Here is a 541,774-nt window from a genome sequence, read left to right on the forward strand (position 1 = left end):
GCACGTGTGTGTGCGTGTGTGCGCGTGTTTGTGTCCGGGGCCTTGGTGAAAACCAGCACTTGTGTGCGTGCGCGCGGTGTGTGTGTGTGTGTGTGTGTGTCCGGGGCCTTGGTGAAAAACAGCACGTGTGTGTGTGTGTGTGTGTGTGTGTGTGTGTCTCCTAAATAGCGTGTGACACCCCTAATGTGATTTTATCAATACATTCGCCAATTCATTTCATCTTCTTAACTTCCCTCTTAGGATACATATATCAGACGAACTTTTAAAGTCATAGCCACGTTGTCACATCGAAGGAAAGGACTTTTTTTTTTTGGTTTTTAAAGACAGGGTGTCTCTGTAGCTTTGGAGCCTATCCTGGCACTCTCTCTGTGGACCAGGCTGGCCTTGAACTCACAGAGATCCGCCTGCCTCTACCTCCTGAGTGCTGGGATTAAAGGCGTGCACCACCAACGCCCGACGAAAAGACAGTTTTTTACACTTTACCAATAGCGCCCTTTTGCAGTTGGTTTGGGGCATCCAGATAAACCAAGGTCAGCCTGTTCCACCGGTATCATGTGTTAAAGTCTCTCACTTGACAGCTTTAAAATTAGCTAACAACAAGGTTTGGTTGGCATAAAGGCAGTATGGTTGTGTACGTCACTTAGTGGTTGTCAGGTGGTTGTCAGCTGATTTTCATTTGCTTTAGCTCAGAAGATTGCTGGGCTTTCACCACGTGCCAAGATGTGAAACTTGCCTTTTGACTAGTTTTCCTATAGTAAAACACTTCTGGTCTGTTGAAACCTGAACTAGTAAACAAATGCTTGACCATAAGTCTGTCAATCGAGGTTATATGCCTTTCTTGTCAATTTTTTCCTGGACCTGAAAACTCTCAGGAGTCTGATGAGAAATTAAGATACTCCTTCTATCATTCAAAATGCTCCTTCCTCCTTGATTCATAACCTGGGGAACCCTCCTGTCACATTTGAGGCCCCACTGTGCTTGTTTTGTAGACAGGTATGTATAACATGAATGCTGTTCTCAAACGTGTCTAAATTCTTTAATAGGATATAGATTGTATTTAATAGGATATAGCCTTGAGAACTCATTTGGAGGTTCTAGCAGGAGATCACAGTTATATACCCTTGACCAAAGACTATACCTCCTCTATTTGGGAAGGTCATCCTTTTTGACCAAAAACTCCAGTTTCAGGAGGAGACATACATAGAGCAATGAAGAGGAAAGGGAGCCTCTTCCTAGACACCCAGATCAGCCAAATCAACCCTGCTGGCAGATGTCAAAGCCAGATTCACTTATAGCTTTGGATGTTACAAAACCCCCCAATAATTCAAGAGCATACGTCCTAATACCATTTAAAGATTGGCCAGGGATTTTTCTCTCTTGTAATACTATGAAATGCCTTTCTCCATTTTCACCAAGTAGAGAGGTTCCTATGAGACAGTGTAAAAGTGTGAAATTAGACTGTATAAACTGGTAGCCTGGCCCTGCCTTCTTTTAACAGTGAGCTGTAGCATCTTACCTTTCTGAGGGTATTTCCTTAGTGTAAGATGGTATTTGTAGTATTTATGGTCCGGGGATGTAGCTTAGTTGGTAGAGTGCTTGTGTAGAATGCATAGAGGCCCTGGGTTCAGTCTCTAGGAAAAAAGGAAAAGGTAGAAAAACAAAAGACAATTTTTGATGTGACTGTTCTAATTTTCTCATTTAGGCTGCCCTGTGGCTTTGTAGTAAATCAGTGAATTAAATGGCTTGTGAGGTCCCATGTTCTGTCCCCAGAATAACATGAATTCAGGGTGGCAGCTCACACCTGTAGTCCTAACACTTGGGGTGGGGGTGGGGGAGTAGGAGTAAGAGCAATGAAGTATTAGCTTTATTTTTGGCTCACTTTCCTACAGGTTGTTACTGCTGTATTTATTCATTGAAATACCTGACTTCCCTGAGCTTCCTCAACTCCCCAAATATGTTCTCACCCTCCTAGGTCTTCTGCTTGCTTAAGAGCTGCATTTCTTTCCCCTTTTCAGTCAGTTTCAGTTGCACACAAAAGGAAGTATCTTTGTGTAGTTACTATTTTTATCTTATTTCTGTTCATGAACAGTTGAGCAGGATTTTCCCCTTGGTTTCACTTTTAATTTAGTTTACCTTTTTTCTCTTTCTTTGTTGTAAGGGGGAAAAAAATCTTCACTTGATTCAGTTTTAGCTTATGATATTCTGGTGACCAGTGTCTGGAAATTCCCTCAGCTCTTATTTTGTTTATTTATTACTTGCCTCTAAATCGTTTTTTGTTGTTGTTTTCACTTATTTCTAATGTTTTGTTCATTTCCGAGGTGTAGTTGTAGTCAGCATTTTATCTGTTACTTTTGTAGGGCCACGAGTTATTTCAGAATAGCTCTGTGTGTCACCTGACACACGCTGTCATCCCTGACATGAACCTGAGTTAAATCTGTGTGAGCACTGTAACACTTCAGACATTCTCTGAGTCTTCGAGATGCTTCATTTATTTTAGCTCTATTATTTAGCTGATGCCAGGAAGGAGGAAATACCTTCATGTCTCACAATCATAAAATGCTGACTCACAGTACATTACAAGGGCTGTTCTCATTAGGCAAACAATTAGTTTGAGGCTGAAGTGATTTCTGGTTTCTACCAAGCTTTTACTGTTGTTCCATCCCTTTATTTTGATTCAGTGTGCTTGTGGTTGAGTGCTGCTGGATTGAGATAAAGAGACTAAAGAGGATACTAGGATAGGGACTAGGGAAGAAATGTATGAATTACATTATTATATTTTGAGAGCATTCCTATTCACAGGTAGTTAAATGTAGAAATATGCAATTGGTTATTTTCAACAACCCTATATGTATCATTCAGGCTACTCAGAAAGTAGTTTTGCTTTCTACCTTTACCTAGTGATTTATTTTATTTTAACTTTTAAAATTTTCTTTTTTCAAGGCTGACTGTTAGGTATTGGATAACCAATTGGTATGCTCTTCCCTAAGGAGGACTATTTCTCCCATTCTCAGCCTTCCTCTGTAGTTCTTTGTGTAGGGTTGAGGCCGTATGAACTCTCCCCTGTCTATTTCAGCATGTGTTTTGTTGTCCTTGTTCAGCTCATGTTTAGGCAGTCATGTTGGTGGGACTTCACAAGTGTAGCTTCTGGCCTTACTAACTAGGAGACACAGTCTCCCAGAAAACTCCTTGATCCTCTGGCTCTTAACAATTTTTCCATACCCTCTTTCTCCATGTTCCCAGAGCCTTAGGTTCAACAGTTGTTTTGTGTCCATTGGGACTGGGCTCCACAACACTGTGCTTTGATTGGTTGTGGCTTTCTTTTTTTTTTTTTAAGTTTTTTTTTTTTTTCAATACATTGTTTCTCTGTGTAGCTTTGGAGCCTATCCTGGCACTGGCTCTGGAGACCAGGCTGGCCTCGAACTCACAGAGATCCACCTGCCTCTGCCTCCGGAGTATTGGGATTAAAGGCATGCACCACCAATGCCCCGGTTGTGGCTTTCTTAATGGTCCCTGTCTGTTGCAAAGAGAGGTTTCCTTGATGAGGAGCAAGGACCACACTTAATCTGTGGGTATAAGGACAAATGTTTAGAATATAGTTAGGGGTTATGCTGGCTTAGTAAAGTAATGGTTGTAGGTTCTCCTCCAGGATCCATGACATCACTAGGACTACAGAAGCTAGGTTTCCAGTACCAGGCATGATATCTCTGTTGTTGAGCAGAGCTTGAGTCTAATTAGAGAGCTGTTGGTTAGCACTAAGGTGTGTGTGCTACTGCTATACCCTAGGGCTATTGTGCCATGCTGGTTGTTGTTATAGTTCATAGGTATCATAGCTGGGTAGGACTCTTTGTTGGTTGCTCCCTCCTTTGGAAGCTTGCATGTCAATCTTCTGGTATCATGAAAGCTATTCCTCAGGGAAGATTGCTTTCTTTTTTAAAGATAGTCTTCTTTTTTAATTGTTTGAGAATTTCCTACATATATGTGTTTTAATCAAATCCATCCCCCATTTCTTCCCTTCCAATTTCTTCTTTATCCTCCCTACCACGTTTTCTTCCTAATCTCAAGTACTCTTTTGGATTTTTGAGACGGTTTCTCTGTATTGCTTTGGAGCCTGTCCTGGAAGTTGCCCTGTAGACTAGGCTGGCTTTGAACTCAGAGATCTGCCTGCCTCTGCCTCCCGAGCACTGGGATCAAAGGCGTGCACCACCAACGCCTGGCTTTTCATGTACTTAAAGAAGAAATTTGTTTTATGTGTATATGGGTGTTTTACCTGCATGAGAGTCTGTGTACCATTTATGTACCCTGTGCTCATAAAGGTCTGTAAAGTATTTCTGGCCCTCTAGAATATGAAGGAGTTAAAAATGATCATGAGCTGCCATGTATGTGCTGGCAACCAAACCCGGGTCCTCTGCACAAATAGCAAGTGTTCTTAATCACTGAGCCATCTCTTCAGCCCCTTATGTGCTCTTTTAAAAAATATACTAAGTTCTTGTAGTGCTGTCTATATGTGCATGGGTGTAGGGCCATCTGCTGCATGGGTAACCTCTAAGAGACTACATTGCTGAAGAAAACTGACACTCCCTCCCCCAGTAGTCGTCAGGTGCCAATTCCATATTTACAGGTGGGATTTCTTGATCTCTTCTCTCATCCATGCTGGAACTGTAGCTGGCTTGATCCTGTACATGCAGTACCAGCTGCAATGGGTTCATGTGTTCAATGGCCCCATCATATAGCAAATACTGTTCTATAGAAGTTATCCACAACCTTTGGTTCATACAGTCTTTCTGCATTCTCCTGTGATGATCCTTGAGCCTTGCTTGGTGGAGGTGGATAGAGATGTTAAAGGTTGAGCTCTTCATGTTCTCTTATTCTCTGCATGTCGACCAGTTGTGAGTCTTGTATTTGTTGTCATCTACTGGAAAAAGAAGCTTCTCTGTTAGAGACTGAGAGATGTAATCATCTATGGGCATAACGGTAAGAACTTAGTGGACAGTTTATTACTATGTCCACTTAGCAGAATAGTAGTGTTAGGTCTTCCTTAGGGCATATGACTTAGCCAGCCACATGTTTTTGGCCCAGTTAAAGGTATCAGGCATGAGTTCCATTTTGTGGAGCGGATTTTTTTGTTTTTGTTTTTGTTTTTTGTTTTGTTTTGTTTTTCGAGACAGGGTTTCCCTGTGGCTTTGGAGGCTGTCCTGGAACTAGCTCTTGTAAACCAGGCTGGTCTCAAACTCACAGAGATCCACCTGCCTCTGCCTCCCAAGTGCTGGGATTAAAGGCGTGCGCCACTACCGCCCGGCTAAGAGATTAGCTTGCTTCCCTGACCGGGAAACGAACCCGGGCCGCGGTGGTGAGAACGCTGAATCCTAACCACTAGACCACCAGGGAGCATATGGAGCAGATCATATACCCAATAAAAAATGGTTGGTTGCTCCCATAACATTCATGCCACTATTACACCAATGGGCATTTCTTACCAGGATAATTGTTAAACTTTGCAGGGCTCACAACTGAGTAAGACTTGATTATTCTCTCCTCCATCCCCCAGATACCATTCATAGCACCCTCCAATATTATGAAAGCTAGCCAGTATAGATAAAGCTTTCAGACTGGTACCAGCTTCATTCCCCAATGCAAGGCAGGGTCTTGTAGTTCAGGTTGGTCTCAATCTTGCTTTGTTGATAAGGATGACCTGGGCCTTCTGCTTTCACCTTCTGAGTGCTGAAATTATAGGCATGTGCCACCATGCTTGATTTATTTGGTGCTGGGGCTTGAACCCAGGGCTTCCTGCATACCAGTATTTAGTTCTACAAATTGAACTAAATCACAGCCCCTTTAACTAGCTTTTAATGTTCAAAAGATGATGAAGTTAAACTATTTTTCAGGGATATAGAAGAAGGTATTAATGGTTCTTGTTATGAGGGTGTCAGACTGTTAGGATTTGCTGGGTACTCTGAAGAAATACACATAAGATTTGCATCTTTGCATAGTCTCTGAATACCTTGCAGTGCTTAACTAAGATTATTCATTAAGGCAGATAGCAAGATAGTATATTGTACTCGAGCCCTACTTTTCAAACCCTGCTGAGGATGGCCTTGAGCTTCTGATTCCTCTGACTGCACCTCTACAGCACGCCTAGTTTTTCAATTTTTTTTCCTATCCTTCATTTTTCCTTTCAAGACAGGGTCTCAGGTTGACACCACAATCTCCTGCCTCAATCTCATAAGTGTATGCGATCACACTTGGCTGAAATACTTTTGTTAGATTCATTCATTATTCTCTTTGTGGTGTATGGGCATGGAAACACGTGTGGAGGTCAGAGAACAGCTTTGTGGAGTCAGTTCTCTTCTTTACGGCACCAGGCTTGTGCAGCAAGCACCAGGCTTGTGCAGCAAGCACTTTTACCCACGAAGCCATCTTGCTGGCCCTTAGTTTGTTATTGCAGTGGTATAGGAAGCAGAGAAGTTGATTGGCGAGTTTAGCTGTCTAAACATGTGAGTTGGGAAAATGATAGAAAAGAGTAAAATCTGAAGAACTGAGTTTGATCCCAGTACTCACTTGTGGTGGTGCACACTTGTAATCTGAGTGCTGGGAGTCAGGGGAAGGTAGACTCCTGGGGTTTGCTGGTTAGCCAGCCTGCTTAGTTTAATCAGTGAACTTCAGGCTAGAAAAAGATCCTGTCTCAAAAACCAAGGTGTGCCCGGGCGTTGGTGGTGCACTTTAATTGCAGCACTCGGGAGGCAGAGGCAGGCGGATCTCTGAGTTCGAGGCCAGCCTGGTCTCCAGAGCGAGTGCCAGGATAGGCTCCAAAGCTACACAGAGAAACCCTGTCTCGAAAAAAACAAAAACCAAGGTGTGTGTTGGGGAGGTAGTGGGAGGGAGTAAGAGCCTCATGGCGGAAACACACAAACAAGCCTGGTCTTCATTGGGCATTCCAGGCTGGCCAAGGCTATGTAGTGAGAGTCTGTCTCAAAACAAGTAAACAACACAAAGTAGGCTGTTCCATGGGCTGGAGAGATGGCTTAGAGGTTAAGATCACCCGCTGCTCTGGCATAAATGCCTACAGAACACTATATACACAATAAATAAAAGTCTTAAAAAAGAACTGGTCTGTTCCTGAATGACATCCAAAGTTAACCTCCAGTCTCCAAGTGTACTCACATAACCTGTGTGCACACCACACACATATACACACAGTTGTAGAGAAGGTATGTCTGTATTCATTAAGTCATATATATAGTGGCCCTGCTATATGCCAGGAACTGTGCAGTGCTAGACATACCACCATTAAAGAAAATTCATCTTTTCAAAAATTACATCCTAATGGGGAAGGCAGAAAATAAGTAAACCCCATAAGGTATTGATTGGTAATGTGTCTTCTAGAGAAAAAGGTGATAACTTGAATTTTAAACTGATCTGAACAAAGTAAGGCATTTGAGAAAAGAAATCCCTAAAGGCAGAACAGGCCTGCTTATTTATTACAGGAAAGAGGCCAGTATAGTTAGGAAACAATTTAGGAAGGTCTTAGAAGAGCTACTGTCAGAAAAGTGGGAATTTGGATCCATTAAAATATGACTAAGTCTGAATGAGATGGGAAGGTCATTTAAATGATCTGATTAAAGAGAAAAGTTACAAGGGTGTTGGTTTTTCCTTTCTTTCTTAGTTAGGGGATTAGACCCAGGACCTTTGCCCATATTAGGCAATTGTAATACCTCTGAGCTAAATCTTAAACCCACAAGTGGCATCTCGAAACTAGCACTCAGCTTTATTGAAAAGCTGTTGTAATGAAACTCAATCTGATGAGTCAGGAAATGTTACCACAGACATGAATCCTAACACCCAGGAAGCTGAGGCAGTAGGATCCAAAGTTCCAGGCCAGGCTGGGCTATACAGCAAAACCCCATTGTAGAAATCCAAAACAAAGTTGGATATATTGCTGAGAACTTAATGCTTTTCCAGAGAGCCTGAATTCAGTTCCCGGCACTCACATCAAGTGGCTCACAACCATCTGTAATTCTAGCTTCAGGAACTCCATTATCTTTGGCCTTTGTGGGCCCCAACACTCACTCATCCATAAATACACACACACACACACACACACACACACACACACACACACACACACACACACAATATATATATATATATATATATATATATATATATATATATGGAGCCAGGGAAAATGACTCAGAGAGTAAAGGTACTTTCCTCTAGGCCTGATGACCTGGATTCAAGGTAGGAGAAAAACTGATTTTTTATTTTTATTTTATTTTATGTGTGTGGGTGTTTTGTGTGCCTGGTGCCCTTGGACACCAGAAGAAACCATCCCCCAGAACTATGTGTAACATGATTATGATCTATCAAGTGGGTGCTGGGAATTGAACTCAGATCTCCTAGAAGAGCAGCAATGCTCTTAACCAATGAGCCATCTCTTCAGGCCCAGAAAACTGATTTTTGAAATTGTCCCCTGACCTCCATATGCAGGCTATGGTATGTAGCCATACAGGTGTGCATACACATAAATGTAGTAAACTCCTTTTTAAACCCCAAATAATAAAAAGATCCAGGTTAGAAATTATTTGGACATAGCTGGCCGTTGGTGGCGCACGCCTTTAATCCCAGCACTCGGGAGGCAGAGGCAGACGCGTCTACAGAGCGAGTGGCAGGATATGCTCCAAAGCTACATAGAGAAACCCTGTCTCGAAAAACAAAAAACAACAACAACAACAAAAAAAACAAATTATATGGACTAATGTAGAAATGATAGAGTTGGTGAAGAATGGTTAGATTCTGGATATATTCTGAACTTAGGTAGAAATGAGGGTGAAGAAATAAACATTCACTTAAACTACTAATTGAGCCCATGTGGTGGCTCAGGCCTCTAATTCCAGTAATGAGGCAGGAGGATTACTATTAGTTTAAGGTGATCCTGTCTCAAAAAGCAAAAACAAAAATAAAACATCAACAAATGAATAAATTGTGTGAATTATTTGTTTCTGTGATAAAATACAATACAAAGGCAACTTAAGGAAGAATGGGTTCATTTTGGCTCCTAATTTGAGACCACAGTTCATTGTGACAGAGAAGTCAATGCAATAGGAGCTTGATGACATTGCATCCACAGTCAAGAGGCAGAGATGGCTGGGTAGTGGTGGCACACACGCCTTTAATACCACCACTAGGGAGACAGAGACAGAAGGAAAATGCTGCTGAGTGGTTCACTCCTCATTGCTTGCTCGGACTGTTTTTTTATGGAACCCAGGCCCACCAGCCCAGTCATAGCCCTACCCACAATAGGCGGGGCCCTTCCCCGTCAATCACGGTTGGATTTTTGTTTGTTTGTTTGTTTGTTTTTTGTTTTTTGAGACAGGGTTTCTCTGTGGCTTTGGAGGCTGTCCTGGAACTAGCTCTTGTAGACCAGGCTGGTCTCGAACTCACAGAGATCCACCTGTCTCTGCCTCCCAAGTGCTGGGTTAAAGGCATGCGCCACCAGCGCCCAGCTTCACGGTTGGATTTTATGGAGGAATTTTCTCAATTGACATTCCCTGGTCTCAGATGACTAGCTTCTGTCAGGTTGACTAGCCAGAAGGATGATGCATTATTTTATGTCTTTGTCTTTCGGTATTTTGAGATAGGATCTCACTGTGTACCCTTGAATGGCCTGAAACTTGTAGCCCAATTTTTTTATCTTTTTTGTCTCAGCATATTGAGTCTGGGGCAACTCTAACAGAAACATTGTTTTACTTCATTCTCGGTTGTGAACCAAGTGATGACAGTGATTTAATCCAGAAGGAACTTCTCTAAAAAGTTTAAAAGACTGAGATAATTAAGAGGAAGGGGTAAGGGGAGGAGTAGGGATGAGAAGGAGCAAGAGCCCATCCAGAGGAGGATATGCATGCAGGGGCCCATGGGCCATGGAAGACTGATGAAAGTGAGGGCAGTGGGGACTTAATCAAATAAAATTACAGAAGCTCTGAGGACTTGGAACTAGCCAGTTTAAGTAGAAAGACAGAGGGTAATGCAGGAAGCAAGATGTGAGGAGGATAGAAGGGATAATGTATTTCTATGTAATCATTTGTTTCTAATAATTACTACATATGTAATTCTGGATATTAATCCCAGAATACCATGTGTCCTGAGCAGGTATTCTTCCAATGAGCAACATGCCCAGCCAACAGATATGCTAATTTAGTGGAAGTAGTGGTGTCATGATACTGGGAGTATTGTGGTCCCCTCTTGGGATCCATAAAAGAATTTGAAGATGGACTCAAATGGAAGCTTGGAGACAATTTCATTAGAGTTTAAAAGAAAAATGCCCAGGGCAGGCAAGCTGTAAATCTCAGCAGCTTTATGTAGAGAAGAATAGAGAAGCCAGCATGGAGGTCAGCCACATAGCACAGAAGAGGGGGATGTTTAGAGAAAGAGTAAAAAAAGTCCAAAGTACCAGAAAAAGCCTCCTTCAGCTCCAATCAACACTCAGAAGAAAAACGAGGAAAATAATGAGAAGTTATACCCTTAGGAGTCAGTACTCAGAAATATGGGCAAACTCAACTGAACCTTGTGGTGGCTTGGAGAGACTGTTCTGGAAGTGGAGATTCTGGGAAGGAAACGTGTATTATCTCATTAAAAGATGACTTATTCCTCCCACCTCTTTAGCATGGCTTAAGATGAACCCACCTTCTTAGGGGTGGTTCCTAGCCAGGTCATTAGGTTCTCTGTACAATTCCTTTGTATGTGTTGTTTGTTTGATCCATTTTGTTTTGTATGGGTTTTGTTTTATTTGTTGAGACAAGGTCTCACTCTGTACTCAGGGCTGACTTGAAACTCATTATTACTGGGTGTATTTTCTCATGCCAAATCAAAGCTTTTCTTTTGTGAACAGCATCCAGGGCATATCTGTGACTGTGCAACACAAAAATACTTTTTTAGAATTGATGTCAATAATCAGCATCATTGGTTTTAGAACACATGTCATGCACAGCTGGTAGTGATTTCTTTCTTGTGCAAATAAAGCCTGTCTGGGAGCTTGGCACTAGCTAACCATAGAGGTCTGGAGGTCTGTACAGACACACAGGAAGTGACGAAGTTGGGCAGAAACAGGATATAAGCAGGGACTAACAGGAAATCACTTCTTCTCCGTGGAGATGCTTAGGAGGTAAGGTATGCTGTGACTTGCTCCTTCTGGTTCCATCCTGTTCAATCTGTTTCTTACCTGTTCTGACTGGTTCCAACCGGTTCATACCAGGTCCGACCAGTTCAATCTGGTTCTGGCCAGCCCAGCCCAGATCAATCTGGTTCAATCCAATTCTAACTAGATCAACCGGTTTAATTCAGTTTTGACGGGTTCCGACCGGCTCAATCCAATTTCTGCCAATTCCAGCTGGTTCGATCTGGCTCCTACTGGCTACAACCAGTTCTATCTGGTTCAGACCAGTTCAATCCAGTTCCTACCATTCAATCCGGATCAGACTGGCTCCAACCAGGACAGTCTCCAAAGCCACAGAGAAACCCTATCTTGAAAAAAAAAAAACAAAATTATTAATTTGATAAGTATAAATAACATTTAATACATTTTTTAAAGTTTATTTATTAGTTCTAGTTAGGGAACAAGCTTGTTTCAAGTCCCTTCTTCCTCTCCCTCCCTTCACCCCATCCCTCCTCCCCCACCCCCAGCCTACCCCCACCCCATCCACCCACCACTCCCCAGGCAGGGTAGGGCCCTCAACGGGGGCTCTGCAAAGTCCACCAAATCTTCCTGTGTTGGTCCTGGGCCCTTCCCCATGTGTCCAGGGCCAGAGTGTAACTCTTCATGTGGGATGGGCTCTCAAAGTCCCTTCTTGCACCAGGGAAAAATACTAATCCACCACCAGAGGCTCCCTGGAGTGCAGAGGCCTCCTTATTGACATCCATGTTCAGGGGTCTGGATCAGTCTTGTACTGGCCTCCCCGACAGCATCTGGGGTCGATGTGCTCTCCCTTGTTCAGGCCAACTGTTCCTGTGGGTTTCTCCAACCTGGTACAGACCCCTTCGTTCTTCATTCCTCCCTCTCTTCAACTAAATTCCCGATTTCATTATATCTGTGGAAGCCACTGGGTGAGGGCTCTAGGATGGCATTCATCAATCTCATTTTAGGGAAGGGCTTTTAGGGCCATTATCCTTCTCTGGAGATCTCCCTGGTTCCAGATCTCTTCTTGGACCTATAGTGGCTCCCTCTCATATGGTATCTCTCATCCTGGCCAAGAAATCTCTTATTGTAGCAGTTTGGCCCTGACACCAGATTTGCCAGGCTGGTAACTCTATGTCTAAAATTCATATATGAGTGAGTACATACCATGTTTGTCTTTTTGTGACTGGGTTACCTCACTCAGGATGGTTTCTTCTAGTTCCATCCATTTGCCTGCGAATTTCAAGATTCCATTGCTTTTTTCTGCTGAGTAGTACTCCATTGTATAAATGTACCACATTTTCTCAATCCATTCTTCAGTTGAGGGGCATCTAGGTTGCTTCCAGTTCTGGCTATTACAAACAATGCTGCTATGAACATGGTTGAACATATGTCCTTGTTGTATGAACATGCACTATTTGGGTATATACCCAAGAGAGGAATGGCTGGATCTTGAGGTAGACTGATTCCCATTTTTCTGAGCAACCGCCATACTGATTTCCAGAGTGGTCTTATACCTAAGAATCCCTTTGCCTTCCCTCATGCCTGTTGAGCTGTTGGCCATTCTGACAGCCAGAGGCAGCCTCTCTCCTTGGACCCCTTCCCAAATAAATCTCTTTCTTAAAAGGGTTTTGGGTGAAGATCATTTTACTAGCACAGAGTCAGAACTGCTCCAGATTGAGGAGAAAGTGAGTATTGTTCATTTCTGCAGTGGTTTCTACCTATCCTTTGTTTTAATTTGAGTAGAAGTAGAAGAAACACTCATCTTTGCTGGTTAGCTGTTACCCCAAGTGTGCTGGGAATGTGCTGGGTAAAGGTGATCTCAGTTTCTATTATCTTTCTCATTGAGAGGATCATATTGTTTAGGGCTACTGCCCATGAGTTTCCCACAGTTTCATGGTTGATATCCTTGACTTCCCTGATCAAGTCAGAGGATATACCTATCTCTTCCAGGGCTTTGTCCCCATCTTCATCCACTTTGCATTCTGGTATAGCCTGAAGTCCTCGACAAGTCAGGGTTTCCCTTTCCCTCTATCATCTTGCTTGGAGATAACAAGTGTTGCTCCATCTGCATCTTCTGCTCTGCATTACTTCAGATCTCTGTGGGTCTGTCAAAGAAAACTTTATTGTCTGTAAGAAATGTAAAATTTCTTTGCCGAAGATGAAGGCTGACCTTTGAACCTCTTTATTTCCTTTGTTAAAGTGACTTTTTGTGAGCTGTGTGTGTGGTTTTATGTGGTGGTTTGAGCTTTAGTGTTTCTTTGCTGGGTCTTTATGTCCTGTCCTTCTTGTTGTTGTCGTGTGTATTGGTTGCCTAAGGAGCTCCTCATCTAATAGTGATCTACCTGTAGAGGCGCAGGCGCAGGCGGGTGGTTTTTTCTGTATCCCAGTTGGGCGGGATATCCTTCTCACTTGTCACTGGGTATCTATCGCTTTTTTACATCTACTTTGAACCCTACTTTTTTCGGGCAGGATTTGTTAGATATGTTTATCAGCCTAAGTCAGGTATCCACTTAATTGATCTTTCTTACCTCTGGTTTCCTCTGTAGTGGGTCTGGTCTGCCTCAGTCTCCTGTTTTGGGCTCAGAGACTCACCTAGTGGAAAAAGGATCCTGCTCCTTCCATCCTCTCTCTCTCTCTCTCTCTCTCTCTCTCTCTCTCTCTCTCTCTCTCTCTCTTTCAGACTGGATTCCTGCTTGTCTGGAACTCTATATAGATCAGGCTGACCTCAAATTTCCACTGATCCTCCTGCCTCTGCCTCCAGTTGCTAGGTTGGTCAGCCCTCATCTTCGGCTGTTTATCTTTTCTTACAGATTCTGTTGTTTTGTTTTTTGTAACCCAAGATGGTCTGAAACTCCTTTCTGCCTTGTTTGAGATTACAGGCCTTTGCCAGCACACTTGACAAAGCAATGAACGCAAGTATTACAACTCTGAAGGGAAAGGTGCCCTGACTTGTCGAGGAGTCAGGCTATACCTGAAGCTGTGGATGGATGGACAGCCCTGGAGAGATAGGTATCCTGACTTGTCGGGAAGTCAGGCTATACCTGAAACTGGGGTGTAGTGGGGGATGGTCTCCCTGCAGTAGCAATCCTGTTCCTCTCTGTGAGAGATCCATAATAGCTGAACTGTGCCCTGGCCCCCTGTGCTTCCCAGCACAGGTATCTGTTTCTTCTCAGCTCCAGCAGAAGGTGTTTCTTCTACTTCACTCTGACAAAGGGGAAACCACTGCAGAAATGTAGCAATCTCCTCTGGCAGTTCTGCTCTGTGCTAGTAAAAGATCTTCACCCAAAACCCTTTTAAGAAAGAGATTTATTTGGGAAGGGGTCCAGGAGAGTGGCTGCCTCTGGCAGAGTGGAAAAGGACGGCCAACAGCTCAACAGGCAGAGGGACTTATATAGGGATTCTTAGGGGCGGAGTTTTCCCAGGGAGAAGATCTTCTGTTCAGGGATTGGTTAGTTTTCCTGCTCAGGGATTGGTTGGTTTAGATGGTCAGGGGCAGAGTTGGCTCTGGTGTCAGGGCCAAACTGTATTTCTTTTACTGGCCCTTTTTAGCCTTTTGGCTCTATTTTCAATGCCAGTGTGTTTTCTTTCACTGGCTCTGGTTCTAGGGCCAAAGTGTGTTTCTTTGGCTCTGGTTTTAGAGTTGCCATGTGTTTCTTAGTTTCTGGGTTTCTTAGTTTCTGGGTTTCTTAGTTTCTGGGTTTCTTAGTTTCTGGGTTTCTTAGTTTCTGGGTTTCTTAGTTTCTGGGTTTCTTAGTTTCTGGGTTCAGGGGTAAAGTGTTTCTTTCACTGGCTCTGGTTTCAAGGCTATAATGTTTCTTTCAGTGGCTCTGGTTTCAGGGTCAGGGTGGGTTTCTTTGGTTGGCCTTTTTACCCTATAATGAATATGTATATTATCCACAACCAAGTACTGGGGATTGGACCCAGTGCCACATACCTGCTAGGTAAGCAACTTACCAGCCTTTGTTTCTAAAGATCTTTAAATATTTACATATAATTAAAGAAACAATTGCCATGTATTTCTTCCTTTTCTTAGTTTATTGCTGTCCTTTGCATCCTGCTTCATTTTATTTATTTATTTAAGTGTGTGTGTGTGTGTGTGTGTGTGTGTGTGTGTGTGTGTGTGTGTGTGATACCAGGGAGCAAATTAAGGGTATTATGTATGCTAGGCAAGCACTTGACCACTGAACCCTTTTCCTTATTAATTTTTTAATAATTTATCTATTTTATTTCATGTACATTGGTGGTTTTTCTCCCCCTGAATGTTTGTTTGACAGTGTCAGGTCCCCTGGAATTGGAGTTACAGACAGCTGTGAGTTGCCATGTGGGTGCTGGGAATTTAACCCAGGTCCTCTGGAAGAGCAGTCAGTGCTCTTAACTGCTAAGCCATCTCTCCAGCCCCCATTATTAATTTTTTTTTATAGTCAAATAGTTCTTCTTTTCCTTTGTGTGTGTGTGTGTGTGTGTGTGTGTGTGTGTGTGTGTGTGTGTGTTTTATAGAGACAAAAGAGCCAAAAATAAAATATAAAATTTGAGGCTTGTCTTAGGGTTTCTATTGCTGTGAAGAGACACCATGACCATAACAATTCTTATAAAGGAAAACATTTAATTGGGGCTGGCTTACAGTTTCAGAGGTTTAGACCAGTATCATCATCAAAAGTGGCTTGCAGGCAGACATGGGCCTGGAGAAGGAGCCAAGAGTTCTACATCTTGATCCCTGGGCAGAAGAAGCAAATGTGTGCTATACTGAGTGTAGCTTGAGCAAAGGACACCTCAAAGCCCACCCCAATAGTGACACACTTTCTCCAACAAGGCCACATCTACTTCAACAAGGCCATTCCCTAAGAGGGCATTTTCTTTCAAACTGCCACTCTATGGCAACTCTTATTAAAGAAAACATTTAACTGGGGTTGGCTTACAGTTTAGAGGGTTAGTCCTTTATCATCTTGGCAGGAAGCATGGTGGCACACAGGTGGACATGGTGCTGGAAAGGTAGCTGAGAGTTCTACATCTGGATCCTTGGGCAGAAAGAAAAGAACATCACACTGGCCATGACTTGAGCTTTTGAGACCTCAAAGTACTTCCCAGTGTCACACTTCTTCCAACAAAGTCACAGCTACTCCAACAAGGCCACGTGCCTCCTAATAGTGCCACTCCCTATTGGCCCATGGGGGGGTATTTTTATTCAGACTACTACAAGGCTAGACATGGTTACATATGCATTTAATCACAGTACTCAAAATGCAGACAGTGTCTCCAGCTTGGTCTACACAGACATAGCTATTTTCATGCCAGCCAGGTCTACATAGTGAGAGCTTGTCTTAAGAAAAAAAAAATCCCACTCTCTGGCAGATGGTCCTTTACAACTTGGAACTTACCCAGTGTTACCTCATATAAACAAGTAGAGCTTAACTCCTAATGGCCCCTGGTGCCACATAGCAACTGGCATGGCAGAAATGAAGATAGTCTAAAGAGACAATTGTGCCTCTCAATCTAACTATCTGACTATTGAAACAACGGACCCCAAAGAAATGGAAATTTCAGGCACCAGCTAGAGAAGAAACTTGTGTCCTGGAAAAGAGATTTCACACAGTCCTACCCCCTTATAGAACTAAGATTAGAGCCCAGGCAATGGTGGTCATTGATGGGCAGGACCAAAGCTGCCCTGGCCTACTGTTTCACCCTTACTCTCACTTCAAGTTCCTGAAGATGGACTGGGGTGGTGAGGGGCCACTGGATATTTTTGTATCTCTTCCCAATGTGACCATATTGGGAAAAATGTTTTTTTTCTGCCTTTTACTATTAATTTGACTGTTTTAATTGGCTATTTAATTCTCAAGGACACATGGCTGAACTTGACTTTTTGAAATGTATACTGTGACTCCAATCTTAGTAATGTAACCATAAATGGCCAATCACAGGGAGGACAAGTATCATTACATCATATAAAATAGTGATCTGCTATTTGAACTCAGTTCAGAGTTCAAGAGCCCTGACAAATGGTCAAGGCAGCAGGAGGTAATTCCTTCCAACTTATATAAAGGGACTCCTATTCCTCTGTGGGAATGCATCCCCACCCCCTTTGAATTTGCCTCCTGTTTCTGCCCACAGTCTATTCTTTACTAAAGCTTCCATATCAATTTTAGTCTGGTAAATAGTTTTATTATGTTCATTGTTGCTACCACTACATGCTGTTTGATGCAGCCTTTTAATGTGTAGTCCAGATTGACTCAGATCCACATCGATCCCCCGTCTCATCAGAACCCTGTTACTATAGATAGGCGTGTGCCACCATATCTGGTTCTTTGTAGTTTTTCTTCTGGTGTCTTGTTTACTTACTATATTGAAACATGGATGCTATTGTTACCATACTTGGGGTTATACTATATCCCAAGAAGCCAAGTTTGGCCACTCACTATTGAGAAATCAATTAATAGCAAAAAGTGAGCCAAACGAGTAGGAAAAAGCAGACCCAAGAGGCTTCTTTCCATGTAGCCACTTTGAGAAGAGGGACAGAGATTCAATGATACCCTCAACTCCACCTTCAGGGTCTTGAAGTGAAATTAAAAGTTAAACAAGGGCCAAAGGCTAGTTGTGGTGGTACATGTCGGTAGGATTTGCTGAAGGAGACGGAGGCAGGAGGATCACAAATTTGAGGTCAGCCTGGGCTACAGGGTGAGTTTCAGGACAGCCAGGGCTAAACAGAGAAGCCCTGCCTCAAAAAAACAAAACAAACGAACAACAAAATAGAGGGCCGAGACTATGCAGTCCAGGTCAAGATGTGGTCCTGCCTGCCACTTACCCATCACTGTCTGGGCTCCTCTGTCATCTTGTAAGATGGTCTGACAGTGTGGAAGAACTGGGCAAAATCTCTTTTCTGGGAGAAAGTTTCCCTCTGGCTGGACCCAGGTCTCATTTTTTTATTTCCTTCACCACTAGATTCCTGGGATGGAGGTGGGGGATTCCGGTTTCTTGGGACCTGTTGTTTCTGTAGTCTAGTGAAGGACACAGGTGTCTCTAGAATATATTCATTTCTGCCATTCCAGTTACATTAAAACAACAGAGTCCCTCAAAATTTTATTTTCTTCCAGGAATCTTGCCTGCCATGAAAAGATTTTTCCCAATTCTGACAGACTTATCATAAATTAGTATATGTCTATTTCCTGGCTTTTGTTTCATCCCTTCTTTTTTATTTGTAATTTAAAAAATTAGATTTATGCATCTGGGTATTTTGCCTATGTAAATCTAAGCACCACATACAAGCCTGATGCCTGATGTGTGGGATCCCTGGAACTGCTGTAGTTACAGAAGGTGGTGAGCTGCAGTGTGAGCATTGAGAATCAAACTCGGGGCCTCTGAAAGAACAGCCAGTGATCTTAAGAGCTGAGCCATCTCTCCAGCCCTGTTCTATCTTTTCTGTGATATTGGTACACTGCTATAAAAGAAATGGACGGATTGTAGAAGACTTTCCCTGGTTTGGACAGACAATAACTTGATTTTTCTATACCAATTTTTGTTTCTTCACATCTCTAGGAATACAGAGAAACCGTATGTGATGACTCACAAGGGTGGCTGAAGCAGGAGGATTGCTACAAATTTGAGGGCAGCCTAGACTACAGAATAAGATGCTGTCTTAATAAACCTTAAAAAAGAAAGGAAGGAAGGAAGATGAAAGAAAGGGAAAAACAGGGAACTGAGGTGGCAGTTTTATCATCCAGAGTGACCTGGCCTGGTTTTGGTCAACTAGGAGCAAAAGTTGTTTCCCACAGTTGGATCACAGGAAAATCCCCCCACTGGTAGCTTTCCCCACGTTCTCAACTCTTAATGTTGGTTGCATATAAAAACCCATATGGATTAATTGCTGAAGAAAAGGAGTTTTTGTTTTTACCCAGTTTTACTTGTGAGGAAGTATTCTAGTTGTTCAGTTTATGACTTAGGGAGTACCTGGCAACCCCATGTGTCTGCACAATGGTTTGGTTTGTGCTCTTGGTACCAATTTGTAAAGAAGTTACCATTGAAATGCCTGCCATTTTAAAGACCCAGTTGAGCCGTTTGCTGAATGTTGTTTGGTAATGTGACAGCAGGGTTCAGAATTTTGCTTCACAGAAACAGCCTGATTTGCCATTGGCCTTTAGATTTAATCTTTGTCTACATGCTTGAGATGTGGAAGCCATTTGGACTAACAGACAGAATGAGAGGTACTATATTAAAAAAAATATCTAAAACATACAAAGAATTAAAAAACTAAGCCAGAAATCAAATGACCCAATCAACAAGTGAATGAACACATAGTTTCAAGAGTTTTTCTTATTGCTTTGACTATCTGAGGTCTTGTGCTTTCATATGTATTTTATGATTTTTTTTTTCTAGTTCTGTGAGTGGTGTTGGAAGTTTGATGGAAATTGCATTAAATCTGTAGATTGCTTTTGGTAGGATAGCTATTTCTTTCTTCCTTTCTTTCCTTCTTTCTTCTTCCTCCTCCTCCTTTGCTTTTTCAAGATAGGGTCTCTCTATGTAGCCCTAGCTTTCCTGGAACTCACTCTATAGACCAGCCTGGCCTTGAACTCAGAGATCTTCCTGCCTCTGCCTACCAAGTTCTGGGATTAAAGGTGTGCACCACCACCACCCAGATGCTGTTTTCAGAATATTAATTCTTCTAATCCATAAGTATAAATCTTTCCATCTTCTAGTGCCTTCCTCAACTTCCTCTTTGGTGTTTTAAACTTTATATTGTAGAGAAATTTCACTTCCTTGGCTAGGTTTATTCCAAGGGGATATGTCAGGGGAGGGTTGGTTTGTTTGTTTCTTTGTTTTGAAGCTATGGTGAATAGAATTTTTTCCCTGGGTGCTCTCTTAGTATTCTTGTCATATAGAAAAGCTACTGATTTTTTAAAATGAATTACCCTGATAGTTTGCTGAAAGTTTATCAAGCCTAAGAGTTTTCTTTGAAGTCTTTAGGGTCTCTAATGTATAATATAACCATATAACCTGCCAATAGGACACTTGGACTTCTTTCTTTTCTGTGTGTGTGTCCCCTTTTCCTTCTCTTGACTTACTGTGCTGGCTAAGTCATCAAGCACTGTATTTAATGGGGTGGAGAAAGATGATGTTGTCATGTTCCTGATCTTAGTGGAAATGCATTTAGTTTTTCTCCATTTACAAGATGTTAGGTGTAGGTTTTTCATATGCTGCCCTTATTATGTTGAGATATGTCCCCTCTATTCCTAGTCTCTTGGAGAGGGGCTTACTATGAAAGGAGATTGGAATTAGTCATACGCCATTTCCATACCCATTGAAAAGATCCTGCAGTTCTTGTCCTTGATTTGTATAAGTTGAATAATCCCTGCTTCACTGGGATAAGGATAACTAGATCAGGATGACTGATTTTTTTCATGTATTTTTGAATTTGGTTTGTAAGTATTTTATTGAGATTTTTGCACTTGCGTTTATCAGGGAGCTTGATCTTTTTTTTTTTTTTTTTTTTTTTTTTTTTTTTTTTTTTTTTTTTACTGTTGTGTCTTTATCTGGTGTCGTTATCAGGGTAATACTAGCTTTGTAAAAATAATTTGGGAGTTTTATTCTTCTATGGAGTAGACATCATGGAGTAATCTGGTTAGGATTGGTGGTAGTTCATCTTTAATTGACTGCTTAAATTCCACAGTGAATCCATCTAGGCTTGGGCTTTTTTTTTTTTCTTTGGTTTTTCGAGACAGGGTTTCTTTGTGTAGCTTTGGAGCCTATCCTGGCACTCGCTCTGGAGACCAGGCTGGCCTCGAATTCACAGAGATCCACCTGCTTCTGCCTCCCGAGTGCTGGGATTAAAGGCGTGCGCCACTAATGCCCGGCGGCTTGGGTTTTTTTATGGTTGGGAGATTTTAAAATGATTGTTGCTTAAATTTTATCCAACCCACCCCCACCTCTCACCTTCTTCTTTTTTGGTTTTTTTTTTTTTGGGTGGAGGGGGCAGGGATTCTCTGTGTAGCCCTAGCTATCCTGGAACTTGCTCTATAGACCTGGCTGGCCTCAAACTCACAGAGATCCACCTGCCTCTACCTCCCTGAGGACTAGGATTAAAGGTATGCAACACTACACTCAACGCCTTTCTATAAGTCTAATTGTTTTTGTTTCTTACATTATATATTGTATATGAACACATGAGCAAAAGAAAACTCACGAAAAGAAGCTGCATCTACAGAGACTGACTGATTATAGTTGCAGTAATATGGAAAGATGGAAATGTTGCTGGTCCAGAGGCTATTTATCTTAATTTGGGATAATGCTAGCTCTCCAGAATAGCCATTCCTTGTCATCTGCCCCCATTTCAGAACTAACATCTTGTGACAATAGATTAATACTGAAGAGATGTAATTTAACATCACTGCAGCCATGGGATAACCTAAATCTGTGTCCCTGAGCCATGTTCACTCAAAATAATCTCAGAATAAACTATCTTCCATTTTTCTAAGATAGGAGCTGTGGTTTTCATATCACTACATGCATGCATGGCATGCCTGTGGACATCAGAAGGCAATTGGCCAACTTGTAGGAATCAGTTCTCTATCATGTAGACCCCAGGAGTTCAACATGTGTCCTCAGGCTTGGGAGCAAGCACCTTTACCCACTAAAGCAACCCATTAGCCCTAAATTTAAAAAAACTCTCTCTAGTTTAGCTTCTGTAAATCATATGCATATAGAAATTGATCTATTCCTAAAATTTTTCCATTTCGTGACATATAAGTTTTTGTTTTGTTTTGTTTTGTTTTACCAAAACAAGGTTTCTTTGTGTATCTTTGGCTGTCCTGGAACTCACTCTGTAGACCAGGCTGGCTTTGAATTCACAGAGATCCCCCTGCTTCTGCCTCCCAAGTGCTGGGATTAAAGGCGAGGGCCACCACTGCCCAGCCAACATGTAAGTTTTTAAGGTATGCTCTTATGATGTTCTGACTTTTATTGGTATCTTTTGTAATAGCTACCTTTTAATCTCTAATTTTATTAATTTGGCTTTTCTTTCTTTTGGTGGATTTGTCTATCTTGTTTATCTTTTCAAAAACCTTTATTTATTTATATGATTGTATGTATGTGTGTGCATGCCACAGCATGTGCGTGGGAGTGAAAAGATAACTTGTTTAATAAGTTCTCACCTTCCATCTTGTAGGTCTTGGGGAATCAAACTCTGATCATCAGGCTTGGCAGCAAGTGCCTTAACCAGCTGAGCCAGCTCTTTAGTCCAAAGAATCAGCTTTCTGTCTTATCAATTTCTAGTATTATATTTTCCTTTCTATTTTTATTAATTTCCTCTGCATGCATCATTAAGTTATTTGAGACTTCTCTGTTTTTTCCTTCCTTTATTTTCCTTCCTTCCTTTCTCTCTCTCTCTCTCTCTCTCTCTCTCTCTCTTTCTTTCTTTCTTTCTCTTTTTGAGGCAGGTTCTCACTACATAACCCTAACTGAACTGAAATTGACCAGCCAGGTCTCAAATTTATGGAGATCCAGTTACCTCTAGAGTGCTGAGATTCAATAAATGGTCCTTTTTTTCTTTAAAAAGAATCTTACTTTACACACTGATCCCAGTTCCCTCTCCCTCCTGTCCTCCCATGCCCTTCACCAAACCCCATCCCACCCTAACCCTAACCCTAACCCTAACCCCATCCACTCCCCAGGGAGGGTGAGGCCTCCTATGGGGGATCATCAAAGTATGTCACATCATAAAATGGTTCTTTTTTGACTTATTTATTTTATTTTATGTGCATGAAGGTTGTTTTTGTGCATAACAGGGTATCAGATATCCTGGAATTAAAGTGAAGGATGGTTGTGAGCCACCATGTGGATGCTGGAACTGAACCTGAGTCTTCTGGAAGAACAGTAAGTGCTCTTAACCACTAACTCATCTCTCCAGCCTCATATCTTTTGTTTTATTTTATGTGTGTAGGTGTTTGCCTGCATATATCTCTGTATACCGCATTCATGCAGTACCAAAGGCTAAAAGAGGGCATTGAGTCCCTAGAAGTTACAGCTGGTTGTGAGCCCCATGTGGGTGCTGGCAATCAAACTTCTGGAAGAGCAGCCAGTGTTCTCAGCCAATTGCTGAGACATTTCCCAGCCTTAATCCTTTAATATAAGGATGTGTAGCTACTAACTTCCCTTTTAATATTGCTTTTATTGTATACCAAGAATTTGGGTATGTTGTGTTTTTGTTTTTGTTTGTTTGTTTGTTTTTGTTTTTTTGAGACAGGTTTCTCTGTGTAGCTTTGGAGCCTATCCTGGCACTCGCTCTGGAGACCAGGCTGGCCTTGAACTCACAGCGATCCGACTGCCTCTGCCTCCCGATGCTGGGATTAAAGGCGTGCGCCACCAACACCCGGCTATTTGTTTTTCAAGGCAGGGTTTCTCTGGCTGTCCTGGAACTCACTTTGTAGACCATTCTGGCTTTGTAGACCATGATGGCTTTGAACTCAGAGATCCACCTGCCTCCTCTCCTGAGTGCTGGGAGTGTACCATCATGCTTGGCTTTTTTTTTTTTTTTTTTTAAATTTCCCTCCTGATTTCCTCAGTGATCCAATGCAGCTATCATTGTATTTTGTCTTTTTACAATAATATAACATAGGTAGTTTCTTTTCTGGTCCTGGCTAATTGGTGCCACATATGCCTCTAGTACTTAGATGAGCCTCTCTTCCCTAGGTTTGGGAAATTTTCTGATATGATTATGTTGAAAATATTTTCTGTGCTTTTGTCCTGAAGTTCTTCCCCTATGCCTATAACTCACAAGTTAGTCTTTTCACAGTGTCTCAAAGATTTCATGTATCCTTTTATATATTTCTGTTGATGAATCTCTGTCCTTGACTGAATGGTCTAGTTCTTCTACCTTGCCTTTGTGTGCTGTCATTGATACATTCTGTTGGTGAGGCTTTCTACTGAGTGTTCTTGTAAGCCCTCAAGTCACACTAGTGGCCAGGGCCCTCCCCTGAGAACCCCTAACTGCCTGGTTCCACCCACAGAACACTCGAACTGCCCCAATGGTTGGATCCTGCCCCCACCCTACTGAGTAGAAAGCCCAATCTCTAAGATTGAAATCCCACCAATACCAACCCTGGAAAGCTTCACACTGAAAAGTTCCACCCCTTCCCAAGGAATTTTATATATGTCCTGCCTTCTGCCCAGTTCTCTGCTGTTTCTCATCCGAGCAGAGGCAGCCATCCTCCTGGATTTTCCCCTCCCAATAAATCTGTGTGAGGTTTGTTGTGTGGTGTGACTTGGTGGTATTCCTTGGATCCCACTGCCAGGATACCTTTCAGTTCAAGCTGTGATGCTTATTTCTTTATTTAATTAATTTATTTATATTTTATATGTATGAGTATTTTACCCACATGTATGTAAGTATGCTGTGTGCATGGCTGGTGCCCAAGAAGAACCGAGTCAAGGGTCCCTGGAACTGGAGTTACAGATGGTTGTGAACTGCCATGTGGGTGCTGGGACTCAAACCTGTGTCCTTTGCAAGAGCAACAAGTATACTTAACCCCTGCACTGTCTCTATCCAATCCACTGAGTGTTTTATTTGATTCATTGAATTTTTCATTTCCAGCAATTTCCAGAATTGATTTTTCTTCAGCATTTCTTTCTATTGAATTCCATTTTCATAATGCATTTGTTAAGACTCCCGGAAGCTCAGGCCTCCAGGATCTCAGCCCAGGACTTCTGTCATCCCAATCACCAGGCAGAGTTGAAAGCTTGATGCAAACTGCATGAGACTTTATTATAGTTGTTTAACGAGCTAACCCCATGTTTGCTCAGGCCTTCCAACCATCGACCATGGCGGATGGCTAAGAAAGACAGCTCGAAGCGTCTATATAGAGATCTTATAGGGCAGTGTAAGGGGAGTGTCTAGGGGTACGCACAGGCTCAGGATTGGTGTGGATCCAGGCTTGGAGGGCTTGCCCTGTGTTGACTGGTCAACTGGTTTTTATGGCCTATAGGCCCTCCCAGGGTGATTGCTATGCTCTGTGCATCATTGCTATGCACTTGTCCGTAAAGCACACCCAGAACCATAAAGCATAGCACCGCCAGCTAACTTCCTTGATTGGTTCCTTGCCACGAGGCAGGCATCTGACCTCCTAGTGACCAAGGCAAAGTCAGGGCAAGCATGTGTTCAGCTGTTATGGCTGCCGAAATGGGGAGCTAGTCCCTTCACATTGACTTCAATTTTTCATTTAGATGTTTTTTCACATTCTTCAGATTCATTCAGGAGCTTGTGTTCTCTTTGATGTCTTTGAATGTATTATTATTTTGAGGTGTTTTTTTTTTTTTTTTGGCCTGGAATTTCATTTAAGTCATTCATCTCAGGGACCATTGCTGTCAATTTGTTCTATGTTATCTTTTTTTTTTTTTGATTTTTTTTCGAAACAGGGTTTCTCTGTGTAGCTTTGGAGCCTATTCTGGCACTCGCTCTGGAGACCAGCCTGATCTTGAATTCACAGAGATCCACCTGCCTCTGCCTCCCTAGTGCTGGGACTAAAGGTGTGCACCACCAATGCCCAGTGGTTTTTGAACTCTAAAAATAAAATCTAAGTCACATATCTTCTTTCAGTGGACCTGTTCACAGTGTTCAGGGATGTATAGGCTGTAATAGGGTTAAGGTGTCATTTTCCACTCTTAAACTGGTGTTCAGGGCACCAGGCTCTGCCCTCAGTGTTCACCCATGAGTAGAATACTATTTGCAGCAATCGTCTCTATCCAGGAACAGTGCTTCTTTTTTACCATAGATCAGTGGTTCTCAGCCTGTGGGTCCAAAGCTTTCTGGGGTTAGAAGGACCCTTTCACAGGGGTTGCCTAAGACCATCAAAAACCACAGATATTGACATTGCTATTAATAACAGTTACACCGTTCAGTTATGAAGTAGCAAAGAAAATAATTAATGTTTGGGGTCACCACAACATGAGGGACTGTGTTAAAGGGTTGCAGCATTAGAAAGGTTGAGAACCACTACCGTAGAATAATGATAAACTAAAAAGCAATCTCCCCTTAAGCACCCAAAGGACATTGATAGTATTGTGTTTACTGATGTGATAGTTCTTGTAGGTAGAAATGGAAAGGAAAAGAAAAAACAACAATCAGAGTAAGATTAATTATTAGCAGTGGGTTGATGGGAAGTAGAAAAGGAGAACACAAATAGAAGGGGGGACTGTAGGGGTGAAGGAAGGGAGGGGGCAATGAAGAAGTTTTGATGTAAGGTAGATTGAAAGAGAAAGACATACTTTCAGATATTGTAGGAGCATGCCATCTCTCAAGAGGGTGAGCCACAGAGACCCTGTAAGCCAAGTCACTCTATGTTCTTTAGGAGGGAAAAATTAAAAAAAAAAAAGAGCAAGGAGGATGGGAGAAAACGATATAGGGCTAGAGGAGAGCAGAACCCAGCTGCCCTGATAAGTTGATACTGGGGGTTAAGTAAAGGCAGGATGATGGATGTAAAAGGGACAGAGAACTAGATTGTGTATAGGATATGAAAACTGACTGGCCTGATAGCTGGATTCAGTCTTGCATCTTTTGACATTCCTTCTTGAGCTCCTGGATGTCATCTTACTCCCTGGAGTTTCTCTGCAGTGCGTGGGCTCATTCTCAACTCTGAGTCTTTATTTGGATGACTGATTCACAGATGTCCATCAAGAGGCTAGGGTGATGGCTCAGCCAGTAAAGTTCTTGCCATACAAACATGAGTTCAGATCCCTAGCATCCACATACAGAATTCTGGCAGCAGCAGTGTGTTCCTACAATCCTAGTGCTAAGGAAGTGGAGATAGGCATGTTCCCGGAAATCTCTGGACAGCCAGTTTAGTTGAGTCTGTGCTCTCCCTGTTCAGTGAGACACCTTATCTCCAAAACAATGGTGGAGAATGATGGAGGGAGACATCTGACATTGACCTCTGGCCTCTGTATATGTGCACATACCTGTGCACTCACACATGGATATCTATGCATGAATGTATTACAAACACACACAGACACACATATACAAAACAGATGGTCCAGTCCATGAGTCTCAGATGCTAGTCATACTGCTGTATGTTCCTTCAGGGTTCCAGTTGTAATGCTGCCCTTCTTTCCCATGTGCAATTAGTTCTTCCTAATCTCCTGAACACTTCTTGGAGTTAGTTTTCCTGTAGAGTCTACTGGAAAGTCTACAGTGTACACTTTGGTCCCACAGTGTTCAGCTCACTCAATGTTACGTGGACCAGACTCAAAGTTCCTTTCCCACGGTCTAGTAGCATTTATTGGGCAGGTCTCAGTGTGTTATACATGACACTTGCCCTGAGTTTCATGAGACTGTGGTCACAGAGGTTCTTGGGCTTCCAGCTCCAAAGCAGCAGGGCCCTTGATGAGACGCCATCTTGCTTCTGCTCTGTCAGTTACTTAGTGCTGAGTACCCATCAATGACGAGGGTTTCCAGCTATCTCCAGTTAGTGCCTATGCGGACCTCGTGTGTCCTTTTCTCAGCTTTTTAAAATGTCTACTGCTTTGGGCTGGTGAGATAGCTCAGTGGGTAAAATGCTTTCTATACAAGCCTGATCACATGAGTTTGACCCCTGGAATCCACAGTGGAAGAGGCCAGCTGATCCTGAAGGCTGTCTAAAGTAAAATAAAAATTAGGATGTCTGTTACTCTTTTGATAGCTGGTTCTCTAGACTCTGGCAGACTATGCCTCTTGTTTTCCACAGTTATCTCAAACTGGGTGTTCTTAATGGGGAATACCCATATGTAGAGTATCGTCCGAGAGGATTTGGGAATGCTTTGAGCAGCTTGACAGAAGAGGTGACTGGTTTCGAATGTCTGAACAGACTCAGGCTGATACAGAAGAGAAGATTATGGAGATGAGAAACAGGTCTTGGAAGAGTCATGTATCTAAGCTGAAAAGGCAAAGGCTTTCACAGTGTCATAGCTGACAACTGATGGCTCACCATAGCAAGAGGCACTCGCACCCTCCTGCCATACTGCCACCGACAGACTTGGACTGCTGGATCAACAGAAGCAGTTGATGAAACTGAGAAATGGAGAGTTAAGGATGTGTGCCTGAGGAAATCTGTTATGGGACATTTGTACACTGTGAAGAGGTATTGCTGTGATTGGTGTAATAAAAAGTTGAATGGCCAATAGCTGGGCAGGAGAGATAGGTGGGACTTTCCGGCAGAGAAAGGAAGAGAATAATCAAGGTGCAGAGGGGCTCTACAGACACACAGAATAGGAAAGAGGTAAAAACCACATGGTAGAACATAGATTAATAAAAAATTGGATTAATTTAAGTTATAAGAGCTAATGGACAGCCGGGCAGTGGTAGAGCACACCTTTAATCCCAGCACTTGGGAGGCAGAGGCAGGCGGATCTCTATGAGTTCGAGACCAGCCTGGTCTACAAGAGCTGGTTCCAGGACAGCCTCCAAAGCCACAGAGAAACCCTGTCTCGACACCCCCCCCCCAAAAAAAAGAACTCCGCCTTCTAGAAGCACTTTTCTCAGAGGGAACATATCCAAGGAGAAAGGGCTCAGCATTACCAGCCTGTGTAGGGGAGTGGTGGTACAACAATTAGATGGATAATTCCATTACTGGACAGTGCGTGGCCCCTGCTGTCCCCTTTCGGACACACAGCTGTGCAGTGACATTTTGTGAAGCCTTTCTGTGACCCCTATCTGAGACTGAAGATACCTCTTCCTCAGTGTGTTTTCATATGGACATATAATGTTTGTATAGTCAAAAAATCAGACTGGCCCAATCTTGGGACAGTGATTCTTTGTATCCTTGGGCCTTGGGTCCAGCAGAGGACAGGCCTCAGAGCAGAGGCACAGGAAAGTAATGGCAGCTGCACCTCATAGACTGCTCTATAGTGCCATGTGTTCAGGAGGCAGGTGACTGGCACCAATAGAGGTGGATGTACATATATGGTCTTGGAATCAACCTGGCAAATCACATTAGTTTCTTAAGAAAAAAATATAGTCAGTACAGATAAAAGAGGTTTTCTAATACGGCATCCATAAGAATTGTCTGAAAGTTCACCTTTTCATTGCAATGTTGTAACATTGTTTATACTGACATTTTATCTATTTTTCCTAGATTTCCTTTTCAGTCTTGAGTTTCAAACCAAGGGCCTTGCACCTTGGTTTCAACCCAGTCCTCTTTTACTGGATTTTAAATATATATATATGTGTGTGTGTGTGTGTGTGTGTGTGTGTGTGTGTGTGTGTGTGTGTGTGTGTGTGTGTGATTTTCTGGCCCACTCTGTAGAAAAGAGTCTCAGTGGGAAAGCCATCAATATCTTATTACATGCTTAAGTACAGAGATATACCTACTTATTTTTCCACAAAGGATTTATTTTAGCTATCAAGCTAGTTATTACTTCTGCAGGCTGCCTGTGAGTGGTAGTGGGAACTCACAGGGTTATGATACTATAAAAGAAATACAGCTTGATGAACAAGCTGTTATTGAGATAGGTCTTGGCACTTAGCACATGCTGTTCATATATAGAAACCAGCTCTGGAATTTGCAAAGACGTTTGCCAAAGACCATAACCTAGACTGTTTGGTGCCGAGCGCAGAAGCAGGATGTTGGGCAGAACTACCCTCCAAGCCAAACACCATTTTCATGAGTTTAGCTGCACCTGCTTGCAAAAGATCCCCACAGCTGTGCTTGTTGACTGTTGACATTCCCTCATCAAAGGGGCAGGGAGAGTCATGGGGCCTTCTACTGTATCCAGTTAGTCATGTTGTGGAACTCATTCAGCCTTTGAGGTACCAGCCCCTTCCGGGCAGGGTCTCAGGTGTTGACCGAGAAGCAAGCTGTCTCTCTCAGGTGGTCATGGATTGGATGGCAGCTTCCGGTGCCTCTGGGCAGAAGACCTCTACTTTGTCATTCGTGAGTGTCTCCCCAATAAATACCTGACTCCCTTTGATTCTGGCCTGTCATCCATTACACACTCATCCAACAAGGCTGATGCTATTTTGCCCTAACTGCACTTGGCCTCAGGGTGGGAAAGACTAGGAAAAGGCTCCATGGGAAGTTGTCTTTGGTGCTGGGTACAGACCTTCCAGTGTGGTTGCTTTAAGGCCACCCACATTCCTGATTGTAACTCCTCACCAGTGCTCTGTAAGTAAGCCTAATAAACTCATTGGTTCCTTAGAGTGAACTTTCAAAGACTTGTACCTGGTTTGGCTTTGGGACCTTATGAGGTGGGAACGTGGGTGTTGCCTAGTCACCTGCTCCACCCCCACCACACACATGTACCTGGAGAAAATTCTCACAACATAGGGCAAAAATTACTTTTTCTTATTTCAGTAAGTCTTCTGTGCACGAGCAACAACTTCTAGCCTGAATTGTTCCAGACTCACTGCTTATACTGCAAATATGGTTCTGCTCTGGAAAGTCCCGAGATGATTCAGTCCAGCGTTGCTTTGGGGAGCACAGGACTGTATGGTCAATCTAATCTTAATCGCCATCAGTTTGTAATCTAATCTTGGCGCCAATAAGAAGCTGACAGAACTTGGCACAAGACCATTGCTAGAAAACTGGAGCACAGCAAGGGAATGCCTCATGCTACCAAACTGTGTGTGCTGAACTGAGACACTACCTTTCTCTATCTGCTGATGTAGTTTGTCCCATTTTTCTGTCTCTGTCTCAGGACTGGCAGACCTGAGCAGGCTGGTCTTGAACTCCCAGAGATCTGCCTGCCTCTGCCTCCCAAGTGTTGGGATTAAAGGTGTGCGCCACCACTGCCTGGCGAGTACATGTTGTCTTTAAACAGAGATTTCAGTTTGTAAATAAAAGACTATGTGTATTGGGATGCTAAAAGGATAATTGAAAGTAAACTTGGGCATGCAAGATAGCTCAGTGAGCAAAGGGACTCACTGCTAAGCCTGACAAACTGAATTCAGTGTCCAGTACTCACATGGGAGTGGGAGAAGGAGAGAAATGACTCTTATTGGGTGTTCTTTGACATCTATATGGATGTCATGGTGCATGGTGCTTACACACACACACACACACACACACACACACACACACACACACACACACCACTCACCCTTTTTTTTTTTTTTTTAGTTTTTCAAGACAAGTTTTTTCTGTATGATCCCATGCTGTCCTGGAACTCATTCTGTAGACCAGGCACCTGCCTCCGCCTCCCAAGTGCTGGGATTAAAGGTGTGTGCCACCGTGGTGTGGTCTTCCATTCTGGTGCCCTCAAGTCAGACCTGCAGCTTGACATTAAGAGTTTTGTTTTTGTGTGTTTTTTTCTTTTTCTTTTTCTTATCTCTTTTTTGGGTACCAGAAAAAAAGCCTAAACATGCTTTCCCTGACAATCTGGGCTTCCTCACTCTCTCTGACCTTTGTGCCTAACCTAAAAGGCAGGACCTTTTCTCCATCTCCCTCCTGGTGTCTGCTGCCAAGATCCCATCTGTCCTGTTGTTTTCCTCTAACCTCACTGAAATTGCCTCCAAGTCTCCTTCCAAAGTCCATTTCAGAATTCTCTTACTAATGAAATGAAGAACCCAAAAGAAGACCTCAGTTTCCCAGGCAACTGCACCAAGCTGTGAGTGGGGCCCAGGATGGGGGACACAGTTCCACACTGTCACCTGTAGCAGACTGGGATATTCTCATATCTGTACTCAGGTAAGACCAGAATTCTTGACTCAACTTCCACAAATCTCAGGATGAGTCAACATGAAGCTGCTGGAGTCCATTAGGTAGAGAGTTAGCTTGGGTTTAATTGTCGGGGCTAATAAAGAGGGACTCAGAGAGAGTATAGCACACCCAAGCATAGGCAAGGTGAGTGGTATTTAGTGCCTTGGCATTAGCTGTGTATGCCATTTCAGTGACTCTCAAGTTACACCTTAAAGGGTGGCTAGAAAACTCCTTTTCCCCTATTTCCCCTCTCTGATTTTTCAATAAGTTAGACTATAGGCTAGTGCTTTGGATAACTTAATAATCTGATGAAATAAAACCATGGACCACAAAGCTACACAAGAGGGTGAAGACAAGCCTTTTATTGTAAATGAGGTTTATTAAGAGATTTCAAGAAAACTGGGGTTTACAGCTGGGAAAAGAGAATGAGCAAATGCTACTACACCTTAAGAATGACTTACAGCTGTTTCAAAATCCTTTTTAAGATTTTATTCTTATTTTTATTTACACATATGAGTGTTTGCCTGCATGTGTGCTTGTGAGCTGCATTCGTGCCTGGTGCCTGTGGGAGCCAGAAGAGAGCACTGGATTCCCCATAACTGAAGTTACAGAGTGTTGTTCGCCTCCATGTAGGTTCTGGGAACCTGGAACCTGGAAATCCAGGTCTCCTGCAAAGTCCCAAGATATAGTGTGGATAAACTGCCAAGCATTCAGCCACAGATTCATTTTTGGAAAAACAGATAGGTGTTCCTTGGCCAGATCCAGAATAATTAAAACTCACAGAGGTCTGGGAAATTGGTGTAGCAGGTCTATCAAGAAGCCAGGACTCATTAACTATCACTATAATCTCATTCCCTTCACAGATTGCAGGGTGATGACATTGGAGGATCAGGAACATAGGTTCAGTAAATCTCACTCCAACTCTTCTGGGGGAGCACCAGCAGCCAGAATGTCATCAGAGCTGGCACTCCTCTGCTTCACACACCACACCAAGTGTTCGGGCAGCCATCGAGCTTCCTATTCTTCCTGTGAAAAACCACAAAGATGCCCTCGACTCCGTATCAAAACAGGCTCAGGACCCTTCCACAATCCAGTGCAAGGATCTTTCCATTTTACTTGAGCAAAAGTCACTCGAGTGCCATCATGCCAAAATCTGTTTGTAGCAGATTGCTCACGGGCATCCACATTCAAGAAACTTAAAGTGAAGAGTGCATGATTTAATGCATTATGTGGTGACTGGGGGTATAATTCCCCCTTTTTTATTTTTTGAAGTTGTGTTTTCAAAGTGCCATGAGCATGTCCCACAATTCCTTGTCCTTGAGGATTGTACAGAATGCCTGTTTTATGCTCAATATTCCACTGGGAACAAAATTGCTAAACTGCCTTACTAATATATCCAGTATGAATAAAATTTATAATTTTAGTATGAAAACCATTTTAAGCAATGAGCTATCACATGCTTGGTGGCTTCTCCAGTTTGGGCACTGGCCATCAAGAACCCTGAATAGGTATCGACTGTCTCATGCATATATCTTAATTTATCGAATTCTACAACATGAGTAACATCCATTTGCCATAGATGATTAGGAAGAAGGTGTCGAGGATTTACCCCTAAGGGAGGCACAGGAAAATACTACAGGCATACATCACATTGCTTTACAATCTGATGAGCAGTTTCTCTGGTAAGACCAAATTGTTTTCTTAAACTTTTGTTATCTCGATGATGTGACTGTTGAGCTAATTCTACCTGGGACAGAGAGACCATTTTTGTTAATTTATCAGCTGATGCATTACTGTCAGTCAGAGGGCGAGGGAGATTGGAATGAGCTCTAATATGACCCACAAAGCTTGGTAATTTTCTTTGATGAATGGCACCTTGAATTTGCTCAAATAGCATCCTAACTTGACCATTATTAGTTACAATACAGGGATCAGTTTCTGTAACTTGAAGAGCCCTAAAAATATAATGACTATCAGTATACAGATTAAATGAACTATTTACAAAAAGCTCTACAGTTTACAACTCTACTATCTGAGCTGAAGCTGGAGCCGTTTATACTACATAACCTTTACCATTAATAACATAAGCAACTCTTCCATTGTAGGAATCATCAGTGAAAACCAGCATAGCGTCCTTTATGGTATCTGTAATGATAAATCTTTCTGCCAAGATGCCTGAGTTCTGCCCAACACGTTAGGGCCCCAAATAACACACAGAGACTTATATTAGGTCCAATGCTGTTGGCCAATGACTAGGATTTCTTATCTGCTAGCTCAGTCTTAATTATTAACCATAATCATTAATTAATATATATATGTATATATATACATATATATATTATATCTTATCGACGGTGCTGGCCTGTCTTCCTGGTGGTCACATGGCAATGACTCTCTCTACTACATTTCCTACAATCCTCCTTGCCTCCTAGTCCCGCCTAACTTGCTCCCCTATTGGCCAACAGTACTTTATTCAACAACCAATAAGATAAACATATACAGAAGGACTTCCCCCATCAGGTATCTTTCATCACAACTTTAGGAAATATAAATTGCCAACAATCAGCTGTAAAATGATTATCAATTTGACTCAAGAATTGAGCAAAAGCAATTACTCAAGAATCATTTTAAAATAACTAATCAACTTGTTGTTTAGTATAAGGAATATTGATCACACTTGGTTCTCTACTAAAATATCATCTATATTCTATCCCCCTTTTCTGTACTAAGCAAGCCACTGCTTCATGATAAGGGTTTAACACTGGGCTGGGGAAACAGGTAGATGCAACTACACAATGACCCTTTTGCCATAATATAGCAGCTGGAGTATGCTGTGCAGGAAGCACATAGGTTTCCCATAGTCAATGTAGCGTACCTGCTGCTGATGAATTGAACACTCAACCTGAGCCAGCACAGTCTAGCAGCATCTCTAAGATACCTAGGGGAATTATTCTCCTTAAGAATCTCACCGAGGGGTTCAAGATCTTCCACTGACAACTTCAAATAGGGCCGCAGTCATTGAATAGCTCCCAATAATTTCTGAAAGTCATTCAAAGTTTGCAAGATATCTTTCCAAATTTCCAATTTCTGAGGCTTAATTTCTTTAGGATATAAATGTGTTCTAAGCACTGTAAAGGCAGCTGTCTTTTCACTTTCTCTGGGGTGATTACTAACCCTGCATGGCTGCATGGGCAAGGCCCTGCTGACGCTGTCCAGATGTTGCCAGCAAAACACTTTGATTTTTAGTGAGCAAGCAAAATATCATCCATGTAATGAATAATATAAACTTGTAGAAATGTAGCACTATTGGCCCTACCCTGAGGCAAAAATCTTCCAATGATTTCTCTTTTTGAGCTTTTGAAATTAACTGATGGAATGCTAAATGCAAACCTGTGACAATCTTGGGGAGCCAAAGGGATACTATAAAAACAATCCTTTAGTTCTAAAATAATTTTATCGGTATCCTTTGATATGGCTGTCAGAGAAGGCAATCCAGGCTGCAAAGCTCCCATTAGCTGCATGGTTCTGTTAACCTTAAATCCTGTAATAATCGTCATTTCCCAAATTTCTTTTTAATCAGGAAACTAGGTGAATTCTAGGGGCAGTTAGAGGGGGCAATATGGCCATTAGAGGGGGCAGTATGGCTATTATCTAGCTGTTCCTTCACTAACTGCTGAGTGGCTTGTATTTTTTCTTCTGTTAGAGGCCACTGATATACCTATACAGGCTCCTCACTTTTCTAAATAATAGGGTCTGTATGGAGTGCAAGCTTCTCAGTGACCTCTCCTAAAAATATCTTCCATCTCAGGTACAATCTAGGTGTGTCTCTCCCCCACCTCCGCCCACTTAGCTAAGCAGCAGTCTGACAGGCAGTATTAGCATTCTCATAGATACATGACTAGAATTGAGAGGGGCCGGGCTGCCAGCTGCCTGCTTTTGCTCACTGAGATGGGCTAGGGCAGGATGGCAGCTCCCTGAGGCTGTGGCCCACAGCTGCCACTGGGCTTGGGTGGGACAAGAGCTTCAGGCTGTTCCTCACCGTTGACAAATCTCCAGTTCTGCATAGTGCACAAACTACTCTGCTTCTCTTTCTCTCATCTCCATCACAAATTTGCTCCCTTCCAAGTGCCCTCCTTGAAATATTTCTATAATAAGGGTATTGTCTTTATGTAATTTTCACAGCAAACAACAATTGTGCTAAATTTCTCTTTGACTTTCTAAACTTTATTATAACCATGTGTGTGTGGTGTGTGTGTGCACCACAGCATGTGTGTGGAGCTTAGAAAACAACTTTGTGAGTTGTTGGTTTTCTCCACCTCTACATGAGCTATAGGGTGAACTTGGGTTGTTTCACTCAGTAAATGTCTTCACCAGTTGAGACATCTCTCCAGCCCTTGTGCTGAATTCTTGGTTCTCAGCTGGAAAGACACTTCAATTATACTCTAGGATGAGGCGCTCCTTTTTCTCCCTTCCTCTCCTTGGCATCCCCGTCTCTCTGCTGCCCCAAAGGTCTCAGACCCTGACTTCTAGGGTGCTGGGGCCCTGATACCCATGCTTGGCCGAGAGACCGTGGTAGAATTTGCATTTGCTGCGGTCAGTGGCTGGTGAAATGAACTCTGCTATAAACCAGCATCTAAAGAGTCTCTTGCTCACCTGTGATTTCTATCCAGGTAGAGCAAAGGAGCCTTGTTTGCAGGTTAGTCACAGAAGGGCAGAGGAACAGTGGTTCAGGCCCATGAGACAGAGAAGGCCGACAGGGTTCCTCTAAGGGAGGAAGAGTCAGACAGATCCCCGAAGGCACACAGACATGAAAGAGGTCCTAGATAAGTAATGTACCTTTCACTTAAACACTTAAGATGGCGACTTCACAGTTCTTCTCCCCCTCCAAGAGAAAACTTTTGTGTCCTTCCTCCAGAGGGACAAACTTGGGGATGGGGAGAAACAATCAGCTTCCCTTTCTTTTTCTGGATTGCCAAGTCTCTCAGTCATTCCCAAACACATACAAACCCAACTCCAATACCATTATTGCCTCCTCCGACTCTGCAGTCTAGATGCTTTGCTATTTGTGTGTATTGTTCTCTCTCTCTCTCTCTCTCTCTCTCTCTCTCTCTCTCTCTCTGTGTGTGTGTGTGTGTGTGTGTGTGTGTGTGTGGTGTTTGTTTCGGCTTTCAATAAAATCTGACTAGTGCTGAGACCTTGCTTTTCCTTCCAATTATCCTTGAAATCAGTCAAGAAAAGAAAAGGAACCTATTCCTGCAAAGTCTTTTTAGTTGAGAGTTTGCACTCAGGTCTCTTGTCCATCTGATGCAGCAGTGGAGCAGGAGAGACCTCAAGCTGCAGTGGGGCTGGGCATTTACTGGGGTAGAGAAAGGGGAGGCTGTGAGGGTCTGCAAGTTGCATAGTAACAGTCTCAGGATTTGGGGTACCTGTCCCAAGTTGATTGGTTTAACTACAGTGGCAGGAAACTTGCTACATCTGGTGGCAGTTGCCGAGGTTTCTGCATTCCATCCTTATCAGTAAAACCCACCCAGAGCCTGCTAGCCTAGCCTCTGATTGGTTCTTTACCATATGGGGGATATATTGTACTTTATTTTACAGTAACTAGGGTAAGGTCAGGCAAGGCCGGGGACACAGCACATCCTGCTGAGTCAGGAGCCTACATCCTGCAGGGTCTTTTCTGCAGCCTCTCATGGCTGCAGAATTGTCAAGGTGAGGACCTTGACTTTTGTCACTCGTGTGTGGATGGATAAAATGCCTTCAGAAGATGGGATTTGGCCCTTTATAGGGGCAGAACCATACCCTAGTCCCTCCTTTCCAGAATTGCTTGGTCTGGCAGTGAGGGAAGCTGGGAAGTATAGTCTTTTAGCAGGAAAACTATCATTCTTGACTGTAAGAGGATATAAAAATTCAGGGCAAGAGCACTGTAGCCTGTTTCTTGCTGAGGAGGTCTTTGTCAGAGGGGGTGGTTCTGAATCCATTGAGGAGGGTGTCCTCTGGTCATATGTGTGTACACGGTCTGAGCCTTATTAGCTGCAATGACTGTATGATTCCCATCCTGTGTTCCTGAAGAGAACTGGAAAATAATTATATATGCGGAGGGTTTGGTTCACAGGGAAAACAGAGATTTTCTTGGAAGATTGAGTGATGTGTTTATCTAATTATTCTTTATCAATAAAAATTTGGGAGTCAGATATCAGGGTAAGAACCTGAATGATCAGAGAAGCGGCAGAGAAGAGATCAGTGTCCTCTTATCTCTTCTATTCCTCCATCAAAAAGGACTGAGACTTTCTCTAAGCCCTACTTTATTACTTCCTGTCTCTCTATCTGTACTCAGTCCTCCAAAATCTCCATGGTTAATTTTGGTCAGCTAGTGGCTAGCTCTGCCCTCTGATTCAAAGCAAACTTTATTGTCAGAATGTGATCAAAATATCATAAAACATTTGCCCCCTTTTGTTTAAATAAAAAGGGGAAGGTTTTAACCCTAACATAGTAAAACTATATACAGTAAGAACAATTAATTATCAGGTATCTTACTGGACATTCACAATGTCCAGTCCATTTGTATTTGGCAAGTTCAGGGAAATACTCCATTATCTATCCTATCTTGTTGAGTCCAAAGTGTTGGACCTAAATCACTTTCTACCCTAACTTGTATTACCAACCCAAAACTATCCTTTTGTGTCTCTCCATCTTATACACTTTACACCTCTTTTGTGAGTTTCTTTTCTGAATTTGATAACAAATGTATAACTATCTAGTCTTCAACACCCTCAGAGACCCAAGAAGGATATAATATTACCTGAGTAAACAGTTGAGGGGTGGGGGGAATGGAGGCAGGAGAAACAGAGTGGGTCCATGAGAGGAAGAAGACATAGCTTATTCAGGGTGACAATGACTGGTCCCATTGTACCAAAATGAGCCAGCAGATGTGTCAGGGAATTACAGGGCATCAAAGGAAGGGAGAAAATAGAGGATGAATGTAGCCTGGGGTGAAAGGGATGAAGGTCCCTTTTAGCTAGAGTTTCTCCACAGCATCTAAAAGGTCTGTTGCAAATGTGTCGGGGCAAATGGAGCTGTTGTAGGGTGAGCTCTCTTGGGAGAGCTTGTGTGGAACATTCTGTTTGGGAATAGGGTGAAGTTCAGAAAGTGAAACATTTAAAAGACAGGGTGACAGCATAGGTGTGAGGGTAATGAAGAGGAAAGGGCGATCCAGGGGAGGAATCAGAGCAGGAGGGAACCAGAAGTCCATACATAGGAAGAGGCTTGTGATTGAATGTTTTCTGGTTTCTGTTTCTAGGCCCCATTCCAGGTAGGATGTGTTGGCCTGGAAGCAGCATGTTCATGGAGGAGAGCAAACATAACATTTCAGTATCAGATCTGGTCCTTTGTAGCCCTGGGGTACTGCAGCAGTCAGAGTCCAGCTGGTCCTGAAGAGGTGAGGCAGAGAGAGTGACTGGGACAAAGGGGGCTTCAGTCCAGCTGCTTCAGTTCTAAGTCCCTGAAACAATGCTCAGAGTGGCAAGAATAGGGATGAGTTGGGTGGCTCCTGGCCCATTAGTTTCCTTTAGAGGTCACCAGATCTGTGTTTAGGGGTTTGGGGACATCAGTTTCTTGGTAACTAATTCAAGGCTGACATAAGGGTGATGGTCAGAGCAGCAGTTAGAACGCCTCAGAAGAGGGTCTGTCCAAGGGGCAGATCAGTTGGCAAAGATCCAGAACCTAAGTCAGGAGGTAGTAACTGCACAATTTTATGGGGAACATTGAGAGACAAAGTTAAATGGGGGAAAAACTTTTTGGCTTTTATGTGGTTTTTGTTTGTTTGGGACAGGGTTTCTGTGTGTAGCTCTGGTTGTCCTGGGACTAGCTCTGTAGACCAGGCTGGCCTTGAACTGATAAATCTGTCTGCTTCTGCCTCCTGACTGCTGGAACTAAAGATGTGTGCTGCCACCACCACCCAGCAACATGGGTTTTCACATATGGTGAACTTTGTATATTTATTTTAAATATTAGCAACACCAGCTATTATGTAATGAACAAAAACAGAATTTCCTTAGTAAAACTTAATTTTTGGTTAGAAGCAATTTGATAAGGTAAACTTTTTTTAAAAATTGGGACTGTTACTTTAAATGACTAATCTAGTATTTGAAAGCATGATAATGCATATTTTTGTTAATATCAAATTCTTATAGCTAAGTTCCAAGATTTATTCATTAAATATATTTTATATTGTCAGGCTACATAAAAAGATAATTTGATTCTAAGTTGTATTTCTCAAGAAGTGGTTTTTAACTTTCAATTTAAAAATACACCCACAGACAATGATACCTTGCTTTCTCCTCAATGGGTACTTCTTTAGAACACTCTAGAACATCCAAAGTGACTAGCGAGTCAGTGACTACCATGTCAAGAGTAAATGCTTTCTTTAACCACATTTTAAAAAAATTAACCCTAAGAAAAGAATCTTTTAAAATTTCTCTATAACATTTTCATTCTATACATTCAACCAACAGATGAAAGATGAAAGAAATCATGTCAAATATGTAATAAATAATTTACATGTAACATGGACTGAATTAGCAAAAAAGGCTAAAGCCAACTGTACTGGCTGGTTTGGTGTGTTAACTTGATACAAGCTAGAGTCATCAGAGAGGAAGGAGCTGAGGAAATGCCTCCATGAAATCCAGATGTAGGGCATTTTTTTCAATTAGTAATCAATGGGGGAGGGCCTAGTCCATTGTGGGTGGGGCTATGCCTGGGCTGCTGGTCCTGGGTTCTATAATAAGGTGGGCTGAGCAAGCCAGGGGAAGCAGGCCAGTAAACAGCATATTTCCATAGCCTCTGCATCAACTCCCGCCAACAGGATACTGCCCTGTTTGAGTTCCTGTCCTGACTTCCTTCAGTAATGAACACCAATGCTGAAGTGTAAGCCTAATAAACCCTTTTCTCCCCAACTTGCTTTTTGGTCATGCTGTTTAGTTGCTGTTAGTATTCAGGCATCTGTTCTGTCCTGTCCTTGGGGACAGGACATATCCTCAGTGGCAGCCACTAAGAGCACCCCCTGTGCACATTCACTATTTTCCCTTTTAAAAGGGCCCTGCCCAGCTCTCATCCTTCTCTCTCTTTCTCTCCCTCTCTCTGTCTGTTCCCCCTCCCTTTCTCTCTCTCCTCCTTTCCTCTCTCTTCCCCTCTTTCCTTTCTCCTCTCTCCGGGTGCTCTTGTCTCTGGAGGCTGGTCTCCTCTCTTCCCCTTTCTCCTTTCTGTGATCCCTTTCCCTAATAAAAACCCCTCTGATTGAACCCTGTCACATGGCGACTTTCTCTTGAGCACCGCTTTTCTTAAATTATAACAGTTGCAGCAATAAAAACCCTAAAATTATAACAGTTGCAGCAATAAAAACCCTAACTAAGACACCAACTCTTCATGCCTTTTGTAATGGATAGATCTCCAGGTTACCACATACTGACAGCAGTAAGTATATTTCTTAACACTATTCTATTTAAAAATACACTGATCAGAGGCATTATTTGTAAAGCCAGATAACCACATTAAATGAGCTTTAACAAATATTGCCCTTTGGAATTTCTCAGAAAACATCCACAAGCATCATTGCCACAGCCTGTGTATTCTGTCTGGGTGGACACTAGATTATAGTCTCAAAGCCACAGGTTCCACAGTCTCTGAAATTGGCAGCCGAGTGAAGAGCTACAGGAGGAGGCAAGAAGACACTTAGATACAGTACAACTCCATAGCCAGTGTTAGTTCAAACTTCGGGAGTCTGACCCCCGATTGTTTATTTTAGGCATATTTAAGCACCACACAATCTGTTGAAAACAACTTTCGTGATAACTATCTCAGTCCCTCATGCACAACAAAGCACGCCTAAATCACTTTGAGGGACAAAGTAAGCTAGATCAGATATGACCAGACAGAAACTCTAAAGTATACATGATGCCTCCCAAAAAGATAGTTCTATAGATTGACTGAGAAAAACAAGTTTACAAGAAGGGCTGGTGCTGGGAAGCCCCAGTCACACAGGTTTCACAAAGGTCACCAGGCTAGAAAGCACATCCCTTCAGCCTTCTGGGCAGAAGACAGATTTTCCATTCTTTCTCTTGAAGGAACAACCCTGTGTGCCTAACATTCCAGGTTCTGTTAGTGCAGTGGTCTGGTCCTCCAGGTATCTATCCCCTTTATCGAGTCAGTGCATCCCTGAGCGTATGCTGGTGGAAGGCCTGGTCTCCAGCATTCCTCCCTTTTGTTTACTACAAAGGGTGAGGAGATAGGAAGGGTTGATGGTGATGAAGGAATGCTTCAACATCTTTGGGGACCTAAGACAACTGGGTGCTGGCCGAGGCCTGGAAGAGCAGGCTGTTTCACTCACCGTGCAGGATCTGTAGGACCATCTGGGGCTAGGGAAGTACAGGTCTAGTTGAAGCAGTTTGTGAGGCTGGACCACCTGGGACTGGCTGCTTGGAGTTGCCCGGGATGCAGATTTTGAGGGAACACCTGGACCTGGCAGGATGCTGGGACAGTGTATTAGGGGCAGAAGATAAAGTTAAGGAGTTTAGGGATAAATTTTTCTGTAGGTGTACATTTGAAACTTTTAGGCCCATGGTCCTGGTAGTTGGGGGAAGGGAGTCTCATGTACAGGGAAAGGCAGTGGGTGGGGAAACTTGGGCTATTGATTGACAGGAGTACTTACCTGGTGTCCATTTGATCCATGAGAGGTGGATTCAAGCCAATTTCCTGAAGCTTACAAGAATTTTTTTGTTTAGTTGTTCTTGTTTTTGTTTTTTCAAGACAGGGTTTCTCTGTGTAGCCCTGGCTATCCTGGAACTCTCTCTGTATACCAGGCTGGCCTTGAACTCACAGAAATCTGCTTACCTCTGCCTCAAGTGCTAGGATTAAAGGTGTGAGCTACCACTGACTGGCCACAAGAAATTTTTGAAGTTTATAAAAAAGAGATATGTTTTACATGTGTCAGCATTCTCACTGTGTGTCATCTGTACTGAAATCGTGGTGCAGAAAAAACTCACACCTTTGTGTCACAGTAGGTGCCTGAGAAGATTGGTTTAAAAGCATGAGCACTCTTCACGATGAGCCCAGGAAGGACAGAAACCTCCCACAGGGTAGACGGGCAAAAGCTCACTTATCTTGATTTTCAGGGTTAATATAGACAATGAAAGTGGGGCCTCTTTCTTCTAGCCAGAAGACTGGATGTATACAAATTAGACAGACATTTTTAGCACAATGAGAAGCATTTTCAAGTCTATGTTTAGAAGGCAACCAAAGGAAATTTGAAATCTTATAGCTATGATAATAGTAGTCAGTGCTTACTGCAACTACATTAATAGTTTATCAGAACTCCATGGATTAATGTTAAGACTCTGAAGTCTTTTTTTTTTTTTTTCAGAGACAGGGTTTTTCTGCAGCTTTGGAGCCCATCCTGGAACTCGCTTTGGAGACCAGGCTGACCTTGAACTCACAGAGATCTGCCTGCCTCTGCCTCCCTGGTGCTGGGATTACAGGTGTGTGCCACCAACGCCCCGCACTTTGAAGCCTTAATATTGCAATAGCATAGCAAGGGAAAGAGACCTGAAACATTTTTCTTTTTTATATGCATTCACTAACTTTCTTATCACAGTTTAAGCTTTCACATCCTCACACCTCACACACACTTTACACCTTTTCTATCCAATCATTCACTGCAAGACACAGACAGTTGATTACTAAGGGCAGTCACTGTAAAGCAAGTTCCTCTCAACAAAGGAATGGTAAAAATTTACTTTGAAATCTGTTCTGTGAGTTTATCTCTTTTTTGGTGTGTTCAGAACTATACTTGTAGTCATGCTAAGTACTCACATAAGTAGCAAGATAAACTGTGTCTAGACCTAGTAATAGCTCTAGGAAATTGAGGTCTGAGACCTGACTTTTACACATGAAAAGAACTGAGAAGGCAGCTGAAGTCTTCCTTGGTTTTTGCTGTTAAACCTACAAGGCTATCACTAGCCCAGTTGTCAACACCACTAGACACCTAAAAGGATAAATTTCACTGGGGTAAACAGACCAAGTAGCTTCCCAATCCATTAAAAATGATGAGACTTATCAGCTACTTGGACAATCATATTAAGTTCCTCTGTGGTCTTTTGGGGCAGAGGTCCAAGGGCAGTATCTGTCTATGGCTATCATCTTCTTTGGAAGAGATAGGGGTGCTGCTAGGAGCTGGCTTGTCTCTCTCTCACTAAAAGCTTTTTAAAATGAAATACTTCAAATGCCATATCTCTGCAGATCTCTGAGGAGTTTGAGGACCATTATCTATTAAACATGCCTGATTTAGTTACTTGCTTTAGGTTTATCTTTGAAAACATACAGGAGGCTAAATAAGGCTTGTTCCTGTAAATACTTATGTGAGTACTGAGCATGACTACAAGTATAGTTCGGAACACACTGAAGAATCTGAGCACTTAGAAGGTGACCTACTATTGATATGCATATCTGAATCATCTTTAACAATTTACAGTAAGTTAGTGAATTTTATATGACAAGGGCTTTACATTCCATCCCTGTTAGGCTTAGCCTTAAAAATAAAAATTTTTTGAATTGAAACTCCTCTAGTGTCAAAATAAGCCAATTGATCTGTACTTCCTGTTTAATCTAGTGAAACACACACACACACACACACACACACACACACACACACACACACACACAGATTGTTGTAAACCTTTTGTTACAAGTTTAAAGCCAGATTTTGCTACAGATCATAGATTTTAAACCATACCCAATGAGCAACTTTTACAAATCCTAAGAGTTTAAACGTAATCTTAAGATTATTTTTTTTTAGAGCAGCGTGCAAAGAAATCATAGAGATTAAAGATTTTTAAGAGCAGGAAGTAGGGCCTAAGAGGTAAGAGACTTGGAAGTATAGTGCAGAGCAAGTTTAGATAAGAGAGATTTGGGGGTCATTTGTTTGTGGCAGTAGCTGTTGTTTTGATTTGTGAAAATTTGGAAATCAAGTTTGCCCCCTTTTTGCCCCGTTGCTTTGTATCAAGGCCAAGCCATTGGAATAAAATCTGAGTCCATGGAGGAAGAGAGAGAGGGAGTGGAATCAGGACTACTGTGTGGGTGTGTGTGGGAAATGAGACATGCCAGCAGACTTCGGGCATGTCTTATTTCCCATACAACTTTGTCCGATAAGGAGGCCAGCAAGCAACTTATTGTGCTCCATGCAAGAGAACAGCTTAAGCCTGTGTGGACTTGCTGCCATGTAAGTGTATTGTATTTATTCGAGCATTCATTTTTGAAAACAACTTTTATATACCTGATTTTGAATATTGCTCTACATTATACAAACCAAGTTTGCTTAACATGTTCCAGGTTTAGCTTTGACAACATTGAAAGGTTCAGACTTTAATGCTGGTTGGCTCTACCTCTTTAAGAGACAGACCCCGCCCTCTGACAACAGTCAGGAGCGCACAAGGACGTACTACTGGAGTACTAAGTCACCCGCCATGCATTACGGTGGGTGAGGACTCTGGGCATGCGTGGAACCTCAGTGCACATGTGCAGTCTTCCCTTTAAAAGTTCCAACTCCCCTGCTTCCTTCTTCTCTCCTCTCTTCTCTCTGCCTCTACTCTCTTCCTCCCTTCACTTCTCTCTGTGGCGCATGGCGGTCAGCCATTAACTTTGTTTCTCTTCTCTCTTACTCTTTCTACTCTGCCGGGCCTATAATAAACTAGTTAATGTATTATTCTCTTAGTCTCATGTTTCATCTTGCACCCCTTTTTCTTCATTTCTTATTTAAGCAAAAGAATAACAAACATATACAGAAGACTGTAGGAGGCACAGGAAGCATGCCGTGTGACTTTACCTTCTTGGTTAAGGTAACCACATGCTATCCCAATGCTTATTATATCACTGTATCCCTTTTTTAGACTGTTAGACCCCCGAAAACTCAAATACCCGGGGTCCCAGGCCACGTTCGAGGTCACCCCAATCACCAGGCGGATTCGAGAGCTTGCTGCAAACTGCACGAGGCTTTATTGTAATTTAATGAGCTAACCCCATGTTAGCTCGGGTCTTTCATCCACCCGCCATGGCAGACAGCTAAAAAAGACTAGGGTCTCCCAAAAGATCTTATAGGGCAGCGTAAGGGGAGTGTCTTGGGGTACGCACAGGCTTATGCACAGGCTCACGATTGGTGTGCCTCCAGGCTTGGAGGTCTTGCCCTGTGTTGATTGGTCAACTGGTTGTTATGGCCCATAGGCCCTCCCAGGGTGGTTGCTATGCTCTCTACATCATTGCTGTGCACTTGTCCGTAAAGCACACCCAGAACCATAAAGCATAGCACCGCCAGCTAACTTCTGATTGGTTCCTTGTCATGAGACAGGCATCTGACCTCTAAGTGACCAAGGCAGGTTTATGGCAAGCATGTGTTCGGCTGTTATGGCTGCCAAAAGGGGAGCAGGTCCCTTCAAGACTAAGGTGACAACACCAGGCTCCCAAATGGTTTTAAAACTGGATCATATAAAACTGTGATATTTTTGCTATATTTGTTTAGCTTTAGGTATTTGGTGAAACTGAGTATAATAAAAAACTGGTATTTTATAAAATTACAATAAAAAGAGCCAGTTAGTGTGTGTGTATGCAGATAGGAGCAGATAATCTGGCATTTTTTAAATCTATTAGCTGTTAAAGATACAAGCAGAACTTTCCAAGCTTGGAGAGGCAGAAACACAAGTAGCCAGAAGCATAAGGCCAAGAGTTCTGTGCTATCTCAGCTGGGAAAGATAAAAGTTATATATCGCACATAGTAGTGACTGTGCTTTATCAGAGCTGTTTTTAATGATGTTGCTCAGAATGGTTTCCTTCCAGATGATGATTGAGAAGCTAATTTAAAAAAATGGTGCCATGTACCACAAGAGTTAAAAAAAAAGTTATGTATTGAGGTTCAGTCTGTATTAGCCCCATACTGCAGGGGCCATCTACTCTGGACTGATGTCTTGGTGCTGCGATCGGAACCAGCAGAACAGCCCTGGGTCTGACCCTGAGTTGGGGAGTGTGGATGAGGGAAGGCCTAGCTATCCAATGATGCTAAGAATGAGACAGAAACATCTGGTCATAACAGGAGGGCCATGGTTTGTTTCATCATCTTAAGTAACCATCCAAAGGTGGAAACAATGGCAGAAGACATCTATTATCATGTATATAGGGCTGGTATCAAATATTTCCCTTAATCTTAGAGATACACCTAAGTAGCATGTACTCAAGCCCTCAGGCACTCCACACCAGCACATCTCACTAGCCTTTAGGGTGGGTGTAGACTCACCCTGACCCAAGTTTTTTGCTATACAAGAATAGGAGCCATTCCCCACTGAGGCCAGACCATTCAGAGGTAATTAGCTGACATCTAAAAGATAATAGAAGTTCTGAGCTCTTAGAATTCCTGGCTGGGTAGATCATATTTCTAGAATATTACTTGGGCTTCGACAGTTAGGATGCTCAGCATAAATGGCTATGGGCATTCCAGATCTGAGTGAACTATGTGTTTTATGGGGGTCTGGGTCTCAGCCAGGCTGTTATTCCATTTTATGTAGTTATCTAAGTCAGTTTATATATTATAAATCAAAAGTTCCCAATTTGGACCAACAGTGGCCATTTGTCCAATGTATATTGAGACCAGATTTGGACCTAGAACTGAACAAGTGAACTGGTTATAAGGTCTCCCAATCAGAGCTGTCTTAGTTTTTACTTAGGTTTTACTATTGTTGTGAAGAGACATCATGGCCATGGCAACTTTGTATAAAGGAAACATTTAATTGTGGTGGCTCAGCTACAGATTCAGAGGTTCAGTCCCTCATGGCAGGGAGCATGGCAGCATGCAGGCCGACATGGTGCTGGAGAAATAGCCGAGTATCCTACATCTTGCATGTAGCAGGAAGTCAACTGATTCACTGGCAGTATCCTTGTTATGTTTTTAAAGAAAAAGAAGAAAAGAGGTGGATGAGACATATTGACTAGTTTATTATTAGGCCCGTAAGAGTAGGGAGACTAAGAGAGAAGAGGAACGGGGTAATGGCTGACCACCATGGCTGGTCGCCATAGAGAGGCAGAGAGAGCACGTAGGTGAGAGAGAGAGAAGAGCAGAGTGAAGAAGCAGAGAGAGAGTAGAGGGTAAAAAGAGTAAAAAGAGCTAGCAGCAGGGAAGTTGGACCTTTTAAAGAGAAGACTGCGCATGCACACTGAGGTTCCACGCGTGCCCAGAGTCCTCACGCAGGCAGTAATGCGTGGCGGGTGATGTGGTGATGACGTTAGCACAGTTTCCTGTGCATGCCCTGACTGTTGTCAGGGGACAGGGTCTGTCTCTTAAAGAGATATTGCCGATCAGCATCAAAGCCTGAACCTTTCAATCCTGAGCATAGGAAATCACAAAGCCCACTCCCAAAGTGACACACTTCCTCCACCAAGGCCATACCTACTCCAACAAAGCCACACCTTCTAATAGTGCCACTCCCTATGAGATTATGGGGGCCAATTGCATTCAAACTACCACAGGAGCTTTTTAGGCTAGCCTGCAGCCAGGCTGAGGGTGTGAACTTTGGGATGGTGCCCAGAATCAAGGTAAAAACAAGGGTCAATGTCTGATGGCATAGAGCGCCCTCTAAGTCCTGACCTGACCAATGCATCTGGAAAGTAGGGGGATGTCTCCAATCTCTACAGTTCCAGGGTCAAGAGACCACAGAGTCAGTGGAAGGTTCTCAGAGCTTTTGGATAATCAGCTGGTAAACCAGCAGAGAATTCCTGGAATTAGAATGCTCAGCCAAACTTTCTCACAGCCAGTGGAAGGTCTCTGGTGCCTTTGATAGTCAGAAGAAAGCTCCAGTGACCTTCTGGATCTAACTATGGAACCTCTGAGCTATGTCTATCAGACTGCCTTGCCCCAGGGTTTTGCATGAATGTTCTGGCTGACTGTAACCATGTTTCCTCCTTAGAGGTCTGACTAAGTTATGGGAAGATGGTAAAGTGAGAAAGGGAAGAGACAGGGAACGAAAAAAAAAAAAAGCTGCCTAAGAGTGGTTTTGTTTGGTCTTCTCTGCCTGGACCTGGGGAGTATATGCAAGTCAGGGAAGTTTATCTGTGGATTGGCTTGAGCCACTAGTGGGCTCAGATTTTCCATCCTGGAATTCCAGCACAATTATGTTCGATTATTAATATATTTTAGTTCACTACGAGCAGACCTTTGGGCAGGACTTATGCTTATTGGTGGAAACACAACAAGGGGTCATCTCAGATCTCTCTCAGGTGAATGGATGGGCTGTATGTCCCATGCCAGGCAGGCAAATAAGAGAAAATCTAACAACAGTTTTCTCTTTTGATGATGGGACTGCAGCATGAGATGGGGGCTTCAGGGAGACACCTTGAAAGTCTTGTGCAATTAACAGCAGCAGTTGAAGGGGGAACAGCAGCACAGTCTCTGGCCCCTCCATCATCTCTGTTCACATGGGGGCTGGAATGGACATGCGACCACACCTTTTTTGTTTGTTTTGTTTTGTTTTTTTTTGAGACAGGGTTTCTCTGTGTAGCTTTGGAGCCTATCCTGGCACTCACTGTGGAGACCAGGCTGGCCTCGAACTCACAGAGATCCACCTGCCTCTGCCTCCCGAGTGCTGGGATTAAAGGCATGCGCCACCAACGCTCGGCCTGACCAGACTTAGTATTAAAACTTGTGCCCTGACAAGACAAGTTCCACCACACATCCTGGCTAAGCCAATCAAAGAGGCAAATTAATAAAGAAGAACAGAAAAAGGAGATTTAGTCTATGTAGCCACATTAGGAAGAGGAACAAAGAGATCCATGACCTGCCAAGTCCATCTTTGACACAAAGTTTAAGTTTATGTAGAAGGTCAAAGTTATACATGACCAAGCAATGTAGTCAAGGTGTGGTCCCACCCATCATTGTCTTCAGCAAGACAGTCTTATGAGGTGATGCTACTATGTGAACTATTTCCAGGAGACAAGCTCCTCTGTGGCTGGCACCAGGCTTCCTCTTTCCCTTTTCCAAGCAGGAGGGAAGGTCTAACTCCTTGGGGTGCCTCATTTTACAGTCTGATGGCAAAAGGAGAGACACAGTGTCTACAATATCTCCATCCTTGTCAGGCCAGTTCTAGGGCGGCCTAGATTTTTTAGTTCTTATCTCCAGTTCCTAGTTTACAAGTTTTCTCAATGCAAATAAGATTCTGTTTTATTTGAGTATAAAAATAATGATTCCGCTATGAAGACAATGAATGTGCTGGGGGTTTCACAAAGTCAAGCTACCAGGAGCAAGAAAAATAGCCAGAAATAGTGAGTGTTCCTGTACATGTCAATGTCTATTTAAACAAGGGTGTCTGGTTCTATTAGCATTACAAGGTGTGTTCAAAAGCCACTGAATTTTTTCATCATTAAAGTCAAACTGAATTTCTAAGGAAAAGGATAAGTGAATTGGACCAGCCAGGACCAAGCAGCCCTTGCTGCCTTATTTAATCCAGTAATTGATTCCCTATTTTTCTTTCTGTCATTAAAATGAAGGTCAAGAGAATCAGGCAACATCTTGATTTTAGAGACAGAAATTTCCCTAGGGAGTCCTGGAGACTATGGAGAGACCATGAGTCTCTACAGGGTCTCTGGAGCCAGCCTTGGGTCCTTGGTTAGCCATGTGTATTCACAGCCTGCCTCCCTCCCTCCTTCCCTCTCTCCCTTCCCCTCATTCCCTTCTCTTCCCCCCTCTTCCTTCTTCCTTTCCCTCCCTCCCTCCCCACTCCCTCCCCATCCCTCCTCCCTCCCTCCCTCCTTCCTTCCTTCCTTCCTCCCTTCACCTCCTCTTTTTGAGACAGTATCACATAAAGCCTTGAACTTGCTTTTAGTTTAGGATGACCTTAAACTCCTGATTCTCCTGCCTCCACCTCTCAAGTGCTAAGATTACAGGAATGTGCTACTATGCCTGCCTCTTTCTGCTTCCTTGTGCTTATAAAGAATGTACACATATGAACCTGTCTCACGGGCTCTAGGCTCTAGAATCTCTGTGAGGTCTATGGCTCATAGCTAGAGCCATAGCCTATGCCTGCGGTATTCTGGAACAGCTCAGCCACATGAAAAGTGAAGAATATGTTGCATTTGTTATTTTGGCCTGTCAGTTATTTTCTTTTTAATCCAGCTATTTGGGCACAGCAATGGTACAATTTGAGAGATTCTTTTCAAAATATTTATTATTGTCGTCATCGTCATTATTTGTGTGTGTGTGTGTGTGTGTGTGTGTGTGATCCCGGGGCACATGCTGTGGTGTGCATTGGTTCTTTCCTTCCACCTGCATGAGTTCTGAGGATCAATTCAGGTCACCAGGGTTGCAAAGAAAGAGACCACCATCCCAACTGAAGTGTCTGAACAAGCCAAACTTTCCCCTTGACCTGAGGGTGTGCTTGGGAGAGCCAACACACAGAAGCAGGAATAAAAACACTTGCTTGTATTCTAAATCAGGTGCCCTTTTCTCATTGGCTGGGTCAGACCTCACAGTCTTATCTGACTGACTAGTCTTCAGAAAAGACTTACAAGGTGGGAGAGATTAAAAGATCTGAATTCCTGCCCTAGACACCAATTTACAGTAGTTGATAGAAAAGACTCAATATTTCTTACATGCAGTAAGGACCTTTACCCACTGAGCCATCTCACCAGCTCAAGAGATTATTCTTACTATTTTTCAATTATGATAATCACATGGCTTTTTTTTTGAATCAGGATCTAACTGGGTAGCTCTGGTTGGCTTAAAACTCACTATATATACCAGGTTGGCCTTGAACTCACAGAGATCTGCCTACCTCTGCCTCCCTCCTGAGTGTGCCAACACACCAGTGGACTTCAAGGTTCTTTTAGTCATGAGTGATAATTTGACATTAAGCATTAGACATGGCACAATTGCCAGCTAAAGCAGCTGATATGTAGTAGTGGCCAGATGACAGCCCCAGTTGTCCCTTTCCTTGCAGGCCCAGAAGAGGAACACCGAGGCAGAACTTTCAAATGGCTTGTCATTTGAGAACTGAACCTGTGAAAAGGCCAAGGGTTGATGGGTGGATTTCTACTCCAGAGCAGGGGTGTCACCACTGTTCATCCTCCAGATACTGGAGCAGGAGAACAGATATCCAGGTCTTGAATTCCCAGATAGATAATCCACGTAATCAAAAGTGACAGCCCAAACTGTTTCTAAGTGTAAGCATATTTCAGAATGACGATGGCACCGAATGTCTCACACAGCTCATGTTTCAAATGTTTTTCAGCTAGATAGTTTCTGATGACCATTAGAGTCCTGTCCAGTGCAGTCACCATAATCATAACGAATGGCTTCCAGCACTGCTGGTAGAGATGAAGCCACAGGAAACAATATTAAGAGATCATCACACCAAAGGAAGGCATATTACCTCACTGTTGGCTCAGGCAGAAGGCAGTCTCTTTCCTAAATTTTGTGAGTGTGGCTTAATGGCAGAGTACCTGCCCCTAACCTCATCTTCAACACCAAAACAAAAGAAAACAAACCAAACACATTGGGCAGAATGCAATGCTACTCCAGGTCAAAAACCAGGAAGCCATGGGCAAGCAGTAAAAAATGTAGGTGCCGCTGGATTTAATTCCAACATGACAAAAAGTAAATAAAAAATGAATAAATAAAAGAAGAAATTTTGGCTGGGTGTTGGTGGCACATGCCTTTAATCTCAGCACTAGGGAGGCAGAGGCAGGCGAATCTCTGTGAGGTCGAGGCCAGCCTGGTCTCCAGAGCGAGTGTCAGGACAGCCTCCAAAGCTACACAGAGAAACCCTGTCTCGAAAAACAAACAAACAAAAACAACAACAAAAAAGGAGAAATCTCAACCTAGAGAAACCTGCCTGTGCATTTTCAGGCTATGTGGTAGTGGGCCAGTTCTGCAGCCACCCCAAATTCCAGTCTTCACCTCAGCAGCATGAAATGACCAAGCCTACCTTATAAGGGACCATAGCTGTAAAGCGCCTACAATCCAGTGTGGGACTCTGGCATTGTGGTATATACCCAATCCTCCTTTCTAACTGTCTGTCTGTCTGTCTGTCTGTCTGTCTGTCTGTCTGTCTATCTATCTATCTATCTACTTAATGACAAAGTCTTGTTTTGTAGCCATCCTCCTGCCTCAGACTTCTGAGCACTGTGATTTTAGGTGTATGCCACTATACCAGCTGGGACAGCTTTATTTCAGAGTAAACCTGAGAAGTACACTCACCAGAGAAGGCAGAAGATTGAACTTCTTCAGTTTAGGGCTTTTATTCAAGGTTGGGGAGGAGAACTGTTGGTGAGGGGATGAGTTCCAGTTCACTGGCAGTGTTAATGATTAAGTTAGGGCCATCAGGCATGGCATCAGGAAACTGACTTGAGAAAACTGAAAGTGGAAGTCACAGGTCAGAGGGCACTGTCCCAGCTGGAATGTAGTCACAGGGTGAGAGTTGGGGCTACAGTCATAGGAAGAATGGGCAGCTATTAGGTTGGAATGGGGCTGCCCTGTGTGGTGCCCTTGTTTCTTCTGTAGTTAGAAGATAGGGCAATGCTGTCCCTAATACCACTTAGGTTTGGGAAGAAAGGGCCTGAAGCAGGAAGATGGCTCTGACGGATTCATGGAGGTCACTCGGGAAATTTCTGGAAGAGGTTAAACAAGAGAGGGAGGGAGGTCAGCACTTAAGAACAATCTATTGCTTTTGCAGAACTGGGGTTCGAGTCCCAGCATCCACAAGGTGGCTCACAGCAACCCCTTATCCCAGTTCTAGAGGATCTAGTGCCCTCTTCTGACCTCAGTGGGTACCAGACACACACACACAGTGCACAAGCAGATATGATAGCAAAATACTTATACACACAAGTAAATGATAAGTAAATCTATAAAAACCAAAACCAAAACCAAACAAACAAACAAACAAAAAACTTAAGGGAGCCCCAGTATGGCAGAGATAGAAGGAGACAAAGAGGAGGCCATGAATCAGGGACCGGCTGAGGACAATGGCTCTATCTTTTCAGCTTTGTGTCTCTTCTCTTTCCATCACTGTTCATTCAGAAGTGCACAGATTCCTGATGGTAGCTGCTGCCAGGAGACGAGCATCCCAGCAGTCCTGCATGGCAACAGTGGCTAAGGAGCTGATCTGGACTTGGACTGCTAGGAGCTGATCAGGGGACACTTTTTTTAAAAAATTTAAATTAAAAACAATCTCATTTTACATACCAATTCCAGTCCCTTCTCCCTCCTGTCCTCCCATGCCCCTCACTGATCCCCCACCCCACCCATCCCACCCCCATCCACTTCCCAGGGAGGGCGAGGCCTCCCATGGGGGATCATCAAAGTCTGTTACATCATTTGGGGCAGGGCCTAGCCCCTCCCCCCCATCTAGGCTGAGAGAGTATCCCTCCATAGTGAATGGGCTCCCAAAACCCATTCATGCACTAGGGATAAATACTGGCTCCACTGCCAGAGGCCCCATAGACTGCCCAAGCCCCCCAACTGACACCCACATTCAGGGAGCCTGGTTCGGTCCTATCCTGGTTCCCCAGCTATCAGACTGGGGTCTATGAGCTCCCACTTGCTCAGGTCAGCTGTTTCTGTGGGTTTCTCCAATGTGGTCCTGACTCACCACTCCTCCCTCTCTACAACTGGATTCCAGGAATTCGGCTCAGTGTTTAGCTGTGGGTGTCTGCTTCTGCTTCCATCAGCTACTGGATGAAGAAGGCTCTATGGTGGCATTTAAGGTAGTCATTGGGCTGGAGAGATGGCTCAGAGGTTAAGAGCACTGACTGCTCTTCCAGAGGTCCTGAGTTCAATTCCCAGCAACCACATGGTGGCTCACACCCATCCGTTATGAGATCTGGTGCCCTCTTCTGGTCTGCAGATATACATGGAAGCAGAATGTTGTATACATAATAAATTTTAAAAAATTTAAAAAAGGTAGTCATCAATCTCACTATAGGGGAAGGGCATTTAAGGTAGCCTCTCCACTGTTGCTTAGATTCTTAGTTGGGGTCATCCTTGTGGATCCCTGGACATTTCCCTAGTGCCAGATTTCTCTTTAAACCTATACTGGCTCCCTCTATTAAGGTGTCTCTTTTCTTGCTCTCCTCTATTCTTCCCCTGACTCCATCCCTCATGTTCTCCTCCTCCTCTTCACCTTCTTCCCCTTCTCTCCCCCTCCCCAATTTGTTCAGGAGATCTTGCAGGAGACATATTTTAGTTTCTCTGATAAATGTTCCAGGAGGATGTTGTGAGGGAGGGATCCTTCCTCAGGGGTCTGCCCCCCCCCAGCTTGTATTGGTATAGCTGCCTAACATCCCCATTAAGAGCTGAGAACCTAAAATCACTTAAGAGATGTATACTGAGTATACTGGGTTGGGGGTGATTTATATCTCAGCCACCACACATCTTCTCTGAAAACCATCTGAACATTCTTCCTAAGGGGCTTGAGCCCTAGAAGCACTTACCTCCTGGTCAGACAGGGGCACACGCACCCCACAGCAAGAGTGTGAAGAGATGCTCTTTACTGCCAAACACCCTGATTGATAGAAGCTGGGGGAAGGCTCCAGGAAACAGTGGTCTTGGAGGGGACCTTATGGTGGCGGTTGCCCTGTGGCTAAGGAGAGCAAGGGCAGAAAGATGCTGTCAAAAAAGACTCAGGTGAGCTGTGTCCCTGGGCTTCAGGCGAAGGGCTTCCCAGATGAACTAACTGTAGTTTCCAACTCTGGTCAGCAGAGGGCAGGCTGGCTTGTGAAATGATCCCCCACCCCCATTGCTAGCGCTTCCTTCTAGACAGATGGTCCTTTAGAACCAAGACAAGAAAAACCCAACATTGGGGGCCAGAGATGTTCCCCCAATATTTGCCACTAAGCCCCAGGTTCAGAGGGCATGCAGAAAAGAGATGGAGGGAGGGGGAGGGAGGGAGAGGTGGCTGGGTCAGTTCACAAAGGTGTTTGAAAAGAGAGACATGTTCTAAGAAGGGAACTCTCAGAGGCATTTCCTCCTAAGTGTTTGGGATACTGATTTCTTGCTGCCAAGGGGAAGGCCTTAGAGGGGCCAGAGTCATAGGAAGAGGTCAGGGTGGTGATGGAGATGGAGGAATGGCACCATGGGCTTCAAGTCATACTGTGTGACCTAGGAGAGATCCCATAACCTTGTTTGAGCTTCCATTCCCACATTTGTGAAGCAGAAGTTCACTCCATCTGCTTCAGTGGTCAAACTGGAAAGCACGTGCCTGTGACGACGATGTCAGTGAGGGGCTGCCGACAGCAAGACTGACACTCTGTTCATCTTTAAAAATAGGGGTTTAGGGGCTGGAGAGATGGCTCAGAGATTAAGAGCACTGGCTGCTCTTCCAGAGGTCCTGAGTTCAATTCCCACCTCCCACATGGCAGCTTGCTACTGTCTATAATGGGATCTGATGCCCTCTTTTGGTGTGCAGGAGTGCATGCAGACAAAGCACCCACATACATAAAATGAGCAAATAAATAAATCTCCAAAAAATTAGGGGTCGATCAAAAAGCAGGAAGACTGTAGAAAGGGGGGCAGGGAAGACAGGAGCGCTCCCTCTTCCCCTTGTCAGACATTCTAGAGAACCTGCACTCAGTTACCATCATCATCATCCTATTTCTTCAGATGAGGTAATCATCCCTAATTCCATAAGCATCTGTGGAGCCTCAGTTTCTGTTGTCCTGGGAGGGACTATTCCGGCTGCTGTCTTACTTGCTTTGGCAGGGCGTCAGAGTCACAAAACACATTTAAGGGCAGTTTTCTAATTTGACCTCTAATTTTCTAAATTGGCAGAAATAATCTCTCTCTCTCTCTCTCTCTCTCTCTCTCTCTCTCTCTCTGTGTGTGTGTGTGTGTGTGTGTGTGTGTGTGCATGTGTGTATCAATTCAGAGATAGGAAGCAAGAGGTACCAGGCTGCTGCAGTGACTGAGTGAGGGTCAACACTCCTTCCTTCCAAGCAAAGCAGCCTTGTTTATTGAATGAATGAACTGGAAAACCAGGATCCAGCACTGTCTCTCTCAGTGGGACAAGAAGACTCAGCACACTCTGACCTCAAGGCTATATAGGGTGCTTTGTGGTCTGGTTATTAAACTCGGGCCAATTATCTGCTTCTGAGGTTATTAGACATGCTAGGCCAGTGCTCTACCTCTGAGCTAAACTCTAACTCTGTTCATCCACCTTTTGAGATAATAACCATGACTTTAATTACTTAGGGTCTTCTGTGTATCAGGAGTCTGTAAAGCCATCCATACAGAATCTCACTTAATCCTCAGGGAGGCTTAAGTGACTCTCAAGGTCACACAGCTGGAGAAGGTGGATAGGCTCTGTCTCCAGGGCCCTGGAGACTTCTTGTGGGAAGAGTGAGCAGATTGTTTAGCTGTCTGCACTGACTTGATGGCTCTTCAGTGCGGCCCAGTCCTCATGCTGCAAGTCTTTGTAGAGTTGGTGAGAGAAAGGCTTGGGTGTGGAAGGGAGTTTCTATATAAGTGAAACATAAATTTCACATTCATTTATATTTTGATTATGTGTAAAAACAAATGTAATATGGCAACTCCTTTTCAGTGACTATTTCTATAGGGACCTTCTGACCTCCAGGTTGAGGATAACATAGAAATCTACAGTCTTTGAATATTCTGTAACAAGCTTGATATTTTAGAGACCTTGGAATTGCACTGTTTATTACAGTGAAAATGACAAATCACTAAAATGTCTCCAGCTAACCCCAGAGATCCCAATCCACCTGGCCTGGATGCCCTCCCAGATCAACTGGGGTGGAGGTGTTGAGCATTCAGGTGACATCTAGGAATGGGAATTGGTCCAGATGCAATCAGAGGGAGACTGGCTGTGGGATGTGGCAGGCTTGTATTCCCCACTCTGCCCAGTGGGTTCTGGATCTGTGTGTGGGTGGATGGGAACCCACACAGACATCTCTGCATCTGGTTCCTACCTGTTTCCTCCCAGAGGAAGCCTGTTCAGGGCTGAGGAGAACAGTGCTTCCTGCTCCAGCTCTCATGCTGAGGTCTGGTACAGCCACGCTTTCTCCTGGTCTTAGCTCTAACTAGATTGCCTGAGGGGAATGGGGTAGGAAAAGACTCAGGTTTGTCCTCTGTTCTGGGTGACCAATGTTCTGGACTAGCAGTTCTCAACGTGTGGGTCATTACCCCTTTGGCAAACTCTATCTCCAAAAATATTTACATTATAATTTTTTTTGTTTTTGTTTTTCGAGACAGGGTTTCTCTGTGTAGCTTTCGAGCCTATCCTGGCACTTGCTCTAGAGACCAGGCTGGCCTGAACTCACAGAGATCCTCCTGCCTCTGCCTCCCGAGTGCTGGGATTAAAGGTGTGCGCCACCAACGACTGGCCCACTTTACAATTTTTAAAAGTAGCAAAATTACAGTTATGAAGTAGGTAAAAGCAATTTTATAGTTGGGGGTCACCACAGCATGAGGAACTGTATTAAAGGCTCACAGCATGAGGAAGGTTGAGAAGCACTGCTCTAGACAGACTTGATTCCAGGTTCTTCCCGATCCCCTTTCTCCAAGGGGTGGCAGGCAAGCCTGGCTCTCCATAGCTCTCCAAACCCTTGATCTTCTCTGGAGTCACTGGGACACATGAATGTTATCTTTGGGAATCCTAATTCCATGGTAAACATGCTGACAGATATAGATAAGTGTAGAGAAAACTTGGGAGGGGGCCTTGTCTAAAATGTTCATGGTGGTCATCTCCAAATGAGGAGACCTTGGCTGAGCTTCGATTATTATTATTATTATTATTATTATTATTATTATTATTATTATTATTATTGCAGCAACTTAGCTGGGTGGTGGTGGCACATGCCTTTAATCTCAGCACTAAGCAGGCAGAGGCAGAGGCAGGTGGTTCTCTGTGAATTCAAGGCCAACCTCGCCTACAGAGTGAGTTCCAGGATGGCCACGGATACACAGAGAAGTTCTGTCTCAAAAAAACAAAACAAACAAACAAAATAACAACTTCATACTATGTCATACAGGCTAGCCTCAAACTCAGGCCCATCTGCCTTCACTACCTAAAATTCTAAATATTGGGATTCTAGGTGTATTCTGACTGGTACACCTGGCCCTATTTTTTTTCATTTTCTTTTTTTTTGGGGGGGGGCAGGGTTTCTCTGTGTAGCCCTGGCTGTGCTGAAACTAGATCTGTAGACCAGGCTGGCTCACAAAGATCCACCTGCCTCTGCCCCCCAAGTGCTGGGCCTAAATTGCTTTTTAAAGTTTGTCTGTAGCCTCATAGCTAACACCATCAAAAGAGAAAGACAAGGGAAGAAAGGAAGGGAGTGAAGTGAGAATAAAATCAAACAAAGAGAAGGTTTGGGGAAGCAGAGGACAGAGGAGCAGACAGCCAACAGAGGGGAGAATGGGGATGCACCCCAGTTCTGGATTAGGGTCTTGACATGTCCCCCAGAGTAGGGTAGCAGCTTGTATTGCAGAACTGTCTCAACAGGACCAAAGGCTAGGCATGGATTGATTTCGCAGCTACTCATGGGCTCTCTTCGGATGGTATATCGATAGTCCATGCCACTCCCCAGAGCCTTCCAGGAGATGCTGTTCAGGAGATGCTGAAGTCTCGTGGCTGTTGGGATACATGCCTTTCTGGGTCCCCAAAATCTCTATACAGTGTGTGAGCAGGGGCACTGCTGCCTTTCCCCCCAACCCCGTCTTCCTAGGATGTTTGCACGGCAGAGCTTTGGGAGTGAAGCTGTGGGCAGAGCTGGTATCATGGTCAATGTCTGAACTAGATATTCCAGGTTCTTGGAACCTTGTTCAGAGTCAGAGGGGCCCATATAAATTACAAGGCAGAGAAGGGCACCTTCAAAAGTGAAGCAAAAGTACAGAGTAGATATTCTGTCAGAGAACAGCAGGCCTGAGTAAGTTTTGCTCAAGAGTCCTGGGTTAGTGTTTGGGCCTTTCTTTTATGGGTCCAAGAGAAGAAAAGTTGGCAGCCAGGAGGTAGACTCATGTGGTTTCCTATTTTGATTGACAGGTTTGGATTATGTAAATCTTTGTTCACTATGCACTTTTTTTTTTTTTTTTTTTTGGTTTTTCGAGACAGGGTTTCTCTGTGTAGCTTTGGAGCCTATCCTGGCACTCGCTCTGGAGACCAGGCTGGCCTTGAACTCACAGAGATCTGCCTGCCTCTGCCTCCTGAGTGCTGGGATTAAAGGTGTGCGCCACCAATGCCCGGCCACTATGCACATTTTTTTTTTTTTAGATTTTATTTATTTCTTTCTTATGTATACAACATTCTGCTTCCATGTATATCTGTACACCAGAAGAGGGCACCAGATCTCATTATAGATGATTGTGAGCCACCATGTGGTTGCTGGGAATTGAACTCAGGACTTCTGGAAGAGCAGCCAGTGCTCTTAACCTCTGAGCCATCTCTCCAGCCCCACTATGTATATTTTTATTCAAAGGAATTTCATACACTGTATTTTGATAATATTTACCCCGACTTCTCTAACTCCTCTAAGATCTACCTTTCCTCCCCCTCAACTTTGTATGTGTCCGTGTGTGTGTGTGTGTGTGTGTGTGTGTGTGTGTGTGTGTGTGTGTGGCCATCCACTGAAGTGTGGTTGATATACCAGGGGCTACACCCTTAAAGAAAATTGATTCTTCTTCCCCCACAAAGCTATCAAGTGTCCACAGCTCCTCAGGGGTGGGGCCATGAAACTCTTCCCACTCCATGCTGATTGGCTTGATCTTGTGCAGGCCTTGTGCAAGCACCACAGCTGTGAGCTAACCAGCACAAAGCTCCTGGCACCTCCAGAAGACACTGCATGCTCTGGTCTTCCTCAACCTCTGACTCTTCCAGTCTTTCTGCTTCCCCTGTGGAGGGATTCCTCCACTTTGGAGGGAGATACAAATGTTCCCATTTGTGGCTGAGCCCTGCACTGACATTTATTCTCTATGTTGTGAGTTTTTGCATTAACCACCATTGATTGCACAAAGAAACTTTAAATGCTTATTTTATTAAAGTGTGTGTGTGTGTGTGTGTGTGTGTGTGTGTGTGTGTGTGTGTGTGTGTGTGTTGTATAGGGAGTATGTGCATTTGAATTCAGTGCCCCCAGAAGACAGAGGTGATGGATCCCCACAAGCTGGAGTTATAGGCAGTTGTAAGCCACCTGATGTGGGTCCTGTGCAAGAGTCGTACATGCTCTTAGCCACCAAGCTATCTCTCCAATCCTTCCATGAGAGTTATCTGAGGAAACAATTTGCTTTCCTGCACATGCTCCCCAAACTAGTCCAGGGTGATCGGCTCTCTGCCTCCGGTGCTAGGATATGTTCCAGATGTGTCTGAGCACAAAGGGGTGTAGATTAATAAAAATATGGGTTAACTTAGGTTATAAGAGCTAGTTAGGAACACGCCTAAGCCATAGGCCGAGCTTTCATAATAATAAGTCTCCATGTCATTACTGGGGGGCTGAGGGTCCTGACAAAAAAGTCCAACTAAAAGGTTAAGCAGCACAATTCCTGTTTCTTGTGTCCCCAGGCTGCCCTGGCTTCTGCCCTACTAGGGACTTTCTCAGCCTGGCACTAAGTGAAAGGTTCAGGCTTTAATGCTGTTTGGCTCTACCTCTTTAAGAGACAGACCCTGCCCCCAACAACAGTCAGGGCACGCACAGGAAAATGTGCTACGCCATCACCACGTCACCCGCCATGCATTACGGCCTGCGTGAGGACTGGGCATGCATGGAACCTCAGTGCGCATGCACAGTCTTCCCTTTAAAAGTTGCAACTTTCCTGTCGCTCGCTCTCTCTGCTTCTGCTCTTCTCTTCTTTCTGTCTCTTCTTTCTGCTTCTCCATGGTGACTGGCCATGGTGGTCAGCCATTACCCCTGTTCCTCTTGTCTCTTAGTCTCCCTACTCTGCCGGGCTAATAATAAACAGGTTAATTCAGACCAGTAAGCTGGGATTTATGCATTTTTTTTTAATGATAAGCAGGTTAATATGTCTCATCTTGCACCAGCCTTCCTCTTTTTCTTTATATCTAATTTAAGCAAAAACATAACACTAAGTACTCCACTTAAGTGGTATGTGAATGAGGCATGCATTGTGTCCAGCCCTGGTCCCTCTGCTGGAGGAGTTCAGAGTCCAGAGGGGATGGTGGGCCCTTGGAAGGAAGCCAGGAAAGCATGGGGAGAGATCAAGGGGCACCCAGGCTGTTCAGAACTCAAAGTGCATATTGAGCTTCCCCATCCTTAAAACAAGCAGATGAGGGAGTGGTCCCAATCTATGAATAGGCACCAGTAATAGAGGGAGGAGAGTGAGCAGGAAAGAGAGAAGTTATTTGCAGGCTTTTGTTTGATCCAATCGTGGTCTCTCCTTCCACGATTTGAGATAAGAGATTTGGTTCTGTTCAGACTGAGAAAACAAAAACAAAGAACTAAAAAACTTACCTTGAATACTAAACACTCTTTCTGTCATCTTGATAACATCAGAGCTGGCAATTCATATCTTAGGTGGCCCATGTCTAAGGTGTTTGGGTGGGGTGTATAGTGTTTGGGCAGTGTGTCTATGTCCTGGGTGTGGAAGAGGGCAAACAGATGCTCAGGTTCCCCCCCCCCCATTTCTTTCCAAAAAAGGAACCGGCAAAACTAATCAACACCAACAACCAGAGTGGGAGAAATTCATTAACAGATCTAGTTTTGCATAATTTAGTCACTGGCATTGGCAAATCAAGCTTGCATGCATCCTTCATTGTAATGGCCTTGGAGAAGCATAAGGAATTGGATTAATCCCGCAGTGGTGAGATACTGTTTACACCAGCAGACATAAACTGCCAAACTGCTGCCCCGACTGGGGTCTACTTCCACTCGGGAGCTCTTGTTTGCTCCTTATAGCTCTAGAGGAGGAAGATGGCAGGGATTATTTTTCTAGTGAGTGACAGGTGTTGGACTAATGGAGATCAGTGTCACATGACCAGTGCTTCCCTACCAACTGGCCACTGCAGTGGCAGGCCTGCTTCCAAAAGGGGTTGTACTGGACACGCATAACAAAGCATCAGCTAACAATGCCCGTGGTGTGTACAGTGGTTTGGGAACTCTGTGGCAGTGCCCTTATCTCAGGTGTGGTGACCCCAAACCATACAATTATTTTGTTGCTACATCATTACTGTAATTTTGTTACTGTTATGAATCACAATGTAAATATTTGATATACAGGATATATCATAGGAAACCCCAATGGGGCCATGAGCCACAGGTTGAGAACCCCTGTCCTAAGTCAATCATTTCCCTTTTTTGTTGTTGTTTGGTTTTTAACTGAAATAGGTCCACCATTCCTTTGGCTCCTCTGATGGGCATGGTATATTTCTCTGTCAGCTGGCCCCTTCCTGAAGCTTTCACAGCTGGCCAGCCCTCCTGAGACCACCCTTCCTCATCTGTGTCCACTGTGCTTGCAATTGGCGGGGCTTGCTGATGATGGCACGGCTGCCCCTGCAGGTGACTCTGCTTTGCCCTGTGGTGATCGCATAGTTCAGCTTTCAGAAGGAAACCTTCCACCTTGTTCTGGAGTTGAGAAGCTTGTTTCCTCGCAGCAGTCCCTCCCTACCTGTACAGAGAACACAGAGAAAATAGTCCCTGGGCTCTGCCTTCTTCACAGCTGGATGGGACATGCCTTTGGATAGTGGACTGCATTTCTTTGGTCTCCTTCTGGCTCCTCTTTGCCCTGAAGACTATTCAGTTCCAGGGTGCTGATTCACTAAGGAAGCAAACTGGACCAGGAAGACTCCTGCAAACACTGTGACATCCTGGTGTGCAGGGATCTTTGTGCTTCCGGGGCTCCAACAACCTTGTCTGGCATCTCTCATTCTCAATGTCCTTGCTGAGTATTGTGAGGTCCAGGATTTTGTGACTTATCCAGACGGCATGGATCCCACTTTCAGCCTGTGCCCAGTGCGGAGGTCTAAAGCCTGAGAAGGGCTCTGCTGAGTTAATGAAGGCGTGGGTTCTAACGGCACAAGTTCTCCAGAAGTCAGTGTCTAGGTCCTTGTTAGAGATCCGGGAATCTTAGCAAGAATCTTTCTCTCCCTGGGTTGGCACCCTGTCTGATCCTGGCATCTCTGCCTCTGTCTGTAAAACGGCAAACACCAAAACCTATTCTGTAGTTATGGCATAGATCTTAGAACCAGGCCTAGTGCTCAAGAAACAATGTGGGCTTTTGGAGGCGGAACCTAGACCTTGTGAATGCAAGCACACATCCTCCCCCTGAGCCCCAGCCCCAGAGTCACTAGCTCTTCTTATTCTGCTTGGTTGCTGTGAGCTGACTGTTTAAGGGACATTACCTTTATTTTTCTTACTTCCGCCCCTACCACTCTCCTTGGAGACACACTATTGCTTCCTTACAGAAAGAAAGTGTACACAGAGGGCTTTGGGCACTTCTCCTTGAGGTTCTGTGGTTGGCTTGAGTGGAGTGCTCTGGCCCACTCCCCTTTTCTCGGCTGGTCATCTGAAATCTTTGCCTCTTAAGTTCTGTTCAAGAAAATTGCAGGTTCCTTGCTAAACATAGAACTCACTGATTTGACCAGCCTGGCTAAATGGCACTCATCTCCCTGAGTGCTGAGAAGACAGTCTGGCATAGGATTTCTGTGGATGCTGGAGATCCAGACTTAGTCATGCTGGCATGTCAGGTGCTTTATCCACCGAGCCCTTCCCTGCTCCCCACTTTAGGTCACAGTTACAAGTCACAGTCCACGACTCCTCACAGTTCGTTACTCACTAGAATGGCTACAGAGCATAGGGCATATATACTGGTTTACTGTAAAGAAATTGTAGTGGAGCCAGGTATGGTGGTGCACTTGAGGCAGAGGCAGGAGGAACTCTGTGAGTTCAAGGCCAGCCTGTGCTGCATAGTGAGTTCCGGATGAGCCAGGTCTACATGGGAGCACCCTGTTAAAAATATTACAGTTGATAGTTGATCAAGAAGATGAGGAGGTGAGGCCTGGAAGGATCTTGACTGTAGGAGCTTCTGATTGCATGGAGCGGTGTCAGCCACTCTGGAAACTCTCCACACTCAGCAGGGATCTGGAGGAAATGTCTTTGTGTGGGCACAACCCTTCATTCTTTTTCCTCCCGTGGGATGCCCCAAGCTTTCTCACGACTTGGCCTTTCTGCTCACCTGCCCTGTCCAAGAGCCACCAAAGGGCACCTTGTTATAACTAAAGATGCTTCTGTCACCCAGGAAATTCCAAGAGATCAGGAGTTGTATCAGGAATTGGGGACAAAAACTAAAACATGTGTCTCTCACTACATCAAATTATCATAACCCGTGAGCCCCTGTGAATAGCTGATGAACTAGCTATGTTTTAATGATGATCATGCAACAACTGGTACAAATTAATTCATGTTGCATTTTACCCCAAATCTTCCCATATCTTACTAGTAGCTGCCACTGTTTGGCACAGTCCTTAGTCTGAGTTCCAGAAGAGGAAGGAGAGAGTGTGCACACATACATACCATCTCCCAGTGCTGGTGGAAACTGGTCCTGTGTTGGGTGCATGAACTGTGCTCTGGAGGACACAAAGTGGACAAAGAGCATGGCCTTTTATTCAAATATGGACTCAAAAACCCTATGTGTTTTCCTGTCTGTGCAACTCAAGGCAGTTGATCTGCTTTCCAGTTTGCACAATGGGAACACCATTTATCCCACAATGGTGCTAGGAACTCACTAGGGTGGGATGGCCAAAACTGATGGGGGATGTCCTTCTGTATATATGTTTCTCTTATTGGTTGATGAATAAAATACTGATTGGTCAGTAGAGACAGGAAGATAGGTGGGACTAGGAGACGAGGAGAAATTTGGGGAGAGGAGGAGAGAGAGGTGGCCAGAAAGAGATGCCATGTAGAGACCGGGAAGATAGGACCTACCAGGCATTTTTTGGTAAGATAAGGCCACATAGAAATACATAGTATTATTAGATTACATAGAAACACATAGATTAGTAGCTATGGGTTAATATTAATTAAGACAGAGGTAGCCAATAAGAAGCTCTTGCCATCGGCCAATGGTTTTATAATTGATATAGAATCCGTGCATTTATTTGGGGCGAATCAGCTGTAGGAGAGGTGGTATAAAAACCTCCATCTTCCCAAAACAGCACATGGAAAAAGTCTTAATAGGAGGGAGTTTCCTACATTTCTCTCCTAATACTTGAGTAACCAGCATGTACTCAGTTCTCATGGAGGTGATCTGCTTCTTCCTTGTATAGACATGTGGCACTTAGGGGAGATGTGAACAAATGTCTACCCACCTGAGATAGGGAGCTGATGACACACTAAGTACGGACACTGCCCAAGTCCAACTTGCTGAGCCAATGAGTGCTACTGTGGCTGCCTACCAGAGCAGAAACAATCAAGAGACAGTCCGCCCCAGCACGGCTGACAGTAGGCACAGGGACAGGTTGGAGACTTTCTTTTCTAGGTAGCTCTGTTGATCTGAGCCTCTTTCAGGCGTCTTGGCTGGCCTGAGAGTGTTCCCCAGCAGTACTTACCCCTTACATATGCTTGGGTAGGGAGAAACAGTGAATGAATATGGTCAGTTTCAGCCCTGGCTGAGGTGGGATGAATTCAAGGCCTGCCAAAGCTACAAAGTGAGTTCAAGGACAATCTCGGCAATTTATTGAGACTCATCTCAAAAAATTATAGGCTGGAGAGATAGCTCAGCAGTTAAGAGCACTGGCTGCTCTTTCAGAGGACCTGGGTTCAATTCCCAGCAACCACTTGGTGGCTCACAGTTATTCTTCTGACTTCCAAGGATACCAGGCATGATCGTGGTGCAGAGACAAAATACCTACACATTCAAAAAAAAACAATTAATTAAAAAGGTAAAAGACGTTTTAGGATGCAGCTCAGTGGTGGAAGCTCACAAGGTCCTTCATTCAACCCCAGTGCCACAAAACAAAACAAACCCTGACTATTTGTGGAATGAATGGCAGAATGAACATTCAGGTCACAAGTGGGGTCTGAATCAATTCACAAGAACAGCAACTTAAAGACGAGTCTGAGGGCATAAGCCAGAGAATGGATAAGGGACATCGAGGCGTCAGACAGCTGCAGTTAGATCACCCTAGACAAATGCTGAATTCTGGGGCCTGGGCTGGCTCCTAAGACTCCTTCCTTCCAGCCCTAGCCTCCCTATTGTCAGTTAGCCAGGCACTCAGCAGTTACCAGGAAGGTCTGACGTGAGAAGAACCATGGGCACTGCACCTGGATTTTTTCTCAATGTGTGGAAGTGCTCTGCATGGATAATGGGACTCAGCAGGACTCCACAAATGACCATTGAGATTAAAATCTAAAGAACAAAGTGATGTTATTCAGCCAGAGAAAGAGCATGGTAGTTATTAGTGTCCTCTGGTTGCAGAGAACCCCAGGTTGGCTGATGAGTGCTTAACTAGATACACAAGGGAAGCAGCAGTTCCCAGAATTCAGACACCTGAAAGAGCCAGGGTTTGCTGAGGACCCTGGGGAAGAATCTGTCACCTGCCCTCTGGCCCCTTTCCCAGGAGGGAGAGGCCTTTTGACTGCCAGCCCCACCGTGAATGCACGTCAAGGGCAAGGTGGAATTGTTTAAAGGAGGTATGCAGACATTCAGAGGGTGAAATCCAGATGCCAATGGCTGTCGGGGTCTATGCTGACAGCATGGGAATCTCCTGGAAGACCATCCCTGCAGGGTTGCTGTCCTTTCTTGTAGGGGCAAGATGCTGGGAACTTTCTGGCTTCCTGGGCCACTGCGATCTGATTCTCTGGCTTGGCCTTTCCACTCTAGCTCATGAAACTGGTCCCTGTGTTTGCCTGGGCTGGAAGGTCAGACAAGGAGCCCAGGAATCAGCTGTCAGCATCATGTCAGGGACCTAAAGGGAAACTAAAGACAGACAAAACTTGTTCAGGGTCAGTGAGAAAGACAAGGGTAGATTAAGGGCCATATATAAAGAAATTATATTTGTCAATGAAATAATTAAGCATATTCAAACACATTTGTCTTTAAATTTTTCTCACAAGCGGGATTCTAAAACACATGTGAAAGTAAAAACTAGGAAGTCCCCACCCAAGTAAACAAACCATTTACAGTTTAAAGCCAAGTTTTTGGTGAGGGGTTCAGTGGGCAAGTGACTTGGTGTCCTCTGCAAAGAATGGGCTCTGGAGCCCTGTGCCAGTTAGGAGGTAGGTGAGCCCTCTCCTAAGCAACTTGTCATATGTAAAGAGGTATTGTATAGCAAGCTGTGACCTGGTGTTGAGAAATGCCGTGTCTCATTCATCCTCTCCCATCTCCTGTGAGGCCTGCTGTCAGTTCGCTGTCAGTCCCAATCCATTCTCTGAATTCTTTAGGCAGATCCATAGGATTGAATTTCTGGAGTATTATCTGTTATTTTCAGGGGTAACTTTTCTTTCTTTCTTCTTCTTCTTTTTAAAGAATTTCTTTTCTTTTCTTTTTTCAATGAAATCCTGAAATTCGCAGGCAAATGGACGGAGCTAGAATAAACTATCCTAAATGAGGTAACCCAGACACAGAAAGAAAAATATGGTATGTACTCTCTCATAAGTGAATATTAGACATACAGCAAAGGATAACCAGCTTACAATCCACAATCCCAGAAAAGCTAGGAAACAAGGAGGAGCCTAAGAGAGACATACATGGTCCCCCAGTGAAGCAGAAAGGGACAAGACCCCTGAACAAATTGGGAGCAGGGGGGAGAACAGGGAGGGAGGCAGGAGAAAGAGAAGGGGAGAACAACATGAGGGATCAGGAAGGTTGAGTTGGGGGAAGAACAGAGAAGGACAGCAAGGAAAGAGATACCTTAATAGAGGGAGCCATTATGGGCTTAAAGAGAAATCTAGCATTAGGGAAATGTCTAGGGATCCACAAGGATGACCCCAACTAAGAATCTAAGCAATAGTGGAGAGGCTTCCTTAAATGCCCTTCCCTTATAATGAGATTGATGACTACCTTAAATGCCATCATAGAGCCTTCTTCATCTAGTAGCTGATGGAAGCTGAAGCAGACACCCACAGATAAGCACCGAGCCGAACTCCTGGAATCCAGATGTAGAGAGGGAGGAGTGATGAGCAGACCATGCTGGGGAAAACCACAGAAACAGATGACCCGAGCAAGTGGGAGCTCATGGACCTCAGTGTGACAGCTGGGGAATCAGCATAAGACCAAACCAGGCCCCCTGAATGTTGGGGGGTTTGGGCAGTCTATGGGGCCTCTGGAAGTGCAAACAGTATTTATACCTAGTGCCTCAATGGATTTTGGGAGCTCATTCCCTATGAAGGGATACTCTCTCAGCCTGGATACATGGGGGAGGGCCTAGGTCCTGCCCCAAATGATGTGACAGACTTTGATGACACCCATAGGAAGTTTCATCCTCCCTGAGGAGTGGATGGGGTGGCATGGAGAGGTTGGTGGGGGGCATGGGAGGATGGGAGGGAGAGGGAATTGGAAGTGGTATATAAAGTAAGATTGTTTTTAATTTAAATAAAAATTAATAAAAAGGAATTTATTTTTTAATGATTTATTTTTATTTCATGTGTATTAGTGCTTTTTCTGTATGTATATCTGTGTAACAGTGTTGGATCCCCTGGAACTGGAATTACAGACAGTTGAGCTGCTATGTGAGTTCTGGGGACTGAACTCAGGTCCTCTGGAAGAGCAGCCAGTGCTCTTAACCACTGAGCCATCTCTCCAGCCCCAGGGGTAACTTTTATTCAGTCCATTCTCTAAAAGCAGAGCTTGCACCTAGGAGATTGTACTGAACAAGGTGGGTAGAAGTATGGGAAGGGTAAGAGGCTATCAACACAATTGAGGGCCAGCAAGATGGCTTAGTGGGCGAAGGCAGTGGTCACCAAGACCGACGGTCTGAGTTTGGCCCCCACAAGTGTTCTCTGACCTACACAGGTCACATGGGCATACATACATGCAAATAAGAAAATACAAGAGAAATTGACAGTCAAATAAGAGGCATTTAGGGCCAAATAAATGTGGCCAGAGAAGAAACTCACCACAAAACAACACTAAATACTGTAAGAGGAAATTGTCAACTCACATACAAAGTTAGGAGCATCAAAACAACTTTAGGCCTCTCACTGACAGGCCTAAAAGCATGGGAAAATGCATTCCACACTCTGCTGACCAACAGTTCTATACCCAGCAACACTATCTTTCTAAAATGTCATTTCTAAACTGTCCTGGAACTTGCTATGTAGACCAGGGCTGGGATTAAAGGCATTCGCTACCATACCCTGTTGAAATCAAACAAATTTTAATTCCTTTCAGGAGGCACCAGAGGCATCAAGAGACAATCTACCTGCATGGTCACCTGAGCTGGTCTCATTTGCAGGGTTCAAGTTTTTGGTATGTCCAGACCTGGGCAGGCATGTGGTACATCCACCACCGGGAGTCATGAGTGAAGGGAGAGGCCCTTAGGCCAAGGTGCTCACTAGGTTCATTCTGTCCAGAGAGTCTGTTGTCTGCTGCTAAGTCAGCAACAATAGCGTCAGGAGACCACACTGTGGAGAGGTAGCTGCTTGATGTTCCCAGGAAAATGTGTGAATGCCATGAAAAGGGAGTAGCAGGAAAGAGCCTGGTCAGTCAGTCAGGACAAAGTCTCCAGGTCTCTGTCTCTGGTCACCAGCTGTCAGGGTGAGGTACAGACAATACTGGAAATGTGTCCAGGGCGACAGCTTCCAGTATAAAAAATAATGGATGCTGAGGCTGCATAAAATTATAAACACTGTACATGGTGACTGCAGCTAACACCATATCATATGCTTGAAAATTCCTGAGTAGATTTCAAGTATGTGCTAGATGAAGGGCAAATGGCTCTTCTCTGAACTACTGTTTCTGAGTCTATAAATTATTCAAAACAAAGTTTATAAAATTACGATAGGTAAAAATGGCTGAGTGTGGCGGCACATACCTACAGTTCTATCTATGAAAGAGGGTGAAATGACAGGTAATTTGAGCTCAAGGTTAGGTTTAGTTACATTAAATAACACACACACACACACACACACACACACACACACACTACGCAAACAACAACAACAACAAAATGACTGAAAATTTCTTCAAATATGAAAAAATAAACATTCTACAATGGAAGATTAAAAGTATAAAGATGAAAATTTATACCATAAACAATAATTTCGCAAAGCTGGACTAAACACATTGATTAGAAAAAAATCAAATCTGACAGCTTTCAATACTAATTAAAAAAGCAATTGGCAAACTAGGGTTGAGGGTAGACAGGGCTAAAGATGTCCACATGATCTGATGTCCTCATCAGGGCAGATCTTCTTGGCCTCTGTCACTAAAAGAAGAATTTCTTAAGTTCTTTTAAATTATGTGTGACTGCAAGCTGTCCACGAGCTCACAAGGACCTCATCTCATGTGGGGCTGCAGCCACCTGATATGGGTCCTAGGAGCTGAACTGGGGTCCTCTGTAATGTTCTTAACCACTGAGCCATATTTCCAGTTCCCTAAATAGAAATTCTAAAAATAAGCAATATTATCATCCAAATTACATAATAATTGTACAGTTGAACACAAGCTGAGCAGTGGCCAAGGGACTGTGTATCACAGCTGAAATAAGAACAGATGGACATGCTGGAAGACTGAGACATGAAGGAATTTTTCCAAGCTGATAAAGAATGTTATAAGAATCATGAAGTCACCAGGATAACACATGTTAGATTTGGTCACCTTGCTAAACAGAATATTATAAATCAATAAGAACGGAGAAGCAGGTCACGGCTCCTGGATTCAGATTTACAAAAGCAGCCAGATGATTCTGAAGAGAGTCCAGAGAGAGCAGAGTTATGGGCGGAGGCATTCACAAGCAGGGGGCACTACCAATGATTGTGAGGAGATTCTCAGAAAAAACAGATCACCAGAGTCCATGAATGATTCTAAAAGACACAGGGCAGTGCTCCAGGATAGGGTGAGATGCAAGCAGGAAAAAGAGAATGAACTGATAAGCAAAGGAAGCTTGGAATAGTTACCATACAAATGAAACAATCATCACTCCAAGAGCCAAATATGATAGAAGAATTAAGACTCTGAAAAAATATACAAGATGGGGAGACTGTAAGGATTCAGGCATTTTACTGGCCTGCCCCTGTCACCTGGCAGAATGCATTCAGGCAGTACCCTGGTCAGCCCAGGGTTCCAAGACTAACAGTCTGCACGCAGGTGCAAAGGACCCCTTTAAAAGGAAGACCCTATGCTCTCTCTTTCCTGCTGTTCCTCTGGGGCAGACAAGACTTTTCTTGTCTCTCTCTTCTCTTCTGTCCTCTTTCTGTCTCTCTGTCTCTTTACCTCTTTTCTCTTTCTTTCCCCCACCTTCCCTTTCTAATAAAACTTCTCACTTAAGCTCCGTCTGACAGGCATGTTTGTAACCCCCCTCAGATCCCCTCGACTGCCATGGAATCCGCCAAGGTTCCCTACACGCTTTATCATAACAGAGACTGCTGAAGGTAAGACTTTCTATAATTCTTTATCAGAAAGAGGGTAGAAATATTAATTTAGGTTTGTTTAATTATGCATGAGAAAAATCTGAAAATAATAAGGTTGCTTATTAAGAAAATAAGTAAAATATTTATGACTTCTAAGCAATACAATCATGGCAATTACAAATGCCAGGATTGGGTCCTTTGGAAAATGGAGTAGGAAGAGGGAAATGAAACAGAAATCATATTTGAGGACATACCCCCACCTTTAAGACAGTGTCTTACTATGAAGTTGAGAGAGAGAGGAGAGAGAATATATCTTTTAGAAACACTTGCATGCATGTGGGGGTCAGTAGGCAACTTTTGGGAGTTGGAGTCCAATGTTTTGGTTTTGGGCATCAAACTCAGGTCAGCCAGCAAGTTCCCAAACCTGCTGAGCCATCTCACAAGTCCAGTACTATGTTTTAAAGCAGGGGTCTGGTATGGGGTGCTCACTGCTCTTTGTATTTAACCAGGTCCAAACTAATTAAAAATAAAAAAGAATGCAGCATCATTGGTGTTTTCATTGTTTTAAATCCCCAGCCTTCCTGTAGCAGTAGTGTTTCTCAGCTAGGTTCTGTTTTTATCTGCCACCCTTCAGCAGGAGACATTGTCTACTTTCAGTGGTTACCACTGGGGTGGGTTGGGGGAAGCAGGTGCTGCTGGCATCTACTCGGGGAGGCTGCCCAGTCTTGCTGACAATGCACACAGTGGTCTCTTTACTGCCAAAGATCACTGGGCCAGCATCAGGCATAGCGATGAGCTTGAGAAACTGTTCTTTAGTACAAGAAAGTAAGCTTTTTGAAAATTAGATTTTCTTCTTTCCTTATTTTAAAAGATATGGAACAGAACTATTACCACTTGGCAGCCTGTTCACAATGTTTCTTGTGTGCATAGCTTCTTCAGAAAGTAAAAATGCTTGGTCAAAGCCACCAAGAAAACCCTGAAGTACACAGGAAGCACGCTTGACCACATCAGAAATTCACCTCTGCATCAGCACCGAAGATGTCAGCACCTCGGTGCACACCTGTAAGCTCAGCTCGGTGCTGACCACTTGCCTGGCATGTGTGCGGACCCTCACCTGACTCTTGGCACCACCACAACAACAAAATTCTTGGTGTTTGGATAAGTGGCATACACACAGCCCAAATTGCCGAGTTGCTTCTGGTTCGAATCTCTTGTGGGGTGAAGCCCCGCAGACAGCCAGCAGCTTCCAGTCTCCCTCTCTTCAGGCAAAGGATAAAAGGGCAAGGGAGAGAAACAGTTTGTGCTTTCTGGCTGCAGCACATTGGTGTTCCACAGTGGAATGAATTCTGCAGCTGTTACTTTGATGTCTGATTAAATTCCCACCTTCCATACTTGAAATGTCAGTTACAGTCCAGTAAGCCAGTGCTCTCAAATTTTAGTTTATGTAAACCTTCAATGAAAACATCTCATCAGGAAGCAAAGAGCAGTAAGCTGTTTCTTTTCTAGGGACGGAGAGGTGAGGATGGAGCTTAAAATAGAATCATTCTTTGGCATGCACTATCTTTAAGATGTGGTTTGGTAAAGCAAATTTCTCTAAATGGCCTCAGTCTACTGCTGACAGGCCCAATTTGTTAGTTCCTTCCTTTTCACCATGGGCCTGTTCTTCAGAGAACCTGGTTTGTGTGGTTTCTGAGCAGAGAAAAGCAAAGAAACCAAAGCAGATTTTTCAGACAGGAAATGCTAAGAGCAGGACAGGAAGGATCTAACTGAGGTGCTTTCTTATGTAAGCTACAGGGCACTCAGAAAGGCGTTCTCCCAGCTCTGTGTAGGACAAACTGGAGTACTTCAGGGACACAGCCACTATGGGAGGAGGTTCAGGGAGTATTGCTGCAAGTCTGAGGCCAGGTCCCTAAAAATCACCAGCAAAGCCACAAAAAACAACCACTGTGTGCTGGCTTTAGGTCAACTTGACACAAGCTAGAGTCATCTGAAAAGAAGGGAACCTTAATTGAGAAAATGCTTCTATAAGATCCAGGCTGTAGGGCATTTCCTGAACTGGTGGTTAATGGCTGAACACCCAGGCCACTGTGGGTGGCACCATGCCTGGGCTGGTGATCCTGGGTTCTTTAAGAAAACTGGCTGTGGTTGTTTGAATAGGAATGGGTCCCGCAGACTCATGAGTTTTAATGTTTGGTTCATAGGGAGTGGCACTATTAGGAGGTGTGGCCTTGTTGGAATAGGTGTAGCCTTGTTGGGGTGAGTGTGTCAATGTAGGGGCAGGCTTTGAAGTCTTCTACATGCTCAAGCTACACCCAGTGTGGGACAGTTCACTTCCTGTTGCCTACAGCTCATGGTGCTTCATCACTGCAATAGAAACCATTACCAGGACACATGGCTATTGACTGCCATCTAGAAATTGAAAACGTCACGATGGGCACTGAGGGTATAGATCAGTGGTGGAGTTCATGGTTCCACCCTGGGGCCCACTTCCAGCACATCAAAGGAGTGGGGTGAAGCTAAATGGGGCCAGGAGTTACAGATGGTTGTGAACCATTTGTGTGTAGCCATCTCTCCTGCATCCCCCCTTTAAGGATTTCTATTTTATGTGCTTGTGTGTGTGGTGTGTGTGTGTGGTGTGTGTGTGTGTGTGTGTGTGTGTGTGTGTGTGTGAGTGCCAGGATAGGCTCCAAAGCTACACAGAGAGACCCTGTCTCGAAAAACCAAAAAAAAAAAATTCATTTCCAAATCTAGTAGCTGTTTTAAACTACAAACACCTTTGTTTTTTGAGTTAGTGACCTGGGTGACTCTCACAAATCTGCAAGTAAGGTATGGACTTCAGTCACTCCATGGTTCTAGGTGTTGCTACTTTGGCTCCTCTTCTCCCCTCCACCCTCCTTCTCTTCCTGAAACAGGGTCTCACTATGTAACCTTGGCTGGCCTGGAACTTGATATACAGACCAGGCTGGCCTAGAACTCATAGAGATACGCCTGCCTCTCTGCCTCCAAGTGCTGGGACTAAAGGTGTACATCACCAAGCCAGGACACAGATTCCATTCTTCACAGGGTGTGGCATTCTTTATAGGCAGTAGCTTCTGGACAGAAATCTCCTTTTACCATACAGGCCTCCCTTAAAACATTGCAATTGGTTTCCTTGAGCAGGAAGCCCAATGGTAAGACTGCACAAGGCAGCACTAGGTTGGTCTGTTACCTTTTCTCTGAAAGGATACCTGTGGATAGGTCCTACTGAAGGGGAGAAGAGCTGATTACCAGCAGGCAGGTCACTGCCATCATAGAAGATTGTCTCATCTTAGAAGTTTCCCACTGTAAGTGCTTCTGTACATTAAAAGCTAATGACTAAGAAATTTCTTAACTGAATTTAAAAGGCTTTGGTTTTAGAGCTGAGCCAGTTGACTATCTTGTGTTCAAAGCTAATTATCTTGTGAGGTGTGCACATAACAGTGTGTCAACTCCAGGGCCTAAGAAAAACTCCCCTCCTCTTCTTTTTTCCAAAATTTAATAATAGTTCTCTGAAATACCACTTAACACAACAACACATTGATACTAGTGAAAAATAGAAGATTTGAAAAGAAAGCATGGCTCAATACCTAGATTTCTGATGAAAATTCCTTCCAGCCATCAGCATCCAGTCTCAAAAATGCAAAAAGAAATGTTTCAGTGATATACTTGCAGGCTGAGAAGACCCATAGCATCAAATGCTGTAGACAGAGGATGACAAAGATTGGAAGATGAGAGCACTTCCAAGTGAAAATTGATTCTTGACCCCAATAATGCAGGAAGTACACCTGCTCTGTAACCACTTGTGGAAAATGTCTTAACTCCCTCTGTTCCTTCTTTCCTTGTTCCTGGATGTGTCTGATGACTGTAACAGTTGGAAGAAGGGTGTTGCTTCTCTTGGCCCTCCCCTCAGTGTATATACCTTCTAGAGATCTATCCATTCATCCTAAGTGATGGTGTGACAGACACATTCGGCATCTGAAAGGAAGTGTGGGATGGGATACACTTCAGTTGGTAGAGCATAAAGCCCTGGGTTCTATCGCTAGCAAGTCATAAACTGGATTTGGTGGCAAATACATATAATCCTGAAGGGACCAGCTCCCCTTTGGGCAGCCATAACAGCTGAACATGAGCTTGCCATAAACTTGCCTTGGTCACTTAGAGGTCAGATGCCTGCCTTGTGACAAGGAACCCATCAGAAGTTAGTCAGTCACTAGAAAGTCAGATGCCTGCCTTCTTAGGGGCTGGCTACAGGGGTACCTGAGCAGGCTTGTGAGGGCGTGGTCAGAGTGAGTAGGGGGACTGAGTTTTCGGTTTCGGTTTCTCTTTGCTTCTTGCTGTACAGACTACCACCGGCTGGCTGGTTCACTCTGTAAGTAAGGCTTTTCCCTATTAAATACCCTTATATTTCTACCTGACTCCGTATTGGTAATTTCCTACTATACCTGCCTCGTGACAAGGAACCAATTAGAAGTCAGCTGGTGGCGCTATGCTTTACGACCCTGGGTGTGCTTTACAGACAAGCGCACAGCAATGACGCACAAAGCATAGCAACCACCCTGGGAGGGCCTATGGGCCATAACAACCAGTTGACCAATCAACACAGGGCAAGCCCTCCAAGCCTGGAGGCACACCAATCGTGAGCCTGTGGGTACCCCTAGACACTCCCCTTACGCTGTCCTATAAGGTCTCTTGGGAGGCCGTAGGAGCTGTCTTTTGAGAGCCATCTGCCATGGAGGGTGGGTGAAAGACCCGAGCTAACATGGGGTTAGCTCGTTAAATTACAATAAAGCCTCGTGCAGTTTGCATCAAGCTCTCGAATCCGCCTGGTGATTGGGGTGACCGAGAATGTGGCCTGGGACCCCGGATACCTGAGTTTTCCGGGGGTCTAACAATCCTAGTACTCAGAAGCTTACTAGCAAGAGTTCAGCAGTTAAGAGAGTTTGGAAACTCCAGCTAGGAGCCCCATTCCAGAAAGCCCACCACTGGTGGCTCCTCCCCCGGAAATGCCCAGAACAACACTCACTGGCTATTTAAGACCCGATAAATCTCGAACGTGTGCCCTCATGTTCTCATTTGCTGCCTGAGAGTCATCCAGGGGGTGCTCTGCATTGCATTGCCCTGTTTATTAAATCCGAATTTATTAATTGGGTTTGAATTGGCTTATTGCATCAGCGTTGGAGGAACCCAGGAACCGGGGACCTAATACCTAACAAAGAGCCCTAGCTATTCCTCCAAAGGAAGTTATTCCCAGCCCTCACTTGGAGGCTCACAATTGTCTGACTCCAGTCCTAGGGGATTCAATGCTCTTTTCTGGCCTCCACAGCACTGCACATATGTGGTGTATAGACAGAACACCAATACATACAAAAATAAAGGACATTAAAAAAGATTCATTTTTATTTTTATTTATGTCTATCCATGAAGGTATACCGTATGTGTGGGTGCCCTCAGAAGCCAGAAGAAGGCATCAGATCTCCAGACGCTAGTGTTACAGGTGGCTGGGACTCCATCTTAAGTCCTTTAGAAGAGCAGCAAGGGTTCCGACACTGCTGAGCCATCGCTCCAGTATACAACTTAAAAAAAAAATGATTCAGAGAATCTTTAAAATTTTTTTATTTTTATTTTAAGTATTTTTAATTTTTTGAGATTTTAATTATATCCATACTCCTTTCCTTTCCTCCCTCCAACCCTTTCCATGTACCCCCTCTTGCTCTCATTCAAATTCATGGCCCCCTTTTCTTTAATAGTTGTTATTGTATGTGTTGTCTATCTCCCTAAATTTCTCTCTCTCCCTCTATCCATCCATCCATCCATCCATCCATCCACCCACCCATCCATTCATCCACCCACTCATCCATTCTATCTCCCTAAATATATAGATACAACTTGCTCAATCTGGATAATGTTACTTGCATGTTTGCTTTCAGGACTGACCATGTGATACTGGATAACCACCCACTTGCTGTGCTCTTCCTTGAGGAAGACTATTTCTCCAGTTCTCAGCATTCCTTAGTTGCCTGTGGTTCTTTGTCTATGGTTGAGGTGGCATGAGTTTCCCCTTCCATGGAAGATATCTACTGATGTCATCCCTGTCAGATCATATTTATGTAGCTATGTTGATGAGACTTAATGGATATGGCTTTTCTGACATTGAAGGAGACAAAGTCTTACAGCAAACTCTTTGTATATGGCTCTTAAAATTTTCCCATCCCTTCTTTCATGCAGATCTCTCCGCCTTAGGTAAAGGATTTGTGTTGTATATGTATCAGTTGGGATTGGCTTCCACAACTCTGAAATTTGATCTGTTGTGGTTTCTGCAGTGGTCTCCTTCCCTTGGAAAGACAAATTTCTTGATGAGGGGTGAGAACTATACTTATCAGTGGGTATAAGGATAAATATTTAGAGTGTAGTTAGAGATTGTGTTGGTTTTGTAAAATGGCAGTTGTAGGTTCTCCTCCAAGGTCTATGACTTTACTAGCCCTGGGTAGTTGACTAGGTATATTTCCAGAACCACAGATGATTTCCCTCTTGCTGAGTGAGCCTTAAATCCAATTAGAGAGCTAGTAGGTATAAACTTTATTTTATGTATTATGAGTGTTTTGCTTGTATGTCTGTGTACAGCATACATGCCTGGAACCCACAGAGGCCAGAAGAGGGAGCTAGATCCCCTGGAACTGGAGTTACAATGGTTGTGAGATGCCACATAGGTGCTGGGAATTGAACCCTGGTCTTCTGGAAGAGCAGTAAGCACTCTTTACTGCTAAGTCATTTCTTCAGCTTCCCATCCTGTAACTTTTTTAACACCTTGTCTTCTCTTAATTTTAAAGTAAAAAAATGGTTCTTAAGTTTAATATTCATCCAAAGTTGCTTTAACAATTAAATGTCAACTATGACTATTTTATCTGGGTAGTAACAGATAGGAAATGCCTATGGAAGGGAATGTAAATGCTGATGCCCAAAGTGGCCTAAATATTTTATTTTGATACACTTCAGAAATTGAGGCAAGCAAGAAAACCAAAACAGGAGTTTTTATTTGCAGTTCAAAGGCTAAATGCTTTAAAGTGCCAAATCTGGATTAAGTACATGAGAATTCTTACATGATCTGGAAGTTTTTCTCTAATAAAAATGTACTGCTTAAAAAAACAAGTTTAGGTAGTATTCACTATACGTGCACCCTCATCATTAGCTTGGTGGGCTTTTAAGCCAGTAAACCAATCAGAAATATAATCGAAAGTATATTAAAAAGCTTAGGAAAGAAGAGCGTATCACCAGTAGAAGTATATAAAACAGGTAATTGATGGTGCAGGAAGCTAAAAAGATATCTGTGGTCAGCTTGTTTCCTTATAGTGGTTCAGAGTCAAATAATTCTCAAAACTCAAGATATGGTACCCCAATATTTAATTTCTATAATGTACATTGTTTCTTTTAACTTATAAAACATTACAAAAGAGAAAGCACAGACTCTCTCTCTCTGGCACCACCTGTGTGCTACTAATCAGCACTGTTTATTAAGAATTCACGGTAATTACATATTTTGCAAGTGCCACAAAACCTGATAACAAAAATGGTAGGATAGCAGTGTATAAATTAAAAAGGGAGGGGTGGAAACCCCAGTGTAATCACAGCATTACATTTTAGGTAAGTATAACTAACAAGCTTTGCATGGAATATCTAGGCTGATGTTTACAAGAGTGTGACTTTTAAAAGCTAAGCAGGGAGGGAACAAGAAGCCAAGGATGAACACTGGGCTAGGAGTTCGGAGACATGGGGAGCTGCTTCACCTTTAGGGTTTAATCTTCTCATTAACAAAACTAGACTACATCATCTCTCTTGGATCTTTAAAAAGAGCAAAACCTAAAGTTCCTTCTTTCCTTCTGTCCATAATCAATGTGAACCAGGCATATTTCTTTTAGTATTTGCAATAAAGAAACATGGCCACAGAGCAGACAACATTTTGCAACAAAGTGTAATCTCTGAGGCTAATTACTCCTAGAAGATAACCAGGCCTTTCTCATCTTCTCTCAGCAGCTGACAAGCTCCGGAAGCAAGCGAGCATCCTCATTAAGTAGTGACAGAACTACAGAAGCATTCAGTGCCGACTGCAGCTCCTCAATGCTTAGCAATTATACAAAACATAACTAGGATGGTGACAAAGGCTTTATCAAATCAAAGCTAAAGGAGCTGCTTATATCTGTGGTGTGAAATGCAAATATCCTTTGGTTTTTGTTAAATATTTATATTGACTATCCCTCCTCTGCAAAAGGAATAGCACAGTTTATTCCTGTGTCTTTAAGATAGTGGATGAATAGGTTGTAGTCTGTGGCCACTGGGAGCTGACAGCTTGTGCTAAACTTGGGAGGGAAGAAAGCAATGGTGACATCATATAGGGTACTTAGTACTCTCCTGCACTGGAGATTTTTACCACCCTCCTGCTTTATATTTTTTGTCAGAAGACATGTTTAGTACTGGAGTACTCTGTAGGGTGTAATAACTCAGATAAGATAGCTAAATTTCATATCTTGTTACTAAATTTATGCCTTTCACTTTAGCTTCTGAATACAAGTGTTTTTACCATGAAAAGGGACAACTTTAAGGTTAGTTGTCAGAGAATTTAGAATCAAATTACCATCCAAGGTTATCTTGGCTGAGCTGCATGAGATCATGCAAATCTACACTATTGTAACATCCAGTGTTTTCCACAAACACCTGTGTTTTTTAAGCCTCTTCAAATCCCTTTAAAATAGGATATAGTGTTAAAAATGAGATATAGTTACAAGTGATAATGATGTACAAAATCATACTATAAAATTAAGTATGAGTATGGCAATTATTTTTATAAGGGTATAATTTCATATAGGAAGTATGTTAATTTTTCTTTATGAGATCACAGCTGTCAATTTAAGTATTTACTATGCTGCTGGGACACTGGCTCCCTAAGTCACCTAGTAAAATGCCTATTTAATGGTTACTGAAAGAACACGGTTATCTAATCTTTCTCTGGAAAGTTTAGTGATTACTATGCTTTGAAATTTCTTTTACTTTTCCAAGTTCTATTTTTAAGAAGCAGGAATGTTTATTGAATTAAAAAAAATAAATTATGCTTATATTAAGTGTAGGTTTTCCTATCTTACTGATATAATTTCCGTTTTTAGAAATAAAAATGTCATACAGAGAACACACTTTGGGCAGAAAGTAGATCTCTTTGAAAGTTACAGTTGTCAGCAATCTGAGATCAGATTTATGTAGTACTTAAAAGAATTAATGAAATCTAGTGAAACCTGAACTTTCATTTCATTAAAAATATAAAGAAAATGGGAATTTGCCTCTTTAAAATGGAATTATTTATATTAGTTATCATTAAATATATGGAGTCTTCCCCATTCACACTTTATCCAAAGCATTCCTTCTATAAATAATGTAATTGAAAGATCATGAAACGATGTATACTTTAATATAAGATTTCTGTTGTGATTTAGAACAACAAATATCACACATGAAAAACTTATCACCAACTAGATACAGCAGCAAAAGAAAAAGCTTATGTACACATCACCATGACCAAGTTCTTTATAAGAGTTTATAGTACAGTCCCATCATAGCGTATTTCTACACAAAGTTACTGTGTGAACACTCAAAGAAATCTGTCTTGTATGTCTTAAATCTTGGTTTAATAATACAGTATCAAATAATATCAAAAGTCTAAAAAACACAATGAGTTTGATATCATGTTTATAAATTATTCTTTTATATACTTTACAAAACATAAGGTCAAAAATGCTTTTAAAAAAAAGTTGTAAGTTGCTCTTCTTGATGATAATGGCTAGAAAAATGCACTGTTCCAAGCAGAAGCTGTGTAAAGGCTCACACATTTCTCAGAGGATTTCTTTAAGCTTCCATTAACTATGGTTACCATGTGTCAAAGAGAACAATAGAACAAGAGAACAAATAAATCTTTCTGAAACATGACAGGGACAGATTGGCCAAGAAGCTCAGCATGGAGCCATAATTAAAGGCCTGCCCACAAGTGAGTTCTAGGACCCTGATTCCTAGGTGACTGCCTGTCACTGAATGAGACCTAACAGGGACAACTTCAGAGATTGCTACACGTTTTTAATCTTTCTCAAATTTCCACTCATGAATAATGGTAATCATAAACCCTGGGATTATTATTTTTCTAGTGTAACTAAGACAAAACATGATTTAAAGGTGATAAATCATTTTATCTACTACTTCCCACAGGAAAACAGGACTAAAGATGCAGCTATTAAAGACAATAGTATAGAAATGATCCAGAGAGAAATGAAATATGACTGTGTCTTAAATTGCCATTCATCATAGGACTAGCCAGAGTCTATACATTTAAGAGCAAATACATACATGCCAATGCTGAATTGCGTGACACATTATCCCCTTATGCAGGAGACAGAAATGGTAAAACTACAGGCAAATAAACACACTAGAGAAAGGAAAGTCAAAAGAAATATAAAGGAAAATCTTACTTTTAAATTTAATGTGGGATCAAATGGATGGGGCTGTGCTAACCAAAATAGTACCCTGATGTCAACACCTCTAGGCTGTTGAGTCTGGCTCAACATGACCACTCGATCCTCAGCTGCTATTGAACTGGTGGTATTTTGTAGATAAGATATCAAGCAACAGAAGATGACTTTTTCCACTGAATATGGTAAGTTCCTTCGTTGGTTTCACATAGATAGACTGCCTGAGATAATAAAATCTTCAGCATTATGATAAATTATGAAGCTTTTTCTAATTTTGACAGAACAAGACTGGTTGCTGAGACAGAATGGGTATTGGTGTAGGCTGCATACACATACTTAATACTTAGTGCTTTTAGCTGACAATTAGAAGTCGATGGATATGGATGCTTGTGCAGAATCATCTCGCCCTCTGACATAAATTTCACAGGGGATCTCCTCCATCACTCTGTCCTCTAGAGCCTGTTCAGGGCACTCATGTGCCTGTTTGAAAGTGTAGCTGCTTTTTTTGAAGGTGCTATTAAATGTTTTCATTGGCTGTGGTTGTGCAAAATCATTTCGGAAGGGAAGTTCCATGGAACTGAGGTTGGTCCTGCTTTGTTTGACACTGGATGCTTGAGATCCACAGTGGTGGTCATGAATGCACCGGGAGGCCGTGGAGGAGCGCCGCATCTTCTGGTAGTTATCAAGTTCTTCTGACAAATCTGCCAGGTCTGCAGAAATCTCTTTCTCTCTTAGTGAAAATAGTTCATAATGAGGAGGATCAAATACTTCCTGGAACCCAGTTTTATTAAATGCAGTTTTGCAAGCCATAACCTTTTTCCGGGGCTGTTTCACTTGTACTAAAATAGAAATAATGAGAAGAACTAAGACAATCCCTGATGTAATGCCAATAATTGTTCCATGAGTTTTAGTGATTTGTTCAAATAGTCCAGCTTTCTTCTTCTCTGTAAGAAAGAAATGTTGGGGCTTTTACAATTCATTAATAGGAGTTCCAGCACAGGCTGATTAGACATTTTTAGGTAAAACAGGGTATTTGGTTCAAATACATCAGAGATAATGCAACTGAAGAATTGTTTTTTAAACAAATAGAAAATACTATTACCATGACTTCTGAGACAACTAACAAATCATGACATAGCTAGCTAGGAACAGAATAACTAAAGTATTTGGTTCCCTTACTCAAAGAGTTCACAAGTGCTTACAATTTGCAAAATTACATCAATATAGATTTGACAAATGCTGTATAGATTTCCGTATATAGGATCAGACTAACAATCCAGATACACCACTATTGTCTACTGTTTTGGAATGATAAATACTTGCATGTCAAATAGTGTTGCCCTCAGATTACATCAGCTTCCACAGTAAGATATTTATTTATTCAACTCCGAGGAAGATGAAAGACATACATTTTATTTCTCCAACTGCGTGACAACCAAGTTGCAGGTGTCTAATGCCTCTCATCATCATATTTGGCTTTCAGAGTATATGTTAGAAAAAGAAAGAAAAGCATTCTATATGTGTTGCTTTTATGTCACTTCAATAACCTATCCATCTTCCATTCTTAAGGCTATCCTCTAAACTATCTGGTAACTACATGGTTCAATGATAACTAATACAGGGTCTGAAATATGAAGATACACTTCTGAATAACTTGACAATACACTCCACAAAGAAATGCTTTTGCTGACTATTTCTTTTATAACATCCCAGAAGTCAATTATCTTTTAAGTATGTTATTAAGTCAGGCAGTGGTGGTGCATGCCTTTTATCTCAGCACTCTGGAGGGAGAGGCAGGCAGATCTCTGAGTTCGAGGTCAGCCTGGTCTACAGAGTAAGTTCTAGGACAGCCAAGATTACACAGAGAAACCTTTTCTTCGGGTTTGGGGGAGAATGTTATTATGTGTCTAGCTCTGTTAAAGCAACTATGCTAAGCACACCAGTAGAAAAAGACATTTTAATTCCTTTCTTATGAAAGGAACCCCTACTCCTCAAGAAATGCTGGCCTTGGCATCAGACTTACCTTTACAGTGATTCTCATCCCAAGGGTATGCACAGTTCTGAACACCATTACAGACCAAAGAATTGTTGATGCACATGTTGCTATGGCAAAAGAAAGTGCTGCTTGTACAGGGAGCTGTAGGAAGAGAGAAAACCAATGTTGCTAAGGACTGTGACATACACACTACAAATCCATCTTCATTTATTTTGTACTTAAGAATTTAACTTTAGCTGTGTGTGGAGATGTATGTTTTTAATCCTAGCACTAAGGAGGCAGAAGCAGGTGGAATTCTGTGAGTTCAAGGCCAGCCTGATTATGTAGAGACCCTGTCTCTAACTAACTAATTAACTAACTAACTAACTAACGAACTAACTAAACTTTGTAAGAGTAATTTCTTAGCTTAAAGATCTTTCCATGAACACACTGTAATATACAACCAGTAAGAGAAAGGTCAGTATTCTATAAACCTGGCTCATACAGCTGTTTGAATGCTGAACACCAAAGGATTATTTTTAGTGTAATGGCGATATGAGTATAGATATGCCCCATACTTCTTAAGGAATTTCTACATAGGTGAGAAAAAATTTTCTAAACTTTAAAAGACCAGGTTAGCAATTGTGATGGTTCATTATGAGCTGATTTGATTCTGCCTAGGAGACATACCTCTGGACACGTTTGGAGGATACTTCTGGAAAGGTTTAACTGAGGTACCACTGGCTGGAGCCCCTTACTGAATGAAAGGAAATGGCCAGTGCAGTACTAGTGTTCATTGGTTGGCTTCTACTTCCTAACCTTGGACATCATATGACAAGCTGCCTCTTGTGCCTGCTGTTGTATCTTCCTTGACATGATGGATTGTCTCCTTAAACCATGAGCCAAAATAAACCTATACCTCCTTAAGTTGCTTTTTTCAGAGAAACAAGAAAAGTAACTAATATAGAGGACATGGAAACATTAGGGGTCTTCTATGTGTTGCATGTGGGAAAATAAGCCATAAGATGTTGTGGAAAACTGATTCCTTTTCAAAAAGTTGAATACAAAATTATCTCATGGTCCAGAAATGCTACTGCTATATATATCCAACAGTAGTCTGTAGAAGCTCAAATTGGTGCTTGAATATTAGTGGAGGGCAGTAGTAATCACATTGGCCAGTAGCAGAATCAAAAACCCCATGTCCCTCAATGGCTGAAAGAAAATACGACAATGGAATATTAAGAAAAAAAAAAAAAAAGAAATTGCTGCATACATGGATGAGAGCTGACAATACAATTCTAAACAAAATAAGGCAGCTATTTAAGTTCCCATTAAGTAATTATTTATGACAAATACATATGACTTCATTTACATGAGGTACCTGAGCAAATTCAGAGATCAAAAATAGAACCGAGATTATCAGGTGCTGGGGAACAAAAACAGTTTTTTATGGAAAGAGTTTCAGTTTGGAATGATAAAAATCTTTAGGAGGGGCTTATGTGAAGGCTCAGTAGATAAAGGTACTTGGTATGCAAGACTCACTTGATTCCAATCCCCGGAACCTACATAAATTTGGAAGAAGAGAACCAATTCCACAAAGGTGTCCTCTGTCCTCCAAACACACGCTTATCCTCCATACCCAGCATGCTTTCCACATAGGTGCACAAGCAAACACACAGAAAAAAAAAGGAGACAGTAGTGATGGTTGTACAAGCACAGGCAATGTGAATGTATTTGATGCCACTGGATCATACAACTAAAAGTTCTGGGACTGGGGATGAATATGGCTTAGTGGAAGAGTACTTGCCTAGCACACATGTGATCCTGGTTTTGGTTCACAGAAATAAATAAAAAAACCCAAAATGCACTTTGTGTTATTAATTTTTTTGCCAGGATAAAATACATTCTTTAGAATTAAAAAAGGGCCTCTTGTTTGAAGAATAAGACACATATAGAGAAGACAGGTCATATGTTTTCAAACTCTGTAGGGAGTTCTTTCAAGTGGGAATGTCTTTTTTTCTTAAGGGTTACTATATTTTTTCCTTTACAAGATAATCTTCTTTTACGTGTTGCTTTTCTGAATCGGGGTCTCATCCTGTAGCCCAGGCTGACTTCTCAAGCTCCCAAGTGCTGGGATTACAGGTATGAGCCCTTATACCTAGTTCAAGAAAATCTTCGATGTTTTCCCATATATGAGAAATGTTCTTCATTCTCCTAAGTGGTTAATCCCTCTGGTGTGCTTTTGCAATGTTCCATGCCTATCTCTTTGACACCTTCTCATGTACAGGTGAGTATTTATTATGCTGGGTCATGACGCAGTGTGCTTGCTTCTGCTAAGTAAGACTACACTGCAGAAAAAAAACTGAGCACAACAGTATCATATAATCCAGAATGATTATATGCACACGTGCGCGTACACACACACACACACACACACACACACACACACACACACACACAAAGTCAAGTCAAGGATAGAGGCAGCTTAATATTTTCTACCATTAAACAAGATGGTACAGGTATAACAAAGCCTGTCAAACTCAATTGTTCTAATTTCTAAAAATTGTAACTTTTCAACTTATAAAATGTATATCCCACCTAAGTATACTTTTTATTTTTAGAAAGTATATTATTTTTCAAGGAAGAATAGAAAATTCTGATCTATTATACTGACACACACACATATGTATATATGTGTGCTTTGGTGGAGCACACCTTTAATTCTAGCATTCTGGAGGCAGAGGCAGGTAAGTCTTTGAGTATGAAGCCAGCCTGGTCTATAGAGGGAGTTCCAGGACAGCCAGGACTACACAGAGAAACCCTGTCTTGAAAAAAACCAAACCAAACCAAATCAAACCAATCCAATCCATCAAACAAACAAACAAATCCTAAAAGTTTCTTTTCAAGGGGAAAGAAAGGTCTAAAAATGTACTAGATTAATAAATTCATTTTCTCTCCAATAACTGTCTTTTTCTTAATAAGTATACAATTAACTTCATTAAAATATAGCTAGGGTAGTAATATTTTTTTTTTCTCTACAGAATGTAGTCTCGAGTGATGTTGGAATGCCCACCAGCCACAACTTTAGTCTTTGCCACTGCTAACAGGTATTTATTGGGCTCTCAGAAAACCTCAGATAAACCTTGGAAGTGTAGTTGAGTGGAAACTACCCAAAAACTTCTTTGCTATGAAGGCTGACTCCTCTATAAGGTGCCATTCACTAAAATACCTGTGCAGCTGATAATTAATCCATGGTTAGTCATCATGAGCTACATATGTTTCAAGAAACAAAGAAATACAAAAATTGTTGGGCATTGTGGAGACAACTGTAATTCAAGCACTTGGGAAGTGAACACAGCATGAATGCAGCAAATATGAAGATAGTCTGGGCTGTGGATTGAGTTTCCATGAGACCCTGACTCAAGAAAAAAACCAAAACCAAAACCAAAGGCTTGGACAGCATACAACGTATTCCAGAGTTCTTGGTTCTACAGTAACATGGGTCCTTTTGCCTTTAGTACAATGCAAAAAAAGGTCCATAACAAATAACTGATTTATTGCACTAACTTGTAAAAACACCATCACTTAAGACATTACTGAAGGAAGGTTTCATTATTCACTCATTCATTCATTTTTGGATGCTGAGGATTGAACTTAGGGACTTGTTCACAAAAGACAAGCATACATGCATTCTTGCCAATTGAGCCTCTAATCCAGTCTCAAGATTCTATGATTCTCTGGGGGTTGGTGGCGCATGCCTTTAATCCCAGCACTCGGGAGGCAGAGGCAGGCAGATTTATGTGAGTTTGAGGCCAGCCTGGTCTCCAGAGTGAGTGCCAGGATAGGCTCCAAAGCTACAGGGGTTTTGAAAAACCAAAAAAAAAAAAAAAGATTCTATGATTCTACAAAGTGCATGGTGGCTTCAAAGCCCATCATGAGATGAGAGGCATTAGTTGTATAATTAAGACACCAGACTCTGAAGGTTTTCAATGAAAAAACACAATTGCAACTCATTTACTTTGTAACATCTGCTGGTGTACATACTATAGTTGTGTCATGGATATTATAAAACTATATCTATAATGAATGCACTTTAAGTATAACGAATGACCTAGAGAAACAGCAAACTATTATACACAATGAAAATCATATTCTAATTCTACAACCTATCTTATATAGTTCACAACTGGAGATCAGAGGAGATGGGTTACTTTTAAAAGACAAGTTGAATGAGGCTATAAACATCATTATGGCTCCTTGGTATTCTGATCTGCTTTAGAACACCATGTGACCACATTTTGATAGCTTTCTAACTTTCAAGGTGTTGTAAAAGATAGATGAAGAATATAGAGCAGAGAACACATTGGTCACTTTTTAGGGAAATACTTTTGGTTTTATTACATATTGGTTTTATTACATATTATTTAATTTTTAAATTACATCTTAATTCATGTATATGGGTGTGCATGCCACAGCACAGGTGTGAAATCAGAGAACAACTTGCAGGAGCTGGTTTTCTACTTCTACTATGTGAATGCTGGGGATCAAAATGAGGTCAACAGACTGGAGAGCAAGCATCTTTACTTGCTAAGCCATCCTGCCAGCCCATTAGTACAGGTTTTTTTTCCTTTCCTTTTCTTTCTTTTCTTTTTTACAATTGTTCTCTATATTATTTAAAGTAACCAGAAGATTGCACTGAAATAGTCAGACTGCTTTGTATAAAATTGTGAGTTACATATTTTTAAATTTGTTTCATCATTGATACTTTCATATGTGCATATAATGTGCTTTGATCATATTTACCAAGTTATCTATAATTGCAAATCTGCTAAGCTTTATGGCTTCTCACTGCATAAGCATAGTTGTTTAAGACTTGGGTTTAAATTAATAAATGGGACCTACTGAAACTGAGAAGCTTCTGTGAAGCAAAGAACATGGTCAATAAGACAAAATGGCTCCCTACAGAATGGGAAAAGATCTTCACCAACCCCACATCTGGCAGAGGATTGATCTCCAAAATATACAAAGAACTCAAGAAACTAGACATCAAGCTATCAAATAGTACAATAAAAAAATAGGGTACAGATCTAAACAGAGAATTCTCAACAGAACAATCTCAAATGGCAGAAAGACACTTAAGGAAATGCCCAATGTCCTTTGTCATCAGGGAAATGCAAATCAAAATCACTCTGAGATTCCATCTTACAACAATCAGAATGGCTAAGATCAAAAACACCAATGACAGTTTATCCTGGAGAGGATGTGGAGAAAGGGGAACACTCCTTCATTGCTGGTGGGAGTGTAAACTCGTACAGCTGCTGTGGAAATCAGTATGGCCATTTCTCAGGAAATTAGGGATCAACCTACCTCAAGACCCTGCAATACCATTGTTGGGCATATACCCAAAGGAGGCACATTCACACCACAAGGACATTTGCTCAACTATGTTCATAGCAACATTATTCATAGTAGCCTGGACTTGGAAACAAACTAGATGCCCTTCAACTGAAGAATGGATAAAGAAAATGTGATATATTTACACAATGGAGCACTACTCAGCAGTAAGAAACAATGACATCCTAAAATTCTCAGGAAAATGGACAGAAATATAAAAATCTATCCTGAGTGAGGTAACCCAAAACCAGAAAGACAAATGTAGCATGTACTCACTCATAAATGGATACCAGACATAAAACAAAAGATACCCAGCCTACAATCCACAACCCTAGCTCGAACCCTCTTCGAGAAACAGATGGAAGCAGATGTAGAAATCCACAACTAACCAATGGGCCAAGCTCCTGGAGTACAATCGAAGTGAGGGAGGAGCAATAATCTGAACAAAGGAGTCAGGACCATGATGGGGAAACCCACAGAATCAGCTGACCTGAGCTAGTGAGAGATCACTGACTCAGGTCTGACAAATGGGGAACCTGCATAAGACCAAGCTAGACTCCCTTGATATAGGTGACAGTGGTGCCACTGCGACAATATTGGCAGTGGGTCCAAGATCTCACACTAATGCACAAACTGACTTAGTGGAGCCCATTCTATGTGGAGAGATACCTTGCTCACCCTAGACACAGGGGTGTGGGGTGGAGAGGTGCCTTGGTCCTGCCTCAACTAGATGATAGGACAGACTTAGTAGACTTCCTAGGGGAGGCCTTACCCTCTCTGAGGAGCAGATGGGAGGTGGGGGGTGCATGAGGGGAGCTGGAGGAGAGAAGGGAGGGGAAACTGGGATTGAAACATAAAATATAAATTAATAAAAACAAACAAACAGACTTAGGTTTAATCTTTAGCACTGGGTGTGACACAAGCCTATAAGATCAGGAGTTCAAGGTCATCTTCATCTACAGACCAAGCAGGAATTCATGAGACCTTACTTCAAAAAACAAAAACAAAACCAAAACCCAAAACAACAACAACAACAAAACAAAACCAAAAACCAAACAACAAACACCATGCCTACATTTTGATTTGCAGGGATTAGAAGGAGAGACTGTGTTCTGGGCATAGCTTCAGCATATGTGAGACCTCAAAACCTGCCCCCACAGTGACACACTTCCTCCAACAAGGCCACACCTACTCCAAGGTCACATCTCCTAATAGTGTCACTATGGGCTAAGCATTCAAACATATGAGTCTATGGGGGCCATTCCTTTTCAAACCACCACATTCCACTCCCTGTCCCCCATAGGCTTTTAGCCCAGGCTATGCCCAGTACAGAGTCTCTCATTTGGAGACAAATGATCATGGACTGAACTTTTTCAAACCAAGATCCAATATAAGCCCTTGATTCTTATGTTGTTTCTGGCAAGTATGTGGTCATAGGGATGCAATTATCATGAGCTATCACTAAATTTTAAAAAGAAGAAAATTCTGATATATGGAAAAGCTTTTAAAATATTAAAAGTGAAGTAAAGGACAAACATTGCAGGATCTGCTTATGTGAACTACTATTATTAACAGAGACTGGAAGAGAAGAGTTCACTAGGAATAGGGAGAGCAAAAAAAATAGCTATTTAATGTGTGGAATTTCAGTTTTGGATGACAAAAATGTCTCTAGAGATCGATAATGGTGTGGTAGTTTGAATAAGAACAATCCCACTGGTTCACATATTTGACTGTTTTGTCATTAGGGAGTGGCACTACTTGAGAAGGATTAGAAGGACTAGGAAGTGTGGCTTTATTGGAGGAAGTGTGTCTCTGGGGTTGAACTTTGAGGTTTCAGAAGCCCATGTCAGGCCCAGGCGCTCCCTCTCCCTCTCTCTCTCACTGTCTGTCTGTCTCTCTCCCTCTCCCTCTGCCTCCCTGTCTCTCTGTCTCAGCCTGTGGATCAGGATGTAGCTCTCAGCTACTGCTCCAGTGCCATGTGTGCTGCCATGCTCCCCAGCATGATTATAATAAACTAACCCACTAAAATTGTAAGCAAGCCACCAATTAAATGCCTTCTTTTATAAGAGCTGCCTTGGTCATCTTGGTCATCACATCTCTTCACAGCAATAGAGCACTGACTAAGAAAATGGTAGTAACTGTCTAATAAGATGAATGTATTTGAATGTTAAGAACCACTAATTTTTACATGTAAAATGGTTGATGGTAAATTTTATGTATATATTACCATAGTATGAAAAAAAAAGAACTAAACACAAATGAAATACTCTGTTAAGACCATCTTCACAGAGTTAATGGCTAGCAGCTTTGAAATTTTGTGTATGGCTTGAAAACATCAATCTATTTGGACCACTAGACAGGTTTTTCATAGTAAGTAAAAGAAGTGTGTGCCTAGCAATATGCTTAGTTCTATGATGATGTATTATTTATGATTTATTAAAGCTTGCCTAAGGGTTCAGAATGCAAAGCTAGCAACAAGCCATAGAGTCAGGCAATGGTGATACACACCTTTAATCCCAGCAGCCATACTAGCTGGCCATAGAGCCAGGCAATGGTGATACACACCTTTAATTCTACCAGCCACACTAGTTAGCTATAGAAGCTGGACAGTGGCGGGACACACCTTTCATCCCAGGACTCAGGAGACAAAGGCAGATGGATCTCTGTTGAGTTCAAGGCCATCCAGGGTTACATTAGAGTGAATCAGTCTGAAAGAGAAACAGTTCACACAAAGGTGATCTCAGCATTTGGGATCCCATGTCTTTAATACCAGCATTACAGAGGTGGAGACGTCAGAAGTAAAATGGCTGGGTGGGGAGAGGTACATAAGGAAGAAGCAAAGTCAGTCTCAGAGATTTACTCTCCAGTCACACTGAGGAGAGGATAGCCCTTTCAGTCTGAGGTAGAGGTAAGAGCTAGTGGCTGGCTGCTTTGCTTCTCGGATATTCAGCTTGTAGCTTGAACCTCAATATCAGTCTCTGGGTTTTTATTTTCACGTTACATAGTTCTAAAGCTGGAAAAACACAATGAGCCTGTTTGACCGAGCAATGCCCTTAAGTATAGGGTTCAAAGTAATGACTGGACTGAAAGAAACTAGTGGGGTTGAAGCTGGGATTGTATACAACAAAAATCCCATGATTTAGAATGATAATAGTAATATATAATTATATAATAATAGAATAAATATCTATATATTCACTGATGTATATAAGTTGCTGTATAGCAATTTCTTCTGGGTTAGAACCTTTATCTTAAAGCTCAGACAGTAAACAACTCAGACTTGAGGAAGTCTTTGAAACTTACACTATTTCCCTCCCTCCCCAAGGGCAGTGAGGGCTGCTGAGAGACTCTCAGACCAGCCAAGCTGCTTAAAAGGAACATTTTCCAACTAACTGAACTGCTTGCAAGGTGTGTGTAGTGTGCTCCAGGTTTCCAGCTTTCGTGAGCTGTCACCTATGCTGGAATGGGCTTTGATGATTTTGATTCATTTCTGCTCTTCTAAGTTCCCTAGAAAAACTTATTGGTTCACAAAGTTGGGTTTTGGTAGCATCTTTACTTTGGTCTGTCATTGATTTTCTACTTGGAGTGAATAGACATTTGTTCAGGTCTTCCTAGGAATAGTGTTGCACAACAACTGAATACACAATTGAGACTAGATTAGATTCTCCTCATAGCAAAATTATAGTTAGAATATGCAGAAAGAATGATAGAAATTGAAAGTCATCATTAGGTAAATACTGAACAAATAACTACTCCAAGTTACAAAAAATTTCAATGGATCCTAAAATTAGTTGTGAAAAGATATTTTTATAGTCCCCACAAGACCAGCAAAAAAAATTTAATTCTGTAATTGGGGAAAACTGGCATAACATTAGGAAAATGATAGTTAACATGGTAGTCAATCAGCATTAATAAGATGATCTGTATTCCATATCCCAACCTCTATGCCATGATGGATAGAGATGGCACTTAGTATTCTATATAAAATTCATGATCTCAGTGAGTCATGGGGGGTGAAACAACACATAAATTCAAATCAGTGGACAGTTTATTAAAACACTAATGACTACACTTCACATGTGGAGATCATGACATGTAAAGACTGAGCAGCTGTCAGATGGAGACCAAGGATACTTGGCAACTGGAAGCAAAGTGGACACTACACCATAAAAAAGCCAAAAAAGAAAGAGAGAGGAGGACATTAAGGGGAAATTAGTCATATGTGAAGGTCTATAGATTGGTTAATAGTATATCAATGATAATTTTCATCTTGTTTTTAAAGATGTTAATATTAAGAAAGTCTGAATAAAAGAATAAAATTTTACTATTTTTGTAAATCTCTTCAAAACTATTTAAGAATAGAAAGTTAAAAAGAAAAAAAATCTAAAATCTTCAACATGGTGTCTAAACTTCTGGTGTCCATGGTTTGCAGTTTGCTGGAGTCAATAATTACCAATAAAACTGAATTACTACAACCGATAACTTTTCTTTATCTTTTTGAGATGGAAGCCTCTCTGTTATTCAGCCTGGCTGTCCTAGAACTCACTATGTAGACCAGGCTAGGCTTGAATTCACAGATCTGTTTGCCTCTGTCTCCTGAGTGCTGGGATCAAAGGTGTACACCACCAAGGTTGGCCTGATAACTCTTTTTAAGATAGAAAATCCCTAGAGAAGCCCCAACTTCTGAACTCTCTTTTTATTGATCCAGTGCTGCTATTTACATGACAACACTTCTTTCCTGACAACAGTTAATTTTTAAGAACAGGAATCATAACTTATTCATTTCTACATGCTTTTGGATACAAGGTTTTGTCAAAAATTCATATTGATAAATATTACTCTGTTTCACTGTTTAAATTAGTATTTTATGGTATGTAAATTTCTGTTACAGATCATCATTTGCCTTTTTTTTTTTTTTTTTTTTTTTGGTTTTTCGAGACAGGGTTTCTCTGTGTAGTTTTGGAGCCTATCCTGGCACTTGCTCTGGAGATTAGGCTGGCCTCATACTCACAGAGATCCACCTGCCTCTGCCTCTTGAGTCATTATTTGTCTTTACATCAAGTTCCATAATGTGACTCCCAAATTCTGCCCTGACCATCTTCACTCTTGTATTAACTCACTGACTTGGCATAGGGTTTGCTGTAAGTCAATGGGGGAAAAAATGTTCCTGTTGAGTCAACAAAGTGCAGTGTGACAGTTTATAGAATGTTGTTATAAAAGAAAAAAACTTTTTCTGTCAAGAAAGCAGGTATTCGGTAAGCATACTGTGAATGAAATAGACTTGGATTCTTTACTTACGTTCCACGAAGGAAGTGAAGAGCATCCTAAACCGGCTAAGCCGACTACCTTCATCTGCCCACATCCGTATCACTCCCACTCCTGTTTTCAGCATTACATCATTAGCCACAGTGCTGCAAAACTTGGCCTTCAGATTTTCAATAGCACTGCTTCCATCATAGACTGCTACAAAATTCCTCTTGCATTCATTTGAGTGTTCCATCTGGTAATCTAAGAACCTCAAATAAATCTGTAATATCAAAGCACAAGAGTTTTAAATTTTTTTACTTAAAATTTTTCTATTTTAAGATTCACAGTCAATATATTTGACGGAATTATAACAACCGACTGAAAAACACAATGATAGAAGGATGATCCCTGAGTAGTTAAAGATCTAAGAATAACAGTCTCATTTTTTGGTTGTCTTAATAATGGAACCAAACATTAAGAAATCTAAAGCTTATGCTTTATTTATAGAGATGTTAATATTCTTATATAATTTAATCTCATTATAATGATAATTTCATGGTATTAATACATAAAGGAAATAAAAAATTACTTAGAATGTTGTTATTCTAACAGTCAATGTTATTAGTTGGTGCTTTCAGTTTTTCTTTACTTTCTATTACTTACTTATGTATTTTCAAGGCAGCATCTCCTGTAGCCTAGGTTGACCTTGGACTTCGATCCTCCTCCTTCCTCCACTCAGGTGCTGAGATTACAGGCATGCACCACCCACTTGGTCTTATGCAATCCTGGGAATCAAACCCAGAGCTGCACGCATAGGAGACAAGTGCCTTGGCAGAGGAGCTGCACCCCCAGCCCTTTCTGCACATCTCATACCTGAGCTTAACTGTAAGATGCACAAGATAATGCACCTCACTTATGTAGTAACGCAACTCAAGGGTCATCCACAGTCTTTACTGCAATCCTCAGGCACACAACACCCTACCATTTATTTATTCACAATCCCACTGCTACACAGTTAAGCGTTTTCCAAATTCTACTCTGTAAATTACACTTTACACTTTTTTCAGACAAAGCATAGGATCTGTATAGCACTATTAGCTTTATTCATATTATAAATAAATCAGGGACCAACTGATTTATTACATAGTTTTGGTTTACTTTTGTCTGAAGAGTTCCTTTACATTTTTACATTCTCAGCTATAAAGACTAAACATTAATCTCTAACAGAACCTTATAAAGCAAGTGTTACTTGTGCAAGAGAGATTCAACCTTCTCAGGCTCACACAGAGCAGGGAGTTTAAAAAGATTTTGATTTATGTGCACTTGCATGTTTTTGTCCTATGTATGTGGGTACCCACAGAAACCAGAAGAGGTTATCAGAAACCCTGAAGCTGAATGCACAGTGGTGTGAATCACTGACCCAAGTGCTGGAAACAGAAATGGGGTCCTCTGGAAGAGCAGCAAGTGCTCTTACCTGCTGAGTTATCTCTCTCTCCCCCAAGGGCAAGGACTTGAACTCAGGCTGATCTGTGTTTAAAGTGTGTATTTCTCAACTCTAAGGGAAGCCTTACATTCACATACGCATACATATGTTCTCACTTTTTGTCTCTACTTGCTGTATAATTAAAAATTTCTTGTGTGAAAAATAGTGTTTTCTCTGACCTGTCATTAGCCCTCCAGCTGTTACTCATGAAGCAGTCAGAGTCCTTCTATCCTTAAAAGGCTTAATAAAACAAAATCATGGCAAAACAGTATCAAGTTTTGATCTATTAATAACTTTATTTGAAATTATCAATTTGGCATTTTCATGGTTATGGTGAGAAATCAGTAATAAGACAGGTTTTGTAATCTGAACCTACAAAATCATGCATGTGCCTAAGCAAAAAAGTGACATGTCCCAGCTCTTTCTGTTTTCCCCTGTAATCTATTTTTTACTTCTCTATTTACTTAGAGAAGTAAATAAAGGAACACGAAGATTAATTGGAAGCTCAAGGTTATCCTTTGCTATACATCAAATTCCTGACTAGCCTGTACTACATGAGACTCCTGTCTCAAAAACACTAAATCAATCAAACAAAACTACCTATCGCAAAACCCAAAACAAGCTTGGCATAGCGGTGCCCACATTTAATTCTAGCTCTTGGGAAGTGGGCACAGGAGTACTAGGAACTCATGCTTGCCTCATATGGCAAGTTCAAGGGTTATCCTGTGCTATATAACAGCCCAATGAGAAATCAAAATTAAAGACAATATTAATATTAAAATTTAATTAACATTAATACAATATTAGTATTAAAAGTGTATTTTAAAACTTTTAAAAATTACATTTACTATTTGTATGTATCTTAGTTGGTTTTGGTCAACTTGACATAAACCTAGACCCATCAAGGAAATGGGAATGTCAACTGAGTAAATGCTTCCATCAGATTGCCTGTAGACAAGTCTGTAGGGCTTTTTCTTAGTTAATGATCGATGTAGGAGAGATCAGCCCAGTGTAGGAGGTGCCATTTCTGGGCAGATGGTCTCTGGTATATAAGAAAGCAAATTGAGCAAGCCTGTAAGCAATAGGGCTGTATGGCTTCTGTTTCAGTTCCTGACCTGACTTCCTCAGCGATGGACTGTTACCTGAAGTGTTCCAATAAAATAAACCCTTTCAAAGTATGTAGTATAAGTATCTCTCATTAATTTATTATTTATCAATGAAAACACACTTCACGGTTCTAACACTGTAATTGTCTCCTCCACTAGACTGTAAGGTCTTCATATAGAAGGATCATATACTACATCATAATCTAGCATATTCTTGATCACAGAAGATAATAGTTAGTTTTCAAAACTATGAATTAGATCAAGTGGGAGAAAGACAGAGGGAGAGAGTACTGAAAAAGACAGTTTGAGCTGGGGGGCATCTCTGGGACAAGCTAGAGACCTAGTGCAATGGAAACTCCCAGGAAGCTATGAGGGTGAACCTAGCTAAGACTCCTAGCCTGAGCCGACCATCTCCTGTAACCAGGCAAGACTTCCAGTGGAGGGACTACTACACCAACCCAGCCACACAACCTTTGACGTACAATTTGTCCTGTCTACAAGATGTGCTGGGGTAAAGGCGTCACAGAAATTGTGGGAGTGGTCAAAAATGACTGATCCAGGTTGAGACTCACACCATGAGAGGGAGCTCACCCCTGACACTGCCTGGAGGGCCAGGACTCAGAGTCTGGATGGCACCGAGACCTAGGATAGAACCAAACATGACTGGGAAAAAAATCAACAAAATGATTCCTAACAATATTCTGTTATACTTATAGATTGGTGCCTTGCCCAGTTGTCATTATAGAGGTCTCACCCAGCAACTGGTGGAAAGACATATAGAGATACCTAGTCAAACATTAGGCAGAGCTCAGGGAATCCTGCAGAAGAAGGGGAGGAAGGATTGTAGGAACCAGAGGAGTCAAGGACACCACAAGAAAAACCTAACCGGAGCTAATAGGTGCTCACAGAGACTGAGACAAACAGGGAGTCTCCAAGGGACTGACTTAGGCCCTCTACACATTACAGCTGTGTAGCTTATTCTCCTTGTGGATGTCTAACAATGGGAGCAGGAACTATCACTGACTGTTGTCTGATTTGGGGTCCTTTTGCTCCTACCAGGTTGCCTTGTCCAGCTGTTATTTATGAAGAGGTGCCTAGTCTCACTGCAATTTGATATGCCAAGGCTGGTTGATGTCCATGGGAGGCCTGCCCTTTTCTGAAGAGAAAGGAGGAATGAATGAAGAGAGAGCAGGGAAGGGAAACTATATTTGGGATATAAAAACAAACCAACACCTATGATTTAGAAGAACTAAATAAATATTGGCAAAACCAATAAGATGTCTCAAGTGTTTATTGCCTCTTTTTTGTGGGTGTAAGTGGTACTAGGGTTACTTAATCCAGGGTCTTGCATATGGCAGGCAAGTGCTTTACAATTGAGCTACATTCTCTGTACATCGAATATTAGTCAACAGTTATTGATAGTCAATGCTAGTCAATAACTGTTGATTATTATTGTATGCACACATGTGCTGCAGCATGTTTATGTGAGAGGACAAATCCATGGAGTTGGCTATTTCCACCTCTACATGGGCTCTAGGGATCTACTGAGGTTGTGAGGCTTTGTAGCAAGACTTGTATCTGCTGAGCCATCACATTTACTAATTCATTCCTTTGAGAAAAGGAATTGTTAAAGTTGCCCAGAGTGGTTGGCATGTTCCTGCTTCAGCATCCTCCAAAGTAAGTGGGATTATATATGTGTGATAACATATATGCCTGTTTGCATTATCTTTTTAATACAAAGAAATATATAAATCTACAGTAAATGTTCTTCAAAGATATTTAGCTCAAGGCAAGTCATATGAATATGAATATATACATATATACATATATATGCAATTGTGAATACACTGAAACAGAACCAGGTGTGGTGGTGTTCACCTGTAATTTCAGCGTTTGGTAAGTGGATACAGGTGGTTCAGGAATTCAAGGTCAGCTTGAGCCACAGGAAACCTTGTCTCAAAACTCCCTACACCAATGAAACCCTCAAGTTAATTGTTTAGACAACTTTTAGAGAATATATGGAACTGACAAGGAAATGTATGTGTATGCTACTCCCTTACTCCAGAGGGCATGAACTCTATTGGCCAGTCACTCTACTCTTGCATATCCCATCCAGGCATCATTCTTTCCAGGATTTTAAAAATAATCTCCTATGTCTTCTGAAAGGAGCTTACATTGTACCTTCCCTATGTCTCAGATAAGATTATGAATGGTCATTACATCTCTTAGATGCTGAACAACTTGCCAGTAAAATCATGGAAGTCTTGGACATTTTTGTAAGGTTTTACACTATAAGTTCAAGTCTAGCTTAGGTGTAGGATGACTTAGCTTACCTAGTTCTATGATCATTTCTTTTAAGTCATCTGATTTGGGGGCAGAGAGCTGTTTACCATAGTCTCGCTCTCTCTCTCTTTTTAACACTGATAGAGTAAAACAGGTTTATTTTAGCTAGATACTGTTTGTTGTCCTTTACTCAAGAAGTTCTATGATTCAATGACACTTCTTTTATTTTACAGCAGATCTACAGGAAGTGATAATAATCTCTTTGTCTTCAGTAGTATGTTTTCAGTTTGCCTTCATTTCTGAGTTTCTCAGGTTATAAAATTCTGAGTTTTAGTATTCCCAAGTACTTAGGAAACTAAGGTAGAGGATTGTGAGTTCCCTATCAGCCTGAACTACATAGTGACACCATCTAAAAAAATCAGCAAAATAATAGATTTTTACTTTAATATTACTTAATTTAAATTAAAATTTTAATTTAATAATTATTTCATAAAATAAAATAAAAATATTTGAGAGGGGAATGATGTATATTCCCAGGAAGGGGAATTAGAATGGTTATGAATGGGGGGGGGATAGAATGAAGGATCAAATGGGGAGGGAAAGGGAAGATACGGTTAAGAGAGGGGATATGGGGGAGGGACAGCTAAAATTAAGGGCCATTTGAATGGTTATACAAAAATGCAATATAGTAGAAACTTCTTAAACTATAAACATACATGAAAGAAATCTAAATGGAATAATCAAATAGCGGGGAGATAAAGCCCCAACTTGATATTTGCTGTCTCCAAATGAAATGTCTAGTTTCAGGAATGGGTTATATCTAATTCAATTGTTGGTCAAAAAGACTCCATAGATACTCCCCAACAACCAGGCTATTGACAAAGTTACTGATTGCTCTCTCCAAACTGATGGTAAGGCCCTACTGCTGAAGATAATACCCGCTTAACTCACTGAACATGGAAAAGTCAAGGTGGTGCCTACCTAGAGCCTTCGCCCCTACTGATTAGTGTTCACTAGAAGATACTTTGCATGAGATCAGGAAAAAGGTAAACAACAATCCAACTACAAACCTTTGATCTACAACAGTGACCTGCCTGCAAAATCTTCTGGCACAACAGTGGCACAAAGCTTTTGGGAGTTAAGTAGCAAATATCTGATTAGATTTAAGGCCCACTCCATGAGATGGAACCCATGCCTGGCACTGTTGGAGTGGCCCATGACCTAAGACTAGATAGGCCAGGGATCCTGGGGAAATCCAACTACTACTATTCTGCTAAAGGGATGTAATACTAAAATGACTCCTGACATTCAGCTAGCTCTACTCATAGATCACTGCCTTGCTCAGCTATCCTCAGAGATGCTTCCCAGAGAAGCTACTGCAGTAGATAGGAACAAAAACCAGAGACCCATAACGTAACAAAGGGCAGAGAGTGAGAGACCTCCAAACAATCAGCCCTAAATGGGATGTCTCCATTAAAACCCTCTCTTCAGAGCTTAAGGAAACTGGAAGAGAAGGCAGAGAGATTCTAAGAGCCAATGGAGATGAAGAACACCAAGTAAACAAAGCCTTCTAAAGGCAGCAGGACTGATACACTTGTGAATCACATAGACTGTGGCGGCATATTCAGGGCCTGAATAGGCCTGTGCCAGATGGGTCCCAGTGCTGAAAGAAAATGGATACAAGATCCCAGACTGAACCCTGAAGATCAAGGTTTGCAGCATGCGCTCAAAGATGAACTGTAATCTGTGATGGTAAAATCTCTTTATTCAAGAAAGCACCAGGGCAAAACGCAGGCCAGAGCGAGGTCACAGGAACCCAGCAAGCACGGCCAGAAAGAAGGGGCTAGGGTCTCCACGTGTAGTCTTTAAGAAGCTTCCCTTATGTCACCTTGGCTTTCCTTCACCACGCCCTTACGGGCAAGTCCCGGGTCCACCTGGTATTTGTCCCAGGACTATTGGGCGGGGCTAGGGTGTCTCCCTACAGAACCCAATTAATAATCCCTTACCAATGAAGTCAGCTTGCCCCAGTCTAACTGGGTATGCAGACCACATTTAAGGGCAGGCCACATGCCCAGAAGTAAATGGTCAACACAAAATGAACTCAATAACATTCTTGGAGGTTCCTTGTTTACTAATGCTTTGTCTGGTCATTATTTTCTTTGTAGATCTTTTGCATATATATTATGGTTTCTAGTGTTGTTTTTATGGGATTTCTGTGTGTGCAAATATGTTTCTTATGTTTTTCTTTGGCACCTCTTCTTGTAGTTTGCATTGTCCTATACTGATTTTTTATTTTATTGTATTTTATTATTAATTTTTAGATGCCTGTTTGTATTCTAATGAGTGAGAAAGAAAGGCTGTGGATTTGGGTAGGTGGGGAGGATCTAGGAGGAGTAAAAATCATAATCAGAATATATAAAAATTTATTTTCAATCAAAATATATTTTGAGCCCAATTTTTCTCCAGCACTTACAAGATTTTGATCTACTAGCTTTGGATTCCATTACTTCTGAAGAAACATTTGACAATTAATTAAAATAACTGTTCCCTTACACAAAAAAGTACAGTTTCCTCTGATAGACCCTAGGGGCTCAATCACTGGTTTAAAATAATTTGAGTATGATGTGTATAGAGCCTTTTAGTTTTGTTTATGCTGTTTGGCAGTCACTGAACTTTTTTTTCCCAGTTTTTTGAGACAGGGTTTCCCTGTGTAGCCTTAGCTGATCTAGAACTGGCCTCAAACTCACAGAGATCCCCCTGCCTCTGCCTCCTGAGTTCTGCATTAAAGGTGTGGGCCACCAGGCCCAGCTCACACTCAACTTGCCTGAAAATTTTATATATTTCACCAAACTTGGGATTGTAACAGTAAATATTTCATGAAATATTTATTCTACACTAAGCTTTCTCTTTATAGATTAAATAATACAAATGTGAGACCTTTTGAAACTGTCCCACAGGTGCCAGAAGCTCTATTAACTTGTTTTCAGTTATTTCTTTGTAATTCAGGCTTTCTCTGTCTTGTCTAGTCCCACTTGATCGGTTTTTCTCTGCTCCCTGGGTCCTTGCAGCCACTTATAAGATAACCACTCAGAATTAATATATATTTATAAATTTGGTCAATGGATTGCTTGCTAGCTTACTGGTTAGCTCTCTCTTATAAATTAACCCATTTCTACTAATCACCAGGTGGTTGTAGCTTACCAGTGACGCCTAAGCATCTGGCCTCCCCAGTGGCTACATGGCATCTCTCTGACTTTGTCTTCCTTCCCTCTGTCTCTTTGTTCAGATTTCCCAGTTAGCTATGTTCTATCTATCCACTGGCCGAAACAGCTTTATTCATCAATCAATAAAAGCAACACATATTCACACATACAGAAGGACATCCTACATCAATATTTTTTTATCAATTCATGTTTGATTTTACTGATTTTCTGTCATTTTCACTTTGATAGACATTATATTCAGCAAGTCTGTAAACTTCAGACATTCCTTCAGCCTGAGTTTTAAATTTCAGTTTTTCTGCTGAGTCCTATCCCCCCACAACACCCCCCACCCAGTTTGGTTACTTTGATGATTTCAAGTTCTAAAAATTTGATATATGGATCTCATTAATTTCGTAATTAATCCCATTTTTAGGTTGTTTGTAGTTCACTAAAAGAAAAATTTTATTCTAGATCTTTTCTATGTTAAGACAGGGTCTTGTTATGAGGCCCTGACTGGCCTGGAGCTTATAGTCATCTTTCTGTGCTGGGATTATAGCATGAACTAACATACTTGTCAATCCTAGACATTTTAAATATTATGTAAGACTGAAGTATCCTGGAGATCACTGATTTTTGTTGTTCTTTGTTCTGTCTATTGCTTTGGTGGTTCCAACACCGGGTGGGTTTAAAGCTTTTGCTGTGCTATGTAAAGGTATCTAGGTAATGCTCCACTCAGAGACTAAGATGGTGGCTTATTCTATAATTTGCCATTTTGTGACTCTGCAATGCAGCCCAGGAGCAATGTTGTCCTCCTCAACTTTGTGTGTGTGTGTGTGTGTGTGTGTGTGTGTGTGTGTGTGTGTGTGTGTTCTCTAGCTGATTTGGCAGTTGCATCGGCAAAAATGAGAAAATTTCCTCAGGTTTACTCTCCTAAGCTGTTGTGTGGAGAAAGATATAGGATAGAAAGAGAGGCACAGAGAAGAAATGGGGAGATTCTATACTCCAGACATCACAATTTAGACTATTTACCAACCTATTAATAAAACTTTTCCCATGATGTTCTTGTGATAATCTAAAAACTCTCAACCGGAAAGCTTTAAACACATAAACCAGACAAAATATATAATATACCCACAAAACCATCCCTTCAACTTCACTAACAACCAGTTCAGCTAATTCTGTTTTGTCTCTCATTACTTCTGTCTCTATTACAGACAAATGCCAGATACTAATTTCATTTGTAAGTAGGTTCTATACATGCCACTTTGGAGGAAAACTGTGGGGAGATGGTTCAGTTAAAATATCTGCTTTACTTTCCACCACAGTGGCAAACTGGGAATGGTGGGCTTTCAGCATCAGCATTGGGGAGGTGGATTAAGCAGATCTCCAGAGTTGCTGGAGTCAACTTACCCAGCCTAATTGGTGATCCCCAGGCCAGTGAGAGACCCTGTCTTCAAAAGCAAAGTGGATGGCTTCCAAGGAACCACAACTGAGGCTGACCTCTGGCCTCCACATGTAGATGCACATATTATTACACATACAAATCCTATCCCATGCTATATTCAAACAAATAAACAATGTAGTGATATATTATTTATGATTTATTAAAGCTTGACTGATGATTCAGAAAAGCAAAGTCAGCTCCAAGCTATAGAAGCCAGGCACACACTTTTAATCCCAGCAGCCGGAAGCTAGGAGGTGGTGGCACACTCATTTAATCCTAGGACTCAGGATTAAGAGGTAGACAGATCTCTGTGAGTTCGAGGTTACCCAGATCTACACAAGAATGAATCAGTCTAAAAGAGAATTATAGCTCACAACTTTAACCCCAACATTAGGAAGTATATAAGACAGAAGGATGGCCCCAGAGAGACATTCATTCTCCAGCCACATTGAGGAGAGGTTACAGTCTGAGGCTTAGTGAGAGCTCATAGAGACAGGACCAGCCATTCAGCCTGAGGTAGAGGTAAGAAGCTAGGGCCAGCTGCTTTGCTTTTCTGATATTCAGCTTGAGGCTTGAACCCCAATGTAAGTTTCTTGATCTTTTATTTTCATGTTACAAAGCAAACTGCTAATATCAAATAGATCAGTGCTCAAATTCCTAATGATCTTTTAATATAAAGAATCATTTTCTTTTATACTTTAATTCTATGAGTTCATTAGATTTAGTATCTTAATCCAGTGGCTCTCCAGTTTTGTATCTGCTGTTTATCTGGTATATTTTATGGTTGATTTGTCTTATAATAGTTAAAAAAAGTCTTTATTTAGGAGACTGGAAAGAGATAGCTTAGTAGTTCAGGGCACTGGCTGCTCTTCCAGAAGACTCAGGTTTGGTTCCCAGTAGCCACATGGAGGCTCACAATTGTCTGTAACTCTAGTTCTAGGGGATATGGTGCCCTCTTCTGACTTCTGAGGGCACCAGAAGTACATGTGGTACACTTATATACATGTAGACAAACCCATATACACATAAAATTAAAAAGAAATTTTACTTGCACTTAATCTTTATTGAATTTTTTTGGGGGGTTTGAGACAGGGTTTCTCTGTATTGCTTTGGAGTCTGTTCTGGAGAATTTTTTAAAAGATAGGCTTTTACTATGTAGTCCCAGGTGGCTCTAATTTGCTGAGCCTTGTTCATCATCTTGCCACTGTCTCTTTCATATTACAAGCATGTGATACCACCACACCCAGCTTATTTTTATTATTTCTTTTCTTTTGAGACAGGGTTTCTTGGTGTAGTCTTAGCTGTCCTGGAATAAAGAGAGTGTGCCACCACTGCCTGGCTTATTTTAATTTTTAATAGACACCTAGTAATTGTTCAATACAATTTATACTGTCTAATGATTAAAACTAATAAGCATAGAGCTATTACTTTAAACATTTGCCATTGTGTTAGAAATGTGAAAATAGCTGGGCGGTGGTGGCGCATGCCTTTAATCCCAACACTCGGGAGGCAGAGGCAGGCGAATCTCTGTGAGTTTGAGACCAGCCTGGTCTACAGAGTGAGTTCCAGGACAGCCTCCAAAGCCACAGAGAAACCCTTGCCTCGACTTCTGACAGTATGGTGTCCAAATTGGACAAGCAGGACCCAAAAGAAAGGACTGCCAAACTTTCCCAAGACGTGGTAGGATAGCCCTTCAGAATATCCTGCTTCATAGAAAAGTCTGTCAGATATGCTAGGCCTGTAGGCCAAAGATGGATGCCCCAACATCGCAGAAGGACCTTGGGTGACTGTCCAGGCAGGCAGGCAGGCAGGCAGGCAGGCAGGCAGGCAGCAGGCAGGCAGGCAGGCAGGCAGGCAGGCAGGCAGGCAGGCAGCTGTTTCTGTCATTTCTCACAGTTTTTTGGAAGTCACTTGCTTGCACTTCCTGCTTACTCAGGTAATATTATTTCCTTCTCAGGTCTCTGATGGAGTTAAAGACTAGATAGTTTTCCTTGTTTACCAGACTCAGAAAAGAAATTCACTAAAGAAATGTTAAGTATATAAGGTTGAGAGACATTAAAATATAGTTTTGGTTTGCAAGTTAGAATAAAAGTGAATTAGATACAATAACCTTTTAGACTCTCCAAGATAGGATAGGTATGGATTATTTTCTATGAATTGTCAATTGTTAATGGGCTAGACACTAGTTGATGGATTTATTGCCTATATATACCATATATATCTATTGTACTTACTGTGTATAGTTTTTCTTATATTAGTTATAACCTTTTTATTTTTAGACAAAAAAGGGGAAATGTGGTGATATCTTGTTTGTAAAAAATAAAGCTTGCCTAAAGATCATAGGGCAGAGCTAGCCACTAGTTAACCATAGCGGTCTGGAGGTCTGTACAGACAGACAGGAAGTGATATGGCTGGGTGGAGAGAGGAAGTAGTAAAGCAGGAGGAGACAGGAGTTCACTTTCTTTTTGGCTAGGAAGTTGAATAGGTAAGGTAAGGTGGTTGTGGTTTTGCTCCTTTGTCTCTGATCTCTCAGCATTTTCCCCTATATTTGACTCTGGGCTTTTATTAGTAAGACCTATTAGAACTCATGTTACAAATATCTATGTACCACATGAGTGCTTGGTGCTCAGGGAGCCCAGAGGAGCATGCCAGATGCGCTGGAACTGGAGTTACAATTAGTTCTGAGCGCCATGTGGGTGCTGGGAGTTGAACCTGGATCCTTTGAAATAGCAGTGAGTGCCATCAAGCCCTGAGCCACATCACTTGGCTATCTTTTTTTTTTTTTTTTTTTTTTAAATACAGTCTAGTACCACTTTCCTGAGGAAAGTTGTCACACACAGTGGGCTGGGCCCTCCTAATTCAATTGAAAAATCAAGACATTCTTTGACAGACATATCGAGAGACTAGTCTGATGTCAACAATTCCTCAACTGATGCTTGTCCTCTCAGATGATTCTAGGCTGTATCAAGTTGACAATTATGGCTAACCAGGACATCAAGTTTTACCTATTTCTGCTTTAAAAATTATCTTTTACTTTCTTTTAATTTGTCATTTTTACTTTTCAGGATGAATATCAGCCCATTAAATTCAAGTTTTTTTTCCCCCAAAGGAAGCAAGTATGGTTATAAATACTCTCAATGCATTGTTTTAAATATATCCCATAGTTTTTTGGTGAGTATTTTACTTACTGAGTTCTATATGTATTCAAACTTCCATCCTGATTTCTTCTGTGCTATATGACCTACTAAGTTAGCATAGTTTTCCATTTCCAAACATTTGACCTTGATGTAGGTTAGTTTATCACACTTACTCTAACCTTCCTAATGCTTTGACCCTTTAATACAGTTCCTCATGTTGTTGTGACTCCCAACCACAAAATTATTTTCATTGCTACTTCATAATTATAATTTTGCTACTGTTATGAATTGTAATGTGTAATCTGTGTTCTTTGATGGTCTTAGGTGATCCTTGTGAAAGGGTCATTTGACCCCTAAAGGGGTTGCAACCTACAGGTTGCAAACTGCTGATCTAATACATGCATCAATTTTGGTAAGTCTATCCTTAGGAGGAACACATACTTACTATCTAGATATTGTTATTAAGATACCACATGTTATTTAAATCCTAAGAGTCTTTTTTTTTAACTTTGGTCTATTAATTATTGAGGTGAAAATTATTGTAAATGGAATTTTTGATTTTTTAGTTCTTGCTTTATATACTTTGAAGCCACAATCTGTAAGACTTTAAATTATGTTTTTCTTATGAATTAGTAAGTCTGGATTCCTATTTTAATAGGCAATTTCTTTTGGTATTTGATGGGCATTTCTTACTATTTATTTATTTTGTGTGCCACATATATTCATGTGTGTGCAGGTATGCTCACTTGTGTGTGGATGTTTAGAGGGTATCTTCCTCTTACTTTCTATCTTATTCTTTGAGGCAGGGTCTATCACTAAATCTGGGGCTCACCATTTCAGCTGGAGTAAGTGTCTACTGGGATCTGCCTATCATTGCCTCCCCCACCCTCCCACCCCCGCCCCAACCCGCCCCTTCTATCCCGGTGCTTGGGTTACAGACATGACTGAACTCAGTTTCCTAATGTTTACTCAGAAAGCATTTTACTCACTGAGCCAACTCCCAGACACATTTCTTACTTATCTTCAAATTTTTACATGATTGTCCTATAAATGGTTTATTTGGATTTTAAATGTTGCACCTAGTTCATTTATCATTTTTAGCCAGAAATCCCTTAGCTTTGCCTTTATTTCTGAATCAGTTCAGACATAGAAATGTAGGCTACCAGCTGTTTTCCTTACTTTCAAAAACGCTTATCTCCTTGAGCTTCTACTTTACTCTGAAAGGTTTCTAGGGTCAACTTAAATAGCATCAGGCCAGCAAGATGGCTCAGTGGGTAAAAACACCTACTGGGAAGGCTGATCACCTGAGTTTGACTCCTGGGACCCAAGATGAGAAATGAGAGAACTGACTCTAGCATGTTGTCCTCTGTCCTTCCCATGTGTGCCATGACATGCATGTATCCCCTTTACATACATAATAAATACATGTAAGAAATGAATGAGTTAATATTCCTTTGGAGGCAACCTTCCTTTTCTTGGGTTGTTTTAAATATTTTCCTGACTGTAGGTTCAATCTACACATCATCTAAACATCTTTTCTTTTCAGCAGCCTCCGTGTTATGCCTTTCAATTCTTGAAAATGTCTTAAGGTAACTGCTACACATTCCTATTACTACATTTCCTCAGTTTTTAAAATAACCACTCCCTTTATTATTGATGTTCTATATATGCAGTCCTTTAAGAAAATTTACCTGGTCAATTTTCTCATCTTTCTGTTCTTTTTTGTAGGATATAGTTCTTGGTAATCTAAAACCTAAGAGACTAAACTTTCTTTTTGTCTTGTCTACTCATGATGAAGAGGGCTTACCTAATGTGGGATTGGTGGGGGGTGCCCTTCAGTGGTATTTTAGGAGTGCAAGCTCCATAGTATGTTTGACTATTTTGGATTAATTAATTGCCTTAAAGTTGTTGTGAGCTCAGGACTAGACTCTCTTGTTAATGTTTGTGATTTGTACTTCCTGGGCTCACCAGGGAATATCAATTCATATCCTAAACACAAAGATAATTTTCTAGGGATGAAATCACAGGATAATGTTAGACGTGGTGGTATACGCCTTTAGTCCCTCCACTTGGGAGGCAGAGGAAGGCGGATATCTGTGAGTTTGAGGCCAGCCTGGTCTATAAAGCAAGTTCCAGGACAATCAGGGCTGCTACACAGAGAAACCTTGTCTCAAAAGGAAAAAAAAAAAAAACAAAAGAACCTCACCTGCTTACCCTTTCATTTTAGTTATCTCCCTCTAAGGGGTCTGGATGTATAAGTGTCTTCACAATGGTTACACAAACTCTAGTCTTTTTTTCTCCCTTCAGTGTTACTGTTAAAACCAAACTCCTTATGTCCACCCCTGACCCCTGAGTGGTAATGAGTAACTGAAATCACCAGAGGCTTTTGTATCATTTTTTTTTATTGAACTAAAATATAGTTGTCTGTTTTCATAAGAATTACTGGTTTTATTTTGAACTTATATTTGCCTTTTGAGGGATTCCTAATAAGTTTTGTACAATATTTCCAAGTGTTTTTGACTTATTTTAAAACATTTCATGTTATCTATCATTTTCTATAAATATAAATCTCATTTTCATTTTTTTTGGTGGGATGGTCATATCTTACTTATGTAGCCCAGGTTGGTCCCCAAATCATGACATGTTCTCCCAGTCTCTCTTTCTTTCCTTCCCCTTTTCTACATATGCAGAAATTAAGTCTAATTTTATCTCTGTTGATACTCCTATAAGTTAAAAATAAATGTGATAGTAGTCAACAATCAATCTCAGAGTTATTTAAAGGCATTCTGTTTGTAGTACTGTCCATAATAGTTTCACATGATCATAGAGGGCAGCACAGTGAGAACATAGACCTGAGTAAGTGATGGGGGATGTCCTTCTGTATATATGTTTCTCTTATTGGTTGATGGATAAAAACTGTTTGGTCAATAGAGGAAGGAAGATAGGTGGGACTAAGAGACGAGGAGAATTCTGGGAAAGGTAGGCAGAGAGGCACAAAAGAGACACCATGTAGCGAAGGAAGGAGTAACAGTTCCGGACCCTTCTCCAGTAAGATAAGACCATGTGGAAATACTTAGATTAATAGAAATGTGTTAATAATTAAGAGAGAGCTAGTCAGTAAGAAGCCCTAGCCATCGGCCAACATTTTATAATTAATATAGTGTCTGTGTGCCTTTTTGGGGCTATTTGGCAACAGGACCTGGTGGGACAAGAAACTCCAGCAACAAGTAGGATTCAATGTTTGGATTTCAACTGATATGACCAACACTTTAAGATATAATAAATTCTTCCACCCTAATGTTCCTCACCAGAAAAAGGGCTTTCTTCTGAAGACAGTATGTACATACATGTATCATGTGTATACACGTGTAAGCCAGCATCTTCCTCTCTTGCTACCAGTGAATTAGTTCTTTTTAAAATTCATTTATTTTTATTTCATGTGCATTGGTGTTTCACCTGCATGTCTATGTGAGGATGTCAGATGCCCTGGAACTGGAGTTATAGACAGTTGTGAGCTGCCGTGTGGGTGCTAATTAGTTTTTGAGACAGGTTTTTTTTTTTTTTTTTTTTTTTTTTTTAACTGAACCTTGAGCTCCCCATTTCAGCTGGAATGGCTGAGCAGCAAGCTATAGAATCCACCTGTCTCCCTTCCCTCCTTGTGCTGGAGTTACAGATGTGAACTACTACAAGGGTGGCCTGATTTTATGTGGGTGCTAGGAACTGAACTCAGGTCCTCATGCTTGCACAGCAATCACTTTATTCACCAGGCCATCTTTCCAGGCCCATAAAGCACTTAAACAAATAAAACAAAACAAACGAACAAAGAAAAAAACCAACAAGTGTTTGATCAATGTTTGCATTCACCAGTTAGGACTCCATAGGTTTTTACAAACCATAATCTTTCAAGATTAAGGTAAAAAATTTGCTGTGCAATCCCAATGACCCAAACTGAATTCCCAGAACCCACATAAAGGGGGAAGGAGAAAACTAACTCCATGAAGTTGTCCTCTGACTTCCACAGGTGTGCTGAGGCATGTGTGTGCCTTTGTGCACACACATACTTAAAAATTAAATTTAATCTTAATATATGTATAATATTTTAATTATTTCTATCTCAGTTTATTTAACTACAAAACACTACGGCCTTAGCAGTTGCCCCATGGAGTAAATAAAACAAAAAATTTAGAGTTACAAATATTTACATGAATCAAACAATACATTATAGAAATCATGTCTTCTTATATTCTTCTCTGAAGTAAGTCAATATATAACAAACAATACCTTAGCTTTTGGGGTAGCTTTAATTGTCCATATGCAATCAACTGCTTGCCCAGGCTTTGTTTTTTCTTCTTGTTCTACCTGGCTAGAACGTATTATTCCATCAGCTCCTGAGAGCTCAAACTGGCAATCTAGAAAAAAAAAGAAAAGATATTCAAAGAAAAATAAAACTTATAAAAAAATGTCATAGGAAGAAAGAGGTAATATACTAAACCTGGGATGGGATTTAAAATACCTCCAAGGTAAGTAAAGTCTGGATCTGCAACAGAAAAGAGAAGAAAGTCATTTGTTCTGAGCTTCTTTCAGACCTAACTGATGTCTAAAGCTTCAATACATAGCAACCTAAGAGGCACTGTCATTGGTAGATACTTCGTATCACTAGTAATTTGGGAGAATGTTTATAGGGTTGACATTTAATGAAAATTTGTACACTTTTGATTTCATCATGTATGCTTTATGCTACTAAAAATATTAACTGTCAAATGTAGTAGCTAGTCGATTAACATGGACAGATAAATAAAATATGGTATATTTAATACAATGGGACACTATTTAGCCTTAAAAGGAATATATTTCCTTTGTGTTGAGCTATGGTAAATGTTTTCTAAAATGTTTGCTTCAATGGGTAGTGGTGATATTTGCAAAACAATATAAATATACTCGATGTTACTGACTTATAAATAATTAATATTTAATCATAGTCAAATGTTCTTTTAAAAATATTATACAGATGCCTCAACAATTATTTCTAAGTTAAAAGAGGAACCACAAAAAAAACTGTATATGTAATCTTGAAAACCTAATTTACATACATGGTTTACTCCAAGTAAGAGGACACTCAATTCTTATAAATACTGTCTTTAATTGAAGATACTTTAGAGAGTTACCAAATTACATATTGGAAATAAAGTACTAGCTTAATTTCAAATACATTTCAAAGCGAGTGTTCTTTTTAAACTAAAAGTAAATTTGTCCTTGTTTAAAGAGTCTACTAGTGAACACCAGCTCTTTTGCAAAACAAAAAACAAAACAAAACAAACAAACAAAGACAGAATTAAAATCCTAAACTGTATTGGGAAAAACTTTTAGATCTTTCTGGAAAATTAATTAAAAGTGTTTTTCTTCTGTTTTTAAACATTTATTTATTTATTTATAGACATAAATAGCTCTGTCTATCCTGGAACTCACTATATAGACCAGGCTGGCCTTGAACTCACAAGAGATCTACCTTGTGCTACTGTAGTGTATATAGGCTAGCCTTAAACTCACTATGTAGTGTGTTATTATAGATACACCTTTAAAGAACATCAAAATAGCCTGGCGTTGGTGGCGCACGCCTTTAATCCCAGCACTTGGGAGGCAGAGGCAGGGGGATCTCTGTGAGTTCGAGACCAGCCTGGTCTACAAGAGCTAGTTCCAGGACAGCCTCCAAAGCCACAGAAAACCCTGTCTTGAAAAACCAAAAAAAAAAAAAAAAAAAAGAGAGAGCTTTAAAGAATTAAAAAAAAAAGAACATCAAAATAAGTACAGCTGTATTTTAGGCAACTATATTCCCTATTTATTTTATGAGTTTATATTCTAAGTTTAGAGATAAAACTAGGGAATCCCTGTCCTCCAGTAAAGAAGAAATATGACACAATAGAAAAAATAATCTAGGAAACTCTTGTCCTGGATTTTCTAGTGAATAGAAAAATACTTAATTCCTAAAATTTCTTATCTATAAAACAGGATGTTATATAATCTTTATGATATTTCCATTAGTATAAAATTTAATATAATGAAAGTTGTACCAGAAGCCCTGTAAGGTACAAGATGAAATATTCCAGAAATTCCTAGAAAATGGCAGCCCACAGAATGGGAAAAGATATTCACCCACCCCACATCTGACAGAGGGCTGATTTCCAAAATATACAAAGAACTCAAGAAGCTAGTCTCCAATACATCAACTAATCCAGTTAAAAAGTGGGATATAGAACTAAACAGACAATTCTCATTAGAGGTATCTAAAATGGCTGAAGAACACATAAGTAAGTATTCAAAATCCTTAGCCATCAGGGAAATGCAAATCAAAACAACTCTGAGATACCATCTTACACCTGTCAGAATGGCTAAAATCAAAAACACCAATGACAGTTTATGCTGGAGAGGATGTGGAGAAAGGGGATCACTCCTCCACTGCTGGTGGGAGTGCCAACTCGTACAGCCACTTTGGAAATCAGTATGGCAGTTCCTCAGGAAAATGAGAATCAATCTACCACAAGATCCAGCAATTCCACTCTTACGCATATACCCAAAATATGCACATTCATACAACAAGGACATCTTTTTAACCATGTTCATAGCAGCACTATTTGTAATAGCCAGAAACTGGAAGCAACCTAGATGCCCCTCAACTGAGGAATGGATAGAGAAAACATGGTACATTTACACAATGGAGTGCTACTCATCAGAAAAAAACAATGGAATCTTGAAATTCATAGGCAAATGGATAGAACTAGAAGAAACAATTCTGAGGTAACCCAGTTGCAAAAATACAAAAATGGCATGTACTCACTCATATATGGATTTTAGATCTAGAGTAAAGAAGTAGCAGCCTACAATCCACACTGCCAGAGAAGCTAGGAAACAATGAGGACCCTAAGAGAGACATAAATGGTCCCCTGGAGAAGGGGAAAGAGACAAGATCTCCTAAGCTAATGGGGAGCATGGGGGGAGGGAAGAGGGAGTTAGAAGAAAGAGAAGGGGAGAAGAGGAGGGGAGAGGAGGACATGAGGGAGCAGGGAGATCTAGACAGGGAAAGAATAGAGGCAAGCAAGAAAAGAGATACCATGGTAGAGGGAGTCATTATAGGTATAAAGAGAATTCTGGCACTAGGGAAATGTCCAGAGACCTATAACATTGACCCCAATTAACAATCTAAGCAATAGTCAAGAGGCTACCTTAAAAGCCCTTCTCGGGGAAACACTGTCTGGAAAACAACAACAACAAAAAACATTCAAACCCAGAGTCAATGAGGGGGAAAGAAGATCCCTCATGGAAGGCCTCACCCTCCCTGGGGAGCAGAAAGGGATTGGAATATGGGGATCTGTGGGGGGCAAGGGAGGAGGAGAGGAAGAGGGAATTGAGATTGACATGTAAAAGACGCTTGTTTCTAATTTAAATTAAAGCAAAACAAAAACTGTGTAAAATTTCTCACAATATGTAAAAAGAACAAAACAAAACTACTTTTGTTTAAAGTGTGTGTCTTTACATATAAAGTTGGCTGATTTAAGTTAATTAATTACGTGTGTATGTGGAGGTCAGAGGACAACTTGAAGAAGTCAGTTCTCTCCTGCCACCTTGTGGAAGTCTGGGGATTAAATTCAGGTTGCCTGGTCTATATGCAAATGTTTCTACTAGCTAAGCCATCTTTCCAGCCCTAAATTTGGTTATTTAAAAAATAGTTTAAAAAAAAGAATACTAAAAATTGTGGATGGGATGGGTGGATTGGTGGGGGGCATGGGTGGATGGGAGGGACAGGAACTGGGACTGATATGTAAAATAAGATTATTTCTAATTTAAGTAAAATTTATGAAACAACAACAACAAAACTGTGTGTGTATGTAGAGGCCAGAGGTCTACTTGGGTATCTTCCTCTATCATGCTCCACTTTTTGTTTTGTTTTAATTAGAAATTAGGATCTCTCATTGAACTTACAGAACCTCTCACAGAACCTATAGTCTGTGAAGGTTTTGGCTGAACCTTTAGGATCCACTTGGTCTCTGGGGTTACAGGTATGTGCCACCACTCACAGTTTTTCATTTTTACATGGTTTAACATGGGAGTGTAGGCCTTCATGTGCATAGTTTAACCACAGGAACATCTTTCCAAACCCTGAAAAACATGTTTTGTTGTCTATTTTTTTGTTTCAAGAACTCTAAACTTGTAAAGATGTGACTCATATGTAAGATATTTGTAATAGAATTTTATGACACTAAATTGATTACTTCAGTTAATTTAGGCTATAAAATTTAACACCTGACCTATTTAAACATATCACTTATTCTGTTACAAATGACTGGTTCTCAAACTTCTGTGAACAACTTCACTGCAGAAAATGTATATCATCTAGTCTGTCTTCCTCTTTACCCTCACCATTTTGAGAAAAACAAGTTGCCACATTTTAGTTGTAATAAATTACAATTAAAGCATACCACATTAACTATGATTTTTGAGGCAGAGTCTTGCATACAGCCCAGGCTGTCCTTAAGTGTGCCATGTTCCTCTCTCAAATTTCATAGCAGCTGGGATCACAAGTGTGTGACACCACTTAGCTATGCTAGCCATTGTTTTGGTGCACAGTTCAGGGTTAAAACTAAAGTCCACTGACACAGTTGCTCAACAGTCACCACTTTTTATCTTCAGGACTAGTTTTCATCATCAAAAAAGAGAAGTCCGAACTCATACTTTCTTTTCTTTTTTCTTTCTTTCTTTCCTTTTTTTTTTTTTTTTTTTCCCGAGACAGGGGAATTTGTCTACTTGGAGCTGTGTGAGAATTCTGAGTGCTTATGAGAAACTCCAAGAAACAAAGACAAAAACAGAACTGTTCTTGGAATGTGTTTTCATGCTCCTCCCAGGAATATGGGAGAGGAGTAAGTTTACTTCAGCTGTGTTATTCATATGTCTCTATGAAAAAGCATGCTTTTTGCCGTGTGTTGTCCCTGTAATTGAGTACCTTACTCATGTGATTCTTCTTAACTCTCAGAGTATAAATTGTCTGATGTTCTGAATAAAGTTGGCTATTGCATAATCCTTTAGTCCACTTCATTTTTAGTCCTCTTTTCCAAGTTCATGCCACCAACCAGAGTGGAAAACAACTTTAGGTAACATGTAACTGGACTGATACAACATTTGCCTTTTGTTTCTAAGTAATTTTCATTCGCATTTATCACAATTCACTTTGGAGCCCTCATGGTAGAGAGAACTGATTCTTACAAGTTGTCTACTAACCTCTACCCATCTGTGACAAAAATACAAATATACACAATAAATGTAGCACACACACACTCATCCATCACCTATCAAGTCATATTCATACAATGTTGAAAGAAGTTGACCTGAAGAATCAACATACTGCATGTGCCCATGGTGGTTTACTGATTGTACCAAATACACCACTCTTGTGGTAAGATGTGGATACAGGGGAGTGGAGAGGTGTATCTGGTAAGTACTTCCTGCTCATTTTGCTGTGATTATAAACTGTTATTAAAGTCTATTAGACAAATTTTACTGTTTGAAAATATTGTCCTTTCAGTATTAGATGATACCGATACAAAAAGCTTCCATAATGTTTATTGATTCAGATAGAAAGTGGTTTGATTTTTAAGGGATAAAAAAGCTGATAATAGAGCTGTATAAATAGCGTGACCAGCAAACTGAATAAAGAAATCCATTTTAAGAGGTAATTACCAAATTGTCAGCAATGATTTTAAACATAAAGTGACAGAATTATAATTAGTTTCATTTTGTGTATTTTTCAGTTAAAAATTTCTTCTATAAAAACAAAACAAAAATTATACACTTGCTACACCAGGTTGTTTTTTTCATTCTGTTATATTTGTAAATTCCTTGGGCACAATAACATACTGATTTCTGAGTTTCCACATTATACACATCCTTTTCATTGGATAGAGCTTTAGAGTTCTCACAGCATTTGATCAGTGTTCTTATCTACAAGGCACGGCTGACAGTGCAGTAGTGCTCAGATATACATACCCACATCCAAATCCCTGTGAGTTTTACTGTATATGTTTATAAAAAGTGAATATTATATTACAACACAAAGTACATCAACAAGAATTTTAAGACTGAGTATGAAGAAATGGATCGGTGATTAACAGCACTTGCTGCTCTTTTTAGGGAAAACTGGAGTTCTGTTCCCAAAACCCACAGGGCACCTGTAACTAGCTTTGGGGGACCTGGTGCCCTTTTCTGGCCTCTGTGGGCATCCTGTGCATAAGTACATGCAGACAGAGACAGACACACGCCAAAACAAACAAACAAAACCATGTATTACACAAATAAAAATGAAAAAGAATTTTAAGAGAAGCTGTAGTCAGAAGTTAGAGCACAATGGTCACAAATACAGAAATGCTGGATAGTCTTCCAGACACTGCAAGAGATAAAGAACAGATCTAGTTGGGTGTGGTGGTGCACACCTTTAGTCTCAGCAGAAGCAGGCAGAGTTCAAGACTAGCATGGCCTACATAGAGAGTTTGAGGACAGCTTATAGCTACATAGAGAGACTGTCTTAACCTCCCACTCACACCCCCAACAGAACAAGATTCAGTTCCTAGAGGGAGTGAGACTTTACTGGATTTTGGAATTTCAGCTTCCAGAACTACAACAACTTATATATTCCTCTCTTTAAGTTACCAGAACTGTATTAATTAGTTATGTCAGATCCAGGAGATGAATACAGAAGGTATTACTACTTTACTATTGCTAAGTGTCAGGCACAACTTTGTGCTTAAATGTTATAGCTACTAGGTGGTAGAGAAAAGACTCAAACCCAGATCTAGCCCTTTTAAATGCAGGTGCAGTGTTAATTCAATTGTTAAGTAGTTTCTAAAATATTGGCGAATGGTTAATAAATTCAATTTAAAAATCTGCCATTGTGGAACTTGTGAAAAGACAATGGATTGAATTATTTAAAAAATATATTTATTTTGATGTTGGTCTTAAATGTATGCCCTAAAAGACATTTAAGAAGAAAATGCAACTTTGTCTGGTCTCCCACAGAAATAGACTGGGATGTGGTCTACTGCTCCCTATTTTAAACAGTTTTCCACATGTTCCTAGACTGACTTTCTTTTGACTTTGACAATTTCTTCAGTCTTAATCTGATTACCTTGATCAAATTATTCCTTTCTAAACTCAAGATTCAAAAACGAATGATATACTCAAATACTGAAAAGTAACTGATTTTTTAAGGGCACTTAATTTGTTACCTGGAATGAATGAGTATTTTGCTCGAAATCCTAGTCCTTCAAGTTCTTCATCAGAACTAAATTTAATCCACATGAATCTTCCTGTTGACCTAATTAATGCAGGGCTTTTCATGCCACAGTAACGATCTATAAGAGGGGAGAAACCAAATGGCCCATCTCGAACTTCCAAGTGATCAAAGCGACATTCAAATGATGGCTCTATATAATAGCGTTCGTCAAAGGTCAGCTCTATCCGTTGACGAGGAGCGGCTATAAGGTAAGAGTAAGCAAACAGCAGCATGAACAAGGCATACATGTCGGACACAGATGGGACAAGCAAATCAATTACTTCAGTGCTTCACATCTGAGAAGCTTACTGAGAACTACCTATGTAAAGCCATAAGAAAAGCTCTTTCACAGGAATAATCATGCTATGTCATAGAATTAGAGTAACATTTCCCCAGGTATATGTAATTTTTAATTTAGTTAAATATACTTGGTTGACTAAAATTAGAAGAGGTGAAAGGTTAATTCTTGCTTAATCCATAAAAAAACAATGTGCCATATGCTGTGTATCATATGTGATACATATGTAAACAAAGGAACTCAATATGAACTGAAAGCCTAGCAAGGCATGCCAGTGAACTTACATTCCTTATCTATCAGGGAAGTTTCCCAAACAGTGGCACACTTAGTTGAACTATATTTTAAACAATTACAAATTCCCATTAAAATTAGGTATCATTTTGTTAATGTATTAAATATTTACAATATTTATCTTTATTATAATTTAATTCAAACACATTTAAATTTTGTTCAAACTGTTTTAAACAGGGTATTTAGCTAATGCTCTCAGTTTTATAGTGAAGTAAAAGTTTATCCAAAAAAAGATAGAGATTTGTCAAATACCTTCCAAAATATAGATACACTCCTTGTTTGGCGGATATGAGTCAGGATAGTTGGGTGAAGCAAAATGACCTCCATTGCTGGTTCGGACCCAAATGCCACACTGGGTTGCAGGAATGTGCTTGATCCCAATATTTTGTCCATCTTGAACAGAATTTTAAATATCATTTCAGTAAAACATAATAAGAATTCCTTTTCCCCCACACTCTAAACAATGGCCCACTCTGTCGCATATATAACTTTATAAGAACCACCGCCAAATTTAGTAAAACCAAGTACAGCAGAAGTGCAAGAAAAAAATCTTGATAGTACAGGGTATGTTTGCTACAAAGGCACCTGCCACCAAGTCTGACAACCTGAGTTTGATTCTCAGAAGACATGCAGTGAAAGGAGAGAACCCGAAAGCTGTCCTCTGAACTCCACACCCATGTGCAGTGGCACACTTCTGTGTGAAGGTAAAGCAGGACTAGGGACAACCAGGTGCAGCTAAGGGTGAAAATATCCACTTGAAAATTGAGAGGCTATAATGTTAATGAACTCAATGATAGTCCCAGGTTTCTCCCACTTCGTTCTCTTGAAGTAAGAGACTCTGACAGGAAACAGAGGTCTATATTTTGGGAATCCAATCTCTATCTAAGAAAGGATTAATCATACAGATCAGAGAGTCCCAAATGTCAGTTCAAATCCAAGATGAGAATCATAGTAAAAACATCCTACCCATACCTACAGACAACTCATAATCAGCTTTTTAGTGTCCCTGTACATATGCAAGGACAACCAGGAATTTGAAGAAAGCTTCTAGTATGAAAAACGGGTTGGAACCATGGAATAAAGCAACCCTGAGTAAATAAAGCCTATGCAAGGAAATGAAAACAAACAATAAACCCAAGTTACCAACCAACGAGTAACAACAGGATTTTAGGCACTTTCCCCAGAAAAAGAAAAGCAAATATATTCATAAAACGAAAAGAAACACTTTCTTAAAAAAAAAATAAAAGCAAGCTCCACCAAACAGAGAAAATCAATGAGTGAGAAAATTTAGAGCAGAGGTCCAATGCCTGTAGGTGTGTGTTAAGTTTTACTGGACCATATCAGTGCCCTCAATTGCTCGTTTTGGTTGCTTTCACACAACAAAAGAACTGGGTCACTGCTTCAGAGACAGGCTCACAGAGGCTTAAATATTTATTGGCTCTTTCCATAAAAAGTTTTTTTTTCCCAAGTGATGTCTTGCCTTTCTTTTCTTTTCTATTTTCTTTTTTAAATTTTATTAGTTCAAATTAGGAACAAGCATGTTTTACATGTCAATCCCTTCACCCTCTCCCTCCTCTCACCTCCATCCCTCCTCCCCCACCCCACCCACCCTCCATAAAAAGTTTTATAATTCTAAGTTTATAGAATAAAAATTGAGGAAGTCACCCACACTGGAGCAAAAATATGTGTGAAAATATACAGAAATTAAATTTATATTTAATTCATTATATTGACTTTCATAATAAACCTATCACTTTGTGTGTTAACTTAAAAAAAAAAAACCAAGAAGGCTGTAAGTAAATAGGAATTCCCAAAAAGACAGAATAGAGAAAATGAAGGAATTTTTTAAATATTAATCAATTTCTTTCAGTCCAGTTTTCCCTTCCCTCTTCCTCTCTTCCCAGTCCCTCCCCTCAACCTCCCCACCATCCACTCCCTTTCCCTTTCTACGGAGGCAATTTTAAAAATTGAGCAAAAACAAAATATTCCTGAACCTAAAGGCAAAATTCATATTGAAAAACTTTGATGAGTGGTTTAAATCCTGAGTGCTGATTTTTACTTTTATTTATATATTTTTGATGAGATGGGTTTTGATGAGCAGGCCAGTTTGAATTTGTGATCCTCCTGCCTCACCCTCACAAGTGGCTGGGGTTAAAGGCTTGCACTATTGGTTCTGAATGCTGATTTGACCAGAATTACGATGCAATTCTATCGACAAGGATGGTCCAGTAGGAAAGAGAGAGAATGCTTATGTTATAATGTGTAAAGGGGTGAACAGTAGTTATATAAAGGAACTAAACTCTCATGTTTCATGGTGAGATGTTGTTGAAAACTGAAATGACCAAAAAACAGCAGCTATTTAAAGCTTGCTAATTAAAGCATCTAAAGATGAAAAAAGAAGAGGGTAATCTTACCATTTTAGGGTAAGATGATTTAGAGCAATATTTCTAATGCTTCAATCCTTTACTACAGTTCCTCATGTTGTGATGATTCCCAACCATAAAATTATTATTATTTCTGAGATAGGGTCTTTTCTGTGTAGCCCTGGATGTCCTGGAACTCACTCTGTAGGCCAGGCTGGCCTCAAACTCAGAGATCTATCTGCCTCTGCCTCCTGAGTGCTGGGATTAAAGAGGAGTGCTCAACTACCACCAGCCATAAAATTATTTTCATTGCTACTTCATAACTGCAATTCTGTTACAGTTATGAATCATAGTGAAAATTTTTTTTGAGACAGAGGTTTGGCAAAGGGGTTGCAATCCACAGATTGAGAACCCTTGGTCTGGAGGATTAAAAGCTCATGCTTTGCAAGGTAATGGCATGTCTTCATTCTCCATATCAAAGGGAGAGAACCCATTTCCCAAGTTGTTCTGCCCTACAGATATACACTGTAGCATATGTGTGTCTATCTTTCCCCACACAAAATAAAGACAAAGTTTAAAAGAGTAGTGGTTTTCATAAAGCAGGGAAGAGGAAGAACAGAATGAAAAATAATTCTCCCAATTATTTAGTATACTTTGATTATTTTTATCATGTGAACATATAACTTTGATGAAAATAAAAAAAACAAAGTTGTACAGAAAATGCACTAAATTCTGACATGAAAATTTGCTTAAAAAAATCACACTAGCTAATCTTCTTTAAAGTCAGACAACAGGACCAAAGGGCTTTCTTTGAACATTTCACTGGAAGATTTTGCTTGTTCAAACTAGAAAAGGCACTTTTTATTTTTCCTGGTGAAAAAACTGTAAATTTCATTGAAATTTTGGATATAATTAACAGTGTATTAAAAGCATTAGTGATGCTGGCTTTTAAAAAGCTTATCAGGGCAAACTTTGAGTAGACAATTTAGCAGCTTATATTGGTTAAATTGAGGTCCATAGGTTGACAGAAAGCTTTAGGTCATTGCAACACTCAAGAGGAATGTGTTGATTAATATTTTTTTTTTGTCAACTAAGCTAGTGTCATCTAAGAGGGCAGCTCAGATGAAAACAAATGCCTCTGGAGACTGGTCTGTCAGCAAGTCTGTGGAGCATTTGTCTTGACTAATGACTGATGTGGGATGGTGCAGCCCACTGTGGGCAGGGCCACCCTGGGCAGTTGGTCCTGAGTGATGTAAGAAAGCAGGCTGAGCAGGCCTTGGGGAGCAAGCCAGTAAACAGCACTCCTCCATAGTCTTGGCTTCAGTTTTTGCCTCCAGGATCCTGACCTGGTTCCTGCTCTGACTTCCCTTGATAATGGACTGTGGTGTGAAACTAAGCAAAATAAATCCTTTCCTCTCCCAAGTTGTTTTTGGTCATGGTATTTATCACAGTAATGGAGAACAAACTAAGACAAAGGATTATGAAATAGCATTTAAAAGTTGGAAGTCTTTCAAACTGTCTGAACATACCATGCACCCGCAGACACATTACCTTGGGTCTTTTGGGCCACAGCAATCCCTTCCACTACAAGTACTGTTATTAGCAACACTAGAGAAAGAACAGAAAAGAACAGTTAAAAAGGTTTAATTTATATTACATTTTACTAAAAGATTAATGACTAAAATTACTTTTTTGTTTGTTTTTTCAAGATAGGGTATCTCTGTGTAGCTTTGTAGTCCAGGTTGGCCTTGAACTCAGAGAGATCTGCCTGACTCTGCCTCCTGAGTACTGAGATTAAAGGCATGTGCCACCACTGCCCGGCTCTAAAATTACTTTGTAAACATGGGTTTTGTTATGGAGGCTAAGCTGGCTTTCAACTCAAAATCTGCCTTCCTTTATCTCCCAAGTGCTAGGATTATAAACATGTGCCACCTCACTTAGTTTAAAAATCACCATTTCTTACCAACATTCACTACTGAGTCTTTGAAATACTAAATATTATGCCTTTGCACTGGCGAGAGAGCTGGCTCATTGGGTAAAGGTGCTTGCCACTGAGCCTGATAGCCTCAATTTGATTTTTGGTATCTATATGGCGGAAGAATGACTTCTGAAAGTTGTCATCTGACCTCCCATGAGTACTATGGTGGGAATGTGTAAAAGCTTGAACATGCAAACACATACTCACGCACACATAATCACAATGTACATAAGTGTTATATTCTGATTTACTATCAAACAACTAAAGAAAAGTTGTAACTGATTTTCTACTTATTTATATAAACACTAATAAATATTATGTGGCATTTAAAACTTTTCTATATGAAACAAGCCCATGTATGTATGTATGTATGTATGTATGTATGTATGTATGTATGTATTGTGCAGGTTTTTGCTAAGCCTGACTACTCCATTTACTCCACCGGAAGTGTGTTTATGCACTTGGCTAGCTGTGCAGTGTTATACCAAAGCTCAACTGGATCACCTGACTTCCAGAAGTCAGCTGGAACTGCTATTGTGAATCACTGTGCTGCAATTTGTGTTCTAACAGGAAGCCATATTCAGACACGATAGTTATTTCACTCCTCATCCTCAAAATTTGAGACCCAACAAACAATATACTCTTTTTGGTGTGTGACCTGAAGTAGTTACTAGACTTTCAATTACAACAACAACCACCACCACCACTGTAGGCTTTTGTTTGTTTGATTAAAGATCCCATATCAAAATGAACAATCCTTTTTTTCTTTTAAATTCCCATTTTAGGTGTGGTGGGGTATGTCTTTAATCCCAGCACACAAGAGGCAAAGGCAGAGGGTCTCAGTGAGTTCTAGGACAGCCAGGGGTTACACTGTGAGATCCTATCTCAAAACAAAACAAAATAAAACACTTCCCATGTTTATACTGGAACCAAGTTAGAGGAACAGAGCCTGGAACTTAAAAACAATAATCCCAACAAAATTAGATTTATGAATAAAAAAAAAACAAAGCAAACTCCTTGTCCCAAAACATTAGGGATTAGAAATTCACCAAGTAAAACATCCATTTATGTCAGTTATCCTCTCAGAGAAATCTTCCACAGTGTATCATTCAGATGACACACAACTGCTCAAAAATTTTGTTCGTGTTCCTTTCCTTCATAAATCCCAGGTACAGTTATTAATCAGTTTTCAAATTTATAAGCAAGTGACACAAAGACAGTAGGCAGGGTAAGGAATCAACAAATGGGCTGGAGAGGTGGCTCGGGGGTTAAAAGCACATAACCTTGCAGGGAACCTGGGCTTAAGTTCCCAGCACCCACATGGTGGTTCAAAATGATCTGTAACTCCAGTTCCAGTGGTTCTGACACCCTCTTCTGGCCTCCAACGGCACCAGGTACACATGTAGTGAACATACATAATGCAGGTAAAACATTTATAAATATAAAATAAAAATAAATAATCTTAAAAAAATCAACAAATAAAAGCAGGAGACCAACAGTACAACTATGATTAAAAAAAAACTGTGTCAAAAATAAAAACACAGTAGGCAATAAACACTCATACACAAAAAAATAAAATTTAAAAACAAATAGTTCTGGGATAGTACATTAGTCATAGAAATAGTTGGGCAGTGATGGCACATGGCTTTAATCCCAGCACATGGGAGACAGAGGCAGGTGGATCACTGTGAGTTTAAGGCCAACCTGGTCTACTGAGTGAGTTCTAAGACAGCCAGGGCTAAACAGAGACTTTGTTCCAAAAAAACAAAAACAAAACACCCCAAAACAGACCAAACCAAAAATAAGTCCCAGATTTGGATGTGTGTGAATAATTTCAATAAAGAAAAAAACAAATACTTTTATTTTGCACACATTATTAAAATATTTAATACACACATTTATTTTACATGCACATGGGAAAAATGGTTGTACCATTAGCAATATGTACTAAAATGTAAAACTAAAAAAAATCCAGTTTTACTAATATTAAACAATATAGATCTGGGGCTATGGTGATGGTTCAGAGGTTAAGAGCAGTAATTGCTCTTCCAGAAGACCCAAGTTTGCAGCACTCAATGCCAATGACTCAAAACTGCCTGTAACTACAGCTCTAGGAGATCCCACAGGTCCTTAGAGTTTCCTTGAACTTCTGCACACATATGGCATACATTCTCTGTCTCTCTCACAACATTCACTCTAATGAATATTTAAATAAAAACATAGTTTTTAATGAAAACAAAAAAATCACTAGGAGAAATTTTAAGGCAAAAAGAGACTTTCATCAAGCAGTTTGCAAACTGGGGAGACAGAGCCATTGGTATAAACTGTTAGTGTGATCCAAAGCAATGAAGAAGGCTTGGCTTATATAAAGTTCCTGGCCAAGTTCTCATGCTGGCACAAGTTTTGGTACAGACTGGTTGGTATTTAAAGTTTAAGGCTTGGTGTGGTGATGTACACCTGTGGTAGTGTGACTGTAATTGGCCCCATAAGCTCTTAGGGAGTGGCACTATTAGGAGGTGTGGCTTTGTTGGAGTGGGTATGGTATTGTTGAAGGAAGTGTGTCACTGTGGAGGCAGGCTTTGAGGTTTCATATATGCTCAAGACATGCCCAATGAGACAGACTACTTCCTGTTCCCTGCGAGTCAAGATGTGAGAACTCTGAGCTCTTTCTCTAGCACCATGTCTACCTGCAGGGTGCCTTGCTTCCCTCCATGAAGTTGATGGACTAAACTCTGAACTGTAAGTGAATCACCAAAATTAAATGTTTTCCTTTCTAAGAGTTGCCATGGTCATGGTGTCTTTTCACAACAACAGAAACCCTAAGACACACCTGTAACCCCAGTACTCAGGAGGCAAGGACAGGAGGATCTCTGTGAGTTCCACTCCAGTCTGGTCTACATAGGCCATCTAGGGCTAGAGTGAGACCCTCTCTCAAAACCAAAGCAGCAAACAACCGAAACAAAATGTACTTTACTGTAGGACATATAGCTCATTGGTTAGGTATGTTGATCTTGGTAGCTGAAATAGGAATATGACTAGGCATGGGATCCCAAAAGTTCAGCTTGTCATTTCTCCATGAAAATAGTACATATGTGACACCAACTCATCCCTCCACCAGCAAACTGTTACCAGACTCTTCTTGGAACCTGCTGCCAGACAGGGCATCTAGTCACCTGTTAGATCTCCAAAATCTCTTAGGTTAATTGGGTTCTGGTTTCCTGTTGGAATGAGTCCAGAGTCTTAGAGGTTTTAACATCACCCCGAGTCTGGTGATAGTCTTTTGTAGTATCTGTTAAAACAGGTTATGGTGCTCTTAGAAAGAAGTCAAATGTCATTACTAATAGGAGGAGAAATCATTGAAAGTGGTAGGGCAGAATGCAAGAGGAAATCAGTGCTTTATAAGGCACTTTTAGAAATTTAGCCAATTTTAAGAGTTGGAAAGTTTCAAATTCAATCTGGCCTAAAGTATCCAGGTACAAGTTGAGGTACTTACAATAGTTCCAGTACTGCCCCATGCAGGAAGGACTATTATTTAGGAATTCATGTGCGCAGGAGTTCATGGTCTTGGGCAGTGGAACTGTTGACTGTGTTAACAGCACAGGAGGGGACAGTTCGAAGATCCTGGGTAAAAGCAATTTCCAAATAAGGCTAAATTCAATCCCCAGAATGGACTCTTTAGAGTTGTCCTCTGATCTCCATGTGTATGTTGTTGTATTCATGTATAATACAATCAATAATAAGAAAAATTAAAAACCCAGACTAGGAAAAGTTTCCAACTCTGTATTCACTCTAGATGGTACCAATTCCTAGCAAAGATTCTAGTATTCGTCCATGTTTAGTCCAACCACCAGGATAATTTCTCCTAGTAAATCATACTCTTAGGAATGCCCACAGCTATTATCCTTATAATGAAGGGCTGGTATCAGGGCAATTGCCTCTAAAATAATTTTAAAAAGCCTCTCTCTACACTGTGTTATTTGGGCTTGGAATAAGTCTATTTGTAAGACAGCAAAAGGCATAGTCAGATATCCAAGAGGTTGGTACCTCTAATCTCTAACTGCCAAGACCTGTTCTTATGGCACAAATGAAAATATACCCAGCAGGGGCAGGAATGAGTCATTGCATTTTTTTTTTTGTTAAGATGACTTTCAGTGGAGAGGGAGATAAGAAGAAAGAACACCAAGTCAGTGAGAAAGAAACCCAGGCAATAATTCATTTGGCTTGTGGCTTGTGATGGGAGGAAGTAGATTTTCCAGCTGACCAATCCAAGTGAGATTGGTTACCAACAATAAAGTTTAGCTTTATAAGTAGCTTTTTTTCCAAACCATCTCAAAATACAAAGTTAAATCTAGAGGCAGGAAAAAAAATTAAGGAAGAAACTTCATTGATCTTATTAAGCATATTTATTCCTGAAAGGCTTCAGGACATGATACTGTAGAACAGGCCTTGGTGAAGTTGTAGACAACAGGGAATTATTAGGCTACTCATAACAAAGGCTTCAGCAGGGGTGTCATGGCATATTTAGTATCTCATTACGTTTCAGTTCACAGCCAAGATCTGGAGGTAGATGATGGTGATCTGTGCAGGGAAGTAGGGATGGCTAGGGTAGTCAGAGCAATAACAAAAATCACTGTTAGATTTCAATGGCAGAGACAGTGAATGGGGAAGATGTAAGAATAAGGGAGATGCAAGAGCAGTGGATTTCAACCTTCTTAATGCTGTGATCCTTTAATACAGTTCCTCATGTTGTGAGGATCCCCAATCATAAAATTATTTTGTTACTACTTCAAAACTGTATTTTGCTATTGTATGAATTGTATGAGCCTGACAAGCAGGATATCTGATATGCAACCCCCAAAGGGGCTGCAATCCACAGGTTGAGAACCAATATGCTAGAGGTTGTTTATGATTTCCTCTCATGGTGGATCAAACTTTAGTGAAGACCTTCAGAGGAGAGTGTTAGCAAGAGGATTACAGAACTGGAATGGATATCAGTCAATGTAATAAAGAGACATTGGTGTTATAGGACTATGAAGGAAGAAATAATATTTCATGGGAAAAAGTAGAATAAGAAAATCCAAGGGCTAGAGAGATGGCTCAGGGGTTGAGAGCACTGGCTGCTCTTCCAGAGATACTGAGTTCAATTCCCAGCAACCACATGGTGGCTCACAATCATCTGTAATGGGATCTGGTACCCTCTTCTGGCATGCACTGTATACATGATTGATAAATAAATAACTCTTTAAAAAAAACCCACAAGTTTTCAGCTAGATGCAAATTCATTTTGAAGTTATACTATTCTTGTCCTGGTTCATGGGAGAATCTGTTTTCTCAGATGTCACTTTATTTCTTTTGGAATGCAGGCTTTCTTTTAACTTGATTTTGGTACTAGTGGCAGGAGTTGAGGTCTATTAGATGAGAGTGAGAGGGGTCAGGAGCCTTTGTAAATGGTACTATTATGGTGGAAGTTCTACCCAAACCCATCCCCTATCTCTCCAAACCCTGATGCATCTCAGAAACCCCACCAAGTGATGACCCCTCCCCCAGAGATGCACAAGACCACTCCCACAGGGTATTTAAACTGTCCCCCAGAAAACAGACTTGTTATTTTCCAGTCTCTCTTTCCCAACTCCTCTCTGCAGGGCTGGAAGGCCATCTGGGAGCATTGTATCCATTAAATGTGGGCTTTTTCTAATTCGGTTTGATTTGGTCTGATTTGGATTGCTGCATCTTCAGAGAGGCTTACAACATGAGGAACTGTATTAAAGGATCACAGCATTAAGAAGGTTGAGATCCACTGCTCTTGCATCTCCCTGATTCTTACAGAAACTTTTCAGGTACAACCCTAGAAAACAAACCCCTATGCCTATATCCTTTAATTCAGCTTTACACAGGTTGAAAAGAAAAGCTTTCATTGAAGGAAAGATATAGGTTAGTTAATAGTACTTGAAAGAGTCCCTTAGGTGGGACTAGAAGGAACCTGAGCTAGTATCATTTCTAACACATTCTCTAGGCTTCAGGATCTAAGAGTGAGCTTTGTATACTGGGGGCATGCAGTTGAAGGATGTTAAGCAACCATTTGCTGTAATGCATATATCCTCTACTGAGCAGGGATTGGTAAAGTACTTTGTCTAACACTTAGATGCTAAGTGCATTGGGCAGCCAGCAATGATCTCAAAAAGAGATTAAAAATGTCTTCCTATAGGAGTGGAGGGGTGAGGGGAACTTGGGCAATGGCAGACTAAGTATCTCACATTCTTACCAACTAGGTGTTTATTTCTCAATTGATATGTGCAATATATCTAGACAACTGGGGATATTAAGTACAATGGAGCTACTGATAGGCTGCCTTTACAATTTGAATAATTTTTCTATATAATGAATCCTCTTATCACTACAAAGTTCCTGGGGGTCCTTCTGGTGAATAATATTGTCCATGGTTCTAGTCTAGTGGTAAGGGAAATTTCAATTCAAGATGAAAACATGCTAACCATAACTAACACATATTAGTATCCTATGAAGTGTTAAGGTGAATAAACCTTGTCAGACTTCAAATGGACCATCAGACAGAGATGACCCTGGAAGCAGGATTTGGCTTTCTAGGACTGTCCAGGGACATATTTCCAGAGTCAATATATCTCATAAACTGACGAGTGACAGTTTATACTTGCTTTTCCTATTTGACCACTTTGCCAATATTCTAGGAAGTGAAGACACAAAGAATAAAAATTAATTGTGCAGGCTGGGATGTCAATTCATACCCACCCAAAGATGTCTCCTGCCCATCCCACCCATAATCATTTCCCACTCATGGCCATGCAAAAAATAGCTTGATCCTTTATTAGTTGGTGGCAGAAACCTAAGGTTAAAAGAGCACAGGGCAGCTAACAAAGGCTAGGACGTTAATATGCTTGTTTCTTGAAAGACAACCATTTAAAGTTCATGTACCTTATTTGTTGGAACTCTTGAGGAAGTAAAAATTTTCTGTGCTCTCAGAGCATACCCAGCATATATGTGACTCTCCAAATGTACCTACTGTCTGTATAAAGGTTTCTATAGACAGTGAATGGAGCACTAGCTTTAGAAAACGGTCAAAGAAAATTAAAGCAAATTTGGTTGGTTAATGACTACTGGATTATCTGAGATAAAATCTTTCATAAACTGGTTGTTGTAGTATGAACTCCACAAAGCAGTTTCTTGTTCATCTAGTAAGGGAGAAGTTGATTAGCTGGGGCAAAAGAGTCAGGAGGGACACCACAATCTGGGAGAGGAAGCAGAACAGCAGCGCCCAACACATCCTAACAAGTGATAGTGAGGAGGAAAAGACTTCATAGGTGGGCTGCTAGCAGAGATAATGCACATAGTGAAAGCTCAAAATACTTTCAATAGAGGGAGGGGCACAGATGAAAGATCCTGTTCAGCCAGTCAGTACCTCATACAAACAGGAACATAGTCTTCGGGCCAGTCGATCTAGCTGCTGTCTGTACTGATTCCAATGTTCTGTTTTACCTTCCTAGATCTGAGGTAGGATTCTTAGTGCCTTCCTGTCCCATATATAAGTAGGTGAGGAGAGTGTAATTAGGTGTCACAAAGTGGGAGTTAATGTCAGTTGCCTCCTGATCTCCTTGAAGAACTGTTTTCCATTGTAGAACCACTAAATATGGTAAGGACAGGAATTTTTCAGTCAATTGTACAGAGATTAGAACACCAAAGAAAAGTTTAGTGGCCAGTTCTGGAAGTAACTAGCAAGTTCTAAAAATCGCAAGTTGTGTTTTAGTGCAGGGAAGAAGAGAAGCTAAATGTCTTGAGGGCCATAAAGATAAGATTCAGATCTTTATGCATCAAGAGTTAACTCCCAAATCTGATAGAAGTTTGACAGAATTGTAGTCCTTATACTTTCTGGAGGACAGGCTATGACAGAAGAGGAGGCTTTCAGTATAGAATTCTTTGGATGAGACATCTAAAAACAGATTATTCTAATATTGGAGAAAAATTGAAACACATTGGAAAGATAAGCTAAGGCTGCCTGGATAATCTAAAAGAATTAGGTGGGGCTTTCAGTATACCTTCCTAGGTAGACTGCTGATCCTTTCATGTTAGAGAGGCACTGGCTCTGAGGATGTACTGAAAAAAGCACCGCAGAAGCCACTGGCTTCTCTGGGGAAACACTGGACAACGAAGTATGAAGGCCAGCAATCACTGGCTGTTAAGGAATAACTATTTTGTTAACAGCAATCAGATCTTGAAGAAATCTCCATCCCTTTCCATTAGGCTAGTGGACAGGTAGGATAAAAATACTGTAAGAGCAGGAAGAGGGAACACATTTCTTATTTGTGAAATCATCTGAGTTGTATGTCATCAAGAGACTTAATGGCTATTGTGTAATACTGGGAAGAAATTTGTTAGGATCCACCTAGATTTTGGAGATGCTGAATGAATATGTCCAACATCAATACTGGAGTCCAGAGGTTCTTGGTCAATCTACTGGAATGTAGGTGGGTGTGGCAGTATTAGAATGTGGCTTTTGGGTGGGATTAATTTTATTACTGTTTCTCCTCTGAGAAGAAAGACCTTGATTCTGTGTTCATGAACATTCTCCTTAAAAAGGGTTGTAGCAATCAGCATAGTGACTTTCCAGGAGAGATTTGGAAACTGTCAACAGATTGGGTAACAAACTCAACCATCTTAAGGAACTTGAAACTCTGGGGAAGAGACATGAGTGTCAAGGTTAATAAGGAACAGAATATCCCAAGTGTTGTGGTTTGAATGAGGATGGCCCTCACAGGTTCATGTATTTGAATGTTTAGTTTCCAGCTGGTGGTCTGTTTAGGAAGTATGACCTTATTACAGAGTTAACGTCATTGGAGGTGGGCTGTGAGGTTTCAAAACCCATACCAGGCTCAGTTTACTGTCTCTCTCTTGCCCGGAGCTGTGGATCATGGTGCTCTAGCACCATGCCTGCTGTCTGCCACAGCACTCCCTACCATGATGATCGCAGGCTAAGCCTCTGAAACTGTTAAGGAGGTCCTTGATTAATTCTTCCTTCTGTAAGGTGCGTTGGTCATTATAAAGTCTTTTCACATAAGTAGAACAGTAACTAAAACACTATGTGTCGAACAGCGATTTGATTAGCTGCTCTAGTCAGGTTTTTTGTGACCATAACAGATACCTGAGAAACAAAGTAAGATTTATTCTGGCTCAGAATAAGCACAGCAAACAATTAACTCATTGGTAAAGTTAACACCTTTATGGTTCAATTATCTCTCAATAGAGCCATAAGTGTTTTGTGTGTAGGAGTACACTTTATTTTTGTGTGTATATGTGTATGTGTAAGCTAGAGAGGTTGATGTCAGGTGTCTTCCTTAATCACTTCTACTATACACATATATATATGTGTATATACACACACATATGCATATATATAGTAATTTTTACACCCTTATCACTCCTTCACACAGTCATATGTACTCTATTGCTGAAACCCTCAATAAGCCTCCTACTTTGATGTCTTCTATTTTTTTTGACTCACTGAGGTTAATTACTGTTTGTAGAAGTATGAGAAGGGGTTATTGTGTTAAACTGCCTTCTAAATACTTACATTCACACCCATAGGTTAGTGCTGCTCTCAGCCTTTATCAGAGATGCTTAATTCTGAAGCGAGTGGTCATGAATGCAGCAAGTCATTATGCAGTGATTCACAACTGGTCAAACTGTAGGAAATAAACAATTGTGGAATGCTTGCATCTAAACAGGACATCTACAGCACCCTCTGCAAGGCTTAGGGAACATCATGGAAAAGGCGGGTGCAAAGAATATCAGAGCCTGAGGTTAGGAAGGAGTACTGTGAAACAGTATCTTCTGGACATGACATGTCCACTGTACTGATGAACCCACATAGCTGTGGTTACCTGCACAAGACTGGGCTCATAACCACTTCATCGTGCATGGGGGAAGGATTCATGAGGACCCACCTCTTACTGAGGGACTGGGTGCTGAGGGAGGAAAAAACATTTTCTTCAGTGGCATAGCTTATCAGTAGATAAGTTGTCGATCTTATTTTTTGAGAAAAGGTTTCTCAATGAATCTCGAGCCAATCAATTTGATTAGATTGGTTGGCCAGCAAGCCCCAGGGATCCTACTGTCTCTGCCTTTCCAGTGCCAGAATTATAGGTATACTTCACTGTGCCTTATATTGCAAGCACAGTACACACTGAGCCAGTAGCCCCTGGTTTATATCCAAACCACTGCACTAGCTCATCTTCAATTTTAATATTGAATTTGCCTAGTTGGTTGGTTTTAAATAAGAAAAATGACCACGGAACATTCCTAGTTTTGCTTGAAGTTAGAATTAAATAGCTTTATCAGGGTTTAACTGATTGTATTTGAAGCAATTGCTTGTAAGTCAGTCAGTTTACAGAACCCAAACAGAAAATCAAAACCAGGACTTTCGACTGAGAAGTGGAGGCCATTGGTAGTTTTTAACTGGAGAGTCCCTAATTTGATTTGTTTTCTCCTAGAAAAGGTTTGAGTAGTTTTATGTTTCTTATCCTTTTTTTTTTTAAACAGAGTTTTAGTTGGCTAAAAGAGGATGTTTCATGGGGGTGCTGTGCTGCTCTGCTGAAATCCTGTTGTTTGACCAGGGTGTTGAAGGCTTCAGTCTAACCAAAAATCTAGTTAAATAAGTTTAGAGTCTTCTTCACAACTCTGTAACTTCTAAGTTTTGACAAAAAGTGTGTTCCAATATATTAAAGTGATTAAGGGTACAGTGCTGGCATTCTTGGAGGGTCTTATAATAATGACTTTTAGCCACTGCTGTTGCTGTGTGTGTTATCAAGTAAGTGTGTGTGTGTTTGTGTGTGTGTGTGTGTGTGTGTGTGTGTGTGTGTGTGTGTGTGTGTGTACTATTAAATCCCAGGGGCTTAGATAGCTTAAAATCTTCAAGAGACTTTGACATTAGGCAACTCGCTTCCATTCCTGAGCCTGTTTATTTCCCAAAAATATGAGGTGATAAAATGTATTTGAAATTCAGGACAATCAGTTTGGAGGACTAGGAAATTTTTGAGAAAAGCTGAACATCCCAGTTAGTACAAAGAGTGTCAGCAATATACTTCTAGTAATAGTTATTCAGATTTTAAAGGGTGCAATTAAAAAAGTCTTAATGACTGGACAAAGGAGTAGGGAAGTTAGGGGAGGAAAATAAAGGGAAGTCTGGAGAATCGGGGGCTGTGTAAAGAGGGGAGTGGATAGCAAAGTGGGTGGCTGGGAAAATGTAGATGGTTGGCAAGTAGAAACAATGGTGGTTATATTTGCTTTAATAGCACTGATGGTTTTAACTTTGTTGATGTTAGTTTCTTTGCTAAACTTGTTGAGTTCTGGTTTAAAATTATTCTCTCCGAGACAACCAACAATAGAATCTTACACTTGTTGATAAGCTTTCAAACACTAATTAAAAAATGCTTCCCAATGCTTTAACCAAGTTTAGTATCTATCTATCTATCTATCTATCTATCTATCTATCTATCTATCTACCTACCTACCTACCTACCTACCTACCTACCTACCTACCTACCTACCTACCTATTTTGGAGACAGGGTTTCTTTGTGTAGCCCTCACTGACCTGAAACTCACTCGGTGGACCAGGCTGACCTCAAACTCACAGAGATCTGCCTGCCTCTGCCTCCTGGGTGCTGGGATTAAAGGTATGTGCCACCACTGCCTAGCTGTTTAGTATTTTATCTGTTTTAACTGGGCATGCAAACAGACAAATTTAGTCCAGAGACCTAACCAACCACTTTTTTTTTTTTTTTGTATATAACTTTTAGTCATGAAAAAAGCTAGAGTAGCAGAAGGTGACTGATCAGCAGAGAGCTTAAATGCTGGCTTACCCCTTTTGCGTGTACCTAATGGAGTCTTTTTTCATGCAACTCAAGACTTCTATAGGAATCAGAGGGGTATGAAACAAAAGGCTTACCCAGTGTGCCTGGTACAGCCAAGAAGACAACTGAATGTAAGTGGCTTTTGTTGTTGTATATGTGTTGGTCCAGAATACTGTATGAAAATTGGAAGAGCCCATTGGATCTCAATTTTGATACCACTGAATGTAAATACAAATTTGTTAAGATTTTAAGCCTATAAGGAAGTTGTATCTCAATATTTTGCAAACGGAGGAAACAACAGCCTTTGGTGGAAAATCCAAGTGTGATTTAAAAGAACAAAGATGGAGCTGGCTGGTAAAGACAAAGCTTTGGCTCTAGTCCTGTGAGGAATGGCAGCATCAGGGAAATGCTAGGCTTCACTGGTTGATATTTAAACTTGTTTTTAGTCATAGCTAACTGGTAAGCAAAGGTGAGACTTATTTCAGGGTTTATCTTTTTAAAAATTACTTTATGTGTAAGTGTTTTGCCTTCATGCTTGCATATGTACCTGTGTGTGTTTGGCATCCTCATCAGAGTCCCTGGAACTAGAGTTACAGATGTTTGTGAGCTACCATATGGGTGCTGGGAACTGATCCCAAGTACTCTTCGAGAACAAGTGCTTCTAACCACTGAGCCATCTCTCCAGCCCTGGAGTTATTTTTCTTGACAGTTGAAATAGGAACAGATTCAGGCAAGGACCAGAACATTCAGCTTGTGGTTCTTCTAAGAATAAAAATGAGCACTCTATACTTGCCAGCAAATGTCTACCAGACTCACTTTGAATTTAAGACCAGTTAGTCTATTAACTAGAATAATTGGGATTCTTCTAGAATAATTAGCTTTTTAGTAAGTTCACCCAAGTGTTGCTAAGGCTATGAGAAAGAAAATGTTCACATCTGCCCACTGGATTGTAAAGTGGCGCAACTTTTTGAATGTAACATCCAGTAATGTACTATGGTTTAAAAAATGTGCAGGACCTACCTTGCAATTCTGTTTCAGGTTTGAGAAAGGAATTAGACAGTATTTTTCAAAGTTCAATTCACACCAATCACCTTCAGGGTTATCAGATCAGATAGTGGTGGGTGAATGGTGTTTACTTGTAGCTATCTAGAGGTCTAGAACAGGACTCAAGAATCTGTATCTTTTCTCAAAATCATTTATTTATTTATTTATTTATTTATTTATTTATTTATTTATTTATTTATTTATGTATTATGTACAGTGTTCTGCCTGCACGTGTCCCTGCAGGCCAGAAGAGGGCACCAGATCTCATTACATACGGTTGTGAGTCACCATGTGGTTGCTGGGAATTGAACTGCCTGGAAGACCAGTTGTGCTCTTCTATTGAGCCATCTCTCCAGCCCAAGCATCTATATCTTTAACTGATGCTGGTACTGCTGAACCCAGGGCATACTGTGAGGACCTTGCAATAGGATGATCATACTTTCCCGAAAGAAACAAGAGAGGTTGCTTTTTTCTTCTTTGATACTGACAGAGACATGTTTTGGCCAATAACAGATGGGGCAGGAAATGGACTGATTGGTTCTTGTAATGTTGATCAGGTGTATTGCTTTACTGTTTTCTTAAGGCTCTACAAACATTTCTCATTGTTTCTGACTATCCACACTTACTATGAATCTTTTTGCACCTAGAAAATCACCTCTACAATGTCTAAAACCTCCTTCTTCTAAGAACTTCTTACAGATTCACTTGACAGAACCCTCATTTTACTTCTGTGACTATTTATTAAATCTCTACCAATCTGAACTAACTACTTTTCAATTTGTGCATTCACATGTTAGCATTAGGCCCGGAATATATAGCAGAAATACCAAAATGCACAGTTTAAACAGGGTACTATCATACTTCTGACATATGAACAAACAAATTAGAGATAACCAGTCAAAGCAAAGTGAAGGTTGTTATCAGAGAGCCAAGACTATTCTATCTTATTCAGCTAGGCTTTCTATACCCCAAAACATCTCATGGCTCAGTGTGGATATTAGGTTGCCAGCCATTATAACTCTCCAAATTTACCATGCCTGCATCATACTCAACATGTAGGAAAACATGACATAGACTATTCCCTTTCCCTTAAACAAACAAAACCAAAATTTACCCACAATTTAAAATTGTCTTAAAATAAAAGGTTTATTATAAGTAACAAAGTAAGTTTCCTTAACATGTACATATCATTTTACATTTATATGTACCACCTATACAAAATTATGTGACCATATCTAACCTAAAGAGAGAGCCTGGCAACAATTTTTATTGTAAATAACCATGTTTCTAACTAAGATTCAGAGAATTACTGAAGAAGAGTAAAATAGCTCTTTGGTGACAATCTATAAAGTTTGTCTTACAGACCCTGAGGATTACTTGGACACAGCAGCCAGTTATCTTTTCAAAGTATAATTCAGATCACATACTAGATATTTATAAAATTTTCCAAAAGACTCCCATTACATGCAAATTAAATCTACCAGCCATATTCTTTTGAGGTCCAGTGCAATCTGGAATCTGATCACTTTTCCTGATTCCTTTCTGTAGGTCCACAGACCCTCTTCCCATTACTTCAGTGTCAAGTAGTTCTTGTTTCAGGGTCTAACCCATGTTATATGTCAAGAATTGATCTCTGCATGGCTGATTTCTTCATTCTTCCTAATTTTGTGAGGCTTCTCCATTTTCCCTCTTTTCTTTATCATCTTACTCTACTGTCATTGTTACTTATATGATTTTTTTCATGTGTGTATGTGTGCTTATTTAGCTTATTCCCACTAAAAAGAGGGGCCATTTTTATCTAGTTCACTGATATATCTTCACTGCTTAGACTGGCCTGGCCCATAACAGCACTTCATAAAAATTAGATGAACACATGAAGTGACTAAGGAGGGATCTGATTACACACAGTACTGAAAGAGCTGTACTAATAGACAAACTCATATTTCACTTAAAAAGTAGCATGTACACAGCCTAGCTTTTTATTTGAGTATAAATCAGGGAGATACAAAAAGAACAGACTTTGTTTTTCATTTTATTCAGATACCAGACACTACTCTTGTTTATCAACCTGGCTCAACTTATCTTTGCTAGCAATTAAACTTGTCTCTTTCTGGGTATTCCTGTTATAAGCATCTAGGCAGTAAATGTAAGGTTTGTTAAATCTAACACAAGATGACAGAATGATGGCTTTTTTTTTGATCAACTATATTCCAAAGCACAAAAACTACCCAAACTTAAATCTCATATATTACTAGTGGAGAATGAAGATGGTTGGTAAACACATCATTGCAGCCTAGAGATGCCGATCTGATCATCCTGCCAGGCACATTTATAAGAAAGTGACTGCAGCAGAAGCGCTTTCTCCCTCTTGCACAAGGGGACATGATGCTGTCAGTGCTCGGGAGAGCAGGTTTGTAGGCTACATCTTAACAAAAGGAGTCGACTTTCCACATCCATAAAAACCATCATCAAGTTTTCATGTGACTAAGAATAATTACTGCTATCTTCTAGTGTTGTAATTTCTAATATATTACTCTATGCATATTTGATCAAACCAACTTTAACCAGAACAGAACTAAGCTTTCTGGTTAGTATATAGTACTCTGTCATTCTGTAAGAACTATGCTCACATGTTGAAAGGTGGATGCTTTCCCACCACAATTACAGCAATGCTCCTCTTAATGTTGTTGTGGGTTTCATTGTCAGAGTGCCTCTGAAGGGCTTCTGCCATTAAGGAAAGTTTAGGAATCTCTAGTTAAATCACCTCTTAAGAGCTTCCTTTCTAACTCAATCTTAACCTTAAAGCATTCCAGAAAACACATTTAAGACATCAAAAATTATTCTGAAGGAGAATACATAGTAAGAAGATAGATTGTAATGCACACATTCTTCTCTCTTAAGGAACACTCAGGTTTAAAAATGTAAATTGGCTTCTAGTTCAAGATTTATTATAATAAAACCATTGTTTAGGAAGAAATTTCAATTGATAATTAAAACAATTTATTCCAAACTGTGTGTATGCATAGGTGGCGTTCAGTTTTAAGAAGGCTGTATTAAAAAGAAGCTTTACTGTTAAAGGGATAGTGCCCTTCATATTTTTCCTGGGTGAGATTTAAGACTAAAGAACTCAATTCAGACAAGACTTAAATACACAGGGCTAAAGAACAGTTAAGCTCCATCACATCATAAACTTAACTTCAGATTATCTAGCTTTGAATAGCAATGGGTCTAATGGGATTTTTCTGAAGCAAATGTGCAGTATTTGAGAAGAAACAATTGATTCATAATCTCAATGGAAGATTTTCATAGGGTTATAATGCCTAGCTACCATAGACAGAAGCTTGACTCAAATACCTGAAGTGGTTAATAGCAAGTGAAGTAGTCACTTTCACTAATATTGGAAAGGCTCAAATAACCTAATAGAATCACTCTTGCCTGAACTGCTGCAAAAAAAAAAAAAAAAAAGATGGCATCTTTAAAAAGTAAAATTAGGCTGGCAAGATGTCTCAGTTGGTAAAAGCACTTGCTGCCAAGCCTGACAATCTGAGTTCAATCCCCAAGAACACCCTCCCACAGATTCTGATCTCCACATGTATGCTGTCCTATGTACATGCACACATTCATGCACACAGACACAAATAAATTAATGTAATTTAACAGATCACTTTCTACTCATAACTTCACATTCCTTTCTGATGTTTACCAGAAACTAATCATTATATTCCAAAACAAGGATTTTAGAAAGTAGCATTTATAATTAAACAAGTGTTAAATAGCTACTTCAGAGAAAAACCTCTTGGTGTGGATAAAATTCAGTTATAAGACACTTACGAGGTGCTTTTTCATGCCCTGGGACACAAGTAAATAGCAGCACTGGAAAAGCATAGTTGTCTTAAAGTACATTTTGTTTTTTGTTGTTTTTTTTTTTTTTTGAGACAGGGTTTCTCTGTGGCTTTGGAGGCTGTCCTGGAACTAGCTCTTGTAGACCAGGCTGGTCTTGAACTCACAGAGATCTGCCTGCCTCTGCCTCCCGAGTGCTGAGATTAAAGGTGTGCGCCACCAACGCCCGCTTTTAAAGTACATTTTTAATAATATTATTTTATGTAGGAAATACATTTGATTTAAAAAGCAAATGATCCAATATATGCAGTAAAACCCAAGGCCCTCACTTTTTCTTTCAGCCTCCAGATTGCCTTCTTAGGTTCAAATTTTGTATATATATATATATATATATATATATATATTATAATCTTTCAAAATTCTAATGCTTACAAAGCATAGTATAGAAGAATTAAAAATAGCTTGCTTTCTCTCTACAAAGCTCACAACAGCACAATTATCTCAAGCTGTAAAAGTACTTCTGCCATGTAAAAATAGTTCAGGTTGAATAATATTTGAAAAAAAAAAAAAAGCCAGATACTACACTGTTTTCACTGGAGCTCAGCCATCATCACAGAATCTTTTCCGGATAGGCGCAACAATCCACGGTGGCCAGAGAGGGCAGTGTGTACCCACTGAAAAGCAAAGGCAGGAAAGCTGCAATTCCTTGAGTACCTATGGAGATTGCCCAATCCAGTTCAGTTTCGTCCGGTTCTTAAGGTAAAGCTGTGTCAGGGATCCAAGTGATTTCTTGCAGGAGGCTACTCAGATGGACTTGTCATTATGATGTTGGCAACACTAACATCATCATGTTAGTGTTCACAACAGAATGAAGAAAATTCCCCTAAAGCAGCAGAAATCCAGTTTGCATGTGTTTCATTTACTATTAAAGAGTGAAATAAAATGTAAATTTCCAGGGAAATGGCTGCATAAATCAAGAGTTATAAGTAACTAGAGAATTTTGGATTTGTTTTTATATACCAAAGGAATCACTAAGAATTTATGTGATAACACAAATATTCACTGGTTAGAATGTTATCTTGGTACAGTATGAACATACAAGTATTGATACATATAGCTGGGTAAGTAAATATTTAAATTCAATGGCTGTAACGTCAATTGTGAATATTTTCCAACTACCAAGTCTGTCTAAAACGTCTTTAGTTCAAGAACGATGAAAAGTAAAGTTCTATTGAACTTTCTAATAAAGCAAATTTTTTATTAGAAAATAACACGGGCCAGGGAAACACCAACATTTGTAATTGTGCAAGTATTCGGGTTCAGTGTTAAAACTACATGCCAATATTAACACCATCTTAACGTCTCTTTCAATATAAGAGAAGGATTTTGGAAAAAGCAGTCAGATAATCCATTTGCAATTAAATCATTAGAGGAAAAGGAAGTCAGTTAGTGAATGGCGGTGCTTTTCCCCGAGATTTATAAAAGGATCAATCCAGGACGAGTTCCGGAATAAACTTTGCCTTCAATGTAAATGATCTAGAAATATTTATCTGACATGACATCTCGGCGAAGGGGCGGCCAAGAGGCTTTCCGAGCTTTGTGCTGTGGGCCGGCCGGTTTCATCCTCTGCACAAGACTGGGCAGCAGGATCCTGCGATCCCTCCCGGGAAGGCGGCGGGTGTGCGGGTCGCGGGCAGGGCGGCCGCACGCAGCCCCGGAGCCCGCAGTGGTGCCGCAGCAGGTGGGACCCGCCGGGGGCGCGGGGGGCGGGGGCGCGGGGGCTCGGGCGGGCAGGCGTCGCGGGGCTTCTCGGAAGCCGCTCCAAGGCGTCCGAGTTGGGGGCTTTTGTGGTCTGTGCGGAATGACTTTCTGAGGTGGCAAGCGGGGACCGCCGGCCTTCGCGTCACACACTTTGCGAAGCACGGCGTGGGATTCTCCGAGGCGCGAGCGCAGTCGCCGGCGTCCCCCGGCCTCCGCTCCCCCTAGAGCTAGCTCGCAGCCACGGCGGTCGGGCCGCCGGGGCCAGACAAAGGGCGCGAAGGCGGCGGCGGCGGAGCGGGGCCTGGCCCGCAGGGGGCGCCGTCCGCGTCCGCGCCCGCGCCCGCGCTTACCTTTGAGGACCGCGCAGAGCTGCTCCAGGGCCATGTTCCTCAGCGTCGGGTCTCCGAGAGCGCCGAGGCGGCGGCGGCGGCGGCGGCGGCGGCGGCAGCGCGGCGGCGCGGCGGTCACGGCCCGGCGCGGTGGCTCCGCTCGGTCCCCATCGCCGGACGCCGCCGCCTCCCTGCAGCGGGAGTGGCGCCTCAGTCCGCCGTGCCGGGTCCTCGACGGCCGCCGCCTCCCGCCGCGCCGACGAAAGCTGGCGGCGCCCGCTCCCGCGGCGGGATCCCTTCAACTGGCGCGCGCCGGGAGCCCCGGCTCATTTGAGCAGGGAGCGCAGCGCCGCGTGCCGCCGCGCGGCCACTGCGCACGCGCAGCCCCGCCCGCCCGCGTGCCCGCCCGCCACTCACCTCCGGGGCCTCGCGCGCGGCCGACCCCTCCCTGCCGGTGGCTCCTCGAGGCCTCCGGCCCCGGGCTGTTTCTCCAGCCTCTCTCTGCGGACGCCAAGCCCCTGTGTTTGAAAACGTCTGCTCAGCCTGGCTGATTTCGGGGGAGGGGAGTTCTCCGTGGGGGCCCTGGACGTGTCCCGGTGAGTTCAGGGGACCAGCGGTGACGGTTGTAGCAGTAACTGATACTCCCACAGCAGTTCTTGAACCATAACCAGGCTGCCAGGCACCGTGCCTTTTGTGGGATCGTCAATTCCAGTCGGCACCGCAGTCGGCTGGAAGCTCTACACCAGCTAGAGAAATGAAACTTATTGCCCTAGCTGCAGCGAAGATGGGAGGCAAGACTGAATCCAGAGAGTGCCCGCTCCCCCCACCGCCCCCAGGTCGCTCCTAACCATGGCCATACAGATGGACTGCTGAGCACCACTGGAAAAAAATTCCACATGTGTTAATAACTGGATAGTTTGGGCATTGCCATGTTTTCCTCCAGTACTTGTACTTTGAAATTGCCTTGGTGGCAGACTTACCTTCATACCATTAAAAGAGAAGCCACTTGAATGAAGGCATGCTACAGTCATTATTAAACACATCACATATTTATTGGTATGAGCTATGTGCATATATAACAATGACTGGTGTTGGGAAGACAACTAGTATTAAGCCCTGTTGTAATAGATCTGACATGCAAATGTTTATCTAGCAAATTATAGCTAAGTTAGAATGTCCCACAACTGAACAAAATATTCCAGGGGTGTCAAGTTCTTTCTTTTCTTGGAAAGGTACAAAAGTATAAGTAGTTCACAAGTTTATAAATAAAAAGAATTAACACCAATTAACATAAAGTTGTTTAGCGCTTTGCAACGTCTTCAGTGGTTATGAAAGATGTGTGATTTGGGGATTTCTAAGGTAATCACGCAGTTAAATTAAAATTGCACCAAGAACCAGCCAGTAAGGCATTTCAGAACCTTTTCCACAAGTGAAATAATGATAAACAGGGACAGTAAGTACTGGGCAACAGTGGAAAAAGAAATTGAGAAGCCCTTTGAGTTTCTGCATCAATAATACACAGTTGTTGATTGAAGAGAAAAATCAGCCTGTGTGGTCTTACCAGAGAATGCTCTATGAAAGACAGAATTAAAAATGGAAAAGCTTTGAATGGCAAGAGAAGATGAGAGAGGTAGAAGCGATAGGTGTCAGGTAAGGAGCAAATGTGAGCGCTGAATTTGAGACGTTCCAGAAAAATGTTTCTGGAACTAAAAATAAAAAATACGGGTGGACTTTGAATATGGAGATGGCAGTCACTTCTCAGTATCCAGGGAATACCTGTCCCTTGGCAGGTGAAGTCCTTCAGAGGGAATGTGGTGATCATGTAAGCTACACATATCCTCCCTTAGGTTTTTAATCATTTCTAGATTATCATACTGAGCACAATGTAGATGGTATGTAAATAGTAATTATACTGTATTGGTTAGGGAATGATAGTAGGGGAAAATTTGCACATTCAATATGGGCACTTAGAAAGGGATGTTTGTTCCATTATTGGTTGAATTCTTGGATGCTGATGTTGCAGGATTTGGAGGGCTGACTGGACTTGCTTGAATGTTAAACAGCAACTGTACTTTGGTTTATAGGCCAGGGGAATCATTTTCATTAGTGGAGTCATGGAGTTCTGTGAAGATTAATCTGGTGGCTGGGTTGAGGGGTAAACAGGATAGATTAGAGAAACCATGGTAATTAAAAAAGGAGATGTCTGGTACTCACTTAGCTTTGTAGTTTTTAATGATAGTATCATGTTGATAGAATCTAGAAAGAATTCTCCAGTCTGATGGCTTGGGAGTAGACTTCAGTTGAGAATGCTAACTTAGTGGCCTACCTTGAGTCTTTTAGGTATACAGTGGTAAATTTTTCAAGAAATGTAATAAAGTATAGATCATAGCTGAGACTACCATGTGGCCATATGTAAGCTAAATCAAAAGGAAAGCAGTTTGCCTTCTTTGTACCCAAGTTATTTTCTACAAAGGGCACCGAGTAGCACCCATTCTGTTCCCACATTGCCTGAGAGTTTGGGGGTGACTGAGGGCTCTGTTTTTGCAGTCTCATGACCAGCCTTTTTGGTGTATAGTGTCTGCCTATTCACACAGGATCATTCCTGTAGTTCAGATTTGGTTTTCTCTCACCAAGTCACTTATGACATTTTAATAGTTCTGTCTGTGCGGGGTATGGTGGCACACCTTTACCCAGCAGAGGCAGGTAGATTTCTATGAGTTTGAGATCAACCTGGTCCAGGCCAGCCAAGGCTATATAGAGTCTGTCTTAAAAAAACAAAAACAAAAACAAAAAACAAGACAAGAAAAAGGGCCTCATGTTATTGAGTATTAATGAAATGCTTCATTAAAAAATCAATAGGCATAATGGCATATGCCTATAATCCCAGCACTTGGAGGCTGGAGCAGGAGGACTGAGATGGAAGCTGAAGCATTTTATCTTAACGTTTCTATACTTAGTGGGTTTTGTTGTTTGTTTTTGTGTAGTTTGGGAGCTCTAACAGTTTATTAAAAGATCGTCTATAAAGGTGAGTTGCTATGGTTAGAGTCTGTTAGGGAACAAATGCTTTTATGTTCCCTGAAACTTGTAAGTTAAAGTCCTTAGGGAAGTGTGGATTGTAATTTGAGACAGGGCCTTGATAAATACTGAAGGCAGAGCTCTGAACTGTAAGAGCAAAGAAAGCTTGTTCTCATCATATCGTCACCAAGGAAAGGTCATGTGAGGACAAGAGAGTCATTTGCAAGCCAGAAAGAGAACCCTGGTAAGAAGCTGCATTGGCTGGTGCCTTGATGTGGGACTCTAGCCTCCAGCTCTGGAGAAAATACAGGCCACTGTTTAAGTCACTTAGTCTACAATATTTTGTGGCAGGCTAAGCTGACTAATTCAGAAACATAGTTAAGGGAGACAAAAAAAAAAAAAAGATTTACAACTTACAAAACTCTGATCCACAGAAAATCTTTTTTTTTTATTAAAGAATAATGTATGTATCTAAAACTGCCCTTCATGTGCAAGTATGGATACAGTAATGATGAAATTTAGTGACAAACCAAAATTATATAGGATCTTAGTGAGTGAAGATTTCACTGTGGTGGGGACATGTTTAGGAACGGAAAAGGGAAAATTACAAATGTTTAAAAATGTTTTGTTTGGATAGACTAGAATCCCATGCCATGGGATGTATATAAAGGTATATAAAGTTATAATTCATCCAAATTTCTGAAACTACTTTGTTCTATAAAATATATAACCTAGGATTTGTGATGAAACTCATTTTTAGATATGTTTATCTAAAAGGAGATCTTTGAGAAAAATTTTTAGGGCTGTGACTGTAGCTCTGTAGATAGAAGCATTTGCCTGGAATATTTGGGTTCAATGCCCCAAACTACAGCAGGCAGGGGAATGAAGTACAGTTGTACCCTAGAGTTCATCTCTTTAGAGGAGCTAGATAGAGATGTGAATTTGCAGAAAACCTTTAACAACAGTAAAAGCAGCCATTGCTTACCAAGCCCTCTGAGAACCTATGACTCCGTATCCATATCACAGCAGCATTGACTGTTGTCAGCTAATAAGACTGTCAATCTTTTTGCTCAATTTTTTTATTTTTATTTTTTGAGACAGGGTTTCTCTGTGTAGCTTTGGAGGCTGTCCTGGCACTCGCTTACTCTGGAGATCAGGCTGGTCTCGAACTCACAGAGATCTGCCTGCCTCTGCCTCCCGAGTGCTGGGATTAAAGGCGTGCGCCACCAACGCCCAGCTTTTTGCTCAATTTTTTATTGTTATACTTTTCGTTAAGAACCATTCTAATCTAATTTCTATATGTTGGGTCCTAAATAGTTGAATGTATTGAAAACTATTATCTTCATTTTGTGTCTTCATCCTGTTTATAAAGTGCTTGTGATGAACAGAGGTTGTTAGTGCATTCCGGTATGTTAAATAGTGCCTTACTGGTTGGTGCTGTTCTTGTTTTGGTTGCTGCTGACTTGAGCTAGCTGCCTGGCTGTGTAGCTCAGACAGGCCCTCATCATTGGCTCCTCTGGTCACAGTCTCCCACTCTTCTTGGGTGTTTACTGCTTTTTTTGATTTGGAAGCTAGTTTCTCCAGGACCATGAAGTTACACATATTAAGCTATACATAATTAGCTGAGCTTGGTAATACCTACAAAGACCAAGAGTTCAAAGCCAGCCTAGCTACTCAAGACTGTTTCAAAAACCAAACCAATTCAAAACAAAAAACCCAACCACAGCCATCCCAACCCCTAAAGACCTAGAAGTTTATAAATTTACACGTCACACTTACTCTCAGTACTCTTGGGATTGTTTTTTTCTTAGAGTTATGGGAAATTATTAATTTTTAGTCATCATGTAACTTGTTTCATTTACTGTTAAAACCTTCTTCTTGGTCTCTTTACCAGTGCAATGGTTAACATGAAATTTAAAATTTAGATTTACTATCCTTGAGAGACCAAAAAAGACTCTTAATATTAAGCCCCTATCTTGTATAGGCTGTAACCCAGCTCCCACTTTTACCCCCAGATGTTGAAGACTATTTTTAAATAAGTCGATCTTGTAAAATTTATTTTAGCAAGATAGTAGGTCATAATACTGTTATTTTTTTTGTAATCAAGCTTGTTTACTCTGTTTAAAAGATGACTAGAACAACTGTAAGACATGTATGTTGAAATTAGAGCCTGCCTACATGTAGGCAGAATACATGTAGTCTTGTGGGTTTTGCCTTTATAAACCTTGGGGTGATGTGGCTAGGGGCTGCATCTTGGGAGTGCTCTTGGACACCAGTACTAAATAAAAAGCCTCTTTTTATTAAAATTTATTTATGGTCATGGTGAATCTTTGAGGGACCCCAGACCCATAACACTAGTTCCATATTAACCACTATAATTTGATATATGATAGGACAAGTCTTTATTATTTTCAGCGTTATATTTGTTATTTTAGATTTTTATATTTCTGAATACATTTTAGAAACAGTGGGTCCCAGTAAAGTGGCACATACTTTTAATTTCAGCACTTCGGAGGTAGAGATAGGTGGTGGATTCCTGAGTTCAAGGCCAGCCTGGTCTACACAGAGCGTTCCTATCTCAAAAACAAAACAAGAAACAGCTTATCAATTTCAGGAGTAACAACAATTATAGTAGTTACAATCCCCACTTGGAGTCCTGGGTGGAGTTGGGAAGGATTTGTTGTCTATAATTTTGATTCTTATAACCATGGTATGGATTTGTTTAACAATTCTTTTAGTATCTACCAATGAAGTTTCATATATTACTTCAAAGAGATATAGTACATATTGGGCTAGATCCTTGATATTATTTCTGTTTGTGCTTGATTTTTTTTTTTCTACATGCCTGTAATCTTAGCATTAGGGAGGCTGAGGCAAGAGGATTGAAAAGCTAAAGGCCAGGCTAGTAAGTTACCGGCTTAGTTAGGGTTTCAATTGCTGTGATAAAACCAATAACCAAAAGCAACTTGAGGAGGACAGGGTTCCCTTATTCCTACAGCTTGCAATCCATCATCCAGGGGAAGTCAGTGTGGGAACTCAAGGCAGGAATCTGGGGGCAGTAACTGATACAGAGACCATGGCGGGATGCAGAGGCCAAGGAGCAATGCAGCCCACTGGCTAGTTCCCCTGCCTTGCTCAGTTTGGACCTGCTGCCCAGAGGTGGCACAACTTCCCTGTGGGCTAGAACCTTCCACATCCACATCTGTCATTAAGAAAATGCCCCACTGTAGGCAGTTTTTCGTTAGGACCACCAGCTCCCCAATAAACACACATAATAGTTATAAATGCTGGGCTAATAGCTTAGGCTTGTCTCCAGCCAGCTCTTACAACTTAAATTAATCCATTTCTATTCATCTATGTGCTGCCCAAGGCTCATTTACCTCATCTATGAATTTCCCATGTTGCTTCTGCGTCTTGCTCAAGACTCCTCAGACTCTACCTGTCTTCTTCCCAGGATTCTCTCTTCCCTGAAAATCCTGGCTAGCTATTTTTATTAACAAGAAGAGCAACACACCTTCACAGTGTACATAAGGGCTGTCCCACAGCACTCCATCGACCTGCCTATACCGATAGAGGCATTTCGTCAGTTGACGTTCCCTCTTCCCAGCTGATCCCAATTTTGTCATGTTGACCAAAGAAGTAATCCACACTGCTGCATCCCAGACTAGTCTAAGCTATTTAGTGCGGCTTGGTCTCAAAAATCAAAACAAATAAACAAAACCTCTCAACAATTCCCCCAGCCAAACTCTTTCCTAGTCTTTGTGTATGTGTGCATTCACATATGATGTGTGTGTGTGTGTGTGAGAGAGAGAATGTGTGTGTGTGAATGTGCGTGCGTGTGTGAATGTGTGTGTGTGAGTGTGTGAATGTGCGTGAGTGTGTGTGTGTGTGTGTGTGTGTGTGTGTGTGTGTGAATGGGTGTGGTGCATGTACAAGAGTGCTAATGCACATCATGTAGAAGCCAGAGCAGGACACGAGTATTTTCCTTTGTTGTTCTATCTTATTACCTTGTGCAGACTCTCACTGAAACAGAAGCTGGAAACTGGATGTTTTGGCTTGGCTGGGTGGCCAGGGATCTTGTGGGATCTGTCTGTCTTGTGCAGCCATGCCTGGCCACATTTGAAAAAAATTATTTTACAATGTTTTCTTATTATTTTATGTCTATGTGTGTTTTGCCTGCATGTATGTGTTTGTACCCATGAAGGCCAGAAAAGGACATGGGATCCCATGGACTGGAGTTATGGACATTTGTGAGCTACCATGTAGGTTCTGGGAATTGAACCCTAGTACTCTGGAAGGGAAGCCAGTACTGCAGCCATCTCTCCAGCCCTCCACCCCCAAATTTAGAATTGTATCTATGTGCCTGTGCGTGCTGGTGTGCGGCTGTCACAGTAAGCATGTGAAGGTCAGAGAACAACTTGTACGAATAGGTTTTCTCCTTCATCACCTATTTTCTGGTGATGAAGCTCAGGTTGTTTGCCCTGGTGGTTACCTTTGCCGGGAGTCATTCTGCTGGTCCTACTTGTACCTTTTTTGTGGGTACTTGGAATTTGAAATCACTGCAGTGTCCCTAGTCCCTTAGTCTTTGCAAAGTCTGTTTTATGAAAAGTGTTTTTTTGTTTTTTGTTTTGTCTATGTGAGTAGAATATGTATTTGTGTTGTTTATGTGTGCATTCCTTTGAGGCAGGGTCTCTCTCTGAACCCAAAGTTTTGGTATCTGGAGTCCCCAGTTTTACATGGATGCTAGGATCCAAACCCCAGTCATAATGTTTGTGAAACAAGCATGCTTAGCTGCTGGGACATCACTTAAGCCTACAAGAAAGGGTGTTGATATACATTATTTAGGGTATGATGTAGAAGAGCCAGGAAAGACAGCTATACACATGAAGAATGGTGGGTATGGGTCTGTTAAGGCAGTCATACTTATTCATTCTTAACCTGAGGTTTTTTTTTTTTTTTTTTTTTTTTTTTTTTTTTTTTGAGACAGGGTTTCTCTGTGGCTTTGGAGGCTGTCCTGGAACTAGCTCTTGTAGACCAGGCTGGTCTCGAACTCACAGAGATCTGCCTGCCTCTGCCTCCCGAGTGCTGGGATTAAAGGCGTGCACCACCAACGTTCGGCTTAACTGAGTTCTTTTTGAATTGCTGAGATTGCTACATTTTGGGTACTAGTCAGCTGTTAGAATTGTGATTTGTAACTTTTACTTGCCTACTTGTCTGTTCATTCTCTTGAAAGGATCTTTGGCAAAGCAAACACTTTAAATCTTGGTGAAATAAAATTATTTTTTCCTTTGTGGATCATATTTTTAGTATTATTTATAAGAACTCTGTTTGCTCCCCTCTCCATATATTTATGATCTGTGTATGTGTTTGTATCTGAGATCAAACTGAGGACCTCACACTGCTCGGCAAATGTTCTACTACTGAACTACATCTCCACCAAGACATTTTTACTTCTTCCATTACCATGGAATATTATTATATCACAATTTGTGTTTTTTCCCTCAGCTTATTAACACTAGTCAAGGCTTTCAGTGTTATTTTGAAAATAATGAGACATTCCTAATCTTAGAGGAGGGCATTGTTTCTTACATTGTTTTAGCTGGAAATTTTTAAATGCATGTCTTTATTATTAAGGAAGTTCTTTAGATTATAATAAAATTAGGAATTGCTTTCTCCATTGAAAAGATTTTAAAATTTTTGTTAATATGTAGAACCAACTGCTTTTGTTTTCCAAATACTGAATCAGTCTTATGTTTCTAGGATGAGACCTTGGTTATGAACTATCTTTTCTATTTCTGGATAATTGTTTTCTATTTATTGAAATTTTTGTTTGTGTGTTTGTGTGATGACAGATAACAGTCAGATATTTTATTTCCTTGTAATATCTGGACTGATTCTCATACTGAGAATTACTGGCCTCTTAAAAGGAGTTATCAAGTATTCCTTCCTTTCTATTTCTCCCAAAGGAATGTATAAAATAGTACTTCCTTCTTAAATGTTTTTGTTAGATCATCCCCCTTAGTTTCCTTTGAGAAGTTTCTTTTAAATCTAAAATCACAATTAGAAAGTATTGCTTTCTTTTGGATGACTTTAGTAACTTGTTATCTTTTAAAGAATCAACTAAGTAAAGTTATGGTGGTATAGATTTGCTCCAGGACTCCTCCATCCCTCCTTTACTGTCTTTAGGACTAGCATGATGCTCTTCTCTTTCTTTCATTATTATGGTAATTCACCTCCATTGTCTTTTTTCCTGACTAGCATGACCATAATATTTTTCAACTTACTTTTAAAGAATGATTCACCTCTGTATTTCATTGATTTCTGTTCTAATCACATTTCCTGTTGTTGGGTAGAATATTATCTAAGTATTAGTTTAGGTTGACTGTTTTTCATGTCGTCTCTAAACTGATGAAAGAGTATTATTATTGTGTGTATGTGGTATGTGTGTATGATGTATGCATGTGCCATGGCTCACATGTGGAGACCAGAGGACAACTTTGTGGAACCAGTTCTTTCTTTATGTGGGCTTCTGGGATTGAACTCGTTTCCAGGCTTGGGTGGGAAGCACCTTTGTCATTGAGCCATTTCAATCACCCAGCTTTCATAATTTTTTTACTGTTTTTATCTGTAACTCCAGAGAAATGTTGATGCTATTGACTTAGATGGTACAATTATCTAGTTTTCCTTATAGGTCTGTCAGTTTTTCCTTTACATATTTAGTTTATGCACATAGGATTTTGACCATTTTCTACGTGAATATAATGTGCTCTGGTCATACTCACGCCCTAGAACCCTTGCTCGTTCCCCTTCCACTTTGACTGATCTCTTTCCTCTCCCTGGTTTGTCTCCCTTCCATTTCCTGTCTTTTGGTAACATGTTTTTAATTAGGATTGTATATATCAGCATGGTGAGGGGTTATTTATATAAGTATTACAAGTTAGTAGTGACTAGCCTTGAAGAAAATATCACCTCTCCCCCAGTAACCACTTTCTTACTTCTAGTCACCCCTTAGGGAGGGACTGAGCCTCTTGAGCTCCATCCTGTAAAACAATCAGGAAGTGACCAGTAATCTTGGGTGAGTATTGCCTCTTTAGATGAGGCTGAGAACAAAACAGTGTTGGCACTTTCAGACAGCCAAATTATAAGTTCTGTGTTTTTAAAAATTTATCTTCAAGGTAGCAAAGTATTTGGGTTTCATTATAGCATCTTCGTGTGTGTGGTGTGAGTGAGTGTGTGTGTGTGTGTGTGTGTGTGTGTGTGTGTGGTGTGAGTGTGTGTGTGTGTGTGATTATACTTTGTTCTTATTCAGCACCTCCTCACCCCAACTGTCTGCTCTCAGCCCCTTGCCTTTGTTCTTGCTGGTCTTCCTTTTCTAGTCTCATGTCTCACAAATTTCATTACTACCTTCTCATTTCCCATAAATCTGTTACTCCCGGTAGAAGGCATCAATAAAACATCACAAAATCAACTAGAGGAGAATTCCATTTTTTTTCTTTTGCAGTCCATTTTGGTGACATTTTTCTATGAATCAATCAATTTTGTATAAACTTTTAAATTAATTGATATAAAATTATCCTTTTAAAACATTTTTAAAATGTGAAGTTTTTATTGCAATTCGTATTGTTTCATATTGCTTCTTGCTCCTCATTATTTTTCTTGGTGGAGGTTTCTGAGCTGATGACATGAAAGTAGAATCCAGCCCTTGGACAGGTCAGGAGAGAGGGTGCCATGTCATCTTGGAGTGCTCGTTCAGTGTATAACACACCTCCATTTCTGTCCCAGCTTCATTGCTTCCCTTTTTTGGCATAGCAGTTGATCACAAGCTTCTCTTTGACTGTTATCTGTTTTACTAGCTTAAAAATTAACCAGGTATTGGAAAGTCTGGTTTCAAGTCACTTACAAGAACTGGTTTACCACCAAGGTCTCTGGGACATGATTTAACTTAGGAATTTCCTTGGAAGTAACTTTTAGGTTACTGACAGGAAATATAAGGTGCTAAACGAATCAACAGTGCTTTGGCAATGTGTTTCCAGTATTTTCTAAGTGACTCTATAGTCCCTTTTAGATTTATTTATTTAATGTGCATGAGCATTTTGTGCACATGTATGTTTATGCACCACATTTGTACCTGGTGCCTGTGGAGGTCAGAAGGGGGTGTAGGAACCCCTGGAACTGGAAGTGTAGATGGTTATGGAACTCCATGTGGGTGCTGGGAATTGAACCTGGAAGAGCAGCCAGCATTCTTAACCACTGAGCCATCTCTCCAGACTGATCGTAGACCTTAATCACTTGTCATTCCTCAGGAGGACCACTGAAATACAGCCAGTGCAGAGCACACCAGGAAGTGATGCAGTCAGGAGGGAAGAAAGAAGCTGCATGATCCCTACACCTTCTGTATACACTGCCATTCTTGGGCTCTAGAAAATATTCTTCATGGCAGGTGTTTCTCATTATCCTTGTCTGACTGATGAAGAGACCAAAGCTTGACATGAAGTGACTAAGTAAAAGTCACAAAGTTGGGGTGGCCTCTGAGTACTTAGGTCTGCTCCCTCCAAGAGAACATGTAAAAGTAACAGAAGGAACTTCGTTGAATAGCAGTGTAACGAAAATCCCCCCTCCCCCCAATAGGGTTTCTCTGTGTAGCCCTGGCTTTCCTGGAACTCACTCTATAGACCAGGATGCCCCAGAACTCACAGAGATTCACCTGCCCGTGCCTCACGAATGCTGGGATGAAAGGTATGCACCACCAAGGCCTGGTCTCACACTTTTTTTTAAAAAAACCTGCTACAACCAATAAATGATATCAAAGTTGTGTTTGGTAATACAGAAATGTTATTGTCACTGAATATATTTTAATCGTCACTAACATTTTATCTATAATACTATTCCTTATAGATTCTGATTCCAAGTGAGTTTTAGAATTCATGTTTTACCAATTGCCAGGTACTAAGCTCAGTTATCTTTGTGTGGGCTGATCTGTTCTGTGACTCAGAGGTAATAGGCAAGTCACTGCATTGCAGTCCACATCCATAGCGATTTCTACTTGTTTTCTCTAAAGCTTCAAATCAGCTACTCAAATGCTCATCACAGTACTTTCATTCAGGAAGGAATATTTATTAAGAAGAAATATTAACATGCTTAGATAGAAAGAAAAATGAACACATGCCCTTCAGTGAACTGTAATGAAGAAAATAAGATGAACAAAACTCAGAGAAATTTTTATATTTTACAGCCATAGCATGTCTTAATAATCAGAATATTGTTAGCTCTGATAATAATTTTTATAACATCTCTCCTGACCTCTTTATTTAAGTCATTTTGCAGTAAATTTTGGCAATACAAAGTTCACAATGTAAAATCTGAGTCATGTCTGACTAGAAATGAGAGAGACTCCCAACCTTTTGAGAACAGAGACACGGCGCATGTGCACCTCCAGACTCTGCCTATATTAGTTTTCTTTCACTGTTGCACAAAGATTAGTATTCAAATACCAATTTTTAGGACACATTTACTCTTGGAGAGTATTATAATTAGTTGAACAAATTATTTTTTATAAGATATATACATACACCAAGAATTTAAGTTTTCCAAAGAATATGTCCTTATGTCTAAGATAACTATCTTATATTATGATAATTGTCTATAGCAGTAAAATAAAATCACCTAAAATAGCAGTAATGACAGCTACTGCTTGATGAACACTTATTTAATGCTTAGTCACTGAGCTAAGCACATCATTGTACATCATACAATTTAATGTTCATGATAACTCAAGTGAGCAGGCAAGTTAACCTCATCATATAAACAAAACTGAGGCTGACAGAGAGGCTAAGCAATAGCCAAATTCAAATAACTTAAGTTGTAGAGTCAGGTGTCTAAGGCAATCTGTCCGACTGTGATCCAAAGCCAGGCTAATTAGTCTTATTCTGTGCCATTCATGAGAGCTCTGATCTGATGTGATAAATGTTAGTTTAATAACTTTATCTGCTACATATTTGTGAAAGTATAGTTTGCATTTTTTAAAGATGTGAAGCAAGATCAATTCAGGTAGAACAATGCTTCTGGCCCAGCTCATTAAATATTTTTATTTACATGTCTTTCCACCTTCATTATTCTAATAAAATTATAAATGCAAATACACAGAGTACATGCAACATATTCCACAAAGGAACAAAAATGTTCAGTTCTACTGAATAAAGAACCCAATTATTACATACAAAGTGCTTTAAAAGACCCTCTGAGATATCCAGGCCATATTTATTTTAGTATTTTCCAATAATTGACAAGGAAGGCATAATTTATAAATATCTCAAATCCATTATTTTTTACTATGAGTTGAGATTTGGTATTTCATTAATCAAGTGAGTTCCATTATGTACGACTTAAGCAAAGTCACATAGCATCAAAATGAAACCGATGTGCTTCCTGCCGTTTTTCTCTATCGTCTGCTTTCTGAAAGAGAATTGTAAAGTCATTTAAGTGCTCAGAAAATATTAAGATTCATTTTTGAAATATAATTTTTTAAAATCTTAATGAAATTTAGTACATAACAGGTATGCTTTTTATAGTGCATTAATATTATAAAATACTTTAATAGATCTAGTTGCATTTTTATAATTAAGGATATATTACTTGAATTTAAAAATCAAGAAATGTTCCATATGCACATTATCATCACTTATTATCTACTTGAAAATGAGAGTAAACACTAGATGCTAGAAGAACAGAATCACTGCTGACACTCATGTTAAACCAATCTAAACTAATTATAGTAAGATGATGACTTTTTAGTTAACCTATTGATGTAGCAGATATTTATTGACCATTTTCTCCCAGTCAAATAGAAGAATTAAACAAAAGACAGTTTACAAAACTGTCTTCAAGCACTAAGGCCTAGAAATGATAAAAACAAAACCTACTATGTATCAAATTGATCCTAATTGTATTTACTTTGTGTGTGAGTGAGGAAAGGGCAAATTTTGAACATATTATTTATGGAAATGGAAAGCGACATTCATTTAAAGTGGGGAGTTTAGCGTAAGGAAGCATGGTGAGTGTAGAAAGGAGGAGGTAGAACATATGAAAGGGTATGGAAGACACAGGCTAGCAGGGCATATTGTGGAGTGACATACAAGGAGTGGGAGGACCTGGGCAAGGAACACTTACATATTTTAGACAGTGAGCAAGAGGGTGACACAGGGTGGAGTGTAGTGGGTCTAGTGCAGTAGAGAGGGAGAAGCTGAGTCAGAGGAACCAGCCTGGATCCACGGAAGGCAGGCCTCATGTGAAGAAGTGGAGGGAGGAAGGCAGACATGGGGCAGCTACAGAGATCCTCGGGAAGGTGGCTGATACACACTGAAGATGAGTAAGAAAGGGGAGAGAGGAAGCTTTTGAGTATTGGCTTTGAGGTGAGTAACCCTGGTAGAGATCAGTGTTAACTACTAGACATGGAGAAAGAAGCTTTGAGAGAGAGAAGAGAAAACATTTTGAGATATAATAGTTGATTTTAGATGAAATTGGCTGGAAAGAAGAGGGCTTTTGGCAGATGTGTAAGAAAGTTGCATTGCAAGCAGCTGGGAGAGATGCAAAACTGGCTAAGGATACAGGTGATATAGTGTGTACATGGCTAAGCAGTCACTTTAGCTACTGCATCATAGCTGTTGTAATCCCACATCCAGATCTCCTGATAAAAAAAGAACTTAGTTTCCTTTCACAGGTTAAGAGATGTATTTTGGATTATGTTACTTTTAGACAAAGTATAGAGTCATCCTACAATCTTAAAGTTAATTTAATTTATAATTTTTGGTTATTATTTCTGATACATGAGTGATCTTTCTTTGGTGTGACAAACCTATGAATATTTATCAGAATAATCAACATGTTCTCCTTTTCATAAGTTATAAGAACAGTGAGATAAAATAGTAATTTTAGTTAGCAAAACATGATTCTGGTAGGCACGACAGTCTAAAGAAAAAAGAAAAAAACCTCTTCTTTGTGATAAAGCCTTTTTGGAGGATATTGCTGGCATCTATGGCTGAGTATTTGACATTACTTTCTTCTCTGTGTGGTGTTAGGGATTGAGCCTATGCCCTTGGCCAGAGTTATATCCCAGCTCTTCAGTTATGAAGAGCAACATGCTATCATAATACACTAACCAGAGTTACACTGAAAAACAAACCTTTTCCTGCCAATGTAAAATGGCAATTATTGCCAAGATGAAAATGCAGACACCAATGAGGGCTACTGCAGTCAGTAAGACAATGTTACTTGGTGTAAGATACAATTTGGCACTCCAGCTGTAGATAAAAACAGAACAATTAAAATTGTAAATTTTAACATGACAAGATTAAGTTGAGATCAGAAAGCAAAGCAGCTTATTAATTAATGAAACTTCATTGGTTAAATCATTCACTCAGTCATCTAGCAAAATGCAATTAAATTTAGATAATTTGAGAATACTGAAAATCCCAGTGTTCATTATTTTCTTACAACTGAACTAGAATTTTCTTTTTCATGTATGCTATTGGGGATTAAATCCAGGGTCTTATGTGTGCAGCTTCAACACTTTACAATTGAAGTATACCATATCTCTCTGAAGTAGAATTGTTGATATCTAATATTCATGTACTTTTGAATTTCATCTTTAGAATTATTAAGCAATCTTACCAATAGTACGTTAGACAATCAAAGATGTCTTTTGAAAAGAACATTTTGTTCTGTTGCATTTTGAAACTTTAACTCTAAAGGCTCTGTAAGTCACATGATTTCACTAAGCCTATAGCATCTTAGTTTCTGATGCCCCTGTCAACACATGAAGTACAAGTAAAACAATCATGTATCTGAGTGGGTGCTTATTGATGGCTGTGTAAAACTTGCTTCATTTCTGTGTTATGTTGGACATTTTAAATTATTACATTAACTTGTATGTTGAGACTTACAGTCACTTAGACTCTCTATTAATGTCAATATATAATGTCAACAGCATTAACATAATTAGGTCTTCTCTCTTAAAACACTATACATAGTTCAGCCCCTGTAAACACTGCAAAGCCCAAATTTGGGCTTTTATTACTAACTCTGTGGGCAGTTATGCACACATAGTTTCTTGTTCTCCCTGGAAACAGTAAATGACTGTGTTTTCATTTTACAAGATTAATAAGGGCAAGATCGTTGTAATGAACAGCAAGTAGCTATTGATTCATTTTGACATAATTAAAATTTATTGATCCATAAGTTAGTCTTTATTCAGTAAATTTCAGAATGCACCTCAAAAGTCAATTAGGGTTTTTATTATATACATACATTTGAAAAGGACATTTCTTTGAAAAGAGAAAAACATGAAAAAATGTTCTGATTATGGAAGAAAGCTGTGACAGGATTTTTCAGAAGTTTAGAAGAATAAACCTTAAGAAAATGAGTATTGTTGAGTACCTTACAATAGAAAACAAAATTATGTTGGGTTTTTGAGACAGGGTCTTTCTATTATAGCCCAATGTATCTTTGAGGTTGCCACCATCCTGCCTCAGCCTCTTGGTACAGGGATTATAGGTGTGAACTATTATACTAATAAAAAGCCAGTTTTAAATAAACCATTAAATTTTTAAATTTTTCTGTTTATTTTGTGCATGTGCATGCATGGCTATGGAGGACAGAAGAGGGACTCAGATCCCCTGGAGTTGGAGTTACACGTGGTTGTGAGCCACCTGGTGTGGGTGCTGGAAACTGAACTCAGCTCTTCTGCAAAAGCAGCAATCACTCTTTGTCTTTGAGCCATCTCTTTAGGTCCTAAGCCTGTTTTTTTTTTTTTCCTCGAGTTTTTTTTTTTAGTTATTTTTTTGAATAGATTTTTTCCCAAAGATCAAGATATTTGTCAATTTGGTTAAAAGAGAGACAAAAGGTACCTATTCAGGAGATTTCTTAGATATTCTGTTAGAGATATACATATATGAGCATATATGTACAGATATCTTCTTTTAAAATCACAATATATATATATTTCTCCATTTGCTTGTTTTCTTTTTCTCCCTTCCTGTAACACACTGTTCTATGCCCATGGCATTAAACATAAACGAGTCATTACAGTATACTCTATCAGTACTACATTTTCTATAGTTTTCCTGTTCCTCATTCAGATTTTATAGTTGGTTGTCAACTTCATGTGGAGAAAGATACCACTAATATACAACACTGGATCATTAAAACAAAATACAACAAAACAAGAAACAGGCACAGGGCCAGGCATAGTAGTTCCAGGTACTCAGGAGGCCGACATGGTAGGGTTGCTGGAGTCCCAGAGTTTCAGATCAGCCTAGGCAACATGGTGAGACTGTATCACAAAACCAAAACCATACCTTAATCCACTCCAACCCTAAGCCAGGCAAATAGCTATTTTTATTAATGTTATTTTATACATATAGTGACGGGCTGGCTAGTTAGTTGTCTAGCAGGGTAGGTAAATCTAGTTTATGGCATTTATTATTTTTCATGGAGTAAATTCTCTCACAGTAACAGACTTTAATATGACTTTGCTGAATAAAGAAAGAAAAAGATGGACACAGTGAACTCATGAGATGGCAATGTACTGGTTCTAATGTACCACTCAATGTAAAAATTGAATAAACACTGTAGATAGAGAGTAGCTCACTGGTAGAATGTTTCTTTGGCATGCAAAAGGCACTGAGCTCAAATATAAGCACTGCAAAAAAAAAATAAGAAAGAAAAAAAAAAGAAAAAGAGAACTAGTATTTACAACTAGTGAAAAGTGAAAATTAAACATATATATAATATGTATAAATTACTATATTAAGCTGCCTTTTGTCCTAATAGGAATGAATTTATTCCTTATGAAATACCAGGTAGGTGTGGTTAAGAATTTGAAATTGACTAAGTTAATTAAGTGTTGGGCACTCAGGAAAACAGAGTAGGCAATAAATAAGACAGTTTATATAAAAACACACCACTGGATATCTACCAAATTGAGTTTAATCAAGGAAGGCTATTACCTTCGAGGGACATTGTGAGGATATGGAATGACAATCAGCTGGGAATTTGGAATGATTGCTGTCCACTCTTGTTTTCTTATAGACTGAAAAGAGAATTTAAGAACACTTAATATATATATATGTGTGTATATATCTATATCTATATCTATATCAATTATTAGTCTAAATGTGAAAAACCAACTAAACAAAAACACTAAACCTTCAAAACCTTTTAGATTTGAAATCCTGGTATGGAGGATTATATATGTATGATGAATTCATTCACTCAACAAATACTTAGTGGACAGTTTTAGCAGGCATTATTCAAAGGGCTACATGTAAATGCTGATTGGAACTAAAATTCAAGAGATGGATCTTAGATATATATAAGTACAATAATGCTACTTTTATGTTAACAGATATTACTTATGCAGTAAGTGATAAAATATTAAGAAATAGGTAAAAGGGATAAGAAGTCACAAAGTTAATGGAGAAAAAATGGAAAAAAATACATAATAACAAATGGTACACTCTAAGATACTCTTAGGTCACTATGAATCAGTTTTTTAATTACTTAAAGGCAATAAAATATCTGAAATTAAATTCAATCATATTCAAATTATTGGATTTAAATGTTTAAGTGGTAAGTATTAAAACAGATTGTCAACAAACTGTTTACTTACCTTCTCTCCAGATGGACGGGGAATACCAACAAAAAGATGGTCCAGGAAATTGGCACTTCGGCCTAACCCAAGTACATTGTAAGGTAATTGGAGAGCTAAGTGTGCTGACTGGCTGAGCTGTCCAGCTAAATTTATGAAGACGAAACAAACAAACAAACAAACAAACAAACAAAAACACCTTTGAAAACACTGGACCCATTAAGTCTTGAAGCCCTAAAATGTTTAATTCAGGTATAAAATGTGAGATGAACATTTATTTAATTAATATTAATGATTCATGGTTCACAAAATCTCCTTTGACATACAATTCCCATTTTATAAATACTATCCACTTATAAAGTATGGTAAAATGGCTTTGAGACTATCCTGAGAGTTCACCTCATTACAACAATGTAATTTAGGATACTTTATTACTTGAAAAATTTGATACCCAAGGCAGTGCTCCACTTCCTGCTGTAGGCAAGCTCTCTTTCTCACCTGCCTATTCTGAAGGCTGCATATGAACACGGTCATACAATATATGGTCTTTGTAACTGGCTTCTTTCACTTGACATGTTCTCAGAGTTCATGCTATAGCATGTTTCACTACTTCATTAACTGTCAAAGAATGATACATACTATATTTTGTTTCATTAATTAATTTCATTAATAGACTCTTGGGTAATTACGCTTGGGTAATTAGACTCTTTGGCTATCAGGTAATACTGCTATGAAGATGAATATACAATACTATAATTTTTGTATTTACTAGGTTATACACCTAAGAATATGGATGATAATTAATTGCCTATTTCAAACTAGGCACCAGAGATAATCTCTGGTGTTCTTACCATGAAGCAATCATAAATGTTTCAGATGTTAGATTTGTCAGTTACCCTGATGTAATCATTATACATTATATACATGTATTGAAAGGTCTCATTGTACCACATAAATATGTACAATTTTATCTATCAATTAAATGCAGTGTATATGTATGTAATGATAAAAGGTACCTGTCCCACTTCATACTCATACAAGCAACTGTATGATGATTCAAAATTTTCCATATCCTAGTGAACAATTATTATTATCACCATCTTGATGGCTGGGAAGCAGCATCTCTGATTATCAGAGTGTATCTTGTATTGCCTATTAACAAATGACATTGAACTTCTATCAGGTGCTTGCTGTTCATTTGTATATCTTCTCACATTTGTGAACTTAGTAATTATCTATTTAAACTGGATTTTTGTCTTTTTTCCTGATCAGTATAAGTAAAGACTTGCTAGTTTTCAAATATTTCAGAAGTATCATTTGGTTTGCTGTTTCTCTATATTCTCTATTTCATTTATTCCTGTCTTCTGCTTAGGCTTAGGTGCTTTATATTTCCAGTTTCTCAAGGTGATAGATTACAATACTCATTCCAGAAAGTTATTTCCACGGGTCTCTAGCCCAGGCTGTACTAGAATCCCTATGTATCAAAGACTATCCCGAATTCCACACCTCCGGCTTTCACTTCCAGAGTTCTAGGATTACAGGCATGAGCCACTGACACAGGCCTCAGAGGTGCTGGGGTCAAACTCTGGGCCCCCTGCATGGCAGACGACTACTCTCCCAGCTCAACTATATCCCTGCCCTTGTTCTTTTTAAATGTAGGCAATTGGAGCAACACATTTCTATGTAAGAAAGATTGGAGCTGCAGTCTACAGATTGTAATATGTTGCATTTTTTTGTTTCACATTTACTTCAGTGTAAAAATCCATTATTTATTTTGGAGTGTGTTACTTGATTTTCATGTATTTACAGATTCCTAAAATATTCTTGATTTTTTAAAAAAGACTTACTTATGAATATGTTGATGTGCATTTTGATGGAGTGCTTCTTTCATTTACTTTTAAAATAATTACTGATAACAGAATTTATGTATGTGCCCGCATAGGTCAGAAGAGGGTGCCAGGTCTCTGGACACTGCAGTTACAGACATTGTTGACCACCATGAGGGTGCTGGGAACTGAACCTGGATCTTCTGCAAGAGCAACAAGTGCTCTTAATCACTGAGCCATCTCTCCAGTACCTCAGTGTTATATATATATATATATATATATATATATATATATATATATATATAATTTATATCTTTAGTGGTTGCCCTGGGGATTTCAATTAACTGCACAGAAAAAAAAAATCCAGTTTCAGGTTAATAGTAATCTAATTCAATGTTCATATAAAAATTTAACTGTTGATTTGATATGTATGGATTTAAATTGCTGTCTGTATCAGTCTTAGTGTTCAATGGGGGATGTCCTTCTGCATGCTGTGAATATATGTTTCTCTTACTGTTTTAATAAACTGCTGATTGGTCAGGAGTCAGACAGGAAGTATTGGCAGGGCTACTAGACTAGGAGAATTCTGGGAAAAGAGTGAGCCACCAGAGAGATGCCATGTAGCCACCAAAGGAGTAACATGCTGGAGCATTAAGGGTAAGCCACATCCTCATGGCAATACATAGTTTAATATGTGTGTTTATTTGGGACTGCATGGCTGCGGGACCAGGCAGGACAGAACCTCTGTCATCCACTACCTTCTTGCCTACAGATGATGTGATAGGCTACTTTTTTGTTGTTGCTCTCAAGAATTTCTTTTTCTTTCTTTCTTTCTTTCTTTCTTTCTTTCTTTCTTTCTTTCTTTCTTTTTTTTTTTGAGACAGGGTTTCTCTGTGTAGCTTTGGAGCCTATCCTAGCACTCGCTCTGGAGACCCGGCTGGCCTCGAACTCACTGAGATCTGCCTGCCTCTGCCTCCTGAGTGCTGGGATTAAAGGCGTGTGCCACCAACGACCAGCGCTATTTTCAAATACTGTACTTTCCAACTACAGAATTACTACTTGATTTTTTTTGGTAGGTCTGAGGCCTGAACTGAAGGATACACTCATGCTTGGAGTTACTATTACTGGGCTGCATTCCTACCTCTATCTGATTGAAAAATGACTCTATTTATTTATACTTTTTACTGTAATTTTCCTTTAAGACTTTGAATACTGAGATAGCTGACTTACAGTCTTTTATCTACTAAATCCAATATCTTGGCCCCTTAAACACATTTTCTTTTTTGATATATATATATATATATATATATATATATATATATATATATATATATATATATTATATATATATATATATATGTGGTACATTTTTATTTCTCTATATGACCTATAAATTTTGTTGTAAATGAACACTTCAGGTAACACAACAACTAAAATATTTATCATGACCTCCCTCCCAAAGTTAGCTGTTTATGCTGTTACTGTTGTTTGTGTAGTGGCTGTATTTGGCACTGCATTTGCTATGACAAAATACCCAGCAAAACAACTTAAGGAAGGAACAGTATACTTTTACACAGATGTAAAAATTCTCAGTAAGTAGATCATACACCATGATCAAGCTGGTTTCTTTCCTAAGATTGCCTCACCATATGCAAGCTGGTAAGTACAATATAGCATAGAAACAGACTGAAGGAGATAGAAAACACAAGGATAGCTCAATGGCTACAGAAAAGGTCTCTGACAATGCTTAACATTCCTCCATAATAAAACCTCTGAAGAAAGTAGGGAATAAAAGGAACACATCTGAACAAAATAAAAGGTTACATATTGGCAGGCTGTACGGGCCACCACTTGTCGCGTCCACCCTTGACCAGCAAGAACGACGCAACACCCAGGAATCTTCTCACAGTTTATTCTGGAACCTTGCTTTACAGGAAGTGTCCCTGAACCCAGGAAGGCGGGGCTTAATATATCCAGCAACTAGCAACTACCAATCATCTACGCCCAGGTGGCACGCTAGGATAGGTTGTCATCAAGCAGATTTAGAAGGATAAATGGCCTCTCTCCTAATAAGGAGTTGTTTACCACAGAGAGCACTCGCCTTCGGGCTGGTGGAAGGCGGAAACCGGCGCCATCTTTTAGGCGCCGTACTCTTCAGCTCCCAACAACATAGGACAAATCAGTAAAGTGCTCAAGTCTTAGGGTAAAAGAAACAAGAGAGTTACAAACAGTAGTCAATTTATTTCCTTTGCAGATGTTATGATCTTGTACTTCAAAGACCCTAAAGACCCCACTAGAAAACCCTTAGATTTGTAAACACAGCAAAGTGGCAGAATGCAAAAGCAACATATAATAGAAGGTCTCTGTAAGTGATAAACTTGCTGAGGAAGAAATCAAGGTTCACATCAGATTTTAAAAAATATCCAGAAGAATTCTAAGGATGTAAAAGACTTCTTTTTAAGACACTGAAAAAAATGAAAGACAGGCAGATGAAAATGGATTTTCAAACTCATGGATTTTCAAACTCATGAGTTGCAATCAAAACTCATGGATTGTCAAAATTAGTATTGTGACAATGGCTATATTACCAAAAGTGATACAGATTCAATGCAGGGCCCATCAAAATCCCCATGGCATTCTTCACAGTACTAGAAAAGCAATCCTAATTTCATAGAGAAGCAGATAAGATTCCAAACAGCCAAGGCCATCCTTAGCTGAAAGAATAGTCAAATACTAGAGACATCTCAGATTACCTGGTCTCAAATTAGAGAGCCAGAGTAATAGAATCAGTATGGACCTGGCACCAAAACAGACATGTTGACTAAGAGAATAGGAATAAGCTCACACATCTAGAGCCACAAAGGAGTAGAAATAAACACTGAGCTGGGTATTTGTGAAAGCTTATGCCTTTAACCCCAGCACTAGTGTGGCTGAGGTGTGAAGACTGCCATGAATTTCAGGTCATCTGAGTATACAGAATAAAGACCTCCATGTAAGACTTGAAAGTGAAAGGAGAGAACCTTTTAAGTTAATGGGCGCAGGCCAGCGTCTTCTGAAAAGAATTTCAGATCATAGGAACAGTTCAAAGAAGTGCCAAGTGGTGTTACATGAAACTAAAGCTTTTGCTCAGCAAAGGAGACAGCTTCAGAATGAGGAAAAAAGAGAAGCTTTTCCAACTTCATGTCAAACATGGAAATAATATTAAGGATCTATAAAGAACTTCAAAAATTAAACACTAAAACCCCAAACCATCTATTCAATAAATGGGCTAATGAACTGAATAAGATCTCATAGAATTACAAATGGTCAATAAAAACTCAAAACAGTGTTCCAACATTTTCAGCCATCAGAGAAATGCAAATTGAAACTACTTTGAGATTCTACCTTAACTCTGGTTAGAATGGTTATTGTCAAGAAATAGGATATCTGCTGTGAGGCTGTCTTTTATATAGGTCAGGAAAGCTGTACCTATAAAATCTCAGCAATACAGTAGCCTAAATAAGACCAGGCCAGTGGCAACACCCGCTGACATGTCAACATGGATGGGGGAAGTATCTTAAGGCTCCAACTCTAAACGAAGAACTGCAGCGATTAATGACTGTTGAAAGTCAGGAATTGCTATCCAATATCAAGGGGCCAGTCCTAAAAACATACACATATGAGCAACAGTAAATGAACTTAGCAGGGGTGTGTGTGTGTGTGTGTGTGTGTGTGTGTGTGTGTGTGTGTGTGTGTGTGTGTAGTTAGCAATAATGAAGAAAATAAAACAAATGACAGCTACTGTGAGAGATGTAGTGAGAGAGCAACTCTTACTGCTGGTGAGAATGTAAACTTGGATAGCCACTATGGAAATCATTATAAATCATCTCACCCCTCACCCCCCAGCAAGTCCAAATCCAAAAACTGAAAACAGAACTGCCATATGGCCCATCTATAACACCGTGGGATGGTGTGTGTATATGTACATACACACACATATGTATGAGATGGTAAGTCAACATACCACTTGATACTTGAACATCTTTTCATGTTGCTGTACTATACAGACAAGAAATAGAACCAGACTAGATGCCCATCAACTGATGAGGAGATGGAGAAAATGTTGTGCATATACATGATGTAATTTTATGCTACTATAAGTGAAAATGCAATCATGACATTTTTAGGTAAAATAGAAACCACTTTTAAAATAAGTCAGACCAAGAAAGTCAAATACTGCAAGCTTTTGCTTTCATATGTGAAATCTAGATTTGAACATGTATGTGGGGGGAGGGGGAAGAGATCTGAAGGGAGGTGAGAAAACATAATGGAATACAGTTGCATGAAAGAAGAAAGAACTATGTGGGGAAGGAAGAGGATCTTCCATAGGGGACAGGGCAGTAGCGTGGGGGGAGGGTTTAAAAAAGTATAACATATGTACCACAGTGCTGTAAGGAAATTCATGACTTTGTACGGTAACCTAAAAAAATAAAAAGGAACATGATAAGAGTTGGGATAAAAAGGCTAATGATGTAAGTTGAATAAAATGATGTTTTCTATGGGACCTTAGAGCATTTCCTTGGAACCACCACATTTTAGAGGATCTTTAGTTTTAACTGTAAGTTGTGGTAACACACATTGATGCAAAAATTTACCGTCTTAGCCATCTTTACCAGTGCAGTTACAGAGCACCAAGTATCTTCATACAGTTGTCTAGCTATCACTACTTGACTCCAGAGCTCTTAATGAAAACTCATTATTGCACTTCAGCCCTATCTTCTTGCAACCACAGTTGTACTCTCTCTATATGGGTTCTGCAATGAGGGCATCTCACATAAACACAATCAGATAGTATTTATCTTCTTGTGACTGGATTATTTTACTCAGTACAATGTTCTCTAAGTTCATTTATGTTGTAGCATGTATCAACATTACTTATAAGTCTGAATAATTTTGTTTATCTACTCATCTATGCATGGATACTTTTGACCCTGTCTCAATAAACTAAAACAACAAGAACAACAACAAAGAAACTTTGGTTATACAAATCTCTCTCAGGAAAACTGCTTTTAGTTCCATTTCATGTTATCTCCAGCAGTGGATTTGCTTCATGACATGGTGATTCTATTCACTTCTGAGGCATCAACACACTTTTCCACAGAAGCTTCACAGTTATTTTTTCTTCACCTTAGTCTATACCTGTAAACTTGTTGTGGGAGAGTGTGGGTGGTGATGGTGGTGTGTGTGTAGTACTTGCTTGCGAGTACCTGGCTATATGTGCCTGTGTATGAAGAGGTCCAATATTGTCCTCTTATTGCCTAAGATGAAGTCTCTCATTGAACCCAAAGCTTGCCATTTTGGCTAAGCTAGCTAGTCATTTAGATCTTGGAATCTGCCTGTCTGTAACCCCCAATGCTGGGGTTACAGGCACTAAATACTTTTTATGTGGGTGCTGGGGATTTGAACTTAGATTCTGATGCTCGCAGAGCAAGCACTCCTACCGCACTGAACCATTTCCCCAACCTCAAATTCTGATCAGCACCAATTATTCTGTTGGACAGACCAAATCTTTTATTTACATTTTCCTAATAATTAATGGGGTTGGGTATCTTTTCATATGCTTTTTGCCACTTGGATGTCTTCTTTGGGAAAATGTCCATTCAAGACATATGCCCACTTAGATATTTTATTGTTGTTATTGTTGAATACCTCTGTATGTTTTAGGATCTTTTTGGGAGGTGATAACTATATGTACCTGTATGCTTAATTTTAAAGTAGTTATAATTGCATAGACTCTGTGAATACTCACAAGAAGAGTATGAAAAAAATCACTTCTACGAAGAGGGGCAGACATTTTAAAATTAATTCAAAATTTAAGAGTTTCATTCAATCATTTCTGTTTCAAATATCTAGTTCTCTAAACCGAAAACAAAGCTAAACTTGCTAGTGTTGGGGGCATAATTCCATTTTAATAGTAACAAGTTAAGAAACCACTATTTGGCAAGATTGCCATTTTCAGCTGTAGGAGTTTCCTGGTAGAGTTTTTTTGGGTCATTTATGTAGAAGATTGAAGATAGATCCATATCTATCACCATGCACAAATGGACTTTGGGAGCCCATTCCCTATGGAGGGATACTATTGCAGTCCACATACAGCAAGGAGGGACTTGGCCCTCCCCCAAATGATATGACAGAGTTTGACAGTCGCCCATAGAGGGTCTCCCTATCCCTAGGGAGGAGGTGGGGGTGTGTTGGGGGTCTTGGTGGGGAACATGGGAGGGTGAGGGAATGGGGGGATGGATATGTAAATATGAGTGCCTCTAAAATAAAAAAAGAAACCACTATTGTCTACTTTTCTAAACATTTTAGTGGTTTCCACTTATGTGAAAGACAAATAAGTTGTCTCATAATAATGAGTCTATCTTACTTCATGAATGTTTCTGATGTAAACAAAGTTATAAAATGTTTACTGTTTACACAAGAATGCTAATTACTTAGGGAACATACAAGAACAGCAATAGTAGGTAGTAAGAACTGCATGAATCCTAGTGTTCATCCTCAGGTTAATATAATACCATAGTTAGTGTTCTGTTGCTGTGAAGAGACCCCATGACCCTGGCAATTCTTATAAAGGAAAGCATTTAATTGAGACTAGCTTATAGTTTCAGAGGCTTATTTAATTGTCATGGCAAGAAGCATGGTGGCATATAGGCAGACAGGGTACTGGAGAAGGAGCTGAGAGATCTGCAGACATCAGGAAGATGTCTCTGGGCTTGGCTTGGGCTTTTGAAACCTCAAAGCTCTCCCCAGTGACAGACTTCCTCCACCTCCAACAAGGCCACACTTCCTAATCCTTTCAAATAGTGCCATTCATTCCCTGATGACTAAGCATCAAATATATGAGCTCATTGGGGCCATTTTTATTCAACCATCACATACATTTTTCCAACCCCAAGACAGCACTGTGCCCTACTGAAAGTCTTTAAAAACTGCATTCAACAATTAGTTGGGTATCCTTGAATGGATAAGAACCATAAAGACAAATATTTGATTTAGTGTCAATGAGGAGTCATGAAAGGTTAAGATGTAGAATTACTAATTGATACAGGGCCCCTCTCTCTACCCTATGGCAGATATCACAGAAAGGTACAAGATAAAGTTCTATAACACTTGGTGTAGTTTATTTCTAGTTTGGGGAATGAGTTTAGCTAATTGTCAGACTTAAAAGTGTTGAGGCACAGGTATGGGAGAAAATGTTGAGACTAGAAAGATGAAAGGGGGGCTGGAGAGATGGAATATAATTTTAAGGATAAGAGTGGGACAATATAGGACTTTAAGATATTGGTGTAAAGCTGTGATAAGAGATTTTCTCATCTTAAAATTAATAACACAGTCCTAAGACCCTTTAGATGGTGTGAAATAAGTAGTTATTGAAGTGTAAATGGATTTAAGTTGCTGATGTGTAGATATGAGTTTCACTGGTAATTTACTAGTGGAGGTGTAAGTTTTGGATCTAGTGTACTAATTTGCCCGAGTTTATCAGCATTGTAAAATAAATGAGTCTCAGAGCATCTCACTTAACAGTGAAATTATTTGATATTAAGAAAGAATTAACAGACGATAAAAATATATGAACAGGAATTAAAATTTAAATGACTTCTTTCTTGTAGGATACATCAAAATATTTAACTGTAATAGTTTTATTGAAATGTTCCTTAAGTTTTTAGAATTTTTTTTTTTTTGTTTACAGAAAGCTTATATGCTGGAGCTGTAATATGATTCTTCTTCTTCTTCTTCTTCTTCTTCTTCTTCTTCTTCTTCTTCTTCTTCTTCTTCTTCTTCTTCTTCTCCTCTCTCTCTCTCTCTCTCTCTCTCTCTCTCTCTCTCCCTCTCTCTCTCTCTCTCTCTGGTTTTTCTACATGTACCTGGCTGTCTTGGAACTCACATAGCAGACAAGCTAGCCTGGAACTCACAGAGACCCCCCTGCCTGCCTTTGCCTCCTGAAATCTGAGGTTAGAGAATTAAAGACATGTGCTACCATACCCACCACAATGAATTCTTAAATGTTTATAATTAGCTACAAAATAAACTCAATGTAGAACATTTATGTAAGCTCATTATATAATACAAAATTGGCCATTCATTCTGGTTATTGTTACAAGCCTGTTAATAAGCAAGACTCTAGGATTCACAAGAAATCACACAAAGTTGAGATTTTATTCTTTAGGCAGGTAGTTGGATTTATTGTAATTTGGAAGGAATCTCAGGTATCAGTCACATGCAGACAGCTTTCAATCTTTTTCCTTTTGTCTTGACAGAATTTCTCCATAGTATTTATTGCAATGTACAAGTAAATTGTGCATATATAAAATTATATCAAAAACATCTCTCTAAATTTTAGACCTCTTACTATAATTTGAAAATATAGGATTAGTTTAGATTTGTAGTATTAATTGATTTCTAATTTCACTTCTCTTAAAAGAGCTAATTTATACTATTTACCAAGTCAATCTTTAAGGTAACTCAAGTAACCTCTCATTTTCTGTTAGTTCAGCTGAAAAGGATAGTGGGTTTGGTTCATTACAGTAATAATAAATGAAGAAATCAATGTTGATATTTTTGTTCTGAATGGCTCTTGAAATTAGTTAATGTATGTCACAGAAAAAGTGCAATAAAAGAAAGTTTTATTCAGAGTTGTGACATGATTTTTGATAGCAGCTTGCCTTTTCTATAGATTGAAAGAAGATGCCTTACATGTTGCAGATATCCCACAGGACTTACCTGAGCCGTTTTTCAGATATCCATTTGCATCAACTGTTGTGTACATAATATAAGGTCCAGGCTGATTCACTCCAAAGGGCTGCAGTAAGAAAGGAAATAATTGGTCTTGGAAAGTAAGTGAATGATTTGAATTTCAGGAAAATGTATTATATAATTAAAAAAAAACAAAGCCAAAAAATGAAGAATATTTATTTATTCTTAGACATCTTCATACATTTATAGACTGTATCTTGATCATATCCAACCTGGCTCTCCCCTCCTAGCTCCAAAGCCCCTAATGCCCCACCCAATGAGCTCCACCTAATGATTTGCTATGGGTCTCTGCATCTGCTCCTATCAGTTGCTGGGTGAATCTTCTCTGATGACAATTCTGCTAGACACCAGTCTGGTTATATAAGATGACTGCTACAGGCTCCGTATCCCCTATTATTAGGAGACTTTCCTAGGCTCACCATCATGGATTCCTCAGAGTTTCCATTGCATTTCGTCTCCTTGAAATGACCCCCAATTCCAGCTGTCTTTCCCAGTACTTTCCCTGTCAGTCACCTAATCCCTTCTGTTCCTATCCATCCATACCTGCTCCCAGTCCACCCTTGACATCTGCTTCCCCTTCCCAGGGAGATCCAAGCATCCCCCTGCCCCGCTTGAGTTCTCCTTGTTACTTAGCTTCTCTGCCATCAGTGGAATGATTGTAGCATGATTATCTGCTACTTTACAGATAATATCTACTTATAAGTGAGTACATGCCATACCCAAACCAATTCTTATGTATATGTCTTAAATAATCATTAGCTACCAAAAGAACATTTCTATAAACAGATAACAGTTCAAATTAAACCCAGTTAGAGGAAAATTATTAAAATTACAGTTCATTATTATGTGTGTATGTGCACGTATTTGAGTGTCACAGTGCATGTTTGGAGATTAGAGGACAACCTTCAGGAGTTGGTTTTCCCTTTCACCACATGGATCCTGGAGATCAAACTTATGCCATCAGGCTTGTCCTTTACATGCTAAGCCATCTCATTCATTGGCCCCAGTAGAAAAGTCCTAATACCTTATATTACTTGATAGTTGCATTTATACAGTTCAGAATTTTAACAGTATTTTAAAGATCTAATGTTTCTACTTTATAAGGGTAAATATTTTAAGCAAACTTTTATTTATTATTCTGGTTCATAGGAACAAAACTACAAGAGTTTTGGAGTGAGGCTGTGGTAGAAAGTACCTGAAACACTCTGAGTTTGATTACCAGTGCTGAGAAACCCTCAAACCTGGAAGCAGTTTTATCATTGTATTTCTTCTTTTGTCCTCTTCTTCTCTTGCTTATTTTCTTCCTCCTCTTTCTGATTTTTTTTTTTTTTTGAGACAAGGTCTTTTTACGTAGCCCTGGATGTCCTGAAAGTCACTCTGGTAGACCAGGCTAGCCTTGTACTCAAATCTGCCTGCCTTTACCTTCCAAGAGCTGGGATTAAAGGTGTAGACCACCACACCCATCTTGTTATATTTATATTGGACATATGCTACAATTTCTTACTAATGAACACAAATGATAAATTCTACTTATAATTAGCCATAGTGAAAATACTGACATTTAGTCCTATCACATGTAAACTTTTACACATTTAGAGAAATTTCTTTCTGTTTTTCCTGAGAAGCTCAAAGTCTAATCAGACTGGTAGTTTTTCTCAACTTGTTTACCATTTTCTATTTATAGAATTGTCTTTAAACTTCAAATAAAATGATAGATTTCTTCTCTTTGAAATGAACACTAACCAAAAAGGACACAAGCTATAGATTGTAATGAGCATTCTATTAAAAGCTAACAAATGCTTGAGAAAAATTTTGCTTGAATACTTATCACAAAAATAAAATTTTAGTGATCTTCTTAGGAAAACTGTCCTTCAAAAATAAAGGAGAAGGCTTGAGCTGGGCTGTATCTCAGCTGGTAGAATGCTTGCCTAACATCTATAAGGTCCTAGCACAACACAAAGAGCATGGTGGTGTGTACCTATAATCCTGCACACAGATAGTGGAGATAGGAAGATCAGGCTTGAGGGTGGCCTGGGTACATGAGACTTTACTGAGAGGGGAGGGGAGGGCAAGGGAAAAAGAGGAAGAAGAGGAGGAGAGTGAGAGAGGAGAGCACAATGAGGAAGGGAGGGGGAGGAGGAAGCAGGAGAGAGAGTGAGAGTGAGGACCAGATAGAGGAAGAAGAATCATCTTTCCTTCCATATTCATGCTTTAATCCCTGTGGTGGTCTTTACATTTTTTATGAATGTAGGTTTTACTGATGACAAACCAAACTTTCTCATGTATTTGTCATCTAGTTTTATCACAATTACAGACTTGCTTTGGGTGACATCTTTTCTCCTTAACTCCTTCAACTGTGCTGGGAATATGGCAGCAGCATCTACTCTAATAGATGCAGGTTATTTCCACCCTCCCCCCCAGGGTTTCTCTGTGGCTTTGAAGGCTGTCCTGGCACTCGCTCTGGAGACCTGGCTAGCTTCGAACTCACAGAGATCTGCCTGCCTCTGCTTCCCCAGTGATGGGATTAAAGGCGAGCACCACCAATATCCAGCAGGCTAATCTACTTTTAAAGTTTAGACCTACTGTTGAATCTATGTATCCATCCTTAGCTTGTAGAAAATGCCTCAGGGTTGAGGATATAGCAGTGCTTCATTTAGGCCTGCATGTCAGAACTAAGATACTTACTTCTTGGATTCTGCTGCTAGTTCACAGTTGGATTCTACTTGGCACCTCTTCTCAGCTAAAGGGAACTGTGTCACATGTCTGAGTGTAATATCTGATTAATGTAGGAGTTGAGAGCTCCTGCCTCAGTTGAGGCTGTCTGAAGAATCACCTCAGCTTTAGGGCTCTCCATGCATTGTAAACCAACCACTCTCTTCCTGTCAACCTTGCTTTTTTCACTACTTTCAGAGTTATTGTTCCCAAATACAGTTAAGATATCTTGACTATAGAAGTTTTTAAACTATATATAGAGGAAAGCACTGGAATTGTAGTGCTTTAAATGGATTATGAGGATTTGTGATTATAATCAAAACATCAAGCTTTGTGTTGAAATTTCTGACTTGTCTCCAAGACTTGGGAAAAATTTAACTTCTCCGAGGTGTTCTCTCTCTCTCTCTCTCTCTCTCTCTCTCTCTCTCTCTCTATATATATATATATATATATATATATATATATATATATATGCGTTTGCCTGCATGTATATATGTGCACCATGTGTATATAGTACCCGAGGAGCCCTCAAGAGTGTCAGATCCCTAGAAGTAGAATACAGATGGCTGCTGAGAATTGAACCTGGACTCTCTGCAAGAGTAGCAAATGCTCTTAACTATTGAGCCACCTCTCTAGGTCCCTGAAGAAAATTTCACAGAAATATTTGTGATGAAGAATTAAGTTTACTTACTGTTATCTTACGAGGACAATCATTAGAACATAGACCACTAAGAACTGTGGAAAGATAAAGAACAGCCTATTACCAACTGTTACAAGCTCACAATATTTTTAAGATCTAATTCCCCTCAAAGTTTATTAATACATCATTCACTGACTCATGATCACAGAGAGGAACCATTTCAATTTCTGAGCAAATTAAATTTTACTTTATACCTATTTATCTTCTAAAATTAATTTAACATCATCAAAACCTGCTTACACATGCTCATGTGTGGGGGCGTGGATATCTATGTGACACCGTGTATGTGGGAAGGTCAGAGATAAATTCTAATAGCTATCTTCCAATTCCTGATAAAACTCTCAGTACACAAGGAAGGAAGTGAACCTTTTAAATATGACCCAGGGAGAAGCCCTTGCATAGCTAATATGCCTAATGGTGAGATGTGATGCTTATGAGGTGAAGAAGGCAAAGATGTTCACTCTTACTTTTCCTAGCTGGCACAATAAAGACATAAAAGGCATGGGGATTAGAGAGAGAAAGAAAGAAAAGTGTTTCTCTTTGTAAATGGCTATCTATAAAAAAATTCCCCCCAAAACTATTTAAAAAAAATACCTTCTACCAGGCGGTGGTGGCACATGCCTTTAGTCCCAGTACTCGGGGGACAGAGGCAGGGGGATCTCTGTGAGTTTGAGACCACCTTGGTCCACAAGAGCTAGTTTCAGGACAGCCTCCAAAGCTACACAGAGAAACCAAAAAACAAAACAAAACAAAAAATAAAAACAAAACCTTCCTAGACTCAAGAAGTGAGTACAATGCTGCTGTACTTAAATATTTATTTACATATACTAAAAAGGAGCATATAAAAACCAAACTGAAAACACAACAGCAGTATTTTTCTTTCCAGAGAATGCAGGCACACACATAATAAAATACACAAGGCCTTTATGAGCACAGACAGCAGTGAGACAGGTGCCTGCAAGGAACTGGTTATGGAGTAGACATGGCACAGGAAAATGAGAGGCAAAGCCTCACTGCACAGAGGATACACACGGAGAGACGGAAATTAAAAATGGGAGTAGTGGCAGGAATTCATAGTTTTGTTAGACATATGACTAGATGGAGGAAAAGTATGTGAAGCCTGACTTGCATTTTCCTACTTTTGTCCAAAAGGAACCTAGAAGAAAGACAAACCCTAAAAGGTACACCAAGTATTCAGAGCCTTGGTTTTACATACATGGAGAAATGTGTGTGATTCAAGGCACAGGGCAAGTGAATTTTGAGTGCCAGCCTATGAATGAAGAAGGATGGGAGAGAGCTCAGTAGTAAGAGCTCTTGCAGAGGACCCATGTTTGATTCCCAGCACACACATGGTGGCAACTGTAAAGTTCCAGGGGATCAGAACCCTCTTGACCTGAAACCCTGAATGTGGCAGGACACACTCAGGCAGGCAGCAGGCAGCAGGCAGGCAGGCAGGCAGGCAGGCAGGCAGGCACGCACGCACACACACACACACACACACACACTATAATAAATAAATGTAAAACACAATATAGAAAGAATGATGGCAAACCAGAATCATTATTTGACAAAAGTTGAGGCAGGAGTTATCAATAGCCTTCAATGGTAGCAGGTAAACGTTTGATCCAGTGAATATAGATAAAACTGGTCATCTCAGGGCTGGAGAAATGTCTTTGCAGTTAAGAGTACTGGCTGCTCTTCTAGGTGATGCAGGTTCAATTCCCAGCACCCACATGGCATCTCACAACTGTCTGTAATTCCACTTCCAGGGGACCTGACACCCTCACACAGACATACATGCAGTCGAAACACCAATTCACATTAAATAAAAATAAATCAATTAACAAACAAACAACAAACAAAAAAACCCAAAAAACAAAAACTGATCAACAAGGCTGGAGAGACAGCTCAGTAGTTAGGAGCACTGTTCTCACAGAGGACCAGGTTCTATTCCTAGCACCAATATGTATCTCACAAAATTCTCTAACTCCAGTTCAAGGCGATCCAATCCCCTCTTATGATCTCTGAGGGCACCAGGCATGCACATGGTACACATAATTACACGCAGGCAAAACACTCATACACATATGAAAAAACTGAACTGTCCATCTCTGTGAGCAGGTGAGCAGTGTGCACCATGTGCCTCCTGGTCCAATGACCGGAAGTGCAGAACTTCTGCTCTGTAATTTCTTGCTGTGGAGTCTTGCCAAAAAATGGGTAACTTGAGTTAGTCAGGAAATACAATTATCTAACAATATAAAATTTGAATTCTTTAAAACCAATGAAAGTAAAAATAGAAAATGACTGAAAAAGTGTCCTAGATTGAGGAAGTCTGGAAAGATGTGAAAAATTCAACATATCCTGGGCAGAATACTAAACTAGAAGGGAAAGAGAGTCATTGTTGGGACAGCTGGTATATCTGAATGGGGCCTATGTATAGCTAGCACGATGTTCTGCTGAAGTTCATTTCCTGATCCGGAGGGCTGTACATGCATTACACAGGAGTGTGCACTTGTATCAGGGAATGGGTAGAAGGGAAGAGAGAGAGAGAGAGAGAGAGAGAGAGAGAGAGAGAGAGAGAGAGAGAGAGAGAGGGAGAAGGTGGGAGGAAAACAAGATGAATGATAACATCTAAAATACTCACCAATGACTTTAACAAAATAAGCATCTGCTTCAAAGTTATTTTTGAGTGTATGAATGGCAACATCATTCTTGGTGTATCCTTTACTGAGTACTATAATGTCCAAGATTCCCTGAGAAGACACAAATTTAAGAAAAAACACTAGGTGAAAGAAAAAGACCACTGTGTGACTTGTGCTATAGTTTGAATAATAACTACAGCAAAGGCTGATCTGTTGAAGACTTGCTTGGCAGCCTGTGGGAGGTGGGGGGAACTTTTGGACGTAAGGCCTACACATGGGTATGTTCCTTATGTCCCTGAAGGGACATGTGACTTCAGCTTCTTGCTGTCTCTATCTACTGCTAGGCTACCACAGCAGAGCTGGCCTCCTCCCTGTGCCCCTGCCATGAAGTGCTATGCTACATGGGCCAAGAGACAGGAGTTAGTGACTGTGGACTGAAACAACTTTGTCTTCTTAATTTTCTCGGGTAGTTTGTCACCTGTACAACTTTAGTAGGTTGATGTGTGACATAATTTCACTGAAAATGTATGCCCACAATTTGAATAGGAAATAAAAATAAAATAGTCCTGGGAAGTAATTGTTAAGCATTTTGGTATATTTCCTTCTGGTCTCACTGCGTAGCCTTGGCTGGCCTGAAACTGGCTAGCTAAGTTTGTAGATCAGGTTGGCCTCAGACTCACAAAACTCCACCTGCCTCTGCTTCAAGAGTTCCGGAACTAAAGGTGTGTGCCACCACAATCAGCCCTAAAATTTCATTTTAGAATCATTACTGTGGGGGGGGGTAGTGGGGGATGGGGAGTGTAATGTGAAGTCAAGGACAACTTTCAGGAATTGATTTTCTGTTTTCACAGTAGGCATTGGGGATCCAACTTAGGTCTCTAGACTTTTAGAGCACATGCTTTTTACATGTAGTAGCAGCACATTCCTTTGTGCAGGAATTTTCAGATCCTCTGCAATTTTGGCCAAGTCACCTGTTGTGGTGCTTGTGGCGCTGGCACCACCTTTCCCTCCCTCTTTAACAAGTAGAAATTCAGCTCACTTTATTGAAGAAAAAAAATAGTCATTTAAAGCTGACACTCTTCTGCATCTCATGATGCTACTCATTTTTCATTTTATAAATGTTAGCAACATTTTTTTTCCTGTATATTGACTATATTTTTCTAGAGAGTTTTGGTGACACACCAGTTTCTATGAATACTTTCACATTAAGGATATGAATTATTTCACTCATTTGTAGCATTTCTATTTTCCATATTTAAAAATAATTTAAAATTTCATTTATTATGCTTTTTGATGTACGGAAATTAAAAATTGATTTGTAGGCAATTTTGTTGATTTTTTTCTCTTGTATATTTCTACCAATTACTTTTATGCTTAGAAACTGCTAATGAAAAGTGAAATAAGATTTGGCAGCAGGAAAAGCAGAAGGAAATGTAGGTATCAATAACTCATCATTGAGCATAAGCCTCTTAAACCCATAGCTAAATAGAACAGCAAAATAAAAAGTTAATGAAGACATAAATGTCCTGTTGGGCTTTTACTTTCTATAGTAAACTATCTTGCAAGGATATATGTGGATAGATTATATTCTTCAAAAGCTTCTTCCTCTTCTATGTAGTAAACTAGCTTTTTCTTTAGAAAGGTGAATGTCAAGTACCTACAGAGCTTTCTACCAGCTCACTTGGCAACTAGTGACAGAGCCATAAAAGTGGGTCTTAGAGATGCTTTGTTCCAGTTTACAAGTGTAGTGAATGCACTCTTCTGCGGTCTGTGCAGGTACCTGTTGGTTCTGCTTTTGGTCAGCTGATGAACATGTAGATCTGCTAGTCTTAAAGCACAATTCTGCAGCAGTTTATTCCAAATAAGCACGAGAAGAGGTAACATTTTCACATTCAACTATGGAGATCAACTATTACTATCATTAGTCAGCCCCCCCCCCCCAATTTGACTTTAAAAGGGATTTTCTTTAATCAAACATTCTCATTCCATTTTCTGGTAAAAGACATGAAGCTACCGTGAGATGACATAGATGGCAATTGAACTCTAAACACACAGGACAGTTTTGAACTCACATCTTCATAGATATCAAAAAAGGTGGCAACCATGGCATCTTTGATTAGATTTAGGCCTGCTAGGTCCCAGTAGACTTTAAACATCCGATGCACTTCCTCACAGCTCGCATTATTGCATGGAACATTCTCCAGTAAAAAGGCTTGCTGATTGCTGTGTGACAGACAAGAGGAATTCAGTTAAAATCAGAGCTGTGAGGCAACAGCTGTGCTTTGTCTTCCAGAGACAACGTGCAGAACTCTGGGATTACTGGATGGGATGAGACACGCTCTGTCCTCTTTAATGTGGAGTTCCTACATCCGTCCCTCCTTTACGTTTCCACTGCCATCCACTCCGCCTTGCATTTTAAGTTACTGGAGTAACACTTGTAGCTCTCCTCTCAAATTGAAGCATTCTCTTCCGGAGGAGGTGCATAAAACTCACTAAAAGTAAATGAAATTTACAAAGCTCAGGAGGATTCTGAAGATTATAAAAGGAAAAAAAGAAAACTGTTAGGGAGATGAGCCCCTACAATTAGCAGAGCTGTCTGTAGGGCCTCCAGTGATGTGAGTCACTAGGTGTGGCGGGTGGGCTGTTTCATGCTGGGGCTGCATCTGAGTTAGTCAGTCACCCCTACTTCCCTACGATGCTCTAACTAACCTCAACAAAGTCACTGTTCACCAAGATAGACATGTGTTTCTTTGGTCTGAACAGTGTTCTTTCTAGAATGAACAAATCTTTGCGGCATTCTTTTTAAGTCCCACACAGATGTGTATTAATGATCAATGAATACTTGAATTTGAATTGGAGACTTTTGATTTCCCAAAGTCTTACAAATCATGCTGCTCACAATTTCCAGTGTAAAGTAACAAAAATGCCACTCTTACTGTTAATATGTGTTTTGTATAGGGAGAGTCAGTATCTTACTTTTAAAAACACAATTTCATTTAAGCCTCACAAAGAAAGACTATGATCCATTTGCTTCTGAAACCTTGGAGAAAATGGTCTTGATTTAGTTTGTCTATATTTTTGGCAATTATAATTAATGTTCCATTTAAAATTGTTTTATTCTCAAAATGATTATAGGGACTATTATAAAATTCAGGCAACAGAAATAATTTAAAAGTAAAAGTAAAAAATAATTTCTTTTCACAGATAACCATTATGAATGCATTGGTATGCATCTTTCTAAGTGTGGGAATACATTGAGAATAATACAACAGTAAACGTGGATGTTCAAGTATCTCCGTCTCCCTCAACACAAAAACACCAGACCTAGTTAGGTTCTGCTACACATATTCTAAAACTTTATTTCCTTTACATAATATAGCATACTCATAGAGAAAATGTATATAATCTGATGGAAGACACAGTTTTGGCATTAACTGAAAATTCCCTCTATAGACATTGCATCATGTTTATCTCCTACACTCCTAGCTGGTCACTTTCAATAGCAACTCCATTATAGCAGAAATCTGTCATTCATTTTAACATCTGACCAGCCAGAGCTAGTGAGGTCATGTGTCTTAAGAGGAGAACCTACTACTCCCACTTCACTAGAGCAGTATAATTCCCAATTGCCTTCTAAAACTTATCCTTGCACTCACTGGTAAGTATAAGTCTCATAGAGTCCATTACAGATAAACACAACGGTTATAACCAACTGATCTGGGGAAGATCAAGCCCAGTGGGTTGATCAACAACACAACTTGTACACCTAAGGCTTAGGGGACATTGAGGAAGAGGGGGTGAAGAGACTGCAAGAGCCAGGGAACCAGGAAGTCTGCTGTGAGACTGTGTCTCTCAGAAATGACAAGGAAGCTATACCTACAATATCTCCACAAAATGGTTGCCTAAAGAAGATTTGAATAACAACAACACCAACATTGCATACTTGAGTGGGGGAAATCTCACAGGGGTCCCCATAGATAAAGACCAGCAGTCAACTAATGACTTCCAAGAGAGGAAGAATTAAGTCTCTCCCAGGGAGGAGCCCCCTAATTGGTTTTTCAATACAAAATGGTCAGCCCTAAAATCATATGAGCAACACCAAATGGACTTAGCAGGTTGTATTTATATATTTACTGCACCTCATCATTCCCTATCCTCTCTTCATCTCCCTCTGTGTGTGTGTGTGTGTGTGTGTGTGTGTGTGTGTGTGTGTGTGTGTATGCGCGTGTGCGCACACACTGGAACTGTGGTTAGAAACAGTTATGAGCCAGCTGGGGTGGGTGCTGGGAACCAGGCTGTCCTGTGGAAGAATAGCAGGCAGTTGTAACCACTGAGCAATTTCTTCAGCTCCTGTATTTCTTCTCTTGAGAACAGACTATTCAGTTCATTAGCTTATTTATTGATTGGATGATTAGGAATTTGAAGGTTTGTTGTTCTTTATATATTCTAGATAATAATCTCATGTTGATGTGTAGTTGGCAAAGATTTATTTGCATCCTACAGGCTGTCTTTTCACTGTGCTGAATGTTTCCTTTGCTACAAAGCAGCTTTATAACATATAATTCCATTTCTCAGTTCTTGGGATTATTTGCTGTGCTACTGGAGTTCTTTTCAAAATATCAATTGTTGTTACTTTGATATTTTGTCAGTACTTCTTCCCATCCTTTAAAACAATTTTGTGTTCAGTATCTTTCACTTAGAGTTTTATGCATTTTTATATACTCATTTGTCAATATTTTTATGGCATCTTAATCAATATTAAAGGAATAAGCCTCACAGTGGATAAGAGGTTACAAAGGTTGATCCAACCAATAACTTAAGGTTGGATGTATCAAATCCCAGGTTATTCTCTTTAACATCTGGTCCTAAGAACCAAGTTGGCTACCTTTCATATGTACTTTCATACTAATTGCCTGGGCCAAGTCTTCTGCTGCCATCCCTTAAAGGGATCATTAGGGAAACATGAGGCTGGGAAGGGTTAAGAAAACAGATAGTAAGAACAAGATACATGAGAAAGACCAAGGAAATCCACTGCTTCATACAGTATCTTTAAAAATTAATAAAACTAACATAAATACATAACTAAATTTAAGATTCAATATTACATTATTGGGAAAGGCCTCAAAAAGCTGAGTTAATTATGCATCCCTTAAGGGGATTAGCATACAAATGAAAATGCATTAAAATAAGATTAAACTGGGAATGTATAGATTCACCTATTAAACCCTTTATTAAGTGGAGGACAAAACATTTAGATAATTGACTAAAACTTGGGTTGGAAGAAAAAATAAATGTAACAGAATTAGTTATTCTGAAATTCTGAAGACTTTCCCTCTACCTCAGGTGACCAGCAAGCCAAGTTACATTTCATCATTACTCCAAAGTGAAATGTGACCTCTGTGTTAGTAAATTCATGCTGACAAAAAAGTTGTTGGAACGCAGAAATGTACAACTAGTTCATGAAAAAGGTTGAAGGTTTGATACCTGTGGAAAGCAAGTCTTTTTAATGTGTGGCTTTCCAGCCAGCAGCATGATTCTTCCTTCAGTTTTTTTTTTTTTTATATAGACTATAAATTCCATACAGAGATACAAAGATTTAGATTCTCTTATGACATTTTCAAACAACATTGGTTTCCCTCCCTCACCGTCTCCCCATTCTACTGCCCAGAGCTGCCTTTCCACTTTATGTCACACATGTCCCTTTGCCCTCAGCACTCTCCTCTTTGTGGGTTTAATCTACATGGAAAAATAAAATCTAATCTTTCCAAGAAGTCCTTCAAATACTGTTAGTTTCATAGTCTATACACATTTACATACACCTACTTCTACACAAGCGCCCCCCCCCCACACACTGTAAGTGAGGACCTGCAGATGCTCAGAAACATACAATTTCTCTCTGATTTTACTACACTCTTTACAACTGTGTTACAAACTCCACAGCGTGAAAAGTAACAATTGAAGCTCTTCTCACCTTCACCTTCTACTTGAGTTCTCATATGGGGGAAAAGAAGTAAATTTTTTTTCTGCTTGGGTTTATATTTTTAAACATTTTACTAAGTTCCTGAGCATGTTATTTTTATACCTTTAGTTGACACTGTCTATAGAGTCCTGGAAGGATGCAGAATCAATAGTACATTCTATCAGAACACAAGGATCCTGGTCTTTCCCCTTGCTATAACATTTCTTTACCCACTATTTTTGTAGTACAAATTACTTCTACTTTGATTTTAAAATGCAAATTATGGGCCTGAACAAAAATGACAGCACATAAACACACAATAGTAGGTATTTATAAAGTATAGTTGTATATAATAGAGTATATTTTAATAAGAGTTTACATCTTACATAAGCAAAGGTTTTTCAAATCAGTGTGGTAAAAATCATGTAAGTATTGGAGTTATTTCACATTTGAGTCCAACTAATATATAATGCTTGGTATTCTGTAAGAGATCAATGTATAATTTGTGGTTATTAGCAGCAGAAGGACAGACAATTTTGCTCTCATATGAACTCTTCTCTATTGGTTGTCACAAAAGAAGGATGATTACTCAAACACACATATATACCTCAACTTGTGAAGGCCAGAATAGATTCTTAAAAGTAATTTTGATGCTTTAAATTCCAAATTCTAATTTGTAATTCTCCTATGTACCAAAATGAAAACAGTGATCAACTCTGAGTGATGTGACTGTGGGGAATTTTAGCTTATTTTTATTTGTATGAACAAAATTTCCATGATTTGTATTAGAAAAACATCAGTAGCAGAGTACATTTTCATCATGCTTGAAGCCTCAGGTTCAGTCTGTGGCACTATAAAATATTATATTATATCCAATAGTTCTATTTGATATGCAATAGGTTTTTATTTATTAAAATATGAACTGTAGCTCCAAGGGATCTGACATTCTCACACACACACACACACACAGATAATGAAATAAATAGAACAAATCTTTAAAACTCCACTAGTTTGTAAGCTGATGAGATAACTTTTTTTTTTTTTTTTTTTTTTTAAGGAAAGGCTAGAGAGCTGACTCAGTGATTAAGAGCACTTGCTGCTTTTGCAGGGAACCTGCGCTTGGTTGCCTGCAACCATCTGTAGCTCCAATTCCAGAGGATCTGATGCCCTCTTCTGGCCTCCATGGGCAATGCAAGGATGTGGTGGAAACACACACACCAAGGCAAACACTCATACACACAAAATAAAACTAAATATTAAAAAAACCCCTCTTTTAATCATACTTGAGTTTGTGCTAATGAGACCAGCTTTAGAGTGGCAGCTGGTTATCAGGACATCCATGCTTACATTGGAGGGTGGGAACTTTTGGCAATGCTGTGTAATCTTCAGGAAAGGTAGCAGGAACTAGAGTCTAGTTACCAACAAATGCCCTTTAATCAATTACACCTGTGTAATGAAGCCTCCCTAAAACCTACATGACTAGGTTCAGACAACTTCCGAGCTTTCATGTGTATACCTCCAAAGGTGGGATATCTCAAACTCATTAGATAAAGTCTCTCTGAGACACTGTCTCACCTGCTCATCACCTAGCTGACTGTAACTTTTGAACAGAAATTAGGGCAGCCTGAGAGCTAGGACTTGTGACAGTAGTCTGAAGTGAGAGTGGTCTTAGAACTGAAGCCTGACAAATGCAGAGTCTGACACTAACTCTGGGTAGTTAGTCTCAAAGAAAATTAAGTGCTGAAGAATCAGATAAATGCAACTTGTTAATACTTCGTTGGGGAAATCTGCATTTCTGTTCAAGAAAGAAATAAGAAATTGGCCTTTAATCTCTCTCTCGTTATAAAATGATTGCAGTTGAATTTTGGGGGCATTATAAGGTGTCTGGGGAAACTTAACTGAACATGCAACTGTTCCCACCACATCTAACACTGAACATATAACTGCTATTATCCAAATGTGATATGCTATTTCCATGTCTTATATAAAATAATTAATATTTATACTTTTATCACACCCCTTTGTGGAAACTTGGGACTCGAGGACATCCCTTTCCACTGAGGACAGTGGATCAGCTTGTTCCTTGCTAGGAACTGGGAAGGGGATGGAATTAGGAAAGACTGGATGTCAAACCATGGACCATAGGTCCATGGTTTGTCAGAAACAGACAAGAAATAGAAAGATTTAGATTTAGATTTTATTTTTCCACGCAGATTAAATATGCTGTGTGGTATCTTGCATATCCTTCTGTAGGAATTAGCTGGGAACGACTGCATGTTCCTCCCCTCCATGCACCTTTCCCAACTCCCCAGATCTAGACTCGGGAACACATGCAGTGCCTCAGCACAGTCTGGTCACTGTCTCTTATCAATCTTTAGCTAGGACCCTCTCTCCCTACCTCCAACCCACAGGCCTCTCCAATGCCACATCCAACCTCTAGGTCTAGCAAGATCCACCCCCCAACACTTCAGGCTTGGATACCATCCCAGGCCCTTGTGTCCATCAGACTTCATTTCAAAATTCCAAGCCATATTCAACCTCTAGGCCCAACTTGACATGCACATCATCTATTCTGCCTCTTCCCAGTCTGTCCCAATCAGACACAGAACAAACAAAAGAAGTCCATATGCCCAGATACCATTGCAAAAATACAGACAATATGAAAGATCAAGATAGTATCTCCTCACCCAAACCCCCAGTCCTGTAGAAAGATCTGCTGATAAGAATTACCTTGATGAGCCCCAGGGCACAGAATTTAAAAGAACCACCATAAACTTTAGTCAAAGATTCAACCGGTTTAAAGAAGACACAAAGAAACAGCTCAATGAACAAGCTTTGGGAGAAAAAAACATCTGAGTGATGTCCAAAAAACCAAAAACACAAGGCTGATGGAAATGATAAAGGCAGTCCAGAACTTACAAACAGAATTCAGTAAAGAGAAACACAGAAGGGGAGTCATCTGAAATCAAGATGGAATTGAAAACCCCAATAGCCCAACTACACAACTCAAAGAAAAGACTTACAAGTAAAATGAATCAAGTTGGAGCTAGAATATCAAAGCTAGAAGAAAAGCAGAGAAGCTAGACAAAATAAACAAGGGATATGAAAATTTTAAAACACAAAGGAAGGAGGCTGGAGAGATGGCTCAGCAGTTAAGAGCACTGGCTGTTCTTCCAGAGGACTCCGACTCAATTCCCAGCACCCACATGGCAGCTTACAACTGTCTGTAACTCCAGTTCCAGGGGGTAAAACATAACAACCTCACACATGCAGGCAAAACACCAATGCATATAAAATAAAACTTCCCCAAACTAAGGAAAGACACAACCATACATATACAAGAAGCATACAGAGCACCAAATAGACCAGAAAAGAAAATCCCCACAGATTATCAAAGTTAAAACAGTAAGCATATAGAACAAAGAATGAGTACTGGAAGTTTCAAGAGAAAAAACACAAGTCACATACAAAGGAAAACCCACTAGAATAACAGCTGATTTCTCAATGGAAACTCTGAAAGCCAGAAGAGGCTGGAAACAATGCATTTCAAGTCTGAAAAGACTATGACACTCAGCCTAAAATAATGTACCCAGCTGAAGGGAAAGAAAAACTTTTTACAATATAAACAGCCTAAAAATTTTATATTCCACAAATGAAGCCTAAAGGAAATACAAGGAAGTAACATTTCAGGCTGGAGAGAGGAATGAATACAGCCAAGAGACTGTGGAAAGAAATATGAAGCCATAATTACTAGACACAAAGAACACCAAAACTCAACAACATAATTACTGCAATCAGTATATATTTCAACAATAACTTTAGTTATTATTAGTTTCAACTCTCCAATTAAAAGAAACAGGGTAGCTGGTGTCTACAAGAAACTCATCTTGCTTTAAAGATAGGTACTTCCTTAGTGATGGACAAGAGTACTTCAATCAAATGAGATCAAGAAACAAGCATGTGTCACTATTTTAATGCCTGACAAAACAAACTTAAACTAAAACAAATCAGGAGAGAAAAGTGGTACACTACATTCTAATCAGGGGACCAAGAAGACATTATTATTCTAAATATATATTCACCAAATTCACTAGTGCCAAATTTCATAAAAAATGTACTACTGAAATTAAAAACAGATTAATACCAATCCAATAATAGTAGGTGATTTCAGTACCATACTTTCTCCAATACACAAGCCATCTGCCCCCTTCACCCAAAAGAAGCCGAAAAGCACCAGAATTAAATGGCATCATACATCAAATGGGCTGAATAGATACCAACTGGACAGTCCACCCAAATACCAAAGCATCGTATTGAAGCTTCACTAAAATAGACCCCACCCTGTGACACAAACAAATCTTTACACATTCAGAAAGATTTAAATAACTCTTGAGTATCCAACTTGAGCATAAAGCAGTAAAATTTAAAATTGACAGTAAACAAATCTCTAGTAAAACACAAAGTTATCTGGCTTGAACAACTTATTACTGAATGGTGAAAGGGTCAAAGAAGAAATCACAAGAGAAATAAAAAATTCCTGAACTAAATGAAAATGGAAACACAACACAATAAACACTCTGGGACAAATTGAAAGCAATCATATTAGAGAAATTTATAGTTTAAGTGCCTATATTAAAACAATCAGAAAGTGTACAAATAAATGACATAATGAATGCAATTCAAACAACAGAAAAACAAGAACAAACCAAATTCAAACCTAATAATAATAAAAATCAGAGCAGAAATTAGTGAAACAGAAACAAAGAAAACAATATAATAAACAACAAATCTAAGATTGGATTCCTTGAGAAGAAAAACAAGACTACCTGACCTCTGGACCCCCTAAGCAAAGAAAGAAAGATAGGATTCAAACAAATAAAATTGGAAACAAACAGGGACAATTTCACAACAAACATTAAAAAAATTTTTTTACAGGAATACTTAAAAAAAATCTGTTCTCTATTCATTTGGAAAACTTAAAAGAAATGGACAAAGTTCTAGCTGTAGCCAAACCACCCAAATTATACCAACAAGAGATGAATAACCCCAAACTGAAACACAACAAATGAAGAGATTGAAATAGTAATAAAAACCCAACTAAAGAAAGTCCAGGTTAGATGAATTCAAAGCAGAATTCGACCAAAGATTTTCAGCCAATCCTCCTTAAACAAACAAACAAACAAAACAAAACAAACAAACCCAAACCCCAAAATAATATCACTTTAATACCAAAACAAGGTAAAGACACTGTTAGTATTCAGGCATTTGTAGTGGCCTGCCCTTGGGGATCTGATAGGATACGCCCTCAGCTGCAGATACTAAGAGCACCACTTGTGCACATTCACTACTTTTCCTTTTAAAAGGGCCCTGCCCACCTCCCATCTGCCCACCCCCATCTGTCTCTCTCTCTGCTTCTCTGCCTGTCGTGGTGGTCCTCCCCTTTTCTCTTCTGCTGCTCCTGTCTCCAGAGGCTGGTCTCCCCCTTTCCCTCCCCTCTTTTCCCCATTCCCTTTCCCCTAATAAAAAACACCTCCAGGTGAGCTCTGTTACATGGCATCTTTCTCGAACAGCTTTTAAAATCACAACAGTCATTGCTTAAACAGATAAATGCTCCCATAATAGTAGTGTCTTAAAATTAGCCAACATCCTAGTAAGTATTTTAGTGCCTTCTTTAACTACCTGTCAGACTGATTCCTAAGTCAACCATGCTTGCCTTCCCCAGAGCCAACCTCAGGAAACTCTGTGCTCCCTGGAGACTCAAGAGAGGAATGAGTGTGCTATTTTTGATATACATCTTTGAAAAACACCACGTGCTTGATATAATTCATGGAAGGATAATTTTGTTTCTGAAACTACGTGGTGATTTTAGCATCTCATCAATAACCAAAATATCCTCAAGTGAAGTGTTCCTCAATTGATGGGAAAGCTGATTTCACTTAAGTATTCTTAAATCTGGAGATGGACACCCAAAATTCTAAGACTTTCTTGAATCATATGTACATTTCAAAAATTGCTCAGTGAAGTATTTATCCTGGAGAAGTGAAATTATTGAAAATTGTCATAACTAATGTGATAGTAGCTTACTTACAGCCAAAGTTGAAAGTAACCTGTCAGGTATTACTCTCACGTTACAAAAGAACATAAAAACAATGACAACCATTTTGCTGAATTTCAGACATATTATACATACTATTTTTTACAATTTTCTTTATGTATATTCTGCCAGATAATTTACCTGGGCCTTGGTAAATACTGCTTTTCCTATGTTGTACAGCCATATTTTGTATTCAAAGGTAAGTTATGTCTTTTGTTTCTTTTTTTTTTCTTTTGAGACAAGGTCTCAAACATACTATGTAGCTGAGCATGGCCTTGATCCCCTGATTCCCTGTCTCCCAAATACTAGTAAGATTAAAGAAATGTGCCACCACACCCAACAAGTTATGTCTGATTCCTCTCAGATTCCATTTACATATCAGTTCAACTCAAGTCTTTCTTGATCAAAGGCTCCATAGTGCTGGTTAGAGGAGGAAAGCAACCACGTCAAGCCTCTTGAGGTTAAGTCCCATGCATTTAGAATGGTGACCAGGGAGGATAGTACTAAACTAATGATTGCTGCATGCTTGGCTTCCAAGGAAGGAGAACAGAGATGGACCACTGTTTTTGAGGAAGACTAGGAATCAGGGTAGTTAGAGGGAGGAGCATTCTGACTGTGATCCAGAGGGTTCGGCCACTCCGTAGGGGCTCTTTATTTGGGTGGCACTTCAGAGTCCCAGCAGGGTGTAAATGTAGCTCCTGCACTGACTAGGTGCAGAGGAGACGTATGTCACTGGACTGGAAGTTTCCAGACAGTGCTAGTACATTCGTGCTGTCAGATGGGCTCTTCCACATGGGTTTTGAGACTATGTGCTGAGAACACATCACTCACTAGACTGCTTATGTACTATTTTCTGGGGACAGAACAACCATACCTTGTTTACTTTGATCCTTACAATCTTATGAGGTACAAAATATTACACCTGTTGTACCAGTTGTGTTTATGAGGCTGACAGGTGCTAAAATTTTTCACAAATAATGTAGCTGGCTTTCAACATCTATGCTCTTTCTGTTAGCTTTAAATTTTATATAGTTTACTTTTAGTGAATGTTACCAAGTATACACAGTTGCTCAAAGGTTTGGGCCAGAAATATTGTAGAGGCCAGTTTAGATGGAATACACCAAGGAAACAAGGGCTTCTGAACACAACAGGAGTTGACGCACATATGAACTCGCAGAGACTGGCAGCATGTACAGGGTCTTCACAGGTCTAAGCCAGATGGGGCTCACTCCTGAGAGAGGAAATGGACACAGGCCCCCATCCCCACATATGAACTCGCAGAGACTGGCAGCATGTACAGGGTCTTCACAGGTCTAAGCCAGATGGGGCTCACTCCTGAGAGAGGAAATGGACACAGGTCCCCATCCCCAGTCTAGATGCTATCTCTAATTGGTAACTGCTCACAAAAGAATAGTTAGTTTTCTCCAATAGTCTCACTGGGTACACAAAACTGGCTTAAGTGAAGGCCACATCTATCAGTAGATGATAAACACAAAATGAAATCAATGGTATCTTTGGAGTTTTTTGTTTTGTTTTGTTTTGTTTTTAAATCTTGGGCATCTTCCCTTCTCTTCCACCATCCTTATCCCTTCTTCTTCCCTTTTCCCATCCCCTTCCCTCCCCCATTTCCTACTTTACATCTTTTCCATTATCTTACAAACCTTTTGCTTATATTTATGGTTTCTAATTTTGTTTTTATGCTTTTTGTTTTATTTGGTTTGTTTATGTGAATGTGTGTTTCTCAACTTCTATATGTGTTTCTTATGCTTTTTTCTTTGGTTCTTTTTTTGTTTTGTTTTATTCTGTTTTGCTTCTTATATTTTATCTTATTAACATTGTTATTTTAGATCCAAATAGGGATTTGTATTCTAATGAGACAGACAGACACACACACACACACACACACACACACACACACACACACACACACAGAGAGAGAGAGAGAGAGAGAGAGAGAGAGAGAGAGAGAGAGAGAGAGAGAGAATGTGGATTTTGGTGGGAAATGGGGAGAAGTTGGAGTAGGGGAAACTGGAATCAGAATATGTTGTATAAAAAAATCTATTAAAAAACTAATAGGTTTGGCCCAGTTCTAATTTCATTTCTGTTGCTGTGATAAAATCCCTTAGCAAAAGGGAACTTAGGTAAGTAAAGGGTTTACTTGGCTTACAGTTCTAGGTGATTGTCTATCATTAAGGGGAAATTAAGGCAGAAACTCAAGCCACTAGTAACATCACATCACAATCAATAGCAGAGAGAAACATATATATCCATGCTGTCTGCTTCCTTAACCTAGCTATCCTCACTCTTACACAGGTCGGGATCCTCAACTTAGGGAATGACACAGTCCAGTGGGCTGGCTGTGTCGTCCTAATCAATCCCTTACAAGATGTGCCCATAGGCCAACTTGACCTAGATAATTCCTCAACTGAGAGCCTCTTTTCAGATGATTCTAGGTTGTGTGAATTGACATTTTAATAGTTAGAAACACTAATATGATTTGTGACATAGCTAACCACAATTAATTTCTAAGTCATGGTATGAGTTCATGGATCACACAAGGAACTATGAGCTGAGCCTATCAATTGCTCCCTGGAAAGACTGTACCAGACTAACAGCTGTCAGTCACAAGTTGCTGTGGTAAAGACATTTTATAAGTGTCTGTATGCAATTTACTCTCCATACCTTCCAGATGTATTCTTTAATATGGCAAGAGCATCTGGGTAGCCATCCATGTTATAGTCTCCAATATGAAGGGTGAGTGGGATTGGTATTGAAGTTGGTTGCTCTTCATGCAAAAATGGCACAAAGCCCCAGAGTGTACCCTTGCTGCTAAAATCCTGAAGCACAGGAACCCACTAAGGATAAAGAGAATAAGATTAATTATAATCACTTCAGAAAAATAGTCATTTGCAAAAGGAATGATCTATTAAAATGTTGAAGACAGCCATTACTTTACTTCATCTTCACACAATGATAGACTATTATAATTTGCTTTGATGAATGTGTAAGACACTGGGAGAACTAATCTTCCATAGGCTTTGTCATGAACATCTTTGATTCAACAGCACACAGAGTCACAGGTCCCTCAGAACATGCATTCAACCTTGGAAATAAACAAGCTCCATCTTCACCTGACAGGCACTGCAGACAAGGAGGATGAGCTATGACACCAAAATAGCTGGAAGCAAAGGTTTTAGTAACTCTTATATTGCTATATGATAATGAAAAGAACAGAGAAGAATACAACTGGACTGGACATTGTGAATGTAATTCTTATCTGATAATTGTTCTTATTGTTTATAGGTTTAGTATGTTAGAGCTAAAATCTTTCTTTTTTATTTAGACAAAAGGGGGAAACATCATGGAATATTTGTTCATACTGTGCAAAAAATATGTCACTTTGACTGATTTAATAAAAAGCTAAACAGAAAAAAAAAAGGGAAGGTCAGCTGGGTGGTGGTGGCGCACATCTGTAATCCCAGCACTCAGGAGGCAAAGGCAGGTAGATCTCTGTGAGTTTGAGGCCAGCCTGGTCTACAGAGTGAGTTCTAGGACAGCCAGGGCTGTTACTCAGAGAAACCGTCTCTTGAAAAACAAAACAAAACAAAAACCAACCAACCAACAAACAAACAAAAAAGGAAGGTTTAGCAAAAAAAAAAAAAAAAAATCTCCAGATTTTTATAACTTTTTATAAGAAAGTATAATTTGCCATATGCCATAAGGGGAGACAGGACCCTTAAAGATAAAGACATTGAATAAATTCATTTAAAGTATTACTTTATATTTTGTGAACTTTAGAAAACATTTAAATAATTTCACCTGATTTTGGAAAAAATAAAACCATTAAATTTTGCAAAAAAAGCTAGAAATTTTACAAAATTTTCAGTTGTTACAAATATCTGAAGCAGGGTCCAGTGTGGGGGTGCATGCCTTTAATCCCAGTCTTCAGGACATAGAGGCAAGTGGATCTCCATGAGTTCAAGGCACCATGTTCCATATATTGAGTTTCAGGACAGTCACAGCTACACAGGGAGCCCCTGTTTCAAAACAAACAAACAAACAAACAAAAAAAACAACCCCCCCCAAAACTAACAAGTAAACAAAAACAACAAAACCCAACAAGAAATCAATTTCTGAAGCAGTCAGCAGTTTATGAATGAGGGGTAAATGCATGGTAGATAAAGTGTTTCTGATAAACTGTACTAAAATTTTTTCATTCAATGCAGCATCTATAACACTCATCAAAGAACTGTGACTTTTATCTTCGTAGAAATAGGTAACTATATAATTTTCTTCCTTCCTTCCTTCCTTCCTTCCTTCCTTCCTTCCTTCCTTCCTTCCTCCCTCCCTCCCTCCCTCCCTCCCTCCCTCCCTCCCTCTCTCTTCCTTCTTTCCTTCCTTTTTTCAAGACACGGTTTCTCTGCGTAGCCCTGGCTGTCCTGGAGCTCACTCTGTAGACCAGGCTGGTCATGAATTCAGAGATCGCCTGCCTCTGACTCCCCAGTGCTAGGATTAAATGCGTGCACCACCATGCTCAGGGAAGTTTCTTGAGCTAGTGTTTTAAATGATTCACAACTATCAAAATATAGTCAAAGATAATAAAATAATTCAAAGATTTTTAAAATGCTGAATGTATAAAGGTTTGTTTCATGAAGTTTCTGAATATAAAATGTGTTGTTTCCTACTCACAAGGGCTATAAAAGTCAGCATGATATCCTATTATTTATTAACTCCCCAAGAAAATAAATCTGGTTAACTCCAAAAGTGTCAGGACCTATCATTTCCATACTAATCCTCCACTGTAACTCTCATGACTCTAAATTACTAAGCAACAGGCACAAAGTAAGCTTGAGAGATGGAATGGATCTGCACATGGAAACAAAAACAGGGGTAGCTCTGGGGACAAAATTATCTTGCTCGTAAGTTTTTATTATAATGTGCTTTCTATATTGCTGGCATCTAAAATGCTACATTTAATTTAACTATAAGATCTAGAATGGGATTTCTTCACCAAAAATCACACAGTAGCATTTTCATACCTCAATGAAAGAATGAAAAGATTTAAATGTATTTTACTTAGGTAAAATGAAGAATTCTATAATGCAAAATTGGATCTTATTCTGTTCGGCTTCTTTAGACATATTTTCTAATGTTCAAGGTTTTTCAAGCACATGACATTGTTCATAGCATCCCCAAAGCTGACATACCTGTCCTGTTCCGGATCTCATTAAGTATATGGCACTTTTCTGACAGTCTTTATCTTCACAGCCTGGTAGCAAGTGATCCATGTGTCCATCTCCATCTGTCAAAAGGAACTTCAGGAGTCCATTAACAGTCCAGAATAATGTCTTCATGTGTGATAGTTAAAGTTCCAATTTGTTCCATCATCCAGACAAAACCAACAACTTGACATAAGGCTGAAGATGAATCAATTAAGAAACAACACTCTGGTCCTTGTCACTTATTATCTAGACTATTTTGCTTTATTTTATTTCTAAGTCTTGTTTTAAATTGCAAACTTCTTTGTGGTTAGATGTTATTATATATAACTATTGAAATTAAGCTTGATTTAAAGTCACTTTAAGACTTATTTAGAATTGTTATTATTAATTATTATTATTTTGTTTTGGGGATTGAACTCAGGTGATTAACACATATTAGGTTAAGTGCTTCTACCCCTGAGCTACATGGCCAGCCCCAAATAATTTTTTAAAGGTAGTTTTTGACTATTACATAATTATATTGAGCGAGAACATATGTATGCACGCAATAACATTATTGGACAGTCAATTTAAAATATGCGGCATTTATATGTAGCTCTAAGTGCCTTTTAGCCAGCATGAACTTCAGCTCATTCTGTTCCTTGGCTTCTCAAAACACCCATGCATTTTCACCAAGAAATACACAAATGAAGGGAATACACTCACTGCTGTGTCCAACTCCCATGCACACTAGATCGCTATGAATGTGGTCCAAAACATAACGGTTAACTAATTAAAACATTTAGAGACATTTTGAAAAGTTGAATTTGACTGGATAGTTCTTGAGTGTGAACTTTATAGATAATAACAGGCTGCCTGGCACACTTTCTTTACATCTGACTGGATTTTTGGCAAGAGTGCTACTATTCTGCATACATCTTCTGAGACAGATACACCAAAGGTCCCCCAAATCACCTCTTCTGATGCTCCTTCATGCATGAAGACCCCAGTGTATGAGGTTTAGAGAGCTTGAGGGCCTAGAGCTAAACCCTTCTGTGATGAGAGTAGTAATGTAGCCTTTAAATTCGGACCATCCTTTGAGCTCCTTTAACAAACACTAACTTACTTGTTATGGTTACTCTGTCATTTCACTTGGGCCCACTGTAGCATTTACAGTTGGGGGGAAATCAAAGGGTTATCAATACAGATATAGTCTTCATTGTATAGAGATATGAAGAGAAGTGTATGACAGAAACAAGTGTATAACACATCAATAATTCATTAAAAAAAAAAACAGAAATTAGATCTAGCCAGTGGAGTCTGACCTTAATAAAAGTATGTTTTTAAAGATCACTTCCACGAAAAACAAAAAAACAAAAAAACAAAACAAAACAAAAAGCCGGGCATTGGTGGCCTATGCCTTTAATCCCAGCACTTGGGAGGCAGAGGCAGGCAGATCTCTGTGAGTTCGAGGCCAGCCTGGTCTCCAGAGCGAGTGCCAGGACAGCCTCCAAAGCTACACAGAGAAACCCTGTCTCAAAAAAAAACAAATACATTCTAAACTGCTGTGCCATTTCTCCAGTCCCAATTTACTTTGAGAGAGCCTCATATTGTTAAATTTATATCTGGCTCATAGCATCCCGTTAGTTACACAGCATGGAAAATATCTCAATATATTCTGTTCTTACCTGATATCTAACACTGAGCTGTGGCAAGTCCAAATAATATAACAATGAGTAGCTCAGTATAATTTTATTCTTATTTAGTGTGTAAATGGCATAAGTGGAAAACTACTGCTTCAATCATATGATATTAATTTTTTGCATCGTTTCCATAAAGGGGTTCTTTTTATATTTAAAACTCAGAATACTGCACTCTTACTGATAGGTCATTCTGACAGAAAAAAACAAAACAAAAACAACAACAACAACAAAACCCAAAAAACAAAATGAAACAAAAAAACCCAGAAATAACTGAATTAAATGATATCAGACCAAATGGACTTAACAGATACTTACTTACAGAGCATTCCATTCAAACACTGTAGAATACACACTATAGAACTGTCTCTAAAATATTAGGACACAAAACAAGTCTTTTTTTTTTTGTTTTTGGTTTTTCAAGACAGGGTTTCTCTGTGGCTTTGGAGGCTGTCCTGGAACTAGCTCTAGTAGACCAGGCTGGTCTCGAACTCATAGAGATCCACCTGCCTCTGCCTCCCAAGTGCTGGGATTAAAGGCGTGTGCCACCACTGCCCGGCTTACAAAACAAGTCCTAACAAATATAAGAATATTGAAATAATTGGTTGTACTATATCTAATTACAATGGGATAAGAATGTAAATCAACAGCAATAGAAACCTGAAAATGTACACAGACTCCTGAAGATAACAATGTGCAATTTTAATGGATCACTGCAAAAAATCAAGAGGGAAATACATTCTTCGAAACAAATGAAAGTGCAACATACTAAAACCCATAGGATATAATGACCACATTTTTAGTAGAGAAGTTTATAGTATTAAATACCTACATTAGAAATAAAATCAGTCTTTAAAATAGTTAATGGTACATGTTAAGATCTCAGAAAAAGAACAAGCCAAACCCCAAAACAGTTCACAGAAAGAAATCATTAAGACCAGGACAAAAATTCGTGAAAGGAAAAACAAATAAACAAAACAAAACTCCATAGAAAAATCAACAAAATAGTTGGTTCTTTGACAAACCCTAAGCTAAGTAACCAAAAGAAAAAAAGATAAATTAATAAAATTAATGTATAAAAAGGGAAACACTGAGGCATATACCAATGAAATATTGAAATCATTAGGTCTTGTTTTAAAGAAATCACTAAATTGGAAAAATCTCAAAAAACTGATAAATTGATGCATATCGCCTACCAAAATTAAACCAAGATGAGATAATTCAGTGAAATGAAGCAGTGATTAAAAATCTCTCACCTAAAGCTGGGTGTTGGTGAGAGCACTCGGGAGGCAGAGGCAGGTGGATCTCTGTGAGTTCGAGGCCAGCCTGGGTCTACAGAGCGAGTGTCAGGATAGGCTCCAAAGCCACAGTGAAACCCTGTCTCGAAAAACCAAAAAAAAAAAAAAAAAAAAAATCTCTCACCTAAAAAACTTCAGGCCCAGATGGATCCACTGGTGAATTTTATTAGGCCTTCAGAGAATGCTAATGCTTCTTAAATTATTTCATAAAACAGGAAAGGGTGAAGTATATCCAAGCTCTTTATGAAGTTAATATTACTCTCATGCCAAAACCAGACACAGATGTCACAGAAAGAGAAAATTACAAAGCAATTTCTCCAGTGAATATAGATGCAAATATTCTAAACACAATATGGATAAATCAAATTCAAGAACACACCCAGAAGATCAGTATTCATCATTCTAATAAAGTTGGCTATATTATAGAGATACAAGAATAATTCAACATATAAATCAATAAATGTTATAAACTGGAGTCAAGGACAGAAATGCCATGACCATCTTGACATACTCAGAAAAGACTGACAAATTCTAGCACCTCTCCTTGATAACAGTCATGAAGAAAGTGTGAATGGAAGGAGCATACCTCAGTGCATATCTATATCTAACATTATATTAAAGCTGGAAAAATTCAAACCATTTCCAACAAAGTCAAACTTTTTTCCACTCTTAACAAACATAATACTGAATACTAGCTAGGGCAAGAAGAATCGAGAAATAAGGGGATATAACTAGGGAAGGATGAAGTCAAAGCAGCCCTATTTGCAGGTAAGATGATTCTATAAGCAAGAGACCCTGAAGACTTTAGGAGAAAACTCTTAAAAGTTGCTAAGCAGTTCATCAAAGTGTCAGGAAAATTAACATGCAAAAAAACGAACAAACAAACAAATGTAATAGTTGTTCTAATTTGATTTTCTTCCTGATGAAATACTGACCAAAAACAATTTGGGAAGAAAAGGGCTTATTTTTGCTTACAAGTAATAGTCCATCAACTAGCAAAGTTAGGGCAAGAGCTCAGGCTGTAACTAAAGGAGCAGCCATGACCACTGCTTGCTGACCCACACTTAGCTTTCTCATACTCAAGTGTCATCTGTGGCTCAGCACAAATGTTTCAGAGTGCCCTTGCACAGTAGCAGCCTGGAAGGTCAGAAAATTTGATTGTTGGTAGTTGGTTTTTATTTACATTTTTGTTTGTTTTAACCCTTGATATTCAAGAAAATCTCTACCAAACATTAGATATAAAATGAAGAAACAGAGACCAGTACTTCACATGACAAGAACACTGTCTGTAAAATACTTTAGAAAATTACTATATGAACAAATAATCAAAAAGGCAACAAACCCTGAAGAAGATGAGAACTGGTTCCCACCATTACTAGACTGTAAGACTGAACTGTCTACTTTGTAAACAAGAATGACAGCAACAAAAGCACAGGGCACACAGAGAACAAGGGAAATAGTTTCTCCAATGAAGCTTGGTTTCTACCCAGAGTCAATAAATAAACAAATAAATACATCAAGAACTATATGTGTATTATGTTTTTGAAATGGGCAACTTAGGAGAATTATCATATAGTATAAAAACTCTTCGATGTGTAAAGTCATTAACAGTGTAAGGAGCAGAAGGAAGGTTTTAAACCCTTCAAATCTTATACATCAGAAGCTCACTGATGTATAAGTGCATCACCAAGGATGGTGGGCCACACATCTTAGGAACTAGTGAAGGAGAGGGAGAGTACCCAGTATGTGAAAACAGCTGAGACATCCTTTCCCATCTCTGCCACTTACATCTTAGCCCTTGAGCATGCTTCTTAGCCTCAGAATCTCAATTTACAGCAGAATAAATATTTCTCACCTCAGACAGATTTGGAACGATCTCTTGAATTTCATATACAATACTCCCTCACATCCCTAGAGATGGGGTTGCTCTGTTTTGTTCAGGTTAGTTTTGAACTTAGCTCAGTATTCTTCTTGACTCAGCCTCCCATAGCATTCACCACCATGCCTGGCTTATAAAAAAGTTCTTGATAAAAAGTATTATTAGGGCTGGAGAGATGGCTCAGAGGTTAAGAACACCGCTGCTATTCCAGAGGTCCCGAGTTCAATTCCCAGCAACCACATGGTGGCTCACAACCATCCGTTATGAGATCTGGTGCCTTCTTCTAGTGTGCAGATATACATGGAAGCAGAATGTTGGATACATAATAAATAAAATCTTTAAAACAAAACAAAAACAAATTGTAAATAAAAGTATTATTACTATGAAAGAGAAGTAAATAAACCTTTGCATACCCTAAATTCTAGATTCTTTTTATGTTACCGATATTAAAACAAAACAAAACAAAACAAAAAAACCTTGAAAAATTCCTCTTAGTTAAGTTGTGACTATTGCTACTGTGGGGTGATGTGATGACAGGCCATGGCAGATTAAATACATACAATGTCCATTCATCTCTATGTGTGCTACTGTGGAAGGGAATAGGAGTATGGAATGTCTTTTTGAACGCTGCTAATGGAATACAATGCTCTGGGCAAAAGGAAAGTGACAAAGGGCATGTTCACACATCCACCTATCCTGTCACCATTTATCTAACTCACCTACCTACCTAACCCTCCAATCAGCTCTTCAGTGGGTGAAGGCACAGCAGAGGACTCATGTACCCACCTATATCCAACAAACAACACAGCTCTGATTTCCCTAATTATTGGATGAAGCATTTATATAGAATGAAAAGTGCAAAGCTGTGGAATGAAAAAAAAGAGTAATCACAAACAACCAGACTTGTTTGAAAATAGCATGGGACATTTAATACCGTCATACCATTCACAGGCTTCTATAGTGCTCTGACTGACAGCAGGGAATTCCTCTCATGTATAATTTGCTGGAGAGAAATACATTTTACCATCTTCTTGGATGTATGAATCTATTAGGTCTAAGAATAGATAAGGTGTTTTCAGTAGTCACTATTACACTGCTGTAGAAATCAAAGAATGAGGAGATTGTTAAGTTCGCAGGGCACTAAAATAGGTTGTTATACTAATCAGAGTGGAATTATAGTGATCCATGTTCAATTAAGTGGTGTTATATTATAAAATATTGAAGATATCCATTAAATTATGAAATATGTGCAATAGTGTAAAAGGCATCATTATACAGAAATTTTATATTCAAATGGATAATTTTGCATCCACACTCATAGGCATCACTAAAATCAGTTAAATGTACAGTAGTTTTGAGACTTTGTAATTAAGTCTGAGGTATGGTTTTATAAAAAAACTCATTCATAAGTCAAGAATTTATCACATAAAAACCTATACGTAGGCTTCAGGGACATTTGATTTCAGTATTTCCTTAAGGATATTTAACTCAGCTTTAAATGCTGAGTATGTATAAAAAATTCAAACTCTAAAGTAGCAATTTTGTAATTCTCATAAATTTCTCTTAGTGTCTTTTCCTATTGCTATGATTAAACAGCTAGAGAAAAGCAACTCAAGAGAAAGTGTTCATTTCAGCTCATAGTTCCAGGTTCTGGTCCATCAGATGTCACACCAGCAGGAGCTTGAGGAAGCTGGTCACATGGCTATCATATTCATAACAGAGGGCAATGAAGGCATGCATGTCAGTGCTCAGCTGGCTTTCCTACATTTATCAGTTCAGGATTCCCTGCCTACAACTAACACAGGTGGTCCCACAGCAATGAACAAAATCAAGACAATCCCTCACAAGCATGCTCAGAGAGACTCAGCTAGGGTTTCTCAAGTTTTGACAGTTAGCACTAACAATCACAACTGCCATTTCCAATAAAAAACATTTGAAGAATTTATCAGAACCACAGCTGGCTGGCATAGATGACTCATCATAATACATGTCTTGTGCAACGTTTTTGCTACAAAGTAATTAGAAATTCTGGGACTAAAACTGCTACAGGAGATGTGAGGTTGCAATCTGCACAGTGACATGGAATGGAAATACTGATGAGTTACACTTAGTATTTGTTTCAGGGCTACTCTAAGAATACCTCAGCACTTCATATGCCACATGGCAATACGTATAAATGCAATGTTTGTTGTACTAAAGATTTATAACAGTATTATCTTTCTTTGAAGTGATAGAGGGAGAAATGTTTAAACGTTTTTACTTTAATGAATGCAAACAAAATTGTCAGTATAAAGATACAAAAGGATATTAAGAAGCTGTATAAACATAATGTTCTGCTAAAATGTTAATAAGTGCTTAAGTTAACATGTTTTTCAATGGTCAGAGCTCAAGATTTAGAAAAACGAAAATATAAAGATTGTTTTTTTTCCCCCCACTCTCTCCTTCAGATCACTTGTAATGTGCTATTCCCCTCTCCGTTGCTCCCTCACTCCCACAATGCTCACCTTTGACTTTCCTGGTTTCTATAGTTACTAGGGTAAAAGGGCCATCCAAAGAAACCTACTCTGGCTCTGAAACCACAGTGAAAGAAACACACTCAAGATCTGAAACCTGAGCCAGTGAAAGAAACTCTCTTAGCCCTGAACCCAGACCCTAAGAAACATACCCAAACTCTGAAGCCTGAGCCAAAGAAACAATACTTTGTTCCTAGAATCAGTCAGTGAAAGAAAGATGCCCTGGCCTGAAACTAGAGCCAGAAAGCAAAAAAAAAAAAAAAGGCCAGTGAAAGAAACAACACAGTTTGGCCCTGAAACCAGAGCCATCTTTGCCCCTGACCAATTAAACTAACCAGTCCCTGAGCAGAAAAACTCCCTGGGAAAACTCTGCCCCTAAGAAGCCCTATATAAGCTCCTTTGCCTGTTCAGTTGTGGGCAGTCCTTTTTCAATCTGGCAGAGGCAGCCACTCTCCTGGACTCCTCTTTCCCACATAAATCTCTTTCTCAAAAGAGTCTTGGATGAAGATCTTCATTAACCAGAACAGAATAGAAGAACCTTAGGGGACTGAGCAAGGCTGAGCAGGAAAAGCAGGAAAAAAAACCCAACTTTTTGCTGAAGCTGGAAGAGATTGCTACATTTCTGCAGGGGCTTCCTCTTTAGCAGATTGTAGTAGAAGTAACATTTTGGGCAGAAGAAGAAGCAATAGCTCTGCTAGGACATTCCCTTAGGGGAACAGAGCAGAGCTCAGCTGTAATGGCTCTTTTCAGAAGAGGAGCAGGATTGCTATACCCTGTGGGGGGGCCATCCCCCACTGCACTCCAGATTCAAAGGTGTCCTAGACAAGTCAGGACACTTTTCCCTCCAGGGCTGAGCTGTCCTATTGTGGCTCCAGCCTCCAGAGCTGTCCTATGGGGCTCTAAGCCCCCGGAACTGTCCAATTGCAGCTCTAGGTAGTCTGGCTTCCCAATAAATCAGGACACCTTTGCAGCTCCAGAGCTGTAACATTCACACTTGCTTACAGTTACTCTAGGTTATGAATTCATATCTGAAGATTTAGAGCTCGGAGGCTCATATGAGAGAGAAGATGTAACGTTTGTCTCTCTGGATCACCTCAATCAATATGATTTCTAGTTGTATTCATTCACCTGTGTAGACCCTGGAGAAGGGTGTGTCCTAAGTAGTTTTAATGAATTATTTTAAGCAAATGAAAAAGTTCTATTGATTAACTAGTTAATTTTTAAGACTCAAGTTCAAATTTAGTACCAAAATGTCTTCAAATATTATCCTAAGGATCCCTGATTCCAAAATGCTAAGGGATATTTCCAGAAGGGCAAAAATGTGTAAGAACCAGAAGAACAGTGAATTTGCAGTGGGATTATGTCTCCAAGGCATATCAGAGAAGCAACACCCATAACATTTGTGATGACTATTCTTTGTTATAAACTTGACTACATCTGGAATTAACTAAAACCCAAAAAATAAAGGGCACATCTGTGATGGATTTTTACTTAATCTGAAGTAGGAAGATTTACTTCTAATACAGATCTTGAGGTGGAAGACACAACTTTAATCTAGATCATTTAAACTGGAAAACCCCACCTCTAATCTGGGTCACACCTGCTGGAAGCCTCTATACAAATGACATGGAAGAAGGAATCCTCTGCTCTTTGCCTGCTTGCTCTCACCTTGCTAGCAAGTCCATTCCTTTACTGGCATTAGGGCCCACTTCTTCGGGATTCCATCGGATACTGAAGACCAACTGAGATATCAAGCCTCAGGGACTGAGCAACTACTAGATTCTCTGACTTTCTGTTCATAGCCAGACACTGTTGGACTAGCTGGACTGCAGCTTGTAAGTCATTCTAATAAATCCTCCCCAAGCCTCCCCCCATACAGAAAGGACACATACGTGTGTGTGTGTGTGTGTGTGTGTGTGTGTGTGTGTGTGTGTGTGTACATACATTCTATAAGTTCTGTTTCTGTAGAGAACACTGACTAATACAAAGTCTCACCAACATAATCATGGGCTGAACAAGAATAACAACAAACATGCAAATGTGGCTAGGGAAAGCCCAGGAGCCTTCAATCCTGCCCCCAAACTACAAACAACTAAGTAACTCAGAGAGTGGGAGAAATGGTCTTCCTCAGGGACGAGCACATCACTTGTTTATCCAATACTAAATGGTCAGCCCTGAAAATATACATACAAGTAGCATTATACAGACTAAGCAGGTTATATTTATGTATTTATGCATATACATACATACCATCAATTAATTAAAAATGAGGCATGAATTTGAAAGACAACAAGGAGGGATATATAAGAGGGCTTAGACAAAAGGAAATTAAGGGGACTATGATATAATTATAATCTCAAAAATATTAATTATAAGTAGTATTGATATAGACTTGACAGTATCAATTAAAAAAAAACACCAATAGAGCACATTTTTTGTGGGTTCAACAGGTGGGATGTATAGCATGTTAGACAGACTAGGTAAGAAATAGGGTCCACAGTGCTGGGGGTATGGCTTTCAATTTTGAACATGGTGGTCAATGAAGGCCTCCAGGAGATGGTGACATTTTAGTGAAAAAAGAGGATTTTATAATAAGGGATGAGAAAGGGTAAAAGGTATAGGAGGGACTATTTAAAAAAACAACATGAGGCCAGTTAGCAGGAAAAAAGTTACAATAACAGTTTTGGTGAGGCAAGATGCTATGGACATAGGCTCCTTCAATGACCCCATGACCCACTGTCCATCTTTTAAAAGGTAATGAAACAAGGCTTTGCTAGTAGTTAAACTTGGTGGGTCTCCAGAGCTTGTTATCCCATTTGTATTTGTATTTGATTTGAGTATTTAGCAGACAATTTTACTATGTCTGAAATACTATGTATAAAATTTGTTGAAAGCACACTGACTTTTCCTTCTATGAAAGGTACTGCTATCTAGATAGCTGCTCCAGCTAAATAAAAGAGGTCTTTTGTTTTGTTTTGTTTTCTTTTAATCTTTGATTACACATCTAGTTCTTCAGTATGTATTATCAATCTTGTCTCCAACATACCTAAATGTGAGCACTTCTTTGTGTTGGCTCCACTTCATCTTTGCAAGGTCTTTGTATGGTTTACCATGGGGTCTTTTAACTAATCTGGAATTTTCCCAACTCCTTATCATAGTCCACAAACCCATAGAAGTTCTTGCCAAGAGACAGTCTCTTTTTGTTCTTTAACATCAAACTTATTTAGCTAAGCTGGGGTCAAATGCAATCTCCAAGCAGTTACCTAAAGTACCCTTTATCCATTTCTCATCTCAGCACCCTGTTTTACTTCCTCATAGCTCTTTCCCTACCTTTCAAATATTTTGCTTTATTTGTTTAGTTCTCTTCTTCAATATAATTTAAATTCATGAGCATGTTTCATTCATGGCCAAATGTCAAATATGTGAAACAGATTTAATCCACATGACAGGCAACGCAAAGATAAATTTTGAATACATTAATTAACATTTTGTACATAGTATAAACTTTTCATTATAAAACAGGAAGGAAGCTAAATGGAAGAAAAATGGGAACATGATTTTTAAGAACAAATTGAATTATTTGATTGAACCAATGCCTATCCCATACAATTCATTCAAAGAAAATAAAAGTTAATCAGATTCCTTGGACCCATCACTTAATTAATTTTGCCCATGTTATACTTATTAAAGTACCCTGTATTTTCTTGAAAAATTATGATTAGTGATAAAGTGCTAGAGCAATAAATTTAAAAGTCAATATCTAAGATCTCCAATGTTTTTCTGCTGTATTGATGATTCTCACTGGAGTTCAGTACTCTTTAATAATAACAGAAAATAATGAAGCTACTTAACAAGACAGTCACAACTCTAAGAATTAAATAAACAGAAACAGTATTTGTAACTAAATTTGAAGTTAAAGGTACCTTAAATGAACCCAGAGCATCCCCTATACAACTGCATTTATGATACAGCTATTGCTTGTCTACTGATTGCATTTAATTTTTAAAGTTCTTTTGTAAGAGAGAGTAAGAACATTCAGGCACTCATTAACATACAAATGAAATAAAAAATTTAAATCTCTATACATGGCTTATCTGACTTCTTATTCCCCATCAAGTAACAATAAGAAAACTGAAATTTGTCAGACTGCTACTAAATAACCTATCTGTAAAGCCAGGAGATCTGAGTGCTCTAAGCATTGTTTTGATGCAGTCATTTCTGGTCTACCACAGTTAAGCTAAAATTACAAGAAAATTTTTACTAAGCATTATGCCGATTTCATAAGCTAACCTTATGGTGGCATTTTCCCAATACTTATTAATTATCCACTATGGTAGCTACAGTGATATCAGATTTGGTGCTAACAATCAATGGCACTATGCTTACATTGGTTGGTATTTTCCACTATGTTAATAACCTTGTAGATAACAAAGTTTTCTGTTTTACTAGCCCCTTCAGAAAGGATGCCTAGAGACTAAGACAACTACATGGATGCTTCAAAGTCATGCTTAGTTCTTGTTAAAGAGCTGGGTACCAGACACTATGATGATTTGATAAATGAAAATATCAGATATGGATATACAATATATATTGAGTTTTGAAGTGATTCCATATTTATAAAATGTCAATATCCTATATAAGGTTTTGTTTTTCCTTCAGCTATGTAGTCACATGTTTGTTTTTTGAGATAGGATGTTGTCTTAGTGTCTATTGCTGTGAAGAGACACTATGATCAAGGCAACCCTTATAAAAGAAAGCAATTTAACTGGGGACTTACAGTTTCAGAGGGTCAGTCTATTATCATAATGGCAGGGAGCATGGCGGCATGCATGGCACTGGAACTGTGGCTGAGAACAAATTCCTGATCCACAGGCAGAAAGGCAGAGAGATACTGGTCTTGGCATGGCTTATGAAACCTCAAAGCCCACGCCTAGTGACACACTTCCTCTAACAATGACACAATTTCTAAAGCTTCTAGTCCTATCAAACAGTGCCATTCCCTGGTGACTAAGCACTCATATATATGAACCTCTGGTGTGTGTGTGTGTGTGTGTGTGTGTGTGTGTGTGTGTGTGTGTGTGTAGGGGGGTCATTCATATTCAAGCTATCAGAGGTCTCAAATGAACCAGGTTGGCCTCAAATTTACTAGCTGTATAGTTGTGGATCACCTTTAATTTTGTATCTCTTGTTTTTAATTCTCAAGTGCAAGAACTGTGGGTGTGCAACAATATGTTTGTTTTTTTTTTGTGGTACTAGTGGCTGAACCAGGGCTTTCTGCACATCAAGAAGCCACTCTACCCACTGAGCTCCACTCTCAGCCCAACTGCACAGCTTTTCGTTGATTTTCACATTGCATCTGGTATTGCATACATACGAAATTCATATATTTTCTCTATAATTTTTTGTTGAAAAAACACACCTTATTTCTACCAAGTTTCTGTTTTATATAATTTAGTAAAGAGTGACTTATTTGAAATTCTGTAACTTGATGTTCTAAGCCTGTGTAGGAAGAGACAAAACTAACACTATCATTTAAAGGTTAGATACAAATGAAGTAGAATAAGACATAAAATGTCTTCTAGAGCTGGCACAGCAGGTAACACCAGTAATCAGAATACTTGGAAGGCAGAGGCAAGAAGATTATTGAACTTTGAAGCCATTTATACCAAGTTCCTGCCAGCCAGGGCCACACAGTGAGATCTAGTCACAAAACAAACTAAAACAACACAGTGCCTTCTAAAAGACACACACTCCACAATGACTAGTAGTGGCACTAAGGGTTCCAAGTGTGAGGTTAAGACAGCACCTTACCCAGTGCTTGTCCATTGGCAGATTCTTTACTTGGTGATTCCCACAGCTTAATAAGGGCCCCGAGTTCTACAAATGGCAACCCTGGTAAAATTAATAAGCCTCTAAACTATAAATCCCCTTCTTGCCATTCTCTGCCATCACACTTTCTGTCCACCAATGGCTCCTGGCCACCTTTAGCCCTCCTTCCATCTTTTGTCATCTGTCATTTTATGTTTTATGCCTTCCTTAGAGGGTTCACTTAACACCTGATCTTTGGGCTCTGGTTTTATTTCTTTGCTAAGAGTTACTAAATGTTACAGCTTTGTTTCTATCCATATTATTAATGTGACAGGGTTAAAGCACCTAAATATGCAATCTAGCTTTATTTCATTATTCACATGTCTTTTGCACTGCATCATTATTATTCTTTAAGTCTTTCAGAATAAATTGCTTTTGCATTTTAAGAGGGCTGGAGAATTGCCTCAGTGGTTAACAGTGTTTGTTGCTCTTGAAAAGAACTTCGGTTCCATTCCTAGCACCACATGGTGGCCTATAACTCTTAGTTTCAGGCAATCGGGCACCATATCCTGACTGCCACAGATACCAGGCATGTACACAGTATATATACATACATACACAAAAGCAAAACAATCATATATATAAAACTAACAACCCTAAAAACAAATTAAAAACAAATTTTACTTTTTTTCTATTCTAGTGTCCAAACAACTATCTGACTTACTGGTGCTTCCTTCGTGGTTCCTGCACCTGCCTCTTCGTTACTCGTGTGGTTATAACTCCATCCCTGACTGGTTTCCATCTCTAGAAGCAGTGTCCTGAAACTGCTTCTAGCTGTCTTTCTTTGGACAGAAAACTTGAGGCACCTCACAGATTTTAACAGTGCCCCCAAAGCCCGAGAAGCATTTCCTTAAGCACATCCCACTAGATCAAAGGCTTCGTTCAACTTTATTTCTGGAAGTCAATATATAAAGGTGGTTTTAACTAAGAACTCTTCAAAACGTTTCTATTTCCTATAAATTCTACAGGATAAAAGCAGTCTTTGCTTATCTGTAATCATTTCGATAACCCAATCCACATATTTCTACATTTTTGCAGAAACACTCTACTCAAGCCAAACTGGTGTGTCTGCTGGTCACTGACCATGCCATTTACACGCCATCACAGGCTTTCGATGTGCCTCACGTCCAATCCAAGTCCCCACTGTGCAGCCATTCGATAGCTTTCACTTGTCCTGTGGTATCAACACCATAATCAGAAAAAGAGCTATAGTCTCCTTTCCCTCTTACATATGGGAATTGTTTTCATTGTTCGTGTATTTATTTTTGGGATATTTAGCCTTTGTCTTCCTACTTACACTATTTGTTTAAAGGCAAGGATCTTAGTTTCAAAACTTCAGCTTTATTACATTGTTTTTAGTACAGTAATTTAAGTATAATAGAGGTCTAAGTTTTGCATTTAATTTGTAAGAGTTAACGATCCTGTACAATTATATGACTTTTCTAATGAAGTTGTTCATGTAACTGAAGATAGAATCAATTTTATACAAACAAAGAAATTTTGTGACAAAAATTCTCACAACCATTTTGTAGAAAACAAAAACAAAAACACTACTGGGTAATAAATCCTTAATTTAGTTTCTTCTTTATCATTCTACAACTTGTTCACTACTTCTCTAACTACGTAACGGCATAAGAGAAAGCAGGTGGGTAGAAATGAGATGAACCTGTTATTTTGATCATTTCTAGTCTTTGTTGCTGTATCTGAATCTGGAAATGTGGGGGCACTGAGAGACAGAAATAGTCTTACCAAAGTCTGCAAACGCTGACTGTCCAACCACCACTAGGTTTTTAGGTTTTTCAAAGACACTACTGAGAGAGAAGTTTCCACCCTGTCAAAGCCAAAAAAAAAAATTCAATTATGACACCATAATGCATTCATCTGTCAAGTAGGAAACTGAAGAGAACAATAATTTAATCCTTTTGTTCTTTCTCTAAAGGCATCCCAATCTCCTACCCACTTTTATTATCAGAGAAGCCACCCTGGGGTGCACAGAAGACACGTTTGTAATGTGCTTGTTCTTTGCGACTGTCCCATGGTGCTCATCACCCCTGCACTGCAGTTCTACATCTCTACTCAGTTCTGTGAATGGCTCTTGTAAATTGTGGGTTATTTTTTGCTCTATTAGGTATTTCCTTTGTCCTTTCTCTTTCTGTGATAGGAACATAGCACAAGTTACCACATAGACATTCTACTTTCTCAAGGCTACCCTTCTTCATCCATTCCCCACATGTTACTCTAAGTAACTCATCTTTTCCCTAGGTTGCTGTCAATCCTGCTCATGTTACTGCACCACTTCCAGGCTTTTTTTTTTTTTTTTTTTTTTTTAATCAAACTATCTCTTATGGAGTAGTAAGTAGCCACAGTAACGGGGGTAATGAAAGCTCTATTCATCTTCCTCTCAGTCTGAAATCATTTGATAGCTTCTTAATAGATTATGAAAGACCCAATTACTTGGTTTAGAAGTCAAGACCATACTAATCTTGTCTAAAGCAGCTTTGCTAATCCTGCTTTTCAGTATTTCTTTCTTCATCTGGATCAAATTTGCTCTCTTCTAGTCTCTGAATGCATTTGGTGACTTTTGTTGTACACTACACTACTTGCCTGTCTCTTCTCTGACTTCCCATCATTAAAACCCTACTAGCCATTTCAAAGGTCAAATCTTGAATCCTTCACTAATCCTGGGTGGGTCAGAGGGAATCAACTGCTCCTTGTTTTTTGGCTTTTGTAATATAAGGTTCAATCTCCTAGTGAGGAGGCACTGGCATATCAGTCTTGGCTGTCCTCTGGGACCACACATCTGGATTTCTTCCCAGAGCCTGGTCACTGAGCTGAACATGCATAATGCCCTAGAAAAGACTTGCTGCAACTTCAGTGTTCTACTAGTTAATGTGGCTTTATACATTTGAAGTTTTGTTTTGTCAACTGATATATTACTGTAAAGTACTTGACTACTCTTTCACTGATTGAGTTAATTTTCAAGATATATTTCCCTTCATTTATGTTAGTGATATACTCAGTGAATACTGACCCAGAGTCTTTCTTTGTGTAACTTCTGGTAGGTTCTTTTAAGAATTCCACTTAGCCCAAACTTGGCCTGTCATCTCCATTCTTACAGAATTACAAAAATGTAACTATTTAGGCTAGTCAGAATCCCCACTTCCTTCAGTTAACAATAGCCCTGGCCTGCCTTTAGCTAGGATCCTGTTAGAATGAGTTCAGACAAAGATCACCCTTTCCTCTTAATAACATTATTCTTTTATTCCTTGGCTATAAAAATTTCACTTTTTTTTTTTTGTATTTGTAGTTGAGCCCAATATTCTCGTCCCTTTATCAAAGCCCCATTGTAAACAGTCTCCCTAAGTCAAATCTGTCTTTCCATCTTTATTTAGCAAGTGTTTAATTAAAAAGATTTTGTGTTTTTTTTTAAAAACATTTTAATTTGTAGTGTGTGTGTGTGTGTGTGTGTGTGTGTGTGTGTGTGTGTGTGTGTGTGTATGTGTGTGTTCTGCCTGCATATATGTCTGTACATTACATTCATGCAGTACTTGTGGAGGCCAGAGGTAGCATTGGATCACTTAGGACTGGAGTTGTCAGCCACCCAGCATGTGGGTGCTGAGATCTGAACTCAAACCCAGGGTCCTTGGAAGAGTAGCTGAGCTCTAAACAGCTGAGTGATCTCTTTAGGGCACTGGCTATTTTATTTGTTTCATTTTTGATTTTTGCTTGAGACAGGGTATCATTCATATAGCCTTGGGTGGCCTGGAATGTGCCATGTGGATCAGGCTGGCCTCAACCTCCCAAGTGCTGGGCTTAAAGAAACCTGTCACCATGACTAGTTTTTTATCCAAGTGTTTGAATAATTTTTACTTTAATGTTTATTCTTTGACCCTGCCACTTTATTAAAACAACTTAGTTTATGTTAATAAAAATGTCTGTTTTCTTCAAAGGAAAAAAATGTTAAAAGATCTCAATCAAGAATCTGTATTCTTCGAGAACCTTGTTTTGCTATGTTTGGTTACGTGTAAATCAGGCTAGAATGAGAGGGTCCTATGCATGTAAAACTGTTTCATAATCTCATATACAAATTCTGCTTATTTGTATCGAAGCTTGCCTGCCCATGCCCCGTATAAACTAAACAAACAGGGCTTGTGTGCTCTAAGCTCAAGATTTGCTTGATTTAGGAATGAAAGGCCATTTTCAAGCAAGTGTTTTCTAGCAGTAGGAGTCTTAGTATCTATTATAAAAAAAATATACTGACAAGATTTATACCATCAGGCACAAAAGTGCAGTTACATTTAAAAAATACCAGGTGACTGACCAAGGTTATTTTGTACTTCTTCGTCTTTCTCACCTTTCCTTTCCCCATTAAAACCAACTGCCATGAGTCACCTAGAGGCAGGCAGAGGATCCAATACCAATAGGAATCTTAGTTTCATGAGTCATGAGCAACATCACTAGCCTCGAGATAAGAAATGACTTTCCAGCAACCCCCTCCCCCCCCCCCCCCCCCCCCCGGTACATTCACTAGAACTGATTATTCACTCTCAGAATCCTCATAAAATCTAGGGTATGGCTTTAATTTGGACCAAATAAAAGGCAACGGAATAATCAGGAGTAATTAGGTAGGAAATAAAAAAAACTAAACTTTGATGCTTACTCTGCACCAATGTGCTTCCTTCTCAGACATTCTAGTCCATTTTCCATGAAGAAAGAGAATTTTGTGCTTGACTAATCTGTGACAATGTTACCCGGTTGACCATTTTTACTGGCCTTGAATTCCACTTTCTATTATGCAGCCTGAAATCAAGCTTTGGCACTTTCGGTGGCTTGCAGTTCAGTAATTTATCTGTCATATGACCTATATTAAGCTAAAAATCAAATCACAAAATTGCCTTGAAAACCTTTAATTAACTATTAACACCCATGGGAAAAGACTCCTTAATCTCAGTCAACCTGGCAGTAAATTGTCAGTTGTTTTTAATTATTCTTTTAAAAATTAATTTTGGGTTTTAACACATTCATATAGGTATATAATGTATTTGATTATGCCACCCCATCTTCTCTTATCTCTCCTAATTATTGAGTTCTCTATGTAATTATGAAAGCCTAAAGGTGAGGAGAAAAAAATTACTTAAAAAAAAAAAAGAGTTCACAAATCACCAATCTGAAAAATTAAATGTCAGTATCCCCTGACAACAGCTGACAGGCCAGCAGGGGTCCTGTTAACACTCCCATTAGAGCAGGCTGATTGCTTTAATTGGCAGTCATGCCTAAAAACCTGCAGAGGACCTGAGGCTTAACAAACCACTTTCTTCAGCATTCAGCGGTTTGAGTGCAACAATGCAACCAAAGACTCTTAATGCTGTTCTGTTTATTACTGAAACCAACCAAACAATCAGAGTAATCTTATTTTATGATATTGTGTGCCCTTATGGAGAGTGAGAATTTAAAAATGCTTCAGAGAAGGGATTTCTTACCAAATTTTCCCATATCTCAAACTGGAAGGTATTAGAGGCAGACAATGTTGTGAGGAATAAATCTAGAAGGAAAACATACGAAGATGTAAATTTTGTAGTCATAGTAATGTATACATTTAAAAGCAGGAGGAAGTAGAATGGTTATTAGTATAATTCTACCTAAACATAAATTGTTTGATTACATTTTAGAAGGTTTGACCATATTTTTAAAAAAGCAGACCACCCTGAATTAGAACAATTAAGGGAAATAGACTCTTCATTGTTTAGAGCACATTTGCTGAGACCTTCCATAGCAATTTGTATTTTCAGGGACATTTATCTCTAGATTTTTCTTTCTGTTCCTTTTTTGTAGCGATGGGGATGGAACTCAGGTTCTTCCATGTCAGTAAAACACTCTTACCTACAAGCCTGGTCCTATCTTTTAAAATTATATATTTAAAATTTTTATTTTTTAATTTTAATTTAATTTTATTTTATTCGAGACAGAGTGTCTCTCTATGAATCCCTGGCTATCCTCAAACTCACAGAGATCCACCTGCCTCTGCCTCTTGAGCGCTGGGATTAAGGGTGTGTGCCACCAAGCCTGGTTCTTAAATCTTTTTATTTCATGGTCTAAGGTACTATTTCCATCCCAACCATTTTACATTTCCCCCCTTAAAGCCACACTTGTCTGTCCCAGGAAGCTCCAGCAGCATGTTCAACTGCAGCATCTCCACAACTGAAATCTTAGATCTCACATTAAGCCAGCAGGTCAGGCTTACGATTGTGAGTAACAGGTTTTCTTCATAAGCCTATACTACAGGAAGTGATTGCAAAGTGCATGGGTAAAATGTCTTCAGAAAACAATAGGTCAACAGTAAAATCCAACACCCTCTTAATGCCAAGGTCAGGTGAATAAGCATCTATTTGAGGAATATGATTTATTGTTTTTATAATAGCAATTTTACAGTGACTACTAAAGGTCTAAAGCCTAACAGATGACTCTTGGAATTTTAAAGTGGTTTCACTCTCATACGCTCTAAAATGGCTATTATTCATTGTGACAGGAGACCATGAATATTTTAAAGAAAGCTTTTCCTCAACATGGTGCTTAGCAAACTAACAGTCACATTATTTTGTGTCAAATTTTATACAAGTTTATGAAGGTGGTATATGTAATTATTATAGCTGGGTTCAATGTACACTAATTTGTTCATTCTTATAATTAGTTGACCTCAGACTCCTGACTCCAGGGAGAATAATTTTTATGCCCACACATCAAATATCTCAGCATTTGCTACTATCAGGCTTAAGACACTGCCTCTAGACAGAGAATTATAGCATTTGATGAAGATGACTGATAACTTTTATAGTCACAGGCATACTCTGGGTGAGGTATTCACTTTCACATTTACTTGGCAACACTTGGGATTTGGGTGATGATATACCTACCGGCAATCTGCTTTCATTTTGTTATGTATCCTCCACATTGCACTTGGAACAATTAACAAAATGCAAAGTTGTCTTCACTCCTTTTACCCGGACTGTAGCACACACCTCCTACCTTCCATGGGAAAGCCTTATTATCTGCTTCTCTGTGCCTTCCATACCACGAACACAGGCACACTCTAACAGAGAAGTTGCCATTGGATTTTACCATATTCCCCCATATCTGCTTGATTCTGCATTCCATTTGTACTTGCCCTTTGTTCTGTTACTTTTACGTCAACTTGACACAGGTTATAGTAACCTGAGAGGAGGGAACCTCAATTGAGAAAAATGCCTTCGGTAAGATTGGGATGTAGCTTACAGGGCTTTTTTTTTTTTTTTTTTCCTTTCCGAGAAAGGGTTTCTCTGTAGGTTTTGAAGCCTGCCCTAGAACTAACTCCCTTTGAAGACCAGGCTGGCCTTGGACTCACAGAGATCTGCCTGCCTCTCCCTCCTGAGTGCTGGGATTAAAGGTGTGCGCCACCAATGCCTGGCTAGAGCGTTTTTAAATTAGTGATTGATGTGGGAGGACCCAGGCCATTGTGGATGGTGCCATTTTGGGCTCCTGATCTTGGTGCTATGAGACAGCAGGTTGAGCAAGCCATGAAGAGCAAGCCCATAAATAGCACTGCTCCATGGCCTTTGCATCAGTTTCTGCCCAGTTTCATTCCTGCCTTGGCTTTCCTCAGTGGACTGTGATTTGGGATGTGTAAGCCAAAAATAAATCCTTTCCTCCCCAAGTTGATTTTGGCCATGGATTTTCATCAAAAAATAACAACCTTAACTAATATTCTCTTCTACTTCAGAACCACCTTGTAAATGAATTCTTCAAAATTGGTTCAGATTTCTCCCTTTCCTTCCAGATCTTTCTTTGAGGAATAGCATTTTCTCCATTGTTACTCCATGGGTGACATTCTGAATTCACATAAGTTTGGAGTTTCTTGGGGGTGGGAGTCTTGCTTAATTGATTCTTATATCTGTGGTTTCTATGAACTTGGAATGAGTGTGTGTTCAAATTATTATTCAGCAATTAAATGTGATTGGCTGTGATGGCTACTCTTGGTTAAAACCCCCAAAATGGATGTGCACATATGTGAGGGATTTTTTTTTGCTTAATTAAATCATTTGAAGAGAGATGATTTACTTCTAATCCAGATCTTTGAGATGGGAACACCCACCTCTAATCCTGGCCACACCTTCTGCTGGAAGTCTACATAAAGGACATGGAATAACAAGCTTCTTTTCTCTTTCTTCTCTCCTTTTTTTCTGGCTTACTGTTGCACTCACTAGCAAGTCCATGTCCTCACTGGCATTAGAATCTACTTCTCTGGGATTCTGGCATACATTGAAGACCAGCTGAGACATCCATCCTCCTGGACTGAGCAACCACTGGATTCTTGGACCTTCTATTCATAGGCAGCTATTTTTGGACTAGCTGGGCCATAGCTTGTAAGTCATTCTATAAATTCTGTTACTCTAGAGAATCCTGACCAAGGTGGCCTCTTTCAATGCCATATCCCTAAAGAACTAAGGCAACTGATGTATGCTCAGACAGTCTTTTTCAGTGACAAGCCTGATAATGTTGATAGTCCGATACCTCTGTAGCCAGCCCTAAACACATATTCATATGAACAATACTAAATGGGGTCAGAAGGTTGATCTATATATACATGTATCTGTGTGAATATGTGCATATACAAATACCCTGGTAGGTCATAGGTCAATCCTGTTGTCAGCCTTAAACAAATATACATATGAATAACACTAGATGGGCTCAAAAGGTTGTATCCATATATATATATATATACATATGTGTGCATGTGCACAATACATATACACATATAAATAAATAACTAGGTCATGAATTTGAAAGATTGTTGGAAGCCTTTATTATTTATTATAGAAGTAGCTGAACCTCCATTGAAAGATTGTGGAAGAGACATAAGAAAAGATGGAAAGAGGAGAGGAAGGGATGGAAATGATATAAATTTAGTTCTTATGTATAAAATTCTAAAAGATAAATAAAAAAAATTAGAGACCTATGAGATGGCTAAGTAGCTAATGATGACTGCCACCAAGTCTGATAACCAGAATTTGAGTTAAAGGTCACACATGATAGGAGCAGCTAATTCACTCTAGTAAACTGTTCTCTGCCCTCCGCAGGGGTGCACTCCCTGCACCTCAACACACATACAGTCAATAAATGTAATAAAAAAAAGAAAAAAAGCTTAGTCAACAAAGCAACAAAGCCTCACTCTCTCTGATGGGGAAGAGTAAGTTATACAATAGACCGAAAGAAAATACAGCCAAGATAATGCTAGTAGATGCTCCCAGATCACCTCTTAGGAATGAAGGATTTACCTGATGAGCTGCTGGAAGTTCTATTGTTAGACAGTCCTAAGAAGTCAGTATTTGGAAGAGGTTTTGGGAAGCCCACATTCAACAATCTGTCAATTCATTGGCAAGAGCATGGACACACAAAGAATTCGGGATAATCCTGTGGGGTCACTGATTGCCATGTAGTTAGTCAGTTGAAATTTTAACTGACACTGGATCAAAATGCAACTCTGGTTCCTTTCCTTCTCATTCAATGATAGGCTATTTCCTAGAATGAAACTTCCTACATAGGAGCTTCTCCAAGTCTGTTTGCCTGGGAACCAAACCAATAGCAATTGCTACCCAAAGTAACTGAGAAAATCAGATGAGAATGAAGAGTTGGACCACCTATTATGACGAACAGCATAGTTAGACCAGCAAAGATATCTCTCCCTATCTTGAGATAGTGTTCTGGTATATAATATTCCAGGCTTTTACATGAATATGGGCTAAATTCTAACTATAAGGACAGTGCATTCAACAGCTATGGCTGTACTGTTAACAATGTGAGAAGAAAATCATGGCTAAGCTTGGTTGGTTAGAAATTAAATACTAAGTGTGGATGACTTCACGGTGGCTAAACAGAGGCAGTTAGTGGTTAGTTCTTTCAGAAGAGCTCATACAACTGAACAGCAGCATTTCAAGGTAAGTGGCTGAAGGAAGACACTCATTCTCAATGAGGGAGACACAGAAACCACGTTAAGACCCGGAAACCTGGGGTGGCAACACAGAAAGAGGAACAAAGCACACTGGAAGCAACCATTCAGGCTCTCTATCTGGGGAGACTAATCATTAGTGGAAAGGGTAAATGAGACCCCTAGAAGATGCCAGCAATTTTAACTACAGGAGAACTGTGGAGCCCTCACAGTTAGAGGAGTTGCCTAGAGTTGGCACAGTAGCTTTGCTTTAAACAAAGAACTTGGATTGTGAGTTTCTAGCGCCCAGGTCCACAATGTTGCAGCATGGTCCCATCTTGAAAACCAAACCATTGTTAGAATTCACACTACCCTAGAGGACAGACATCATCATTCAGTATCTTATACTATAGAAAACAGGTTGTTCGGCATAGTAGGGGACACTGACCCAGCCCTGAAATGCAAGGCACTTGGCTCTGCCCTCGTATTACCTGCTGCTTTGGTTTGCTACCATCAGGCTTAAGAACAACACAACCTCTAACCCCAACTTCCTCTACACCTGGCCATTGTTGGTATATGGCCCTGTGTAGCACATGCCACCACTCTGAAGAATAAACCTCTTGGGTTCTAAGGCTCCTGTTACTGATGCTGGCTACTATCATGATGTGTTATCAGGAAAACTGAGGATGTGCCTCTCACTGGCCCTTATTTCCAGATAGTTCTATCATGGGCCATACAGCAGTACCACTGCTAGAGCCACCAAAAGACCCACAGTATCAATGGAGTTTTTGGGGGAGGGGGCTAAAAACCCATCTATTAAGGATCACAATATCAGACACAATACTGATTGCTAGAAGCCTTTGTATTTGTGGTGTTCAGCCTTGGGTCTTGAGGACATCCCTCCCACTCTCAATAGTCCTGGAGTGACTGATATGGAATCCTGATAGAGGGTTATCCATCCCACTGCTGTGTGCACTACTCCTACCTCTGCTACTAAAGTGCTTTCAACCCATGGCCAAGATCTTCCTTGACCAAAACCACTGATTACTACTGAAAGAGACTATATATAATGCCAACTGGAAACCGAGCCTAACAAATCAACACTGAAGACAACTAGATCAGCACCAAACTCATTCTCAGAAGAAGGAGGTCTACCATGAAAGAGATTTTTATAAAAGTTGGTGAGAACAACTAATTTCAACCGATGGGCAAATTATCAGTGAAGCAAAAGAGCAATTATTATATATAAAAAAAGAACATAATGTTGTTGGAGTTTTTCTTGTCCCAACAGGTCCTGCTGCTCTTTAGCCCCAAATAAATACACAGAAACATATACTAACTTTTAAATTGTTGGCCGATGGCTAAGGCTTCTTATTGGCTAGCTCTGTCTTATATTAAACCATAACAACTAATCTATGTATTTCTACATGGCCTTACTTGCCAGAGAATGCCTGATGCGTCCTATCCGCCCGGTCTCTACATGGCGTCTCCTCGTGGTGCTCTCTACCTCTCTCCCCAGCATTCTCAACTCCTCGCCCCACCTATCTTCCTGCCTTTATTGGCCAAACAGTGTTTTATTCATCAGCCAATAAGAGAAACATATATATAGAAGGACATCCCCCATCAACATAATGCTTCCAAAAACCACAATATTTCTAGAAGCACACATGAAATGTTATGGAAAAGGGCATAAAGACTTTGAAGTGCCAAACAAGCCCAAGGACTTCAAAGAGTTTACAAGGGAATACAGACAAGTAATCCTATCAAATTATGGGAAAACATTGTTAAATGAATAAGAAATTTGGGAAAAATATTGCAAAAAATAAAAGAAATCATGACATGTAAGAAATGTAAGTGAAATAAAAACATGGCTGAAATATCAGCCGGGCATTGGTGGTGCATGCCTTTAATCCCAGCACTTGGGAGGCAGAGGCAGGCGGATCTCTGTGAGTTCGAGGCCAGCCTGGTCTCCAGAGCGAGTGCCAGGATAGGCTCCAAAGCTACACAGAGAAACCCTGTCCTGAAAAACAAAAAAAAAAATCAATGACAAGATAAAGCAGAATTTTTGAATACAAAGTAATATCTCACGAGATATCTGCATCATGTGGTGTGACCAGGTCACAGACCAGAGGAGCCTGATGTGTTTCCCTTTACAACAGAGGACCAGAGGGAAAAACAGCATCCATATCATTAGAATGTTTGAGGCAGTGCACTGGCCACAGTGGATATGTGGCAGGGACGCACTTGAGAGAGAATTAATCAACTTTATTAGGGGGTACACTAAAGCACATAGAACAACAGGGCTGGTGTTCAGAAGAGAAAGGCCTACTCCACAAATACAGACATTGCCAAGGCTGAAAATGTTACATGGACCTACATTAATGCAAACATCTGGAATGGAAGCAATCACAACCTGGTACCTTAGGAGATATTACAAAAAGAAAAGTTTTTACTTTGAAAGTTATCCCATAAAACTGATAGAGGCAAATGACAATCAAATGCTCAAATGCACACAAGAGGACTCAAGCAATATTAAAAAACCAGCAAACCCAACAAACAAACTGGGTAACATATCACTTCTAAATGAACATAACAATAGAAAAAATATTGGCCAAATTCTCAAGAATTAAAAAAAAAATATGGAAACAGAATCAGCAAGATGTGGCTAAAGGGACAGGTACAAGTCTGCTAATCAGATTTTGATTCCCAGGACCCAGATGAGAGATGGAGAAAACTGACTTCCCCAAGTTATTCTTTGACTCCCACCGGTGTACTATAGCATGTGAGTGCATGCAAGGGCTTGGATGTACACACCCATAAATATAATAAAGGGCTATACATTCTTTAAAAACTACAAAAACGCAGTAATATACAAAAGAATACAGACAGTAAATTCAGAGAAATTGGTAAGACAGGCTGTGATATGAATGAGGAATCCAGCAAAAATCAAATTTTCAGTAAAGGAGTCACTAAACAAAAGAAAATACCCCCCCAAAACAATGCAAGGCCTGAACAGAAGAACTTTAGACAAAATAAGATTACTGAACATGAAGACCAAACTCTTGAAATAACCCAGACAGATGAAGAAGAATTATTTAAAAAGCTCCTTTGATACTTATGGGAGATCACAGAGCAAGGAAGTCTGTGTATTACAGTTGCCTGTGAACCAAAGGGAGAAGGAAAGGAAGGAAGGGGAACAGATAAGTTAAAGAAATTATTCTTTAAAATTTTATAAATCTTGCGTATCTTCAGGAAAAGGACCTTCCTAGGACTCAAATAGAGTAACAATAATAATAAAGGCCCTCTCAGAGGCATATCATAGTCAAAACTGTCAAATTCTAACAGAGACAGAAATCTAAATATAAAACAATCATTTATAAGGAATCCCCTTTAACTAACAGCAGATTTACTTTGTATAAATGTTACAGGTCAGGAGAGAATGGAATGATATGTTCATACTTTAAAGAAAGAAAAAGAAAAAAATACCACATATTCAGCATGATGATGGCTTTTGACTTTTGTAGTCCCTAAATTTTTCATTTGTGAATGTAAATATTTATCCTAAACAAAAACAAGGATAACATTGGTAAAGAATGAGATGTTAGGGCTAGCAAGAAGGTTTAGCCAGTGAAACTGCTTGCTGCATAAGCCTGAGTTCTATCCCTGAAACACAAGTTTAAAAAAGCAAAACAAAACAAAACAGGACACAGTAGCGTGCAACTTAACCCTAGCACTCCTATAGTGAAATGGGTAATCCCAACACTCTTATGGAGAGATGGATGGAAGGTGGAGACAAGAAAAATTCCCTGAGCTGACCATGGCAGAAACAATAGGGACCATACCCCAATAATGCAGAAATCAAGAACTGACTCCTGAAGGGTTTCTTTTGATTTATACACACACACACCATACGCACTAATGTGCACATATGTATCTCTGTGAACCCATGCACACCTCACATACACACACCTAATACCCCCACCCCCTACATGCACACATATAGACATGCACACACACAAACACACAACTATTAAAGATATATTAAAATGTTTTTTAAAACTTCAATTTGATTAGATATATTAAACAATTAAAATAACACTCCTAATTTAAAGAACATTTGCAAATTGTAAACCTTATAGTTACTTATCAATTTTAAATTAACTCTTTTCCTTCCTTTCTCTGCGTATTTAATTGCAAAAGCTATTTATACATTAGGATAAGAGTATTAACTTCAATAAAAGTTTTTTTTTTTAATGACAAAAGGTCTTAAATGAGAACTAAAAGTTTTAGCATCCCAAACTGAATACTAATTAAATCAGCATACCACAAATAAGGAATTGTTTATCAAGTCAGACAAGGAAGTTCTACTGTTTTGTTAATTTCTCATATTAAAATTTAAAGAATGAATAACATGACAGAATAGCTCTACTTAGCATACATCTTCACCTTTGATGTGACCAAAACTACCTAATGTGATATTAGGATTTATAACTTTTAGGTAGACAAATGTTTACTAGATGCAAAAGTTCCCTTCTAGGCCGGGTGTTGGTGCACGCCTTTAATCCCAGCACTCGGGAGGCAGAGGCAGGCGGATCTCTGTGAGTTCGAGGCCAGCCTGGTCTTCAGAGCGAGTGCCAGGATAGGCTCCAAAGCTACACAGAGAAACCCTGTCTCGAAAAACTAAAAAAGTTCCCTTCTAGAATGAGAGGCAATGATCAGAAGCACCAATGTCACTCTGTACTATCTCTGTTGTAGAATACTGTCTTCAGGATGACATGGCCATCTTGAAACTTGAGCAGCTGTGGTAACCAACAACAAACACAAGATGTGGCTTGTTTTAACATTCCCCTATGGATGGAGTTGGGTGACTCCAGTCCCTTACTCTGTCTTGTACCCTAGATATATGTGATCCTGCATGTGACCTCTGGTAGTGCTGAACCATACAAAACATGTGGTAGTCTAAGAAGGGAATTCCATCTGCAGCTTTTGGGAAGGTTGTCTTCTCCACTGGAGTGTACCTTGCTAGTAACATAGCTGTTAGAGAGTTAACACTGCTCCTGTAAGTAATTCCTCCCCCATGCTCTTGTAAGCCCAATAAACTCATTGTTCCCTAAGCTGGACTTGGATGGAATTGTATCCTTGTTCATTGGTGCCTGGTCTTGGATGAATAGATGTGTATTCATTTCTCTTCAGAATAAGGAACATGACCACTTTTCTGTAAAACAATGGTGTCATTCAAAAGGGCATCTTCATGGCTCAAGATCATGCCCTGGAGGAAAAGCAGGCTACAACACAGACAACTACAAAGCTGTGCTTTAAGGAAAGCTCACTTGATCCAAAAGAGCATGTGGAGGAGTTCAAACTCAAGTGTTTGCTCACAACAAATAGAGATTTGGTGGGAAAAAAAAAAGAGTATCAGTTTACTAAACAGAAGACTTTACTAGGAAATAACCATCTGGAGAACTATTAAGAAACTTTATGGAGTATGAATAAACCTCAAATACTGATTAAAAAAAAACTTGCAAAGGAATCCATACAATTATTAAACAAGTTTTTGGGGGCTGTCTTCAGAGATGCTGTTGTACATTAAGAAAGGAGCTGACTCCATTCTGAGGTTTAATTGCTGACAGCTTTTAAACTGCTCCCCTCTTGCTCCTGTGCCTCCTGTGTGTGCAAGCTAATACAGAAAGTCTAGGTGCCACAGGTCAAGTGCCAGCAGAAAGCTCATAATATGCCACCTAGACCCCACCTCCAAACCATTACAAACAAACCCTCTAAGACTGCCCTATCAGACATTCCAGACCAGACAGGAAGGTCCATCATGCTAAGCAAAGAATGTTTTATTAATTGACTAATAAATTGTTTAAGGTTCTTATGATACATACTTTCAACTCATAGACCAAAGTTTGAGGCACATGTGTCAATAATTCTTTTATAGGATGGTCACAATGATTAAAACATCTAATTTCCAAAAAAGAAGTGTGGGGGTCAAAAAGGCAAGTGTAATCCAAATGCAGGAAAGCAAACTTGGCAACAGAAACTAGATATCAAAGTAACAGATGAAAACTTCAAAGGAGGACTGTAATGCACTCAAAGGTCAAAGCACAGCTGTCAATAAACTATACTGCTAAGCTATATCAGTAGCTGACTGAACTGGCAAAAATACCAGCAACTGTCATGACAGACTGACAGCATTTATGCATTTTGGAATAGAGAGGAAAGAATAATGAAGAAAATCAACAGAGTCTCAGATAAAGTGATGTGATGTGAAGTACAGAAACAAACATGCAAGTTTCTATAGGTATCATGGGAAAGAAGAAAAAGAAAAAATTCACAATTCTATCATCTCCCCGTACCTGAGAACCAAATGTTCAAAGACCTGTGGATATATTTTGAAGAATATTTTATATTCAGCTAATTCTATAATATACAGAAACATAAAATACTGGTACAATACAACCCTAAGAAGAACAGGACAAGCTGTATTAGATTAAGGAAGTCACATAAGACAGCTGATTTCATAGGAAGAAAAAGAGAATCAGAAATTTAGGTTAATATGTTATTAGTATGGACACAAAAACATATAAGTTAATAACTGTAACAATTATAGATGAGTATGTAATGGAAGTATTCTATACAGGTACTAAAGGAGGTAATAAATACAGCTATGTAGGAGTAAGATTTCTCTGTCTCACTGGAATTATGTTAGTGCATATCTGAAGTAGATACTGATAAGTGCCAATGTGGGAAAGTCTTACTTGGTAAAAGCAGCAACAAGCTGCTACTTTGCTTCAAGTAAGTAGTTCTCAGGTGTATACACCTGCAGCGGAGACAAGAGGAGAATGGGATTTGTACAGAGAAGCTCATTTCCAGCCCATCTACTCAGCTGACTAAATTAATAGTGAATAAAAATTTAGATGGTAGTCACAATCATTGAGGATTAGGACGGATACTGACGTAAGCACATGCACCTAATGAAGTACTGACAGCTGTGAGGTTTTTTTTTTTAAGTCTTTCTTTAAGCTTTGCTTGTAAATGGGTTTGTACGTGAAATCAAAGACAGAAGAAAAACAGATGAATGCTCCAATAGATGAAATCACCTCAAATAATTTCCGAATAAAACCAAGTATCATTGTGCTCATTATTATAAAAATGTTCCTGAAAATTGAGCACTGATGTAGTGGTCTTGCCTATAACAATGGCCCCACCCCTTTGGTTGTGGCTTCAGGTGGATGTAAGCAGAAAGAGGGAAGCCTAAGGCATGGTCTCACTTGTGCAGGTCTTTTTCTTTGGTCAGCTGGATCTGGTAGGAAGGGCAGAGAAGCACTCCAGCAGTTCTTTGTATTTTCTGTGTTAAGTGTTCCCCAGTAAACACCCATTTATCATTTATCTTGGGTCTAGTGAAATCATTACACTCTCGCCTTCACACTGAAGCATGTTCCTTTGATTTTAAATTACTTAATGACTATAACTATGTATAAAGACATCTTACTTAATGATGACTCAAGTTCCTAAGAGATCAGACATGTACATAAAAAATAATGTAAGCTTAGGGTCAGAAGTATCATGAAGTGAGAGGCGAGTCTGCTCTGCAGGTGAAAGACTTGCTTGGAAAGTCTGATGACCTGATCCTGATCCCTGAACTGAAGAGGAGGAGAGAACCGATTCCTGAAAGCGGTCCTCTGACTTCACATGTGTGCTGTGACATGCATGCACGTGGACACACAGACACATAAATAAAAAAGAATTAAAAAGTATCATCAACGATGCACATGAGCACCCCAACTGGAGAGATGTTCAAATAAAGTACGCCAGAACCCTGCAGAGACTGTTGGTAACTGAGCCCTTGAATTTTCTCCCAGACCATGAAGCTTGGGAAGAGTAGGTACACAGAACCAAAGTGCAAAGGTAAAAAGCCAAGATCATAGAGAACCAAGTACTCAGATCAGGTTGCTCAGGGAAATATCTTACCCTAAACTAAACTTTAAGATCATGCTCTCAACTTCATCCACCAGCACATTTATTAAAAACGTTTAGCTATGTGAAACCATGTATAATATTTTTGAAAACATTAGCATTTATGTGTGTTGATAGTTTGCTAAAGGATTTGGTCATAGGACTGTCTTGTGTCCACTGTGGCAGTCTCATTTGGAAATCTGGAGTTGTTTCAATACAAACATGTACATATACTAATGTTCACTCATCTTTTCATTTTTCAAGAACAATTTACTGAGTGCTTAAATTTGTAATTAAAATTATTGTTTTTGAGACAGTTTCACTGTAGCCCAGATTGGCCATCAATTCATGATGCCCCTTCCCCAGTCTCCTGAACACTGTGAACCACACCTGGCTGAGTACTTATACATTAGCTCCTGCATTTTTTATAAAGAAGAAAAACATGCCCCGTGAAGAGAAAAACCAAGCCATGCTGCATAATCCAGGCCAACTAGCCCACAAGCTTCCTCCCATGTTCAAGTTGTTGAATATTTTCTGACTGAATTGTGTACAGTAACTCAAGTAAGTCCTTGGTACAGAGCACTGTTAAACACTCTATGGAAATTGCCCATTTCTGTCTTTGCTACTAGACTGGAAATCAATTTAGTGGAAACAAACTTACAAATTATCTGAGTATAGATCATACAGCTAATAACTAGCAGAGCGGACTTTTGCATTTCAAAAACTGTGTGTTCCTTGCTATACTGTGTGAAGCTGAGTCCCTAGTGTGGCCGGTGGGTGACCTCTGATCTCTCTTGCTACTTTACCTTGCCTCTACCACACACACCTAGGTAGCATTTTTCCTATGGGCACACCTTCAGCTGTGCTTTGATGTTGCTAAAGCTTTTGCAGAACATCCTCCAAGTAGACACCCATGCAGCCCACGCCCTGATCTCCTTTAGGTCTTCATTCAGTGTCACTTTCTAAGTGATAAACACCCCCACCAGCAGACCCTTTGCATCCATTCTCTCTACTTTGTTTTTCTCTTTCACGTGACAAATGTGTAAGTATTTAGCCAGGTGTGGTGGTCACAGTGGTTAGGAGACTGGGGAAGAAGGATCAAGAAATGATGGGCCACTTAGTGAGACTGTCTCAAAACAATGAATTTAATTAAAGCCATGTGAGAACCTAGTTCAAAAAGGTGGAAGAATACACATACACACATAGAAAATCAACACTTTAAAGGTTAAACTTGAGGCTTTAGCACAAACCTGTCAATTGTGATTGAAACAATTAAGAATCACAGAGAAGAGCTGGGCATGGAAACAGATGCCTTTATTCCCAGAACTTTGGAGGCAGAGGCAGAGGCAGAGGCAGGCAGATTTCTGTGACTTCAAGACCAGTCTGATCTACAGAGCAAGTTCTACAAAAGCCAGGTCTACACAGAGAAACCCAGTCTTGGGGGGTAGGGTGTTGGTGTTGGTGAGAATCACAGGGGGAAACCACTGTATTGCAATAGTAAAATGCATAATTCTACTTAATATGCTAAAAGAGGGAAGTTTCTTATCTATATATCTAAGGATATCAAATAGTATTTTAACATGTAATTTTCTCTTTTGGAGTTCAATTATCAATGAAAATATTCAACTCTGAAATGTCAAAAAGCTGTTTCAAAACCTTATGTGTTGTCAATAGTATGAATCTCAGATATCAGATGAAGAACACACGTGTGTTCAGAAAGCAGACTGAAGAAATATAAAAGCATGCAATAAAATGTACTACTAAATGTGTCGGTCTCTTGGTAAAGAGAGACTGCCTAATGTTTCAGTACCGACAATTCAGTTGCCCAAAGAATATTTACATTTATTTAGTAGCAGCAGAAAAGGCTTCATTGTCACTTTTCATTCTCTGAAGTACTTTGGTGTGGGAGCAGGGAAAGGGGGGAAAGGCCACATTTGCTTCTGTAGCTCCCCAGAGCACAGGCATTGCTAAATGCCCAAACAAAGTAAGTATAGTTATTAGCACCATCAAAGTGGAAGGAAGTAGGGGAGGAGTGGGTGGGAGGCAAAGGAGGCTGTCATACATCGGAGGAGAAAGAAGACTCAAGTTCAAACTGTGACTGAAGTGGAGGAAAAGTTGAGCGACTAGAAGGAGAATAAAGAGAGAATAATGAAAGGGCTTTACAAGTATAATGAGGGATGGCTTCCTAACAGAGATTATAATGTGTTTTCTTGGGGATGGACTATAGTTGGCGGGATAGTTCTAGGATGAGAATGTCTGCATCTAGGAACATCAGGTAAGATAAGTGTACGTGTAAGAACGCTTTTAGAATGGACAGGAGAAATGAAAACTGGAGGAGGAAGGGTGAAAATAAAGCAGAAAGACCAATTAGTTAACTAGAGAGCCCAATGAGGTTCAAAAAGCACAGCAAGCAAGGCACATTAGCAGACAGTCATTTGAACAGACATTTGGGATATATTAAGTTTTCCAGCACCACAAGGCTCAGGGAGTGAACGGAGATAGCTGAGGTGGGAGGTAACAAAGCTGGGTTGGGTCATCTCTATGGATTCTGAAGTAACTTAAAATAACACAACAGTTACATAGCTATGTAGGAAGTTATTTGTAGATGTGAGAAATCAAAGCAGAAGACAGTTGTATAGCTAGAAGGCAGAGACTTCCAAGGAAATTTGTACAGCTAGTGCTGAGGATTAAGAATGTTTTCCTAAGACCAGAATATGAACTGTGGCATATTCTACTTGAGACACTTAGAAGGGTGCTTTCTGTAACTGTGAAGGAAACACTGTAGAAAGCAGAAAGGATGCAGCTGAGAATAGTGATCACTGATGGGCATGTGATAAGACAGAGCAGAGGTAAAGAAGAGGGCTCAGGGACCAGCAAGGGTAAGATGGGGAATTTATAGAACTCAAGTGCATGGTTCCCTGCATCAGGCACTGGAACAAGTCAGCAGCCAAAGAAGCAAAGAGAAAGCAGGAACGAACTGGACACAAACAGCATCTCAGATGAAGCTTGACAGTTCACCTGTACAGCACTGCTTCTCAGCAGGCCTCATCTACAATCTATGGGATACTGGGAAGTGAATAAAGACATTTTTGATTGCTACTGGTATTTAAAAGGCATATTAAAAAGCCATACTAGAGATCTCAAAGCAGAGGAAGTAGCAAGGACAGAATGAAGAAAATTAGAGGGTGTTCAATAAAAATAGAGTCTGGTTCAGTGGAAGCATTTGATACTAAAAGAGAACAAGAGAGAAAACCTGAAAGACAGCCAGGAATAAGAATAGATGCTGGGAAAGGAGATAGAGCTTCTTTTAGGACATTGAAAGGAGTCATTCACATCTTTGAGCAATGAATGTTATAAAACCACGGAGTGGAAAGGCTTTACAGGTAACTGAAGAGTTGATAATCTGATCTTTTCTGTTTATAAGTACTTCTAAACATAACTGTAATTACTTCTTAATGCTCAATTGAAGTCTCATTTCCTTTACTTAATTGTAGGGCTCCAAGAGATAGTGGACCAGGTATACCCAGAATTTGGGATCAGGCCCCAAATTCGGATTTTAAGATAGATCTCTTTAAAATAACTATTGTGTATATTTGATAATACAATTTGATACTATGAGATGCATAATTATAAATAATGAAAAATGGTTACAGTGAAACATGTTGATGCCTCCACCTTAGTTTCCCATTTCTTTGTGGCAAAACATCTATAATGTACTCATTTTGTCTGTGGTCTCCATGTCATGTGCTAATCATTCAACTACTGAAAAACTGCTAACTACCCTATGACTTGAGCCTCCATATTTCTTCCCTCCTACCTTGCCTATGGTAAACATTTTAATCTTATTACCCCCCCCCACATACTGTGTATGTGCATGTATACATAAAAACATTTTCACTTTGTACTGGTTAGTTTTAGTTGTCAACTTGGCACAGCTGAGAATCATCGGCAGGGAATTCCAATGACGGGTTACTTAGATGGGCCTGCTACATAAGCATGTCTTTGGGTTATTGTCTTGATGGCTAAGCGAGCTAAAACGATATGGGCAGCACCATTTCGTGGCTGGGCCCTAACTGTGTCAGAGCAAAGAAAGTTATCTGAGTATAAGCAGTGAGCAAACAGGCACAACAGGTCTCTCTGCTCTTGACTGTGAATGTCATGTGACTAGCTGCTTGAGTTCATGCCTTGACTTCTCCTTAATGATAGACTGTAACCTACAATTGTAAGCCAAATAAACCCTTCCTCCCCTAACTTGTTTTCTAGCAGAGTAGTTTATCATAGCTTTAGAAATGTAACTAGAACAAACACACACACACACACACACACACACACACACACACACACACACACACATCCCTGTCAGATTAAATATTTTACTTTAAAGCTATTTCTCATATAAGATTAAAAATTATTTTCTGTATCTGGTTTGCTTAGCTTAGTATATCTTTAGGCCCATCTGTGTTATGCCAAATGACCAGATCTCCCTTTTCTAAGGTCTGAAAAACATTCTACTATATGTGTGCATACTCATTCTATACATATAACTCCCCAATTCACAATAGCTTTCTCTACTCATTTGTTGATGGATACTTCCAGTCAGCTCTGTATCCTGCCTGTTGTAGGATGTTACAATGAAATTAACAGTATAGATATCTTTTTGACATGGTGACTTCATCCTAGAGAAGAGATGACTAGGTTATGGAGCAATTCTATTTTTACTTTTAAAATAAATTTCCATGCTGCTTTTAAATAATGGCTATATCAATCTACATTCCTATCAACAGCATAAAATTTTTTTCTATGTCTTTGATGATTAATCATACTGACTGCCTTGCCTTATACATGTTGGTTATTTTACATTGTATTTTCATGTTATATGACCATTTATAATTGAATTACACTTAAGTGACATAAATTTGTTCTAATTTTCATATTAAATTTTTATCAGAGACATACTTTGGAAATATTCTCCCAATCCACAAGCCTTTTTTTTTTTTAAATTTAAACTTATCATGCATGTACCCTTTCAAATTCTGAAATCAGAAAAAGTATGGTAAAGTCTAATTTCCCCTCTCACTCCCACTGCCTATGGAGAAGTACAAGGGACGATATGTCAAGAAGCACAAGATAGAAAAAGAAAAGGAAGAAAAGGGACTGAGCTGATGTGAGAGATATCCAACTGCTCCTGAAGTATTGAGCACAAGTTGTGCTGCTAGCTACTGGAAATGTTCACACAAGCGAAGCCTGAGGCACTGCCCTTGTGAAGTCTCTCTCACCCCTCTTCAGGAACAGCTCAGGCTGAGCCAGCACCAGCGTAAGCTGGCTTGGCTCACTTCAGTTAGCAGTTACTTTCTGTAACGATGGAGATTTATAAAAGCCTAAATATAATTGAGGCAATCTGCTTCTAAGAAGAGAGTATTAAATTGCCTTTTCTGTTCCACTCCCTGAAAACAAATGAAGCCAGCAGATAAGGCCACAAAGGCAGTAACATCCCCAGATGAATCAGATCCTTTCTGACAGCAGAAGAATTTGATCTGCTGCAGGCATTCCATTCAGAATGATAACCACAATGGCAAAGTGTCATTCATTCTTCTTCCAGTGTACTAAATGGAGCCCTGGTGAACACAATTTCAACATTCCTATTTATGCTCAGGTAAAGTGTATTCATCAGATAATGCTTCAGTCAACATTAATCAGAGAGAGAAGCCCATCTATCCACATTCCATGCAAGGACTGGGCTCAATACAACTCACAATGGCAAACGTTTTCCATCATTGAGGACCTAGGAAGAGCTCTTGTTGCAGTACACATTTGAGAGTGAGGGACATTCAGACACAATGCAGATAGTCAAAGAACTGCTGCCAAGATATGAGTAAATCAACTGATACCACGGGATAATAAATTCAGCAAAAATGAGATAGAATATAAATGAAGGAGTATTATTACATAAATTTTAGCCAGGCGTGGTGGCTCTTGTTATAATCCCAGCACCTAAAAAGCTGAGGCAGTAGGATAGGTACAAGTCCAAGGCCAGCTTAAACTAGTATGAAATACTACTTCAACAAACAAAAAATTTAAAGAATCCTAAAACTATTAAATAGAATTTCGGAGAACAATTCAAAATTTTTTCTTCTTTAGTAATGCTTAATGAGTGGCTGGACAGATGGCTCAGTGGTTAAAAGGACTTGCTGCTCCTGCAGAGAACTCTGGGGTTCAGTTCCCAGCACCTACATGGAAGTTCACAACTGTTACTCAAGTTCCAGAAGATCTGGCACCCCCACCAGGCCTCTTCATGCACTGTATACACATGGTGAACATAAAAACACAGGAAAAACACTCATGAATATAAAATAAAAAATAAGGGCACTGGAGAAATGTCTCAGTGGTTAAGAATGCTTGCTGCTCTTCCAAAGCACCTGAGTTTAGTTCCCAGTACCCACATTGGATGGCTCTCAACCCACCTAAGTCCAAAATCAGGGGATCTGACAACCTCTTCTGACTTCCACAGGCACCACACACACACAAAATAAACAAACAAACAAACAAACAAATAAATAAAATTTAAACAGAATAATAATAATAATAAAAATTCACATTGGGTTACAGCTCAGTGATGGAGTTCTTGTCTGGGATGCATGAGGCCCTGAGTCTATCCCAGCATTAAACAACAACAGAAGGAAGGAAGCCAAGTATGCAATCCACACTGGAAATATCAGCCCTCAGACGGCTGAGGCAGGAGGATCATTAATTCAAGGACACCCTAAGATACATGACAAGATCTGTCCCAAACCATGCCTTAAACTCTTGAAAAGAAAAAAGGAAAGAAATAATACTCAAAGAAGAGAAGCATAGTTTCCATGAGTGAAAATTCAGAAATTGAGTATTATTTTCTGTCTGTTATTCGTTACAATATACTCTTCATATCATGCAGCATACATGAATTATAAAGTGCATTTCACGTATCTTATAGCTAGCTTTATGGTATGGTAATTATATTTTGTCCAACAGGTCCCATATTTTATTATTACTCAATAGTAGCCATGAAGTCTATCAGTACAACTACATATACTTCTCTAAGCATGCATGCTTTTACTAATGAAACAAACAATAAAAATGGCATGACTTTTTGGTTCTACCCACCCCATATACTTCTGATACAGCTGTCAATGTGTAGAACACTAGGTATGTTTCCTCATTTGGGTCTTTATCCTTCAAGGTAAACACTGTTAACATTCCCACTTTATTTATTTATTTATTTATTTATTTATTTATTTATTTATTTATTTATTTTTGAGACAGGGTTTCTCTGTGTAGCCCTAGCTGTCTTGGAATTCGCCTTTGTAGAACACACTGGCCTGGAACTCACATAGGTCTGCCTTCCTCTGTCTCCTGAGTGCTGGAATTAAAGGCGTGTATAATCACCAGCCAGCTATCACTCCCACTTTATGAGATGAAGTGCTTGAAAACATAGGCTGACCAATTTGTCCGAGAATATTATGAGCCCTCTTCTGACATCCTTGGGCACCAGGCACGCATGTGGTGCACTTCCATACATACACTCACACACAGACACATTAAATAAATAGATAAATATTTAAAAAGACATATTGTTACTGAACATTTCAAGTAGAAAGCCAAGGTGTTCCTATGGGGAAAGATACTTAACATCTTTAGTTGGCTTTACAATGTGAACAAAAGAATTACAAAATGTATTCCATATGTAAGGATTAAGTAAGTAAACGCACATAAAATGCTTACAATAGGGTCATGCTTTTCTAAATGCCCAAATAATGATAGCTGTTATTATTTAGTCCTGAGTGTATTTGTCTTAGTCACTGTTCTATTGTGAAGAGATGCTATGACCAAGGCAATTCTTACAAGAGAAAGCATTTAATTGGGGCATTGCTCACAGTTTCAGAGTTGTAGTCTATTATCATCAGAGTGGGGAGCCTGGTGGCATGCAACATGGTGCTGGAGCAGTAGCCAAGAGTTCCACATCTGGATCTGTAGGCTCACGTAGGGGTTGTGGTGGAATAGGGGAAGTTGGGCAAGTTACCACAGTAGATCAAAGGGTTTGTAGCTGGGTTGATGTTTACCTTTCTCCTCTGGTAGCATGTACCTTCTTCTTCTTCTTTTTTTTTTTTTCCTCCATTTTTTAAAATTTAAATTAGAAACAAGATTGTTTTACACGTCAATCCCAGTTCCCTCTCCCTCCCCTCCTCCCCTGCCCACCCACTAACATCCAACCTATCCCATACCCTTTCTGCTTCCCAGGGAGGGTGAGGCCTTCCATGGGGGGAATCTTCAGAGGGCCTAGGCCCCATCTTTGGGGAACTCTAACTACTGTTCTGTTTAAGGAATATAGCAGTAAAATAACTCCTAATGGCAGACTGCTACATTCATGCATCAATGCTTTCCTTGCTCAGCCATCATCACAGAAGCTTCTTCCTGCCATAAATGGAAACAAATCAGGGATCCAAATGGAACAAAGTGCAGAGAGTGAGAGACCTTGGAACACTCAAGTCCTAAATTGGATGTTGCCATCAAATCCCTCCCCTTAAGGTTCAGGGACTAGTCAAAAGAGGAGGCAGAAAAATTCTAAGCACTAGAGGCACTGAAGGACACCAAGGAAACAAGGCCTTCAAAACACACATATGAACTCATAGAGACCGCATGTATCTTCCCTGCATGTGCCTGAGCCACATGGGGCCCCAGTGCTGAGAGGGGAGGTGTTCCTTCAGCTTTTTTTTTCTGGCTCTTTTTCTCCTGGTAGTTTGTTTCCTTCATCTTATTCTGGTCTGTTTGTTTGTTTGTTTGTGTTTTTGAGACAGTGTTTCTCTGTAGTTTGGAGCCTGTCCTGGAACTCTCTCTGTAGACCAGGCTGGCTTTGAACTCATAGACATCCACCTGCCTCTGCTTCCAGAGCACTGGGATTAAAGGTGTGTACCACCAATGCCCAGCTTGGCCTGTTTGCTTTTATTTATCTTATTTTATTACTATTTTTAGATGCCTGTTTGTAGTCTAATGAAAGAGAGAGAGAGAGAGAGAGAGAGAGAGAGAGAGAGAGAGAGAAAGAGAGAGAGAGAGGAGAGAGAGAATGTATGTATAGGGTCAGGGAAGATTTGGGAGGAGTTGGGGGAGGGGAAACCATAATCAGAATATTTTCAATAAAAAAACATTGCCACAACAGAATAATATCTCTATAGAATTTCTCACTAAAATGTTTAGTAAAAAGCACCTGTAGGCATCAGGAAAGTCATAACATACTTGTAATAAAGTATTCTCTATAACTTGGTTTCCCTGGTGTCCCATCTTTACCAAAGAACATGAATAATAATAATAGGAACAACTGCAGCTGTTAGTAAACAGGTCTCTCCATCTCTGCTAATAAAGATCACCTATCATTTAGAACAGAATTGGAGTTATTTCAAACAATGTATTTCACAGTGAATCAGATGGTCACTTCATGATATTATGAGGCCAAAAAGGCTTGATTTGTATAAAAAGAACAATAATCAAAAAGATCTTCATCATTTTTAATATCTGCCTAAGTAGGAATAACATAGCCAAATGTTCTATGCTTTTTTTTTTTTTTTTAGAATTTATTTATTTATTATGTATACAACATTCTGCTTCCATGTATATCTGCACACCAGAAGAGGGCACCAGATCTCATAATGGATGGTTGTGAGCCACTATGTGGTTGCCGGGAACTAAACTCAGGACCTCTGGAAGAGCAGTCGGTGCTCTTAACCTCTGAGCCATCTCTCCAGCCCCCATTCTATGCTTTTTATATATTTCTGAGAAATCCTTTTCTGAATGTCTAACTTGGTATGGTGATGCACACCTGTGATCCAGTATGAAGGAAGAAAAGCAGGAACATCTTTGCAACATGAAGACCGGACCAGGAGACAGTGAGACCCTATCTCAAAATACCATACCACACCACACAGCACACCATACACAGCATACAATACCACACCCCAAACCAAAACCACACAAAACTTAACCCAACCAAAACCAAACAACAACAACAAAGGGCAATGCTTGGACTTCTGCAAATATGCAGAAATTCTATCAATAATTTTCTGTTACCTGTTAAATATGCAGGTGAAAGATATCTCTGTTAGGAATAGATTGGGCAGTTGGAAATATAAAATGTAATATGTTAGCCCTGTTTAGGTGCCATCTGCTTCCCAAGTATGATCATTCATTCAACAGATACTCTTGAGTCTTCATTTGGTGCTAAGATCTGCTCTAGCCACCTGAGAAGTGACACGGAACAGAACAACCAAAAATCTCTGTCTTCATCAAGTTTATGTTCTAGTATGTAATGACAAAGCAAAGGCAGTAAATACTTGACAATCTAGTAGGTGATAAGATTTTCCAGAAAAAATTATGCAAAACACAGGCCAAGGAGAGTATTCAAAGGAAGATGCTGAATGCAGCAGGATTCACTGAAATTTAAGACAATCTCAATAAAATACTAGGGAGATAAAGAGCATTTGGAGAAGTAACTGAAAGTGTGAGCAACTCATGGAGTGCTTGTGCCAACAAGTGTGTGTGTGCATGTGTGTGTGTTGGGGCAGGGTACAGCTCAGTTGACAGTGTTTGCCTGAGGCCCTAACTTCAATCTCAAGTCCAGGCAGGGGCATGGGGGAAAGGAGGGCAGGGTAAATGGAGAGGGATGAGGACAGCAAGTTAGGGACAAATATGGCCAGTTTAACCATGAGGTGGGAAAAGAATAAAACAGAAGATTAGAGAGGCAATAGAGATTTGGGAGACGATTTATATGAACTTATATGAACATTTAGAGAACTTTTCAAGCTCTTTAAATGATATGAAGTCCCTAGAAAATCTTGAGAACAGTGCCATGACCTGATTTATACTCTTAAATGGATTGCAGTAGTTCATGAAAAACAACCATAGAAGGAAGTAGGAATGAGTACCTGTTACTGGGATAAATAAGAGGAGAAAGATGGAGCCTTGGGCCTGGATGGGTACTGTGGAGGCAGTAAGAAGTGACCAGGTTGCATAGACTTTAAAAGCTGAATGAGCAGAATTTCCTAACAGTTTTAGTATTAGGTTTATAGAAAGAGGCAGCTAACATGACTTCAATTTTCTGTCACAGAAGCTAGAACTACAGAGCTGCTGCTAATGAGCTGGCAATGTTAGGTCATGCAGATTTAGAAGGAAAGATCAAGGATAGAATTTGAGAAATAGTCTGTAGTGTATATCAGATACACACAGAGTTAGAGATGGCTCACAGGCAGATGTGTATAAGGTTTGTAAACCTGCAGAATCTGGAAATTTTTCAGTTTCTTATCCAGGCATGGAATTATTAGTATGTAGATGATGGTTGAAGCATGGGACTGTCACGTATGTAAAAGGAAGGAATAAAGAGAGTCTATATGCCTGGGACAGAAATGCTGTTACATTTTAAATTATCTGAGCTATAAATTAGCATATTAAAATGTCAAGTTTAAATTTCTGAATATAGAGTAAATGGAGAGGTAACTTATGACAATACTAATCTGTTTCTCAAGCTATAGGGCCAAACTGATAATGTATGCTTGCATGGGCATATATACATCCATTGCCTCAAATACATTTATTGTAAATTCAAACTCCCAAATCAAGATTATCAGTAGAAATGAAAGGTCCACATGATAGCCAAGGGCCTAGATTCTGACATTACACTTGTGTTTGGAAGGCAGGAGTTAAGCAGATGTCAAGCTCATTTCTTTGGCTGGATAAGTTGATATAACTAACAGGGTCTACAGGCAAATGATAGCCGGTTCTGCTATGCATGGAGGGATAGGCCACGAGACTAGAAGCTGGACTTGATTTTCTTGAGAAATCTTATTTTATCTTATTGAAGTAAATGAACAGAATGATAAGATCAGATTATAACATACAATGAATTGGTGTTTTAAATAATTTGAATTCATGAGTCTACTTAGAAATCTATAGTAGACATGAATCTGAATTGTCAGTGGTTATGAATTAAGTTTCTTATGTTGACAGAATAATGGAACCTTAAATAAAAGATTATTAAAAGTGAGTAGCCTGTAAGGAAAAACAGCAATTCATACAGGAAGTCACAGAAATAGTTAATTCACTTAGGGAAAACTCTACTTCAATAATAAGATGATGATAACCTGAGATATACATGTCAAAATCATAATGAAATAATCAATTTTTTACCTACCAAATTGGCAACAATTCAACAAAGGTAACAGCAATAGCAAAGGTGCGAACTTGAACTCAAATGAGCTTTGCTGCAAGGCAACATGGCAGCATCTGCCTACTTGAAAATGCTCAGACTTGTTTATCATGCATTTCATTTTCAGGACCTCATATTTAGGAACTTGAGAAAGTGTGCACAAAACAAGGCACTAGAGCCACATACAGTCTATAAATAGCCACACTGGAAACAGTTGTTCTGAAAAGGATTAGTTAGGTAAGCATGCTAAAATAATACAGTAGATAAGAGTCTTAAAAATATTTTCTGGTGCCTGGCGGTGGTGGCGCATGCCTTTAATTCCAGCACTCGGAAGGCAGAGGCAGAGGCAGGGGGATCTCTGTGAATTCGAGGCCAGTCTGGTCTCCAGAGTGAGTGCCAGGACAGAAACCCTGCCTCAAAAAAACAAAAACAAACAAACAAACAAAAAATTCTGGTAATATTTTAATGAACAAATAAAAGTATTTAAAAAAAACTATTATTGGTTATTGAGAATTCAGATCCCATATTTCATGCCTTTTCTACCATAGAAATTCAGTTTATATATGAAAACTTTCAAGAATATACTCATTGTAAAGATGTTATACTTTATAGAGTGAGAGTTCTACAGACGAGACTATATATCCTTCCATTTTAAGACTGTTCACAGACTCACTGTGAAGGGTTACTATCCCCTTTTATTATACAATACTTTGTAATAAATATGCATTTATTCCATTCCACCACTATTAAAAAAGGTTTGATGGCTGAAAGTACTTTGTACCATCACTGCATCTCTTATACGATTTTATATGGAAAAGGTACCAGTAAATATTTGCTGAAATACTTCATGGGCAGAAATAGGTTTCTGACTAAAATACAACACTAACAATTATGGTTTTAACACTTTCTCATTCATTTTAATTTCCAAAAGATAACTCATTAACAAACATTGCCTTAGTTAGGGTTTCTATTGCTGGGTTAAAACATCAGGACCAAAAGCAACTTGTGGAGGAAAGGCTTTATTTTGCTTACACTTCTAGGTAACAGCCCATCACTGAGGGCAGTGAGGGCAGTACCTTGTGACAGGAATATGGAAGCAGTTGCTGATGCAGAGGCCATGGAGGAGTGCTGCTTACTGACTTGCTCAGCCTGCTTTCTTATAAACACAGGGCCACCAGTCCAGCATGTCACCACCTACCACAGGCTGGGCCATCCCCAATTACTAATGAAGAAAATGCCTTACTGGCTTACCTACAGCTCCATTTTATGGAAGCATTTTCTCAGTTGAGGTTCCCTCCTCTCAGATGACCCTACCTTGTTTCAAGTGGATATAAAAGCTACCCAGCAAAACCAGCTTTTTTTCAATATTTTCACCCCTTCCCCCAGCACTGAAGATTGAACTCAGTGCTCTGTCACATTTGGGAAGGCATCTGTCACTGAGCCACTCCCAAACCCAAGGTGGTGTTTTGAATAAAAATGGCTACCATAGGCCCATAGGAAGTGTGGAGGTGTGGCCTTATTGGAGTAGGTGTGGTTTTGTTAAAAGGGGTGTGTTACTAGGGGTGGGCTGTGAGGTCTCAGATGATGTTCAAACAAGGCCCAGTGTGGCATTCACTTCCCGGCCTTCGGATCCAGGTGTAGAGCCCTCAGACCCTCTCTCCACCACCATGCCTGCCTGTACTCTGTCATGCTTCCTCCTATGACAATAATGGACTAAACCTCTGAACCAATTAAATGTTCTCCTTTATAAGAGTTGCATGGTTATGGTGTCTCTTCATAACAACAGAAACATTAACTAAGACATCCATCAACAGATTAGTTAATTCAAAAATCAAAATTCCTATGAATTCTTTCATCATGAAATTTACATGGCTGCTTGTATAAAAATTCCCAACAATTTAAAAAAAATTCCCAACAATTTTTAAGAACTCATCTCAATGCAAAATCATTATTATTGAAGGAAATCTAATACTACTTTAATATATAAGCCTTTCCTAACAAAAGAATTTTGAGCAAGGAGAGGGACTGTGAGAAAAGTAACAGCAAGTGAACCAGTTACTAATGGATTTCCAGTTTTGAAAAAAGTGAGTTTAAGACTGGCTCTCATTACAATACCTCAGAACCTCTCCTGGAGGTTTTCTATGATTTAGCAAACTAGACAAGCTACACTAGAAAACTGCTGTTTTGTCAATGCCTTGCTTTTGATCCAAATGTACATGCAAGAACCAAGCAAGTTAGAACCGCAAAAAACTTACCAGGTTCTGGCTATTACAAATAATGCTGCTAGGAATGCTCCTTAACCAAAGAAAGAAAGGAAATGTGGTACATTTACACAATGGGGTACTACTCATCAGAAAAACAAAACAAAACAAAACAAAACAAAACAAACAAAAAATAATGAAATCTTGAAATCTGCAGGCAAATGGATGGAACTAGAAGAAACTATCCTGAGTGAGGTAAACCAGACACAGAAAGAAAAACATGGTATGTACTCACTCATAAGTGGATATTAGACATAGAGCAAAAAGGATAACCAGCCTACAAATCCACAACTCCAGAGAAGCTGGGAAACAAGGAGGACCATAAGAGAGACATACATGGACTCCCCCCTCCCTGAGAAGGGGAAAGGGATAAGGTCTCCCGAGTAAATTGGGAGCATGGGGAGAGGCGGGAGAGAGGTAGGAGAAAGAGGAGGGGAGAAGGGGACGGGATCAGGAAGGTTGAGTTGAGGGAAGAACAGACAGGGAGAGCAAGAAAAGAGATATTTCAATAGAGGGAGCAATTATTGGTTTAATGAGATATCTGGCACTAGGGAAATCTTCAGGGATCCACAAGGATGACCCCAACTAACAATCTAAGCAATGGTGGATAGGCTACCTTAAATGTCCTTCCCCTATAATGAGACTGATGACTACCTTAAAGTAGTCATCCATAGAGGTGAAGCCACCATAGAGCCTTCACCCAGTAGTTGGTGGAAGCAGAAACAGAGATTCACAGTTAAGCACTGAGCTGAACTAATGGGATCCAGTTGTAGAGAGGGAGGAGTGATGAGTAAAGGGGTCAAGACCATGCTGGGGAAACCCACAGAAACAGCTGACCTGAGCTAGTGGGAGCTCATGGACCCCAGTCTGACAGCTGGAGAACCAGCATAGGTCCAACCCAGGTCCCCTGAACGTGGGTGTCATTTGGGGGTCCTGGGCAGTCTATGGGGCCTCTGGCAGTGGAACCAGCATTTATCCCCAGTGCATGAATGAGCTTTGGGAGCCCATTCTCTATGGAGGGATACTCTCTCAGTATAGATACATGGGGGAGGGCCTAGGTCCTACCCCAAATGATGTGACAGACTTTGATGATCCCTCATGGGAGACCCCACCTTCCCTGAGGAGTGGATGGGGGTTGGGATGGGGAGTTGGTGGGGGAATGGGAGGACAGGAGGAAGAGGAACTGGGATTGGTATGCAAAATAAGATGGGTTTTAATTTAAATAAAAATTAATTAAAAAATTTTTTACCAGAACAGAATCTTTTTTCTGCATTTTAAATTGGTAAGATGCAGAGCATACTTAACTTGGGTGCTGCACTTTACTTAACATTGCAAATCATATGTTAACAATGAAATATACTTTTAGGATTCATAGCCAACAAACAACTAGCATATAGCTATGAAATCTTATTTCCTGCCTCAAATAAAATAAGTGTTTCATCATAGAATACTTGCTTTTGAATAAACATTATTGCTCCTATTTTGTTGCATGTGCCATGGCAATCATGGGAGGTCAGAGAGGAATTTCCAGGAGTCAGTTCTCTTCCTCTTCCATCTGGGTCCCAGGGAGTTAACTCAAGTCATCAGGCTTGGCTGCAGGTGCCTTTAATTGCTGTGCTTTTCTGCCAGCCATGAAACACTCTTTTTGGTTTTTGAGATACTCTGTATAGCCCAGGCTAGCCTGGGATTTGTGATCTTCCTGCCCTGGCTCTGAGTGCTAGGGTTATAAGCAAACATTAGCAGACCTGGCTACATGATATTTTTAAAAGACATTTACTGTTAGCAGCCACCAGGCCTGACTTAATAATTTGCAATTAGTTTCCTGATCTACAATGTTATTGAAAATTTGGATTACGAGTCTTTGACTGCCCAGAATTGATGGGATCAGAGGATAAACACCTTTAATCATTTATTTTGCCTGTCTCAATTTACTCCAGAGGACTAAAGAGATGATGGCAGCAGTTCTTTTTACTAACAGACAATTCCAGCTAATACTTATGTAGAGGAGTGAAAGACATAGAGCCACTCCAACTAAAACAACAGCTTTGATGATGACTACCACACTTCCTTAATTAAGAATGTGTGACTCATTTGGGAGCTGGGTGGAGGGCTCTGCAAAAGAGGAAAAAACACCCTACTACAGATACATGTCTGCAAACTGGTAGCGTTCCTTTTCTGTTTAGCTCCAGATTGGATAAAAAATTTTTAAGAATTAGGAGTGTATAGGGATATTTTGAATTATGACTACATACTTACTATTAAAATATTATTATCAAACATTTTCATTTGAACTCCAGGATCCAGTGCCCTCTTTTAGCCTCTTTGGGTACTAGCATGCATGTGGTATTATGACATATGTGTAGGCAAACGTATTATACACACTAAATAAACACAAATAAACCTTTAAAATTCATATTCTTTTTTTTGGCTTGTGTTTATTTTTTTATTTTTTAATTTTTTCCCAACTTTTTTATTTGAATTAGAAACAGGATTGTTTTACATGACAATCCTAGTTCCCTTACCCGTCCTCCCCTATGCCCCCCAACTAAAACCTTATCTGTCACATATTTTTTCTGCTCCCCTGTAAAATTCATATTCTTATCATTTAGAATTAGAGATTGAAGTATTCACAAGTGAAATGATAATTTGCGATTTTCTTTAAAGTTTTTTGGGGTGAAGGGACACGTAGGTAGTATACAGATAAAAATTTATCCATATATCTATATATGTGTGTGTGTGTGTGTGTGTGTGTGTGTGTTTGTCATTTATAATTCTTAAAGCTAGGTAATGGGTAAATGTGTAATATTACAGTACTCTATGTTTAAAATTTCCCACAACAAAGGATTTTCGAGCATAAAGAAGTGTCCCAGTGGTAAAACAGACCAGCTAGCAAGTGTCCCATACTCAACAGTCAACAGCAGTTTTTGTATTTGTTTTTTTTTTTTTTTTTTCCTTTTCTTTTTTCGAGACAGGGTTTCTCGGTGGCTTTGGAGGCTGTCCTGGAGCTAGCTCTTATAGACCAGGCTGGTCTCAAACTTACGGAGATCCACCTGCCTCTGCCTCCTGAGTGCTGGGATTAACACACATCCAAATTATCAAAAATTCCTAAACAGTGGAGAATCGTTAACATGCAATAAAAGCTGTATGAAATAAGGTATTTATCAGACAAAACACTTGCTCATATTTACAGTATATTAACCTTTTGCTACTTATTTTACATTGTAACTTTTTAAAGGTTTGATCATAGCATAATGGGATTAAGAAATTATTTTTAAGGGGATAAAAATCCCATCATTCTTAGGCAGATGAAAACAAATATTTCTGTGCAACTTACCTGCTGTAAAATCTTCAGTCAGATCAATAAATGCATGCGAATGTGGATTCCTCATTTTACTTTTAGTGCTCAAGGCAGGATGCCAAGATAAATTTCTAAAATATAAGACAACAATTTTCTTAGGGCAAGAATCAAATATTGGCATATGATCATTTAAAGCATTTTATTATCAATTATTTCACATACTATAAAACCCACATTTTTAATATAGATAACCCAATAGGTTCACAGTATAAAATCATTGCTTCTCTCAAAGTCCAAAACATTTTCATTTAAAAAAGAAATTTCTGATGCACTAGTCACTCCCCATTTCCTTCCGTTGGCAACCACTAATTTGGCACCTTAATACTTTCCAACCCAGGACACTTCATCTAAATGTACAAACAACCCCTGGCACTTTCTATGCACTCTCTCAGTACATTTTCAAGTTCATTTACACTGCCATGTATCACAACTGCATTTTTATTCTGGGTGTGGTGGAGTTCAAAGCCAGCCTGTTTACACAGTGAGTATCAGGAAGGTCAGGGCTATTCAGTTGGACTCTGTCTCAAAAAGCAAAACAAAACAATAAACTCTGTCACTTCCCCGCCCCGCCCCTCCCATCCCCCCACCCCCAAACAGGGTTTCTCTAAGTAGCCTTGGCTGTCCTGGAGCTTACTCTATAGACCAAGATGGTCTCGAACTGGGAGATTCTCCTGCCTCTGCTCCTGAGCACTGGGAGTAAAGGCATTTGGTACCACTGCCTGGCTAGCCCTGCATTCATTTTTATGGTAGGTTTAATATTCTATTGTATGGCTATACATTTTGTTTACTCAGTCATCTGTTGATGGACAGTGGGTTGTTTCTATTTTGCTAAGAATATATATTTACAAGTTTTTTTTCTGGGATGAATGTTTTTGACTGGAGTGAATTACTGGGTTATAATGTTTACTTATTGAGGAACAATGCAAACTATTTTCCAAGGTGGCTTTACCATCTTGTATTCCCACGAGCAGGGAAGGAGTGTTTCAATACTGCCATATCTTTGAAAATTTGCTCACTATCCCAGAAGGGTTGCTTTGTGTTTCACTCATGACTAATGAGCTCAAGCATGTTCACATATGCTTCTCAACCACTTGTAGTTCTTCACTGGGGAAATAAATGATCATATCCTCCACTGATATTTAAATTGTATCTTTGTTACTTTATTATTGATTCATGTAAGTGTTTAGCTGCTCTTGAAGGTTAATGTCACACACAGCTGACTAAAATGGAAGGAAGGGTAGAGATGAAAATAAAATGGATAGTTCCAAGCCAATATTAAGTTTACTCACTAACACTTCTTGATCTTTGTAGATTTCAATTATCTTCCCCCACAGAAAAAGTAATTATGTCAAACTGTTCTAATTTGTGGACATCATCACCTTTTATCTCAAAGAATAGCGTTTATCAAAGGATGAATTTACATGTAATTAATGCAAAGGTAGCTTTTTGTTGCCTATGGCAACAGCTATTTGAAATGACTTCTAATCTACCCACTTATCAAAGATCACCTCATCACCAAAAGCTAACTATTTAAGAAATTCAGGTCAAAGCAGATAATAGGAGATAGGGTTGAGCACAAAAAGGAATATCCAGAGAGCTTCAGATATTTGCCCCCCTTTCTTTTTGCAATTCAATGTAACAATTCATTTAACAAGTATAATAAAAGACCTAGTGGTCCTTCAGTAAATGCATGTCTACTGAGACCTACTGTCATGCTTTCTGAGTACAATAATTAAATTAGTATAAAAATCAAATATTTTCTCATTTCATTAAACATAAAACTTATTATGGCATTAATAAAAGGGATGTATATATTGTGAAAAGTTGTTTTGAAAATTGAAAAAATTAATTTCGTAATGATATTTACAAAACAGTAAATAAGAACCCCTCTTAGCTACTGTGAGTGTTTAGTCTTTAAGGTAGGTTCATTGTAACAGGAAAGTGGCCTTTCATCCCAAAGAATGATGACAAAGACTTTCAGAACCCATCAGAATGCTCCCTTATACTTTCAAACCCACAGATAAAACTTTATAGTCTTCCTTCCTTCCTTCTTTTCTTTCTTTTTAGACAGATTCACTCAGAAGACCACGCTGGCCTGAAGATTTCTGTGATTGTCTTGTTTCTGTTCCCAAGTACTGGGGTTACAGCAATGGACGATTTTTTAGAGTTGGTAGTAAGTGCTCTTACCTGGGGAGTCATAGGACAGGCTCCTATTTTGGGACAGTCTCACTCTGTTGTCCAGGCTGGCTGGGAAGTCACTACAAAGCCCAGGCTCTTGGCAACTCTACTGCCCTCAGCAGCACAAACACTAGCTAATATTAATTGCATAAGCAACAATGCTTAGTCTACAACACTTTTCAGGATAATCAATTACTAATTTCATGGTGAAATGTACTATCAAATTTCCCTGGGCAAAACCCATAAAACTATGCTTTTCTGAAAAGATGATGATAATCTTTCTGAATGACTGCCTCAAATACACTACTAAAATTGTGACACCACGGAAAGTGAGGTGGAGAATTTCAGAGCACCTTAAACTATGCACTTAGATTCACCCAGACCCTAAAACAAAGCAGTGTGAAAAATCTCAGAAAATCTTGGTTGATCCAATTGATCCCTCCAAACTGTCTGGTAGGACTATAGGAGATAAGATGATGGATGTTTATGACTACAGCATAACCCTTGAAATGGAGAGTAAAAACAGTAATGTATTAAAACTTTCCTTATTTGTATGGATTAATTTTATAAAGACAAGGTTTTGGAGAAATTATTTATTTCCAGTAGCAATATCTTTTTAGGAATGGAGAAATGATGTCATATTTTCATGGAAATGTTGATAAAAATCTGCTTTATCCAATTCTAACAGATTCCTTTAAACAATGTTATAAAATATCAAGGACATATATACAGGAAGACAAGAGGTAAGGCTGTCAATAAAATCCTAAGAAAATATAAATCATTTCACAGCCATTTTTAAATATGATTATGCACACTAAAGTTGATTATAGAGTTAAAGATGCCATAGTGTTATTTGATTTATGTTATAAATAACATAGCTTTTATATTCTTTTACACAACAGATTGAAATGGCAAGTATATTGTTTCACTAAGAAATATTTGTAAATAGTTTGTCCAATGCATCACCATATAAAATCAGTAGTAAAAATGAAGGATGATTTAATAAGCCAGCCATGGGTTATAATATTAAAGACATCAAAAGTTAAATGGAAAATTAGAGACTTAGTGCTTTTGGACTGATAACAAGAGCTACAAGATGAAAGGAAAGATGGACTCCTACCAGTTGTCCTCTAACATCTACGTGCACATTACAGCAAGTGTAATGTGGATTAGCACACGTGCACGTGAGTGAGCCCAGTTACCATACTCACTGCCTCAGCTTAGTCTGGCCACCTCTTCCTGCACCAATCATGAGGCTTCTGCCAGAATCGGCCCTGCCTGCCTCAGATCCATTGGATCTCCCATACAGCATGCAACCTTCACACCCAGCCAGATCTAGCACAATATTGTGGTCTGGAAGAAAATGACCTCCAAAAAGAAAGTGCCACCATTAGGAGGTATGGTAGTGTTGGAGGTGTGACACTGTGGAGGCAGGCTTTGAGGTCTCATATATGCTTAAGCCACACCCAGTGAGACAGACCAGTTCCTATGAGTCAAGATGTAGAACTGTCAGCTACTTCTTCAGAACCTTGTCTGCCTTCATGTTGCCATGTTCCACCATGATAACAATGGACTAAGTTTCTGAAAAGTAAGCCACCCAATTAAGTGTCTTCCTTTTTCAGAGTTGCCATGGTCATGGTGTCTCTTCACAGCAATAGAAGCCCTAACTTAGAGACAGTAGGCTTGGACCAGAAAGAACATCCTTCACATCAGCCCAGTCCTCTCTATCCACCTGACTTCATTCTATCTAAACATATCAGACAACTAGGCTTAACTCACATGGGCACCCTCTCTTCTGCCCCAGCCTGTTCTGTCTGTATCACATACAGAACTAACACGTTCAGATTTTGTAACAAAAATACAAAAACAAAACAAAACAAAAAACCCCAACAAAACTGAAAACAAGAAAGATCAACCCAGTATTACCAGTCCCATAGAAATGTCTGTCAATGAAAATTGCCTAGATAAACTCCAGGACACAGAAGTTATAAGAACAATTATAAACTTCATCAAAGAGTTCAAGGAATAAAGAGGACACAAAGAGAGAGCTCATTGAAATTAAACAGAAAGAACCTAAGGAAAGTAAATGCCCAAGTTATGCCCAAGAAAATACAAACAAACATAAGGCTTATGATGAAATGATGAACACAGTCCAGGATCTGAAAATGGAATTTAATTAAGAGAAAGACTGAAGGGGATTCAAGCTAAAATGAAGATGGGATTGAAAATCTCAGTGGCTCAACTAGAAACTCAAATAAGAGCCTTACAAGTAGATTGAATCAAGCTAAAGATAGAATATTAGCACTTGAAGATAAAATAGAGGATTTAGGCAAAAATAAGCAAGGAATATGAATCATATTGCTAAAAACAGAGGAAAGGGACATACAGGAAATGTGGGGAACCATAGAAAGATGAAACCTTTGAATTATAGGTACACATGAGTGAAATGAAAGCCAGGACAAAGGTGCAGACCAGATCTTCCACAAGGTCATAAAGAAAACATCCCCAAACAAAGGAAAGACACAGCCATACATATACAAGAAGAACACAGAGCAACGAATAGACAAGAACATATAAGAAAATACAGCATATCAAAGTTAAAACAGTAAACATATAGAACAAAGAATGAATATTCAAAGTTTCAAGAGAAAAAACACAAGTCACACACAAAGAAAAACCAACTAGAATAACAGTTGATTTCTAAATGGAAACTCTGAAAGCCAGAAGAGGCTGGAGCAATGCATTTCAAGTCTAAAGAGACTATGACAGTCAGCCTAAAATAATACACCCTGCAAAACTGTCAACCATAGTTTGAGAAAGGAAAACCTTCCACAATATAAACAGTCCCACAAAATTTATATTCAACCAAACAAACCTAAAGAAAATATAGGAAGCTGAAGAGAGGAAGAGGACAGCCAACAAACTGGAAAGGAATACAAAGCCATAATTACTAAAATAAAATTAACATGGAGAACACCCCAAATCAACAACACAATGGCTCCAATCAGCACACACATTTCAATAACTTTAAATATTAATGCTCTCACTTCTTCAATCAAAAGAAACAGGGTAGCTGAATGGATTAAGAAAAAAAAAATCCACCTATCTGCTATCTACAAGAAACACATCATAGCTTTAAAGACAGGCACGGCTTTAGAGTAAAAGGATGAACAAAAAAGTACTTCAATCAAATAAGACCAGGAAGCAAGTATATGTCATTATCATAAGCAAGTATATATCATATATACTTCAAAGTATAATAAAATACTTCAAACTAAACTAATGGGAAGAGAAAAGGGATAATCTTCATTCTAATCAAGGTAACAGTTAACCCAGAAGACATTCTTAACCTAAGCAAGCATACATGTATCAAACTCCAGTGCAACCAATATCATAAAATGTACTGATGGAATTAAAGACAGAGATTAACATCAATCCAATAATAGGCGATTTCAGTACCCCAGTTTCTCCAATAGACAGTTAATATGAAAAAGAAAGCAGAAAAACATCAGAATTTAAATGACATCACACATCAACTGAACTTTTTACATCAACTGAACTTAACAGATAGCAACAACAGAGTATCCTATCCAAACACCAAAGAAACGCCACTAAAATAGATCACACCCCAGGACACAACACAAATCTTTACATAGTCAGAAATACCAAAGTAACTTACTGTATCCTATCTGACCACTCTGTGATAACACTTGAAATTGACAGCAAACAAATCTCTAGCAAATACACAAACTCATGTGGATTGAACCACTCATTACTGATTGATGAATGGAATAAAGAAGAAATAAATTTTCCTGAATTAAATGAAAATGAAAACACAACACAATAAAAACTCTAGGACACATCTAAAGCAGTCGTATGAGAGAAATTTATAGTTCTAAGTACCTAGATTTAAAAAAAAACATCAGAAAGAGCACAAATGATACAATGTATGCAACTCAAATGAAACAGACACTAAAAGCCAAAGCAAATAATAATAAAAATCAGAGCAGAAATTAATGAAGTAAAAACAACAACAAAATAATAAAAAGAAACAACAAATCTAAGACTGGTTCTTCAGGAATATAAACAAGGCTCACAGACCTTTGATACAACTAAACAAAAGAATGAACAGGCAAACATTACAACACACACACACACACACACACACACACACACACACACACACACACACACCAAACAAACAAACAAAAGCCAAACAAAAACAACCAAATTTTAACCAAGCAGAGTTCAATAACCAAAACAGACATGTATGGTGATAGAAATAGTAGCAAATCTTTTCAATTAAAAAGTTCAGGGTTAGATGGATTCACAACAGTTACAGACTTTCAAAAAAGATCTACAGCCAATACTCTTAAAAAAAAAAAAAAGAAAGAAAAGATAGAGAGTGAGAGGACTGAATCCCAGCATGGAAGCAGCATCAGAGAAAGGCCGGAGCTTCAGGCCTGCAGTATCAGAGGAAGACCTGAGCTTCAGGCCCAGAGCAGCAGTATCAGAGGAAGGCCTGAGCTTCAGGCCTGGAACAGCATCAAGGGAGCCAGGAGCCCCAGACCTGGGAACAGTGTCAGAGGGAGGTCACAGCCTCAGGAGCGAGGAGTGATCACCTGGTGAAACAACAGCAGTGGGTTCCAGCAGTAGCTTCCAGAAATTATCACAAAAAGTTCCTCTGGGAAAGATCAGCTGTGTCCCAGCTAGCATCCACTGCCATTTCTCAGTTGGAGATACCCCGCTACTACATCAACCACTGAACCCTCAGCCCAAGCTACACCTCCAATGGGAGAAGCATCTACCAGAGCTGTAGCCCCATCTGTACCTCAAGGAGTGACAACCTGAGCACTGGGTCCACTTCCACCAGGAGGAGCGTTCACCGGAAGCTCTGTTCTACTTGTGCCTGAAGGAGTGGTCAAAAGAGCCGCAGCCCCCAACTATACCAATTGGAGAAGAGAGACCCTGAAGCCCAAGCTCCATCTATACCAATCAGAGGAAGAGATGCATAGACAACAGGGTAAGAACACACTCAACAATATAAAGAGCAATATGGCACCACTGGAAACTAGTGGTGCTACAACAGCAAGACCTGAACATCCCAACACAGAGGAAGCAGAAGAAAATGACCTAAAAATAACTTTATGACAATGATTGAGGCCCTTAAAGAGGAAATGAAAAATTCCCTTAAAGAAATGGAGGAAAAGACAAAATATTGGAAGATATCAACAAATCCCTTAAAGAAAACCAAGAAAAAGCAAACAAGTAAAGGGAAGGATTCAAGACATGAAACCTGAAATAAAGGCAATAAAGGAAATACAAACTGAGGGAATTCTGGAAATGGGAAATCTGGTTAAATGATCAGGAACCACAAATTCAAGCATAAACAACAGAATACAAGAGATGGAAGACAGAATTTCAGGCACTGAAGATATGATAGAGGAAATAGATTCATTGGTCAAAGAAAAATTTAAATCTAACAAATCCTTAACATAAAACATGCAGGAAATCTGGGATACCATGAGAAGACCAAACCTAAGAATAATAGGGATAGAAAAAGGAGAAGTCCAACTCAAAGGCACAGAAAATATATTCAACAAAATCATAGAGGAAAAATTTTCCAACCTAAAGAAGGACATGCCTATGAAAATACAAGAGGCTTACAGAACACCAAATAGACTGGGCAAAAAAAAAAAAAAAAAAAAAAAAAGAAAAAGAAAAAAAAAAAAAAAAAGGCAGACCTATCAGAATTACACCTGACTTCTCAACAGAAACAATGAAAGCCAGAAGGTCCTGGTCAGAGGTTAGGCAGACACTAAGGGACCATGGACGCCAGCCCAGACTACTTCAGCCAGCAAAACTTTCAATAACCATAGATGGAGAAAACAAGAGTATTCCATGATAAAATTAAATTTAAGCAATATCTATCCACAAATCCAGCCCAACAGAAAGTACTAGAAGGAAAAATGCCAAACCAAGGAAATCACCTATGTCCACAAGAACACTGGAAATAGCTGAGCTTACAGCAGCAAATCCCAATGAAGGGAATTGTGAACACATAATGCCATCACCAACAACAAAAACAAAAATGACAGGAACTGGCAATCACTGGTCATTGATACCCATTAATATAAATGGGCTCAACTCACCTATAAAAAGACACAGGCTAACAGATTGCATGGGAAACAGAATCCATCCTTCTGCTGCATACAAGAAACACACCTCAACCTCACAAACAGACATTACCTCAGAATAAAGGGTTAGGAAAAAAATTTTCCAATCAAATGGACCTAAGAAACAAGTTGGTGTAGCTATCCTTATATCTAACAAAATAGATTTCAAACTAAAATCAATCAAAAAAAGATAAAGAAGAGCATTTCATATTCATCACGGGAAAATCCATCAAGAGGAAATCTCAATTGTGAACATCTATGCCCCAAACACCAGGGCTCCTGCATTTATAAAAGAAACATTACTAAAGCTTAAATCATAAATCAAGTCCCACACACTAATAGTGGAAGACTTCAACACCCTACACTCACCACTGGGTAGATTTGCCAGACAGAAGCTTAACAGAGAAATAAGGGAACTAACAGATGTTATGACTCAAATGAACTTAACAGACACCTATAGAACATTCCATTCAAATACAAAAGAAAATATTTTCTTCTCAGCATCTCATGGAACCTTCTCAAAAATAGACCACATACTCGGTAACAAAGCAAAACTCAACAGATACAAAAAAAAAAAAATTGGAATAAATCCCTGTGCCCTATCAGATCACCACAGCTTAAAGTTAGAATTCAACACCCATATCCCCTAAGGAAATAGAAACAGTTATCAAAAGTCTCCCAACCAAAAAAAGGCCAGGCTCAGATGGATTCAGTACAGAATTCTACCACATGTTCAAAGAATAACTAATACCAATACTCCTCAAATTATTCCACACAATAGAAACAGAAGGAATATTGCCAAACTCCATTTATGAGGCTATAGTTACCCTGATACCCAAACAATACAAAGACACAACTAAGAATTACAGGCCAATTTCCCTCATGAACATAGATGCAAAAATACTCAATAAAATACTGGCAAATTGAATCCAAGAACACATCAGAAAAATCATCCACCATGATCAAGTAGGATTCATCCCAGAGATGCAGGGATGGTTCAACATAGGAAAATCCATCAATGTAATCCACCATATAAACAAACTAAGAAAAAAAAAAACAACACATGATCGTCTCACTAGATGCTGAAAAAGCCTTTGACAAATTCAACATGCCTTCATGATAAAGGTCTTGGAGAGAATAGGTATACAAAGAACAGACCTAAATACAATAAAGGCAATACACAGCAAGCCAACAGCCAACTTCAAACTGGATGGAGAGAAACTCAAAGCAATCCCACTGAAATTAGGAACAAGACGAGGCTGTCGATTCTCTCCATATCTATTCAACATAGTACTCGAAGTTGTAGCTAGATCAATAAGACAACAAAAGGATGATCAAAGGGATACAAATCGAAAAAGAAGTCAAACTCCTAATATTTGCTGATGATATGATAGTTTACATAAGTGACCCCAAAAATTCTACCAGAGAACTCCTGCAACCTTCATTAGTGTAGCAGGATACAAGTTTAACTCAAATAAATCAGTAGCCCCTCCATATACAGATGACAAATGGGCTGAGAAGGAAATCAGAGAAACACGCAACAGATAGAGATCATTATAGAGAATAACAACCAATTAAAATGCAAAGTTGTGGAGCCCAGTCTCAACTGATACATCTATAATATAACTCCAGAACCTAAGGCTCAGGGATCATTTGCAGACTAGGGGACAGAAAAATTGGGAAGGCGAGAGGAATAGGCTCTCATAGTTTGCTGTGAGATTATGTCTCCTAAAAACTTTATATGAAATCTCACCAACATGATGGCTTACACATGAGCTGAACAAGGACAACAATAATTGACATGCTAAAATGGATGTGGGAAAGTCTAGGAGACCCAACTTTACACAAAGAACTACAGGTAACTAAGAAATCTTAAGAGTGGGAGAAATAATGTCCTCCAGGGAAGATTAAACCAATTGATCAGCCCTGGAAACATATACATACAAGTAACATATCGACTGAGCAGGTTATATTTTGCATTTAGGAATAACCATATTCATATATATATATAATCATAATGAATGAATAAAAGAAATTGATAAGGAAGTATATATATGGGAGGGTTTTGGAGAAAGATGGAAGGGGAAAATGATGAAATTACAATCCCCCCAAAAAAGAAATAATAAAAACAATTTAAAATGTTTGAGGTAATTGATATAATAAATATTTTCATGTAACTATTACATATTATGTAAAGTCACTGAAATATCACATTGCCACCATTAATATGTACAACCATTACCCACACATTAAAATTTTTACAATACTCTTAAAATTTTTATATACATATGGTTGTTGTTCGTGCCTTTAATACTACATTGTGAAGTAAACAGAACATGTTAAAGTACATATTTATTACCTAGCTCCATTAATATTATGAAGTATAAAACTTGGGTTTGACTGAAAAATGTGTGTGAATACAGTCTGTGATCCAGAGAAATCCTGAACATAAAACTTTATTTTTACCCTTGATTAACAATACAGACACAAATGTTTTTACTTCAGTACTAAAGTTATTCTGAAAGCATATTCAACATCAGTTTCAAATATCCTTTTATAGAAAATGCCTATTAATGATAAGCTCATGTAACCGAGAAAGATGCTTTAACACTTCACAGCTAGGTGTTATTTCTAAGCAATGTGACACATTATTATACGGTTTCAAGCCAGTATAAAGTGAATTTGAGGCACAAACTGAAGTTTCACATTTGACCATTTGACATAATGCAATTATGGCCTCCATTTTATCAGCTCTATCATCACCCTGTCGGATAACCATCACTGGACAACAACACAGGACTCACTACCTACTTAAACTGACCACATTTACTGTAACTACAGCCAAAGTGATTCTGTTCCTTTACTATGGGCAGTCTCCTATTTCTAATCAAGTGCTACGCCAGGCTATAGCCCTGGGATTCCCAGCACAATCTTAAGCATTTGGCACTCTCCGTAAAAATCATTGCAAGTTTTCTATAAAACTATGTTGCTACTCAAATTTAAGTAAAATAATCTCAAGAGTGGCATATCCACAGTGTGTAACAGCTAAGTTGCAAAAATTATGCTTGATTCCTAATGAGTAAGAGTGGGATGCTAATCAAAGTCTAAATAGTGCAGATTTTCTTTTGCTGGTACTTTTTTCACCTATAGTTATACAATCTGATATATGTGGTGCATTTTTACCTGTGCTCATACACCAGTTCATATGTGGTGCTTTTTTCCACCTGTACTTGTACACCTGCACATATGTTGTAATTTTTCCACCTGTGCTTATGCACCTGCATATATGTGGTGGTTTTTTCACCTGTGCTTATACCTGTACATATGTGGTGTTTGAATGAGAAATGTCTCCTGTAGGTTCACATATTTAACACTTCATGCCCCATTTGTGGCACCCTTTGAGAAGGTGATAGAACCTTTGAGATGTGGACCCTTGCTGGAGGAAGCCCAATACACTACAGGGATACACTCAGCTTTATCTTATCGACAGTCATCTCAAGAGGGTACCAACAGAAAGCCAGTGTGTCTGCATGTGCACACATGCATCCTGTGTGGAGAGGACTGACCTAGCATTTATTACATACTAACCATACTTCTTAGAAATAAACTATACTGCCAACCACAAGAGAAATTTTTTTGTGTTTGAATTAAAAAAAATTGTTTGGGGCTAGAGAGATTGATTATAGGTTAAGAGTAAATATTGCTCTTACCCAAGTTCAATCCCAAGTATCCACGTCAGTCAGTTCAAACCTCCCTGTAACTCCAAATCTAAGGAAGTGAACGACATTGGGTGTAACAGGTACCTGATTCTCTCTCTCACATAAGTACACACACACACACACACACACACACACACACACACACACACACACACAGGTGCGTGCGTGCGCACAGGTAATCTTTAAAAAATTTATTAAGTTGGCCTTGGAATAAATCACTTAGAGAAAATTTGGCTACTACTTTTTAATCTGTGACTGACATTTGAATGAGGGATGTCATATAACAACAGACTATTAGTCTAATCTATTGCATATAAGAATATAGCTTATAAGAAACATGAAGGAACACATTTTTAGGCAGAATAACTTTTAAAAGTGATACTACTTTTTTAAAAAAGCTATACTATTTAAAGAAGCATTAGAGAAAATAGCCTAACAAAGAAGTTAAAATAAATAAGCCATGGCCCTTTAATATGATATTCTCAGGAGATTTTCTGATTGATTTAATAAAAGTACACAGAGACACTGGGAATTAACTTTTTTTTTTTTTGGTTTTTCGAGACAGGGTTTCTCTGTGTAGCTTTGGAACTTATCATGGCACTCGCTCTGGAGACCAGGCTGGCCTTGAACTCACAGAGATCTGCCTGCCTCTGCCTCCCGAGTGCTGGGATTAAAGGCATGCGCCACCAACGCCCGGCTGGGATTTTACTTTTTGAACTACTATTTTGGCTTTTTTGTAGATTTTAATTTTAAATGTCAAATAAAATGAAGTGATCAGTTTTTCAATGAGGACAGACTGAGTGGCCTGTAAAAGCAAAGTCACAGGATGGGTATCACTAGGTTAAGATATGGTGGGATAGTGTTGGCTGTTGCAGAAGTGCAGTGTGCAAACCTGAATCTAGGATTCTACACAATATCCTATAATGACTAGTCTGAAGGATATAGAGAAGGCTGTACCCACTACAACCTAGGTGAGCCATACCATGAAACACGGGTAGCATGTGGAATCAGAAATAGTCTCTCAATGGGCACAAGTGTTTTCAGACACACATTGTAGGTAGAATGGAGGCAGGCAGAAAACATCAGTGGCAAAGGGAAAAGCAAGCATGGGCTTGTAACCCAGAACCCATAAAATCCCATAAGGTGAGTATGATTCGCCAGCACACTAAGAAGAATTAAGAAACACCTCTAGAAAGAAAGTCAGAAAGGCTGCCACACAAACTCCTTTCAGCATTGAAATACAGATCTAACTGGTCTGAGTCATGGAGATTAGGACCTCTAATCCCCCTCTACAGGACCAACCACAAAGACAGAACAGGAGCTGGGGAGAACCATGCTAACTAGGAAGAAATGCTGATCAATAATATATAGTTATTTCATTTCTTATCTTTAAATTTATTTTTAAAATTTATATTTTGCATTCCTTTTTTTGGTTTTAAGCTTTTATCTTATCTCATAGATTTTTATAAGAGTTTTTTAATTTTTACATATATTTATTTATTCTGGAAGGTGCACAAACCATAGCATGCTTATGGAGCTCAGAGGACAACTTGGGGGAGTTGGTTCTCTTCCTCTACCAGTATGAGTCTTAAGGATCAAAGCTACGTCCTCAGTCTTGGTGACAAGCATTTACATTCACTGGGCATCTTGTTGGCCCTTTCTCTTCATGCACCTTCTTTATACATTTTCTCTATTATTTCTCATAGTTCTACCCCATATATTTTCCCTCCCATTCATAAATCACTTCCTCATTTTCTGTCCTTTGCCTTTTACTATTAGCATCCTTAGCTCTAAAAATGTATAGACTGAATTTCCCAACAACGATAGTAATTTTGACTCTGAGTCAGACTAGACACAAACAGGAAGTAAACAGTATTTTTACCACATGTTTGCATTTGGACTGCTGTCAAATCATTGTTTTCATTCCTACAGTTGGCTCTTACTTAACAATAGGAAACAAACCCCCCAAAGACACCTCACCAGGAAAACATATAAACAAAAAGTGGGAAAATAACAATTAATTTTCAGTGTCTAACAAAAAGGCATATCCATCTCAATAAATGTATGAAACACAACAACAAAAAAAGAAAGGTTTGAGAAACAAGCCAGTATGACATCACCATAACCTCCTAAGCCCTAATATTGGACCTAAAGAAAGGAAAGAGCTGAAAGACTTTAGAGTCCTACTTTCCAAAAGAAGCAGTGACCACAGAGGACTCAAGTGACAGAAGATAACTGAAGTAAGAAAATCATTCAGGACTACATAAGAAAGTAATGAGATATGAGTAATAAACTCAACAGTTCCAAAAGCATAGTGGAAACATTTGGCAAGAAAACCGAGAATCCGCAAAAGGACCAAACAGAAATGCTGCACATGAAAGTATCTGTCAAATAAAAAGAAAATACAATGATGATATTCCAGTGACGTATGTCAAGATGGAGATGCCATGAAATAACTAGCCAGAGGCCACCAGCACAATCTCAGTCACAAGCCTGACTTTGAGAAGCCCAGGCTTTCTGAGGAGTCCTGACCTGCTGGGACAGGGATTTTCTTGCCACTCATACTGCTCCTTTTAGAAACAGCCCTAAACCAAATGAAGATCCACTTCTAAGTTATCTCTAGAGTATGACTGGTTTAGGATATTTTGTAAAGTTAGCAGGAAGGGCAAACAGGTTTCTTATTCAAGATTCACAACAATTCTTTAAATGTTCATTATGATAAGTATCCAAACATTTACATTCTTTATGAAAAAATATTAGAAAAAGTGACAGGAATTCTTAACATTTCTCCAAAAGACAACTTAAACACAATGTACACATGTTTATCTGCAAATCACATTTGAAAACATAATCATAAAAATACATTATGTCTCGAAAACAGAAAAAGTTGTTGGAGCTCCAAATAATGCAGTGATTCTCTGCATTTCCTTAAAGGACAAACAAACAAACAAGCAAACAAAACAAATATTTGTCCGTGCTGTGGTGGCGCATGCCTTTAATCCCAGCACTCGGGAGGCAGAGGCAGGCGGATCTCTGTGAGTTTGAGACTAGCCTGGTCTACAAGAGCTAGTTCCAGGACAGCCTCCAAAGCCACAGAGAAACCCTGTCTCAAAAAACCAACCCCCCCCAACAAAAACAAAAAACTCCCCCCCCAAAAGCCAAAACAAATATGCTCTCTATACATAGACAAAAACTTGCCTTACCAGATGCAGAAAAAAACAAAACCTCAGGAAAACAGATTGAAGGTACCACACGAAAACTACCATGCCATCACTAGTTGAGTTAGGAGGAAAGTTATATTGAAATCCAGGGGAAACCAGGTATGGCTCTTTGAAATGCATGCTTAAACAATATGAAAACCTTAGTATATATACTGGTAAATGGCAAAGTTCACACTGAGAAGTTTCCAGAACTAAAGGAGGTCCTTAAATTTTTAAGCAATTATTCATTTACTTTTTAATTTTACAAATGAAATAAAGAAGCAAAGTTTATAAACAAACATATAGGAGCTAACAGAACAATGGCGGCCCTAGCAGACTGTAGCTATTCATCTTATTTAAATTCCAGCACCATCTAATGAACTGCTATTTACACAGAGATATGTAAAGCCTGTGCATCTACTGCAGAATGGACTAGGTAGGTCAATACCCAAATTGGTTACAGATCAAATTCAAACTCTTTGAGAAAGCTTCCATGTTGACCATATACTCCCCAATTTTTTTTTAAACAAGCATTTTAGTAAGTTGGCTTTTCTTCAACGATTAAAGCAAATGTTCACACATTGACCTGGCAGCAGCAAGAATACACATGATTAATTACACAGCTATACTCCTAGTTACTCACCCTCCTAATAGTATCTGTGGCTGGCTGGATTCATTTGTGATACCAAATACATCAGGAATTAGATCACCATTGAAGCTGAAAAGAAAACATTTTAAAAATTAGGCGCTGTTTTATTATAATGCCACCTTTAACTTAACTTTCAGGAGTGTGGAACATCTCGATACTCAATAGTGTCTATTTGTGGCCAATGAAGCAGAAAGGACAGTTGTCCCTTCCAGACCAAAGTCTTTTAGTTTTGCTAATGGACCCACCAGCTAAATAAACCTGCTGCCACAACTATAAGAAAGAGATTTACATTATAAGGGCAAATCTTAGCTATCTAAAAATACACTTAACATAAGTTAAGTTGGTGAATGAATATACATTTGTAACTTAAATGAAAATTTCTCACCTGAGATGGCAATGCTTCCTCCAGTGTCAAAGACCATTTAAGAAAAATCCCAACACCAAGCATATAAGCTCTCTTTTGAGTTGTTGATCAGAGCTGTCCAAGAGACTCCCCAAATATTACATGCCATTACTATTTCACTTGGTTGCCCCCAAGAGGTGGAAGGTGAGTCCCTATTGCTGAAAACATCATGCTAATTAGACACAGGTCCCAGAGGTCTGTGAGCCAGAACTCACCTGAATGTCTTCTCCCTGAGGGTAAGCTCTCATGGTAACAGAGGTTGCCATGTAAATTTCCAAAGGATGAAAGCAACCAACAGCCCTACCCAGTTAGCCTCCTATGAACCACCACAACAAACAACATGGCACAATCACCATGAGGGAGAAACAGTGGCACAAATACCTTGGTGGTAAACAATAGCTCTTTAAACTGGAACTAGCAACAGGAAATCATGTCTGGTACTGAAAACCTAGTCAACTACCCAAGGTAGTGAGGTCACCAACCTCACTTTACTAAACTAGCCTGTTTCTTTCCCAACCGGTCCTGCAGCCATTTAGTCCCAAATAAACATACTGAAGCTTATATTAATTATAAACTGTTTGGTCCATGGCTCGGGCTTCTTATTGGAAAGCTCTCTCCTAATTATTAACCCATTTTTATTAATCTAAGTATTTCCACTTGGTCTTATCTTACCGGAAAATGCCTGGGGCCTCTTGCTCCTTCAGCAGCTATATGGCATCTCCCTGGCGGTCACTCTCTGCCTCCTCTCTCCAGAATTCTACTCGTCTGGCAGCCCTGCCCATCTTTCCTGCCTGGCTACTGGCCAACCAGTGTTTTATTGATCAACCAATAAGAGAAACATATGCAGAAGGACATCCCCATCACTAGCCCAATCCCTATCACATTCTCAATATTTGTTCTTATACCCACAGATGAGTATAGTCCCCACCCTCCTCAAGGAAACATCTCTCAGTGTTCTCTTCTTAGTAGATGGAGACCATCATCCCCAGCTGAACATCTACAACACAACTCTTGAACCTAAGGCTCAATGACCATTGCAGAAATGGGGACACAAAGATTGGAAAAGCCAGAGGAACAGGCTCTTACAGTTTCCTGTGAGATTGTGTTTCCTAAAAATGCCATAAATGCTATACCTATGATTGTCACCAACATGACTGCCTAACATGAGCTGAAAAAGGACAACAATAACAGACATGCTAAATTGGATGTGGTAAAGCCCAAGAGACCTCAACTTTATAAAAAGAACTATAGGTAAGTAAGGAATGCTGAGAGTGGTAAAAAGTCTCCTCCAGGGGTTAGTACACCATTTGTTTATCCAGTATCAAATGGTCAGTCCACTAAACACACAGAAGGAGGAAGCTGGTCAATTTACTGTGCTTGGTTAGTCCATCAGCATTCCAGTCTGCTGCTTATTACTTTACTCCAGACATCTCTGACTTTCACACTTAGTTAGCATTTTCTAGGCCTACTTCACTGTTAATGTTGGCAGTGCAAACATTACAGTACATACTCAGAGCCTGAGCAGGCTATATTTAGGTAGACATATGTACATACACATATGCATGTAACAACAATTAAGAAAAAAGAGACCATGAATTTGAAAGAGAGCAAGAAAAGATATGTGTGAGGGTTTGGATGAAGAAAAGGGAATGAGAAAATGATACAATTATAATATAATCTCAAAAAAATACACACACAAAAAAACCAAACAAACAAACAAAAAAACAGAACAGAACTGTGTTTGAATGAGCTACCTTCAGAGATAGAGGGGTTCTGACAGATCTACTTTCTAAGCAGGAGCATAAATGAAAGAAAGCCTCTTGCTAGCTATACCCGACCCATTAATGTTAGTGTTTTGACCTTTTGGGTTTACCTGTGAGCTAGCTCTGTGTAATATAGGGCTTGAATTCTTAAAGGATAGGTTGTGATCTCAAATGTGATTCCATAACTGATAAGAGGAGGTGCAACTATTTGGCAACAGTAAAATGGTTTTGAATTTAATGACCAAAAATTAATTCAAAGTCAAACACAGGATGAATCTGAGGTATTTTTACATCATATACTGCACTGAGACTTTGGTTAGAAACATAAAACAAGCACTGTGCACCAATGAATGTCAACCAAGGCTCTGCTGAAGCTCCTGGCTCACATCAGTACTACTGCATGGGATGAACTGCCCTGAGTATACAGAGTTTCTGCTGTTATGGAAATATGATGGTTTAATTACAGAAAAATATATTTTCCTATTGTCATTCCTCAGTGTGTTAGTAGCAAATTAGCAAACATCTACCATCTAAAAAATTATGTATTTATATGAAATGGTATTCTCAGCATTGATGTTTAGAAAATGAAAATATCAATCATCTTTGGAAAACAATGAAGAACTTATACAACCTGCACTATGAAATGTTCCTATGTAAAGGAAAAAAAAGAACAGTATCTTTTTTTGTAGGTAAATTTGACTAATTTTAAACAAACAATAAAATTATATTGTTAGTATAAGAACCAATTGTTTTAAAATAAAGTCTTTAATGATTCACAGTCAGTGAGTGTTTGACTTGCAAACCTCCATTATACCTCTATATAGCAGGGTCACAAAGGGTGGAAAGACGTCATGAGAAGAACAGCATTAAGATGCCCTGATCTTGACCTGAGCTAGTAGGAACTCACTGACTTTGGGCTGACTTGGGGGGAAGGTGGGGGAGGCACGGGACACAACACGGGACAGGATGGACACCACCAGCATAAGATCAAACTAGGCCATCTGAATGTGGGTGACAGTTGTATGGCTTAGGCAGTCTGTGGGGCTACCGGCAGTGGGACCAGAATTTATTCCCAGTGCTTGAACTGGTCTTTTGGAACCCATTCTCTTTGGAGGGATACCTTGCTCAGCCTAGATATAGGGGGGAGGATCATGGTCTTGCTTCAATGTAAGGCACCAGGATTTGTTGACTCCCCATGGGAAGCCTTACCATCTCTGAGGACTGGATAGGGGGATGGAGGGATGGGGGATGGAGGGGGTAGCAGGAACAGGGGAGGGAGTGAGAACTGGGGTTGGTATGTAAAATGAGAAAAGATTGTTTTCAAAACAAAAATATGATTAAAAATATTGAAAGACTAAATTGGTTTAAAAAAAAAATGTCCTATTCTGTCCCTCCCTGACAGTGAAGAAAACTGTTAATTCCTAGAAACTTTAGACTTAAAATGATCCATAAAAGAATCCCTAGCTGCTATAAAAATTCATACTTGTCATTGATTAATATAATAACAATGAAAAATACACAAGTATAAAAGAAATCAAACCAAGTACTCTTTAGAAGTTGAAACTATGGTTTGATATTTCAGATTTCTTATCACTGTTGACCATGATGGGGGAATGGTTTAGTAACTGTAAATGGCATCACTGGAAATATGAACATGACCACATTTTATGTTCCAAGAATGATCTTTAACCTCATCACCAATATTATCTTGTTCGAAATTTAGATTGAGCCATCTTGTTTATTTTGAGGAAATGAATAACAGAAAGGAAGATTTATTTTAAGGACCACATTTTCTTCTTAATGTGGAAATCCTTCCCCATTTCTGGAGGGAATATATTCAGATATATTCTTCATATCTGTAAATGAACATTTCAACTCAAAAACTGCTATCTTAATTAAAGAATGATACATGAGTACATATCACTATAGGTCCACAATGAATGAAGTTATCGAAATTAAAAAAATCTGTATCTTCCTTTCTTCAAGATAGTCAATTTTCTCTTTCATTTGTGTCTTTACGTCATCATAGCAAGTATCATGTAATCATGTATATCATGTATACAAGTTACTATAAACTTTAAGACATAAATTTAGAGTCAATCTTACTTAGCAAAGTAGCTTCCTATATAAAAGACTTTATGTTTCTAAGTTTTAAATTGTTCAAAAGTAAGCACTTACTCCATAATCAGTGGTTCGTCTTGAAAAGTCCTATTGAGTATGGTCATGTTTTTAGAATCTGTAAAAAAAAGGATATATATGTGTACACATACACACACACACACATGAGTATGAAGTGCTGGATATGTAGATAAGATAATCTTCTTATCTACAAAGTAGTCTTTCATTCTTTAAAGACTAATCTCTAATTTCCTGTAACACTTATCACTAAGGAGACATCAAAAGCTTCATTTAAACTGGGTGGTGGTGGTACACACTTTTAATCCCAGCACTCAGGAGGCAGAGGCCTGGTCTACAAAGCAAGTTCCAAGACAGGCTCCAAAGCTACACAGAGAAACCCTGTCTTGAAACCACCTTCCCCGTCCCCCCAAAAAGATTCTACTCTCAAGAGCTTCATTTAACGATAAGCCATTGATAAGTTCATATTATAGTGAAGACTCAATGGACAGCTTCGTTTGAGGTTCCCATCTGAATATCTTGTAGCTGACTTTTTTTCTATACAATTTGGTAATCAACAATATTTCAATGTAGACAAATAAAATAGCATGTCTAACCCTACCCACTCTGCCATGTCCATGTTTTCTATAAGCAGCACCTGCTTATGGTAAATGAAAGGATGACTGGATGAATTAAGATTATTGTCTGCATTCCCAAATGTTGACACAAGGCATACATGCATTTGCCCTCTTTGAATAAAGCTGTCAACTTTTGAATTATCAATTGGCTTTCCATATAGGGTCTCAAGATTCATGAATGGATATAGTAGAGTGACTCACAACCTATACTTTAGTACTTTTCTGTACGGAAGACTAGAAAACAAAAAGGAAGGTTTGCCAGATATCCTACCTAGCATTTGTGATGCTAAACTAAATGTAAGCCTTGTGAATACTTGGCCCATAGGGATTGACACTATTAGGAGGTGTGGCCTTGTTGGAGGAAGGGTGTCACTAAGGAGGTGGACTTTGAAGTCTAAGGTGCTTAACATCCGCCCACTGTTACATTCACTTCTGCTGTGTGGATCTAGATAGAGAACTCTCAGCTCCTTCTTCAGCACCATGTCTACCTGCATGCCACCATGCTGATAATGGACTAAACCTCTAAACTGTTAGTCAGTGCCCACTTAAATGTTTTCCTTTGTAAGAGTTGCTGTGGTCACGGTGTCTCTTCATAGCAACACAACCCTAACTAAGACACTTGCTAACCAGACAGACCGTAATTTTTACAGGCATGTGTGGTAAGACAACATCTATAACTCTACTACACCTACCTTTGTGTTTGCACACTGAATTTGCAGTAAGAGACTAAATGCACCATCCATTTTGCTGATGAGACTATTAGCAATACTGGGATCATTTGAGCAACTGTTGTGCACCTGGTCATTTCTCATAGTTAAAGGACACAGTACCTTCCTTAGTGTACATAAGATTGTTCCCCCAAAGCTCTGGTTTGGACTTTTTACCACGAGACAAAGCCTCACATTTAGACTTAGCAGACATGGAAGTCACAGAGTTCCACCTGTCTCTGCCTCCCAGCTGCTAAAGTAAAGGTGTGGGCCATCATACAAGGCCTTAAGTTAATTCTTTAATTACTCCAATAATGTTAAAAACTAACAATATATCTTCTTGAAGTGATCAAGAGCAGATTTTGTTCTCTGGAATGAACTAGGTTAGTTTTCAAAAGAAAATAAACTCTTAAGAAGTTTTTACTAGAACATAAGAACAAAATATGCGATTGTTTTGAGAATAACTGTAACATTTTCATTAAAAATACCAGGTATGTTTTCACAATTTATCTTCTCCAGCCAATAATAAATAATAAAAAATTTAAAACTCACTTAAGGTTTGATTTTGTCCCCAGAAGATAACAGCTCCTAATTCATTGTTGGTATGATTTTGGGGAAAATATGTGAGCAGGACATCCATTTGTGAATCTCCATCATAATCACCAGGGACTACACTTGTTATTAATGCACTGTGACTCCTAAAGGAAGTAAAAATTTTAAAAATATCAGAAAAGTTACAGAAGAAAAGGATGTCTTTATATTTACTGTGCAAAATATTTTTAATTCCAAATTCAAGATTTAATAGAAATAATTCTTTTGTGTCATATGCCCCCTTGGGTGTAGAGATCCTTTTGGCCTACAGAAGAACTCATGATGAATGGAACATAGAACAGTTTTATATAACACCATAAATCTGAACTATATCAATAGCAAACCTATTTATATTCAAGTGCTGGCTCAGTGGTAGTGTTGGTGTAGTATGGATGAGGTTCTTGGTTTGACTTTCACTATCACTTAAATATAAGCAAAACAAATACAAGGGGCTGGAGAGACAGCTCAGCGGTTAAGAGCACTTGCTGCTCTTGCAGAGGTCATGAGTTAGGTTCCCAGCACAAGGTGGTTCAGAACCATAACTTCAGTTCTAGAGGGCTCCAATGCCCTTTTCTACCTCTGAGGGCTCTTGGTGCACTTATACACACTCAGGTATACATATTCATATAGACAATAAATATTTAAGACAAACAAAAACAAAACCACAGTGCAAAAATTTATTTGAAAACATGCAAATAAACACTAAAGGTTAAAAATAGTTATATTGGAGAGGAATAATAGAGTGCAGGAGTAAAAAGACAATTATTTTTACTTTCAAAAATATTCCAAACACTAGTTAGAACAAAGGGCTGAAGAAATGGTTCAGTGATTAAGAAAATATATTATTCTTTCAAAATACAGGAGTTTGGTTCCCAGCACCAGGAAGGGAGGACAGCTCATAAACACATGTGACTTCAGTGGAGCCAAAGCCCACTCTGGCTTCTGAGGCACCTGCATTCATTCACATGCCTATGTACAGGTAGGCAGGCAGGCAGGCAGGCAGGCAGGCAGGCAGGCAGGCAGGCAGGCAGACAGACAGACAGACAGACAGACAGACAGACAGACAGACAGACAGACACACACACACACACACACACACACACACACACACACACACACACGTGCACATACACTTAATCTTCAAAAAATTAAAATAGTAATTTCTAAAATGTAAGACAATAATATTGTATTAATTCAAAGAAAAATTTTAAGTCTTAATAAAATCTACCAGACTGTGGTGGTTCATGCCTTTAATCCCAGCATTCAGGAGGCAGAGACAGGCAGATCTCTATGAGTTCAAGGCCAGCCTTGTCTACAGATCGAGTTCCTGGACAGGCTCCAAAGCTACAGAGAAACCCTGTCTCAGAAAAACCAAAACAACAACAATACAAAACAAAACAAAACCCAAGCCCTTTATATCTTTTTCTTATTTTTTTTTTTTATTTTTCAAGACAGGGTTTCTCTGTGGCTTTGGAGGCTGTCCTGGAACTAGCTCTTGTACACCAGGCTGGTCTCATAGACATTCATCCACCTGCCTCTGCCTCCCCAAGTGCTGGGAGCCCTTTATATCTTATATATTTTTTTGACTTATAATTCTCAAAGGAAAATAGAAACACACCTCACTTCTGGGTGGTTAGCTCATTTCTTGTATTTATCCATTTCTGTTTCTCTTACTCCAAATATTCATGGCATCAATTACTCCAAAAGTATTTCTGAAAATAAATTCTTTTTCATTCATTTATAAATTTCCTCCCAATATTCTAATTTAAGGCCAATGTTTTCTTAACAGTTTCTGTATTCTGAGTTTAAACTGATGAATTTGAGCACCAATTAGCCCACACAGGGACGTGAATTCACAGATATGGTAGTGCATGCTTTCCTCAATCACTTGACACATTATCTTTTGAGACAGGGTCTCTCACTGAATGTGAGTCTGTCAGTCTTGTCCCAGATGGGAATGCAAATTCAGTTCCTCATGTTTGTACAGCAAGTTCTTCCCTGAGTCATCTTCCTAGCTCCTCCGAAGTAATTAGAACATACATTAGTCTGTGTCCCGAATTCATGATGTATGTGAATAACGGGTAAACCAGTGTCAGTACATTTTTCACAACCTGTGTTTTGTACAACTTACAATGACTCCGACTTTCTCATATAATTGAATTCAAACATTTTCAGTACTTAGGAAGGATGCTAGTCTGTTCTGACTTTTCTTTCTCAGTGTCTCTACTTTTCTGTCAAGTAAATCTTTTCATTTCTCTGCAAAATGCTATTTTCACTGCTATCTTTTGTAAATGCTATATACCCAAACTTAAATTTTATTCAAGCTATGTTGTTAAGCTCAATCCCATGATTGTTTGGAAGCTGCAACTGGTTTGCACTGACCCATCTCTTTCTCCATTAGCTTAGAGAGAATATCTAACTTGGTCCCTAGAGTTCCCAAATAATGATGGTTCACTATCACTGGGGTCAATGTCTCCTCACAGACAACAATGAAAAAGGAATGACAAGAACTATTATTTAAATCACATTTTAAAAATTAAGATAATTTCAAAAACTTGATTTCAGTTCTGTCAAAACCAAACCAAACCAAACCAAAACCCAACAGAAAAACAAAACAGAACTAGAAGGACAGAGGTCATGGATCTTTATTCCACATGCAAAATATTTTTAAGATGATGGGACTTTTGTTAGTTATCTGCTTCTGCAGGAACTATCATGATGAGACACAGTTCATTCAAGAAAGCATGTTTATTTGCAAGGGAACACAGAACAGACTTGGATCCACCAAGATTTATTTTTGTAAAGATGGATTATTTTTAAGTTTTACTTTTAATTGTTTGTCCTTTTAAAATTACAACTATTTATTTGTATCTCTCCCTCTCTCCCTGCCTTGCACATGCGTGGTTGTGTGTATGACGGCACCACAGTGTATAAGTAGAGATCAGATAACAATTTATAGGAGTCAGTTGTCTTCTTCCACCACTCAGATCTGGGTATCCAACTTAGGTAACCAGACTTAGTAAAGTGCCATCTCACCAGTCCTCACCTTCTTTATTTTATTTATTTTTTTACAAATTGCTTACTACTCAGACTTCAGAAGTAGGGACTACGTATCACAATACTACAGCCGAACAGAACTGATTTCCAACATAACCCAAGCTACTGCATTTTCATATATGCAGGGCTAATATTTCCCAAAATAAGCATCTGTACTTACTTCAAGGATACCAGTACCTTGGGTTTAAAATAGGGTGCACTCTGATCTGCCAAAAAGACGATTAAGTCATTTCCTAAAAGAAGCAAATGAATGATTTTAGAAGAAATGGTTTTTGGTAAATCATCCAGTTGGCACTTGAATATTTCTGGGTACTATTTCTATAAGGAAACGTTTATTCTAATCTAGGTAGACAGCATTCTAAAGGACACTCATACTAATCTGATGGAATGTAGGAAAGGGAAGTATGAAAACTCATACTTGTTCCAGGCAATGTGAAGCCATGGGATTCCATCCAGAGGCTGACAGACTAATTTAAAAGAGCCATCCATATAAAGAACACATCTTACACTATCCTATTCCATACTGAGTATGAGAACCTGGTTTGATGTGCAGCAATAGAGAACACACACACACACACACACACACACACACACACACACACACACACCAAAACAACAACACAAACCCTTATTCTTTACTGTGCTACTACTGTTCAGCCTTGTGTTTTCCACATCCAATCAGGTCTCCCTTATATGAGGCTGTTTATTTCATTATACAGATTCATCATACCAATGATACAGGAATTCCTACTGCAACTTTTCACAAGTAACAAGGATACAATTCAACACATAAGCAGAAAAGGCAGAGTCCCCCACCTCCCAACTTTCTTCCTTTGCTTGCTATGGAACTACCTTCCACAGGATGTGTCTGTGGAACTCATTTATCGCTCACTGGGCCAGACTTTCATAAATGCTTAATCAAACACAGGGTATCCTTAAAGTTAAGGAGAGTCTCTGGCTTCGCTATAGGTTCGCTATAGGCTTGCACCATACGGGTTATCATTCAAATATAGGGAAAACATCCAGGTCTATAGAGGTTCTGCGGTGCTGGAAAGAGCCCTCAAGTCCTTGTGGGGATTCTGCCACTCAGTTCTGTATCAGCTTTTAACGTCATTCATTGCCTTGGTCTTTAACCAGCACGTACTAATGAATGCACTTTGTTATTATCAAACTTTTTTTTTTTTCTATTTTAAGTCTTAATGCAGTTACTCAACTTTCAAGAACGGCAAGTTGGCCAAAAGTGATGTGCAGGACTACGGTGATGAGGTGTTTAAGACTACAATAATAGGCAAGGTGAGGAAGGGTCAGATGTACTCTAAAATACCAGGCAGCTCATACTGGAGAAGTCTGTAGTTAGAGAATGTTACCACCAAGAAGGCACTGCGTTTATCAGTAGGTAACAACAAAAAATGCTTGTGTGAGCTGTGGAGTGTTTGATGCCTTAGGAGGCATCAGTAACTTCAAAGAAACGTGGAGATTCGCAAAAGGAAGGGCAGATGAAGTGAGGAAACAGTAGAGGCAGTACATTTCTCATAAGAAGTGACTGTCAAGTTGCATCTTTTTCGACCCAAAGGGGCGGAACACTGGACCAAAAAAAAGGGGGGTGGGGTGGGAGGGACAAACGCACAGGCCAGAAACCAAGGTACTTAGGGACCAGGAAGGACTTTGTCAGGCAGGTGGATAATCACCAGGTGAATGCTATAGGCTGCTGGCTGAAGGGACTTGGTGTGTTCTTAAGGCGTGGGGGCTGCTGATGGTCAAAAGGAGCGGTGATTGGGTCAGGACCCGGGGCTGATAAAAACTGGTGAAAGGAAAAGCCGTCAAGGATGATGAAGATAAAAGGGAGAGCCACAAGGCTGGGAAATGCAAGCGGGAGGGTAACAGGGACAAGGAGGCGTGGGTACACCGGGAGGGGCAAACAGAGGGAGGGCTGGCAAGCACTGACTTTCCCGCAGCACGAAGAGGTCCGTCTGTTTGTCGGAGTTGAGGTCCCCGAAGGCCGCCAGGGTGCCCCACGCCTCGGCCCCAAAGAGCTCGGCCGTGACGTTGTGCAGAGCCCGCGCCGGGGCAGGCCCAACGCTCAGCACCGTGAGCCCCAAGAGCAGCGGCGCCAGCAGCACCCCGGCGCTGGGCAGCAGGCCCGCCGCCATGGCGCCCTCGGCCCCGCCGGCCTCCGCTGCGCTTGACGGCAGCCGCAAAGCACCGTGCGCCCGGCCGACCGAGAAAAGACACAGGGGGCGAGCTCACGGACGGCCCCTCTCTGCACTCTCACGCTCGCCTGGGGCTGTCCCTCCGACGACCAAGAGGCCAAGGAGCTAGGGCGACGCCTGCCTGGGAGCTCACTTCCGGCCGGCGTGCCTCCCGACAGTGTCGCGCGCGGGGGCGGGGCCGGGCGGGCGGTGCTGACTGGCAGCCCGGGCGGTGAGCACTGCGCGATGGCGGGGGCGGAGGGACTCATGGCCGAAGTAAGCTGGAAGGTCTTGGAGCGACGAGCCCGGGCCAAGCGCTCAGGTTTGGCTGCTTGTGACAACAACTTTGCCCCTTCCGGGTACAGTGGGTGGTGCTCTTCCTCAAGTCCCCTGGAGGGAGGCGGATGGGATCGATCTGAGGGATCAACTTGTGTCCCTATGTTGTCTTCAGAAAGCAGTAGGTGGCCCTGGCTGTGCCTGGATCTTGTTACCTCTGCCCTCCACACCCCAGGCTCTGCACTTCCAGCATTTAGAAAACTTCCGTGTTTCTTCCTCCCCAAGTTATTTCCTCTCCTAAATTAGCGGCAAGCTGACTTCTCCAGCAAAGTTGCCCCTAGAAGCCAGGCAGTGACAAGTTCTTGGAACCAGAAGGGTGCCTACCACCTCTCTTCTGAAAAATTAGGTCTTCATTTTTAGTGAGGTCCTAAAGAACTGGCGACTACTCTTGTCTTATTTCATATGTCCCCTTCACATTCCTCAATAAGTTTGAGCCGCAGCAAGTTCTGTGTGTCAGAAATTGAGGAAGACGGGGTCTGGGCCGCAGAGTTAGTGTACAGTTAGGGTTCAGACTGGAATTGGCCTCTTCCATAGCCAGGGGATCCCATCACCTGTAGTTTCCAGTTGTGGTTTCCAACGATGGAGGTCAGAAGATGCCAACAGTCCAAGTGTCCTGAACTGACTTGTTCAAATTGCAAAGCCACTGATGATGTAAAAGTTAGTACTCCTGGTTAATAACCCCTCAGAGAGCCAAGACTGAAACTGCTCCTATTAAAACTGGATACATAATCTTGAGGGAAAAACGGTGTCCCTAAACTGGAGAGGTGATGGAATGACAAATCTTCAATCAAGGGCCTTTCCCTTGTAAAAGAGGGAGGAAAGATCGTAGAAAGTACCAATTTCATTTTGTTTTAAATCTTAAAATCCTTGTGTTTATTTACTTAGGGCTGTCATGGAACAATCACACGAGAAGTTGAGAGAGTTTAAAAAAGTAGTTGACTCCAGTTCAGTGTCAGTACAATTATTTGAAACAGTCATGGGATATTTGTTTCCTACTTTCTCTTAAAATTTTCTATGTCATATAGAAATATTGACTTGGTTATTCAGAGTATGTCTGTGGGAGTATAAAAGTGTTACTAACTTGTTCCTTTTGGGCAAAGAGAATAACTAGTCTTCCAGGGAGTTGAACAATGCCCCCCAACATATTTTTGCAACATAATTCTTTTTAATAAGCATATAGAGTCTGTTTTTTCTTCAAGTCTTTGTTTTACTTAAATGCATGTCACAGCAGTAAATGTTAAAAATCTTACTTTTCTTAGTAAGGTAAATTTTGTTTTATTTTGCTGTTTAATGCAGTTTCTTAAACCAGTCCCATGCACAGTAGTTACCTAGATAGTATCAATTTGAAATGTTCCTGAATGTTTACCTAATGAGTAAAATTTAGATAGAAGTAAACAAAAAATTGAGGCACATCTTTAAAATTAGTAGTTACCTTTGCAGTTTCTAATTTTCAGACTCTGAGAAATATAGACAGTAAATCCTCTTGAACTACATTATTTACTTCCTGCTAATTATTACAAAGAATTATTTTGATTCTGTTTACAACTTTTAGGAGAATATATAAACAGTCTTGTTTGAAACATGAATTAACCTGTTTCTGGGATAGACTACTCTTTGGAGTTCTAACCATTGTTACATAGTATCACAACAACTTTACAATAAATGGTGCTACTCATGAAATGTTTCTTTGTAAGTGGATATTATATTTCTGTCTATTCATGTAAGCAAACTTAATTTACAAATAAAGGAAATCAAATTCTCAAGTCATAAAAGGTGAACTAAAATTATTTAATGATCTTCAATTGTCTTTTGCACATTGCATCATGCTAATAACTGCTCATACTGCTTTCAATTAATCTAATGCTGATTGCTTCTAACCTTTACTAAACAGTTTTAAAATCGGTGTAGTTTAGCCTGCAACGCTTATGATAAGAGTCAAGTTGAAATGGCCCACTCACCTGATGCAGCCTTCTCTTCACCTGCTTTGTTAAGGGCTGGTAAGTGTTCAGACCCCAAAAGGGTCAACTGACAATTCTATATATCGTTGTTTCCCAGGGTTGATGTCACTATATTTTTCATTTGTTTTATGAAAGTGGACCCAACTTTGAGCATCATTTCAGTTGGTGTTGGGCTTATGTTTACATTGTATTTTGAATTTGTGCTGTGGTATACAAGAAAGGCAAAGGGTGGAGGACCTGTTCTGACAATTGCAAGCTATTTAACCAAAGGCTGTTTCTTAGTGCCTGGGAGCCTCAGTTGTCAAACGAACTCATACTATTGATTTTTAAACGATTTTTGTTCGTTTTCTAGGTATTGAGGTGCACATGGATGTGCAAGTATCTTTGTAGTGTGTATAAATTCCTCTGGGTACATGCCCAGATGGTAGGTTTATTTTTAGGTTTTTGAGAATCCTTCAGTCTTATTTCCAAAGTGGCTGCATTAGTTTATACCCCACTATCAATTTATAACAGTCCCCTTTATTAACATTGGTGGTAGCATTTTTTTTTTTTTTTTGTCATTTGTGATCTTGATGATGGCCATTTTGACTGGTGTGAAATGGAATCTCAGAGTAGTTTTAATCTGCATTTCCCTGATATTCAGGGATGTTTATAACTTTTTTTTTCTTTTTATCTTTTTGGTTTTTCGAGACAGGGTTTCTCTGTGGCTTTGGAGGCTGTCCTAGAACTAGCTGTTGTAGACCAGGCTGGTCTCGAATTCACAGAGATCCACCTGTCTCTGCCTCCCAAGTGCTGGGATTAAAGGCTTGTGCCACCAATGCCCGTCTGTTTATGACTTTTAAAAGGGTTTCTTAGACATTTGTAATTCTTTTGAGAGCTCTATTCTTGTTTTGGTTCCATAGCCTATATTTTAATTGGGTTGATTTTTGGCATTTAGGTTTTTTGTTTGCTTGTTTGTTTGTTTGTTTGTTTGTTTTTGAGACAGGGTTTCTCTGTGTAGCACTGGCTATCCTGGAACATGGTCTATGGACCAGGTTGGCCTTGAACTCAGAGATCTACCTGCCTCTGGCTCTGGAATGACAGGATTAAAGGCATACACTACCACCACCTGGCTAGAGTTTAGTTTTTTAAGTTCCTTGTATATTCTAGTTACTATTTCTCTTCACTCAATTAACTGTTTGTTTTGTTATACAGAAAGCCTTTTAATTTCATGAGAGCCCATCTGACCACTGTTGGTCTTATATTCCTATGCTATTTTGAAAACCCTTACTTACATATTGAGGTGTACTTGTTACTTTTTCATCTAGAAGTGTTGGGATATCAGGTCTTACACTGAAGTCTTTTATAGATTTGAATTTAGTTTTATGCAGGGTAAATATAGGGATCTAGTTTCATTCTTCTACTTGGCAATGTCTAGGTTTTCCAATCATCACTTGCTGAAGACACTTTCTTTTGTCTAATATAGATTTTTTGGCTTTTAGTGAAAAATCAGGTAGCTTTAGTTGTGGGAACTTCTTTGTGTGGTCCTCTATTGTACTGAAATGCTTTATGTGTCTGCATTTGTGCCTATACCATTTTATTTTTATTACTGTGGCTCTGTAGAATAACTTGAACTCAGGAATGGTGATATCCCTTGTATCAGTATTGCTTTGATTCTCCTTGGTCTTTTGTGCTTCCCTATATATTTTAAGATGTTGTTTTCACTGTCTGTGAAGGCTGTCTTTGAAATCTTGATTGTGATTGCATTTAATCTGCAGGTTATCTTTGGTAAGATGCTGATTTTCATAATATTAGTTCTTCCAGGCCATGAGCATGGAAAACCTGACCATGTTCTAGTCTCTTTCTCAATGTATTTCTTCTGTATCTTAACAGTTTCATTATAAAGGTTTTTCCTTACTGTAGTTCGGTTTGTTCCCATGCATTTTACTTTTTGGTGGCTACTGTAAATGAGATTCTTTCACTGGTTTCTTTTTTAGTATGTTTGTCAGGCCTAAAAGGGGGAGCTCTGCATGTGCAGTCCTCACACAGGTTCCTACTGTGTAACTAGTGACCTGACAATGATGTGTCATGTCACTGTGGATGTCCCACCTGTTGCCAGGGCTGAAGTCAGCCTGGTGTTTTAATCCCAACAAATAGTATTTGTGTTCTTTGAAAGTCTGATTGAATTCTGCAATGAATTAATCAGATTCTGTTTTGTTTTTCTCCCCACTTTTGAGATGGTTTAATGCTTCAAACTCAATGGTTATGTATGTAAATTATCTAATTATAGATCTAAATTATTTATTTCATCTTGGTTTAATTTTGTTGATTCATATGCATATAGAAATTCATTTCTTTTAGATCTCTTGATTTAGAGGAATACAAAAATTTAAGGTATTTCCCTATTTTTTAAATTTTATTGGCATTTGTTATGATGTATCCCTTTGTACTGTCAGTTTTCTTACTGGATTATTTTCTTTCTGTTAAACAAAAGGATTGTGCGTTTTGCCATCTTTTGAATGAATCTGCTTTTCCTCTCACTGATTTCCCCCACTCTCTGCTTAGGGTCTCAATGTGTATTCCTGACTGGCCTGCAATTCACTGTGTACACCATATTAGCTTGAATACACAGAGATCGAATGCCTCTACCCCTCAACTGCAGGGATTAAAGGCTCTTACCACCACACTCAGCTCCTTTCATTGAGTCTGCTTGAGTCCTTTCATTAATTTCTGCTCTGATCCTAATTATTCCTTCCCATCTATTGCTTTTGGGTTTGGCCTGTTCTTATTTTTTTCTTTCAAGGCTTTACAGTGCATCATTAAGTTATTTATTTGACAGTGCTCATTTTTCATGTAGGTATTTCAGGTTACAAACGTTCTGTTTAGAACTGTACTTACTGTGTTGCATAGGTTTTGGAATATCATATTTTCAAGTTTATTTCATTTAAAATTTTCTAAAAAAATTTCTTCCTTTATTTTTTTAGTGACTAATTTATCATTTAGTAGTGTGTTGCTTAATACCTCAATGTTTTTATACTTTGCACATGTTCCCTAGCTTTTGATTATTGACTTATTAACTAAGGATGCTATTTCGCTTTTCCTATATTTGTTAAGTTTCCTTTGTATTCTGAATTCCATTAGCTTAGAATTCCTTTTTCCTGTCATTTTATTCCAAGGTAGTCTCTATCATTGGAGGAGAGATGTGTTTCTTAGATCTACAAAAGTATGATCTTGTTTTTTTTAATACAGTCTATTAGTCTGTGCCTTTTTAGGAAGGAATTGAGGCCATTAATATTTAGTTGTTTTTGAAGATGTGTGTTTATGTCATACTGATATATTTTCCTAGCCGTTATTTGATTACCTGCCCTGATATTGTTTATTTGTCTTTGTATCCTTCTTTTGTCTGACATACACCTTCTTGTTTCCTCTGTGGAACTGGCTTAGTGGTTAAAAATTCTTTTAGTTCATTTTTATCATGGAAAGTTTTTATTCCTATGTCACTTATAAAAGACAGCCTTGCTGAGTATAATATTCTAGGTTGGTAGTTGTGGTCTTTCAGAACTTGGAATATATTTCTTCTAGCGCTCTGGCTGCTACATCCTGCAGCTTTCAGTGCCTTTTCTTCATTTTGTGTTTTTAGTGTCATAATATGTTATGTCGTGAGGAATCTCTTTTCTGCTTCTCTGTGATGCCTCTTGGCTTGTAAGGCATCTCTTTTTCCTAGAGTTAAGAATTTTCTATTTATTTATTTATGATTTTATTGAAAATATTTTCTATGCCGTTGTCTTCCAGTTTTTCTCTTTTTGTGCCCAAAATTGTAGATTTGATCTTTTCATGGTGTCCCACAGCATGCTCCATTCATGGATCTAAACATTTTGATAATTTTCTGTGAATGAATGAATGATTGAGCTCTTGGATCATTCTGTCACTTCATTCATGCTTTCCACTGAACTTTTTGACTAATTGAAATTTTTCTTTTTTTTTTTCAGTAATTCTCTTATCTGTTGAATTGAGTTTTCGTATCCTAAATTGTCTTCCTTATTTCATTCACCTATTTGTATTTTCTTGGACTTCGGTTAGTCTTCTCCTGTGCTCTCTTAATTTGATCAGATGTTATTATCCTATTTAAATTCTTTGAACTGTTTGTAATTGTTCTTTTAAATTCTATGTGTTTGATTTTATCTAAGTTATCTTCTTTGGGAACCATTACTATGATATTGGTGGGGGTTTTTTGAGGGGGAGTATACTTTTTTGGTTTTTTATGTTGCTTGTGTTTTTCTGATGAGTCATGCATCTGAAGTATCATTGTCAGTTGTGTCTTTTGCTCTTTGTATTTATCCCACTGAGTCAGACCTTGAGATAAGAGGCTGGAATAGGAGGGGGAGCCTGGACTGGGTAAGGGTACTGCCTTACTGGGTCCTTCCTGGGCTTCTTGTGGAGCATCAACTGAAGAGGCTCAAGAGTTAGGAGAGGAAGCTAGAGTGGAAGGAATGCCTTGCAGATCCATGCTTAGGCCTTGTCTTATGTAGTCCTTGGGTAGGAGGGGACTGTAGGGCAGATGAGAGGTCACAGGGGTGAGGGTAAAGGGTTGCCTGCCTAGTTCTTTACTAGGTTTGGCCACATTTGGTGATTCAACTGGAGCAGGTTCTTGGGGCAGGAGGAGGGTCACAAGTATAGTGATTATCTTACCTCTTCTGTGCTGCCCAGTTCTTTTATGTGGTGCTTCTGCTAGAGCAGGCTTCCTAGGTGGGGAGAGGTCATAGGCAGTCAGGATGTGGGCCTTCCTGTCTAGGTCCTCCTCAGCCTGGATCATGTGTGGTGGTTTGGTTGGAGCAGGCTCCCAGCTCAGACTGGGATAGCATTTGGGAGGAGTGGAAGGACTTCCTTTTTTTCTTTTATCATTTTTTTATAGATTTATTTTTTATAATTTTGTGTGTGTGTGTGTGTGTGTGTGTGTGTGTGTGTGTGTGTGTGTGTCTGTCTGTCTGTCTGTCTGTCTGTCTTGTCTGTCTGTCTGTCTGTCTGTCTGTCTGTCTGTCTGTGTGGGTATGTGCATGTAGGTGCAGGTGTCCTTGCTGACCAGATATGTTCTGTTACCCTAGAGCTGGTGTTTTCTGTAGTTATGATCCTTGGATGTGATACTAGGAGTGACACTTGGATCATCTGCAAGAGCAGTATATGCTAACAGCTGAACCACCCTCTCCAGCCCAAGGTGTGTGTCTTTAAGTGTGACATGTTGGAGGTAGAGTTGCACTTGCCCCAGTGTTCTGTGGAGGTCAGACTACAACTGTGTGGAGTCTGCTTTTTCCCTTTCACCTTCATGGATTTCTGGGACTGAGCACAGATTGACAGGCTTGCACAGCAAGTGCCTTTGTCCACCCGACCATCTCACTGACCCCTGATTTGTTTTTAGTTGGTTGGAGTTTTTTTGTTTGTTTCTTTTAATTTGTAAACAATGACCTCTGTTGTTTATCTTGGCTTTCCTACTAAAGAGTGAAATTTGTAACTACTAAATTTACTCATTACCTCATAGAAAATAGGATGCTAAAGAAAGTAGAATTATGTTTTAATATTACACAAACTATTGAAGTTAGCAGACTAGAAACTTATTAAATCAAATGCATCAAGAATCAAAGTAGAAAAATACCAAACTTAAGTATTATCCATTTTACAGACTGATTCCTTGAATGTTTGCATTTTGATGAGATTCATTTCACCAGAATTTACAAGGCTATAAAGAAATGTGTAGACATTTATTTGTTAAAATAATATCTCAGTTAATTTGTATCTCTAATTTACTCTTTTGGAACTGCATTTGTGTTGGAAATTGGGCACTTTATATTGTTATATTTCCATGGACATTGTCTTTGCACAATAATTCTTTATTGCATGTTTGTATTAATATCCTGATTGAAGCACACCCTAAGGAGGGAAAATACCAAGTTTTGTCTATCATCTATCATTTGTATTGGATTCACCTTGACTCTGAGGGGCTTTGGCATCTCTTCTCTTCCTGTTCTGTTGTGACTAACACATATCACCTCTTCTCCTGGGCAGACTCTTCTCTTTTCTGGTAGTTTTTCTCAGGGGATGTCCCATGGTCCTGGCTTGGGGACAGAAACATAGTTCCTTATTGTTACCCGCAGAAACATAGGACTATTTTTTTTAGGGACTTTAGTCAAGTAAGACTAAACTCAAATTCATGGCATTGATGAAGGAAAGAATTTCAGGCCTTAGTAGTTTAAAGCAACAGTTGGATATTGTTAAAGGCAATTTAACACAGACTTTAAGCATGAAGGTAAGGAGAAAAGCAAGAAGACACACCCATGGACATGGGCCTCTCTGGGGATGGGGAGTGGGAGGGTGGTGCAGAAGCAGAGGCAGAAGGAAGACATATGCAAATGTAGGAGCACATGAGGGAGTCACAAAGAATCATAAGTCAGCTGTAGGTAACGCTGCTGAAGGGAGTGTTGCAGACATACTAAAATGTGGATAGGGGTTCATCATGAGAGAGTCACAGAGAAGGACATATCCAAGTGTAGAGAAGGGCTTCTCAAGGGAGAATTGGAATTAATTACCTTGGCATTTAGCCACATACACAATTTTGGTGGTTCTCAAGTTATGTGTCAAAAAGTTTATGAGAAACGTTTTCCCCTTTCTCTATAGGTGACTCTAAAGATGTCTTAGATGGTATCTTAGTTTGCTTTCTATTGTTGTTATAAGGACTGGAAGCAACTTGGGGAGCAAAGGGTTTATTTCATCTTATATGTCACTGAGAAGTCTGGGTAGGAACTGAAGCAGAGAGCATAGAGAAATGGTGCTGACTCATTTGGTCCCCATGGCTTACTCAGCCTGTTTTCTTATACAACCCAGGACCACCAGCCAAGAGACATCACTGCCCACAGTGGGCTGGGCCTCCTAAACCAATCATTAATCAAGAAAATGCTTGACAAACTGGCCAGTGAGAATGAGGACACTTTCTTAACTGAAGCTCCTCTTCCTAGGTTATTAATTTGTATCAAATTGACAAAAGACTAGCCGGCACTGGCAGAATTATAATGTTAAGGTAAAGTAAAGGACCACTAAATCAAAAGGTCTGTTACATGTCCTTTCCCTGTAAATAGACTTTGCAGGGAGGTTACTAGAAAATCATAGGTTTATTGGCTAGAAAGATGAATGGTCTACAGAGCTGCTAATTATGCTGTATCAGTTCTATTTTGCTGCTGGTGGGAGTCTTCAACCAGTCATCAGGATGAGAGTTTCATTCTCATGTACGCATGTTTTCCTGTCTTTCTGACTTACTGGCATCTATGAGATCTCAGAGTCTCCAAGGCAACTTTGGCTTCACAGGTTTTTGCAGTGGCCTCTCAGGGAGGCCTTGCAATTCTCCTTGCAATTCTACAATTTTACAAGTGGCTTTGCAGTAGAAGACTTTCTTTGAAATGCCTTATGTAGGGTATTAGGTATCAGTCACACTAGGTTTAGATCCTAATAGGTGTGTATGTAGATTCTTCAGCTATAATCAAAGTTGGTAATGCCCCTAGATGTCTGCCTCTATACTGCAGAGGTTTGTGAGATTGCCCTGCTACCTAGGATGTAGCTTTTTCAGATGAAGGGGGTTCATTGGAGTATCTTAGTGCTTCTTGTCTACCTGGAAGACATCACATCCATTGTTTACCCATTAGATCTATTGAGTAGAACTAGGTAAGCAAGACTCATCTGTTGTCACAGAGGAGGCAGGATTTTTGTCAGTTTTTGAGGACTATATAGGAGCTAGATCACAATAGCAGGGTGAAGCAGGCTAGTAGCAATGACAGAGTGTTCCTCTCATGGCTTGAGAGACAGGTGGGGACTATCCTGCACTGATGGATGCCTAATGGCTTGTTGGGTACCTTTGCATGCCTTGTGGCCAAGATTCTCAGAGAAGAGTGTCCAATTTCTTGGTCCTTTGGGTATTAGAGGTAGGGCAGGAGGAGGCATCTAGTTACTTCTTGGAGACAGAGAGGCTAATGTGCTCCATCGAGTGTTCTGGATGCTTCACAAGGCCACAGTAGAGTTTGTGAACATCTTGGCAGGTTTTGGAGACTGAATAACTACTTCTACAAATATCAGCAGGCGCAGCGCTCAAGGCAGGCTGCTTGGGTAAAAGTGGGGACTTCAGGAAGGTGGGTGTCTTTCTAGCTGCTTTTTCAGGTGAATATTTGTGGCAACTAAACCTTGCCACTTCTGAAAATTGCAGTATCTTTCTAAGTATATAATTGGAACTCACCCCATTCTGATATATTATGATCCCATTTTTAATCTTTCAAAAATATACATCATTGGTTTTTATTTTAATAAAAGCTTTTTCCCCTCCTCTTTAATAATTCACACGATATTCATAGTCCTCTTTTTGGCCCTTAACAATTCAAGTTTTAGCTCAGGAATGAAGTTTGCAGATATGTAGAGCTTGGTTGTAGAGATTTAGATTATGTATCAAGATTTATCACTGAAACTGAGAGTAGAGACTGTAATAGGCAGCTGACCTCTATTATAAAGTTTTTAGCTTCTTTGTATATATTGAAAACATATTCCTTCCAAATGGTTACCTTTCTTACTATATTTCTTCCTGTTTTCTTCTAGCAGTTGAATCATTGAAGAACTTTATATGAATTTTGATATAGTCTTCTGGCAGTTAGAATATCATGTGATTATTTGTAAATAACTGATTGTACACTGTATTGGTAAAATGCATGGTCTATGTTCTTTAAGAAGCTAGCTTTGCATATGGTGTTAGCCTTCTCCTTCCCCATTTCAGATGCAAGCATGTTTGTCTCCAAGTGTCCTCCAAGACCTCTTCTCCAGGGGACAAGTTGGCTCCTGGCACCTTAGTAGGGAAAGAGAAGAACTTAATAACAGCCCAAGATTAAAAACACTGTGTCATCAAGAGAAACAAGAATTCTTGGAAACAGCCAGTTACAATTGCTTTTATCTTATAGTATTAAAATGCCCATGGTGGAAAGAGAAGGAGAAGGTAATCCATGGAGGAAAAGTTCTGCAGGGAACTCTGGCTGACAGCCAGAACTGCTCAGTGGGTTTCCGATACATGGTTGTTAAGACCCTGATTTGAGGATAATACCTTTGTCTCTGTGGCAGTTTGAAGAAGAATGGCTCACATATTTAAATGCTTAGTCACTAGGGAGTGGCACTGTTTGAAAGGTTTAGAAGGATTGGGAGGTGTGACCATGTTGGAGGAAGTATGTCACTGGAGGTGGACTTTGTGGTTTCAAAAGCCCATTTTAGCCTAGGATCAAGATGTAGAACTCTCAGCTATTTCTCTAGCACCATGTCTGTCTGTGTGCCGCCATGTTCCCTGCATGATCATAATGGATTAATCCTATGAGATTGTAAGCAAGCCCCCAATTAAATGTTTTCTTTTACAATAGTTGGCTTGGTCCTGATGTCTGTTCACAACAATGGAACAGTGACTAAGCTAGTCAGTTGGGTTACCCCAATTATGTCTGGATATTGTAAAGTCCTGATTTGTAGATGTTCTGCTCTTAACTGCTTCTACCATGCTGTTTGTTCTTTTACTTCTGCTTACTGTACACCTAAACTCAGCCTTTCAAAACTGAAAACACTGGTGTTACAGTAGGCAGAGAACATTGATGGTTAGTTGCAGCTTGTAAGACCATTAGAAAGTATGAACCTAGCTTGCTTTTATCAGTTCCCTTCTACAGAATGTTTTTAATTAGGGTTTCAGTTTTCAGGCAATTTATTATATATGTTTATCTACAATTCACATCTGAAGTTTTATTAGCCTCTGATTTAGCATGACTTTAGTCAAATTTTTCTGTACTGTGTGACTATTTTATTCATGAATTTTCATCTGAATACCTAAATGGCAGTTTTGACACTTCAACTGTTAAGGAGTCTCCAAAATAGCTCAGTGGGTTTAACTGCTAGCTGCACAGGTCTAGAGACCTGAATTCCATCCTTGGAACTGTGTAAAAGTGGAAGGAAAACTGGCCCTGTAAAGCTGTCTTCTGACTTCCACCTGCTTGTTGTGGCACTGTGTCTACACAAATACCATGCATACACACATAATTATACTTTTTTAAAAAGTAAGGACAAGAGACTGCATCTCTAAATTTAGTTCAATTCTTGATTTCAAATGTTTTGATGTGTTTATTGTTATATATTAAGGATAGAAATTTTGCCATATCTCGAGTAGTAGTCTCTGGCTATCTTTCTATAACAGGTAACTTTATTGTTTACTTTTCTTGTCATTTTGATTGTGAGCCTAGCCTTTTACGGTGAGCAAGCCATTTGTCCAGCCCCATTTACTTCCTTCTTAGAAAAAAAGTAATGTGTGAGCAACTGAGCATCCTGTTGCTAGATGATTCTATGAGCACTAAGTAACACTCTTGGACTTCAGCCAGTTAGAGGCTATAGATTTTGTTAGGCTTCATCTGGAGAACCATTGTAAGAAAGTCAGGATCTAGAGAAAATCTACTGTGCATCATGAGGCTTACTGACTATAGGAAATATATTCATGCCTTGTGGGCAGACATTTCTCTTAACCCTGCAAACATTTATGCTTTCTTATAGTTCTTTAAAATGTATCTTACTTTGAATTTTTTTTTAAAAAGTCCAATTAAATATAATTTTACTTGGTAGTCTGTTAAGTATTGATAGAAATTGTCTTAGGGTTTCTATTGCTGTGATGAAACTCCATTACCAAAAAGCTAGTTGGGGAGGAAAGGGTTTATTATCCACATTGCTTTTCATTATTGAAGAAAGTCAGGATAGGAACTCAAACAGGGAAGGATCCTGAAGGCAGGAGCTGATATAGGGGCCATGGAGGGATGCTGCTTAGCTTCCCTGGCTTGCTCAGCCTACTTTCTTATAGAAACCAGGACCAGCAGTCCAGGGATGGCACCACCCACCAAGGGCCAGGTCCTCCTCCATTAGTGAATCAAGAAAATTCCTTACAGCTGGATCTCATTGTGGCATTTCCTCAACTGTCTCTGATGACTAGCTTGTGTCAAGTTGACAGACAAAACCAGTACAGAAATCGTCATTTGTTACTGCTTTCACAGGGGTTTTAAAATTCAAATCTGGTCCTTTTAAACATGGCTTGTTTAAGTATGTTAATTTTTAAATGTTAAGGCTTTTATTTTTTATTTGTATTAAATTGCTTTTAAGTTCATTGCTAGGAAATGTTTTTTTTCTTGTTAAGCATTATTAATATAGAAATATTTAAAGTTTGAACTTATTTTCCTACTTTGCTTTGTGGACTAGGAGTTTTCAATCTGTTTTTCTTATCTGTTCAGGTAATATTCTTTGGTTACATAATTTTATTTTCATGAAAATATACATTGAAGCCTGATTAATTACCTACTTGATTCTAATTTTCAGTAGATTTTCAGCTTTGATAATAGTTGTATATTGAATGACTGCAAAGTTAGAAAAATCTTAGTGTCAGGTTAATTGTTATAATTTAAAATAATAGAAAGGTATTTAAGGTTTAGAATTTTATAAGTGGTCTATCCTGGTCTTATTTTACTGTAATATATTAAAAATACATGGCCCCTATCATCCAGATCTAATATACGACTTCCTTGTTTTCTTTTTTGTAAGAAACATTACCTTTTAAATTTTTTTTTTTACATTTTTTCCTTTTTATGCCTGATGTCACTGCCTTATTTCAAGATTATTTTGACTAGAAATGGACCTTTATTCTTTGGACTCAGTCTTCCTTGTCTTCTTTTAGTGCCAACAGGCTTCTCTATAAAATGTGGCTTAACTGACCCACTGGCTCTCTGTTAGCTAACAACATGTAAACATGGAACCTGCTGCTTAGTGTCTTTGGCCTTAGACTTCTGGATGCTTTCCCAGTATCTTTTCCATATTTTCTCTGACTTGTATGCTTTTATCACGAGGTTCCTTGTGTGTTAGGTAGCCTTCCTGTCTAAGTTTGGTGCCCACCATCATCTCTTGTCTTTTGTGTTTCTTGATAACACCTCTCTATCCTCGCTTTCAATTTCTACTTGTTTCTACGACAGTTTTCACATGATTCTTTTATTTTTGTTATCACTGCATTGTCTAACAACTTGCATGTTTTCTTTACTAGGCTGTGAAATCCTTCAGGGTTAGGGCATATAGATCTATTATACTTTTATGTCAATATTGGCTGGCATAGGGTGTGAAGCAAGGGGAGTCCCAAGTTGGATAGAAATGAAAGTTACATGAGTTAATGAGGTATGCTGAAAATTTAAAGTGATTTTCTACAAAATGAGCCTTCTTGCTGTGTTGCCTAATCATTTAACTTTTTCTGTTTGTTGGACTTATTTTCTTTTAGTTTTTGAATAGGAAAATGTATTCCAAGTAAAAGTAAAAGTAAAAGTAAATATTTCCCGATAGTAATTAATGCTAAAAAAAAGGTTCAAAGGTCAGATTTTAAAAAAGAAATGTAGTGGCCTAGAGCATCGGTCAGTTGTAAAGTGTGTGCTTTACATACATGAGAACCCAAGTGTGTCTCCCCAATACCCACAAAAGAGCTGAGGTCAGTGGTGTGCCTCTGTAACCTCAGGCTCATCAAAAGGAGACAACTGGAAGCTTGGAGCTCACTAGCTAGCCATCCTAGCTGAATCCATGAAGTCCATGTTCACTGAGGAAGACACCTCTTATGACCATCTCTGGCCTCCCATACATGTGGGGGCATATGTGCATGTGCATTCATGAAAACTCAGCAACCCACCCACGTGAACACCGATATCATACACACAAATGCCCTCCCAAAGATAGAAAAGTAAAAGTTAATTCAGTGACTATACTCCTAGGCCAAACTATATGACTCTCATGACTTTTACCCCTTGCTTAAAACATTAAATAGTCATGTGTGTTTGGTTTTTTTTTTTTTTTTTCCTAAAAGGGAAAAAAGAAGTCTCTTTGATTAGTTATTAACATTGTTACCAAACTTAAGTCACTAGTGGTGTTTTTATTCATAAAGAGGTCAGAACTGTGTGTCTATCTCAGGGCAGAATTCCTTCAAAGAGCAAGGAATTTAAACATGACATTTAAATATAAGGAATCCGTTAGTGGAAAAAATGAAAAATTAGCACCCTAAATCTTGTGATCTAGATAACTCCATCTTACCCCATCTCCAAATATGATATTACGTGAAATCTGGTTCTGGAAAAACCTTAAGCACAATGCTAAATACTCCACTAGAGAAGAACTCTGTAATCATGGTAGACTTCTTCAAATCTGCAGTTAGAAAGAATACTTTTATATTTAACTTCTGAAGGCAGGTCTTTTATTTTAGTGCTTTGCAGTGTCTTAATTTTTCTGAAATACAAATAAGATGACCTAAATAACTAGATAAAATAGCTGGAACAGCCTATTTTTGCTTTCATGGCTGAAGTAGACAAAGTACAATAATAAATACCAGAATTGTTTTAGAGCATCCTTTACTGTTTGGGGGATAACTGTTGTTAAGTGTAGTGTTGCCTTGAAAGCAGGTGCTCTTTAATCCAAACTTAGGGAGCAAGCACACTCAGGTGGAAAGTTAGTTGGTTTTTATTCTGATTCAGGTGGTGACTGGGTCTCTCTCCGTTAATGGGAGATCCACCTCACAATCTGACACAGTTAGCTGATTCCTTTTGGCCTGTAGGGGAAGGGTCTGATGGTGAAGTGTCAGGATGCCCAGGGCTGTCAGCAGGCATACATGAGAGTCACAAAGGATGGAGAAGTTTATGAAATGTTGGTTCTTAGCAGGCTAGCCATCTTTGACAGAAAAAAAAAAACACAAAAACAAACAGTTTCAGGCTGGAGAGATGGCTCAGAGGTTAAGAGCACTGGCTGCTCTTTGAGAGGTCGTGAGTTCAATTCCCAGCTACCACATGGTGGCTCACAACCATCTAAAATGAGATCTGGTGCCCTCTTCTGGCACCAGGCATACCTGTAGGAAGAACACTGTATACACAATAAAGAAATCTTTAAATCTTTAAAAGACAAAACAGTTTCTTACACTGTGAATCGATTGTTTTGATAATTACAAGTAAGACTTTTTCCAAAGCCTGAAATGAAAAATGAAAAATAACATCCAGAATAGCCTCAAAAATACATCTTGGGATAATGCTAACTAAAATGAAAGACTTGTATGATTAAAGACTTTAAGACATTGAAGAAAAATTGAAGAAGACATCAGAAGGCAGATCAGATATCCCATGATCATGTATCAGGATTAATAAAGTGAAAATGACCTTCCCAAAGCAATCAATGATTCGATGCAATCCCCATAAAAATTCTAACACAATTCTTCACAGAAATTAAAAGGATGATTTTCAACTTCATGTGAAAAAGAAAAACTCAGAACAGCTAAAACAGCTCTGAATGAAAAAAAAATGCTCGAGAGTGGTAAGATTGTTTTTAATTTAAATACATAAAAAAATAAAGGAACTGCTAGAGGTATCACCATGCATGATTTCAAGTTGTCACAGAACTATAGTAATAAATGTAGTATAATATTGACATAAAAACAAGTAGATGAAAAACATGGATGAATAGAATGTATTTGATGACCCAGATGTAATAAGTTCACACACTTACATACACCTGGTTTTTGACAAGGCAAAAATACACAGTGGAGGAAAGACTGAATCTTCAACAAATGGGGCTGGCCAACTGCATGGCAGCAAGTAGAAGATTGCAAATAGATCCCTATTTATTATTCTGAACAAAATTCAGCTTCAGTTGGATCAAGAACCTCAATATAAGACCATGCACTCTGAATCTGATAGAGGAAAAAGTAGAGGATGGATAAGTTTGAACTTATTGGCACAGGAGAAGATTTTCTAAATAGAACATCAACACCACAGGCAGTAAGACCAACAATTAATAAATGGTACTTCATGAAACTGAAAAACTTCTCTATGGCATAGAATGGCATCATTCATATAAACAACAGCCTAATGAATGGGAAATCATCTTTACCTATTGCACATATGCTGTAGGATTAGTATCTGAAATATGTAAAGAACTAAAACAAGCAAACAAACAAACAAAAAAAACCCAAATAACAAACAAACCCAAATATAAGTATCTGGGCTTACTTACCAGGTCAAGGACACCTGATATGGTCATGAGGAATGAAACCAGGCCAGTTAAAGGGCCCATAAACTTTAATCTGTGGTGATTTTGAGAGCAGTCAGAGTTTTTATACCTTTATCAGAAATGGAGTATAATGACAATTGCCAGGATTAATACAGTTGTAGTTGCCAAGATACACTGACATTTGCAAGCTATGCAAGGTATACAAGATTAATTTCTAAGAACAATTGTCCTGTCAAACTGTCATGCTTCCTTAACTACTAAGGGACCTTACAGAGAAACTTAAAATGCCTTGAATGCTTCACTGCCTGAGGGATCCCATCTGTCTCTAGGGAGCTGGAAGGCACACTGTGCCCCAGGAGCCATGGAATCTAACCTGGAAAACCTATGATGCATGCCTCTCAGGGAAGCTAGGCCAGGCCAACTCCATGGTTCCCTACAATCAAATAACCCAATTTTACAATGCAGAACAGAGATAGAGAATTCTCAAAGATAAAACACAAATTGTAGAAAAACACTTGGAGAAATGCTCAACATCCTTAGTCAGCAGGAAAATGCAAATCAAAACTACCTTGAAATTTCATCTTCCACCAGTCTGAATGGCTAAGGTCAATAAAACAAGTGACAGCTCATGCTGGCAAGGATGTTGGGTAAGGGGAACACTCATCCTTTGCTGGTGGAAGTGCGAGCTTGTGCAGCCACTATGGATCAGGGTTTTAGTTCCTTAGGAAACGGAGGGTATATCTGTCTCAAGATCCAGCTATACCACTCCTGGGTATATACCCAAAGGACTGTATATCCGTCTACAGAGATACCCACCTGTTCATCCATGTTCATAGCTCCTTTGTTCGTAATTGGTGAGGAAATGGAAACAACCTTCAGTGGATGAGTGAATAATGAAAATGAGGTTTATTTATACATCACAACAGTATTCAACTGTTAAAAAATCAAATCATTGTCTGAAAATTTTTCAAGAAAATAATGTTAACTGGCTTATAAAAGCATAAAAATTATCAGTTTGTTTTGATCACTCTACACATTTTTTGTTTCTTCAGTTTGGTTTGGTTTTTGTCTTTTTGACATAGGCTCTCATTTATAGTCCAATTTGGTCTTGTACTTATTAAGTCATTTTACATTTAAATTTTTTAAAATTGCATTTACTCATTCTCTCTGTCTCTCTGCCCCCCCCCCGTGTGTGTGTGTGTGTGTGTGTGTGTGTTATTTTTTTCTTTCCACCATATAGGTTTCATCGAATGGTTTGCTTGGTTTGATGGCAAATATCTTTATACCCTGAGCCATCTTGCTGACCCCATTCTACACTTTGATTTTTCTCCCCAGATTCTTGAATTTAACTTGTTAATCACAGAGAGATGTACTTTTCTTGGGTGCTTGACAATTGGCTATAGCCAAGTATGCAGGAAATCGGTGACATGTTAGTGAAATTAAGTTTAGCTCTTAGGAGTAATGCTACAGAAGTAATTCATTTTAGTGATAAAGTCTTGCATGAAGACCTTTACATCCCTGTGTATGGCATGGGAGCACACATTAGTGCATCCTGTTATCCTTTTCTAGGTGCAATGGTTACTGAAAGCAGTTACTATGGTTTTCCATAATCTTGCACATAGGTGCTAAATTGCTTATAACAAAACAAGGCTGCTTTAATGCCATATTTGTTTCACCCAACTATCCTTTCTTCTTTCTTAAAAATCACTGATAATTTAATTTGCAAATTTACAAATTACTATGTGGAACATCTATCCTAATATTGATGAAAAATTTTGTATTAATTACTTTATAGATCAGCAATTCTTTGATTTCCCATTTTGTGCTCAATGCTTTTCTAACTGCCCAAGAACATAAGAAAATTCATAATGGGCAAATAAAGAAAATTGGTGGGATTTTTATGGTTTATGCTGGTAGATTTACTAAAATTATTTCACTTTGATAGTCATTACACATTGCCCCCCCACTTTTCAGTTGAGAAGGTCTTGTTCAGAGATATTGCAGATCCTGGAAGTTGCAAGATGGTTAGTATTGATTATAGCTCAGTTTTCTCTTTTAAAACCCACTTTATTGTCTCAGTATCTAAGACAATCTTTCTCTCTGATTTTATTCATTTTCTGGGGACCAATGTTAGATGTGGGTTAGGTGATATCTGCTTTACTTGGCTGAACTTTAGGTTTGATTACATTCACTTAAGAGTGAAAACTGACTCCTAAAAGATGTGGCTTGGATTGCACACAGTGAAGTTTGATCCATTGATGACTGTTCTTTGCAAAAGTGAGATCCTCTTCATTGATCATTAGCAAATTGCTAGTGTAAGGATGATATACAAATAGTTTAGGAAAGATCAGTACTATCTCTGTCCTGATATAGATAATGTTCTAAACTACTGTCATTTGATGGGAAAAAAGTTGACTAGTGTTCTGGTGTTATAGTTGGGATCTGCAATGTTCTCCAAAGTCCTATATGTTGAAAGCTTGATCACTAGTCTCTGGTGCTTTTGGGAGGTTGTAGAATCTTTGGGAGGTAGGGTCTACCTGTAAGAAGTTATTGCTTTTGAGACAGGGTCTCATTTATATAGCCCTTGCTGTCCTCTAACTCACTGTGTAGACTTGGTTAGCCTCGAACTCACAGAGATCTGCTTCTGCCTCCCAAATGCTGGGATTAAATGCATGGGTCCCCCAGCAAGTGGAGCTGTGGAAGGGCCGGTCCACCTAGTCCCTCCTTGGGACTGAGTGGGATGGTGAGTGTCAATGACTCAAACCCCTTTAGTTACCAGCGAGAATCACACTGAGTTGGGAGACTTGTTGAAGCAGGATCTCTTTTTTATTGCATCAGGCATGTACTTATATACCATTGAGAAAGAGGGCAAGAACCTCAGGATGGGGTGAGGTGTAAGGACCAATAATATTTCACCATGTTAGCAATAGCAGGGCAGAGGCTGTTTTGCTGAGTCACTCCTATGCAGAAAAATAGGCCAAAGACAGGTCGCCTAACTCTAGCCAGGCTCAGGAAGTTCCACTAGGCTTTGCATCTGGGCCTTTTTAGGCCTAACAGGCGACCATGCCTGGCTTGCTACCAGGAAGAAGATGAATGAATGTGCCCTTGAAAGTGATATTTGAATGCTGTTGTCTTCCTCTCTGCATCCTCAGCACTGTGATATGGACAGTCTTCCTCTGTCATGTGTTCTACTGTGTTGTAGTGTGTCAGTGCAGGCCCAATGTAAGAGGCCCAAGCGAATGTAGACTGAAACTTAGAAACCAAATAAACTGTTCCTCCATGTAAGTGTATTATTTCTAAAAAATACACTAAATTTATTATCTGTCATAGCAGAGCTTTTACAATGCACATGCCAACTCCATGCTCTCATTTAGAAGTATTTCTAGTATTAATTTGATTATTAATATTTTTATTTTTTGTCAATAAATAATGTTGCAAATGAAGCTCTTTTAATAATTTGTTGCTTATTATAATTTTATTTAACACTCAAGACTTCTATTTATTCCTGTTCTATAAAGTAATAGCAGGAAAATGTTTAATTAGTGGCAATGATTTTTATCTGAAATATACTAATATGATATCAAGAGACGTAACAAATCTTACATGTGAAGACAGAGTGCTGTGGTATGTTTTTCCCTTGTACATAATTCAGTTAATGCTGAAACAGGAGCATAATTTAAATCTTAGATATTTGGATTTTAAATTTTAAGTGTGAAATAGTGGTCCTGGATTTTTCATGAAAAATCATCTATGTTCAGGTTTAGTGCTACAACTTTTCAGAACAATCCACTTAAAAGACTAACATCATAGTCTAGTGATTGCTCAGGTAACTCTTAATCATTCACTCATGGTTTTATTCACAACTGTCATCATAAGAACAGAAAAACATATGTAGATCATAACTGAGCAAGCTGAGTTACTCTGTGGCCAAGGCTATGTGGTGGCTATGTGAGTCACACTTAAGTTCTTCTGCCCTACTTCATTATTGCATCTGATTCTAAGTAGCCTTCAGCAAAGTGAAGACATTGTGAGGACAAAGATTTCATTTGCTTACTAAGTATTTATTGAATACCACTGTATGCCAGACTGTATTGGCACCGGGACTACTGCGGTGAATGTAAGTAATCAGGAGCACATTTAGGATGTTACCCTTGTCAGGTTCCTACACCTACATGGTGGCTCACAGACACCTGCAACATCAGTTCCAGGGCATCCAACACACACTTCACCAGGCATGTTGTGAACTGCACAAATGTAAATGTGGCAAACACACTTATAACCTTAAAAATGTAAAGAATATTTTAAAAACATATTAGGAATATTAAACTTTGTTGAATCAGCTCTGACTTTGCAGAAATTACATGATATCACTAATCTTTTTGGCAAGGTACTCTTCTACTACTTGACTATAAATACAAAGAGAAAATGGAATCACTAACTGAATGATTGGTATTCTTAAGGTCACACATTAAACACCAGCTGTATTTATTCTCATTCAGTGGATTTTATGGGCCTTGCTCCTTCTCTAAAGGGCACTGAAAGAACTTAGTAATTTTTTTTTACTAAAAATGAAATGTGAATGGTACACAGCTTCTTCACATCTTTGGATTAGGTGAAGAAGCAAATTGACTTTCTTCTAACACAATCATGTTGCCCATTTGCTAGTTTGTGTTTTGTTATTTTGTTTCAAATGTTTCTTACTCAACTTGAGCTTTTCTATGGCAACATATACACAAACATGTGTATAAGTGACTTTCAGTTAATAGCTAAGAACACACACATACACAAATAGTTTGGGGGCAGTCTGCTATTTAAAGCAGAAAATGAAATTAAAGATTAGGGACCAGACTTCTCAGTTAAAGATTGTTTTATGAGACTGTGCTATAAGGACAAAATAATCTGGTTTGTCTTCAGAGAGCTGTGTGTTCAAATTTAGACCATCATTTAATACATTCCTTGTGTCTCGGTGTAGTATCATCCTCATAGCTTTGCTAGGACTTTGAGACTGGGTGGTGTATGTGAACTCACTGTATGATGTATTTTGGTTAGGCATTCAAGTTTCATTTTTCCATTTTAAAAAACTTTACAAGTGGTAAATAAATACCTTCTTACATGGTATTTAGATAATCTGAGCTTTAGGGAATAAGAGAACACTAGTTTCTTTAGTGATGATCTTTTAACCATTTGTTGTGTCTTCCTAAGCCTTTGTAAACATTCAGTACCTGTATGTGCACATGTAGTTGGAGACATTACACGCTTAGTTTTTAATCTTATATTGCTATAGTTAGGGTCAAGCTACATGTCAAGAACATCTTACTCTATATCATTACAATTTTTGGATTTTTCTCATTTCAAACATTTTATTGTTCTGTAAGTGTAAATGCAAGTATAAGATATTAGCTATTAGTATTTTGAAACTTAATGACATAGCTATTTTTGTCACATTTAGAGTAAAAACATAGAATACTACTATTTATCGGAATTTTATTTCCTTATATTTTCATTGTGAACGCAAAATTTAACAGAATTTATTTTTTTTACAAACATAGCTATCGTTTAACACCTGTCATAGCTTTATTAAATATATTATATGTAACACTTATATATTCAAAAAATCTTGTAGAAGAAGTCCATAGTAATTAGTCTGATAAGAGGATTTTAATGTATGTTACTTAGAGGTATTTGCCATGTATGTGTGTGGGTGTGTTTGTGTGCAACCGTTTGTGCATATGTGAGTATGTGCCAAGCTATGAGTGTGGTTAGAGGATACTGTTCCTGGCCTGCTACTTTGAAGTGGGGTCTCTTGATGTTCAAAGTTGCATTTGTTAACTTAGCTGGCCTCTGATCTGGGAGGAGTTCTCCTGTTTCTGCCTGGTGTCTCTCTGTAGGAGCTCGGGGACCACAGATGGCACTGTGTACTTATCTGGATTCTGAAAATCCAGACTCAAGTTGTCACACTTGGATGCCACCTTATAGCTGGAGTTTCTTATTGTGCCATGTCCCACCACCCTTCAGCCCCAAATAAGCACAAAGAGACATATGTTAATTATTAAACTATTGGCCAATGGCTAGGGCTTCCTATTGGCTACCTCTGTCTTAATAACCCATAACTACTAATCTGTGTATTTCTACATGGACTTATCTTACCAGAGAACGCCTGGCACTTCCTATCCTCCTGGTCTCTACATGAAGTCTCCTCGAGGCACCTCTCTGCCTTTCTCCCCAGCATCCTCCTCCTCTCCTAGCCCCACCTATCTTCCTGCCTCCATCGGCCAAACAGTGTTTTTTTGTTTTGTTGTTTTTGTTTTTTTTTGAAACAGGGTTTCTCTGTGTAGCTTTGGAGCCTATCCTGGCACTCACTCTGGAGACCAGGCTGGCCTCAAACTCACAGAGATGCGCCTGCCTCTGCCTCCCGAGTGCAGGGATTAAAGGCATATGCCACCAACGCCCGGCCATGTTTTATTCCTCAAAAAGAGAAAAAAATATATGGGAAGAACATCTGCCATCAACACAGAGCCTTCTCTCCTGTCTAGCTTAGAAATAGTTTTATTAACACAAAAGCATTTTATGTAATTTTCCTGTTATCTTTGATTTTAAAAAGAGATTTAGAATTATCTCTTTCAGAACCTCTTTTGGAAGGAAATCATTACCAAAGTTCATGTATCCAATATAAAATTTCATAGTTTAATAATGCTTTAATGACTCCTTTGAATGTTAGTCTATATAAACAAGTAAAATTTTAAGGGTTCATGAATCATTTAATACAGCTCCAAACACCTCTTCAATAGGTTTTAAGAAAATAATAGTATTGCAGTTATGAATATGTATTTACTAGGCCTTTTCATATATCTCCAAGTAAGTAGCATTCACATGTATAAACATACACAAATTGTTTAATTAGGCATGTCAAGAAATAAAAAGATTGGGAAGTAAAAATAATAACAGCACAAAATAAAAATTATTTATAAAAAAAAAAAAACCTGAGTGCCTAATGGTTTTTCTAGTTATTTGGGGCAATTTAGCAGCAGATTCAGTTTTATTCTGTTCTGTCTTAACATAGAATGCCATATAGACAGCCACATGAAAACAGTTATGACCGCATGGAGCACAGCTGCAGTAACAACATATAAAGTTGTGTCTATCTTTGAAGGGAACAGGCTAAGTCTTGGGTGATCTTCAAGGCTACCTTTGGTTTTTCTGCCAGCCTGTTTCCTTAGATACTTTCCATCCTGTAATGTAAGGTCACCATGCCAGGGCTCCTTTCCCTCAGTTCTCAGTTGTCCTCAGGAAGGGAAGATGGGCTAGTGGCTTGGACCATTAAGTCCTTCTGTGACAGGTTCCTGAGGGGGAGGACTGGGAATGGGAAAATAAAGAAGACAGGAAAGCTGGTACCACGGGGCTTCCATACTGCTGGCTATGTCAACAATGTTTATTAAGAAGTACGACATCTTATATGTGGTTTTCAGGGGGGAATGGGCCAAGGTCAGCAGAGAGCTAAGTCAATAATGGCAAGAGAATGAAAGATACCTTAGACACAGCTGCCTTAGGACTGATAACCACAGACATACAGGAACCAAAACTTTGAGGCCCTGGCACTAGCCTCAGACCGGTCCTTGCCAAGCCTATCTCTGGGTGAGGACACAGCAAGGACCCAGAGCCTTTGTTCCCTTTGTCCTTTCATTAGGGCCTCTGGGAAAGCTTTTGGTCTGTTGGACTCCCAAAGGATTACAATGTCCTTTCCATCTTCCGAGCCTCAAGTATCACTGGGCACATGGACCCAGAAGCACCAGAAATGCCAGTCTAGGCTTACCCTTCCCATGCAGAGGTTTCAACCAACAGCCTTCGTTGTCTCTGAGAATCTGTGAAGCTATATGCTTTCCCTTTGTGGGATTAGGCTGTCTCATTGGGAGGTCTGCAATGTTCATTCATTAGCTAATTGTTTTATGTACTGTTACACTGCTAGATTCAGAGGAGAGATTCCCTTTTATGAATATCTGAGACTTTTGTTGTATCAAGTTATTCAGGTGAAAAGTTCAAACAGTTGAGGTTTTTCTTTGGATCTCATATTCAAGGACATTTTTTTTTTTAACCCAGGGAATTATTTCTGTATCCTTCAAATAGTATTGCTTACAGTAAACAAAAAGGGGGAGCTGAGAACAATTGGTCTATAAAGAAGTAAATAAATAATAGTAGGAAATAGTGGACCAAAGTTAACTGGAAGATAGTGAGAATTAGGACCCTAGGAGCGGCAGAGTTGAACTTGCAGTGGCAGGTAACATTGGAGCTACATCTGATTCTGCGATTACAGTCCATCCTGGCAGGTGTCTGGGAAACTGGAAGGAAAATTGGACACAAACAAATGCCAGTGGTGTGGGAAATACTAGTAATAAGGTGGTGCATTGAGGGCCCAACAGAATTAGACAATCGCTTGGGCACTGTCATCTTTCCTTGTCATGACAGCTTTTTGAAAACATTGGCATATTTACAGCCATGGCCTAAAATCCCAGGGGAGAGGTACTCTATGCTATCCCCACATTTTCTGCAGGAGCCTATTCACAGCTTCCAAGTGCTTTGGGAAAGGGGCAGTTAGTTGTGTATTGCATTCCCTTGTTTAAGGAAGGGTTGGCACATTTAAAGGAATTGTGTGCCTACCTTTTCAGGCTGTACCCTAATTTTATAGACAAATTTCAGAATTTGGAGGGTACCCCTTGAAGTTTGCAGATTCTAGCAATCCAGAACAAAAAACTGCACAGGGATGCATACTAAGTTAATAGAAATAGAGGCAGTTTGTTAAGAAGCTGGGGGAATACATGTGCTGAAAAACACTGGGCTAAAGACTCAGAAAGTTAAAAGTCAATTTATACAGTACCCACCTATCCCATGTTTGTATAGCCTAGGCAGTTCTTGCATAGAGTCCGGGTCTGAAGGGTTTCTAGTCCTCTGCCAACTGCCTTCTTTCATATGTTTGTTTTAAAATATATTTTTTTATTCCTAATTATGTGTATATGTATATATGCATTTGAGTGTGCATGCAGATGCCTGCAGAGAGACTTAAGATACCCCTGTTGCCAGAGTTACAGGTACTTGTGAACTACCCTGTGAATGTTGGGTGAAACCCTGTTTCAAAAGTAAAAGTAAAATAAAAGAAAATGTTATTACTGATTACTTTTCCTTTGACCTCAGATTTTTGGCACTCTTTTTTTTTAAATATAAATTTTATTTAAAGTAGAAACAATCTTATTTTACATATCAATCCATTCCCTCTCCCTCTCATCCTTCCCTGTTCCCCACAGACACCCCCATCCCATCCCCTATCTACTTCCCAGGGAAGCTGAGGCCTTCCATGAGGGAATCATCAAAGTCTGTCAAGTCATTTGGGGCAGGGCCTAGGCCCTCCCTTGTGTATCTAGGCTAAGTGAGTAACCCTCCATGGGGAATGAGCTCCCAAAGTACATTCATGCAATAGTGCCACTGCCAGAGGCCCCATAGACTGCCCAGGCCTCCTAGCTGACACCCACATTCAGGGGGCCTGGTTTGGTCCTATGTTGGTTCTCCAGCTGTCAGACTGGGGTCCGTGAACTCCCACTTATTCAGGTTAGCTGTTTCTGTGGGACTGTGCTTTATCACGTCTGATTTTTTGGACTCTGTAGTTCACACATCCATGCATTATTTTGCTGGTTAGGAAAGATACAACATAATTGTGATCATGAAAATGGTCGTCAATCATATCAAGGTGTTTTAAGATTATGGACTGTCTTAGTTGGGTTTTCTATTGCTGTGATAAAACATCATTAAAAGCAGCTTGATGAGAAAGGTGTTATTTCATCTTACACTTTGTTGTAACAGTTCTTCACTGAGAGAAATCGGGTCAGGAACTAAAGCCAGAGCTGTGGAGGAATGCTGCTTAATGGCTTGCTCCTTGTAGCTTGCTTACCCTGCTTTTATAGTGCTCAGGACCACCAGGCCAGGGTTGGCATCACTCACAGTGGGCTGAGTCCTCCCACATCAATCATAACTAAGGAAATCCACCATAGACTTGTCTGCAGGCCAATCTTATGGAGGCATTTTTCTCAATTGAGGTTTCTTCTTCCTAAATGACTCTAGCTTGTGTCAACTTGACATAAATCTAATCAGCACAATTGACCCCTTGTCAGCTCGACATACAAATGCATCACTATTCAACTAGAATGTTTTTCTCATTTGTCTTCAAGATGACATGTTAATATGACAAAGTAGAACATTCTAACTTTTAAAAATCCCACAGTCTTTAAAAATTCAAACACCTTAAAAGTCCAGTCTCTAAAATATTCAGAGTTCAGACCTCCCTAAAATATTCAGTCTGTCTAAAACCTCTAAATCTCTGTAGAACTCCAATCTCTGAAGGAGACCTCTGAACAGTGGAAGTTCCCTCCCAGACCCTGGGTTAGGCACAAACCACACCCAAACACCTGATTTCCCAAAGATCCTTTATCAAGCCTGGAAGGAAAGATATAGCGGCTTCTCTCTGACTCAGGCAGAAAACAGCAGCAAATGACCTTGCAGGTGTCATTCTTAAGAGGAGAATGGGGATGTCTGTGTTAGAACGGGCTAGGATGCTGTGGTAAAGGAGATAGGGGATGAGGGAGAAGAGAAGGGGACAAAGGAAGGGAATAGGGGGACAAGATAGAGAGAAGACAGACATGGCACATAGGCAAATGGCAGTTTATAAAGGTAAAGGAGGAAGCACTCTGTTAGGATGAGATGTTTAATTTTAATTAGGCTTGTTAATTAGGTGAGCCAAAGGGGCCTTCTGATTGCTGGACTTTGGTAGTTGGCTTCAGGAGGAGGAAGTAGCCAAATAATGGAATAGACCTTGGCGGCTAGCTTTAAGAATGTAATCTAATGGTTTTTAGCAAGGCAGAGGGAATAGAGAAGAAGGGTAAGGCCTGCCAGAAGCGCCTGCTCAAGTGGGCCAGTGTCCCTTAAATCTCTAAAATTTCAGTCTCTTAACTATGGGCTCCTAAATGGGTCAAGATCAGGCTTGAGAAACCCACAGAAACAGCTGACCTGAACAAGGGAGAGCTCTTGGTCCCCAGACTGATAGCTGGGAAACCAGCATGGAACTGATCCAGACCCCATGAACGTGGGTGTCAGTGAGGAGGCCTCGGAAATCTATGGGGCCTCTTGTAGTAGATCAGTACTTATCCCTAGCGTAGGAATGGACTTTTGGAGCCCATTCCACATAAAGGGATACTCCCTCAGCCTAGACACACGGGGGAGGATATGACAGACTCTGAAGACCCCCCCCCATGGGAGGCCTCACCCTCCCTGGGGAGCAGAAATAGTATGGGATAGGTAGGGTGTTAGTAGGGGGCAAGGGAGGAGGGGAGGGAACTGGGATTGACATGTAAAACAGTCTTGTTTCTAATTTAAGAAAAAAATTGAGAAAAAAGGATATTTATGTAAGCCCCCCCCCCCAAAAAAAAATAAAAACTTAACTGTGGGCTACTCTAAAATAAAAAATAAGTTGCATACATGAAGGAAGAATCAAGGCACATTCACAATCAAACTAAAGCAAAACTAAATTCCACCAGTGTAAATCATTGAGTATCCACTGTCTGGGATTCACTCGTCATCTTTTGGCCTCCAAAGGACAGTTACACTCCTGGCCTTGCCATTCACAACACACGCATAGCTTGTCTTGTAGTCTCCAGCCTATTGTTCTACACAATGCTGCTTTGCTTGGCAATGCTACTGGAATCTTCAAAATGCCATAGTCTCCTGCTGCAACTAGGCCATATTTCCACCAGTAGCCACTCCTGGGCTCTCTTTAGGGACTTTCTCCCTGCCAGGTGGTGCCAAGCTTTAATTTCTATGACCCTCTCAATCCTGGGCCTTTTACTCTATCTGAGGCTGCACCTTCACCAGAGGCCTCTCCCATCCCATCTTCAGGATTCCAGCCATGCCACACAGTGCCAAGCCTCAGCTGCTCTCTATGACCTTTTGATCTGGCACCACCTGGGTGAGTCTTATACGGCCAAGTTCTGCTGCCAGCATGAGATGAAGTGGAGGGGAACCACAGTTTCTGTGTGCTGACCCTGAGGATATTCTCTCAGATTTCCCCTCAGTAATACTGCTCTCTTCTCATCACAGCTAATTCTTCAGCCTCAGCTTACTAAAGCTGTAGATCCTTAATTCAAAGTATCTCATAAATGACACCAGAAGTCTTTAAGGGGCTCTTGAACTTCCATTTGGAATTTCATGTCAGGCCTTCATTGTATGTGTTTCTTTCAACATTTTCATCTTCCAAGCTCCCAATTCCAGAGCAGCCCACTGAGTTTTGAGTACTCAATAGCTTTCAGTCCAAAGTTCACCTGCTACCACAGTTCTCCAAACACTCTTGGTCAGGTTTGTCACAACTGTATTCCCTGTTGGTGCCAATTTCTTTTTTAGTTGGGGAATCTATTTCTGTGGTAAAACACCATGGGGAAGTAAAGATGTATTTTTCCTTACTCTTTTGAGGTGACAGTCCATCAGTGATGGAAGTCGGGGCAGGAACTCAAGCAGTACAGGAACCTGAAGGCAGGAATTGAAGCAGAAACTATGAAAGAATCCTGTTTACCATCTTGCTCATAATGGCTTGCTCAGTCTACTTGCTTTATAGCACTCATGGCACCACTCACAATGGGCTAACTAAAAAATAAAAAAGAAAAATTCTTTCTCATGGCTAATCTGGTCTGTACATTTTTTTTTTTAAATTGACAATCCCTGTTCCAAAATGACACACTAGCTGCTTAAACACATGTATTCTTCAGGAAGGTACAGTGAAAATCTTATAAATCAATAAATGTTATAAATATGATGATTTGACTTTTATACTTTTCTGCTTTGTTCTGAACAGTCTTTCTTTCCTTCCATCCCCCTCTTCTTCCTTCTTCTCTCTTCTCTTACTCCCTTCTATCCTCTCCCTCTCTCTTTGCTTCCTTCCTTCCCCATGTCTCTTTCTCCCTCCACTGTCCTAGGGATTGAACTGAGGACCTTGTGTTTGCTAAATGTGCATTTACATATTACTACATATGTATTTTAAAGAATTCTTCCTAAGCCAGGAGTTGGTGGCACATTCCTTTAATCCCAGCACTTGGGAGGCAGAGGCAGGTGGATTTCTGTGAGTTTGAGACCAACCTGGTCTACAGAGCGAGTGCCAGGACAGCCTCAAAGCCACAGAGAAACCCTGTCTCGAAAAAACAAACAAACAAACAAAGAATTCTTCTTGTTTGTTTGCATGAAAATAAAAAGTAAACAAATACCCCCTTCATGGGTGTTTTTTTTTTTTTGGTGAAGAAAAATTATATAACAATGCTTTTAGTAGGATTAGTAGTAAGTGCAGTGGCATTAAAAACTAATATTTTAGTCTGAAACCATGGTTAATCAATACTATCTTCTAAGTCACCTGCCATTGGGTTCTGTTTCACATATTCAACTTCTATCCATATGCACTTACATCCTTTACCTAATTGCAATGGAAGTCCATGTTCATTTTTGTGTGGAATCTGTATGTTTTGTATGTGTTTATATGTATTTGTGTGCATTCATTGTGTTGCGTGCACGTGTGCATGTGAAGGCCAAGGGTTGTCATCAGGTGTCTTCCTTGGTCACTCTTCACCTTAGTTTTTGAGACTGATTCTCTCATTGACATTGGAGGTCATGGGTTTAGCTAGAATGCCTGGCCGTCAGCTCTGAGGATCTGCCTGCCGCCAAGACAACAGCACTGGGGTTGCATAAGTACGCACACTGCCACACCTGTCTTGTTACCTGCCTTCTTGAGGATCCCGTGCCAGGTTTTTATGTTTATGTGGCAACTACTTTACCAACGGAGACTTCTCCTCCGACAATTGCATGTACTATAACAAATTATCTTTGCTAGTAGAGAAGATATAAGTAAAAACAAAAACATTATTTGCTCATAGTCTTTTCCCCTAAGCAACACTCTTGAGGCTACTCTTTCATGCTTAAAAAGTTGTGATCATTTGTATCTGCTGTTTCTCTCTTAGTAGGTGAACTTCACTGGGAATGTATAGTTTCCCAAAATTTTAATACCTACTAATTAGCAAAGGACTCATTGTTCTTTCCCAACTGACAAGCTTTTCTAACATTTGTATGTATCTTCAGCTATGGCAGTGGACAGAACTAGGCTCTTCTCTCCTACATAGTTGGAGGACAGTTGTTCTGGTGATCAGTGTATGTTTCCAAAGGTATCAATTCTTTACCATGGAACCATGCCAGTTGGTATCATTATTAAAACCCTTTAGAAAATATCTTAACGTGGAGCATATATTTCAAATTTCTATTTGTTTGCTTGAGGGGAGTGGCAGGCATGCTATGCCTCCTGTGGAGGTCAGAGGACAACTAATAGGTTTTTCCTTTTGCTATTCCATAGATCAAACTCAGGTTGTTAAGCTTAATGGCAAGCACTCCTACCTGCTGAGACATCTCTTAGCTCCAGTCTGGTTTTAAATTAACATATTGGACAGTAATTTTATGATCATAAATTATTTAATTTAATTTAAAAATAGACTTTTAATGTATTTCAACATGATTCATCTAACCTTGATAAATGGTAAGTTAATTTTTGTACTGTTTTTTTAAACTATGTGTTATGTGTCATCTGAATCTAGAGATGAGTTAATTATGACTGAGATGTTATGATTTCTGAGTGCTTTTAGCAAGAATGGAGATAGTACTTAGTCTGATGGCTGATGGTTTGGGTGTCTTCCTTTCACATAGTAGCTGAGAAAGTGGATAGTCAAGTGCTCAATTTTCTGTACTGACTTTGTGGCAAATCATCATGATTGTTGTGTATTCTGTAGCTTTTGAGCAGCATGCTCTTCTGATGTCTTGGAATAGTTTTCACCACTGAGAAACAAGTGAGTTTTGCTTATATTTAAGATAGCAATGCAAGAGAACCAGAAATTTAAAAATGCCAGTATGAAACATAGCTGAATGTAGAGTGGATGGCTCTGGGATGTCTGAGCTACTGGAATACAGCTGAATATGTATGCAGTGGATGTCTCTGGGGTGTGTGAGCTACTGAAACATAGCTGAATAGCTTTGGGATGTGTGATCTTTGTTGCTCATGGTTTTTGAAGTATGATCATTCCACAAATATTGTGTACTAAGTATTAGCATAAGTAATGTGGTTAGACTTAAGAACCTGTGCTAAGATCTGTTTCTCATTGATAGGAATCATCTGGCTACTCCATGAGTATTCAGGTACTGGGTTGCTAGGCCTGGTTGGTGTACGAAACACACTGTTGGATATATTGGTTTGTTTGATGGTGGGGCATTGTGTAGGGCTTTTCTCTGCTTGTTAAGACTCTTCTCTGCTCTTTTCTTACTGAAATTTTTACTGGGAATGAATAGGGTAGTTCAGAAATGAATTGAAAATTATATTGTTGGTTATTGCATCATCATTTATTTAGAAAATTTCACCATTTATCTGTGTGAAAATTACTTGATTTGATGAGTTTTCATTTTTCTTTTAGGCTCAGTTTATGAACCTCTTAAAAGCATTAATCTTCCAAGACCTGATAATGAAACTCTATGGGATAAATTGGATCATTATTACAGAATTGGTAAGCACCACCTGAGGAATCATAGTAGCTATGACTAGTACTCACTATTCTATAATTATATGTCATATATTATGTTGAGATATTATTCTACAATTTGAAGATGGGGTAGTTTCACTGCTAAAGTAGCTATATATTCCAGTATTTACCTTTGCACTGTGAGGACCAGTTCTTTACCAGGAGAAAGATAACCAATATTCTGGGGAAGATTTGTTTAGTCTGAGAAAACAGTACTGAGTATAGTGGCCCAACCCAAGCTCAGCATCCAGGAGGTGGAGATAGGAGTATTATGAATTTCAAACTAGTTATATAGTAGGACTGTGTCTTAAGAAAATATAAACAAACAACAGCAAAAACAAGGAAGTGTTAATGTCAGAGCTGGAGAAAGGCAGTTGTCTAGAAGTAGAATGGAAAACTTTCTTTCAAGCACAACATGGCTGGTGCACTCTTGAACTTATAAAGATCTGTGTAAGATTGAGCCTAATAACAATGGGTCATGGAGTGGAGGGGCCTTATGGGATTTACACTTGGTTGATAGGGAAGGGAAGGACGTTTTCTGTAGTCATATATTCAGTGGTAAGGTGCCGAGGCTCCTGTAAGCAAATCTTTACTCTTGTAAGCAACCCTTTGGATCACCAAAGGAATGACGGAGGCATTAAGTAAGAGGAGGCTAGTTGGGAAAAGGTAATGGTGAGTATGATCACCTCAAAAATGTCATAAGGAACCCATTATATGTAACTAATGTATGCTGTTAACATTCTTTAAGTGAAAAGAGATAGAAAAAGAAAAAAAGGTGTTATATCTTAATGCAGATTACATTGATTGAGTATATTTTGGGGAAAGCAGTGTTATTTATACAGAACATTGTTTAGACAAAAATAAAGTTTCCTGTAGATAATATAAAATTGTCCTGTGGGGTTTCTGTTTTCCTAGCTTGGAACTCCGTCAAACAGAGGAAAGCACTGATTTCAGGCCCTTGCTGTGTCCACAGCTGTTTTTGCTATATAAAAATGAGATTTTACTTGGGGAATTTAAAAAGATCCCTAACCTGTACAGTTCAGTAAATAATAACACTTTGGTAAACACAAGTCATCAGTGAAATACAGGCCTCTGGCCTATTTTGTGGTCTTCCTTCTTCTTCCCTAAATTGTGGGTTATTTAGCTTCCATAATCCAGAACTGGTGTTATGACTTAGGAAGTCAATGATATGTATTGTACATTTGCTTTAAGTTTTCTTACTTAACTGAGTTTGACAAAAATATTATAGTCATATTTTTTTGGTTAATCTTTTTTGGTTAATCTTTTCTCCCTTGTGTCTGATGTTATTTTAATAAGATTTGCATCATTTATTAACATCAGCCAGCATAATTACAAGCTTTTAATGCTCTAATTAGTTGAGTGTTTTCTTCAAAACTATAAAGACACCTTCCTGCAGTGTGGATTTCCACTTGGCCAGTGTGACATGAAATGATGTAACATCTTTGAAAATTTTATGCTATAGCTAATTTAGAAACAACAAAATTTTCAAAAAAGAATGAAGAAACCAAGGTCTGATTGTACACTCATTCTTTGTCATCACCTTTTTTTTTTTTTTTTTTCTTGTAGTCAAGTCAACAATGCTGATGTATCAAAGTCCAACTACAGGTCTCTTTCCTACTAAAACATGTGGTGGAGATCAGAAGTCCAAAGTCCATGAGAGCCTGTACTGTGCTGCAGGTGCCTGGGCTTTGGCTCTAGCATACAGGTGAGCTGTGTTTATTCTCCTAGTAGCTCTAACTTAACTAGTTTTATAGAACTAAAAGATTAAAAGGGAATTATAAAGCATATTTTGGAGATCATTTGATAAATTTGAGTATAGACTATGTATTATATAATACAATATCAACTCTTAAGTGTCTTGAGTGTAATTAATGGTGTTCATGGTTATGTAATGGCTTTTTTTTCTAGAGATACTTCTAATGTTTGTAGCTTTCAAATAGTAAAGAAAAATTATACTTAGATATGAAATACAAGATAAAGTAACGTTAATAGCTGGTGAATCTAGGCAAAGACTAAGTGGTTTACTTATTGTAGTATTCTTTTAACTTTTTTGCACATTTGAAGGTTTTGAAACAGCACAGAAGCAGGAAAATTGTTTTAAAAGAGTATATTCAATAGAGAGACTAAAGTCAGACAGCATCTTTTCCCAAAGACCTCAGAAGAGAATTCGGTCTTTCTTTGCTGGGCACATTATCCATGCAGAATTGGTGGGTGATGCCACCCACTAATCTGCCTGCTATCAGGGAAGAAACAGTATGAACAAATGCATGATATGCTTACTTTACTGGCTACATTAAATAAGATGTGCCAGTAGTGAAGGATTTACTTTTCTGACATTTAGCCCCCTGTGATATATGAGAGCTACAGAAACAGACTTTAGTATCCTGCATTTAAGGAGGCATCGATAGTTTTTATACAGTGGCAGTGATCTGCAGATATTTAAGTGAGCCAATGAGCATTCCATTCTGATTTGTTTTAGCAGTGGTTACTTTTTCTACTTTTTAAGGTCATTCATAATTGGAAGACTTTTTTATTTTATTTTATTGCCCAGAAAGAACATCTTAATCTAGTTTAATGATTAGATTTTAGCAATTTTTTTTAAGCAAGAGAAGTAAAATATGATCCATTGATTTTTAAACTAATACTTGAGAATCTGAAACTTGATGCCAGGAATATACCATATGTGTTATTTGGGTACATGTTTAGGGGAGGGCCTCTTTAAGGACTAATGTGCTTCCTGGGGCACAGCAAAGAATGCTTATGCCTATCTTAATTGCTGCTTCTTTGAATTCAACTGGGAATTATATATCATAACGAGATATCATGTCTGCAATTTCTAACAGTGAATTTAAAATAATTGTGGTTGAATTTTTTTCTAATGTAGAACTAAGCTTTCAGTTTTAGCTAGATCATTTAAAAAAATTCCCTTTTAAAAAGAATTGACTCACTCCTGTAAATCAAGGAAAAACTGCACAAGTTTTACCATAAGGGTTTTTTTTTTTTTAAAATTGCATTTCTACATTTGCTGAGAAGATGTAACTTCACTAGAAGAATTAGTAGATGCCACCAGAACATTGGATTAGTCAGTAGCTAAATACTTAATTATCAAAAGCTCTACTCCCTTTTCAAATGCAATTCCAATTTGTTTCCTGAGTTATCTCTCTCACCCAGGCGCATTGATGATGACAAGGGAAGGACCCATGAGCTGGAGCACTCTGCTATAAAATGTATGAGAGGAATTCTCTACTGCTATATGCGTCAGGCTGATAAGGTAAAGCATGAGGACTGAAATTCTCATATCGTTTATGGGATTAATTTAACCAGTACTGCAGTAGCATCTTCTGAAGAACACACTTTGAAAAAGATAAAGCCACGTCCTAGGACAGTCCATTGAGTTTAACTCAGCCTCTCCCTTCCCAACCCAAGCCTTTGACATCCTGAAACTGAGGTAGCACCTTCAGTGAGAGATGATTGAAAATTATTGTTTAGACTTGAATTTGTATTCATGATTTGTTTTGTTTTCTATGATAAAGATCCAGATTCTCAGGAAGCTATCAAATATGAATAGTTCTAAACATCTTATTATTTAAAGAACATCCATGTCAAAATTCATTTTGGATGTGTGAATTGCTGTGGCAAAGGGAATTTTAAAAGTATAATGTCTTATTCATTTGCATGCAAAGAGGCCTGGGATTACAGCTTTATAAAGCAAATAGAACTTTATGGTATTATATGGGAATGAAAGAAACAATACACCTAGCATGGTTTGTCTAAACTGTAAAGTTCTAGACAAATATAGTACACTGTTCCCTTTATTAACCTACTATGTTGAATCCCTAACTCCTAAGAACATGTCCACATGTATCCTTCAGTATGTTGTGGGTTCCTAAGATGACATCAGTTGTAATAGGATGTATCAAGGCCATAGTTTATGGTTCATTACAGCAAAAGGGCATAGAACATGACTGAAGCAAGAGGCACCTGGTAGTGTGTAGGAAACAAGGCACCAGCTTCTCAGGGCAGCACATGTTAGCTGCTGCATCTTTTTTTTCTCCCCCTCAAGATTTTTATTACTGTAGGTACCCTCTGTCTAACACCCAAATTCCAGACTCCCAAGAGAATACATAGTGTAGCCTAAATCACATCAATTTTAGACATGCAAGCCACTCTTAGGAGAGAATAATGGAGCCCTTCCAAAATACACTTTACCTTACAAGGGCCAACGGTGACACTTGTAAACACTCTTTTCTGAGGTTGTTAGGTGCTGGGTTACTGTGCCAACTCTTTTCAGGACAGTCATCAAGTTTGTGCACTGGCTTCTAATCTTACCAGTTGTGTCATTTTAGATAAGCTGCCTTTCACATGCTTCTGTTTTTTTGTTGTTGTTGTTTTTTTGTCTGTAAAATATGAACCCAGGCTGGGCGTTGGTGGCACACGCCTTTAATCCCTATATATATGAGGAGAATGAAGTAGAGTATAAAAAGTACTTGGGGTAATGGTACTCCAAGTGTCAGTGCTTCCCCTCTGCTGTTAGACTGCACCCTTCAGGTGTGTTTCCAGCTTCTTCACTTGAGCAAAGATGCACAGCAGTGATCTCTTTGTGCTTTGTATGTCATGATCATATGAATATATTGTTTTAACTTGTACTTGAAAAAATTTTCAAATGTGATAGCAGATCTTTCTGAGATCTATCCTTGAAGTTACAACTTTAAAAATATTATATTTTGCCAATATAATGCGGCAGCATCATTGACAGAGAAAGAGTGCACTTAATACCAGCTGAAAGGAACGCATCCAACAAAGTCATCTCTTGTCTACCAAGATCTGATTTTGCAATAATCATTGCAAAGATTGTTCGGATGCTAAAAGAAAAGTCATATGTTGTACTTTGGCTTGCTGGATTAAATTTATATGGCATGCATTAATTTGATGTAATTATGGTTAAATTTTTTAAGTGTGATAATACTGTTCACTTCCCAAGTATCCCTTCATGAATGCTGAGTATCTTTATAAGGTCAGTGTTTCTCTTTAGGAAGTATTGTAAGAGCCATTTATTTCATGTGCTTGCTAAACAAGATGACAGATATTCCCCTCTCCCTGTGGCATGATTAGACATTGGGTAGTGACCCTTTCTAAATATTACTCACTTTTACCAAGTAGTTGCCACAGTTATGTTTTCTTTTAAGTAGAGATTGAGTTTAATTTAAACTATTTGAAATCCCTCAAATTATAAAGATTAACATTGCTTTCCATAGGCATAATTAATGTAGATCATTAAAATGAATGGTGAGTTGGATCATTTTTAATTTTTATCTTGCTAAAATTAATTCCCTGCAGGAGACATAAACAATGCCCACACCTCTTTCTAGAGTGCTAGTGACAACCTGAACTACTGCACTGAAGTTTACTCTGGAGAATCAGTGGGTTTATTAGGATGATTTATAATGAATGGGTGAGGGGTTATGGGCAGGAGTATACGTGGTCTTAAAGCAGCTACACTGGAAGGTCTGCACCCAGAGTGCATGGTGACCTGCCCATGGCTGTATAGATGGAACCCCTCCCTAGTTCTCCCTTGCCTCTGTATTCTAGCTCTTTTCTGGTGGTGATCCCATCACCCCTTGTACCTATTCCAGTGATGGGCTGTCAACAGTCAGCAAGTCCAGCCATGATGATCTTTTGTAATCTGGCACAGCTAAATTCACGAAGATGGTGGCAGATGATGACTCAGAGAATAGTCCTATACAGCATTGTCCATACCACATATAGATCAGGGTTTCAAGTATTTTTATTGTCATAAGCTTTCTTGACTCCTGTATATTTTTGCAGTGGGGAAGTAGAATTTATTACTGTAATTCACATGGAGTGTGGGAGGCTGATTGAGAGATTGGATGCTATCTCTAGATTAATGTTTACCATTTTTGTATGAACTCTTGCTGGAAGATGTGAACATACATCTACTCTCCAGAAAGAACATAAACAACAGAACAAAGTAGAGTTTTACCAAATCCAACTTGGCAAACCTATGAGTTTCTTATGCTTGCTTACATGGATGAAGGGTTACTTATACAGCATAGATGACTCAAAGCAGCCATACCACTAAAGAAAATGTCACCTTAGCATGTGTGACCACTTCCCCATGGCAGCAGAGCTGGAGTCTCCTCTTCAGTTAACCTTCCACACTATACATACTCGACCATCAGCCTGGGCCACAAACCACAGATAGGTCACACTTCTAAACAGCTGTGAAGGAGATATAGGATGGAGAGTCAGAGATTTCAGCTGAGGGTTGATTAACCTCCTCCTTAGAGGGAAAATCAACGGAATGCATCTTTTGAATCTTTTTTTTTTCTTTTTTGCTTGTTTGTTTTGTGACAAGGACTCTTTACAGCCCTAGTTGTCTTAGAACTCACTATGTAGTCTGGGATGGCCTTGAACTCACAGAGATCTGCCTGCTTCTGCCACTCAAGTGCATTACCGTGCTCAGAAACAGGCTGGATCTTAAGGATCTATTTCAGACAGCTACAGCAGCTCTGATGAAGTGAGTTGTTTTAGTTTTATATATGTTTCTGTGATTAAAATATCCTGACAAAAAGCCATTTTTGAGGAAAAAAAAAAGGTTTATCTGGCTGTCAATTCCAATTATAGTCCATCATTTTGGGAATATCAAGGCAGGAAGTCTCGCAACAAGTCACATCCCACCTATAGTCAAGAGCATAAAGGATAAGCACATACTTGCCTGCCTCTCCTGTGCAGCTAGCTCCCCTCTATTGTGCTCTTTGGGCCATTCCCCACCCCCATCCCCCCACTCCCCACCCCCCACCCTCAACTGTGGTGCTACCCATAATGTCTTGAGTCTTCCTACTACTAGAAATCAAGGCAAGCTCCTACAGATATTCCCACAGGTCAACCTGATCTAGATAATTCTTCAAAAAAGACTCTGTGCAAAAGTTTCTAGGTTTTTTTTTTTCTACAATGGGAACAGTAGGAGAAAAATAATCTGAACATCAATCACACCTTCTATTGCTTCTCTCCCTTCTGGGTGAGTCATTTTCTTCCTGAATCTAGCAGGGTGAATATTGTGTTATTGCATGTGGTGCCCAAACACACATGTGGAGGTCAGAGGACAACTTGCTGAAGTCAGTTCTTGTTTTCCACCAATTGGGTCTCAGGAATGGATTCAGGTTGCTTGGCAACAAGCATCTTCATCTGCTGAACTCTCACTTTCCTGTGAGTGTGTGTGTGTGTGTGTGTGTGTGTGTGTGTGTGAGAGAGAGAGAGAGAGAGAGAGAGAGAGAGAGAGAGAGAGAGAGAGAGAGAGACAGACAGAGAGACAGAGAGAGACAGAGACAGAGAGAGATGTGCATGTGCCATGGTGCATGTGTAGAAGGCAGAAGACACCTGAAAGGAGTGCATTCTCACTTTCCACTGTGATTCAGGGTCAGGCTTGCTGGCAAGTTTCTGTCTAGGCCTTTAAAGAGTAAAATTATCTTTTCACATTTTCTTATAGCTAAAGCAAACACTTTTGTGTGATTATGCTGTTTGGCCTCAAGACTTATGCTCTTTGTCTTCTGAAATCAATTCAGAATCTGGAAAGTCTAAGCTTTTCTTCTTTCACTGAGTCTCTCTGCATGTGTGGAATATGCTTCCTGGCATTTTTGTAAACATTAACTAAAAAATATTTTACATTTATTAGGGAGTGCATGGCATTGTCCTTGATTTGTAGGATATGAAGCAATATCATTTTGTGTTTTATTATTTTGTCTAGGCTCTTTTTTATTAATGTCTTACTTCCTAACATTCCTTTTGCTCTTGTCCTGGCTAATTTTATTTCAGCTGGCCACAAGCTAGAGTCCTTTGGGAAAAGGAGCTGCAATTGAGGAAGCGACCCCACCTTGCTGACCTGTAGGGAAGTCTGTGGTGCATTTTCACAATTATTGACTGGTGTGGGGGACTTGCCCATTGTGGGTGGGACCATCCCTGGGCCCCTGGGTTCTGTACAAAAGCCAGCTGATTAAGGCACAAGGAGCAAATGAATAAGTAGCACTCTTCAATGGCTTCTGCATTAGCTCCTCCTCCAGGTTCCTGTCCTGACCTCCCTTTGACTGTGATGTGGAAGTGTAAATGAAATAAACCCTCCCCTCCCCAGGTTGGTTTTGGTCCTCGTGTTTCGTCTCAGCATAGAAACCCAGCTGAGGCAGCTCTTTTCTTATTATCCTTGTGGAGAATGCCCGGAGCTTTTCATGGCTGATGTGCAGTTGGCTTGGAGGGCTTTCAGTGGTTGGGCTTCGTGCTTAATTTCATTTAAAACACTGATGAGTTTCCAACCAGTGAAAAATCACTGAAATTTTGTAAAAGTTGTTCTTCCAGAATACTCACAAAGATGGGATAAGTATTTTCCCTAAATGTGTGTTTTACAGCTATAAATTAAGAATGGATGAAAAACAACTGTACCAAATAAGCTGTTTACTCACAGTAGGAAAAGGTTTCAGGAAAAATGTAAAATACAAGTAAAATAAGTTATGATATAGGTTAGAAAAATGTGCTCCAACCGTTTCTTTGATCTTTACTTGGCAAATGCTAGGTGTGCTATAAAATACTAATTAATGTGTTTTGTTTCTTAACTGTTTTCAAGAGGACGTTTTGTTTGAAGTTGACATATAGCTTATCTCATTAATTTTCAAAGCTTAGGGAATTTGATTTTTTCTGAAATCCTAAATTACTTGTCTTTTAGCAGCTTTGAAATTCAAAGCCATTATATAACTCCCCATGTGAGCATCTTTAATCGTTTAGTGGTTAGTTTTCTTCTGACACAGTGGTTAGAAATAAAACCTCCTGCTGGGTTCTTACATGTCTTGAAGACAAATGACAAGCACCATCTTGTCAGTTTCAGCAGTGACTTCATTAACCTGACAAAAACCTTATCTTGTTAGATCCCTGTTAAAATAGTGTGCCCTTAGTTGTTGTCAGCTTGACACAAGTGGGATCACTTGGAAGGAGGGAGTCACCCTCATCAGGATGGCCTATGTTTAATGGTTGATATGGTAGGGCCCAGCCCACTGTGGGCAGTGTCACCTTTGGACATGCTGTCTTTGACTATATAAGAAAGCAAGCTGTGGAAAGCCAGCTGCTAAACAGCACTTCCTTCATGGTCTCTGCTGCAGTTTTGCCTCTTGTTTCCTATTTGAGTTCCTGTCCTGACTCCCTTCAATGATGGACTGTAACCCATAAGCTAAAGATCAGTCAGGGTTTTTAACACAGTAATAGAAGAGCAAACTAGGAAGAAATTGGGTACCAGAATGTGGGATTATTGATGTGATGGACCTGGCCATGTTTTGGGAGAGGATTGTGGAAGTCCTTGGAGCTTTTGGCTGGGAAAGCCATTGAGTGCTCCAAGGCTGTTCTTTGAGGGGCTGGAAAATAAAAGTATTGAGAGAAATGCAAACTATGGAAGCTTTGCTGGTGAGATCTCAGTGAAGTTTGACAGTTTCTTGAAGACTTTATTGCGGCTGTTCTTGTGATATATGTGAATTAAGAGTTTGTGAAGATGAAACATGGTATGTTTTACTAGGGCAATAGATGCTGGCTCCTGGGGCTGAAAACATAGCTATGATTAATAAAGACTAGCATCATTGAGGGAAGTGTTTCTTCAGGGTCAGGAACACAGCAAACTAGGACAGTAAGGAACATGAATCTTGTTTCAGTTCAGCCATAATTTTTAAATGGATTTTTATTTAAATCAAAAACAATCTTATTTCACACACCAATCCGAGTTCCCTCTCCCTCCTGTCCTCCCATGTCTCACACCGACCCCCCCCATCCCACCTCTCATTCACTCCCCAGGGAGGGTGAGGCCTCCCATGAAGGATAATCAAAGTTTGACACATCATTTGGGGCAGGACCTAGGCCCTCCCCTGTGTATCTAGGCTGAGAGAGTATCTCTCCACAGCGAATGGGCTTCCAAAGTCCATTCGTGTGCTAGGGATACATCCTGGTTTCACTGCCAGAGGCCCCATAAACTAGCCAAGCCTCCCAACTGAAACCACATTCAGGGGCCCTGCTTCGGTCTTATGCTGGTTCCCCAGCTCTCAGACTGGGGTCCATGAGCTCCTGCTTGCTCAAGTCAGCTGTTTATGTAGGTTTCCCCAGTGCGGTCTTGACCTCTTTGTTCATCACTCCTCTCTCTCAGAAATTGGATTCTAGAAGTTTGGCTCAGTGCTTAGCTGTGGAGGTTCTCTGATTCTGCTAAGGTAGTCATCATTGTCATTATAGGGGAAGGGCATTTAAGACAGCCTTTCTAATATTGCTTAGATTCCTAGTTGGTGTCATCCTTGTGGATATCTGTACAACTCCCTAGTGCTAGATTTCTCTTTAAACCTATAGTGGCTCCCTCTACTGATGTGTCTCTTTCCTTGTTCTCCTCTATTCCTCTCCCCACTCAATCTTCCTGATCCCTCATGTTCTCCTTCCCCCTCTTCTTTATCCTAACTCCCTCCTCCCTCCCCCCATGCTCCCAATTTGCTTAGGGGCTCTTGTCCCTTTCTCTGTCACTTGGGGACCCTGTATGTCTTTCTTAGGGTCCTCCTTGTTTCCTAGTTTCTCTGGAGGTGTGGATTGTAGACTGGTAATCCTTTGCTCTATGTCTAATGTCCATATAATGGTTGAGTACATACCATGTTTGTCTTTCTGTAACTGGGTTGCCTCACTCAGGATGGTTTCTTCTAGTTCTGTCCATTTGTCTGCAAATTTCAAGATTCTGTTTTTTTTTTTTTTGTTTTATTTATTTTTTTCTGCTGAGTAGTACTCCATTGTGTAACTGTACCACATTTTCTGTATCCATTTTTCAGTTGAGTGGCATCTAGGTTGCTTCCAGGTTCTGGCTATTACAAATAATGCTGCTATCAACACAGTTGAACAGATATTCTTGTTGTATGAATGTGCATCCTTTGAGTATATGCCTAAGAGTGGAATTGCTGGATTTTGAGGTAGACTGATTCCCATTTCCTGGAGAAACTGCCATACCAATTTCCAAAGTGGCTGTACAAGTTTTCACTCCCACCAGCAATAGAGAAGCGTCTCCCTTTTTCCACATCCTTTCCAGCATAAACTGTCGTTGGTGTTTTTTATTTTAGTCATTCTGACAGGTACAAAATGGTATCTCAGAGTTGTTTTGATTTGCATTTCCCTGGTGGAGAAGGATGTTGAGCAATTTCTTAAGTGTCTTCCAGCCATTTAAATTCCCCATATTGAGAAGTCTTTATTTATTTCTGAACCCCACTTTTTAATTGCGTTGTTTGGTGTTTTGGTGGCTAGCTTCTTGAGTTCTTTGTATATTTTGGAAATCAGCCCTCTCTCTGTCAGATGTAGGGTTGCTGAAGATCTTTTCCCATTCTGCGGCCTGCCATTTTGTCTTGTTGACTATGTCTTTTGCCTTACAGAAGTTTCTCAGTTTCAGGAGGTCCTGTTTATTAATTGTCAATCTTAGTGTCTGTGCTACTGGCATTATGTTCAGGAAGTGGTCTCCTGTGCCAGTTTGTTCAAGGGTACCTCCCACTTTCTCTTCTAAGAGGTTCAGTGTGGCTGGATTTATATTGAGGTCTTTGATCCATTTGGACTTAAGTTTTGTATATGGCTGTAGATAAGGATCTATCTGCAATCCTCTACATATCAGTTATGCCAGCGTCATTTGTTGAAGATGCTTTCTTTTTTCCATTGTATAGTTTTAGCTGCTTTATCAAAAATCAGGTGTTCATAGGTGTATGGATTAATATCAGGATCTTCAATTTGATTCCATTGGTCTACCTGTTTTTGTGCCAATAGCAAACTGTTTTCAGGACTACAGCTCTATAGCAGAGGTTGAAGTCAGGGATGGTGATGCCTCCAGAAGTTCCTTTATTGTACAGGGTTGTTTTTGGCTATCCTGGGTTTTTTGTTTTTACATGTAAAGTTGAGTATTGTACTTTCAAGGTCTATGAAGAATTGTTCTAAGATTATGATGGGGATTGCATTGAATCTGTAGATTGCTTTTGTTAAGATTGCCATTTTTACTATGTAGATCCTACCTATGCAAGAGCATGGGGACCTTTCCATTTTCTGGTATCTTCTTTAATGACTCAAAGTTCTTGTCATACAGGTCTTTCACCTATTTGGTTAGAGTTACCCCAAGATATTTTATGTTGTTTGTGGCTATTGTAAAGGGTGATGTTTCTCTGATTTCTTTTTCAGCCCCTTTATTGTCTACATATAGTAGGTCAGTTCAGCCATATTTTTGATTGGGAGTCTAGAATAATGTTCATTTCTTTGAGATAACAATCATGGCAGTAAGAAAAGAATGACTTTTGCTTGTGTAGCTCCAGGCTATTGCTTATGTTTTTATATAGAAATAGAATGTCTGTCTTCTCTGAGTCCCTCAGTTACTCTATAAATGGAAAATATGCATCCCAAATTATCTCCTCATTCTGTTGTTGCTTTTTAATACACTATTTTTTATTCTTTGACAATTTTGTATATACAAGTAATATGTTCTGATCATATCCACCCCAACATGTTCACCCCCACTTCATGTCTTCTACATTAAAAAGTATTTATTTATTTTATGTTTATGTACCAGATGTTTGCCTAGTGCTCTTGGAGGCTAGAAGAGAGTGTTGGATCCCCTAGGCTTAGAGTTACAGATGGTTGTAAACCACATGTGTGTGATGGGGATTGAAGCCAGTGCTCTTATCTGCTTAGCCATCTCTCCAGCTCCTTCTACCTTTCCCCCCTATTTGTTTTTGCAAACCTTTGAGTCCAGTTAAGCTGCCTGTTGGAATTTTGACTACTTTGTTGGCTGCTTTCATGGGGGTAATCATAGCTGCAGTGAATTCATAAGTGCAGTGACCATGTCATGACCAGAAGACTGTCTTTCATAGTGTGTCCCTTGTGTTCTCCATCCTTATATCTTGCTGATAGATCCTGACTAAGATTTTGTGGACTTTAGTCATATTTGTTTGTGCAGGGCCATGACACCAGGTCTCTTAGACCTAGAATAGAACTTTCTGTCATGATAGAGACGCTTTGTGTCCATATTGAGCATATATAGTTGCCTCATGTTGATATGGAGCAATTGAAATATGGCCAGAAATCTACATGCTACTTCTTGGCTTACATAAGCTTATGCAATTTTAATTAATTATAATTTGATTAGTCACTTGTAAAAAGTAGGTACTATTTTGGAGAAGGTAGCTTCTAGAGTCATACAAGAGAGTGAATGGAGAACCTTTCTTTATTCACATTACTTCTACTGCCAAATGTATGGATGCTTCACACCAAGCCAATATTTATTTTGAGATAGCCATCATTCTACTGTTTAATTCAGATCTACCAGAAACTACCTGGACTCAGTGTAGTAGCTTCCAGAGGCTGAAGGCTCAGTACTCTAAAACTGTCTCTGACTTCAGAGACTACTAGCAAGTAGTGGGCCCCCAGGTTACCCACATCTGACTTCACTATGAGTTTGAGTTCCTATGAGTTTTCCTTGGAGCCAGTAGTGCATTTCAACAGTTCATGGAATGAACATTGGCATCAGTAAATGTTGTTCAAATCCAATTGAGCAGGTCCTGAAAGGGGATGGATGTTCCTGTCTTTGGAGTTATCTCTTGTATTGTTTAGAATTTGTACTTTGTAATCTACAATGATTAAGACAGGAGCATTGGCCCATAGTCCTAGCTACTCCAGAGAAAGGGATAAATCCCCTAAGCTTGTTATTTGAGACCAGATTGGCCAACATAGCAAGAGACAGCCAACTTGGGAAAAAAGAAAAGCAACTGTCATGTAATTAGTAAATAAAAATGAGTTCTATATCTTCATAGAATTGTTACCTTGGTAATTATGTCTGGATGAGAAATGAAAATGTATTTGCTGTACCATAATTAAAGTGTGTTATCCTTAGAGAAAGCTTTTCCATTCAACTGTCATGTTAAGCATTCCCAGGTAACTGTATAGTTGAGTACCATCACAGGGACCTTAGTTTACATAAGAAACGTATGCTTTACTCAAAATCATATAAGGCTGGCTAACAAGGTGGCTCAGCAGGTAAAGGTGCCTGCCACCAAGTGATGACTGAGGTTCAATCCTCAGGCCCCACATGATGAAAGGAGAGAACTCACTCCCACAAGTTGTCTTCTAACTTTCCATAACATGTGTGGCACATGTATATACACTGTCTTAGTCAGGGTTTCTATTGCTGGGAAGAGACCCTATGACTACAGCAACTCTTATAAAAGAAAACATTTAATTGGGGTGGCTTGCATACAGTGGAGAGGTTTAGTCCATTATCATCATAATGGAAAGCAAGACAGCATGCAGGCAGACATGGTACTGGAGAAGGAGCTGAGAGTTCTTCCATATTGATCTGCAGCAATAGGAAGTGGTCTAAGACACTGGACATGGCTAAGCATATAGGAGACCTCAAAGTCCACTTCCACAGTGACACACTTCCTCCAACAAAGCTACACCTCCTAATAGTGCCAATCATATTCAAATTGAGAGAGCCAAACTAATGCCATGGATAGGCTCTTAATAATGGCCTAGTCAGAAACTAGGCCTCAGTTTCAGGTCATTGTAACTGAATGAGCAATTCTTGGAAAAAAAAAAAAAATCACAGCCCAGAGGCAACCAAACAGAAAGAGTCTGTCACCTTATGCTAGCTAAAGATAGCTTTCCCCAACCTGCATCTAGAAAGTTCATAACCTCTAAAACCAGCAACCAAGCCTGTAACCACCCGTACATATCCTTTACAGCCCTCCCACCAGCCGGTTTAAAATGCACCTACCCACCCAATACATCCCTGCTCAATGATCAAAAGGAGCCTGCGAGCTCAGGTCACCATCTCAGCACTGTGTCAGATGGTGGACCCCTGCATGCTGGAACAAACACTCTTGCTGATTGCATATGTGACTGGTGGTCTTTTCCTAACACAACCACCACTCACCCTCACTCATACACACACACACACACACACACACACATGTATACACACATGCACATACAGAATGTACTCACACTGTAAATAAATGAAATGTTTAAAAAATCAAGTAATATGCAAAACATTGTAACAAACTGTTGCTGCCATGCTCACATGCTCCCCACTCCATTAAAATTCAATGCTGTGAACTATCACTTGACAATTTTGTTCACACTAATAAGTTAGCCATTAATGAACTTTATCTATCACATTTCCTTAGAAAGGGTGATATTTCAACTTTGACCATTCCCCAGCCTATAAGCTTTAGCTATCCTTATAAGAAAGTTTGCTTGAAAATACCTAACATTCTCAGTTTTAGATGAGTATGGGAAAGACCATCATTCATATTTTATATTTGATTGTAGGTCCAGCAGTTTAAGCAAGACCCACGGCCCACAACATGTCTTCACTCCATTTTCAGTGTGCACACAGGAGACGAGTTGCTCACCTATGAAGAATACGGCCATCTTCAGGTAAAAGAAAAATTAAAGATTTACTTCGCTACCACTTATACTCCATATCATGGCATTTTTGAGGCTGCTTACACTTTTTCAAAGTAAATTTTGTAACTTTAAAATAGTAGTGTGAACGAATCTTGAAATGGAAAAGAAAGTTCATTGGTAACTGACAGGGCTGAAAGGACTACTGTATGGAATATTACAGCAGAACGTGTTCATGGAGTGATCAGGTGGATTATTGCTCTTTAGACTACTGCATGGAATATTACAGCAGAACGTGTTCATGGAGTGATCAGGTGGATTATTCCTCTTTAGACTACTGCATGGAATATTACAACAGAACGTGTTCATGGAGTGATCAGATGGGTTATTGCTCTTTAAAAGGTGAATGCCTACTCTTCCTTCAGTGAGTGAAGCTTGTTTACATATTTAAAAGAATTTCTACACTTGGAAATAGAAGGCATCAACAGGGTATAACAATTATTCAAAAAAGTTTTTGTTGGGCCACAGGTCATTTTTAGTATATCAGCCTTCACTGAGACTGAACACTTGTATGGGAATATCACAGATATTTGAGACCCATCAGATTTGTGCTCTGTTAAATTCTACACCTATGCTGAGAATGTACCACAAATTGTTTGTTTTGTTTTCACTATCACCCCCACATCTTTGTATTTTAAGATGGATATCCTGTGTCTTATTTGTAAGATATTAATATATATATATATATATATATATATATATTATATATACTGTTTCTCCTCAACAGATTTTCTTTTTGTTTACTTATGTATTCTGTGATTTTGGAGTAAGGTACTTATTAATCACATATTCCTTACTAAAAATAAGAGTTTTTCTTATGTGCAGCTGTACTTGTGTGTACACATACACTATAGGTATGCATGTACATACATCTATATATAGTATATGAGTGCATACAGAGGCCAGGGAAAAACTCCAGTGTAGTTATGTGGGTACTATTCAACTTGAGATAGGGTCTGTCATTGGCTTACTGTTCCCTGATTAGGCTGGGCTGGCTAGCTAGTGAGCCCTAGGGATCTGTTTTTTTGCCTCTCCAGCACTGGGATTACAAGAGGATGCCACCACACTCAGCATGGGTTCTGGAGATCATTATGTCCTCATTTATGACAAGCACACTACCAGCTGAACTCTCTCTCTAGCTGGAGTTTCTCCTTTTTTATAGTTTCGTCATCCTGTTGTAAATATCTTATTGAATTAATGAATCAGTTGAGTGGCTTGTATTATTATTTATACTTAGAAGAAGAAACCTGCCTTGAGAAATGAAAGTTTATTTATAAATTTAGATGAATTCTAAACTTTAGTGTTATGTCTCCAAACAGAAAATGCTACACAGAACCCCATTTCTTTGTAGCAGAGACTTTGTGTTCGTTTGTTTGTTTTTAATGATGATGCAGTTAAATGTATTATCTAAAACTTTGCTATGGATTATTAAAATCAAAATAAAAAGTGTGTAACATTTACTTTCCTTTAAAAAAAAAAAAAAAAAACCTTGGGATTAGTGAGATGGCTCAGTATATATAGGTACCTGCCACTCAACCTGATGACCTGGGAGAGAACCAGGTCTGGAAATCTGACTTCTGACCTCCACTCATGAACTGTGGTGTGTGTGTGTGTGTGTGTGTGTGTGTGTGTGTGTGTGTGTGTGTGTGTGTGTGCTCCCACACATGCGCGCGCATATAGACAAATAAAATGTACTAAAGTTTAAAACCTCAGGATTACTAAATTTACAGGAAGGCTTTAAAAGTCTCAAAGAGCTTACATCAAAAAAGAGTAGTCCTCTTAAAGAGTAGAATTAAAGTTTTTATTGTTGTTGTTGTTCACATATGCCATTTTAATTCTTTGGGGAAATATGTATAATGAAAAATATTTTTAACTGGTAAGCACTCTATATATTCATGGGATACTGTATATAATTTTAATAAGCAGATACAATGATCAGAACAAGACAAGTGGCATATCTATTATCTCAGACATTTAAAATTTCATAGTGTAGCAGACATGCAAAGTCTTTCTTAATAGTTATTTTCAAATACTCAATTTTTGTCAATAGTACCTTACCTGCTATGTTAAGAACATTTAAAGTTATTCTTCCTAGCCGGGCGTTGGTGGCACACGCCTTTAATCCCAGCACTCGGGAGGCAGAGACAGGTGGATCTCTGTGAGTTCGAGGCCAGCCTGGTCTCCAGAGCGAGTACCAGGATAGGCTCCAAAGCTACACAGAGAAACCCTGTCTCGAAAAAAACCAAAAAAAAAAAAAAAAAAAAGTTATTCTTCCTGTTCAATTATACCCATGTGTCAGCTAGCAATCCTGTCCAAGGAGCAGGTGGCAGGTGGTAGGGGTGGGGGAGGCAGGAGGGAGGGGGAACTGGGATTGCAATGTAATAAATAAATAAAAATTAAAACAAAAGAAATGCAAGCTACAGCTCACTTTCACTTTTTAACTCAGGTTTTCAGTATCATTACATAATTTTGCTTACATTTTATTCACTTAATAACAATTTTATTGAGATATAATTTGTATGCCATATAGTTTATCTATTGGAGGTGTATCCTTCTGTGTTTTTAGTATATTCTAAGTTGTACAACAATTACCACATTCAAATTTAGAACATTTCTTTACCCTCAAACTCTAAGCAAAATCAGCTATTCTCCATTTTCCCTGAAGTGCCCTAAGCAACCTGTAGTTCACTTTATGCCTCTACAGACTGCTTATTCTTCATATTCCAAATTTAAATGCAATCATGTAAGGTAGGATGTTGGAAAACTTTTGTTTTATTCAAGATACATTTTTCAAATGTGCTTTATATGGCACTGTTGTTGAAAATTGCAGCATGTATATTTAATTTCATATCACTCTTTCCTTTAACATTTAACTGTTACTGTTTTCAGATAAATGCAGTGTCACTTTTTCTCCTTTACCTGGTGGAAATGATTTCTTCAGGTCTTCAGATAATCTATAACACGGATGAGGTATGATTTCCCCAATTTTTTGTTATTGACCTTCACATAGAGGATATCTGATTTTTCTTTTCTTAAAAATTTACTTTTAGTTTGATTAGAAATGCATTTTTAAAATTCATTTAGTTAGATATTAGATTTTGGATTAAATCTAAAATCATCTTTTTGCTAAAATTACTTTTGTGTTAATTTTTTAGTGTATGAAATAATGGGCTTTATTACAACATTATATCCATACATACATACAGATATTGTTGTACTTGCCTCATATTACCTCAACCCTTATCCCTCCTCCCTGCTTACTCTTTCTTCCTATTAGTCTCTATTTTCTCTCTCTCTTCCTTTACACTTCCTTCCTTTCCATAGTCCATCTGTTACTTTTATGCATCATGTGTGTGCAAACACACACACACAGCTTCCACATATAGCTTAGTTAGAATTACTATTGCTGTAACAAAACAGCATGAAGAAAAAATAAACTGGGGAGGAAAGGGTTTATTTGGCCTACACTTCCATAGAGCTGTTCATCATCAAAGGAAGTTAGAACAGGAATTCAAACAGGAGTAGGGCAGGAACCTGGAGTCAGGAGCTGATGCAGAGGCTGTGGAGGGTGCTGCTTACTGGCTTGCCCCATATGGCTTGCTCAGCCTGCTTTTTAATAGAACCCAGGACCACCAGCCCAGGGATGACTCCATGCATGATGGGCTGGACCCTCCCCCATCAATCACTAATTAAAACATGCCTCACAGCTAGATCTTATGAAGGCATTTCTTCAATTAAGAGTCTTCCTTTCAGATAACTCTAGTTTGTGTGTCAAGCTGACATAAAACCAATAATCACAACATATGGGAGATATGGTGTGATGTTCATCTTTCTGAGTCTGGTGTATTTGGCTTAATATACTGATCTCCAGTTCATACATTTTTCTACAAATGGAAACATGCAATTTAAAAACAAGCATAGTATAAAGCAGGTGGCAGAACCTTGGGGACTATTCAGAAGACTGTGACTTCCAGAAAATTTTTGTAACGATGAAAATTAAATCACTGTTACAAATTTTCTCAGTATGTTTTTGACACATTCTCTTTTACAACTCATCTATTTAAAGGTCAAACAACAAATAAACATTTCATCATATCTCATTACTTTTACTTCTAGGACCTTAGTGCTTCACTTTTTTTTTCCCCAAAACAAAAATGTTGCTCTTATGCTCACTAGGAAAACTGGAGGATTTATGTTTGAGTAAAGCTTCACAGCCCTCAAACATAAATCCTTCAGTTTTCCTAATGAGCATAAGAGCAACATTTTGATTAGTTGTCTTGGTATTGTTTATTTTTCCTCTGTAGTTTCTTGAGTGTGTGTGTGTGTTTGTGTTTCTTTAGTTTCAGTATCTTTTATAGAATTGGTTTATATTTAAGAGTTGCTTTAATCTGTTTTTATCATGGACAATTTTGCTAAGTATAATAATCTATGAGTTGCTTTAGTTTGTTTTTACCATGGACAATTTTGCTAGGTATAATTACATAGGTCAGCTAATTTGATCTTTCAGAAGCTGAAATCCATCTTTCTTAGCCCTTCTGGCATCAGAAGATGAACCTTACCTCTATACATGTCTGAGTCCTTTCCTCTTATAGCTATCAGTGTTCAAGTTTCTTCATACTCTAGACTTACTGAATATTTATAAAACTCAATCAGATAAGAAGTTTTTTTGTGTGTGTTACAAATGACCAAAGTAATGTAGAAGCCACAAGGTGACTTCAAGTTGCAAATGGAGCAGTGGTGTTAGAATCGGAACTAAATGGTCTGGCTAAATATTTTAGTTGCTATATTGTTAGTATTGTGTTCTTATTTCACTTGCACAGATGTGGTGATTTATTATTTATGATTTATTAAAGCTTGCCTGAGGATTCAGAAAGCAAAGTCAGCCACAAGCCATAGAAGCCAGACACACACCTTTAATCCCAACAGCCAGAAGCTGTTACACTACCACCTCCTAGCTTTAATCCTAGGACTCAGGATTAAGAGTAGATCCCTGTGAGTCCAAGGCCACTCAGATCTATACAAGGTTGATCCACTTCTAAAGAGAAACAGCTCACACAGAGATGATCTCAGCATCTGGGATCACACACCTTTAATCCCAGCATTAGGGAGGCATACAAGATAGATAGGAGCAAGGCCTCAGTATCATGCATTCATTCTCCAGCCACACTGAGGAGAGGCAGCAGTTTCAGGCTTGGTGAAGAGCTCGGATCAGCCCTTTCAGCCTGAGCCAAAGCTGAGAGCTGCTTTGGTTTTCTGATCAACAGCTTGAAGTTTGAACCTCAATAGCTTTCTCTGGGTCTCTTATTTTTTTGTGTGTTATACACAGATATGAGATACATATGTCATATGAGAACATACTGTTAAATCCCTGAGGCCTGCCAATAAGATTAATATGTCCAGGTTTGTTTATATATTAATATCTACATTCATTCTTATGTACTTGTATGGATCATGTGATTATTTAATAAAAATATTGTGGAAAATTTGTCATGATATGAACTGAGTATACAGAATTCAGAAAAGAAATTAAATAGAATAACTAGTATAAGTAGGGTATATTATAACAAGTCTATGGTTGAAGAAGTATTTGATTAAAAACCTGGACGAAATAAACAAATTTTTATTTGTTTTTCCAGGCAGAGGAACAGAAAATGAAAAGTTTCTTGCATGTGGGCTCTTGCTATGCATTCATATTTGGAATGTGGCAGATGGTCAGAGGATGGTAGATCATTTCTGAGATGTCAGAAGCCATGATAAGGATCTGAAATTTTATGCCTAGCATGATAGATTGCCAAGAGTTTGAGATAGAAATGTGTTTTAAAGTGTTCACACCACTCTGTAAAGACTGAATTGCAAGAGGGTGGGTGTGGAGTAAGAGCAATTGGTTCTTTTAGTCTCTGAGACGAAGAATTATTGTAGATTCTTGATTTATGTATGATATAATAACAGGTAGTCAGTACATTTAATTTACAAATGGATGAGTAGTGGAAGAGAGATAGAAATATCAGTTACACCACAGCTGTGAATCTGCATAACTATTCAGTATTGTTAACTAACAATAGAGTGTCGGAGAAGAGTTACATGTAGCAGTTGGGAGGTCATCTATGCAAATATTAAACTCGGAATATCTGTTAAACTTTGAAGGAAAGGGGCCTCATAGCGTCATTAGAAGTCTAGGAGAGATGGCTTAATTGGAGATGGCAATTCAGGTGTTAATTACACAGGGTATGTAAATCATGGAGCTACATGTATGTGAAGCATGAGAAAAAGGATTGAATCCTCATCACATCACTTAGCAAATAATTTGAATCTAGCAAAGGATGTTAAAGAGCAAAGGTTGTTGAAGAAGAACAAATTATAAGCTAATAGAAGAAAGTAATTTAAAAGGAGGGAATAGGCAGTCGCCTCTGCAGGAATATGAAAAAAATCAAAGATGTGATCTGAAATTTTACTCTTGTTTAAGCACCATTGTCCTTAGTGGTCAACCATCATGGGTAACTCATCTCCATATGAAAATACTTTTAGAGTGAAGGGGGCACTATTTATAGTTACTTGAGGATAATAGACAATAATCAAGATTATGTATCACTGAAGTCATCCTTAAGATTGGTGGGAAAGATTTCAGTGGGACCAGGAGGAGGAAGAGGGGAGAAAAACAGAAAGGAAGGGCTCTTTCAGCAGTATTCCTGTAAAGGCCACAGAAATGTGACAGTAGAGAGTTGGGGATATAGCTCAGTGATCGTCAATGCTTGTTCAGCTTCCTTGAGTCCCTAAGTCTGATCCTCAGCATGCTCTGCTGACACACATGAAAGAAATGAAGATCAGCCAATAGAGAATCTTCTGACGGGAGAATTTTATGTAGAAGATAAACTGATGGGAAAGATTCAGGAGAGATGTAAAAATGTGATCATTGGAACTGAATAAATTTACTCAGTTGGAACTGAATGAGCAATGCTCTTGTAGCCAGAGTCGGATGAGATACAACAGTGCTTAGGTTGACGGATCATTTTCAGTTTGTAAATGTAATGGTTCAGACTGGAACATGGTACATACAAAGAATGAGCCTTGTCTGATCTTATTTTCTTTATAAAATTGGAATCAAGAATGTCAGTTGGGCATGAAACCCTGTGGGCCACAAGTGATTGAAAAAGGGATGAAACAATCACACAGTCTTGTGGTTATTTTGAGAAAGAATTCCAAGAACCATTTTTGATAACTAATTTTCATCATGTAACTATTTATGATGTAAGATTTGACTTTAATTAGTAATTTGGAATTTATGCCATAAACCATTTATCCCAAATGAATGGTTTGCTAACTAGAAGGAATAACCCATTTATTATATTTTTCCAAAATTTACTTAATAGGAATTATCACATCTTCTTTGAGTCAGGTCCACAAGTCATTATTTGAAATTTTACTTCCATGTGCCATGAAAACAAATTAATGATACTGTGTGGGAAGTATAAAAGACAAACTCCAGTTTCCAGTGCTTGTCTTTGAGAACTCAGAGGACTCATCAGTCATGGCTGTGATTTACAGTGAAGGAACAGAAGGGAGATGGGGAAGAAGAATGGGTGTGTGGAACAGGAACTACAGAAATTGGCATGCAAGCTTGCAGGAGTCTTCTATAGTCACCAGGGACATGGTTGCTTCCCCTAGCATCTACTGTGAAAACGTGTAGAAGTTATCTACCAAGGTGAATTTTTTTTTTTTTTTTTTTTTTTTGAGACAGGGTTTCTCTGTGGCTTTGCAGGCTGTCCTTGAACTAGCTCTTTTAGACCAGGCTGGTCTTGAACTCACAGAGATCCACCTGCCTCTGCCTCCTAAGTGCTAGGACTAAAGGCATGCACCACCACTACTGCCCAGCCCAAGGTGACTTCTTAAAGACCTGTTGCTGATGTTTTATTTGAGGCTGATCATATACATATCCTCTTAGTTATGTTTTAATTTCAAAGTCCCAGAAGGAAATAAATTGTTTATCTTTAACACCTATTTATGCAAAAATATTGTTTGCATAAGCAGTTTGGGAACATTAAGCACAACTGTGTCTTAATAAGTTACGCCTTTGTCCGCTTTGTGAAAGAATATCATATATTAGTCATCTTAATTACAGGGTTTTTATAGCTTGTGTACATAGATGGATGAACATTTTAGTATCCTTCTTTGAGCTTTTGAAATGGGCTAATCAGCAAATAGAGGGTTCCCTAATAAGAATGAGAATTATCACATTTTGTCTGTTCTAAAGCCAAAGGGAAAATTATATGATAACCTCTATGTGTGAGAAACTCTAGGAATTTAAGAGTACAACAGTGTTCTTTAGTTATCAATTTCCAATGAGAAATGGTGTCATTTTTACTATGAAATTATGTAGTTTTTTTTAAAGTTTTTACATTTCTCTAGGAATTTGATACATGTGAGTTATCTTAGCATCTTAGGGTCTTCAAAGGTTTTATTCAGTTGCAGAGAAGTTATTTTGCTTAATTTTATACATATGAAAATAAATAACTGAATTTATGGCTGGCGAGATGGCTCAGTGGTTAAGAGCACTTGCTGTTCTTGCAGAGGACCTGAGTTCTCTTCCTGGCACCTGTATGGTGGCTCACAATTGTCTGTAGTGTCTATTCCAGTGGATCTGGCCTTCTCTTCTGCCCTTCACTGGTGCTTCATGTACATCGTGACATATACATGTGGGCAAAATACTCAAACACATAAAATAAAAAAAATTAAAACACTATAAATTTATCAACCATGTCTTTTTTTCCTGACCTGTACTAAGTATTAAGTCACAGCTTATGGTTTATATGCAGAATACAAACGTCCAAATATAAGTAAAGGTCCATTTTCCTCATCTCAACTCCTCTTTACTGAGCTGACCCATTTGGTACTTTTTGTTAGATTTGGGTGGGGAGGCCTTCACATTTTAAAAGGAAAGTTCTCTTTCACTCTTAAGCCTCAACTATTTAGTGTACACTTCTCCAGAATATTCTATATTATTTTACACTCAGGTTCTCTAATGGCTTCCTCTTCTTGATTCTTGAACCTGATAATTTGTGGCATCTATGACTTTTCATGCCTGGTCTTGCTTATGGCTTTTCAGGGCTTTTTTTTTTTTTTATTTGGTTTCATTGAGACAAAGTCTCAACTGTGGCCTGGATCTGCATTTTAAATAAAGAAATAGAGTGTGGACAATTTCACTAATGCATTAACTCATCACAAGATATCAGGTACTCTTCTCACACATGTGCTGGTGCTGAGGTCCATGTTTGTATCTTTCCTGGGTTTTCCCTTTTTTCTCTGCATTCTCTGTTGTTCATTATATGTGGCCACTGATGGTTTTGCTCTGTTAATTTGTGCTTGTTTAAATGACTTGTCTGTGTTTAGGGATCTATGTTTGGGAGGCACACCTCCCCACTGCTATTCCCTGCAGCCTGATGAGATTTACAGTTTTAGTTACTCTGACTCGGGTCAAATTCAGGAATAGTCCACTTATGAAGCAGAGTTGGAGATTTTATTGAATATGAGAGCTAGGAGAGAAGTGGAGTGGGCACTCAGAAGAAATAAGATGTACCAAAAAGTGAGCGACGCCTCCTCAAGTGAGATTTGTAGCTATTGTTTTTACAGCAGTCAGACATGGAGACTTTGTGGAGTTTGAAGTTACTGTCATATCACTAGGCGATTCCTAAGGGGTGCCTTGGAGGGTTGAAATTCATAAGGTAAAAATCTGTACCACAGGGATACTGGAAAGTGGGATGTATTTAATACCCATGGTTGTTAGAATTCTGGCAACGTCTGGGAAAAGGAGTGAGGTTCTACCCAAGGTCATATACATTATAAGTCTAGGTCATTGCTTCTTTAGCAGAAAATATCCACATAGGACATGTACTTTGGGTACAATTATTTTACATTTATGGGGGCAGCATGTGGGTGCCATGGCATACCTGTAGAGGTGAAAGAACAACTTACAGGATTTGGTTCTCTCCTAACACCTTCCGAGGTTCAGGGATCAAACTAAGGTTTCCAGGCTAGGCAGCAAGCACCTTTACTTGCTGAGCCGTCTTGCTAGCCCCCAGATGTTAATTGTGTAGTAATTCTCACTGGATGATGGACTCCTTCCCTCCTATCACCATAATTTCCATGTCTTCCCACCCATCTGTCTCCTACCTGTTCATCTCATATTGGTTCATTTTCTATCCACCCATCCCCTACCTGTCTGCTTCCTACCTATCTGTCTCTTATCCATCTCCTAGCCTATGCAGAAGTTGTCCCCTCTGCCTGTGTTTTGGAGCATAATTTGGAAGCTCTCGTAGTTAGCATATGACTCTATTTAGTTTTCACTAAGTGCATTAATGGCTGTTAATACTGTACTACATCTCAGAACTTTACAAACAAATGTCTACCAACTGTGTAGTAATCCTCAAGAATTCAGTGACTATGTAGATGCCAGCCCTTTGCTGGAACTCTTTAGCTTCCTGTGATGATACAAATATATATTAATTCTGCTATTAATGATCTTTTGCTGAATGCATATTTTATGCATTTTTTGGTGGGATACTTAAACTTTTAAAATTAAGCTCTTACCTTGAAATTGCTGTCATTTCATTGATTTCATTATCAGGCAATGAATTTATAATGAGCCCATATCAGTAGCTTTGATTAAAAAAAACCTATTCAGACTTTAAAATATTACTTTTGTAATCTGGGTTGGATATATAGTACTTGGTACTTGTATCGTATTTTAAAAAGCCTGTTTGTAATTTCCATTTCAACCTAGCTCTTAAATTATGCTTAATCATGACATACTAGGTTAACTCATCTTTTTCATATGACTTCAGTGTCTTAAATAAACAAGTACTTATTTTTGTCATATAATAAGATGTCTGAGGATAACTGGCAGCTTGGCTTTTTTTTTTTTTTTTTTTTTTTTTATCCCAAACTGCTTAAAAAAAAGTGACTTAAAACAGAAGAGGGATATTAGCGTCTTTCCGTCAAATGTAGTCCCTTTTTTTTTTTTTTTTTTTTTTTTTTTTTTTTTTTTTTTTTTTTTTTTTTTTTCCAGAAAAATCGAAAGTCCCTAACACACTGTTGTTCATTCCAGGACTGTTCGGAATGACTATTAGGTGATGCTCAAGGGCCTTGGTTCATTCCCTAGTATTGGAAAAAAAGAAAGCCTTAGGAAACACGAAGTATACAGAAGATTAAAAATAGAAATATGTTGCAAAATACAGTTCCCAGAAAAGATTAAAAAACAGAAAAGATTAACAATATACACCACCCTGGTAAATTTATCAAGAAGACAAAGAATGCTGAGATGTGACATCAGGTATTAAAAGGAGAATACAACTATAAACAGAAATTTTAAATAGCAAAAATAATATAAGAAATTATAATGAAGTGTATTTTTAAAACACCAAAGTGGGATGATTTCTAGTAAAACCATGTTACAGTCCTAATTGTGTGTTGTGGCCATTGTTGTTCTTTTGTTGTAGCAAAGGGCAATGAAACATGAACCACTAGTCAACAAACCCACCTGAAGTTCATGAAGGGAAAGGGAAGAAGAAAAGAGGGGTGTTGGCCACTGGGAGCAGAGAGATAGAAACAGAGGAGAGGGGCGGAGAAGGGAGAGCAAGAGAGGAGAGAGAGAGAAGGAAGAGGGAAATGAAGGGAGAGAGCCAGAGGAGAGAGGGAGAGAACATTTGATGGTGCTCGCTTAAAAGGGGAAGTTTGCACATGCGTACTGAGTTCTTATGCAGCCCATGACAGCCCTGCCGTGGCCAGGAAACACAGGGCCCTTTGAGCTGCCTAAGTATCTGCCTGAATGCTGATAATGCATGTCCATCATTGTCAGGGGGCGGGGTCAGCATAATGCCGGGTTCCAACAGCCATTCCATCAATTTTCATGTTGAAGTCCTAACCTTTAGTATATCAAAATATCTTAGAGATGCAGTCTTTCATGCCTTTAAATAAATAAATGAAAATGTGTCCCTAAAGTGAACCTTTGTGACCAATGTCCTTTTAAGAGAAATAAATGTGCATATAGAAACAGTCACCAAATGGGGTGCATGATGACAAAGGACAATTCTGTGAGGACTAAGCAACATGAAGATGGCCATCTTCAAGCCTCAGATTTAGGTGACAGAAGGAAGACACTAAGCCTGCTCATAACTTGGTGTTGGAGTTCAGGCCTTCATACCTGAGAAAAATAATTTTTCTCCTTTAAGCCATCTGCTCTGTATCGTTTTCCAAGACAGCAAACTTGACACAGACTAGGGTCATCTGGGTGAGAGAACCTTAATTGGCCTCCGTTGGGCTGGCCTGATGTGCCGAACCTTCATTGGGCAGGTGGTCCTGGGAGGTATAAGAAAGGCAGCTGACCATGAGCCTGAAGAGCAAGCCAATAAATAATTCTCCCAGGGTTCTGCTGAAGTTCCTGCCAGGATTTCCCTCAGTGATGGATTGTGATTAGGACTGTCACCAAACAATTCCCCCTCCCCACAAGCTGGTTTTGGACAGTATTTTTATCACAGCTACAAAAAACAAACTAGACACAGTCCAAGCATGCTAATACAATTACTACAGCTGATTCAGTAAAATTTAAAAATAATATATAAATTGACTTTTAATAGTGTTTCTACATCATTGTAGCCCCTAAGGAAGAGAAATTTGTTTAAAATAATTCTTCATATTAGAAATTAAATACTCAGAACTAAGATTCTGCCAGTTTAGATATGCTTTGGCAGGCTCTACATTGTCATACTGTCAATGGGCCCCATCCAGCCTTTCTAAGAACCTTTCTTAGCCCCTTATCAGTACATATGACTAGTCTTTAGTCAAATATAAATCATTAATCAAAAATCTTCCCCTTCCACATGATCTTTTTGAAGGGAGAGGAGGAATTATGGGGAATGTACTGTGTATGTTTATCTTATTGATTGTTAAATAAAATACTGTTTGGTCAATGAGACAGCAAGTTAGATGGGACTAGGAGTCAAAGAGGATTCTGGGAAATGTAGTAGAGAAGTGGTGATCCAGGCAAGAAGTGACAGAGCAAGGAGACTCATATTTAAGCGAAGGAGAAACAGGAAGGGTCCCTTTTTCCCTTTGCCTCCTCCAGCGGCAGGATGTGATCCACTGGCAAGGGAGGATGCGAGCAAGACGTCCGATAAGATAAGTCTTATAATATATATGGGTTTATGATAGTTAAGACTGAGCTAACAGATGAGAATCTTAGTCATTGGCCAAGTTTCTGTGTATTCATTTGGGCCTAACTCAGGTGGGCGGTTGGCGTAAAGCACACATGTGGTGGTGGGGCTTGGCGGCTTTTGGCGGAAAGATTTATCATAACAGAGGAATAGGGACATCGAATATAAAAACTTCAAAGTGTAGACTAGTCACATGTGTCTTCTCTCTTTTCCATGGCTCCTTTGATCATTAACTATTCTTTAACAAGCTTATTGGGTCTCTGCCAGTGGAAATTGTACTACATAAAGAACAATAAAACAAAGATCCTGCCTTTTGAAAATCTTATTTTAGTTGAGGAAGTTAGCAAAAAGTCAACTTTCTAAAAACACAAAAAATTCAGTACCTCCAGCTCAAACACCATGGTGTGATAGAGAACGAAAAATGCATTGCTTTGATTGGATCAAAAAGTTAAGATCCTGCCTGGCGTTGGTGGCGCACGCCTTTAATCCCAGCACTCAGGAGGCAGAGGCAGGTGGATCTCTGTGAGTTCCAGGCCAGACTGGTCTCCAGAGTGAGTGCCAGGATAGGATCCAAAGCTACACAGAGAAACCCTGTCTTGAAAAACCAAAAAAAAAAAAAAAAAAAAAAAAAAGAAAAAAGAAAAAAAAAAGAAAAGTTAAGATCCTGAATTATGTACAAACTGACTCCAAGTGACAGTAAGAAGAGGAGGAGACACTGGGAATGTCAGTGAATCAAGTAGTGGCTAAAGTTGTGCTTAGCTACAAATTAAACAACAAGCCCACCAGTTAGTAGCAGTTTTATTTCATGCACCAATAATTCTCCATATAGACCATCTTGAGTTGATGTATGATGATGAGAATGTAAAATAATTTTTACTTACGTTGTCCAATACCATTATTGACACAATTTATCCAAAGTTATAGCTTCTGGATGTCATGTCTTCATTGGTAAAGAAGAACTGAGAAAGAAAGTTTTTGTAAGTTTCTCAGGTTACTGAGATGGCTCAACATGTAAAAACTCTTTCATCACAACCATGGTGGCCTCATTTCCTTCCCCAGCACCATGTTAGAAGGAGAGAACCAACTAACAGAATTCATCCACTAACTTCTACCCATGGGCCTGCACTTGTCTTCATGATAGCTACTCTAACTGGGGTCAGAGGGAATTAATATAAAAATATTAAAATATATTTTAATCCATATTTCCCCAATAGCTAAGGATGTTGGGCATTTAAAAAATATTTATTAGCTATTTATGTTTCTTCTTTTGATAAATTATTTTTTTCATTTTTTAGTAGATTGTTATTTCCATGTTTATTTTTGGGTATTAATCCTCAGTCAGGTCTGGAGCTAGCAAACTTTCTCCCATTTTTCATGCTGTCTTTTCACTCCATTAACTGTTTACTTTGGCTGTGGCAAAACTTCATTTCTTGAGGTTCCATTTGTTGTTTTTCCTGTTTCTTCAGCAACATGGAGTCTTATCTGTAAAGTCATTCTGTATGCCTACATCTTGAAGTGTTTTCTGTACTTTTTTTCTCTAGCAATTTCAGAGTTTCTGGTTATTGTTAAGGTCTTGATCAATATGGAGTTGGTTTTCATGCAGGGTAAGAAGTAAGGATCTATTTTCTTTCTGCATGTAGACACATAGTTTTCCCAGCCTCACTCATTGAAGAGGCTGTTCTCCAGTGTGTATTTTGGTTTTTTCTTTTTTTCTTTTTGTCAGAAATCAAGTTGTTGTGGCTATGGATACTTATATATCTGGGTCCTTTTTTAAAATTCCATTAATCTACATGTCTATTTTTGTGCCAGTACTGTGCTGTTTTTATTACTTTGAGTGTGGTGGTGATACCTCCAGCATTACTTTTTCCTCAGGATTGCTTTGGCTATTCAGGGTCTTTGTGTTTTTGTGTTAACTTGAAGATTGTTCTCTGTAGTCCTCTGAGGCATGGTGTGGACTGTTGAAGGGGATTGCTGAATATCTGTAGACTGCTTTCTGTGGTACATCCATTTCAGTGTCATTCCAATTTATGATCATGAGAAGGTTTTCCATCTAGCATCTTCCTTTTGGCATTTTAAAGTTTTCACTGTACAGGTCTTCACTTTCTTGGTGAAGTTTAACTTTTTTGTTTGTTTAGATTTTTTTTTTTTTGAGGCTACTGAACAGGACTTCTTTCTTGATTGCTTCTTCTGCATGTTTGTCTTTGGTCAGTAGGAAGGCTATGAATTTTCTATATGTTAACTTTGCATCCTGATATATTGTTCAAAGTGTATGTCAGCTGTTGTTTTTCTAGTGGAGTCTTTGGGGTTTTGATGTATAGAATCATAGTATCTGTAAATCAGGATGCTTTGGTTTCTCCCATCCATCTTTTATCCTTTTGTTTCCTTCTCTTCTCTGTGCTTTCATTCAGGGCCCTGGTTAGGACTATATACTTGCCAGTGTGCAGTTCTTCAGTGTTTTGTGAAGACGAGTCTGTGAAGTTTCCTTGAAGACTTTGATCTCACAGTTTTCAGCTCGCTGAATGCTGTGCACATCTGATTCCAGGGTTCTTTTGTGCACACTGGCAGTATTCTGTGTCAGGTTTCAGCATAAACCCATCCCAGTTAAGAGTCTGCTGATAATGTGCTTCACAGAGGGTCTCAGGTTGTTGAGCCACCAGGGACAAAGGAAGTCATTTTGAAACGGAATCTTCTTCCCTTGTGTTGGCTGCCATTACTGAGTGCCCAAAGAGGGAGGGGTCTCTTGGCTTCTGCTGTTGCTGCTACTTCCCTAGTGTGGCCATTCCCTAGCTGTTTGGTATGTCTGTTTGTCTGACAGCTACTTTACAGTTTTCCCCCGTTATTCCCTGGAGACTGGTTTATTACATAGGATTGTCCACCATCTTATATTCCATATCTTTATTTCTGAACATTTTGAGAACTCTCGAGATATTTGTTGTTGTTGTTTTGTGCTAAAAAGAGAAGAGGGGGTTGTTTTGTTTTATTTTCAATGATACTGAAAACCAAGCCTAAGGCCTCATGTCTTTAAAAAAAAAAAAAAAAAAGCACTTTTTGAAACTGTGGGGAAAGCTATCATGAAACATTTTTGGCAAAGATAACATGATGTAGAAATACAGCATTCAATTTTACCAATTAAACATATGTGTTCTATTCAGAGTTCTCTAGAGAAATAGAACTGATAGAATAAATCTATTAGAGACATAGAAAGGGGGTTTATTAGAGTGGCTTACAGTCTGTAGTCCAGGTAGTTCAACAATGGCTGACTCCCAATGCAAAGTCCAAGAATCCAAAAGTCATTCATTTAGTCCATGAGGCTGGATTTCTCAACTGGTCTTCAGTATATATCAGAATCCTGATGTGGGCTCTAATACCAGCGAAGGAATGATCTTGCAAGCGAGAGTGAAGGCAAGCACGCAAAAAAATTAAAAGCTTTCTTCTTCGGTCCCCTTTATTCAGGTTGTCCCTAGAAGGTGTGGTCCAGATTTAGAGTAGGTCTTTAGGTTTTCCCACCTCACATGATCCAATAAAGGAAAATCCTTCACAGGTGTGCCCAGCTCCTTGGGTTTAGTTAACTCCAGATGTAGTCAAATTGATGACCAAGAGCAGCCATCACAATGTATAATAAGCACATCATTAAAACTTGGCTTTTAGTTTTGGCTCTGAGTTTTTCATTTATGTGTATGTGCATGTGCGTTAGATTGTTGTATGCACACATGCATGTGTGGGTGGGAGTCCTTGTATGTCTGGAAGCCAGAGACAATATCAGGTTTCTGGCTCTAATGCCCACTTTACTCCACTGAATCAGTGTCTTCTCACTGAACTTAGAGCCTGGCTAGCAGCTAGCAAGCCCCAGCTATCCTTATGTTTCTGCCCTTGCTCACAAATACTAGAGTTCTTATGTAGTACTGGGGACTTGAACTTAGGCCTTCATACTTGCTCAGCAAGTTCTCCTTCCCACTAGGTTTTCTCCCTATTTTATTTTGGTAAATATTAGGTAAGATATTCTTAATGATTTTGTTGGGTCATTTGTAACTTCAATTGTCATCAAATTTCTTCATTTAAATTTTTATTTTTAATTATGAGTATTTTAATTATGTAGGGAGTAGTGTGTAGTTGCTGGTGATTCTGAGCTGTCTAATGTGGGTTCTGAGAACTAATTCCATCCCCTGCCAGAGCAATACATCTTCTTAACTGTCATCTCTTAAGCCCTAGCTTCTTCACTCTTACTGGGAAGTTGCCCTACAAATTATATGTGAACTTTAAAAGTTTATTTAACTTAATATATACTTAAGGTGTATAGTGTAATGTTTTGATTCAAGATGTACATTGTATCAAATTGGAATAGGTAATTTAGCATATCAGTCACATTTCTTGGTATTGAGAACATTTAAAATCATCTCTTCTGTAGCTTTTGGAAATATATAATAACTGCTAACTATAGTCATTTAACTAGTTCTAGTGCTATGGAACCTTAGAATTTATTCTTCTTAACTGAATTTTGTAAGCATTAACCATGTACCCATAGATGGTTGAGACCCTAACTCAGAATAAGGAGTTACTATACACGCTGATTAATTTGGCTTATTGTAGTGAATGTTTTATATACATACACACATAAATAATGCTTTTGGAGTTAATGGCAAACAAATTATAAACTTATACTTGTTTATTGACTCTAAGGTCCTCTTAATACCAAATTTATTATTATCACATACATTAAAATTTATAAAGCTTTAAGTTTTTGCTTTTTAGCACAATGTTAGCCACATTAAATTGTATCCTAAAATGTTACTATTTCGTCTGCACTCTATTGTCAAAGTAAATCAAATGTTTCAATTACTTTTAAAGATATTCATAATACATTCAGAATATACCAGAACCATGATTTAGAGGTGAATATTGAAGGTGTTTTTAATATTACAAACATTTCTCCAAGAACTTCTTCCAAAAATAGATTTCAATGGTATATACCTTCAAAGCAAGTTAGCATTCATCGGAAATTGGTATGATGATGGAAAGGGGGCAAATAACTTTGGGCACTGTTCTGGTTAGCCTAATTAGCACAGCCTAGAGAAAAGCCTCAATTGGGGAATTGGCCATGTCTGTGAGGCATTGCCTTGTTTATTAATTGACTTAGGAGGGCCAGCCTACTGTGAATGGCATTATTCCTCAGGCAGGTAAGTGTTCCTAGGCTATGTAACAAAAAGCTAGCTAAACATGAGTGAGTCTCCCCAGAGGGCAAGCCATCAAGTAGAATTCTTCCATGGTCCCTGCCTTTAGGCTCCTGCTTTGAGTTCCTGCTCCTTCCCTAAATGATATACTGTACCCTGGAAGTTTACCCCCCCAAAAAAAAAACCTATTTTCCTCCTAGGCTGCTTTTGGTCAGAGTGGTTTTGTTGTTGTTGTTGTTGTTTTGTTTTTTGTTTATGTTTTTTTGTTTTAATCATAACAACAGAATGAAACTAGAACACGTATATGGAATTAGTATTGAACTTAATACAAAGAATACCTGGGAAGTGGTTGTGGTTGTGATTTTTACTCTCAAATTTGTGTAACCTCTTGTCTCCTTGGGTACCCAGTTCTCTCTCTTTAAACAATGATGAGTTACATCAGGTGTTCTCATACATCCAAATTGTGTGTTTATATCTGGATCATTCCTGTTATTCTCTCCTTAACTCCTCCCCATCCCACTGATCTTCCTAAGTATTCCTTCTGCTTTCAATTCCTTTTTAAGGGAACACATGCAGTATTTGTTTCCCTGGGCCTAGAATAACATTTCACTTATCATGAAGAGAGCTCCAGTTTCATACATTTTCCTGGAAGTTGTATAATCTTGTTTTTCTTAATTGTCTGATGTAGCACAAATAATAAAAACCCAGAGATAGATATTGGGGTTCAAACTGAAGATCAGAAAAGCAAAGCATCCTAGCCACCAGAGGTCTCTTATCTACCCCAAGGCTGGGACAATCCTGTTCTCAATGTGGCTGAAAACTAATTCTCCAAATACAGAATACTGAATTCCCTGCTCTTATCTTATATACCTTGCTAGTTCTTGTATTAAAGATATGAGCTCTGTTTCTCTTTTAGACTGATACACTTGAACACACAGAGATCCATCTGCCTCTGTCTCCTTAGTCCTGGGATTAAAGGTGTCTGTATGCCACCACTGCCCAGCTTCTATGGCTGTGGCTAGCTTTGCATTCTGATCTTCAGTGGCTTTATTAGATCATAAACAGTACATCACCACAGTTGGATAGTATTCTGTTTATCTAGGTCACATTTTCTCTATCCATTCAGTTTATTATAACTTGAGGGTCTGTATTCTCATCTGTTCATCTGTTGGTACATTCATGTGAAAACCACAAAGGTTTATATTTCTGTGTCAGGGGAGTTATGCTGATCTGTAGCTCCTTATTTGCAGAACCCTTTGCAATTTAGGTATATTTGAAATCTCAAAGTCGTTTTTATTAAAAAAGAGTACACGGTATAGAGATATATTCCTGTATTCCCAACTCCTTACAAGGCTGATGCAAAGAGTGCTGCAGTCCAGGAGTTCTCAGGTAGCTTGCAGGTTTCATGGTTTAGCAGTATTCTGTCTTTAAAATAAGGGGGAAGAGGTGTAGTAAGATGTCTTAGTTTGTAAAGGTACATGACACCTTGCCTAAAGGCTTGACTTGGATCCCTGTCACTCATATAGTGGGAAATGGTTTTCTACTTCCACAGTTGTCCTCTGCCCTCGACATGCATATTGTGATACACACACACTCATACACATATACTCATGCATAAATGCATACTCATGCGGGGACACATGTTATTTTAATGTAATTTTAAAAGCAATACTGATATATATATATTATATATATATATATATATATATATATTAATTCCAGAATGGCTTTAGAGAGAACTCCATAATTATCACATTAATTTTTTCTAATAAGACATATGACTAGTCACATGAAATGGAATACATAGGCAGAAATCTCATTCCATTTTCAGGTTGAGAGCTTGTGGTACTATATAGCTACAAACAAGAGGAGCAGTCCTGGGTACTAATTAGAGGTGGTGGAGGGCAGCATAGGAAAAAAAAGATAAGCTGTAGTTATGGTTCTAAGAACAATGAGAATTATTAGCTAGTTCATCCTTTAGAATTGAGGTTGAAGAAAAATTCATTTTTTGAAAAGAAATGTTTCAGTTAGAAATGAGCAAAACTAACATGATTGAACCACTTGGGGCCCAAGACACCAATCAGGTTAGTTAACACAGAGAGAGAGCCATGTGAAGAGAGTGGGTAGATGAAGAAGGGTGTAAAGGTCCACTGTGAAAATCATGACACTGTCAAGATTCATAAAACATTTTTGACTAAATGATGTAGAAAATTGATGACCTCATTGTTTTCATTAGTGATTTGGGAATTGGAGAATATCACCTCCAAAGATTTTGAAAAGACCACTCAGGACCATGCAGAAGAAATTGGTTTTTGTTAGGATCCATGAGAAATCCCCAAAAGACTACTAGTCACAATGCAATCTCCAAGAGCATGTGGGGTAGCACATCCATACAAAATGGTGACAACCCTGAGAGGGGCATGTAAGTTCCTTTAAGCACAGCTACAGGAATTTTAAAAGCAGTGAGACCTTTCTACTAGGATTGGTTTACAAAAGTGACAATCATATTACATTTCTAATTGGTTAGGGCTAGTGGGGCGTGGGGACAAAGCTATAGCTTTTCCATTCTTGGACAAGTCCTAGGCTCTGCCTTTATTTGGTTATCACCTGTGAGAGGTGGTGTTAGCCCAGACTTTTCTGCCTCATCCAGTGTCAGGGACATTGGTGATTGATTGCCCTTTGTTTGTGGGCTGAGGCCTAGTTCTTAACTGAGTTATTAGGGGCCTGTCATACATTTGCCTGACCCCTCATTCTCCCCTTGAATGGTGCATCATCTCAAATCCTGGAGATGCTTCTTCCAGGTTTACAGGTGCTTTAAAACCATCAGTTGGACCATGGAGAACTGTTCCTTAACAAACCTGATTAAGGTGATAATGATACAAGGTCCACAAGTCAGGGCTAAAAGAAGAAGAATTAAGGGACTAGCTAAAGCCCCTAAGTGGGTGATTAACCAGGGTGACCAATTGAATAAAGATTCATATCAGCTTTATTGTCAGAAAAGGATTAAAGGAAACAGAAATGGAAAAGAAATCAGATTGATTATCCAAAGTTGCTGTCTTTATAACATTGAAATAGAGAAGGCGCAGCATGCTGCCAGGTGGCTTCCTTTATGTTAATCTCAGTGTAGCTCTCTGCAGTCTCAGTTGTCCTGCATGGCTGCCAGCTGTGGGCTGTGTTTATAATCAGGGTCTATAGCACAGAAAGGACAGGAAGGAAAATTACTTTCCAGAAGCATGCACTGAAAACTCCAGGCTGATCAATGTGGGACCAGAATTTTGCAAAAAAAGAAAAATCCCTTTTACTTTTTTTTTTTAAGATTTTTATTATGTATACAACATTCTGTTTCCATGTATATCTGCACACCAGAAGAGGGTACCAGATCTCATTACGGATGGATGTGAGCCATCATGTGGTTGCTGGGAATTGAACTCAGGACCTCTGGAAGAGCAGTCAGTGCTCTTAATCTCTGAGTCATCTCTCCAGCCTCCCTTTTACTTTTTAAAAGGCTATTTTTTTACTCTTCAAAGCTTTACAGTTAGTGTGTGTGTATGTGTGTATGTGTGTATTTCATATAGCCATTTTAGTTTCTAAATGTTATCCAATATAACATAGTTCTGTGTTTTACTTAGTTCTTATGAATAGCCCTCATAAACAGTGACATTACCTCATTGAAGAATTATAGTTGGATCATTAAATGGATTTATATTTTATTTCTGTACTGTATAGTACTAATTAGATTCTCACCAAAAGTAAGCATTATATTTGAAAAACTAAGCATAGCAGGGGACTCATGATAATGTAATAATCACAAGAATTCAATGTGTTAAAAAATGTACTTGGGCATCCCAGAATATATCTTAGTCAGTGGAATGATTGCTTAGTGTGCACAAAGCCCTGAGTTCAGTATCCAGCATTCCCCAAACTACGTGTGGCACTCACAGCACTCAGGAGGTGGAGGCAGGAGAATGTGAAATTCAAGGTCATTCTTGGCTTCTCAGAAAGTCAGAGGTTAGCCTGGAGTATATGAGACCATGTCTTAAGAAAAAGAAGACAGTAATATACTGTGGAAGATAAGTTCATACTTGAATTTCAGAAGGTCTGTAACTATTCTCTGTGTCACATGTGTTCTTATGTACATTTCTTTTCCTTTCTTTTAGGTCTCTTTTATTCAAAACCTTGTATTTTGTGTAGAAAGAGTTTACCGTGTTCCTGATTTCGGTGTCTGGGAAAGAGGAAGCAAATACAATAATGGCAGCACAGAACTACACTCGAGGTATTTGCCCAGTTTTGAGGGCAGTTTTAGTGTTGTTTAAATGTATGGATTTGAATATAAAACTAAAACTGTTTTCTCCTTGTTAATTCCAATACAGCTTGTTTTCCTGTCTGTATTCCAAATAGGATTCACTTACACCAAAAGCAGTGTTCTTGGCATCATAGACTGAAAGTAGCCAGGCCTGTCTCCCACTCCTCACCTACAGTTCAACCCTCTCTTTAACTCACCACTTGGCCTTTCTGGGAAACCATGTTGTATTTTTTCCTCTGCAGTTACATTATTTGAAATATCAAATATATTATGTCTGAATACCAACTGTATATGCAATGCATGTGAGATTCCTTTCCTTGTTACAGCGATCGTTTCTATCTAAACCACAGGCTCACAAAATTTTCAATAAAACTTAGCTTTCTCTGTATGACCACCATCACATGTTGAACAGTACTTTGTGTTTCAATAAAGCAACAATAGCTGATGACTGAGGTTGGTAATTTGTAAGTTCTCTGTATGTATTGTTGCTGAAGAAATAGCTTTAATAAGTGATGACACCTTTTATTTATCCTAATTCAGTGCCCCAGAGGTTATTGTTTGACTGATTAAAGAGCAGTACAAGTCTGTGGGCGCTGCTCTTTTTCTGAAAGGTTGTGAACTAAAGAATTTAAACAAAAGTTATCACTAATAGGTGGTTTGATTTGTTGAGAATTTGATGAAAAATAGAAACAAGTCTAGAAAATACTGGTTAAAAATCTACATCTTTGGGGCTGGAAGGATGACTCAGTGAAGAGAATGTTCTGGTATTACAGAGAGGTCCTGAGTCTCCTCCTCAGTAGCCATTGTCTTGTGGCTCATCATTCCTGCTCCAGGTGATCTGATGCCCTCTGAAGGTATCTCATGTGCACATGCCCCCAAACAGGCACATATATACACATAATTAAAAGGTAAAGTTAATCTTTTTAAAAAAAGAATCTATAACTCTATGTTTTGGTCAATTACTGATCCACAACAAATTAAGCTAATGTAACATGCTTATTTTAAAGTTAAGTGAATAAGTTATGTAATCATCATATATGGCTCTATTTTGTCTCCAAAAGGAAGCTAATGATAGCTTATAGGGTTGCTCCTACAAAATATATAGTGATTTAAATACACTATATAATTTTAAATGCCTAGCACTAGTGAGAACTAGAACTCTGATGTATCACTTATTTAAGAACATTTCAGTATAAAAGACTGAAATAAAAAGGACTTACCTTACCCTGATAAGCTAGTATATTGGCCATTCTGTATAGATTTTTATGACATGAAATGTTTTACCTGTAGAGCAATAGCAGCAATCAGTGAATTTAGTGAAGTAGAGAAATTCTGTAGGAAAGCTCAGTTTAGACACTAAGTATGACAAATACTCAAAAGTTCTAATGTTTTATTTCTGCTAGCTTCTAAATTAAGTCTTCAGCATTCTGACAGCATTTAAATTACATGAGGAAAAAAAGGATCTATGTAGACAACGTTGTTTTAAATTTCTTCTTTTAGTATTAATGTCCCTTCCTTATTTTTTAGTAACCACTTAATTGTATGCTGGTCTGATTCCATTGTATTATTTTCATCCTAAAATATTTGAACTAATTTTTTCCATTTACAGAAGTTATCATAAACTCAGAAAGAATTCTAAGTGAAAAGCATCTTTGTCACTTGCTGTGAATAGACACCATTGCCAAGGCAATTATTATAAAAGAAAGCATTTAATTGGGGAGTTGCTTACAGTTTCAGAGTCAGCCCATTATTACCAAGGCAGTAGGCAGAAAGGTATGGCTCTGGAGCAGTAACTTAGAGCATTGTATCCAGATCTACAGGTAGCTAGCTAGGAGAAGAGGGTGCTAACTTAAGCTTTTGAAACCTCAAAGCCCAACCCCATAAGTTTTCCCAAACAGTATCTCTCCCTGGTGACTAAGCATTCAATTGTATGAGCCTACGGGTGCCATTCTTATTCAAACCACCACAACTAGTTAAGTGTAATAGGACTCTTCAGTCATTTACCTGAATCCCATTGCAATAGCATCCTTATCTTTTATAGGGTAGGGCTTCAGTAAAATGATCTATTGCTGAGGTTGGGGAAATGGCTTATTTGGTAAAGCACTTATCTTAGAATTATGAGGACCTGTTTTGATAACCAAGTCTCACGTTAAAATGCAGGGTGTGGTGGTGCTCTGGGTAGGCAGTAACATGTAGATACTTGGGGCTTGCTGGTCAACCAGCATAGCTGACTGGGCAAGGTCCAGGCCAGTGAGAGAGCCTGTCTTGGGGGGCGGGGGAGGGGGGAGCTGTGATTCTCTTGAATCTGGCATCTGCTGTGTATAGTAATGCTTGTGGTGAGTATTCATACTCTCCTTACTTTTTTGAGTCTTTGTCATTCACTCTGTGTCTGTGCTTTATAGTTCTCTGTAGCAGGAGTGGAGGATAGGGGATCTGACTGCTGCCTTAGCTTTGGCTCTTCCTTCCCCTGGCACAATGAGTGATGCCCTTCTAAGCTGTACTTTGTATCCAGGAAGGCTTCTGTCCCTGTGCCACTAAAACACTCATTTCTGGCATTCTGAGACTACCCTACAGTCCTCCTCTTTGCCACCTATGCTTATCAGTCCTTTAGTCATTGCAGTCGGTGGTACTGAAGAGTTACAAAATATATGTTTAAATCATACAAAGCGCATCAGCCCCTTTTATAGAGGTGTGTATAATGTTTCCTCCTTAAATTATACACACAGTAAATTGGGATCAGAACTGGATTCCAGGTGAAGAACATTAAGGTGAAAAATAAAATAAACCCACTACACTGTGTGTTCAAGGTTATCTTCAGTTCTTGACATCCAACTCTATAGTCTAAATTTACTAATGTTTCTTAGATAAGCTCCAGATTATTGTTGGTATTCATCCATACTCTTTACCCCTTTATCTGAACAGCCTCATCTTTCCCAGGGCAGCAGTAGAAGGCTCTATTAATTGCTCCAAATTCACCACTTCTCTTCAGTGTTTCCTGAGTAACCTCCTCATCTGCTGGATATATGCTTTTTGTGCTGATTTGGCTTTTTCTAGGTCTGAGCTTCCAGAGTCTCCTGGGACAAATGGGGTGACACCAGATCATGTTCTTTCTTTCTCTCCTGCTCATTCTGTAAGGCCTGTAATAAATGCTCGAATGGCACTTTGGTCCCTATTTATAGCAGCACCAGCTCTCAACTCCTGTTACATATCCAAATAATCTCAAATTGCCTCTGGGGCTGCATTTAAACCTATACTCCTCTGCTTGGTGAAGACTCAAGTTTTACCGACAAAGTATCCATTGAGTCCTAAGCCCTAACCTTAATGAAAAGTTGTTCAAGCATTAACTCCTAAATAGGCTCTTACATTCAACCGCATCATTCCCTTGCTTGGGCAGTAACTCTTGTCCTTGAGATTAAAGATGACATTAGAAGTAAAAAAATTAAAAATCAATTTTTAAGTTTTATATTCTGCTCTCCTTGCTTTCTAGTAAAGAAAAAATATTAGATTAGTACCAGTTTAATTCCTTTAATGGCCATTTTTTTTTCCCTGTGGTATTCATTATTTAAGATAACTACTTGGGTTTTTTGTTTGTTTTTGTTTTGTTTATTGAGACAGAATCTAACTAACTCTGGCCTTGAACTAACAGAGATCCTCTGGCATCCATCTCCCAAGTGCTGGGAATAAAAGGGGTGTACCACTGTGCCCAGCCGACTTATTAAATCTTAAATATTTTTTTTGTTTTCTATTTTGATGATTATAGAGGCATCTCCCTAACCTATTCTGCTTCATTTTGTGTGTTTTTCATACTGAATCATTTGTGAACCTCAGTTACATTTGCAGTACTATAAAGTCCTTGTCCCATAAATATGATTGAGCATCTTAGGAAGGTAAGGCCAGTGGTCTAAGCAGAAGTTTGTGAGCCCAGTTTCATGCCTGGCAGTGTGTATGTTTCCTGGTATCTTGTAAATTACCTATCCCAAATCTTACCATCTCCTCTAGAAATGTTTTTTTTTATAACAAATCATTTTACTACAATCTATCCTTTAAGTAATTATTGCTATGTTTTAGCTTTCTTGAATGAATGCTAGAACAAAAATGTTGTATCACCTTGCCATTATCTTATCAGCATATGTTCTATTGAACAGTCACTTAGTAGTCCATAACTAGTAATAGGATCATGAATTCCTTGTGCCATTAAAATATTTCTTAATTCTTTTAACATCACAGATCATTTGCCAGTAAAATCTAAGATCACACTAGAAATAAGTTGCTGTTGCCAGGGATTTAAATAACTAGTGAATAACAAATTAGTGTGCTGTCAATTTACAGCATGTCTAATTACTTAATTATATTTGGAAAGAAGATTAAAATATAAAGGAGTAAATGTGTATTTTAATTAAGGTGCAGTGTTTACTTCTTTTGTAAAACCATTTACAAATTCATTCTATAGCCATTTAATTGCCACTCCTTCCCAGCCCAACTGCCTTTTGAGATGTTGTCTTTTTTGTGTTTACAAATGGTCCAACCTCATGCCAGGATAGGCTCCAAAGTTACACAGAGAAATCCTGTTTCCAAAAAAACCAAATGGTCCAACTTCTAGACTTAACTGATCCCCCTGATTCGGCCTCCTGAGTATTTGGGACCCACACTAAGCAAAACAAAACTGATGTTTATAATACCAGCACTTGAAAGGTGGAAACAGAAGCAGGAGGAATAGAAGTTCAAGACCATGGCTACATAGTGAATTTGGAGCTAGTTTGGGCTACATAAGACCCAGACTCAAAAAATAAAAAGATAAAATTACCTCCCTCTCCACCAAAACAAGACTTATTACAAAACTACAGTAATTTAAGATCGTATGATTTGCCAAGAACCAATAAACATAGAGGTCAATAGAATTAACAGTCCAGAAATAAATCTATTCATATATGGTTAATTCATTTTGATAGTACAATGACCCAATTAAGAATAGTCCTTTCAATATGGAATCATGAGACAAATGGATAGCTACATGCAAACCAGTAGATGTAGCTCTTACTTCACACCATGTACGGAAATAAACTTGATGTCACTCAAAGACTGTTCATAGAGTAAAGGATTACCAGCCTACAATCCACACTGCCAGAGAAGCTAGTAAACAAGGAGGACGCTAAGAGAGACATATATGGTCCCCTGGAGACGGGGAAAGGGACAAGATCTCCTGAGCAAATTGGGAGCATGGGGGAGTGGGGGAGGGAGCTAGGAGAATGAGAAGGGAAGAAGAGGAGGGGTAAGGAGGACATGAGGGATCAGGAAGTTTGAGTTGGGGGAAGAATAGAGGAGAGCAAGATAAGAGATACCATAATAGAGGGAGCCATTATAGGTTTAAAGAGAAATCAGGCACTAGGGAAATGTCTATAGATCTACAAAGATGACACCAAGTAGCAATCTAACCTACAGAGCAGAGTCTACCTTAAATGCCCTCCCCTGATAATGAGATTGATGACTGACTTATATGCCATCCTATAGCCTTCACCCAACAGCTGGTGGAAGTGGAAGCAGACACCCATAGCTAAACACTGAACTGAACTGGAATCCAGTTGCAGAGAAGGAGGAGTGATGAGCAGAGGGGTCAAGACCAGGCTGGTGAAACCCACAGAAACAGCTGACCTGAACAAGGGGGAACTCTTGGTTCCCAGACTGATAGCTGGGAAATCAGCGTGGGACTAATCCAGACCCCATGAACGTTGGTGTCAGTGAAGAGACCTCTGAAATCTATGGGGCCTTTTATAGTAGATCATTATTTATTCCTAATATAGGAATAGACTTTGGGAGCCCATTCCACATAGAGGGATACTCCCTGAGCCTAGACACAAGGGGGTGGGCCTAGGCCCTATCCCAGAGGACATGACAGACTCTGAAGACCCCCTATGGAAGGCCTCACCCTCCCTGGAGAACAGAAAGGGTATGGGATAGGTAGGGTGTTAGTTGGAGGGGGAGCAGGGGAGAAGGAGAGGCAGAGGGAACTGGGATTGATATGTAAAATAATCTTGTTAATTTAAATAAAAAATGGAGAGAAAAAAAAGACTGCCTATATAGGAAAACCTACAGATGGCCAAGAGGAAACTGAGCAAAGCAGTTGTGACCTAGGATTAGGCAGTGCTTTCTTAGAGCTGATGCCTGAGGCACAAGTGTCACAAAAGGAAACAATGTTTCATGCAGTTTTTTGTAAGTGAAACGTTCATAGACTCAATGCACAGGATTGGGTACTATATGCATAGTTATTATATGCATATCATAGTTACATGGTTAGTTTTTGTCCAGAAATGTCCAAACTTTCTAGAATACATGTATGAACTTGCATTTCCAACAGCAGTAAGGATGTGGTTTGTCTCTATCTTGGTGTTGTCAGTAGTTTTTATTTTAGCCATACTAGCTGGCTTATAATGATGCCTAATTCTGATTTTATTTGGCTTTCCCATTGGCTGATAATGTTGAACATCTTTTCATGTGTTTATTTGTGGTCTATATATCCTTTTTGGTAAAAATGTTTCTCTATATTTTTGTCAATGTTCTAGTTAAAATTTTTTGCTGATTTTTGAGAGTTCTTTATATATATATATATATATATATATATATATATATCAGTCTTTATTTATTTATTTGTTGGTATATTATTTATGCTTTTGATGTATTTGATAGCTCTTTGCATAGTTTTTAATCCTGGAGATTTTCTCCATCCCAGCCCCCACACGAAGTTTCATAGTTTTACATCTTACATTTCCATTCACGATCCATTTTCAGGCAATGCGGTATAAAGTGTGAAGCTGATATTGAGATTGGGAGGGTTTGTTCTCTTTATTTGCCTGTATGGATGTTGAGCTCTCAGCACCACACCTTATAGACTGCCTTCACTCTTAAAAATAAAATGGGGTAGGGTAGCTCAGAAGATCACTTACCTAACAAGGTGAAGGCCTAGAGTTTGAACACTAGTATGAAAAAAGTAAATTTAATTAATTAATTGACTACATGGGCATAGGCCTGGCAAGATGGCACAGCAAGTAGAAGTGTTTGCCATGCAACCTGATGGCCTTAGTTCAATTCCTGGAACCTACAATACAAACAAAGAACTGACTAATAAAAGTTGTTCTCTCCCCACCACACATGTGCCATGGCACACAGTACATATGTACATATATATGTATATACATATATAAACAATAATTTGTTATCAATAATAATTTTTAAACGTGCATGTATATCATATCTGCCTATTGCTGAATTGTGTGTCTACCAGTACCACATGGACTTCATTACAATTATATAGCAATATGATAAGTTTTGCCTGATTCTTCTGCTTTATTCTTTGTTTGTGTAATTATTTTTAACATTCTCCATATAAATGTAGAGTAATCTTGTCTGTAGCTACAAAAGTCTTGGGATTTTGATGAGCTTTGACATCTCTTTTAATAGACTCCTTACATAGACAATCAGGCCATTTGGAAATTGAACATTAGCTGTGGGATTTCTGTAGATCAAATTTCATTTTCTCTACTGAGAAGTTTTCTTATGAACAGACAATAACTTTTTCTAGATTCCCTTTACCCATTGGATGCTATAACTGTATGTTTTAGAGTGTTGATATGACAGTTTACATTGATTGACCTTTTTATTATTAAACCAGGCTGTATTCCTGGAGTAAATCCTACTTGGTTATGATGAAAGTTCATTTCACACCTCAGGAGAGGTATATAGGACACAGGGCACTATAGGCTTCATTTTGTATCATATGTGTATCTTTTGGTACCACAGTAATGTTTGTTTTATAATATGAATTCTACATGGGAGAACTGTGTTCAATTTATTATTATTATTTTTAAATGTTTGGTATATTTGGTTTTATTATTCATTTTAAATATTTGATAGAAATCCAATGAAATAGTCCTCAAGATTTTGTCATGACTATTTTTTCTGTAATTATAATATAATTGCATCGGTTGGGTGTTGGTGGCACATGCCTTTAATCCCAGCACTCAGGAGGCAGAGGCAGGCGGATCTCTGTGAGTTCAAGGTCAGCCTGGTCTCCAGAGCGAGTGCCAGGATAGGCTCCAAAGCTACACAGAGAAACCCTGTCTCGAAAAACCAAAATATATGTATATTTAATTGCATCATTTTACACCCGCCCTCTAATACCTTTCCTGCCATCTTTCAAATTTGTGGCCTCTTTTTCTTGAATTATTATTATTACATATATATATTTGTATACACACACAACCGACTGGGTCTGTTTGGTGTTGCTTGCATGTATATTATTTTAGGGCTGACTTCTTGGTATGTATTTAGGGGGCTCACCCCTGGGGAAGATTAGTTCTTCTCTCAGCGGTTACTCTTCCCTCAGCCTGTAGCTCTTCATTTAAGGGTGGGGTCCTATGAGATTTCCCCTATGTTGACATGTCAACTCTCATTGCCGTTGTCAGATTTTGTTTAAGAAGCCATAATGTTGAGGATTCATGGATGTAGCTTTCCTATCATATCTGTAAGACACAGTCCACAACAGACTTCTTGGTCCTCTGGTTCTTATGATATTTCTTCTCCCTTTTCCACAATGTTCCCCAAGTCTTTGGTGTAATTCCATTGTAGATGTATTAACTGGGGCTGGACACTCCATGGTCAGCTGCTGTCAGTATTTTGACTGGTTGAGGTATTCTGTTATGGCCCTCATCTGCTGGAAAAGGAAGTTTGTTTGATGAAGGGGGAGACCTACACTTATCTGTGAGTATAAGGATACATATGTAGAATGCTGTTAGGAAAGCAGAAGCAGCACTAGGTTATCTTAAGCTCTCTGATCTCACTAGGTTGCCTAGATTTAGAGTACCAGTCATGATTTCTTTCCTGTTGATCAGTCCCATTAGATAGCTGTTGGTTACCACCAAAATATAAATGCCACTATAAATGCCACTATTGTACCTTTAAGGAATCTTTCCCTGCTAGTCATTGCTGTTTTCATTGGTGTCACAGCAGGGAAGGACTATTGATTGCTTTCCTCCCTTGGCAGCTTGCATAGTATCTTCTGATCCTATGAGAGCTCGTCCTCAAGAAGGGAATTTTGGGGTCAGATCAAGCTTGAATCCTCCCAAGTTCTGTGTCCAAAGTTGGTGATGTCTTTAGCAACAGGGTCTTACCTTCAGTTTCTGGGAGGCAACCAAGGGCAACAACATGGTCAACTCTAAAGGAAGTTTCTCATGATTGGTGATGGGATTTTTGATAGTCTGTGGCTCTTGGAGAAGGCATTATCTTCCCAAATGGTATAACTATAACTTCATTCAAATATAAACTTACATATATTATATATAATTTTATGTTAATATAAAATAATGTAATTCCCTATGGCTATTTCAGACATCCTTAGTGTTATTTATTCCTTTCTCCTCCTTCTCCTTTCTATTGTCTCTCCCTAACCTTCCCTTATAGAACTATCAAGTTTATTAATTCCTTATTGAGAAAACAGTAGTAGTTTGTGTTTTCTTGCATTTCTGGGAACTGGGGAGTTCGTAGGTTACAAATTTATGCATGTAGGATTGTTTGATGTATTTTTATTATTCATTTTCTGACTTTAGTGTTTGGTGTTGCTCACTATGTCTTACATTTTGTTTCTTTGCCAGGCTTTCTAGATATTTGTCAATTTTAGCTAGTGATACTTTTTTAAAAATCAGTTCTTTATTTCATAGCTTTTCTGTTTTTTTTCTTTTTGATCTTGAATTTCATTGATTTCTGTTCCTGATGATATTATCAGGGTTTAATTTGCTCCTTTACTGGTGAAGGCTTAAATAGGTAAAGGTTTAGATAATTGATTTGAATCTCTTCTAAATACATGCTATAAAATTCCTCTCCAGTTTTGCTTTAGCTTTTCCATATATGTTTTGACGCGTCAGACATTGAGTATGTCCATTGTTTCCTTTATTTCATGGGAGAGGTCCTCTGTGAGCCCTGTGGTTATTAGAAGGGTATGCCTTATTTAGAACTACTATAAGAGAACAGAAATTCCTGTTATTTTTCTGCTGCCAATTTCACTTTCATTCCATTGCTAACACAGAACAGTGTGACTTAAATTATTTTATATTTTGAGCTTCCATTTACAGCCAGTGTATGGTCTGTGTTGGTGTATATTAGTATGTACTTTTAAAAGATGAATATTTGGAGCCAACATGATGATTCAATGGGTGAAAAGCTTACTTTGAAAGCCTTACAACCTGAATTTGGTCCCTAGAACTCACATCAGGGTATATGTAGGGAGAAATGACTTGAAAAAGTTGTCCTCTAGCTTCCACACATGCACCATGGTACATGTACCAGGACATATGCACACACATGCACATGTACACACCACACACACACACACACACACACACACACACACACACACACACACACACACACTATACACACATGCAAACAACAATAGTAAGTAGAATAGAATATAATGAAATAAAACTTTAAAATATTTGTGTGTTTTACCTTATTGTATAGATCATTCTAGAAGCCAGATCCCATTTATAGCAGCATTAAGTCCTCCTGTATCCGAGTTCTCATCAGTAGTGACATTAAATCCTCCTGAATCCCAGGTCCCATTGGTAGTGACATTAATTCCTCCTGTATCCCACGTAATTCCTCCTGTATTGGTAGCAGCATGAAGTCCTCCTGTCTCTTAAGTCCTTATATCCTAGTTCCCATTGGTAGCCCCATTAAGTCCTCCTATATCCTGCTGATTCATCCCCTTGTTCTACCAGCTGTTTAAAGTGGACCGCTGATGTTTCTGGTGTGATTGTCCTTTCATTCTCTCTGTTCTGTCACTTTAACTTCATGTAACTTGAAGCCCTATGGTTGGTTCATATATACTTAGCACTACTATCTCTTCTTGTTGTGTTGACTATTCTATCATATAATGTCTCTCTGGTAATTTTCTTTGCTCTGAAGTCCACTTCATCTATTATTACTATATTCATCCCTATTTTCTTTTGATTAGTGTTTACATGACATATACCTTTGCTATTTTTTTCTTTCATTCTACCTATACATTTGAAATGAGATTCTATTGGCAGTATGTAGTCATATTATAGTTTAACTCTGCATTCTGTTTTAATTAAATATTTGAAGGTTTATTTCTTATTTTTGTATATTTGTGTATCTGTGTGCACATGTGTACAGATGACCCCAGAGGCCAGAAGAGAGCATTGGATCCTTTAGAGCAGTAGTTCCACCCATTATGAGTCACACATGCTCTGATTAAGGTAGTAACTGCCATGCTATACCCTGAGGATGGTGTCCTACAACAAAACTATACACTCAGCCAGTCATTCTGAAATTCGACATGTATGCAAACACCTGGAGAGCTTTTAAATATTGTTTATTGGGACCACCCCACAGTGAGGAGTGAAAACTGTCATTCCTAGCACACTCCAAAGTGTTGCTGCTGTGGCGGCTGCTGTTGCTGTTGCTTGGGGACTTCACTAGAGAAATAACTGGCTTGATGACGGTTTGTTCATTTTCAATGATGTGAGCGATATGTACCATCGGGTCTGAGTAAAACAAATACAGATGTGCAGTAACTAAAATAAACTGGACTTGAGAACTTCAGTTTTACAAGAAACGGGCATGATCTAACAAGGACAAAATTCACGCTGCTTGGAACTTGTATAGACCATAAACTAATGGCGATTTTATTGGATCCTAGAAAGTGCATATTTGAGTGGCTATGCTAAATTACATTCTGTAACAAGTATATGACACACAAAATCTGTAAGGCTGAGAATTGACACCAGAAGAACCAGCTCCATTGATGTGTGTAAAGATGTCCAGCTGGACGGTGACTGCATAGGGCTCACCCCCAAGTTCACCATTCTTTCTTGAGTTCATGAACGGATATAAAACTGCTTCATTCAGTAGTAGAATCTAAGTCAAGGTGAACCTAGAAAGAGTTTTCACGGGTGATTAGTATAAAAATAAAATTAAAATAATGAAATGTGGGACTGGTGTTTTTCTCCCATTGAGGTTGTTATGAATATTCCTAAAGAGACTTGTCTGTGGTACCTCAGTTAATAGTGTCTTTCCTTCTCTCTAGCTCTGTTGGTTTAGCAAAAGCAGCCTTAGAAGCAATTAATGGATTTAACCTCTTTGGAAACCAGGTAAAAAATTATTTTTTTTATTATTTGCATGTTTACATAATTTTACTCTTATCAAAGTCATTTCCTTAAAACTTGTGACTACATGAAATGTAAGTGGAAGCCCATGATTGAACAGCTTTTCTTTGAAATAATTAGCCATTTAAAGTTTAGCTTTCATTTGGTGGTGCTGGTATCTTTTATTTATTCTTTTGTTTGTTTGCTTTTACATCCCGACCACAGTTCCCCCACCCCATCAACCTTCCATCCTCTCCTCCTCCCCCTCCATTTCTTTTCAGAAAAAGGCAGGCCTGTCATGGACCTCAACCAGCCATGGCATATCAAGTTGCAATAAGACTAGGTACCTCCTCTCCCATTAAGGCTGGACAAGGCAACCTGGTAGGAAGAAAGGGTCCCAAGAGCAAGTAACAGAGTTTGAGACAGCCCCTGCCTGCTCCCACTGTTAGGAGTCCTGCAAAACCAAGTTACACAACTGTAGCATATATGCAAAGGGCCCAGATCAGCCCATGCTGGCTCCCTGGCTGTTGGTTCCGTTTCTGTGAACCCATTTATGTCCAAGTTAGTTGATTCTCTGAGTTTTCTAGTGATATCCTTGACCCCTCTGGTTCCTACTATTCTACCTCCCCCTCTTCCGTGGGATTCCCCAAGCTCCGCCTAATGTTTGGCTCTGGGTTTCTGCATCTGTTCCCATCAGTTGCTGGATGAAGCCTCTCTGATGACAATTGGGCTAGGCAATTACCTATGAGTATAGCAATATATCTTTAGGAATCACTTTGTTGACTTTTTTTTTTTTTTTTTTTTTTTTTTGCCAGTCGAATTTGGTTCTATCCTATCCCTGTGCTATCCAGTCTCTGGGTCCTGGCCCTCCAGGCAGTGTCAGGGATGAGCTCTCTGTCATGGTATGGGTTTCAAGCTGGAACAGTCACCATTGTAACACTCCTACAATTTCTGTGCCACCTTTACTCCAGCACATCTTGTAGGCAGGACAAATTGTAAGTCAACTATGTTGTAGCTGTGTTGGTGTCCTGATCCTTCAACTGGGTGACTTGCCTAGTCACAGGAGATGGCTGGTTCAGGCTCCATGTCTATGAGTCTTAGCTAGGGTCACCGTCATAGATTCCTGAGAGTTTCCATTGCACTAGGTTTCCAGCTTGCCCCAGAGATGCTCCAACTTCTAGTCATCTTCCCCAGTACTCTGTCCCTTCACCCTTCCCCCACCCCCACCTGATCCCTCCTGCTCCCATCCCTACTCCCTCACTAATACCCCCCACTCCACCACCCTACCCCCTCCCCATCCACTAGCAATGTCTATTATTTACCCTTCACAGTGAGATTCAAGCGCTGCCCCCTTGAGCCTTCTTTGTTCCTTAGCTTCTCTGGGTCTGTAGATTGTAGCATGGTTATCCTTTCTGTTATGGCTAATATTCACTAGTGAATAATACCATGTTTGTCTTTCTGGGTCTGGGTTACTTCACTCGTGATGATCTTTTCTCCCATCCATTTGCCTTCTAATTTTATGATGTCATTGTTTTTCACAGCTGAGTAGTACTCCATTGTGTAAATGTATCATTTTTTAAAAATCCATTCTTTGTTTTGAGGGACATCTAGGTTGTTTCCAGTTTCTGGCTATTACAAATAAAGCTGCTATGAACATAGTTGAGCAAGTGTCCTTATGGTATGGTAGAGCATCCTTTGGGTATATGCCCAACAGTTGTATAGTTGGTTCTTCAGGTAGATTGATTCCCATTTTCTTAAAAACTGCCATATGGATTTCCAAAGTGATTGTCCAAGTTTGCACTCCCACCAGCAATGTAGGAGTGTTCCCCTTGCTCCACATCCTCTCCAGCATGAGCTGTCACTTGTGTTTTTAATCTTAGGCATTCTGACAGGTGTAAGTTGGTATCTCGGAGATGTTGAACATTTCTTAAATACTTTTTTGGCCATGTGAGATTCTTCTGTTAAGAATTCTCTATTTAGCTCTGTACACCATTTTTATTTAGAGTGTTTGGTTTGTTGGTGGCTAGTTTCTTGAGTTCTTTATGTACTGTGGATATCAGCCCTCTGACTTGATAAATTTGACTTCTGATGTTAGATGACCTTTCTGTTCTCTGAGTCATATCTGAGGAGTTTCACATTTTTTATGTGTCCCTGGCATTATGCACCATATAGTGTCCATGTCAGTTATAATGTTGGTTTTAATTTAGTGCACTTCAATGAATGGTTCATGCAGAGTTTTTGTAATGTCTGCATCAAAGATGGGAAGTTGTGGGGCTAGTGAACCTTGGCAGCCTGTAATCATGTCTGAACTCTCTCTCTCTCTCTCTCTCTCTCTCTCTCTCTCTCTCTCTCTCTCTCTCTCTGTCTCCCCCCCACCCCCCGTGTGTGTGTGTGTGTGTGTGTGTGTGTGTGTGTGTGTGTGTGTGTGTGTGTGAAGCAGATCCCAGAAAATCACCTTGGATTTTGATGAGATATTTGAGCAATTTTTGCACTTAAAGAATCTCACAGCTGACAGTGGATTCATATGGTTCTGTAAGAAAATGAGTAAGAGGAAGCTCAGTATTCTGGGCCAAGAACTAGGCTAGTTTTCTTCAGGAGCATTTGTAGATTCCTGAAATGGCACAGCAATGTGACATTTCATGTGGTTGTAATTAACAGCTAGTTACTGGGGTTCTTTTTATAGGCTCCACTAAAGTGATAGGAAAAGGAAGCTCCATAAGTAAGTTAACAAATTATGATGGGCTGGGAGTCCTCTAGTGTTTCTCAAGGCATCCTGGATTAGAGCAGAGGGGTTTAATATAACCGCAGTTTGGAAAGGTCAAACCTTCCTTGGCTGCCAAGGAGAAAAATGAGTGGGGCTGAGTGTCCAGGTTAGCTATGACCCTGGCAGTGATTGGCTTGGTTTTGGTCATGGTGTACCTTACCTGCCTTTGAAGTACCCACTCTTCTCCAGGCACTTTCCACGATTATCAAGGCTTTTTCTGGAACATCTGAGTTGCCTAATCAGGCATGTTAAGTCTTAGCTATAAATGTTCTGCCAATATTGTTTCTTAATGTGTTTTTCAGTCTTATGTGAACATTAGAATCATTACAGGAATTCAGAAGGCAGTTGTTACACCTAGGCTCCCTCCTGACCTGGAATAAAGGAGGCTGTAGCCTCCTTGAAGTTTTAATTCTGAGGAACTCTAAATTGCAGCCAAGAGCATGGCTGTTTTAACATAACTATGTGCTACATGTTACTAAATGGGCTGTTCATTTATTATTTCAGGTAGAAATAGAAACAAAGTAGATCTTTTTTCCTTTAGCCACACAAGTAGTAATGGGAATAGATACAGTGAAAGGACAGTCATAAAAGCCTATTCAGGTGAGACACAACCTAAAACCAACCAGTTGACAAACCAAAGTGTACATGAAAAGTAAAAAATGAAACAGAAACTATCAGATCAACTAGTATTCCAACTACTCTCAGAAGTGATGGTTCTGGCCATGAGCCTTAAGGGGAGAGGGGTGCTCTTCCATACTGCTAAAGCTCCTATCCTCATGGTGATAGTCAAGTTTAGTCATCTTGTGCATTGGTCAGAACAAGCACCGACAGATCCCAACTTTGAAAGAAAGATTGAGTTGTAAAGAGGCTCTGGGTAGAGTCAGCATATTATGCAGAGTTGTGGTTTTAGGAAGTGGAGGATAAAAATCAATCTGAGACTAGAGAGATGGCTCAGTGGTTAAGAGCTCTACCAGAGGTCCTGGGTTCTATTCTCAGCACCCACATGGCAGCTCACAACCATCTATAACTCCCGTCCTAGGGGATTTGACAACCCATCTGGTTTCTGTGGGCAACAGGCACACACTATGTGAGACACAAACATACATGCAAGCAAAACACTTATAAAATAAATATCAAGTAGCCAAAGTTAAGAGGTTCTCTCAAATAATTTCTATCACATCTTTTCCTGTTCTTGCTTTAATTGTGGGAGACAAGAAACTGACAAATGCATGGAGGTCAGAATCTGTAATTGGTGATGATGGATTGCTCATGTTCTGCAGTGTTTAAAACAGAGCCGACATCTGTGTTCCTTTGAAATCTGCAAGTGATAATTCTGTGTGAGCTTTCCTCAATGACTTCCAAGACTTGCTTCTAACTGTGAAATAGCTGTCTTTGGCCTTGTGTAGTTTTGGGTTTTGCTTTTTGGTTTTCCCCTCCTGGAAATCGGGCCATGATGCCTATAGTGTGGTATGTATTTTTATACAAATGGTAGAATTCACTGGTATTTTATCTCAGTGTTAGGAGGTGGTCACCTCATGAGATTATTTTCCCTTAGGCATTCATCTTAAAGGTTGGTAGATAAAAATTGGTACCTCAACAAATACTTGATGAGTTTAAGTAACTAAGTTACTTATTGTGGCCAGGAAATAGTAGTTTATTGCTTATTTTATCACATAATCTAGTTATCAAATTTGCCTTTTTAGCCAAAAAATAACCTTTTATACATTATATATTTTAAAGGTCCAATTCCAGACAGATAGTTAATGGTCTACAAATACATTATAGCTTCTGTTGTTTTGTGTATTCACAGGCCCCTAACCTACTTCAAACTGTCTGCTTGAGGCTGCTTCTGCCAGAATTCAGGCCCTGGCTTTGTCCTCACTTCTCCCACTGACCTGGGGACTTAGTGCCACTTTTCTATCTAAGCCAGGTGTAAGGTTCTCATATATCACCATGTGCCTCACATTTGAGTCAGTTGTGTGTTCTGGAGCAGTGTTCAAATTCACTCTTGTTTACCTCACAGTAAATATGTTGTCCTCTGATGAGAACAGCTGCTCCAGGATGCTTTCTGAAGCCAGTAGAAATGTAAGGAGCCCAGGCCACAGTATAGTTATTGAGAGATCCTCACTCATCTGTTATCAGATCACTTGCCAGGGTTAAAGACTTGTTGAAGATGGTTTTCGAATGAGGAATCATTGAGTTTTGCAAGATAATGTTCATGGAGAACACAAGTTAACAGGAACCACACATAACTCCTGAGTCTGACTCTTGGATCTCCTGACTGGTCCTCCTAGGCTTAAAATTTCAGTCACGTGATTGAGTCCAGATATTGGAGTTTCCAGGTGTATGAGTCTTTGATGTTGGGTGGAATTGGGATAAGATCTAGAACATGATTTTAAAGCTACATAAAATATATAATGCCTGGGTTTCTCACTTATCTTTTTGAGTAATTTCTGTAATAGAAGCAATCTTTCTAGTTCTCTATTATTATGTGTTTTAAAATATTTAGCTTCCCATTAAAGTTGTTCATTTACACTGTGCTGTTGAATAAGAAATACACTAATGTCTAAGTGGCAAAAAAAATCCTTAAATATTGTTGCAGACCAGTTGACATGTTTTATTATATATGTTCTTTTATTCAAGTTTCTTGTTCTTTTTTCCCAAACTTTTTTAGTGTAAGGAAATTATATAACCTAATGCTTCATTAAATGAGTTTCTGTGGCAGACTGGATTTTATCTCTTTGCCCTGTTGGGCTAGGATATGTCATCTTCAATTGGAGAGATAGCCCTAGCCACATGTGGCCTTTTCACAAGAGGTGTGCAAAGGACTTGCTAGTGTTGTTGCTTAAAATTCTCTTACCATCACTTTGTACCTTCACATATTTTTATATACCTAATTCTAGATTGTTACCTAAACGATTTTAGTTTGATCATATAATCAAAATTATTTCAGTGTTCACAACTCAGATTTATTAATATAAATTATCTCTTGATTTATCTCATAATCATACTAGCTAAACTGTTTCTTCATTAAAATGAATAATTTTTTAGACATGATATAAAATCAAAACATTATTTATAAGAGGTAAATATTAAAATAATATCTAATGAGTGTATGATCGTTTCAGGAAATTCAGGAAATATTTAAAGCATACAAAAAGAAAATAAAGGGCTAGAAAGATATCTCAGGAGCACTGGGTGCTCGTCCAGAGAACTCAAGTCCAATTCCCAGAAGCCACATAGAGGCTCACAACTGTCTGAACTCTGGTTCCAGGGGATCTGATGCCCTCTTCTGGCCTCTGTGTGCACCAGACATGCATGGGGTACACAAACATGAATACAGGCAAAGCATCCTGTAAAAGAAATAATGAAAATTAAGGTCCTTATTAATCTCTTACACAATTGCATTCAATGATAGGAAGCTTTTGAATTGTTTTTTCTCACAGAAAGAATGCCACATAGTTTACAATTCTCTGAAATGTGTTTCTTTTTCAAATTCCAGGGCTGTTCTTGGTCAGTTATATTTGTGGATCTCGACGCTCACAATCGCAACAGGCAGACACTATGCTCACTGTTACCCAGAGAATCACGCTCTCATGTGAGATGATGTGCAACATTACAGTCTTTATGCTGTGTTATTTACCTTTCAAGAAAACATGCTACAGTGTTGAGTTCATTCAGGATAAGGAGATGCGATGCAGATGTGTCTACTCTCTCTAGCTTCTGAGGCTAGACAGGAAGTAAACAGTGTTAGGCAAAGCTGTCTAGTCCTTTGAGTCTTCTGTTAGACTACAGAAAAATAGACATTATTTTTCTATTTTTAACAAAGGAATTATTGTTTTTATGATGGGATATAAAATGATTCATTTTAGCAGGGCATAGTAGCAGACCATGTTTGACTCTTTGTCTTATAAAATTCTGTAAACTTCTTGTACCTGATTGTACATTCTCCCAGGGATCATTTATTGCTTTATCCTTAAAAAACTACCCCAAGTAGAATAGTTAACCATTTTATAAGAGTAATGCCAGATTGTAATGAATATAGAACCAATAAGGAAGCATTATCTGTTTATTTAATGATGCTCTATCTACTTATTCCACCGTTTAAATAGTCTTTGGCTGCATTCTCATACATTGCCACATATTTTAGTGAACATAATTTTTTGCTTTAAGAAATTAGAATAGTGTTTTTCCATGAGCAAGCATGTTTCCATTCAATAAACAAATTTCTGTAATATAAATCTAATTGCCTCTGCTGTATGAATTCTAATGATACTAATTTACTCAATTGTCAGACCTTTTGTTTTTTCTTTTCACTGTTATAGGCAAATTGCTATGTTAACTAAGTTGTGGTAATAAGTATTAATTTTTACATTCTGTTTAGTTATAATCTTTAAGTTACAGCCTAATATTGTAGTTGGAAAATTCTTTTTGTTAATGAATAAAGTGTTACAATTCTGTCAGGTTTACAGAGACTTGTCGTAGAAACATCTGTCTGTCTTAAGCTCACTGCCACTTGATAAGCTTTTTCACTTTACTTTGACATGATGCTTCTTGGACTATTGGTCATGTCACTGCAGACACTTACAGAATTTTTATCTTAATGACCCCAGAACACAGACGCTGCCCTGCTCCCATGCATCAGTTACCCTGCATTTGCCTTGGATGATGAAGTTCTGTTCAGCCAGACACTTGATAAAGTGATCAGAAAATTAAAAGGAAAATATGGATTTAAGCGTTTCTTGAGAGATGGGTATAGAACATCATTGGAAGATCCCAACAGACGCTATTACAAACCAGCTGAAATTAAGGTACCACAAACTGGTCCATCCCAGCACAAGCAAGTGGTTAAAAGCATGTATCCAGGAGACTAACTTCTTGATTTGAGATCCTGCTCCATCTGGTTGTGTTTAACATTGTTTATTGCTAAAAATAATATCACCTCTACCATGAGCTTTTTCTGGGGATGGAATGATTTTATATATCGAAGCTTAGACTTACACTTGATACATAGTAACTGATCAAATAGTGTTAGCTCTTTGTATGGGCCACATGGATTCATTGGTTAAATAATATTTTTTATCATATTCAGTCTTTTGCCTATTTCTCTTGCATGGTTTTGTTTCTATCCATGGTCTGCTTTTATTTTTTTGAGCAAATGATGTCATTAAAGCTAATACTTTGAGCCAGGCATTGTTCATGGGTTTAGTGTGAGCACTTAGAAGCCAGGGGCAGGAAAAGGCAGATCTCTGTAAGTTTTAGGTCAGTCTGGTCTACATAGTGAGTTCCAGGTCAGCTAAGGCTACACAGAGAGACCCTATCACAAAACAAAACAAAGCTCCTTGTACTCCTTCACCCACTCCTCCACCTGCTGGGTACAGCTAGAGAAAGTCACTGACTATGAGTAGGTGCCATGCCAAATACATTATACCCATGTTGACTCAGTGCTTCCTTGTCACTATTTTCTCTTCTTGTCACTTCTGCTATATGATCCCATAGGAAGGTCCCTTAATAAACAAGCAAACCTTGGGCACAAGCTCTCAGTTCTTTGCCTTATTCCTGCTGGGAAGCTTTTGTTTCTGTGTGGCAGCCTCCACTGCATCTTTCCCTTCAGCAACTCTTACCCTCTGTGTCTGACCTCATGGAAGCTTCTGCCTCTCTTTCTTGAGGTATTCTATATGGAGAAATACATAGATACAGACACACATATATATTTCTTTGTGTATATACATCCTGTTTTTTTTTTTTTTAACTCGTTTTCTTGGAAATCCCACTGAGTATTTTCTTTTCTGATAGGACATGTGACTCTGTTCTACACTTTCCCCACTTCTACCTTCCCTCCATTTTGCTTCTACCAGCTTAGTTTTTCCTTTGGCATAAACACAGTAATGCCCATTACTAAAGATATGAACAAAAAACCCTCCCTCAACATTTATTCTTGTCAGTCTCCTGTCTTCTGTCTGTAGTCATGGTCCTGCAAAGCGTGTTTTGTATCTTGTGTATAGACTTAGGGTATGGTTAATTTACTGGGCTACAGAAATGGAGACAGAAACAATTTACGTGACAAAGAGTAATTCCGGCTCACAGTCCAGGGGCTACAGTCTACCAAGGCAGGGAAGGCATGTCTTTATGTGTGTCTAACAGCTCTGGCAGCATGAGCTATATGTACTTCATGGGCAGTCAAGCTGCAAGCAGAGCCTGTCTGGATTATAACTCTCAAAACCTGCCTCCAGTGCTTGCTCTACTGGCTGCCAGCCCAGCCTTACCTCAGAAAGTTCTCACAGGCTTTCAAAACAGCAGCAACTGACTGGGGATCCCTTGATTGCCTCCTCCTAGCTCTCGGCTGACTCCAGGCAGCTTCAGTGGCTGGCCAGGGTCAGAGTGGTTATTGCGTCTCTCACCTTACTTTGCTGAATCTCTTGGTGTCTGTATCAATTCTGTTCTCTCTTTTGGAGAATTCTGATTGCTGTGACCACATTTTCCCCGCCATCCCTACTCTGTCAGTCTCCATCTCCTTCTACTTCTGTGATCCACTTTCTCTGTGCTTTTCTTCCGACCACACTCTCACAGCTATTGTTGCTAATAATGTGTTCTGTCCCCTACTCAAAGTGTGCCTTAGAGTGTCCTCCTTACGTGTGCACCTGCTGTTCAGACGTACATCTTTGGTGTCCTATAGGCTGCCTGCGTTTAGCTCCTGTTCCTCTGCCTAGGCCCATATCTGAGTCACTCTAGGCATTTCCTTACCACTTAAGCACCATTTAAAAAAATTTAAACATGTTACTGGGTGATGTGTCTGTGTGTGTTCACACACATGCACACACATGCACGTGCCCATCTGTATGAGCGTGCAACAGTGAGCTTATGGAGATCAGAGGACAGCTTCCTGGGAGTTACTTTTCTCACCATGTGAATGGAACTAAGGTCCTTGGGCTTGACAGCAGGGGTCAATCTCTCCACTGAACCATCTTGCCAGCCCCAACCACTTAACCTACTTTATCACTCACAAAATGTGACTGGGACATCCTCTTTAGAAATTCTAATCTCCTCCCCCTTTTCAGTCTTACTCCTTGACTTAAAACAGTTCATAAGCTTGAACAATTTTGTCACCAAACTAGACACTGGACAGGATCTATAGATTTTTATTATTATTATTATTGCTTGAGTTGGTGTCAGATAAGTGGAAGATGGGAATGATACAAAATATCCCATGTTACAATTTGCTCAAAATATCCATAGTACTCAATTTGAGACACACAGTTCTGGGTATCATTGTTTCTCTTTCAGTTGTTCCTATGGCTTTGAGCTGATTTCCTTATTTCTTGTTCCACAACTCTTAAGTACTGCCAGCTGCCCAGCCTGGAAATAAATGTAACAAAGACTTTGACCCTTTTCATTGTTCACTACTACCTCCAAGTCAGCCTGTCATTGAGCAGTGTAAGTCCTGATTTGGCTTCCTGCCCATCCACTAGGCTTCCAGTTTTACTGTTTGTGCCAGTATATTCTAGAACTAGTGAATTATGATAGTTTCTTTAACATGTTTTGAAGAAGGAGTTTCTGTCCAGGTTGGCCCTGCCGCCTTTCAGCCTCAAATAAACACACATAGACTCCTATCATTTCTAAAGTGTTTGGCCAATGGCTCAGGCTTCTTACTGGCTAGCTCCCTCTTAATTATTAACCCAATTCTATTAAACTATGTTTTGCCACGAGGTTGTGGCTTACCCATGATGCTCAAGCATGTTACTCCTACATGGCTTCTCTCTGCCTTCCTCTCCCCAGTATTCTCCTGATCTGGCAGTCCTGCCTATCCTTCCTGCCTGGCTACTGGCCAATCAGGGTTTTATTCATCAACCAATAATAGAAACATATATACAGAAGAACATTCCCCATCAATGTTTTTGCCCCCATAAGTCTATAGTTTCTACTGTTGGCTCTGTGCACAATGTTTTAGCTGATTCCTTGCCATATCACCCTTCCCTGGTGCTTAAGACAGACTCAGGTGTTTCTTAGTCTATTTTCCTGATATGCTGTGTATGGACAGTGTATGCTGAATTGTGGTTACTTATTCATTTGCCAATGTTGTGAGCCTCTGGGGGCACAGTGTCTAACTTTTGTCCCCAGGGCTCTGTCTAGTTCAGCTATTCTCAACCTGTGCTTCATGACCCCTTTGGGCGTCAAATATCAGATATCCCTCATATAAGTTATTTATATTATGATTAATAACAGTAGCAAAATTACAGTTATGAAGTAGCAATGAAATAATTTTATGGTTGGGGGTCATCACAACACGAGGAACTGTATTAAAGGGTCACCACATTAGGAAGGTTGAGAAGGACTGTCTAGTTAGTGCTGAGTGTTTGTGAGTACTTAGTATATATTTATTTAATCACTGCTATGAAGTGAGTTCAATAAATGAGCTTTTGAATAAAAGCTCTGAAAATTTCTTTTTAAAGAACAATTGTTCTCAACCTGAATTTATTACTATAAATAAGTCCCTTGCATATAACCTAAAATGTAGTTGCTCTAGTTTGCTAGTGGAAATCTTAATGTTTTATTTTCTCTTTTAGCTGTTTGATGGCATTGAATGTGAATTTCCCATATTTTTCCTTTACATGATGATTGATGGTAAGTGAACTTTTTCCTGATACTGAAGATATAAAACACGAGTGACTTGAAGAATAGCTGAGGGTTGGGCAGATGTCTCAGCTGGCAAAGTGCTTGTCGTGCAGGCATGAGGTCCTGAGTCTGATCGCCAGCCCCTGCCTGAAGAGCACATGGCTGTAATTTCAGCACCAGGAGGTGGAGACAGGTGGATCTTTGAAGCTATTGGCCATCCAGATTAACCAAATGGATGAGCTCCAGGTGCCGTTCAGGTATCCATCTCATAGAATTGGAGCGGGTTAAGGAAGACATCAGTGTCAATCTCTGATTTCCACACATGCACACACACGCATGTTCACCTGCATGTATTCATAGACATGCACATGAAAACACATACATAAGCCACACTCAAACACACAAAGTAAAAATAATAAAATGGGTGATTTCTTTCATCTAGCAAGAGATTAAAGTTAAGCAATGGTGACAACTCTGCATTTTTATGCTGTTCTGCTTTCTGAGTGAATGCCAGATATTAAAGAATCTTTAAAAATTCTCTCTCTCTCTCTCTCTCTCTCTCTCTCTCTCTCTCTCTCTCTCTCTCTTTCTCTTTCTCTCCCCCCTCTCTCTCTCTCTCCCCCTCTCTGCCTCTGTCTGTCTGTCTGTCTGTCTCTGTCTCTGTCTCTGTCTCTGTCTCTCTCTCTCTCTCTCTCTCTCTCTCTCTCTGTGTGTGTGTGTGTGTGTGTATGATGTATGTGTATGATATATGTGCCTGTGTGTATGAAGTGTGTGCAGGAATTCTTGTGAGTACAGGTGCACGCATGCCACAGCACAAGATTGGATTTCAGTCTTTGCCTTCCACATGCATGCTTAAAGAACTTTTAAAACCACTTTGAAGTCTAATATTGATGCCAGTATCATGTTCATACTTGTAAAGAAAAGCTTATCATAGAAGTCATGAATACTATGGATACTATGAATACTATGATTGAATATCTATAACATTTATGCTTAAGCATAGTGAAATTTCAGTTAATTCAAAATTTAATTCTAAATACTAGAATGACTTTCTGAAATCAATTTCTATAGAAAGTCATAACTATTTACATTTCTCTTCAATTTTATGTTTTCGTTTATATAAAATTTGGCACAATAAGTATAAAAGGACTTAGAAGTTTTTATAAGGCAAAATTTTTGTATGCTTATTGAGCACAGCTAATGTTGGATTTTCTGTTTTAGGTGTTTTTAGAGGCAATCTTGAACAAGTCAAGGAATATCAGGACCTTTTGACTCCTTTGCTTCACCACACCACAGAAGGTATAGTTTTTCTATCAAGAATTCTTTCTACCGTTATTTCCTTGTTTATGTAAGATGTGAGCATCAGTCCTTTATAAGACACAATCATCTATATTATATTAAAAAAATAAGACCTTACCTGAAATTAGAATAATCTCTATTAATTTAGTTTAACAAATTTGTTTTACAAAAGCAGTTTATTAGGCATGACAGGGATGGATATAAATGTAGGTGGTCATGGCCGTACTGATGCTGAGGGAGTTTGCACACGGACACAATTGTGTAGTACTTATGATATAGTTCCTTTACTCTGTGTACTGTTACATACTATAAAGCACCTACTTTGTATCCAAGTCATCAAAAATTATGTGGCTCGGTGAGTGTTACCCCAGCCCTAGACCCTAGGAGGGCTCCCTGGAAAGACTGCATTTGGCTGAAGGCAGGAGCATTGGTATAGGCATTCTAGAGTCTTTGGAGATGCTTCTGGCTTTTACCATTATATTTTGAATGTTTGCCCTTTGACCAAAATGGCATTCTTTGAAGATAAACTCAGTGTTTTAGAAACAGTCAAAATGCCAAATCTTAGGAGTAAGGCTGTATTGGTTTCAAACACCAGAAGGACCCATAAAAAAGCTTAATTGGAAAATTCCCAAAGGAATTCAAGGGCAGTATTCTAGATATCTTTGGTTTGGAAATATTAATAGAATTATAGTCTTCTGAGAGTAGCTTTGGAAATTTGTGTGTAAGTTAAAGTTTTTGGAATTTTGGTGTGCTAGTCCAAACAATTACGTCATCATGTGGACACAAAGCATGAAGTGTCATTCACAACACTGGGCCCCGTTCCTGCTGCTCGTGAAGCTGTGACTAGGTAAGGGGGCAGAGCTCCAGGAATACCTGAATAAAATACTTCATATTTTGTTTTGCCCCTTCAATGCATATACTGTTAAAAGTTGTGAAATGTTTATGGATGGACTTTTCCTTCTTTCTTTCTTCCTTTCTTTCTTTTTCTTGTATCTTTCAAAACAGAATTTCTCTGTGTGGCTCTGAACCAGGGCTGGCCTCAGAGATCCGCCTGCCTCTACCTCCTGAGTGCTGGGATTAAAGGCATGCGCCATTGCCACCACCTGGCAAGCATTTTTAAATTAAAAATAAATGCTACTTTTTAGAAAGGAGTTATATTTTCAATATTCACTTGTCTTCTTTGAAAAATAGTGCAATAGGAAAATATCTGAAATTTCTGCAATCAGGTCTTTTAGTATTCAGGAAGGGATCATTGAAACATGAAAGTTGTCATGTAACATACTCTACTTTTTGGCTTCATGTTCAGTGTGATGTTCACAGTATTCCCCATAGATCACAACCCCTTTCCCTGATTTTAGACACATTTGTCGCTATCAATTGATGGATGAAGAAAGCAGCAGAATTTCAAGGCTATTGTTTAATTTTATTACAAAAATTAAGTTTACTATAGATTGCTGTAACAAAAATCTGCCGCACCCTATAAGGAACATATCCTTTAAATAATAATTTCATTTTCTGAAAGGTGTATCTTTAAAAGCTATGTTTTAATAAAAGATTGATTTCCTTTAGTGACACTGAAGTGTAGAAAACAGGCTTAATATTTAAATAGGGGTTTATGTGCACTAACCAATAGCTCATAAATATAATTAATTAAAGATTAAATAGTCTTTCATTTACAATGCTTCTATAGACTGATTTTTATTTAAAATAACTTCTCTTATGGCTCTGATTATCTGTATACTATATATACATAAATATTACTGAGATATATGTATGCACATATACATATATACACATACACACTTGCATGTATGCACATATATACATATGTATATGTACATGTATACATGCATGTGTATATATATACATACACACATACACACACACACACACACACACACACACACACACACACACACACATATATATATATACTTGCTGCTAAAGGAGATATACATATGTCACTGTCTAAAGCCTAATATACAATGGAATTAGTTCTAAAGTCAAGGAATTCTTTTTCCCCTGTGTTTGCCTAGCAATATCTGAAGGGACCAGAGTGACACATTTCTCTGTAGTTCACTGAATCTGCTCCTGTACAACCCACCACTGTCCCTGCTATTCTGTCCTCACAGATGCTTCAAAGGGAACTTTGTGGAGACAGTTTTATTTTATTTAATATGCTTGCTTCTAAATTAAATTAAATTTTATTTTATTTTACTCTTTAGGATATCCTGTTGTACCAAAGTACTATTATGTGCCAGCTGACTTTGTAGAATATGAAAAGAGAAACCCCGGTAGTCAGAAACGGTTTCCTAGTAACTGTGGCCGTGATGGGAAATTGTTTCTTTGGGGACAAGCTCTTTATATCATTGCGAAACTCCTAGGTAAGTAGAGAAGATTGGGAGCCTATTTTCTTTCCCTGTTATCAAGCTGTTAGCAATAAATATATCTTGGTTTTTTTTCCTTTGGGTGAAATTGGATTTGGGTGGATTTCACAGTTATTTCTTTGGGGAGTTTCTAGATTGTAAAAGTAATAATGGTATCTAACAGTCCCCGAGAGAAAAGTGCAGTAGGTTAGGGTGCACTACAACTGTGTGTGACTGTCTGCATCCAACAGGAGCTTCTAGCAGAAGGCTGGGAAAACTTTGAGTTGGTTTTGTGTGGTATGAGAACATTCCCAACTTACTTTAACCAGTGCTTTTGAGCATTGCTCGTAAACTACTTGGTCATCTCTGAAAGTTGTCTATTTTTTTCCAGTAAATATATGTTGGTAATTTTCTTTCCTACCTAGTGGCTTAAAGAGACCAATTATAATTATTTGAATAATTAAATTTTAGCTATTTCTATAACTGAATCAGAATATCCATGAGCAAATTTGACAAAAGACAAAAGACTTACTATGTATCTTCCTATCTCATACTTCTATAAAATTTCTAGTATTACTAGCATTTTTACCAAAAAGGCTGTCATTTTAGAGTCAGAACCCATGTATGATGGACTATGAAACAAGCTAACTAACAAACAAAAACAAAACTTCTCCCTGTATGTTAATCTATTGCCTTGGTTGTTTGAGACTGTATATATAGATGTTTGTTTGTGCTGGAAGGATGATAATCTTTGCCTTATTTTCATCATTCATGAGGAAAGATTTTGGAGGCCAGTTTCGCAGGGGTCAGATTGAAGTTACACAAAAGCAAATAAAACCAGGCTAAGAGCTCAAGCCGATGGGCAGGCACTTCTGTTGCTTTCTTTCTGTGTCTGTTTTCTTGGTCGTGGTGTAAGTTTAACCCTAATTAAAGAATGTAGGAAAGTTTTCTATACAGGTGTTGCTTCCAGTTTCATAGAAAAGACACAAAGACTAATACTGGCTAGAACCCTTAAGTCCATTTCATTCGTGTGAATAGAAGGAAGTTTTTTGTGACTTAAAGCTAAATTAAACATTTTCTAGCTGAGGGGCAGTTCACTGAGCTATACTTGAAAAATGCAAAGGATGTGATGATTTTTTTTCTGTGTGTGTGGGTCTGAAAACTGACTCCCTGATCTGGGACTTGAAGTAGTGAACCTTTTTCTTTCTAGTGTTCAGTAAATATCCAGCTTGGAGTTGCTGCAGTTGGAAAGAGTGATAGCTTAGGGCAGACCCTGGGGAAAGTTGATGAATGAGGAAGCGAATCAGCTGCACTCTCCATGGGCAAACTGACCTTTATAATCAGAATGTTAGAACACTCTCCCTCAGCAAAAAGAAGTGCTGCCCGTTCTCACCCAAACCAGTGTCTGATGTGTGCAGGTCTTTAACGTAGGCCGCATTTTCCTGTGAATGGGAATGTACAAGTTAGGCTTCCACTTCTATTTCATGGCTGAAATGAGCAAAAATGCTTCGGAGCTGTGCTAAAAAGAAGGCTCTCTTTCCCTACCAAAGTTCTGAAAGGCATTGGAGAGCATTCAGGAGGAATGCTGCATGAAGCCATGTGCTGATTTCCATCTGGGAGAAGAAGCAGCTGTGCTGCACCCCACCGTGTTGGCCTGGCCGCCATCATCTGGTCACATGTGTTAGTTTGCGGCAGCGTTTAGGAGGCTGGATTATTTAGCTGCCGCTCTGAATTCTTGGCCATTTCATAATCCATCAAGCGTCCATGAATAGTCACTAAGATCCTAGACACAGTATTTACTACAAAGTTATATTGATTCATTAAAGGAACTTCAGTTTAATATCCTCACAATGCAAATAAAAAAGAGTTAACTGGAGTTAGTATTTTTACTTTCGAATCATGTAAAAGTCAATGAAAATTGAATCTTTACAAATCCTGACTTCAAAAAAAAACCAAGAAAATAAATACTTTGACTTTCACTAATTCTAATCAGTTCTTATCCTACTGAAATCTAGTAAGGGTTGAATGCTGTGTGTATGTCTAAGTGAACTTTATGCAACAAAACTATGTGCCTTTTCTTCTGGCGATCAAGTAAGCTAATATGTATACTGTTTTCTTAGTACCCACTATTTCAGACCATGATTCATTTTTTACAATTTATCATTTTTCTTAGACAACCAACTTATAGAAAGTCAGAGTTTCTATTTAGTAAGTAAATTATAAATGTTTATTTTAAGTCACATGATATATTTTAAGATCTATTTGACTTGTCTTGAACCCATTATCTGTCATGCTTTCAACTCTTATTTAACTTGAAAACGTTAATACCAATCACAAGATTGTTCTATAGAACATAGAGTAACTTTTTTTATGTTTTCATAAAAACAAATAACTCTAAAATTGTGATCTTTGAGCTAAAATATTTTTGTAGGAGTACAGGAGGTAGCTCTAGTCAAACGCCTTTTAAAATATTACCTAATGAAGTAGTGGGTTTCTACTATGGATTTTTCATACTTCCTTAGTTTTGTTGTTTGTTTGCTTGCTTGCTTGCTTGCTTGTTGGCTTTGTTCCCCCCCCTTTTTATTATTAATTCAAGTTAGGGAACAGGCTTGTTTCACATGTACTTCCCCTCTCCCTCTCCCTCCCCTCACCCCATCCCTCCCCCACCTCCAACCTACCCCCACCCCATCCACCCACCACTCCCCAGGCAGGGTAGGGCCCCCAACAGGGGCTCCACAAAGTCCACCAAATCTTCCTGTGCTGGGCCTAGGCCCTTCCCCATGTGTCCAGAGACAGAGTGCATCCCTTCACATGGGATGGGCTCTCAAAGTCCCCCACACACACCAGGGAAAAACGCTCCAGGGAGTGCAGGGGCCTCCCCATTGGCATCCATGATCAGGGGGCTGGATCAGTCCCACACTAGCCTCCCAGACAGCATCTGGGGTCGATATGCTTTCCCTTTTTCAGGCCAACTGTTTATGTGGGTTTCTCAAACCTGGTACAGACCCCTTTGATCTTCATTCCTCCCTCTCTGAAACTAAATTCCAGATTTCAGCTCAGTGTATTTCTGTGGATGTCTGTCTCTGCTTCCATCAGCCACTGGATGAGGGCTCTAGGATAGCATAGAGAGTAGTCATCAATCTCATTCTAGGGGAAGGGCTTCTAGACTATCCTCTCCTCCACTGCCCGGACTGTCAGATTGTGTCATCCTTGTAGGTCTCTGGAGATCTCCCTAGTTCCAGATCTCTTCTCGGACCTATAGTGGCTCCCTCTGAAATGGTATCTCTCATCCTGCTCTCTCCTCTATTCTTCCCCCTACTCAATATCTCTGCTTCTCCATTTCCTCTCCTCTACTCCTCTTCTCGTGCTCTTATTGTGGCAGTACCCACTCCCCTACCTCATGCTCTCCTGGGGTCTATTTATCCCTTAGAGTCCTTCATGATTCCTAGTTTCTTTGGTGAAGAGGATTATAGGCTGGTAAACCTTTGCTCTATGTCTAAAAATCATATATGAGTGAGTACATACCATGTTTGTCTTTTTGTGATTGGGTTACCTCACTCAGGATGGTTTCTTCTAGTTCCATCCATTTGCCTGCGAATTTCAAGATTCCATTGCTTTTTTCTGCTGAGTAGTACTCCATTGTATAAATGTACCACATTTTCTCTTTCCATTCTTCAGTTGAGGGGCATCTAGGTTGCTTCCAGGTTCTGGCTATTACAAACAATGCTGCTATGAACATGGTTGAAATATGTCCTTGTTGTATGAACATGCACTATTTGGGTATATACCCAAGAGAAGAATGGCTGGATCTTGAGGTAGATTGATTCCCATATTTCTGAGCAACCGCCATACTGATTTCCAGTTTGCACTCCCACCAGCAATGGAGGAGTGTTCCTTTTTCTCTGCATCCTCTCCAGCATAGGTTGTCATTGGTATTTTTGATTTTAGCCATTCTGACAGGTGTGAGGTGGTATCTCAGAGTTGTTTTGAGTTGCATTTCTCTGATGGCCAAGGATTTTGAGCACTTTCTTAAGTGTCTTTCAGCCATTTCAGATTCCTCTGTTGAAAAATCTCTGTTTAGTTCTGCACCCCACTTTTTAATTTCATTGTTTGGTGTTTTGGTGGCTAGCTTCTTGAGCTCCTTGTATATTTTGGAAATCAGTCCTCTGTCAGATGTGGGGTTGGTGAAGATCTTTTCCCATTCTGTGGGTGGTCGTTTTGTCTTACTGACTGTGTCCTTTGCCTTACAGAAGCTTCTCAGTTTCAGGAGGTCCCATTTATTGATTGCAGACCTCAGTGTCTGTGCTTCCTGGCGTGATGTTCAGGAATCGGTCTCCTGTGCCAATTTGTTCAAGGGTAATTCCCACTTTCTCTTCTAGAAGATTCAGTGTGGCTGGATTTATGGAGAGATCTTTGATCCATTTGCACTTAAGTTTCGTGCATGGTGACAGGTATGGATCAATCTGCAATCTTCTGCATGTCCAAATCCAATTGTGCCAGCACCATTTGTTGAAGATGCTATCTTTTTTCCATTGTATGGATTTAGCACCTTTGTCAAAAATAAGGTGTTCGTAGGTGCGTGGTTAATATCTGGGTCTTCAATTCGATTCCATTGGTCTATCTGTCTATTCTTGTGCCAATACCAAGCTGTTTTGAGAACTATGGCTCTATAGTAGAGCTTGAAGTCAGGGATGGTGATGCCTCCAGAAGATCCTTTATTGTAAAGAGTTGTTTTGGCTATCCTGGGTTTTTTATTTTTCCATATAAAGTTGAGTATTGTTCTTTCAATGTCTGTGAAAAACTGTGTTGGGATTTTGATGGGGATTGCGTTGAATCTGTAGATTGCTTTTGGTAGGATTGCCATTTTTACTATGTTAATTCTACCTATCCAAGAGCATGGGAGATCTTTCCATTTTCTGGTATCTTCTTTAATTTCTTTCTTTAAAGTCTCAAAGTTCTTATTGTACAGGTCTTTCACTTTTTTGGTTAGTGTTATCCCCAGATATATTATGTTGCTTGTGGATATTGTGAAAGGTGATGTTTCCATGATTTCTTTCTCATTGAGTTTAATCATCTGTATACAGTAGGGCTACAGATTTTTTTTGAGTTAATTTTGTGTCCTGCTACCTTGCTGAAAGTGTTTATCAGCTATAGGAGTTTCCTGGTAGAATTTTTCGGGTCACTTATGTAGACTATCATGTCATCTGCAAATAGTGAAAGTTTGACTTCATCCTTTCCAATTTGTATCCCTTTGATCCCCTGTTCTTGTCTTATTGCTCTAGCTAGAACTTCAAGTACAATATTGAAGAGGTATGGAGAGAGTGGACAGCCTTGTCTTGTTCCTGATTTTAGAGGAAACGCTTCGAGTTTCTCTCCATTTATTTTGATGTTGGCTATTGGTTTGGTGTATATCGCGTTTATCATGTTTAGATATGTTCCTGTTATTCCTGTTCTCTCCAAGATCTTTATCATGAAGGGATGTTGGATTTTGTCAAAGGCTTTTTCAGCATCTAGTGAGATGATCATGTGGTTTTTCTTTTTCAGTTTGTTTATATGGTGGATTACATTGATGGTTTTTCATATGTTGAACCATCCTTGCATCCCTGGGATGAAGCCTACTTGATCGTGGTGGATGATTTTTCTGATATGTTCTTGGATTCGATTTGCCAATATTTTATTGAGTATTTTAGCATCGATGTTCATGAGGGATATCGGTCTGTAGTTCTCTTTCTTAGTCTTATCTTTGTGTGGCTTGGGTATCAAAGTGATTGTAGCCTTGTAGAAAGAGTTTGGCAATATCCCATCTGCTTCTATTGTGCGGAACAATTTGAGCAGTACTGATATCAGCTCTTGTTTGAATTTCTGGTAGAATTCTTCAGTGAAGCCATCTGGCCTCGGGCTTTTTTTGGTTGGGAAGCTTTTGATGACTGCTTCTATTTCATTAGGGGTTATGGGTCGATTTAAACTGTTTATCTGATCTTGGTTTAATTTTGGTAAGTCATATTTATCCAGAAAACTGTCCATTTCCATTAGATTTTCAAATTTTGTGGAGTACAGGATTTCAAAGTATGACCTGAAGATTCTCTGGATTTCCACAGTGTCTGTTGTTATATCCCCCTTTTCGTTTCTGATTTTGTTAATTAGCATGCGCTCTCTGCCTTTTGGTTAGTTTGGCTAGAGGTTTGTCTATCTTGGTGATCTTCTCAAAGAACCAACTCTTTGTTTCATTGATTCTTTATAATGTTCTCCTAGTTTCTACTTTGTTGATTTCGGCTCTCAGGTTATTTCCTGGCATCTACTCCTCCTTGGTGAGTTTGCTTCTTTTTGCTCTAATGCTTTCAGTTGTTCTGTCAATTCTCTAATGTGACTTTTCTCCAGTTTCTTCATGTGGGCACTTAGTGCTATGAACTTCCCTCTTAGCACTGCTTTCAGAGTGTCCCATAAGTTTGGGTATGTTGTGTCTGCATTCTCATTAGATTCTAGGAAGTCTTTAATTTGTTTTTTTATTTCTTCCTCAACCCAGGAATGGTGCAATTGGGTGTTATTCATTTTCCAAGAGTTTGCAGGTTTTCTGCCATTTGTATTGTTGCTGAATTCTAGCTTTAATGCATGGTGGTCTGATAAGATACAGGGGGTTATTTCAATTCTTTTGTAACTATGGAGGTTTGCTTTGTTGCCTCCTATGTAGTCAATTTTAGAGAAGGTGCCATGTGGTGCTGAGAAGAAGGTATATTCTTTTGAGTTTGGATGGAATGCTCTATAGATATCCATTAACCCCAGTTGGGTCATAACTTCTTTCAGATCCTTTGTTTCTTTGTTAAATTTCTGTCTGGTGGTCTTGTCTAGTGGTATAAGGGGGGTATTGAAGTCTCCTACTATAAGTGTGTGTGGTTTTATGTGTGGTTTGAGCTTTAGTAATGTTTCTTTCACAAATGTGGGTGCCTTCGTATTTGGAGCATAGATGTTCAGGATTGAGATTTCATCTTGATGGACTTTTCCTGTGATGAGTATGAAATGCCCTTCTTCATCTCTTTTGATTGATTTTAGTTTAAAGTCCAATTTGTTAGATATTAGGATTGCTACACCAGCTTGTTTCTTGAGCCCATTTGATTGGAAAATCTTTTCCCATCCTTTTACTCTGAGGTATCGCCTGTCTTTGAAGTTGAGGTGTGTTTCTTGTAAACAGCAGAAGGATGGATTCTGTCTTCGTATCCATTCTGTTAGCCTATATCTTTTTATGGGTAAGTTAAGACCATTGACATTTAGGGATATTAATGTCCATTGTTCGTTGGTTCTTGTTTGTTTTGGATTTATTGTTGGTGGTGTCACTGTGTGTGGATTTCGCCCTCCTGCTTCTTTTTGTGTTTGGTAAAATTAGATTATCTATTGCCTGTGTTTTTGTGCATGTAGTTATGTTCCTTGGGTTGGAGTTTTCCTTCCAGAATCTTCTATAGTGCTGGATTTGTGGATATGTATTGTTTAAATCTGTTTTTGTCATGGAATATCTTGTTTTCTCCATCTATAGTGATTGAAAGTTTTGCTGGGTACAGTAGTCTGGGTTGACATCCATGCTCCCTTAGTGCTTGTAGGGTATCTATCCAAGACCTTCTGGCTTTCAGAGTTTCCATTGAGAAGTCGGGTGTGATTCTAATTGGTTTGCCTTTATATGTTACTTGGCCTTTTTCCTTTGCTGCTCTTAATATTTTCTCTTTATTCAGTAGATTTGGAGTTTTGATTATTATGTGTTGCGGGGGGGGGGGACTTCTTTTTGTGGTCCAATCTGTTTGGCATCCTGTAAGCTTCTTGTACTTTCATAGGCATATCCTTCTGTAGGTTGGGGAAGTTTTCTTCTATGATTTTCTTGAATATGTTTTCTATACCTTTGAGCAGTGTCTCTTCACCTTCTTCTATACCTATTATTCTTAAGTTTGGTCTTTTCACAGTGTCCCATATTTCCTGGATATTTTGTGTTAGGGATTTGTTGGACTTGAGGTTTTCTTTGGTTGATGAATGTATATCCTCTAGTGATTCTTCAATAGCTAAGATTCTCTCTTCTGTCTCTTGGATTCTATTAATTATACTCACGTCTTTAGTTCCTTATCGTTTATCCAGTCTTTCCATTTCCAGCATCGCCTCATTCTGTGTTTTCTTTATTGTGTCTAATTCAGCTTTCATGCTATGAACTGTTTCAAGAGCTTCCTTCACTTGTTTGGTTGTTTTATCTTGGGTTTCTTTAGATTCTTTAAAGATTTGTTTATTTCTTGAATCTTTTGGTTTGTCTTTTCCTCCATTTCGTGTAATGTTTTGCTTGCTTTTTCTTCTATTTCTTTAAGGGATTTTCTTGTTTCCTCTTTGAAGGTCTCTATCATCTTGCTGAGATAATTTTTGAGGTCCATCTCTTCTTCATGCACTGTGTTGGGCTTTTCAGATCTTGCTGGAGTGGAGTCCCTAGATTCTGGTGGTGTCATATTGGTCTTTCTGTTGTTGAGCGAGTTCTTATTCTGTCTTCTTCCCATATCTTTTTCCAGTGAGTGCAGGTGGGGTCTCTCTACCTCCTCTTGTTACACAGTAGTGTGTGGGGGCCAGGAATTCAATGTCTGAAGCTCTGGATGGTCTGGCCTATCCTGGTAGTCTCCTCACTCTGAAGGAGTTAGGCCTCCACAGGGTTCGGGTTGTGGGGGCGGGACAGGAAGTAAGAGTGGGGTGTTTCCTGGCTCTGGGGGTTCCTCACTGCCTGGGCAGGTCTACCCCAAGCAGGAGCAGGCCCGGGGAGATCGGGGTGGATGGGGCTTTGAAAGGTAGTTGGGTAAGAGCAGTGGATCACTCACCTCCTTGCAGATCGGTCAGCGGGAAGGGAAGGAAGAGTGGCTTATACCCAGATTCAGGGAGCTCCTCCCTGCCTGGGAGTGTCTACTCCAAGCAGGCACAAGCCCGGGGAGATCTGGGTGAATGGCGCTTTGGACAGGAGTTGGGTAAGAGCAGGGAGTCACTAACTTCATTGTGATCAGTCGGCGGAAAGGGAAAGAAGAGTGGCCTGTACCCAGATTCAGGGAGCTCCTCCCTGCCTGGATGTGTCTACTTCAAGCAGGGACAAGTCTGGGGAGATCTGGGTGAAAGGCGCTTTGGACAGGAGTTGGGTAAAAGCAGGGGATCACTCACCTAGTTGCTGATGGGTCGGCGGAAAGGGAAGGAAGCCATACTTCCTTAGTTTTAGTTAAACCTTCCCGTGTTATTTTTATTATTTTTGTCAGTTTCATACCATAAATGTATTTTGATTACATTCATTCCCATTACCTTCTAGTTTTCCCTCTCATACTATCTAGAGCCCTTCTTCCTAGCAAGTCCACCTACTTTCATGAATTCATTCTCTATGACCCAGTGAGTTGGCATGAACATGGGAAAGTGACTGCCCCTCCCCTGTGGCCACTAATTGAGAATAGCTTAGAACGGCTATTTAGACCAGGCTGGCCTCAAGCTCAGAGATCCTGCCTCTGCCTCCAGTGCTGGGTTAAAACTTTGTGCTACCATGTACAGCTTCAAATTAGTTTTTAATAAAAGTTTAGTCTTATGGGATCATGTCCCATTCCTTCACAAATAGGAAAAGTCTTCAGGACTCAATCCTCCCACAGTTGCAGCATTAGTCATTGGATTAAAGTTCACACTTTCATGTCTTCCTTCATGAAAAGTTGAATCCAAAATAAATTTAATATCTCTATTGTCGCAGAAAATTACCAAAGGTATGACACAGCCTTAACCAACTTTTAGTTTTTGTAGCATGGCTGTTTCATCAGCAAACTGTAGATTTCCACCCCAACACTTGTTTGCCGATTCATCTATATTTTTCTCTTGTGAGGAACCGTCACCACCCAATAGCTATCCTTTTTGTCTTTAAGAAGTAAGTTCTTACTATGTGCCCCTTTCACGCATTGACTGTGTGGTATCATTTCTTGACTGTCAACACCTTGGGTTGCCTTATGACCTCAGTGCTGATGGCATGGAGGCTGATCCTCTGTTCCAGCAGTGCTCACAATTTTGTGTCCCCCATTCCTCCATCATATGGGGGGTTTTATTGGCTCATAGGAATAGCATAGAAGCAGGGATGGTGTGATACTGTGGCTGAGGAGCTACTTGTTCACATGGCAGTGGACCAGGAGGCAGAAAGAGATCAGTACAGGGCTGTTGCCTATGGCGAGTGCCACACAAGCCCAAACCCGGAAGTGCACCAGACTCTTGTGGACCCCAGACACTCCCCTTGCTCTACCCCAATAAATTCCCTGCCCTGCGGTTCCTCCAGGTCCTTCTTGCTCCACTTGCTGTGTCAGCCAGAGAACCCTAGTTAATACAGTTAACTTGTTAATTCATTAAAAACTTTGCTTTTGCATTGGAATGGGTTACTTGGTGATTTGGGGGTTCAGAATTTGGGCATAACAGTTTTACCAGGGAAATTAGGTCCCCTTTCTGGGTTCTTATCTCATAAATGAAAGAACTGAAGAACTTACTCAGAAGGAAGCTTGGGAACAATTTTATTAGGATTTAAAAAACAAAAACAAAACAGCAGGGCAGTAGAAGGGGTTGGAGAAGAAGAGAGAAGGCCATATGTGAAATTATGCTGTTATGTTCAGCAATAGAGGCTCAGTAAAGCAGCCACATAACAGATTATCAACTGAATGGCAGAGATGAGAGGAGCTTTGGAGTGAGGGAGAGGGAAGGAGGGAGAAAGGGAGGGAGCCCAAAGTATTGGAGAAAACATGCCTAGGCATTGGCCAGCATCAGAAAGAAAGAGATAGGAAGAAGGAAAAGATACCCTTCTGAGTCAGGACTCTGGCAATCTGGCTGACTTAACAGAGCTACATGGACATTCCCAGGAGACTACACCAAGGCCAGGGATTCTGGGAAACAAAAGTATATTATGTCATTAAAGGTATACTTCCCTACCCCCCATGTCTTTAGTATGGCTTTAAGTGAATCTTCCTAAGGCTGTACCTTGAACAACAGATTGAAAGGCTCATTTTAATTAAGGAAAAGACAGTTATACTCCATGGCTTCACCAAGAGCCAGAAGCATATCCTGTTCTTTTAACCAGGAAGAAAACGGTTTTTTTCCTTAATGGGCTTTTTAGAAGTAAGTTTTGGGGGAGGGGGAAAGATAGGGACCCCCACTTCAGTTGAAGTGTCTTGACAAGGCTAAGAGGGTGCATAGCTCACCAAGGAAAAACTGTGCAGGGGACAGGAAATGCATTTGGTTTTTATTCTAACACTGCATCTTCTCCCCATTAGCTGGGGTCCCCTTACAGTCTTTCTTGTTGAAGAGGGAAGGGATCAGCCACTGTAATCTGAGAATGCATGGGGTGGGGTGGGGTGGGGTGGGTGGGTGGTGGGGTGTTGTTGGTGACAAAGGTTTTATGAGGTAAGGGGGAGAAACAGTTGCATAAAAGCCACAAGGTGGGGAAGATGAAAAAAAAAATGTGAATTTCTTGTCTTAAGCAATTCTGATAGAAAAGACTCCTGTTTAATGTTTTTTAAAGGCCTGAGTACAATTGTAGGGGAATATGTGCAGTTGGAGATTCAGGTGCCTGTGTGGAGACCAGATGTCCTCCTTGGCTGTCATTCCCCAGGAGCCCTCTACTTTTGCTTTTTGTTTGTCTCTCATCAGCCTGGTGCATGTGAACCAGACTAGAATGGCTAGCTAACAAGCTTCAGGTATCTCCCTGTCCCTGCTTGACCAGCATTGGGATTGCAAGCACACTCCACCAAGCCTGGCCTTTTTGTTTGTTTGTTTGTTTTTTAATGTTGATTCTAGGGATCAAACCTAGGTCCTCCTGCTTACACGAGAAGCTCTTTACTAAGTTATCTCCCAGCCACTATTGTATATCTTCTTAATAGTTTGGTTTTTGGTTGGTTTGTTTGCTTTAATACTCAAAACTAATTGACATAATGCCAAGGGAAACTTTTATTTGATTACAAACTGCAAATAATAGCTTACCTTTTGTGTTTTAAGGAGTTAAAAGCGGTTAGTTATCCTTGTCCTAAATGACAGTCTGATATCATAAGGACATGAGGACCTGTACCGGTACCTGTGTCTCCTGAGTAACAGAAACCACGATGGATTGTGTAAGGGGTGGAGGGATTGTGTGTGTGTGTGTGTGTGTGTGTGTGTGTGTGTGTGTGTGTGTGTGTGTGTGATGTGTTTGGGGGCAGGTGGGTGTGGTATGGGGGCTGTGGGGATGGTATGTGTGGTTATGTGTGTGGGGGGATATGTGTCTGTATGTGTATCTGTGTCTCTGTGTGTGTTCCTCTAACTATATTTGTCACTTTTACCACTATGGAAGTTAATTCAATGACAAGGACAATTAGTGTTTCAATGCTGGCTAATGCCACCAATTTCTTTTGTTTAATGAGTCTGTCTAGGGAGGTTCCACTGTGTAGGGGCCTGTACCAGGTACTGGGGATATAGGAATGAGGAAAAGCACTCAGCCTGGGGTGTTCAATGCACGTATAAATGGAATGTGCAGATATACATAGAAGTAATGCCCAAAGAAATACAGAAGAAATGCAAATAATCTGTTCAAGGACTTCTAACCAGATCTATTTTAGTAGATTAACATTTAAGCTTCCTAAGGAGATAGCTTTCCTAATTAATCTATCATCACTTACAAATGGAAAAAAATAAAAATTTCATTTCTTTTTTTTTGCTTTTTTTTATTTGAATTACAAAAAGATTGAATTACATGACAATCCCAATACTACCAATTGTGGGATTTTTTGTTCACATTTTAGTGATACAAATGAACTGAGGGAACAATTTGCTTTTTTAGAATATCAGTCTACAAATCAACCCTGTATCATGAGCTAAACTGAAACCAATAAATTGTTACATGTAGATATCTGCTGCAATGAAGCCTGTGTTTGTTTGGTTTCCATTTTGGGAAAAAAGTTTTTTCTTCCAAATAAAAGTACATCTGCTATATTCTATCCATGAACAATTTGCTTAAGCATTTTGAGTGTGAATTTTGTGATCTATAAAATGAACAGGCCTAGAATTAATACATGCTCAGTGCTAAAGAACAGTAAGACCCTCAGTAAGAACCTTTTAAGGGTTCCTGCCCTTGCTGGTTTTTCTGCTGTTAGGAGTATTTTCATATTATTAATGAGAACTTCCAGGAGTTACTAAAATACCCTTTGGTGGTTTTGTTTCTTGAACAACATTGCAGATGTTTGTGTGTTACCACAAAATAGAACTATAATGGAAAAATATTCCCAAAGATGCAGAGAATTTTACAGTCAGTATTCACTGGCCTGTTTGTCAGAAGTATTCATTACCTGAAAGCAGTACCTAAAGCATTGTGGAAAATGAACTTTCCTTTTTAAAAAATAAAAATAAAAAAAGAGTCTGTGGATACAAACATGTTGGTACCAAACTCGGCATGGTGTAGTTTTTATTTGATCACTGTATAACTGAAGATGAAAAATGAAATGAGCATGCTCTATATATTAATTGTAATAAAATACAGGGTGTACCAATGCATTTTAGTAGAAGTTCATTTCATTTTTTAGCATTAAGTATAATCATGTATAGGTGTGGATATAACTAAGATAATGTTCAAGTGTAAACATGTCTAGGATGGAGACTGAATTCACTGCAAATTTTCATGGTATCTTCCAACTTGAATTCCAAGAATTACATAGAATCTCATTTCAGGGGTGTTAGCCTCCTGCCACCTCTCCCAACACAGTGCCTCCAAGCCTCAGGTGCTGCTGGCCACCACCCAGGTGTGGTCTACAAAATGCCAGAGAAATACCGCCTTGGGGCCTCTTCCCCACCTTCCTGTCCCCAGCCCTCCCGTCTAGATGTTGGCTTGTTTGCTCTCTTTGGATTTTATCTAAAGTTGCCACACAGAACTGCCTGTGAACAGTGCTTCCATGTGCACTGTCTTTGAGGTTGCTGACACCTGCTCATCAGTGCTTCTTGGAAATGCCCTTTGTTAAGTGTTGTAGAGTTCAGCATCTGGAAGATGTCTGGGTGATATGTGTGCTTCTCCCCATGGTAATCTAAACACATTTTAGAATACCTTTGTTAGGGTGTAGTTCTTGTGCTGTACATATTACCTACTTGAAACTTAGTTATTTTTAGTTTATTCTCAGAGTTGTGTGATCCTCATCACATCCTGGCTTCCTCTAACACCCCTCCCCTGTACCGGCCCATCACTAATCTCCTCAGAATCACTGAGTGTGACAGTCCTTTTATGTCCGACTTTTCTCACTTAGCATATTGTCTCAAGGTACCTCTATGTTGAATCCTATATCAGCACTTTATTCTTTTTTTATGGCAGAGTAACATTCCATTATATAAATACAACCTCATTTAATTAACTGATTGATTAATAATTTGGTTTGTTTGAAACAGAACCTTACATTATGACTGAGGCTGACATTTAACTCACAGTAGTCCTCACACAGTGCTAGACCTGAGGTATAAGCCACCCCGGGTGCCGCACTCTACCTCATTTGCTGTTTGCTTTTTTGGGTGGGGGAGCGAGCTCACTTATATACTCCTGGCTAGCCTGGAACTAGAGATGTAGACCAGTCTGGCCTTAACCTCAGCAGAGACCTGTCTGCCTCTGTCTCTCCTGAGCTGGGATTAACGTGCGACCCCCATTCATGCTGCTCTACCTCATTTTATTTGTTCATCAGCTTGGACATTTGGATTGTTTCCATTTGGGAACTAGCATAAATAATGCTGCTATTAACTTTCACTGTAAATTATTGTTCAACATTTTTTTCAATTCTGTGAGATGTATATGTAGTGAAGGATTACTGGGCCATATGCTACCTTTTATGTCTTAACATTTTGAACAACTTCCAGACTCTTTCCCATACATTGGCATAGTTTTGCTTCCTTGCCAACATCTTTGAGGTTCCACATTCTCGACATCCTCACTAAATTTTGTTCTTAACTTTTTAAATTGTTGATATCAATATTATAGCTATCTTAATGGTTGTGAATTGGTATCTCATTTTGGTATTATTTAGCATTACCCAAATCATTAATGTCATTAAGTCAGTTTTGATGTGTTCATTGGTAATTTCTTTGGAGAAATTTCTATTCAGATATATGCCTACTTTTAAATTGAGTTCTTATCTTTCATTATTGATTTATAAGAGCTATTTATATATTCTAGATATAAATCACGTTAGGGGAATAATTTGATATTTTCTACCATCCACTGGGCTATCGTTTCACTGTATTAATAATGCCTTTGACATGCAAAAGGTTTTCACTTTGAAATACAAGTCACAAAGATTTACTCCTAAGAGGCCTATGGTTTAGCTCTTATATGTGGCTTTTTAATTTACTTCTACTTCCTTTGTATATGTAGTCTCTCCCTGAGTTTCAAAACTTTCTTTGAAATGACATATACAAATAATAATTTATATTGTTGTATTCTAATAATTGATGTTTTGATGTTAAACTATCTTTGCATTTGTTTGGTAAATCCTATGTGATCATGATATATAATTCCTTTTATATGCTATTTGGTTTGCTAGTATTTTGTTAAAAATTTGTGTTTGTGTGTGTGTGTGTGTGTGTGTATTCCTAGGAGTTTGGGTTTGTAGTTCCTTATAATATGGCAATTCTGAGCTAGAAAAGTTTACCCTTTTATCTGTTCAAAAGATTGTGAGCAACTGATTTTAACTCTTTTAACTATTTGGTTAACATAACCAATGAAATCAGAAATCATCTTATGCTGGTCGTGTGTGTGTGTGTGTGTGTGTGTGTGTGTGTGTGTGTATGAAGGAGCATGTATGTGAAAATGTGTGTGTATTTAAAGTCTTTATTTTTTATAAATCTGTTCAGTTCCTTGTATGTGTGCCCTCTTGATCTAGTCTCCGTAGTTTGTGTCATTCCAGGATTTGCCCTTTTCGCCCCAGTCATCTAGCTTGTGGCCATACGTTTTGTTTGGCATTCCTACTTCAGTCTGAGTATTTTCTCTCTGTCACTCTTTTTCCTGTTTGATTTTGGTGGGTGTGTGGGTTCAGTTTAGCTGTTTCTCAATATGTGTTTTAGCTTTTTATGTGCCTGGCTTTAATTTGATATTCTCTATTGTTTTTCTGCATTCTATTTCGTTAATTTTGACTTTTATAATTTCCATTCTGCTTTTGATTTAGTTTTCTCTTTTCACACACCATCTGAAGAAGGGAAGTTAGGGTATTGGTTTTCTATTTTAACTCTATTTAATATGTATATAAATGTTGATAATTTCCCTATGAGCAGCACCTTTTCTACATCCCCTAAATTTTGATGTGTTTATCTTCATTTATCTCATCAAAAACACACCAGAGGAAGTTTTCCTCCTCCTTCTCCTCCCCCTTCTCCTCCTTTTGTACCTCCTCCTCTTCCTCTCACTGTTTGGGTGTGAGGAATAATAGGAACAGAACCATGTATATGCTAGAAAGTGCTTTATAATGAAAGTATTTTCTGATTTTCCTTTGATTTTTCATTTGACCATTGGTTATTTATGAGAGTGTTAGTGAATTTCCATATATTTGTGAATTTCTGCAATGTCTTTGTCACTAGCTTCTCATTCATAGCATAGTGAGAGTATACTTTCTGCCATTTCAGTTCTTGTATTTATTTTATGACCTAACACATCTTATCTCTCTGAGAATGGGCTCTGAGGAAAATGGATATTCTTCTCTTTTTGAGTGAAATTCCCTGTAGTTGTCTCATTTGGCTCACAGTGTTGTGTATTTGGCATTTTGTTCTTTGTTTACAATGTCATTTGATTTCTTTTTTTTTTTTTTTTTTTTTTTTTTTTTTTTTTAGCTGATGAGTTAATCAGTCCTAAAGACATTGACCCTGTCCATCGTTTCGTCCCACTCCAGAATCAACGTAATGTGAGCATGCGATACTCCAATCAGGTAAAGAGATGTTTTACTTCTTAATTTAGATTTATCCAAAGACATGTACATGTTCACTAAAGGGGAAGTTTTATTTGAAATGTGTTTTTCTTGCTCATTGAGGTGATTCCAGATGTCATGGATGTGGGGCATAAGTTTGCAGGAGGACAGACAATGTGCTATGGAAGGGCATAAGAGGCCGTGGAAAGGGAGGGCTCTGTGCTTGATGTCTCCTCCTGTGTCTCCCAGACAGGACTGTGTAACTGGAGACAGCTGCTCTTAGCACATAGTGCCATGTTCTGAGAAGGAATGGTTTTGAAATTCTTATGTTTACCATCTATGGATTTAGACTGTGTTGTGTCAACACTCTCTCAAGTGTTTGCAGTATCAGCAAGATTGATGTTGACTTGAGCAAACCCTCAACTATTAAATGATACCAGTAATGAGGACTGTTAAAATGAAAATGTTGTAGATTGTGGAAACTGCCTGAGGAGAAAGGAAATGAACCTGAGTGTGTGCCTGGGTTTCCAAGCAGTTAGCATGCATTTAATAAAAGTGGCATCAGCACTTGCAGTTGATATGCTTACAAATCCAAAAGCCTATTTTTAAAAATGCACACATGCATGTGTGCACACACACACAAAATGAATGAATGAGTGAATGTTAAATTTTCTAAAAAGAACATAAAAGTTTTGTGTTAATATGAAATAAGAAAATTTTACTGGCTTATTATCCTCTGTAAAGAAAGGATTGGCCTTTATCTTAGGCCAGTGTGTCACACCAGTGTACAGCCTGTACCATGTGAGGTGTTCAGGGTTACTTCAGTGTAAGGTGAGGAGTCCGTTTACTCTGTATTATTCAGGGCCAGGACCTTGCTATTTTCAGACCTAGTTATCTAGGGTGGTGATATATTAAGCCTTTTCTTAGATTGGGGCACAGGAGGTGACAGAACTACAAAAGCATGTTATAGGCATGTGGCTAGCAAAATTACTCATTTTTTTTCATGTTAGGCATGTGTAAGATATGTAGGCTATCTGTGATTTACAGAACTGGATATACATGCAGTTCTTTCTCTCCTACTCGGAGTACAGAACAGTAAGAGTGAACTGTAGAGAGAGTTCACTGCTAATTTTTTTATATCAGAATTATTTTCTAATATTGCTGGAGGGCTGTGCATGGCAAGCCTTCCAGATGCAGCCACTTCTTAGCTAAGAGAAGTTGTCTGAAGTGCAGACTGGGGTTCTTCTCCTGCAGAATGATCAGAGTTTCTGAGAGGCAGGATGAAGATTCCCAACAGAAACTGCTGGGAACAAGGATTGCCCTCTCCATTTCCTGGCTGTAAAATAAGGGCTTCTTGTGCTAAAATTGCTAGGGCTGAGTACATGAGATATAGGGGTCATAAGTAGCACAGAATATGCCTACCTCTCTGTGGTTAAAGTGTTTGTTTTGTGTCCAGGTTATGACTGGCTGTGCTGAAATCTATGAGTAAAGAGTCTCTTTGGATTGACCAAGTGCTTTAAGCTCTGCCAGAAGTTGCAAAAGCGAATAGAGAGTAGTGAAAGACAGATGATGCCTAAAAAGGAGAAACCTACCATCAAAGGAAAGTGTGTCAGGCGGTCTCAGATCTACTTCTGGCCTTCACACTGGCTGCCACAGAACTTGGAAACTTACTAGACATACAGGTAGAGTTCAGCACAGGGAAAGCATGCCAAATAAGACCATTAAAGTTAAAGGTGCCTTGGGCAAGTTTTGTGGAAATGAAGCTGAGCCTTTGTGCCAGTAGAGCCAGAGATGTGCTTGTATCCCGGCAGTGTACAGCAGTGCCACACAAGAAGGATACGCAAGTATGCTTGCCCATGACTCCTACAGAGTGTCAGTCATGTACATGTGCATCGGTTGGTCCCTCTGAGAAAAACTTGGTATTAAATGTAAATCACAGACTATCTGAGCAAACTGGTGCACTGTGAGCCAAAGCTCCAGTGCAGGTAAACACTCTTCCCCTGTGAGTGTTTATAATTGCACAAATACATTTTCATTTCTTTAGAATTTTAATTAATAATGACATTTGATTAAATTAGAATTCTAATTATTCATCATAGAGTATGTTCTTGCTATACTATGTTGTTTTTTTAAAGTATTCCTTACCTTTTTGCTCCAAGTCTTCTGTTGACGTCTTTCAGTCATACTTCGATTTCTACTAGTTCATTCTTACTATTTTTGACATAGTTTTCTTGATACTTATTCAAATTTTTATTGTCAAAATACTTTTAAATATAAATAGTCAAAAATTTTAACTATTAATTGAATAAAACATTAACCCTTTAATTTAAAAGAAAAAGTCACAGGAAATTGCAGAGAAGATTCCTATGAATCCTTCTACAACCCTCCCACAAGAAATTACAGAGAACACAGAGTTGCTGGGAACCTACCCTCAACCTCCTGCAGTGCCTGCAGCCTAGGCATTGTTATTAAACAGTATGAAAAACACAAAGCTAGTGTTGGTGCCCACTTTCATTTTACCTGCTGCTCTCACACATACCTGTGGTGTGCTACATCTACTCATGTAGTTCAGTGTCACCATATCACCACAACGACGTCCATCTTAGAACCACGCTTGCTTCTTTTGCCCCTGGAAACCACCAGTATGTTCTCTTTTATGATTTATAATTTTTTCACTTCAAGAAAGTTAAGTAATTGAACATAGCTAGCATTTTGAAGACTGTCTTTTCTTACTAAGAGTATACCTTAACACCTCTGTGAACCCCTAACTAATTACTCTTTATCAATTAAAAAATCAGGAGTCAGATATTGGGAAGAACCTGAAAGATCAGAGAAGCAGAGGAGCAGCCACCAGTGACTTCCTACCTCTTTAGTTCCTTCCTCCAAAAGGGCCAAGATGCTCTCTCAGCACGGCCTTATTACTTCCTATCTGTACTCAGTTCTCCAAATGTCTATGGTTAATTTTGGTCAGCTAGTAGCTAGCTCTGCCCTCTGACTCCAAGCAAGCTTCATTTGTCACAACACAGCCAAAGTATCACACAACACTTTTGTAAGATCACCCAGTTGTTACATGTACTTGTGGCTTACTCCTTTTATATCTGGGTTGTACTCCATGGGATGACTATACATACCACAGTTTATTTTACCATTGCCTTGTAAAGGACATGCCGTTGGGTATGTGAATATTTAACTATTTTCCCTCTTGTCATTAAACAAGCCCAACTGTTATTTCTATTTAACTGCAAATCTGATTAATTTAATCCAGCAACCAGTTTCATAGTTTTCATTTGTCAGAGAACATTTTTATGTTGCCTTCAGTCCTGAAGTGTAGGATTTGTTTGTTTCTTTGTTTTAGTATAGGATTTCTGGTTGATGGCTTCCATAGTTTCAGATGAGAAATTCTATCAGTTCAAATTGGTGTGTACTCTTGACTATGTGCTAAGTCCCCTTATGTCACTAGGCCCAGCTGGTAGATGGATCTACCTTCTATGTGGCTCTCTACTTCATGGAGCAGGGCTTGAGTAGATTTGCCACTCTCTGAAGCCACTGTAGGTACGTTGAACTACCCTCAGATATCAAGTTGACCAGAACTGTGGGTAGCTAACTGGGGCCTCAGTTGAGAAGCTGTGGCTAGACTCTGCATGGTGGTCTCTGTTGTGCTTCCATGCCCTGTTCTATAGTGAGAAAGAATGCTTCCTTTTATTACCCTGGCTGTGTCTGTCTGTTGCTTTAGGCCACCAACTTCTCAAGGCCCAGCACAGTGAGTGCAGGGCTTCAGAATCCCACTTTGTTGCGAATATTGAGACTCTGAGATGTCTGGGCAGTCCAGCCTGCTGCCTTACCTGTTGTCAGAGTCTTTTAGAACCAGCTGTCCAGGACACCTTTTTCCTCCTTCCAGGATTTTTTAAATGGATAGTTTATAAGTCTTCTAATGAATAAAGAAGGGTTTTGTGTTCCTTGACATTTCTTGAATTTTTTTTGTTGTTGTTTTGTTTTTGTTTCTCTGTGTAGCTTTGGAGCCTATCCTGGCACTCGCTCTGGAGTCCAGGCTGGCCTCGAACTCACAGAGATCTGCCTGTCTCTGCCTCCCGAGTGCTGGGATTAAAGGCATGCACCACCAATGTCCCGCCCAAAATTATTTTTTAAAACACTAATAATATAATTTTAAGTATTTTTTGTAACAGCTTAACATATAATTTGTACTTTATAGAATTCACTAATTTAAAGTGCATATTCAATAGTTTTTACACTATATTTGCTAAAATCGATTTTACTTTTTTATTGCTCCAAAAGAAACCCTGTACTTTTAGTCATTGCCCTCGACAACTTTGTGTGATTTTGTCTGTTTGTATAATCTGTAGTATTCTGTGACTGGCATTTTTTTCTCAGCATAACATTTTTAAGATTTCTACCTGTGACAGACTTCATTCCTTTTATGGTAGAACAACATGCCATTTTAGGTAGATGGTATATTTTGTTTATGAACACGTGGTTTGTTTCTAAGCTTCGGCCATTATGAATAATCCTGCTGCCAACCTCCAAATACAGTTACTGTGTTACATATGTCTTCATTTTTCTTGGATGTATCTAAGGAGAAATTGCTGGATCGTATACTAAGCTCCCATTGAAATCTCAGGGAATTGCCAGACTTTCTTCCATTAAACTACACTAGTTTGTATTTCTTCCAGTATACAAGGGTTTCCATTTTTCTGTATTTGTACTAATTCTTATTTCCTGGACTTTAAGGTAATGGGGTTAGTGAAGTTGTATCTGTATTTGATTTGCATTCCCCTAGTTATAAAATTTAATCATATTTTCATATGTTTGCTAGCAATTGAGTTACAAAAATTCTTTGTGTCCTAAATGATTTCTTTATAGGACTGAAAACATTTTCTCCTGCTGGTAAACTATCATTCCACCTTCTTGTCATTTGAAGCACAGAAATTTTCAATTTTGATGAAGCCTAGTTTTTCTTCCATTACTTTTGCTTTTAGTGTCATGTGTAGAGATAAACTTGTGCCTATCTTTTCTTCAAAGAATTCTACAGTATTATCCTTAAATTTAGGTGTGTTGTCCCTTTTACTTAGTTCTTATGTCTGGTATAAGGCAGGCATCAAACTCCTTTTTTTCATGTTTACTCTCCAGTTGCCATTATTTGCTGAATCTTAACAGTAATTTCTAACATACAAGTGGAATAAATATACATTTATTTATTTATTCATCATTTTAAACATTCATAAAACAAATAATATGTTACTTTAAATCCACTCTCCATACTAAAACCTTTTTTAGTATCTCTGTCTCCAACAAAAACTAAACCCATTTAATGACAACTCCTCCTCCCTCCACCCCCAGGTAAAGCCTGTTATACTTTCTGTCTCCTAACTTGCCTATTACCGGCAAATAATGTAGGCAGAATCACACAATAGCCATTCTTCTGTTTCTTGATCATTTCACTAAGCATAATTTCCAGAACAATTTTGTCCTTTTTGTTAATGTGGTGTTTCCATTTCTTCCTGGTAGTTATTTTGCTATGTGCCTGGAGTGATTCATTAGCTGATTGTTTATAGTATAATAAATGTGCTGATTATTCTCAGACATTAAGTAGTCTCCTCCCCAATAAGAAGTGGAGAATGTAATTGGGAGGTTTTTCCTGGCTAGCTTCATTTGTGAGCCAAATGCCTGCTAGGAAGAAATCCTGACCCACATCACTCTGCCCTTGACAAATGCTGAAATATGAATGGTGCTTTTTGCTGGAGTGTCTAGCTGCACTGGAGGCAGTATGAGCCTGTGTGTTTAATGCAATGGAGGAAACGTCCTGCTGTAGAGCTGAACAGCTCCCTTTAGAGTAGAGCTCTAACCTCTACTCGATCCTTCTGTGTCATTCTCAAGTTCTCCCGCTTGTACTCTGTTGTACCTGCAAAGTGCCCCTCCAGGTCCACTGTCAGTGGTGGGTCCTCTCTCATTGCCAGCATCATGGGAGTGTCACCCTCAAGTCTAGACTTGTTTGGCAAGATTTGACCTGAGAATCCTCCCTTCCAGCACTCATATTGTTGTCTTCTGTGGTCTAGGTTTTCAGTAAACTTTGATTAGTTCTTGTGAAGGTAGCTTGTGTTAAGGAGCAGTTACATGGCCAGAAGGCCATCTGTGCAGAAAGTTGAGTTTTCTGCCACTCAAATAAAGGCTATATGGCCTCATAATTTAGTATGTAAATTATATAATACTCCGCTAACTGAATTTACAGCTCTTCTTCCTTTTAGATTCTTCTATCAAGTCTATTCAGTTTTAAAAGGTTCATTGATCTTAGATGATTTAGGAATATTTGCATATGACTCAATTTTATTCAGGTTGGTTCATCACTATGACCTCAAATAGTTAACCAGTCTTAGACATAATTTCCTCTTCAAAGAAACAAAACCAACTAACTCTGTTGTTAGCTTGGCAAAAAGATAAGGTATTCCTGTGGGACCAAAAAGCTAAATTTATTTACCTACATGTGTGGGAGTAAAGTTTAATAGAGCATAGAAATTCTTATGACTATCATAATAAGATAGACTAAAATAGTCAAGGCATCCACAGTGTTTTTGAAAACCCAGGCTGACTATGCCACAGCTATGCATGGGTTAGCTTTAAGTAATTCTCTGTATTCTCCAGGGAAAGGTGACTCTCTTACCAACACTATTTGTACTAGAGCCTATTAAAAAACTAAATACCTTGATCAGAAACTTTAGAACTAAGAAAGTTGAATTGCATATTTAAACAGAGCTTTTAATAACATCATTCTAATTAACCTGTTGAACTTATTAAAATTAATTCTCAGTAATAAGCATGATATATAATAAAATATTTCATCTGTAAGATGAATATTCCTTTTAGTCATGGATGAAATATAAAAGGGGAAATAGATCCAACTAAGAAAGTAAGATTTCTGGCCTAAAATAAAGATACACAGTGAATAGTAGGGCCTGGTACTGTTTCAGTGATCATTCCTGACATCTTACTTTGGTGAACAAAAACAGTGAGTGTCTTGCTGAATAAATTTATTAGCGTTACCTGGAACTTCCCTCTCCGCTCCTTGATTTTTGTCTTGTCTTTTTTTTTTTTTTCTTTTTTCTTTCTTTTGTCATGTAGCACAGGCTGCCCTCATACTTGTTCTGTAGCAGGAGATGGCTTTGAACTCCTGTTCCTCCTGCCTCTACCTCCTAGAATCCTAAATGTTGCAGCTATGGCATGTGCCACCAAACTGGTTTCTATTTACTTTTTTAAACATATTTTTATTGTTTACTTGGGAATTTTATATAATGTACCCCATCACCCTCACTTCCCAGTCCTCCCAGGTCCCTCCCTCATCCTTATGGCCTCCACTCCCCAGCAATAAAATAAAATAAAATTAAAATAAAAGAAAAACAAGTACAATTTGTGTTGTCTATATAGTCACTATAGTATAGTTAAACTGTCCAGTGGCCAGCCCCTTAAAGAAAACTGAGTCCTCCCCCTGCCACCTCCTACACCCACCAGTAGCCATCTATTGTTGAGAGCTATTTTAAGAGTTCTCTTTGATGGCTAACCAATCTTGGGGTAGGGGGGGGCCTTCCCTCCTTAGTTAGCCCTCTCTGGAAACACCTTCAGCATGCCCTGGAGTGTCTCCTAGATGATTCCAAATCAGGCCAATTTAACAATGAAGATTAACTATCACATCAGGTTTACCAGTTAACTGTTAATCATTTCTACTCTACAAGTTGGTTCTAATAGGAACCAGCCACACTCAAATGTTTATTGCTTAAAACAAACAAACAAACAAACAAACAAAAATGCTGTTATGGTATTTAAACATTATTGATATGACTTGCTTTTCATTAGGTGGTTTTTATTTACTCAGTACTCTGCTATTCCTAAATAAAATAGTTTATACTATATAGCCCCTGAAAACAAGACATTATAAGACAATTTAAATGCATAGTTTTATAAAAATGAAAGCCACTCACAGTAAATGTATTGTTGCAGACCTAGAATTGGAGATTGGGTTTTAGTTTGGTTTTTTTCTTTCTTTTTAAATGCTTGATAAGCCATTAAGCTACTCATCTCTGACACAGAAGGGAACTGTTTTTCTCCTTTTATTAAGAATATTCAAAATCATGTGCAACGTTCTTAGGCTCATTGCCTGCATCACATTGTAGGCATGATAGGCTAAAAAACCTTGGGTAGAGCCTTTCATTTTTTTAAGGTTGAAAACTGAAAGAGAATGACATCTCTAATGTCACAAAGGTAACAAATACAGGGCTATACCCTAGTGTTGGTCAGAGATTACAGTGTATTATGGCCTGGCAGCTCTTTCCAAAGCTGGACAACATGAGGCACTCCCTCCCCAGCGAGACTGACAGCTCTCTACCTGCCCATACCTGGAGAATGTCTCTAGGCCCAGAGGACTGATCTTATATGAAAGCCATCTCTAAGCCTGGAGACCTGATTTATCTCTAGTTTGACCCTTAGCACATTTTCCTGCTAGAAGCTTTCCACTTGCTGCACATAGGGTAACTAAGACTTGTACTAGGAGCTTTGCTATAAGACCCTACTGCCACATATGAAGCCTCATGATAGGACCACCATGCCACTTAATCCAAATTAGGATTTGACCACAGGTTCCCCGGGTATATTCCTATTCTTTGGAATAAAGTTGAGCTGATTTACCGCAGTCATATCCAGGAGGGATATCTCCTCGTATCCCCAACCTTGTTCTGTATTCAGCTCCTTCCCCCCTCACAGACCAGCATCTAACGATCCTCAGGAAGAAGGAGAACCACACCCTAGGTGTACTAATGTGGGGCCTTTTCAGCTGTGGTGGGAAATGTGAATTTGATATCATTTCCCTGCATTCCCAGCTCCCCTCATTACACCTGTGATAAACCTCCTAAACAACACGGCTTGTGTAGCTGCTTATCTCATGCCAATGACTAACATTGCTTTTGTAGCAAGGAAGTAAAGTACTCAATATCAACAAGTAGAATATAAAACCAACATGCATTCTGTGGTTTCTTTGTGATCTCCAGAACTGGAAAGGTGTCCCATTAACTTTAGCTCTCTGCTGCCCATTTCTTCTTACAAGTTGATAATGTATTGGTTTGCCTGTTGTTAGCATCTTTTGCAAATGATGAGTGAAGGTTTGAATTGATAAAGAATTTCGAGTAATATTGAGGAAGCTCTATCATGAAGTCGAGAACATCATTATTTTAGGGTGAGTTCAACTTGATTTATTGTTACATCTGTCAGTTTTCTTAAATCTCTTTGTAATTAAGATTGTACTCATACACATTTAAGTCATTGTTTTAACTCAGGTAGGTTTTTAAACTGTTGTTTTAGCTTCACTAAAATATTAGCTCTACCTATTAATTGTTTTGATTTGGTTTGGATATGGCTTGTTTATTGTCCTTCTTTAGATTACATTATTTTTGTGTATTCTTGCTCATAAATATTAGATTATAAATGGCCAAATTTAATGCCTAATAATATTTTTTTGAAAAGCGTTTAGAAGAAGGCTGTACATTCATACAGTTCATACAATTTTTCCTATGACTTCATGAATCTTCATGAGTTTTCAGCAAATATTTATATTTTATTTACTTTGGTTATGGCCACCATGTTTCCCAACCTTACTTACAAAGGTCTTCCATTGTGGAAGGCTGTGATTATTTTAAAGGTGATTTGGAAGTCAGTGGATGCTGGTTGTGACCCTGAAAGTGATCATATTGTGTACTGGGGTTGGAAAAGCTATGAAGTCAGCCCAAGAATATGAATTACATGTTGTACAACATGAGCCCATCTTTATACTTTAAAGTTTATACCTTAAACTCAACAAATTAAGATAAAATTATTAAAAGTGAAAGGTAGGCCTTTAAGTTCTCAGAAAGATTTATAAAATTCAAAGTGGACTCCTAAATCCTTGTGTGCACTGAGGCTAGCCTCTAGTTATGACTACAGTGTTCTTTTGGTTTTCCAAAAGTTAGGAAAGCCATTTTACCAGGCATGAACTTGCCCTTCTTCTTTCATCCAACTTGAAAACTTTTTAAACTACATTCATTTCTTGCAAAAGGTCACATGTACCGTGGTGCTCATGTGGAGGCTGAAGGACAACTTGTGGGACTCCTTCCACCACATGGGTCCCATGGGTCCAACTCAGGTCATCGTTTGGCAGTAAGCATCTCCTTGGCCATTTCCTCCAGCTTTAACCTGTCCCATATGGATTTTTATTTCACTTTATTTTTTCATGGCAGGGTCTTTCTATGTTGCTCTGACTGTCCTGGAACATTCTGTATAGACCAGGCTGATCTCAAACTCACAGAGATCCCCTGCTTCTGCCTCCCAAGTGCTAGGATTAAAGGTGTCCGCCACCAACTTGTCTAGATATTTTCTTCAGACTTCTAGCTTTCTTCAACTTACAAGTTTACCTGATTCTTCAGATGTGTTTGAGTGTCTTCTCCTCTAAGAACAAAATGTTTCCCAAACTCTTTTCCTTTCTCACCTCTGGCACAGAATTCTCTCACCTCTTCCATTCTGCTAGAAAAAAAACCTGACATAGAGAACTGATCCAGTCAGTATAAGCACACAGAGGAGAGACACCAAAACAAATCTGCCTGCTGTGCTTACTGCTTTTTTTTTTTTTTTTTTTTTTTTTTTTTTTTTAAACCTCATGCTTCTAAGCCCTGGCTCCTAAGCCTGCCATTAGGGAGCTTTCTTTGGTGGTAACCCACAACATGAAGTCCTTTTAAATGACACAGAAACCCAAGAGTGAAATGACTGGACTTGCCTCCAATTGCACTCCAATTGTCTCAACCTCCCATCTCCAGTCACATATGTCTCCTGATGTTGGTCTTTCCTGTTGTCGTCCTATTGGTTTCTCAGTATTTGTCCTTCCCTTCCATGTCATCAAAGTTGTGAACACCATGGGTTGGGCTCTCCAGCCTGGGCCTGGGCTTTATTGTTGTTTCCGGGAAGGCCACAAGGTCTTCAGTTCTGTCATTTCTTTAGAATAAGTATATAGAAGCATCAAGTGATGGTCAGTGCTTTTGAAAGAGAGAAACTGTTTTCAAAATCAATTTTTTGGTGTCAAAGTTCCTGGTATTCTCCTGTAAGGTAATTGCCATCCCTGGAAGAAGTGTCAGCAAGCTTGTCCTGCTCTGTTCATGTGGATGTTAGAAATTGCATCTAAGATCCACCAGTACTTTTTAAAATTCATTTTTTACTTTTAAATGAAATTGTAGAGAAACACTGTTCTAATATATAAATGGTTGGGCCCTAAGGGCAACTTCTCCCTAGCTAGCTCTACTCTTAAGCCAGTGTTAGCCTTTTAAATATGCTTGATGCTGTAATTTCTCTGTTACTTCTATTTAACTACCCTCTTATTTCTATTGGGCATTCCAGGTTGTTACCTTGGCCTAGTTGGGAATCTTAGAACAAGATAGCCTTCATCAGAGGCTGGATGTTCCTGCCACTGTGTGGCCTGTCACAGGCTGGGTGCTTCTGTCACTGTGTGGCCTGTCATAAGCTGAATGTTCCTGTCACTGTGTGGCCTGTCACAGGCTGGGTGTTCCTGTCACTGTGTGGTCTGTCACAGGTGGATGCTCCTGCCACCATGTGGCCTGTCATAGACTGGGTGCTCCTGTCACTGTGTGGCCTGCCTTAGCTCCTGGGGGTCGACCCTGTGATGCAGTGTCTCCTTTGGAATTAAAATGGACAAGGTGTCTGCTAGATTTCTTCAGCTAATGATGTTTTGCTGAAAACTGTGCATATGATAAAGTGCCAGTGCTGGCAAGACCTCCTGCCCAGGGCTAACTAGCATAGATGGATATCTATAATCGCCCAGAGCACTCTCACTGCCCTAGAAACAAGCACTGCCCTTGGATTTATCTGTTAACTTTTTTCCCCTCCTTTCTCTCCTCCCTTGTCTTTATTTCAGTAAAAGGCCAGCCACAGCAGATTATTTTATGCAATAATACAGCATATTAAAAATGAAGTGAATTATATCAAAGCTCTGGGCAGTGTTGGAGAAATAAGAATAGTGAGTTTACCATATTGTATAGATTATGTAATAAAACTGATTTTTTATTTAATTGATAAGCACTAAAAAATTGTTCTCGCCGGGCGTTGGTGGCACACGCCTTTAATCCCAGCACTCGGGAGGCAGAGGCAGGTGGATCTCTGTGAGTTTGAGGCCAGCCTGGTCTCCAGAGCGAGTGCCAGGATAGGCTCCAAAGCTACACAGAGAAACCCTGTCTCAAAAAAAACAAACAACAAAAAATGTTCTCGCAGAAGCAGATTTTTTAAAAAATGTGTTTATAGACAGTACTTGAAGTTATCCCAAAACCTTATCCCAAGTGGCAATTGGTGGGACTTGACAGTATTCTATCTGTCTCCACCAAAGTTACACTTCCCAATAAGCATGTAATGGCTATTTTTATGTGTCAGTATGACTAGACCACAGACTGCCCAGATATTTGGACAGTTATCCTGGGTGTTTTTATGAGGTGGTTCTGGTGAAATTGATATTTAAGTCCAAATAGAGTAAATTTGATTGCCTCACCTGTTGTGGCTCGACCATCTCCAACTGTTGAAGACCTCAACAGCATAAGGCCAACCTGTAAGTAAGGGAAGGATTCTTCTACTGGACTACCTGGGACACTGGCTTTTTTCTTGCCTTTAGGCTCTTCCTAGTTATTGGGTCTTCAGCCTTTGGATTGGGGCTACACCATCACTTCAGATTCAGAATAGAACTGTATATACTACCCCCTGCCTGAGTCTAGCTGTCTTAGGGTTTCTATTGCAGTGATAAACATCATGACTAAAAGTAACTTGGGAAGGAAAACATTTACTTATACTTCCACATCGAAGTCCATCATCAAAGTCAGCAAGAACCTAGAAGCAGGAAACTGATACAAAAGCCATGGAGGAACACTGCTTACTGTCTTGCTTCTCATGACTTGCTCAGCCTACTTTCTTATACAACCCATGACCACCTACTCAGGAGTGGCACCACCAATAGTGAGCTGGGCTCTCCCATATTAATCAAGAAAATGCCTGACAGATTTGTGTAGGGGAACTGATAAAGTAGGAAATTACCAATACGGAGCCAAGTAGAAAAAAAAAAAGGTATTTAATAGGGAAAAGCCTTACTTACAGAGAAACCTAGCCAGCTGGCGCGGCAGCAGTCTGTACAGCAAGCCGAAAAGGATGAAACTGAAAGTGAAACCCAGCCACCTGAACCTCTTACTCTACATCACCCTGACCACCCTCGCAGGCATGGTCAGGCAGACCTGTAGCCAGCCCCTAAGCAGGTGTGGCTACAGGTTCCCCTACAGATTTGACTATAGGCCAATCTTCTAGAGGCATTTTCTCAATTGGGAGTCTCTCTTCCCAAATCACTGTAACTTGTGTCAAGTTGATGAAAACTCATCCAGGACAACAACTTACACCAACCCTGTAGCTCTTGGAATTGATCCCATTTCATACTGTGTAAGCCCTTCCTTATGATCATTCTCTTTCCCCACTTCTATCCCTTACCTTGCCCCTCTGCATAGGGTGTGAGTTCTGAATCTCTGGAGAACTCTGTTTGGTATAAAATACAGTAGCAGCAGCATATAATCTGTGAAATATATACTATGACTCCACTTTCAACTTCAAGCCAAGTTCCCTTCTACCAATGAGATGCGTGACTTTGAAGAAATTTCATAATCTTTCTCTCAATGACAGTTTTCTAATTTTTAAAACATTGTCATGAGGATGTATAACAGAGTGCTGAATAGCACATGACATGTAGCAGGCTCTTGAGACATATTAACATTTTAAACATTAGCATTCTAAAACCAGAACAGAAGACTGAAATAATGAGATTCATCTTATCAGAAACCTGTGCTTTCTGTGACTAAATTGCTACTGAACATCTGTGTATCTTTCCAGGCCATTGTCTTGAAGAAAAGAGCCACACTTCCTCTTCAAAATTGGGCCTATTGATCTCTACTCATAATAGTTTTTTTCTGTCTCACATAATCCAGTGGTAGTAATGCCTTGGATGAGTTAGGTTGAGTGCTTAGCTCTTAAAAGCAAAATTATCATATAATGTTTAATGGGACCACTATGCAAGCACAGCTATTTCCAGAGATTTCAGTGTGGTAGGCTGACTTCTCTTAGGTGGCTAAAAAAAAAAAAAAAAAAAAAAAAAAAAAATGTAAGGTAGTATTAATCATCATGGGACAGCTATAGAATGGATTACTAAACAAAATAAGTATGAAGACGTGTTCTATGTTCAGTGTACTAACATGTGAAAAGAACACCATGAAATATAATCACTAAATGGAAAAGAGAACCAGGAGTATTCTATGTTTCTATATATTCTCACCTGCTTCATAGGAATGGCCTAACCTAGAAAGAGGTATGAATAATCACTGCAATTCCCTGCATGTGAGATGATATACTAGGTGAGTGGAGATGCAGTTGTTACACATTTACAGAAAACTTTTCATACTTTAACATTTTTTGTGTCTTAGGGTGGATTGTCTATTGAAAAGCACTAGATAAATGAAAGAACAAGAGGCAGAAAAGTCTGGGGACACACCCACATTACAGCTTCTCTGAACATCCTTGCAATTTTATTATATTGGTTATTTATAGTTCCCAGGTGCAAATCTTCTGCTACTACTTTGGCCTGATTTGAGTAATTTAAAAACTTAAATCTAGACAGATGTACATGCAATGCCTTAATTATCATCTCAAATTTTAAGCAAGATGAATTGCAACTTTAAACTAGATACTACCCAGCTGATGGGCAAGGCATTCCATAAATGTTCTTCTATCTACTTAAAAATGGTTAATATTGTAAATTAATGTTAAATGTGTTTGTTATCAAGGTGGAAAATGCAAAAACAAGATACAACCTGGTTTTATTTATAGACATGAAAATTTTTAACAAATATTTTCAACTATGGGTTAACATTAATTATCATGATTAACATGATTGTTTATAGAAATGTATATACATTTAGTTATGGTTATTTCCTATTGTTAAAAACACTGCTTATTTTCAAACAATTTTTTTAAAAGATTTGTGTTTATTTTATGCATGAGTGCTCTATCTTCATGTATGCTTTTATGCCAGAAGAGGGCATCAGATCCCACTAGAGATGGTTATGAGCCACCATGTGATTGCTGGGAATTGAACTCAGGACCTTTGGAAGAGCAGCCAGTGCTCTTAATCTCTGAGCCATCTCTCAACCCCATATTTGCATACATTTGCTGTGTATGTTTAGGATTCATATATTGCAATCAGGAATACTAAACCTGTTTTTCTTCCAAACCATCAAATGAATACCAAGGTATTATGTTCATTCTTAGTGTAAAAAAGGGTCCTTCAAGTCATTATATAGACCACTCATAAATACTCCTTAAGCTGATATGATAACTCTTCCAAAAATGGCCTTCAGTAGTCTATTATGAGTGCTCAGTAACTGTTGTGGGAACCTGCTCTTGCTAGCAGAGATGGAAGACAACATGAACACTCTGGTGTTTTGGAGCCATAGTTAGAGGAGACTGACTCAAAAGAGTCTGGATGTGACTAAACAGAGAAGAGAATTGCAGTCCTAATGTGAAGGACAGCAGGGAGAAACTTGCAATGGGAGAAAATGAACTATGTTTTCTAGTGAACTGTTCCAATGTAAACAGGGAGGAGAAGGTTACATCTAGGTTGTAAAAGTCCTCCAGAGTTTTGGCTTTATTTGGAAGACACTGGTTGGAGTAGAGAACAGATGTCCTAAACACTGCATAGGAATATCAATTCTCTTACCCATCATTCTTCTCTTCATTTATTCAACAATTGGCTACATCCTTCATATAAGTGAATGATATAAGAAAAATAACTTGACTGTAAAGTACAGAAGACAAACAGAGGCCTGTGTGAAGCCAAACACCAAGGAAGCTGTTGGAATGATGCCACATGTGTGGTAGAATTAGTGGTCTTGGATGGTAGTGTTCAATGTGTGTGCAGTCATCACAATTATACAGTAGATATTTTGTTTTAGTTTTTCTGTTTTTTTTCAGCACTAGAGATTGAGTCTAGGGTCCTGTGTGTGCTGGGTAGATAGGTGCTCTACCAAATGACTATATCTCTAACCCTGAAGTAGACTTTTATTATTTCCAGTGTATAGATGAGTAAGCAATGGCAGACTGAGATAAAGGTGACTTCGGGAGTCACATGAAAAACAATAGTATAAATATCATTTGTGTAGTAAACAAACTTTTGTGAATATTTTACATGATGTTCTTTTTTACTTTGAATCTCTCCATGTGTGGTAGACCTGGGCAGCCATTTATCAAACAGTAATGGCAGGGGGCAGAACAGTAAACACAAGGCAGCTTGAAGTCCTTGCTCTCACAGAGTTACTTTTTGCTGACTGAATAACAATAAATAATGTAACACAATTTCTGGAGCTGACAAGACCTTTGAGGTAGACCTGAAGGTGAACTGCAATGGAGGAGCTGGAGAGTCCTGGGGAAAGCAGGTTCATCTTAGAGGAAAGAGAAGACCCCAAGAGGGCAGGGTTGGACCCATGTGAGGAGAAGATGCTCATTCAAAAGTCTGTAGGAAAAGTGTTCCAAGGAAGTGCAGCCCCTGCAAAAGCCCTGTGATGGCAACCCAGCTGCCATATTCAAGGGGCTGAGAAAACCCAGTGTCACTAGAACATGGTGGGAAAAAAGAGAGAATGAGCTGAACAGGACCTGGAGCAGGGAAGACAGTCTTCAATCAGTTTGGTTGTGTTCTAAGGTGACAGGAAGCCATTGGAGAGTCTGAATGTTATGTGTGTGGGGATGAGGTGGGATGCCAGTTATGGATGATGGATTTACCCTTTTTTCAAATAGCTGTCTGTAGGGTGGAGACTATGAATGGCAGAGTTAAGGTTAGGATAGAAAGTACAGGGTCATGGAGTCTTTGAGTAGGGTGCTAGTTACAGTGCAAATGGAGGCTGAACCGTGTTTAGGGTATGTGGGGTGAAGAGCACAGGCAGAGCTAAGCGGTGGTGAGGGAGGGATGGGTCGAGATAGCAGGATTTATTGTTGAGTTAGCAACACATTAGCAAGGCACACTGTAATGGTATATGAAATGACTAGACTGGTTTGAATCCCAGCCTTACAACTTACTGACTTTGATTTTGTTGTATATAAGTGTTGTTTTTGTGGGCCTGGAATCAAACATGGGGATTTCATGTATTTGAGACATGTGCTCTGCCTCTCAGCTACACCCCAAGTGTTTTAACAACACTCTGAGTCTCAGTTTTCTCATTAGTAAATGGGAATTATCTAATAGATGCATTTAGAAGATTAATTTAGTATAACCTTCTGATACTTCATATTGCTGACAATTTTCTTCTAGTTGTTATTTATCATGGGGCTTAAAAGAGGGGGGGAAGAACTATTTTTTTAACAGAGCGGGAATTCATAATATAAGCTTCCTATGAATAAAGAATACTTTCAGGATATGTGGAATTGAAGTTGGGATTTAATACATCTGTTTTGTCAGGGTAAGCTTAAGGTTCCTGATAGATGACAAAGATCATGACTGAAGGTGACAAGATGGGATTCTATGAGATTGATTCCTTCCATCCCCACACCTGCCCTTTCTGTGGTCTTGTAAAGGCAGGACAAGTGAGTGGTTGGGGCCCAGGTTCTGGGGCCAGACTGCCTGGCTCGGATTCTAGCTTTGATGTTCACTAGCTTTGTGTTCTTGGGTGTAAGTTGGCTAAGGTTTTTTGGGCTTCACTGTTTTCTTATCTTTAATGTAAGAACAGTAGTTTGTTCAGTAATTAAATGGATCTTATACACGAGGTGGTGTTTTAAGTACTAGTGATGTTATTTTTCACTTCAGAAAACAAAAGTGCTGTAGAAATTGGATGTAAAGGGTAAATTATCAAAGTGACTGACTCTGAGACACTGAGAGACAGTGACCAATTAAACAGTTGTAATAAAAACCTATTTGGAATGAGTGTCAGGTTAATGAAGGGTCAAGTTTTAAAACTCACTTTGGAAAGAACCTAGGAAGAATGTCCACGAAACAAGTAAGTTAAGTTGAAAACTGGAAATCACAGAAAGGGCTTCATAGGGATAATAATTTGAAGAGTGAATGGGGCTTGTGGAGAAGGGAAAAGAACGGAATGAATACTCACAAATTCCACATGACCTCAGTGTGTGGGTCATCCATCCCTGAAGGCAGCGCCCAGGGACAATTGCACAGGCAGGAACAGAAGGGGCTATTTTCAAGTTTGAGAAGAGAAAGATAGAAAGCATCTCAGTCTGCTCAGCTGCTGAAACAGAACACCATGGACTGAGCAGCCTATAAACAGTGGGTTCTCACAGTGCTGGAAGCCCCAGGCCTCAGGTCCCTGAACCGGCAGCCCCTGTGTCTAGTGTGGGCCTACTTTTGGTTAAAAGCCCCACTTCAGGGTTAAAACTTCAGCAGCTGAATTTGAGGGGTAGAAGAGAACATTCATATTAATGAAGATGGCAGTAATTTTTTGCGATATTGAAATTCTTTAGGGAGGAACTAGCCTGCATATTTACATATATGATAATGACTGATCTACATGTCTTAGAATATTCTCACCAGAGAGGATCAGTTGTCCTACAGTAGGTGTAAAAGTAACTGAGTGCAGCTGTAGCAGCAGTGCCCTTTGGGAGAGTGTTTTGTATGTCGAATATGTGAAGCATTTTGTTCTCTCCCCAAAGCCTTAGTTCTCTGAAGTAAAGACAAATCTTCTGCAGAAGCAAAAAAATTAGAAACCGCCCAAGTGTCTATTAAAGTAAGCATTCCTTAAGTAAAGTATGGTTTGTCTGTATAATATAATATACCCTGGAGATAGTTTTCCCAGTAAGGTAGCTCTACCCTAATAAAATGCCATGAAAGATTTTATGTCATATGGACATATGTCACAGTTTGCAGTTCTCCATCTCTCCACTGGGCTTTGAGCGCCTCAAAGAGGGACACAGCTATATTTAGCTGCAATATGGCAGAATGTGGAGCCTTGTGTTTGGTCAATGAATAAATGATGGGAAAAGGAGAATAATGGTATCACAGGGCTGGCGAGAGGGAAGGAGGAGAAAGAGGAACTTTGAAGTTGAAAATATTTTATTATTAGAGAAACTGTCACTTGGGAGGTACTTATTGCCTTACCTTCTGATAAGGAAGTTGTCAGAGCACGTTTGCAATCTTTAGATAATAATTGTTTTTTTTAAAATTGGAAAAAAATGTTTCTGACTTCCAGTGAATGGCATGGAGTTATGGTGGGACTACCCCTGTGAATCACTCTGTGTATGTGGAGTAGCTGGGGGTGAAGAACTGGAGTTGCAGCCCCCACCCCCATCTGGTAGATGACTGTGAGTCAGAACTCTATGATATATGGTTTTCTGTCCTGTTCAAATTTCCTCAATGGTCTAATGAGCCTAAGTACTCACTGTGATTCAAGGTATAATGGCTGTTTTAGTTCTGAACACATACAATTGGCAACAGTTTCACCCAAACCCACCTGTTATTCAGAAAACTGGCAGCTGGCCACTCAGGGGCTGTAACTGCTTTGTCTTGATGTCTGTATTAGAGTCTATATGTTGACTTACTGTTTACTAAGAAACGAATAAACATCTTTGTCCTGGAGACAGAGTAATACTGGGTCTCATCAGCTTCATAAATCAGCTTTATTTCTTATTAGAAATTTTGATGATATTCAGAATAATTAACTTTTCTCATTGTTTTGAGAAACAGTCATTTGCAAGGTCTCAATATTAGTTTATAACCTTGTAAGGTGTGTTTGATTTTGCTGGGTTGTTAAGTCATATTTCTCTTATACATTTACTTAAATCATATGACAGTATGCCTGTAATTTCATTTTCATGATGATTCTGGGAACTCTCCTATTGATTTTATGATATTTACTGCTAATATAAGTATTCCAGTGTTTCTTGCCTGCCATCCTACATACTGTAGACAGAAACTTACTTACGGTAAATCAAAGGTTTTATAGCATACTATGGGTAAATTAAATGTTTTATAGCATACTATTGGGACTGCTGGATTTGTTCCTAGGAAGTGGTTATAGTTGATCAGTACTTTCAGAGCATCCTAATACAGATAATTTATACAGGCTTGAAACTGGGTTCATTTTAGCATATATATTAATTATATGTATATAATATATATCATAGTGACTCTTCCCACAAGAGTAGCAAATGCCCAATACTATCTTTGATTAGAATTACTTAATCCAAAAGCTAATATTTAATGAACATAATGCTAGTTATATAGACAAATGTGTAGGAACTATATATTAGAAGAGGCAATTATATATATATATATATATATATATATATATATATATATATATATAGTGCCAAAGGAAAATTGGCTAACAGCAAAGGGAATAACCTTAGATATGGTTAAGATGTCAAATGAACAATTTGAACTCAGTCATTTTTTATGGCGAGCACATAAATTGAGCTTTTTATTTTTAGTTCCTCCTCTTCCCTTCAGAGTTAAATGATGGAAAATTACTCTCAGTCCCCAAACTGCTCTTATGCATCATTCAAAAAAGCCCTGACAAGTGAGCCTCTCTAGTAGTGATGAGATTTATGACTTTCCTTCCTGGTGTTCTGTTACTCTGTCTATACCATCAAATTGATTAGTAGGCACTGATGGGCAAGATAAGAAAGGCACTGCTTAGATCCAGCTGGTGTCCATCACTCTAATGAACTGCTTGGAGATAGTTAATATCGTCCTTGATTCTCATTATAGCTGGCCATGACCAAATCTTTTTCAATGTTTCTCCTTCCTCTTTTTATGCCTTCCAGGGTCCACTGGAAAACGACTTGGTGGTTCATGTAGCACTTGTAGCAGAAAGCCAACGGTATGAGATGCAGCATTCTTCTGTGGGAAAGAGAGGGGATGATTGGTTTATGTTTATCATATTGAGGATGGCAGTAGAAATGAACCTTGGAGTCTCAAGCATATCATTAGTGTGACCTTAAATATCATACAAAACACTTTTCATGTTTAAATGTAAATGTGAATATGGGAAATTGGTACCACACATTACAGAGATTACCAAAATCATTGCCTACCTTTCTGACTGCCCCCACCCCCACAGCTCCTGATACTTTGGGGAAGAAGCCATTGAAGCCTTCAGATTCCTGTGTACATGGTGTATTGCAGATAGTAACAAATTTACCATATGTTCTAAGTTACCATTGTCTGTTCCCTTTTACCTCCTTCATTCACGTTTCCTGAACTATAAATGCAATGTCTAAAAATAGCTCTCTTCCTCCCTCTCCACCTCATCTCTCTGTTCTCTGTTTAGCCTTCAAGTTTTTCTCAATACATATGGCATTCAAACTCAAACACCTCAGCAGGTGGAGCCTATTCAGATCTGGCCCCAGCAGGAGCTTGTAAAAGTAAGTGATTCTGTGTCTTTGCTTTCTCCCTCATGCAGAGGTATTGAAACAAAGTTATTGGACTTAATTCAAAAGTAAGATGAATAGTTAAATCTAAATCCTGAGAGAAGATCACTATCTTAAAGTTGATAATTAAGTTAACAAGTCCACTTTCTCATATGTTAGCTTAAAAAACAAAGTGAACAAAATCCTTAATTGTGTGTATTTGTACATTATATTCATGGGTCTTGTAGATTTCTTTTCCTGTTGAAATCAATTAACAGACTTGGCTAAGCATTTTAAATAACAAATCACTCTCAGTTTTGGTTGTCATGTATAAAATCATCATTTATAGTTTTATTTTCCTACATATCACCTAAAAACCTCATTTTAAATAATTTTTTATACTCACTGCCCTCTTCCCCCTGTTTTTTCCCTGCTTTACTTTTTGGAAGGTGAAAAATTCCTTTATGTTTGGTTTGTTGAGTCTAAAGAAACTAAATGATAACGTATGGGTTTGATGTAGTTACATGCCAAAGTTGATTTTGAGACCTAGTCTGAAGATGGTGCTGAGGTACCTGTGTTTTTGGGTGCTAGTACAGCCAGGCACAGGCTGTTTCACCTGAGACACTTGCTGGTCTCTCACTGACAGTGCTAGAGAACAGAAAACGAAGGTTAGTCCCTGATATGTATGGCCTCAAAGCAAATTAACCCAAATCTCATTCTTCAAGTCTAATTAATATGAGGACATTTTTAATGGTCGGAAGATAATTTTCTACCAGATGACATGCAATTCATATGTAAAAGGACAGTCAGTATAGATGGGGGAAAAAATCGCCTGCATGCGGCTTTTTTCTTTCCTCAGCAAACAACTAGAATATGCAAAACACTGATTGTCACTTTAATGACCTCTGAGTCTAGTGGTATGTATGACATTGAAAAAAAAAACAATTAATTATAGTTCACCTTGAAAACAGCTATAGTAGGTATTTGTACAAAGTGCTAGGGGAATCACAGAAGCAATAGAAAACATTCTATTACACAGGATCTGAAGCATGTCCTGATTTACATTTTATTGTTTTAAAATGGTGTTAGCAAGTGATTTATACTTTGCTGGTAGGATATGGTTTAAGACAAACTTGTGACCAAGAACCCAGCTTCTCTGTGCTTGTGTCAGGATGGAAGAATATTTGTTGGTTGTGGCTACAACCTGTCTTCCAAACCAGCTGCTATGTGGGCTTCCTCCCCTAAGATACATTGTTTAGCACATATGCATTCATATTATCTGTACACACACACACACACACACACACACACACACACACACACACACACACACACTGCTGCCCAGTATAAGTCTGTCTTTTAAAAGAAAAAAGTCTTCTTGCTAATTTTAATTGGATGCCTATAATCTGATGCCAACCACCATTCCTTTTCCTCTGAGAAGCCTTACCCTATTTCAGCACACTAAGGAGGACTAAAGGAGGGACAGCTGGTAGCAGGGCTTTTGCTTGTGTGGTTAAAGCTTGTAATGTAGTGACTGGTGAGATGTGCATCCTGGTGGTCAGAATACAGAACAATGCAATCTGAAGCATGTCTGTATTTCTGGGTGGTTGGAGTACTTCTGTGTATTTCAGCACGCTGGGTATATGTACATGGAGGCAGTATTACCACACACTGCCTACTTAATTGTCATAGTCCTTCCTTGTCATAGTTTAGAAAAAACGGAGAATCTTTTTATAAAAAAGAATAGCAGTCCAGCCTAAGTAGGCTGATTTTAACTAGTGTGTGATTGATTGATTATACTACTTACTCAAAAGAAATATAGCATAATTTAGTCATACAGTAATTTCAATGCATGACTAAACGTAAATGTAAAAATGTAAAAATATTTGCAGAAAAGAGTGTCGGATCTAGTGTCATGTGCTGCAGTCTCCATGCTCCTGTGCATCATGGTGCTGCTGGGTATTTCTTCTGAGCAGTTGCTTAAAGTCCCTGCTGTTCATACAATAGACTACTTGGGAGGACATTCACAATAGTTTGTTCACCTGTTCATCTGTCAAGTGTTCCCTGGGTACCAGCCATGAGCCAGGCACAGTGCCAGGGAACACTCTGCTCATGAGTGCACCATTCCAAAGGAGAAATCAACACAAGAGTTCACTGACATACGAAAGACTCTGATACATAGGAATTTTGTATGTGATGATGTTATTTGCCAACAGTTTGAATCACAATCAGATTGTATAGGAAGAGTTTGATTATTCATTTAGAAAAATTTAGGGTTTTTTTTTAAATTTCATCAAATAGAAAAACAAATTAATTCTAGGCAGATTAAAATTTTAAGTACTTTAAATTTTTACTACATTTTACTTACTTATTTTACATTCCACAGCACACATGTGGTGGTAAGAGGACAACTTGTAGTTAGTAGTTCTCTCCTTCTATCATGTGGGACCCAGGACATCAATTTCTGGTTCTTAGGCTTGGAGGCAGGTACCTTCCCTATTGAACCATCTTGCCAATCCCATTTAAGTATTTTAAAGTGATTTAAATATAAAATCACTTACAAGACAAAATAGAGTAATATATTTTATAGCCTATTGAGATGGAAAGGCTGTATTTAGGATACCAGCTCAAACAAGCAATTTACAGATGAGTGGCAGATTTCAGTATATAAAGCATAAAAACCTGGTGACATAAAAGCTGGTTGTGAAATTTCCTAGTTGAAAAATATATTAATACTGAAACACCAGTCAGTGAATGATGCTTTCCCTACTATGTAATCCTCAGATTTTCTAACATTGAAAACTGGATAAATATTTACTTCAAAGGATAAAGCCTTTTATCTTACAAAAAGGACAAATACTCAGTGAAAGGGGGAACAAATGAAAAATAGAGATATTTACATTAATACACTAGAAAAATGACCCAAAAATATTTTAATACAGTAGTGTGAAAGTAAAATGAAATATGATTTCAACCCAAAAAAGGCTGACATAAAAGACCTATGTAAATTGATATATATTTCTAGAGGGTGAAAAGCAAGGTATTACATTTCAAAAAGAAGTACAGTCTCTTTGATCAAGCAAGTCTAAGAAATTATTTATAGATACAATTGCATACCATCCAAATATATTACTTGAAATATTTTTAAATAACAAAATGGAGAGCTAATTTCATCAGGGAATGGAGGGGCTTCCTGGTTTGATGTGTTTAGCTGATAACGATTCCAGCCATTGATGTTGTACTGTGTGGCCCTTCCTGTCCTCTAGTGCTTCTGTCTCAGCATCATCTGGAGCATTGCCATGATAAGCTCAATAACTGGGACATCAAGAGAATCATAAATTATAGGAACCATTTATGTATTGTGTACCCATTGATCCTGCATATATTGTGAATGTATGTTTAACCTGTGTCCTTTAAGAATCTTTTGTTAGGCTTATGCAATGGCTTACACATCCCTTTCAAAATATACCAGAGTCAAATAATTGTTGCAGAGAGTCTGAAAATAAACAAGACCAACATTTTGGGTTGGAGTATTTTGAAATTCATGTTATCAGAAAACAATTAGTAAAAACACAATTCCATTTTAATAAAATATACTTGAAAGTAGAAACTCGATGGACAATGTGTGGCACTGATTTTTTTTTTTTAAGTTTAAGTGGATGAATTTTTTTTTTTTTGTAATGACAAGGGAAGCACATATCTCTTTTGAGTTGCTTTATCAAAACCATGCAGGCTGTACACTTCCACCAATCTGATAACAGTGCCACAGTTTAGAATGTTGCTAAGTAAATCTAAAACGTTTTGCTCTCAAAAACTCAATTACCCCAAACCCACCATTCTTTGGCTAGTTTGTTGATCCTATATGGTGCTTCTGCTGCATCTTTTTTCTAAAAATGTCATTAATATGCCAAGGGACTTGTATCTTACAGGCTTATTTCCATCTGGGTATCAATGAAAAGTTAGGATTGTCTGGAAGGCCAGATAGGCCCATTGGCTGCCTTGGTACATCAAAGGTGAGTGCGCTTTCCTCATGGAGTAGCTTTAAGTAGTGATTCTGCATGCTGAAGTCATGCTTGGTCTCTGGCCATCCCTTGTCACATTTCATTATGTGCCTGAGGGAGTTATTTGAATTATTATTTTCTGCACATAAATCTTACTTATTGAGTGTCGTATTACTGATGCTTTCTGGGAATAAATGAACATCTCATTTCATGTCATTGCTAAGCTTTGTAAAGCATTTATAATAATATTTACTCAAGCATAGGGCTTTTCAACCTTATTAGAAATGTTTGCCATCATACTGACTCTAACAAAAACAAAACTTTAAAATTAATGCTTTATGGATTTTGTAAGCTATTACTCTGTCTATTCAGAAATGAGGATCAGTATTAATTATGGTTGAGACTTAGGATCCTACACCTTTGTGTTTTGTATCTATTTGCTCTCTATTTCCCCTTGCAGATCTACCGCATCCTAGGAAAGACCGTGGTTTGTTACCCCATCATCTTTGACCTTAGTGACTTCTACATGTCTCAGGACGTTCTGCTGCTGATAGATGACATAAAGGTAGCTGTGAAAAGAGATGACTTTGTTCACATTGATTTGTGTCAGGTGTTATTAAATGGAGAGTTCCTGGCTGATGCCGAGTAAAGCAGCACCTTGGCAGAGTTTTGTGATTCTGGTCATGCTAAAAAGTAAAATTACTTTTCTGGAAATGAAAAAGATACAGTTTAAAAGTGTGCTTCTAAGATACTAAGAGTTCATCTCTTTTTTGAGCAAAAATTGAACTAGCAGAGTAATTTTGTTTGTGAAGACTGTCCAGTAGGACTTCAACTAACCCATAATTAAATGGGTTATGATCTCTTCCACTCTACTCTGTATGTAGAGCAGAGAGGCTTAGAACTATAGCCACAACACCTGGACCAGACCGAATCTGTGGAATTTTTGATCCTTGTTAACCAGCTGTGTGTTCTCAGGCAAGTTACTTAGCACCTGTGCACCTCTTGTTCATCTGTATAACCAGATAATAAAAGGGCTGTTCTGAGGAATTGATGAATTAATGTAAGAAAGACACTCAAAAAGTGCTGAACATGTGGTAAAAACTTATGTGATGTTGATGAGAATACATATTTACTCAAAGCACTCTCGACACATAACTGATGGTTTCCACAGACCGTGGTCATTCTCATCTGCCTCTTGATACCAGCCCATATTGAAAGGTCGTGATGGTCTCCTGAATAATAGAACATAGGGATAGTTTTTTCTCCATTCATTCATGAACTGTACTTTTTTAGGGAGAGAAAGAAATATGAAGGGAGGGGGTAGAGAAAGGCATGAATAAGTCAGAGCCTCAAAACAAAGTTTAAAATGAAAATGATTCTACACTTCTGAGTAGCCTGAATTGTCCAGGGATAGATTATTACTGTTACAAGTATCACAGGTGCTTGCCTCTCAGTTAATGACCCCAGGCAACTTCAGACATTGCTCTATGACATCCTTCCTCTATCGAATTTTTTGATAGAATGCTCTACAGTTCATTAAGCAATACTGGAAAATGCATGGACGCCCACTTTTCCTCGTTCTCATCCGGGAAGACAACATAAGGTAGGTTAATGGGAAGGTAGCTGAGGGGCTGAAGATATGGCTCAGCACTTAAAGGCCTTTACATTTCTTGCAGGGACCTGAGTTCATGTCCCAGCATTCAGGCCAGATGGTTCTCAACAACCTGTTAGTCTAGCTCCAGAGAATCTCATGCCCTCTTCTGGTCTCAGTGAATACTGCATTCACACACACACACACACACACACACACACACACACACACACACACACACACACACACGCATAGACACACATCACATAACTAAAAGTAAAACATAGATTTTTAGAAAGTAAGCTTCACTTGCCTTCTGGCTGCTAACAGAATGTTTGAATACAGAGCTTCCTGGTATTTTTGTATTCTTCTTAGCATGTTGCAAGCTCTTTCGCATATATAGAAAATATTTGATTGTTAATTTCTCATTCTGTTGTTAATAAGCTTGTTTTGTTTATTTGCTTTCTTCTAGAGGTAGCAGGTTCAACCCCATATTAGACATGCTGGCAGCCTTTAAAAAGGGAGTTATTGGAGGAGTCAAAGTTCATGTTGATCGTCTACAGGTAGGCCTCTAAACCTCAGCATGTTTCTGGTTATGGACAGCTAATCTCAGGGCAGCCATGTTTCTTTCTCAATGTGTTTAACAAGTTTTATTCTGTGCTTGCCTTCTTACTCTGTTGTCATCACCTTGGTTTATCCAGCTGTACCAGTCAGGTGCTTGAGTGGCTATTATCTATGCAGAATTTTAGACTTTGGTGCCTTAACTTGAGTTTGGTATTTGAGAAAAACAGTTCATAAGTGGACAGATGACTTGCTTATAACCTTGGGGTTTTACAGGCATTTTGGTCACATGCTGTTTTGCTTACTGAACTGTAACATCCAACCAGGAGAAATCATTGTTCCATTAAAGCATCACAGCATTGCCCACACAATTCATGAACAGAAGCATCCATTGCTCCCCAGCCAGAATATGGTTGCCTCCTTTTATACATCCTCTTCCAGAAAAATCAAGTGTTATTAATTAACTTAATACCCTCTAATACCAAGTGGTGTTTTAAAATTGAAATCTATAGAGTATTAATAGGATTTGGCATTAGCCAGTTAACTTAAGGTAAACATTTACTTTATGGACAGAAATAGACAATAATGGTGAGTAGGCTATATAAATATAAGATGTTAAATAAAAGTCTCATTTGTATGCTTTCAATATTATTATTAGCTTTAAGAATTTATTAATTTTTGACTTTTTTATACCCTACATAATAATTACTTACTAAACCCTGTTGTCTGTACCTTCTGGTGTACCCAGACTCAAACTCACTCCCCCTAGCATTGACATCATGATGCAGGCTATTGTTGTCCCTCATAGATTTTTCTGTCATCTCCTGAGTTCTCACTTTGTCGTACTCACTTGTCACTGGCAGTCACATGGATTTTAAACCTCCGGTGACTTTTTTTTCTCACACAACAAAAATGAAGTGATCTGTAAGTTCTGCACCTGCATCATGGGCCTGGCTTTCTACCAACTTGCCAGCCACTGTATTTCAGCCACACTGTCTTCTTTATTGCTTCTAAAATTCACCATGCATGCTCCAGACCTGGGATCTTTGAGCTTGATAGTGTGAACATTGACTACAGTCCTCCTCCAGCCATAGTGTTGACTACAGTCTTCCTCCAGTCTGAGCACTGACTGCAGTCCTCCAGCCTGAGCACTAACTACAGTCTTCCTCCAGTCTGAGCACTGACTGCAGTCCTCTTCCCATTGTTTGATTTACATGTTATCTTGTTAGAGAAATTTTCTAACCTGCCTCCTTAAATTCCTCTGCCCTAGTACCCTTCTCCCTTACTGTTCTTATTTATACTTAGCATTTATTTTTCTGCTTTGCAATTACATCATCTTATGTTTACTAAGTTTATAGTATCCAACTCATAGACATAGTCATAAGGTGTCTTAGTTTGGTTGGAGAGACACCATGACCATGACAACTCTGACAAAGAAAACATTTAATCGGGTGGCTTGATTACAGTTTCAGAGGTTCAGTCCATTATCATCATGATAGGGAGCATGGCAGCGTACAGGCAGATGTGGTGCTGGAGCAATGGGAAGTTGACTGACTGTCGTACTGAAGGAAAAGAGACCTCAAAGCCTGCCTTCACAGTGACACACTTCCTCCAACAAAGCCACACTTCCTAATAGTGCCACTCTCTTGGAGGCCATTTTCTGTCAAACCACCACAGTCACCTTCAAGGAAGTAAAGATTTCATATATTTTTTCATGCTAATCCTTAGCACCTAATATAATGCTTGTATATGATCAATAAGTATTTGTCTAACAAATTACTTTGCCATAAAACAAGATTTATAGATATGAGCCCTTGTGTTAGGAAACACCATTCAACAAATACAGATAAGACCCTTCCCTCAGAAAGTTCATAATCTAAGAGCAGTCTGCTTACAGTTGGGCAACGTTGAAATGTACACAAGGGTTGCCCATTTGGCTTTCTTATCCATGCTTTACAGGGAAGAATGGTGTGCCTGTGTTGTGTGTCCTCCCTGCATCTGTAAGTGTGTATTTGTGGATGTTCCTCTTTCATCAGTTCCGCAAGTGAAATGATGCTCATTTGCCACCAAAAGCATTATCTCCTGCCCTCAGCTTCTTCATTTTTGAAGAAAACCTGAATAAAATGGTATTTGTAAGATAATCTTAATAGGAATATATAATTTAATAATAATAACAACTAAGACACACGGGGGTAGGCCTAGGCCCTATCCCAAAGGATACAATAGACTCTGATGACCCCTTATGGAAGGCCTCACCCTCCCTGGGGAGCAGAAAAGATATGTAATAGGTAGGGTATTAGTTGGGGGGGGGGGTAGGGGAGGAGGCAAGGGAGAGGGAACTGGGATTGTCATGTAAAACAATCTTGTTTCTAATTCAAATAAAAAATAAAGTATTATGAAAAAATAATAATAGCAACTTACAGCTTATTTTCTGACAGTTCTCTAGATTATTAGAAGTGATAATTAATGCTAAAAAACATGTATGGCCATTCATTCATACTATTCACCATGATGCTCTGACAAGCAAAAAATATGTTTGAATTTAGACTCATTTAGTTTGGCCAACTATTATATAAAATGACCAAGTATGGGTTGCCACATGCCAGAATGCAGAGAAGAAATTGCTTAGATAATCATTACCTTCATGATCCTGTAAAATGGAAAGATGTTTATTACATCTCTAGATGGCCCTGAAATATATTGCAATATCAGGATCTATTGCCTTTCCTAAAAACAATTTAGTACTTCATTTTCTAAAAGTTTAATAAATGCTAAAATATTTTAGTACCTACTTTAAAATAAAGCATATAAAGATGGCAGTTTAAACAATCAGTGGAGACTCTGGGCTCAATCCCCAACACTGTAATAATTAAATAAATGCTTATAATTAAAAAAAACCACAGAGAGACCATCTTGTGGTAGCTTTCCTATTTAATATGACTCATGGACTTGTTGTTTGTTTAGTGTATACAGTCTATTTGTAGATGCTTATGTTCTGTTTTCATTTGTTTCATGTAGAAATCTCTGAATTTGGAATGCTCACTTAGCAAATCACTTCAGGGTCATAATTAATAAACCAGCATTGCTTATAGAAAAGTATGAACATACAGTATAGCATGACAGATGTAAACATTTTGAATCATCACATTTCAGACATTGATATCTGGAGCTGTAGTAGAACAGCTTGACTTTCTACGAATTAGTGACACAGAAAAGTAAGTCTCCTTGAGTTACTTGGTTTTTGCATTTCTTGTGATTACATTAAGAAAGCAGGAAATCTGAAATGTTTTCTTTTGATTTCCAGACTTCCAGAGTTTAAGAGCTTTGAAGAACTAGAATTTCCCAAGCATTCAAAAGTCAAACGACAGAGCAGTACTGTAGATGCTCCTGAGCTGAGACAGGAACCAGATGTCACCATTACCGAGTGGAGAAACAAACCCACTCATGACATCCTCCAGAGACTGAATGTGAGTGTGATGTAATCACACCTGCCAGAACAGGACCTCTCAGTCAGGCCAGGTGTCTTTGTGTCCTCTGAGAGAAACAGGTGGGCCGGTCTGTACCCAGGGCAAGCAGTGTAAAGTTGTCCTGTTGGGCCAGAGTCAGTGTGGATGTATGAAGGTGCAGATGTTAAGACTTTCTCAGATTGCAGTTGGTTGTGTGAAGCAGTAAAGACATGGAGTCCATGATGTTGGTCTACGGGTTCTTCTGGTTGTTCATTCAGCGCTCTTTTTTCTCTTTGCTCCATGCCCCAGAGTTTAGCTTCATTGAGTGCTTTGTCTCTCCTGTCACTGAGGAAACATTGATGTGATTTACCCACATGAGTGCTCTAGCAATTTATTAATCTTCCTTGAGTTTATCCACGCTTATAAAAAGAAATGAAGCCTTACCGATGGAGCTGTAAACACTGGGTCTTGTTTGGCCACACAGATTTGAGCATGTAAAATAGATACTTCCCTTCGAGGCGTGGCTAGCTTCTCATTAATCCATATAAACAAGAATATCACATAGCAGTCACAGAGAATATAAACAGTGTCCTGAAATATAAATAATCAATATGATGTCCCTTCCTGTCATGTGCCTCTCCATATGCCTTGACGGTAACATGATCTCCCACTTATAAATGAGTAAAACCAGGAAGAGAGTGACTTGGCCAAGTCTCAGGTAGTGGTACATTAATATTTGTACACACTGTAGAATCTGTCCGTCAGTTATTTTGTTTATTGGAATTTGGTCACCGAATCCTGCTATATCCAGGAGCTGACTTATGTACTCTCTGCCATCAAGGCATCTCAGACCAATAGGTCTGTAATGTCATCTTATCTTTATTGTATCAATGACTTATCTTTCTTCAGTTCTGTGTCAGGCTATTCCTTCTCTGTATCATGTGGTTTTATTATTAATTAAATCCTATGGTTACTGATACTCATTTCATCCCAGTTCCTTATGCCAATTGATGTTTTCAGGACTGCAATTGTCTGGCTGGTCAGACCATCCTGCTGGGTATACTGCTCAAAAGAGAGGGCCCTAACTTCATCACAATGGAAGGTAAGAGGAGGCCCTCTGTAACCTGCCTATCAGATATGCATAAAAATGCCCACTGTTGACAGACTTTGATGATCCCTGTTGGAAGACCTCACCCTCCCTGCAGAGCAGAAGGGGTATGGGATGGGGTCGGTGGGGGGCATGGGAGGATGGGAGGGAGAAGGAAATGGGATTGATATGTAAAATAAGACTTTTTCTAATTAAAAGGAAGGAAGGAAGAAAAAGAAAGAAAGAGAGAGAGAGAGAAAGAAAGAAAGAAAGAAAGAAAGAAAGAAAGAAAGAAAGAAAGAAAGGAAGGAAAAAGAAATAGCATAAGGCTTACCTAAAATACAGGTTGGCCCCATGCTTTCTCTGGCCATTTTCACTCTCATGTAATTTACAAAGGTCCCTTGTCCGTTGCACCCCTCATCCTTGAAAGTGCCTTATATCACTCTGTAATAAATTCCACCTGGCCCTTAAAAGAAAAAAAAAAAAAAAAGAGGCCATGAATTTGAGAAGTAGTTGGGGGGACACAAGAGGAGTTGGAGGAAGAAAAAGGGGTAGAAATAATGTAAATACAGTACTCATATATGAATGTCTCAAAAATAAGTAATAAATCTTTAAAGAAGAAAACAATGCCCACTGTTCCACATTATTTCCTCTCCCATTAAGTCTCTCACCCCTCTAAATGGAAAGCATTCCTTCACCCCTCTAGTACAGTGTGTGACTCAGGTGTGACTTCCATGCAGTGGCTTGAAGGGACCAGCTCCCCATTTCGGCAGCCATAACAGCTGAACAGGTGCTTATCTGACTTTGTCTTAGTCTCTAAGGTCAGATGCCTGCCCATTTCGGCAGCCGTAGCAGCAAAACACATGCTTGTCTGACCTTGCCTTGGTCACTAAGAGGTCAGATGCCTGCCTTGTGGCAAGGAACCAATCAGAAGTTAGCTGGCGGTGCTATGCTTTACGGCTCTGGGTGTGCTTTTCGGACAAGTGCACAGCAATGACGCGCAGAGTATAGCAACCACCCTGGGAGGGCCTATGGGCCATAACAACCAGTTGACCAATCAACACAGGGCAAACCCTCTAAGCCTGGAGCCACACCAATCCTGAGCCTGTGGGTACCCCTAGACACTCCCCTTATGCTGCCCTATAAGATCTCTATGCAGACGGTTCAAGCTCTCTTTTCTAGCCATCCGCCATGGTGGATGGATGAAAGACCTGAGCTAACCTGGGGTTAGCTCGTTAAACAACATTAATAAAGCCTCATGCAGTTTAAATCAAGCTTTCGACTCTGCATGGTGATTGGAGTGGCCGAGGTCCTGGGCTGAGATCCTGGAGGCCTGAGCTTTCCGGGGATCTTACAGGCTCACTTTTATTCCTGAATGTTCCTAGAACCTGAATTCTGCCTGTAACTGAATTTCTGAGCACCCCTTAGTTGCTTATTGACATTGCTGTTTGCCATTTTATTTCCTGCAATTTTTCAAGAACAAGTATTGAATAGCTACATTTATGAAAATTGGTTTCTTCATGGTTTGTAGTAGCCATTTGGAACAGACAGTGGCACTTAATGGGATTTTGCTCTGAAGATGATCAATGAAAAAATAAGTCATTTCTAATTGTGTCTGTGTCCACTCTGCTCTGAGGAGGAAACCCAGTTATCCTTGAAGTCCATGTTGGTATATTAGGTCAGTGCTGGAGGAATCCTTAAGTTCTGGCTCATGATCTGTTTCTGGCATTTTATAGTACAAAATGATATAGGATATTTGAAATGTGTTTAATTTCCAGTCATCAGACTTTTTGGCTTATCTGAAAACACTGTTTAGCAGTACATGTTAATTTGGTTAAAGTGGAAGTGTCCTGAATGCCACATGACACTAACAGTTACAGATCTGGGAATGAACTAAACTTACTCCAGCAAAGCCTTCCTAGTTTTTGCATTGTGGTGGCAGCCATGATTCTCGAGTATTATGAAGAAGATTTCAAACAAAAACTTTCTTTTCTTTTTTTTTTTTTAGTCTTAATAATAAAGATAACAAAATCTTAATTGTATTAAGGACAGTCATTGACATTTAACCTTTAGTTAAAACTAAAACTTCTTTTAGTAAGACATTTTTAATTTAAAATTAAAAGAATTCAACATGTTTTTGTTTACTTTTAGATTTTGGAGTTCTGTTGTTTATTTTTAGTTATTTATCACTGGGAAATATTTTCAAAGCATTTTTATAAGCTTGGAAATAAACATCTTTTACTTAGATATCCAGAAGACTTTAGAATTGCTTTTAAAATTTGTCTTTATTTTGCAGTACTGAGGGTTCAGTGTCTGCCTTGTGTGTGCTAGGGAAATGCTCAACACTGAGCTTCATCTCTAGCCCTGCTACTACTCTTTACTTTGCAGAGGCCTCACTGGGGTGTGCACACCATCCTTTGACCCCCTCTGTGATCCAGGCAGGCTCTGCACTTGCAGTCCTCCAGCCTCAGCTGGGTAGCCTGGAATACAGCCTGCACCACCAAGCCCAGTGTTTGCACGCATCCATGGAACCTGGATATATTTAATCTAATTTAAGACTGTAAAAATAAGTGATAGGAAATTTTAAAGATCTTTTTTCCTTTTCCTTACTAACTTTTTGGGGGGCTCAATTCTGTCACGTTGCTTCTTATTGATAAAACCAGTCCAGAGTGCAGACCACATGTGAAACCAAGGGGTGGGGGGCAGGGGAGAGAGTTGACCACATGTGACTCACAGCCAAAGTATGAATCCCAGGGGCTGTGTTGACCACATGTGAGTTGTGGCCTAAGTGTGAATCTTTGAGGTGTGCTGGATGATCATAACTCCATACACTTAACAGGGCCTTAGTAACCATCCACTGAAAAAAATAGGTATATACTCAGGTGCCTAATTGTTTTACTATGTTCTGTTTTCTGTAGAAAGCTAAAATAATACTTGTATTTGCTTAAAAGTTTAGATTGCATATTAGTTAAGAAAACATTAGAACTTTGAAAACACTACCAAATCATAAAGGTTCTGGAACACATGCTTCTTGTTCGGGTTACATATTTAAACCAGTCAGTTTAAAACAAAATGAATATTTAAGAGTGTTTATTTAAGGGAAATAAATGTTGTGCCTTTAATTAAAAGCTTTCTTCAATGAAGACTTTTCTTATCCTATGTCTAGGTACTGTGTCTGATCACATTGAGAGAGTGTATAGAAGAGCTGGCAGCAAAAAGCTTTGGTTTGTATTAGTTTCCTTGTTGTGTTTTAATTTTTGTATTGTTATATTCAGTACCTTAATGATAACAGTTGATTCTTACAGATGTTGCTCAACCTCATTTTGACAGTTAAACTCTAAAGTTACAGCACCCTGACTTGAGACCTTTGAAGGGTGTTCCTATGTCACACAACACTAAAGAAAGATATCTGGAGGATCGAGCCTAGAGAGTCCTCACTGGGAGGCAGGGCTGTGATTCTGCTGTGTTGCACTATCCAGAGGAAGTTCTTTTAAGTTTCATCTTGTGTTTAGAAAATCTGTTTTGCTGTTTTAGAAGGCCATAAAAGACCACTTAATTCTAAGCAAAAATAATGAAAGGTAATTATCTCATTACTTAAGTTGGAAGAGTCATGAATAAAGGTGTTTAAATTCACAGTGAGGAGAGTGCACCTGAATGTGCAGCTCTGCATTTTGATGCAATTAAGTAGTTTCTTATGAAACTCCCTTAATCTTAGTAAACCTCAGCTTTCTGTTCACTGAAATAAATGAACTGGACGGAATCATTTCGAAGTAATAAGCATCCAGTTTAGATATTTCAAATTTCCTCTGTAAGTTCTCAGTGCAGTAAGACATGCAGTCAGTAGATGTTTTTATAGATAGTGTGTGTTTTGCATGGGCCTATAGTATTGTTTGTGCTAAGCAAAACCAATTCTTGCTTCTGCGTTATACTTATGTTTTTGATAAAACACTAAGTAGCAAACATTTAGAAATGCTGACTGTTATATTTAAACAAATAGAGTCCTGGAAGCTTTATTTATTCTATTCTCCCTTTTATGGCTTTCCACTGCCCCCAGGCTGGCTGTGCGGTACGGGGCTGCATTCACCCAGAAATTTTCCTCCTCTATAGCCCCTCACATTACCACCTTTCTGGTGCATGGGAAACAGGTAACATGCACAGAATTTGGGAAACTCAAGTTGCTTATATGTGTGGGTTTATCTGCATTCTGAGGGATATATGTGTCTTTTGGTGTTCAAGTATTTGGTAAAAGTGTCTCTCTAGAAATGGGAAGTATCTGTCTCACTAACTTGGTCAGCTATTTGCTTGATTTTTCTACTAGTCCATTCATGTTGTAATTAAGAAATACAAATGCTTGTTATAGGCCAATTCCTGTGGAGATCCTGAAATTTTTTTTAAAAAATGGTGCTTTCAAACCTATTTTGATTTTACTTTCTCTAAATGTTCACATAAATTTTACTTTTGAGGGGAAATGTCTTATATATTGCATGTGGTAATTTTGGGGGTGTAAGTCTATTCCTTCTACATTCTAAGACTTTTCCACAAATGTAAAAATAGAAGTGTGAATTCATTCCCCCACCATTCTGTCTTTGTCAAGATAGAAAGTGAGAGTAATTTATCTCTGAAATTCACTACTGAGTACCCTAATCCAGGCATCTGATTATCCGGGTATCAAAAGAATCATAATTCAAGGCTAGAGAGAGATGGCCCAGTAGGTAAGAGCACACACTGCTCTTCCAGAGGATTTGGGCTTGGTCCCTGACATCTGGCAGCTAATGATCACTGTAACTCTGGCCCCAGGGAGTTCCAGGCTGGCAGTCTCTGTGGGCACCTGCCCTCATGTACACATACATACCCACAGTCACACGTACACACATATAGACAAAGTATTAAAATGATAGTGTAGAAAGAAATGTGGTATAATTGGTACAGGAGTCAGTCACATGCAGCAGAGATGCTTTCATGGTCCTGCTGATACAGACAGAGTGCTCTTAACTCCTCCCTCCCCCATCCCCACTAAAAGAATAGTTAGGGCCTCTTGGTCTTTTTCTTTCCCTTATTATTTTGAGATTGATCTTGGCACCAGTGATACCCTTTGCTATAGCTTGGTGGCTGAAGTAAGGGTGAGACTGTCTTTCAAGGGTCAGGTCTAATGACAGTTTATGATTTCTTCTCTGTCATGTGAGGACCCAACTGTATATATTTTAAGTTTCCCCAAATCAAGGACACCATTCATTCATCATCTTTTCTGTTTGTGAAAATCTGGCCTGCTTTCTTCTTTGCCCTCAGGTCAGTTGTACGCCGTGCAGCAAGTCTTTTAAGTAAAGTAGTGGACAGCCTGGCCCCATCCATTACTAATGTTTTAGTACAGGGTAAACAGGTAAGTATCTGTTTTCCATATCACAGTCATGACAGTTTCTGCTTAGGACACTTATGTCTGGAATACCTTTCGATGGCATAGACAGCTCACAAAGAGATTAGCGTTGGTTTGGGAGTTTCTTCAAAAGTCTCTTTCCTCAAGCAAAAAAGATCCACGCACAGTCTGACAGCTGCAGAGCATTTAGTGGGCCGTCTCATTTTCATCCTGCAGATGGGGCTATCATTTCCAGCCTCCATGTTTCCTTGAGTTGAGTGCAGATTCTGGTGTAGAGAATAGAATAAAGGAGCTAGTAGGACACTCAGACTGATTATGATGTGCAGAGAAGAAGCTAAGTACATAGCAAAGGACTCCATTTGACCCTCCCTTCCCACTCCTCATGAGTCCATTATGTTTAAGAAGAGCCAGAGTCTACATACCTGTACTGCCCCTCCACACTCCACACTCCAAGCCATCTCTCGTCTAGCTCCTTTCTACCCACCAGGGTCAAATCTGTGCCTTCTGCTCACAAGCCCATCTATAGTTAGTGCATTCTCTCTCTCCCTCCCTCTCTCCTCCTTCCCCAGCCCTGTGTCTCTTTTCACAATCCTTGAGGGTAAATGGGTTGGCTTGAGCTATGCATGTGGAGTCTGGTGCCGCTGCACATTTTCTGTAATCGCTGGTGATCTGGCTGATTCATTGTTTGATTAGAGTGAAGCCCTGTTTGCTCTCAGTCTCTCCTTTGGAAATGTATATGTTTATTGTGTGTTACTGACAATATAGGGATATAGTAAGCTTTAATAATAATGGAGTTCTTTAACCTTCCTTAATATTTTCAACTAATTGTCATATTTCAGGGCTCTTAATTAAAACTGAAATAATTTCATTCAGAAACCCAGCTTTAAGGATGTTGGAATAATGATATTTACCTTCTCTTATGATGTTGTTCAACAATTAAAAATCATTACACTAATAATAAATTACTGAGAAAAAGGTACTTTCTGTATAGCTTTGTCCATGTTCCACATTAGGAGGTAAACTTTAAGCCACTGTTGGTGACTTGGCTAACCAAGGAACAGGAAGTCATTTACCCAGCACCTCTTATTGACAGGATCTTCATCTATAGCCAGAGTCTGTGTTCTCCTCTCACATCATTCATTACACCTGTGAAAGAAAGTTAGCCAGGCTTTGAGAAACTTGTTTCTCCTTGGTGTAAGTCCCCATAACATTGAAGCATAGCTAATTCACCCATGGGTTTTAGAACTTTTGGAGGTTACTGACCTGACACTAGACAGGTGGGTTTGTCTTCTCCATCTGAACAATATCCATAGGAAGCTGCAGCCTGCCTTCAAGATCCTGCCCCCACATTCCAGAAGCCTCAGAGCCTGCCCTCCAGCTATGGCTGGACTGTTGTCCACCAGACCAACACATCTTCCGGGAGAAATTGTCCCTTACTGCAAAGGGTGAGACCAGACACCAACCACTCAGCCTAATGACCAGATACAGGCAGTATCTGTACTGGTTCTCATCCCTTCACAGACAGAAAAATGGAAACAGAGCAAAGTGTGCATTTACTCATTTATAAGATGTGCTCCAGCCTGAAGTAGTGTGGTTTCCTCAAATGACTTGTAAATTGTCTCAAGCTCTCTTGAATAAAAGTAGTTTAGTCTCATTATCTCTAGGAGCCAATAAATGTACCACTGTTTTCTTTACATGGTGACATTTTAATCAAAGTAATCTTACTCATATTTACTGGTTGGTGTCATTAATGTTTGCTAAATCAGTAGTTCTTAGAGGTTGGTTTAAATATATATGTGTATGTATTATCTAAAGCTCAGGCTGGCCCCAAACTCATTATTCTCCTGCCTCAGCTTCCAAGAGAATTTATTTTGGATGTTTGCCACTATACCAAGCCAGTTCTTATATGACAACATTGGAGCAAAAGACCATGTTCTGCTCCTCATCTCTCATCTCTAAAAAGCACATGTCTTTGAGGTACTGTTGCTTTTCCTGCCTTGTACAATTGTGAGCTGTACACAGAGGAGATGAGAAGTAGTGACGAGGAGGAAGCAAGAGCTGCAGGCCCTCTGAGAAGCTGCTAGCCAAGGGAAGAGAAGAGATGCAAGCATTGTCTTGCCAGCTCTATCAGCACTTTCTGCTTTGAGTTTTCTTTGTCATTTCTCTGAGTTTTTTTCCTTTGGCAAGCTTGTGGACAGCCAATCCATCCATTCCATAGGTGAGCCATCTAGTACCATGGATCATAGCCCTCTACATATACCTAACATTATTCTAGGATAAGTGAGGGCTACCCAAAAACTACATGGCCTCTTTCCTGACTTTGGAAAGGTTGAAATGTTTTTATAGAGCAGAAGTTTCTACTTGAGAAACTATAAAAATAGATCTCCCAAATGCTGAACTGTGTAGTAAAATACAACTATTGAATGTGCTCTGCTTCCTCTAGGGACTTTAGCACTAAAATTGCCCCCTCCCAAGTTAACAGTTATTTATATCTACTCAACCTTCACTCCCCTGATACCCTCACCTGCCCTTACATTTTAGACCAGACTCTGAATTATCATGGACCCCAGTGGGAGTCATGCTTTGAAAGCCATTTTAATAAATATCAGAAACAGTTATCCTTCCTACTCCCTAGCTTGCATAGAGCAATTTCAGCCTGCCAGTCATCCTGAACCTTGATTTTTTTTTTTTTTTTTGTAGCTAGGAATTTGTTAATAATACAATCTGGCACTTACAGGTAACTTTGGGTGCCTTTGGACATGAAGAGGAGGTCATCTCTAACCCGCTGTCTCCAAGAGTGATTAAGAACATTATTTATTATAAGTGTAATACCCACGATGAAAGGGAGGCAGTCATTCAGCAAGAGCTGGTCATCCATATCGGCTGGATCATCTCAAATAGCCCTGAGTTGTTCAGTGGCATGTTGAAAATACGAATTGGGTAAGTGCTTTGATTTGCATGGAGATGTAGTCAAGTAGTCCTCCAACAGATCTCGACTTCTCATGAAAGCCAGTGTCTGTGGATAGTTAGGACAGTGTCCCTTCTATGGAATGAGCCTCTGGTAGTGTGAAAAAATGAATTCCAGTGGCCCAAAAGAATCCACATCTGTATTTACTTCCCAAGTAAAACATAGCAGTGAAATCAACTGCCAAGGACTCTAATAGATATATCACATAAAAATAAATAAATAAACAAAAATACTTGTCAAAATTCTTAAAAATAAAATGGATAAGTCATGACAGAAAAAATGATTTTTCAGCAAAACTCTTGTCAGGAGATATAATCCAATAAGAAATTGACATTTTAAGAATGCTCTGCATCTGTTTTCTACCAAAATCTAGTGTTGAATTGGTGCTAATATAAGCTTGTGTAAAAAATGGAAAGTAAGAAAGTAAGTTCCAAATGTCCCTAGCCAAGAGTTTTGTGGGGAAGCATGAGTAGATAGGGTGGTGAGCTCTGTGGCCCCGGGAAGGTGCTGTGTCCAGACCTGCAGGACGTCAAGGGCAAGAGAGTCAGGGATAGGGAATGGGGACAAGAGCCACAGAAAGAATGACCACAAGACAGGATTGTTATCAAGTGGCAAACTTTACTTTTCTCTCAGGCTAGCTTATATAGTCAGCAGAGCAGGATATGGGGAGGGGTAGAATGGGTTGTTTGTGAGCCAGGTGTTAGTGTAGGCAGGATATTAGGAAGCCACAAAGAGGATGTTTGGCAGGGTAAAGAGTTTATGAGTAAGAGGTCCAGGAAGGGTTGCTTAGGTGACTGAGCCTGTGGGTGGAGGACTGGGTCAGGTTGTTTCTTTTCTTGAGCTGAGGTTCTGAGGAGCTGCTATGTAAAGGTTAACTATGTGCCCTGCCAAGAATGGCCTAGGATCTCATGCTAAGCCCTGAGATTTGGCTCCCAACAGTGCTGGGCCTCCCCAGCCTTGCTCCACATCAGCCTCAGTGCTCCACATGAGAAGTAGATGCTTCAAAAACTATGGCAACTCATGATGTGTATTTAAGTGCCATGTAAATACACCCTTATCCAAAACACTCAGATCACATCCAAGCATATAGAGAGACAAATTGTTGGAAAGAATATACACTCCCTATCTGTTGAGTGCAAATGCATGGGTGTGTAGATATGAATAAGGACAGTGTTTCTGCGTTACTTGATTATTGATAAAATAATCCAGGGATAACTGATAAGAAAAAACTTTGCAGATTCTCATATAAAATTTTACTTGATTTAAGCAATTTGGTTTTTTTTTCTTTAGATTTTTTTAATTTGAATTAGAAACAAGATTGTTTTGCATGACAACCCCAGTTCCCTTCTCCCTCCTGTCCTCCCCTACCACCACCACCCCCAACTAAAATCCTACCTATCACATATCCTTTCTGTTCCCCCCAGTGGTGAGGCCTTCCATAGGGTGTCATCAGAATCTATCATATCCTTTGGGGATATGATAGACCCAACCTAGGCCTAGGCCCAACCCCATGTGTCTTGTCTCAGGGAGTATACCTTTATATGGAATGGGCTCTCAAAGTCCACACCTATGCTAGAGATAAGTACTGAACTACTATAGGAGGTCCTGTAGATTTCCGAGGTTTCCTCCATGAAATCCATGTTCCTGGCATCTGGATTAGTCCCATGCTGGTATCCCAGCTGTCAGTCTGGGGAGCAAGAGTTCCCCGATGTTCAGGTCAGTTGTTTCTGTGGGTTTCACCAGCCTGGTCTGAACCGCTTTGCTCTTCACTCATCCTTCTCTGCATCTGGATTCCAGTTCAGTTCAGTGATTAGTTGTGGGTGTCTGCTTCTACTTCCACCAGCTCTTTGTAGATCTCCAGACATTTCCCTAGAGCCTGATTACTCTGTAAACCTAAAATGTCTCCCTCTATTATGGTATCTCCATTCTTGTTATCTTCTATTCTTCCCCTGTCTCAACCTTTCTGCTCCCTCATGTCCTCTGCATCCCTCCTCTTCCCTTCTCGTTCTCCTAGTTCCCTCCCCCCTCTTCCCGTGCTCTCAACTTGCTCAGGGGATCTTGACCCTTTCCCCTTCTCCAGGGGACCATGTTTGTCTCTTTAAGGTCCTCCTTGTTTACTAGCTTCTCTGGCAGTGTGGATTGTAGGCTGGTAATCCTTTACTCTATGTCTAAAATCCACATATGAGTGAGTACATACCATGTTTGTCTTTTTGTGATTGGGTTACCTTGTTCAGAATGGTTTCTTCTAGTTCCATCCATTTTCCTGCAAATTTCAAGATTCCATTGTTTTGTTTTGTTTTGTTTCTGCTGAGTAGTACTACATTGTGTAAATGTACCACATTTTCTCTATCCATTCTTCAGTTGAGGGGCATCTAGGCTGCTTCCAGTTTCTGGCTATTACAAATAGTGCTGCTATGAACATTGTTGAACAGATATCCTTGTTATATGAATGTGCTTCTTTTGGGTATATGCCAAGGAGTGGAATTGCTGGATCTTGTGGTAGACTCATTCCCATTTTCTTGAGGAGTCACCATACTGATTTCCAAAGTTGCTGTACAAGTTGGCACTCCCTCCAGCAGTGGAGAAGTGTTCCCCTTTCTCCACATCCTCTCCAGCATAAACTGTCATTGGTGTTTTTGATTTTAGCCATTCTAACAGGAGTAAGATGGTATCTCAGAGTTGTTTTGATTTGCATTTCCCTGATGGCTAAGGATGTTGAACACTTTCTTATGTGTCTTTCAGCCATTTTAGATTCCTCTATTGAGAATTGTCTATTTAGTTCTGTACCCCACTTTTTAAGTGTATTGTTTGGTGTTTTAGAGACTAGCTTCTTGAGTTCTTTGTATATTTTGGAGATCAGCCCTCTGTCAGATGTGGGGTTGTTGAATATTATTTCCCAGTCTGTGGGCTGCCGTTTTGTCTTGTTGACTGTATCCTTTGCCTTACAGAAGCTTCTCAGTTTCAGGAGGTCCCATTTATCAATTGTTGATCTCAGTGTCTGTAATACTGGTGTAATGTTCAGGAAGGGGTCTCCTGTACCAGTTAATTCAAAGTTATTTCCCATTTTATCTTCTAATAGGTTCAGTGTGGCTGGATTTATGTTGAGGTCTTTGATCCATTTTGACTTAAGTTTTGTACAGGGCGAAAGGCTTGGGTCTATCTGTAATCTTCTACATGTTTGCATCCAGTTATGCCAGCACCATTTGTTGAAGATGTTCTCTTTGTTCCAGCATATGAATTTGGATTATTTGTAAAAAATCAGGTGTTTGTAGGTGTGTGGGTTAATATCAGGGTTTTCAACTCTATTCCAATGGTCTACCTGCCTACTTTTGTGCCAATACCAAGCTGTTTTCAGGACTATAGTTCTGTAATAGTGCTTGAAGTCAGGGATGGTGATGCCTCCAGAAGTTCCTCTATTGTACAGGGTTGTTTTGGCTGTCATGGGTCTTTTGTTTCTCCATATAAAGTTGAGAATTGTTCTTTCAAGGTCTGTGAAGAATTGTGTTGGGATTTTGATGGGGATTGCATTGAATCTGTAGATTGCTTTTGGCAAGATTGCCATTTTTACTATGTTGATCCTGCCTATCCAAGAGCATGGGAGATCTTTCCATTTTCTGGTATCTTCTTTAATTTCTTTCTTTAGAGACTCAAAATTCTTATGGTACAGGTCTTTCACTTTTTTGGTTAGTGTTACCCCAAGGTATTTTATGTTGTTTGTGGCAATTGTAAAGGGTGATGTTTCTCTGATTTCTTTCTCCACCAATGTGTCATCAGTATATAGTAGGGCTACAGATTTTTTTTTTGAGTTAATCTTGTATCCTACCACTTTGCTGAAGGTGTTTATCAGCTGTAGAAGTTCCCTGGTAGAGTTTTTCAGGTCACTTATGTAGACTATCATATCATCTGCAAATAGTGAGAGTTTGACTTCTTCCTTTCCGATTTGTATTCCCTTGATCTACTTTTGTTGTCTTGTTGCTCTAGCTAGAACTTCAAGGACAATATTGAAGGGGTATGGAGAGAGTGGCCAGCCTTGTCTTGTCCCTGATTTTAGAGGAGTTACATTGAGTTTCTCTCCATTTAATTTGATGTTGGCTGTCGGCTTGCTATATATTGCTTTTGTTATTTTGAGGTATGTTCCTGATTTCTCCCTGATTTCTCTAAAACCTTTATCATAAAGGGGTGTTGGATTTTGTCAAAGGCTTTTTAGGCATCTAGTGAGATGATCATTTTTTTCCTCAGTCTGTTTATATGATGGATTACATTGATGGATTTTCATATGTTGAACCATCCTTGCATCCCTGGGATGAAGCCTACTTGATCATGGTGAATGATTTCTCTGATGTGTTCTTGGATTCGATTTAAGCAATTTGTTTTACCTATGTGTGTGTGTGTGTGTGTGTGTGTGTGTGTGTGTGTGAGAGAGAGAGAGAGAGAGAGAGAGAGAGAGAGAGAGAGAGACGAGGGCGGAGGCATGGGGAGTTGGTTTTCCCATTCTACTATGTAGGTCTCAGATTGAGCTGAGCTTGTCAGGCTTGGCAAGTGTCTTTATTAATGTATCTTCCTCTGTGTCATGTATTGCTTTCCAAGTTTTTACTTTTAATTCAGACATCTACCTAAGTGTAGACACTGATGTGATAGTAGCTACTTGTCCATACTGTATGAACACTGTAAGTTACCAGTTCTTTGCCTGTGATTAGGTCGATAACTAGGACCTGTAGCTCACATCTGCTACCCAGAATCATGAGAAGGTATGATATTGCACATCCCTTGTCCAGATAAATATTTGAAATATGGTTGCCATTAAATTCGGGTTTATTTCACACCATCATTAAACTATAAATTGAGAATGTCCAAGGTTATAAGGAAACATAAAAATGAGATTTTTACACCTTTACTCATGAGACGAGAAATACAGATAATTTGAAACTAATTCTGTGTCCCTTCTGTACTTCAAGACATAGAGAAAGGCTGTCTGAAAAGTTGGAGTTCTTAGAGCAAGCTTTTCCCTCCTTGTAATACTAGAAATTACCTCTGGCAAAGGAGTTTCATCATGTTAACCACATGTAAAAGAAACAAACAAAAAATGTAAAATTCAAGTCTTTCTACTTGTTGATAGATCCAAATTGACTTAATCAAAGTATAAGAATAGTTTAAAATGATTTCTCTGGTCCTACTTTCAACGTCACTATTAGCATTTTGAAGCAGTAATTTCTTGAAATCCAGCTTTACCTTTTTCTTTTTGTACATCTAGGATAGACGAAAATTACTGATTAGTGAATGTGAGCTGGGCCTGAGGGGCCATTCAGTAAGTCCAGCCAGGGGAAGGTGACAGGCTGTAAGTGAGTAGAGCTGCTAGTCACCTCCCCTAAGGAGCCCCTGCCATCAGACCATTCTTGCCATCTACATCATCTCTCTAGATAGCAGCTTGTGTCACTTGGGAAGACTTGAGCCTGAACTCTAGTTCTGCAGCCATGTCATGAAACTGTCTTAGACTTGTGCATTACTCTTCTTTTTCTCAGAGAAAGAGACACAGTGCCTACAGGAGCCTACCTTCTGAACCCCTAGGATAAACCATGAGATCCTTTCAAAACCTCCATTTTATACACAAGCCAGAAGAAACTGGTGAAATTAAGTGATTTGCCCATGGTCAGAGAAACAAGATTCCAGATTGGAAACTGGTGTAGATGCCTCAGAGTCACTGTTTTGAGCCTCTCAACTCTAGAAAAGGAATTTGAAGATCTTTTACAGCATCATGCCTGTAAGGTTTGATAATTTCAGCTCCTAGTGACATTTGGAAAACAGGTTTCTCTGGGGAATTCCTTTGAAGCACCACAAATCTCAAGAATCTAAAGGCAAAGCATTCCCAACCATAAAACACCCTGACCATCTCCCCCTCAAACACATGTGTACACAGGCCCTCTGGATCCAGCTTTGGAGAAGCCTTGTGCTCTCACTGCAGACACCCTGGAAGTGGAGTCCTTTTCAGCCTAGGTCCTACTTTAGGCTCTGATAGAATGATCCTGAAAGCATTTCATATAGAAATTCAGAATGCCAACAGGATTAGCTGCTTTTATCTGGCATGGTCTCATCTCCCATTTCCTAATTGGATTTTATGAAATACAGGTCAAATCCTGAAGCCTCCTCCATGTCTGTACCCACAGTGATCATTCATGGTATTCATATAAAGGTTTTAGAATGCTTTTTCTGTAATAGGCAGGTAGAGACATCAAGAACTGTAGTTATTCAATCTGTGGACCTAATGAGATCCCCCTCCCCCAAGAGAAAAAGACTATATAATGCAGAAAACTACGCTCAACCTCAAAGCAAATAAGCATTTATTCTAAGCCAAAATATGAGTGACTGTGGCCCAGGGACATCAGTTCAGGTTGCCCTGAATAGCACCATGGATGGAGGTACATTAGTTTTCTTTAGAGCAAAATAAAGTCATAAATTAATGTGTTTACCAATACAGTGGTAGGGGCCACCAAGTGTCTTCAAATTGGAGGCTTTTTCCTCCCAGGACTCCAGTTTACATGTTTGTCTCTTCTTACATATTCTTATATTTACCTCATACTTACTAAGTTTTTGCTAAGATCTTTACTGCTTTAGGTGACCCTCCCCTCCCCTGTGGATGCCTCTAATGGTTGCCTACTGACAGGAGCAAACACATTTTCTTTATGTTTCATTGTGAAAGGTTATCTTGAATTAGTCCCTGGAACATTATTAATTGGCTTTAAAATTGGTGAACAAATTATTCACCCAGTTTTTGAACACCAAATTCTGTGTAAATTGTTGAACCTGTAGCTGCTCCTAAGATATTCATTATTGTAGTATTTTTTTAAGTTGGGAGATTTAGAGAAAGTATTTTTTTTTAATTCTTTAGATGATGACTGCATCTCAAGTGGGCATTCTTGTCTGAGTTTTTTCAATTATTTTCTTTTAGCATTAATTACAATTAAACAATTAGCTGGTCCGATTTTCATATCATATTCTTCTTGGAATGCCGACATTAACTAGGCTGGGATGGATGCAAATGATTTCATCACGTTTCTTCTTATCCTCAATTCCCACAGGCTGCCTACACTTCTATCTGTGCTTTAACCTTCCTGAGTCTTTCTCAAGGTTTCTTGATTTGCATCACACATTGCCCCAGCTGCTCTTTAAACCAGGAGCCCTGTGCTTTCTTCTCTCTCCAAGGCTGATCCTGCCAGTGCAGTGTCTTCAACTTCACTGTGAACAGAATCAGCCCACTCACTGGAATGCTACCCTAGCCTTATAATGATTTGATTTGCTGTCTCATTATTGATTTGTGTGCCAGCTTTCATGTTGAAATAGATCAAGTTCCTGACAGGCCATTACTGTAAAGACCTGCAATCAACTGCTTTCTACTGTAGGCCTGTCAGTCAGGCTTTCCTAGGAGAAACCCCTGGGGATAAGTGCTATCAGGCCTGTCTCAGCTCTGCCTTTCATTTCCCCTCAGCATTCTGTAAGCAGCTATGAGCCAGATGAATCCTGTCTAATGCCCAAGATGGCTTCTGGAGATCACATATTTGGGGCTCAGAGAAAGCCACTAGTGTCAAAGATACTAGTGTATCTTCTGTATTGCCCGGGCAATACAGAAGATGGTTGGTGATTACAGCCCCAAGCTCATTAGCATCATTTTGGTACCTTTGTTTTGAAGAACATTTGATGTTAGATGAGAATATGGGGTGACAGCTGTCCTACCTCTATTCTGCTGATTAGGTTTGGGACAAAGGGGATGAGTCATGGTGCTCCAGTTTTGTAACTGGAAGCTCAGTTGCTTCATCAAACTATCACACTTTCTGTGTTAGTGTGAATCAGGCCAAAAGTCCTCCCTCAAAACTTCACTACTTCCTGTTCCATGTTGTCTTAAGACAGCTTGGGGTACCTTAGTAAAATCTCACAGGTAAGGTGACTTAAATAGTCAGATTTTGTTTTCTTACTGTCTGGAAGTTCAAGGTCCCTGTGTGAGCTGATCTAGCTCTGGTGAAGAGTCTCCCTGTGGACAGCTGCTCTCTCACTAATGTTACTACAACCTAAACTAACCCTAGTATTTTTTAAAGGCCCTGGCTCTGACACACTCCCACTGGGGCCAGGGCTTCAAGACAGGGATTTGGAAGGGGTAGTATTGCAGCTTGGTGAATAGCATGGTTTAGGAAGCCAATTATATGGACAGCCATTTATTACATTGTTTAACTACAAATATCAGTCTTTATTCTCTTGAAATAATATGCAAATAATTGCTAAAATTGTTCTTGCCCAGGATCAGAACTGTTATTTATGGCTTGTATTTCAGAAGGTGTCAGCTATACATCCTGATGGTGTCAGTCACCTGCACTTCTTCACTGTCACTCTTGATGAGGGCATGCTATTCAATAAAATGCTGGCATGTAAATGGTGTCCTTACCTCACTCACCAGGAGGGTTTTCAGAGGGTAACCCTGTTATCTGGACAGTTCTGGAGGACTCCTCCAGCGGCCCTGAAGGGAGGACATTGTTATCCTCCAGCCAACTGCGAGATGTCTGAAGGTTGACTGGTCAGTCACGTGTGTCTGCCACCTTCTCATTTGCTTATTGGCAAATTGAACAAATTTCTGATTCTTCAGACAGTGGTCCAAGGGTATTCATTATTCCCTTGACCTTACACATTTCCTCCTTTCTTTTCATTTTTTCTTTCCCCCATTTTGGGAATTAAGTGCTTCTATTGCTGAAATTGTCACATTGTTTGTGACCTTGACAATGGGAGTACAGTCTCTTGTGGAGTTTTTAACTATTAGCAGTCCTGGATAAAATGTCTCTTGATTTTCTCCTTTAAGTAAGCTCCTTTACTATTCCTTTTCCTATTGGCCTTTGATTGTCATGATGGTACTGGGTTACAAACTTCTGATCTTCACTGGGTCACCACTGGGTAATTTGCTTTCTCTGAGTCTCTGGGACCTTCTTTCATACTTTATATGTAATGTTGTTTTCTGTTTTTGTTTTAGTCTTTCCAAAAATTTTAACGACATAAAAAAATTAGCCTTTACTAACATTTTTGTGATTCCTTAGATTTTCAAAAGGCCTTTTAAAATATATATGGTCTTATTTATTCTGCAGTGTAGTAAATTAGATGAGAAATGATATTATCCCCATTTTAAAACTAACTCAACAGTGGGGCACAGTTGGTAAGTGTGGGTTTGGTTATTGTTTTTGATTTCATTATGTAACTGGAGTTGTGTTTTTAAAATATTTTTAATACTTTGATAATTTCAGACATGTCTATAATGAATGGATTTTGGTCATTTACACACACTCCCCCATACATTCTTTCTCCGCCACCCCTCCTGCTGAAACTTCTTCACAAAATCAGCCCAGTCCTACTTTGGTGTCATTCCTTTTCCTCTTCCTCCTCCTCCTGCTGCCCCTCCTCCTCTTCCTCCTTTTTATCCCCACTGTGTATAATTAAATTGCTTACATGTGCATTGATGGGATGTTTGCTGAAGCATGAGCAACTTAGCAACACCACTGGAGAAATGACACCCTCTTGTTGCAGTGGTGTTGCATACTTTTAATCCCAGCAGTCAAAGGCAAAGCAGGCAGAAGCAGGCAGATCTCTGAGTCTGAGAGCAGCCTGGCCTACATAGTGAGAACCAGAGCTTCATAGTGAGACCCTTTCTCAAAAAAAAAAAAAAAAAAAAAAGAGGAAAGAAAGAAAAAACCCTCCAGCACTCATTAACTTAACTATGGGTAGTCTTCAGGGCCATGAGTGAGACCTCATGAGCTGTTCTCATATTTGTGATGAAACATTGACAAACCTAGTCTTGTGCAAGAAACTGTATCTATAATGAATTCATTAGTATAGCAGCAATGTCATGTCCAGAAAGCATTTCATAGCACTCCTTCTGTCCTCTTGATCTTAGATTAAATCAAACCCCTTTTCTGAAATGATCTGTGGGCTTTGGAGGGTGGTATTGGTGTCCTCTTTAGGGCAAGCACTCAACAGTCATTCATTATCAACAGTTTGGCCAAATGGGAGTCTCTGCATTATCTGATACCTGCTAAAAAGCTTCTCATGTTAAGGCTAAGAACAGCATTAATCTATGGGTATAGACGCAGTGTTTAGAAGACAGTTTGACAACACATCCATATGCAAAACAACAGTAGTTAAGTTCTTCCTGAGGGCTATGATCTCCCAGCCATGGACTCTTGTCTTCGTTAGGGTTTCTCTTGCTGTGAAAAAACACTGTGACCATGGCAACTCTTATAAAAGAAAACATTTAATTGGGGCTGGCTTACAGTTCAGAGGTCTAGTCCATTATCATGTTGGAAAGCAAGATGGCATGCAGGCAGACATGGTGCTGGAGAAGGAGCTGAGAGTCTTACATTTTGATCTGCAGGCAATAGGAAATGAATTGAGACACACTTCCTCCAACAATTCCACACCTACTCCAATAAGGCCACTCCTCCTAATTGTGCCACTTTCCATGAGCTTATTAGGGCCAATTACATTCAAATTACCACATTCCACTCCCTGGCCCTCATAGGATTATAATAGTATCATAATGCAAAATGCATTTAGTCCAACTTCAAAAGTCCCCATAGTCTATCACAGCCTCAACAATGTTTAAAAGTCCAAAATTCAAATTTTCTTCTGAGATTCATGCAATCTCTTAACTGTAATGCCCTATAAAATCAAAATTAAAAAATAGATCATATGCTTCTAACATACAATAGCACAGGATATATATTGACATTTCAAAGTGTAGGGAAGAAAACACAGTGAGGAAATAAAGCAGGACTAAAAGCAATCTGGGAAAACTCTAAACTTTGTATCTCCATGTCTGATGTCAAATACTTTCAGATCTCCAACTCCTTTCAGCTTTGTTGACTAACATACTTCTCTCTCTTGGGCTGCTTCCACTCCCTGCTAGCAACTTTCCTCAGCAGATATCCCATGATGCTGGCATTTCTAACATCTTTGGTTCTCCAAGGCAATCCAGGCTTCAACTTCACAGCTTCAGGTAATGACCTTCCTAGGACTCTATGCAGGGACACCTTTGACACATACCTGGTATTAGCAGCTTTCCTTAGTCATGGAGGAATATTCCGTAACCCCTTTCTTCTATCCTTAAAGCCAGAATCATGTGGCCAAAGCTACCAAGTTCTGCTGCTTGCTGGGGCTGGAACATGGCTCCCTCATTTAATTACTACTTCACCAGCTTTTTGTTTTTGATGGTTACCTTCACTGCCTAAGCATGGCTGTCTTGAAATTCAATCTGTAAGGCCAGGCTGGCCTCAAACTAAGAGATCTGCCTGCCTCTGTTTTCTGAGTGCTTGGATTAAAGGTGTGCACCACTACTCCCAGCTCTAAGCTTTTCTTTAATTCCTTTCCACAAGTTGGAAATTTAGCTGAGTGGGATCTTGCCCTGAGGTCACCATTCCCTCAGGTATTCCATTTCTTAATCTGTTTATCTCCTTGAACACAAGACTTATCTCCATTCCACTTTCTGGTCCTCCTTATTTCCTCAAATTGTACATTTTGTATTTTTTTTCTTTCTCAGCTTGCTCCTTTTTATTATAAATCTGTGTAAGTGTGACCACTAATAACCACACAACAGAGTCAATACTATGCTGTTTTGAGATTTCCTTTGCCAATGGAATTAATCCAAAACTTTTCAATTTAGCCTCAGGCAAATTTTTCCAGCAAGGGCAAAAAGCAGCCACATTTTTCATTCTAACATTCCTCTTTGAAACCTCTTGAGCCAGGCCCTTACAGTTCCAATCACCCTCAGCTCCAGTCTTCTGTGTTTCTAATGAGATGGCCTATTAAGCCCCACTTAAAGCATTCAACTGCTTTTCTAATTCACACTACACATTCCTCCAAACCAAAACATGGTCCAGCCTATCCTAGCAGTACCCCATTCCCTGGCACCAACTTCTGTCTTAGTTAAGGTTTCTATTAATGTGAAGAGACTCCAAGACCATGGCAACTCTCATAAAGGAAAACATTTGATTGGGGCTGGCTTACAGTTTCAGACGTTTAGTCCATTATTATCATGGCTGGAAGCATGGCAGCATGCAGGCAGATATTGGGGTAGAGAAATAGTTGAGAGTTCTTCATCTTGATTCGCAGGCAGTAGGAAGTGAACTGAGACAAGCTTCTTCCAACAGTGCCACACCTATTTCAACGAGGCCACACCCCCTAATAGAGCCACTCCCTGTAAGCATTGGGGGTCAATTACATTGAAACTTCCAAAGTCCCTGATCAGGTTTACAATAGCAGGTATGACTTTCCTCCGGTGAAGCAGGCCTCATGTGTAATCCAAAAGTGCTTTGTTACCCATTCCCTCAGTGGTCACACCACAATGCACCAGTGGTGGTGGAGCCATGGAGTCCGCAGCTGTGTGGGTTGCTGATGCCTTTTCTTCCCCAGGAACTTCCATAGTACTTCAGGCATCATGAAAGCCAGTCAGCAGAGCAGAGACTTGGCGCTCAGTCCCAGGGTGATTTCTCTGTGTTCTGCAACCGAAGTGTGTGGCATCTTCAGCAATTAGATCCAATCATCTAGCTCCGGTGGGCAACCAGGAGAAGTGACAATAGCCTGTGTTATTATGGAAGCCTCTGGGGCATTTCAACCAACAACTCTAGGGAGGAAAACCACATCTGGCTCTAGGGTTTTCATGTAGTAACCTGTGGCCTCTGGGAAGAGCAGTATCCATCTGTTCAATTTTTTTAATTATATTTTTTAATCAGCTTACTCTAAAATAATATGTTTACATACGGGCATTTTCATTTATGCTTAGTTCTGATTGATCTTTTTTCTTCAGCTTCTTCTCTCCACTATTCCCATACCCCATCCTTGCTTAAGCCTGTCCATCCCACAACTACTTTTATATTCTATGTGTTCTTCTATGTCCCTCCTTCCTTAAGCCTCCCTCTCTATTGACCGTTTTTAGCTTCCTGATGAGTTAAACATACTAGTCTCAGAGTTCAAAGGTAGGCGCTGCAAATGAGAGCAATCATGTTGTATTTGTCTCTCTGGGCTGGGGCTACTTAGTTCCCAGTAATATCCATTTTCCTCAGAATTTCGTTTTTCTTTGCACCCGAATAAAATCCATTGTGCCACTAACACATGTGAGTGTGGCATTCATGACATCTGGCATACCGTTACATTCTATTGTGTTCCAAGCAACTTCTGAGCATTTTGACTTTCGTTCCTGAGTATCTTAGAGAGCAGATTTAATCTTTTTGAAAGGGTTTATAGCCAGGCATGGTGGCTCACACCTATGATCCAAACACATGGCAGAATGAGACAAAAAGATTACCAAAAGTTCAATGATAGCTTGGTCTACATAGGCCAGCCTCAGACTCTGTTCCATAAGATAAAATAAAAAGGAGGGGCATTCTGTTTCTCTTATTGTTCATTTGGTTGGTGGATTGGTTTTTGTTTTGGTTTGACTCATGGTCTTACCATATAGCTCAGACTTGCCTCAAAGTCAGGATCCTCCTGCCTCCACCTCCTAAGCACCAAAAGTACTGTGTGTACTGGTACTTAGGGTTCAGCTAGCATGACTTCTTAATCTCAGTGCAGTTATCATACCCAACAAAATTAATGTCACCAAACACCCAATTTCTATCCCCCCAAAGACTTCTTCCTACCTCCTCTTTAGAAAGGGCCACACGTGGCATTTACAGTATACATAGTTAAGAACAGTACCTTCCACTTTGTGTTTCTTTTTATCCCATTGGCTTTCTAAGAGACCAGAGTGCAGATTTTCTACTGCATGGCTCAATAATAGGCCATTACTCTAAGCTACTGAAAATAGAAAACTTAGCAATAAAATGAGAGGGAAATAAAGAAGAATTTTATGTAACTTTAAGTTAAACCTATATAGTCTGGAAAAAAAAGGTCTGGTCCATTGAGAGGTTTTTTGTTTGTTTTTTCTTTTTTTTTTTAACTGAAGTGTTAATAACAACTAATTTCATAAGGAATTTTAACATCAAAGCATCCAAAATGACTGTGTTCTTGTGACTGTTATGTTTGTATATCATTTTGGCAAATATAGTTTCTAGTACAGGAAGTAAACAAGTCAAGAAATTCTTTTTGCCAGATAGATAAGCTTAGTTCAGTTTTCGGGTGATTTAAAGAAATACCCCAAGGCTCAGGGGACATCAAGAAAGAGGGGAAAGAAAGAAAGAAGGAGCTGAAGGAGGGGGAGCCTGCTGTGAAATGCTATCACCTGGATATAACAGGGCCTTGTATTTGTGATTGCAGGGTAGCTATGCATAAACCCTAAACATGATCAAGCCACCGACATCATGTTATCAGCCAGCTTCTTAAGTGACAGCACTAATTGGGCTCATTAGGTTACCAGGGAAAAACTGAAATGGTCATGGGTGGGAATGGGAATGCATTGGGGATGCCTGGGGGCAGTCAGGGTGGATACAATGGAACCCTGGAATGATTTGTAATACATTGTTAACATCCTGTCCTTTTGTTAGGTTTTCCCTTACTGTAACAAAATATTTAAGAGAATCAACTTACAAAGACAAAAATTGTTTTGGCTCATGCTGTTGGAGGTCTCTGTCTGTGGTCAGTTGTCTCCATTTCTGTTGGGCCTGAGGCAAGCGGCATAAAACAGCAGTATCACCTGACAGAGCAAAATCCTGGCACTCAGGAGAGAGTAAGCAGAAAGGGGAAGATCCCATCATGGGCATGACCCCATGACCAGAAAACCCACTCCAAGACCCTCTTCTTAAAGTTTCTACCACTTCTCAGTCATACTTGGCACATCAGTTGTGTGTGTATGTGGGGGGGGGGGTGATGGTGTTGGGGGGGACACTTTGTTTCTCCCAAGCCAAGCATTTTTTTCCAATGCAAAAGCAAAGATTCTTTTATTGTTTAACTAGCTAACCCCATTAGCTTGGGCCCTTCATTCATTCATTGAGGTGGAGGCTGAAGAAGGACCCGAAGAAACCAAGAGGCAAGGAACTTATAGGGCAGCATAAGAGGAGTGTCTAGGGGTATGCAATAGTCTCAGGATTGGTGTGCTTCCAGACTTGAGTGACCTGTCCTGTGCTGATTGGTCAACTGGTTGTTATGGCCTATAGGACCTCCTAGGGCAGTTGCTATGCTCTGCACATCACTGTTGTGCACTTGTACCATAAAGCACACCCAGAGCCATAAAGCACAACCCCACCAGCTAACTTCTGAGCCAAGCATTTTTTTTTTTTTTTTTTTTTTTTTTATGGAATGTACTCAAATTCCTGACATCCAGAAAGAACAATAGGAGAGGGGACAACTGAAAATTGTCTTCATCTGAGACCACAGAGATTGTAAGTCACAGACCAGAGACTCTTGATCTGTGGCCTGTGGCCTGTGGCCTTTGGCCTGGCCCAGCATACAAGGACTTATGCTTTTTCTACTCCACCTGGGCTCACCTGGGGTCGTTTAAGGTTTTTCTCCCATCATTTACACTGAGACATTAAAATCTTCCCATAAAGGAGTGTCACTATTGTATTGCAAACTAGCTTTGGCAGAAAAAAGGACTTGAGTCTTTTGACAGTTTCTGCCTTAAGTTACCACGTCTGTGCACACAGTAGTTTTGTGGGATGTTTTTCAAGGGAGTACAAACAGAAAAAAATCCTCTGTCTAGGGACAGCAGCTCCTTCTCCAACACACTACCATAGCTCAGTTGCATCTAACTGTTCCATGTATTCCAAACACAGGCACTTCTCTGTGTCCACCAACCTCAAGTCAATGACTTACATGTTAAAAATAATTGTATTTTTAGAAATTATCATTTTCTTGTCATTCCCAGGAAGAGAAGTTGTATATGATGGCACATCTTAGCCCTTTCTTAAGATGAATCATTTATGTGCCATTTGGTTTTGGCATGTTTCTTGCAGCAGCTATTAGCATACATGTACTATTATCTGGCAATAGTGAGTCTGACCTGGGAAGAATCTAACTGCTTAGCTTTCCTATGTCTTACAACCAATTATAAGTTCAAAAGCATCCTTAAGATTCTGATCAGGTTACAGTCTGGATGGAAGAAATGTCAGTGATCCAGGAAATGTAAATGACCTTTTCCTTATTCCGCACTGGATGCATCAGTGCTATGAAGGGTACTGCCGAAAGCAGCACGAGGCAATGGCGTTTGAAGAGTTCTTTGCTCTTGCTTCAGGTGGATCATCCATGCCATGGAATATGAACTACAGATCCGGGGTGGAGATAAGCCGGCCGTGGACTTGTATCAACTCTCACCCAGTGAAGTTAAGCAACTGCTGCTAGACATTCTCCAGCCACAGCAGAGTGGAAGGTAAGTGAGGCTTTTATCAGCCATAGACACTCCGAGACACAGAAACATCTGATATTTTAGCTGATAAGAATGAGAAATTAGTACAATATTGATAAGAAAATTCTGACGTTGAGCATGGTGGCATGTACCTATAATCCCAACACTTATGATGCAGAGTCAAAAGTATTGTCTGGGCTTTGTAGTGAGTACCAGGCTGGAACAGAAAGAAGTTAAATGGAACACAAGGCCACCTTCCCAGCTAGATGGCATTAGACACTGTTGAATCTAAATGTTGGGATTTGTGATTCTGTGTTGATTTGCATTTTATATGTTTTTCCAGGTATAGTTTATAATTTTCCAATTTTTTTATTATTCTGTGCAATATGTTACATTTTATACAACTGTGATTAAATTTTCTTTCTGGAGCTTTATAGCATGTTGCATCTCCTGCCAAGACTTTGTCAGAAGAAATTGGGTTTGGTAACATTATGTAGATGCACTACCTGATTCTGCCTCCCAAATAGACTATAACCATCAGAGAGAAGCCTTTTCATATACTTTACTTAGAAGAGAGTAAAAATAAAACAAGTATTTGTGGATTGCCTTAAAGTTCTTATTTTTTTTTAATTCCAGAATGAGCAGTAGTGTAATTATTTAGGCAAAGTACATATTTAGTGTATCTGTGTCAAGCATCCCCAAAACGATGAAGTAATATGCCTAGAAGAATCTAACTGGATTACCTACAAGAGAGATTGTCTATTAAAGTATGTCTGCATATATGTGTGTGTGTTTGTATGTGTGTATTCATTTATTATATACAGCATATGTATAAATATGCATATGATTACAGATATGTGCCTCACTGGCTTCTATAGCAATATATTTGAACAAAAGAGTAAGTCTCCTTGTTATACAACAGTTAACATTATAAAATGTTAGTGGTAAATGTAACAGCATCCCATGACATCCCAAGAGCTGTTTTCTGAGCTTCATGTGGATAAACTAACATGAGAGAAGAACTGACAAACATAAAAGGAAAAACTTTCTCTGATACTTTTAAAGCATGTCACATAGCTTCTGTGATTAAAACAATGTGGTATTGGTGCTGAACAGATAGGCCCACTGGAGAGAAAAGAGACCCGAGATAACCCTTCAGTAAATATACATTAAGAATTTGCTACATGGTAACATTGCCATCACAAGTAACTGGATCAAGAATGGACTTTTAAAATAAATACTTTTCACAACTGGATCATTGTTTACAAAGAGATTAAGTCAGATACTTGTTATGACACCCCAGAACCAGCTCCAAGTAGATTAGAGGTCTTCATGTAAATCATGGGACAGAGATGACATTGGTCTTCATGTAAATCATGGGACAGAGATGACATTGGTAAATTTCTCTTTAACCTTGGAGTGGGAAAGACATTAAGCATGATTTAATCAAGGGTAGGATAAGAAATAACTAATAAAACTTACCAGATATTTAAAAAAATTTTCAAGGCAAAGATATTGTCAGAAGAAAACCAAGAAACTGGACCCAAACGTTAGTACCTAAGAATTCTTAAGAACTGATAAATAGCCACCCCAAACCAAGATGAACATGAACAATATGTACATTTCACTAAATGTGGCCTTTGCCAATCTTAAAAGACATTCATATTAATATACAATTAGAACTGTATCTAGGGCATGCCAAGAGATTTCTTACCTGTCTCAGGGCCTAAAGTGAGCTTTTTCCAAGCTGTGAGGAGAAGGAACTGCCTATGTAACTGGGGGCACAGCCCCTTTTGAAGGAATTTGACATCTAAGAACTCTTTGCTTCAACCCAGGTCCTTTTAGTAATCTGCTTTGGAGATATGTTTCCAACAACAGAAAAATGTGTGTGATTAGACCATTGATTAAATCAGTGCTTATAATTGAAAATTTTAGCATTTCTTTTTTTTTGGGGGGTGGGGTTTCAAGGCAGGGTTTCTCTGTGGCTTGGAGGCTGTCCTGGAACTAGCTCTGGTAGACCAGGCTTATCTTGAACTCACAGAGATCCGTCTGCCTCTGCCTCAAGTGCTGGGATTAAAGGTGTGAACCACCCCTGCTGGGCAGATTTTAGCATTTCTATAATCTAAATAAATCTAAATGTCCATACACAAGAAACAACCAGGACAAAATGTGATATGCCACCTAACATGCACTGCACACCTTTGAAGAATGGAATTCTAAGATATATTGTAAGATGAAAAAGTGCAAAAGAATGTCAGTTCTTATTTTTAAAATGTATGTATTCATTTGTGATTAGTGCTGTTCAGGGAGGTTAAGAACAGGAATGGTGAAGCAGATACAGTGTAACAGAGTTGAGCACAGAGTAGGCCTTCCCCCAGCTGACCTCTGTGCATGGAACACCCCCTCATAAGTGGTAGGGGTGTTGCATGCACCCAGAATTAAGTAATGTATTAAAATCAGTCTATATGTGGAGGAGCTCAGAGTAGAGTGGAAACCAACAAATGAACCCAGTTCACACAAATGAGTACTACTACACTAAGGAAGATGACAAAGCCAAAGTCCCTGCTGAAATCATTCCTTCTGCTAGACACTGAAAGGCTAAGTAAGCAAAACCACACACAAATGCTGCCTCCAGTTAAAGCATGCTTCTCACCAATGATTACTCACTAGCAATCTGAATTTCAGTACAGTAAGATTGAATAGTGAGTAAATGTATTATGCCTGAAAAGGAGGTTTCTCACTGTTAGTGGCCATTCCTATAAGGGGAGGCAGGGGGTAGGTTGACTGGAATTGACAAACCAATATAAAGTCATAGTTTTACACAATAGATTCAGAAATGAACATGGATCTGTGTTTGTGCATATGCATGTGTTTTCTAGTTCTGGCCACTGAGATGCCTGCCCAAGAGCAGTGAAACTGCCACAGTAATGAGCAAACCTGAAACACTATAATAAGAAGAATCAGCTCTTCTTGGAGAAATAGTTGGTTTCAGAGAAAAGCAAAGAAAAAATGTAAGCCAGAAGCATCCTTGTGCCAGAAAGCAAAAAACATCTCAAAATGCCATAGAGATGTGTGGCTAGACACTGGAGAAACTGGAAGAGGCTCCTGGAACTCCACCTAAGATGAGGTTTTTTGTTTTTTCTAATGTGTACCTGCTAATGTTTGTAGAAGAAATACACACATAATAGGAATAGATTATAGCAGATAAGCTGATAGAAATCAGTTAGAGAAGGGACTCTGCCTTAAGGCAGAATCTGATTAATAAGTATAGATAGACTGATGGGAATAGAAAATGATCGCAGAGAAAATACAGCAGTAGCTGCAGGCAAGAACCACTGTTAGAAGTAATGTGCAGTGAAAACTTGCACAGTGCCTGAGTATTTCTCTTCAACATCTTCACAATAGAAAGAAAAACAAGTGATTTTTATTGTAGTGGACAAACCTTTCAGACTCCGTTACCCCAAAACGATAAAGATTGACATCACAGGTGATTAAGACTTCACTTCTGTTACCCTCGTTTGAGGTTTTGAAACTGACCCCCTATCTCTTTTGGATAGTCTTACCCAAATTCATTATTTTACAAGAAACCACCAGAGAAAAATCCTATGAAACAGCAGATATTACTAAGGTATGAAAACTTAAAAAATAAATAAATGAAAACCTACCACGGACGCAAGGAGCCCTCAAGACTTGGAAATTAAATGATACAGGCTGTCCTAAATTGGAGCCTAACTTGGTAGAATGTCAATAAGGCTTAAAAATAAATTTCTGTTATTGTATGGCTTTTGATTTCTTTTTTTTTTTTTTTGGTGGGGGGTTGGGGGTGAAGGGGTGGGGTGAGACAGGGTTTCTCTTGTCTGTGTAGCTTTGGAGCCTCTCCTGGCACGCAGCTCTGTAGACCAGGCTGGCCTCGAACTCACAGAGATCCGCCTGCCTCTGTCTCCCAAGTGCTGGGATTAAAGGCGTGTGTCACCAACATCCAGAAGCTTTTGATTTCTTGGTGCCAATAATTAAGCTATGATTATATAAGATGATAAGAGTGGGAGAGGGCTTGAGTAAAGAGGCATAAGAAATTTGCATTATTTTTGTGACTTCTGTAAATGTAAAGTTTTTCAAAGTAATATGACAATTTTAAAGTAGAGCTGGAGAAATGATTCACTGGCTGCTCTTAAGATGACACAACTTCAATTCCCAGCATCCACATGGTGGCTCAAAACCACTTGTAGCTCCAGTTTCAGGGAATCCAATGCCCTCTTCTGTCTTCCCACAGGCACCAGGCCTGAACGTAATAATACATGCAAAATACCCATACAGAATAGTAATAATAACAATCTTGTAAAATAATTTGCCAGTTCCATTGTGAGTATTCTCATATTCTTTTTATGTTCTAGGCAAGTAGCCATAACTTCATAGAGCTCTGAAATACATTTTTGTTATTGTCACATTTAATGAATATAGTTAAAATACAAATGCAGAGGGTATTTAGCTACCAAAGAAAAACATCACCAAGGTACCACGAGGTGCTTGACCTTGTTGCCTTTTAGCAAAACACTGAAAGCAATAGTGTAAGTCTGGATCTATCAATGGAAACTTCAGCCATCCAGAAAAGATCACTCTTAATCACTAAATTTATCAAATTGCACTGGTCCTCTGCCACAAAAACAAGCATCTTTAGCTGTTTACTCTGTCCTGTACAGCCACTTTTGTACTTAGAAATATTGCCAGTTTGTTGATCCTGACACACCTTGATCCTGACACACCTTGTATGTGATAATTGTGCATTTCAGTCTGTCTTCTTTGTAAGTACCAAGTGTAAATAGACACACACACAGGCACACACTCAATTTCAGCTTTTGCAAAATTATACTGTGTCATTGTGTGTTCTTTAAAAACAAAGCAAGTCCTGTACCTTTGGCATTTGTGAATGGTATATTAATTTAATATCTAATCTAGAATTTAGGTTTATTACTATGGTTCTGGTCATAACTCTAATGTGTAAGATTCTATATCTGGTTGACATTTAAGATTTAATACTTAGTTTTTTGAACTGAGACTTCATCCTTCTTTAAATGGGCAGCTTTTATAATATTTAAAATAAGATCATTTCATTTTGCATATATGTGTGTGTGTGTGTGTGTGTGTGTGTGTGTAGACAGACAGACAGACAGATAGGTAATACTTTTCTGAACATTTACTTGCTCATTTTTTATCAAATGTTTATTGAGCCCACTCTGGGAAGGATCTATAGGAATGATCAAGCTATATGATATCCATACCTTTCTGGTGCTTACATTTTATTAATGTGAGAACAGTATAAAATAACTGTGAAATTGGTTGTGCCCATTTTTGATAAGGGAAAATCTTCTGATGATGTAGTAAGCAACTCATAGCTTGCTAGAGAACCTCATCCTGCCTGTGAATGCTGCAAGTTGTGAGGCTGTCCTCCTCCACTAAACATGGCAGACATGAGCCACTGAAGTTTTTTTTTTACTCTTGCTCACTCTGTTGGCACACAGAACCCTGCTCTCTCCAAAAAAAAAAACAAAAAAACAAAAAAAAACTTGATTTTCAACACAGCAACTTTTCCTTTGTTCTGCAGATGTTGGCTGGATAGGCGTCAGATTGATGGGTCCTTAAACAGAACTCCCCCTGGGTTCTACGACCGGGTGTGGCAGATCCTGGAGCGCACGCCCAATGGTATCGTTGTAGCCGGGAAGCATTTGCCACAGGTAAAGTGAATAAATCCAGGAGAAAGGACCAATGGGAGGAAAGGGGTTCTCTCCCCTCTGCACTGCAGACAACTTTTCTTCTTTACAGTGTTCTAAGAATGTTCAAAGTAGGGGTGCTCAAGTCAGGATAAGCACCAAAAAACAAGTCATTGTTTGCATCGGAATTGTTTTTTATCCAGTCCATGTTTCTTTTATTTTCCAGTTTCAGTGTTTTTGTATACAGAAAAGCTTTACCAAATGGGTAATTGCTGAGTTGTATCTCTGTCCTTGTATTGGAGTATTTCAGATGCTTCCAGAACCTTCTCTTTATAGATAACACATGATGAAATCTCTTATTGAGCAAGCTGTCTTTTCTCGTTCAGTTATTTGTAAATTTAGGGCTTCTTAAGTGTATTGGCTTGCTTTCTATTGCTATGATAGACACTATGACCAAAAACAACTTGTGGGGAAAAGGGCTTATTTCATTTTCAGTTTCTAGTCTAGCATGAAGGGAAATCAGGACAGGAACTCCAGACAGGAACTGAAGCAGAAACAGAGGAGTGCTGCTTACTGCCTTGATCCTCAGGGCTTGCTCAGCCTTTTTTTTTTTTTTAACTTTCTTTTTATTTATTCTTTGTGTCTCTCATATCATATCTCAATTCCATTCATTTCCTGTCCCTGTGTATCTGCCCTGTGTCCTTGCGGCCCAAGGGGCCTTACGATGTGTGGATTAGGGAAGCGCTGCTGAGACACAGCACTGGGCTGAGATATAGTCTTTCGGGTTCCTTGTGTTGTGACTTATGGATGGTGTTGAGGAACTGCTGACCCTCCTGTGCATGGATGGTTTTCTTGATTGTATAATATGGCTTGTTTCTTTGATGTGATATTTATTTATTTAGTCCTGGTACTTAACTCAACTCTACTTATACAGAAGCAGAAATGGAGTGTATATCTGCTTGTAGTATTGAAATGTAACCATATTAACTTTGAGGTGGCTCTTTAGATGAAAAACAAAAATGTCACAGATGAACCTGTATGTGTTTTGCTTATACAGACACAAGAGTGTCTGTGAAACAGCTCACAAGGAAAAGGGAGGAAGTGTCTAAAGATCTGTTACAGACTCTTCATTGATCCCCTCCCCCCTTAGCCATTCAAACTTTAAATTGTGTCACAAGTCTATTCTTACTCAAAAACTGAATTCAAAAGTTGGGTGCTCTAGCCAGCCTGTCACCTGACAACCATGACAGCACCTCTGCTGTCAGCCCTGATGCTTCCTTCTCATTCCTGGCCTCATTGGCAGTGCAGTGTGGCCACCTGTGGACACCTGTCTCAACCCCCACCCCACCATACCAGTCAGGCTCCATTTGATTCTGTGATGGCCTCAGCTGTGTGTACCAGCCTCTCTCTGCATTAAAAATATATACATGTATATTAGGTATTGTTTCAAGTGCCATTTAGTTCTGGTTACAATTCTGTGTGAACTTTTTTTCTTTCTTGTTAATTTTTTAAGTTAGGATACAGAGTAATGAGTTTCATTATTAGATTTTCATATATATGTGTCAGTATACTTTGCTCTCATTCCCTCCCCCACTGCCCTTTTCCATGTGTGCCTCTGGCTAAGCCCCTTCCTTCTCCCAGACAATCCCTTCTGCTTTATGTCACGTATAATCTATTACACCTTCCCTTCCCCCACTTGCTTAAGATGGCTTTCTCCCCTCTCATGATCTACATTACAGTTTCATTATGTGTGTATGTGTGTGTGTACATAATGTGCACACACACACACACACACACACACACACACACACACACACACACACACACACACACCTGGTTTCAAGTATAAGAGAAAAACATGAGTCTAAGTCAGCCTTCTGTTTCTTAATATAATGCTTTCTGGTTTGATCCATTTTCATACAACTGTCATGATTTCATTTTCTGTGTCTTTTTGTTTTGATTTTTTAGGTTAATATACAAAGTAATGGGTTTCAGCACAATATATTCACTCATGTGTTGTCATACTTTGTTCTCAGTTCCGTTCCTCAGCTGTGCTCCCCTATACCCCCTGCCCCCTCAAGCTGGTTCCTTTCTTCCTACCTTCTGCTTTCTTACTACATGTGTTCCGTTACCCTCTCTACTTCCCTGGCTCTTAAGATCTCTTTCTCTCCTCTCAGGGTCCCCCTTTTGATTTTTGTGGTGCATGCACATACACACATTCTCTCTCTCTCTCTCTCTCTCTCTCTCTCTCTCTCTCTCTCTCTCTCTCACACACACACACACACACACACACACACACACTTTTAAATCTAGGTTTCTGTGTGAGAGAAATTTATTCAGAATTTGTTTTTCTCAGTCTGGCTTAACAAAACCATTTCTAGTTTTATCAATTTGTGGCAAATATTTGACAGTTTTCTTATTTTTGTGGTATCGTCATCTAGCTTTACTATGAGGGCAATGCTAGCTTCCTAGAATGGATTTGAAAATAAGAAAAATCTATCTTATGATCTGTTTAAGAAGCATTGGCATTAGGTCTTATTTAAAGGTTTGGGAGAATTTGACAGTGAATCCATCCATTCCTGCAGTTTTCATCAGGGTCTTTGGCTGCTTCAGTCTCATTGATTGTTATAGACCTGGATTCTAGGTGTTGTTCTTTTAGTCTCCATTTCATTAATTTCTACCCTGCTCTGTATTGTTTGTTGCCATCTATTGCTTTGGGGTTTAGAGTGTTCTTTTTTCTAAGACCTTGTGATGCATCATTAGGTTATTTATTGAAAAAATCTTTTTATTTTTAGCTTATTTTTATTATTCTTAACTATGTATATTGGATTGGTCAGGTTTCTATAGAGTAACAGAACTTACAGTGTAGTGTGTGTGTGTGTGTGTGTGTGTGTGTGTGTGTGTGTGTGTGTAATGATGATTACAGGCTGCAGTCCAGCTAACCCAACAATGGCAGGCTGTGAACAGAAAGTTCAAAAACCCCAGTAGTTTTTCAGTCCACAAGGCTAGACATCTCAGCTGGTCTTCAGTCTATGCTGGAATCCTGAAGAAGTGTAGGCTCTAATGCCAGTGAAGTAATAGACTTGCTAACCAGGTGAAAGCAAGCAGACGGATAGCAAAATCTTCTTTCTTCCATGTCCTTAGAGGCTTCCAGCAGAAAGGTGTGTGCCAGATTAGAGTTGTGTCTTCCTGCCTCTAGACCTAGATTAAAGGCATACGTTCTCCAGCCTATATACTGCCAGCAGCAGCAGCAGCAGCAGAACAATCATAGAAACGTTAGGTCAAGGTGTAGCCTATGAGATGGGAAGTAACGGGCTACATTTTCTTAATTAGAACACTCATGTTCTCCTTTATGAAATTTAAAGGACTAGGGAAGATTTAGTAGGAAATTAAGAATAGAGAGCTTAACTGAATAGAGCAATGAAGTATACACACAGTCTTTCACTCTCCTCAAATTAGACATATAATCTCTGATTCATAATCACTCATTGATCAGCCTATGAGATGAGACAAGTGATAACAAGTTAGGCATACTGGAAAGTATGCTTGGAATAATCACAATGTAGCTTAACTTGCAAAAGCATCTGCTCTACACCCAGAAGAACCCATAACCACTGGACACTTTGAACTAACCCTAGCCCTAACAAGCATAATCTACTTCTATGTAAATTAAAGCATTCATATAAATAGAAGTATTAGTGAAAGAAACTCACTTTTAGGAGTTATAGAGAGAGTATCATCAGGGAAAGTTGAAAGACAGATTTAAAATACCTCAAGACTGGGGATTGAAGCATGTCTTTTCCCAGCTTGAAAGAAATGGATTAAAGGCCTGTGTGCTGGGTATATGCACATGAGTGCAGGTGCCCACAGAGACTAGAGGTGTCAGAATTCCCTTGGAGCTGGCTGTGAGCCACCAGACATGGGGCTGGGTTTGGAACTCAGTTCCTCTGGAAGAACAGTGTTCTTAACCACTGAGCTATCCCTCCAGCTGCCCCCCCCCATTTGATGAAAGTATCATATAATCTTTCTTTTTTAGAACTGCCTTAGCTCAAAGATTCTGGTAAATTGTACTTTCTTTATTATTTGATTCTAAAAGTTTATAATTTTCCGCTTAATTTCTTCAGTGGCCAACTGGTCATTCAGGTGTTGTTCATTCTCTACATGTTTATGCAGTTTCTATAGTTTTTCTTGCTGCTGATTTCTAGTTTTATTAAAGTTTTGTCTGATAAGACAAGAACTTTTTTCTATGTATTTATTTTTGTGTTTGTTAAGACTTGATTTGTGGCTTAGAATGTGATCTGTATTTTAAAAAGTTCCATAAGCTGCTAAGAAAGATATGTATTCTGTATCTGTTAGTGGAATGTTCTGACATATCTATTATTTGATCTGTGTTATAGTTTATCTATCTTGGTTTCATTTCCTACTGCTGTGATAAAATACTCTGGTAAAAGCAACTTAAGGGAGAAAGGTGTATTTGGCTCACAGTTCCAGATTGTGTCGATCATTGCAGAGCAGTCAAGTGGCAAGGACTTGAAGCAGATAATCCTATTCTATTCATAATCAAGAGCAGAGAGTAATGAATCAATGTGTGCATGTTGGTATTCCATTTCATATACATTTCATATACAGAGAATGGTATTACCCACAGAGGACAAGTCTTCCTGATAGTCAAGATCATCCCCCACAGAAGTGCCTACAGCTGACTTAGTGTAGAAAGTCCTTCATTGAGAGTACCTAGTGGTTTTGGATTATGTCAGGTTGACAACTAAAACTAGCTATCATGAGCTCTGAAGTCCCTTGCACTATCTATCTGAAGATAACAGTTGAGTGCTGAAGTTACCCACTATTATATTAGGACCTGCATTACATGTTATATCTGTTTGTTTTTATTTATGGAATTTGGAGTCCCAACATTTGGTGTATATATATTTACAACTGTTATGGTTTTGTGGTGGATTGTTCCCTTTATCAGTGTTACTGTAATGACCTTATTTATCTCCTCTGATTTTGATTTAAGTCTAATTTATCAACTATCATAGTAGTTACTTCAGCTCTAGCTGCTGCTCACCTAATAGACTGACTTCCATTGACTCTGAGTTTGTGGGTATCTTTACCAGTGAGGTGTGTTTCTTGGAGACAACAAATAATTAGGTTCAGTTTTTAAATCCAATCATCAATCCAGTTTGTGTCTCTTTATTGGCAAGTTGAGACTGTTTACATTGAAGATTATTTAGGGATGTGTACTAATTCCTGTGATTTTGTTGGTGTGCTTTTCCATTGGTTTACTGATTTAGACATGATCAGTTCCTCCTTAGCTCTTGTTTGTTCATCTTCTATTCCTTTTATGAAATTAATTCTTTACTGGGCTGTTATGATTCTGACTGCCCTCCACAAGATCACACAGAGGCAATGTCTAGCTCTCTATCTTAATCCTGCTTCAAGAAAGGTACTTTATTATTCCCTGAAATTCAGGATGAGGAAACCAAAACAGTAGAATAATTTCCCCCAGGGGCCCACACTCAGTAAGTAACTGACAACTGTTAGTTTGGCTTCTGAGCCTTTTCTCTTTACCTCTCTGCTCTACTCTAGGTTCTTTCAGAAGAGTGGAAAATAAGGCTAGTTTGATATCTCATCTCTATGATTAACTTTCATCAATGCCTAGGAGCTAGACTGCCTTTCTAATAAGATATCTTAGGAAGTTAATATAAAACTAGAAAATAGTCTTTTTTTCCTTCCATCACCACATTCACCCTTTTGTTAGACATCTAAGAACTCACAGTAGAGAACTGTCCTGGCAGCCAAGTTTCAGGTTTCCCAAATCAGGTACTACTTGTAACAATAAATGTATTATACTGACTGTGGAATACAATAATTGTACTAAATATTGGACTGAGGCATCATTACAGTAGATTGAATACCTTTCTGTCACCTATGTCAAGAAGAAGGGCTTCCTCAATCCTAGTCTAAGTAACAAATAGATGCACTTTTTAAAGCTATGGCTAAGTTCCCTGTAAACCACTGGGAAGAAAGAAAGTGGGTCCTGTCTTCTGCATCTCTTGGAATAATGCTACTGATCTTCCTGGCACACAAGCTTACCATTAGGGTTTCTCCTTCCTGTCCTCAGGGCTGCTCTCTGTTATATTTACTTTTCTCACCACCAAGCACCTGGCTCTGAGCAACAAAGGGAGGAAAGGTCTATTGTAGCTCATGGTTCAAAGGAAGGCAGTTCTCTGTGACAGTTAAGAGGGTGACAGTGAGAACAGTTGGGTTCAAGGTAGTGAGCGAGAAGCAGGAAGTGGGGAACGATAGAACTTAACAGCCTTTGTCTTTTATTCAGACTGCAGCTCTTGCTGCCTGCATCTAGGCTGGGTCTTACTCACTCAAACTTTTCTGGAAACATCCTCACAGCACACCGAAGGTGTTCCTCATTAATGCTCCATGTGCTTCTTAATCCAATAACATTGACAGTCACACTTGGCCACCATGCTCTCCATGCTCTGACATGGATGGGACCCAGTATTCTCAGTGATTTGTCCTTAACAAAAGGCAAAGGGAAAGGTTCTTTCAGTTTTGCCTCTGCCTCTTTTTTTCCTGCCATTTCTGCACATGATTTTTGCTTATTCGTAGCATTTTTCTGTTGGAATCTTGGGGGAAAAAAAAACAAAAGAAATGTTATAAATTCAATAGCAATGACTTAGACTCTAAAGTCCAACAGCAAGCATAACTTCTCATGTTAATTCTGGATGCAATGTGTGTTCTATTCATAGTCTCAGTTTCTAGCTGTTACTTTTATTTATGGAGTAGATTTTTAATACAGTCCTTTCCCCTAAAATTATTAGCATAATGAAGATAATTACTAAAAGTGGGAGGCTTAATTTATCACAATAGTTGGCTGGCTGGCTTCAGTAGTTTGACATATATAAAATTTAGTAACAAGAGTGAAAATGATCTCTCTGGTCTTATAGAAACTGGAAAGATTATTGATTAGAAAATGAAATTCCTCTATTAAATGATACACAGAGGATGACATTCAGCATGTTAATGTGGAGCTTTTTTCTTTTTTTTTCTTTTTCAGCAACCAACCTTGTCGGATATGACCATGTATGAGATGAATTTTTCTCTCCTTGTTGAAGACATATTGGGAAACATTGACCAGCCAAAGTACAGACAGATCATTGTAGAGGTTTGTATTTAAAAAAAAAAAAAAGTAGATCACTGAAGGCTTGCTTTCTGTCTGCTCAGTGAAGAATAATACAGAAAAACTACCATCTCCCCCTGAAACCAAGAACTCTGCCCATCACCTGCCAGCTCCTCCGAAAGAGTCATCAAGAAGACAGACATCCTTGATCTGGTTCAAATCCCTTGTCCTATGGTTCAAGTACCTTAAACTCCCTTAGGTGGAAAAACCAAACAGACCACTCACCCAGCTGCACTCATCCCGCCACAGCCAGCGCATCAGCGGAGCCATAACGGCAGAGGGAGAAATCATTGCCTTCCATTTAGTGTTTAGCCTTTCCTATTTATAGGAATAATACACTACAATTATAGAATATTAGAAGAATTTAGAGAATTATGGGGAGCAAGAGATCCTTGCTGCTCATGTTCCCAAGGGCATCTTTCCAAGCATGGTCTGTGAAGAGAAGACATTGTGTAGCACACTAAAGTACATGAACCTGTGAGCACATTCACACACTTGCCCTCAGTCCCATATAACACTGTACAGTGAGTTCCTGAAATGGAGAATTTAATGTATGACCAATGCTCCCACTCTCTCTTTCTTGGCAATGTCTCTATCAGACATTATATTCTTGCAAGTAACTCATATGTCTTATTGACATAGAATCTAGCAGCAAATATTAAGGTAGATTTGGCCCCTGCTCAGCCCATTGTTTCTGGAGCTGCAGTCAAACCTGAGTGATGATATTCAGTATCATCTCTAGCCCAGGATGTGAAATAGGATTGTCCAAGCATTCACACAGCAGGCAGGAGGAACAATGCAGAGATGGAGGTCCAGAAAGGCAGGGTTAGAAAGATACTTTCTTGTGCCATATCCTTAGCTTTTCATGTCCAGTGTCCAGGGAAGGTAGTCTTCTCATTGACCTCTGATGACCTTGGTGCCTTTCCTCTGACTGAAGAAATTTCCTTTAGAACTGCAACACAAGAACACAAGATCTCTGTCTAAAGCCCACCCCGCCCATAGGTCTGCGTGCCGCATTGTGACCCCTGGGTTTTACTGTAGTGTCTTCAGGTTCTGCCTCGCAGCATTTAGATAAGATGTACCCAGTAAGATTCCTAAACTTAGAACTAGGAAGTCTTTGCGGTTAGTGTACAAAGCATTAGGTTCATCAGAAGGCCCTTACTAATTACCACATACATGACTACAGTCTGTCTATGACCATTTGTTGTCTAAACTGAGCATTATAAGCCAGTTCTGGTATCTCAGACCTTTAATCCCAGCACTTGGGGGTGGGGAGGGCGGGTGTTCATCTTTGTGAGTTCCAGGCCAGCCTGGTCTACATAGTGAGTTCCAGGACAGCCAGAGCTATGTAAATGTACATACTGCATGCACATACACAATCAAAAAATAAAATTTTATCTGGGGATAAATTATGGTGCAGCCAAATAGGTTGATGAAGGCAAGCTCTTGGCCAGCTGAGTTTTCTCTCCATCCCCAAAATGTCATCTTCAAAAAACTACCAGTGACTCAAAGATCTCTCTGTGGCTACAGGATACTGTGATAAACGTGCATGTTCCAAATAGAACAGGTGCTACTGATGTTCAGAGTTAGGATTCTGTCCATATTGCTTCATAATACAGAGTGCTGCCAATCAGATCCCTGATGAAACCCTGTCTAGGCTGTGTCACTGTTGTGGTTCATGTCAGTGGCTTTCAATATCCATCTCTTGTAGTTACTAATGGTCGTGTCTATTGTGCTGGAAAGAAACCCTGAACTAGAATTTCAAGACAAGGTGGATCTAGACAGACTGGTCAAAGAAGCATTTCATGAGTTCCAAAAGGATGAGAGTCGGCTAAAGGAAATGGAGAAACAAGTAAGTGGAAAGGACGGCATTCGGACAAAGCTTTCATTGTCTTAGCTTTTGCAATGGCCTCTAATCTTATTTCACATCCCAGAGTGCAAATTTAGAATGCTTGAGAGACAGTCAGACTCACTTGAGGAATTAATATTACTTTTTAGCTAATTACTAGTTGATTGAGCTATGAAGTTCTGACAAAAGAAAAAAGAAATCTAAGATGAGATAATTTTTTTATGCGGCTGACAATTAAAATGTGTTTTGCCAGAGAGAATCCACTGATTCCAGAAGGCTGTAAAATAAATTCAGAGGAAGATGGGAGTGTAGAGTGGGCAACACTGGAGCTATGTAATCCCTTCTGGGCTCTCTGCTTAATATTGTATGCTCATCTGTGAAAGGGTTCCCTAAGTAAATAAAAATTACTAGCAAAGAGAAGGCTGCTAAAAATGTCTGCTTTTGTTTTCTATGCTGAGAAGACGCCTGGGGAAAAGGAAAGCAAAGTGTGGGAAGCTCCTAATTTCCATGAGGAAACTTTCTGCAAATGTATTTCCCTCTTAGGCAACTGCTGATTTCAGCTGTCAATTCCAAGGACTTGTTTACTCTCTTCTTTTGTAGGATGATATGACCTCCTTCTACAACACGCCCCCACTGGGAAAACGGGGAACCTGCAGCTATCTGATGAAGGTTGTGGTGAACTTGCTGCTAGAAGGAGAAGTTAAGCCAAGCAATGGGGACTCGTGTCTGGTTAGCTAGCCAGGGGGTGTAGGAAGCGCAGGTGATAGCTTTCCAGCTGTGCCTTTTCTGTTGGAGCTAATCCAGGCAGCCAGTAATGAGTGAACTAAAGAGTTAGTGAGGTAGATGTTGTATTCTGTTTGCCATTATTTTTTGCATGCCAGCTGCAGTTGAATGGTAAGCAGTGATTGGAATCAAGTGAAACCCCAGTTTTCATGATTTGTGCCAGCTACCATAATCTTCACTGAACCACAGAAATAGCTTGTGAATTGAAAATTCACTACTGCATGTTTTGTGATCAAAAATTCCATCGAAATCCTGCTTCCTTTAGACCAAATTTTTGCCTTCTGGCCATTAAAACAAACGTGCCAGCTGGTGATGCTTTACTGGACTTAGGCAGTATTGAGAGAATGTACCCACCCCTGTTGTACTCAAAAAGCAAGATCAGCAATGCACATCAAAAAAAAAGCAAAACTGACCCCCTGATATTTAACCTCAGAAGCTGCATTATTAATAATGCTGTACAAAACTCTTAGTTTTTACCTATAAACATGACTATGGTTTGGTATTGTGCTAAGTATAAGGGCTGGTCTAAGATAGAATATATCAAGCATTTTATGAGCATCTGTTAAATATAGGATTACAGAAGTGTATTAACTGCACTCATATACATCCCACATGCAGGCACATACACCTACACATAATTACAAATAATAATAAATATAAAAACTTTTAAGTAGTTAAATTTGTAAAAGCAAAGTTGAAAGTCAAAAAATTCTGTTTCTGAACTAACAAATGTGTCTGGAAACATTCTTTGTTCAAGTCTACAATACTGAACTTAATAACCCTGAATGTTTTCATTTAATTGATTTGGACATGGAATTAGCTGCCAAATTTACCTAAGCAAGTAGATTAAATATTTAAATCTTATTAATGTATTTTCTTCCTAGATGTCACATGTGGTCCACTTGCTTGGGCTCTGATCCCAACAAGCATTGTTTTTTCTGACAGTCTTACTGAGTTTCACCTAAGACATCAGGTTTGTCACATAAAATTTGTAACCCAGTGTTAGAGTCTGAAAGATTAAGAAGGGACAAGTGGTTTTTCTAGTCAGCTGACACCAAGTAAATGGATGTATGAACACCTGAAGAAATGCAGCCCAACACAGCTCCAACCAGTTTGGGGTATGGCTGGCTCCTAGATTATGTATAGGACACTATGTATGTCAGTCAGCAAAGCTGGGAATAATGGTACAATTCAGCCTTGCAAGCTAGACAAAGAAGAGAAATACCTGACTCAGTATGTGAAGAGAAGTTATGAAAAGATGGTCCAGAGGAAGCCACTTACAAAACTTAAGCCAGAAAAACATAGTTAGTTGTTAATCCCATGGAGAGAGAATAAGTTCTGATGGCTGATGGGTAGGGAAGAGAAATTAAAGAATGGCAGAGAGGAAAAGCCCTTGAAATATTTAATACTTGTTAAAATTCAGAAGGAAGTAAATACTTGTATCCTTAAGAATTAAATTTTTTGATTAGCTGAGCAAAGTTGCAAAAAACAGCTCTTAGTTAAAATAGACATCACTTGCAAGTCTGTTTCTGAACAAGCACTTAGTTTCCTGTTACACATGCTAAGTTTTGACATTTTCTGCTGCTGCTCAAAAGAACTGTGTCAACTTTTTAAAATGTGAAATGCAAAATTTATTGTTCTGCAAGGTATTTTGGGGTGATCAATAAATCTTGATGTTCCTCTATCAGAAGCGGTGTCTGCTTTCTAATTAGAAAAGCAAAATAATCTTAAGAATTAGAGCACAGAACTCATGAAATTTAGAAGTCACATTTGATCTACAGAGCCCACATGTTTTTACAGCTGTGCTAGAGGCTGACTGAAATATTAGCACATGTACTGAGGCATGACAAGCCTTAAACCTGATTTAAAGCTGCTCTGTCACACTGGCAGATTCTCTGTGTTAAGTTTATTGTACAATCAACATCTGTTGGAAACTCCTGACTGCATATCAAATCCAACTGCATTTCCAGAGCATTGTTAGAAGCATGGTGTCTTCCAGACTTCCTTCCATTTTATTTAAGACTTTTAAAAAAGTGGTATTTCAGCCTTTAAAATCAAAATATGAGCCCATCTTGATATCATCTTTGATAAGCTTTCAATGCTTTATGGGTACCAATAAACATTTGTTGAATATCTGAATAATTCAACTTTCCACCCGAGTCTTAAAAAATATATTTAGACACACTGCTAAGCCCTCCGTGAACATGAATGTTAAATAGATGCCATATAAAAGTCTAAGAGGCAGCACCGTGTGGAAACAGCCCTAGCAGCAGAGATGCACCCCATTCAAATGAAGGAGAGGCTGGAAGCAACATAGTAGCCTGCAGCCAGACTATTAGAGCCCTGGCTGGGAAACCAAACGTGTGAATGAGAAAGGAGGGAAGCCAGATTTGTACAACAGCAGCAGCAGCAGCCTTCACACAAGGGGATGGGTACCACATAAACTTAGAAAAGCAGCAAAGAGACAAAAGAGCTGCAGGGATTTGTCTATGGCCCTCATATTCTGGCCTCCCAGAAGCTGAATGGGTCTATGGGTAAATTATGAAAAACTCTAGAGCATTTGGAGGTTCAGATGAGGGTGGGGTCGGCATCAGGAAGGAAGAAAGGAAAATGTTCTTCCAGAGTGACAGCTCTTCTCCCAGCCCATGTTCCAGCATCCCATCTTATACCCCAACAGAGCCAGTGCCAGCCCCTAGGTTAGGAAGGAGCCCTTTCTAAATAACCCAACCATGGACCCCAAATGCATGATTCTTTGTACAAGTACAACTCAAGGACATGTGGCTCAGAATGAACTGGATTTCATGACCACTGTACTCATCAACTTACAGCTTCAGTCTCCTGCACAGGACCTGCAAAAGATCAATCCAGCCAAAATTCTGGAATAGGTGGAGGTACTCCCCAGGCCTCATCCTCCCTGAGGAGCTACTGGCAGTTAGTTGCTGGGGAGGGAGAATCATTCTCTCTTGAATGGTAGAGTTGCCATGCTCCCGTGGAGGGCCCCATACTCCTGAGCAACACTGATTGAATTTAGTGGATATCAAAAACAAAGGATGTCATTTATGGATGGAGCTTTGTTAGGGGGACTTTGGATAAATTAAAGGGGGGAAGGGAGGTTTGATCATGCTTAGTTTATATTAGTAAAGTTTTCAATAAAAAGGGAAGTTATTATTGGAAATTTTAAATTACCAGGAAAGTATCTGGGCAGAAGGCTCAAGAAGAAAGAAAAATGGCAATCTCCTACAATGCAATTTGTAGTTCAACATCAGACATGGCATCAAATTGCATTGTATTCTATTCACCTGTAACTAGAATGCACAGAACAGCACTGTCACAGAAACTGCTGTGTACACCTGTTATGATAAATCTTTCCGCCATAAGCCACTGAGCCCCACACCCATGTGTACGCTTTATGCCAGCCGCCCACCCGAGTTAGGGCCCAAATGAATACACAGAAACTTGTATTAGGTTCAAAGCTGCTTGGCCAATGACTAGGATTCTCATCTGCTAGCTCAGTCTTAATTATCATAAATCTATATATTTTATAAGACTTATTGGACACCTATTGGCGTCCCTCCTTGCCAGTGGCTCACATCCCGCCGCTGGAGGAGGCGCAGAGGGGAAAAGGGGACACTTCCTATTTCCTTTGCTTAAATATGAGTCTCCTTGCTATGTCACTTCCTGCCTGGATCACCACTTCTCTACTACATTTCCCAGAATCCTCTTTGACTCCTAGTCCTGTCTAACTTGCTTCCATTGGCCAAACAGTATTTTATTCAACAATGAGATAAACATACACAGTACTGTCCCCATCATACACCAGTGTCTACTACAGACCAGGATCATAGCTGGGCACTGACTGCATTCTGTGAAATGGAAACAGACATCCAAATGGCCCTCCGAGTCCTGTCTTGACCCTCAATGCTTGCCCCTCCCTCCTCCCTGTGCATGCAGCATGGAATGACAGCACAGAAAAGGTGTGGAAGATGGCCAGACCATTTTCATCTAGGTGCCTAGCTGGAGGACAGTCTATAGCTGCTCTAGATCCTGCCCCACACATTGGTGGTGAACAAGGCTTCAGTCAGCAGAAACTACCCTAGTTACTTAGGAAGATTTTAAGGAATGTTTTAACCAGGTATATGTGAGTTAGGGAACTGAAAGGGTGTGAAACGTTATATTTGTGTGGAGGCAGTGGCTGTTTTGCAGCAGTGTAAGTGTTAAGTAGGACAGTGTCCAGAAAGAAGGGAAACAGACTGGATGAAGAGTGGGATAATCTCACCACTAATTATGAATACTTGGTCCCCCTCAAACAGAGAATTCCTTTTCCTTTTTCTGAAGGATTTTCTTGGAGCTAAACTTGCTGGGTGCTAAGACAATCTATCACATACTTCAGGACAGGAGTAGAACCAGCAGCCAATAACCAGACCAAAACAGATGAGAGCCTGCCTTTGGGAATTTTGAGATTCCTGTATTTTCTTTTGAGACAGGGTCTGGACTGTCCACAGTCTTGCTATGTACACCAAGTTTGCCTTGAACCAACCATCTACCTTCTGAGTATTGGGATTACCAGGCCTGTACCAGCACACCTGGCTTGAAATTCCTTTCTGAATTGAAATTTTCAGAATATCTGGACTGTAATCAAGTAAGATTACACATAAGATACACATAAGATGGCTAAAACCAGATTCATAGAGAAAGTTATAGCTTTAAACATATTGCCAACAAAATAGAACAAATAACGAATTAAGGAGTAATCTCCCTAATGTGAAATTTGCAGTAAACACAAGGAAAGCAGAGTGAATGTGATAGAGTGAGCAGAAAAATAAATCCAAGATCCAAGTACACTGTACCCTCACCCACAATGTAATATGATGTTAGACAAGCATGCATTGTTGAGATAACACCCATACTACCTCAGTGTTTTGTAGTGAGAACACTTACATGTGCTCCCTTATTGACACATACAATTCATTATTAACCACAGTCACTGTGTCTTGAAGAAAATGTGACCTAGCTACAATACCAATTAGTTCAGTCAATCAAAAACTTACTCATCTTTTGTCTTTCTTTCCTGGCAGATCCTAAAAGGATAGCTATGGAAGAAAAGGGGCCAGAGATTATTAATTACCAGTAGTAGGGCATCCTGTAGCCATTAAGCTAATATCTTAAAGACAATAGGAGAGATTCAAGCTCTCTGAACTCCTGGCAAGATGGAATGGGCTTCCATATATGGTCCTGACACATTCCCTATCTAGAAGCTCATTAATATTCATGATCTTAACAGGGCACAGTGGTGCACACCTGTAATCCTAATGCTCAGGAGTTAGAAGTGAAGGGACCAGCTCCCCATTTCAGCAGCCATAACAGCCTAACACGTGCTTGCCTGACCTTGCCTTGGTCACTAGGAGGTCAGATGCCTGACTCATGGCAAGGAACCAATCAGAAGTTAGCTGGTGGTGCTGTGCTTTACAGCTCTGGGTGTGCTTTACGGACAAGTGCACAGCAATGACTACAGAGCATAGCAATCACCCTGGGAGGGCCTATGGGCCATAACAACCAGTTGGCCAATCAACACAGGGCAAACCCTCCAAGCCTGAGGCACACCAATCCTGAGCCTGTGTGTACCCCTAGACACTCCCCTTATGCTGCCCTATAAGATCTCTATCCCGTGCCTTCTCGGCATCTTTTCCCAGCCATCCACCATGGTGGATGGATGAAAGACCCAAGCTAACATGGGGTTAGCTCATTAAACAACTGCAATAAAAGACTCATTGCTTTTGCATCAAAATGGGCCTCTTGGTGATTTGGGGATCCAGAATTTGGGCACAGCAGAAGCAGGGGATTATAGTTCAAGACTAGTCTGGGTTGCTAAGGGAATTCCTGGATTTGGTTCAGCCACGTGGTTGCATGCCAAGGTCAGGAGAAGATATGTTAGGGGTTATTTTAGGTTTCTAGTTACTGTGATAAAGACCATGACTATAAACAACCTGGAGAGGAAAGGGTTTTTCCCAGCTTGAAATTCTCAGGTCATGGTCCATCATCAAAGGAAGGCAAGAACCTGGAAGCAGAGGCCATGGAGGAGTGCTGCTTAGTGGCTTGTTCTTTTTCTACCTGCATAAGAGTGATTACTATTAGTCATGCAACAGAGTCAATATTTGAAATCTCCTCCAAAGAAATTAGTCCATTACTTTGAATTTAGCTTCAGGTAAATTCTTAGGACCAGGAAAAAAACAGCTACTTTCTTTGCCCAAATATCACAAAAATGGTCTCTAGCCCAGCTGTTCATTTGTTTCTTTCTAAAATCTCTTGAGTTGGATTTTCCCAGTCTGCATAGTTCTCAGCACTATTGTCTTCCAGGCTCTTAATGGATTGGCCGATTAAGTTCTGCTTACATCATCTAACTGCTTTCCCAGTTCAAAGTACTTTTTCACAGTCCTTCCCAAAACATGGTCGTGTCTACCACAGCAGCACCCATAACCTGGTACCAGTTTCTGTCCTCACTATTCTGTGTTGCTGTGACAAAATGCCAGGACTAATACAATGAATCATTTGATTTGCCTACAGTTTCAGAGGACTAGAGTCCACGATGGCAGAGAAAAGACCTAGTAGCAGGAACAGCTGAGAGCTCACATCTGGATCCACAAGCAGGAGGCAGAGAGAGTTAACCAAAAAGAAAAAAAAAATGACACAGCCTTTTGAAATTGCAAAACCAAACCCCAGTGACATACTTCTTTCAGCAAGGCCACACCTCCTAATCCTCCCCAAAGAGCCACCAACTGGAGAACAAGTATTCAAAAGGGACATTGTTGTAAGGATTCAGGCAGTATGCTGGCCTGTCCCTGTCACCTGGCAGAATGCACTCTGGCAGTACTCTGGTCAGCCCAGGGTTCCATGTATACTAGTCTGCAAGCAGGTGCAAAGGACCCCTTTAAAAGACAGCCCCTGCCCACTTATGTTCTCTTGCTCTCTTTCTGCCTCTTGCTGTTCTTTCTGCTCTTTTACTGCTCTTACTCTTTCTGCTTTTTCTGCTCTTTCTCTCTCTCTGCTCTCTTCTCTTTCTGCTCCTGTCTCCCTCTTCTCTTCTGTCCTCCCTCTGTGTCTCTACCTCTTTTTTCTTTCCTTCCCCCTCCTTCCCCTTTCTAATAAAACTACTCACTCAAGCTCTGTCTGCCTGGTGTGTTTGTCCCCTCGCCTTAGTCCCCCTCCCCTGCCATGGAATCCACCGTGTTCCCCACGCAGGAACCCCCTTCCAGCTTTATCCTAACATTGGTGCAAAATAACAATAATTTCCATCGAAACCATGACTGAGGCTTTCTATATGATGCTCTTGCACTAATCCTAGAGAGAAAGCTCATGGGTCAAAAGCCCTGAGGGCTGAGAGAGGGAAGCAGTCAAGGGAGGCAGACCTCAGAAGGACCAATAGTAATGCTTATTCTAAATGGTTCTTTTCAACCCTGAGGTGCAGTGCTGAAGCATACATCTTCCATGGGGAGGTTATCTTTTATTTTCCAATTAGATGCTATACCACTCCTCTGTGCCTACCTTCCCCAGACAACATCAAAAAGAAATGAGATCTAGAGAGGTTGTAAAGACATTCTTTTTTCTGCTATAAGAGAGAAAATGATGTTATCCTGGGGATCTTGGGATCCTAATATTAATTGCTAATTGTATATAATCAAACTATAGAATAGCTTCCCTATTGGTACTACTGGTAATTAATAATCTCTGGCCCCTTTTCTTCCATAGCTATCCTTTTAGGATCTGCCAGGAAAGAAAGACAAAAGATGAGCAGGTCAATTTTTTTTAGATCAATTTTTGTCACTCAGAGATTATATCCTTCCACTAAATATTTACCTTCTGCCTATCCATGGTCAGGCTCAAGTCTCACTATTTTCTTACATGCTCTGAAGCAAAATGGGATGTCTATAAACACTTTTTTCAGTTTGTAAACCAACTTTCACTTCTCCTTAATGTCTGTCTCTATGAGTTAGCTCAGGCTAGTCACAATCTTCAAGCTCTGGTCTCTTATCTCAAATGTGTCGCCTGTCCTTGTCTTTTACCAGAGAGGCATCTTTAAGTCCTCTTGCCCTCAAGACTCTTGAAGTTCTGTATGTTTTTATTCTGGAATGTCTGAGATGTCAAGTCATTCCATTCAGTTGTGGGCTCAGTGTCTTTTAGATGCCAGCTGGTTACCTCTGGATGGCCTGGCCAAGGTGGAGAATGGCTCCTAGTTTGTATAAGATGTAGGCTCTGGGTGGGCCCACACCTATTCTGAGAGCTAATGAAATGTGCCTGGTGCCAGAAGGCTGGGGCCCTTGTGGAATGTCTGAGGGTTTGTATACATGCCTAGGGACTGGTGAGAGGCTGGTGAGAACATACAGTTTTAGGGGTGTCTCTGGGATTAAAGGAAATATTTGATATCAGCTTTATACATGATAATAGATGTCTTCTGCTATCACCCCCCACTGCTGGAAAGCTATTTAAGAGGATGCTTGAATAAACTGTGGACTCCAGCATGGACTGAGAGACCTCCTGAGATGACAAGATGTCTCTGTCTCATCCCTAACGCCATTGGGTAACTAGGAGTTTCCTGATCCACACTCCCCAACTCAGAGATGGACCCGGAGCTGTTCAGCTGGTTACGAATGTAGTCCCAAAGACGTCAGTCTGGAATTGATGGCCTCTGCAGCGTGGAACTGATACAGGTGGGACCCCAGCAGCTCAGGGATCAATTAGTCCAGTCATGGTTTTATAAAGTCAACTTTCCTTTCTGTGATGTGTAACACTTCTGAGGCCAGAACTCAATAAAGGTTAAACTGAGTATCAGCAGCCAGAACCCCACAGTTCATGCTGAACACGCAGCAGAAGCTAAATAAATGTTTACTGATCACAGTTTTTTAAGTGACAGAACCATAAATAAAATGAGTGGAGACTTCTCTGGGGGGGGGTATGATTGAAAATCCCATCTAAAGCTAGGAAAAGGACTAGTGGCTGTTTTCCTAGTCTTATATATGACTGTGAAGTTAGAGAAATTCTGCAAACCTGTATATATTTATCTCATCTGGAAAAAAAGAAAAAAATGTAAACTTGGCATTTATGAGAACAGCTGATGAATGACTTCAGTCATTTGCAGGCAAAAAGCTGAGGATTCCAACTTTGCTTTGCAAAAACAGCTTTTGAATCACATCTGAAGTTGGGAGGTTTTATACAAATTAATAGCACAGGTGATTTTTTCAACTTCTGTTGAACTGGGAAGTGACTAGATCCAGCAAATCCAGAAGCTGGGGTGTAGTTCTTTTCCGATGTTTGAATTGGTCCTTTGAGAATTCCATGCATGCTTTCTGTGTACTCTCACCTCCACACTCTCACTCCCTGCCACGCATTTTATCCTGACTCTCTCACTACAGATCCCTGTTCACATTCATCTGTTGTGCTTTGTTTTCTGTTTTGTGACCTTCTGATTTTACCCAAGACAATCCATGTGACCATAGGTTTAGAGCAATCCTTGGGAGCCTGGTGGACTCACATTTGCTATACAGCTGAAGGAAATGATGCCTCTAGAATCTGTCAGTTTCCAGAAGTTCACTGAGGAGAGGATAGGGCTCATGAACTCCTCTCTGTCTATGATTGGCTGTTGATAGGCCAAGCACAGGCAACCCTAGCTGCTGCAGTGGTGGCGCATGCCTTGAATCTCAGCACTCAGGAGGCAGAGGCAGGTGGATCTCTGTGAGTTCAAGGCCAGCCTGGTCTACAGAGTGAGTTCCAGGACAGGCTCCAAAGCTATAAAGAGAAACTCTCTTGAAAAACAGAGAGAGAGAGAGAGAGAGAGAGAGAGAGAGAGAGAGAGAGATTGAAGTAATGTTTTCAATGGCTGTATCCTGCCCTAAAGATAATGTTTCAAATCTCCCTATCTTCACCCCACCCCAATCTCTTGTAATCTCTCTTGCAATACCCCCTAAGCCTTAGAAGGGGTAGCACAGATAGTTCTTCTGGCTGTATCAAGTACTGTGCCATCAATTTTTTTGTTAGGAATATGTAGGATGGTATCAATACAGTCCATCCTCTTGTTTCACAGCTCCTACAGGTGTTTAGTTGGAAGCCATTTGATTTATACATATTGTACCAGTGGAAAAATGCCTTAAAACTGGGGCTTTGCAATATGTTGATTTGGTTGTGTAAGCACCATCTTGCTTACTACAAATTGGAGCGAATATATGTACTCTTCCCTCGAGAGAGACTGCCTTCCTCAGCAGAGTCTCTGTCCAGCCAATGAGAAAATGCACGGAAAAGTAGTCCCTCTCTGGGGTGATGTGAACAAGGACGACCCTACTGCTAGGGTCCCAGCAACAAACCAAACGAACTTTGTGTCTATCAATGGGGGTATTGGGCTTACTTACAGAGCATGGTGAAGACATGTGAAGGCAGTGCTTCATTGAAAAGTCTTCACCCAGCCTAGATGCTGGTTTCCCACTGATGAAACTCCCTGCATTAATCTTCCTCACCCTACACACCTTTTCCCCTCCTAAGACTCCTTGAGGTCACCTAGGGCCAATTAAGGCAGAATTGCTCCAAGAGGCTGAGAGGAGGTGCTGGACTCCAATGAGTCTCCCTACAGACTTCTGTGAGGGAATGCCAAGAGTCAAGGTGCCTGGAGCTGATGGACTCTTGTAAGCAGGCAAAGCTGATCTGATGAAAATGGAAACTCTCTTGCTCCAGAATTGCATTACAAAACAACCAGTAGGCAGATTGCCATGTAATTATTGAGCTTTTCTTGGTATCAGATACAGGTTTGCATAAATGTTACACAGTATATAAAGTGAAGTTTTCCACATACATACAAGCAAGCATTGGGTGCTGTGAATGTGAATACAGAAGCCTGAATGTCTGGTATGTTAACAATAGTGACTGTTTCTGAGGAAACAGGAACCACTGCTCTCAGAACAGTCGCTGGAGACTGAGTGGATAACTGAGTTTATTCATACCCATGGACTCATGGAAGCAACCTCCAAAAACCCTGAGTGTCCTGCTCCAGACACTCAGGGTACTTAAAAATAGTACAGCATTGTTTTAGTCAGTCTATTGCTATGACAAAACACCATGACCAAAAAAGCAAGTTGGTGAGGAAAATGTTTATTAGGCTTACACTTTCAGATTATAGTCCATAATTGTAGGAAGTAAAAACAGGTACTCAAGCAGGGCAGGAACCTGGAGGCAGGAGCTGATGCAGAGGCCGTGGAAGGTGCTGCTTACTGGCTTGCTTCCCATGGCTTGCTCGGCCTGCTTTAACCCAGGATCAGCAGCCCAGGAATGGCACCATCCATCATGGATTGGGCCCTCCCCTATTGATCACTAATTGAGAAAATGCCTTGTAGCTGCATCTCATGGAGGCATTTCCTCAACTGAGGCTCCTTCTTCTTTGATGACTCCAGCTTGTGTCAAGTTGACACACAAAACCAGCCAGCACAAGCACCATTCTTGGCTTTTTTCATGATTGATGACTTTAAGTTTTAGCCTTCACAGTGGTGTTAACATCTGACTTAGTTAGGGTTTCTATTGCTTCAATGAAACACCATGACCAAAAAGCAAGTTGAGGAGGAAAGGGTTTATTTAGCTCATACTTCTGAAGTATGAAGGAAATCAGATCAAGAACTCAAACAGGTCAGGAACCTGGAGACAGGAGCTGATGTAGAGGCCATGGAGGGGTGCTGCTTACTGGCATGCTCTCCATGGCTTGCTTAGCCTGCATTCTCAGAGAACACAGGACCACCAGCCCACGGATGGCAGCATCTGCAAGGGGCTGGGCCCTCCCCTATCAATAACTAATTAAGAAACTACAGGCTTGCCTACAGCTGATTTTATAGAGGCATTTTCTCAATTGAGGTCCCCTCCTCTCAGATGACTATAGCTTGTGTTAAGTTGCTGGAAAACTGGCCCACAACATCTAAGGGTCTTGATCAGGTTTGTTTGACCTGCCAGCTAAAGAATTTAAATGAAGGAAAAAGTTCTAGCAGGGAAAATCTCAAACACAGCATTTGATAAAGTTGCCCTTTTATTAGGGCTGAGGAAGCATACTTACAGTGGACACACAGAGAAAAAGACACCCTGTAAGGCAGAGGAGGCACTCAGGAAGTCCAAGCTCAGCCTCTCCTTGAGGGTTGGTTCACTTTAAAGCAGCAGTTCTCATCTGTGGGTCATGACCCCTTTCAAGGATTGCCCAAGACCATTGGAAAACAGAGATATTTACATTACAGTTCATAACAGTAACAACATTACAGTACGAATGAAGTAGCAACAGAAATAATTTTATGGTTGGGATGAAAACATGAGGAGCTGTATTAAGGGTTGCTGCATTAGGAGGTTGAGAAGCACTGCTGTTAAGTGTCTAAGGGTCTTCCTCCCTTAACTTAGGTTTGGTCAGTTTGAAGGAAGACAGGATGGCTGACTGGGCCACAACTGTTGTATAAACATGTCCTGATTCAGTCTTGGACTTTTCTAGTAGCCCGATTGGTGGGAGAGAAGGCACCAAACCTTTATTGTAAGCTGCCAGGCTTTTGTATCAGGTCAGGAGTGTAAGGAAGAATCCAGCCTTCTTGGATGTTTGCCACCTCTATTATGGGGTCATGACCCCTCTCCCTACCTGTCTGTCTACCAGGGAATCTGTCTAACTCCTACTCCCTCATTCTCCATTCTCAGAGGCCACCCTAACTGTGCTTAGGAGTTTGGGGGTGACCACTCTAGCTTCTAAGCGTATGAAGAACTCATGGAAGGCAGCAGTCAGTGTCTCAGATGAGGCTCTATCAAAGGGCCATGATATAAATTAATGGAGTTTGTCCATTACAGGATTTGAATTCTGAAAAAGTTTCAAGAATTTGAGATGCAGTGTTAAATTTGGAAAGTCAGCCCTTGTGTCTCCTCTGTCACAGCCTTGTGGAGAACATTAAGAGACAAAACTAATGAGGAAAGCTCTTTGCCATTATGATTGACACAGGTCTGTGTAGTATGGTGGAACATGATGGTGGAGATGGCTGGACCATGCACTAGAGCCCTGTATCTAGAATGCTCAAAGTGTAACTGCAAGCAGCTGTTTGTTACACCAGGCTCCTGCATAAGGAGCAAAGGACAGCAAACCGTAAGAGAAGTCAGTTAAAGTAACTGTTCCAGTAGCACTGCCCTCTCAATAGATGCCTCTACTTGTGAACCAGGTGTAACGTTCAGTGGGAGGGGACACTGAGCCAGAGACTTTATTTGTTGAGGTCATAACCAGACATCAAAATTGACAATCTAAAAGAGAAATACATCATATATATATATATATATATATATATATATATATATATATATATATTCTGCTTTTGTATCCTGAATAATTTCCTCAAACCTGTGAGTTTGATAGCAGACTTTAATTGCAGAACATGGTGGTTAGGTACAGAGGACACATTACAACTGTGGGAATAGAAGGTGTTCTGCAGTTGGTAAATATAATTTCTGTTTTTGTTTTGTTTTTAGCATTTAAGAAAGTAGACCTGTTTTTCTCAGCTGCAGGTAGACACTGTAGTGCTGAATTAAGCCAAGGGTTGTCCTCTATCAGGGCAATCTATATATCTATAGCTATATATCTATATCTACATCTATATCTATATCTATATCTATATCTATATCTATATCTATATCTATCTATCTATATCAAGAGGAGACTAATTAGTGAGAAATAGTTGTTCAAATAACATCTTGTTTGGTTAAATATAATATTTGAGGACCACAGTCCCTTGCACTTTTGAAGAAATATACCCTGCATATAATAGAATATGTTTAACTCTTAGTTCCTCAACAAGGGAACATGAAGGGCTACCTGACTAGGGACCATGGTTGGGGGTGGAGACTAGTGACCTTGAGTGTGTGAGTACAAGCAGGGGTGGTGCAGATTCCAGCAGCAAGCACAGTCCAGTGATGTGGTATAATGCTCTTGTTCACTGTAAAGATGTCAGTTGTATTGGTTTAATAAAACGCTGTTTGGCCAGTACCAAGCAGGAAGTATAGATGGGCCTATGAGACGAGGAGACTTCTGGGAAGAGGAGGAGTTGCCAGCCAGATACAGAAGAAGCAAGATGAGAATGCCTCACTGAGGAAAGGTACCAAGCCACGTGTCTAAACATGGACAGGAATTATGGGTTGATTTTAGTTGTAAGAGCTTGTTAGTAATAAGCCTGAGCGATAGGCCAAACAGTTTATAATTAATATAAGCCTCTGTATATTATTTGGGACTGAACGGTTGCAGGATGAGGTGGGACAGAAACTTCCATCTACGGTCCAGGCTGGTCCTTGACAAGCAGCTGAAATTTAAACTAAAGCATGATGGTTTTACTCCCATCCACCTCTAACCTTTTCCTATCACATGACCTCTCAAGTTTGGTCCACTCTTATCTCCCACCAAAAATCTCTCTTCCTCTTGGTTAGTTCCACCTTCCAGATTCTAACAAGTCACCACTGTATCAGCTACCTGCCGACAGCCTTTCACAGACATTATCCCTCTTTAGCCTCTGATCCGAAAGTACCTGCTCTGAAGTCCAGATTCTCTTCAAGCTAGAGGTGTGGTGTAGTGCCCAGCTTAGTTCTCACCTCACTTGTCTACACTGGAGATCCATATAAACTGCCATCGAACTTGATCACTGGTCAGGGATGGGCCACATTGGTCTCAGGGAGAGGGAACGAGGGGTTTAGGCCTGAGTCTTCCTGAGTCTTACAGAGCAGAATGGGCAGGGAAGCAGCTGCTTGCTCCCTCATCACTATTCTTCCCAGGGTCTGTCTGTGTTCAGCTGATTATGTAGGAAATAGAAACAAAGGCAGTCAGTCATTCCAAAGTCCAGTCCTGCCCTCTGGGTCAGCTGGTCAGCCTTGGCTCCATGGTGCTGGCATTTTTCTCCTGCACTTACAATATAGACTACAAAGGTGCCCCTGTACATCTCCCTCTCCCATCACAAACATCCTGATGTTAACTGTAATAGCAAAGCAACACCAAAACAGCAGCTGTGGGTCCAGGAGGGGAAGATGCCATGTAATTACCCTTCAGAAGCAAATTCACTGGGAAAAGAGCCAGGATTCCTGAAGGTGGGTGGAGAGGGCTCTAGTTAGTTTCAGCTGTCAGTAAGACATGTTTTCTAAAGGGGCCCAGAAAATGGAACATAAGCTGTTAGTTCAGAGGCTTTTCTAAGGTTTTTAACAGACTGGGGTGAGGTGGTCAGTCCAGTTAGCCCACCCATGAGGTGTTCAGATGCCTCCCAGTTTTGGTCACATCCTCCACCATAAAGTTTGCAGGCAGTGTTCTTATGGCTGGCCTCTGGCAAGGACAGAACCACTGACAGGAACAAGATCATTTCCAGCTTCTCACCAAGGAAAGGATTAGAGCTCTTCATTTGGGGTCCATTTATGCCTCCCGTCTTTATCAGTGAGAATGCTTCTGCTTCCAATGTGGTAGAAATTGATCTGACAAAAATGAGGCTATCGTAAAAGATTCCCTGTCCTTCACTTGGCTATCAGACTAATGAAACAATAGACCACATGAAATTGGGATTTGCCCAGGAATTTCATGCTGGGCGAAGAAAAGGGCTAAAAACCTGGGCCAGGGAAGAGAATTATAACTTGTCAGAGGACCTTGCAGGGGAGACTGGAACTGAGGCAGTGAGAAGTCAATCAGGGGTTACAGCTAGACCTGACTCCCTCAGTCGTGGGAAACTCTAGCCTCTGCCTACACATACATCTCCTGCTGAAGCCCCACATGGGTTTGAGGGGACACTGAGGTCCTTGCAATTCTTTCCAGTGTGGCCACATTGAATAAATCTCCCTTTCCTGCTTTTCTCTATTAATGTGATGTTGAATTGACTTATTAAGGAGGAGTGGATGCTTAGGAATCTGTCTTAACAAAGTTCATCTGTGTCAAAGTCTTTTAAATGACTGCTTGTAAATTACTATTTTCAAGTTATTTCAGTACACTGAATATAGTTGTATCTGTGACTAGAAATATGTACAGCCATGTATCTTAACTTTATATAACATGCAAAGTTTATAGAAGAGCCAAAAGTTTACTATATACAAAGTGATCATCAATAAGTGCTATTTTCAATATATTCTGATCAAAGACCTGCCACTTGGGCATCTTGCTATTTGAGATATTGTCTATTTGCCCTAAGTGTTTTATCATTGTAAATGTTAAGTATGCTTGCATATTATTAGTTTGTAGTAATTATCTTTATTCCCTGAATGTATAAACACCCTAAAATTTTGATGGTCAATGCTATAGATTCATCCCATTGAACTAAACATTTGAAATTTTTGTTTTGAATCTAGAAGCTAAGTTAATACTATATAGTTCTATATAATGATGCTAATCATCTCTGGCTCTTTTATATGTATATACCTTTAGTATTAATTCTAAGAATTAATAGGTATTGGGCATTCATAAATCTGTAGATGAGTACCAAATTTTCTTTAGTTATTTGTTCTTCTTAACTGTGTTTGTAAGGCTTAATAACTGCTGTCAAAAACAGAACTGTCTTAGTTAAGGTTTCATTGCTGTGAAGAGACATCATGACCATGGCAGCTCTTACAGAGAAAAACATTTAATTGCTGCTGGCTTACAGATTCAAGGTTCAGTCCATTATCATCATGGTGGAAAGCATGGTGGAATGCAGGCAGACATGGTGCTGGAGAGGTAGCTGAGAGTTCTGCACCTGGATCCAAAGGCAACGGGAAGTGAACTGTCTCACTGGGTGTAATTTGAGCAAAGAAGACCTCATAGCCCACCCCTCACTGATATCCTTCCTCCAATAACACCACACCTACTCCAACAAGGCCACACCTCCCAACAATGCCACTACCTATGAGCTTTGGGGCCATTTTCATTCAAACCACAAGAACCCAGCTGGGTTTCTCATACACCTTTAATCCAGAATTTTGGAGGCAGAAGGATCTCTGTGAGTTTGGGATTATCCTGGTCTGCATAGCAAGTTCCAGGCCAGCCAGAGCTATATAGTAAGCCCCTGCATCAAATAACAAACAAAACAAAAATAGTATTTGTAGAAGTACAACCTCTAACAAATGAGTCTGAACAAATATTTTTGAAATGCTAGGACATTCTCTATAGGACAAGCCTAGTGGACTTCAGATATGCCTGATCTAAGAGCCGCCCATCTGCACCTCTTCATTGCTTAAAACAGGCATTAACTCCTTAATACCTATCACTAACCTATATCACACCCAAATGTGGGGTCAAATCAGACCACTGGAACTTCACAGGCAGGGTTCAGAAATTATAAACTGCTAGCCTGTAGGATTCTCTTATCTGATGCTCCCTGACTCATGCTTTGACCAGAACTGTTCTTATTTGCGTGGTCCTGATTTGTATGGTCCCTATTTCCAGAGTTTGTACAACTGGAAACTATGCACACAGTGTCTCACGCTAACCTCCCAGGACTATACACTAGCTAATCTTGACGGTACACTTTCACATGGCATGAATTACATGGGCAGGAAACCCCATCAAGAAACTCCTGCTAACTGTAAAAAGTTTCTTTCCCAAATGGAAACACCTGCAGTCCAGAATCTCATCTGTCCATTGTTTGCATCTTCAGCTCTACTCTCCAGCCTGTCGTCTCTTTGTGATGTATTCAATAAGCCATTTTCCTGTTCTGGTCTGAAGAGCCATTTCATTCACCTGCTAGTGAATACCCAGTCCTCTGTACTTCTTCAAGTGCCATCTAGGAGAACAATGCTGTTGGAGTCCAGGGGTGGCTACCATTCAAATGCTAGTTTTCTCTATAGCATGGCTGGTTGGCATAATCTGAAATGCGCTCATCTGATTGCTGCAAGTTCTTTAGAGATTTTTTTTCCCTAGAGTTTAAGTCATTTGTGACAAGATTGGGAGAGATGGCTCAGTAGTTAAGAACACTGGCTGCTCTTGCAGAGGTCTCGAGTTCAGTTCCCGGCACCCACATCAAGGGAGCTCACAATCATCTGTGACTCCATTTCCAGGGAACAATTTCTGACCTCAGCGGGCACATGGGCAGACACGGTGCACATAAACTCTTGCAGGCACACATATGCATATATCAGAAATTCAAAATTATAACAATGAGTCTCTTAACAAACTCACTTATTTCAAAATATTCACAAAGCCCTGTTACAAAGGATCTAATGGTAGATGAGGTATGGCCTCTCTTCTCAGTGAACTGGGGTCCATTGTGAAGAAAGGACAATAGGCAGGTAAAGAGACAAAATGATGCCAGAGACTGAAGATGCAAACAATGGCAGAGGACTGATCAGAACTGATCATGGAGGGACAATAACTGTTGAGGAAATCTATGAGCAGGGCATATTTGAACTGAATAATGGGAAGGACTTAGTCATGTTGAGAGAATTCCAATCATCCAGAAACAGAGGCTTTTAATGCAAAGTTCCCCAGGTAGGAACGGGTTGGTTGTGTTCATGAACAGAAAGGAGTCCAGGGATACTAAAGTGGAGCGAACAACAAAACTAGGAGTGTGTGTTCAGAGGGTTAGGCGGGAATTGGGCAGGCTCTGGCTGTGGTCTGGCTCTTAGCAGAAAGAGCAGGGGGAAGTGTCTGTGGTACGAGTAAATGTAGTAGAGCATAAAAAGAACTTAGAGGATAATGTTAGCCAGGGCTCTGACAGTTCCATTCCAGGGCAGCAACACTGGGGGTTTGTGCAGCAACTGAACCAAGTTCCAGACTCACTGTTTGCTAGCAAACTGCCCCTTGTGTTCCCATTTAGTTCCTTGACTTTTCATTTGAGACAAGCTGTAAGAAAAAGTACCCCAAATCCTCCATACTTTCAGCTCTATATTTAGCCAGTGACCTCCACCCTTTCGATTTCATTGCAGCAACTTATATTGGATTTCTGAACTTAGGTTCTATTTCCTTTTAATGAAGAGGCTCTCTGGCCTTAATTAAAATTATTTGGCCACATTTGCAGAGTTAGCTTTCTGCTAACTACTGCTTCCAGACCAGCAGGCTTCCAGAGCTGCCTAGTCTCCTCTAAAACACCTCTCCTTCCTTCCTGGCTCCCTGTCAGGACCCGGGCAGGTCCCTAATGGCTTCAGGAGACATTTTCAAACGCCAGCAAGGCTCTTCTGCATGCTTGTCACAGTCCTCAGAGGCAGGGAACTGCCATTAGCCACATCATCTACTCTGGAAATCTGGCCAAATACCATTTACCCTGAGTAAACTAAATTATGTTTTGTTTTCTGCTGATTATAGATAAGGAATCAGATCATTTCTAAAATTTATCGCTCTTTTTTCAGGGGAGAAATGAAAAATTCAACACTTAAAAATAACGGCACCCATCATGCTGTTTTCCTGTGATGTGCAGACTCAAACCTTTATGTCCTTTACAAGTCAGGGTCAGGGTCTGGGTTGCAGTTCACAAGCAAGGTGCAACTTCATGATGAATCTCAATGCTGTATTATTCTTTGCTTCCTTGTGGCTGGCTCCCAGCAGCATCCCTGCCAAGCTGCTAATGAATTATAGTGTGCTTTTCTTTAGTAACATATTGACAGCTGGAGCTAAGGTGATAATAATGGGGGCAGGAAGAGGAAATAGATCTTTAAACAGCTCTTATTTGTGTAGTAGGTGGAGAAAGCAGGGCACAGGGTTAGCTTCAAGTGAGGCCTAGGGCTGGATAATAGGACTGACAATTTTAAGGTCTATTCTACACATTTATAAAATATTAATCATAAAGGGCTTTCATAATAATCCCACAGGAGCAAGATACCATTCTGCCATCTTTTCAGGAAGCCAACAAGGTAGTTTTGAAGGCTAATACCTCTGAATTAGGATATTGTCATCAGGGGAAAGCAATGGAGACTTTGATTGATATAACTGACAAAGGTTCTCTCTGATGTTGAGTCTCCCAGCAAGGAAAGCAAGAGACACTTGCTAGGGGCTGAGAGCTTCTAGTACCTCTTTTTACCTGTGTGCTGGTTAGTTTTTTGTCGAACTGACACAATCTGGGGTCATCTGGGAAGAGGGACTCTCAACTGAGAAAATGTCTGCAGGTGGTTGTGGATTATATAAGAAATCAAGCTGAGCCAGCCATAGAGAGCAATCCGGTAAGCAGCAGTTCCCCAAGTCTCTCTTAAGTTCTTGCTTCTGGTTCCTGCTTCTGCGTTCCTGTCTCCCTTTCCCTTAACAATGGACTTTAAACTGTAAAATATCAAAATAACCCCTTTCTTCCTTAAGTTGCTTTTCGTCATGGTGTCTATTACAGCAACAGAAAAGCAAACTAGTACACCCAGAACAATTTTGTCTCCAGATACTGGTGTCCATTTTACACTACAGCCTTTTCCTCTGAAGCCATGATCTCTGGAGTTTTGCTAAATTCATGTATATTGCTAATGGTTCCATATATGGAGAAATCAACCATCTAAAGGTAGGGCCTGTCCTGCTGTTGCTGTGACAAAGCATCTTTGGGGAGGAGAAGGGGTTTATTTGGCTTACAGTTTCAGGTTATACTCAGTCACCAAGGGAAGTAAAGGCAGGAGGAACTGGAAGCAGCCTGCCTGCTATTCCACACAGCACCACCTCTCACAAACAATCTAACTTCACAGCCAAAGAAGTGTGGCGGGAACCATGGAAGATGCTGTTTGCTGGCTAGCTTATGTTCAGCTAACATTTCACACAGTTCAGAACCACCCCTCTTGGGAACAGTGCTGCCCACAGTGAGCTAGGCCCTTCCACATTAATTAGCAACCAAAATAATCCTCCACAGACATGCACACAGGCCAATCTTATCTAGGCAATTCTTCAACTGAGATTCTCTTCCCAGGGAATTCTAGGTTGTATCAAGTGGACCAGAGGTGCAGCGAACCAGGAAAGGCCTGAAGGCTTTCTCCTTCTTCTCTTTCCACTTTTCCGATCTCTCTTCACAAGGACATCTTCCCATCAGTTTTTCAAGCCTGGGTTTTCTCTTTCTACTCTAGCATTATATCCACCCGAGTTCCTCCTCTTCTTTTTAAAATATTTATTTTATTTTTAATTATGTGCATGTATATATGGGTATGTGCATGTGAGTGTGGGTGCCTGTGAAGGCCAAAAGTGTAGAATCCCTCTGGCACTGGAGTTGCAGGTGGTTTTGAACTATTCTATGCAGATGCTGGGAACTGAACTTGGGTCTTCTGCCAGAACTGTATATGCTGTTGACTGCTGAGCCATTTCTCCAGCCTAAGTTCCTCCTCTGACCAGAATCTTTCTTGGTTCTCCATTGTTTACAAAATGGAGTCAGATTCCTTAAACCATGTCTTAAAGAAAGTTGTACTCATATTTGTAATAGCCAGAAACTGGAAGCAGCCTAGATGCCCCTCAACTGAAGAATGGATAGAAAAAATGTGGTACATTTACACAATGGAGTACTACTCAGCAGAAAAATAAAACAAAACAATGGAATCTTGAAATTTGCAGGAAAATGGATAGAACTGGAAGAAACCATTCTGATCAAGGTAACCCAATCACAAAAAGACAAACATGATATGAACTCACTCATATGTGGGTTTTAGACATAAAGTAAGGGATTACCAGCCTACAATCCACACTGCCAGAGAAGCTAGTAAACAAGGAGGACCCTAAGAGAGACATACATGGTCCCCTGGAGAAGGGGAAAGGGTCAAGATCTCCTGAGCGAATTGAGAGCACGGGAAGAGGGGAGAGGGAGCTACGAGAATGAGAAGGGAAGAAGAGGAAGAATGCAGAGAACATGAGGGAGCAGAAAGGTTGAGTCAGGGGAAGAATAGAAGAAAGGATATGTGATAGGTAGGGTTTTAGTTGGGGGGTGGTAGGGGAGGACAGGAGGGAAAAGGGAACTGGGATTGTCATGTAAATCAATCTTGCTTCTTATTCAAATTTAAAAAAATGATTTAAAAAAAAAGAAAGCTGTACTCAGTAACTCACTGGCTGTCTTCTGTGTAGAGGAGGGGTTGGGATGGGTTGGGGTTGGGGGGTCTTTCTGGCTGGCTGGCTGTGGAGAGGAGGGGGTGGGATGGGTTGGGGTGGGGGGTCTTTCTGGCTGGCTGGCTGTGGAGAGGAGGGGGTGAAGTGAGGTGGGGTGGGGGGGTCATGATGATGTCTGTCTGGCTGTGGAGAGGAGTGGGTGGGGTCTTGCTGTCCATCTGGCCCAGAGGCTGAGCAGAGGTGCTTTAGTGGAAGAACATTTTTGAGCATATGGAGATGGTGGACAATACAGATGCAGAGGGTGTGCTTCATTTTTCCATACAACAGCTTAGACTTATTGAAACAGCTGTTTCAATGAGCACATTATACTTTTCACACGTATTTACCTATCTCTAGCTGAATTACAGAAAGGGACAGGGAGCAAATATACAGACACATTGCACTGGCTCCTTCTTTGACACTGTCTTTGTACCTCCCTATAAAATAGAGAAAGCGGTACTTAGCTCAATGTCTTACTATGAGGTAATGCTCATGACAGTGGCACTGTCCAAACTGGCCCACTGTTACCACCTCTTCCCTCTCGACATTCTTCTGGTGGTATTCTGAAGCCCATGTCTGTATGACCAGAAATACCCTTAGGGTTCTTTGCACATTTGAAACTCTTACTGCTCTGATTGAAGCCAAAATGAAATAAAGTTTTAGCCCAACTAAATTCTTCAAGGACTTGCCTTCCCACCCTCAGTTATACTGCCAACCAGGGTCACCTGCTAATTGACATTATCCTTTCAACCTTTGGAGTCTTGGGATGGAAGGACTTATATTCTTGTGAGCTGTCACAATCATAAGAAAATCAGTTCTGTTTTCCATGACTTCAGCTTAAAGCAGGCAGCTCACATGGGCACATTCCAGCAAGTAACTTCCTAACTGTAAAATAAATTATCCCTCTAAATCTATGTGGACCTAGTGTTTTTCGATATTTGATCACACTGGGACTCCCTGAGACTGTGTTAATAAAATTAATCTTGAATCTGGGGACAGAGCCAGTGACTAGCTGACTGGAATTAGCCATAGAAAAGCCAGGGATACAGACAGAGAAGACACACAGGAAGGAATAAAGAGGGACTTAGAGATTTCAAGGTGCCTTTGATCTGGAACTTGTGGTGAGAGAGGTGCTTGCTGGGTGTCCAGTAAAAAAGGGAAGATCAGCTGGTCCCCCCTCTGCCACTCCTTTGATCTATCATGTTTTCACCCCAGTATCTAAACCAGAGTCTTTGTTGGTAATAGAATAATACCTTAGACAAAAAACAACATCCTGGTTCAATCAATTGAATAGAAATCAGCTAACCTTCCTAAACCATGGCTGTCTCTTATAAAACAATAGAGAGTGGATGAGAATGTCCCAAATCTCATTTTCTGGGCTTGAGGTTATTTGTTCCTCTGTTCCTGCCTCTATGGAGATGACTAGCACACCAACAATGCTCTTCAGTAATAGCCCCAGATGACAACCTCAGAACCCTCCCTGGGGTGAAATGGCTGCAATACAACAGCTTACAGATGAAAATGAACTTAAGGTCCATGGATGGTTAAGCAGACACTAACCTGGCAACCAGTATTTGAGCATACAGTGGTCTTGCTTTTTAATGTGTTTTCATCTATGTCAACAGAGTATAGAACGCAGAACAACCACGAGGAAGTACCACCTTTTCAGAACATGCCCAGTCTCCCCCTGAACCCCACTAGTCCCATTGTGCTTCCACATAGAGCAGAATGTTTTGTCTCTTCTGGTCTGACTATCTGCATTCCATGGAGGCTTTCATATTTGGGACTCCTTTTCATTCCACAATGGCTGTGTCACACTGGCAACAGACTAGCAACTTCTTAGCAACAAACTTGTGTTTAAGTCATTTTGTGTACTCCTAGCTGCTCCTCATATATGTATATATTGAAAGCTGTGCACACTTCTGGTTTGGGAAGCTTTGACAATGCAGAGATGTACCATAACAGATATATGGTTATGTACTATAACCATATCTGGGAGCCAGCAGATTGAAACAGGGTCTCTTACAACACACCCCACATTCAAGGTTCATCTTGCTCAAGGATACAGTGCAAAGAGCAGTCACAATCAAAATGAAAGCTGTGGCTGATGAGGGCTCTCCACTTCTATTAACTCCACATCCTTTTGCCTCCAGTTCCAGCTTTACCACAGCATAGCTCTTCTATTGTAGACCAGATTATCTACCAAATCCCTCCTGCTTGGTTGAGTTTTGGGTGCTGATTCCAATTTAATGAATCCTACATCACCACCATAAAAAATGATCTCAAATTAGTCTGAAGTCACTTGCCTAATGCCTTCAGGATACTTCAATAAAGGACTGGAAGGAGATTAAACTACAGAAATAGTATAAGAAGTGACTGAAAGCACTGGATACTTTCATCGTGTCTCATACTATCCATGCATTCTTACTGCATCTAATTTATACCCTAGAAATGAAGAGGTCGTGGCTCAGCCTGGTTCAAATACCTTTGCCAGGGTTATAGAGTTAGAAGGCACTGTCAAGCTGATCTGTACATACAACCACACCCCACCTGCTGTCCTTTGGGAAGACATGGATGGATTCTGGATTTCTTTTCTCAATCAACCAATATTTCTTTTTTGTGTGTATGGTATATGGTGCGCACAGACATGGCACTCACAAGTGTGGAAATTCAAACACAATCTTGGGTATTGTATTTGCCTTTATTGGTCTGTGAACTTCAAGGATTCTCTTGTCCTGGCCTCCCATCTTATTATAGGGGCACCGAGACAATAGACATGTGCCACTGGTTCCACTTTTTTTTTTTTTTTTTTTTTTGGCTTTTTGAGACAGGGTTTCTCTGTGTTGCTTTGGAGCCTATCCTGGCACTCACTCTGGAGACCAGGCTGGCCTTGAACTCACAGAGATCCACCTGCCACTGCCTCCCGAGTGCTGGGATTAAAGGCTTGCGCCACCAACGCCAGGCTTGGTTCCACTTTAAATGGATTCTGGGATCTGAACTCAGGGCTTCACAGTTGCATGCCGAGTGCTTTACTTGTTGAGCCAGCTCCCCAAGCCCTTGTCCGTCCGTCTGTCTGTCTGTCTGTCTGTCTATTTATTTTTCATTCAGGGTCTAGTCCTGGCCAGCCTAGAACATGTTATGTAGACCAAGCTAGCTTTGAACTCTTGGAGATCTACCAGGCTTTGTCTCTCAGCTGCTAGGATTAAACTGCATGCCACCATGCCCAGCCCTCTCTTTTCTCTCTTTTTCCTTCCTTCCTTCCTTTCTTTCTTTCTTTCTTTCTTTCTTTCTTTCTTTCTTTCTTTCTTTCTTTCTTTTATTTCTTTCTTTTGAGACAATGTTTAATGTAGCCAAGGCTGGCCTCAAACTCTCTATGTCAAGGAGGATGACCTTGAATTTCTGATTATTCTGCACATTGTCTATGGACTCTAAACATCAAAGTCTCAATGTGAAGTGGTTAAAATGGAATGAGATCATGATTTGAATGCTATCAGAGTGGTCTGAGTGGTTTCAGAGTGTTTTGTTTACATCTCTGTCTTTAAATATTTATCTCTATTTTTATTTGTGTGTGTATGCACCAAAAATGGAGGTGCTAATAGCAAGATAAAAAAAAAAAGGAGATGGAGTCACAGGAGGTTGTGAGTTTCCATCTGGATGCTGGGAAGCTAGCTTTGGTCCTCTGGAAGAGCAACAAGTACTCTTAACTGATTACTGTCTTTCCAGTCCCTACATTTCTTTCTTTCTTTCTTTCTTTTTTTTTTTTTACAAAAAAACAAAAACCAAAAAAACATTTATTCCATTTTATTTACTTAACAGTGTTGTGCATTTTATTTATTAACAGCATTTTGCATTTTGTTTATTTAACAGTGTGTGTGCCATGACATGCATTTGGAAGTCAACTTCGGGAGTTGGCTCTCTCCTTGTACCATGTGGGCTCCTGGGATCAAATACAGAGGGTCAGACGTGGCCGAGAGCACTTTTATAGGCTGAGCCATCTCACATGTCCTTGCTTACATTTTTAAAAGGAGTCTATACAAAGACACTGGCTCTTTCTTATAAAGAAACATTTGCATGCACAACTGCAAAAGGCTACAGGTTAATCAAGCATAAGAAATGATTTTGCTAGTGAATGACATCGTCAGTGAAGTGCACTGTAGACCCTCAAAGATTTATAGTGTGGTACCCACGGTAAGACCTCCAGGTCAACCTATAGGAAATAGAATAGTGGAGAAGCCAACTGTGACGCAGTGATGCAGTGTGGGGAGCAGCATTGCAGCTGAGTTGCAGCCTTTGCCTGAGAATGTTCCACAGGAGAGTCAGAGCCTTGTTTTGTTGCTCTCCTCATCGTGTTCCTGACAGCAAACTGAAACCTGTTGAGATCCTCCTTTCAATCTGATTTTTCTCAGCTCTCGTTTCTAAAGAGGTGTGAGAAAGCCTGCAGTGTAATTGCATGATGGATACACTTTAATGGAGACATCTAGATGCCACATGTTACAGGGTTCAGTTAGGTTGCAGCATGGGTAGGCAGTGGGGCCTATTCAATAAAGTTAGGAGAGGCTCATTTTAATCAGATACAAGGGGCAATTGCCATCTCTAGGTCAGCCTGTTCTGTTATGATGAGAATGTAGCATTTATATTTAAACTCTGCCGGATCTCTTCAATGACCACTCCTCCTTCCACTCTGGTGGATCATGTCTTACTGAATGATGGTGACCAGCTGTCTACAAAGTTAGGAATACTCACGGTGTGGGATTAGAAGATCATTGATAAATTTTGAGTCAGCCTGGCTTTCTTCCAGCTTTCCCAGCTCTGCTCTCTGAACACACTTAGCTTGTGCCTACTTGAACACATAGCTAACATAATTTCACTATCCAATTGGTGAGAGCACAGTTCAGGAGCAAGAAGAAAAACATCCTAAAAACTTCACACATTCCTAGCTCAAATGTAAATTACTTATACTTTTCTTGGAATTTGAGGGAATGGATTGCAATTGTATTGCAAACCAACTGTGCAAAGATAAAGTTTTCCTTAGTTTTAAAAAAACAGGCTCAGACAACTTGGAAGCATAGCCAATTTTAAGATATAATCACAGCTAGAGTAAGATCGAGTAACACTTTACCATTGTGATAGCTGTGTACCTAGATGGCATCTCATACAGCGCTTTCAAAGAGCTGCTATCCACAGGGACCTGCTGCACGATGTCTACGGCACTTTAGTGCTGTTTCTTCTCATTCCCATGCATGGGATGCTCTTGTCTCACTAGTAACAGGTGGGGCCATTTCTTTCTCTAGGAGCCATCCTGCCCCAGGTGTTTTCTAGCTAAAGGTAACATGAAGAAATGACAATAAATACAGTGCTGTCTCCCAGAGATTTTCAAAAGACAAGGACAGTTTAATGAGACAAATGCAATTCTCTCTCTCTCTCTCTCTCTCTCTCTCTCTCTCTCTCTCTCCCCCCTCTCTCTCTCTCTCTCTCTGTGTGTGTGTGTCTGTGCACATTCGTGAGTAATCATGCTCATCAGACGTGCGCGCGCGCACACACACACACACACACACACACACACACACACACACACACACATCCAGCCTGGCCATACATCTAAAAGTGTATCTAAATATGTAATATATGGTACCTCAATCTCTCTGCTGGCTTCTTGACTTTTCTGTGGTCTACTTTTAATTATCTAGCTCATAGCAAAACAAATGCCTCAGCTCTGGACCACTGACCACGTGAAGTACAACACTCAGAGTTCTGATCTCATCTCGATCTGGAAAGAGTTGTGTGAAGAACCCGTTCCTCTTCTACAGATTTGCCTGAGTCTGTAATGCACCTGGGATCTTTTCAATGATGACATGCTTTTGTTTCTTTTGTCATTTGAACTACATATTAAAGCGATTATCAGAAAATCCAACACTATTAAGAATAGTTTCATCTAAAATAGTTCAATATACTCAAGAAGTTTGCAGAAAACCCTAGGGCATATAATATTCCTGTCTCTTCCAAAATTTTATCAAGTGATAGTAGTTATTGTGTAAGGAATTCCTATACTCTGTGTTAGCTTTCCACCACTGTGACAAAATACCAGAGATAAACAATTAAAAAGAAGACAATTTTATTTTGGCTCCTGGTATCAAAGGTTTCAGATCCAATTGGCTCCATTACTTTGGACTTGCTGTGAGGCAGAACACTGTGGTGGCAGCATATTGTGGAGCAAAGATGTTCATCTCCCAGTGGTGGAAAGTGAGAAAAGAAAGGGAAAGGCACCAGGATACTGATATCTTTTCAGGGTCACACTCCCAGTGACAGAACTCCCTTCTTCTGGGCCCCGGCAGAAGTCCCCACACTTCCAAAGAGTTCCCCAGACCAGACACCAGTCCTTTAACACAATGCCTTTAGGGGATGCTTAAGGTGTAAACTATATTACTCAACGTTAGTCAGAATTTAAACAGTATTCACATTTAAATTCAGCACTCAGGTTCAGATACTCATACCGTGGCTGGAAATAGAAAAGGAATGATAGTGTGGCAGAGAGCCAATGCCACTAGTCTGTTCACTGAACATGCACCACTTCCAACTGAGTTTCTCCATTTTTGCTTAGCTCTGTGGCCTAAGAAGTACCAAGATGGCCCCATAGGAGAACAAAACTGACAGGATTTATCATGATCTCAGAAAGAGCACTGTGAGTTGACCACATTTGTCTCCCTCTTAGCTGTCCTCTTCCTAAATAATGCTTATACTGGGAGAACTTTGCATATTACACAGATACAAATAAAATGTTTCTCTTCTACAGTGCAGGATTCCTGATCAAAGAGACAAGAGCAAACACCAGGATTTTTAGATTATTTTTATGTGTGTAATTTACTTTCTGTATGCGTACCATATGTGTGCCTGAGCACCAGAACTTTTAACAATAATTTTTCCTGAATTTGGATATTAGGTGTTCTCTGCCTCAGAGTTCAATTTTAGTGACTTTGCTATTTTTACCCTCTTCTCGTACAGCCACATTTGCAAGTGAGTGGGATTTTCAGGTGCCTGAGATCATTTCAGATGCAGCTCTTGGTTAGCCAGCAGTGAAAATCTGAGTGAACTGCTGGGTGCCTTGCCTCGGAGGCAATAGGAAGAAGTGGGTTCTGTGGTAGACCAGTAGTTCTTAATGTTCCATGCACACACATTCAGATCACTTGGGGGAAAAGGTGCAGGCTGCAGAGTGGCTGCATTATATAAATATTCAGAATCTCTGGGAGCAGAACCCTGGCATTAGCACTTTTTAGAGCTCCTCAAGTAACTTCAATGTGCAAGCAAATTTGTAATAAGTAATTAATTAATCCGATGCCTTTTCATTTTTAGTATGTGAACAAAAGATCCGGGGACCTTGTTGAAATATAGATGCTGGTTCATCATGTCTAATGTGTGCCTGAGGTTCTGAGCAGACAATTTGCCCTTCTTAAGTAGCAAGGATCAACAGTGGAGCTCTCAGGCTGGGCTGGGACTAAGTGGAGAATGAGAACAAGATATCTTATGGAGAATGGGGTGGAGAGGGAGGCAACAGTGAGCTCGTGGATAGTTTGATGTCAACTTGATACATAAGGGCATTTTCTTAATTAGTGATTGATGGGGGAGGGCCTAGCCCATTGTGGGTAGGGCAACCCCTGAGATGATGGCCCTGGGTTCTATAAAAAAACAGACTTAGCAAACCATGGGGAGCAAGCCAGTAAGCAGCTCCCCTCCATGGCCTCTGCATCAGCCCCTGCCTCCAGGATCCTGCCCTGTTTGAGTTTCTGTCCTGATTTCCTTCAGTGACTACTAGCCTGGTAGAGAGGCTAATGATTTTCAAAGGGCACCATGGTTACCATGTAATGTTGAAAGGAGGCTAAGGATGAGCTGAAAATCTTTGTCTAAGAAGCATAGTAGTTGAACCCAGGCCTACCCCACAGGTAGGGAGAAGGGACAAGTTCCCCAGGACTTCTTGACTCATGAGGCATTGCTGCCTTCAAAGAAAGTGTCTGAACAGGAGAGATGGCTCAGCAGCTCAGAGCACTTGTTGTTCTTGCAAAGTACTTGAGCTCAGTTCCCAGCACCTACATAGAGGTTCACAACTATCTGTAACAAGCATCTGTAACTTTTCCACAAACTACACACATATGTGGTGCATATATTTGTGTGCAGGAAAAATAATTATATGAATAAAATAACATAAATAGAATAAGAAAGTGATTACAGACTCAATCATATCTCAGTAATAATAATACTTCAAGTTGGGGCAAGGATAACAATGACTACATGCATTGATTTCTCCCCTCTTCAAAATACTATGCAGCATGGGGAAATTACATAAAGACAAACGTGATAGATATCCCAGGACAGGAAACTTCTGTGTTGAGAGTGAAGCTGTGTAGATGGTATTAAGTAAATAGCTTATAGGAACTGTCTTTGGATTTGGCGTTTGGGGACAGCCACTGCTCCATCAAATAGAGGCACTCCAAGTATGTTTCAGTGAATAAAAAAGTGGGGTTAAATATAACACAGAGCGAGAAGAACTAGGTGTTAATAAGCCAAGGAGGAGCGTTCAGACGTGCACATTTACTCTCTGTAATGAGACTTTGGGTTACTTGTAAAAACATTTAGCTCTGATTGTTTTAAAGAGATGAGATAAAATGTTTAATATGTGATACCCTGGAGTGTGCCTTTTTTCTGATGGAAATGATAATCCTAATGCAGCAGCTATACTGTGCAGGAGATCAGCTTATACAGCTTCCTATCAAAGGATGCAATGAGGACAATGGTGCAGATGTTACATATTCAAACGCTGGGGTGGGAGCACATCTGGGGATAAGAGGAGCTGAAGTGCCTTCCAGAGACTGTGAAAGCTCCCACCTGGGGCCAGAACTCACCTGTCTGACTTTGACCAAGATGTTTCACACTGCATAGGCCCAAAGGCTGAGTCTACCTTGTAATTAAAAATATCCTCTAGGGGCTTCTTCTTGAGATCTGAGAAAATGTGATTGTACTAAAATTGCAATGAGTCCTTGAGAGCCAGGCAAGTGGTGCCAGAATGTGAGATCAAGAGAATGACTATCACGTGTAGGGAGGGAATAACCTACTTGCTCTGAGATAAAACCTGGCTAAGGATTTCAGAGGTCCTTATTTATTTATTTATTTATTTTTTCTGATCCAGGAAGATGCATCTGAGGGCCTCCGCTATCTCCTGTCACACTGGGAGTCTCTCTTAGAAGAGAAGTTCCACATTTTCTGGGAATTCAGTAAGGAATGAGATGGGAAACATCCTTCCGTAGAGGTCAAGTGACATAAAAGGCAGCTGAGTCATTCTGGCTTTCCGTTACTGACCTATGAGGCCGAAGGTTGTGTGGCTGGGTTGGTGTTTATGTTTCTCTTTCAGTAGCCGGCAGAGTACCTCCCTGCACCAAGGACACTAGATCTTGGGGGTGAAGCTCCATGCGGGCATCAGCTTGACTTCTCCATGTTCAGTGAGTTGTGTGGGTGTTGTCCTCAGCAATGGGGTCCCATAGTCAGCTTGTGGAGAGCAACCTTTATCTCAGCAACAGCCTAGGTAGTTTGGGGGTTCCCATGGGACCCCCTTGACCAACACTCAATTGAATGCAGTCCGTCCCAGTACTGGAATACTTATTTGGTGACAAGAAATGACCAGTTGGGACTCTGTCACCCCATTATTAGGAGACCTCATTAGGCTTGCCTTTGTACATTTTAGGGAGTTTTTACTATACTAGATTTTCATGCCATTCCTCAAATGCCCCTCAGTTTTAGCTGTCTCTCCCCAAATTTCCTCCCTCAAACTTATCCCCCCCCCACCTGATACTCCCATTCACATCCTAATCCACCTCCAGTCCATCCCTAAAATCTATTCTTTTTCCCCCTCCCAGGGAGATCCTTGTAACCCCGCACCATCCCCCACCTTTGTACCTAACCTCTCTGAGTCTATGGATTATAGGTTGGTTATCATTTATTTAATGGCTAATATCCACATATAAATGAATATATACTATATATAGTATCATTTATCTTTCTAGGTCTGGATTACCTAACTCAGGATGATTTTTTTTCTAGTTCCATCCATTTGTCCACAAATTTCATAATGTCATTTTTCAAACAGCTGTGTAATAGTCTATTGAATAAATGTACCACATTTTCTTTATCCATTCTTTGATTGAGGGACATCTAGGTTGTTTCCAGTTTCTGGTTATTATGAATAAAGCAACAATGAGCATGGTTGAGCAGGTGTCCTTGTAGTATGATGGAAGTCCTTTGGGTGTATGCCCAAGAGCGATATAGCTGGATCTGGAGGTAGAACAATTTCTAACTATTTGAGGAATTGCGATGTTGGTTTCCATAGTGGCTGTACAAGTTTGCACTCCCACCAACAATGGAGGAGTGTTCCCCTTTATTCCGTATCCACAGTAGCATGAGCTGTCATTTGTGTTATCGATCTTAGCCATTCTAATGGGGGTAAGATGGAATCTTGAAGTAGTTTTGATTTGCATTTCCCTGATGATTAAATTTCCTTAAGTGTTTCTCGGTCATTGAGTTTCCTCTATAGATCTTTATCCCATTTAAAATTGGATTATTTAATTTTTTGACATCTAGTTTCTTGAGTTCTTTATCTCTCTCTCTATATATATGTATATGTATATGTATATGTATATGTATATGTATATGTATATGTATATGTTAGATGTGGAGTTGGTAAAAAAAAAACTTTTCCCATTCTGTAGGTTCCCACTTTGTCCAAATGATGGTGTCCTACAGAAGATTTCAGTTTCATAAGGTCCCATTTATTAATTGTTGGTCTTAGTTCCTTTGCTATTGGTATTCTGTTCAGGGAGTTGTCTCCCATGCCAATGCCAAGGCTATTCCCCACTTTCTCTTCTATCTATTCAGTGTATCTGGTTTTATGTTGAGATCTTTGATCCATTTGGACTTGAGTTTTGTGCAGGCTAATAAGTATGTATTTATCTGCATTCTTCTACATTACAGACATCCAGTTTGACCAACACCATTTGTTGAAGATGCTGTCTTTTTTCCAGTGTACATTTCTGGCTTCTTTATAAAAAATCAGGCATTCATAAGTGTGTGGATTTATATCTGGATCTTGAATTCAATTCCATTGATCAATGTGTCTGTTTTATGCCAATACCTTGCAGTTTTTATTATTATAACTAATAGTACAACTTGAAATCAGAAATGGTAAGACCTTCAGCAGTTCTTTTTTGTACAGGATTGTTTTAGCTATCCTGAGTTTATTTTGTCCTTTCAAGGTCTGTGAAGAATTATGTTGTAATTTTAATGGGGATTGCATTGAATCTGTGGATTGTTTTTTTGTAGGATGGCCAGTTTTACTATGTTAATCCTACCAATCCATGGGCATTGGAGAGTTTTTTTAAGTTGTGAGTCACTGTGTGGATGCTGGGAACCGAACTTAGATCTTCTGCAAGACAATTTCTTTCTTTAGAAACTTGTAGTTGTTATCAAACAAGTCTTTAACTTGTTTGGTTAGAATTATCCTAAGATATTTATATTATCTGAGGATATTATAAAAGATGCTGTTTCCATGTTTTCTTTCTCAGTCTATTTGTCAATGAGTTACTTTTGTATCCATCTCCTTTTCTGAGAGTTTATCAGCTATGGGAGTTTCCTGGTGGGATATTTAGTATCACTTATGCATATTATCATGTCTGCAAATAAAGTACTTCGACTTCTTTTTTTCCAAAGTGTGTCCCCTCTACCTGTGTTATTTCTGTTATTGTTGATAGGGTGCAGGGGGTTGTTTCAATTTTCTTGTACCTGTTGAGATTTTTATTTGTGTCCAAGTATGTGGTCAATATTGGAGAAAGTTCTATGAGGTGCTGAGAAGAAGGTATATTCTTTTATGTTTGGGTAAAATTTTCGGTAAAAATCTATTAGCTCCATTTGGTTTCAACATCTGTTTGGTCCAGTATATCTCTGCTTTGTTTTTGTCTGGGTGATCTGTATGTTGGTGAGAGTGGGATACTAAAGTCGCCCCCTATCAGTGTGTGAGGGTCAATATGTGATTTAAGCTGTATTAGTATTACTTTTGCAAACTTGGGTGTCCTTGCATTTGGGGCATAGATGTTAATAATTAAAATATCATCTTGGTGGCTTTTTCCTTTGATGAGTATGTATTGTCCTTTCCTATCTATTGATTAGTTTTGATTCAAAGTCTGTTTTATTAGATATTAAAAATGGCTCTGCCAGCTTGCTTCTGAGGTCCATTTTCTTGGAATATTTTTCCAACCCTTTACCATGAGATAATGTCTACCTTTGATGTTAAGGTATGTTTCTTGTATACAGCAGAAGGATGGATCCTGTTTTTGTATTCATTCAATTATTCTGTGTCTTTGTATTAGGAAATTGAGACCATTGATATTAACAGATATCAATGACCAGTGGTTGTTGATTCCTGTTATTTTGTTGATGTGGTGGTGGTGGTAGTAGTAGCGTGTTCTTCCCTTTTTTGGATTTTGCTGTTGTGGGATTATTTATTCCCTGTGTTTTCATAGGTATACTTAACATCCTTAGGATGGAGTTTTCCTTCTAGCACTTTCTGTAGGGCTGGATTTATAGATTTAGATATTGCTTAAATTTGGATTTCTTGTGGAATACCTTATTTTCATCATCTATTGTAATTCTAAGTATTGCTGGGTATAGTAGTCTGCCTGGCATCTGCGGTGTCTTATAGTCTACAGCACAACTGTCTATGACCTGGCTTTTAGAGATGCCACTAAGAAGTAGGTTGTAATACTAACAGGTCTGACTTTTTATGCTATTTGCTTTTTCCTTGCATCTTTAATATTCTTTGTTGTTTTTCTGCACATTTAATTTTTTCATTATTATGTGTCTTTTCTGATCTAGTCTATTTGGTATTCTGGATAGTGCTTGTATCTTTTTTTCCCCTTATTTATTTATTTTTTTTTACTTAAATTAGGAACAAGCTTGTTTTACATGTCAATCTCAGTTCCCTCTCCCTACACTCCTCCCCTGCCACCCCACTGGTCCCCTATCCCATTCTGTTTCTGCTCCCCAGGGAGGGTGAAGCCTTCCATGGGGGATCTTCAAAGTCTGTCATATCATTTGGAGCAGGGCCTAGACCCTCCCCCAAATGTCTAGGCTGAGACAGTATCCTTCTATTTGGAATGGGCTCCCAAAGTCCATTCCTATACTAGGGATAAATACTGATCCACTACCAGAGGCCCCATAGACTGCCCAGGCCTCCTAACTGACACCCACATTCAGGGGGTCTGGATCAGTTCTATGCTGGTTTCCCAGCTATCAGTCTGGGGCCCATGAGCTACCCGTTGTTCAGGTTAGCTGTTTCTGTGGGTTTCTCCAGCCCAGTCTTGACCACTTTGCTCACCACTCCTCCCTCTCTGCAACTGGATTCCAGGATTTGGCTTAGTGTTTAGCTGTGGGTGTCTGCTTCTGCTTCCATCAGCTACTGGATGAAGGCTCTAGGATGGCATATAAGGCAGTCATCAATCTCATTATCAGGGAAGGACATTTAAGATAGTCTCTCCACTATTGCTTAGATTGTTAGTTGGGGTCATCCTTGTAGATCTCTGGACATTTCCCTAGTGCCAGATTTCTCTTTGAACCTATAATGGCTCCCTCTATTATGGTATCTTTTTCTTGCTCTCCTCTATTCATCCCCTCTCTCTATCTTCCTGCTCCCTCATGTCCTGCTCTCCCCTCCTCTTCTTACTTTCTCACCTTCCCTCTCCCCTCCCCCATGCTCCCAATTAGCTCAGAAGATCTTTTCCCTTTCCCCTTCTCTGGGGGACCATGTATGTTTCTCTTAGGGTCCTCCTTGTTTCCTAGCTTCTCTGGAGGTGTGGATTGTAGGCTGGTAATCCTTTGTTCTATGTCTAAAATCCATATATGAGTGAGTGCATACCATGTTTGTCTTTTTGTGACTGGTTTACCCCACTCAGGATGGTTTTTTCTAGTTCCATCCATTTGCCTGTGAATTTCAAGATTCCATTGTTTTTCTCCATTGTGTAAATGTATCACATTTTCTTTAGCCATCCTTCAGTTGAGGGGCATCTAGGTTGCTTCCAGGTTCTGGCTATTACAAATAATGCTACTATGAACACAGTTGAACAGATGTCCTTGTGTGAAAGTGCATCTTTTGGGTATATGCCTAAGAGTGGTATTGCTGGATCTTGTGTTAGACTGATTTCCATTTTCCTGAGGAACTGCCATACTGATTTCCAAAGTGGCTGTACGATCTGGCACTCCCACCAGCAGTGGAGGAGTGTTCCCCTTTCTCCAAATCCTCTCTAACATAAACTGTCATTGGTGTTTTTGATTTTAACCATTCTGACAGGAGCAAGATAGTATTGTACAAGGTTGTTTTGGCTATCATGGGTCTTTGTTTTTCCATATAAAGTTGAGTATTGTTCTTTCAGGTCTGTGAAGAATTGTGTTGGGATTTTGATGGGGATTGCATTGAATCTGTAGATTGCTTTTGGCAAGATTGCCATTTTTACTATATTGATCCTACCTATCCAAGAGCATGGGAGATCTTTCCATTTTCTGATATCTTCTTTAATTTGTTTCTTTAGAGACTCAAAGTTCTTGCAATACAGGTTTTTTACTTGTTTGACTGGCATTACCCCAAGGTATTTTATGTTGTTTGTGGCTATTGTAAAGGGTGATGCTTCTCTGATTTCTTTCTCAGCCCATTTAACATCTGTATATAGTAAGGCTACTCATTTTTTTTGAGTTAATCTTGTATCCTGTTACTTTGTTGAAGGTGTTTATCAGCTGTAGGAGTTCCCTGGTAGAGTTTTTCAGGTCATTTATGTAAACTATCATATCATCTGCAAATAGTGAAAGCTTTTCCAATGTTTATCCCCTTGATCTCCTTGTGTTGTCTTATTGCTCTAGCTAGAACTTCAAGTACAATATTGAAGAGATATGGAGAAAGTGGACAGCCTTGTCTTGTTCTTGATTTTAGAGAAGTTGAGTTGAGTTTCCATTTAGTTTGACATTGGCTGTTAGTTTGCTGTATATTGCTTTCAGTATGTTTAGGTATGTTCCTGTTATCCCTGATCTCTCCAAGACCTTTATCATGAAGGAGTGTTGGATTTTGTCAAAGTCTTTTTCAGCATCTAGTGACATGAAAAAGTGATTTTTCTTTTTCAGTTTGTTTATATGGTGGATTATATCGAAAGATTTTCATATGTTGAACCATCTCTGCATCCCTGGGATGAAGCCTACTTGATCATGGTGGACAGTTTTTCTGATGTATTCTTGGACTCAATTTGCCAGTATTTTATTGAGTATTTTTGCATCAATGTTTATGAGGGATATTGGTCTGTAGATCTTTCTTATTTGTGTCTTTGTGTGGTATGGGTACCAAGGTAATTGAAGCCTTGTAAAAAGAGTTTGGCAATGACCCTTCTGCTTCTATTGTGTGGAATACTTTGAGGAAAATTGGTATTAGCTGTTCTTTGAATTTCTGGTAGAATTCTGCACTGAAACAATCTGGCCCTTGGGTTTTTGTTGGTTGGGAGACTGCTTCTATTTCATTAGGTGTTATAGATCTATTTAAATTGCTTATCTGTTCTTCATTTAATTTTGGTAAGTGATATCTATCCAGAAAATTGTCCATTTCCTTTAAATTTTCAAATTTTGTGGAGTACAGGTTTTCAAAGTATGACCTGAACACTCTCTGGATTTCCTCAGTGTCCATTGTTATGCCCCCCTTTTCATTTCTGATTTTGTTAATTTGCATGTTCTCTCTCTGCCTTTTGGTAAGTTTGGATAAAGATTTGTCTATCTTGTTGACTTTCTTGAAGAACCAACTCTTAGTTACATTAATTCTTTGTATTGTTTTCCTAGTTTCTACTTTATTGATTTCAGCCCTCAATTTGATTATTTCCTGGCATCTACTCCTCCAGAGTGAGTTTGCTTCTTTCTGTTCTACATCTTTCAGTTGTGCTGTTAATTCTCTAGTGTGACTATTCTCCAATTTCTTCATGTGGGCACTCAGTGCTATGAACTTTCCTCTTAGCACTGCTTTCAAAGTGTCCCATAAGTTTGGGTATGTTGTGTCTTCATTCTCATTGAATTCTAGGAAGTCTTTAATTTTTTTATTTCTTCCTTGACCCAGGAATGATGTGATAGTTTGTTGTTCAATTTCCATGAGGTTGTAGGGTTGCTTCAATTTTGTTTTTGTTGAATTCTAACTTTAAAGCATGGTGGTCCGATAAGATACAGGGGGTTATTCCATTTTTTGTACCTGTTGAAATTTTCTATATTGCAGAGTATGTGGTCTATTTTAGAGAAGGTTCATGTGGCACTGAGAAGAAGATATATTCTTTTGTGTTTGGATGGAATGTTCTATAGATGTCTGTTAAACCCAATTGGGTCATAACTTCTGTTAGTTCCTTTGTTTCTTTGTTAAGTTTCTGTCTGGTGGTCCTATCTAGTGTTGAGAGTGGGTGTTGAGGTCTCCCACTATAAGTGTTTTATGTGTGATTTGAGTTTTAGTAATGTTTCCTTTGCGAATGTGGATGCCTTTGTATTTGGGTCATAGATGTTCAGAATTGAGACTTCATCTTGATGGATTTCTCCTGTGATGAATATGAAATGACCTCCTTCATCTCTTTTGATTGATTTAAGTTTAAAGTCTAATTTGTGAGATATTAGGATTTGCTACACTAGCTTGTTTCTTGGGTCTTTCCCCAACCCTTAACTCTGAGGTACTGTCTGTCTTTGAAGTTGAGGTGTATTTCTTGTATACAGCAGTAGGATGGATTCTGTATTTGTATCCATTCTGTTGGCCTATGTCTTTTTATAGGCACGTTAAGACCATTAATATTGAGGGATATTAATGACCATTGATTGTTAATTCTTGTTTATTTTGGATTTGTTGGTGGTGGTGGTATAGTGTGTGAATTTCCACTCCTTTTTTCTTTTGGCTGTTGGTAAAGTGGGATTATCTATTGTGTATGTTTTTGTGGGTGTAGTTAACTTCCTTGGGTTGGAGTTTTCCTTCCAGAACTTCCTGTAGGGCTGGATTAGTGGATATGTACTGTTTAAATCTGGTTTTGTCATGGAATATCTTGTTTTCTCCATCTATAGTGATTGAAATCTTGCTAGATATAGTAGTCTGGGCTGGCATCTGTGGTCTCTTACTGTTAGTAGAATATCTGGCTTCTGGCTTTCAGAGTTTCCATGGAAAAGTCAGGTGTAATTCTGATAAGTTTGCATTTATATGTTACTTGGCCTTTTTCCTTTGATTCTCTTAATATTCTTTCTTTATTCTGTATGTTTTGAGTTTGATTATTATGTGGCAAGGGGACTTTTTAATGATCCACTCTATTTGGTGTTCTGTAAGTTTCTTGTACTTTCATGGCATGCCTTTCTTTAGGTTGGGAAAGTTTTCTTCTATGATTTTGTTGAATATGTTTTCTGCACCTTTGAGTTGGGTTTTTTCACCTTCTTCTATACCTATTATTCTTAGGTTTGGCCTTTTCATAGTCTCCCTGATTTTCTGGATCTTTTGTCTCAATATTTCTTAGTATTTAATGTTTTCTTTGACACATGTTCCTATTTCTTCTATCATATCTCAATGCCTGAGATTCTTTCTTCCATCTCTTGTGTTCTGTTTGTGAGGCTTGCCTCTGTAGTTCCTCTTTCAATTCCTGATATCTTCAGTGCTAGGATTCCTTCAGTTTGAGTTTTCTTTATTGACTATTCCCATTTTTAGATCTTGAATAATTTTTTATTCATTTCTATATACTCTTTTGTATTTTCCTGGATTTCTTTAAGACTTGGGAGAGGCCAAAAATTCCAGAAATCTTAAAGTTGTTATAATTATGAGGTAGTTTAGGAAGAAGAATAATGATCACAATAAAAATTTTCAAATTATTTTCCTCTTTAAGGATCTCCATCATCTTTGTAAGGCAGTTTTAAGGTCTTTTCTATTTTTCTTTCTTTCTTTTCTTTCTTTTTTTTTTTTTTTTTTGGTTTTTTGAGACAGGGTTTCTCTGTGTTGCTTTGGAAGTTGTCCTGGAACGAGTTCTGTAGACCAGGCTGGCCTCAAACTCACAGAGATCCACCTTCCTCTGCCTCCTGAATGTTAGGATTAAAGGCGTGTGCCACCAATGACCAGCTCAAAGTATTTTTCTTGTGCTTCAGCTATGTTGGTATATTCAGGACCTGCTGTGGTAGATAGCTGGCTCTACCCATATCTATCTATATTGACCTGGATGTTATTGATTTTTTTTTATGCTGGTGTATATGCATTTGGGATTGGTTTGATTATAAGTCAAGGTGTTGATTTCTGGTTTTGTCTTCATCGACTGACATTCTGTTCCTTGGTTTCTGTTTCCATTCTGAATTTTCAGAGAGTGTGATGCCTGTGTGTTTCCTGGTAGGAAATTTTCTTTGGACCTTGCAGTTGGGGCTATGGGGGTTCCAGGTAAATCTGTTTCTGGGCAATGGGAGCTGACACTTAGGAATGGCTATATGCTATGTGTATAGGATATCCACAGTGAGGAGGAGAACAGAGTGTTCAGCAAGGATATGCCTATTTCATCTCCTTGGGGTGGGGAGAGACAGCAAAGAGAGGTCACCCCAGAGGGTCTGCCATACACTGCAGATGAGACTCTTGGGTCTGAGGAACTCTAGAGGAACAAAAGAGAAGCACAGATCTACAGTCAGTCTGTGTCAGGAGGGAGCTGAGAACAATTCCATTAGAGAATTTCTTGGGGTTCAAACCTCTGGTTCCAGTATACAGGAGCTAAGATATGTGTTGTATTGCAGATGCTAGCTGATTTGCTGTTGAATGGCATAGCCTCAGTGGAGAATGTCCCCCAGTTTTGCATCTCTACAGAACAGGCCTGCATCTCATTTGCATCTCATTTGAATAGGCCTGAACCAGGGCAGACGGCTAGGTCTACAGGAGTAGAGACTGTTGGGAGTGATCTGCTGAGAGGGTCTAGGGAGATGGGAAAGAAATGGTCTCAGAGTCAGGGAAGAATGGTGAGAAAGCAGTAAGGAAAATGCTGGAATAAAGGGGAGCCTCAAGTTTTGCAGCATGGAACTGAGAGCTCTCTAAAGATGACAAGATGCCTGTGTCTGATCTTTATCGCCATTGGGTTGCTAGGAATTTCCAAGTCCACGTGCCCCCACTCAAGCCACCCTCGTGGCTTCTGTGGTTTGGGACTGAGACATGCTGGGCCTGAAGGGACCAGCTCCCCATTTCGGCAGCCATAACAGGCTAACACGTGCTTGCCTGACCTTGCCTTGGTCACTAGAAGGTCAGATGCCTGCCTCGTGGCAAGGAACCAATCAGAAGTTAGCTGGTAGTGCTATACTTTACGGTTCTGGGTGTGCTTTACGGACAAGTGCACAGCAATGACTGGAAGAGCATAGCAACCACCCTGGGAGGGCCTATGGGCCATAACAACCAGTTGACCAATCAACACAGGGCAGACCCTCCAAGCCTGGAGGCACAGCAATCCTGAGCCTGTGCGTACTCCTAGACACTCCCCTTGCAGTGTCTTTTCTAGCCATCCACCATGGTGGATGGATGAAAGGCCCAAGCTAATGAGGTTAGCTTGTTAAACAACTACAATAAAGCCTCATGCTATTTGCATCAAGCTTTCGACTCCACCTGGTTATTGGGGTGGCTGAGGTCCTGAGCTGAGATCCTGGTGGCCTGAGTCTCCGGGGGTCTTACAGCCACAAATCTATTGGCTTTCTTGGCAGGAATGGTCTGTAGGTTAGCAGAGAATGCCTGCTGGAGTTAGGGGCCTGGATAAAGCAACAAGTGGGAAGAGGGAAGTAGGGGGGAAAGTCTGTGGAATCTACAGGAGGTGTGGGAAGAGAGAGAAAGAAGGCTGCAGTAGGTATTTTGCTGCAGAGCTGGGGATGAGGCTCGGGGATTGGGTCTGGGGAACCGAGGGAGAAGAGTATCTTCAGACAGCCTACTTGGTTTTCTGGAAGGTTTGCTTTGTGGGTTAGCAGGGGATGCCTGCTGGTGTTAGATAAGTGGGGGGAGGGAGGTTAGAAGGGGAAGATCTGTGGCAGCAACAGGAGTTTGGAGCAAGGAGCAGGGAAGGCAGCCAAAGGTGCTCTGCTGCAGAGCTGGGGAGGAGACTGGGGGATTATATCTGGGGGGACAGAGGGAGAAGAGAGCTCTTAAGTTGCTCATAAACCTCAGAGTCCTTTTGATTCACAAAGTAGTTAATGATTTTAAAATGGATCTAAAAAGATTTGTTTTCATACAGTGTTGAGGTGTATCACCAGTATGCTCTCCCTGAGGAAAACACTAAGGAAATAGTGAACACACACACACACACACACACACACACACACACACACACACACACACACACTATAATATATGTATATATATTACACATACACACACTATATATATGTATATATATAACACACACACACACACACACACACACACACACACACACACACACACGTGCACATATACACACAAACTCAAGTTGAGGAAAACCAGAAAAATGAGGTGAATAACAAAATGTCTATAGACAGATATAAATAAGTAGACATCATAAAACAAGAGAAGAAAGACAAAAAATTCTTGAAACAGAAGGGGAATGAGGGAAGTGGAGCTGGGTGGTGGGGACTCAGGACAAACCAAGAAGTTTCTGAAATATTAAAGTTGTTTTGACTATGAGGAAGTTTATGAAGAGTGAAGAGAACAATAAAAATTTTCGAAGATCCTTCCTTGCTGACTGATGTGCCATGGGACATGACCCATGAAAATGGCTAGTTAGAATTGTTGGCTAATTTGGCCTCATCTTTTTCTGCAGCTGTACAATAAAATTTGGATTAAAGTTGCAGCAACCTATCTTAATTGGCAGGCAGGTTGTAACCTAATCTAAGTGAATACTCTAATATGTTGGGAGCCAAATCTCAGGCTTGGCATGAGATCCTAGGCCATTCTTGGCAGGCCACATAGTTAACCTTTACAAAGCATCTCCTAAGAACCTCAGCTCAAGAAAAGAAACAACTTGACCCAGTCCTCCATCCACAGGCTCAGTCACTTAGGCAACCTTCCTAGACCTTTTACTCATGAACTCTTTACCCTGCCAAACATAGTCTTTGTGGCTTCCTAATGTCCTGCCTACATTAACACCTGGTGCACAAACAACCCATTTTACCCCTCCCCATATCATGTTCTGCTGACTATATAAGCTAGCCTGAGAAACGTGAAGTTTGCCACTTGATCAGAATCCTGTTTTGTGGTCCTTCTTTCTGTTTCTCTTATCCCCATTCCCTATCCTGACTCTCTTGCTCCAGGTTGATGTCCTGCAGGTCAGGACACTAGTAACTAAGTAACTGAAGCTCTGTCAATCACAGCAACCATACCTGCAGCCACTCCAGTCTAACTGTTGTCACATGTCTTATTTAGGATTACCACTCCATGACCAGGGAGGGAAGGGTTTGTCTGGCTTACACTTCGACATCACTGTTCATCTCTGAAGGAAATCAGGACAGGAACTCAAACAGTGCAGGAAACTAGAGACAGGAGGTGATGCAGAGGCCATGGAGAGGTCCTGCCTACTGGCTTGCTTCCCAGGGCTCGCTCAGCGCTCAGCCTGATTTCTTTTTGTCTTTGTCTTTGTCTTTGTCTTTGTCTTTGTCTTTGTCTTTGTCTTTGTCTTTGTCTTTGTCTTTGTCTTTGTCTTTGTCTTTGTCTTTGTCTTTGTCTTTGTCTTTGTCTTTGTCTGTCTTTGTCTTTGTCTTTTCTTTTTCTTTCTTCCTCCATCCAACTGTCCCTTCCTTCCCTTCTTTCTTTCTTTCTTTCTTTCTTTCTTTCTTTCTTTCTTTCTTTCTTTCTTTCTTTCCTTTTTTGTTTCTCAAGACAGGGTTTCTCTGTGTAACAGCCCTGACTATCCTGAAACTAGCTCTGTAGACCAGGCTGGCCTCAAACTCACAGAGATCTACCTGCCTCTGCCTCACAAGCGCTGGGACATGTCACCACTGCCATAATTTCTTAGAGAATTGAGGACCACTAGTCCAGGCATGGAACCACCTGTAATGGGTTGAGCCCTACCTCATCAATCACTAATTAAGAAAATGCCCCACACGCTGGCCTGCAGCCTGATCTTATAGATGCATTTTCTCAATTAAGTTCCCTCCTCTCAGATGACAATGGCTTGTGTCAAGCTGACACAAAACTATCCAGCATATAAAGCAAATATCAACTGTAGTCAATCAGGATATTTCTGTATATCACTTCCTTTCATTGGCTATAAATAGAGTCTGACAAATGATAGGTTGGGACATTATGAATCAATTTCTTTTAGAAATGCTGCTCAATGACTTTCTTCCTTAGTCATTCTTTAGTTTAACTCACCTCAGATTTATCTTAAACAGTGTGCTGTTTAGGACAAGAACACTAAACAGGGTAAAGAAGAAACAATAAAAACTACAACATGCAAATAAAGCAAATTGCATCCTTGTGGATCAGAGACCAGAAGGCTGAACACACGAAACTGATCAAAACCTCCAGCAGCACAGGAATCCATGGAGTCAGCCTATGCTAGACTTTTCTTTCTTTCTTTTTTTTTTATTGTTGGTTGTTTTTTTTCTTTTCAGATTTTTTATTTGAATTAGAAACAAGGTTGTTTTACATGACAATCCCAGTTCCCTTCTCCCTCCCGTCCTCCCCTACCACCCCCCCAACTAAAACCCTACCTGTCACATATCCTTTCTTCTCTTCTTCCCCTTCTGCTCCCTCATGATCTCTGCCTCCTTCCTCCTCTTCTCATTCTTGTAGCTCCCTCCCCTCTCTTCAAGTGCTCTCAATTTGCTCAGGGGATCTTGACCCTTTCCCCTTCTCCAGGGGACCATGTGTGTCTCTCTTAGGGTCCTCCTTGCTTACTTACGCTAGACTTTTCTATCTGAGGCAGGTTTAGGAAAAGAAACACTCTCACACTCCTTTAATGGCTTCCTTCTTTATTCTCAGTTCTTCCAGGTTCTTTCTGTGTGTTCTTTCTAGTGTATACTTTTTCCTACAGCTTATATATATACCAACAAAGTTTTTCAGGCAATATAGGAATTACAGTGTGATTATATTCTGTTTTTCAAGCGAATGATTATAATGAATACTGTAAAAACATATTTTCATCTCCCTTGCATGATTAAACATTTTATATATTATAGGTGAAAAACAAATTATCCCAAGAACCCACATACATTCATATTCAAGCAACCTGTTACAGATTAACTATGTGGGCAAACAAGGTATTCTTGTCAGGTCTTTTACTGGCAGGCTGCCTTTTACAGTTACAAAGAAAGGGTCAATTACTTTATTACTTATCTTGAAAGGTAATCTTCTGAGGAATCTTAAAGGAATCACAAACCTAAACTTTTATGTATGAAAAGGAATCATCAGCTGTACTTTAAATCTGTAGGGTACATACCCATTCATTAATAGTTTTTTTTTTTTTTAAATCAGGAGAATGAGGGCAGAAATGGGTATAACGAATTAATCATCACCTTTCATCATCAACCAAACCTACCAAGAAAGGTATGTCAGCCAACAATAATTGAGCTGTTTTGTTCTTGTTCCCTGCCCTTAATGAGTTCCAAATTCAACTATGTAACTTTCTAAAATTTTAGATTGCCTTCTTGTTTTTTTTTCATCTCAAAGCAAAAACAAAAAACATCTTAGTCTAATGTTATTTTCAAAGCTTTGTTTTAGCTGTAATGCACTCTGAAACCTGTGAAGACATTTTCCAACATTAAGGTTAAAAGAATTTAAACTAGCTGGGTATTGGGGCTCAATTATTTTTTCTTAATCATTAACTTGAGCTACAATCTATTCAGCTCCTTAAGTGAAACTCTCAGGCCCTGGCTGTGAAACATCCTTGTATCTATTTTTATTCATCAAAACTCTGTATAGGCTATCATTATTATTATCAATTTAGACAGTACAGGATTGTCATCTTCTTTTAAAAGTGCCCAGTAGAACGGGATGTTTCCAAGAGATAAACACACTATATTACAGGCAGTGGTGATCTCCCCATATCCACTCACACAATACTAGATACCAGAAAAAGAGAGCTGCATCAAACATGTAAAGGCACAGCAGAAGCTAAAGATATTCCAGGGTCTGCAGTCCCCATGGCCTTGCCTAAACTGAATTGCCCATCAGAGAGTTTCCTCTTGGTTTGAGTTGAAGAATTGCCACCTGATGCTCCTCTGACATGACTACTGTCACAAAACAACCAGTGGACATCTCAATCATCCTTCAAAATTGAGTGTGACTGTGTATACACCTTTAATCCCAGCACTCTCAGCCAGCAAGAGGCTGAGGGTAGGAAGATTATGAGTTTGAGGGCAGCCAGGGTTACATGGACTCTGTCTTAAACAACAAAAATAAACAATAAACAATCTGGTTGACTTTTGTTGTTGTTTGTTTGTTGTTAACTTGGTACAAGTTAGAGTTTTTGAGAATAGGAACCTCCTTTGAGAAAATGTCTCTATCAGATTGCCTTAAGCAAGGCTGTGGAAAACATTTTCATGATTAATGATTGATGTTGGAATGTTCAGATCACTGGGAAGGTCATTGTGGTGGATGTATAAGAAAGCAAATCATGGTCTTATTGCAGCTGGGTCTGTGGAGATGTCCATATTCATGCTACATCTGAAGGCCATTGGATGACCATGGTCTGTGCTGTAATTTGAAGCCATGTTGATGTTTGTGGGCCTTACTGCCAACAGGGGCCATGTTGATGTGAGTGACCTGCACTGCCACCTGAGGCCATGGTGATGTCTAGATCAGATCTGTAATGCTGCCAAGGGCCATGTCTGGGTCTGTAGTATTACTGTGGCCAGGTCTTTGTTCATGTCCATGGGCCGTGTTGCTACCAAAGTCTGGGCTGATGTTCATGCTCTATGCTGTGGCCTGAATTCATGTTGATATCTGTGATCCCCGATGATCTTAGGGCCTTTTCTGGGCCTGTAGTCCTACAACATTCAGGAGCCCTGTTTGTAGTCTGTGCTGCCAACAGAAACCATGTGGAAGTTCATGATCCATGCCCCTGCAGACTGTAAAGAGCAATTAAGCTCTTTTGATGGTAATATCAATGACTGCAGATGCACAGTTGAGAAAAGGGGACATGGACAGCTTCTGTGACAACCCCTACTTGCACTCCAACACCCCACTTCCCAAAAATAGTAACAGCCTAAAAGGGAAGCCATTGAAGAGAACTCTTAAAAACAGTGATAGGATGCTGAAGTGTCTCTCTTCACAATAGATGACTTCCAGCAGGGGTGTGGTGGTGGGGGAAGGATTGAGTTTTATTTAAGGGGCAGGCCACTGATAGTATGTAGATAAAACAAATTGAACTATTTTTTGCTGTGCAGAAGGTCACAATGGTGGAGGGGGGTGGTGGCAGGGAAGGACTGGGAAGCGAATTTGATATGTGTGTATGATGTCAAGTCCCCAAAGAATCAATTAAAAAAATGTTGGAAAAAGAAAAAGAAAGAAAGCTGAGCAAAGCCATGGAGAGCAAGCCAGTAAGCAGCATTCCTCTATGGCCTCTATGCTTCAGTTCCTTCCTCCAGGTTCCTGTCTTGAATTCTTGCTATGACTTCCCTTAATGATAGACTAAATCTGTAAGCTGACACAAACCCTTTCCTCTCCAAACTGCTTTTGGGTACAGTGTTTTATCACAGCAATGGAAAGCAAACCTAAAACATGATTCAATGCTATAATTTTCCTTTATTTTTAAAAAGATATATTAATTTATTCTTTTGTGTATATGAATGTTTTACCTACATATATGTCTGTGTATCACACACATGCCTGGTGTGCATGGAGATCAGAAGGGTGCATTGGATCTCCTGGAACTGGAATTATAGATGGTTGTAAGCTAACCAACCCCAGGGCTTCTGTAATAGTAACAAGTGTGTTTGCCAACTGAGCCATCTATTTAGCTCATATCCATATTTTTAGAATAGTTAGAGATTAAAGAAAATTTTAAAGATTGTATAGAATTCCTATGTACCTTATATCAATTTTTTCTATTAACATTTTACAATATAACCGTGTGGCATGTTTGTTATAATTAATGGACCAACTAAATGTTATTCATTTTTCCTTAGTTTCTACCTAATGTTCTTTTCTATTTCAGGATCCCTTCCAAGATTCCACATTACATTTAGTCACCTTGTCTCCTTAGGCTCTTCTTCTCTGAAGCAGTTTCTCATATTTTCCATGTTTTTGATGACCTTGAAAATAATCAGAAGTCTTAATAGTCCATAGTCACTAAACTTTGCTGCTCCTGGCCCATGTGGAGACAGAATCTCATAGTGGACAGCATGTGTTGGAGCAAGGTAGCTCACTTCATAGTGAGATGGGAGGAGACAGGGAGGGAGAGAGGGGAAGGGGTGGAGAGGGAAGAAGAGAGGGAGAGGAAGGTTTAGTCAAGGGGTAAGGTGTCCCCCAGTGACCCACTTCCTCCAACTAGACCCTACCTCCAAATAACCCATTCATCAATTAGCTCATCAATGAGTTAATTCTAATTCCTTACAATAGCACACTAGCTGGCATCAGTCCTTTAGCACACAAACCTTGTGTAGGGCACTTCAAATTGTAGCATGACTTTATATCTTGCAACTCTGTTCAACTCACTAATAGTCTTCAGTATTCTTTGATCATTTACTTTTAGTTCTTTTGCAATCTGGATGTATTTCTTTTCCTAGACTAGTTACCCAACTAGAACTTCTGGAACAATATTGTGTGGCAAATGTGAAAACAGTCATTGATGTCTTGCTCCTGATCTTTAGGGAAATCTTTCAGTCTTGTATTGCTTGTGGTTTTTCAAAATGCCCTTTGTTAGATTTAGGGAAAGTCCTTCTATTCCTGGTTTACTATGAAAGGGTATTGAATTTTTGAAAAATGGTTTTCTGAATCTGTTGGGGTAACTGTGTGGTCTACATTTATAATTATGTGACATATTACATATAGCATATTACATTGATTAGTTTTCCATTGCTAAGCCAACTTTGGATATCCGAGATAAATCCAACTTGACCATGAAGGCCTGTTTGACTTTTTTTATATGCCATAGGATTCAATTTTCAGTATTTTGTTAAGGATTTTTGTCATATTTCTGTGTGATTTTCTTAAGCTTTTGCTTGGCTTTTGAATAAGGGTAATAAATCTTCCCTGCTCTCTGGGGGGAGACAATTTATAATAGGTTGTTGTGAATTTGATTTTTTATATGTTCTTTATTAATACATAAAATTGTTTCATTATGAGATTCTTGCACATGTACATAATGTATTTCCATCACATTTGCCACCACTACTCTTTCCTGTCCCTTTCCCACTCCTGTTGGTCCTCTTCCTCTTCCTAATCAACCCCTCTTTTTTTTGAGACAGGGTTTCTCTGTGCTGCTTTAGAGCCAGTGCTGGAACTTGCTGCATAGACTAGGCTGGCCTCAAACTCAGAGATCTACCTGCCTCTGCCTCCCGAGTGCTGGTGCCGGGCCAATCAATCCCTTTGTATCTCTCCCCTACCCACTCTGGTGCCTAACGAGTTTCATTACAGTTGTTTGCCATGAGCATCCATTAGGACTTGTTTCCAGGAGTGTGGTCACCTTATTAGTACCTATACCACTGAAAAATAGTAGATGGTCCCTCCTCCATCATTCAGAATGGTCTCAATCTTGTGCAGGTATTTCATGCCCAGGATTCAGCAGGATGCACCACTCCTCTTATTTTGTCTGTAATATTCTTTCCTCTTTTGTGAAATTTCCTGGTACTCAGAGGGATGGTATAGAGGTTTCTTTTATGATTGAGAATGGTGTGAGTTCAATTATACATTTAGTAGATAGTAGAATTACTACCAATGACATATACACACTCTATCTCCCCTCTCTCTGTATGTGTGTATATGCAGTTTTGATTTATAACTCAAACACTTTCCTATATTGTTAGGAGCCGTTACAAGCTGGTGCGTATGTAAGGAGCTGTTACAAGCTGTGAGCAGGCGCACTAGGTAACTTTGTAACTTTCCAGCCCTTAGTCTCCGCCCCTCCCGTGACGTCATATGGTTCCATCAGCTGACGTCATATGGTCCGACAGGCTTCATCCAGTCAGAAAGTAACAGTCTGAGGCGACGGTTGCCAGCCTATATAAAGAGGGGTTTTTGGGTGTTCAGAGTCTCCGCTCTGTAAGCTGATGCTCTTCCTCTCAAGAGGCATTAAAGCTTTACTGCAGAAGGATCCTGAGGAGTGTCCCCGTGTCGTTTTTGCTGGCGAGACGGTTAGCGCGGGACACTATATGCCTATTCAGAATTTTTCTCTCTTCTTTAATAGTTTACCTCTTTCTAGAGGGACAGTATACTGTTTGTTGTATGCAGTTGTTTATAGCCTCTTCTGCAAGTCTTTTTTTAAAAAATAGGGTTATCTTTTTAACTTCTTATTTTAGCAATTTGAATTCTCTCTTTTTCTTAGTCAGTCTAACTAGAAGTTTTCAATATTGTTGCTCTTTTCAAAGAATTAACTTTTACTTTGATTTTCTTTATTGTTTTTCTATTCTTAATTAACCTTAGTATTTATTATTTCCTTCCTCCTAGTTGTTGGTTTTAATCTTCTCTCCATTCTAATTTTGATGGGAAGGTTAGATTATAGATCTTTTGGTATGTGTTGGCACATAGTGTGTTGGTTGTACACAGTGTATGTACTTATTTATCCGTGTGGATGCATGTGTGTGCATGGATGTGAATACAAGCACATGAAAGCCAGAGGTTAGTGGTAAGCATCTTTCCTTGATCTCTTTACATCCTTGTTTTTTGAGACAGAATCTCTTCCTGAGCCTGAAGATCATTCAGTCAGCAAGACTGGTTGTCCAGTGTGCATCATGGATCCCCCTAACTACACCTCCCTTCTATCCTTCTCAGGGTAACAGGTACCTGGTACTGTACCCAGTTTTTTTTATGTGAGTTCTGGAGGTCTGAACTCAGGTCTGCCTCTTGTGTGGCAGGCGCTTTACTGAGTGAGCCATCTCCTTAGCCCTAGTTATTTTTCAGAATTGTAGAGGTTGACGTTTGTTGTGATTTTTACATTGTGAATTCATTCAATTTCAAGTATTTTCTGTTTATTCCCTTTATTTTGTAACATGTTGGTCATTTCACACAAGTTTGAGTCTATCAAATTTCCTTCACCTATTTATTTCTAATTTCATTCCACAGTAGTAATAAAAAATACCTTGTATGGATTCAATCTTTTCAAATATACAGAGCCTTGTTGACTCTATCGTGAAGAATGTTCCATGCCCAGTACAGAATATTATGAGTGTCCTGCTCTCATTGGGCAGTATACTGTATTGGTATTTATTGAGTCTAATTTGTCTATTGTATCTCCTATTTGCTTGTGTGTCTTTTGTTTAGTTTTTCTGTATGTTATTGAAGATGGGGTATTGATACCTTTAACAATGATTGTAGTGCTATCTATTTATTCCAACAATTGTCTTTTTTGGCTCTTGTATTTTGCAGTTCTGTTGTTGGTTATGTGAAGGTCATGATAATTTCATCTTGTTGGTAAATTATTTACTCTTCTTTTGATTTTTGAGACAGGGTTTCTCTGTAGCTTTGGAGGTTGTCCTGGAACTAACTCTAAAGACCAGGCTGGACTAGAAATCACAAGATATCTGCCTTTTGCTGCCTCCCTAGTGCTGGGATTAAAGGCCTGAACCACCAATGCCCAGCTGGTAAATTTACTCTTAACATTACAAACACTTCACTCATCACCAGCAGAATTTTTCTTAAGTTCCACTTTACCTTCTATCAGTTGTAAACATTCTGGCTCTTTCTTGGTTATTGTTTTCAGGAGACTGTCTGAGTAGACTTTAGGAGCAGAGTGTTTCAGAGTTAGTTGTATTTGTATCTATAGAGTAAGGTCTCTTTGCAGTGGTACTCAAACCTAGACATGGTAAATTCATGCCTTCCCCTTCAGTGTTGCATATATAACTCACACACATCCATGAAGGTCATTTTTAGTATGTTTTAGTGTGTCCCTGCTTTGAGGTCAGATAGAGGATTTTATATTTGTGGTATCAAGTCTGTTCTGGAGCATTTGGATTTTGCAACATTTTTGTTTCAGATTTTAGATTAGAGATGTTAATTCTACATACCTCTGTATGTCTCTCAAAACATTTATGTCTTCGAATGTAAAGTGAATTTTCTGTAGCATATGGTTGAAACATATTTTTAACTCCTTCTGTTGGTCTCTCTACCTTTGTTACATTTATATTTACTGTAATTACTGATAAAGGAGAATTTATGTCTGATGATCTCTTATTTCTACTGCATATACCATGTTTTTAAAAAAGAGATCTATGTGCACAAATCTGTATTACATCATGAGTATTACTGTCGTCCACAGAGACTAGAAGAGGGCATTGGATGGCTATAAGTCACTGCCTGGGTTCTGGGAACTGAACCTGGTCTTCTGCAAGAGCAGCAACTGCTCTTCACCACTGAGCCAGTTCCCTAGCCTCTCTTAGCTTTATTGAGCTCGTGCACACACCTATTCCTGCCTGAATTATAGCCTCTTTGGCCTTATGGAGATGTCTCTTCAACTTTTTGTTTTAAATTTTTGGATAGTTTTAAATTTTTGAATGAACAATAGTTCATTCCAAATATTACTCATAGCCTAAAGCATCCAAGATTTTAAATTATTTGACAAACACATTCCAGAGAAAAGTTTTTGCATGGATATGATGCTAATGAAGTTACATAAATGCAACTAAAGAGCCACCAATATAGCCAAACAATGACATACCTTTGACAATGAGTCTTTGAAAGAGGTTTTCACTCTACTCTGTTCCTTCTTATATATGGAATGCTACTATTACTTAATGGGACTTCCAGAGTGCTGAGAGATGGGGGCAATGGGAAAAAGTAGCTGAAATGCATGAGGTGGCTTGATCTTACTAAACTCAGACTTGTCACTTGATTTTGCTAAATCCTCCCAAAGTTGCTATGAACCATAAGTTAACTCCTGGAAGAACTGACTTTAAACATTTCTTTTCCATTACTTCTTTAGAGAGACAATTTTTTTGGGGGGGGTTCTCAATTTGATGTTTTTGTTCATGTGTCAACCTTGACACCTTTTATTGTTAAATGTTCTGGAGTCCCTTCACTAAGCCATCACCACTGATTTGACTAAAGCATGTTCTAGGAAAGGACACTACAGAAATGGGATGACTTTCCTATTACAAAACATCACTGGGACTTCCCACGAAGATGCTCATCTCAATCAGTAGATCAAGTAGCACTTGTGTCCCTACTGAAAGTTACTCTAGGACCCCTCCTTTCTATGCTCTACTTGGAGGAAAGAAGTCACAAGACATGGCCACTCTTGAGAAGTGTGAAGTGAGGGTCACATCATTGTGGGTGTAGTTGCTGTGTAAATTATTTGGAATTTTGTATGGAAATAGATTTATCTATTTCACCCCATTTTAATCCAGGGATTTCTGTACAAACATGAGCTTGTGGCTCTATTTTATATTTTGGGCTGTACTTTGTATTAGGCAGCTTCAATGTGACAAATAAACAACTTGAAAGAAAGATTTGTTTCTGGATCCTAGTTTCAAATGTTCCAGTCCATTGTAGATGGATTTTTCTTTGGGCTGGCAGCTCACAAAAAGGGCGTGAAGACTTATTATTAATTACAAAAACTCAGGCTGTAGCTTAGACTTGTCCCATCAGCGCTTATAATTTAAATTAACCCAGGTCTATTCATCCATGTGTTGCCTAATGGCTTTTGGCTTTTACATCTCCTCTCACATGCTTTGCATCCTCTGTGTCCCCCTGGTGACTCTACTTTTCTTCTTCCTAGACCTCTCTCTGTCCAGAAGGCCAAGCTTTACCTCCTTCCTAGCTATTGGTCATTTAGTTTTTTATCAAGCCAATCACAATGACACATCTTCACACAATGTAAAGGAATATTCCACAACAGTCCATGGGCACTTGGCTCCATCACTTTTCTCTTCTGGCAGTACAAAACTTCACAATCCTCATAAGTAGCAGAGGTTTCCCAGTTTAGAGCATTCAGTAAGAGGAAGAGGAAGAGAAAGAAGAAGGGACCAAGAGTCCCAATATCCCCTTCAAGGTCAGACTCCAGTGACCTCACTTTCTCCCCTAGGCCTAGCAGTCCTGTTACCTTCCAGGAGCCATTCCAGATCTAGACTAGAATAACCCCACACTGCTTTATTTAGTTTGCTACTCAAATCACTCATGGTTGACTATAAGGTGCTCTTTAAGACGGATTCAGTGCACCTTTAAGAAAGACACACACACACACACACACACACACAGAGAGAGAGAGAGAGAGAGAGAGAGAGAAGGAATTTGATCACATGTGCTTGATCTAGTAACTACAAACAAATGTTTATGTCATTCAAGTGTAAAGGACATTGTTTTCCTAAAAACTGAAGTTAGCCATGAATAAAATCTTTAATTCTTAAAGAAGAAAGACAGAAACACTTCAAAAGCAAAACACTCAGCATTTAAAATTAAGAAAAGTAACCACATAAACTAAGTAACTAACAAGAGGGAATTAATAAGATGAAAGTTGAAATAGTGAAACAAGATGTGAAAAAAGATAATTGCGGAAATTGGCTCCTTTGAAAAACACTGTAGCTTTCAAGCCTAATTAAGGCAATAAAGAACAAAAATAGGCAATATTTGGCACGAGCAAAAGTCTATATCCATTTGAAAAATTACAAATAAGAATTGTGTGTAACTCTGTGACATTCAGATTTAGAGCCTTAAGGCAACAGAGAATTTTTAGAAAAATAAAATTATTAAATATAACTCAGGAGCTGGAATAGTTGCCTGAACAGAGATTATAGGAGAATCTAAAATCTCATTTAAATTCTGTCCTGGTAAGCTCAGTATGGTTGAGTTTATCCCCTAGAGAATAAACTATTCTCTTAATAAATTATTTGATCATTTTGTGTGTATGTGCGCACATGTGAGCTGTACTTTGTGTGTGTGTGTGTGTGTGTGTGTACATGTCTGTCTGTGCAATGGCCAGAGGAAGTCTTCTATCACTATTCCTTGGAGGAAGAGTCTCTTTCTGATCCTGGAGCTCACATTTTCTCAGCTTGTCTTGAAGCTAGCACACCTCAGTGATCCTCTTGTGTCTGCCCTTCCTGAACCAGGAGCTACAGCATGTGAAAGATGCCCACTGTGTTGAATGAATGCTGGGATCAAATTCTAACTGCAAGATCCATCTTTCTAGCACCAAGGCTAAATTAGGATGGTTCTTGTTAGACATTTCAGGTCATGGAAAACTCAAACTTTCACATTCACTTTATAAAGTCAGCACAATTTTAACCCTGGTTCATGATAGTTTTGCATAAAATTTGCTTTAAACAAATGTTACTTGTGAATAAAGAAGTATTTTTAGACTTTTGCCAAAACATTTAGAATTTTTTCATTGACCATGAAGTTTATTAAAGTGGGGGAAGAGTGAGAGGGGAGTGAAAAGAGAGAGAGACAAAAGGAGAGAGAGAGGGAGAGAGAGAGAGAGAGAGAGAGAGAGAGAGAGAGAGAGGAGAGGGAGGGAGGAAGAGTGAAGGGTGAGAGAGGAGGAGCAAAAGGAAGCTATGTTTAGAATATTATATCAGAGCAATAACTATGATTTATTCAAGGGATGAAAGATCAATGTTGTCGTCTATCAGTAAAATTTACAACAATAATGAAATAAAGGAGAGAGTCATATCAGTAGAAAAAATATTTGATAAAATTTAGTAGCTGTTAAAATTGTGAATAAAATATCGGTAAGAGGAAATAGAGTTGTGATGGTAAATAATAGCTCAAAGGTGCAAATAGCAAAAATGAATTTAAACAGAAAAAATAAACAAATTTTAGTTAATCTAATGATAGATAGAGAAAAGCCAGTACAGCCAGTGTTTAATATTGAGTCTTTAAAAGTGACCATAAAAACTGGCACTAGTGAAATCTCCAGCAATCCCCAAAGATGATCCCAACTAAGAATCTAAGCAATAGGGGAGAGGCTACCTTAAATGCCCTTCACCTATAATGAGATTAATGACTACCTTAAATGTCATCCTAGAGCTTATGGAAGCAGAAGCAGAGATTCACAGCTAAGCACTGAGCTGAACTCCTGGAATCTAGCTGTAGAGAGGGAGGAGTGATGAGCAAAGGGGTCAGAACCATGCTTGGGAAACCCACAAAAACAGCTGACCTCAGCAAGTAGGAGCTCAAGAACTCCAGACTGACAGCTGGGGAACCAGCATAAGACCAAACCAAGGCCCCCTGAACATGGGTATTAGTTGGGGGTCTTGGGCAGTCTATGGGACCTCTGGCAGTGGAACCAGTATTTATTCCTAGTGCACAAATGGACTTTGGGAGCCCATTGCCTATGGAAGGATATTCTCTTAGCCTAGATACAGGGGGGAGGGACTAGGTCCTGCCCCAAATGATGTGACAGATTTGATGATCCCCCATAGGAGGCCTCACCCTCCCTGAGGAGTGGATGGGGGAGGGATGGGGAGATGGTGGTGGAAATGGGAGGACAGGAGGGAGAGGGACCTGGGATTGGTATGTAAAATAAGATTGTTTTTAATTTAAATAAAAAATAGTTTCAAAAAGCGAGCATAAAAACTGGGCTTGTCGGCACACATCTCTAATCCCTGCACTTGGGAGATAGAGTTCAAGGCCATCTTTGACTTTGTTTGAAGCAAGTGTTTTTTATTTAGGATCCTGTCTCAAAATGAGAGAGAAAATGAGAGAGAGAGAGAGAGAGAGAGAGAGAGAGAGAGAGAGAGAGAGAGAGAGAGAGAGAGAGAGAGAGAGAGAGAAGTGGCAACAATCAAAGCATGAAATTAACCATATAAATATTGAGGGAAAAATTAACAATTGTATTACTGAAGGTTATTTGTAAACTTAGAGAATCAAAAAGTTAGAAAGAATTAAAATTTTTTAAAGAAACTGAAAATTTGGAGAGGTATAGAAAAATGAATTGCACTATTCTAGAAATCAGTCCATCAAAATATGCAGATATTATTTATAAAAAGCAAGTTATACAGTGTTTAGAATAAAATATACATTTAAAACTACAAGAGCTATTTGATGACAATTACAAAACTCTACTGACATTAGAAATATCTTTCAGAGAAACTTATTCTTAAATGGGAACTCATTTTAAGTCAGCTCTTCCTAAATAAATATATGGATATTATGCAATTTCTAAATACAGATATTTTGTGAAACCACAAAAAGAATCTCAGAATATATGTTAAAGAGTAAGTCTCTAGGAATAACCTAGAAACCCACAAAGAATAACGATGATGGAGAATTTCCTTTTAAGTGTGTATTTGTATGGGTAGACCAGATGTCTCACTAGGTAAAGGTACTTGCCTCCAGTCCTGATGACCTAAGTTTTACCTACAGAGCTCACATGGTAGAAGGAAAGAATGATTCTTTTAGGTTGACCTCTGACCTTCCCATAAGTACTGTGGGATATGCATGAATGAGCACACACACACACACACACACACACACACACACACACACACACACATACACACACACACACACACACACACACACACACAAATAACTAAATATTATGAAGTGAAGTCAGTGCCATACTTGAAGACCAGAGAAATAGAAAAGAGACTTCAAAGTATTTATTAATATTTGAAAACATGATATAGGGCAAAAATGGTTAGTTATATGGGGACAGAGCTGATGGCTGATTTAATAAATGTGCTGTATAATTGTGCATATAGCTCTATCAATTCTTTTTTTTTTTTTTTTTAGTTTTTTGAGACAGGGTTTCTCTGTGTAGCTTTGTAGACCAGGCTGGCCTTGAACTCACAGAGATCTGCCTGCCTCTGCCTCCAGAGTTCTAGATTAAAGGTGTGTGGCACCACTGCCTGATGTTGTATAAATTCTTAATACTTCTTTCAAAACTAAGTTTCTCCTAGACTCCTCCAAGTTTCTAGTTATAATGGGGTAGAGCCATGTTAGATAGCACATGACAGTGGCTTAAGAGTGTCCTCCAGTGTTTCATGTCCTGGAAGTCTGGTCTGTACTGGATCATACTGGAAGGAGGTGAGACCTTTAAGACATGGACTTTGGTGGAAGAGAATAAGTCATTGGAGGCACGACTCTTAAAAGGTATTATTATAGTTATCCTGTGACCCCAGGTAATCCCCAGAAAAGAATGAGCTTGCTCCCTGAAGTGCTTTGGCTTCCACTCTTGGTGTCTGACTTCTCTACACAAGCCCTTCTGCAATGATGCCATCTTCCAGGTTGTGACACAACCTGAGGGGCTGTGAAATCCAGAAGACTGATGATCTTCCTACTGAGCTAAGCAAATCACTCTTCATTATAGAGTACCTAGCCTCAGGAATCTTCCAACAGAAAACAAACAAAGGTCATGCCTTCTGCTGTAGAAAACAAATACAAGACCTTCAAGCTTGAGGCAGCAGAGAATCAGAGAGACTCCAGTGGGAAGCAGCCACTTACTTGCAGGAAGGGAAATGAGAAGTTCTACAAGAGCAGGGCACGTGGCCAAATCTGCCTTCCTTCTGGCCTAGGGAACAAGAAAATTGAATTTGGACTACTACACACACTGAGGAGGATGTGAGAGGGGGTTCTGTGTGGCCATGCTTGGCTTCCAAACTGTGAGCATGCAAAAAACTCAAAGCAGCACCAATGGAAACTGAGATTTGAGCCTCGTGAGACTAAGGCTGCTTGTCTAGAAGAAGCAATTGGAGGTTAAATACAGTCAAAAATGGATCTGAAAGAACAAAGGGAAAAACACTTCTGCTGTTCAGCAGAATCTACAACTGTTACTATAGCTTTCATAAAAGACTTGTTACTATAACTTCTGGATCCTATCCAAAATTATCTAACATGCAAAGAACTAAGAAGATGGCAGAGTATGGTGATGTAGGTCTAAAAGGCTAGCACTTGGAGTGTGAATCCAAAAGATCATAAATTCAAGAATAGTTTGGTCTCAAGAGCATTCATTATATTCATTTTATCAGCCTGGCCATTATAGGAAGACATTTACTCAAAAACAATCAAATAACCACCCCCAAAACAATCACAAAAGAACTAAGAAAACAGATCACATGCTCAAGAAACAGTGATTATACTATGGTAATAATTTGTTTCAAATGACAAAACGGATTGTCAATGAATCAAAGTCTCAGACAAATAAGCAAATGACATCATAAATATAGGGCTTTTCTAGGATTGAAAAATAAAATATTTAGATTTAATGATTAGATTTAAAGTCTAAACAGATATGGCAGAAGAAAATTAAGAAGTTGAAGAGAGTGATAAACTTGAGTGATAACCCTGAGAAATAAGGATGGGAAAGGCAAACACTTTGACTTGCATGTCTCTCTCATTCACTTGCATTTATTTGGGGTGTGTGTGTGTGTGTATGTGTGTGCGCGCGCGCGCGTGCGTGCGTGCGTGCGTGCGTGCGTGCGTGCGTGTGTGGTGTGTGTGTGTGTGTGTGTGTGTGTGTGTGTGTGTGTGTGTGTGTGTAAATCAGAGGACAACTTGTGGGTGGGAGTCAGTTCTCTTTCTCCATCATATGAGTTCCAGAGATGGAATTCAGGTTATCAGGCTTGGGGACAAGTACCTTTACCTGCTGAGCTGTCTCGCTGGCCCTGTATGTTTTATTTTTAAATATTGTCTGTGTACTGCATTATGGTCAATCTTCCTGGGCTACTCAGAATGCAATCATGATGCTTTGTTCTGTGGCTTTATTGTTAGTGTCATTTCTGGGTCAGTTTGATTGACTTTCCTCATTATGGATTGTACATGTCCTACTTTGCTCACATCACAATTTTTGCATATTTGCCAAGATTTGTCAAATTTTCTTTTGTGGATCCTTTACATTTTCACATATACTTGAGGCACACTTGGGGTGCAGTTCTGTGCCTTCCAAACAATTTGATCCTGTCAGATCTGCTTTAAGGTTTGATAGCAGAAGAAACTGAGCAACATCTGGTTAGGGTAGATTTTTCTCTTCTACAAGGCAAAACCCTTTTGAATGTTCTCCAAATCCTTAGGATTCTGAGGATTTTCCACTTCGGATAGTGAGAAGAGGCATTATTCTGCTCCTCTGTAAGTCTCTTCTTCACAATCATTTGCTGGCTCTCACAAGGTGTGCTGAACAGCGCTGGCACACTGGCAGCGCTTGGGACTTCTCTTACAGCTCTCTCCCCTTTAGCATGCGCCCGGTTATTCCAAGCCCACACTCACATGCTTTCCAACTTCTGCAGCATAGCATGACAGCTCTACACTTCCTGGGTTGCCACTGTGTGTCCAGTGGCAAGTTCTCTCTAGACCGTACCCAGGTGCTCTAGGGCTCCTTCTACTTGTAGACTGTCTTTCAGGGATCACTTTAACCTAGCAACCAACATCTTGAGACTCTCCCATAATGCTTTGTCTGATTGTTAGTTGTTTCAAGCAAGAAGGAGCATCTGTTCCCTGATGCTTCTTCACTAGCACGTGCCCATAGTTTTGAGCTCTGCCACCCAGGCACTCTGTGAACTCAGTTTCTATCTTTTGGTAACTAATTGGATTTTAAATAGGTGTTAAGCAGTATTAAAACCTAATGTTGAAAAATAATAGACCTATTAACTGATATAATCTTGAAAAGCAAGAGTAGTCTTGGAACAATCATATTATCTGATTTAAAGACTTGCTATAAAACTATGACAACCAAGAATGTCATAAAGGTAGTCATATGACCAACAGAATGGGATAAAGTTCAGGAAAGTCCACATTTGTTTGTGTTGTCAGTTGAGTGTCAAGACAGTTAAGAAAGGATCATCTTTGCAAATGGTGGTGGAGCAATTGTATATTCACATGCAAAAATATGAACTAACACCCTTGCCCACACTAGACAAAATTAACTCCTAGAGAATCTCAATGTAAGAACTTAAATTATAAAACTTCTGGAGAAAGACATAGATGGAAATCTTGTGAATAGGGGACAAAAAGCATAAGATGTAAATTAAATGTAAATTGAAATGAAAAACAGAGACTTTGTTCAGGTTAAATGCCTTTGAATTTTAGAAAAATGCAGGTGAATAAACAAGCAATCTGTACAGTAGGAGGAAAGTTTTGGAAAGCATGCATCAGATAATGGAATTGAACCTAGAAAACACAACAAACTGTAACTGAAAAATAAAATAATTACTCAACAAAAACTGAAGAAGGTGCTTTGTAAAACAAGGGCCAGATTTGTTTTATTTTTCAGATTTTTTAATTTGAATTAGAAACAAGATTGTTTTACATGACAATCCCAGTTCCCTTCTCTCTCCCATCCTCCCCTACCACCACCACCCCCAACTAAAACCCTACCTATCACATATCCTTTCTTCTATTCTTCCAAGGGCCAGATTTGAAAACAGATATTGTACAAATAAATATGTGCAAAGATAATCAAAAGCACATGAAAGAATTCCTCACATCAGTATTCATCACAGACACAACAGTTAAACACTACATCCTGTTTCATTGCTAAGTCATTCTTACTGACAATACCCAGCACCACTGAGGATGCTCAAAAAACTCTGTGTCCAACTGGAGAGGTTGCACATCCTTGTTCATTGCCACTCTATTCGTAATAGCTGGGGAATATAGCCAGCCTATCCACACATGAGTAGACAATGGAAACCTTGTACATATACACAATGGAGTCCTAAAGAAAAATAAAACAATTAAATTTTTGGAAAAATGGGTAGAACTATAAAAATTACCCCGAGTGAAGTATCTCTGTCTCAGAGAGTCAAACACTGTATGCCCTTTCATATGTGAATATAGTTTTGAATTTGTTTGTTTAAACTGAAATGGCTGTAGAGACCTGGAAGTGAGAGAGTTGGCAGGGGTCTTAATGGGCGTGGAGCTCATAGAACATGTGTGTTATATGAGAATAGAGGGAGGGAACACTACTGGGAGGGGCATGGCTTAAACAGGAGTGGGGGAGAAGACTGGGTGCAGGAAGAAGGTATAAAGAAGCCACATAAAATCCATCACTTTATAAGCTAATAAAAAATAACAGACAACTTGAACAAAGGTATCATGCATGGGTGGATAATACCAGAAGCTATGGGCTATTTAACAGAAATCCTGGTACCAGCTATGGAGCACTTCTATAGGAAATATTGGACAAGAAGGCTCCAAAAGCTCAACAAGCTATCAAGGTTGTGGCCTTTGACATTGGTTAGCAACCAGAGCTGGATGGTAAGACCCTGTTCTACCACATAACTCGGTTGCAGAACAGGAAGAAGTTATATAGGAACTGATCTGGAAGCTTCTTCCCTGCTGCTAGCTTTCATAGTACCAAAGTTGCTGTGCTAGCAGCTGGAGGGCAGAAGTCATCAATGAGTTCCTCAGCTTTAGACCTGGCATAGTATGTTACCAGCCTGTCAGTTAAGAGGTGCTTATTGATGTAATAGTGACATGATGGTTACAGGGATAATCAGTAGTTTTCTGGCTGGGTGTATTTATAAGGGGTTTATGTTCAATACTGTGGACTTGGTCAAAAGCCCATGACTGAGGAGACTATAAAGACTGGGGGCAATCTACTACTGTTATTTTACCCATATGTTCATGAAATTGTCAAACAATAAATTAATTTAAAGAGAATAGTAAAAAAAAAAAAGAATATAGTAGTGATTTTTGCCATGAGATACAGAAATTCCATTCCTAGGTATTTACTCAAGAGAAACAAATGTATGTCCACAAACTTTATAGTGGGGTTCTTTGTAATTGGCAAACAGCAGTGAACAGATAAGGCAGTTGTGGTTTATATGTTCTATAGCATTCTAGACTTCAAGAAACAAAGAAGGCGATTGCATTCTACATCATATTTGAGTCTCAAAAACATTGTAAGTGAAAAATTCAACATGCACATCCATACTGAGTGATTAGTTTAAATTCTAGAAATAGCAAAACATAGTAGGGGTATGCAGAGCAGGGATTACCTGGGTTGAGTGTTGGGGGTATGAGGGCAGGGAGACAATGGGCTTGGAGTGGTTCCATGGTGACTATGGTCACTTAATCTTACACAATAATCACAGCTTATCACACAGCATACTTAAAATAAGTATGATTTGGGGAGTGGGGTTGAGACAGAGTTTCTCTGTGGCTTTGGAGGCTGTCCTGGAACTAGCTCTTATAGACCAGCTGGTCTCGAACTCACAGAGATCTGCCTGCCTCTGTCTCCCGAGTGCTGGGATCAAAGGTGTGTGCCATCACTGCCCAGCCCATATGTTTTATTTTGCATAAATAATACCTTAATTTTAAAAAGGGCAAGTAAATTTCATATCACCAAAGTGCTCAAGTTTGAAAAAAACTCAAGAAAATCTTGCAATTTAAGGATCAGGGGGCAATTCTTAGCTAAAATGAGAATACAATATTGTGATTGTAATCTCAACTACTTGTGAGTTCAAGGCCTGCTGGGGCAACTTCATGATAACATGTCTCAAAATAAGTAAAAAGGAGGTGTGGGGATGTAGCTTAGGGGTTGAGTACTTGCTGGGCATTTACAGAGCTTTAGGCTGAATCTCCAGTGTGTGGTGGGGGTAGGGGATGTGGAAGAAATGATAATGTATTTATGTGACTAAGAAGGCAATTAAAATTAAAAGACAAGAATATCAAGAAAAAAACATGTAGCATAAAGACATATAGAGGTAAGTAATCCATATATTCAAAATCCTTGTCCAAACTGACAGAAAAAATATCCCAAACTGTTTAAAAACTAGCTAAAGAAGTCTCACAGAAGAGCAAATTCAGATGGCTTAAGGGATGTGAAAAGATGGGTAAAGTCAGAAGGATACAGGGTCAATGGGCAGTGATGTCCCAGTTTACACTTATTAGGAAAAGCTGTGGCACTTTGTACTCCAGGCACCCTAAGAAAACAACACACACACACACACACACACACACACACACACACACACACACACACACACACACACACACACACAGAGAGAGATCCTGATGGAAGTGTTTTGAGTCATGGTCCTTGGCAGAAGTAATCTAACATCTTTGAAAAATAAAATCATATAGTATGTATCATTTAAACTTACTAGGTCCCTACTGAGAATGCCAATGGAAATCAAAATAAACATATCAACACAATAAAGTGTTTATTGCTGTGCTGTGTCTGACGGCACAGAACTAGATCACAGTGGGTATCCATCAAGAGGCAAATACCCAGGGTATTCTACTACACACATACAACGCTCCATTGAGCCATCAGTAAAATGAATGATTTGGGCTACCAGTGGGTGGCTTTGTCTGCCGATTACTATAAGTAAGACATTAAGATGTAAAACAGTCTATTTGTTTTTATAAAACAAAGTAAAATCAAACTGCATGTACACATTTCTAACTGAATGGCAGGGTGAGCATGCAGGCAAGACATAGAGAACTGGGACCAGTTTTTTAACCTTTCTCTGAAGGCGGCCACATCATCAGCATCGATGACCACAGAGGTGCTGGTGGACCCAAGCAACAAACCAACAAGATGAGCAGTTAAGTACCAACTGGAAAAGCTTGTCTCTGTCTACATATGCACTGCACTGGGGCAGTTATGTTCCAGCACTCAGCTATGGGTGTGTGCCACGATAAACTACTCAAAATCAAGTGCTTATGAATTCGGGGGTGTTTCTGTAAGCACCCAGGCAATTGCCTCACTTGACAACACCGTAGCCTTGGTTCTGAACACACAACATGAACACGCTGCAGGCATTGCTGCCATTCAGTGAGGAAGAACAAACACAGCTGGAAACATCTGGCTCAGATTCCAGACTAGTATATACTAGGGATATCAATGGCTTTACAGTACACACAACTGTTCTCTTTCAGACACCTAACAGTTTAATTATGGAAGACTGCTTCTAATATTTCCCTACTGCTATTTCTCCGCATTTATGTATCAAAGCTGCCCATAGCACATTAGACTACTTATTTGAAAACAACTGCTATATAGTTGCTTACTTAAACTCCATTACAAAAGAAATCATCAAATACATTTCGGCTTGAGGTTAGGTCCGAATTTCCAGCAGTGTCTGAAATGGTCCAAACATATTTCTGCTGTTTTGTTGTGTGTATTGATGTGAAGGAGTGCCCCCCAGCCATTTCCCAAAACACCAATCAACTCTAAAAACCCCGAAGCTGTTCAGCTACCTAGAGCTTCCACAGTTCAGCTGAGATTTAACTTGTTTTTTGTTTTTTATAAAGCCTAGAATGATGTGTATGTTGAATGATTGTTTTAAAACAAATTTCTTTGAGATTTGTTATCAATAAATATTTGTGTACCTGTCTATCTGGGGGTCATGTAAAGATTTCTCAGATGGAAAGGGGTCACAATTGGGAAGAGCTTAGGAAGGCTTGAGTGAGGTTTCTCTATAAACTAATCAGTGTCTCCATATTAATCAAAAAATCATTTCTTGCCCATGCCAACTATGAGGATCTGAGCGACTTCTTCGACAAATGTTCTCATTGAGCTGGCTAAAACTTCCATTTGTATGTTATCTCCCTACTAATGTGTTTCATGATTGCTGCCACAGGGGTAGGTGTTGGTGACAGGACAAGACTACCACAAATCTAGGTTTTTCTTCAGAAATGGATGTCCCTTTTTCTTTCTTTCTTTCTTTTGTGTTTGTCTTGTCTTTCTAGACAAGATTCTTCTGTGTAGCCCTTGGCTGTCCTGAAAGTCACTCTGTAGACCAGGCTGACCTTGAACTCACAGAGATCCACTTACCTTTGCTTCCCAAATGCTGGTGGCATTAAAGGTGTGTACCAACATACACAGCCCTTTTTCTTTTTCTCAAATCAAGGCACATGGCATAGATAAGTCCAAGGACTAAGAAGAAGGTGAGAACATGCTAATGAATAGCAAGGCCCTAGATTCAATGTATTTTTATGCATAAACTATAATATGCCATGTTTTGGAGCATAAACTATTCTATATTATGTCCTGTGTAGCATATACTATATAGCCTTGGTTTTATTACATAAAGATGTAGAATATATGCATTTATAACACTATTCTAAAGAAAGTATGATTTAAATGACTTTTTGTTTAGTTTTTGTGTTGGTTTGAGGATTTTTTTTTCTTTTGAGACAGGATGATACTAAATAGCTCAAGCTGGTCTTAGAATTTATGATCCTCCTGCTTTGTCTTCCTAAGTGCTCATATTCAGGAAGGTGACACCAGCCCAGTGTTTATAAAGAATAAAAGTCATTTTAAATAAAATTATAAAAAATAAATGATAGAAATTCAATTACACCAACCACAGCTGCTTAGCTAGGATTGCAAAGGCTGATAAAAATGTGGGGGAGACTCTCCCCTGAGATCCTGAGGAGAAGACAAATATGTCATTTCTGAAACATAATCAGGTTGATGATACAAAAAGTAACTTCAATTCTATTTTGTCTCAGCATCCAACATAAGAACTCATCCTTCAAGTCTGACAGATGTGGATTGATGTATGCAAAGAACCATTCATTCTGGCATAGCACAATGGAGAGGCTAAAGCACACACACCAGGGATGAGTCCATCTGAATATGCTAAAGACAAAACATGAGAGCATGTAAGAGATGAGAATTTTTTTTTTGCTTTTTCGAGATAGGGTTTCTTTGTGACTGTCCTAGAACTAGCTCTTGTAGACCAGGCTGGTCTCAAACTCACAGAGATCCACCTGCCTCTGCCTCCCTAATGCTGGTATTAAAGCTGTGCGCCACCACTGCCCAGCAGAGAGGAGAACTTTTAAATTTGGTTATTGGTAATGTAACAAATACTCCTATTATTTAGGGGTTTAGAGCAGCTAAGCCCTTCTGCTTTTGTAAATAGTGGGCCCAGGTGCTCCCTGGATGGCTTGTCTTTGACCCATAGCTATGTGATCTGGGGCTGAATATCTGGCTGGTGCCCCTGTCCAGTCTGATGTCTTTACTTCCCAATCAGAAGTCTTCTCTCCCAGGCCTTCCTCCAGACCTCACAGCATGGTGGTACCAGAGTAGTCCTACTTACATTACAGGAGGAAGCTGCTAATGCACAGGAACTGGGAGTGGCCAAACTAGTGAGGATTTGTGTATGGAACTAGCTTAAATTCATGTTTGCATAGTCTGCATATTGAAGCAATCCAAAGTCCTGCTCTAACTCAGCGAGTAGACAATACTTACTGCTAGACAGTAGGAAGGACAAGCAGAGCTCATAGGTTAGGGGTTGTGTCTTAGTCACCTTTGCATTTCAGTCTGCACTGTATTAGGATTCAACTTTGTATTTATGCTTTTTATATTTAAAAATCAGAAAAAACATTGTAATAAAATGAATTTTTTATAGGACCTAACTCTTCAGGGCACCTTTTATCTTAGCTTCAGTTCAATTTATTATTATTATTATTATTATTATTATTATTATTATTATTTTAATGTAGTAAACATTAATAATCAGGAAAAGTTTTTAAAACCACAATTTTATATTGAAAACAAATAGATTCTTTAAAATGGTATTTTTCACCAAACTTCAGTGCCCACAGCACACATTTAAATGGCTTTTTTTCCCTCTGTGGGAAATTTCATGGGGAGACTCTACATTTCAGTTTCTAGATTTGCAGATGGAGGGAGAGTGATGGCTTCTGTGTAAAACTGAATTTGAGTAGTGAATTTAAATAAGACACCATTGTTCAGTCTCGTGCAGCCCAGACCCATCCAGCTGGGAGACTAGGGCATAAGTCAGATCAGGTAGAGCCTGGCCATTTCCTCCTGCACATGTTATATTAGAAACAAACAAAACCAAAAAAAAATGCAGACAAAAATCTTCAAAAGGAAGGTCTGAGGGAGTAAGTGCTCTTTGCTGCAGTGAAAGATGATAGCAGGTTTTTTTGTCATCTGTCTGATTCTGGATATTTTCAGCGACATCATTCTTGTAGCTGTCAGTTATCAGAGTATCAAAAAATAAATGTGTGTATCTGAAGATTTTCCAATGCTTTCACCCATCTTCTCAGACATACCCAGAAGTCATATGCTAGAATTACATTGACATAATCATCCCCATGGAAACAGAGCCTGGTGCCATCAACATGGCATTATGACTTCTCAGCAGGAGGATGCAGATGGAATTTTGGCACTCAATGTGTAAGGTTTATTCAAAAACACAAATGTCTTAGAGAATAACACCAAGGGTGGAGAGAGAGAGGAGAGAAAAGCATGAATTTCTTCCTATAAAATGCATGTTAAAAAAGATGGTCCCTGAGGATTTGCTCACCTCTGGCAGACTCTGCTTATTCCTTGTCTTGTGCATTACTGTGCTTGGCATGGCATGCTCTTGTCTTGGTCTTGTCTGTCTAGACTGCATTTTAGAGTGAGAAATCGAGACCACAGAAGCAAATCAACTTGTCCAAATTACACCCATCAGTGGCTCTACTGAAACCTTCTGCTACTCTCAAGCCATGTTTTTCTTTTTTCTATCTCAGTTACATTTTAACAACATAGTGTGATAGTTAGAACATTGGTTGGGTTGTCTTCTATAGTTTAGGAATGATTTGAGTGTGTCCCTCAGTGGTTTTGCATATTAGATGTTTGGGCTTCAGTGTGGTAATTTGGGGTGGCAGGAGGTGGTAGCACCTTTAATAGGCAGAGTCTAGCAAGTGATAATTAGGTCCTTGTGAACGTCTTCCTCAGAAGAGATTGCTAGAGTAGGATAGTTCTTTCAGGACCCTGGTTAGCTCCCATGAGAGCACAATGTCATAATACAGCAAGCTTGAGGCTTACCTCTCTTTGACTTCCTCACCAAGTAATCTCCTGCATTTGGTCCCACCATCATGCTGCATTCCAACATGAGCCCCTCACCAGAAGCCAAGCAGATGGATATCCATGACCTTGAGCTTTCAACCTCAGAAACTGAACTAAATAAACCTCTTCATTTTTTTTGAAACAGTATTAAACTCATTTTTCTGTAGTGGCAAGAAATGGACTAAGACACTGTTGTATTGAGGTATTTTTCGGCACCCATTGAAAGTATTTTATGTAGGATAGAATTCTCCCCCTCTCTCACAGTAGGCTGTTTTCTGCTATGTCTACAGTGTTACCCGTATTCACTAGCATAGTCAGTCCGCCACCATATTTGCACTGTAGATGGAGTAAGCAAAGGGCAAACCCCTTTCCAGACTACAATCTGAAAGCTTCTCATGTTTCTCTCCTTTTGGCCAAGACTTGGTCATCTACCTGGTTTCAAAGGAATCTGGTTAGTCCCATTTTCAGCTAAAAGTGGGAGAAGAGGAGATGACATCTGGCTAACTGTTACATCTCCCTCAGAGCAATGTTTTCATAGACTCTCAACCCCTTTCCATTCACACCCGTGGCAGCTAAAGATTGGCTACAGTATTTTTTTGTCCAAGAATATTTAAAACTATAATGGTTCTACCAATAGTGGATATTATTGAATCCCCAGTGACCCTGAACACTGAGACCTGAGTTGTCCATTAGAGTATGTATTGGGATTTAGACAGAGACTCTCCAATACTATGGCTCTAAGAATAAGTGGGGTTTTTGTTTGTTTGTTTGTTTGTTTAGATAGGGTCTCTCTGTGCAGCTCTGACTGTCCTGTAACTTGCTCTGGAACTCAGAGATCCACCTGCCTCTGCCTCCCCAGAGCTAGGATTAAAGGAGTGGGCCACCACTGCCTGGAAAATTTATTTATTTTTTATTTGACAGTTCAAGGTTTGTAGACTAAGGTCAGTGAAGCTGTTTGTACTATGGGAGATAGCAGTATAGTTATCAGGGGGCAGCTAGTGCTTTTCTCTATGGACAGCACAGCTGGAAGGCCTGCCTCCAATTCATCTCATTCATCTCTGTATCTTTCATTAAGAGATAAAAGTGGGAAAGGGAAAGAGAGAGAGATGGGTTCCTGGGTAGTTAGGTCTGGGTCTGTTTTCTTCTAGGTAGCTGCTGGGAGGAAGAAGGGGCATGGTGTTTCTTTTCATACTTGGACTACATCCCCACCCAAACTATTCCCAGTCCAGTATTAGTCAGATGTTTCCCTTGAGGTGTCCCTGGATCCAGAAATATTCCTTATCTGTTGTTATGTAGCAGCTGCAGCCCACGAGTTTCCAAGTAGCTCTGGAATTTTCATGTCCTTCATGGCCAGTTATCTTGGTCTTGAGTCCCATTGGCCACAGAAAGGGCAGACTATTCTATGTGCACATTTGTGTCATCCCAATCACATATTCACCCAGGAGCTGGTGCACCTACAACAGACTGAGGCTCTCAGTAATAGGACTCATCCTTTTTTTTCCCCCCACAGTGACTCAAATGAATCCTGTTTCCAGACTCATTATATCATTAATCAAATGAGGCAAGTAGGACTGGTGCTGTTTATTGCTTTGTCCTTGGGAATTGAATGGTCAACCACCTTCCAGCAAGTACTAGTTCAGTTGCTGCTTGGGCATCATCAACCGTTTAATAAATTGAGTTCAGCTCTCTTCAAACCTGTAAGCACTGCCAGTTGTCCCCCTCACCACAAATGGCATTGCTCTAAGTGAGACAAGGAAGCTGTTGTTTTTGTGGATCTCCTACATGCAAAGGGCAGTTCCAAACCACTTTTCACAACGAAGTATATTCTTATGCTGAACTACTTGCTGTTCTTCCAAAGGACAAAATTTGGATCCCAGAATACAAATGCTTTTAACTCCAGCTCCAGGGATCCAACATCATCTGTCCTCCACAGACACCCATACTCATGTGCACCCCTCCCACATAAACACACATAATTAAAAGCTAAAATCTTTGAAAAAACACTATAAAATTACCAGTTTAATTTCATCAGAATTAAAACCACCCATTTACTCTTCAAAACACACTCTTAAGACAAGAAGTGGGCTGATGAGATGGCTCAGTTGGTAAAGTGATTGTTTCACTAGCATGAAGACCTGGGATCCCAGACATCCATGCAAAAAGCCAGAAATGCCGTGTGCTTATAACCTCAGCTTTAGAGAGGGAGGGAGACAGGTGGATCCTGAAAACTGGCTGGCCAGCCAGTCCAGTTGAGATGGTGAGCTCCAGGTTCAGTGAGAAACTCTGTCTCAAATAATAAGACTGTGAACAACAGAGGAAGACATCTAAAGTCAATTTCTGGATTCTACACACACAAATTGGCAAATACATACATGCTTACACAACACACACACACACACACACACACACACACACACACACACACATGCACCACCACCACAACCACTACCACCACCACCTACAAGAAAACAAAAAGCTAAGTAACAGGCTGAGAGAAAAAGTTTATAGTACAGATATGAAAGCATTTCATGTGTAGTAAACAACGATATTCTTAAAACTCAAAATTACAAACACCTTCATTTTAAAAATGGACAACAGTTTTCTGCTTCTGGAAAGAGGAAGTATATGTACTTTTTCCTGTTCCCCTTTCTGAGTTTACCAGCAATGTCTGGACATTACATGTAAACAACCATCAGGAGAAACATGAAGAAAGGAAGGGTCAGTGAGGGACCTTGAACCTAGTGGACTTCAGATTTCTGAGTTCTCTGGCTTCATACATCCCTGACATGCAGAGGAAGGAGCTGACAGCTTACAAATAACAACAGATGCAGCAGACTAAACAACCAGCAAAAGGTGACCTCACAGAGAACCTGAAAGAGCCCAGGAAAGGCTCTTTTACACAGTTGTGGTCCGAGACAACTGAAAGAAAGGTAGTTTGGTTTAGTTTGGCTCACAGCTACAGAGGGATTTTAGTCCATTACACAGGAATGGCATGATGGCAGGAGGAACCTACCTATCATGGTGGAAGCACGCATCTATTGATGATCTCATGACACACTTATGGAAGCAGGGACTGTGGCTGGAAGCAGGGACAGAGACAACCTTCAAAAGCCTGCTCCTGCTGAGTGTAGTGGCATACTCCTTTAATCCCATCATTCAGGAGGCAGAGGCAGGCAGATCTCTGAGTTTGAGTGTGGTTTATATCATGAGTTCCAGGCCAACAGAGGCTACAGAATGAAACCTTGTCTCAACAAATAAAAAACGAACAAGCAAACCTGCTTCTAGTGACTCCTAGGAATGTCTACTTCCTAAAGGCTCCAGAGCCTACAAAATGGCTCTGTAGACGGGATTTAGTGCTCAGAACATAAGCCCATGAGGAACACATCAGGTTCAAACCTATCAAGACCAAAACCACTTAGGGGACAGCTTCTCTCCTCTAACTGAGCACCTTGGGGAAAAATAGCTCCCCATTTCCAAGTTAGAAAATTTAACTGTCTGTCACCTTCAAGAGCTGTACAAAAGTCTCAAGACCTACCCCAAAGAGATGACATGACAGAAGACCAAGCAGGGAGAGCTATCTCTGCCCATAGTGTCAGCGAAGCTTCTGGACTTGTACTGAAGTCAGCAGTTATTCAAGCTCCCCTCTCCTCTGGTAGGCATGAAGACAGGAAGAGGAGAGAGCTGGGCCTTTCTCTACCACCTAGTGGCATTGATGTCCTGCCTCTGACATAACACCAGTGGAGGCCACTTGGGGAGTCTACCTCTGCTTAGCAGAAATGATGGGCCCCCAACACCAAGGGGAGGGTCATGAAGGCTGAACAGGGACCTTCAGCTTCCACTCTCACTTGGTAGTAGCAAGGCAGGACCACTTCCCTACCAGAGAAACTTCAGAACATACAACTAAAAATGTTTAAAAGATCATTTGAGCTTCACAATGTAAATAAAAATGGCCAATTAAAGAAATTATTCATCTGAAGGAGACAGGGTGGGGCTACTAAGGAAAGCTAAGAAGGATGTTGGTGGAGATAATCAAAATATTCTGTATAAATGTGGGAAATGTCCATAGAAGCAGTGAAAATTTTATTAACAATTATTATGTAAGGAGATTCAGAACAATATCAAACCTAATGAAAAATGACAACCAATATACATTGACACAGAAATTTTAGAGTTCTCTGACACAATAATAAAAGAAACTCAGTGAACAATTATCAATGTTATGTCAGAAGTAAAGAAATAAACACATCAATGAAACAGAAAATATAAACAATGAAGTGCAAATTTAGGGTTGAATAACGAAGTAGCTAAAACAATCCCAGGGATGCAATCTAAAGCAGAGGAGGGAAAGACTGAGAATAAGTGAAACTCCAGTAGTAGAGATTGCTTAATCTAAACAAGAGAGAGAAAAACAGCTAAAAAGCTTGAACAGCACCTCAGGGACACGGGAGTCTATTATTGCAGATCTATTGTTTTTTGTCCTTCCAGTCTCAGAAGGAAGGGAAAGTGCCTGGCTGACAGAGAATCTGAAGAAGTTATGGCTGGAATGCCCTAAAAGTTGCCAACAGATAGAAACCTACAGATGGAAAATGCTGAGCAAATCCCAAGCAGGATAAAGCCCTCTAAGTCGCACCAGCACATACCAATAATGGCCTCCCGAAACTAAGAAGAAAAACAATCTTGAAAGCTGGATGGAAAGTAACAAAAAAGGAACTAGAATAATGGTGTGTTTCTAGAAGTATTGGTCCAGAGGGAAGCATCCCAGTACATTCTGATACAGAAGGGGGAGAGCTTCTAGACCTGAACCCAGGGTGTGTGGTTTTCAGGAATAAAAGAGAAATCATGATATTCATGGATGAAAAAAATCTAAGAATTTATTGCCTAATTTCTGGAGGGAGAGGTAGGGTCCAACAAGCCCCTCCTCCATCCATGACTGATATTGACAGATCCAAGCTCATGCAGGCCCAGTGAAGGCAACAATTGCTGTGGGTGGTGGTGTCATACCCAGAAGACAGTACTACAGTCTCCATATCATCTGGCTCTGACACTCTTTCCACCCCCTTTTCGGCAGTGTTTCTGGAGCCACAAGGTGGCTGGGGCGCAGGCGGTGGGGGGGGATATAATAATGTTCTGTTTAGGGCTGAGCACTCAATTGTCATTTATTCTCAATACTCTGAGCAGCCAAGAGTCTCTGCATTCCTCATAGTTTACTTCAAAGAGAAGCTTTGTGTTCAGGGTTGAGCGTAGTATTTGTCTATGAGTATTGATTCTGAGTGGGAATCATCTTTAGTTGTGTACTCACTAGGGGGCCCAGCAGGTTCCTGTGAATAGTTCCACACTTAGGGTCATGTGCATGGCCTGGTTACAAATATGGAGTCATAAACCAAAACAAAACACAATAAAACAAAATTGAACTCAGGGAAAGGACTTGTAGGGAGAAGTGGGGTTGATAGGACAGGAGGAAGATAAGAGAGAGTGGGGGTGTGAGAGTAATCGAAATTAATAACATATGAGTATGAAATTGTCAAGTAAAGTTTTAATTAAAAAAAGTAGAAATCTCAGAATATCAGTGAGGAAGTCAGAATGTGATAAGAAAAAGTATGACTGGAATAACAGATTTCCCTTTTCTTATTTATTGAGATTATATTCTTTTGAAGCCAAAATATCATAATCTGCTGCAGCTCTAAATGTAAGCTACATGTGGAAATAGAAAGCACCAGAAAGTAGGGCTTCTTTCTTTATATTGCTAAATTGTTGGCATATAGCTTGAGGCCTGATAAGGTGTGTGTGTGTGTGTGTGTGTGTGTGTGTGTGTGTGTGTGTGTGTGTGTAGGGAGTCACCCTAGCCCCGCCCAATAGTCCTGGGGCAGGTACCAGGTGGACCCGGGGACTCGCCCAGAAGGGCGTGGTGAAGGAAAGCCGGGGTGACGTAAGGGAGCTTCTTAAGGGGCTGCACGTGGGGACGCTGGCCCCTTTTTGTTCTGGCCGCGCTGGCTGGGTTCTATAACCTAGCTCTGGCCTGTGTTTTACCTTGGTGTCTTCTGGAATAAAGAGACCTTAATCTTACGTGTGTGTGTGTGTGTGTGTGTGTGTGTGTGTGTGTGTGTGTTTGTGTGTATGTGTGTGTGTTTATGTGTATGTGTGTGTGTGTATTTTTGTGTATGTGCATGTGATGAGTGCATGTATGTATGATGCATATATGTGTATGTTTATACATGTGTGTGTGATGCAAGACTTAGAGTAAGAATGTAAACCTGTGGCTCAAGATAGCTATGAATTCAATATAACTGCAAATCATAAATTTATCTGAGACATGCATTTCTGTGTGATTGTTTTTTGTTTGTATCTTGATTGTGTGGTTCTTGGTTGTGAACTTTGTAGATGACAACATCTTGCTCCAATGTTACACAAACATGGCTGTGCTTTTCTTATTTGTACTCAGCTGTGGCTTCACCCTCACAGTGGTGTGCATCTTCCAGTTACCTTCAGCACAAACAGTCGAATTGGTACTATAGTCATTATGTGTGCCCATGGAGAGCTGGTCAGTGAAGAATATCAACATAGTACCTTAACCCACTGTCTTAGTTAAGGTTTCTATTGCTGTGAAGAGACACCATGACCATGGTAACTCTTACAAAGGAAAATATTTGATTTGGGTGGCTTACATTTTCAGAGACTTGGTCCATTGTCATCCTGGTGTGATATAGCATCACACAGGCAGACATGGTGCTGGAAAAGGAGCTGAGAGTCCTACATCTTGTCCTGCAGGCAACAGGATGTGGTCTGTCTCATTGTAGCTCAAGCAAAGGAGACCTCAAAGTCCAACCCCACAGTAACACACTTCCTCCAACAAGGCCACAACTACTCCAACAAAGCCACACCACCTAATAGTAGTGCCACTCCCTTTGGGGGCCATTTTCTTTCAAACCACCATAACCACTGTTGTAAATAATAGGCATTTAATGATCTTAATCTTAATGATCTTAAGATGACAGATTTGTCTTATTGGTTACCAAGGATATTTCCACTGGCTGACTGCACCTCAGTCTTGTGGTTCAGACTACACTGGAAGTTGAGATGTGGAAGGACCCACCCCCTGCTTTCTATTGTCCTGTCTATTAATTTTCATAAGAAAGCAAACATAGTCTCTTATCAATTATATTTTCAGTTCTAGCATGACTTCTACAAAGTCTCAAGAGAAAACAGAACCCAAAGAGGAAAATTGCAGGTGATAATAATACATATGCCAGGTTAAATCTGTATTTTTTTGTTTTCTTCAATTTGTGTACTTGGCTTTCTGTACATTGCCCGAACATTTCCAAAATTACATATACATTTGTTTATCAACATAAGTGTCTCCATATCACATCTTCCTTATGACTGCTTTAGGTTAGGTATGTCCAAACTTTCGGCTTCACTGAGCCACACTGAGCAAAGACTTGTCTTGGACCACACATTAAGTATACAAAGATTAAAGAAAGCTATTGCATTCCAACCCTACTCCCCAAAAGGACTGTGTGTATTTTGTGGGCTATCTGCAAACTAAATAAGCTGATTGAAAAAAGTAGGCAAATGACCTAAACAGACATTTCTTCAAGTATGGTGCACAAATGTCAACAAACATTAAAAAGCCCAATGTCACATCACATCACACTGATCAAAATCTAACGAGCCCCAGGAAACAAGTTTTGATGAGGATGTAGAGGAGTTGGAACATTGTTCCCTGCTGGTGGGACTGTACAATGGTGATGCCACCATGGAAAATAAAACATTGTTTTGTAAAACATTAAAAATAGAATTATCATATGATCCAGTAACTATAATCCTGAGATTCACTCAAGAATGAATATATATATTCATTATATATATATATATATATATATATATATGTATATATCTTATCTGTGTCTGTGCATGTTGAAGCTGAAGGCCAATGTCAGGTGTCTTTTTTGATCACTCTCCTTATTTTTCAGACAGTCTCTCACTGAACATAGTGCTCATTGTTTTCACTAGACTAGCTGGGCAATGAGCTTCAGGAATTTGTCTGTCTCTACTCTACCATTGCATTGCTGTGCCTGGATTTTTACATGGCTGCTGGGGATACAGATTCAGTGCATGAAAAGCACTCACCAACTCAGCCACCAGCCCTACTCAAGAGAATTTAAATCAGGGTCTCCAGAATATTTATACACCTGTGTTCATAGCAACATACTACATAAATGAGAAGTGGAAGCAACCAAAATTCAACTGATGATGAATGAGTAGATACGTGATTATACACACATGCACACACACATTCCTGTGTTAAAGATGGATAATATAATCATGCTGTGATATATTTAACTCTTGATGACATTATGATAAGTTAAATAAGCCATTTGCTCAAAAAACAAATACCATATCATTCTACCTACACGAAATTGTTAAAATAGTCAAATTCATAGAAGGTTCTAGGGTTTTGTTTGTGTGTGCCCGAGTAGGAGGAGAAATGAGGGGTTACTTAGTGGACAGAATTTCAGTTTTGAGTGGTGAAAAGGCTTTAGATGTGTTTATGATTGTGTGAAGAAGCTCAATGTTTTGAACTGTGCACTCAAAGAAGAACCAGAGCCCTTGGCTCAGTGGCAGGAATGTCTTTGCCTGCTAATGAGGTGATGGAGGAATGAGAAAGTCCTCCAGGGTTTCAGAGCAGCTCAGATGACCAGTGAAGCCAAGCACAGGTTTGAAGGGTTAGGTCTTCCAGCTTTGCTCCTCTTATCAAGAGTGGAATGCGGTCCATTTACCAACAGGTGTTGTACCCATGTAATGAAACTTCCACTAAAGCTTGAAACATGGAAGCTGGGAGCGCTTGCAGGTCAGCAAGGCACGTCTGTCCTCAAAGTAGGGTTTCTGAAGAGGGTGTAACGTACCCACCTCATGCCTTGCCCTCTGCACCTCTTCCATATGTTGGTTCCTGAGGTACATCACTGTTCATTAAAAAGTTGTCTTGTCAAATGTAGCACATTCCAGAGACCTTTGAGTTCCTCTAGCAAATTTTCTGAATTGGGGAGGGAAGATACAGAACTGGGGTAACCTTCATTTCCAGTCTGCACAGAAGTGCAGATATTTTGGGAACCCCAGCTGACTCTGGCTAGGTTCTGAAGTGGAGACAGTCTTATGGAACCAAAGCAGGTCTGGTCAGGGGCTGGTACCAGGGTGGCCTGGGGCTGGCTGGGGCCAGAGCCTTATAGAAGTTAAGGTTTCCTGGGATCCTTGGCTTTTTCCCCCTGAAGAGACTGGAGTTATCGGGGCAAAGGCTACTGTGTGCTTGACCTGTGATGCCCTTGAAGTATATTGTGTTCCCTTTGGGCAAGCACAACACTTGATTAGATTCTTGTTGACTCTGTTTCATTGTATGATAGTTTTGTTGACACTGTCCATTTTTGCTTTCAGAAAAACTGTATGTAAGATGTTGTATTTTCAGAATAAACTTGTTTGCATGAGTTACTAGCTGTGCAAGACCTCCGGATTCCAAACTTTTTAATCTTTTTATTGTTTTCATCCCCTGGTCATCCTGCTTAGACTCTGTCACTGAAGAATGACCTGCTGGTCCAGTTCAGGACATGGTCACTACTATTGAGCTATTTCCTGTACTTATAAAAAGATATTTCACAGAGCCATTGTACTCATGAGCTCACTCAGCTGCGGTCGTCTGTGCAAGATAAAGACAACTGCTATTTCAGCCTAGACTGGGAAGTGTTCACAAAGCCTGCTCCAGCTGAGAACAATTGGTACTTGATGCCTACTTGGGAAAGAAAAGTAAGTTTTTGGGAATTTGGCCCTTGCTAGGTTGCACAAATTAGACTCAATGTGTTATTAAAAAATAGCAAGAAGCTTGAAAGAAATATGAGGAGGAGGGGAAGATGAGGGCTGGATATGATCCAAATATATTGTATACATGTATGAAAATAAATAAAGAAGACATTTCCCAAGATCAAGAGATTAAGGGACTTGCTACCAGATCCCACAATCTATTGATGATTTTTATTAAATCTCCCCTGAGAACTGTCTGAGTAGAATTCCAGTTTTCAGGAGGTAATAGCAAGAATTGACAAGTGGGATTGTATGAAATTAAAAAGTTTCCATACAGTAAGAGAAACAATTATCAGATGAACAGACAGCACACAGAGCGAAGAGACAGCATATTTCTCTGATAGAGGATTGATATCCAGAATACATAAAGGACTCAAAAATTAAACACATACAGAAAAAGATATCTAATCAATAAATGAGTAAATGAACTGACTTGATAATTTGTAAAAGAAAAACTACCATTGTCAACAAACACATAAAATATTGTTCCGCATCCTTTTCACTAGGGAAATACAGATCAGAACTATATTGAGATTCTACCCCAAAATGGCTTAAAATCAAGAAAACACAAAACAAAAATTTAGTCAGGATGCATGAGGAAAGGAACCCTTAAAAATTGTTGATGAGAGTGCAAATTAACGTAGACAGCACAAAAATTGGTATGGAGTTTCATAAAAAACCTGAAATTAGCACTACCGTGTGGTCCAGCCACATATTTGGGTAGTACAGCAATGCCCATGTGGCCCTTCTCAGTCATCTGGTTACATTCCCAGCCTAGGCAGCCACCATCAGATAAATAGAGGAAATGCAGAGCTTTACTCTGCCATAAAGAAGAATGGGATCATGCTATTGTAGGAAAATGGATGGAGGTGTAGCTTAGTCTTTGAAATAAGATAGACTCAGGAAAGACAAATACCACGAGTTCTCATCTCATAACTGGAGTCTAGTTTGAGAAAAAGACATGAAAGCAAAGGGGACACTTTTTGGGAAACAGAAGGGGTTGGGGGAAATAAAAGTACTGGGGAGTAGATATGGTCAAAATACATCATATGTACATATGAAAATGTCACAATGAAATACAAGGTTTGTGCAATTAATGTATGCTAATAAAAGATGTAAAAAGAGAAAAGTATGATGGGTAAACAGCATGTGTTGAACACTTTCTGATGTGTCTTTCAGCCATTTTAGATTCCTCTACTGAGAATTGTCTATTTAGCTCTGAACCCCACTTTTTAATTGGATTAAATGGTGTTTTGGAGACTAGCTTCTTGAGTTCTTTGTAAATTTTGGAGATCATCCCTCTGTTGGATGTGGGGTTGGTGAATATCTTTTCCCAATCCGAGGGCTGTCATTTTGTCTTGTTGACTGTGTCCTTTGCCTTACAGAAACTTCTCAGTTTCAGGAGGCCCAAACAACCCTATATACTAAAAGAACTTCCGGTGGCATCACCATCCCTGATTTCAAGCTCTATTATAGAGCTATAGTCCTGAAAACAGCTTGGTATTGGCACAAAAATAGACTGGTAGGCCAATGGAATCGAGTTGAAAACCCTGATAGTAACTCGTACACCTACAACACCTGATTTTTGACAAAGAAGCTACAGCTATACAATGGAACAAAGAAAGCATCCTCAACAAATGGTGTTGGCATAACTGGATGCTGGCATGTATAAGACTGCAGTTAGATCCATGTCAATCACCATGCACAAAACTTAAGTCCAAATGGATCAAAAACCTCAACATAAATCTGGCCACACTGAACTTATTAGAAGAGAAAATAGGAAATACCCTTGAATGAATTGGTACAGGAGACTGCTTCCTGAACACAGACACTGAGATCAACAATTAATGTTCAGAATTGAAACTTCATCTTGATGGATTTTCCTGTGATGAATATGAAATATCTTTCTCCATCTCTTTTGGTTAATTTTGGCTGGAAGTGTGTTTTGTTAGATATTAGGATAGCTACACCAGCTTGCTTCTTAGGTCCATTTGATTGGAAAATCTTTTTACAACCCTTTACTCTGATGTAATGTTTGTCTTTGAAGTTGAAACATGTTTCTTGTATGCAGCAGAAAGATGGATCCTGTTTTCCTATCCATTCTGTTAGCCAGTGTCATTTCATAGGCAAATTGAGTCCATTGATATAAAAAGATAGTAATGACCAGTGATTGTTAATTCCTGTTATTTTTTGTTTTGTTAGTAATGGTGTGTGTGTGTGTGTGTGTGTGTGTGTGTGTGTGTGTGTGTGTGTGTGTGTAACTGGAGACCAGAGAACAACCTCAATTGTCATTCTTCCTGTCTACTTTGTTTCTTAAGACAGGGTTGCTCATTACATTTGTGGGCTTGCTGATTATGCTGGATTACGGTAGGCTGGCTGCTAGTCTGTCCCAGGATCAGCTTGTCTCTGTCTCCCCAGCATTAGGATTACAAGTGTGTACCATTACATTTGGCTTTTTTTCTTTTACATACATTACATTGACTGATTGTTTTTGTGTGTGTGGTGGGGGACATGGCAAGGTGCATGTGTGTAGGTCAGAGGACAACTGGTAGGAGCTGGTTCTGTCCTTCCCTGTGTGGGTTTCAGTGATCAAACTCAGGTTGTCAGGCTCAGTAGTAAACACCTTTAATGCTGAGTCATCTTGCCAGCCCTATATTTTCAGTGCATTTTGGAGGATCAAACTCAGGTCCTCATGCTTGTGCAGCAAGCACTTTACTGCTGAGTTATCTCCCAGCCCGGGATGGTTAATCTTCATTGTCAACTTGACTGGATTGATAAAGGCCTAGGAGATTAGTGAAGTCATGGGATGGGACTTTCAGAGGCAGATAAATCATAACTCTGACCTAGTGAGTGGATCAGTCCGTTGGTGGATTTAGCATCATAATACTTTTGGGGAGGGGGTGAAAGGTAGAGATCAGATCTTTCTCATTGAAAGAAGTAGGTCAGAGGGGAGGAGGTGTTGTTACAGACTCTATTTTGTACAGGGCCACTTCCTGTCTCTTTCTCTGCTTCCTGTCTAGCCTGCTGTGACCTGTTCTGCTCTTTTGTGACTTCTCTGTCATGATAGAAGACACCTCTGAAGCAGCCAGATTTAATCTTCCCTCTGATTGAACCCTGAACCAACCAACACAGCAGGAGAGAACCAATTCCCCCAAGTTGTTCCTCTGACCTACACACACACACACACACACACACACACACACACACACACACACACACACA

General features: G+C 39.6%; 3 protein-coding genes and 1 non-coding gene across 14 annotated transcripts; 1 reads left to right on the forward strand and 3 right to left on the reverse strand.

Annotated features, from left to right (window-relative positions):
- Positions 1-5,313: 5,313 nt before the first annotated feature.
- On the reverse strand, positions 5,314-5,385 carry Trnae-cuc. The gene has a single exon. It is a non-coding gene; the product is annotated as a tRNA-Glu (tRNA).
- A 77,852-nt stretch (positions 5,386-83,237) lies between these two features.
- Neto2 (neuropilin and tolloid like 2) lies at positions 83,238-124,999 on the reverse strand. Its single transcript, XM_035441671.1, has 9 exons — positions 124,936-124,999; positions 123,964-124,020; positions 120,302-120,442; positions 119,414-119,662; positions 112,660-112,683; positions 112,428-112,555; positions 95,542-95,770; positions 84,898-85,011; positions 83,238-83,818 (listed from the first exon to the last, which is right to left on the reverse strand). The coding sequence occupies exons 1-9, from the start codon at positions 124,997-124,999 to the stop codon at positions 83,238-83,240; spliced, it is 1,587 nt and encodes a 528-aa protein (XP_035297562.1).
- A 30,532-nt stretch (positions 125,000-155,531) lies between these two features.
- Positions 155,532-272,383, reverse strand: Itfg1 (integrin alpha FG-GAP repeat containing 1). 2 transcript variants are annotated; one of them, XM_027406298.2, is made up of 18 exons: positions 271,985-272,380; positions 270,200-270,272; positions 266,944-267,089; positions 265,110-265,167; positions 260,760-260,834; positions 244,820-244,914; positions 214,565-214,626; positions 210,834-210,915; positions 195,833-195,927; positions 193,308-193,480; positions 180,645-180,795; positions 178,575-178,683; positions 175,922-175,965; positions 172,486-172,564; positions 161,921-162,045; positions 161,259-161,341; positions 158,435-158,552; positions 155,532-156,708 (listed from the first exon to the last, which is right to left on the reverse strand). In XM_027406298.2, exons 1-18 carry the CDS (start codon positions 272,187-272,189, stop codon positions 156,649-156,651), a joined length of 1,833 nt encoding a protein of 610 aa, XP_027262099.1. In that variant the 5' UTR covers positions 272,190-272,380; the 3' UTR covers positions 155,532-156,648. The 2 variants fall into 2 exon arrangements, with proteins under 2 accessions (XP_027262099.1, XP_035298464.1); XM_035442573.1 differs by lacking the exons at positions 155,532-156,708; positions 158,435-158,552; positions 161,259-161,341; positions 161,921-162,045 and adding an exon at positions 167,949-168,184 and having other exon boundaries at positions 271,985-272,383.
- Positions 272,384-272,422: 39 nt separating this feature from the next.
- On the forward strand, positions 272,423-461,516 carry Phkb (phosphorylase kinase regulatory subunit beta). 10 transcript variants are annotated; one of them, XM_027406289.2, is made up of 33 exons: positions 272,433-272,550; positions 274,456-274,561; positions 305,122-305,211; positions 306,814-306,952; positions 308,419-308,518; positions 320,614-320,721; positions 323,638-323,718; positions 343,276-343,391; positions 355,519-355,582; positions 361,843-361,938; positions 362,954-363,151; positions 366,905-366,962; positions 368,175-368,252; positions 370,478-370,636; positions 387,443-387,537; positions 408,388-408,443; positions 408,894-408,987; positions 412,902-412,985; positions 413,434-413,538; positions 414,494-414,576; positions 415,037-415,127; positions 418,279-418,340; positions 418,430-418,592; positions 419,592-419,673; positions 422,825-422,882; positions 424,945-425,035; positions 426,343-426,474; positions 427,767-427,969; positions 444,184-444,318; positions 449,894-450,023; positions 457,075-457,182; positions 458,909-459,049; positions 459,647-461,516. In XM_027406289.2, exons 2-33 carry the CDS (start codon positions 274,510-274,512, stop codon positions 459,782-459,784), a joined length of 3,390 nt encoding a protein of 1,129 aa, XP_027262090.1. In that variant the 5' UTR covers positions 272,433-272,550; positions 274,456-274,509; the 3' UTR covers positions 459,785-461,516. The 10 variants fall into 10 exon arrangements, with proteins under 10 accessions (XP_027262089.1, XP_027262095.1, XP_027262093.1 ...); XM_027406290.2 differs by having other exon boundaries at positions 272,472-272,504; XM_027406291.2 differs by lacking the exon at positions 272,433-272,550 and adding an exon at positions 279,604-279,713.
- The last annotated feature ends 80,258 nt before the right edge of the window (positions 461,517-541,774 follow it).

This window comes from Cricetulus griseus, chromosome 3, assembly GCF_003668045.3.
Source record: "Cricetulus griseus strain 17A/GY chromosome 3, alternate assembly CriGri-PICRH-1.0, whole genome shotgun sequence".
NCBI lineage: Eukaryota > Metazoa > Chordata > Mammalia > Rodentia > Cricetidae > Cricetulus > Cricetulus griseus.

Excerpts from the sequence above, each read along its gene's own strand:
- Neto2 (XM_035441671.1), bottom strand. The coding sequence starts at position 124,999 with ATGAGGAGTGAAATAACTATCGTGTCTGAATATGGCTTCCTGTTAGAA. Across the intron at positions 112,684-119,413 it reads AAAATACTCATTCATTCCAG|ATCCAGACTTTACTTACCTT; the intron begins GTAACAAATTAA and ends TTTCTGTTGCAG. Across the intron at positions 85,012-95,541 it reads CTTCACTTCCTTCGTGGAAC|CTCCCTGTACAAGCAGCACT; the intron begins GTAAGTAAAGAA and ends CTCTTCCTACAG.
- Itfg1 (XM_027406298.2), bottom strand. The coding sequence starts at position 272,189 with ATGGCGGCGGGCCTGCTGCCCAGCGCCGGGGTGCTGCTGGCGCCGCTG. Across the intron at positions 267,090-270,199 it reads AAGGTACTGGTATCCTTGAA|GAGTCACAGTGCATTAATAA; the intron begins GTAAGTACAGAT and ends TACTTCCTTTAG. Across the intron at positions 244,915-260,759 it reads CCACAGATACTATTAGGAGG|AAATTTATCTTGGCATCCTG; the intron begins GTGAGTAACTAG and ends CTTATATTTTAG.
- Phkb (XM_027406288.2), top strand. The coding sequence starts at position 272,475 with ATGGCGGGGGCGGAGGGACTCATGGCCGAAGTAAGCTGGAAGGTCTTG. Across the intron at positions 422,883-424,944 it reads GCTGGCAGCAAAAAGCTTTG|GTCAGTTGTACGCCGTGCAG; the intron begins GTTTGTATTAGT and ends CTTTGCCCTCAG. Across the intron at positions 444,319-449,893 it reads CAGCCACAGCAGAGTGGAAG|ATGTTGGCTGGATAGGCGTC; the intron begins GTAAGTGAGGCT and ends TTTGTTCTGCAG.